We start from the raw sequence: 576,716 nt of genomic DNA, 5'->3' as shown, positions 1-576,716 counted from the left end.
CACAAAAAAATAGTAAAACTGCTTTAAAATCAAAATTTTTAAAGAATTCTGAGTTTTTCTTAATTTCATTAAAGAATAAGGCCACGATAAACACTTAAGAATAATTTGCTATTGAAAACTAATATAATTAAAGATTTATTTTCATAGAAAATAAATTACACATTTTCAAGTCCTAATGCATTGCAGTTAATCTAGAAATACGAACAAAATTAGTGGCCATCCCTCTCAGTAATTAGTGAAGGCCTCCTTCCTTATCAGTTAGAATTACAAAATTTTCAGTCATTGTGATTAGCAAAACAAGTTGACATAGTAACTTTAAATATGGTACAAAAAATTAAAATAAAAAAGTTAGTACAAGTGTACACATTGTACCATCAAGGTGATTTGTATGCTGATATTATCCAGCAAAATTTTACAACTTCAAATATTTAATACCATCATAGCAGAAGCTGTATGACTTTATGAATAAATTTGGTAAATTGTAGACTTAAGTTTGGCAGCTAGTTGGCTTTCTATCATTAATTTCTAGGACCAAAGCATGTTTTCCTTGCTGCAGCCTTGGAAAGTTGCTGAGTTTTCAGAAGCATTAAATTAAATATTATTTAACTTTAACTTGAATGTAATTGTATTTTATTTTTTTTTTTGAGAACCAATTTGTGAATTTCAATGTGAGAACCAACTAAACATGGATTCTTATATTGAAAGGAATTGATGTACAGGGTCTTTAATTGAAGAATTGACAAGGGCACAAGGAAGCATGAGTTATAATCAGTTATCCCAAGCCATTGGCATTTTAATAATTCCTCATACCAATGCTGAATGGCAGTGTGTGTGTGTTCAACCAGGTGGAAAAAAAGAAAAATTCTCGATAGCAAAGTCTGATCAACATTGCCATTGTTATAAATAAAACTTTTACTCAACATATGGCAAAAATAAAATACATTTCTGAAGAGATGCGAAGTCTGCTACAGTACAGGTAACTGTCATATAACTTGGTACTTAGGTTCCTATAAAATCTTGTGTAGTGCAAAACCATGTTATACGGGACTAAGAATCAGTACAAAAGGGGGGGGGGTACATTCCAAAAGCTAACAAAAATACATAAATTTTTTTTATAACTATCGAAAACTTAATTTTTATTAAAAATAGTAATAACTGAACTTACAAACTGTGGTACATATATGTCTGATAATGTACGTTCATTTAATTTTCTTCCTCTTCATTGCTGCTAAGCACAACGAAACGAGAATGTTTTCTCTGTTGCAGAATATCTTCACCTTTTGAAATTTATTCTGTAGCATCTGTATTTCATGTATCTTCTGCTCTCTTTAAAAAATCAGTAATCTGGGTTTGTTCGTTTTTTTTTATGGAAACCCCAAACACGAGAGGTATTAGAACCTATAGTACTTAGTACCGTGCTTGGGTTGGGAGTTGAGAAGACAAAAGGAAATATTTGTTGACATTGGACTTGAACTTCTGTAGACTGTAATTTTCAGGAAATATGTATGAAGGAAGATTGTTCCAGAAAACGGCAGTTGAATGAATAAATGAGCAAGATGAAAAGTTGGTTCTGTGAGTTTGAAGTTGGACAGTAAATGGATGTTGGCTGGTGGCAGCACGTGTTCGGACTGTTTTGAAAGAGAGAGCAGGAATTATAGAAGCCAATTCAGAAGAACAGTGCCCATGGAAGTATCTGTAGAAGAGGCATGTAGCAGAAACAGTACGTCTATGAGACAGCGAGTGGAGAGACTCTGTTAGAGATGAATCATTAATTAACCTAACTGCCCTCTTCTGAATGGAATCAAGAAGCTTGAAAGAGGTTTTGGGGGCACCACCCCAGATGTGGGAACGATATTCCATGGCTGGGCAGATTTGAGATTTATAGAGTGAGCAGCTGTTTGGAAGAAAAGTAACGCCAAGAGCAAAAGAGAAAACCAAGTTTTTTAGATGCAGAGGAAGCAATATTTTTAATGTGCTTGTGCCAAGAGAGATTAGAAGTCAGGGTACTCCCCAAAAGAGATATATCATTTTGCCTAGAAATTGGAGTGTCACTAAAGATAAGCATAGGAGCAGAAGAATCCTTTTTGCGAGATATAAGACAAGACTGAATTTTAGAAGGGTTGAAATCAACTAAGTTGTCTTTGTCCCACTGGAGAATTACCCGCAGATCGGCATTTAAGGAATTGGTAGCAGATTTTCGAGAAGTTGAAGCTGATTGAGCAGGACAAGGTTTCTCAAAATGGAAAGTGGAATGCAATGTGCTATCATTGGCAAAACTATGGATAGGATTTCCAGTCAGTGGAAGAAGGTCATTAATGTACAAGAGGAAAAGAGTGGGGGAAAGAACTGAACCTTGGGGGACACCGGCATTAGTGGAGAAGTTAGAAGACAGAGAGCCATCTATCATCACCCTCAGTGAGAGATCAGAGAGAGAGAAAACTGGATAACCAATTACTAAAAACAGTTGGCAAACCATAAGATGGAAGCTTGTTTAGAAGACCTTTATGCCAAACATGATCGAAAGGCTTTGAGATGTCAAGAGCAACTACTTGTGTTTCACTGAACCTTTCCATTGAATTAGTCCATAAATGGGTAACAAAAGCCAGAATATCACCAGTGGATCGACACTGATGGAATCCATACTGGTGATCATTGATCAGATGGAAGGTTTCTAGACAGTTTGAGTTGGCGGTTAATTGATTTCTCCATTACTTTAGAAAGAGTAGAAGTAATTGTAGTAGGACGATAATTGAATGGGAGGGATTTGTCACCCTTTTTAGGAACTGGCTGGATATGAGCAAATTTCCAAGCAGAAGGAAAAACACCTTTGGAATAAGAAAGTGAAAAAAGGCGGCAAAGAATAGGAGTAAGTCCAGGAGCACAGGTTTTGAGAACAAGTGGAGAAATACCATCGGGACCTGGAGCTTTCTTAGCATCAAAATTCGTCAAAATCCTTTTGACGGAAGACCACAGGAGGCATTGAATGGAGCGTGTTGGGAATGGTGGGAGGTGTTTTACCAAGATCATTAATACATGAGTTGGAAGAAAAATGGGATGCTAGCAGGTCAGCTTTATCCTTGGCTGAGGTGACAACAGACCATCTGGTTTTCACAGAGGTGGAAGCAGAGTTGGGCAAAAGTTGCAGCCAATAGCTTTGGCAAGAGACCAGAATGCTTGGCTACCATTAGGGCAAGAAGCAAGTTTTCTACACTTAGCCTGTTCGAACTCTAGTTTGGACTGATTAATAACTGCTTTACAATTGTTGCGAGCTTTGGTCTAGGCAGAAAATGAAACTGAAGAATTGGAAACAAGCCAGTTACGTTATGCAACATTCTTCTCTTGTACAGCCTTAGCACATTTATTGGAAAACCAAGGTTTAGATAAAGGACGAGATTTTAAAGTGGTGTGTGTGTGATAAAGGATTCCATTCCTGCAAGAATAATTTCACTGACACGATCTGAGCAAACGTTGACATCAGAAGTTTTGAAACAGTAATCCGACCAAGGAAAAGAAGAAAAGAAGTCTCGCAGGTCATCCCATTTTGCATTCTTGTAATGCCAAACAACATGAGGTTGGGAATAGCCATGAGATAAAGGTTCCATTGGAGAAGAGACAATCACCAAGTTGTGATCTGAAGTGCCTAATGGACCTCTCACTTCGACTGTGTACTTAGAAGGGCTGTTTGTGAGAAAAAGATCAAGCGTATTGGCTGTATGATTAGGATTGTCCGGTATTCTTGTAGGTAAATGAACAATCTGTGCAAGGTCATTAATTATTGCAAAAGCTTCATCATTTCGACCAGCTGGGTCGGTGTGACTAGAAAACGGAAGCCAGCTGGAGTTGTGAACGTTAAAATCACCAAGGAAAATTACCTCACTGTTAGGAAAGTTGGACTGGAGAAAGTCAAGTTGCAAAGAGAGGAAGTCAAAGAACTCCAAGTGATTAGTGGAATTGGGAGAACGGTAGAGACAACAGATGAATTTGACACAGTGAGGTAGAGAGATTTTAAGCCAGAGAAGATCAAAGAGAGGAGATTCGAAATTGCCAAGTCTCTGACAGGGAATATCAGAATGGACATATGCACAAGTACCACCTTTGAGGCGAAAGGAATCATACAGCAAATAATTTGGACATCTGAGATGAGCAGTAGTTGAATCAACCGATAACTGAGATTCTGTCAGAAAAAGTACATGGGGTTTGGCCAGACTGCAAGTGGAAATGGACATCGTTGAGATTAGAATTGAGACCACGTATATTTGTGAAATGAATTAGGAAGTGCTTGGAAGGTTTAGATCTTTTCGCAGATAAGCTTGCTCAATTAGCTTGACAATTCATGGTGTATTCAATAGTAAGAAAAAGTGGGTGGGACATGCTGTATGAAGTAATGAAATTTTTGGATATGGCGTACATGTGGTAACAATATACCCAGATCCTTGACATAACGTGGCCTCGACAATGCTCCCCGCATACACACTGCTCGGACTCTCTCTAGTCACTATCTGGCAGAGTAGAGGTAGCAATATTATACACTAGCTGATCCGGAAGCCTCCTAGAGAGTTACCAATAGGTTCGGTCCGGTGTACTAAGCGGCCGGCCTGCCAACACCGTTTTAGAGCTGTACCCTCGAAATGCAAGGAATATTGGATCTCGCCATGATGTTCATCATAACCTCAAAGTTCATCAATCATACTGCATGATGGAAGAGATAGGGAAGGGTTGACCGGAACTTAGCTCTAGAGACTAAACATGGGTTCCACCACTTCAAGCCTCCAATAAACAAAGTGGTGGTATTGCACTGGTTGATGAGAGTCATCTACCATCTAGTACTGCCTGGTAACATAGAGGTGCGGCATTCCTCCATGTGGTGTGGGCGCCACACCTCGACCCCTGCTTACGTTGGTTCACACCTGGGTGGTCACTCACCATGTACTTGGGCATGGAGGTTATACCCAGGATTACTAACAGTCCCACCATCATGAAGGTGCAAGCAGAGGATTTGGCTGTCACAGACTGTCCGGCCTTCGCCGAAATTGGGTCCACTTGACTTGAGTGTCACCCGAATATCAGTTCCATCAGCGTTTTAGACTCCCAGGTAGCAAGTACAGCTTGTCTGGCATATCTGAGAGAATGTCTGTGATAACCTCAAGGCTTGATAGATCTTTGTAAATTTCATGGTATGGAGCTAAGCATTTTTGAAGCTCCCTTTTGAATTTTCTGTTCCTTTCAGTCAATGGATCTGCATTCAAAAAATAAGATTCTAATTGTTCGGCTAAGTTTATTTCTTCCTGTATGCTTCTTAATCAGTTATCCCAAGCCATTGGCATTTTAATAATTCCTCATAGCAATGCTGGATGGCAGTGCGTGTATTCAACTAGGTGGAAAAAAAGAGATTCTCGATAGCAAAATGTAAAATATGGAACTTCAGAATTTTCATCTGCACTATTATCCTCTGAATTGATTTGGTTTACCTCCGATGCCATTTCCACCAAATCCGCTTTGTCAACCTCTTTTTCTACCATTAATTCTTGAATGTATTCAGTAGTAAAATCAACAAAATTTTCCCCTCCTACCGACTTAGTAAGTTCTGCTATTGCACCGATTCTGTTTTCTGCCGGTTTGGCCATATTTCCTGAATGAACTGACTCTGGTCATACATTTTTCCAGTGCACACTTGTTGGCAGTTTTACTTCTTTGAACGATAAAGCTATGATTCCAATACAGTCCACAACTGAAAAATGTTTCCATTCCTCCATCACTTCAATAGATTCAGAATCAATTTTTTCCAAAATCCATTATAACAATTTTCTCATGTAATGAGTTTTAAAGGTAAATATAATGCCTTGATCTAATGGCTGAATTAAAGTTGTATTAGATGGTAGGAACATTATTTCAACATTTTGGATGACTTAAATCTTTTGGATGGGCTGGCACTTTATCCAATAGTAATAAAACTTTGAAATCTAGATTTTTCTGCTTTAAATGGACTTTTGTAGTTTTCCACAGCTGGCACAAAACAATTTAGAAACCATTCTTTAAAGAAATTGGCAGTTACCCAAATTATGCCCAAGTTCCTTAGGCATAATTTAGGGCTGGAATTAATTCACAACAAAGAAATTATTCCAATAAGATTCTTAAGAATAAAGTTTAGTAATACATACCCAGAAAAATTTATAAACAATCAAATAAAAACCAAAAAAACTTTACAAAAACCTTAAGTCTAAAAATGCAAGCCTTGAAGTCAAAATTTTTTATGGTCTCAAACAAGCGCAAGTTCAATAGCACAGAGCCTAATGTGGGGATTTCCCGACAAAGTAAAATACAGGTGACCCCCACTTAACGCTGATAGTTCGTTCCGGGAAAACAGAGCGCTAAGTGAATCCGCGCTAAGCGAGCGCCATATTCCCATAAGGTAACATATGTATTTGTGAGTTGCGGTCTATTCCATAGGATATTTTCTAATCAGTAATAAATGGTAGTGAAAATATGCACCAATGTCGATTAAAAATATTTAATATTCAAAATTTTGTACATATAAAATATTCTACATTATATACACATATAATTATGAGGTAATTAACTAACGAAAATCATGAATTTATTAATTCGATGGCCCTGTGCTCTCGAGTTTTCGTATCTTTCGACCGAAAAATGTGTCGATTTTGGGTTGTGCTTTGTCCCTCTTCCTCTCATTGTACAACAACATGTAGGGATTCATTTCTTTCTTCAAATTTCTTATTACCTTGGCACTTTGTTCCATGTCAGGGTCGTTCTCCCGGAAATAATCACACATTTTTTCGAAGTGTTCAAAAGCTTCACTAAATCCTTTTGCAGTCAGCGACTTCATCGGTTCTTCATCTATAGTATCTTGATCATCATCTCCCTCAATAGCAAGCTCTTGTTCTTTTATAATTTCCATTAGTTCTTCATTAGAGAGGCCATCCCGGTCGTTGTCCATCATCTCTTGTACGATGTCTTCCTTAATTTCGTGTAATCCTGCTTCTTTTCCGAGCTCAACAATTTGTGTTTTAACATTTTCAACGGAATCATCAGGTTCCTGGGAATGCTTTATGCAATTTTTCCAAACTTTCCTCCACACTCCATTCATGGTTTTCTGAGTCACTTCATCCCAGGCACTTGAAATGTTGTAGATGGCGGTTTTAATGTTATAGGATTTCCAAAACTCCTTTAAACTCTGTACATTTTCAGTGTTGATGGCTTTAATAGCTTGGGAAAAGGTGTTCCTTATGTAGTACGCTTTAAATGTGGCAATTACTCCTTGGTCCATTGGTTGGATCAGAGACGTAGTGTTTGGATGCATGTAAAAAACTTTTATGTGATTGTTCAAGTCTTCTAAGCTCTCTTTGCTTGGGTGTCCTGGCGCATTGTCCATGATTAGAATAGCTTTATAACCAATGTTATTTTTTGCAAAATATTTTTCCACTGCAGGACAGAAGAACTCAGCATACCAATCAATGAAAAGTGGTCTGGTTACCCAAGCTTTTTTATTAGCCTTCCAGATGACAGGTAGGTTTGATTTAGCTAAACCTTTAAGAGCCCTTGGATTTTTGGAATGGTGAACTAAAGGGGTTTTAATTTAAAATCCCCCGCAGCATTACCACCCAACAACAAAGTTAACCGATCCTTCGCCGCTTTGAAGCCTGGCATGTTTTTTTCTTCTTTCGATATGAAACTTCTTTTAGGCATTCGTTTCCAAAAAAGACCTGTTTCATCTATGTTAAAAACTTGTTGAGCAGTATAACATCCCTCTTCAATAATTTTAACAAATTCTTTTTTGAAAGTTTCGGCTCCTTGTTGATCTGCACTTGCAGCTCTCCCTGTATTGCTACGTTGTGCAGGTTATAGCGCTTTCTAAATCTATCAAACCAGCCCTTACTAGCATTAAATGGTTCCACATTTTTTTTCGGGCTGAGCTTCTTTTAAATCTTCATATAGGCTCTTCGCTTTTTCTTTAATAATAATTGAACTTAACGGAATTCTACGTTGAATGTTGTCTTCAATAAAATTATGTAGAAGTTTCCCCATTTCAATCATAATAGCCGGCCTAGCCCTGGTCAATTTAGTTGCCTGCAGGGGAACAGCTGTTTTTCTAGCTGCTAAAATTGATTCTTTATGATTGTTCTTACAGCTGAACCTGCCAGTCCTAAATTATTGCACACATCCACTTGTCTTTGACCGGATCAATTCTCTTCAAAACGTCTAATTTAATTTTCAAACTCAATGTTTTTCTTACCTTTCCACTCTTTGCACCACATCCAGACATTGTTGCTTTTTCATTCTTATCCGCCATAACTCTCTGCAAATGTAACTGCGTTGCACTGATTGTGATATTAAATTAAATCTAGAATTCCTCTGGCAAGTGAGCTGAAGACGGTGACAAATGTTTTATTTATCTGAAAAGTTTGATTTTACCGTGCAGTAAAATCAAATGGTTGTTTATTGCACGAAAATACTGTAATAAATTATGGTGTGAGTCATGGAGAATGTTTATGGAATTTCCAAAACAGTAAAACAAACAAATTTTATGTACTTCGGGTTACCACAAGGTCAGAGGAGTTCAGAAGACAAGAGAATACTGTACTGTACAAGAAACACTCATGGGATTGATTGTGTGAAAAACATTTCGCAAGTTATAGTTCCCACAGTAAAACAAAAGAAGAGATAGGGAGTAAATCTATTTTTAGTATCTTTCTATTACAGGTCAGAACAGAAAATGCAGACTTCATAACAGCATATGACACTGGATGGTAAATTTTTTCATCTTGTGTACTAAAAAAGAATTTCTCCCTTGAAACTATCCACACCAAGAAAATAGAGCATATTGAAAGTTTCAATTTTGTACATAGAGTAGAAATTATAAAAATAATTACTGTAGTTAATTTCATGGTGGCTATTTTCTCCTTTTGCCAAAAAAAAAAAGGCTCAAAACAGACTGGACTGAAGACGGATTTGCCAAAAATTCAATTTGTATGCTAGTAAAATAGCGTTATAGTGAGTTTTGACAGCGTTATAGTCAGATACGGGTTATAATATAAGAACAGCGTTATAGCGAATCAGCGTAAAGTGAACCGCGTTATAACGGGGGCCTGCTGTACAGGGATTTCCCAATTTTTTTTTTTTTTTTTTTTTTTTTTTTGCCTATTGCCTAGTGAGTAAACAGCATGGATTCATAAAAAAGAATGGAAATGTTGAAAAATTACATCTAAAACATAACAGCAGGGTTTTCTCTGCACAAAAACTCAAAAATACTGTATTATGTGAGATTTGCCACAATTCTCTGTGTTAGAGCAAAACCGTGTTATGTAAGTACTGTGTTGTGCGATGATTGCCGTAATTTATCAATTGTGTTAGAATGAAACTGTGTTGTAGAAGTACTGCGTTATACGGGGGTTACCTGTATCTTTCTTGGAGCAGTTGTAATCATTAATATCTAAAAGTCAATCCAAATTAAAATCCACATACAGAAAAATGTTTTAAGCTAATGCTTAAAAGCACTCTGTACTGGTAAACAAGCCTGTGGCTCTATTTTAATGTAAGATGTGTATTTTGTCAGTGAAATTTAATTTGTAGTGCAGTGTGAGCAATAGCTAAGTGGTCAGGAGCATGAGTGCAGTAGCACGTTCTCTTTGAGTGGACAAGTGCTGGAGTATAAACAAGAACTTTTTTTTTTTTTTTTTGTGAAAACATCTATGGCGGCACTGGAGTAAAACCGATTGGTAACGAATTGTTTGCAGAAATGACGCAATTGATTGGTAATGAAATTTTTTATGAAAATGATGCAATTGATATCACTTCTCATTAGGTGGCTGTTAGATTTTAAATGACACAAATGACATCACTTCCTAAATGCCGCTAACGATGCCAACTCAGTTACTAACGTTGATTCGGAAGAGTAAGCAGCGGGTAGTAATATTATGCAAGAATAAATGTTTCAAAGCCACCGAAGAAGCCTCTCGTGTCGAAAAGGAATTAGTTCAAAAACATAGAGAACGAAAAAATGCAGACTTTAATTACTCTAGTGTCGCCACAGATGTTTTCACATAAAATAAAATATCTTTTGTGCATTCAGGGTACGCATGCTGCTTTTTTTTTTAATCTGCTCTTTCTGAAAAATTCCTGGTTTCCTCCTGTGTTTTTTTGTTTTTTTTTGGCACGGATTTATTTTATTTTATTTTTTTGCCTATTTTAGCTAGAAATCTCTCCTGTTTTCTTCCTGATTGCAAACCTAATCTCCAGCTTGTCAGAAGTCAAAATTTGACAGATATACGTGTCATGGATCTAAATATGGTAACCCATTACAACAAACTTATCAGGGGTTCACGAATCCTTTTATTGGACTGAAATGTAAATTTTCTTGTAATGAATATTTCTGAATATTATTTCAGAAGAGTTATTTTTTATGTAAATTCTACCTCATTTTCCTGATAAAGTAGAATCCTGTTAACCCCATGAGAAATGTCATTTTGTATGGTTAATACAAATCTCAATACAGTTGTTATATTGTGCCTCACCACCAGCATGCATGTGACAATCTGGTTCTGCATTTTCTGAAAGACTGCACTGACTTGTTAATTTACTTTTATGGAAACAAAACCAGTTTATGGTAGCTACAACATAACTCTGAAAAACATCAGTTGCAATTGTTGTACTGTCTTTTATAATCTGTTTTTGTGTAATTTTTAAAGGGATCTTAGTTGATATCTTTTTGCAACTTGTGTTTAAATTAATTTAATGTCCGTTTATATTAAAACTGATCTACAATTTAGGGTGACAAGATGTAAATACAGAGAATTAAGCCTGGAAATTAAACTGTAAATTATACAAGAGATTGAGAGGATGGAATGAAGTAAGGCTGATTATCTAGCTCAACAACATTGAATTAGCAACTTCAAATGCAGTAATGGCTGGCACCAAAGATTTAAGTACTGGAATAACTTACTTTTGCAAAATATTTGCAGTGAGTCTGGATCAGTTGGACAAAGAAAATGCCACAAAAATATAATGCAAAGGATATTTTTCATCTTGACAAGAGAGGTATATTTTATAATTTGCTACTAAACAAAACACTTGCTGTTCAAGGAAAATCTTGTAATGGTGGAAAGTGAAGCAAACAAAAAATCGCATTCTGTTATGCTGCAATGCAGATGGCAGTACAAAACTGCACCCATTTCTGGTTGGTAAATTTTCCGAGTCAGATGTTTTAGAAGTTAAAAATGCAGTTATGAGGCCAATCAAAGTGCTTGGCTTATGGTCAGAATTTTCATTCTTTGTTATTGAAAGTGGACAGAAGAATAGCTTCACAAAAAAGATGATTCTAGATTGTTGCACAGCACATCTGCCGAGGCACTTAAATTGACAAATATATGGCTGTTGTTTTTACCTTCCAGTATTATCAGTTTTATGCAACCATAGGATCAAAGCATTATTTATAACTGCAATAGAGCATATAGAGCCTGCCTAATAAAGTACTTGATCTGCAACATAGAGGGAGGGAACAATTTTCAGACACAATGGAACGTTTTGGATGCTTATTGTTATTGCTCGAGACAGTACTACATCAATTGTAATTATCAGCTGCTTCAGAAAGAGTGGCCTTTGAGAGAATATCATCAAAAAACAGGTCCAAAAAATGAATGTGATAGCAGTGTCGAGGAATGAGAGACTTTGAAGTTGCATATGAATTTTGTTGGTGAATTTAGGATTTTGTTAAGGTGAATGATGAAGATGCTACCTCAGCAACACGAACAGTATAAGAGCTTCTGAGTACAAAAGAAAAGACTGAAGTTTTTTGTTATCAGTGATGAGAGCAAAAAAAACACTCATTCTGCTTTCTGAAAAAAGATTACCAGATTGAATTGAATATAATAGAGAATGTATTAGTATGCAGTAACATCAATAAAGAAACAACTATTGCATTGCATTTGTAATGTCTATACTGCAGTTAATATGACAGAAATTGTGCAAACAAAATTAGATTCTTTAAATTAGATTAATTTAATTCTCCTGTACATTTTATATAAACAGAAGAATTAAATTAAAATAAATCATTAATTGAATTTAATTAAATATATACTGTATTTTTTATTTCAATTAAGTTTTATTTTCTCTTAGTTTATCATAAACAAATAATAAAGGAAAATATGTGTTATTGTTATTAGACAAAGCTCTTATTGTTTTTATTACTTATTTTTAATGTTTTATTTTTTACTTTTTATTTTATTTTAATTTTTGTCATTCTCCCTACAGTATAGACTGAATAAGAAAATGAAACCAGCATTAATCAGATTTGTTCTAACTGTCAGTAGTTTGACACTTAATGTTCTTCCTTTTACTCTGAATGATATTAAAAGGTAGCTCCACACTTGTATGAATTTACCACAGAGTATCTTCTGAGACAAGGTATTGCATCAGGTTCTCTGTCAGATTTTTTCATATCAGGAGGAACAATATATTTCATTCCAAAAATTCATCATTTATTTCTAAATAATGATCCAAAAGCTCAGTTACATAAATTTCTCAAATAAAATTGAGCTTAAGGAATGTCTGAGGCTATCCTCTATTCTCTAGGAAAGTGGTTCCCAAACTGTGCTCTGTGGATCCCAAGAGATCCATAGATTTACTGTTTTCCACATTACATATGCAAAAGAATTTGATTTTGAAATATTTCTATGAGCAAATACAACTTCCCAAACGTTTCCAAGTGTTTATTCATACATTTTTCAATTTCAAAAAAATGTAGAAAATTGTTTTATAGGATAACAATTTACATTGGCTGGATAGATTTTTCACAAAAAATATATGCAGCCATGATATGATACAGACTTGTTATATGAGAAAGAGAATAATTCTCTCTCTCTCTCTCTCTCTCTCTCTCTCTCTTGTGGAAACTTAAAGACTGATTTACTTAAAGGCCCCCGTAGCCGAGTGGTCAGGAGTGGGAGTGCAGTAGCACACGCTCTTTGAGTTGACTGAGGTTCAAGCTCCTGACTGCTAAATACAGTCGATCTGCCAACCCGCACTGGACCAGCGTGGCAGATTATGGTCCATTTCCATCAATATGAGTTGTTGAGGAGGCGTCCATTCTGTAGTGGATTGATAATGGCTGCAGTTTACCTTTTTTTTTTTTTTTTCTGTATTCCTATGATTATTATTATTACAATTCAGCATTATTATTTCAATTCAGATACCAGTAGTCGTTATTGTTTTAAGTAATTTCATGTTTTACAGAGGAAATTAATAGTTATTTGATAATTTTATGATTACCATGTAGGATCTGAAGAATTTATCATGCTATCATTAGACTTACTTAAGAAGTTATTAAATTACATGCTGCTCTAATATATGGAGTTAAAATTTGACCTGAATATACTTACGAGAGGCTAAGTTGAAGAGTTTATCAGCATTGCCAAGAGCCTATTTATATGACTGCCATATTCGTTGGAAAAGATTGCTCATAAACTGAACTCTTCAGTTTTTCTTAACTTTTGGTGGGAGGAAGTTGAGGACATTATTCTAATAGTATGATTGTCATCGTAGGTAATGCTGATTATCACTCACATTTTTGACTTCTTGACCAATAAGTTGAGCTGGACTACAAGTATTTCTTAATATGTCAATAGATTTAACTAATTTTGTCTAACTAATTTTTTCAATAGATTTAACATAAATCATCTTTGATATGTGGTTTAAAATTAATTGAAATAAAAGCTAGTGCATTTGCATCATTTCTGTACATAGTCAACTGCTTAAGTAGTTACAAATCGGCATCATTTAGATAAATTATAGAATGTCTTAAAATACCGTGTGATTAGACTAAGTTTCAATAGCAAAAGTTTAATTTACGGTACTCACCTTGGACGATCTGCGGTTGTTATTTGGGTGAATGAATGACTAAATTTTTGGGTTTGGGTAATTTAAAGTTAAGAAGATTAATTGGTAAGTTTACGGGATGAGAATAAATTAATTAAAAACGGAATTAAGAACGGAATTAAAATATGCGCAAAGAAGCAGAAGCGCACAACTCCGTCCCTGGTTGTCATGAAGAATTAATTAATTAAGAACTCTAAAATATGTGAAACAAATGAGGCCAATAGTCATAACAGTAGACTTTTATTTTGTTAAAAACGTCTTCAGTTGGCAAAGTTTAGTGGAGAGAGAGAACACATGCTGTATTTTAAAGGAATTTTTTATGTTCCCGTGATGCACTTTGCGACATGTGGAAATCTCAAGTGTGTGAGATTCCAAACCGGGGAAACGTTGGAGGGTAGTTTTGCATTTATGATGTTTAATTTAAAGTAGTGAAGGAACCATTCTATGCTGAGGGCTTCATATTGGAGAATTTTGTAACTGGTTTTTAGTTTTACTATGGTAATGGCTGAATCAACTGGGTGGGGGGGTTGTGGGAATGCATGTGTAATGTGAGCTTGGTGCTGGATTGTCCTGTTCTGAAACTGTTATAGTGATGTGATAATATGCCTGTGTATTAGAGGTTTTAGTGGAACCGAATTTTGTTGTAGTACTTCCAATATAGCAAGCATTGCAATTTTGTTGGCATTTAATCAAATATATAATGTTGTTCATGTCACCTGTCGAATATTTATGCATTTCTTTATATATATTGAACAAAGATCCAAGTTTATTATATGCAGAAAATATAAGTGTAATGTCTGTGCCCGCGAACACTCGGCGGAATTGTCCCGCAAGACCACTATGGTAGGGGAGGATGATACGTGTGTTTCCTTTTGTGATATGTTTAGTTTGATTATTGATGTTGTTTTTTGCAATGGAAATAATGTGTTGAATTAAATGAGGTGGGTAGTCCCTAGCCATAAACTTTTTTGTGAGGTATTGTAGCTCGGTAGATAGGTCATCATGTGAAGTGCTGTATTTTATGGCGTTATGGATTTGATTGTAAAGAACAGCTTTTTTTGTGCTAAGTGGGTGGTGTGATGCAAAGCGTAAATATTTCCCTGTGTGTGTGTGTGTGTGTGTGTGTGTGTGTGTTTTTTTCTAAAGATCTTGGTTCCCAGTCTGGTGCCTGTTTTGTATATAGTAAGGTTGAGACAGTTGATTTGTTTATTAACTTCTGGTTCAAGTGTGTATTTCAATCTATCATATGTTCCGATGAAGACATCTTTGTGTCTTTTGACGTAGTATCATTATACACAAACGTACACATACCATTCACATTACAAGCTTTACGTGAATACCTAATGACAGACAACACTTTAATCAACCATACCTCTCTCTCCATCAACAATATCCTAGAACTCACCTCATTACTACTAGATGCCAGACACTTCAGGTTCCATAACCAAATATTCCAACAAACATTTGGCCTACCCATGAGCCTAGGTATTTCCACTCCTTTATCTGAGATTTATTTAGCAACAATAAAAAACCAAATTCTACAGCCTTACCCTTCAGGGATAAAACTATACATACTATATGCAGACGATATACTTATAATTGGAAATAGAATCACAATTGACAATCTTTTTACTAAATTCAACTCAATACATGATAGATTGAAATACACACTTGAAACAAAGGTCGCGGGTTCGAATCCCGCCTCGGGCTTGGATCAAAGTACTGCAGAAACCTTGGGAGGTGCATTATGGCCACAGAAGCCGATGCGCCAACAACTACCAAAAAAAAAACAATATGAGAGATGCCTGATTATTTGGAGTAATTTAGATTATGGTATATTTTAGGCGAAAACTTCAGGTTATGTAAAGAGTTTAACTAATGTACAAGTTAATGCAATTTCATCATTTCTGTACATAGCCAACTACTTAAGTAGTTATAAATTGGCATCATTAAGTATATCTCATATTGTGAATACCTTCACAATGAGTTGCCATGATATTGCACTACCTCGAATAAGTAACGCTTCACTATATGAGAAGACTATTGTTACTTATTCTCACCCACTGATGAGGAGCCAATAAGCTCTGAAACAGTGCTGTATTGGTGATAGTATCTGCTGGGAATAATTAACAATAGTCTTCTCCTATGGTGAAGCATTACTTATTTGAGGTAGTGCAATGTCAGGGCAACTTGTTGTGAAGGTATTCACAATATGAGATATACTTAATGATGCCAATTTATAGCTACTTAAGTAGTTGGCTGTGTACAGAAATGATGCAATTGCACTAACCTATACATTAGTTAAATTCTTTACGTAACCTGAGGCTTTAGCCCTAAACTATACTGTAACTGAAATAAAAGCTTAAAAAAAAATTCTTGCCTAGGCATGATCGTTATATTATTATTAAATGCCTACAAATTGCAGTATGTATATTTTTTTAAAACCATTTTTAAAAACTGAGTGATTTATATAAACTGCAAGTAAAATGTAATTTTTAAAGCTTATCTAAAGAATTTTGCCATTGTTTGATATTTACTTAATTGTTACTCTTAAAATCTGTGTCAGGTAATCTGTTATAAACATGAATAGTGTAATCATTACTATAAAATATTTTTATATAACAATATTCTAATTTCAATTTACAGAAAATTTCCTACCAGTATCCACTTCATCGTATTTCCTATTGTGCAGATGATAAATCAGATAAAAAGTTTTTTAGCTTTATTGCTAAAGAAGCGGAATCTGATACACACAGTTGCTTTGTGTTTGTTAGTGATAAGTTGGTAAGTTGTATTGATATTAGATGTCTAATATGAACTTTCATTCTTTTTTATATTGTTTTTCATTTTCTTTCCATATAAAGAAATGTTTCGTTGTTAAATAGTAGTAGTAGTAGTGGCAGTGGCAAATGATGCAAAAAGAGCAAGCTTATATAGCATCAGCCAAAAAAAATTTAAAAAAAATACACACTTCCCCATCCATACCTTCCAAGAATTCGTGTAATAGTTCTTTGAATTTATTCAAACCATTCATTTCCACATCAACAGATGGAAGCCTGTTCCAACAAATAACCGTCCACCAGATGAAGGCAAACTTCTGCACATCTCTCCTGCAACCATTCTTCCTCAGCTTAAATTTATGTCCCCTCGTGTAGTTTCAGCAAGCAGAAGAATGCTATTCACATTCAGCTTACTCAGTCCATTCAAAGCCCTTAAACACCTCAATCAGATCACCCCACAGGTGCCTAGTCTCCAGAACCTACAGTTTGCAGAACTGAAGCTTTTCTAGGTAAGTACACTCTTTTGTTCTGTTTGTCATCTGATTGCCCTTCTCTTCATCCATTCCAGCAGATCTACATCCTTCCTAAAGTGAGGCCTCCAGACCTTTATAGCAAAGTTTCTGTATATCATTGACAAAACCCCCACAAACTGTTCTGGCAGTGCTCTTCTGAATTTATAGTTGGATATTTTGTAATTTTAAATTCTGTTTAAAAGCAATTATGGATTTACCTAGAAAAGTTAGCCATAACTTGGCAAATGATGTCGTAATTCATGATGGAATTGCCAGTTGCACTTCTCCTCTGAGTTATGGCTTTTTTGCTTGCACTTGTCACATGTATGTTGAGCTCTCACTAGCTGATGGAAATTCATTTCTTTTTGTCAGGAGTTGAGACAAGCATGTCTCTGAGGAAGTATGTTGATGTCCTGGAGCAAATTCAGTCTGGGCTCTTAGACTCCAGTGTCTTATGCTGTGCAACAGACTTTTGAATCCAGCCCAGAAATGGATCAACCTGTACCAAAATGCTTTGGTTCCACAGAAGGTAGCCTTAATTGGGAACTCAGTTGTAAAGGAAACAGGATATATATTTGTAAGGACAGTGTCTAGTGTGAAAGAATTTATTAGTTTGTAATGATTCTAGTTAGTGCATAGTAATATGTGGGGATTAATTAATTAAAGCTTAAGCAAATTGATGAGGTGGTTGTGAAATATAAAGTGATGTTAAAAAAGTGTTGCAAGATAATGACAAAATGTTCTTATATCTATGATTCTTATATGGTAGATGAGGTAAATTATTCTGCCTTAATATTTTTGTTTTCGCTTCTTTTTCTCTATTATTATCCTTATAGCTAGTAAATACTATTGCTGCTACTATATATAGTGAGTTTGTTAGAACTATTATATAAAATAGTTTGTCTCAATTATTATTTATTTATTTATTTGGTATATTAATACATGTGGATGCACAGTTTTTGCATGCTTAATTGGCCTTATAAATTTGAAATTGAAGTGAATAATAGTTTCACATTTATATTTTGTTTATAATGTTATTTTTTTGGAAGAATTAATATATATATACAGCAAACCCCCGGTATTCGTGGGGGTTACATTCCTGAGAAATGCAGCGAATACCGAAAACGCGAATACTGAGTTATGTCTCCCATAGTAATAAAGGGGGTTCCGTTCCAAAGTATGAAATATATAAGAAAAACTAGTCTAAAATTTTGTCTATGTATGTATTATATGTTCCTTCATAATATGACTATGTACATAGACAGCACATAGTGAAATGCAAGCATATGGCATCGAAATGAAAATAAGAAACAATTTAATATTAAATGTAATATTTATTAGAAATTTCAAACAAATCTTTCAAACCAGCGCCTTTGCTGGCTAAAAAATTATCCTGCCAGTGCTATCACCAGTTTCGATAAAGCGTTGATAAAGGAGTTTTGCCTTTTCATGAATGATGAGTGAACTTAACGGAATTTTATTTTGAGTTCGGTCTTCTATCCACAGATTTTAAGCCTTTTCCATTTTTTCTAATTTAACATCACCAGTTACAGAGCAAATTTTTGAAGCAATTAGCGCGTTTTCACCAACACTACGGTGGATTTTTTCTTCCGATTTCTTGATTGATCGTACCGTTGACTTATTGATTTTATAATGTTTTGCCACTGAGGAGACACTTTCACCATTAGAAATTTTATCTAATAACTCAATTTTATTCGCTAATGTTATCACCTTCTTTGATCTTTTCACATTTCCCTTGTTATTCGTAGCCATATTTTTGTAGGGGTTAGAAAGAACTTGTCCACAATAAAGTCACTTTCTTCCATTAACACACTCGAAAAAGTCTGTTTTACACTGCAAAACGGTAGATTTATCACTTTTGTAAGCATATCAATTTATAAATTGATAAATTTATAAGCATATAAATTAAAAGCAAACGACGAAACCTTCCATGACAAGCGCATAACACATACTAAACAAGGATTAGCAAGAAACATCCACGCTCACAATTTTGTCACTCCTCTCCCACACCCACTGAGTGCTGTTTCGACCGGAAAAGATAATTTTAGCCAAGCCCATGTTTTTTTATGGCAGAAAATGTTCATGGCACTTTAAAATTCACATTTTTTTAGTTCTCATTTTATATTAAATCAGCGACTGCGAATACAGATACCATGAATAGCGGGGGTTTACTGTATATATATTTTTTTTGGAAATACCACATTCTGAAAGCAAGCATAACATTTTTAACTTCAAATTTTTAATTTAAAAAAAATAAAAATTTACATTTAAATAAGTATTACAATCCATCAGTACAAGTTCTAGCATTGGCATCCAACAAACTGAATTAAAAAAACACCAAAAACTTTTTTCACAAATAAAAATGAAAATTGGAGTCCGACAAACTGGGTGAAACCATCTTTGTCAAGATCTGGTGTACCACAGCTGACAGGTTAATGCATAAGCCAGCATTTCCCAAATTGTGTTCCGTGGAACACTGGTGGGTGTAGACTAATAATCAAATAGACCGCGGAACACTTTATTTTGGTGGGCTTTGCATAGAGAAGTATGCGTAGAGGTAATGACATCTACAAAAAAGTAGCAATGTAGTGAACTAATATGCCATTAGAATGCAATTTATCCTGGAGTACACAGGTTGAAGGAGAGGGGGAAGCTAATCAATTCCCCAAAAATCCAAAGTGAAAAAACAGGAATCAATTAATAAAAGACCAAAACGAAAGTATGATTATAATTAATTGATTTTCGGCTTTACTTGTGGTGGAAATAAAGATGCTCCTGATGTACAGTGCGTCATATGTAATAAAATATTAGCAAACAGTTCTTTGGCTCTCGCTAAACTTGTGTTCTGTAAATATATTGTGAGATGAAAAGTGTTCTGTGACTAAAAAAGTTTGGGAAACACTGGAATAAGCTATTGATTCACTTCATTTACAAAGCTTGCATGCATTTTTTTTTTTTTTTTTTCTGAACTTAATTTGAAAACTATTGGAATTCGTGTTCAGGTTTGAAATTTATTAAAAAATATAACTGGAATAGCCTGTATCTGCTATTTATTAAGAAAAACAGGCAACCGGTGAAATACCACCACTTTGCTTATTGGAGGCTTGAAGTGGTGAAACCCATGTTTAGTCTCTAGAGCATAGTTTCCAGCATCCTCCCCCCCCCCCCCCCCATACTTCTCCTTCAACCCATGCATGGTACTAAGTACTATAGGTTTTGATACTTTTCGTGTTTGGGGTTTTCATAAAAAAAAAAAAAAAAAACCCACTAAAAAAAAAAGTATCATGGGTGCATTTGCATGGCGACAGAAATTAACATTTTCTCCTGGATTCTCTGAATCCTTGTTGTACTACTGGTAAAAGCATTCAAATTCTTGCTAGGGTGACAGTAGGAATTGCACTGTGAAGGATTAATTTGGAATGGAATCTGTAGTATGGAAATTCACTTATATAACATCTGTTAATGCTTAGTCATTGTTTATAGACCTATTTTTTTTGTAATTGGCATTGGTCATTTATAGTAAATTGATAGTATGGATAATAAATCCTCTGATAATGAATTTATGTATTTTTTTTTTTTCAAGTATTACACACCACTTATCAGATACTTTCTTTGAAATTTCATAGGCTGAAGAAATAACATTAACTATTGGCCAAGCTTTTGACTTAGCATACCGTCGTTTTTTAGAAAGTTCAGGTAGAGACCTAGAAATGAGGAAAAGGTTAATGATTCTTCAAAAAAGGGTAAGTCTGTGCTAATATAATCCATAAGTCATACTTGAACATGCTTATATTCCATAATTTTAGGATAAGTTAATTAAAAATAGTATGTACAATTCAGAATAATCTGCAGTAAACAGTTGAAATATTATAACATTTATTCTAGATATATTCTACTCTGTTCTTAGTTACAAAATTTTATAAGTATGGTATAGCAGCATGTTTGTGAATAGAATTAAAGTTATTATGCTTTAAACACCTTAATGGCAATAATCTAGTCTCAAAGAATTATCTAGTATTTAAAGTTGTTCGGTCACAAAAAATGCATCACAGAAGTGACATCAACCACAGCTTCCACCAGAGGCACTTCACACGCTCCCACTACTGGTCTGTGCCGAGCACTCGCTAGTAGTGTGATTAGAGTGCATGACACATTTTTTGTGACCAGTACGATATCTCGAGTTCTAGTGAACTGATTTATAAAATCCAAAGACCATTCGTTTGAATTTCATTGAACTGCATTAGAAAAACACAACAACAACAAAAAAAAAAAAAAAAAAAAAATGTGTCCATACCTTGTATGCAAGAAAGAAGTTTTATTTTATGTGAAAACATCCTTGGCTTGAAAGAGGTTAACAAAATCCAAGCTAATAGCCTAATTACCCATTTGATTGTAGCCATTTGTTGAATAGTATGATTGCAACAATACAAGTATTTGTCAACAATTTCTCTTTTTGTCTCACATTTTTGTTACATTATTAACAAGTCTGTTTCACATCAATAATTTTGGAAAAGGTGTTCAACGATGCTGAAGTCAAGTGGAGAGCATTCTCAGGAGTATCGAGCAAGAATGAAAGCAACAAGACCACTTAGCAGTGCCACTGCTCCATCCAGCAATGATGTACCCAGAGTGAGTATTATGTACAATGGAACATTTCTCTAATTGCGGAGCAGATGAGTTTAAATGATCAAGCTCCTTTTCCTTACGCCAAATACTACTTACATAAGAACGCACATCAAGAGTTTGAAAGGAAATTTATGAAAAATGATTTCTGTTCTGTATGCTACATTTGCAATCATCTGTGGTTCTAAAATGATACAAAGAAACCAGCTGCTAAAGATGCACCATTGATACGCATTGCATTTCCCTGTGTTGACATCGATGGGATCCTTGTGTGTAATAGCTGTAGAGGATCACTTAAGAACAACACTTTTCCAATGCTTTAAGTCGAGTGGCTTTGTCTATGCAGAAATTCCATCACATTTACCGAAGTTGGATTTAGTGACAGAGATGCTCTCTCATCACTTACAGTTCGTATAGATAAGGCACCTGAGATACTCATACAGACCATGTGGCATTCTTTGCCAAGTGATCAATGTCTGTTTCAGTCAACATGATGGTCCATTGCTTGCCAAGGAAGATTGATGATGATCATTGTATAAACATGCATATAAAACCAGGAAAACAAACAAGACCAGCTACCTGATTGGGTTAGTAAGAAAGTGAGTGGTTAAAGTGAGACTTCGCTATTTGTTTGACCCACCTCTCTGTCAATTGTATCAAATCACGATAGATCATTCATTCTTTGATGACAGTCATATGGAAATTAATTTGGCTAAAGATGGCATAAGCAAATCAGTTCCGAACAAGGAAAGTCTCATCACCAAACAGCAAACGTTGTGTAACAACAATAAATATCTTAGAATCTCCCCAGGAGAAACTAACCTACCACAGAGTTTACTATTTGATGAGCTCACAGAGGAACTGTCATTTCCCAGCATTTATCTTGGAAAATTCAGAATGTGCAGAGAGAATTTAAGTGTGACTCTGTCCATGCTGGCAACGAGCGAACTCAGGCAATCTGACCGACACTGTGTTGCTTCATATCATCTCCTTTACGTAATAATGAAGATAATGAGATTGAGAATGAGAGACTGTTTGACAGTGGCCTTCAAATACATTGATAAAGATACTAAACTGACCTGCAAGCAAGTTCAATCCAAAGAATACATTAACAGTTGCATTGAAAACAATTTGGTCTTCCTAAGGACAATTCCAAACTCGACCTATTACTGTGCTCAACGTAACTGCAATCTGTTTGCTATGATTAGACAGCTTGATAAATCTACAGTGTTCTGGACTCTTGAGTGCCAATGAAATCGGTTGGCTGCACTTGCTTCAGTTATTGTACAAGTCACAGAATAATGGGTGCAGTATTAGTGAGAATGATGTGCGTGATATAGACTTCATACAGAAGGCAGCACTAATGAATGAAGATGCTGTAACTTGTGCTGCATACTTCAAGAAGATTGTGGATGTAATTATGAACATATTGTAGTCGAAATGTTTTAGCCCATTTGGTTAATTTTACCAGGTCAACTTTTTCAAGTGCATAGAATTTCAAGATCGCAGTAGTCCACATATATGCAGTGTGGACTACTGCAATGTGCATATTTTGCTCTGGCTAAATTCCAGAGCTAAATGGCTAAATGCCCCAAAAGACCCTTTAGGCGAGAACAAAGAAGATGCAATTGCAATGATCAGCAAGTGTCTCTGCTAGCCGATTAAGTGACAGAGTGAGGAAGTCCATCAAAGAGATGAATAAGGAGAACCTTGTAGAGGATTTGTGTGACATATGGAAAGAGAATTGGTTTGACAAATACGAGAAGAGATCACACCACTTAGATAATGTTACTCTGTCGTGCTTTGTCACAAATTACACATGCAGTACTAACAAGATCTGCAAGAAAAGACCGTATCCATACATAATATGCTATCAAAGCTATGACACGACTCAGGATCTCAATGAGTACAAGCACGAGGTAATGCTGCACATCTCATTTCGTAATGAGGAAACAGATACTCAGAGATGGCAAATGTCAAGATCTACGATGACAATGAAGAGCTCATACTAGAACAACATAAATTGTATGAATCAGATGTGGACATTCGCAAATCGATGGAAATTTGTAAGGCAATATGTCAAGACCACTATGGCAACCTTGACAAAGCATGCAGTAATGACCTGCATAGCCATGTGAGAAGACCCCTTTCAAGACTTACAATCATCCAGACAGTGAATGAATGAGAATCTAAAGCTTGCCATGCTCAACCGATCAGCGCAATTGCAAAGAAACACGAAAACTTAATGACCAACAAGGACTTTTGTAACTTAAAGAGAATGGCCAATGACAAGCAAAAGATTCTACTCGTGCATGTAATTTGGAGTCTGTTATCTCCCAATTGTGAATCGATTCAAATATCCTTGATTGGCCCAGCGTTTCGGCAAAACATTTGTGATTCACCTCTTGATGGAAATATACAACTGCTTCAACAATACAGACAGGTATTGTAACGCCTACATTACATGTGCTTCAACTGGTAAGGCTGCTGTTGCAAAACCAATGTGCACACTGCCCTCAAAATATCCACTTAGAGAAATCTTCTGTTGGTGGAAGTCGCACGACAATACAGATTGCTGTTTAAGTACATCAACCCTGATAATCGATGAAGTCAGTATGATCTGTGCCAAGCTGTTATCGCAAATAGACGCAGGGCAAAAACATAACTGGAAATGTCAAAACAAGCTTCGGCAGGCAGAACATGTTCCTAATCGGGCACTTACATCAGCTGCCTCTGGTTTGCACGACTCCTGTCTGTAAACATTTAAAGCAGCATATTGGCAGCCCTGCTCTGGTGCTGGCTCAGATACTATGAGCTCGATCAAGTTATGTGCCTGTCAAACGTTGTGTTCTCGTCTGTATTGACCAAAATTGGCAATGGAGCTAAATTAGATCAGAATGAGCAAGAACTTATCGAGCCATGTTTCTTCACCTGGGAGGAAGCTGATCGCACTGCCCAAACAGTATACGACTACTTGCGAAATAATTCCACCAACGAGTACAGCTGCATGGAGGAGAAAGTGGAATCAGTCGCCAAGACATCTTCATGGGTTGCATGAATGCAGAGCAAGAAGCACACTTTCACCAGAAACTATAAAATGTCGGTTGTTGACACAGGCAGATTTCCCTACGAGCTCCCACTGGTTACTGATGGGCTCGCTAACAGTGCCATCGGTAAATTATCCAAGATCAAATACACCGAAGAGCAACAGATAATACAACAATTGTGGCTTGAACTTACCACTTCACCTAAGAATGGAAAGTAAGCTCACAAGGTGGTGGTGGTGAGATACATGCAAGCAAACATCAATCCTGCAGCCATTCTGTTGGCAAGAAGAACTGAGAGTATATCGTTGAACAACAATATATTTGTGTTTGTGGCTCGAATTTACCACCTCACCTAATATCAGAAAGTTAGCTCACAAAGTGGTGAGATACATGCAAGCAAACAACATCAATCCCGCAGCTGTGCTGCTCACAAGACAAACTGCGAGTATATCGTTGAGCAACAACTGCACAATCTGTACCAAAAGAAATCACTTACCTCTCATATCGACTTGTGCAATGATGATACACAAGTTGGTATGTTCGATACAGTGGTTTACAAGTACAAAAAGGGGCACGAACAGCAGCAGGTTTATGTCGCTTTGTTGTGCAAAACTGACATCAATGGACTTTACATCGTCTCGCCAACTGGCAACAAGAGATTCTATCACAGCCTGGGAAACACTACATCCACCATCGATCTACAAAATGAGTTTGCCAGGCTCACAACTAATCACCTACAAATAAGATGGGACAGCTTGCTCGAATTCATCCTTGATGGGAAGAAACTCTCAGTTCTCTCACACAACTTCCATAGCCTACAGGCGCATCACACCGATCTCACTAGCAATGTTACACAGCAGTGCCCAATCTTGCTGCTATCTGAGACTTGGTTAGACAATAACAAGAGTGTCAGCATCTCGAACTTCAATTGCTTACTTCAGTTAAGCATGAAACCAAACGGACAGCTGGAGTCGCAGTATATTACAACAAGATGCACAAGGTACACATTGTTACGCCATACTTAGATGTATGTAGACATGTATAGTATCCTATGTAGGATGGCACCTGAACGTCAGTTCAACTCCGCCTTTGTACACTGTGATGATTACAGATCACTGTAGACCCAGAAATGTGTGTAATATTATGTTCGTGCAGTGTGTGTTGTTGTGTTGTTTAGTTGTTTCTGGCCGTTTTGATCACCTGGAAATCCCGCCCAGTGTCCATCTACACTGCGGGGAGGTAGGCCACACCTATGCATGTATCGGGTGCCATTCCGAACCCTCTGGTTTACCAGCTCTTACTGCCCTAATATCAGAGCAAAAAAAAATATGTATATATATATATAAATAAACGAAATAATAATAAAAAAATTTAAAAAATGTAAGTAAATAATATAAACTAAATAAAATCCCGTCCCTTGGGCAGCCCAAACGCCATACTTAGATGTCATCTATCAACAAATGGGTGATTTGACAGTCAGTGTTTGGCCTGTTGGCAGTATATGTACAGCAGAGTGCTTGTGACCCAACCGCCAAGTGATACAACGGCTGTCTATATTTCTCCTAACAGTGATATATAGGATATAATTTATTTCATTTTGGTTTTGCTGCCATATTCAATTCAAGGTGCAGCACTGTTAAAGAAAGATTTACATAAAATACCCATGATCACGAGCTGCGATTTCAACGTTAACTTCAGATTGTAAGAAACTAAACCGTTAATTACTTTCCTGCAAGAAACGCTTTATCTAATTGTAAACACTAATCCCCAATTTCAACTACATGATTGGGTACCTCAATCGACGCTGTTTTCCAGACATATTTAGATATGTTTTAATCGCCAGTATATGTCTCTTACTTTAGTTATCATAAATCCATTATATCTTGTCTTCCAGCTGAAATTATGGAAATTTCTGAATGATCAATAAAATATTTACAAAACAAAAGCTCTTATTTCGTAATCAATATATACAAATCAAAATACCTAAAAGAAACACAAAAGATGTTTCACATAAAACCATCTACCACTCGTGTTCGGAACATGCATCAAATTTTTTTTAAAATTAATTTAGTCATAATTTGCATAACAGGTCTTTTTTTCCGTGTTATGATCATATGAAAAATAATTCAAATCTGCTTTCATTCCTTCACAAAGATGTAAACCCAGAATTTCTGGTCAAAACTTCAGGGGCTGTATAATATTAAAATAAGTGAATTTTTGCAGGGGTGGGGATGGGAATACTGTATGGAGAAAATATGATTGTTAATATTTCAATATGAATACTTGTCTAGTAGTGCAGCTTCCTGAGAGCATGCTATGTCCAATGCCAGATTTACCAAATGCAAAATGGTGTATTTGTTCCATGGTTAGTATTAGTAATGGCAAATGATGCAAGGAAACAAGCTTATACAACATCAACCAAAAAAAAAAAAAAAAAAACTGCTCCCATATCACCTGTCCATCTGCTCTAACAATTTATTCAGTTCTTCCTTGAATAAATTTTAAACTACTCACTTCTACAACACCAGATGGAAGTTTGTTCCAACAATCAACTACCTGCTGACTATGGGAGTCCTCGGAACAATTCACCATCTAAGATTACCAGTTACCAATTGATGTAACTTGACTGACTTTAACATAATTAGTATACTAGAAAATTACCTATCAGGATGCATTTTAAGATTCTTGGTCTACTGGCTACACAGTGACTTATTACAGAAAATGGGTTGCATAAACTGAACACAGTAAAAGTATGCTTTTGAAATAGTGAATAAAAATTGAAAAGTTTAAGTGCATGAAATTAATACACAGCCATAATTAGCTCTGCAAAAAAAAAAAACTATATAAAAATTGAAAATATTACATTGACTATACAAAGGGTACTAGGAAAGTTTTGCAATATGACGCAACAATGAATCACAGGAAGCTGCTTGTTGCTGCATGTTGAGGCATGTTCATACGTGCATAGTAGCCGCCGTGCCAAGTCGATGGGCTCAGTTATTCATTAGTAGTGAGAGTGTAAAGTGCTTGCGATGGCATCGTGGTCACGAAATGAGATAAGGACAGTTTTGCGGTATAATTTCGTGCGTGGTTTAACCATAGACCAGTGCTTAGAAGAAATGACTCTTGCACTAGATGATGATTGTCCACATCGTACAACGATATTCAGGTGGTATAGAGAATTCCAAAGGGGAAATTTCACTCTGGAGGATTCTGAGAGGCCGGGAAGGCCACGAACGTCAGTTACGGAGGAAAACGTTACTGCTGTGAGGAAAATGCTTGACGAAAACAGGCGAGTGACCTACCAACAGATAGAGGATACTTTGGGCCTAAATGCACCAGCAATTCGTTCGATTCTGCAAGATCATTTGCACGTGAAGAAACTTTGTTCTCTCTGGGTGCCGCATCAACTGACTGAAGAGCAGATGACACGACGTGTGACTTGGTGCCGGGAGATGTTAAAAAAGTTTGATAAGGGACAATCTCAGTATGTGAACAACATCGTGACAGGTGACGAGACTTGGCTGTACTATTACGATCTGCCGACCAAGGCTCAAAACAAAGTTTGGGTCTTTGATGATGACGACACACCCGTAATTGTCAGAAAATCCCGATCTGTAAAGAAGAAAATGATAGCTGTATTTTTCAAATCGAGTGAAATTGTGGAACGTGTCGTTTTGGACACGCAGAAGACAGTCACAGCTAAGTGGTATACTGAACAATGCCTGCCTAAACTCATTGGATCTATGAAGAACCTGCGGCCAAAGTCAAGAATGGACACCTGGTACCTCCATCACGATAATGCTCCAGCTGACCGCGCCAAAGCCTGCACCAAATATTTGACCACGACAGGACTGAAACTTCTCGAGCACCCTCCCTACAGGCCAGACCTTGCTCCCTGCGACTTTGCACTGTTCCCGCATTTGAAAATGAAGCTAAAAGGGAGGCGGTTTTCCAGTGATGAGGACCTTCTACGGGCTTGGGACAACGAGTGTGCTTTACTCCCTAGTGAAACTTGGCAGAACTGGTTTAAAGATTGGTTTCGGAGGATGGAGAGGTGTATTGAATGTAGAGGAAATTACTTTGAAAAAATTAAATAAACAAAGCTGTATTGCAAAACTATCCTAGTACCCTTTGTACCAATGGAAGGAAAAATCCAGGCACTTAAACTAAAATAATTCTAAGCAGAGGGGAGGGGTGTGTAATTTGAGGGGATAAATAAAAGTAAGAGAGAAAGTAGGCAGCAGAACCACATAATCAGGTCTTTAGACATTCAAGTAAAAATTTCACTTTAATTTAGTCTTAACATATTTTTAGTTTAATTCTTGAAAGTGGATATAGTAATATTAGATTTACTTTCTGGGTTAATTGAACGATATACGATGGTTGTTCAATAAAGAACGATTTTTTTTTTTCCCCTTTTTTCTTTTTGCAACATACTTTTATTAATAATCCATATTTTTATGGTTCTTTTCAAAGCAGTCTCGGCGCCTCCGTAGCCAGGTGGGCAGGAGCAGCAGTGCGTAGCACACACTTCTTGATTAGACCAGGGTTCGATCCCATGATCACCAAATACGGAGGATGCGGAAAGGTCAGGGAATGACCACTGCATATCTCCGGAGCAATATGGCCTTAGTTGCTAATGCTCCTAAAAACCAAATAACAAACAAAGCAATCTCCATTTCATGAAATGCACTTATTCCAACATTTCTGCCATTCTTAAAAAACATTGTGGAAGCCATTTTTTCTAAGCATTTGAAAATCACCTCTGATATCTTTTTACAACTGCTGATGGCTGAAAACATTTTCCTTGCAGCTCCTGGCAATAAAAAAAATTCTAGAGTTGCAAGATCAGAGCTGTAGGGCATAGTGACTAAGTGTAGATACCATAATTCTACTGTTGGTATTCATGGTGAGCAGACGTGCCCATTAGAGCTCTTCATAGATACAGTACAGAAGTATAGATAAGAGGGGATTACAGAAGTAGAGCAAGATTTCAGAGGTTATTTGGTATATTGTAAAGTTTATTTTAATATATTTTTTTTCATTTTCTGTAATACTTTGATTTTTTTAATATTACAAATATAATTATTTAAAGTTTCTTTTATTAATACAGCAGGCCCCCGTTATAACGCGGTTCGCTATACGCTGATTCGCTATAACGCTGTTATTATATTATAACCCGTGTCTGACTATAACGCTGTCACAGATCACTATAACGCTCTTTTACAGATTACATTTTTGACATATTTAACGAAATCGTTTCATATGATGGAGTCGATAGCTTGAAAATGAATAGCAAAACAGCATTAAAACGTTTCCCACGCCGACTTGAGAAATTTTCCCACGCTCAGTGAAATTTTCTCGCACGCTAATTTAATTTCAGTACAGTGGCTTGTTACGTAGTTCCTAGATCAACATTTTAAAAAATGACGAAGTATATTGCTTGTAATATTTGCGTTATATGCATTTATCCGAAGTCTAGTCATCACTCAGTACCGTATTAGACAACGTGCGAAACGGACAGTTTACTCGAACATTGTATCATAATTAATGCAACCAACGCAGTTACAGAATGAAAAAAGAATGAAAAATCAACAACGTCTGAGCACAGTACGAAGACTATAAATGTAAGAAAAAGACTGAATTTGAAAATTAGACGTTTTGAAGCGAATCGATTCCGGTCAACGACAAGCGGATGTGTGCCATAATTTAGGACTTCTAACTTTAACTGTAAGAACAATTATAAAAAAATAAAGAATTAATTTTTGCAGCGGGAAAGGTAGCTGTTCCACTGCAAGCAACTAGGACTAGGCCGGCTATTAGGATTGAAATGGAAAGACTTTAATTTTATTGAAGATAATGTCCAATGCAGAATTCAGTTAAGTTAAATATTGAGAGAGAGAGAGAGAGAGAGATCGAGATCGATCTGAAGAAAACTCGCCTAAAAAAAATGTGGAACCATTTAAAACTGGTAAGGGCTGGTAGAATAGATTTAGAATGCAGATCAAGGAGCCGAAACTTTCAAAAAAGAACTTGTTAAAATTATTGAAGAGAGGTATTATGTGTTATACTTCTCAACAAGTTTTTAACATAGATGAAGCAGGACTTTTGTGGAAACGAATGCCTAAAAGAAGTTTCATATTGAAAGAAGAAAAAACATGCCAAGTTTCAAAGCGGCGAAGGATCAGTTGACGTTATTGTTGGGTGGTAACGCTGCGGGCCATTTAAAATTAATACCCCTTTTAGTTTATTTGGAAGAGGGCCAAAGTTCAACTCAAAATCCACACATTTTTCATGATTAAATTCATTCATTAAATTAAATCAATTAAATTCATGATTTTAATTGGAATTTTAAGTTTACTTTTGATACGCAAGTAGTTACCACATAATTATACGTATGTAATGCAGAATATTTTATATGTGCAAATATTTGAATATTAAATATTTTGACCGACATTTGTGCATCTTTTCATTACCGTTTATTATTGATTAGGAAATATCCTATGGCACCGACCGCAGCTCACAAATACATATGTTACCTTATGGGAAAGCGGCGCTCGCTTAGCGCGGATTCACTTAGCGCTCTGTTTTTCCGGAACGAATGATCAGCGTTAAGTGGGGGTCACCTGTAATTAGTAAATTTTGTAATGGTTATTACAAGATCCGCCTTGAACACTTCATCAGAGGGTACCATGACTCATACGGAAATATCCGATTGTGGTTCCCGGGTGGGTCATGATTTTATCCATTGCAGAACCTGTGGCATGTATTCCATATCCTATCTCACTTGGAGATTCTTTTCTTTTCACCATTGTAAGAATTGCACTGAACTTAAGTTACAATTTGGTGCATTGCTGGAACAATTTGGGTCACTGAAAAAAACTGGTGCTTGCCCTCGAGAATATTGTAATTGGGAGCTCATCAGAGATTCAAGGCTCTAACAATCTACCAAATGATGCACTCCCGATTCAGAGCCCAGAACAGAATAACCAGGTGCAAACTACTCTGGTTGTTCGAAAGGACTTAAGTTTTATTAGGGACTCCATTATCAGGGAAACGGGAAATATTTTTTGTAATAAGGATAGGTGGACTAGAACCAGGGTGTCTGCCAGGAGCAACTATTAATGACACCAACTGATTGTCAGATTTTAAGGGAGGTAAAGAGAATATTATTATTCATGTGGGGACTAATGATATTAAGCATACACGATCTGACAATTTGTTAGACAAATATAGGACCATGCTGAAGAAATTCTGCAAGTTAGGTCACAATTGTCTATGTGTCTACATTCTGCCCAGGCATGATAAGAGGGATTATATGCTGAAAGCCTTGTGGATTAACTCAAGACTTGAAGGACTCTGCAAGGCTTTTGGGAGAAATTTCTATCAGCTTGGCCTGCTAGTAGGTAGAAGGAATCTGTTTTGTAGAGACGGGATACATTTAAACAAAGGTGGTGTAAGAATTTTTGCTAGTATTATTGAGAATACATTAAAGGTTCAACGAAACTGCGTTTAGGAGAACAAGGGTAACATAGATACGCATTTATCTGATAATGTTGGTCAAATTAATGCTTGTATATACCTCAAGAGTTCTTGTTTGTTACCACAACAGAACATATTAGCAAGATGTTCTGAGGGCAGAACCGTTTCAAATGAGAGTGCAGCTAATACCAGGCAAGCGAGCTTCCCTGTTGTTTTATTGTTGCGTTCTTAAACCAAAACCATTTAAATTTTTAAACAGTTTAATTGAACAGTCACTGAAGTTTTGAATGATGTAACGTTTTATACTCACACCCGCTACTTATCAAAACCTTGAGAAACAGATTTCGTTAAATTCTGCATTTTTTGTTCTCTTGTCTTTGAACTTGGGCACCTCCGTGGGCAGGAGCAGCAGTGCGTAGCACATGCTTCTTGATTAGACCAGGGTTCGATCCCGTGACCACCAAATACGGAGGATGCGGAAAGGTCAGGGAATGACCATCACATATCCCCGGAGCAATATGGCTTTAGTTGCTAATGCTCCTAAAAAAAAAAAAAAAAAAACACCAAGAAAACCTTTGAACTTGTTCTTTGTCGATGTGAGAGACTTCTTCTGTGGCTTCAAAGCTTTTATTTTTGCATAATATTACTACCTGCTGCTTGCTCTACCAAATCAACGTTAGTGACGCGTCGACCGAGCTAGCCAGGTAGGTAAAGTGTCTGCCTGGCAACCCAAAGGTCGGGGGTTCAATTCCCACCTCGGGCTGGATATCACGATGGTGCCAAACCAACCAGTTGGTTGGATATCCCGGCCACAATACACGAAGGAAGCAAGAAAAAACTGGTTCCTTCGTGTATTGATCACAACATACAAAATAAAATAAATAACATTAGTGACTAAGTTAGTGTCATTTAGGAATTGACGTCATCTCTTAGTATGAACGATGTAACATTTTATTCTCACGCCCACTATATACTCTACCAAATCAACATTCGTGACTGAGTTAGCATCATTAGTACCATTTAGGAAGTGGCGTCATTTCTGCAAGAAAATTTCGTTACCGATTGGTTTTGCTTCAATCCGAACACGTAGTACGTGCCACCAAAGATGTTTTCACATCAAAAATTAAATAAAATAAATAAATAAAAATAAAAATTAATACTAAAATAAAAATATAAAAAAAAATAAAACCAATGTTTTTTCCTCATCACTTAAGCAACTATTCAGCTGACCTTTCAATTTCTGCAGATAGTTAACTACCCATGGAGTAATATGTTCCAATATTTAACAAGTCACTAGTTAAAGGAAAACTACCTGTGATCCCAACATGTTCCTGCTTATACAGTGACCTCTCTTGAAGGACTGAAAGTAATGTTGAAATTATTTCATACACCCAACTCATGAGTAACTGTGGAACTAGAGGTTGTGCAACTTTACATAAGGGCTGGAGAGATTCCTGGCTGAAATCTTGTGACTTCTTTCAGTGCAATTGTTAAAGAAGTCTGGGTTTTATGCATCATTTTGCCTTTACTATTTTACTGGTTTGCATATGCGCAACATAAAGAATTATGACATGTACAAAGATATGAACTTTAAGTTAAAACAGAATTGCAATAAAAGTAATTTATATTTTATAAGAAGAGTACAGATAATTGTATTACTTCTTCTGTTGATAGGTTCAGGATTTAGAAAAAGAAAATGCTGAACTCCATAAAAGATTAGCAGTATTTGAACAAAAAGATGCCAACATAAAAAATAATAACCGTAAACAAAGCACTGTTGTAAGTATTTGATTGTTTTAAGTATGTTTATAAGAGAACCTTGTTTTGCTTATTTCTGCAATTTTAGTACAGGTGGTCCTTGTTATCCAAGGGTAATTGGTTCCTGAAAATTCTATTTAAAACTGGGACAAAATTTTTGTAGTGTGTACATAGGAAACAATGGATTTGAAGGAACTGAAAAATGGGAATTATTTTATTATAATATGTTGATCAATGTAAGGTTAAGTAAAGTTTATTGACACTGTTTTTCAGTTTTACAAATAAAGAATGAATCCAGAGTTGTGTTGTTTTTTTTTTTTTTAGATAAAATTGTCGTAGCCTTTAGTTATGTCTTTAACTTTGCACTTAACTTTTGTGCATGATTATTATTTATTTATTTATTCATTCATTCATTCAGTTAATTGCAAGTTACAATCGCCCCTTGTACAGCTTGAAAGCCAGAGGGGTGTATTTACAATGCAGAGGATAAATTTACAAAAATATTTACAGTTTAGTAATGAAGGAAATATGTATATTAATATAAAAATTTTGTTCTTCATTGCTGGATGTCTTCGTAGAGGAGCATTTGCAACACTAAAATTTATTAACTTCATACCCGAATGTCACGATGACAGCATAACTCAGAGTAACTAAAAGACGATGGGTTCCAGATAGCAGTGTTGCAACTTGTTTCTTGGTAGATGGTCTTTCTGTAGGCCTTATTGGAGCATAGTTTTTCACACTTAACCTGAAACCAATTTAGGATTTCTGTAGTATTTAGTGGGAACATCTTGTTTAAACTTTTCAAGGAGTTTAGATTACAGTGAAGTGGTCTAATTTGCAGGCTGTAGGATTGTCTCTGACTTCATGAGTACAAGATGATGCCTGTAAGTACTGACACATATCTTCCTGTCAATAGCTTGACCAGAATATGAATATTTGTCCAAATGACAATAAACATCCACGGTGTCCACTCCATATTTGCATACAAAATGCTTCTGGAAGACAGTGAAGGGGGAAGTGGAAAATCTTGTTTAGTCATGTGAATATCCAATATTCTATGTTTAGGAAGCTTTAACGTACAGTTTCAGCAACTGAAGACCAGATGACTGAAGCATATAAGGCAACCGAGGCAACGCACCTAACAACATATTCTTTCACCAGTTGAGCATTTTGAACCCCAGCCAATTCTTGTCTTGAGTGCCAGATAGCAGCTAGTGTTTTCTTCCTGGTGGTAGAGAAATGCTCAGTGAAGGATAAAGTGTTTTCCCAGGTAATTCTCAGATCCTTGTTATAATCGACTTTTTGAATGGGTTGACCATTTAAGAGAATGGTGATGTTATGTATTTTTTGCTTTCTGGAGAAGGACATCTGGTCAGTTTTAAGAGGGTTAATTTCGAGCCTAATCGAGGCAAGGAAGTTGGCCAGATTAGTTAACTGCTGTGTGGCTTGTAAAGCAATGTTATGCTCGCTATCATTACTGCTGAATGGGAAGAATATTTGCAGGTCATCCGTGTAGGTTAGGATGTTATTGCAGGTTGAGAGGAAAGGATCGAGGGCTGTAGCGAATAGTGTTGCAGAGAGCATCCCTCCTTGGAGAACTCCTCTATTTACTGTATTTACTGTGTAATTGATGCTAAAATCTTCATTCTTTTACTTTATGATCCTCTCTGTAAGTAAATCTCACAGTAGTGTGAGTAAGTTTCCTGTAATGTGACAGTGAGATTCCAGGAAGTGGAGGTGTTGGATCGCTCTCCTGTCATAAGCGGCTTTGATGTCCAGGAATAGGATATCCATCTGACTTTTACTGTTCAGGGCAGTTTGGATCCTGCAACTTGTCTCTAGGAGGTTAGCAATAGTAGACCTGTTTTCAATGACTGAGTGAAGATACAATCGTGAATGAAGAGGATTGTTCTCACAAAAATATTCAAATGCTTGGTCACTTTTCTCAAGGTCTTCCTTTAATTCTTTAATTTTCAAATCTTTATCCATTGGTGATTCAATCACGTGATCATTTTTGGCTTCCTATTCTGTTGGTATAATTCTGCTAGCTCCTGATTTGTAAGTGGTTTTGCACTTGATAGCAATTGTGTAATATCCCTATCAACTTCCTGGAATCCAGCTTCTTTTGCAAGACTTACAATTTCATTTTGTAACCCGGTCACTTTGCATTCTTCATATTCACGAACTGCAATGGGGTATAAATAAAAAGTTAAATTTCTTTCCAATCTCCGATCATTTTTATACTGTGCAGAATAGTAAAACTTTTCCAAAAATCCTCCACATGATTTTCATTGCTTGTATCGGTTTCAGAAATTAATCCTATTAACTGTGGGGACTCGGATACTGGGGACCCCCCCCCCCCCCCTTTATATCAATTTTGGAAATTGTAAGGTGAAAAAAATAATAATAATAAATAAATAAAATAAAAAAATAATAATAATAAATGAATTTAGTATGCATGTTTTTAGATGGAAGAGTTATGCAATGTACACTGTTCCACCCATCTTTGACTCGGTTTTCCATCATTTCTGCAAAGTGTACTTTTATGATGACAGAAAGGAAAACTGCATGTGTACTTTTTCTGCCATTGTATTCCTTAGCATGTGTTTGTCAGTCTGTAATCCATGTATTATCCAATAATGCAGTACCTCTTTCAAATATAATAATGGTCTGGGGATGCATAATAACACATTACTTTTTACAGTTACCATTTTGGTGGATTAGAAAATAATCTTACTTAAAATTGCTCCTCTACAGTCTTGAACCATGGCTCCAGATTTGGTAAGGTTTTGGTTATCATGTTCTTTCTTCTTTCATTATAAACACATAACTTGTTATACTCTTCCATTGTCTCTATTGGTTTACTAGAAGAGCTCTGTAAGGATATGCATTATCTATTTACCATAAGTGAGGACCAGTTTCAAAAGGGTAAACTTGAGCATCTCTAGTCTCATCTCTCTACCTTAAAGCAGTGAGATTTTCTCACAGCTTTGAACACAAGACCCATACAACCATTGATAATGATTTCAGCACACACTGTTAGTCACCACCATCAAGTGTGTCCTTTCTGGAATGCTAGCAGGATGGAATCTGTTTCCTGTTCCCTCCCAATGAAAGTGCAGTTGAGAAATCCTATTGAAGATTGTCTCAGCTCCTCAATGAAACACCTGAACCTATTGTTTCCTGGTCCAGTTATTATGCTGTTGATACCAGTTCAAGTAGCCTCATTTGTATATAGAGATCATGGAAAGAGAAACATCTGGTGTATCATGCATAAAGACTGCTGTCATGAAGACTGCTGTACTGTCTAAATACAAGTTCCCCAGGGTTCGGTGTTGGACCCACTGTTATTTTGTATATTTATCAATGATATTATAGTGAAGATATATCATATTATAGTGAATTATATTATAGTGAAGATATATCAGGCTTAATGTTGAAATTTGCAGATGATACAAAGGTTGGCAGGGTTGTTAATGACAGTAATGGCAGTGTGCTACTGCAACAGGATCTAGATAATTTGGGCAGATGGGCTAAGAAGTGGCAACTGAAGTTTTAACATTGACAAATGCAAAGTACTGCATATGGGTAGAAGTAACCCCAGAGAAACGTACCAACTGTGTGGTACTACACTTAGGTGGTAGAAAATGAAAAAGACCTGGGAGTAATTGTGCAGTCAGATATGAAATTTTCTGAGCAGTGCAGACAGGCTGCCAGAACAGGTTATGGGGTATTGTCAGTGATATACAGGAATTTTGCTAGTAAGGAAAGGTTATTATCCCTTTGTATAAGGCATTGGTCAGGCCGCACCTTGAGTACTGTGTACAGGTCTTGGAGGCCACATTTTAGGAAGAATGTAGAGTTGCTTGAGTGAGTACAGAGAAGAGCAACAAGATTGGTGAGGAGAACGAAAGGAATGTCTTACCAAGAAAGGCTTAGTTCTGCAAATTGCAGCATCTGGAGACTAGGCTCCTGCAAGGTCATCTGATTGAGATGTATAAGGGCTTGAATGGGTTGAGTAGGCTCAATTCTGATGGGATCCTTCCTCTTGCTCAGATTATGAACCTGAAGGGGCATAAATTCAAATTGAGGAAAGACAGTTATATAGAATAGATGTGCGGAAGTTTTCCTTTAGCCAGCAGGTAGTTGATTACCGGAACAAACTTCCATCTGTCATTGTGGAAGTTGATAGCTTAAATAAATTCAAGGAGGAACTGGACAAACATTTATAGGGAATGGATGTGTGAAACGGGTTTTTTTTTTTTGCTGGTGCTACATAAGCTTGGTTTCTTGCATCACATGCCTCTACTACTAAAGCTGTATGCTAGATCTAGCAAGTTGTTGGGCTGTGTAGTCTATAATGCTATGCAGCTATTGCTAAATACTAGTCACCTTGCATGATAATGAGGATGGTTTCACACAAGCCTCTAAGGAATTATCCCTTGACATGGGCAGCAAAACATCACTAGCGGGGGACCTCCTAATCTGTTACTTTTTTTTTCATATTTATACCCTAAGTAACAAGCTATCATGTGGGAATCTGTTGTTTAAGGACCCAAGGAAATTTGTAAAAGGGGACCAGCTCCAACATGGCTCTCTTTGGCCCCTGCTTGGACAAGCCGAAAGATCCTGGGTTGGCTTGCCCAGCAGCAGTTAGTTATTAGGCTAGTCTACTAGAGTCGACCATGCTGCTACAAGGGACAGGATTCAGGCTGGTTGAAACATGGGTATAGTGCTTTTGTAATCCTGCTATCCACTTCCCATAGCGCTAATGGGATCCTAGGATGGCTCCATTATGGAGACATAATTTGGCCTCCATTGCGAGTGGGCATCCCATGTACCAAACAAAATTTAAATCTCTATGAATGTTGATAATGCACACTCTTCTTCTGGGATCCCAACTAGTTTCTCTCAGAAAATTATGACATGGAAGAACAAAATGCCAACACAACTAAGAAAACAACCAGTATCAGACCTTATAATCAGGCTTCTGGTCACACATTAAATCACTATGAAACACATTGGGAGAAGTGTAACTTTTTCATCAAAAGGGATTGGTAGGGACCCCTGAATTGGTTAAGAGGTCTTGTTTTGAAGATCTTGTGAGACAAAAAATGAAAGGTATTCAAAGCAGCTCCTCCAAACTACTGTAGAGAACCCGTTATAGTAATGCTACACAAAACAAAAAAAAAATTTGTCACAAGGTGTAATTTTGGAATGGGATTTCCTTGGTGTTTCTGAGTGAATGATCTGCTCAGATAACCCCAAGGAGTAACAATAGCAAAAAGAATGTTTTTGCATATAAATGGGAATCTGGTTCCAAGAAATCTCATTTTTATTTTCATCTTACCAACATCCAACTCCATACTTAAACATTTTGATGTTTTAAATGCCACAAATATGAAAATTCACATATGTGTCACCAGACACCATGAGAACAAAGCATATTCGGCTTTAAAAACAACTTCAGTTAATATTCAAAGAGGGAACCTTCATACTCATGCATGCCAGAAGTGGAAGGGAGCAGGTGGGGGTATTACAGGAGTACAATGCAGAGCTTAATATGCCAAGAGATGAAAAGCTGGTAAAATCAGTAAATAGCAACAAATCTATTTATGCCAAAGAAGGTTACCAGGAAGTGTTCTATTGGAACATCAATTGAAGTGATTATTCTATGTAAAATAGCCATAATACACCTTAGGAGTCATTTTATGACTCTTTAGGTTAGATGGTGTGTATTAGATTTCTGCTTTTATTGAAAATTAATCTTCTTTTAGCTAGTTACTTTTTTTTTTTTTAAACTTAAGAAAATATGTTTCAGTAAGAAACATTCTATTTAATTGCTGAAAGATTTATAACTCTTGATTAATGAACGTATCAAAGCATTAACAATGATATTTCTTTAAAAATTTCAGCCAGTGTTAAATGGAACAGTAAGTGTATCGCATTCCAAAGTTACTACCCCTACCGCACTTCAGCCACCTCCACCTATTCCACCTCGACACTCTGAAAGTAGGTCGCAACAGAATTCATCAGTTACTTCTCCTTCTCAAGTGAGTTCTTTTAGTTGGCACTTTTTATTATTATTATATTTAATCTTAGGGTTTTAAAGTTGCTGTTGCAAATTTTTGTGTATTAATGTTTGCAATAATTTGATCTGTGGAGATTTACAAACTGTTGAAGTGTAGATTAGTGTATTTATTTATTACTCTTTTATTATGTTTTATTACTTTTTTGTTACTAGTCATTTTTTAAATGTGTAATTTTTTTTATTTGAAACACTGAGGTCATTTGCATATCTTTTTTAATGTAAATTTTAATGTAAATTATTTGTTGCAGGCATTCTTCCAGTGACAATAGCCAAGGCTACCTCTTCAGAGTCAAATTCTGATATAGCTGATGCCAGTCCTGCTTGTGAGTCAAGTGGGTTAAATTTTAGAAAACTTCAGTCATTCTACAGCAACCAGCTTAGAGGTGGGGTCCCCCAAGGATCAGATCTGAGATAACTATTGTTTGTGAATTTCATAAATGACATCAACAAAGGGATAGGGGGCATGATGTCAAATGATGTGAAGATCAGGAGAGTGATTAATGATCAGGACCAAGCAGCACTCCTTCAGAATGACTTGAATGGAGTTCATGGATGGTCAGAATAGTGGCAGCTATCTTTTAATGCAGAAAAAATAATGCAATTGGGGAATAGCAATTACTACCAAAATAATTTATACACTTGATGAGTTGAATTAAAAATAGTGGAAGAAAGGGATTTGGGAGTTATGATAAGGGCAGACATAAAGTCCTCTGAGCATTTTGGTCAGGCAGCAAGGAAGGTTTGCAGTGTTCTATCAATGATTTATCGAATGTTTGCTTATAGAGATAAAGAAACCATAATTCCACTGTATAAGGCAATTGTAAGTGCACTTGGAATACTTTGTCCAACTATGGAGAATGTGCTTGGAATGCTGTCTTCAATTATGGTGACTGCATCTAAAAAAGACATCAACCTTCTTGAAAAGATCCAAAGACTAGCAATCCACTTGTTGATCTGCAAAAGGGCATCCATATCCCACATACAGTATTTGACTTCAAATACATATATATATATATGCTACTTGGCAACCGAGGATCTTAGAAGGAACCTAATTGAAGTCTATAAAGCAATGAGAGGGGGATAGTAAAATGAATGAAGGAGAAGTTTTCACTGTTAATTTATTATTTATTTTATTTTATTTTTTTAGCCAGTGCTTCAAATGCCTATGCAAGTGCACCACACAAAGAAATGGCCAATCCGCAAAGACACTAGACAGTGTCTAGTGGCTCATCACCTGGTAGAGTATTACTGCCTTGCTCAAAGTGGCAAAATCTGTTTGTTTCTTGTAACAAAGCTCCAGTATGTCCCCATATTTTTGGCTTGAGAAAAAGATTTTTGGGCCAATCACTAGACAGTCTGCTGAACTTTACCTGTTAGTGATGCTCTAGGAAGCATCCAGATCAGCTAGTATGTTATCTTACTGCCTGTACTCCACCAGCTGTGACTGGTAGGAGTCAGAGCAGTATGTACGTGGGAGTCACTGTCGAGACTGCATTATGTCAAAGAGCTGATATATTCATGTTGTGCATTTGTACACATGCATGCCATATCTAAAAATTTCATCGGGCTATTCTGCAAAAAGATCTAAATCTCTCATAAACCGAATTTACTTAAATTATGTAGTCTTAGTTCTGATTTCATTATTTTGCTCTACAATCTGCCAAATCCCACCTACTTTTTTCTCTCAGTCTCATTTATAGATTGAATTACCACCACTCATCCCATCTGTCCTATTTACTCTGAATTTTTCTACTTTAGAGATGGTACTTGTGCATGTATTCTCTTACGTCTTTTATCAGAGGCTCTCTCATCTAGAATCTCCTCTGGCTTAAAATCCTTTTTTCCTCCTTTTGTCAAATTTATTTATTTTTCTTTTTCAAAACTCTACAAATCGCTTATTTTTTGTTTTATGTTCTTATTGTACACAACTCCATCTGGCTTAAATATCCTTGATTATTTTGCGCCAACAATCCTCCAAAGTACAACATTTAATGTTAGTTGTTCTCTAGGCATCCCACATTGACTTGGTGATGTTCGTTTCTCCGGTGGTGCCTTTGTCCCATAGCCATTTGAATGTCTGTTATTTTGAATCTCTGAAATTAGAAAAATTCAAAATTGGCTGATCTGCTTGATTTCTGCACCTCATTTAATCTTCTGATTCTAATATTTTCTCAGTCCGTATCACTTAAATTATTCTTGTAGGAATGAAATTCTTTATTCCTCATTCTATGCTAAATTTTCATCCTTATCTAAATTATTGTATTTCCAAAAAGTGTGCTAGGGCTACATATTTATCCTGAACAGGATAAATATGTAGCATATTGGCTTTTATCCAGATTTCCAGCTTCATATTTTCTTTGTGCTAAAGTTTGCAACAGTTGTTAAAAGAGAGAGAGAGAGAGAGAGAGAGAGAGAGAGAGAGAAATGGTAGTTAAATCCAAACTCAAATTTTGAAAAGACAGTAGGAAACTTACTTCTTATACAAAAGGTAGTTAGTTGTTCTTCTGTTCTTTTGACAAAGCTATTGGTCACAATTTCTAACTTTCTATATTTCCACCATTGTATCCTTATCTACTGATAAAGCCGATTAGCTTCTTACTTTTCCTCAAACTCATCAGTGATTATGGAAAATCTCCTCCTAAACATTGATTACATTTAATTCAATACTTCTGTCTCCCAACTGAAAGACATTAGAAGAATCCCAAACAGTCTAGATGTCAAAAAACTCCAGGCCCTAATTGTATTTCTAAAATTGTTCTTACAACCTCTGCATCATAGCCAGCTACCATTTTTATATTGCCTTTGTTTCTCTCGAAGTAGATGGCTATCCACCTGAGCTTTGAATTTCCCTAAGCTATCAATGTCACTTTCCCCTTGAAGGCAATTTATTTTGGTAAGTAAAAACTGGTTATTAAAATTCTTTCCACAGTATTTGAATTTGTCCTTTAGTTCTGTTATCATTATAAATGGGAAAATTATAAATATAAATAAATTTCCCTTTTATTCATTTTACTATCACCTTGCAGCTTTATAGACCTCAATCGGATTGTCCTATAAAGGTTGCCAAGTTCTATAGCCCACATATTTGAAGCTTTTTTTTTTTCATATGAGTTTCCTTTTGTTACACTCACTAATGAAGCTTACTTATGTAGCATTTTTTAGGTGCAATCTTGATATTTTGACACAGTATTTCAAGTGCAGTCTCACCATTGCCTTATACATTGGAATTGTGATTTTCCATCTCTACAAACAAGTGTTCAATAAATCATCAATAGGATACTATGGGCCTTCACTTTGCTGTATTTCTACACTGCATGGTAACTTTGTACTTGCCTGGATCATTCCCCAAAACCTTTCCCCACTACTCTTTTTAATTCAACTCCTCATAGTGCATAAGCTATTTCTCGAGTTTCCCAACCTTGGAATTTGCATAATTAAAATGTAAATGCCTTTTCTGGCCATGCCTTAAGCATGTCCAAAGTTCCCTGAAGTAACTCTGCTTGTTAACCACTTTTCCAATCTTGATGTCATCTGCAAATTTTTATATCCTACACTATATATCACTTTTTCATTTCATGGAAACAACCATAGTTCCAGCACTGATCCTTGCAGGACTTCATTTACAAGCCCAAATTCATTCATTCACTAGCCCAATATGAAGGTCTAAAGATCTTATACTTTAATATCAGCATGTCCCAAATTATACAGTAACTGCATTCAAATGCTTTGCTAAAATCCAAATAAACTGTAAAAATTAATTCCTACAGCCAACTCACGAGGGACTCTTTCAAAATAGTTAACCAGATTAGTTAAATAAGATTTTCCCTTTAAAAACCATTTCTATCCAGGTGCTTCTGTATTGAATTTTTAATCATTGCCCCCAGGATTTATTCTACCACTACATTAGTCTCACTGCTCCGTAGTTGCTAGCTATGCTCTTAGAACCACTTTTATGGATTTGCAATTCTCCAATACAAATGAATCACCTCTGAGTACAATATATCCTCGTAATTAATTTTAATGGTTCAGTCACTCTTGCCACTTCCCCCAAAATTACTTGGTATATGCCATTAACTTCAGGTGCTTTAACTTGCTTTTAAACCTAAATTTTTTCTAATAAACGAGCATTGCTAATTTCAGTATTGTTAATTTCATACCACCCGGCTTTACTTGCACAATTTCTTCTTATTGACAAGGGTCTCTCATCTGTAAAGATTGATGCAAGGTACCTGTTCAGTTCATCGGCAACATCTATGACTTGGTTATTTGACTACAAACATTACATAAGAGTCCAGTCTGATTCATTTTCTTCTTCTTTCACCTGTCACTTTCAAATGTTACAGTCTCGATGACTTTCACATTTCAGTGTGATTAACACTAGTCATGTTGGTCCCAATGAAAAATTCTTCTTCTACATCTACTCCAACATGTCAGATAATAGTAATAATTTACATTCCATACTTCGATTCGTGTAAATTTTTTGGTAATGGTATCTCATGATACAAAACCTCAGAGCTAAAATATCCATCAATTTGAAGTTCAATATTGCACTGAACTTCAAAATTGATGAAACTTTTTCTTCCAGTTTGAAGAAAAACTCTGTTTTCGTCAAGCAACTTTTACCAGAGGCTGATTAATTCAGTCATAATGAGAAGAAAGCTTGAAATGTTTCAGCCTTTTCCAATCCAGATTGACTCAATTCTGGGTTGAAACTGCCATTGGAAAAACCAGCAGCAAAAGTGTTAAACTACAAACACTTTCACTGATTTACTACTAATTCCCATTGAAAAATTCAAGACTGGAATATTCATTATGCTTATTCAGTAATCAGCAAGACTTTCAATAGTGAGGCCACTTTTGAATTGCTCTGAACAACTCTAAATTATGTATTTTCTAAGTTTGTTATGGGATATGAAATTTTTCAGTTGCATTCAAACTCATTAGTTATCTTTAACTGTTGGAATTAAGCTTAATTTTAAAGTAGCACAATAGCACTTAAATCATATGCAATTCCAAGTTATACTTGTATTTCTAAGGGAATGTACTAAAACAAAAAGATGGCTATTTGTGCTAAAGGTGATACATAAAAGTTATAGAGGGAACATTATATAGCATTATAAAAAAATTTTGATGGTGGAGTTGTGATCAGATTTTGTTGGCTGACTGCAGATTTCATCTAAATGTCCCAAACAATCCTCAGAGACAACGTATAAACATGTAATAAGTAATTTTTACAAGTCATCAAGACAGCTTTAAGCTAACAGGAAAGTAAGCTGGAGTCAGCTTTTCATGAAAGCATGTGTTAATAGCTAAATTAAATCATATTTATAATATGAAAGTGTGGTGTGGTAAATGAAAATGATTTTAGTTATCTAAACTTAAATTGTATTCTGCTGTGGATGTAAATATAAACCAGAGCCAGTCATTTTGGGTCTTTGAGCTTCCACACTGCTTTCATTGATGTAATTCTCTTTGTCTCTGAAATATACCTTTCAATGAAACTCTCCATACCTTTCAATGAAACTATTTTCTTTCATTTTGCTATTGAAAATTCCACAAATCTTTGTTTAGGGCTCTTGCAAAAAGTAAAAATACATGACCATGTTAAGCCTGTTATAATAATCATATGCATTTGATGAAAAACATGACTTTATAGTTAACATGTATTTCTCACATCCAATTATTGAAATACATGTCCTTTATGCATATCCGGTCATTAATTATACTCTCTCCCTTCACATCACATCACAGCTTTGCATCATGGAAGATTCTGGATAGCATAAAATTGTTGAAGCACACTGTCAAAGATAATTGACAGTGTGCCCTAAATAAGTTTAAGGCTCAGCTGGACAGTTATTTCAAATGAACAGAGGGGTGAAGTGGAAGTGGTTATTTTTTTATTTATTTATTTTTATTTTATTTTATTTATTTATTATTTATTTATTTTTTTTTTTTTTTGGCTGATGCTGCATAAGCTTGCTTTCTTGCATTGAATGCCTCTACTAATGCTAATAAGGGAGATAATATTCAAATAAGAGAGGATAAGAAACACTTATAAAACATGCAGAGAGAGTGGTTTTTTGTTGTTTTTTTTAATATTAAAAATAATTTTTAATATAAAAATATGTATTTTTCAGTTTTGAATTATTTCTTATTGATTGTTAAGGTTATAAATGGGGTAACTTTTTACCCCATTAAGCGAGTGTGAGAGTGAGGAAAAGAAAATCACTGATGCATCCCTTATGATTAAGGATATATACTAAGGCTTCTCTGGAATAAAAGGGTATGCCAACTGTTGTATGTGTGGAAAGTATGCACAATAGACAAGTAACATGCACAATTACAGGTGCATCCAATGTCATGCTCAGTGAAGGAAATGAAAGAAACAAATTCCGGAATATGATGACCCTTGCTCAGGATAAACAAATGCAATTATCAGAAGAAAATGTTGTGTTGGCAGGCATTATCAGAGTGGTGTGCAGTAGAGTAATACATCCCAGTTATGTCTACACTATCATCAATGATTTCCATGTTTTCAAAAAATTAAAAAAAAAAAAAAAAACAAATGGCAGCATGTTACTCCCTTATTAAATTTAATATTAAATAATTATATAATATTAAATAATGCTTTCCATAGGATAAAAAAAAAATGGTGTAAACATACCTGGCTGTAAGTGGTTAAAGTACTAATTATTGGTAAAAATTATTTTTGCTTCATTTGACTCACCTTTGTTTAACATGGCATAATAAGCATCGATCATAACAATTTTTAGGTTAGTTTCTATTTGTAACTAACTTGTACTGTACATAATTTGCATATATTTGACAGCAAGCAAAATGTCAATTGAAAAATCAGTGTGCTGCAACAATTTTATGCTATCAAGAATCATCCATGATGCAAAGTTATGATGGTAAGTGAGAGAGTGTAATGACTGGATATGCTATTATAACGCACAAAGAGCATGTATTTCAATAATTAGATGTGAGAAATCTCCCGTCAAATGCAGCGAAAATATTTAACTCACTACACATAGATGCCGAAAAACTGTGTGAGGATGCAACATACCGGAAAGAGATCTTCCAGGATTCGTATAGACTTACCGAAATATGAATCGGCTGCAAAGTACCAAAGAATTTAGAGTAAAAGAGAAACTTTCTGCTTTCAGAACAATAATAATTTGTTGACTGTAAAAATATACCTTCTGTAACAGTTATGTAAATATGTAATTTATAGATGGAATTATTAGTGAATTGTAAATATATCAGTTGTATAATGTATGTACAGAATCATCAATGTGTAAATACTATATATATTAAACATAAAAATGTGTATATAATATTTCGGGACGAGACTACGTGTTCAGTATATGTAACCCACTGCACGTAGTATCTCGTACCCTGATATGTACTTAGCACCCTCCTGGCACTTTGCCGTCCCGGGGTGGTTTCCTTATGGAAATAAACGGATAATAATAATAATAATAATAATAATAAAAAATACATGTTTATTTTAAACTTGTGTTTTTCATCATGTTTCATATGATTATTATAATAGGCTTAATTGGGTCATGCAAAAGTACCAAAGATTTGTTGAATGTTCAAAAACAAAATGAAAGAAAACAATTTCATTGAAAGGTATTGAGAGTTTCGGCTGCATGGACTGAGTGAGATGAAGAGAATTGACGTCAATGAAAATAATTTAATATGATGTAAAGTTTTTATTGTCCTTCTCCACAATTTCCATGTTAATGTTATGTATATATAAATAAATGTGCCATTAAAGATTCCACTCATTTATTATTACTAGGATTTGCTTGGTGATTTTGTTCCAATACCAACAGTTGGAAGGAAATTAGAAAATCTTATCCTTGATGATGAAGATTTTGATCCAAGATCTACTGTAACTACAGTGAATGGAATTAATGGAAATTATACTACAGAGACTAATGGTAAGTAGCAGTGAGATGTTATTTCACAAATTATATGATTTCATTCTTCCCACATAGCAATATGGTTTCAGTATTAACTGAATTTGTTTTACCTTCCTGATATATTTTAATTTAATGAAACTGAAAATCTGTTTTAGTAAATTTTTCTGTGGAATGAGGATGTCATGAATATTCTTCCAAGGATGAATGGACGCTAATATTCAAGTTGCACCTTTGAGCAGCAGTGGATGCAGAATGTCAAAGAAATCCAGTTGCTCTGAGGCAACTAGATTCTGAGTGTGTGCGTTCTCCAGTTGAAGGGCATTAAAGGTACCATAAATATGTCACATGCTGGAGGAAATAGCCCAAGTGTGAACCAGTGTAGGCAGGATTTGATATGTGGTGTCACATCTCATAAAGTTTTAATCTTTACAGCACATTTTAAACATATTCCCTGAACAGTATAGTTTTTAACCTAGAAATTTGGCAATTACTAGTGACATGTCAGTAATGAGTGATAACATTGTTTAACTGGTTTGTCTTGGATGTGTATGGATTGTGGTGAGGAAAAAAAGCACACTATGCCAAGTATTACCAAATTATCTTTTTGAAAAGAAACATATTCCCTGAACAGTATAGTTTTTAACCTAGAAATTTGGCAATTACTAGTGACATGTCAGTAATGAGTGATAACATTGTTTAACTGGTTTGTCTTGGATGTGTATGGATTGTGGTGAGGAAAAAAAGCACACCATGCCAAGTATTACCAAATTATCTTTTTGAAAAGAAACAACCTGATGGTATGTCACATCCATATTACCACTTTAGTTTTGATATAGTGTAAAGTAGATTTAGTACTATAAGATTTATTGCCCTGATCAATTTTACATACATTTTTATTTTATTATTCCTTCCTCATTACTATTTATATTTGTTATTTTTCCATACCTCTAACGTCTTTCAGGGCTCTACTAAAGGGATGGGTGTCACGACCTTAGTTTACCTGACTGAAAACTGACTATATTTGTACTTCCTTTTTCCCCAATTTTTTTTTTTTTTCTATCTAATACTTATTTTTTTATTTATTTTTACTTTCCAAGCTGTTAGACTACTCAAGGGCAAGGAAAGTACTATTTTTTACACTTTCCTGTGTTTATTTTGCCTGGTTTTAGCTTTACCTTTAAGCTTATTCTCGGCAGATACTACCCCCTAGATGGCACTCAAATGGTGCCATCTGGGTGGTGGTGGTATCTGTAACATTACAGATACCACATAAATAACATAAGTAACATTAGTCTTCTTTTACTGGTGAAGTACAATATCACAGTAACCGGTTGTGAAGGCATTCACAATATGTGATCTAGCAAAAACTATGCCATTTCACCTACTCCGGTGATTTACTATGAACTAAAATGATGCCTTTGCACTAACCTTTTGTCTAGCAAATTTCCTATAATCTGAGGTCTTCAGCCCTAAATTCCTTTTTAGTAAAACTGCTTTAAAATTGGACGCCTCCATAGCCAGGTGTGAAGGAACAGCAGTGTGTAGCACACGCTTCTTGATTAGACCGGAGTTCGAGCCCATCACCACCAAATACAGAGAATGCGAAAAGGTCAGGGAATGACCATCGCATATCCCGGAACAATATGGCCTTAGTTGCTAATGCTCCTAAAAATCAAAAAACAAAAACAAAAAAAAAAAAAAAAAAAAAACAGCTTTAAAACTGGAATTTTTTTTTTTCTACTTAATTTTGATAGTTAGGTTTTGTTCAATTAGAGTGTGTGTGTATGTGCATGCTTGTGTGTGTGAGAATTAATATTTAAGCTGTTGTAGTGAAAGAGAGTTTACCCATATATTAGAGTATAAAACTTAGCCAGAAAAATCCTATTTTAGAATTTATGGGTTCAGAGGGGGATCAACACCTATTAATGTACAAGTAAAAGTAATTAGCAACACTACTATCTGTTTCTGTGAACCCCATACCAGTTTGACATATGGTAAAATATAATGAATAGCTTCTAAAGAAGAGGGGGAATATACCACATATCTAAATAAAAATATAATATTAACATTAGAGAGGTGTAATTTTTTGCTGCAAACTTTAGCAGAGGCATAAAATGCAAGAAAGCAAGCTTATGCAGCATCAGCCAAAAAAAAACCCTCCCATTTCACCACTCCATTCGTTCAAAATCCCTGTCCAGCTCAGCCTTAAATTTATTTAAGCTATTAGCTTCTACAACAAAGATGGAAGCCTGTTCCACCAATAAACTACCCGCTGGCTAAAGGCAAATTTCCACACATATATTCTATGACTATCTTTCCTCAATTTGAAACTGTGCCCCCCTCAGGTTCTTAGTCTGAGCAAGAGGAAGAATCCCATCAGCATTCAGCTTGCTCAACCCATTCAAGGCCTTATACAACTCAATCAGATCACCTTGCAGGTGCCTACTCTCCAGGCACTGCAATTTTGCAGAACTTAAGCCTTTCTTGGTAAGAGCACCACTTTGTTCCCCTCACCAATCTTGTTGCCCTTCTTTGTACTCGTTCTAGCAACTCTACATCCTACCTAAAAGGCGCCTCCGTAGCCAGGTGGGAAGGAGCAGCAGTGCGTAGCACACGCTTCTTGATTAGACCGGGGTTCAAGCCAGTCACCACCAAATACGAAAGATGCAGAAAGGTCAGGGAATGACCACCGCATATTCTCGGAGCAATATGGCCTTAGTTGCTAATGCTCCTAAAAACCAAATAACAACAACAACAATCCTTCCTAAAATGAGGGCTCCAGACCTGTACACAGTACTCTAGGTGTGTTCTATCATCTGCAAACTTGGACATTAAACCTGATATATCTTCATCAATATCATTGATAAATATAAAAACAACAATGGGCCCAACACTGAACCCTGGGGAACTTCACTAATAACATTTGTCCACGAAGAACAGTGTCCATTGATTACAACTTTCTGTAATCTCCCACTCAACCATCCCTTTATCCATTGTAGAAACTCACCCGTAATGCCATATCTCTTGGTAAGAGGATCCCTTCATTCCCCTCACGATTGGTGAGGGAAATGAAGGGATCCTCTTACCAAGAGAGGCTTAAGTTCTGCAAATTGCAGTGGCTGGAGACTAGGCACCTGCGCGGTGATCTGATTGAGGTCTATAAGGCCTTGAATGGGTTGAGCACGCTGAATTCTGATGGGATCCTCCCACTTGTTCAGAATACGAACCTACGGGGACATAAGTTCAAATTAAGAAAGGATAGATGTAGAATAGATGTGCGGAAATTTGCCTTTAGCCAGCGGGTGGTTAATTGCTGGAACAAACTTCCATCTGTCGTTGTGGAAGTTGATAGGTTAAATAAATTTAAGGAGGAACTGGACAGGCATTTGGAGGGTATGGTGTGATTTTTTTATTTTTTTTATTTATTTATTTTTTTTTTTGGCTGATGCTGCATAAGCTCCTACACTTGCTTTCTTGCATCAAGTGCCACTACTACTACTACTACTATCTCTCCAATTTGTACAGCAGCCTTCCATTTGCAACAGTATCAAAAGCTTTCCTGAAATCCACACAGTTGGTGTGGATTTCAGGAAATTTCTTAATTATCAGCACTCTTCGGTGAGTGCTGATAATTAAGCTAAGCTATACCTACGATCTAGTTTTTACATCACAGCACATAAGGATTCCTTAATATATCATCAGTTTCTCTTCAGTTACTGCAACCCATATGCAGTACTTCAGTTGTGACTTCTCAGCCCATTTTCCCAACTTAACTAGATCCATCTGGAGTAGCATACCATCTTTACTGTCATTAACAACCTTGGCAACCTTTGTATCATCTTCAAACTTGGACATTAAACCTGATATACCTTCATCAATATCATTTATAAATATGCAAAACAACAATGGGCCCGACACCGAACCCTGGGAAACTCCACTAATAACATTTGTCCACGAAGGGCAGTATCCATTGATTACCACTTTCTGTAGCGCACCTCCGTAGCCAGGTGGGAAGGAGCAGCAGTGCGTAGCACACGCTTCTTGATTAGACCGGGGTTCGAGCCCATCACCACCAAATACAGAGGATGCGGAAAGGTCAGAGAATGACCACCGCATATCCCGGAGCAATATGGCCTTAGTTGCTAATGCTCCTAAAAACCAAATAACAAACAAACAAACAAACCACTCTCTGTCATCTCCCACTCAACCATTCCTTTATTCATTGTAGCAACTTACCCTTAATGCCATATCTCTCTCCAATTTGTGCAGCAGTCTTCCATGTGCCACAGTATCAAAAGCTTTCCTGAAATCCAAGTATATGATATGAAAATTATTTTTGGCATTCAGTTCCTTTGTGACCACATCATAGTAAGCAATCAAATTGGTCAGACAAGACCTCCCTTTGACAAACCCATGCTGTGTCTTAACTATTACTGCAGTCATGTCTAGATGATCCTGCAATGCTTCTTTAACCAGTGATTCCATTATTTTCTCCGAAACACAAGTTAAACTAACAGGTCTGTAGTTACTTGTGTCACCTTTTGAACCTCCTTTGTGAATTGGAGATACATTTGCACACCTCCAGTCCATGGGGACCTCCCCTGAGTCCAAGGAAGCTCTCATAATTATGGCTAAGGGTTTGCTTACCTCCTTTGCTACTTCCTTTAATATAACTGGATAGATCCCATCCACCCCGGGTGCCTTCCTTATGTTTAACTTCAACAATTTCTCCTCCACTTTGCTCTCAGTTATTACAAAATCACTTAGCTCCCTGTTAGCGTTTGATAAACTTCTGGCACTTTCCATATTTGAATAACTCCACATGTGTGAATGTAGATGCAAAATACTCATTCAGTTTATCAGCTACCTGAGCACGATCATCAATAGTCAACCCATTTATGTTGTGGTCCAATCTGATTCATCCCTTTCCTTCTAGAGCTTACATAATTGGAATTTTCTATTGGAATGAGCAGAAGCCTGAAAAACAATATGCAGGATATTTCAGAGACTGCTGGAAATCATTGCGGTACAAGTAAACACATGGGTTGTGTTAGGGTAGCTAAGAATAGAAACAGGTGCATGTATACTTGCGTGTACACCAATGCTAGGAGTTTAGTAAATAAATTTGATGAATTTAAGGGTTTGCTCAAAACATCAAAGGCAGATATTGTTGGGATATCAGAGACGTGGTGTCACACAGATATAATGAATGCAGAACTGAAATTTGGGGAGTACAACGTCTACAGAAAGGATAGACAGGATAGGAAGGGGGAGGAGGGGTTATGCTATTAGTTAAAAAACACATAAAATCCAAGGAAGTGAAGCCAGTCGACATCGATGCACAGGGCAGTGTCGAGTCAGTTTAGTGTGACATAAGCATGGGTAAATCAAAATTGAGAGTAGGAGTGTGCTATAGGCCTAATGACTCTGATGAGTATAATAAGATACTGTACAGGGAAATAGAATGGGCCAGTAAATCAGAGAGTCTTATAATGGGGGATTTTAATTTCCCAGATATTGACTGGAATTTGTGGGTTGGTCACTCACACACTAGCAAGGCTTTTGTGGATTTATTGGATGATTGTTTTCTACACCAGCATGTTCGGGAGGCAACTAGAGGGAGTAATACTCTTGATCTGATTATCAGTAGTGATTCTTCATGCATTAAGAATCTGCAGATAAAGGAACCACTAGGTGGCAGTGATCACAGTGTGCTGAAGTGGGATTTACTCAAGGAGGTAACTACCATCAGAGGTAAAGGAAAGGGTTTTTGCTTTCGTAAAGGCGACTATGATGGGCTGAGACAGTATTTAAATTCTATACAGTGGGACCAACTGATGATGTTACCAACAGCAAATTCAAAATGGGAAGTATTCAAGGAACTAATCTTGGAAACTACCAGGCTTTACATACCAACCAAGAAATATTGTTCAAGGTTCAGGCCTAAATGGTTGTCAGATGAACTAATGAGACATATGGCAGAGAAGAAAAATGCATGGGATACATACAAATTAATGGGTGACATGGAAGCCTATGATAGATATAAGTTGGTCTGTAACCAAGTCACAAAGGCGATTAGGCAGGCAAAGGCAGATTATGAGAAATACTTGGCAAAGGTGCAAAGAAAAACAGAAAAGAGTTCTTTACCTATTTAAACTCAAGAAGGAAAGGGATGAATCAGATTGGTCCACTGGATGTTGATGGTTCAACAGTTGAGAATCCTGCTCAGGTGGCTAACAATCTAAATGAGTATTTTGCATCTACATTCACACATGAGGAGTTATTCAGGAAGGGGAATGTCGTAGGTGAAGTAAACATTGGCAGTGAGCTAGATGATTTTCTAATAACTGAGAGGAAAGTGGAGGAGAAATTGTTGAGGATTAACATAAAAAAGGCACCCGGGGTGGATGGTATCTATCCAGTTATATTAAAGGAGGCAGCAAAGGAAGTAAGCAAACCCCTGGCCATAATTATGAGAGCTTCTTTGGACTCAGGGGAGGTACTCATAGACTGGAGATGTGCAAATGTAACCCCAATTCACAAAGGAGGATCAAAGGCTGACACAAGTAATTATAGACCTGTCAGTTTAACTTCGGTTCCAGGAAAATTAATGGAGGCACTGGTTAAAGAAGCACTGCAGGATCATCTGGACAAGAATTCAGTTATAGCTCAGACACAGCATGGTTTTGTTAAGGGCAGGTCTTGTCTGACCAATTTGATTGGATACTATGATGTAGTCACAAAAGAACTGGATGCAGGGAATAACTTTGATATTATATATTTGGATCTTAGAAGGCTTTTGATACTGTTGCGCATGGAAGACTGCTGCACAAATTGGAGCAGTGTGGCATTGGAGGCAAATTGCTGCTATGGATAAAGGGATGGTTGAGTAGCAGAAGACAGAGAGTGGTAATCAATGGACACTGCTCAACGTGGACCAATGTTATTAGTGGAGTTCCTCGGGGTTCAGTGTTGGGTCCATTGTTGTTTTCTGTATTTATAAATGATATAGATGATGATATATCAAGTTTAATGTCCAAGTTTGCAGACAATACAAAGGTTGGCAGGGTTGTTAAGGACACTACTGATGCTATGCTGCTGCAACAGGATCTGGAAAGGTTGAGCAGATGGGCTGAGAGGTGGCAAATGAAGTTTAACATTGACAAATGTAAAGTACTACATATGGGAAACAGTAACCCCAGATCAACGTATCAACTCTGTGGTAGTACGCTGGCAGTGGTAGAGAATGAAAAGGACCTGGGGGTAATTGTGCAGGCAGAAATGAAGTTCTCTGAGCAGTGCAGACGAGCTGCAAGAGTAGCTCATGGTGTCTTGTCAATGATATACAGGAATTTTTCTAGCAGGGATAGGGATGTGATTATTCCCTTGTATAAGGCATTGGTCTGGCCACACCTTGAGTACTGTATACAGGTCTGGGGGCCTCATTTCAAGAGGGATGTAGAGCTGCTGGAACGAGTACAGAGAAGGGCAACAAGATTAGTGAATGGAACAAAGGGTTGCTCTTACAAAGAAAGGCTTAAGTTTTGCAAATTGCAGAGTCTGGAGACTAGGCATCGGCGAGGTGATCTGATAGAGGTGTATAAGGCTTTGAATGGCTTGAGCATGCTCAATGCCAATGGGATTCTTCCTCTTGCTCAGAATAATCACCTGAGAGGGCATAAATTCAAATTGATGAAGGACGGATGTCGGATAGATGTGCGGAAATTTGCCTTTAGCCAGCGGGCAGTTGGTTTGTGGAATAGACTTCCATCACTTGTTGTTGAAGTTGATAGCCTAAACAAATTTAAGGCTCAGCTGGACAGGTATTTCGAACGAACGGAGGGGTGAAATGGGAGTAGTGGTTGTGCTTTTTTTTTTTTTTTTTTTTGGCTGATTCTGAATAAGCTTGCTTTCTTGCATCATATGCCTCTACTAATGCTAATGCTAATAATTAAAGAACTCTTTGCTGTTTTTCTTTGCATCCTTTGCCAAAGATTTCTCGTAATCTGCCTTTGCCTGCCTAACCTTCTTTTTTGACTTGATTAAAGACTACTTTATACCTGCCAGAGGCTTCTGTGTCACCTGATACTTTATATGCATCCCATACATTCTTCTTCTCTGCCACTAGCCTCATAATTCATCTGACATCCATTTAGACCTAAACCTTGAAAAGCATTTCTTAGTTGGAATGAAAGCCTAATAGCCTCCAAAATGAAGTCCCTGAAGGCTTCCCATTTGGAATTCAATGTTGGTAACATCGTCGGTTGATCCCACTGCACAGAATTTAAAAACTCTGAGTCCTCTGCAGTTATATTTACGAAAGCAAAAGCCCTTCCATTTAGCCTTGATGGTAGTTACATCTTTATGTTATTCCTTTATCTGCAAATTTTTAATGCATGAATAATCACTGCTGATAATCAGAGCAAGAGTATTACTCCCTCTGGTTGCTTCTCGAACATGTTGCTGTAGAAAACACTCATCCAATAAATCCACAAAAGTCTTGCTAGTGTGCGAGTGACCAAACCACAAGTTCATCAATATCTGGAAAGTTAAAATCTCTCATTATAAGACATTCTGATTTACTGGTCCACTCTATTTCTCTTCACAATTGCTCATTATACTCATCAGATTCATTAGGCCTATAACACACACCTACTCTCATTTTTCCTTTCCAAGTGCTTATTTCACACCAAACATACTCAACACTGCATTGTCCACCAACATCAATTGAAGGCACTTCCTTAGATTTTATGTGTTTCTTGACTAACAGCATAACCCCCTCCTTCCTTCCTGTCCTGTCCTGTTTATCCTTCCTGTACACGTTGTACTCCCCAAATTCCAATTCTGCACTGCTTATATCTGTGTGACACCACATCTCTGATATCCCAACAATATCTGCCTTTGATGTCTTGACTAGCACTTCAAGCTCATCAAACTTATTAACTATACTCCTAGCATTGATGTACAAGCAAGTACAGTAGATTCCGATTATTTGGGCCACCGGTTAATCGGGGCAGCCGTTTATTTGGGGCAAATCGTAAAAAACAGAACCCAATCGTGAAAATAGCCAGGGTTTACTTTGCTTAATTGGGACAAAATGCCGTTTAATCGGGGCAGGAGTCCGCAGCACTGAAGATTACCCTACGATTGTCTCCGACCGTACCATGTAGTTTGGTTGGATTTCTTGAGGTCACAACCATAAAACAATAAAAACAATTAGCAGTCACCTGTTTATTTGGCTTTTGTGTTAGTGAAATCTGTCATAAACTGATAGTAAACTTGATCTTATTGAATTTGCGATAATACCGACAGCTGGAATTCTGGGGGTTATTATGGTAAAATGTGTTTACACTTCTATGGAATCTTCAATCATATAAAAAAAAATAATTTTCAGAATCTTCTCTTCATTCCTATTTTTAAAGCTTCGTAATTTGTTACTCCATTCTCACTTGCGCGTATCGTGTTACTTGTAATTTGTGTGTGCCATGTTCTTTGTTATTGATTGCTTATCTTTTTACTGTTTTAAATTTTAACCCCCACCCACAAATGAAAGTGAACAGAAATGTCAACTAGTTTAGTTAGTATGTACATATTACAGTACATATTAATTCTTCCGATTATCACGTATATTATTCAGAATTTCACATATCATTTAATTTTTTTAATTGGTAAGGTAATAAAGGGTAAATTTTTCTTAATATATCTTTACTTTTATAGCCTGTGGATAATATTACTCCTATTTTCACTAATTAGAATCGCTGTTTAATTGAATTAAAATTCAATTCAGAAACGTGATCATAATGACCGGCGCTTATTACACATATAGTGAACGGTACTTTACAATGGTGACTCCATCGTAACGTGATTTGATTGTAAAGGGGGGGGGGGGGGCGTTGTATTTTTAACTATTTACGTGAAACTTCGGATAATTGGGGCAGCTGCTTAATCGGGCCAAAATGCACTAGTCCCAATGTGTCCCAAATAACCGGAATTGACTGTATAATGCACCTGTTCATATTCTTATTCATCCTAACAGAGCCCATGTATTCCTATTATATGCAAATTATTATATTATTATATGCAAATATTCTTGCACACTTTCTATTTAAGTGTACCCCATCCCTGTAGACGCAGTCTCTCCTGTCAACAAGCACAGACCAGACTGAAAAAAATTCTACTTGTTGAGCCTTGCACAATATCTATAGGGCCGAATTGATCAACAAGGCTCTCATCATATACTCTCTCCTATCGTGTCTCGGCAGAATTGCAGACACTTTCACATTCAACCATAACTCGTGACTTTTTTCAATATTGCCCGTACGTGTTGGGTAAATCTGCAGATCTCTTACTCTTAAGACGGAAACACACTATTATCATGTCACGGGACTCTCGTCATGTCACTGTTTAGTGTAAACTCTGAAGTCGGTTGGTGAAGAAGTGTCACTGTAATGTAGGGTGACCAGATTAAAAATCTTATATCTCGGGATACTCATGCTTATGTTTGGGGTATTCATTCCTCATTTTGGGGTACTGGCATTATATCCGAAAACTAAACAATTTTAATAACAACCATTTTATTTCTATATTTTGTTGATTTTTACAAGTTTGTGGAATGCAAAATTAGTCAAATTTTAATAAAATTAACCGAATTATAGCCCCTGGTTTAATTCGGAAAATTTTATTGCAAGAGTTATAAACACTAAAGGCAACTTTTTATAAATATTAACATCAAATGTTTTACCTAATTGTTTACAATACACATTCAATAAACCTGATTTATTTTATCAAAAAGAAAATATTTACCTAGCAATACTTTTCAGTTGAGCCAATTTTCTTTAACAGTTTTTCATTTTTTAGTGCATTTGCATAAAATTCTTTGCATGACATAATGTGATTGGTTTTCGGCAACAGTTCTCCTTCAACATTCTTATTTCTATCCTTTTTCCACGCATTAAACATTGAGCTAAACACTCCCTCACTCATTGCATTTGAGTGAGGCAAAGCAAAAACAAAATTAATATTTTTTTCTGTATTATGTACTTCATAAGCATTTAAAATTTTTATCCAAGCATCTGTGGTATTTTTGAGGTCTTTTATCGCAATATTTTTATGGAATGATTTCAACAGAACATATTTTTAATGCAGAAAATCGATATCGATATTGGGAATTTAAATAAAAAAAAAAAAAAGTGTTGCCTGAGCCTTAAACCATTACAGAAAATTAATGCAGAAAATTGATATCGATATTGGGAATTTAAATTTAAAAAAAAAAAAAAAAGTGTTGCCTGAGCCTTAAACCATTACAACAAAATAAAAAAAGAAGTCAAGTAGAATGTAAAAGGTTACAAAGTAAGCATGATATAAATATTCTATAACCCTCTTTGTAAATAGGATAGAATGTCGTTTTTTGAGTCTTTAATTAAGGGTGCATTTCAACAACAACTTTATCATCAGTTAATTCTTTCTTCCTAAATAATCATCTCAATGGGTTGTTTTATGATTTCTGCTTTTTTTCAAATTCCCCATTTCAAATGTTAAAAAAGGGGTATCTTGGAAATTTTATTATAATTCCAAAAGGGTAAGTTTGGCAACTTGTAACGTTGTATATGTGTTATTCTCTTTGAAGAAAGCTAAAGTGAAATGAATTGCCGCAGTTCATCCTCCTCTTCAGATTTTGAAGAAGATTTAGAAAATGCATGCGCTTTTCTTATAGCCGAGAAAACAAAAGAGAGTAAGCAAAGAATACACGACATAAACTGGAAGAGAACAGAAAAAGGCGAATTCCATCATTTACTGCAAGACTTAGAAGAAGATGAAAATCATTTCAAGATGTACTTAGAGATGAATAAAGAAGAATTTAATTTCCTGTATAATTCAGGATGACATTCAAGGGCAAAATACGCAATTTCGAAATTCAATCAGCACTAAGGAAAAATGAGTTGTATGTTTAAGGAAAGTTGAAATACTGCAAGTTTAATTTTGAATAAGTATGTATTGTCAAAATACAAAACAAAAATTTTTAATGAAATTTAATTACAACAAAAAACTACTTATCAACCCTAAAAATTGAACTTGTAAGGCCAATCGGGCTAGCCAGGTGGGTAAAGTGCCTGCCTGACAACCCAAAGGTCGCGGGTTCGAATCCCGCCTCGGGCTTCGATCAGAGTAAAATGCAAAAAAACTTTGAGAGGTGCATTACGGCCACAGAAGCCGATGTGCCAACAACTAACAAAAAAATAATAATAAAAATGAAATTGTAAGAAATTGTTATGAGTTGTGCAAATTGAAATGATCAACTTATTTGTCCTCTCAATTTGTTAATTATAATTCTGTTGGTCTATTTTCCTCCTTTGGCCATTTTTGAGCATCCCTGTGACTGGACATTTGCGGTGAGTATGCCGAGTAGCTGGTCGAAGTGGAGGGTTCTTCGGAATAGGCACGGGAGCAACATCCTTGATGTTGTTGTTATTTGTTTTCGGATATTCTTACTTGTGCGCTTAAAACAGATTATTTACTTCTAATTTAATATTTTATTAGCATTTCCTCCATTTTCCTCTTGTCACGCCTAGCAAAATTTCTGTTCGAACAGAAAAATCTGAGCTCCTGACAATGTCAATTCGGCCTTGAAACCCGACGTTTTATCTTGTGAATACAGCCAATGACAACAGTGCATCTCTGAGCAATAAACTAATTGGTAAATATGGCTCCCCACATTTGACGTTGGACATGTATACAAGTGAAGTCTCGTGAAGTGATAGTAGTGAGTTTCCACCCTTAATGTCATTAGTTCCAATGTGCACAACAACATCACCTTTTGTGCCCTTAAAAGATGATATCTTCTGTACAACGTCATCAACTTTTCCCCCTGGCAGACATATCCTTGTCCTGTTCCACCTATCAAGGGTTATAAAGGAACCATTGGTCCTAAATGGACTGTAGGACCAAAGGTTCCTTTGTACCAGTCATTCTTGGTATTTTAATAATTTGTCATAAACAGTAATGCCGAGTGTCAGCAAATATATGAACAGCAATGCCATTTTTATAAATAAAACTTTTGATTCAACATTTCTGAAAGATGCAACATCTACTATATTATCTTTCTTGAAGCAATCACAATCAGTTTATGTCTGACATACAATCCAAACATAAATTCACAGATGTGGATGTTAGGTAATCTAATGTTTAAAAGCATACTGTACTGGTAGCCAATCATATGGCTGTATGTTGACATAAAATGTTTATTTTTATTTATTTTATTATTTTATTTTATTTTTATTTTCAGTGAAATTTAATTTCTAGTGCAGTGTGGGCTTTAAAACACCTGCTTTTTCTGAAAAATCTGTTTTCTTGTTCTTTGGTAAGAATTGATTTATAAATAACTTTTATCCAAAAAAGAACTTTTTTTCTTTTTTTTTTTGGATAAATCAAAAAAAAGGACCTCCTGTTCTTCTGCTTACAGATACCTGATCTCTGTTTTTTTTGAAAATCAAAAGTTGACAACTATGGATGAGTAAGATATGCATGGCTGATGTGCAGATGTATTAATATTACTTCCTTTCATCAGTTTTGCAAAGGATACATATGGTTGGTTCATGTTTGATCTGATGAAGTTACTGATTTTGTCACTCCATGCCTGCACCTACTCATTGCATGCTTTTTTGTGGAGTTCTCTCCTATAATCCACCTGAGGAATAAGAGAGAGATTGGAATAATGATTGATCTGCTTAGCCACACAATATGTTTATTCATTTCAACAGTGGATTTCTTGCTAAAACCAATCAGAAAATTTATTGTTTGCCGATTGAAAAATTGCGTTCTCATTCATGCCATTAAGAAAATTCTGCTTTGAATTTGAAATTTTGAACTAGCTGTGTTCTGAGTTTATATCCTAAGCACAGAAATAAACTTCTTTCAATTTGGAAGTGATAATAGTTTTGAAGTACTCAGTACGTTAGACTATTCTTTGTTGAAATAAGGTTTCATATATTTCACTTATATTTCTTTCTTTAAATAGATTATTACAGTATTAAAATGTCGTCATTTTTTTTTCCCCTCAATCTGAACTTAATGAAAACTAATTTTTCTCATTTAAAGGTAAAACAACAGACCTCTTTGGATCTGAACCGTTTAATCCATCACAGAACCAAACAAATGAAGACCCATTTGGAATGGGAGATTTTAATGCAACCACTCTTCATGGTGTAGATTTGGAACATGCCATTGGGGCTATTGATAAAAGATTATTAGAAATGAAGGTAAAAATTATATTGGATTTGATACATTTCCTTTACAGAATTACATTTCCACTTTACATTTATCTATAATCCTTGACTTTTTTTTTTTTTTAATAATTATAGTTCACCAAACAATACAAATGCAGGTCAGATACAGGCAGAATAAGAATTAAAATTCTTATATCTGAAATTTTTTTTTTTTTTTAAATGCACTTAATATTATATCTGTTAGAGAAACATATAAATGAAGACCTGTTTGGAATGTGTGATTTTAATGCAGTCATTCTTCATAGTGTATATTTGGACCATATCCTCATTTCTGATATTGATATATCACTATTAGAAATGAGGATAAAAATTAAATTGTATTTTAAAAGAGGAGAATACACTTACAGACTATGGTCATGAGACTGACTCAGTTCTGTTTAAAGTTTTATATACAAAGAAATGTACAACAGCCAGTCAGCCTGCTTTCCTAACAGTGGAAAAACTATCATACTGCCAGTTCCACCACTATGAGTTGGGGATGGGGGGATAAAGTGACCTAACAGCTGGTTTGGTATGGTTATTAAAGATTACGTGGAAGCTGTTTGGACACCTTGCTGGTAGAGGAGAATTTACCACTGTTCCCAACATGTTCTGGTACTAAACATATGTGTTTTTTGTGATTGTTAAAAATTTTAGATTTCTTTCATTGACTACAAATTAAAAGATGATTGAAATGATTATAGGCAGATAGCAAGTACATGCTTTCTTTTCAAATGTGAAGTAAGTTTGTTCAAATACTGTCTTCTAATTAGTATATTGTATATAAGTAACTGGTGATAGATGTATGAGTTAAAGGACATTATTACACACTTGTATGGCTAAATTAGATGAAAAACTTTTCTTTGTGTGGTAAATAAGATTTGCTAAATTAATTGCTTAATAAGCTTACAATTTAGGCTAATTTAATAAATGAACTAAGGTTAGATTAAAAAGCATAATTTAAGGAAGTAAATCTACTGTATGTTGCAGATTAGCCATTCAATTTTTGCTCTGCAATAAAACATTTGAAAATTAGTCCAGAGCAAAGAATTTGCTTAGCTGCTATCTGTTTCTTAGCCAAATATGGTCGAGAGACACAGGTAGCAACCGTGATGCATATTGAACTGATACTATCAGGGAACACATGGGTTCTTTGTTTTAGACTAACCTCCACCTTTTTGTTGCAGAGGTAGGTCTTAAAGCATAGACTATAATGTGCATCAAGTTTACCGCCTTAAAACCCGAGCTAATCTTAAGTTTAAATTAGCAAATATCTGCAACATACATTTGCATGCACGCACACACAGATACCAGTGGCGAACTGTGGCAACGTCATTGAAAACAAGTCTTCCTGTTCCAGTGACTGATGAACACAAACCCACTAGAAAACTTCTGCACTGGTGAGTTTGCCAGTATTGTGGTAATGAATTCACTCTTATTCTTCTCAGTAATTTTTGTTGAATTAACTACTTAATCATAATGTGCAATTTCTAATGATAATCTAGTCTACACAGTTATGTGTCATTTCTCTAGAAACATGTATTTCTTAGCCAATTTGAATGTGGTATGGGCTGGAAGGAAAAAAAAAAAAATGAAAAAAATAACTCATTGGGGAAACCCTATTCCCTCTGCCCGAGGTAAACTAATTACCTGTCCTGATTGAAGAAGCTTTTATGAATTCTTCCCTTGTCCACAACTGAATTCAAACACAATTTCCTCCAAATTAGGGTGTTTGGAGAAACCTCATATTATTGCCACTTGAAAAGGATTGGAGCTGCTGTTCCAAATTTATTGTAGTGTTTTTCTAAAGGAGAATTGGGGGGGGGGGGGGTGAAGATATGAGATCAGAATTGGATCTGTAAACCTCATCAGTAACCAACAGCTGAAAATTTGTTGTTGGACATTTCCTTATTAAGCAATGCCCAAACATATAAAATATACCTACATTCATAGTATATGGGAGGGGAGAACCTAATTTCTGTTGAGCCAGTTTTGATGAAATTTTTTATGGCTTGACAAATATTTCAAAAAAAAATTTAAAACTCATGAAAATTCATTCATAGGGAGTTGAATTGCTACATCCAGATGATAGTTATAGTGAAGACAATAGTTGCTTTATGCCTATGCAAACATGTCTAAAACAGATAAATTGCATTCTAGAGACAGGAGGTTGTCTCTTGAGTTGTCCTTTACAAACACATAATGGAACAAAAAGTAATACTGATATAATGTGCATACTCTGAGTGCATTTTACTTGAAAGTTGGAGACTGTTATGCCTGTAGTGACTATCTGTATCATTGATCATGAAATGTAATTTGGCATGGCAATTTGATTGTTTTGCTAGTCCATTCTTTAAAAAAAAAATTTTATCAGATGGTGAAGAAAAAAATAGTATTAGTATGGCTAAATGATGTAAGAAAAAAAAAAAGAAACATGCACTCATCCTTTTTGCATCGCTAAAAAGTGACCACCCAGTTTGAACTTTACAAAAGTTTGCTTTGGCCACCTTGGCATTTAATTTTTGATCTAGAAGCAATCTAGAACGCTGCCTGAAGGTAAACTTTTTGAAATCCAGCCCTTCAAAATTTTATATTTATGTCCCTTGGTTATTGTTTCTCCTATCAAAGTGACAGTATGCCTCCTTCATTATAATTTACTGATCATCTTCGGGGCCTTATACACATCAGTCATTTCTCCCCTAGGATGTCTAGTTGCCAAGTTTTACCTTCTGCATCTTCTAAGCTGTTCATTCATATTGACAGTGATTAGTGTCCCTCACTAGTCTCGTCACCTTCTTTGATACCAATGAAAGTACTGTCTTTCTTTTTAGGGTGCAGTCTCACTATCTCATACAGAAGATAATGGCTGTGAGTACCAATGCCTGAAAATAGGAATATCAGGTGTATCAAGTCATTTGTAGCGATACCCTTCCAAGAGGTTGGGAAGACTCCTTTGACTGAATTGAGAATCTTGCTTATTCCTTCTGAATGTGCTACCTGTGTTTGAAAAACTAAACTTCGTATTGGAGCCAAATGTGCCTCGTATTTATATATTAGCATTCCTTGAAATTTTGAAGAGCATTAAGGCTAAATTTATAATGCCTATAGCTATTAAATTCTGTACATCTCTTTTGGATTTTGATTACCATAGTTAAACCAGAACAATGGTTCTGTGGAATCTACATCAGAGTAATGCATTTTCTGAAGCAAGAAAGAAAAGACTGTCCTTCTGTGAGGGATCACTTTACTATGACATGTGAATATATGGTGTGAAAGTTACCTTTTGGAAAATGATGTGTTAATAAATGCTGAGGTTACACAAATTGCATCAGTTGGCAGTGGGTCACTTTCAAGTGTTAAGTTTTTTTTTTTTTTGTTGGGGGGGGGAAGTTCCCAAAAAACAGTATTTAACCTGGAAGCTGATAATCTGGCCAGGCACATCTCTGCTGTGGCTGAATCATACCAGATTACCAATCTTCTTGTTCATTAGTGACTGTAACATGAACTAAAGTAGATTCTGAAATATTTAGTTTTTATATTATTTAGTTTTCCACATTCTCAAAAATATTTTTCCCTGTGTGCAGAGAAGTTAATTTTCACAAATTAAAAAAAAAAAAAAAAACAAGAAAAACACCTTGATCTCCAGTGGTCTTTGAGTTTCTGGTGTATTTGTTTAAAATAAACAAGCACACTATAACAAGTAGTAGTAGTAGTAGTTGCAAGAAAGCAAGCTTATGCAGAATCGGCAAAAAAAAAAAAAAAGTCACACATCCAATTTCTCTAAACATTTGTCCAGTTCCTCCTCCTTGAAATTATTTAAGCTATAGATGGAAGTTTGATGGAAATTTGTTCCAGCAATCAACTACCCACTGGCTAAATGCAAATTTCTGCACATCTATTCTATAATTGTCTTTCCTCAGTTTGAATTTATCCCCCTTCAGGTTTGTAATCTGAGCAAGTCATTTTTCTGTATTTCATTTTAACTATTCCTTATAGTAGTATCATATATGAGAGGATATTTGTCCAAGTGACTGAAAAAAAGAACTCTGTATTGGAAAAAACTCTCAGAGTTGTACACAAGTAGGTTCTAGATAGCAAGGTTACTATTCTGATCAAAATTTAGTCTCAGTTTTTGAAAGAAACAAAATGTGCATTGATGTTCTCTATGAGGAATAAAAGTTGATATATCAGATTAATGTGAACTGGTAAGCATTCATATAATTATAACTTAATAGTTTAGGAACAAATAATAGCAATTCTGTTAATATAAAAGTTGTAAAGTTTTAACTTTTTTTTTAATACTGCTAAAATGGCAAAAATGTTTTATTACTGACATAATTTGATGGTTCATGGGAATCAAAAGTCAATATAAAAATTTTGTTATTAATCACTATTAGAAAGATGTGTAATAAGAAAGACAAACTGAAGCAATTTCAAAAAAAAAAAAAAAAAAACCATGCCAAAATCGAAAGAAATTAGGGAATGTTTAACCATATTAGTTTCAAAGCCAAAATTTAATTATATATATATTCTACATTTTAAATTGAAATAAACCTTTTTTTTTTTTATTATTTAATTTGTATATTGATACCTTGTGGTTTGTTGCTCCACCAATTCAAAACAAATCAATCCAGTATTTTTAGCTCAAAACTCTTCTAGTTCATAGGTAGAATTTATAACACACCATGTATAGTAAAAGCAATGCAGAATTTTTTCTTTGCATTTAAAATTAAAATACTGATTTCTATATGTATATCCTTATTGGGTGTTTTTTTATGTATTTACAGGATGGATTTAGTCGAGGATTATCATTTGGCAATGAAGATTTTTCTTTGGAAAGCCTCGATCCATTGAATAACAAAATGACCTGAACAGAAGAGCTTTCCATAGCTGAATGTTGTTAAATGATCTTAAAACATTACAGTACTATAATGTATAAACAGAGCTATGTCTTTCAGAAAGACACTTTTTGCTGATGATTTATCAGCTTAATTTCAGAATAAATATAATAATTTAACTGTAATGAAGATCTTTTATCATCTTTAATTAACTCTTGAGAATAATTTTTTTGACAGTTATTGTCATACACCATTTTTTTTTTTTTCCCCCCAACAGTAAAGTTTCATCCCATTAACCATTAAATATCCTTTTTTAAAGATCCCAACTCTGTCAATAACAGCCAAAGTACCATTAGTTTTAAGAGGCTTATAATTTAGTTGCCAGTTGAGTGGACCTATGTGAATAGAGACTGCAGTTGTATATGTGATATTCCTCAATACTGCTATCTTATTTCATTGAATGTATTCAATACACCTACACTGAAGCATTCTTTAAAATGTACATTGTTTCTTAATTTTTTAATGCATACTGAGTGGAAATGCTTATGTGTAATAAATTGTTCCAACATTTTTGTTGATAGTCAAACTATTTCATAGTTATTTTAAACAGTGAAATAGGTTGTGTGAATTCTTCTTTTCTTTAAAACTTGTATTCTATCATGTGACATGCCATTTAAGTTATACACAATATAATTTTATCATTTTTTAGTTTCTATAGCAAATATATGCCAAAAAACTTATTTTCTTTTATCTGCTAATTTTGTTTTTAGAATTATCCATGACACAAAATACGCATCATTAAACAATTTGAATTAAAGAGTATAGCAGATAATGTAATCTGATAATGTGGTTTGTAATATACCTTTTAGTGGAAGCAGTTATACTTGTATACTGAATATAAGTTTTTAAATAACTTGAATTAAAGATATTTATATGAATCATACTTTGCTTATAATAATTTCTAGTAAAATACATATTTATAAAAATATTAAAGTTTTTGCCTTGGCATGACATTGGATTACCTTATGCACTAATAATGTCCAGCACATCTTATGTTACAGATTCCACTAGTTTCTAAGAATCCTACAGTTCTTCACATATATTCAGCTACATATAGGAATGTCCTTGCACTGTTGATATTGATCAAAGTAACAGCAACTTCATTTGAAATTGGTGGGTCTCATTTTATCAGCCAGTATCCATGCTACTCATAGCTTCACAATGTGCTATGACAGTCAGTTGTAGCACATTAGAATGTTTAGCTGATGTTCCCATTGCTGAAGTGCTGAGTATCCCCACATAAATATAAGTCATTTACTAGTATTTCAGGCATTATATTTTTTAAAGATAGTGTCTTAGTCATTGGTCCACAAAATCATTTCTTTATGTCGCTCATTAATTCCCACAGGAACTAAGTTATCTTTCTTCCTTCCCATTTCGGAACTTCATGCTACGGTCTGTGGGTCTTCCTTTAACAAGCATTATTGTACTGTTTTACACATTGATGTGCAATGCACTGTATAATAGCTGCTTCTGATGTTTTGGCTATTATGTATAGTTAAAAATAATGAGGCAGTGATTAATTTCCCCCCCCCCACCTTTAGACCAATGTTATGCAAATTCTTTCACTCCAAACCTCTTTTTTGGTTCCTGACTTTAATCTGAAATATTCCTGAAATAAAATATTTTTGTTTTTATCATTCTCAGTAAAAAAAAAAAAAAAAAACATTACAATCAGCAGACTAAAGTATTTCTAACACATCTTCAAATTTTGCCCTTTTACATTTCAAAATATGCAGATTTAAAAATTAAAATTAAAAACCTAGCTGCTAGTCCATCTGTGTGCAGTCTGATCAATATACAGTTGCCTATAGCTCAGGTTTTGGAAATGCTGTAGAAACAAAAAAAAGTCTAACAACTTGGTTTTCAGAATTAGCACAACTTTTTTTTGCTATGTAACTCATTTGTGGGGCACATAATAAATTTTAATTAGTCTATATAAAAAAATTTAGTCTACATTATTACAGACCCTATGGACTAAATAAGCTTCCATGTCTGATTTCTTTGTCCATGGGCCACTTGCATGCTTATTGGGTGGTGGGGGGGATTTTTGTAATAGAAAAGTGGTTTAGCTAATTAGAAACATAACATAGTATTAAACAATTTTTCCACCTTTCAGTTAATCTTGTAATCATGTTTAACCCTTAACTACAGGCTGCTCGTCAGTGAGACAGATACACTCTGTTTTTATTAGCTAGTTTTTGAGTTTTTCTTTTTTCAGTTAGTTTTTGGAGTTCAGTTCTTTTTAGTACCATCAAATGACATTGGGCCACATATATTTCAATCACTTGTTGTGGGATAATGCAGACTATATGAGTATCAAATGTAAAGTAGCTTGTTTTTTTGTTCTTTCTTTATAAATCTTGTATATATTTTTTTTTTTTTTTTTTTTTTTGTGATATTTCCACTATTATATTCAACAAAGAAATGGATTATTCTCAGCCAAGATTATTGAATCAGAATATAATGCACCTAGATAATCCTGATGAGATCATCTTATAATCAAGATTACCCCAACTAACCAGAAAAGTCTGCAAGGACTGTGCACTAACTTCATGATTTTCTTGACATTTCATGTTGCTAAAAAAAAAAAAAGAAAAAAGTAATTTTCTAAAATATAATAGATTTTTCACTACTTTAAGTACCAACATAATCTGTGATTCATGATTTGATATTAACATTTTAATTAAAAACTGGGTAATTATAAAGTCCTCCACTTTTAAAAACTCAAACTATAAATCACATCGAAAAATGTTTTAATTTGCATTGTAATTGTTTAGTTTTTTAAACGAAAAAATTCATTCAAAATTTTATGCCCACAGGTTAAGTGATTTATTAATTCCAGTAAGCAGATTAGCTTTTCCATTTGTAATAAAAAGAAATCACTACGAGATCAGAGAATTAGAGTATTTGCTCACCATGATCTTATTTTTCATTGTCGAGATAAAAGCTGAAGCTGTAGTAACCCTTAGTAACCAAGCCTAGTCAAGTTGGTTTTAAAATATTCAAAAAGCACTTGACTTTAAAAACTAGACTTTATCATAAAAATAGCATGATTGCAATCCTTATTACATATCAAAGACAGAAATGTCTCAGAGACTCTTTGTTCAAGAAGAATCATTAAACAGCATTTTAAGATGTTTCAAAGAAGCCTAAATAGAAATGGTTGTACATACGAATCACATGAAGTGATTTAACAAATTAATAAAATGATATAGTGCTTGCTATACATCTTGTGTGACTGGTAATTTCTGGAGCATGGTAAATAAAACCTCAAAAAGTAGGCACTCGCTAAAGTTTAAGGTATGGTATATTACCAGCAACTGATATTATCAGTTCCTTTTAAGTCAAAAATCATTAGTAGAGAGCATTTTTAGTCATGCACTATCATATTTTGTTAATAGTTCAGATTTAATAGTTAATAGTTCAGTTTGAAGAACAATCGGTGGTGGGGCTAGTGTACAATCTATCAGAAATGTTGATGGCAGTTGTAGAGAGCAAAGCCCTGTACTTATCGATTAGAAAATAATAGTGGACACATGATGCTTTCGTTGTCAATAAAGATTATCTATGTGATCTTGCTGGAGATCATTGTAGTGTCTGCCATGGAGTGCCTTCTCTGCCCATCTAGCTTTGTTTGTGCCTCTTGGTTGGTGGTGGGACTCCTCGCTTAGGTTGAGTGGGCTATACTGCTTTTCTATCTTCCTTATGGCCTGCTGTGTGTTTCTGGAAGTAATCCTTCAGGTTAACTATCGCTGTCTTCTGTTGCTCAATGAGGACTATCAGTCTCTCCACGGCAGATTTCGGGTGGTATTGGCGGCTTTTGGTCATCATTGTACTAGTCTTTCTCATGATATCCTCCAGCTTGGTGTTAGTGGAATCTATGAGCCCGATGGAGTATGTTAGCACTGGGACTGCATAGGTGTTTATGGCTTTAACTGTGTTCCCTCTGTTCAGCAGGCTTCTGAGTCTCAGTTGGTATTTTTCGGTCAGGCAGCCCTTAATTTCCTTGTGCTGTAACTGCTCAGTCTGCATCATCCCCAAGTATTTGTAGGCCTCTGCCATGGCTTCCATTTCTTTACCGGTCTACAGGTGGTAGTTTTGGTTGACTTATTTTCCCTGGTGCAGTCTGTTGGTCTTGCATTTCTCTAGACCAAATTCCATCCTAATATCATTGCTGAATTCTTTGGTGATCTGGAGTAGTTGCGGGATGTGCTTCTCCGTTCCTGCGTAGAGCTTGATGTCATCCATGTACATCAGGTGGGTGAGGGTGTACAGGTTCTTCCTCCTTTGAGGTTATATCTGTACTTGCTACTGTTGAGCATGGTGGACAACAGTCTAAGTGCTAGATAGAACCACAATGGGTTCAGGACATCTCCCTGAAAGATTTCTTTCCTGATGGAGATTGGCCTGGTTGTGATGTTTTCGACCTTAATGGTGGTACTCCATTTCGCCATCGTTTCTCCTAGGAAGTTTGTCACTATTGGATTGACTTTGTAGATATTCAGCGTCTATCAGCCAGCCAAGAGGCACGGAGTCGAAAGCCTTGCGGTATACGATTTAGACTACATGTTGCGGCGCTTCTTGTAGGCTTGCTTCATAACCATGGAATCTATGGTTAATTGCTGCTTGCATCCTTTGCTCAGCTGCTTCCATCCTTTCTGCTGTTTGGCCATTATGCTCTGGCTCTCCAAGTGGCCTGAAATATCTTCCTGGTTATGCAGCTGGTCAGAATCTTGTATGTTGTTGGGAGGCAGGCGATTAGCCTGTATTTCACCGGGTTTCTTGTATCTTCTTTAGGCTTCAGATATGTGATTCCTTGAGTGAGAAAATTCGGGAGTCACTGGGTGCCTTACCAGTCAGGAAAACTGCTCTTCCAGGTGCTTGTGTGTGCAAGTGAGCTTCTTGTACCAGCAGTTGTGGATGTTATCTATTCTTGGAGTTTGCTGGTTGTGAGAATTCTTGATTGTCTTTTACTTTTTCCCAAATCTACCCTCTCATTTCTTGCACGTCCTTGGTTTTCATGCATTCTAATTCTCTCCAGGGGGCTCGGCTGTTAGGTCTTACTTCCCTGCTCCATATGTTTCCCAGAACTCAATCATCTGCTCGGGTGGTCCATTCCTGTCTTCTCCGAGACTCCTGTAAGCCTCTTTGGCCCTCGCTGAAATTTCAATATTTTATTTTCCTCTGGGAGCTCTTTGTATCGCCGTAGTCTTTTACTGAGTGCAAGGAGGTTTTGCTTCAGTGTGTTGCTGTTTGGTTTTTAGGAGCATTAGCAACTAAGGCCATATTGCTTCGGGGATATGCAGTGGTCATTCCCTGACCTTTCCACATCCTCCGTATTTGGTGGTCACGGGCTCAACTCCATTCTAATCAAGTGTGTGCTGTGCACTGCTACTCCTGCTCACCTGGCTACGGAGGCACTGCTTCAATGTGTCCAAATACTCCTATTCTCTGATTTTTTGTCTCATGTTTGCTGTGGATGTCTCTTGAGGATGCTCTTAACTTTATCAATTAATTTCTCCTATTGCCCCGTTGGTACTGAATCAATTGGCCAATCTTGACTTAATTCTTCTATCTTCTGCGGAAGTCTTCTTTCCCAAGCTGGCGGTCCCTTCTGTTTTCGGTTCTGCTGCTGGTCTCTCATTTCGCTTCCATTAATCGTGGCTGCTACCACAGCACAATACGCAGCTGTGGATGGCGTCCAGTGTTCCACCACTGCTGTCGAGGTAATGTGCCGATTGAGGTGGTCTGTGACTCCACAAGGTTCTATTCGGCCTCTGCATCGGTATTACGTGAGGGGTCCATTCCTTCGAATTCTGTTAGGGCCTTCCACTCATCATCTATTGTGGATATGACCTTGTCTCCACTTCAGCTGCTTGGAATTGTATTTCTTGCTCTCCCACCTCTGGTTCGGTGGTGGTATGTTCTTCCTCTTATGGTTCCATATTCTTTAACCTTTGCAGTTGATTGCTCACATCCTTGATTTTTTCCACGATTGCGGGAGCTATCAGGTTCTTTGTGACTATGGTCCGCCGTTCGGTGAAAATATCCGGGAATTGTTCCAGCCACTTGGTATGTAGTCTCGCCCTGTAAGTTGTCATCGGTCTCCAGCTGCGTTATTTCGTACTATGCTTGCATGATGTATATATTCATTTAAATGCTCCACTTCATGCGTTGGCATTTTCTTCCATCCTGGGTGGTCACTAGCGCAGGAAGCACTTCCAGTTGGAGGGGCTGGATGGCCTTACCCTTTTGTGGTAGCCATACGGGGAACAGCTCCACTTTCTTCCTCAGGAGACCGTCTCTGATTTTTAAAAACCAACCCTTCTGCCTAAGGCCTGAATGCGAGACCCATTGTCCTGAACCACACGATGCAGTATGATTAACATTTCTGTGCGACATCTGTGGAGGGGGCCCTGTTTAGCTTCGACTTATGTTCAGTGGTAGTTCTCGGGAGTAACGCCAGAAGGTGCCACAATCTGCCTTAGCTGCCACTCCGACTTTGGGACCTTGGAGCAACTTTCACAAAGTTTCTTTTATTAATTTTTATTACTCTTAATTTATTCTAATTTTTTACTATTACTCTACCGGTCTCCCAGCGTAATGGAGCCATGTTCGCTTCTGCCAAGGTGGTACTCAAACCCGGGTTTGAGTACTGCCTTGGCTGTACTCGAACTTATTTTTATTATTATTGCTCATATTATTTCTCCCTGATTGGGGGTTCCACCTTGTGACGGGTATTGCTACCAAGTACCCAGGGTGGTGGTATCTGCTGTTACTGTTGGTCGAGAAACTGATTATCCCACAGGTGTTCAGAATTGTGACATGGTGACCTATTACTGCTAGACTGTTATGTAGGGCCTTTGGCACCATACTTGTGGTTGACACGATCGGGATGGTCGTTACTTGTAGCATATACCACATCTCTTTCATCTCCTGTCTTTGGTTCGTGTACTTCCTAATTTTTTTCACCATGGGTTTTCTGCAGGATGCCAGTGGTGGGTACTGCTATGTCAATCATATAGGTAGCCTTTTCCTTCTTGTCCACGAGGGTTATGTCTGTTCTGTTGTGTGGGATTGTCCTATCCGTTGTTATGGCACGGTCCCAGTACTGCCTGGGGTTCGTACTTGTACTACATCCCCAAGTATTTGTAGGCCTATCCCTCTGGCATGGTTTCGATCTCTTTACCAGACTGCAGCTGGTAGTTTTGTTAGACTAATTTTCCGTGGTACAATACGTGGGTCTTGCATATGTCTAGACCAAATTCTATCCTAATATCAATTCTGTTTTTTCGGTGATCTGGAGTATTTGCTGGATGTGCTTCTCGGTTCCAGCATAGAGATTGATGTTATCCATGTTCATCAGGTTGGTGACAGTGCACAGGTTCTTCCTTCCTTCTTTGAGGCTATATCCGTACTTGGCTTAAATGCTACACCTAACCATAATGGGCTCAGAGCATCTCCCTGAAAGATTCCTGATGGGGATTGGCCAGGGTGTGATGTTTTCGACCTTAATGGTGGTACTCCATTTCGCCCTTGTTTCTTCTAGGAAGTTTGTCACTATTGGATTGACATTGTAGATGTTCAGCGCCTCTGTTAGCCAGCTATGAGGCATGGAGTCCAAGGCTTGCGATAATCGATGTAGACTACACGTTACAGCGCTTCTTCTAGGCTTGCTCCTTAACCGTGACCTCTATGGTTAATTGCTGCTAGCATCCTTAGTTCAACCGCTTCCATCCTTTCTGCTGTTCAACGATTATGATCTGGCCCTCCAAGTGGTATGATATCTTCTTGGTTATGTAGCTCCTAAGGATCGTGTACATTGTTGGGAGTCAGGTGATTGGTTTATATTTCGCCGGGTTTCTTGTATTTTTGTCTTTAGGCTTCAGATATGTGATTCCTTGAGTAAGAAACTTCGGGCCTCTCTCTGGGTGCCTTATCATTTGGGTAAACTGCTCTGCCATGTAATTGTGTGTGCAAGTGAGCTTCTTATACCAGCAGTTGTGGACATTATCTATTCTTGGAGTTCACTAGTTGTGAGAGTTCTTGATCGTCTGTTTTACTTCTTCCCAAATCTCTTACTCCCTCATTTCTTGTACGTCCTTGGTTTTCTTGCGTTCTAGTTCTACTCAGGGGCTCGGCTGTTATGTCTTACTTCCCCACTCCATATGTTTCCCCAGAACTCCTCAATCCGTCTTCTGCTCGGCTGTTCTCTTCCCATCTTTCCAGTCTTTGCTGAGATTCCTGTAGAAGCCTCATTGTTCCTTATCGAAAATTCATTGTTTATTTTCCTCTGAGAACTCTTTTTTTATCTGTGTAGTCTCTTGCTGAGTTCAAGGAGTTTCTGCTTCAGTGTATCCAAGTACTCTCCTATTCTCTGATTTTTTGTCTCATGAATTCTGTTTGCTGTGGATGCTGTCTCTTGAGTCTGCTCTTTACCTTTTATATTAATTTCTCACTCCTATTGCCCCGTTGGTACTGGGTCAGTTGGCCTATCTTGACTCTTAATTCTTCTATCTTCTGAAGTCTTCTTTTCCAAGCTCGGCGGTTCCTTTGTTTTTGATTTTTCTGCTGGCGGTCTCTCGTTTCTTTTCCATTAATTCTAGTGGATGCTACGGCAGCACAATACACAGCTGTGTGGATGGAGTCACTTTAATGCTATTTCCTTCTATATTGCGCCAGGACCTGTGCAAAAGAAGACTAGTATTAGGAATTTGAGAAGATTCTCAATGGAAAAAATGAAGTGGGATAAATTTGGTAATTATCTTAAATCAATATACAGTGACAGTAACACATCAACTTTGAATAATCTTAATGCACAGGAATTTGTGGCACATGTAGAGTATCACTTATATCAAGCAATGATACAGAGTACTACACGGAAGCAAATTAAAGTGACTCCAGTTCCTTGGTGGTCTCGGGAGTTGTCGGTAAGACGATGTCAGGTGTTTAAAGCTAGAAAAGAGTTGCAGCATAATCGGCATTTGTCGGACCGGGACGTACAGCAATTACAGGATAACTATAAATCACTGCGTCGTGAGTACCACAAGGAAATTGCTCGAGCAAAAATTAACTGCTGGCAGAGTATGGTAAGAGAGGTGGGCAACTCGGATCCTTGGGGACTGATCTACAAGATCTCCCGGAACAAGCTTATGAATGGAGATATTTATAATACTGTTGTGTCTGAGGGAAAGGAGACTGATAACTGGTACGACACTGTGGAACAAATAATCAAGAATCTTTTCCCAGAGGACCAGATTGATTTGGATACGCCGGATCAATCCGGAATACGTATGGGTAATGCTATGTATGAGGGCCCAGCTGAAGCAAGTCTTTTTTCCTTGTCAGAGCTTGGAACTGCTATTGCCAAATTAAGTTAAAAAATGCCCGGGTTTAGATCTGATTGAAAATAAAATGTTGATTAAGTTCTTTGATATTTGTCCGCAAATACTACTACAAATGTATAATAAATGTTTTCTTGAGATGACCTTCCCAAGATCCTGGAAGATGGCGCTGCTTAAGATCCTTCACAAGCCTGGGAAACCTAAGGCTGATCCTCGGGCGTATAGACCCATCTCGCTGCTGGCGAATCTTGGGAAATTATTTGAAAGACTGTTGGTCCCTCGAATCGTTGGAAGTTTAATGGAGGGTCACATGGTGTCGGATTCTCAGTTTGGCTTCAAAAAGGGTCATTCAACTGAGGAAGCAATTTTAGCATTAATTAACTATATAAATTCTTCTCCCGAGAAGTATGTGCTGGCTGTTTTTGTTGATTTTGAAGGTGCTTTTGATTCTGTTTGGTGGGAGAGTGTGCTGATGTCTTTGAGGAAATCTGGTTGTGATAGATATATCTATGGAGTTATCCGTTCTTACTTCAGTGATCGGCTTGTGAGAGTATGTGCAAAACACCTTACGTTTTGTAAGTATGTTAATAGGGGATGTCCACAGGGTTCTGTCCTTGGGCCGATATTTTGGAACTCGGTTCTTGATCAATGGCTAAATAGATCGCAGGTTTCTCAGTGTTTGCAGGTGGCTTATGTGGATGATCTGGTTTTGGGAGTTGCTGGTGGTTCTAGAGCCGTAGTGGAGATGAAAATTCAGGAAATCTTGAACAATCTCTCAGAGTGGGCTGAGTTAAACAAATTAAAGATCTCATCTAAGAAAACCAAGATGATGGTATTTAAAAAGCACTTTGATTACAATCGCCCGCCCAGAGTTTTGTTGAACGGAAGTCAGGTTCCTTTGGTGTCTAGTATTAAGCATTTAGGTTTGATTTTGGATGACCGGCTGGGTTTTCATCTGCACGTGTCGCATTTGAGGGATAAACTAAAGAAATTTACTTCATTTGTGATGCGTATTTCTAGGAAAGAGTGGGGTCTTAATAAACAAACTATGCTATTATACTACAAGAACATTTTCTTACCGATTGTTGCATATGCTGCGGGGGTTCAGATGAAGGCTGTGATTAAGGTCAGAATTAAAAATCAACTTATGTCACTGCAGAGGTCTATGTTGCTAGCATTGTTGTATGCCCCCAGGACTGTTTCGACGGTTGCACTGCAGGTAATTGCAGGGGCTCTTCCTATTGATTTGTATATATTGTACCGTGGCATGTTATATGCATTAAGAAAAGGAATTTCTGCTCAATGCTTGGACATCTCTATTGACCTGACTGCCAATATTAAAGAACAAAAAGTTAGAATTTGGAATTCCCTCATTGCTGTATGGAGAATTCGATGGAGTTCTTCTGCATTTGGTGAGATTACAAGAAGAATTATTCCAGTGGCGGATTTTGCTACGTCAAAGACAGTGTCTACTTGGTTTTGCCCTTCGATGTTTACAAGTTATATATTGACTGGACACGGATCTTTTTGTGATAAATTATATTCAAGAGGATTGGAGCCTGACCCATGGTGTTCGTGTGGTGATGCGGAAACTTGGACGCATGTGCTGTTTGTTTGTCCTTTTTATGGAGCAGAGCGTTGTCGACTTTTTGACGAGGTTTCTCCCTTTACTGAGGTCAACGTGGACATTCTTTTAAGAGATGCATCTAGCTTCCGAGCTTTGCAAAGGTTTGCTGCTGCTGTGTTTGCCAGAAGGACAATCATAAGGAACTTTTCAGATGTGGAGTTGGCAGCTTATGTAAATCATGCAAAATTGCATCTGGGTTCGGGAACTTCAGTCTGGGAAGCTATTTGTCCAGTCTGTAGCTCCTGAACATGTACCACTACGGTGGTTTTTTTTTGTTTTTTTCCTTTCCTTGGTTCTCGGGCTTGGGCGGCCTGAGACCAGGGATGTTGCCACCCAACAGTATTGCACTTCCTCTGTTGGGTGCAGGTTTGTGCTTTGCACTTCAGTATAAAATAGTAGAGACAGGTCCGGCTCCACGTGCCGGGGACGGCATCAGCCAGCAGCTGAAGATGTCAGCTGCTTCCTGATGGCAGAGAGACCTGACATAAACAACATACTAAGCTCATAAACATTTCTTTAATACAATTTTAATCTTTCCTATACAAAATTGTCTATTTATACCATAATTAGTGTAATCTATCTACCAAAATTTTCTTGTTTTGAATTTTCAATTTCTTAGCTATATTTCAGGCTTCAGGCCCACTTTACAGTTTTCTGTATTATCAAATGAATTAGGTGGAGATGGGCATATGCCTGGGAATCACTCCGACACAGTACACACACACACACACACACACACACACACACACACACACACACACACACACACACACACACACACACACACACACACACTGTTGTCGAAGTAATGCAGTATTATTTTCCGATTGATGTGGTTTGTGGCTCTCCATAATGTTCTATTCGGTCTCTTCTTCGGTATCACGTGAGACTTTGTGAGGTCCATTCCGTCGAATTCTGTTAGGGTTTCCATTCGTCTAGATATCATGAACTTGTCTCTTTCCCATTCAGCTGCTGTACGTTGTCTTTCATTTTGCTCTTCCTCCTCTGGTTCGGTGGTTGTAGGTTCTTCTGCCTCTGATTCTGTATGCTTTATCATTTGTAGTTGATCACTCTCGTGCTGCTTGATTTTTTCCAAGATTGAAGGAGCTATCAGGTTCTTTGTTACGATGGTCCTTTTCTGGTCCGCGGAATATCCGGGAATCGTACCCCAGCCATTTGGTAAGTAGTCTCATCCTGTATGTTGTCATACCAGTCTCCAGTTTCGTTATTTCGTAGTTTGCTTGCATGATGTACGTACTCATTTCGATGCTCCACTTCATGCGTTGGCGTTTTCTTCCTTCCTGGGTGGTCACTAGTGCAGTTCTGCAGGAAGCACTTCCAGTTGGTGGGGCTGGATGGTCTTCCCCTTCCAGCACCACAAACCTATCACCTTCTCTTGTGATAGCCATATGTAGGACAGCGCCACTTGCTCCAATGTCTTTCTCGGGAATCGACTCTCATTTTTCGAACCGACCTCTCTGCCTAAGGCCTGAACGCGAGTGACTATCCAGTGCAACACTCGATGCAGTATGATTAATATTTCTCATCGACCGTATCCATCTATGGAGGTAGACCTGTTTATCTTCAGCTTATGTCCAGTGGTAATTCTCGGGAGTGACACCAGATGGCGTCATAATCTGACAGCCGCCACTCCGACCTTGGGGTAGGTCTTGGAGCAACATTTCGCGATGTTTATTACTTATTAATTTTTATTACTATTAATTTATTTTTATTATTATTCTAATTTATTACTATTATTATGCCGGTCTCCCAGCATGGTGGAGCCGTGTTCGCTTCCACCAAGGTGGAGCCTGGTTGTATTATATCGGTTGGTTGGTAGTCCAGTGTAGGAAGCAAGCACTAGGCCATCGAGCCCTCGTTTTTATTGCTCTAATATTATTTCTCACTGATTCGAGGATCCACCCGGTGCAGGTATTGCTACCAAGTACACAGGGTAGTTGTTATGTCTGGTGTTACTGTTAGTCGAGGAACTCTCTGACTGTCCCACAGGTGTTCAAGATTGCGACTTTCTAGAGTTCCTTGTAGGTTTTCTCTGGGAGACCTATTGCTGCTAGGCTGTTATGTAGGTTCTTTTGCACCATACTTATGGTTGACACGATGATCGGGATGGTCGTTACTTGTTGCATATGCCACATCTCTGATCTTCTGTCTTAGGTTTGTGTACTTCCTAATTTTTTCACCATGGGTTTTCTGCAGGTTGCCAGGGTTGGGTAACGCTACGTCAATCAGATAGGTAATCTTTTCCTTCTTGTCCACAAGGGTTATGTCCGGTCTATTGTACGGGATTGCTCTATCCGTTATTATGGTTCTGTCCCAGTACCACTTGTGGGTTAGGGTCTCTGGTATTGCCTGTGGTTCATACTTGTAGAATGGTGCACTTTCTTTGGTCAACTAGTATTTCCTCGCTAGCTTCTGAAGTATTATCCTGACTACTTGGTCATGTCTATGAGTGTAGTCAGTCTGGGTGATCACCTTGCACTCCGCGGTGATGTGTTAAATCGTTTCTGAGGCCAGGTGGCATCGTCGACATGTATCATTGGACACTCCGGGCTCCATGGCGATGAATTTTCTTTAATTTCTGATATTGATTACCTGGGCTTGGATGACGAGCATGAATCCTTCAGCCTCGGGGAGGAATGTCTCACTCGTGAACCACTCGTTGGAAGCAGTTTTATCTATATGATCTTGATAGAGATCATTGTAGTGTCAGACATGGAGTGTCTTCTCTGCCCATATTTCTAGCTTCGTTTGTACCTCCTGGTTGGCGGGACTCCTCGCTTAGATTGAGTGAGGTATACCGCTTGTCTATCTTCTTTATTGCCTGTTGGAGTGCGCCTGCTGCTGTGTTTCTGGAAGTAATCCTTCAGGTTAACTATCGCTGTCTTCTGTTTCTCAATGAGGTCTATCAGGCCCCTTCCTCCTTTTTCCCGGGCAATTGTCAGCCTCCGCACGCCAGATCTGGGATGGTGTTGGTGGCTCTTGGTCATCATTGTCCTTGTTTTTCTCAAGATATCCTCCAGCTCGTTGATATCCAATCTATGACCCTGTGTTAAGGGCTTTAACTGTGTTCCCTCCTTTCAGCTTTGCTTTCAGCAGGTTTCTGAGCTTCTGATGGTATTTTTCGGTCAGGCACGTGTTCCACAGGCTTTTCCGTTATATTATGCGCTTGCCTATCAATGTACTCGTGAACCACTCGCTACAGCAAGACCGCACAATATTATGTGATTCCAGAAGTCCTGGTTTTAAGTGATCTAGCAGTTTAAGTTAGGACAAATATATCTAGTGTTCTACATTTACTCTGAGAAGTAAAGAGCAAATGGCAACATCTAGACGCGTTGTGTTTTTCATCCCGGGACACCTCTTAGCTAAGGGCTGACCCGAAATGCCGCAATTAATGATTCTTAAAAAAATGATTGTTAGTGATTTGCATGTATTTAAGAAGAATGATCACGACATAATTATAACAAACAAAAAAGGTTTATTTAACATATATGTATACAAATAAGTACAATGTAATCGGTACATAAGTTAGATTAATTGGTATGTAATTGTTGAGTAAACTAACTGGATACAAGCAGTATCTTGCTTTAGCAATATTATAAGTTTGTAATGTTCTTCATGAGACTTTTACACTAATTCTCTATCAAATACAAAATTCCTTGTGTTTTTCATAACATAACTTTGTTCAAATACTAGAACAGGGAATTATATTAACTTAATAGTGTAATTAATATTTGACAATTAAATCAATAAGTCGCATTCTCAATTAAACTGAGTTCTAAGAAAATAATACAATTGTCTGTGTATATTTATATATATTTATGTGAGGAAAGGTGTCTTATAAATGCATTAAAACGTATGCAGGTAATAGGTTCGGCTTTTGGATGATTTAATACAGTTTGTTATTTAACAATAAGGGTTGTCTTACCCGAAAATATTCTGCAACGCCTCGGTGGGGGGGAAGGGGGGAAATATGTTCCAGACATCAATATAGTTCTTTTCTCATCTTTTCCCTCGTAATCATTAATTTACCTCTTCTTTACACAATGACAAAAATCGGCCAAAACTATCACTACTCTTTCTTTCAGTCATGTCTTGCTCAAAGATAACTGTGTGTGTCTGTGTCCCCTTTCAAATATATCCTCTCCACCTCCCCTCAACTGCGCTCCCTAAGAATGTGTTATTCTCACGAGTCAACTATGGGGGGGGGGAAGAATTAAATGGATACTGTACCATGCACGGAGTTACACCTGAGAACAGGTGACGTCACGAGTGTAGCATTACGGCGAGCGCACCCCTGGGGTGTTTGAAATCGAAAGTAAAAGCTTAGCTCTGTCTAGTGACGCTATGTTCGTTGTACAGACCGTGAAAAAAAACATATCAGGCACTATTAGGCAAAATTACTTCTTGAAAGTAAGCGAAAGGGCTGAAAAGTGAAAATATTTTTCACACACGCCTTAATTTCCTTGTGCTGTAACTGCTGAGCCTGCATCATCCCGAAGTATGTGTAGGCCTGTCCCTCTGGCATGGTTTCGATCCCTTTACCAGACTGCAGCTGGTAGTTTCGCTAGACTAATTTTCCGTGGTACAATCCGTGGGTCTTGCATTTGCCTAGACCAAATTCCATCCTAATATCATTGCTGAATTCTTTGGTGATCTGGAGTAGTTGCTGGATGTGCTTTTCGGTTCTCGCATAGAGCTTGATGTCATCCATTTACATCACATGGGTGAGGGTGTGGAGGTTCTTCCTTCCTTCATTGAGGTTGTATCCGTACTTGTTACTGTTGAACGTGGTGGATAGCGGGTTAAGTGCTAGAAAGAACCAAATGGCATCAGGGCATCTCCCTGAAAGATTCCTCTCCTTCTGGGGATTAGGCTGGTTGTGATGTTTTCGACCTTAATGGTAGTACTCCATTTCTCAATCGTTTCTCCTAGGAAGTTTGTCACTATCGGATTGACTTTGTAGATGTTCAGCGCCTCTATTAGCCAGCTATGAGTCGAAGGCCTTGCGGTAATTGATGTAGACTGTGTATATGTTGCAGCGCTTGTAGGCTTGCTCCATAACCGAGGCATGTATGGTTAATTGCTCCTTGCATCCTTTGCTCAGCAGTTTGCATCCTTTCTGCTGTTCGGCCATTATTATTATTGTTGTTTTTGCTCTTATATTATTTCTCTCTGATTGGGGGATTCCACTCCGTGACGGGTACTACCACCAAGTACGCAGGGTGGTTGTAATGTCTTGTGTTACTGTCGGTCGAGGAAATCTCTGACTATCTTGCAGGTGTTCAGGATTGCGACTTTCTGGAGTTCCTTGTAGGGGTTCTCTGGGAGACTTATTGCTGCTAGGCTGCTATGTATGGTCTTTGGTACCATACTGTTGGTTGACACAATGATCAGGATGGTTGATACTTCTTCCATATGCCACATCTCCTTGTTGTCATATCTCAGGTTCATGTACTGCCTAATTTTACCTCATGGGTTTTCTGGACATTGCTAGTGTTGGTCACCGCTATGTGAATCAGGTAGGTAGCCTTTTCCATCTTGTCCACAACGGTTATGTCCGGTCTGTTTTACAGGACGATCTTATCCGTTATTATGGCGCGGTCCCAGTACAACTTGTGGGTTCGGGTCTCTAGTACTGCCTGGGGTTCGTACTTGTAGAATGGTACACTTTCTTTGGTCAACTGGCATTTCCTCGATAGCTTCTGAAGTATTATCCTGGCTACCTGGTCATGTCTATGAGTGTACTCAGTCTGGGTGATCACCTTGCACCCAGCGGTGATGTATTGCATCGTTTCTGAGGCCAGGTGTCATCGTTGACATATGTCATCTGATTTTCTGGGCTCCTTTGCGATGTATTTTCTATAGTTTCTGGTGTTGATTACCTCGTCTTTGATGGCCAGCATGAATCAATTAGTCTCGGGGAAGAGCGTCCCGCTTGTGAACCATGCATTGAAAGCAATGTTATCGATGTGATCTTGATGGAGGTCATTGTAGTGTCTGCCATGGAGTGTCTTCTTTGCCCATCTTTCTAACTTCGTTCCTTGTACCGTCTTGGCGGGGGGGGGTTTCCTCGCTTATGTTGAATGGGGTATACCACTTATCTATCTTCCTTATGGCCTGGTGGAGTAGTGCTGTGTTCTTCTCGAAGTAATCTTTCAGGTTAACTCTCGCTGTTTTCTGTTGTTCTATCAGGTCTATCAGCCCCCTTCCTCCTTCTTTCTGAGGTATTATTATTCTCTCCACTGCTGACTTCCAGTGGAGAGAGTGGCCAATACCAGATGGTATTGGCCACTCTTGGTCATCATTGTCCTTGTCTATCGCATAATATCTTCTAGCTCGGTGTTAGTCCAATCTATGACCCAGAAGACGGCCTTCGTAGCCGAGTGGTCAGACGAGAGTGCAGTAGCACACGCTGTTTGAGTAGACCTCGGTTCAAGTCCCCGACTGCTGAATACGGTCGATCTGCCAACCTGCACTGGACCAGCGTGGCAGATAATGGTCCATTTTCCCTCAGTATGAATTGTTGAGGGGGCTTCCATTCTGCAGTGGGTTGGTAATGGCTGCACTTTAATTTTACTTTATGACCCCGAATGTGTATGTTAGTACTGGAGCTGCATAGGTGTTTATGGCTTTAACTGTGTTTCCTCCGTTCAATTTTGCTTTTGATGATATTTTTCGGTCAGGCAATGCTTAATTTCCTTGTGTTCTAACTGCCCAGCCTGCATCATCCCTAGGTATTCGTAAGTCTCTACTTCTGTCATAGCTTCGATCTCTTTACCAGTCAGCAACTGGTAGTTTCGGCCAAATAATTTTTTCTGGTGCAGTGTGTGGGTCTTGCATTTTTCTTGACCAAATTCCATTCTGATGCCCTTGCTGAATTCTTCGGTGATCCGGAGTAATTGCTGGAGTTGTTTCTCGGTTGCCGCGTAGAGCTTGATGTCATCGATGTACATCAGGTGGGTGAGAGGATACAGGTTCTTTCTTCCTTCTTTGAGGTTATATCCATACTTGCTGCTGGTGAGCATGGTGGATAGCGCTTTGATAATAATATTGATAACGTTTTAATAATAATAATAACCATGCCGTAGAGCATGGTTATTATTATTACTATTATTTCTCTGCTCTAGAGCCACCCCTTGGACAGCAGTAAGATTCACTTTTATCTTTTTCATTGAGACGGTTATATACAGGGTGTCTCAAAAAAATGATACAAACGTTTAGGGGAGGTAGGTAACATCTAAAGGAATGCGTATCGCATAGGAACCCATAACCGAAATGCGAATCGCATAGGAACCCATAACCGGAATGTGAATCGCATAGGAACCCATAACCGGAATGTGAATCGCATAGGAACCCATAAACGGAAACATCACGTGAAAGTAGTAGCTGGGGCACAAGAAGTAGAAATGATACGAGACAGTAATTAGTGGCAACCATTTATTTGATATAATATTAATAATGGAGTACGAGTAAAAATGGAGATGGATGCATTTCATGATGTTACAACGGATGCTCGAAGGTTCCACCATGAAATGCAATGCATGAGTGACACCGATGCAGCATGGATTGGCGGACACGGTCGAACACATCTGGAGTTTCTTTGACAATAGCAGCAGCGCAGACGAGTCTCGCCACGAGATCTATTTGCGTCTCCACAGGCGATTCATACACGATAGATTTGAGGGCCCCCACGGAAAGAAATCAAAGTTCAATAAATCAGGTGAGTTTTGGGGCCAGGCAACGGGTCCACCACGGCCAATCCATTGACGCCCAAAACGCCTGTTCAAATGGTCACGAACACACGTTCCATAATGGGCAGGCGCCCCGTCATGTTGAAACCAAATGTTGTGTCTCGCATTTGCTGGAACATCGTCAAGTAACCCTGATAGAACTTGTTCAAGAAAGATCCGATATTTAGCGGAGTTCATGCGGGATGGTAACAGGTATGAGCCGACTAAGCAGTCACTGACCATACTTGCCCACACATTTATTGAGAAGCGATGTTGTGCCGCATGTGGGTGCACACCGTGTGGGTTGTCTTGTGCGTTGTCGTGTGCCTACACATGAGCATTGTGCTGATTGAAAAAGCCTTCCTGAGTGAAATAGGCCTCATCCGTTAACAAAACATAGGTTGGAAAATTCAAGTCTTGAACACTTTCTTGGAGAAACCACTGCGCAAAAGCCAGACGTACAGAATGATCTTGGGGGAGCAGTTACAGAACCCTTTGGAGATGAAAGGGGTGTAAGGAATCGACGTGCCAGACACGCTGTACACTGCAACGAGACACTCATAAGGCAGAAGCAACGACACGTGTGCTGGTATTAGGATTCTTCTGGATAGCATTCAACACAGTTTCTTCCATGGCGGGAGTTCGTGTCGAACGTGGTCTGCCCTCACTACTCCTGTTATCTCTAAATGACCCATAATCGCACAAATTTTAATGCACACGCTCAAACAAACTGTGGTCCGGTACATGTTGTCTGGGAAGCGTTCTCCATAAATTCGTTGAGCGGCTCGTCCATTGCCCTCTGCTAATCCATACACTAGGCGCATGTCTGCTAACTTACAATTCGTATATCGATGCATGCTCTTCGTGCGGCGACTACTGCTTGAATGAGTAAACTAGAAACAGCGCCGTCTACCAACTTACGGTGACGTTTCCTGTTCGTATGCGATTGACATTCCTTTAGATGTTGCTTATCTCCCCTAAACGGTTGTACCAATATTTTTGAAACACCCTGTATATATATATATATATATATATATATACATTTTTTTTTTTCGTTGTTCTTTCGCTTCCCCCGACCTCATAAACTTCGGTACCTGATTAGAGGGCGCCTTGGCTAGCCCCTTAAGTTGCCCGCGGTCACTGGTAACACATTCGATATAATTTTGTAAGAGATGGTGCAAGGCTCCAGGGGTAGAATTTTTCTCAGCCTGGTCTGTGCTTGTTAGCAAAAGGAACTACTTCTACAGGGATGGGATACACTTGAACAGAAACGATGCAAGAATATTTGGTGGAGCTATCAAGACAGAGTTAGGTGGGTCGGAAAACTGGTAGCGTAAGGGGGATATACGGACTAATAGAGTAATATTCGCGGCTGGCTGAGGTAAAAGTGATTCTTGCACTGCTTCTATTCAAATGAAATTGAGCGACAGACTGGAAAGCAAGGCAATAGCGATTTCAAGGACAGCTGGGAGTCATAGTGGAGCAAATAAATACATGGGCTGTGAGAGTAACTAAGTGTAGAAACAGGTGCATGTATACTTGCAGTATACCAACGCTAGGAGTATAGTTAATAAATTTGAGGAGCTTGACGTGCTAGTCAAGACATCAAAGGCAGATATTGTTGGGATATCAGAGACATGGTGTCACACATACATATGGAGTGCAGAAATGGAATCTGGGGGTACATTGTGTACAGAAAGGATCGACAGGACAGGAGGGGAGTAGGGGGTATGCCATTACTTAAGAAACACACAAAATCTACGGAAGTGCATACAATTGATGTTGCTGGTCAATGCAGTGTTGGGATCTGTTTAGTGTGACCTAAGCATTGGGAAAGGAGAAATGATAGTGTGTCTTATAGGCCTAATGAATTTGATGAGCATAATGAGCAATTATGCAGAGAAATAAAGTGGGCCAGTAAATCAGAGTGTCTTATAATGTGTGATTTTAATTCCCCAGATATTGACTGGAATTTGTGGGTTGGTCACTCACACACTAGCAAGGCTTTTGGGGATTTATTGGATGATTGTTTTCTAGATAAGCACGTTCGGGAGGCAACTAAAGGGAGTAATACTCTTGATCTGATTATCAGTGGTGATCCTTCATGCATTAGGAATCTGCAGATAAAGGAACCACTAGTTAGCAGTGACCACAGTGTGCTGAAGTGGGATTTACTCAAAGAGATAACTACCATCAGGGGAAAAGGGTAGGGTTTTTGCTTTCATAAAGGCGACTATGCAGTTCTGAGACAGAATTTAAATTCTATACCGCCGGACCGCCTGATGATGTTACTAACAGCAAATTCACAATTGGGAGCATTCAAAGAAATAGTCCTTGAGATTGTCACAGATATTCTCTCAGATATGCCAGACAAGCTGTACTTGCTACCTGGCAGTCTAAAATGCTGATGGAACTGATATTCGGTTGACACTCAAGTCAAGTGGACCCAATTTCTCCAAACGGACGGTCTATGACAGCCAAATCCTCTGCTTGCACCTTCACGATGGTGGGACTGTTAGTAATCCTGGGTACAACCTCCATGCATAATTACCTGGTGGTATCTCCCCCAGCTGTGAACCAACGTAAGCAAGGGTCCAAGTGTGGCGCCCACACCACAGGAAAGAATGCCGCCCCTCTATGTTACCTCTAGAGAGTACCAGGCAGTACTAGGTGGTAAATGACTCTCATCAACCGTTGCAATACCACCACTTTGCTTATTGGAGGCGTGAAGTGGTGGAACCCATGTTTAGTCTCTAGAGCTAAGTTCCGGTCAACCCTTCCCTATCTCTTCCATCATGCAGTATGATTGATGACCTTTGAGGTTATGATGAACATCGTGGCGAGATCCAATATTCCTTGCATTTCGAGGGTACAGCTCTAAAACGGTGTTCGCAGGCCGGCCGCTAGTTAGTACACCGGACCGAACCTATTGGTAACTCTCTAGGAGGCTTCCGGATCAGCTAGTGTATAATATTGCTACCTCTACTCTGCCAGATAGTGACTGGAGGGAGTCCGAGTAGTGTGTATGCGGGGAGCATTGTCGAGGCCACGTTATGTCAAGGATCTGGGTATATTCTTACCATGTGTACGCCATATCCAAAAATTTCATTACTTCATACAGCATGTCCCACCCACTTTTTCTTACTATTGAATACACCATGAATTGTCAAGCTAATTGAGCAAGTTTATCTGCGAAAAGATCTAAACCTTCCAAGCACTTCCTAATTCATTTCACAAATATACGTGGTCTCAATTCTAATCTCAACGATGTCCATTTCCACATGCAGTCCAGCCAAACCCCATGTACTTTTTCTGACAGAATCTGAGTTATCGGTTGATTCAACTACTGCTCATCTCAGATGTCCAAATTATTTGCTGTATGATTCCTTTCGCCTCAAAGGTAGTACTTGTGCATATATAGAAGTAACCCCAGAGAAACGTACCAACTGTGTGGTACTACACTTAAGGTGGTAGAAAATGAAAAAGACCTGGGAGTAATTGTGCAGTCAGATATGAAGTTTTCTGAGCAGTGCAGACAGGCTGCTAGGGCGGATCATGGGGTTTTGTCAATGATATATAGGAATTTTGCTAGCAGGGAAAAGGAGGTGATTGTCCCTCTGTATAAGGCAATGGTGAGATCACGCCTTGAGTACTGCGTACAGGTCTGGAGGCCTCATTTTAGGAAGGATGTAGATTTGCTTGAGCGTGTACAGAGAAGAGCAACACGATTGGTGAGGGGAATGAAGGGATTCTCTTACCAAGAGAGGCTTAAGTTCTGTAAATTGCAGTGGCTGGAGACTAGGCACCTGCGCGGTGATCTGATTGAGGTCTATAAGGCCTTGAATGGGTTGAGCACGCTGAATTCTGATGGGATCCTTCCACTTGTTCAGATTACCAACCTACGGGGACATAAGTTCAAATTAAGAAAGGACAGATGTAGAATAGATGTGCGGAAATTTGCCTTTAGCCAGCGAGTGGTAAATTGCTGGAACAAACTTCCATCTGTCGTTGTGGAAGTTGATAGGTTAAATAAATATAAGGAGGAACTGGATAGGCATTTGGAGGGAATGGTGTGATTTTTTTTTTTTTTTTTTTTTTTGGCTGATGCTGCATAAGCTCCTACACTTGCTTTCTTGCATCATGTGCCACTACTACTACTACTACTACTACTACTATATGTCCGTTCTGATATTCCCTGTCAGAGACTTGACAATTTGGAATCTCCTCTCTTTGATCTTCTCTGGCTTAAAATCTCTCTACCTCACTGTGTCAAATTCATCTGTTGTCTCTACCGTTCTCCCAATTCCACTAATCACTTGGAGTTCTTTGACTTCCTCTCTTTGCAACTTGACTTTCTCCAGTCCAACTTTCCTAACAGTGAGGTAATTTTCTTTGGTGATTTTAACGTTAACAACTCCAGCTGGCTTCCGTTTTCCAGTCACACCGACTCAGCTGGTCGAGATGCTGAAGCTTTTGCAATTATTAATAACCTTGCACAGATTGTTCATTTAACTACAAGAATACCGGACAATACTAATCATACAGCCAATACGCTTGATTTTTTTCTCACAAACAACCCTTCTAAAATGCTATAGGCCTAATGACTCTGATGAGTATAATAAGGAACTGTACAGGGAAATAGAGTGGGCCAGTAAATCAGAGTGTCTTATAATGGGAGATTTTAATTTCCCAGATATTGACTGGTATTTGGGGGCTGGATACTCACACACTAGCAGGGCTTTTGTGGATTTATTGGATGATTGTTTTCTACATCAGCATGTTCGGGAGGCAACTAGAGGGAGTAATACTCTTGATTTGATTATCAGCAGTGATTCTTCATGCATTAAGAATCTGCAGATAAATGAACCACTAGGTGGCAGTGATCACAGTGTGCTGAAGTGGGATTTACTCAAAGAGGTAACTACCATTAGGGGTAAAGGGAAGGGTTATTGCTTCCGTAAAGGCGACTACGATTGACTGAGACAGTATTTAAATTCTATACAGTGGGACCAACTGATGATGTTACCAACAGCAAATTCAAAATGGGAAGCATTCAAAGAACTTATCTTGGAAGCTACTAGGCTTTACATACTAACTAAGAAATATTGTTCAAGGTTTAGGCCAAAATTAATGTCAGATGAACTAATGAGGCATATGGCAGAGAAGAAAAATGCATGGGATACTTACAAATTAACACATGACACACAGAAGCCTATGATAGATACAAGTTGATATGCAACCATGTTACAAAGGAGGTTAGGCAGGCGAAGGCAGATTACGAGAAATCCTTGGCAAGGGATGCAAAGAAAAACAGCAAAGAGTTCTTTACTTATGTAAACTCTTGAAGGAAAGGGATGAATCAGATTGGTCCACTTGATATTGATGGGTCAAGTGTTGATGATCCTGCTCAGGTAGCTAACAAACTAAATGAATATTTTGCATCGACATTCACACATGAGGAGTTATTCAGCGAGGGGAATTCCAGAGGTGTATTCAACTCTAGCAGTAAGTTACAGAATCTTGAAATAACTGGGAGTAAAGTGGAGGAGAAACTGTTGAAGATAAATACAAGAAAGGCACCCGGGGTGGATGGGATCTATCCAGTTATATTAAAGGAGGCAGCAAAGGAAGTAATCAAACCCTTAGCCATAATTATGAGAGCTTCCTTGGACTCAGGGGAGGTACCCATAGACTAGAAATGTGCAAATGTGACCCCAATTCACAAAGGAGGATCAAAGGCTGACACAAGTAATTACAGACCTGTGAGCTTAACTTCTGTTCCAGGAAAATTAATGGAGGCACTGGTTAAAGAAGCACTGCAGGATCATTTAGACAAGACTTCAGTTATAGCTCAGACACAGCATGGTTTTGTTAAGGGGAAGTCTTGCCTGACCAACTTGATTGGATACTATGATGCAGTCACAAAAGAACTGGATGCAGGGAATAACTTTGATATTATATACTTGGATCTTAGAAAGGCTTTTGATACTGTTGCACATGGAAGACTGCTACACAAATTGGAGCAGTGTGACATTGGAGGCAAATTGCTGCTATGGATAAAGGGGTGGTTGAGGGGGAGAAGACAGAGAGTGGTAATCAATGGACACTGCTCATCGTGGACTGATGTTATTAGTGGAGTCCCTCAGGGCTCAGTGTTGGGTCCATTATTGTTTTCTGTATTTATAAATGATATTGATGATGGTATATCAAGCTTAATGTCCAAGTTTGCAGACGATACAAAGGTTGGCAGGGTTGTCAAGGACACTACTGACACTATGCTGCTGCAACAGGATCTGGAAAGGTTGAGCAGATGGGCTGAGAGGTGCAAATGAAGTTTAACATTGACAAATGTAAAGTACTACACATGGGAAACAGCAACCCCAGAGCAACGTATCAACTCTGTGGTACAACACTGACAGTGGTAGAGAATGAAAGGGACTTGGGGGTGGTTGTGCAGGCAGATATGAAGTTCTCTGAACAGTGCAGACGGGCTGCAAGAGTAGCTCATGGAGTATTGTCAATGATATACAGGAATTTTTCCAGCAGGGATAAGGAGGTGATTATTCCATTGTATAAGGCGATGGTCAGGCCGCACCTAGAGTACTGTATACAGGTCTGGCGGCCTCATTTCAAGAAGGATGTAGAGCTGCTGGAACGAGTACAGAGAAGGGCAACAAGATTAGTGAATGGAACAAAGGGGTGCTCTTACGAAGAAAGGCTTAAGTTTTGCAAATTACAGTGTGTGGAGACTAGGCACCAGCGAGGTGATCTGATAGAGGTGTATAAAGCCTTGAATGGTTTAAGCATGCTCAATGCTGATGGGATTCTTCCTCTAGCTCAGAAAAATCACCTGAGAGGGCATAAATTCAAATTGAGGAAAGACAGATGTAGGATAGACGTGCGGAAATTTGCCTTTAGCCAGCGGGTGGTTGGTTGGTGGAACAGACTTCCATCCCTTGTGGTGGAGGTTGATAGCCTAAATAAGTTTAAGGCTCAGCTGGACAGGTATTTTGAACGAACAGAGGGGTGAAGTGGAAGTGGTTTTTTTTTTTTTTTTTTTTTTTTGGCTGATGCTGCATAAGCTTGCTTTCTTGCATCAAATGCCTCTACTAATGCTAATGCTAATGCTAAGTACTACTAATGCTAATGCAAAGGACCTCTCACTTCGGGTGGTGCCCGAAGTGAGAGGTCCTTTAGGCACTTCAGATCACAACTTTGTGATTGTCTCTTTTCCAATGGAACCTTTATCTCATGGCTATTACCAACCTAGTCCCGACCTAGTGTTGTTTGGCATTACAAGAATGCAAAATGTGTTGACCTGCAAGACGTCTTTTCTTCTTTTCGTTGGTCGGATTACTGATTCAAAACTTCTGATGCAAACATTTGCTCAGATCGTTTCAGTAAAATTATTTTTGCAGGAATAGAATCGTTCATCCCACACTCCACTTTAAAATCGCGTTCTTTATCTAAACCTTGGTTTTCCAATAAATGTGCTAAGGCTGTTAATGAGAATAACGTTGCATATCGCAATTGGCTTGTTTCTAATTTTTCAGTTTCATTTTCTGCGTACACCAAAGCTCGCAGCAATTGTAAAGCAGTCATTATTATTTAGTCCAAACTAGATTTTTAACGGGCTAAGAGTAGAAAACTTGTTTCTTGCCGTAATGTTAGTCGAGCATTTTGGTTTCTTGCCAAAGCTATTGGCAGCAATTTTTGCCCATCTCTGGTCCCACCTCTGTCAAAACCAAATGGTTCTTTTGTCACTTCAGCCCAGGATAACGCTGACCTGCTAGCATCCCATTTTTCTTCCAACCTTCCACTATTCCCAACACGCTGCATTCAATTCCTCCTGTGGTCTTCCGTCAAAAGGATGTCAGAAGGATTTGGACGAACCTTGATGCTAAGAAAGCTGCAGGTCCCGATGGTATTTCTCCACTTGTTCTCAAAACCTGTGCTCCTGAACTTATTCCAATTCTTTGCCGCCTTTTTTTCACTTTCTTATTCCAAAGGTGTTTTTCCTTCTGCTTGGAAATTTGCTCATATCCAGCCAGTTCCTTAAAACGGTTACAAATCCCTCCCATCGAATTATCGTCCTACTACAGTTACTTCTACTATTTCTAAAGTAATGGAGAAATTAATTAACCGCCAACTCTTAAACTACCTAGAAATCTGCGGTCTGATCAACGATCGCCAGTATGGATTCTGTCAGTGTCGATCCACTGGCGATATTCTGGCTTATGTTACGCATTTATGGACTAATTCAATGGCAATGTTCGGTAAAACACAAGTGGTTGCTCTTGACATCTCAAAGGCTTTCGATCGTGTTTGGCGTAGAGGTTTTCAAAACAAGCTTCCATCTTATGGCTTGCTAACTGTTTTTAGTAATTGGTTATCCAGTTTTCTCTCTCTCTGATCGCTCACTGAGGGTGATGGTAGATGGCTCTCTGTCTTCTAACTTCTCCACTAATGGCGGTGTCCCCCAAGGTTCAGTTCTTTTTCCCAATCTTTTTCTCTTGTATATTAATGAGTTTGTTCCATTGACTGGAAATCCTATCCATGGTTTTGCCCTGCTCAATCAGCTTCAACTTCTCGAAAATCTGCTACCAATTCCTGAAATGCCGATCTTCAGGTAATTCTCCAGTGGGGAATTACTTGATTTCAACCCTTCTAAAACTCAGTCTTGTCTTATATCTCGCAAAAAGGATGCTTCTGCTCCTATGCTTATGTTTAGTGACACTCCGATTTCTAGGCAAAATGATATATCGCCTTTGGTGATTATCCTGACTTCTAATCTGTCTTGGCACAAGCACCTTACAAATATTGCTTCCTCTGCATCTAGACTTGGTTTTCTCTTTCGCTCTTGGCCTTACTTTTCTTCCAATAAATGTGTATAAATCGCAAATCCGCCCTGCCATGGAATATTGTTCCAACAACTGTGGGTGGTGCCCGAAAACCTCTCTCAGGCTTCTTGATTCCATTAAGAAGCGGGCAGATAGGTTAATTAATGATTCATCTCTAACAGGGTCTCTCCACTCGCTGTCTCATAGACGGACTGTTTCTGCTGCATGCCTCTTCTACAGATACTTCCATGGGCACTGTTCTTCTGAATTGGCTTCTATAATTCCCGCTCTCTCTTTCAAAACAGTCCGAACACGTGTCGCCACCACCCAACATCCATTTACTCTCCAACTTTGAACTCACAGAACCAACTTTTCATCTTCCTCATTTATTCATTCAACTGCCGTTTTCTGGAACAACCTTCCTTCATACGTATTTCCTGAAAATTACAATCTACAGAAGTTCAAGTCCAATATCAACAAATATCTTCTTTCGTCTTCTCAACCTCCAACCCAAGCACGGCACTAAGTACTATAGGTTCTAATACCTCTCGTGTTTGGGGTTTACGTAAAAAAATAATAATAAAAATCTTGGAAGCTACTAGGCTGTTCATACCAACTTAGAAATATTGTTCAAGATTTTGTACAAAATCTTGAACAAAATCTATTTGTACTAAATAGATGTTAGAGGAACTAATTAGACGTGTGGCAGAGATGAGAAATGCATGGGATTCATATAAATTAACAGGTGACACAGAAGACTATGATAGATATAAGCTAGTCTGTAACCAAGTTACAAAGGAGGTTAAGCAGGCAAAGGCAGATTACGAGAAATCTTTGGAAAAGGATGAAATCAAAACAGCAAAGAGTTCTTTACTTATATAAACTCTAGCCCGAAGGGGATGAATGAAATTGGTCCACTTGATATCGATTGTTCAGCTGTTGATGATCCTGCTCAGGTAGCTAACAAACTTAATGAATATTTTGCGTCTACATTCACACTTGAGGAGTTATTCGGGGAGGGGGAATGCCAGAGGTGTATTAAATTCTGGCAGTAAGCTCGATAATCTTGTAATAACTGAAAGTAAAGTGGAGGAGAAATTGTTGAAGATAAACATAAGAAAGGCACAACGGGTGTGGATGGAATCTATTCAGTTATATTAATGGAGGCAGCAAAGGAAGTAAGCAAACACTTAGGCATAATTATGAGAGCTTCCTTGGACTGAGTGGAGGTACCCGTGGACTGGATATGTTCAAATGTTACCCCAATCCATAAAGGAGGATCAAAGAGAAAAATAGGTAATTATAGACCTGTTAATTTAACTTCTATTCCAGGGAAATTATTGGAGGCACTGGTCAAAGAAGCACTGCAGGATCAACTAGACAAGACTTCAGTTATAGCTCGGACACAGCATGGTTTTGTTAAGGGGAAATCTTGTCTGACATATTTGATTGGATACTATGATGTAGTCACATAGGAACTGGATGCAGGGAATAACTTAATTTGATATCATATATTTGTATCTTAGAAAGGCTTTTGATACTGTTGCACATGGAAAACTGCTGCACAAATTGGAGCAATATGGAATTGGAGGCAAATTGCTGCTGTGGATAAAGAGATGGTTGAACGGGAGAAGACAGAGAATCGTAATCAATCATCGACTTTAGTCATTTTGCGCTGTATAATATGTCTGTATATTGTTTGTGTTCTATGGTAAATTTGCTGCTTTGCTAGAAGAAAATCCTGAGTTTCCTTGAGAAAAAAATACCATGCTACCCTCTCATTAGACGAGCTTTTCTACGTTGTGAAAATAGCTCATAAAAATTGCTCACGTCATTGATGGGAATCGAACTCAGATGTTTTCCACCAGTGCTACCCATGAGGGTGTGTGGTTGTAGGGTTTAGCACATCAGAAAATTAGGCCATATTGCGCCGTATATATAACATGTCTGTAGATTTCGTGTGTTCTGTGGAATTTGCCGTCTGCGGGGGTAGCACAGTGGAATAGTCACTGTTCTCTCTACACTTGGTGAGAAAGGCATGGGTTTGAATCCCATCGATGACGCGAGGTACTTTAATTTGCTTTTTTTACTCCGTGGTTTAGGTAGTCTTTCTTAGGCGTGGATAGCAAGGTTTTTTCCCGCCAGAAATTGTTTTTTTTTCGTCCGGCAAAACAGGCAAATTGACCACAGAAAACACGCAATTTACAGATATAATACGGGTATATGTAAGAAATTACAGGTGGATCTAACATAATAATTTGAATTTTTTTGTGAAATTTGTTGTTTCTGGACGAAAAACAAGAGTTGCGGGAGAAAAATCTATGCTTCTCTCGCCTGAGGTTGACTAATCACCCAAGTTGATATAAAGTCCCTTAAAAATTCCTCTCGTCATTGACTCGTTTCGAATTCAGGTCTCTTTTCCACCCGTTGTGTGGAGGAGGGGATTGTGCCACCCATGAGGGATTCTTTAGAGCGTGATTGGTTCAGTCAGTCTCAGGTGAGGGAAGCCTGAATATTTCTTATTCTTATTATTATTATCGTTGTTGTTGTTGTTAGCCATATAGTGCAATTTATACTGCACCAGCCAAAAAAAAAAAAAAAATCTGAATTACCCTGAGAGAGAGAGAGAGAGAGAGAGAGAGAGAGAGAGAGAGAGAGAGAGAGAGAGAGAGAGTTGATTGATGATATCCAGCTGAGGACCCTGGGTGCCAAGTCCATACTCACCAAATGTGAGCCCCCAGAAACCTTTGGTTTTTTCTCAAGCAACAAGCAAAAATACCACAGAATACCGATAATTTGCAAACACATTATGCTGACTTCTCATAGTCTTAGTTCCTTTGGCACTTATATGTTTTGAATTGCAATCCAATAAATCAATAAACGTGCTCAGGTAGTTCAAGATAAGAATATCTCATATTGCGATTAGCTAGTAACCTACTTTTAAGCTTCAGTTTCTGTTTACATTAAAGCTTGAAACAATTATAAAAAAATGATCAATCCAAATTTGTTTCTTGTCCAATTTTGATTGATAAATTCAAACTTGGAGAAGAAGCTTTCTGTTCTCCTGCTAAGGCTGCAACTTCTAACCTCTATTGAAGAATCTGATGGTTCGGTTGCATCCTTAGTGTCAAAGAACTGAATTTTTAGTCATTTGGTTTTCCTCTAATTGTTATATCAATGATTTTGGCATATAATCTCCAGCCATAACAAACACACTCGACCCATCCCCTAGTGAAAATTTGCTTTCAGCCAGAGAGTGAGTAGTTTAGTATGAAAGACCTCAGTTGTGCAAATTTTGGAAACTAGGCACCTGCGAGGAGACCTGATGGAGTGTTTAAGGCTTTGAATCGATTGAGTAAACTAAATAGTGATGTCATCCTTGCTCTTACTTGGACAACGTCCTGAGCTGGATATCACTATTCTTCTCTTTCTTGGTGATTCCCTTCTATTTCTGACTCTCTCTCTCTCTCACTCTCTCAGGGTAATTCAGAAATTTTTTTTGGCTGGTGCAGCATAAGCCTTAGGCTTCCTTGCACCATATGGCTAATGTGATAATAATGATAATAAAAACACACCTAATGGTACATAAAGTTATATTGAAAATGAATGGCGTAGGATAGAAGTGTGAAAATTTGCATTCAACCAGAGAATGGTCGACTGTTGGAAGAAACTTATATTTGGGGGTTGTTCAAGTGGGTAGTTTGAATAAATTTAAATAAACATCAAAAAATTATTAGAGGCGATAGATAGATGAGTGGGTAGGCATTTTTTTTTTAGCTAGTGCATATGAGCTTGTTTGCTTGCATCATTTTCCATTAGTATTACTAATTTTAAAATTGATAATTTATAACTTTACGATTAATTTAAAATTTTACCTAATCAACTGTTTTTTTCTGAGAAAGTTGTTTTCCCCTCCTCATCTACTTTACATTAGTCTATAAACGTCGTTTATGCATTTCGGAAACAAATACAAAGCAATTTAAAAAAAAAAAAAAAAACTGGAATTACTGGTTGTAATTCCAGATGCTTACAAATGTGCATTTGTTTTTTCTTTTGTAGTAGTAAAACTCCTCGGGGAGATGCACCACACGACCTCATCCAGGTAAACGCGTTAATTTAGAGTGAATATTATACAAAACCTTTTTTCTTTTTTTTAATTCAAATAAAATCGGTTTACGTTCATTTCTGATGCATGGGCTTGGCACGCCCAGGGTCCTGAGCTGGATATCATCATTCTTCTCTTTCTTGGTGATTCCCTTTTATTTCTGACTCTCTCTCTCTCTCTCTCTCTCTCTCTCTCTCTCTCTTGCCTAGTACAGCATAAGCCTCAGGCTTCCTTGCACTACATGGCTAATAATAATAATAAGTACACCGATGGTTTTCAGACTAACCCGAGGACGAAGAACATCTCCGTAATCGAGTGGTGAAAGTTGAGGGTTAAAAGTACTCGCGCTTGGAGTGACTGTGGTTCAAGTCCGCGTGACTACTCAATTGATGTATTCTCTCTATGAGTAAACAACTCTGACCTTATGTGATCGTCTCGAGTATAAAAAAAACAAAAAAAAAAAAACTTGCCCATTGAAGAAAAGAGGAGGAAGCAAAATTATTTTATAAATGGTAAAATCTAAGGGGTAATGCTTGCTCAGTTTTAACATCAAGTTGAAAGATTTCCTTTAAATAAGTAAAAAAATAAAAAAGTCCAGATGATAAATAAGCTTAAACCCTAAAAATAAAATAAATATGTCACCGTGTTTTGGACCACCATGTATAAGTTGCATGACCAAGGCAAACATCGCCATAGGAGGCAAGTGTGTACGTCTACAGTAGGAGTCATATGACCTTGATAGCAAAGGATGTCCTTGACATTCTCTTCTGGTGCACCACCTCGAATGCTTGCTACTCTGATAAATAAATAAAAATATAAAAACGAAACAATAAAAAAAAAAAAACTTAAACGATGGAAGCTCTTAATTTCAATATCCAAGTTTTATAACTACTAATTTATCATTATTATTTGAAGTTTACTTTGACGTCTACAAATCCTTTTGCGCACACTGACACACACAAACTCGTGTTTATTTACTACATGAATAGAATGAAAAATGGTCATATTACAGTAAAAGGAACGAGGTGTGCTAATATGGCAGTTTTCGAAAAGAATGTTCTCTAACAACGATAAATTATTATTTTAGAATCATTCACAACAAAAATCAACTTCTCATCGTTTTGCATCAGTATATCAGTCTGGATTAAATTATTTTTCATATTCACACATGATCACTTTCTTTCGTCAATTTAATATAACATTACGACCTCTGCCCTCATTAGAGTTATTTTATTCTGGGGTCAGCTTAAATTAGGTCGAGACAACGCAATCCCCACTTACACTCTGGCTGGCAGACAGTTTCGAAATACACCTGTTGGCTGGTCATTAACACAAGAGCTGACAATATTGAAAACTAAAGAGACATATTCTGGAGCTAACTCATCATAATTTGTATCTCCAAGGTGAGATAGGGATATGGTTCTCCTTCCTTGGTCACGTATAATTACACCACTGACGAAAAGCTTATCTGTTAATTTGTTTGCATTAGAGCAGTTGCAGAAAAGTTGTAATTAACGTGTGGATGATGCTGAAAAGTGCGTTCTACCACGTTATATAAGGTAGTTGACCAGTTTTATTTCCCTTTTCACATAATGAAAATTTGAAAGATAAATTAGGATGTATTCATATAGTTTTCCGTCTCCTTCAAGTTTTCTTTGATTATTTCTTCCATCTCTGCTACACTATTTCTAGATACCAAGATTTACCAATGTCAGTAAACCATGTGTAAACCATGCAGTTTGGCTGTAAATCAGAGGTTTGAGGTGGTTTATTCTTCACACGTTGTTGGGTATCGTGTTTTGTTATTGTTACCGTATAAAATACAATAACAGATTTTGTTGTCAATGTGACTGCTTATGTGCTGTGGCATGGGGACGGGTTTCCTACTCAGGATTTCAATTCTTAGCGTGTATTTCGATTTTTATATTTTCGTCACTCGACAACTGCACCAGGTGAGTTCAAAAGTTAGCAGGATGTTAACTATCTTTTTTTCTCTCTCTCTCTCTCTCTCTCTATATATATATATATATATATATATATATTAATTACAGTTTTCGTGGTAGACTACCTGCGTATTCTGCTCATCTTTTTTCATGAAATAAATTACTTTCCACTTTTGCAGCTTGCTGTATAAATTAACTTAATTAGCAAATGTGACATTTAAAACTCTTTCTCAATGTTTTTTAATATTTGACCTAAAGATTCCAATATGAGTATACATTCAGGCATGCATAATATATGAACTTATTGACAGGTTAGCACCGTGTGTTGTTCCACCTATTTTTTTTTTCTTATAAGGTGAAGTGAATCAAAATAAACAGCTAAACATAGATTGTAACCATTCACCACCATGGTACAGAAACATATTAACTATTATTTATTGCGTATTAAATGTCTGTTTTGTGTGTATTTTAGGAATATCAAAGCTATTTGTTTACTTCATTTGGGATTTAGCATATGCCATTACCGTTTATGGGTTACAAATACACATATTTAAAAAAAATTAAAGAAATTTCAGAGTTATATTATTATTTATTATTATAATTAGCCACATGGTGCAAGGAAGCCTGAGGCTTTTGCTGCACCAGCGAAAAAAAAAAAAAAAAAATTCTGAGTTACTCCTGAGAGAGAGAGACAGAGAGAGGGGAATCACCAAGAAAGGGAAGAATGATGATATCCAGCTCAGTACCCTAGGTGTGCCAAGCCCATACTCACCAGATGTGAGCCCCTGGGTGTTTAGGGTCATATGTTAACAGAACACAGTGGTATAGCCAGGGTCAATTGATTTTTTTTTTTTAATATAAAGTTTGCCAAAAATAATGCCTTTCTACTCCCCTTCCCATCCCAATCACAGGAATTTCGATCATTTTCTTCCTTTCAGAGCTTGGGTATGTTTCTACCACTAGGTTAACTATAGGGTTATTGCTTTATTTATTAATATAATTAACCTTCTCTTGTGGTTTTGTCAGAAATCATAATACAAGTGGCCATGTGGCATCTGTTACATTTGGGTTTTTTTTTTTTTTTTTTAATTATAAAATATAGTATTTAGAATCTTTTTGTTAAATAAAAATTTCTTTAAAATTATAATTTACAAAATTACCCCATTCATCATTATTATGCATTAGAAAATTATTCAGCAAACCAGAACAGTCGTTTAGTGTGATTAAAAATTTCAGAAAAATATATGCAGTTTGTTGAGAGCAATTATAGAGGAATCATTCTCTGCAGATGGGAGCAGATTCTCGGTATCTGATTCACACTGAATAGTTGTTGTAATTGGTAGTAAATAAAAAAAGAAAAGAAAAGTACTTTTGCATCATAATTTATAGATAATTTATGAGGAAAGTGACATGGGAATACTGATCCCACTCCAAAATTCAGAGGAATAGCAGAAAAGGGAGGGTGGGAGGGATATCAGTCATCACATGGCCACTAGAAGGGTGAGATTGCATATTAAAAATCTAAGAGCAACAAGGTTTGCTTCTAAATTAATGAATGGATATATTATTAGGGATGATGTATAATACATTTTTCTCCAAATATTCATTATGCAGGACCAAATTTATGCTTGAATGAATAAGACAACATCCTAGGGCTCATCATTAATTAGTATATCGTTTGAAATTATTTTTTAAAACTGAAACAGTTTTCTTAGGCACATACTACAGTCCTTATACCATTTTTGAAGTAAAATTTAACCTTGGGATGCAAGTAAACAGAATTTTTGCATCAGCCAAAAAAAAAATATATATATAACATAAAATAATAATATAAAATAAAAATTAAATAAACAGAATATTAATACTATTTCCATCCAAAAGTAACCATCCAATCTGCTTTGAAAATAGCCAGCTCTTACAGAAATTCCATTAGAAGACAATTTCAAGTTTGACAACCTACTGCCTGTAGGTGAACTTCACAAGATCCAGCCAGCCTTCTATTATTCCCTGAGATTTTATGTTTATACCCCTTGGTTCTTGTTTCACCCATGAGAGAGAACATATCTTCCATTTTACCGAACCCCTTCCACACTTTATACACCTGATTCAGATCTCCTTTCAGATTTCTAGTTGGCAGACTTGGAAGTTTACACCCTCTGTGCTATTATTCACATGTGCATCAATTCGCAGTCATTTCTGATCTGTTTGCCCTTCTTTAAACTATCTCCAGAAGTTCTATATCTTTTTTAAGCATAGTTTGTAGACCTGAATATAATATTTAAAATATGGTCTAATTATTGTCTTGTGTAAAGGGGTAATGACATCCTTCTTACTACTAGCAATGATTCATAAACTATGGACATGACACCATGTGCCTTTCTAGCACTTGTTTAGTGTTAGTATTAGCAATGGCTACATGGTGCAAGGAAGCCTATGCTTTATTCTGCACCAGCCAAAAAAAAAAGAAAAAGATGAATAAAATAATAATAATAAGAAAATTAATAAAATTTTAAGTTAATTAATAAAAATTAATAAAATAAAAGAAAATACACAATCTATGCATTTCCCTCCTCCAGTAGGTAACCATCCAGCTGACCTTTGAATTTCCCCAAACCGACAGCTTCTACCACCCATGTAGGTAACTCATTCCAGTAATTTATAACTCACTGGCTAAAATAAAACTTCCTGCAATCAAGTCTAAACATCTCCCCCCATAACTTGAAATTATGGCCCTTAGTTCTAGCATCATTTATAACTATGAACATTTTGTCCTCATTCATTTTACTTATGCCTTTGAGAGCTTTAAACATCTCAATCAAGTCTCCTCTACAGTGCCTAGTTTCCAAGTTGTGCAACCCACATATTCCAAGTCATATGGACACCCTTTTGCCGATCTCACCAGGCGAGTTAACCATCTTTGGATCCTTTCAAGAAGGACAATGTCTTTCTTTAGGGGCAGTTTCCATACTTGAATACACTATTCCAAGTGTCGTCTAACAATAGTCTTACATAATGGGATTATGACATCCTTATTTCTACTAACAATTAGCATTAGCATTAGTAGAGGCATATGACGCAAGAAAGGAAGCTTATGCAGCATCAGTCAAAAAAAAAAAATGCTCCCATTTCACCCCTCCGTTCGTTCCAAATACCTGTCCAGCTCAGCCTTAAATTTATTTAGGCTATCAACTTCCACAACAAAGGATGGAAGTCTGTTCCACCAACCAACTACCCACTGGCTAAAGGCAAACTTCTGAACATCTATATCTCTTTCCTAAATTTGAATTTATGCCCTCTCAGGCGATTATTCTGAGCAAGAGGAAGAATTCCATCAGCATTGAGCATGCTCAAACCATTCAAGGCTTTATACACCTCAATCAGATCACCTCGCAGGTGCCTAGTCTCCAGATACTGTAATTTGCAAAACTTAAGCCTTTCTTCGTAAGAGCAACCCTTTGTTCCATTCACTAATCTTGTTGCCCTTCTCTGTACTCGTTCCAACAGCTCTACATCCTTCTTAAAATGAGGCCTCCAGATCTGTATACAGTACTCAAGGTGTGGTCTGACCATTGATAATCACCTCCTTATCCCTGCTAAAAAAATTCCTGTATATCATTGACAAGACACCATGAGCTACTCTTGCAGACCGTCTGCACTGCTCAGAAAACTTCATATCAGCCTGCACAATTACCCCCAGGTCCTTTTCGTTCTCTACCACTGTCAGTGTAGTACCACACAGTTGATATATTACTCTGGGGTTGCTGCTTCCCATATGTAGTACTTTACATTTACCACCTCTCAGCCCATCTGCTCAACTTTTGTAGATCCTGTTGCAGCAGCGTACTGTCATTAGTGTCCTTAACAACCCTGCCAACCTTCGTATCGTCTGAAAACTTGGACATTAAGCGAGATATACCATCATCGATATCATTTATAAATGCAGGAAACAACAATGGACGCAACACTGAACCCTGAGGGACTCCACTAATAACATGAGTCCATGATGAGCAGTGTCCATTGATTACCACTCTGTTTTCTCCCACTCAACCATCCCTTTATTCATAGCAGCAATTTACCTCCAATGCCACCCTGCTCCAATTTGTTCAGCAGCCTTCCATGTGCAACATTAACAAAAGCCTTTCGATAAATTGTTCGATAAATCATTGATAGGACATCATGGGCATTCTTTGCAACCAGTCTACAATGCTCGGAGAACTTTGTCTGACCGTATCATAATACCCAAGTCCCTTTCCTCCATTACTGGCTTTAGTTGAACTCCACCAAGTGTATACGTTATTTTGAGGTTACTTTTCATGAGGTGCAATACCCTATACCTTGCTGGATTAAAGCATAGCTGACTGATTAAAGCATAGATTTCTGACCATCCCTGAAGTCTATTTAGGTCTCCCTGAAGAAGCTCTGTTTGTCAGTGATCATTAACTACTCTACCAATCTTTACATCATCTGCAAATTTAGACATCACGCCCTCTATCCCTTCATCAACATCATTTATGAAAATCAAAAACAACAGTGGTCCCAATAGTGATCCTTGGGGAACCTCACTTCTTACATCAGCCACTCTGAGAAATAACTGTTTATCACAACCCTCTGGCTCATGCCCTGACGCCATCCTGCCATACATCTAAGGATTTTCCTTGTGATTCCAACCTGTTCCAGCATACAAAGTAACCAATCACGTGGAACTGAGTCAGATGTTTTGTTGAAATCGAAATAAACAAAGTCAAAATTATTCCTTAGATCCAGCTCATCAGTGGCCCTGTCAAAATAGCTAACCAGTTTTGTTAAACATGATTTTTCCTTTACAAAACCATGCTGAGTTTCCTTCAAAATTCCATTTCTATCTAAATGATCCCGAATTCTAACCTTGTTCATTGCCTCCATGACTTTCCCTACTACTGAAGTTAGACCGACCGGCTGGTAATTTTCCACTTCACTCTTAGAACCATCCTTATGTATTGGAGATACGCTGGCACTTTTCCAATCCAATGGAATCAATTCCGAGTCCAGTAGTGCTCTCATAATTAGCCTCATTGGTTAATGCAGTCACTTTCCACCTCCCTTAAGATTATAGGGTATATGCTATCATCCCCAGGAGCCTTACTGTCCCGTAGGCTTGAAAGTTTTTTCATTAAATAATTATGTGAAATTTCAATATTATTAATTACATATTTTTCTACTTCACTCTCATAATTTCTCTTTGACATAAAAGGTTTTTCTTCTGTAAATATTGATGCAGAGTAACTGTTGAGTTCAGCTGGGGTATCTAATACTGTCCCACATCCATTACGTAAGGGTACAGTCATAAAGCTGCTTTTCTCTTCCCCAATTGCATAAGCTTATATTTAGAAGCATTGCACTTTATTTTCCATTTTCAGCCATATGTGCAATCAATCCATGTCTTTTGGAAACATCTTAGTCTGGCTCGAATTGTTAACCACCACAAAATTAACATAAGGGGACCAAAACTAAGGGACCCAGTTGTTATAGTGGCTCACCCAAAAGACTGATCATTGGTTATTAGTAGTGGCAAATAATAAATAAATAAATTCTTTATTGCTAATAAGTACAGGACATGTACTAGAGACAATAATACTCAACACGGCGACATGGCCAGGAGTTTTACATTATAAATGAAATTAATTGGCAAAAAGGAAAAAAATTACCGTTACATGGAAATTAAGAGTTACAAACATGTAAATTATGAGTTACAAACATGTAAATTGTAATAATGAAAAATGAGGACTAAACGTCATATGGAGGAAATTATCCCAGTTCCACAAATGGAATCCACTCGAGGAGCATGTGACGGTATTTGTAGTCGGTAGCTAATTTCTGAAGGTCGACTCCAAGACGGTGTAGTGCCTGAATTTTGGGGAGTGCCTGGGCAGGTAGGAACCGACTACACAGTTTCAACCGGTTGTATTTGAGGATTACTGTGGGCTCTGACCTCAAGGATGGCGTAGGATTGTGCCACGGACAGAAATCCCAGATGTTTGGGGCGTTTATTACTCCTGTGTACATTTTTACTGAAGTCATTAAACGCCTGCTGTCAATTAACCTCGGGATCCTGGGTACATTTAGCTGCTCAGCCATGTCAGTTGTTCTCAATTGTGGGGGTCGGCGATGCTTATTTGTGGCCCATTTCAGGGTCCAGTATTCACACGAGAACACCGGTTTTTGAAGTGAAGGCGACGCAGATGCCCACATTTCAGCAGCATATAAAATAGCCGGATAAACAGTGGCTTGAAGATATCTGGTAGTGGTTGCGGCATCGTTGGAATGAAGTAAGTGTTGTTTCGCGCTCCAGCGTAGGGTGTTAATAATGATGAAATGTTTATAATCATTGTTAATGTTAATAATGAAAGTAAGGAAGATTATACAGCATTAGGCAAAAAATAAAATAAGCAAAAACTACCTATCTCATCTGTATATCACCTCAAGCAATTTTTCTAAGCATTAGCATTAGTAGAGGCATTTGATGCAAGAAAGCAAGCTTATGCAGCATCAGCCAAAAAAAAAAAAAAAAAAAAAATCCACTTCACCCCTCTGTTCGTTCAAAATACCTGTCCAGCTGAGCCATAAACTTATTTAGGCTATCAACCTCCACTACAAGGGATGGAAGTCTGTTCCACCAACCAACCACCCGCTGGCTAAAGGCAAATTTCCGCACGTCTATCCTACATCTGTCTTTCCTCAATTTGAATTTATGCCCTCTCAGGTGATTATTCTGAGCTAGAGGAAGAATCCCATCAGCATTGAGCATGCTCAAACCATTCAAGGCTTTATACACCTCTATCTGATCACCTCTGTCTGATCACCTCGCTAGTCTCCAGACACTGTAATTTGCAAAACTTAAGCCTTTCTTCGTAAGAGCACCCCTTTGTTCCATTCACTAATCTTGTTGCCCTTCTCTGTACTCGTTCCAGCAGCTCTACATCCTTCTTGAAATGAGGCCTCCAGGCCTGTATACAGTACTCTAGGTGTGGCCTGACCATTGCCTTATACAAGGGAATAATCACCTCCTTATCCCTGCACTGCTCAGAGAACTTCATATCTGCCTGCACAACCACAGCCAAGTCCCTTTCATTCTCTACCACTGTCAGTGTAGCACCACAGAGTTGATACGGGGTTGCTCTGGGGTTGCTGTTTCCCATGTGTAGTACTTTACATTTGTCAATGTTAAACTTCATTTGCCACCTCTCAGCCCATCTGCTCAACCTTTCCAGATCCTGTTGCAGCAGCATAGTGTCAGTAGTGTCCTTGACAACCCTGCCAACCTTTGTATCTTCTGCAAACTTGGACATTAAGCTTGATATACCATCATCAATATCATTTATAAATACAGAAAACAATAATGGACCCAACACTGAGCCCTGAGGGACTCCACTAATAACATTAGTCCACGATGAGCAGTGTCCATTGATTACCACTCTGTCTTCTCCCCCTCAACTACCCCTTTATCCATAGCAGCAATTTTCCTCCAATGTCACACTGCTCCAATTTGTGTAGCAGTCTTCCATGTGCAACAGTATCAAAAGCCTTTCTAAGATCCAAGTATATAATATCAAAGTTATTCCCTGCATCCAGTTCTTTTGTGACTGCATCATAGTATCCAATCAAATTGGTCAGGCAAGACTTCCCCTTAACAAAACCATGCTGTGTCTGAGCTATAACTGAAGTTTTGTCTAAATGATCCTGCAGTGCTTCTTTAACCAGTGCCTCCATTAATTTTCCTGGAACAGAAGTTAAGCTCACAGGTCTATAATTACTTGTGTCAGCCTTTGATCCTCCTTTGTGAATTGGGGTCACATTTGCACATTTCCAGTCTATGGGTACCTCCCCTGAGTCCAAGGAAGCTCTCATAATTATGGCTAAGGGTTTGCTTACTTCCTTTGCTGCCTCCTTTAATATAACTAGATAGGTCCCATCCACCCCGGGTGCCTTTCTTGTGTTTATCTTCAACAGTTTCTCCTCCACTTTACTCCCAGTTATTTCAAGATTCTCTAGCTTACTGCTAGAGTTGAATACACCTCTGGCATTCCCCTCGCTGAATAACTCCTCATGTGTGAATGTCGATGCAAAATATTCATTTAGTTTGTTAGCTACCTGAGCAGGATCATTAACAGTTGACCCATCAATATCAAGTGGACCAATCTGATTCATCCCCTTCCTTCTAGAGTTTACATAAGTAAAGAACTCTGCTGTTTTTCTTTGCATCCCTTGCCAAGGATTTCTTGTAATCTGTCTTCGCCTGCCTAACCTCCTTTGTAACTTGGTTGCATATCAACTTGTATCTATCATAGGCTTCTGTGGCATGTGTTAATTTGTAAGTATCCCATGCATTTTTCTTCTCTGCCATATGCCTCATTAGTTCATCTGACATCCATTTTGGCCTAAACCTTGAACAATCTTTCTTAGTTGGTATGTAAAGCCTAGTAGCTTCCAAGATAAGTTCTTTGAATGCTTCCCATTTTGAATTTGCTGTTGGTAACATCATCAGTTGGTACCACTGTATAGAATTTAAATACTGTCTCAGTCCATCGTAGTCGCCTTTACGGAAGCAATAACCCTTCCCTTTACCCCTAATGGTAGTTACCTCTTTGAGTAAATCCCTCTTCAGCACACTGTGATCACTGCCACCTAGTGGTTCATTTATCTGGAGATTCTTAATGCATGAAGAATCACTGCTGATAATCAAATCAAGAGTATTACTCCCTCTAGTTGCCTCCCGAACATGCTGATGTAGAAAACAATCATCCAATAAATCCACAAAAGCCCTGCTAGTGTGTGAGTGACCAGCCCCCAAATTCCAGTCAATATCTGGGAAATTAAAATCTCCCATTATAAGACTCTCTGATTTACTGGCCCACTCTATTTCCCTGTACAGTTTCTTATTATACTCATCAGAGTCATTAGGCCTATAGCACACTCCTACTCTCAATTTTGATCTCCCAATGCTTATGTCACACCAAACTGACTCAACACTGCACTTTCCAGTGATGTCGACTGGCTTCATTTCCTTGGTTTTTATGTGTTTCTTAACTAATAGCATAAACCCCCCCCTTCCTATCCTGTCTATCCTTTTTGTAGACGTTGTACTCCCCAAATTCCAGTTCTGCATCCCTTATATCTGTGTGACACCACGTCTCTGATATCCCAACAATATCTGCCTTTGATGTTTTGAGCAATACCTCAAATTCATCAAATTTATTTACTAAACTCCTAGCATCGGTGTATACGCAAGTATACCTGCACCTGTTTCTATTCTTAGCTACCCTAACACAACCCATGTGTTTACTTGTACCGCAATGGCTCTCATCAGTCTCTGAAATATCATGCATCTTATTTTTCAGGCTTCTGCTCATTCTAATAGAAGCAGTGCAAGAATCTCTTTCACCTCTGCCAGTGGCTACTGTCAATCTATTGGTCTTTGTCTCCCCCCAAGATTATCCTTTGAATTTATTCAAAACACAAGGGGGCCAGTTTCCAAAGATAATTACTTTATACATAAATATTCTTTTAGTAGCATGGTGTGCAGTGCTATCAAGAAATGAAAATTGGTGAATTAATGAGCACTTTAACCTTTGTGAAGTGTAATCTGCCTTTAATTTTTTAAAGAATTACAGATTATTCTCAGACGTTTCTGTGTTACTTCTGTACCACTTATTTAGTGATAAAGAAGCAAAACTGGTAAATTTGGTGATTTCATTTGCAGAGTTTTTTTTTGTTAATTCGATTACGCATTTCTTGTTAATATTAGCCTTTAGCTCTTATATGCATAACAGAATATGAATTACATAGCTATTAGTAAACATCTGTTAAAGATTAATTTTACAAGTTTAAATAATTTTTTAAATCAGTTAATAATTTATTTAATAAGATTAAAATTTAATAAAATTTTAGTCCCTCAGATTAGTGATCATATAGTGCAAATTCGTAGATTACATATAGTGCAAACTCGTAGAAGATTACATATAGTGTAAACTCGTAGATTATTCAAAAGAATTAAAGAACATAAATATAACATGGTCCATGACTTAATAGCAAAATCGGATCCTGCCTTCCACACCTGGTTCAAAGATCACCAATGGGATTTCAAGGACACCTCTGTTCTAATCACTGACAGGTACAGGAAACACAGACAGCACAAAGAGTTCTTCATAATTGGTATAACTGACAATATTAATCAAAACAAAGGCATGTAGATAGACATTAACCACAGGCATATTTTCAAAATCAGATTATTAGAACAGATAAAAAATATACATATCAACCAAAATAGAAACCATAATAATTGTACCTTGAAAAAAGAACCCTCATCCCTCCTTCTAATATGATCTTGAATCAACCCGCACAATTCAGTTGCTCACAAAGATTAGCCACGAGAAGTCTAATCCTACAACATCCAAATCCTTATTTTCTCTCTCCGAATATCTTCACACTCAGGTACAAAACTATGATTGGCCCCAGGAAACTTTAACCAGAATTTTCAGTTATTCTTAGTTGGAGAGTTATATAGAACATATAATTAATTGTAAACCACTGTCTTGGTATGTGAGGCTGATGATGTCATAAGGACAGCATAACAGGAAGTTTAATATTATTTAATTTTCTTAAATATTAATCTTATTAACTAAAACTGATTTAAAAAAAAAATTATTACACATACAAGAAATAAGGGCTAAATATTAACAAGTAAGAAATGTGTAATCACATTAACAACTCTATGTAAATATAGTCACCATAATATACCAGTTTTACTTCCTTCTTTACAGTCAACAAAGAAGTAGTACAGAAAGTACCACAAAACATCTGAGAATAACCTGTAATTGTTTAAGAAATTAAAGACAGATGCAGATTACACTCCAAACAGGTTGAAGTGCTCATTATTTCACTCTACCTGAGAGAAAATTTAAACATATCTATCTTGCAGCCATCTTTTGTTCAATTTAAAATTATGTTCATTTGGTGTGTCATCCGTGAAAGAGTAAGGATGCTGTCAGCATTTAATTTCTTAAATGATGTCAATGACATCTCCTTATAGTATAGATGAAGAGGAAGCAAAACTTGTAATGTGCTTATGCCAAGAGAGATTAGAAGTCACGGTAATCCCCAATAGAGATTTTTTTTTTTTTTTATGAGAACCCCAAACACGAGAGGTATTAACCTATAGTACTTAGTACCGTGCTTGGGTTGGAGGTTGAGAAGACGAAAGAAGATATTTGTTGATATTGGACTTGAACTTCTGTAGATTGTAATTTTCAGGAAATACGTATGAAGGAAGGTTGTTCCAGAAAACGGCAGTTGAATGAATAAATGAGGAAGATGAAAAGTTGGTTCTGTGGGTTTGAAGTTGGACAGTAAATGGATGTTGGCTGGTGGCGGCACGTGTTCGGACTGTTTTGAAAGAGAGAGCGGGAATTATAGAAGCCAATTCAGAAGAACAGTGTCCATGGAAGTATCTGTAGAAGAGGCATGCAGCAGAAACAGTGCGTCTATGAGACAGCGAGTGGAGAGACTCTGTTAGAGATGAATCATTAATTAACCTAACTGCCCTCTTCTGAATGGAATCAAGAAGCCTGAGAGACGTTTTGGGGGCACCACCCCAGATGTGGGAACAATATTCCATGGCAGGGCGGATTTGCGATTTATACAGAGTGAGCAGCTGTTTGGGAGAAAAGTAACGCCGAGAGCGAAAGAGAAAACCAAGTTTTTTAGATGCAGAGGAAGTAATATTTGTAATGTGCTTGTGCCAAGAGAGATTAGAAGTCAGGGTAATCCCCAAAAGAGATATATCATTTTGCCTAGAAATTGGAGTGTCACTAAAGATAAGCATAGGAGCAGAAGAATCCTTTTTGCGAGATATAAGACAAGATTGAGTTTTAGAAGGGTTGAAATCAACTAAGTTGTCTTTGCCCCACTGGAGAATTACCTGAAGATTGGCATTTAAGGAATTGGCAGCAGATTTTCGAGAACTTGAAGCTGATTGAGCTGGACAAGTTTTCTCAAAATGGAAAGTTGAATGCAATGTGCTATCATCGGCAAAACTATGGATAGGATTTCCAGTCAATGGAAGAAGGTCATTGATATACAAGAGGAAAAGAGTGGGGGAAAGAACTGAACCTTGGGGGACACCGGCATTAGTGGAGAAGTTAGAAGACAGAGAGCCATCTACCATCACCCTCAGTGAGCGATCAGAGAGAAAACTGGATAACCAATTACTAAAAACAGTTGGCAAACCATAAGATGGAAGCTTGTTTAGAAGACCTTTATGCCAAACATGATCAAAAGCCTTTGAGATGTCAAGAGCAACTACTTGTGTTTCACCGAACCTTTCCATTGAATTAGTCCATAAATGGGTAACATAAGCCAGAATATCACCAGTGGATCGACATTGACGGAATCCATACTGGCGATCGTTGATCAGACGGAAGGTTTCTAGGTAGTTTAAGAGTTGGCGGTTAATTGATTTCTCCATTACTTTAGAAAGAGTAGAAGTAATTGCAATGGGACGATAATTGGATGGAAGCGATTTGTCACCCTTTTTAGGAACTGGCTGGATATGAGCAAATTTCCAAGCAGAAGGAAAAACACCTTTGGAATAAGAAAGTGAAAAAAGGCGGCAAAGAATAGGAGTAAGTTCAGGAGTACAGGTTTTAGACCACAGGAGGCATTGAATGGAGCGTGTTAGGAATGGTGGGAGGTGTTTTACCAAGATCATTAATACATGAGCTCGGAGAAAAATGGGATGCTAGCAGGTCAGCTTTATCCTTGGCTGAAGTGACAACAGAACCATCTGGTTTGGACAGAGGTGGGAGCAGAGATGGGCAAAAGTTGCGGCCAATAGCTTTGGCAAGAGACCAGAATGCTCGGCTACCATTAGGGCAAGAAGCAAGTTTTCTACTCTTAGCCTGTTCAAACTCTAGTTTGGACTGATTAATAACTGCTTTACAATTGTTGCGAGCTTTGGTGTAGGCAGAAAATGAAACTGAAGAATTAGAAACAAGCCAACTACGATATGCAACGTTCTTCTCTTGGACAGCCTTAGCACATTTATTGGAAAACCAAGGTTTAGATAAAGGACGAGATTTTAAAGTGGAGTGTGGAATAAAGGATTCCATTCCTGCAAGAATAATTTCACTGACACGATCTGAGCAAACGTTGACATCAGAAGTTTTGAAACAGTAATCAGACCAAGGAAAAGAAGAAAAGAAGTCTCGCAGGTCATCCCATTTTGCATTCTTGTAATGCCAAACAATACTAGGTTGGTAATAGCCATGAGATAAAGGTTCCATTGGAGAAGAGGCAATCACCAAGTTGTGATCTGAAGTGCCTAAAGGATCTCTCACTTCAACCTTGTACTTAGAAGGGTTGTTTGTGAGAAAAAGATCAAGCGAATTGGCTGTATGATTAGGATTGTCCGGTGTTCTTGTAGGTAAATGAACAATCTGTGCTAGGTCATTAGTAATTGCAAAAGCCTCAGCATCTCGACCTGCTGGGTCGGTGTGACTAGAAAACGGAAACCAGCTGGAGTTGTGAATGTTAAAATCACCAAGGAAAATTACCTCACTGTTAGGAAAGTTGGATTGGAGAAAGTCAAGTTGCAAAGAGAGGAAGTCAAAGAGCTCCAAGTGATTAGTGGAGTTGGGAGAACGGTAGAGACAACAGATGAATTTTACACAATGAGGTAGAGAGATTTTAAGCCAGAGAAGATCAAAGAGAGGAGATTCCAAATTGCCAAGTCTCTGACAGGGAATATCAGAATGAACATATGCACAAGTACCACCTTTGAGGCGAAAGGAATCATACAGCAAATAATTTGGACATCTGAGATGAGCAGTAGTTGAATCAACTGATAACTGAGATTCAGTCAGAAAAAGTACATGGGGTTTGGAAGACTGCAAGTGGAAATGGACATCATTGAGATTAGAATTGAGACCACGTATATTTGTGAAATGAATTAGGAAGTCCTTTTGAGGTTTAGATCTTTTCGCAGATAAGCTTGCTCTATTATTTTTACAATTCATGGTGTATTCAATAGTAAGAAAAAGTGGGTGGGACATGCTGTATGAAGTAATGAAATTTTTGGATATGGCGTACATGTGGTAAGAATATACCCAGATCCTTGACATAACGTGGCCTCGACAATGCTCCCCGCATACACACTACTCGGACTCCCTCCAGTCACTATCTGGCAGAGTAGAGGTAGCAAGATTATACACTAGCTGATCCGGAAGCTTCCTAGAGAGTTACCAATAGGTTCAGTCCAGTGTACTAACTAGCGGCCGGCCTGCGAACACCGTTTTAGGGCTGTACCCTCGAAATGTAAGGAATATTGGATCTCGCCACGACATTCATCATAACCTCAAAAATCATCAATCATACCGCATGATGGAAGAGATAGGGAAGGGTTGGCCGGAACTTAGCTCTAGAGACTAAACATGGGTTCCACCACTTCAAGCCTCCAATAAGCAAAGTGGTGGTATTTCACCGGTTGATGAGAGTCATCTACCACCTAGTACTGCCTGGTAACATAGAGGGGCGGCATTCCTCCATGTGGTGTGGGCGCCACACCTCGACCCCTGCTTACGTTGGTTCACACCTGGGTGGTCACCCACCATGTACTTGTGCATGAAGGTTATACCCAGGATTACTAACAGTTCCACCATCGTGAAGGTGCAAGCAGAGGATTTGGCTGTCATAGACAGTCTGGACTTCGCCGAAATTGGGTCCACTTTGACTTGAGTGTCACCCGAATATCAGTTCCATCTGCGTTTTAGACTCCCAGGTATCAAGATCAGCTTGTCTGGCATATCTGAGAGAATGTCTGTGACAACCTCAAGGAGATATATGATTTTGCTTAGAAATCGGAGTGGCATCGATGATAAGCATTGGAGTCTCTCTTTTTGCAAGATATAAGAGGACTAAGATTTAGAAGGATTGAAATCAACTAAGTTATCTTTGCTCCACTGGATGTGGAGCAAAGTTACTCCACCTGGTGATCAGCATTTAAGGAATTGGAGATAGGTAGCGGATATTCGAGAAGTTGAAGCTGTTTTGTGGGGGACAATTTTTCAAACTGGAAGTTGGAATGCAATGTGCTATCATTAGCAAAACTATGGATAGGATTTCTGGTCAATGGAAGAAGGTCATTAATACACAAGAGGAAAAGAGTGGGAGAAACAACTAAACCTTGGGTAAAACCAGCATTAGTGGAGAAGTTAGAAGAAAAAGAGCCATGAGGTTCACCAAACTTTTGCATTGAATTTGCCCACAGATGGGTGACATAAGCCAGAATCCAGTGCATCGACACTGACAGAATCCATATTGGTTGATCATCGATCAGCTGGAAGGTTTCTAGATAGTTAAGAATTAGCAGTTAATTGATTTCTCCATTATTTTAGAAAGAGTAGAAGTAAGTGCAATGGGATGATAATTGGATGGGAGGGATTTGTAGCCCTTTTTAGGAACTGGTAGAATACAAGCAAATTTCCAAGTAGAAGGGAAAACACCTTTGGAAAAAGAAAAAAAGGTGACATGGAACAGGAGTAAGTTTAGGAGCACACCATTTGAGAACAAGTAGAGAAATACCATCAGTACCTGGAACTTTCTTAGCATTAAGATTGTTCAAAATCCTTCTGACATCTTTTGACGGAAGACCACAGGAGGTATTGAATGAAATGTATCAGGAATGGCAGGAGATGGTTTACCACGATCATCAATATGCAAGTTGGAAGAAAAGTAGAATGCTAGCAGGTCAACTTTGCCTTTGGCTGAAGTGGCAATAGAACCATCTTGTATTGACAGAGGTGGGAATAGAAATGGCTAAAAGTTGCGGCCGATAGCTTTGGAAAGAGATCAGAATGCTCAACTACCATTTGGAAAAGAAGCAAGTTTTCTACTCTTAGCTTGTTTGAAATCTGGTTTGGACTGATTAATAACTGCTTTACAATTGTTGTATGCAGAAAATGAACCTGGAGATTTGAATACAAGCCAGTTGTGATATTCAACATTCGTATCTTGAACAGCCTTAGCTTGGAAAAACAAGGCGTAGATAAAGGACAAGATTTTAAGGTGGAGTGTGGAATAAAGATTTCCTCCCTACAAGAATAATTTTACTGACATGATCAGAGCAGACATTGACATCAGAAGATTTTAAACAGTAATTCGACAAAGGAAAAGAAATCTTGCATATTATCCCATTTTGTATTCTTGAAATGCCAAACAAAAAGAGGTTGAGAATGGGCACAAGAGAAAGGCTCCATTGGAGAAGAGACCATCACAAATTTGTGATCTGAGATGCCCAGAGGACCACTAACCTCGACTGTATGTCAGTAGCGGACTAAGGAAAAATCGTGGCAAGATTCTCATTTCGGGCCCCACCTAGGGTTGCCACCTTTCAGAAATTGTAATGGAGGACACAGTTGAATGGGTTAAAAAAGGTCTTCTATTACTAAATATAAAAATACATTTGAACTCTATTATTGAAGTTGCCAACTTAAATAAAATAGCTCATACCAAGTTACAACAGAGGCATTGATTAAATAACTAAATCTACGTTGTAGATTTTAGCTAAATCTACGGTGACGTTGTAGAGCAGATATCATCTTTTAAGGGCACAAAAGGTGATATAGTTGTACACGTTGGCACTAATGATATCAAGAGTAGTGGACCGGCAGAATTGCTTAACAAGTACAGGTCACTGTTGAAAAAAAGCCGTGAAATAGGGTTGAATTTGAAAGTGTCTGCAATTCTGCCCAGACACGATAGGAGGGAGTATATGATGAGAGCCTTTTCGATCAATTCGGCCTTGGAAAGATTGTGCAAGTCTCAAGGGGTAGAATTTTTTTCAGGTTGGACTGTACTTGTTAACAGGAGAGATTGCTTCTACAGGGATGGGATACACTTAAATAGAAAGGGTGCAAGAATATTTGCTGATGCTATTGAGACAGTGTTAGGTGGGTCAGAAAACTGCTAGCTTGGGGGGAGACAAAGACGAATAGATTAACAGTAGCCACTGGCAGAGGTGAAAGAGATTCTTGCACTGCTTCTATTGGAATGAGCAGAAGCCTGAAAAACAAGATGCAGGATATTTCAGAGACTGCTGGGAGTCATTGCGGTACAAGTAAACACATGGGTTGTGTTAGGGTAGCTAAGAATAGAAATAGGTGCATGTATACTTGCGTGTACACCAATGCTAGGAGTTTAGTAAATAAATTTGATGAATTTGAGGTATTGCTCAAAACATCAAAGGCAGATATTGTTGGGATATCAGAGATGTGGTGTCACACAGATATAAGGAATGCAGAACTGGAATTTGGGGAATACAACGTCTACAGAAAGGATAGAGTGGATAGGAAGGGAGGAGGGGTTATGCTATTAGTTAAGAAATACATAAAATCCAAGGAAGTGAAGCCAGTGGACATTGCTGGACAGTGCAGTGTCGAGTCAGTTTGGTGTGACATAAGCATTGGGAGATCAAAATTGAGAGTAGGAGTGTGCTATAGGCCTAATGACTCTGATGAGTATAATAAGAAACTGTACAGGGAAATAGAGTGGGCCAGTAAATCAGAGAGTCTTATAATGGGAGATTTTAATTTCCCAGATATTGACTGGAATTTGGGGGCTGGTCACTCACATGCTAGCAAGGCTTTTGTGGATTTATTGGATGATTGTTTTCTACATCAACATGTTCGGGAGGCAACTAGAGGGAGGAATACTCTTGATTTGATTATCAGCAGTGATTCTTCATGCATTAAGAATCTGCAGATAAAGGAACCACTAGGTGGCAGTGATCACAATGTGCTGAAGTGGGATTTACCCAAAGAGGTAACTACCATTAGGGGTAAAGGAAAGGGTTATTGCTTTCGTAAAGGCAACTACGATGGACTGAGACAGTATTTAAATTCTATACAGTGGGACCAACTGATGATGTTACCAACAGCAAATGCAAAATGGGAAGCATTCAAAGAACTTATCTTGGAAGCTACTAGGCTTTACATACCAACCAAGAAATATTGTTCAAGGTTTAGGCCTAAATGGATGTCAGATGAACTGATGAGGCATATGGCAGAGAAGAAACATGCATGGGATACATACAAATTAACACATGACACAGAAGCCTATGATAGATACAAGTTGATCTGTAACCAAGTTACAAAGGAGGTTAGGCAGGCGAAGGCAGATTACGAGAAATCTTTGGCATGGGATGCAAAGAAAAACAGCAAAGAGTTCTTTACTTATGTAAACTCTAGAAGGAAGGGGATGAATCAGATTGGACCACTTGATATCGATGGGTCAACTGTTGATGATCCTGCTCAGGTAGCTAACAAACTAAATGAATATTTTGCATCGACATTCACACATGAGGAGTTATTTAGCGAGGGGAAAGCCAGAGGTGAATTCAACTCTAGCAGTAAGCTAGAGAATCTTGTAATAACTTAGAGTAAAGTGGAGGAGAAATTGTTGAAGATAAACACAAGAAAGGCACCTGGGGTGGATGGGATCTATCCAGTTATATTAAAGGAGGCAGCAGAGGAAGTAAGCAAACCCTTAGCCATAATTATGAGAGCTTCCTTGGACTCAGGGGAGGTACCCACAGACCGGAGATATGCAAATGTGACCCCCAATTCACAAAGGAGGATCAAAGGCTGACACAAGTAATTATAGACCTGTGAGTTTAACTTCTGTTCCAGGAAAATTAATGGAGGCACTGGTTAAAGAAGCACTGCAGGATCATTTAGACAAGACTTCAGTTATAGCTCGGACACAGCATGGTTTTGTTAAGGGGAAGTCTTGCCTGACCAATTTGATTGGATACTATGATGCAGTCACAAAGGAACTGGATGCAGGGAATAACTTTGATATTATATACTTGGATCTTAGAAAGGCTTTTGATACTGTTGCACATGGAAGACTGCTGCACAAATTGGAGCAGTGTGACATTGGAGGCAAATTGCTGCTGGGGATAAAGGGGTGGCTGAGGGGGAGAAGACAGAGAGTGGTAATCAATGGACACTGCTCGTCGTGGACATGTTATTAGTGGAGTCCCTCAGGGCTCAGTGTTGGGTCCATTATTGTTTTCTGTATTCATAAATGATATTGATGATGGTATATCAAGCTTAATGTCAAAGTTTGCAGACGATACAAAGGTAGGCAGGGTTGTCAAGGACACTACTGACACTATGCTGCTGCAACAGGATCTGGAAAGATTGAGCAGATGGGCTGAGAGGTGGCAAATGAAGTTTAACATTGAGAAATGTAAAGTACTACACATGGGAAACAGCAACCCCAGAGCAACGTATCAACTCTGTGGTACTACACTGACAGTGGTAGAGAATGAAAGGGACCTGGGGGGTGGTTGTGCAGGCAGATACGAAGTTCTCTGAGCAGTGCAGACGGGCTGCAAGAGTAGCTCATGGTGTATTGTCAATGATATATAGGAATTTTTCTAGCAGGGATAAGGAGGTGATTATTCCCTGTATAAGGCAATGGTCAGGCCACACCTAGAGTACTGTATACAGGTCTGGAGGCCTAATTTCAAGAAGGATGTAGAGCTGCTGGAACGAGTACAGAGAAGGGCAACAAGATTAGTGAATGGAACAAAGGGGTGCTCTTACGAAGAAAGGCTTAAGTTTTGCAAATTATAGTGTCTGGAGACTAGGCACCAGCGAGGTGATCTGACAGAGGTGTATAAAGCCTTGAATGGTTTGAGCATGCTCACTGCTGATGGGATTCTTCCTCTTGCTCAGAATAATCACCTGAGAGGGCGTAAATTCAAATTGAGGAAAGACAGATGTAGGATAGACGTGCGGAAATTTGCCTTTAGCCAGCGGGTGGTTGGTTGGTGGAACAGACTTCCATCCCTTGTCGTGGAAGTTGATAGACTAAATAAGTTTAAGGCTCAGCTGGATAGGTATTTTGTACGAACAGAGGGGTGAAGTGGAAGTGGTTTCTTTATTTATTTTTTTTTTAATTTATTTTTTATTTTTTTTTGGCTGATGCTGCATAAGCATGCTTTTTTGCATCAAATGCCTCTACTAATGCTAAAATGCTAATACGTAATCAGTGGGTGCTAGTGCTATCTGGTGAATCATTATATATAGCACGCCTGGCGTGGTATACACAATGATTCACCAGATGGCGCAGTGTGCCAGGATGCTTTAATTGATCAGTGCGAAACAAGCGGAACATTATAAATTTATTTAAAATAATGAAAAAATGTATAATAAAATCATTTTACAGGCCCTAGGCAGTTGCTTAGTGTGTCTAGGCCAAAGTCCGCCGATGCTGTGTGTGTTTAGATGAGTTGTTTGTGAAAAAGAGATCAAGCATGCTGGCTGTGGTTAGGATTGTCTGCTATTCTGGTAGGTAAATGAACAATCTTGTGAAGTAATTAGTAATTTCAAAAGCTTCAGCATCCCAACCAGCTGGGTCTGTGTGAATAAAAAATGGAAGCTATCTGGAGTTGTGAAGAACATTAAAATCACCGAGAAAAATTACCTCACTGTTAGAAAAGTTTGACTGAAGAAAGTCAAGTTTCAAAGAGAGGAAGACAAAGAGTTCCAAGTGGTTAGTGCAGTTGGGAGAATGATAGCAGCAACAGGTGAATATGACAGAATGCAGTACAAAGATTTTAAGCCAGAGAAGTTCGAAAAGAGGACATTCTAAATTATTAAGTCTCTGACATGGAATAAAAGAATGTAATAGACAAGTATGACCTTTGAAACAAAAGGAACCATACAGCGAATAATTCAGACAACTGAGATGAGTCGTGGTTGAATCAACCGATAATTGAGATTCTGTCAGAAAAAGTACATGGAGTCTGGCAGACTGTAAGTGGAAATAGGCATCATTGAGATTAGAACTGAGACCACATATATTTGTGCCGACCGGGCTAGCCAGGTGGGTAAAGTATTTGCCTGGCAATCCAAAGGTCGTGGGTTCGAATCCTGCCTCGGGCTTGGATCAGAGTAAAATGCAAAAACTTTGGGAGGTGCATTATGGCCACAGAAGCTGATGCCCAACAACTAACAAAAAAAAAAAAAAAAAACATATATTTGTCAAATGAACAAGGAAGGAAGTGTTTTTGGAGGTTTAGATCTTTTCACACATAAGTTTGCTCTATTAATTTGACAATTTGTGATGTATTCAGTAGTAAGAAAAGATGTGAAGAACATGCTGTATGGAGTAATGAAATTTTTGGATATGGCATACACATTATTATTATTAGCCATATGGTGCAAGGAAGCCTGAGGCTTATACTTCACCAGCCAAAAAACAAAAATAATAAAAATTCCCGCATTATCCAGAGAGAGAGAGAGAGAGAGAGAGAGAGAGAGAGAGAGAGAGAGAGAGAGAGAGAGAGCCAGAGCCAGAAGTAGAAGGCAATCACCAAGAAAGAGAAGAATGATGATAACCAGCTCAGGACCCTGGGTTTGCCAAGCCCATACTTACCAGATGTGAGCCCCTGGGGTACATGGCAAGTTTATACCCAGCTCCTTTACATAATGTCACCTTGACAATGTCTCTCTCACACACACTACTTAGACTCCCTCCAATCACTATCTGGTAGAGTTGAAGCAGTGAGATTGTACACTAGCTGATCTGGAAGCCTCCTAGAGGGTTATCAATAGGTTTTGTCTTGTAGACTATCTAGTGACTGGCCTGCGAACACTTTTAGAGCTGTACCCTTGAAATGTAAGGAAGATTGGATCTCGCCGTGCTCTCCATCATAACCTCAAAAGACATCAATCATACTGCATGATGGAAGAAATGGGATGGGTGTGTGGGAGCTTTGCTCTGAAGACAACACGTGTTCGACTACCTCAAGCCTCCACTAAGCAAAGTAGTGGTATTGCACTGGTTGATGAGAGTCATTTACCACCTAGTTGTAAAAGATGCAAGAAAGCAAGCTTTCTAGCTTTCCTTGAATTTATGCAAACCACCTGCCTATACAGCATCAGATGGAAGGTTGTTCAAAGAATCAACTACCCACTGGCTGAAGGCAAATTTCCACACATCTATCCTGCAACCATCCCTCCTTATGTCTGTTTATATTTGTAGTTTTAGCAAGAATTCCATTGGTATTGGGCTTATTCAAAGCCTTAAATTCCTCAGTCACATCTCTTTTGGGCAAGTGCCCAATCTTCATATGTTGCAATTTACAGAATAGAAGCCTTTCTTGGTAAGAGCATGCTTTTTGTTTCCCTCACTAATCTTGTTTGCATCCTCTGCTTCCACCTGCTATTCAAATTGATCCACATCTTTCTGAAAAAGAGGCTACTAGACCTTGTAAAAAGTTTTAAAGATGTGGCCTAACCATTGCCTTATAAAATAGTATAATCATTTCCTTATCCCTGCTGGCAATTCGTGTATGTCACTGATAAAACTCCATGAGCTGGCCTGAAAACCTATCTACACTACTCAGAGAACTTCATATCTAACTGCACATATCATATCTAATTCACATTTACCCCAGGTCTTTAGACCAGGGTTTGAGCCCGTTATGGAGGATGCATAAAGGTCAGGGAATAACCACCGCATATCCCCGAAGCAATATGGCCTTAGTTGCTAATGCTCCTAAAAACCAAATAACAAACAAACAAACCCCAGGTCTTTTTCATTTCCTACTGCCCTGAGTGTGGTACCACACAGCTAGTGTCACACTCACATGTGCAATGCTATCAAAAGATTTATTGAAATCCAAGTATACAATGTTAAAATAAATTTTTGCATCCAGTTCTTTTGTTACTGTGTTGCAGTATCCACTTGAAATGGTCAATCAAGATTGCTCTTTAACAAATGCCTGCTGAGATTGAAGTATAACTTCATTCCTGTCTAGATGATCCTACATTACTTCTTTAACCAGTAACTTGATTATTTTCCTGGGAAAAGAAGTCAATCTAATAATACATTTGCACATCGCCAGTTCGTGAGGACCTCCCCTTAATCCTAGAAATAACTGCCCTAAAAAGGTGAAACTTCACAGGAACTTTAATCCTTTTCTGTGTACTCTCCATGTATAGTAGCACATTTCTTCCATCTATGGATCAGTTGTTTAATGCCTTGATCATAGAAGTCTGCACGTTTTGCCTGAAACCACAATTTCCACTTCATTGATGACTTACTGTGGAGATGTGTTTCCACTGCTTTGACATGTCTTTAGTTTCCGGGTCATACTAGTACACCCAGCATTCGTCGTTTGTAACCAACTTATCAAAAATGTTCTTAACATCTGCATTACACAAAACCAACAGTTGGCGAGAACACTGCATTTGACATTGCTTCTGAAAGGCTGTCAGCAATCTTGGAACCCATTGTGTTGGATACTTTAGACATGTGCAGATGGTCATGTAAAATGCTATGGGCAGACACAACTAATTCCAACTAATTCATTTCATTGCAAGTTTCATTTGCAATGAAATGAATTGTCACACGTCAGTCATTCAGCACCAGCTGTTCAACCTTTGCAACTCTCCCACCATCTGAGGATGTTGATGGCCTTCCTTCTCTTAGTTCATCAAAGACACTTGTACAACTGCACTGGAACTCCCATTTCCATATTTTTACAGTGTCATAGGATGGACAATTCTGCCCATATACGGCTTTAATTTCTTCGTCAATTTCCTGACCTTTCTTGCCCTGCAAATGCAGGAACTTGATCACTGCTCGATGCTCCACTTTGTCAACCAAAGCATCCTTCCTCAGATTCTGGGCTCCATCTCTGGTGTACGATTCCATATAGGAATGAAATTTCACATGTTAGTTATTGAATATGTAGGCAACATAAATGGCATCTTCCTACTGCTGTTTTATCCAGGTCAGGGTATGAACTTTTTGATACCCCCTCATATGTAATGGACCATTATGAATCATTCTCTTCCTTCCTTCCTAGTAACATAAGTAAAGCAGACTTTGCTGCTTATCTTTGTACCCTTAGCCAGACACTTCTCATAATGTACTTTAGCTGGCCTAACCTCCTTTTTGACTTGATTGCAGGCTAGTTTATATCTGTTGTAGACTTCTGTATCATCTGATAATTTATATGCATTCATCCCTTCCATGTCTTATCAGTACATTTGACATCTATTTAAGTCTCAGTTCTGGACGGTATCTAATAGTTGGTATAAAATGCCTTTACAATTAACTTCTATGATTATGTCCCTAAGTGCTTCTGATAACTTTACCAGTTGATCGTGTTGCATAGAATTTAAACACTATCTGTTCTAGGTGACTAGAATTTAAAAATTTAGACAGTTTTTAAATTCTAATCAGCTTTATAAAATGAAAAACCTTTCTCTTTGTCCTTGACAGTAGAGAAAAATACACAATGTCAATATCATTGTGTATTGATATTGACATTGTCTATATCAATACACAATGATCATTGCCACCCATTAGGTCTTTTATCTGTAGATGCTTAATGAATTTAGCATTAGTAGAGGCATACGATGCGAGAAAGCAAGCTTATGCAGCATCAGCCAAAAAAAAAAACCTCCAATTTCACCCTTCCATTCGTTCCAAATGACTGTCCAGCTCAGCCTTAAATTTATTTAGGCTATCAACTTCCACAACAAAAGATGAAAGTCTATTCCACCAATCAACCACCCGCTGTCCTTTTATTATAACCCGTATTTGACTATTACGCCGTCACGAATTACTATAACACTCTTTTACAGATTGGTGTACAATCATGTACATTTTTGGCATATATAACGAAATCGTTTCATTTGAGGAGGCGATAGCTTGAAAATGAATAGCAAAACAGCATTAAAACGTTTCCCAAGCTGACTTGAGAAATTTTCGCACGCTCAGTGAAATTTTCTCTTACTAATTTAATTGCAGTACAGTGACTTGTTACGTAGTTCCGAGATCAATATTTTAAAAAATTATCAAGTATATTGCTTGTAATATTTGTGTTATATGCATTTATCCGAAGTCTAGTCATCACTCAGTATAGTATTAGACATCGTGCGTAATGGACAGTTTACTCGAACATTGTATCATAATTAATGCAACCAATGCAGTTACATTTTCGAAGAGTTAATAATGGCAGATAAGAGTGAAAAGGCAACAATGTCTGAACACAGTATGAAGAATATAAATGTAAGAAAAAGACAATTTGAAAATTAAATTAGTTGTTTTGAAGCGAATCGATTTGGTCAACGAAAAGCGGATGTGTGCCATAATTTAGGACTGGCAAGTTTAACTGTAAGAACAATTATAAAAAATAAAGAATTAATTTTAACAGCGGGAAGACAGCTGTTCCACTGTAAACAACTAAATTGGTAATGGCTAGGCCGGCTATTAGGATTGAAATGGAGAGACTTTAACTAATTTATTGAAGATAAAATCCAATGCAGAATTCAGTTAAGTTAAATATTATAAATAAAATAAAAAGAGAGAGAGAGAGAGATTAGCCAAATGATAATCTGAAGAAAACTCACCAAAAAAAAAAAAGTGGAACCATTTAAAACTAGTAAGGGCTGGTTGAATAGATTTAAAATCCAGGGAGAAGCCGCAAGTGCAGATCAAGGAACTGAAACTTTCAAAAAAGAACTTGTTATAATTATTGAAGAGGGGTATTATGTGTTATACTTCTCCACAAGTTTTTAACGTAGATGAAGCAGGACTTTTTTGGAAATGAATACCTAAAAAAAACTTTCATATTGAAAGAAGAAAAAAACATGCCAGGTTTCAAAGCAACGAAGGATCGGTTGACTTTATTGTTGGTGGTAACGCTGCGGGGGATTTAAAATTAAAACCCCTTTTAGTTTACCAGGAAGAGGGCCAAAGTACAACCCAAAATCGACGCATTTTTCATGATTTAATTCATAAATTAAATCAATTAAATTCATGATTTTAATTAAAATTTTAAGTTTAATTTTGATACCTAGGTAGTTACCACATAATTATATACGTATGTAATGCAGAATATTTTATATGTACAAATATTTCAATATAAAATTTTTTGACTGACATTTGGGCATCTTTCACTACTGTTTATTATTGATTAGGAAATATCCTATGGCACCAACTGCAATTCACAAATACATACATATGTTACCTTACGGGAATGTGGCGCTTGCTTAGTGCGGATTCACTTAGCGCTCTGTTTTTCCAGAACAAATTATCAGCGTTAAGTGGGGATCACCTGTATCTCATTGACAAGACTTCATGACCTGCCCTGACAGCCCAACTGCACTGCTCAGCGAACTTCATATTTTACTACAAAATTACCCCTGGGTATTTTTCACTTTCCACTTCCCTGAGTGTAGTACCACACAGTTGGTACGTTTCACTTGGCTTATTTCTACCCATATGCAGTACTTTGCATTTGTCAATGTTAAACTTCAGTTTCCACTTCTCAGCCCATTTGGCCAACTTATCTAGATCCAGTTGGAGTAGCATACTGTCTTTACTGTCGTTAACAACCCTGCCAACTTTTGTATCATCTGCAATCATCTGCAAACTTGGACATTAATCCTGATATACCTTCATCAATATCATTGATGAATACACAAAACAACAATGGGCCCAGCACCGAATCCTGGGGAACTCCACTAATAACATTTGTCCCCAAAGAGCAGTGTCCATTGATTACCATTCTCTGTTGTCTCCCACTCAACCATCCCTTTATCCATTGTAGCAACTTACCTTTAATGCCATACCTCTCCAATTTGTACAGCAGTTTTCCATGTGCAATAGTATCAAAAGCTTCCTGAAATCCAAGTACAGTCAGTCCTCATACTGCATGATAGTTGTGTTCCTAGAAACCCTCGTGCAATGCAAAATCGTGCAACATAAACAACGGGCCCTATGGGAAAAATAGGGTTAGGTGCCGACCACCAAAGATTGAACACACATTTTATGACCAAAATCACACCGGCTTCTGGACCACCGGGGTTTCCCCGGTGGGCCGGAAGCCGGTGTGATTTTGGTCATAAACCATAGTATGAGGCCACTATAAATTTTCCCGGGTAAGAATTTTTGAACCAGTCCGCCTCTGTTTATCGATATTGCTTTTCTTTTTCTCTCTGAATCTGCAGTGTCTTCACCAGGAAACTTCCTTTTCACACCTTTTAAGTATTTTACTCATTTTTAGGGAATAAAGCACAATTAGAAAACGAGGAGGCATGCTTGATACACATAAACAAAGCTGCGCACATGTAGTAACTGAATAAACAACACCGTAAAGGCAGAGATAAAATATTACCACCTCACATTTTACTAAAGCACATTTCTAGGGGTTACTACCATAAAACAATAAAAACAATTTCCAGTTGCGTTTCTGCTAGTGGAATCTCTTATAAACTGGTAGTAAACTCGATCTAATTGCATTTGCGATTATACCGATAGCTGGAATTGTGTTGGTTTTTACGTTATTATGATGAATGTGTTTCCCTTTCACTGATATAAAAAACATAAATATATTTTCAGAATCTTCTCTTCATTCCTGTTGTATTGCTTTCGGTTGGGGTGATTCCGCGTTCGACTGCCATTTCTTGTAAACACAAAGGCGAATCGTGCATAAGCGAATTCGGTTCGTGTTATATAAGATATCGTTCCTCTATTTATAAATCGTGTATGAACGAATTCGTGTAGTGTAAACACGTGTTATATGAGGACTGACTGTATATGATATCAAAATTATTTTTGACATTCAGTTCCTTTGTGACTGCATCATGGTATTCAATCATATTGGTCAGACAAGACCTTCCTTTAACAAACCCATGCTTGTCTTAACTATTATTGCAGTCTTGTCTAGATGATCCTGCAATGCTTCTTTAACCAGTGACTCCATTATTTTCTCTGGAACACAAGTTAAACTAACAGGTCTACAGTTACTTGTGTCACCTTTTGAACCCCTTTTGTGAATTGGTGACACATTTTCACACCTCCAATCCATGGCAACCTCTGTTGAGTCCAAGGAAGCTCTGATAATTATGGCTAAGGGTTTGCTTACCTCTTTTGCTACTTCCTTTAATATAACTGGAGAGATCCCATCCACCCCAGGTGCCTTCCTTATGTGTAACTTCAACAATTTCTCCTCCACTTTGCTTTCAGTTATTACAAAATCACTTAGCTCCCTGTTAGCATTTGATAAACTTCTGGCACTTTCCTCATTGAATAACTCCTCATGTGTGAATGTAGATGCAAAATACTCATTCAGTTTATCAGCTATCTGAGCATGATCATCAATAGTCAACCCATTTATATTAAGTGGTCAAATCTGATTAATCCCTTTCCTTCTAGAGTTTACATAAGCAAAGAACCCTTTGCTGTTTTTCTTTGCATCCTTTGCCAAAGATTTATTGTAATCTGCCTTTGCCTGCCTAACCTCCTTTGTGACTTGTTTAGAGACAAGCTTATATCTGGCATAGGCTTCTGTTGTTTGTTTGTTTGTTGTTTGGTTTTTAGGAGCATTAGCAACTAAGGCCATAAAGCTCTGGGATATGCGGTGGTCATTCCCTGACCTTTCCACATTCTCCGTATTTGGTGGTGATGGGCTCGAACCCCAGTCTAATCAAGAAGAATGTGCTACGCACTGCTGCTCCTTCCCACCTGGCTACGGAGGTGCCCCCATAGGCTTCTGTGTTACCAGATAATTTATATGCATTTTTTTTTCTCTGCCATGAGCTTCATTAATTCATCTGACATCCATTTAGGCCTAAACCTTGAACAGTATTTTTTAGTTGGAATGAAAAGCCTAGTAGCCTCCAAGATTAAGTTCCTAAAGGCTTCCCATTTAGAATTCAATGTTGGCAACATCATCAATTGATCCCACTGTACAGAATTTAAAAATTGTCTGAGACCCCCGTAGTCACTTTTACGAAAGCAAAAACCTCTCCCTTTAGTCTTGATGGTAGTTACATCTTTAAGTAATTACCATATCAGTCCATTGTGAATAATCACTGTTGATAATCAGATCAAGAGTATTACTCCATCTGGTTGCCTCTCGAACATGCTGCTGTAGAAAGCAGTCATCTAATAAATCTAAAATAGTCTTACTAGTGTGCGAGTGACCACCCACAAGTTCCAGTCAATATCTGGAAAGTTAAAATCCTCCATTATACGACATTATGATTTACTGGCCCACTCTATTTCTCTGCACAGTTGCTCATTATACTCATCAGATTCATTAGGCCTATAACACACACCTCCTCTCATTTTTCCTTTCCCAGTGCTTATGTCACATTTTTTTTGTTAGTGGTTGGCACATCGGCTTCTGTGGCCATATTGCACCTCACAAGGTTTTTGCATTTGCTACTCTGAACCAAGCCTGAGGCGGGATTTGAACCTGCTACCTTTGAGTTTCCAGGCCGGCACTTTACCCATCCAGCTAGCCCCTTCGGCTTATGTCACATCAAACAGACTCAACATTTCATTGTCCACCAACATCAATTGGATGCACTTCCTTAGATTTTGTGTGTTACTTAACTAACAGCATAACCCCGCCTCCCTTCCTGTCCTGTCTATCCTTTCTGTAAACATTGTACTCCCCAAATTCCAATTCTGCACTGATTATGTCTGTGTGACACCATATCTCTGATATCCCAACAATATCTGTCTTTGACGTCTTGACTAGCACTTCAAGCTCATCAAATTTATTAACTATACTCCAAGCATTGGTGTATAGTTTTGGTTGTTTGGTTTTTTTTTTAGGAGCATTAGCAACTAAGGCCATATTGCTCCGGGATATACGGTGGTCATTCCCTGACCTTTCCACATCCTCCGTATTTGGTGGTGACGGGCTCGAACCCCGGTCTAATCAAGAAGCGTGTGCTACGCACTGCTGCTCCTTCCCACCTGGCTACGGAGGCACCCATTGGTGTATATGCAAGTATACATGCAATATTTCTACTCTTAGTTACCTTAGCACAGCGCATGTATTTATTTGTTCCACTATGACTCCCAACAGTCCTGGAAATCTCTATTGCCTTCCTTTCCATGCTGCTGTTCATTCTAATAGAAGCAGTGCAAGAATCACTTTTGCCTTTGCCTGCAGCCACTGTTAACCTTTTACTCTGTGAATCCTCCCCAAGCTAGCAGTTTTCCGACCTACCAAACACTGCCTCGATAGTATCAGCAATTATTCTTGCACCCTTTATTTTTAAGTGTGCCCCATCCCTGTAGAAGCAGCCTCTCCTGCCAACAAGTACAGACCAGGATGAAAAAATTCTACCCCTTGACCCTTTCACAATCCTTCCAGGGCCAAATTGATTGACAAGGTTCTCATCATATACCCCCTCCTATTGTGTCTGGGCAGAATTGCAGACACTTTCACATTCAGCCCTAACTCGCGACTTTTTTTCAACATTGACCTGTACTTGTTGAGTAAATCTGCAGATGTCTTTCTCTTAATGTCATTAGTTCCAATGTGTACAACAATATCACCTTTTGTGCCCCTAATAGATATCTGCTCTAGAAACGTTATCAACTTTTTGCCCCTGGCAGACATATCCTGATCCTGTTCCACCTGTCCTTCTTGCGTAGTATATTCACCATCTCCCTGACAATAGAGTCACCAACAATAACTAGTGGTGCCTCCATAGCCAGGTGGGAAGGAGCAGCAATGCATAGCACACGCTTCTTGATTAGACCGGGGTTCGAGCCCGTCACCACCAAATACGGAGGATGCGGACAGGTCAGGGAATGACCACAGCATATCCCGGAGCAATATGGCCTTAGTTGCTAATGCTACTAAAAACCAAATAGACAAACAAACAAACAATAACTAGTTCCTGTCGGACCAGCGCATTCTGCCTTGGAGATTGCCTCTGTGTTGCCTGATGCACAGGAATGAGCTCTGCCGTTGAGCCTGGCAGCTGAGAGCTTGTTGGGCTTTCGTATTAATTTCTTCAAGGACATTTACCCTACACCTCAAGCTCTCATAGATGCCCATCAGAACGTTGAGTTGGCGCCTAATTTCTTGACACTTTAGGCATCTAGCACACACAAAGATATTCTCCTTGGCTAGATCATGTCCTGTTTTAGAAAATTCAGCAAACATTTCACATCCTGTGAACACGGCGATCAGCCGAAAAATGTGGTCTGCTTAAGGAAGGGAAACAGCTGTGCATTTCGTTTAATTTGAGTGTTTATCCAAATTTTAATTGTGATTTTAATCTTTTTTAATTTGTGATTTTAATCTTTTTAATCGTGATTTTAATTATTTATTCTGACACAATGTCTTCTCACACTTATGATCTTGCTTTGGTAGTTTGATGTGTTTCAGGGTTGGGTTGGTTCCCTCGGCTTTCGATTCCATTGCGCATTGAATTTGGTCGTATCTCTATGAGTGAGGGAATTTATTAATTTGTTTTTCATCTTATTTTATTCGTTACATTTGGAGAGAATTGACTGGAAGCATTCCACGAAAAAAGATTGAGGTAATCTCTTATTTTTTATTAATTTCACACTTCGCACATTTTTTGAGACAGTGATGCGTTGGAAAATCGTCCCTTTTGTTTCTCCCCCGAGTCACAGCACTCCATTTTGAAATTAGTTTTTTTTTGTTTCCAAGCACTACCACCACTTGCACTTTTCGTTGGTCGCTTTCCCTTCATCATTCTAATACATAAATAGGAATGAAGAGAAGTGAATGGGGAACACATTAGCATTTTTAGCATTAGCATTAGTAGAGGCATTTGATGCAAGAAAGCAAGCTTATGCAGCATCACCCAAAAAAAAAAATAAAGTAAAATAAATAAATAAAAAATAACCACTTCCACTTCACCCTTCTGTTCGTTCGAAATACCTGTCCAGCTGAGCCTTAAACTTATTTAGGCTATCAACTTCCACAACAAGGGATGGAAGTCTGTTCCACCTACCAACCACCCGCTGGCTAAAGGCAAATTTCCGCACATCTATCCTACATCTGTCTTTCCCCAATTTGAACTTATGCCCTCTCAGGTGATTATTCTGAGCAAGAGGAAGAATCCCATCAGCATTGAGCATGCTCAAACCATTCAAGGCTTTGTACACCTCTATCAGATCACCTCGCTGGTGCCTAGTCTCCAGACACTGTAATTCGCAAAACTTAAGCCTTTCTTTGTAAGAGCACCCCTTTGTTCCATTCACTAATCTTGTTGCTTTTCTCTGTACTCGTTCCAGCAGCTCTACATCCTTCCTGAAATGAGGCCTCCAGGCCTGTATACAGTACTCTAGGTGTGGCCTGACCATTGCCTTATACAAGGGAATAATCACCTCCTTATCCCTGCTAGAAAAATTCCTATATATCATTGACAATACACCATGAGCTACTCTTGCAGCCCGTCTACACTGCTCAGAGAACTTCATATCTGCCTGCACAACCACCCCCAGGTCCCTTTCATTCTCTACCACTGTCAGTGTAGTACCACATAGTTGATACGTTGCTCTGGGGTTGCTGTTTCCCATATGTAGTACTTTACATTTGTCAATGTTAAACTTCATTTGCCACCTCTCAGCCCATCTGCTCAACCTTTCCAGATCCTGTTGCAGCAGCATAGTGTCAGTAGTCTCCTTGACAACCCTGCCAACCTTCGTATCATCTGCAAACTTGGACATTAAGCTTGATATATCATCATCAATATCATTTATAAATACAGAGAACAATAAAGGACCCAATACTGAACCCTGAGGGACTCCACTAATAACATTAGTCCACGATGAGCAGTGTCCATTGATTACCACTCTGTCTTCTCCCCCTCAACCACCCCTTTATCCCTAGCAGCAATTTGCCTCCAATGCCACACTGCTCCAATTTCTGCAGCAGTCTTCCATGTGCAACAGTATCAAAAGCCTTTCTAAGATCCAAGTATATAATATCAAAGTTATTCCCTGCATCCAGTTCTTTTGTGACTGCATCGTAGTATCCAATCAAATTGGTCAGGCAAGACTTCCCCTTAACAAAACCATGCTGTGTCCGAGCTATAACTGAAGTCTTGTCTAGATGATCCTGCAGTGCTTCTTTAACCAGTGCCTCCATTAATTTTCCGGGAACAGAAGTTAAACTCACAGGTCTATAATTACTTGTGTCAGCCTTTGATCCTCCCTTGTGAATTGGGGTCACATTTGCACATCTCCAGTCCATGGGTACCTCCCCTGAGTCCAAGGAAGCTCTCATAATTATGGCTAAGGGTTTGCTTACTTCCTTTGCTGCCTCCTTTAATATAACTGGATATATCCCATCCACCCCAGGTGCCTTTCTTGTGTTTATCTTCAACAATTTCTCCTCCACTTTACTCTCAGTTATTACAAGATTCTCTAGCTTACTGCTAGAGTTGAATACACCTCTGGCATTCCCCTCGCTGAATAACTCCTCATGTGTGAATGTCGATGCAAAATATTCATTTAGTTTGTTAGCTACCTGAGCAGGGTCATCAACAGTTGACCCTGCTCAGGTATAGTGAAATGTAGACACATTTCACTATAATAGCATAAAAACCCACACAATTGCAGTTATTCTCAAATGCAATAAGATCTGGTATTATTGCAAATGCAATAAGATCAGATTTACTACCCGTTTATAAATAGATGCACTAACAGAAAAGTTCAAGAAATTGGAAAGTGCAAATTGTTTTTATTGTTTTATGGTCATGACCTCCAGAAATGGGTGTTTAGAAAAATATTGCAAAGCTGTTCAAAATTGATTCTTATAACGGGCACATATAATGATGAAAGGGTAGTGCAGTTTCCATTATAAATATGACCTTTTAGAGAATAAATAGCTGACATTGGACTTGAACTTCTGTAGACTGTAATTTTCAGTAAATACATATGAAGGAAGGTTGTTCCAGAAAATGGCAGTTGAATGAATAAACGAGGAAGATGAAAAGTTAGTAATATAGTGAAATTTTCAACTTCCAAAGACTTGGAACAAATTATAAAAAAAAAAAAAAAAAAACAATGTATTATTTGGTTCACATTATGATATTTTCACGATACCTCCATTTATTACAACGGGATGCAAAATACGTGTCCATGATTTTTTTTAAGTTTGCACCCACCGGGTGGCAAAAATTTGGGTGAAGTCGAATTTCTGCAAGTCGAGTATTACGTAAGTCGGGGAGTTCCTGTATTAGTACAATATGTTATTTGTTGTTATTTGTTATTTGGTTTTTAGGAGCATTAGCAACTAAGGCCATATTGCTCCGGGATATGCGGTGGTCATTCCCTAACCTTTCCGCATCCTCCGTATTTGGTGGTGACAGGCTCGAACCCCGGTCTAATCAAGAAGCGTGCGCTACGCACTGCTGCTCCTTCCCACCTGGCTACGGAGGCGCCCTAGTACAATATGAAAATTCATGTCATTATAACATGGAATCTTCATGTCACAGTTTGGATATACTGCAGGTATGATCATGTCCCCCAAAATGAATTACGAAAAAAAAAAAAGTAGTAGTATGTTCAAAGAACTAGTAGTTTCATATTGGAAACTGGAAAAGATGAATACCTACTGTACATTCTACTACCATATTTCCAAGAGGGAAAATTGGTTAAAAATTGGCTGTATATTTGCTTTGATGTATTCAGTTGTGAGAGTAATTTTCGTAAACAATAGAGACAAATTACTGTAGACATCCATTTTCTCCCCTCAGGTAGAGATGAAATAAAAGGGTATATCAGTGGAATACCAGTTACAAACAGCTACCTCTGGAGGGGAATACGACTACTGTTGGTCAAATATGTTACATTAATTACAAAGTAAATTTTTGGGCGAAGGTAAAGAAAACCAACACGGGAAACTTCTGGAAAACTTACAAGGCAAACTCGTTTCCCGCTACCGCAGTTTCCCCCTGCATTCTCAGTAAACAGATGGTGCATGTTATCGGTAGTGGCAGTACAAGTTGATAACGATGTATTGATTAATTTTTTTCTCATTATTAAAAGCAGATTATTGGGGTTCATGAGTGTAATGCCTTCGCGGCTGAAATTTACTTATGGGTACTCCCTCCAGACTGCCTCGGTCTTAGGGTGTTTATCACCCCTTCCGACTGTTTTAAAAATAGGAAAACAACTTCTACAAATGGTGCGTGTTATCGGTAGTGGCAGTAGAAGTCGTTTTCCTATTGGGTTAAAACAGCAGGAAGGGGAGATAAACACCCCAAGACTGAGGCAGTCTGAAGGATGTCCGTAAGTAAATTTCAGCCCACTCATGAACTCCAATAATCTGTTTTTAATAACGAGAAAAAACTAATCAATACATTTATCAGCTTCTACTGCCACTACCGATAACACTCACCATCTGTTTACCAAGAATGTAGGGAGAAACTGCGGTAGCGGGAAACGAGTTTGCCTGGTAAAGTTTCCGAAGTTTCCCATGGTTCTTGTGTTGGCTTTCTTTACCTTAGCCAATTTTTGTAAACGACAGCATGCGACATCCTTTCTTCGGCTGACCTAGAAGTTACACATAGGATATCAAAAGTTGCCATGATAGGCTGGACATTTGGTTTTAAATGAGTTTCATCAAAACAGGGTACATTCTAGGGCATCAGAAATAAATACCTGGCAAAATTAGTAAATCAGTAGGAATGAAGTAATGGCCATCAGAAGAAAAAATTATACAGTGAAGAACAATTAAAGATTATTGAAAGAGTTAAGAGTGGTAAAAGTGGTGAAAATGCAGTATATTTTGCAAGTGTGAAATTCAGAAGGAATGATCCATGGTTGGATGAAAGAGGGAGAAAAATTGCATTCATTCATAGATTGTAGAAGATGAAGTAGGCCTCCAAAGAAAGAATGCTAGACTGTGAAAACATGATGTAGACCAGTGCTTATATAAGTGGTCTCTACAGAAAAGTAGTGAATTAGTACTGATAAATGGGGTAATTCTTTGAAAGCACAGGCACTTAAATTTCATAAGCTAATTGGTGGAGATGACACATTTAAAGCTTCTGAAGGGTGGGTGGCCTTGGAAATGGAAGGCTCGTAATGAGATATCCTATGTTAGTCTTGTAGGCAAATCTGCATTTGGTGTAGATTTGCCTACAAGCATTACAGCAGCAGAAGCGTTTCCTGAATTTCTGCATAATGTGATTCAAGATAGTGAATTCACAGGTGAAAAGTTGTGCAAGTGTGAAAAAATAGCACTCTACTATGAATTTCTCTCTGACAAGTCAGTCAACTAACAAAGCAGGTATGAAACGAGAGAATTACTGTGTTAGAGTGCACAAACAAGACTGGAAATCATAAACTAAAGCCATTGTGCATCAGTAAATGTCAAAGTCCTCAGTGTGTTTTAACCATGTCAACATAAAATCTTTACTTGTGATTTATAAAAATAGTTCCAACTTGGATGACAAGTGATTTTTTGCTTCATGGTTTGAAAGTGAGTTTGTACCACGGTGATACGCCACTTGCTTTCCAAAAAACTTGAAGAAAAAGCTCTGTTACTGTTATATCACTCCCCAGTTCATCCAGAAATCAAAAGATGGCAAGGCCAGAGTCATGTTTCGGCCAAGGAATACAACTGCAGTAATTCAGCCCATGGATCAGGGCATTTTTCAAGCCTTCAAAGCCTAATATCATGGTGAGCTACTTGCTGGTATTGCAAACTTAGAAATTCAAGTTCTACAATTTCTGAAAACATTAACACTGAAAGACGTTGCATACTGTATTGGTTTAGTGTGGGAGAAAGCAAGCTCAAAAACAATTGAAAACTGCTGGAAAATATGAGATTACTAATGATAACCTTGAATTAGCAGCATTTTCAGAACAAGAAGCAAAATCTGCTTGTAACGTACTTGGTTGCAGTCTTGGAGAAAATGACCTGCCTGCTTGGATTGAGGTGAATGTGGAAGCTCCAGTTAACATTACTTGGGTGAGGAAAAAATCCTCTGTGAACAGGGGAAGACAGTCAACAAATGGAAGGCCAGCAACATAGGGAGTGACCCAGAAGATAATCTGGATGACTTGTGTAAGGAAAAAGCACCAGAAATTAAAGTGCTTGAAAACATTAATGAGGTGATGGCTTTATAAGAACATTAGAGTGATAGTGAACATCTTCATTTATTGCATCTGATCGCTATTAAGAATTATGTATCAAAGAAAATGCTGTCATCAATTCTGGCAAACTAAATTACATGACTATTTCAGAATGGATGTATAAAAGGTAAGTCCATAACAGCATTGTATATTAGTAGAATGTAAAGGGAATATTATAATCTTTAAGAATGTCTTTTAGTCTATATACTCATAAAACATTAGTAAATAAAGTGTGTTTACTAAGTACAGTGTATTCATTAAAAAAACAAAACTTGGAAAAAAATGGTAAAATTTTTTTCAGATATAACACACTTTGCTTATAGTGCAAGTATTAAAATTGTCGCCTGACAACCACGTTATATCGAAGTTGCACTGTATTAGCCATTTGGCGCAAGGAAGCCATAGGCTTTTGCTGCATTGGCAAAAAAAAAAAGCAAAAAAAAAAGTGGATAAGAAAATACAATTATGCACTTCCCTCATGTAGATAACTATCCAGTTGACTCTTGAATTTCTTCAAACTGTTAGTCTCAACTACTTGTGAAGGCAACTTATTCCAGTAATCAACAACTTGCTGACTAAAAGACAACTTCCTACAAATCTAGTCTAAACCTCTTCACCTGTACTTTGAATGTATGGTCCTAGTTCTGCAATTTTTTTTTTTTTTTTTTTATGTAAACCCCAAACACGAGATGTATTAGAACCTATAGTACTTAGTACCGTGCTTGGGTTGGAGGTTGAGAAGACGAAAGAAGATATTTGTTGACATTGGACTTGAACTTCTGTAGACTGTAATTTTCAGTAAATACATATGAAGGAAGGTTGTTACAGAAAATGGCAGTTGAATGAATAAACGAGGAAGATGAAAAGTTGGTTCTGTGAGTTTGGAGTTGGACAGTAAATGGATGTTGGCTGGTAGCGGCACGTGTTCGGGCTGTTTTGAAAGAGAGAGCGGGAATTATAGAAGCCAATTCAGAAGAACAGTGCCCATGGAAGTATCTGTAGAAGAGGCATGCAGCAGAAACAGTACGTCTATGAGACAGCGAGTGGAGAGACTTTGTTAAAGATGAATCATTAATTAACCTAACTGCCCTCTTATGAGTGGAATTGAGAAGCCTGAGAGAGGTTTTGGGGGCACCACCTCAGATGTGGGAACAATATTCCATGGCAGGGCGGATTTGCGATTTATAGAGTGAGCAGCTGTTTGGAAAAAAAGTAACGCTGAGAGTGAAAGAGAAAACCAAGTTTTTTAGATGCAGAGGAAGCAATATTTGTAATGTGCTTGTGCCAAGAGAGATTAGAAGTCAGGGTAATCCCCAAAAGAGATATATCATTTTGCCTAGAAATCGGAGTGTCACTAAAGATAAGCATAGGAGCAGAAGTATCCTTTTTGCGAGATATAAGACAAGACTGAGTTTTAGAAGGGTTGAAATCAACTAAGTTGTCTTTGCCCCACTGGAGAATTACCTGAAGATTGGCATTTAAGGAATTAGTAGCAGATTTTCGAGAAGTTGAAGCTGATTGAGCAGGACAAGGTTTCTCAAAATGGAAAGTGGAATGCAATGTGCTATCATCGGCAAAACTATGGATAGGATTTCCAGTCAATGGAAGAAGGTCATTAATATACAAGAGGAAAAGAGTGGGGGAAAGAACTGAACCTTGGGGGACACCGGCATTAGTGGAGAAGTTAAAAGACAGAGCCATCTACCATCACCCTCAGTGAGAGGTCAGAGAGAAAACTGGATAACCAATTACTAAAAACAGTTGGCAAACCATAAGATGGAAGCTTGTTTAGAAGACCTTTATGCCAAACACGATCGAAAGCCTTTGAGATGTCAAGAGCAACTTGACATCTCATTGGAATAAGAAAGTGAAAAAAGGTGGCAAAGAATAGGAGTAAGTTCAGGAGCACAGGTTTTGAGAACAAGTGGAGAAATACCATCGGGACCTGGAGCTTTCTTAGCATCAAGATTCGTCAAAATCCTTCTGACATCCTTTTGATGGAAGACCACAGGGGGCATTGAATGGAGTCTGTTGGGAATGGTGGGAATTTAACCAAGGTCATTAATACATGAGTTGGAAGAAAAATGGGATGCTAGCAGGTCAGCTTTATCCTTGGCTGAAGTGACAACAGAACTATCTGGTTCGGACAGAGGTGGGAGCAGAGATGGGCAAAAGTTGTGGCCAATAGCTTTGGCAAGAGACCAGAATGCTCGGCTACCATTAGGGCAAGAAGCAAGTTTTCTACTCTTAGCCTGTTCAAACTCTAGTTTTGATTGATTAATAACTGCTTTACAATTGTTGCGAGCTTTGGTGTACGCAGAAAATGAAACTGGAGAATTAGAAACAAGCCAATTACGATATGCAACATTCTTCTCTTGAACAGACTTAGCACATTTATTGGAAAACCAAGGTTTAGATAAAGGACGAGATTTTAAAGTGGAGTGTGGGATAAAGGATTCCATTCCTGCAAGAATAATTTCACTGACACGATCTGAGCAAACGTTGACATCAGAAGTTTTGAAACAGTAATCTGACCAAGGAAAAGAAGAAAAGAAGTCTCTCAGGTCATCCCATTTTGCATTCTTGTAATGTCAAACAACACGAGGTTCGGAATAGCCATGAGATAAAGGTTCCATTGGAGAAGAGACAATCACCAAGTTGTAATATGAAGTGCCTAAAGGACCTCTCACTTCGACCGCGTACTTAGAAGGGTTGTTTGTGAGAAAAAAATCAAGCATATTGGTTGTATGATTAGGATTGTCCAGTATTCTTGTAGGTAAATGAACAATCTGTGCAAGGTCATTAGTAATTGCAAAAGCCTCAGTATCTCGACCAGCTGGGTCGGTGTGACTAGAAAACGGAAGCCAGCTGAAGTTGTGAACATTAAAATCACCAAGGAAAATTACCTCACTGTTAGGAAAGTTGGACTGGAGAAAGTCAAGTTGCAAAGAGAGGAAGTCAAAGAGCTCCAAGTGATTAGTGAAGTAGGGAGAACGGTAGGGACAACAGGTGAATTTGACACAATGAGGTAGAGAGATTTTAAGCCAGAGAAGATCAAAGAGAGGAGATTCCAAATTGCCAAGTCTCTGACAAGGAATATCAGAACGGACATATTCACAAGTACCACCTTTGAGGCGAAAGGAATCATACAGTAAATAATTTGGGCATCTGAGATGAGCAGTAGTTGAAGCAACCGATAACTGAGATTCTGTCAGAAAAAGTACATGGGGTTTGGCAGACTGCAAGTGGAAATGGACATCGTTGAGATTAGAATTGAGACCACGTATATTTGTGAAATGAATTAGGAAGTGCTAAAAATTCTTTATATGAGTTGAAATTCTGCCTTTATTCATTTTACTAACCCTTCTCCGAGCATTATAAACCTCAATCCTCTAAGATGCCTGGTTGCCAAGCTTTTGTAGCCCACATAATCAGTCTTTCCTGTACAGTCAGCATTTTTCTGACCTTACCATGTGAATTGCCTGTCTTTGGATCCTTCAAAGAAGCTCTGTGTCATTTTTCAGATATCTCCATACTTCGACACAGTATTCCAAAAGGTGTTTTACAGCTGCCTTATACAGGAAATTATAACATCCTATTGCTAAAAGATAATGTTTGATAAATCAATAATATACCATGGGCTTTCCTGGCTGCCTGTTTTCATTGCTCAGTAAACTTCATATCTGCCCGTATCATAAATCTCAGATCCCTTTCTTCTTCTTCTATTCAAGGAGAATATTGGAATATGCAAAATTTTATCTAGGTAGGGTGGCCTGGAAAATGTAGCAATAGAAATGCGAACTCAGAATGAAAGTTTAAAAGAGAAGGGTATCTGTCCTGAAAAAAATGGTGTCCTATAAAGAACAAATAACTGATTTATGGAAAATTATAGTAAATGTTGGATGTGTGCAAATTGTTTTGGTTACAGGAGCTACTTTAAGCAGTGATAGGGTAAAGAAGGCAGAGATAAATGTAGTTGGGGAAAATGAGCACAGTGATACAGGAAAGCATATACTGCAGAGGGTCACACAATTGTAATTAGGACAAATGATAATTCTCGACTAAATAGTAGTAAGGAAGTGCATGATGCCATTGGTAAGGTGATGACAGGAATGCTGAAATCAGTTAAGAGTTAGAAAGGTTTGACAAATAGTGGAGAATGGAATTGTCTTGGAGGTGGTGAATGAGGAGGATATTGATTGCATAAAAGAGAATCAAAGAATAAGCATTTGGCATTAGCAGCAGTAAAGGCACATGATGCAAGAAAGCAAGCTTATTTAACATCAGCCAAAAAAAAAAAAAAAAAAAACCTAATTTTACCCAACCACTCGCTCCAAATGTTTGTCTGGTTCTGCCTTGAATGTATTTAAGCTGTCAACTTCTACAACAACAGATGGAAGTTTGTTCCAGCAATCAACCACACGCTGGCTAAAGGCAAACTTCCACACATCTATCCTACATCTGTCTTTCCTCAATTTCAATTTATGCCCTCCCAGGTGATTATTCTGAGCAAGAGGAAGAATTCCATCAGCATTGAGCATGCTCAAACCATTCAAGGCTTTTACACTTCAATCAGATCACCTCGCAGGTGCCTAATCTCCAGACACTGTAATTTGCAAAACTTAAGCCTATCTTCATAAGAGCAACCCTTTGTTCCATTCACTAATTTTGTTGTCCTTCTCTGCACTCGCTCCAGCAGCTCTACATCCTTCCAAATATGAGGCCTCCAAACTTGTATACAGTACTCAAGGTGTAGCCTGACCATTGCCTTATACAAGGGGGTAATTACCTCCTTATCCTTGCTAGAAAAATTCCTGTATATCATTGACAAGACACCATGAGCTACTCTTGCAGACTGTCTGCACTGCTCAGAAAACTTCATATCTGCCTGCACAATTACCCCCCAGGTCCTTTTCATTCTCTACCACTGTCAGTGTAGTACCACACAGCTGGTATGTTACTCTGGGGTTGCTGCTTTCCATATGCAGTACTTTACATTTGTCAGTGTTAAACTTCAGTTTCCACCTCTCAGCCCATCTGCTCAACTTTTCTAGATCCTGTTGCAGCAGCATACAGCAGCAACCCTGCCAACCTTCAAATCATCTGCAAACTTGGACATTAAGCGAGATATACCATCATAAATATCATTAATAAATACAGAAAAAATTGGACCCAACAATGAGCCCTGAGGGACTCCACTAATAACATTAGTCCGCGAAGAGCAGTGTCCATTGATTACCACTTTCTGTCTTCTCCCACTCAACCATCTCTTTATCCATAGCAGCAATTTGGCTCCAATACCACATTGTTCCAATTTGTGCAGCAGTCTTCCATGTTCAACAGTATCAAAAGCCTTTGTAAGATCCAAATATATGATATCAAAGTTATTCCCTGCATCCAGTTCCTTTCTGACTACATCATAGTATCCAATCAAATTGGTCAGACAAGACTTCCCCTGAAGAAAACCACTCTGCATCCGAGCTATAACTGGTCTCGTCTAGATGATCCTGCAGTACTGTGAATTTTAGTGTTTTGCACCAACCTTGCGTGGAAATAAAAACAAAGGAAACTGGACTTTTAATAACTGAGTTTATAATAAATTATAATAACCTGTATTTACAATAAATTTAACTTTACGATAAACTATACATATAAAATATTAAAATCTGCTACATTATGAACGATAAAATGCATTAAAATATACTAAGTTAAAAGCGATAAAAAACCATAGCTTTCAAAGGCTCCAGCCTTCTTCTTCTTCAGCGGTGAAGAAGAAGGCCGCTGAAGAAGAAGGCTGGAGCCTTTGAAAGCTATGGTTTTTTATCGCTTTTAACTTAGTATATTTTAATGCATTTTATCGTTCATAATGTAGCAGATTTTAATATTTTATATGTATAGTTTATCGTAAAGTTAAATTTATTGTAAATACAGGTTATTATAATTTATTATTGAAGAATGATCCTGCAGTGCTTCTTTAATCAGTGCCTCCATTAATTTCCCTGGAACAGAAGTTAAACTAACAGGTCTGTAATTACTATGTCGCCCTTGGTTCTCCTTTGCGAATTGGGGTCACATTTGCACATCTCCAGTCCATGGGTACCTCCCCTGAGTCCAAGGAATCTCTAATAATTATGGCTAAGGGTTTGCTTACTTCCTTTGCTGCCTCCTTTAATATAACTGGATAGATCCCATTCACCCCAGGTGCCTTTCTTATGATTATCTTCAACAATTTCTCCTCCACTTTGCTCTCAGTTATTACAAAATCATCTAGCTCACTGCCAGAGTTTAATTCACCTCTGGCATTCCCCCTCCCTGGATAACTCCTCATGTGTGAATGAAGATGAAAAATATCATTTAGTTTGTTATATACCTGAGCAGGATCATCAACAGTTGAACCATCAATATCCTGTGGATCAATCTGATTCATCCCCTTCCTTCTAGAGTTTACATAGGTAAAGAACTCTTTGCTGTTTTTCTTTGTATCCTTTGCCAACGATTTCTCGTAATCTGCCTTTGCCTGCCTAACCTCCTTTGTGACTTGGTTACAGAAGCTTATATCTATATCTCTCATTCACTTCCTTGTCACTCATTAATTTATATGTATCCCATGCATTTTTCTTCTCTGCCACATGTCTCATTAGTTCATCTGACATCCATTTAGACCCAAACCTTGAACAATATTTCTTAATTGATATGAAAAGCCTATTAGCTTTCAAGATTAATTCTTTGAATGCTTCCCATTTGAATTTGTTGTTGGTAACATCATTAGTTGATTCCACCATATAGAATTTATATACTGTCTCAGACCTCTGTAGTCGTCTTTACTAAAGCAAAAACCCTTCCCTTTACCCCAGATCAAGTTATCTCTTTGAGTAAAACTCACTTCAGCACACTGTGACCACTGCCACCTAGTGATTCCTTTATCTGCAGATTCTTAATGCATGAAGAATCACTACTGATAATTAAATCAAGAGTATTACTCCCTCTAGTTGCCTCCCCAACATGCTGCTGTAGAAAACAATCATCCAATAAATCCACAAAAGCGTTGCTAGTGTGTGAGTGACCAACCCACAAATCCCCCATTATAAGACTCTCTGATTTACTGGCTCACTCTATCTCCCTATACAGTTGTTTATTATACTCATCAGAGTCATTAGGCCTATAACATACTCCTACTCTCAATTTTGATTTCCCAGTGATTATTACACCAAACTGACTTAACACTGCACTGCACTGCCCAGCCATGTCAACTGGCTGTACATCCTTGGATTTTATGTGTTTTTTAACTAATAGCATAACCCCTCCTCCCTTCCTATCCTGTCTGTCCTTCCTGTACACATTGTACTCCCCAAATTCCATTTCTGCATTCCTTATATCTGTGTGACACCATGTCTCTAATATCCCAACAGTATCTTCCTTTGATGTTTTGACCAACACCTCAAATTCATCAAATTTATTTACCAAACTCCTAGCATTTGTGTACATGCAAGTATACATGCACCTGTTTCTATTTATTAGCCATGTATTTTCTTGTACCGCAATGACTCAGAGCGGTCTCTGAAATCCCCTGCTTCTTTTTTTCTTTTTTTCTAGGCTGCTGCTCATTCCAGTAGAAGCAGTGCAAGAATCACTTTTACCTCTGCCAGCAGCTACTGTTAATCTATTAAGCCGTGTATTGCCCCCCCATGCTAGCAGTTTTCCGACCCTCCTAACTCTGCCTCGATAGCATCAGCAAATATTCTTGCACCCTTTCTATTTAAGTTGTATGCCATCCCTTTAGAAGCAATCTCTTCTGTTGACAAGCACAGTCCAGGCTGAGAAAAATTCTACCCCTTGATCCTTGCACAATATCTCCTGGGCTGAATTGATCGACAAGGCTTTCATCATATACTCCCTCCTATTGTGTCTGGGCAGAATTGTAGGCACTTTCAAATTCAACCCTAATTCACAGAATTTTTTCAAAAGTGACTTGTACTTATTAAGTGGTGCCTCCGTAGCCAGGTGGGAAGCAGCAGCAGTGCATAACATACGCTTCTTGATTTGACGGGGTTCGATCCCGTCACCACCAAATACGGAGGATGCGGAAAGGTCAGGGAATGACCACCGCATATTCCTGGAGAAATATGGCCTTAGTTGCTAATGCTCCTAAAAACCAAATAACAAACAAACAAACAAACAAACTTATTAAGTAATTTCGCCGGTCTCCTACTCTTAATATCATTAGTGCCAATGTGTACAACAATATCACCTTAAAAGATATCTGCACGACCTTAAAAGATATCTGCTCTTCAACGTCATCAACCTTTGCCAGTTGCAAAGGTTGATGACCTTGGTCTTGTTCCAGCTATCCTTTTTGCAGAATATGTGGGAATGTGCTTCTTTAACCAGTGCTTCCATTAATTTCCCTGGAACAGAAGTTAAACTAACAGGTCTGTGTTCCACGTTTCCCTGACAATAGAGTCACTGACAACTACTAGTTCCTGTGGGACCAGCGCATTCTGCCTTGTGGGTAAGATTCCTAAGATGTCTGGGTGTCTCATTCTTCAAGCTAAGGAGACTGGGACCAAAAGTGATCATTTATTACATCAGTGAGGAGATCAGCAAGGATGAGTTCATGAATGAGTTATATGACTGAAATCTCAGCTATTTGAATATGATTTTGGGAGAGTGTGAAAATAAGGCAAAAACTGGTAGAAATTGGATAATGGAAGTATCAGGCTTTATTTACAAATATCTTATGGGTCAAGATCGCATATTTGTAGGAATGATGCAGGAGCGGATTAAGGTCGGTTGAGGCCCCGGGCGCAGAAGAAAATATTGGGCTCCTTAAAAAAAAGAGAGAGACAGGGAAAATAAAAATACATGTTAACCATTTTTTAAAATAAATAAAAAATATTATGTACTATTAATGTTTTATTTCCAATAAAATTTGAATATAATATATGTATAATATAATTAATAATAGCATAATAATCACAAAGTTTTGAACTAATATGTTCAACTAATTTGTTGGGGTTTTGTGTGGGCCCTTCAGAAGTCAGGGCCCAGGGCACGCACCCGGTGCCGCCCACCGTTAAATCCACCTCTGGAATGATGGCATACAGACTGAATTCATTTCATCTTATGACAATCTGTTACTGTTGCCAGTTTTACAGACACACCTCAAAAACTTGTAGGCACTGGGATCCAATCTGCAGTCATGCTAAGAGTGGTCACACATATTGAAATTGTCAACATACATATAAGCCTGCAGTATATGCAAATTGCAAGTCAAGGGGAAACAGATATAACCATTCAGTAATAATGTACAGAATGAAAATTTCTGCAGACGCTAACTTAAAAATTAGCTTCTGCAGAAACTGATTATTGAACAGACTAATTACTTTGCAGCCTGCAGTGGCACTGTACAGTAGTTTCTGTAATATGCATTAGAATCAACAGAACTATGAACGTTATGAAAGGATAGTTCGTAATCAAAATTCTTTAAATATAATCCAATTAAATTATCAACGATCAAAGGTGTTGCAGATGAATTCCAGATTGTGTGCAGTCATGCATTTTTTAACCACAATATTACTGTTACACTTCTCATGCTGTGTGTGTATCAAATATTGTGTTGCTTTATTTCAAGCATGGGGCAGAAACTGAACCATATCTAAATTTCTTGGAGAACTTGTTGCATTACTTAGAGGGAGAGAGGGTCATTCTGTGTTTGGATTGCAGTTTTAAAAATACCTTATGGTTCAGCACACTGACTGATGGTAGGGGATGCTTACTTGAAGAGGCGATATATCACCACAATTTGTTTGTGCGTAATCAGTGCTCAGAACATGGTACTTTTTAGAGTGTGAATGTGGAATCTAACATTGCCTTATCCACTATGCAGGGATCAGATCTTATCAATAATTGGTCAGTTGATTCAAACTGCGGATCCAGTGACTATCAGGTAATTAGGTTTCAGGTTGATAAGTGAGCTATCTGTAATCCTAGTTTTGTGGCTAAGATGGTTCTTGATACAATCAGCAAATTGGACCAGCTTTGATGAGCAACTTCAGAATAAGGTTGGCAAAGATGACAGCGAACCAGATGGATCCATGGAGGGATGCGATGCAGTACGATTTTTGCAGAATTGGATAGTTGATGCCTCTTTAGCTTTTCTCATGATAAACATGTTCCAGTAAAGTGGTGGACAGTAGAATTGACACATCTGCATAAAGAAACAAATAAGGTGAGAAAGTTGTTCCAACAGAGTAAACGTTGGGAAGAAATGAGTAAATTACTCTGAAGAATGACTACCAGTGTCTGCATATAAAATATATTCATATGGTTGTGAACAAAAAATATGAAGCGTGAAAAGAATTGGTGAGATCTTATGGAAATAATGATCCCTGGGGTATAGTTTATAAGATAACAAGTTGAGGCACCCTGCTGGAGTTGTAACAGGTTCTATTCATGTTAATGGTTGAACTTCAAGATCTAACTTAAAGGACACTTAACTGACACTGGACCAGAGGAAGACCTGGAAATGAAGGAATTAAAATATTGTTATGGAGGTGAGGGAGATGAGAGTGACTTTCATGTTAATGAAAGTTAGAAATTGCTATTTCCAAGGTGAAAAACAAATGTCCAGGAATGAACCTTGTTGGGGGTAAGGTTATCAAGCGAAGTTTTAGGTTGATTCCAAGTCATCTTCTCTTCTCAGCATCTTCAATGCATATCTGCGAGATAGGGTGTTTCCAGCCCAATGGAAGGAGGCATTGCTAAAACTTCTTTTAAAATTTGTAGTGAAACCAAAGGACACAGTGGAATCAAATTGCCTGATTGCTCTATTGAGTGAATTGGGAAAAGTATATGAAAGACTCCTGGTGGTACAAATAATGAATTGCCTGAGGTAACTACATTTTATTTAATGATCAATGTGGTTTCACTGTAGGCTGTAGAACAGATGATACATTACGTCGGCTGGTCAATTGTGTGCAGCAGTGCATGACTAAATATAATTTGGACATTTTCATAGATTTTTCCCGGGGCATTTGACAAATTTATTGGAACAGTGTGTTATTTGTTATGCGACAAGCAAAATGTACAAAACAATTATATTCTGTCATAAAGGACTATTTCTAAAAGAACTGTAACTGTCAAGTCTTCCTGTGCGATGATTACAAGAATGTAGTAAGAGGTTCCCTTAGGGATCTGTATTTGGGCCACTTCTATGAAACTTGGTGTTTAATGAATGGTTGAATTGAAACTATAATCATGTTTTGTCTTGATGGTAGCTTATCCTGATGGTCTGTTATGTTAGTGGAAGGTGATTCACAAGTGCAACTGGAAGAGCATTCAAACTTGATTCTGTTATAAAATGCACTGTTCGCTTGATGTTTGCAGAGCAGTCGGGTATGGGACATGATACTGCCATGGGGGATGTCTTTGTGTGTGCGCGATGCAAGGAGTGTATCGATATCAAGCAACAACTCAGCGTTCTTGTGGGCCTGTATGAGAGCTTGAAGGACAGGGTGGATGCCCTCGAAGAAACTAAATTGAGGGACCCATCAAGCTCTCAGCTGCCCACATCAACGACAGAGCTTGCACTTGGGCATCACGTGACACAGAGACAACCCCCAAGGCAGAATGCGCTGGTCCCGAAGGAACTAGTAGTTGTTGGTGACTCTATTGTCAGGGAAACGGGGAACATGCTTTGTAAAAAGGATAGGTGGAACAGGACCAGGGTATGTCTGCCAGGGGCAAAGGTTGATGACATTGTAGAGCGAATATCATCTTTTAAGGGCACAAAAGGTGATATAGTTGTACACGTTGGCACTAATAATATTAAGAGCAGGAGACCGGCAGAATTACTTAACAAGTACAGGTCACTGTTGAACAAAAGCCGAGAATTAGGGTTGAATTTGAAAGTGTCTGCAATTCTGCCCAGACACGATAGGAGGGAGTATATGATGAGAGCCTTGTCGATCAATTCGGCCCTGGAAAGATTGTGCAAGGCTCAAGGGGTAGAATTTTTTTCAGCCTGGACTGTACTAGTTAACAGGAGAGATTGTTTCTACAGGGATGGGATACACTTAAATAGAAAGGGTGCAAGAATATTTGCTGATGCTATCGAGGCAGTGTTAGGCGGGTCGGAAAACTGCTAGTTTGGGGGGATACAAAGACTAATAGTTTAACAGTAACCGCAGGCAGAGGTGAAGGTTGATATAGGCCTAATGACTAATGAGTACAATGAACAGAGACTTGGTGTTATACAGAGAAATAGAGTGGACTAGTAAACCAGAGTGTCTTATAGTGGGGTATTTTAACTTCCCAGACATAGACTGGAACTTTTGAGTTGGTCATTGCAGAATACCAAGGCTTTGTGGATTTATTGGATGATTGTTTTCTACAGCAGCCTGTTAGGGAGGAAACAGGAGGGAGTAACACTCTTGATCTGATCATCAGCAGTGTTTGTTCATGCATTAAGAATTTACAAGATAAAGGAACTGTTAGGTGGAAGTGGTCACAGTGTACTGATGTGGGATTTACTTTAAGATGTAACTACCATCAGGGGCAAAGGGAAAGGTTTTTGCTTTCGTAAAGGTGACTACACTGGTCTCAGAGATTTTTTAGGTTCTATACAGTGGGACAAACTGATGATGATGTTACCAACAGCAAATTCTAAATGAGAAGCATTCAAGGAAGTAATTTTGGAAGCTATTAGGCTTTTTGTTCTAACTAAGAAATACTGCTCTAGGTTTAGGCCCCAATGAATGTCAGATGAACTAATGAGACTTGTGGAAGAGAAGAAAAATGCATGGGATTCACATAAATTGTCAGGTGACACAGAAGCCTATGGTAGATACAAACTAGTCTGTAATCAAGTTACAAAGGAGGTTAGGCAAGCGAAGGCAGATTATGAAAAATCTTTGGCAAAGGATGCAAAGAAAAATGGAAAGACTTCTTTACTTACATAAACTCTAAAAGGAAGAGGATGAATCAGATTGGTCCGCTTGATATCAATGGTTCGACTGTAGATGATCCTGCTCAGGTAGCTAACAAACTAAATGAGTATTTTGCATCTACATTCACACATTAGGAATTATTCAAGAAGGAGAGGGTCAGATGTTTATCAAACTCTAACAGGGAGATAAATGAAGTTAAACATAAGAAAGTCACCTGGGGTAGATGAGATCTATCCAGTTATATTAAAGGTGGTGGCAAAGGAAATAAGCAAAAACCCTTAGTCATAATTATGAAAGCATCCTTGGACTCAGGGGAAGGCACCTCTGTAGTCAGGTGGGCAGGAGCGGCAGTGCGTAGTACACGCTTCTTGATTAGACCGGGGTTCAAGCCCGTGACCACCAAATACGGAGGATGCGGAAAGGTCAGGGAATGACCACCGCATATCCCCGGAGCAATATGGCCTTAGTTGCTAATGCTCATAAAAACCAAATAACAACAACAGCAACTCAGGGGAAGTTCCAATAGACTGGAGATGTGCAAATGTATCTCCAATTCACAAAGGGGATTGAAGGGTGACAAGAGTAATTACAAACCGATTAGTTTAACTTTAGTTCTGGGGAAAATAATGGAGTCACTAGTTAAAGAAGCATTGAAGGATCATCTAGACAAGGCAGCAGTAATAATTCAGACACAACATGGGTTTTTTAAAGGTAAATCTTGTCTGACCAATTTGATTGGACACTACGATGTGGTCATAAAGTAACTGAATGCAAAAAAAATAATTTTGATAACCTATATTTGGATCTTAGAAAGGCTTTTAATACTGTTGCACATGGAAGTCTGCTGCACAAATTGGAGCAGTGTGGCATTGGATTCAAATTGCTGCTATGGATAAAGGGATGGTTGAGTGGGAGAAGACAAAGAGTGGTAATCAATGGACACTGCTCTTTGTGGACTAATGTTATTAGTGGAGTCCCTCAGGGTTTGATGTTGGGCCCATTGTTGTTTTGTATATTTATCAATCATATTGATGAAGGTATGTCAAGCTTGATGTCAAAGTTTGCAGATGATACAAAGGTTGGCAGGGATGTTAGTAATAGTAATGACAGTATGCTGCTGCAACAGGATCTGGAAAATTTGGGTAGATCGGCTGAGAAGTGCAACTGAAATTTAACATTAACAAATGCAAAGTACTGCATATGGGTAGCAGTAACCCCAGAGAAATGTACCAACTCTGTGGTGTTATACTTGGGGTAGTGGAGAATGAAAGACACTTGGTTTTAATTGTGCAGTCAGATATGAAGTTTTCTGAGAGTACAGATAGGCTGCCAGAGTAGGTCATGGGGTCTTGTCGATGATATACAGGAATTTTGCGAGCAGGGATAAGGAGGTAATTATCCTCTTGTATAAGACAATGGTCAGGCCACAACTTGAGTACTGCATACAGGTCCAGAAGCTTCATTTTAGGAAGAATACAGTTTTGCTAGAAGGAGTACAGAAAAGGGCAACAAGACTGGTGAAGAGAAGAAAGGGATGCTCTTATGAAGAAAGGCTTAAGTTCTGAAAATTGCAGCTTCTGGAGACTAGGCATCTGTGAGGCAATCTGATTGATCTGTATAAGGCCTTGAATGGATTGACCAGGCTCAGTGCTCATGGAAGAATCCCATGAAGAATCATGGGTTTCTTCCTCTTGCTCAGATTACAAACCGGACGAGGGGGGCATAGATTCAAACTGAGAAAGACAGTTGTAGAATAGATGTGCAGAAGTTTGCCTTTAGCTAGTGGGTAGTTGATTGCTGGAACAAACTTTTATCTGTTGTTGTGGAAGTTGATAGCTTAAATAAATTCAAGTCAGAACTAGACAAAAATTTGGAATGAATGGATCAGTGAAATGGGAAGGGTGTTTTTTGTTTTTTTTTTGCTGATGCTGTATAAGCTTGCCTTCTTGCATCATGTTCCTCTACTAATGCTAATTTCCGATATGTGAAAATTATAAAATACTTAGGGAACCTAATTGATAAGTTGCTAGCTTCTTTTCCCATATTACTTATATAGCAGATAAGAGTTATTGTGTCCATGTATGGTTACAAAAACTGAACATCAGAAGCTGTTTGCAATAGTGTGCAATGTTATTGAAGCTAACTGCAGCCTGCAGAACTGTAGAACCTGCAGAATGACGCATTGCAGGTTGTGACTGGATGGCTGTCTCTGGACCTACATTTAATTTTCAAGTCAATGTATTTTCATTTAAGGCATTGAGATGTTAACACATTGATACAGGTATCTCAGTTGAAATTGATTGTGCTGGTGCATGCAAGGAGGAGAACTGTATCTGGGTTCTCTTGGTTGGTCGATGGCAGAAGAGATGGAATGATAGTACTAAGGGTTACATTACAAATAAATTCCTTCTGCATATAAATATTAATGGTAAATCTTAGACCAGATGATTTAATCCAAATTTACACACCATCTTCTTCTTGACAGGACATTGATAATTTTTTTGCGAAGTTACTTGAGTTAGGTATTTTGGACCATTCTGCTTGCATCTGTGGAAAAGATTAAACTTGGGGACGTATTATATGACTGTTATGAGTACTTCTGTCTTAGGGAGGAATTAATAGCTGGGTCCCTGAATCTACATGTGTTGAGTCCTGAATGTAAACAACTTCTGGTAGGAACAGAGGCAGATTTTAAATCCTTCCAAGAGTTTGCCATCCATGTATTTCAAAGATGGTTAATTGTGTTACAAATAGAGGAGCAAGGAAATTAATTGTTATATCTTGTAATGAGGTCTTGTGGCTTACTGGTAAACAACCAGGTTGGCTGATCATTAGAATGGATTTAAATATTTCAACAGGGTAGATGCAGGATGTGCGGTACTGTTCTAATTATAGGTGGAAGCTTACCCTGTGCAGGCAATTGATGCCTGCATCATTTCTGAGAGAAAGGCACTCCGTGTAATGTAAAGAAGAACAATTAGTTGTAGCTATTTGCATTGCACTCCTTGTTATGCATTGCATCAATCTTCCTGCAGAGACTGTCACTCTACTAACCAACAACACACGGACTAACAATATGTACAGGTAATTCGCCTGTTATCCTCTTGTCTGAGACAGGAAATTCACCTGTCTCAGATAAGGAATGTCTATTGCAGCTCTATGTTGCACTGGTCATTTAGCAGGGTCATTACTAGTGCATTTTTACTCTTGAAATTTTACTAGGCTTTCTTGTTCTGCACATCATTATTTTAGTAAGTGCAGTGCTTTGTGCTTCTTGACTTCACGTGGATTATCGATTGTTTTTCTCAGACCATAAACATTTCAGATGGCTCAGTAGCAATGAGAAGTTACTGTGGCAGACTCATTGTGTTGCAGACTATATAAGTACATCGGACGATTTCAGTAAGATTATGCAGTTCCTTGTACTGCATGCAACTTGGATTATGAATTTCTTCCTCGAAGGTTCTTGTGCAGATGTTGATTACTTTTGAATGGATGTACCTCATTCTTTGTATGATATTATGAACTTTGCCCGAATTTGGTAGGGACTGCCTGATACAATAAATAAATAAATAAAAAAAGACAAATAAAATCCACCAAGTGTTATAATTTGTTTTGGGGTTACTATTCCCCAAGTGTAAGACCTTACATTGTGCCTCATTAAAACATAGCTACCACTTTTCTGACCATTTTTGAAGTCTGTTTAAGTTATCCTTACAGAGTGCTGCTTGACACTGCTCATCAATAACTCTCCCAATCTTTACATTCTCTGCAAATATTGACATCATGCCTTCTATCCCCTTCTCAATGTTGTTTATGAAAATCAGAAACAACAGTGGTCCAAGAACTGAACTTTGGGGACCCCACTCCTGACATTACACCAATCTGAAGAATATCCATTAATCATAACCCTCTCTCTTCTGCCCTGCACCCACCCAGCAAATTCATCTTTGAAGCTTTCCAGTAATCCCAATATGTTCCAGTATAGACAGTAATCTTTCATGAGGGACCAAGTCAAATGCTTTGCTAAATCCAAATAAGCTGTTGAATTTGTTCCCTACATTCAGCACATGAGTAACTGTATTCAGAATGCCTACTAAGTTAGTTAAACATGATTTTCCCTTAAAACCATGTTGTTTGTCCTTCTGAATGCCATTTCTATCCAAATGTTCTTGGATTATACTCATAATCATTGCCTTTAAGATATTCTCTACCATTGAAGTCAGACTAACTTTTCTGTAGTTACAGACTGTGCTCCTAGAAGCCTTTATGTATCGGTGATATGTTAGCACTTCTCCAAACCAAAGGTACCTTCCCAAGTCTGAAGATGCCTCATATTTAACCTCAATGGTCCGATACACTCTGACCAACTCCCTCAAAATTATTGGTTATATGTCATCATATACAGAAGCCATATTTACTTTTAGGCTTGAAAGGTTTTCTAATAAACAGCCATCTGTAATTTAGAAATCACTAATTTTATATGGCTCAGCCTCATTTGCCCAGTGCTTTTTCTCAGCATAAAGGGTCTTTTGTCAGTAAAGACAGATCTGAAGTACTTATTAATTTCATCAGAAACATCAGCTGGGTTATCTAAGACTTTCCCACACCCAGTACACAATTATCCGATCTGATTTGTGTTATTCTTCTTTCTATTCACATACACAAAAATTCCTTGTCCCTATGCTTTGCGTTCTTAGCCGGTGCTTTCTTATATGCAGCCTTGGCCACCCTAACCTTATCAGTGGTATTATTTATTGCAGATCAACTTGTAGCTGTTGTAAGCTTCAGTGCTTTTATTGCTCTGTGACTTTCCCATGCTATTTTTTTCTGTTCTATTAGACTGATCAGCTCTGTATTCTTCCATGTGCAATATTTTCTTAACAGTATATATGCATTCATGGCTTCTATGATTTTTGCTTTAAAGATATTCAATAATTCAAATGTATTTGCCCTCTCTCTCTGCAATCTGTCCAATTAGTAGATGCCACGTACAGTTCTCCACAGAAAATTTTTCCAGCTGAGTGACATTATGAAGTAGCCAGGTGGGGAAGTGTAATACTTCGTATAGTATGTTCAAATTAATACTGATCGAGATCAGTGAGCAGTACCATATGGTACCACGAGAATTACTTAAATTTTAGCCGGGCAGTCAGTTAAATTCACTGGGTGGTGCACCCATTCCATAGGTCCTGGGGAGAACACTGATGTAGCACCTTAAACTGTCGTAGTTTCCTCCTCTGAAATGAAAACCCATGCCTTTACCTTTAGCTACTGCAACATCTTTCTTCATTTCCAACTAACCTGGACTTTTAAGACCTGTGATGTCAATTGATTTGTGAGTAATGATGAGGTCAAGAATATTCTTACTGCTAGTATTTTCTCTAGCATGCTGGTACAAATAATAATCACCTGGTTTATTTAAAAATTTTGTTCTCTGGCAAGTTTCCCTACTGCTTACTCCATTCAGTTAGGGACAGATTGAAGCCCCCCATAGCAAGGCATTCACACTTACTTGCCCATTTTTTCTGTAAAGACTATCATATTCTTTGCAATCTTCTGGTATATAGATTACTCCCACTTTCATTATATCTTTGCTTCCAACTAACTCGCACCACACAGATTCTGCTGGCGTCTTTGTAGCCAGGTGGGCAGGAGCAGCAGTGCGTAGCACACGCTTCTTGATTAGACCGGGGTTCAGCCCGTGAGCCACCAAATATGAAGGATGCGGAAAGGTCAGGGAATGACCACCGCATATCCTCGGAGCAATATGGCCTTAGTTGCTAATGCTCCTAAAAACCAAACAACAACAGATTCTGCATTGGCAGAAGTAACTTCTGGGTCAGCAAAAATTCTTTTCACACTCTGGCTGCTTTTGATAAAAATTACAACCTTGCCATCCTTTTTATCTTCACTATATACATTATACATGCCATAGTGGAACTTGTCATCTTCAATTTCAGGAGGCACTAACTTTCTGTTAGTCCTATTATGTCACCGTTAGATGTCCTAACCAGGAGTTCTAATTTAGCCATTTTATTGACAACTCTCCCGATGTTACTGTAGATGTGGTTAAGACAATATTCTTTTATAGTTTACTACCCTCACACATCCATTTAGGCTTGTGTCCCTACCTTTATGTTCTTGCTCATTTGAAATGTTGCTACTCTCAGAATATCTTGCCAACATCTGCTTTTGCGGCAACAAACAAGAATTCTTGAGGTGAGTATAAGCATTACTTTGACCCATATCATCAGATAAATGTGTATCTATTTTACACTTCTTTCCTCCCCAACAAGCAAAACATTGCTCTAAGGGTTCACTGCCCTTAGAGCAGTGTTTCTCAACCTGTGTACCGCGGTAAATGCAAATAAAAAAAAAATAATAATAATAAATCCAAGTTTTATAATAAAAATTAATTCAAACAAAAAATTTGTTTATTTACACTGCACTGATCTGAGCGCCTTCTGGTGGTCAACGTGATGTGATGCCACGTTTTGATTCCTAGTACTAGATCTCTTCATCTATACTACACAAATAATAAGTGTATTATTAAATATATCCAACAGAAATAACTTCCTGTTTGTGAATATGAGTATAGTAGTGATTGTAGTGTGCTGCAAAATTTTAACACCTTTAAAAGTATTCCGCAGCAACGAAAAGGTTGAGAAACACTGCTTTAGACTATCCTCAGTGATACTGGCAAAAACCAGTGTGCACCACCTTTGTTCAAATGAATACCATCTCTACAAAATTCCTTCTACCTACAAGTGCAGGCCATGCTGATAAAAAAAATTTTCAACTTAGAGCCTTGTAGACTCCCTCAAATCTTGAGTTAATCCACAAGGCTTTCAGCATATATTCCTTTCTATCGTGTGTGGGCAGAATTGCAGATGCATGCACATTGTGACCTAGCTTGCAGCATTTTTTCAGCATGGTATTGTATTTATTCAACAAATCGTCAGGTTGTGTTCATTTAATATTGTTAGTGTCCCCACATGAATAATGTTGCTCTCTTTACCTCCCTTAAAATCTGACAGTATGTTTGTAACATCATCAGTTGTTGCTCCTGGCCAACTCACTCTGGTTCTGGTCCACCCATCTTTATTTTAAAAAATGTTACCTATTTTCCTGCAAATCAAGTCCCCCAATAAAATCTTGTTTCAAAATAAGCTCCAAGGAATTGAACTGTAGTTTGAACAGTGAACAAGCATCAAGAAGGTTTTGTGCATCTAAGAAAGACTTTCTTACAAGACTCAGTGGTGATCACAAAACTTTGGTTCAGATTACATCATCCTGGCTCTTTAGTATGACAATTCCTTCCCACAAAGAGCACAAATCTAATCTCTCTCTCTCTTGTCTTCTATAAATTGAGTGAGTATACATGTCCAAACCAGTCATGAATTATATCTGAACATATTCTGGCATGTATAGACATGAAGATGAGGTTATTTCATCTAAAATTATGTATTTCCATGTTAATAAAAGTCACATCACCAGTTTCATGGTGTAATTAAAGGATTTATTTCCATAGGCTGACCTGACTTGCTAGAATTATGCACCTAATTTAGTAAATTCTATCATGATCCAAAGAGACCAATGAAATCAACATGTCATCTGTTACAATTTTAGATTTTTCTGAGAGTTCTGATTTGTCTTGAAGATAAAGAAAGCCCACACGAGAAGCATGCGAAAAGTTGGATAAATTACCAGTAAAAGTACTTTGCCATAATAGCATTTGTATTGTTGCTTGTTCAGTAAACATACAGTGGGTGTTATTGGTCAGGAGTAGAAATTGAATCCCATGGGAGATTGAAACTCCCCTGAAATGGATTGGTAACCTGACCTTTTTTCTTTAGAATTACTGGACTAGTGGATAAATTATTTATTAAGAAAAAAAAGGGAAAGGTGAAGGAAGCCAACACAAGAAGCACGGCAAACTTTGAAAAAGTTTACTAGTGAAACTACGTTACGAACAGTTTTTACGACACCAGAACTTCCAATATGACTGTTCGTGATTCAATTAGTGATTCTAAAGAAAAAAGGTTGGGTTACCCCCCCCCTCCACTTCGGGAGGGTTTCAAGTTCCCGTGGGATTCAACTTCTACTCCAGACCGATAACACTCACTGTCTGTTGCCGAGCGAGCAACAATACAATACTTTTACGGGTAAATTTCATCGAACTTTTGCATGCTTCTTGTATGGGCTTTCTTTACCTTAGCCATCTTGCATTATGCATATTTTTTCCCTTCTCATCTTTGGAAGAAAATTCTCAACCATTGAATGAGATTCTTCCTTGCATATTTAATCATATTTTGACATTGGTCACTGTATGGCTTATGCAGTTTTTGCCATCCTTAGTCAAAATTCTGCATTAAATCTCATAATGTTTAGATAGTTGTGCCATTTCAGTTTAGATACTATTTTCAGGGTTGCTCAAAGAATCCAGTATTGCATGATCAACTTGCAGGTGATAATACCCTTGGTGGCAAGCATTAAGGGCAGCAAGATTTATTTTTGTAATAATAAATTTTTTTGCAGTGAAAAAAATGCATGTTTAAATTTACATGCAGGAGTGTAAATTTAAAAATGATCTAGGAAATCGCTATTTTGTCAATTTCACCACAAAACTTGATTCTGTTGATATTAATGTGTGAACTGTAGCTCTGGCCTTTATGCTATTACCATTTAAAACAAATAGAATAAGATGGTACCCCATTTTTTTCTATTTCATTATTGCCATTCTTAGATATGGGAATTAGCATTAGTAGAGGCGTATGATGCAAGAAAGCAAGCTTATACAGCATCAGCAAAAAAAAAAAAAATAAATAAAAATTCCCATCTCATACAACCATTCGTTCTAAAAGTTTGTCCAGCTCTTCCTTGAATTTATTTAAGCTATCAACTTCCACAACAACAGATAGAAGTTTGTTCCAGAAGTCAACCACCCACTGGCTAAAGGCAAATTTCTGAACATATATTCTACAACTGTCCTTCCTCAATTTGAATTTGTCCTCTCAGGTTTGTAATTTTAGCAAGAGGAAGAATCCCATCAGCATTGAGCCTGCTCAACCCATTCAAGGCCTTATACACCTCAATCAGATCATGTTGCAGGTGTCTAGTCTCCAGACACTGCAGTTTGCAGAATCGAAGCTTTTCTTGGTAAGAGCACCCCTTCATTCGCCTCACTAATCTTGTTGCCCTTTTCTGTACTCATTCCGGCTACTCTACATCGTTCCTAAAATGAGGCCTCCAGACCTGTATGCCGTACTCAAGGCATGGCCTGGAAATTACCTTATACAAAGTAATAATCACCTCCTTCTCTCTACTAACAAAATTCCTGTATATCAATTACAAGACCCCGTGATCTGCTCTGGCAGCCTGTCTGCACTGCTCAGAAAACTTTCTCTGACTGCACAATTACTCCCAGGTCTTTTTCATTTTCTGCCACCCTGAGTACAGTACCACACAGTTGGAACATTTCTCTGGGGTTACTTTTACCCATATGATGTACTTTGCATACCTTGTAACCCTGCCAACTTTGTATCATCTTCAAATTTGGTCATCAAGCCATCAATATCATTGATAAATATACAAAACAACAATGGGGAACTCCACTAATAACATTAGTCCACAAGCAGTGGTGTCCATTAATTACTACTCTCTGTCTTCTCCCACTCAACCACCCTTTTATCCATTGTAGCAACTTGCCCTTAATGCCATACTGTTCCAATTTGCATAGTAGCCTTCCATGTATCATCCCAGGGACTCACATCTGGTGAGTATGGGCTTGGCACACACACCCAGGGTCCTAAGCTGGATATCATCATTTTTCTCTTTCTTGGCAATTCCCTTCTACTTCTGACCCTTGTTTTCTCTCTCTCTCTCTCAGGGTAACTCAGAAAATTTTTTTGGCTGGTGCAGCATAAGCCTCAGGCTTCCTTACACCATGTGGGTAATAATGATATTGATAATAATGATGCGCAACAGTATCAAAAGTTTTCCTGAAATCCAAGTATATGATATCAATATTATTTTTTGCATCTAGTTTCCTTGTAACCACATCATAATATCCAATAAAATTGATCAGACAAGACTTCCCCTTAACAAACTCATGCTGTGTTTTTTGAATTATTACTGCAGTCTTGTTTAGATGATCCTGCAATGCTTCTTTAACCAGTGACTCCATTATTTTCCCTGGAACAGAAGTTAAACTAATAGGTCTGTAATTACTCGTGTCACCCTTTGATCTCCCTTTGTGAATTGGGGATACATTTGTGCATCTCCAGTCCATGGTGACTGGAGTCCAAGAATGCCATCATAATTATGGCTAAGGGTCTGCTTCTTTTAATATAACTGGATAGATCCCATCTACCCCAGGTGCCTTTCTTATATTTAACTCGACAATTCCTCCTCCACTTTGCTCTCTGTTATTACAAACCATTAAGCTCCCTGTTAGAGTTTAATAAGCTTCTGTTCTCCATTTCCCTACAGAATTCCTCATGTGTGAATGTAGATTCAAAATACTCGTTCAGTTTGTCAGCTATCTGAGCAGGATCTCAAGAATCAAATCATCAATATCAAGTGGACCAACCTAATTCATTCTCTTCCATCTAGAGTTTATATTAGTAAAGATGTCTTTGCTGTTTTTCTTTGTATCCTATGCCAAGGATTTCTCATAATCTGCCTTCACTTGCCCGAGCTCCTTTATTCATGATTAAAGACTAACTTATATCTACCCTGGGCTTTTGTGTCGCCAGATAATTTATATGTATGCCATGCATTTTTCTTCTCTGCCACCAATCTCATTAGTTCATTTAGGATGCCTAAACTTTAAACAGTATTTCTTAGTTGATATGAAAAGCCTAGTAGCTTCCAAGGTTAATTCCTTGAATGCTTCCCAATTAGAATTTGCTGTTGATAAAATCATCAGGGGTCCTACTGTATAGAATTTAAAAATTGTCTGAGACCACTGTAGTCACCTTTACCCCTGATGGTAGTTGTCTTTAAGTAAATTCCACATCAGTACACTGTAATCTCTGCCACTTAGTGGTTCTTTTATCAGCAAATTCTTAATGCACAAATAATCACTGCTTATAACCAGATCAATACTATTGCTCTCTCTAGTTTTCTCTCAAACATGTTGCTGCAGAAAACAATCAGCTGATAAATCCACAAAAGTCTTGCTAGTATGCGATTGACTAACTCGCAAGTTCCAGTCAATATCTGGGAAGTTAAAATCCCCTGTTATAAGACATCTTGATTTACTGGCCCACTCTGTATCTCGGTACAATTTTTCATTCTACTCATCAGAGTCATTGGGCCTGTAACACACTCCTGTCCTCATTTTTGCTTTCCCAGTGCTTATGTCACACCAAACTGTCTGAACATTGCACTGTCCATCTATGTCAACTGGATGCACTTCCTTAGATTTTGTGTTTCTTAACTAACAGCATAATCCCACCTCCATTCCTATCCTATCTATCCTTTCTGTACACAATGTAATCACCATATTCCAATTTTGCACTCTGTGTGTGTGAGACACCATGTCTCCGATATCGCAACAGTATCCGCCTTTGGTGTCTTGACTAGCACTTGAAATTCTTCAAATTTATTTACTATACTCCTAACATTGGTGTACATGCAAGTATACATGCACCTGTTCTTACTCTTAGTTACCTTAATGCTGCCCATGTATTTACTTGTTCCATGATGACTCCCACCAGTCCCTGAAATCCCCAGCACTTTGCTTTCCATGCTGTTGCTCAATCTAAGTGCAAGAATCGCTTTCACTTCTGCCTGCGGCTACTGTTAATCTATTAATCTGTGATTCCCCCCCCCAAGCTGGCAGTTTTCCTACCCATCTAACACTGCTTAATAGCACAGCAAATATTCTTGCACCCTTTCTATTTAATTGTATCCCATCCCTGTGGAAGTAGTCTCTCCTGTTAACAAGAATAGACCATGCTGAAAAATTTCTCCTCCATGAGGTTTAAATAATCTCTCTTCAGCTGAATTGATTGGCAAGTCTCTCATCATATACTTCCTCTTATTGCATCTGGCAGAATTGCAGACATTCAAATTTAATCCTAACTCGCGACTTTTTTTCAACGTTGACCTGTATTTGTTTAGTAAATCTGCAGATATCCTACTCTTAATGTAATCAGTGCCAACGTGTACAACAATATCACCTTTTGTACTCTTAAAAGATGGTATCTGTGGAATGTCAGGCACCCTGGTCCTATTCCAATAAACTATTTGTTTATTGCAGATACCCACTCACTCTTACACTCATGGTACATAAAATATACTGTATATGTTGCATTTAAATTTTCTGATCTATAACAAGTTTTGTGATATATACAATGCACTTATATGTGATAAAATGATTTTATGTAGTATTTTATCTTAACTTTAAAAATTATCATTATTTAATGGGCATTTACTATCCAAGATAATGTGGGGAATTGTTTGGTTACATCAGGATTCAGTAGTTCTGAATATTATCTTTTCTTTCTTAAAGTGCTGGGAGATCTTTTAGTAGAAGGAATGACAAGTCATTGGATAGTTCCAGATGAAATAGATGATGCTCTGGCAGCTGATTTTGATGGGAGCCTTTCAGATTTGGGAATTCAGATGGGGACATCATCATTTAACATGAGGTAAATTAAATTTGAAATTAATTGGTAAACATTTGATTAACTGTAGTTTGTAACCAAATGGAAGAAATCTCCTTAGTATCATGTATACCTTAAATGAAAATTGGTGAACGAAGCATTGCAGTGAACAAGGAAGGTAATGTTCAAATTTCCATGATAAATATATATTTATTCCCTGTTGCTCTGTAGTGACTCCAGCACCTGTTGCCATTTTAGCAAACTTTACATGGATGATCTTAAGCATGGGATTGGTTGGAGAATGTTTCAATCATGCAAGTATAATTTCCTGTGTAAAGGCAAATGCAAGCCAGAGGAAAGCGTGTGCTGTCCTGACAGGTTTGCATGTGCACAATAGTGTGTGTGTAAAGACAACAAGGAACCACAAACAAGAACACTTTTCATCTCACACCTATAAAAGCATAATTGAAATTACTGAAAGTTTCATTATTTCCTGTTAAATTTAACTGTCCAGCTTTTAATTTTCTATAAAATTCAGTGTATTCAATTACTACCCCATTTGACAACCTTCCATTTTTCCAATATCTACAAAAATAAACTCATAGTTTCAGTTTAGCCAACAAAACGATGCTGTAGAAGTTCTTGTAGTTTTGGTAGGTCGTTCCTGAATTTGCTGATGGTACAATTCATACATGTTTACCTTCCACAGCTCCTCCACAGTTTATAAACTGCCACTTCTCATTGAACCCCTTTGTCACATCTGCCCACTCTTCCTATGTACTAGGAAACTGGAAAAAATAATAAACTTATGTACACAGAAAGAATCAATGTATAATAAACATGTTTATTATACATTGATTATTCATTATACATTTTGCTTCATATGAAAGTTAAATGAATTCTTTACTTTTAAATATGCCTCCTTTAGAACTTTAAAGATTACTTTGTATGTTTCAGAATTAGGATACTGATACTGTTTACATTACTGAACTTTAAATCTTTGCATGAATGTTCTCTTGCTAGAAATATTAAGGTGATTGTGAGATGTTTTTCAGCGGTTATGCTTTTCTTCATTACCATGTTCTTTTTGGTGATTTTATTTTATTTCGAACCAAATTTAATAAGTGATCAAATGTTTCACTGTCTACTCTTAGATAATTTTTATAATCATCAAGGTAATTTTGTCTACTCTTAGATAATTTTTATAATCATCAAGGTAATTTTGTCTACTCTTAGATAATTTTTATAATCATCAAGGTAATTTTCCTGTAACTCAGCATTTAATGGCATATGCCCATTTTACTTTCAATGCTACTTAAACCCACCACTTAAGTATTTATTTTCTTTTTTTTGTCCAATAGCACACTTAAGCAACATGCAATTGCTTGGCAGTGATTTATTCTTCTTAGCCAATTTATTCTTCTTAACAATGGTTTCAGTACACACACACACAGGCTGCTAACTTGAAGACAAATACTCGATTATGAACCAGAGCACATTGGACGCAGAACTATAACTGCAAACAGCAATGGCTAGTTAACTTCAGAATTCTGGTGTGTCATCAGAACTTTTGGAAATTCAGTCACTCCACGTGCCACTCAAGAGTTGGGCAAATGAAAATTTTTGCACTTAGATGCATGTTTTTGAGTGAAAGGTGTGGATTGAGGCTAACTAATTCAGCTCCGGGCCAAACTGTTGTTAAAGGTTCCCATTGTAAACTAGAAGAATCTTGAACAACAGTTTGGCCCAGAGCTGAATTAGTTGCCATTCTTCATCAGCCATTTTCAATCCACTGCAGAATGAAAGCCTCTCCAGCAACTTCCAGTTCCTTCTGTTTTGTGCAATGGCCATCCATTTACTACCCACAAACTCATGAATTTCATCTGTCCATCTCCGTTGTTGTCTTCCACGTTTTTTTCTAGCTCCTCTTGTGTACCATTCTGTTATTTTCTTAGTCCATCTGTCATCATGTCTTCTAGCTAGGTGTCCTGCCCAAGACCATTTTAGTTCTTTAGTTTTGATAAGAATGTCCTTTACTTGAGTTTGCTGCCTAATCCATGTGTTTCTCTTCTTATCTAATCCATGTGATTCTCTTCTTATTCCCAATATAATTTGCTCCATTCTTCACTGTGTAGTTCTCAGTTTCTCTTCCATTCTTTTGGTGAGTGCCCAAGTTTCACTTCCATAAGTCATGGTGGGGAGTATACATTGGTTCATTATTTTACGTTTCAGACAAATTGGGATATTGCTCCTAAGTATGTGACTATATTTCCTGAATGCCATCCATCCAAAATTTATTCTTCTCTTGACTTCCAGCCATTTAGCGTTATTACAGCTAATGACTTGTCCCAGATAAGTATATGACTCCACCTTTTCAATTACTGCTCCTTCAACGATTATATTCCTTTCTGTGGAATACTTGTTCATCATTACTTTTGTTTTAGACATATTCATCTTTAGTCCAAAATCCTTCCTAACTCTGCATAACTTATTAAGATGTTCCTCTGATTCTTTGGGATCCTGGCTTATGACCACAATGTCATCTGCAAATCGTAAATGGTTTAGGTACTCTCCATTCACATTGACTCCTATCTGCGAACAATCTAATCTTCTGAAAGCTTCCTCAAGGGCAGCAGTAAACAACTTCAGAGATATTAAGAAATTGTAGATAAAGGAACCACTAGGTGGCAGTGAACACAGTGTACTGATGTGGGATTTACTTAAAGATATAATTACCATCAGGAATAAAGGAAAGGGTTTTGCTTCCGTAAAGGTGAGATTAGTGGTCTCAGACAGTTTTTAAATTCTGCAGTGGGATCAAATGATGACGTTACCAACAGTAAATCCTAAGTGGGAAGCATTCAAGGAATTAATCGTGGAAGCTACTAAATGTTTCATACCTATTAAGAAATATTGTTCAAGGTTTAGGCCTAAATGGTTATCAAATGAAATAATGAGACTCATGACAGAGAAGAAAAATGCATGGGATGCATATAAATTATCAGACGACACAGAAGCCTATGGCAGATATAAGCTAGTCTGTAATCAAGTCACAAAGGAGGTTAGGCAAGCGAAGGCAGATTACAAGAAATCTTTGGCAAAGGATGCTAAGAAAAACAGCAAGGATTTCTTTACTTATATAAACTCTAAAAGGAAGGGGATGAATCTGATTGGTCCATTTGATATTGATGGTTCAACCATTGATGATCCTCCTCAGATAGCAAACAAACTGAATGAGTATTTTGCATCTACATTCACACATAAGGAGTTATTAAGGTTTGAAAATGGCAGAAGGTTATCAAATTGTAGCAGGGTGCTTATTGATTTTGTAATAACTGAGAGCAAAGTGGAGGATAAATTGTTGAAGTTAAACATAAGAAAGGCACCTGAGGTGAATGGGAACTATCCAGTTATATTAAAGTAGGTGGCAAAGGAAGTAAGCAAACCTTTAGCCATAATTATGAGAGCATCCTTGGACTCAGGGGAGGTCCCCATGGACTGGAGATGTGCTAATGTATCCCCAATTCATAAAGGGGGATCGAAGGGTGACAAGTAATTACAGACCAGTTAGTTTACCTTTTGTTCTGGGTAAAATAATGGAGTCACTGGTTAAAGATGCATTGCAGAATCATCTAGACAAGACTGCAGGAATAATTCAGACACAGCATGGGTTTCTTAAGAGAAAGTCTTGTCTGACAAATTTGATAAGATATTATGATGTTGTTACAAAGGAACTGGATGCAAAAAATAATTTTGATATCATATACAGTAAACCCTCGCTATTCGCGGGGGTTACGTTCCTGAGAAATGTCGCGAATACCGAAAACGCGAATACTGAGTTATGGCTCCCATAGTAATAAAGGGGTTCCGTTCCAAAGTATGAAATATATAAGAAAAACTAGTCTAAAATTTTGTCTATGTATATATTATATGTACCTTCATAATATGACTGTACATGACAGTACATAGTGAAATGCAAGCATATGGCATCGAAATGAAAATAAGAAACAATTTAATATTAAATGTAATATTTATTAGAAATTTCAAACAAATCTTTCAAATCAGCGCCTTTGCTAGCAAAAAAAAACATCCCGCCAGTGCTATCACCAGTTTCGCTAAAGTGTTGATAAAGAAGTTTTGCCTTTTCACGAATGATGAGTGAACTTAACGGAATTTTATTTTGAATTCGGTCTTCTATCCACAGATTTAAAGCTTTTCCATTTTTTTAAATTTAACATCACGAGTTACAGAGCAAATTTTTGAAGCAATTAGCGCGGTTTCACGGACACTACGGCAGATTTTTTCTTCCGATTTCTTGATTGATCTTATAATGTTTTGCCACTGAGGAGACACTTTCACCATTAGAAATTTTGTCTAATAACTCAATTTTATTCGCTAGTGTCATCACCTTCTTTGATATTTTCACATTTCTCTTTTTATTCGTAGCCATATTTTTGTAGGGGTTAGAAAGAACTTGACCACAATAAAGTCACTTTCTTCCGTTAACGCACTCGAAAAAGTCTGTTTTACACTGCAAAACGGTAGAGTTATCATTTTTGTAAGCATATCAATTTATAAATTGATAAATTTATTCAATTTATAAACATATAAATTAAAATCAAACGACGAAACCTTCCATGACTAACACATACTGAACAAGGATTAGCGAGAAACATCCACGCTCCCGATTTTTTCACCCCTCTCCCCCACCCACTGAGCCCTGTTTTGACCGGGAAAGATAATTTTAGCCACGCCCATGTTTTTTATGGCGGAAAATATTCACGGCGTTTTAAAATTCACATTTTTTTAGGTTTCATTTTACATTAAATCGGCGATCGCGAATACGCGAAACCGCGAATACAGATACCGCGAATAGCGGGGGTTTACTGTACTTGAATTTCAGGAAAGCTTTTGACACTGTTGCACATGGAAGACTACTGTACAAATTGGAGCAGAATGAAATTAAGGGTAATTTGCTACAATGGATAAAAGGATGGTTGAGTGGGAGAAGACAGAGGGTGGTAATCAATGGGTGCTACTCTTCCTGGACTAATGTTATTAGTGGAGTCCCACAGGGTTCGGTGTTGGGTCGACTGTTTTCTGTATTTATCATTGATATTGGTGAAGATATATCAAGCGTAGTGTTAAGTTTGTAGATCAGTGTTTCCCAACCTTTTTTTTACCATGCCCCACCTAAGTCTTTCTAAAATTCTGATGCCCCCCTATGTAACACATACATATTTTTTATATTCAAAAATTGAATTATTCCCTAAATGAAGCCTAATTACAACTTGTTCAGGACACAAGACTTAGGTTTTAGGAAGAAATCATTAGGAAATTATTAAGAAAAAACAGTAAGTAAATTTTCAAAACATATAATAGACAACTAAAATTCAAGTACAAAATAATTTATATGAAAGATTTTTCTATAATATTTTAATTTTTAGTAATTATTATTTAATTGTTTAATAATTTCAACATTCCATGTGAAGTCACTTCTAGATGAGTGCACTAAATTTAGTGAGACCCTTGTGCTTGATGCTTGCCGCAGAGAGATTTTATATTGGGCTCCAATTTAGTCAGCTTCAGTCTCAAGTCTCCCCGTTTTGTGATATCCAGTCGATTTCTTTTCTTTAGTAACAAATCATTTATGGCACTAAATCCACATTCAGCTAAATATGAAGATGGAAACGGTAACAATAGCTCTCTTGCAAAGTTGGTTGAATTTGGGTATTTAATTTCTGTTTCATCACAAAGCCATGCCATCTCTCCTTTTATATTGAATAAAGTTTTAACTGACTCATCATTTTGCATTTCTGAGAGTTCTTCTTGGTACTACATTGATACATCAGACAAATCCACTAACATTGGTTGCATCATCCAGGTTGGAAAATCAATTTGTTTTAAATCAGAAAACCTTTCTTTTAAATCAGCGGACAGAATTTTCAGATGATCGACAATAACAAGTACAGCGGTATCAGTCACTTCACATTTTTGCAGCCAACGAAACTGTTCAAAATTTTTGTTACAAATATATTTTTGACATAATTCAATAAATGTAATGAAACCAAATATCTTCGCTTTTGCATCGACGAGAGTTTTATTTGTTCCTTGAAGTTGTTTATTTAATATATTTAGTTTTTCAAAGATATCGGCTAAATAACTCACAAATGCTTTACCATCGACCGTTAACAGATGCTTCATTTCAGGTTTGTCACTTAAAAGGTCACTAATAGTATCAAATAGTTCCATGAATCTTTTCAAGCAGTTCCCTTTCGAGAGCCACCTTACTTCAGTGTGAAGTAAAAGTCTCACATGGTCTCCATTTTGTTCTTCACAAAAAAGCTTGAAGAGACGTTCACGTTTGGCATTAGCTTTAATAGCATTGACACATTTTATAACTGATTTTAGTACTTCATGAAGAACAGGCGAAATATTTTTAGCTACCAAGTTTTCCCTATGAATAACACAATGCACAAGAAGCATTTCTGGATTCTCATCTTTCATCAATTTTAAGCAGCCATTTTTCTTGCCCATCATATTAGGAGCACCATCTGCAGCACAAGATGTTATATTTTTCATTGGTATATTATTGTCATCTAAGTAATTTTTTAGCTTATTATATATATCTTTGGAGGTAGTGGTGCTATCTAATGATTTACAGAATAACATTTCTTCAGCAAAATTACCTTTATCAATATATCTCACATAAGTTATCAATACGGCTTCACTGTCTCTCAAAGTTGATTCATCCATTTGAACTGAGAATTTTCTTGTTTTCAGCTTTCCAACAAGTTGTATTTCAATATCTTCACTCATTTCATCTATTCTTCTGCTAACAGTATTGTTATTGAGTGGCATAGCTTTCACGTCTTTGTCATCTTTTCCAGAACTGTTTTAAGAAATGCTGATATTGATGGTTTGATTAAATTCTCTCCTATAGTATGATTTTTCCCAGATTTAGCAACGAGTAAAGAAATTTCATAACTAGCCTCAAGAGTACGATTGGCAGTTGCAGTATGAGCAATAAACAGAGACTTTAATGTTGCTCTTTTTTCAAAATTCTTCTTTAAATTTTGAAAGTAATTTAAATCTGAATTTACATGAGCATTATGTTTTGCCTTCAAATGCACCTCAAGACGACCTCGCTTCATTGATTCGTTGGTCAAGCATTGTTGGCATAAAAGACAAAAAGGTGACCTTTGATCGTGGACAGCGGGTATGAAACCAAATTTTAAGTATTCCTCTGAATACTGACGAACTTTTTTTTTACTTGCACTACTCATTTTACTGCGCAACTGAAAGAAATAAATATCAGATAAATCAAAAACTAAAAATAAACTACGCATTAAAGTTAATTTTATTTTATTTTAATATATCAAAATTAATTATTAGTACGCTTTTTGAATGAATAAATCACACAAATTACTGAATTCGGGCTATTAAATCTGTGGTCTCTGTGAACAAGCAGATAAGTCTAATTTGTCAAAAATGAGATAAGTGCACTATAATAAAGTATTTATTATTTACTATTATGTGACACGCAGATATCTTCGTTATTGTAGTTTTAGCGTGAGTAATAAATATTTGTATATTCGAATATATGCGTGTTTATATGAGAGTGTGAAGTTTATTTTTCCTCTCCTGCAAATTCGAGTTTTTGGACTTATTTGCTTATTTACTGAGACCACAGAAATACATATACGACAAATACACACCTTGTGTATCACGGTTCTTCATTAATAATAATTCTGTGCGCGGACAAAGTAATTTTTATTTTAATCTGAGATCGCCAAACCTATCCAAATGTACAGTCACGACGCCCAAACGAGCGTTTGTATGAAAGGAATAACCTATTTCATATAACATGCTGAGTTTGCGGTAGGCTACAGTAGACAACCACTTTGCTTGTGCATTGCGCATGCCATAAGCAATCGTCCAATACAGTACGTACTATTCCTTCACTAGGCATAGTAAGCAATACTCTCCAAGCAAACTGTAGTTGATATTACTCCAAACTTTCAAGTGCGGCTCTATAGAAAGTACAACATTTAACAAATGCTTATTTCAAATTGAGATACCAACAATTCTTCTTTTGTACAAGTTAAATCATAGTAGGCGGTTGTTTTAAACTCTAGACGAGCAATTTTTGAATTGCCCCCCTGAACAATCAAATTTCCCCCATGTGGGGCGTGGGACCCACGTTGGGAAACACCGTTGTAGATGATACAAAGGTTGGCAGGGTTGTTAATGATGGCAGTGTGCTACTGCAACAGGATCTAGAAAATTTGGGCAGATGGGCTGAGAAGTGGCAACTGAAGTTTTAACCTTGACAAATGCAAAGTACTGCATATGGGTAGAAGGAACCCCAGAGAAACGTACCAACTGTGTGGTACTACACTTAAGGTGGTAGAAAATGAAAAAGACCTGGGAGTAATTGTGCAGGCAGATATGAAGTTTTCTGAGCAATGCAGACAGGCTGCCAGGGCAGGTCATGGGGGGTTTTGTCAATGATATATAGGAATTTTGCTAGCACGGAAAAGGAGGTGATTGTTCATCTGTATAAGGCAATCTGTTCATCTGGTCAAGCCATGACTTGAGTACTGCATACTGGTCTGGAGGCCTCATTTTAGGAAGAATGTAGATTGGCTTGAGTGTGTACAGAGAAGGGCAACAAGTTTAGTGAGAGGGAAAGAAGGGATCCTCTTAACAAGAGAGGCTTAAGTTCTGCAAATTGCAGTGGCTGGAGACTAGGCACCTGCACGTCTAATTGAGGTGTACAAGGCCTTGAATGGGTTGAGCATACTGAATTCTAATGGGATTCTTCCACTTGTTCAGATTATGAACCTAAGGGGACATAAATTCAAATTAAGGAAAGACAGAGGTAGAATAGATGTGCGGAAATTTGCCTTTAGCCCGCGGGTTGTTAATTGCTGGAACAAACTTCTATCTGTCGTTGTGGAAGTTGATAGGTTAAATAAATTTAAGGAGGAACTGGACAAACATTTAGAAGGAATGGTTGTGTAAAATTTTTTTTTGGCTGATGCTGCATAAGCTCATACACGTTTGTTAGCTTATTTTTAAATTTAGCTAGAGATATTGAAAGTTACGACTTATTATTTGTAGAGTTATTGTATCGGTGTTTTGGTGCGAATATCATATCCCATCCCTGTAGAAGCAGTCTCTCCTGTTAACAAGCACAGACCATGCTGTGAAAAATTCCACCCCATGAGCCTTGCGCAATCTCTCCAGGGCCAAAGTTATTGACAAGGCTCTTATCATATGCTCCCTCCTATCGAGCCAGAGAAAAATTGCTGAAACTTTCAAATCCAACCCTAACGCAACTTTTTTTTACAACATTCCCTGTACTTGTTAAGTAAGTTAGCAGATCTCCTACTCTTAAAGTCATTAATGCCAATGTGTACAATATATCACCTTTTGTGCCCTTAAAAGTTGATATATGCTAGAACATCATCTACTTTTGCCCCTGGCAAACGTACCATGGTCCCATTCAACCCATCCTTCTTGCACAACATATTTCCCTTTTTCTATGACAGTAGAGTTACTGACAATAACTTCCTCCTGTGAGACTGGTGCATTCTGCATTGGGGATTCCCACTGTAGTGCCCAATGTGTGACAAGTGTGAGTTAGGCACCTGACAGCTTGATGGGCCTCCATTTCGATTACTTCAAGGGCATTCGCTCTTATCTTCAAACTTTCATAAATTCCCATCAGAAAGTTGAATTGGTGCCTAATTTCTTCACACTCTGCACTGAACACACACAAAGACAGACACTCCCCTTGGCTGTATTATGTCTTGTTCCAGAAAGGTCCACAAATATATGTCTGCCAGGGGCAAAAATTGATGACATTGTAGAGCAGATATCTTTTGAGGGCACAAAAGATGATATTGTTGTACGCTTTGGAACTAATGACATCAAGAGTAAGAGATCTGCAGATTTACTCAACAAGTATGGTAAATATTGAAAAAAAGTCGCAAGTTAGGGTTGAATGTGAAGTGTCTGCAATTCTGCCCAGACATGATAGGAGGGAGTATATTATGAGAGCCTTGGTAATCAATTTGGCCCCGACAGATTGTGCAAGGCTCAAGGGGTAAAAGTTTTTTCAGCCTGGTCTGTGCTTGTTGACAGGAGAGACTGCTTCTACAGGGATGGGATACACTTAAATAGAAAGGGTGCAAGAATATTTGCTGATGCTCTCAAGGCAGTGTTAGGTGGGTCGTAAAACTGCTAGCATGGGGGGAAAAATAGACTAAAAGGTTAACAGTGGCCGCAGGCAGAGGGGAAAGTGATTCTTGCACTGCTTCTATTAGAATGGGCAGCAGACTGGAAAGCAAGGTAATGGAGATTTCCAGAACTGCTGGGAGTCATATTTGAACAAGTAAATACATGGGCTGTGTTAGGGTGGCTAGGAGCAGGAACAGGTGCATGTATACTTCTTGCATGTACACCAATGCCAGCAGTATAGTTAATAAATTTGATGAGCTTGAAGTGCTAGTCAAGACATCAAAGGCAGATGTTGTTGGGATATCAGAGATGTGGTGTCACACAGATATAGGCAGTGCAGAGTTGGAATTTAGGGAAGGAAGGAAGGAGGGATTATGCTGTTAGTTAAGAAACGCACAAAATCTAAGGGAGTGCATCTAATTGATGTTGGTGGACAATGCAGTGTTGAGTCTGTTTGGTGTGAAATAAGCACTGGGAAAGGAAAAATGAGAGTAGGTGTGTGTTATAGTCCTAATGAACCTGATGAGTATAATGAGCAATTGTGCAGAGAAATAGAGTGGCCCAGTAAATCAAAATGTCTTATAATGGGATATTTTAACTTTCCAGATATTGACTGGAACTTGTTAGTTGGTCACTTGCACACTAGCAAGACTTTTGTGGAGTTATTGGATGACTGTATTCTACAGCAACATGTTCGAGAGGCAACCAGAGAGAGTAATACTCTTGATTTGATTATCAGTAGTGATTCTCCATGCATTAAGAATCTGCAGATAAAGGAACCACTGGGTGACAGTGATCACAATGTATTGACGTGGGAATTATTTAAAGATGTAACTACCATCAAGGCTAAGGGGAAGGGCTTTCGTAAAGGTGACTACAGAGATCTCAGACAGTTTTTAAATTCTGTACAGTGGGATCAACTGATTATGTTACCAACAGTGAATTCTAAATAGGAAGCCTTCAGGGACTTAATTTTGGAGGCAAGTAGGCTTTTCCATTCCACCTAAGAAATACTGTTCAAGGTTTAGGCCTAAATGGATGTCAGATGAATTAATGAGGCTAGTGGCAGAGAAGAAGAATGTATGGGATGCATATAAAGTATCAGGCGACACGGAATCCTATGGCAGGTATAAACTAGTCTGTAATCAAGTCACAAAGGAGGTTAGTCAGGCGAAGGCAGATTATGAGAAATCTTTGGCAAAGGATGCAAAGAAAAACAGCAAGGAGGTCTTTACTTATGTAAACTCTAGAAGGAAAGGGATGAATCAGATTGCACCACTTAACATAGATGAGTTGACTATTGATGATCATGCTCAGGTAGCTGATAAACTGAATGAGTATTTGGCATCTACATTCACACATGAGGAGTTATTCAATGAGGGGAGTGCCAGAAGTTTATTAAACGCTAACAGGGAGCTAAGTGATTTTGTAATAACTGAGAGCAAAGTGAAGGACAAATTGTTGAAGTTAAACATAAGGAAGGCACCTTGGGTGGATGGGATCTATCCAGTTATAATTGAGTTATTGAGGTGGTAGCAAAGGAAGTAAGCAAACCCTTAGCCATTATTATGAGAGCTTCCTTGGAGTCAGGGGAGGTCCCCGTGGACTGGAGGTGTGCAATGTATCACCAATTCACAAAGGAGGTTCAAAAGGTGACACAAGTAACTACAGACATGTTAGTTTAACTTGTGTTTTGGGGAAAATAATGGAATCACTGGTTAAAGAAGCATTGCAAGATCATCTAGACAAGACTGCAGTAGTAGTTAAGACACAGGGTTTGTCAAAGGAAGGCCTTGTCTGACCAATTTGATTGCTTACTATGATGTGGTCACAAAGGAACTGAATGCCAAAAAATAATTTTGATATCATATACAGTAAAGGGTTACGTTCCTGAGAAATTCTGCGAATACCAAAAAATGCGAATACTGAGTTATGGCTCCCATAGTAATAAAGGGGTTCCATTCCAAAGTATGAAATATATAAGAAAAACTAGTCTAAAATTTTGTCTATGTATGTATTATATGTACCTTCATGATATGACGATGTACATAGACAGTACATAGTGAAATGCAAGCATAAGGCATCGAAATGAAAATAAGAAACAATTTAATATTAAATGTAATATTTATTAGAAATTTCAAACAAATCTTTCAATCCAACGCCTTTGTTATAGCTAAAAAACTTATTCCGCCAGTGCTATCACCAGTTTCGCTCAAGTGTTGATAAAGGTGTTTTGCAGTTTCACGAATGGTGAGTGAACTTAAGGGAATTTTATTTTGAGTTCGGTCTTCTATCCACAGATTTAAAGCTTTTTCCATTTTTTCTAATTTAACATCACGAGTTACAGAGCAAATTTTTGAAGCAATTAGCGCGTTTTCCCGAACACTACGGCGGATTTTTTCTTCCGATTTCTTGATTGATCATACCATTGAGTTATTGATTTTATAATGTTTTACCACTGAGGAGACACTTTCACTATTAGAAATTTTGTCTAATAACTGAATTTTACTTGCTAATGTCATCACTTTCTTTGATATTTGCACAATTCCCTTGTTATTCGTAGCCATATTTTTGTAGGGGTTAAAAAATAATTTGTCCGCAATAAAGTCACTTTCTACCGTTAATACACTCGAAAAAGTCTGTTTACACTAACACACTGCAAAACGGTAGATTTTTCGCTTTTGTACACATATCAATTTATAAATTGATAAATTTATTCAATTTATAAGCATATAAATTAAAAGCAAACGATGAAACCTTCCATGAGAAGCGCATAGCACATACTTAACAAGGATTAGCGAGAAACATCCATGCTCGCGATTTTGTCACCCCTCTCCCCCCCACCCACTGAGTGCTGTTTTGACCGGGAAAGATGATTTTAGCCACGCCCATGTTTTTTTATGGCGGAAAATGTTCACGGCGATTTAAAATTCACATCTTTTTAGGTTTCATTTTATATTAAATCAGCGACCGCGAATACAGATACCACGAATAGCAGGGGTTTACTGTACTTGGATTTCAGGAAAGCTTTTCATACTGTTGCACATGTAAGACTGCTGTACAAATTGGAGAGGTATGGTATCAAGGGTAAGCAGCTACAATGGATAAAGGGATGGTTTAGTGGGAGACAACAGAGAGTGGTAATCAATGGACACTGCTCTTCGTGGACAAATGTTATTAGTGGAGTTCCCCAGTGTTTGGTGTTGGGCCCATTGTTGTTTTGTATATTTATCAATGATATTGATGAAGGTATATCAGGTTTAATGTCCAAGTTTGCAGATGATACAAAGGTTGGCAGGGTTGTTAACGATAGTAATGACAGTATGCTACTCCAAGTGGATCTAGATTAGTTGGGAAAATGGGCTGAGAAGTGACAACTGGAGTTTAACATTGACAAATGAAAAGTACTGCATATGTCAATGTGCAGTACTTTGCATTTGGCCATGTTAAAATCCAGTGGCAAATGCAAAGTACTGCATATGGGTAGCAATAACTGAAGAGAAACGCACCAACTAGGTGGTACTACACTCAGGGAAGTGGAAAAGACCTGGGGGTAATTGTGCAGCCAAATATGAAGTTTGCTGAGCAGTGCAGACAGGGTGCCAGGGTAGGTCATGGAGTTCTGTCAATGATACATAGGAATTTTGCTAGCAGTGTCAGGGAGGTGATAATCCCGTTCTACAAGGCAGTGGTCAGGCCACACCTAGAGTACTGTGTACAGGTCTGGAGGCCTCATAGAAGGGCAACAAGATTGGTAAGTGGAACAGAGGGGTGCTCTTACCAAAAAAGGCTTAAGTTCTGCAAATTGCAGTGCCTGGAGAGTAGGCACCTGCGAGGTGATCTGATTGAGGTGTATAAGGCCTTGAATGGGTTGAGTAAACTGAATGCTGATGGGATTCTTCGTCTTGTTCAGACTAAGAACCTGAGTAGGCACAGTTTCAAATTGGGGAAAGATAGTTGTAGAATAGATGTGTGGAAATTTGCCTTTAGCCAGCGGGTTGTTGATTGGTGGAACAGTCTTCCATCTTTTGTTGTGGAAGCTAATAGCCTAAATAAATTTAAGGCTGAGCTAGACAGGAATTTGGAACGAATTGAGGGATGAAATGAGAGGGTTTTTTTTTTTTTTTTTGGTTGATGCTGCATCAGCTTGCTTTCTTGCATCGTATGCCTCTACTAATGCTAACTGTATGGAATCCATCTAGCTATAGACAATATCAATATCTGTCTCAACACTAATAGTTTAATATGTACAGACTCCATGAGTGCTCCTTCTGCAATAAGTAACAATTTCTCAACCTCAAATCCCATTATAAAAGAAATCCGGTCTCATCTAAATCATTTTAACTAGTAGTTGTTGGACTTTAACTTTTAACTAGTAGAAGGAACTAGTAGTTGTTGGTGACTCTATTGTCAGGGAAACGGGGAACATGCTTTGTAAAAAGGATAGGTGGAACAGGACCAGGGTATGTCTGCCAGGGGCAAAGGTTGATGACGTTGTAAAGTGAATATCATCTTTTAAGGGCACAAAACGTGATATAGTTGTACACGTTGGCACTAATGATATTAAGAATAGGAGACCGGCAGAATTACTTAACAAGTACAGGTCACTGTTGAACAAAAGCCGAGAATTAGAGTTGAATTTGAAAGTGTCTGCAATTCTGCCCAGACACGGTAGGAGGGAGTATATGATGAGAGCCTTGTCGATCAATTCGGCCCTGGAAAGATTGTGCAAGGCTCAAGGGGTAGAATTTTTTTCAGCCTGGACTGTACTTGTTAACAGGAGAGATTGCTTCTACAGGGATGGGATACACTAGGCGCCTCCGTAGCCAGGTGGGAAGGAGCAGCAGTGCGTAGCACACGCTTCTTGATTAGACCGGGGTTCGAGCCCGTCACCACCAAATACGGAGGATGCGGAAAGGTCAGGGAATGACCACCGCATATCCCGGAGCAATATGGCCTTAGTTGCTAATGCTCCTAAAAACCAAATAACAACAACATGGGATACACTTAAATAGAAAGGGTGCAAGAATATTTGCTGATGCTATCGAGGCAGTGTTAGGTGGGTCGGAAAACTGCTAGCTTGGGCGGAGACAAAGACCAATAGATTGAGAGTAGCCACTGGCAGAGGTGAAAGAGATTCTTGCACTGCTTCTATTAGAATGAGCAGAAGCCTGAAAAACAAGATGCATGATATTTCAGAGACTGCTGGGAGCCATTGCGGTACAAGTAAACACATGGGTTGTGTTAGGGTAGCTAAGAATAGAAACAGGTGCAGGTATACTTGCGTGTACACCAATACTAGGAGTTTAGTAAATAAATTTGATGAATTTGAGGTATTGCTCAAAACATCAAAGGCAGATATTGTTGGGATATCAGAGACGTGGTGTCACACAGATATAAGGGATGCAGAACTGGAATTTGGGGAGTACAACGTCTACAGAAAGGATAGACAGGATAGGAAGGGGGAAGGGGTTATGCTATTAGTTAAGAAACACATAAAAACTAAGGAAGTGAAGCCAGTCGACATCGCTGGACAGTGCAGTGTTGAGTCAGTTTGGTGTGACATAAGCGTTGGGAGATCAAAATTGAGAGTAGGAGTGTGCTATAGGCCTAATGACTCTGATGTGTATAATAAGAAACTGTACAGGGAAATAGAGTGGGCCAGTAAACCAGAGAGTCTTATAATGGGAGATTTTAATTTCCCAGATATTGACTGGAATTTGGGGGCTAGTCACTCACACACTAGCAGGGCTTTTGTGGATTTATTGGATGATTGTTTTCTACATCAGCATGTTCGGGAGGCAACTAGAGGGAGTAATACTCTTGATTTGATTATCAGCAGTGATTCTTCATGCATTAAGAATCTCCAGATAAATGAACCACTAGGTGGCAGTGATCACAGTGTGCTGAAGTGGGATTTACTCAAAGAGGTAACTACCATTAGGGGTAAAGGGAAGGGTTATTGCTTCCATAAAGGCGACTACGATGGACTGAGACAGTATTTAAATTCTATAAAGTGGGACCAACTGATGATGTTACCAACAGCAAATTCAAAATGGGAAGCATTCAAAGAACTTATCTTGGAAGCTACTAGGCTTTACATACCAACTAAGAAATATTGTTCAAGGTTTAGGCCAAAATGGATGTCAGATGAACTAATGAGGCATATGGCAGAAAAGAAAAATGCATGGGATACTTACAAATTAACACATGACACAGAAGCCTGTGATAGATACAAGTTGATATGCAACCAAGTTACAAAGGAGGTTAGGCAGGCGAAGGCAGATTACGAGAAATCCTTGGCAAGGGATGCAAAGAAAAACAGCAAAGAGTTCTTTACTTATGTAAACTCTAGAAGGAAGGGGATGAATCAGATTGGTCCACTTGATATTGATGGGTCAACTGTTGATGATCCTGCTCAGGTAGCTAACAAACTAAATGAATATTTTGCATCGACATTCACACATGAGGAGTTATTCAGCGAGGGGAATGCCAGAGGTGTATTCAACTCTAGTAGTAAGCTACAGAATCTTGAAATAACTGGGAGTAAAGTGGAGGAGAAACTGTTGAAGATAAACACAAGAAAGGCACCCGGGGTGGATGGGATCTCTCCAGTTATATTAAAGGAGGCAGCAAAGGAAGTAAGCAAACCCTTAGCCATAATTATGAGAGCTTCCTTGGACTCAGGGGAGCTACCCATAGACTGGAAATGTGCAAATGTGACCCCAATTCACAAAGGAGGATCAAAGGCTGACACAAGTAATTATAGACCTGTGAGCTTAACTTCTGCTCCAGGAAAATTAATGGAGGCACTGGTTAAAGAAGCACTGCAGGATCATTTAGACAAGACTTCAGTTATAGCTCGGACACAGCATGGTTTTGTTAAGGGGAAGTCTTGCCTGACCAATTTGATTGGATACTATGATGCAGTCACAAAAGAACTGGATGCAGGGAATAGCTTTGATATTATATACTTGGATCTTAGAAAGGCTTTTGATACTGTTGCACATGGAAGACTGCTACACAAATTGGAGCAGTGTGACATTGGAGGCAAATTGCTGCTATGGATAAAGGGGTGGTTGAGGGGGAGAAGACAGAGAGTGGTAATCAATGGACAGTGCTCATTGTGGACTAATGTTATTAGTGGAGTCCCTCAGGGCTCAGTGTTGGGTCCATTATTGTTTTCTGTATTTATAAATGATATTGATGATGGTATATCAAGCTTAATGTCCAAGTTTGCAGACGATACAAAGGTTGGCAGGGTTGTCAAGGACACTACTGAGACTATGCTGCTGCAACAGGATTTGGAAAGGTTGAGCAGATGCGCTGAGAGGTGGCAAATGAAGTTTAACATTGACAAATGTAAAGTACTACACATGGGAAACAGCAACCCCAGAGCAACCCCGTATCAACTCTGTGGTACTACACTGACAGTGGTAGAGAATGAAAGGGAATTGATGGTGGTTGTGCAGGCAGATATGAAGTTCTCTGAGCAGTGCAGACGGGCTGCAAGTGTAGCTCATGGAGTATTGTCAATGATATACAGGAATTTTCCCAGCAGGGATAAGGAGGTGATTATTCCCTTGTATAAGGCCAGGCCACACCTAGAGTACTGTATACAGGTCTGGAGGCCTCATTTCAAGAAGGATGTAGAGCTGCTGGAATGAGTACAGAGAAGGGCTGCTGGAACAAAGGGGTGCTCTTACAAAGAAAGGCTTAAGTTTTTCAAATTACAGTGTCTGGGGACTAGGCACCAGCGAGGTGATCTGATAGAGGTGTATAAAGCCTTGAATGGTTTGAGCATGCTCAATGCTGATGGGATTCTTCCTCTAGCTCAGAATAATCACCTGAGAGGGCATAAATTCAAATTGAGGAAAGACAGATGTAGGATAGACGTGCGGAAATTTGCCTTTAGCCAGCGAGTGGTTGGTTGGTGGAACAGACTTCCATCCCTTGTAGTGGAGGTTGATAGCCTAAATAAGTTTAAGGCTCAGCTGGACAGGTATTTTGAACGAACAGAGGGGTGAAGTGGAAGTGGGTTTTTTTTTTTTGGCTGATGCTGCATGAGCTTGCTTTCTTGCATCAAAAGCCTCTACTAATGATAATGCTAATTTGAGGAATCTGAATCATACTGTAAATTTCTGTTGGATTCCAGAGCATGCTATCGTTACAGGTAACAAAACAGCAGACCAGGCAGCCAAGCACCCAAAGAGCAGCACTCCTCCATCTTACCAAGTTCCCTATATAGATTTCCTAAAACGTATCCTACGTGTCTGTTGGGTCAAATGGTTAAATATTTCGAAGACACATGCAAACAATAAATTATTTGAAATTAAACATGAACAACAAATATGGAGCTCCAGCTTGGGGAAAACAGGCATGAAGAAGTAATACTGACAAGATTGCGCATATGGCACACACCCACACCCACCCACACACACCTGACCCATTTGTTCCTGCTCATGGGCATGCATTGCATGCCCATGAGCAGGAACATGAGCATATATGCATGGATTGTTCATCGCAACTTACAGTTCGACATATTCTGTTAGACTGTTCATATTATTCCTACATGAGAAATACTACCTTCCTTTCTCTGAACTCAAATGCAAGAACCTTTATCACTAACCTACCTATTGGGAAACAATGCCAATCTGGATGAGCTTTTTGCTTATCTCAAACAAATTAGACTTTATGAATATATCTAATATCAGCTAAGGCAAACTCCTGTACATTTCCAAATATTTGTATAGGCACATTTTGGCGTCAGTTGCCCTTGTGCTGCTAAACCTCTATACCACCACCACCACCATGAACCAGTCTTGAACAATCCAGGCAGTGTGGCATGGCACATTATCCTGCTGAAAGATGGCACCACCAGAGGGTAAGACCGTTGCCATGAAAGGGTATACCTGGTCAACAATGATGTTTAGGTAGGTGGTAGATGTCAGAGGGCCCGGCACATGGATGACTGGATCCAGGGTATCCCAGCAGAACATTGCGCAAAGCATGACACCACTGCCACCGGCTTGTTTTCGTCCCATGGTGCATCCAGGTGCCATCATTTCCCCAGTTAAATGACGCAAACGTACCCTGCCATCTACATGGTGCAATGGGAAACGTGATTCATCAGATCAGACGACCTTCATCCAATTACTCAAGATCCAGTTTTGATGCTCATGTGCCCATTGTAGGTGCTTTTGCCAGTGAACCATGGTTAGCATGGGCACTCAGAGTGGCCTGCAGCTATGCAGCCTCATATTCAGTAGGGTTCAGTGTACTGCGTGTTGTGACACACTACTACCACGTGGTAGGTACTAACCACAGCTGACTGTGAGCACCCCACCAGCCATGCCATTTCAAATATGCTCTGAGCCAGTCGTCTGGCCATTACAATTTGGCCTTTGTCAAACTTGCTTAAGTCCGCTGCCTCTCCCATCTGAAGAACAAGGGTAACACTGATTAACGGAGCTCCGTATAAGGTGTTTTTTATACCGTTTCCCGACCCATGCACGTGCCGTAGTTCACCTACAGTTGCTTCGATTTGCATAACGACTCACTGGTCATAATGTTTTGGCTCATCAGTGTATATAATTACCCAGCTGCAGTATACTAAAATATTAGGATATAGAATGGAAATTGTTTCATGGATTTTCTGTAGAATGTTGAGCCATGCACAGAATATCTGTTTGTATTTAGATAGCTTTTTAGAGCTTATCAATTATTATTTAACTATTTATTATTATTTTTTTTAAATTTTGCAGTGAGGCCTTGATGGCTCTGCCAAGCTTGAAATATGAGAGTCGAATAAATGGGTATGTAGTTTATGATATTTGGAAGCATTTTTTACAGTAGACACTTACTTGGTTTTATGTAATTTTTAAAGGATGAATTTATTTCAAGGTAATGTCTTAATTATTGATTAATTGATGAAATTAGATTTTATATGTAATTTGAGAAATAATTATATTCTTATTTGGGTATACAGTCAGTCCTCGTATAGCACGATAGTTGTGTTCCTAGAAACCCTCGTGCAATGTAAATAACAGGCCCTATGGGAAAAATAGGGTTAGGTGCCGACCACCCAAGATTGAACACACATTTGTAACCAAATCATTACCAAACAATAAATAATCGTAATAAAATACGTACGTATTTTTTTTCGACTGTTACATAATAAAATATTGCTAATGCTTTTGCTTCTATCATAAGCAAACTTCTTTTTTGTTTGATTTTATATCCGAACAGATGACAGCCATTCCATCTCTTCCAATTCTTTGTGTCTTCATCTAATGGATTTTGTTACACTTTGAGTTGTTCCTGCTATGAAAGTTGTTTTTATTTTCTGTGCATTCTTTCTAATTCTCGGCGTTGCCTCTTTTAGGCCTGTAGCACGTGCAATATCACATGTTCTTTCATTTCGCTCCAAGTGCTTCAAAATTTCATATTTTTTCTGTAACAGATGTGGACTGGCAATAAGCCTTACTGGGGAAACCCCAGTGGGCAGGAGACCAGAAGTGTGATTTTGGCCATAAACGCTAGTATGAGGCCGCTACAAATTTTCCTGGGTAAGAAATTTTGACACAGCCGCCTCTGTCTATCAATATTGCTTTTATTTTTCTCTCTGAATCTGTAATGTCTTCACCAGGACGCTTCCTTTTCACACCTTTTAAATATTTTACTCAATTTTAGGGAATAAAGCATAATTGCAAAATGAGGAGGCACACTTGATATACATAAACAAAGCTGCGCGCATGTAGCAACTGAATAAACAACACCGTAAAGGCAGAGACACAAATATTGACACCTCACTAGCTCACATTTTATTAAAGCACATTTCTGGGGGTTACTACCATAAAACAAAAACAATTTCCAGTTTCGTTTCTGTTAGTGGAATCTGTTATAATCTGGTAGCAAACTTGATCTAATTGCATTTGCGATAATACCAATAGCTGGAATTGTGTGGGTTTTTATGTTCTTATGGTGTGTATCCGCTTCGCTGATATAAAAAATATAAATACATTTTCAGAATCTTCTCTTCATTGCTATCATGTTGCGTTCAGTTGGGGTAATTTTGCATTCGACTGCCATTCCTTGTAAACACAAAGGCGAATCGTGCATAAGCAGATTCAGTTCGTGTTATATACGATATCGTTCCCCCATTTATAAATCGTGTATGATCGAATTTGTTTAGTGTAAACATGTGTTAAACGAGGACTGACTGTATTCCTGTTGTGATAACATGATGAAATCTAGTATTATGCCATATCTAAAAATTTCATTAATTTGTGCAATCTTCCCCTTCTGTATTTACTGACTATATCATGAATAGGCAATTAATATAACAAATGTATCTGCAAAGATGATTTAGCCCTCCCAAAAACTTCCTTGTTTATTTCACAAATATGAATGTTCTCAGTTCCATTGTCAGTGATGTCCATTTCCACACACACGCAGTCTGCCACACTTCACTTACTTTTTATGGCAGAATCCAAATTAATGGTTACCTCAACTAATACTTAACACAGTTATTCACATGATGAGTCCCTTTGTTTCAAAGATGGTATATGTACAAAAGTCTGCCCTGATATTCCTTCTCAGAGATTTTCTAATTTCGAATCTCCTCTGGCTTAAAATCTCTCTTGATCGCCTCTGGCTTAAAATATTGCCACTCCATTCTAACTTCCTAACAGTGAGCCAGATTTCCTTGTGAATTTAATGTTCACAACTCCAGCTTGCTTCAATTTTCTGATTACATAGGTTGTGATTACTAATAATCTTGCACAGTTTGTTCATTTACTTACCAGAACGCCAGACGGTCCTAACCACACACCTAACATTCTTGGCTTCTTCCTTACCAACGTTACTTCAAAACATGTAGTCAATGTTAGGCACCTCAGATCACAAGAGACCATGATCACGGTCTCTCCTCCAGTGGAGCCTCTCTCTCTCTCTCTCTGTTGTTTGCCATTCTCAGACTCAACATCTTATATTCTTTCCATCAAAGAAAACTAGGTTTTCTTTTTTGATCTCAGTGTTACATTTCTTCTAAACAGCTACTCAATCTATATAAATCTCAAATCCACCCTTCCATGGAATATTGTTCCTGCATCTGGGATGGTGTCCCTAAAACCCCCTCTTGTTATTCAGGAGAGGGCAGTCAGTTTAGTAAATGACCTTTCTCTTACAAAGTCTTTCCATTCTGTCTCACTAGTGTTCAGTTTCTGCTGTCTGCCCTATCTTCTGTACACACTTCCATGGGCTGAATTAGCATCGTTATTCCTCCCACTGTCTTCCAAACCAGTCATGTTCCACATCTATTCAGTATTCAATTACTGTCCAACTCCAAACTTGTAGAACCAACTTTTTGTCATTTATCCCTTCTGCTTCTGTTCTCTGGAACAAGTATTTTCTGTGTATTGCAATCTACAAAATTCAAGCACATTACAAAATACTATAGATTATATTTTTCATATTTGGGGCTTTCACTAAAAAAAATACTTTGCACTATAAATATAATAGAACAACTGTAGTTAGTATTAGTAGTGGCAAATTATGCAAGAAAGCAAGCTTATACTGCATCAGACAAAAAGAAAAACTTTCCACATCACATGTTCATCCTTCTAATGTTTTACTTTGAATTTATTCATACAACCCACTCTACAACACCAAATGAAAGTTTATTCCAACAATTAATAGTTTCTGGCTGAGGGCAAATTTCCTCACCTATCTTGCAATCACTTTCCACAATTTGAATTTATACCTCCTTACATGTGTGTATCAGAGCAAGAGGAAGAATTCCATCAGCATTGAGCTTGCTCAATCCATTGAAAGACTTAAAATCCTCAGTCAGATCTCATCACAAGCACCCAGTCTCCTGATGCTGCAATTTGCAGAAGTTGGTTTGAGTACCCTTTTGTTCTTCTTTCTAATGTTATTGATCTTCTCTGTATCCATTCCATAAATCAACATTCTCCCTAAATGAGTCTTATCCTTGCTGGCAAAATTCCTGATCATTGACAAAATTAATGCCCTGGCGCCTGTCTGCACTGCTCAGAGAATTTCATATCTGACCACAATTACTTCCAGGACTTTTTCATTCTCCACTACCCTAGGTATAGTAGCACACAGTTGGTACATTTATCTGAAATTGCTGCTACCCATATGCAGTACCTTGCATTTGTCAGTGTTAAACCTGCCACTTCTCAACCCATATGACTAATTTTTAAAAAGATTTTGGCAGTAGCATATCTTGATTAATGTCATTACTTAACCTGCTAACTTTCATATCATCTGCAAAGATGTTAAGCCTGATATGCCTTCATCAGTATCATTAATAAATATAGAAAACAACAATGGGCACAGCACTGAACCCTGAGGAACTCCACTAATAACAATATTCCAATAACAGCAGACAGTACCCATTGATAACCACTCTTTGTATTCTCCCACTCAACTATCCCTTTATCCACAACAGCAACTTTTCCCTAATGCTTTGCTACTCCAATTTGTATAGCAAGTTTTTATGTGGAACAGTGTCAAAAGCTTTTCTGAAATTTAAGTATGTGATGTCAAAATTAATTTTTGTATCCAGTCCTTTTTTTACTGCATCATAGTATACAGTCAGATTGGTCAGACAAGATCTCCCCTTAACAAATCTAAGTTGTGACTACAGTATAACTGCATTTCTGTTTGGATGGTCCTGTATCATTTCTGTAACCAGTGACTCCATTATTTTCTGTGAATGAGAAGTTAAACTAATGGGCCTGTGATTGCTCATGTCACCCTCTGATCCCTCTGTGAATTGGGTATAATTTGCACATCTCCAGTCCATAGAGACATCTGAATCCAAGGATGCTCTCATAATTATGGCTATATGTTTTGTTACCTTTTTTTTTGCATCCTTTAATATTATTGGATAGATCCTATCCATCTTAGATGCCTTTTTTTATAGGCGTCTCCGTAGCCAGGTGGGAAGGAGCAGCAGTGCGTAGTACACTCTTCTTGATTATTAGACCGGGGTTCGAGCCCGTCACCACCAAATACAGAGGATGTGGAAAGGTCAGGGAAGGACCACTGCCTGGAGCAATATGGCCTTAGTTGCTAATGCTCCTAAAAACCAAATAACAACAGCCTTTTTTTTTTATGTTTAGCTTCAACAGTTTCTCTTCCACTTTCAGTTATCATGAAATCATTTAGTTCCCTGTTAGAATTTGGTAGACTTCTGCCATTCGCATCCTTAAAAAGTTCCCATGTGTGAATGTAGATGCAAAATATATATTAAGTCTGTCAGCAATGTGAGCAGGATCATCAACAGTTATATGATTCACATCTATACTGGATTAATCTGATTCATCTCCTTTCTTCTAATCTTTACCTAAGTCTTTGCTGCTTTTCTTTGCAATCTGGCAAAAACTATTTGTAATCTGCTTTAGCCTACCTAACCGCCTTTTAGCATTAGTGGACTTAGCATTAGTAGAGGCATACGATACAAGAAAGCAAGCTTATACGGCATCAGCCAAAAAAAAACCAAAAAAAAAAAAAAACAATCCCGTTTAACCCCTCTGTTCGTTCGAAATACCTGTCCAGCTGAGCCTTAAATTTATTTAGGCTATGAACTTCCATAACAAGGGATGGAAGCCTGTTCCACCAACCAACAACCCATTATCCTACATCTGTCTTTCCTCAATTTGAATTTATGCCCTCTCAGGTGATTATTCTGAGCATGAGGAAGAATCCCATCGGCATTGACCATGCTCAAACCATTCAAGGCTTTATACATCTCTATCAAATCACCTCACTGGTGCCTAGTCGCCAGACACTGTAATTTCCAAAACTTAAGCCTTTCTTCATAAGAGCACCCCTTTGTTCCATTCACTAATCTTGTTGCCCTTCTCTGTACTCGTTCCAGCAGCTCTATATCCTTTTTGAAATGAAGCTTCCAGACCTGTATACAGTACTCAAGGTGTGGCCTTACCATTGCCTCATACAAGGGAATAATCACCTCCTTATCCCTGCTAGAAAAATTCCTGTATATCATTGACAAGACACCATGAGCTACTCTTGTAGACCGTCTGCACTGCTCAGAGAGCTTGTGCAATTACCCCCAGGTCCTTTTCATTCTCTACCACTGTCAGTGTAGTACCACAGAGTTGATACGTTGCTCTGGGGTTACTGTTTCTCATATGTAGTACTTTACATTTGTCAATGTTAAACTTCATTTGCCACCTCTCAGCCCATCTGCTCAACCTTTCCAGATCCTGTTGCAGCAGCATAGTCTCAGTAGTGTCCTTGACAACCCTGCCAACCTTTGTATCGTCTGCAAACTTGAAGATTAAGCTTAATATACCATCATCAATTTTTTTTTTTGTACTCACTTTTTCCCATTATATATGGGGTCAGCGTTTTTATTGTTTTGGCATGATATTTTTGCGGCCGGATGACCTTCCTGACGCCAACCCTTACCCTTTATCTGGCTGGGGATATGCAGTGGTCATTCCCTGACCTTCCGCATCCTCCATATTTGATGGTCATGGGCTAGAACCCCAGTCTAATCAAGAAGTGTGTGCTATGCACTACTGCTCCTGCCCATCTGGCTATGGAAGTGCCGATATACCATCATAAATATCATTCATAAATACAGAAAACAACAATGGACCCAACACTGAACCCTGAGGAACTCCACTAATAACATTAGTCCACGGTGAGCAGTGTCCATTGATTACCACTCTCTGTCTTCTCCCCCCCCAACCATCCCTTTATCCATTGGAGCAATTTGCCTCCAATGCCGCACTGCTGTAACTTGTGCAGCAGTCTTCCATGTAAAACAGTATCAAAAGCCTTTCTAAGATCCAAATATATAATATCAAAGTTATTCCCTGCATCCAGTTCTTTTGTGACTGCATCATAGTATCCAATCAGATTGGTCAGGCAAGACTTTCTCTTAACAAAACCAAGCTGTGTCCGAGCTATAACTGAAGTCTTGTCCAGATGATCCCGCAGTGCTTCTTTAACCAGTGCCTCCATTAATTTTCCTGGAACAGAAGTTAAACTAACAGGTCTATAATTACTTGTCACCCTTTGATCCTCCTTTGTGAATTTGGGTCACATTTGCACATCTCCAGTTCATGGGTACCTCCTCTGAGTCCAAAGAAGCTCTCATAATTATGGCTAAGGGTTTTCTTACTTCCTTTGCTGCCTCCTTTAATATAACTGGATAGATCCCATCCACCCCGGGTGCCTTTTTTATGTTTATCCTCAACAATTTCTCCTCCACTTTCCTCTCAGTTATTAAAAAATCATCTAGCTCACTGACAGAGTTTATTCACCTCTGGCATTCCCCTCGCTGAATAACTCCTCATGTGTGAATGTCGATGCAAAATATTCATTTAGTTTGTTAGCTAAATGAGCAGGATCATCAACAGTTGACCCATCGATATGAAGTGGACCAATCAGATTCTTCCCCCTCCTTCTAGAGTTTACATAGGTAAAGAACTCTTTGTTGTTTTTCTTTGCATCCTTTGCCAAGGATTTCTCATAATCTGCCATTGCCTGCCTAATCTCCTTTGTGAGTTGGTTACAGACCAGCTTATATCTATCATAGGCTTCCATGTCACCCATTAATTTATATTTATCCCATGCATTTTTCTTCTCTGCCATATGTCTCATTAGTTCATCTGACATCCATTTAGACCTAAACCTTGAACAATCTTTCTTAGTTGGTATGTAAAGCCTAGTAGCTTCCAAGATAAGTTCTTTGAATGCTTCCCATTTTAATTTGTTGTTGGTAATATCATCGGTTGGTCCCACTGTATAGAATTTAAATACTATCTCAGACCATCGTAGTTGCCTCTACGAAAGCAAAAACCCTTCCCTTTACCCCTGATGGTAGTTACCTCTTTGAGTAAATCCCACTTCAGCACACTATGATCACTGCCACCTAGTGGTTCCTTTATCTGCAGATTCTTAATGCATGAAGGATCACTACTGATAATCAGATTAAGAGTATTACTTCCTCTAGTTGCCTCCCGAACAAGTGGATGTAGAAAACAATCATCCAATAAATTCACAAATGCCTTCCTAGTGTGTGAATGACCAACCCACAAATTCCAGTCAATATCTGTGAAATTGAAATCACCCATTATAAGACTCTCTGATTTACTGGCCCACTCTATATCCCTGTATAGTTTCTTATTATACTCATCAGAGTCATTTGGCCTATAACACACTCCTACTCTCAATTTTGATCTCCCAATGCTTGTGTCACACCAAACTGACTCGACACTGAAGGAATCCATACTGGCGATTGTTGATCAGACAGAGGGGTTCTGGGTAGTTTAAGAGTTAGTTGTTAATTGATTTCTCAATTACTTTAGAAAGAGTAGAAGTAATTGCAATGCTGAGATAATTGGATGGGAGGGATTTGTCACCTTTTTTGGAACTGCCTAGATACGAGCAAATTTCCAAGCAGAAGGAAAAACACCTTTGGAATAAGAAAATGAAAAAAAGCGGCAAAGAACAGGAGCAAGTTCAGGAGTGCAGGTTTTGAGAACAAGTGGAGAAATACCATCAGTATCTGGAGCTTTCTTAGCATCAAGATTTGTCAAAATCCTTCTGACATCCTTTTGACGGAAGATCACAGGAGGCATTGAATGGAGTGTGTTGGGAATGGTGGGAGGTGTTTTACCAAGATCCATTAATACATGAGTTGGAAGAAAAACGGGATGCGAGCAGGTCAGCTTTATCCTTGGCTGAAGTGACAATAGAACCATCTGGTTTTGACAGAGGTGGGAGCAGAGATGGGCAAAAGTTGTGGCCAGTAGACCAGAATGCTCGGCTACCATTAGGGCAAGAAGCAAGTTTTCTACTCTTAGCCTGTGCAAAATCTAGTTTGGACTGATTAATAACTGCTTTTCAATTGTTGCGAGCCTCATGTAGGCAGAAAACGAAACTTCTGAATTGGAAACAAGCCAATTACGTAGGGGCTCGCAGTCCACGTGTACAACGCACACAGGCTCCAGGAGGCCAATAATAAGGATATCAGGTGCTGGCTATTTAACTCATTGTGTGTGGTTTATTTTTACTTTTCCTAATGTGTTGATATGTGTTATAAAATTAATAGTGATAATTTTGGGTTGGATTAGAGAGAAATTGTTATATTTTAGAATATTATTTTCTGATGGTTTTAATTAAGAGAGGGCCCTGACTCTCTTTAAAAATTACAGCTGTGAATTACAGGCTTCGAAAAAGCGATGTGTTTGCCTTTTTATTTACCTAATTGTTATTTTATATTGTACTTTATATGTAGTCTTATAGTTATAGTTATGCTGGTTATTTTTATTTTTAATTTATATAAAGAGTTTTTGTAGATTACTACTTAATATACGTAAAACTGTTGTTTCGTTCGAATCTGGCAGCCATTGTTTTTGTATAGAGTAGTAGGGAATTCAAATTTTTAATTGTGGTAACTAGGTAGCTCTAACATATAATTATATAGCATAATACACATCACTGCATTTAGGATTCTATTAGATAGCACAGTATTGACAATTAATTAATTAAATTTATTGATCTTATTAATTTAAAATATCATGCCCCAGAGCAGCAAAGCAACAGGCATAAAGTGGCAGGAGTGCTGTGACTCGGGGGAGAACTGAGGGGGGCGATTCTCCAACGCATCACAGCCTAAAAAAATGTGCAACTTGTGAAATGTTTTCTGAACCCCCTGGAACAGAACATGATCTAGCCAAGGGGGATGTCTTTGTGTCTGCAGGTGCAGAGAGTGTCTAGAAATTAGGCATCAACTCAATGTTCTACTGGGCATCTATGACAGCTTGAGGTGTAGGGTAGATGCCCTCAAAGAAATTAATATGATGGGCCATTCACTCTCAGCTGCCCAACTCAACACCAGAGCTCACTTCTGGGCATCAGGCAACATAGTGGCAATCTCCAAGGTAGAATGCGCTGGTCACAAAGGAACTAGTTATTGTTGGTGACTCTATTGTAAGGGAGATGGGGAATATATTGTGTAAAAAGGATAGATGGAACAGGACCAGGGTATGTCTGCCAGGGGCAAACGTGGATGACGTTTTAAAGCATATATCATCTTTTAAGGGCACAAACGGTGATATTGTTGTACACATTGGCACCAATGACATTAAGAGTAGGAGATCTGCAGATTTACTTAACAGGTACAGGTCAGTGTTGCAAAAAAGTCGTGAGTCAGGGTTACATTTGAAAGTGTCTGCAATTCTGCCCAGACACGATAGGAGGGAGTACATGATGAGAGCCTTGTCAATCAGTTCGGCCCTGGAGAGAATGTGCAAGGCTCAAAGGGTAGAATTTTTTTCATTGGGGTCTGTGCTTGTTAACAGGAGAGATTGCTTCTACAGGGATGGGATACACTTAAATAGAAAGGGTACAAGAATATTTGCTGATGCTATCGAGGCAGTGTTAGGTGGGTCGGAAAACTGCTAACTTGGGGGGATTCACAGACTAAAATGTTAAAAGTAGCCGTAGGCAGAGGTGAAGGTGATTCTTGCACAACTTCTATTAGAATATGTAGCGACTTGGAGCGAGGGGTGCTGGGGGTTTCAGGGACTGATGGCAGTCATCGTGAAACAGGTGGGTGAATAGGAATAGTGTCAGGATAAATAGGAATAGGTGCATGTATACCAAAGCTAGAAGTATAGTAAACCCCCACTATTTGCAGGGGTTACGTTCCTGAGAAATGCCGCCAATACCAAAAAAAAAATGCGAATACTGCGTTATGGCTCTCATAGTAATAAAGTGGTTCCGTTCCAAAGTATGAAATATATAAGAAAAACTAGTCTATGTACCTTCATAATATGGGGCGCCTCCGTAGCCAGGTGGGAAGGAGCAGCAGCGCGTAGCACACGCTTCTTGATTAGACCGGGGTTCGCGCCCGTCACCACCAAATACGGAGGATGCGGAAAAGTCAGGGTATGACCACCGCATATCCCGGAGCAATATGGCCTTAGTTTCTAATGCTCCTAAAAACCAAATAAACAACAAACAACAACAACTTCATAATATGACTATGTACATAGTAGTAGTAGTGGCATGTGATGCCAGAAAGCAAGTGTATGAACTTATGCAGCATCAGCCAAAAAAAAAAAGAAAATCACGGCATTCCGTCCAAATGCCTGTTCAGTTCCTCCTTAAATTTATTTAGCCTAGCAACTTCCACAACGACAGATGGAAGTTTGTTCCAGCATTTAACCACCCGCTGGTTGAAGGCAAATTTCCGCACATCTATTCTACATCTGTCTTTTCTTAATTTGAATTTATGCCCCCTTAGGTTCGTAATATGAAAGATAGACTTAGACAAATCTACATAGTACATAGTGAAATGAAAGCATAAGGCATCGAAATGAAAATAAAAAACAATTTAATGTTAAATGTAATATTTATTAGAAATTTCAAACAAATTTTTCAATCCAGCACCTTTGCTATAGCTAAAAAACTTATCCCACCAGTGCTATCACCAGTTTCGCTAGTGTTGATAAAGGAGTTTTGCCTTTTCATGAATGATGAGTGAACTTAACGGAATTTTATTTTGATTTTGGTCTTCTATCCACAGATTTAGAGCTTTATTCCATTTTTTCTAATTTAACATCACGAGTTACAGAGAAAATTTTTGAAGCAATTAGCACGTTTTCATGTACACTACAGCGGATTTTTTCTTCCGATTTCTTGATTGATCGTACCGTTGACTCATTGAATTTATAATGTTTTGCCACTGACAAGACACTTTCACCATTAGAAATTTTGTCTAATAACTCAATTCTATTCGCTAATGTCATCACCTTCTCTGATCTTTTCACATTTCCCTTGTTATTCATAGCCATATTTTTGTATGGGTTAGAAAAAACTTGTCCACAATAAAGTCACTTTCTTCCATTAAAACACTCGAAAAAGTCTGTTTTACACTGCAAAACGGTAGATTTGTAAGCATATCACTTTTGTTAGCATATCAATTTATAAGCATATAAATTAAAAGCAAACGATGAAACTTTCTATGACAAGTGCATAGCACATACTGAACAAGGATTAGCGAGAAAGAACCACGCTCGCGATTTTGTCACCCCTCTCCCCCACCCACTGAGCGCTGTTTTGACGGGGAAAGATAATTTTAGCCACACCCATGTTTTTTATGGCGGAAAAAAAACGACGCTTTAAAATTCATTCACATTTTTTTAGGTTTCATTTTGTATTAAATCAGCGACCACGAATACACGAAACCGCGAATACAGATACCACGAATAGCGGGGGTTTACTCTATAGTAAATAAATTTAATGAATTTGAAGTGTTGGTCAAGACATCAAAGGCGGATATTGTTGGGATATCAGAGACGTGGTGTCACAATGATATTAGGAATGCAGAATTGGAATTTAGGAAGTACAATGTGTACAGAAAGGATAGGAAGGGAGGAGGTGTCATGCCGTTAATAAAGAAAAACATAAAATCAAAAGAAGTGCATCCAGTTGATATAGAGGAACACTGTACTGTTGAGTCAGTTTGGTGTGACATAAGCACTGCGAAAGCAAAAATAAGAATAGGAGTGTGTTATAGGCCTAATGACTCGAATGAGTACAATGAACAATTGTACAGAGAAATAGAGTGGGCTAGTAAATCAGAATGTCTTATATTGGGGGATTTTAACTTCCCAGATATTGACTGGAACTTGTGGGTTGGTCACTCACACACTAGTAAGACTTTTGTGGATTTATTGAATGATTGTTTTCTGCAGCAGCATGTTTGAGAGGCAACCAGAGAGGGTAATACCCTTGATCTGGTTGTCAGCAGTGATCATTCGTGTATTAAGAATTTGCAGATAAAGGAACCACTAGGTGGCAGTGATCACAGTGTACTGATGTGAGATTTACTTAAAGATATAATTACCATCAGGGGTAAAGGAAAGGGTTTTTGCTTCCGCAAAGGTGAGCACAGTGGTCACAGACAGTTTTTAAATTCTGTACAGTGGGATCAACTGACGATGTTACCAACAGTAAATTCTAAGCATTGGAAAGCATTCAAGAAATTAATCGTGCACGCTACTAAAAGTTTCATACCTATTAAGAAATATTATTCAAGGTTTAGGCCTAAATTGTTATCAAATGAACTAATGAGACTCGTGACAGAGAAGAAAAATGCATGGGATGCATATAAATTATGAAATGACTCAGAAGCCTATGGCAGATATAAGCTAGTCTGTAGTCAGGTCATAAAGGAGGTTAGGCAGGCGAAGGGAGATTATAAGAAATCTTTGGCAAAGGATGCTAAGAAAAACAGCAAGGATTTCTTTACTTATATAAACTCTAAAAGGAAGGGATGAATCTGATTGGTCCACTTGATATCGATGGTTCGACTGTTGATCCTGCTCATATAGCAAACAAACTGAATGAGTATTTTGCCTCTACATTCACACATGAGGAGTTATTAAGGTTTGAAAATGGTAGAAGGTTATCAAATTGTAGCAGGGTGCTTAAGGATTTTGTAATAACTGAGAGCAAATTGGAGGAGAAATTGTCTTACATAAAGTTGAAGAGAAGTTAAACATAAGAAAGGTACCTGGGGTGGATGGGATCTATCCAGTTATATTAAAGTAGGTGGCAAAGGAAGTAAGCAAACCCTTAGCCATAATTATGAGAGCATCCTTGGACTCAGGGGAGGTCTCCACTGACTGGAGATGTGCAAATGTATCCACGTTCACAAAGAGGGATCGAAGGGTGACACGAGTAATTACAGACAAGTTAGTTTAACTTCTGTTCTGGGAAAATTAATGGAGTCACTGGTTAAAGATGCAATTCAGGATCATCTAGACAAGACTGCAGCAATAATTCAGACAGAGCATGGGTTTGTTAAGGGAAAGTCTTGTCTGACAAATTTGATAGGATATTATGATGTGGTTACAAAAGAACTGGATGCAAAAAATAATTCTGATATCATATATTTGGATTTCAGGAAAGCTTTTGACACTGTTGTGCATGCAAGATTATTGTACAAATTGGAGCAGAATAGTATTAAGGGTAAGTTTGCTACAATGGATAAAAGATGGTTGAGTGAGAGAAGACAGAGGATGGTAATCAGTGGGTGCTGCTGTTCGTGGACTAATGTTATTAGTGGAGTCCCACAGGGTTCAGTGTTGGGTCCACTGTTGTTTTGTATATTTATCAATGATATTGGTGAAGGTATATCAGGCTTAGTGTTGAAGTTAGCAGATGATACAAAGGTTGGCAGGTGTTAATGACAGTAATGGCAGTGTGCTACTGCAACAGGATCTAGAAAATTTGGGCAGATGGGCTAAGAAGTGGCAACTGAAGTTTAACCTTGACAAATGAAGACTACTGCATATGGGTAGAAGTAACCCCAGAGAAACGTACCAACTGTGTGGTACTACACTTAAGGTGGTAGAAAATGAAAAAGACCCGGGAGTAATTGTGCAGTCAGATATGAAGTTTTCTGAGCAATGCAGACAGGCTGCCAGGGCAGGTCATGGGGTTTTATCAATGATATATAGGAATTTTGCTAACAGGGAGACGGAGGTGATTGTCCTTCTGTATAAGGTAATGGTCAGGCCACGCCTTGAGTACTGCGTACAGGTCTGGAGGCCTCATTTTAGGAAGGATGTAGATTTGCTTGAGCTTGTAAAGAGAAGGGCAACAAGATTGGTGAGGGGATTGAAGGGATCCTTTTACCAAGAGAGCATTAGCATTAGCATTAGTAGAGGCATTTGATGCAAGAAAGCAAGCTTATGCAGCATCAGCCAAAAAAAAAAAAAACCCACTTCCACTTCACCCCTCTGTTCGTTCAAAATACCTGTCCAGCTGAGCCTTAAACTTATTTAGGCTATCAACCTCCACCACAAGGGATGGAAGTCTGTTCCACCAACCAACCACCCGCTGGCTAAAGGCAAATTTCCGCACGTCTATCCTACATCTGTCTTTCCTCAATTTGAATTTATGCCCTCTCAGGTGATTTTTCTGAGCTACGGGAAGAATCCCATCAGCATTGAGCATGCTTAAACCATTCAAGGCTTTATACACCTCTATCAGATCACCTCGCTGGTGCCTAGTCTCCAGACACTGTAATTTGCAAAACTTAAGCCTTTCTTCGTAAGAGCACCCCTTTGTTCCATTCACTAATCTTGTTGCCCTTCTCTGTACTCGTTCCAGCAGCTCTACATCCTTCTTGAAATGAGGCCTCCAGGCCTGTATACAGTACTCTAGGTGTGGCCTGATCATCGCCTTATACAATGGAATAATCACCTCCTTATCCCTGCTGGAAAAATTCCTGTATATCATTGACAATACTCCATGAGCTACTCTTGCAGCCCGTCTGCACTGCTCAGAGAACTTCATATCTGCCTGCACAACCACCCCCAAGTCCCTTTCATTCTCTACCACTGCCAGTGTAGTACCACAGAGTTGATACGTTGCTCTGGGGTTGCTGTTTCCCATGTGTAGTACTTTACATTTGTCAATGTTAAACGTCATTTGCCACCTCTCAGCCCATCTGCTCAACCTTTCCAGATCCTGTTGCAGCAGCATAGTGTCAGTAGTGTCCTTGACAACCCTGCCAACCTTTGTATCGTCTGCAAACTTGGACATTAAGCCCGATATACCATCATCAATATCATTTATAAATACAGAAAACAATAATGGACCCAACACTGAGCCCTGAGGGACTCCACTAATAACATCAGTCCACGATGAGCAGTGTCCATTGATTACCACTCTCTGTCTTCTCCCCCTCAACAACCCCTTTATCCAAAGCAGCAATTTGCCTCCAATGTCACACTGCACCAATTTGTGTAGCAGTCTTCCATGTGCAACAGTATCAAAAGCCTTTCTAAGATCCAAGTATATAATATCAAAGTTATTCCCTGCATCCAGTTCTTTTGTGACTGCATCATAGTATCCAATCAAGTTGGTCAGGCAAGACTTCCCCTTAACAAAACCATGCTGTGTCTGAGCTATAACTGAAGTCTTGTCTAAATGATCCTGCAGTGCTTCTTTAACCAGTGCCTCCATTAATTTTCCTGGAACAGAAGTTAAGCTCACAGGTCTATAATTACTTGTGTCAGCCTTTGATCCTCCTTTGTGAATTGGGGTCACATTTGCACATTTCCAGTCTATGGGTACCTCCCCTGAGTCCAAGGAAGCTCTCATAATTATGGCTAAGGGTTTGCTTACTTCCTTTGCTGCCTCCTTTAATATAACTGGATAGATCCCATCCACCCCGGGTGCCTTTCTTGTGTTTATCTTCAACAGTTTCTCCTCCACTTTATTCCCAGTTATTTCAACATTCTGTAGCTTACTGCTAGAGTTGAATACACCTCTGGCATTCCCCTCGCTGAATAACTCCTCATGTGTGAATGTCGATGCAAAATATTAATTTAGTTTGTTAGCTACCTGAGCAGGATCATCAACAGTTGACCCATCAATATCAAGTGGACCAATCTGATTCATCCCCTTCCTTCTAGAGCTTACATAAGTAAAGAACTCTTTGCTGTTTTTCTTTGCATCCCTTGCCAAGGATTTCTCGTAATCTGCCTTCGCCTGCCTAACCTCCTTTGTAACTTGGTTGCATATCAACTTGTATCTATCATAGGCTTCTGTGTCATGTGTTAATTTGTTTGTATCCCATGCATTTTTCTTCTCTGCCATATGCCTCATTAGTTCATCTGACATCCATTTTGGCCTAAACCTTGAACAATATTTCTTAGTTGGTATGTAAAGCCTAGTAGCTTCCAAGATAAGTTCTTTGAATGCTTCCCATTTTGAATTTGCTGTTGGTAACATCATCAGTTGGTCCCACTGTATAGAATTTAAATACTGTCTCAGTCTATCGTAGTCACCTTTATGGAAGCAATAACCCTTCCCTTTACCCCTAATGGTAGTTACCTCTTTGAGTAAATCCCACTTCAGCACACTGTGATCACTGCCACCTAGTGGTTCATTTATCTGCAGATTCTTAATGCATGAAGAATCACTGCTGATAATCAAATCAAGAGTATTACTCCCTCTAGTTGCCTCCCGAACATGCTGATGTAGAAAACAATCATCCAATAAATCCACAAATGTCCTGCTAGTGTGTGAGTAACCAGCCCCCAAATTCCAGTCAATATCTGGGAAATTAAAATCTCCCATTATAAGACACTCTGATTTACTGGCCCACTCTATTTCCCTGTACAGTTCCTTATTATACTCATCAGAGTCATTAGGCCTATAGCACACTCCTACTCTCAATTTTGATCTCCCAATGTTTATGTCACACCAAACTGACTCCACACTGCACTGTCCAGCGATGTCGACTGGCTTCACTTCCTTGGTTTTTATGTGTTTCTTAACTAATAGCATAACCCCTCCTCCCTTCCTATCCTGTCTATCCTTTCTGTAGACGTTGTACTCCCCAAATTGCAGTTCTGCATCCCTTATATCTGTGTGACACCACGTCTCTGATATCCCAACAATATCTGCCTTTGATGTTTTGAGCAATACCTCAAATTCATCAAATTTATTTACTAAACTCCTAGCATTGGTGTACACGCAAGTATACCTGCACCTGTTTCTATTCTTAGCTACCCTAACACAACCCATGTGTTTACTTGTACCGCAATGGCTCCCAGCAGTCTCTGAAATATCATGCATCTTTTTTTTCAGGTTTCTGCTCATTCTAATAGAAGCAGTGCAAGAATCTCTTTCACCTCTGCCAGTGGCTATTGTCAATCTATTGGTCTTTGTCTCCCCCCAAGCTAGCAGTTTTCCGACCCACCTAACACTGCCTCGATAGCATCAGCAAATATTCTTGCACCCTTTCTATTTAAGTGTATCCCATCCCTGTAGAAGCAATCTCTCCTGTTAACAAGTACAGTCCAGGCTGAAAAAAATTCTACCCCTTGAGCCTTGCACAATCTTTCCAGGGCCGAATTGATCGACAAGGCTCTCATCATATACTCCCTCCTGTCGTGTCTGGGCAGAATTGCAGACACTTTCAAATTCAACCCTAATTCTCGGCTTTTGTTCAACAGTGACCTGTACTTGTTAAGTAATTCTGCCGGTCTCCTACTCTTAATATTATTAGTGCCAACGTGTACAACTATATCACCTTTTGTGCCCTTAAAAGATGATATTCGCTCTACAACGTCATCAACGTTTGCCCCTGGCAGACATACCCTGGTCCTGTTCCACCTATCTTTTTTACAAAGCATGTTCCCCGTTTCCCTGACAATAGAGTCACCAACAACTACTAGTTCCTTCGGGACCAGCGCATTCTGCCTTAGGGGTTGTCTCTGTGTCACGCGATGCCCAAGTGCAAGCTCTGGCGTTGATGTGGGCAGCTGAGAGCTTGATGGGCCCCTCAATTTAGTTTCTTCGAGGGCATCCACCCTGTCCTTCAAGCTCTCATATAGGCCCACAAGAACACCGAGTTGTTGCCTGATATCGATACACTCCTTGCATCGCGCACACACAAAGTCATCCCCCTTGGCAGTATCATGTCCCGTACCCGAATGCTCTGCAAACATCAAGCAAACAGTGCATTTTATAAGGCAGTGAGTCAGAGGACAACTCCCCCCCCTCAGTTCTGCTCTGAGCCACAGCACTTCCATTAGCTTGAGCCTTTTGCTTTGCTGCTCTGGTCTGAGTCATGATTCTATTAATTTATTAATTAATTATGTTATGTTATTAATTATATTACGTTTGTAATCTAAGTCGTTATATGTATTTATTTAAACGTACAATTTAACTGCTAACGAAGTTCAACTAACGCTATCTAGTACGGTATATAACCTACGGTATATCTAGTACGGTATCACAATGGCGGGAAAGTTACTAACGGTAACGGTAGTTACGAACACTTGGAAACCCTTACCGATACTTTTACAAGGCCGAGTAAAGAATAAATACACCAAATTAATCAAAAAATCACAAAATAATGTTATACTACTAAATTTAAATCAAAAGTTTTAGAAAAATAATAATTTCAAATCAATAAATAAGAAAAATCCACTTAGTGGCTTTGAACACGACCGTCACTAGTAGCCTCGTCAGCAGACATAAGTTCTGTATATTGCAGTGGCTGGAGACTAGGCACCTGCGCAGTGATCTGATTGAGGTGTATAAGGCCTTGAATGGGTTGAGCATGCTGAATTCTGATGGGATCCTTCCCCTTGTTCAGATTACGAACCTAAGGGGGCATAAATTCAAATTATAAAAAGACAGATGTAGAATAGATTTGCGGAAATTTGCCTTTAGCCAGCGAGTGGTTAATTGCTGGAACAAACTTCCATCATCTGTCGTTGTGGACGTTGATCGTTAAATAAATTTAAGGAGGAACTGGACAAGCATTTAGAGGGAATGGTGTGTTTTTTTTTTTTTTTTTTGGCTGAAGCTGCATAAGCTCATACACTTGCTTTCTTGCATCACATGCCACTACTACTATTAATGGGTCGCCGTATAAATTTTTGCACACAGGCGCTGCACACTCCTGGCACACCCCTGCAATTACGATATGCATCGTTCTTCTCTTGAACAGCCTTAGTACATTTATTGGAAAACTAAGGTTTAGATCGGTGTTTCCGAAACTTTTTTAGCAACAGAATACTTTTCATCTCACAATATATTTGCGGAACACAAGTTTAGTGGGATCCAAAGGACTGGTTGCTAATATTTTATTACATACGATGCACTGTGCATCAGGAGCATCTATTTCCAACACAGAAAAAGCTGAAATGCAAATAACTGTCATCATACTTTTGTTTTGTTTTTTTATTAGTTGGTTACTCTTTTTTTTTCACATTGGATTTTTGGAGAAAAAAAGGCTGCAATCGTTCATTCTCATTTAGAAGTGTGTCAATATTGTGTTCGTTTTCATTGACCACAGTTGCAATACTAGAAGTACTTGCTTCTCATTTTAAAGTTTCTTTTTTCACCCACATGGTCATTTATTTTAATACTAATACTGTATTTTGAAATACTGATAATTATCAAAAAAAAATTATGCAAGGAAGTGAGTTTAGTTATGATATCGGTTCGCTTCCCCCTCTCCTTCGACCCGTGTACTCCAAGCTAAATCGCATATGAATGTCATATTAGATCACTGCATTGCTAATTTTTCGTAGATGTCATTACCTCTACGCATACATCTCTGTGCAAAAGCCCACTGATAATCAAATAGACTGTTCCGCAGTCTATTTGATTATCAGTCTATGCCAGTATATTAATAACTGAAAAAAAAGATGTTAAAAATTATAATGATACAAAAGTGGTGTACACTACAAATATGCAAAATTAATTATTATTATTTTTTTAAATTAATAATTAAGATTTTTCATGGAACACTAGTGTTCTGCGGAACACAGTTTGGGAAACACTGGTTTAGATAAAGGATGAGATTTTAAGGTAGAGTGTGGAATGAAGGATTCCATTCCTACAAGAGTAATTTCACTGACACAATCTGAGCAAACGTTGACATCAGAAGTTTTGAAACAGTAATCTGACCAATGAAAAGAAGAAAAGAAATCTTGCAGGTCATCCCATTTTGCATTCTTGTAATGCCAAACAATGTGAGGTTGGGGAATAGCCATGAGATAAAGGCTCCATTGGAGAAGAGATAATCACCAAGTTGTGATCTGAGGTGCCTAAAGGACCACTCACTTTGACCGTGTACTTAGAAATGTTGTTTGTGAGAAAAAGATCAAGCATGTTGGCTGTATGGTTAGGATTGTCCAGCATTCTGGTAAGTATATGAACAATCTGTGCGAGATAGTAATTGTGAAGGCCTTAGCATCTTGACCAGATGGGTCTGTGTGACTAGAAAACGGAAGCCAGCTGGAGTTGTGAACATTAAAATTACCAAGGAAAATTACCTCACTGTTAGTAAAGTTGGACTGAAGAAAGTCAAGTTGCAAAGAGAGGAAGTCAGAGTTCCAAGTGATTAGTGGAGTTGGCAGAATGGTAGAGACAACAGATGAATTTGGCAGAATGAGGTAGAGAGATTTTAAGCCAGAGAAGATCGAAAAGAGGAGATTCCGAATTACCAGGTCTCTGACAGGGAATATCGGAATGGACATATGCACAAGTACTACCTTTGAGAAAAAAGGAATCATACAGCAAATAATTTGGGCAACTGAGACGAGCAGTGTTGAATCAACTGATAACTGAGATTCTGTCAGAAAAAAGTATAATAGTTTAGGCAAATTGTAAGTACAAATGGACATTATTGAGATTAGAACTGAGACCAGGTATATTTGTGAAATGAACTAGGAAGTGTTTAGGCGGTTTAGATCTCTTTGCAGATAAGTTTGCTCTATTGAATAGGAAAAAAAATAGGGAGGGACATGCTGTATGGAGTAATGAAATTTTTGGATATGGCAAGAATATACACAAATCCTTGGCATTACGTGGCCTCGACAGTGACCCCTGCATACACACTCAGACTCCCTTCAGTCACTATCTGACAGCAGAGGCAGACACCGTTTCAGAGCTGTACCCTTGAAATGCAAGGAAGTTTGTATCTTGCCATGATGTTCATCATAACCTCTAAAGACATCAATCAAACTGCATGATGGAAGAGATGGAGGAGGGTTGACCAGAACTTTGCTCTGGAGACTAAACATGGGTTCCACCACTTCAAGCCTCCAATAAGCAAAGTGGCGGTATAAACTGGTAGTCATCTACCACCTACAACCTAGGTGGTAGATGACTACCAGTTTATGGTAGTCATCTACCACCTAGGTTGCCTGGTAACACAGATGGGCAGCATTCCTCCATGTGGTGTGGGCGCCACACCTCGACCCCTGCTTACATTGGTTCACACTTGGGCGGTCACCCACAGCGTGCTTGTTCATGGGGGTTATGCTCAGGATTACTAACAGTCCCACCATCGTGAAGGTGGACAGGATTTGGCTGTCACAGACCATCCGGACTTCGCCGAAGTTAGGTCCACTTGACTTGAGTGTCACCCGAATATCAGTTCCATCAGCGTTTTAGACTTCCAGGTAGCAAGCACAGCTTCTCTGGCATATCTGAGAGAATGTCTGTAACAGCCTCAATGAAAAAGCAAAATATTCTTTTATATGTAGATTACATAGTATGAATCAGAGCTGTAATACTCAATGCGTTCTACATTGATATTAATATTTGTAAAATAGTAAGTAGAGTTTACCTCAATATAGCACATAGAACACTTCCGTATGATACTTTCCAGAAATTAAAATGAAAAAATCAAAAACTTACATTAGAGTAATAATTAAAAACCAATTTAATACAATTCAAATCAATTTAACACAATTAAAAATCAATTTAATACAATTAAAAATTAAAAAGAATATAACGAAAATATTTAAAACGATTTTCCTTCCTGAAGCTGACAACGCTTCATACGGTTGAAAAGTGTATGAAAAGTGTAACTCCTCTTATTATTTTACAAATATATAGATTACTTATATTACAAGGGCATGTTATTTCCAAAATCATGCAAAAGAAGACCATATGAAGCACAACCACACTGTATTGATATTAGATTGATTAATCATTAGTATCTGCATCAGCCAAAAAAATATACTACCGCACTTCATTTGCTCATCTTTTCTAATAATTAGTCCCATCCTCTAAAATTTGTTCATTGTACCAACTTCCACAATCCAAAATGGAAGTTTGTTCCAAGAATTAATGGCAAATTCTGTTTTATTAGACTTATCTTTTGGAAGCTCAGTATAATTCATAAGCCAGTGGGTAGTTGTTTGGTGAAACAGGCTTCCATCTTTTTTTGTGGAAGCTAATAGCCTAAATAAATTTAAGGCTGAGCTGGACAGGCATTTGGAGCGAATGGAGAGATGAAATGGGAGGGTTTTTTTTTTTTTTTTGGCTGATGCTGCATAAGCTTGCTTTCTTGCATCGTATGCCTCTATTAATGCTAATTAATTCACAGTATTTGCGTGCTTCATACCATTAACATTAAGAGTGAATGGATTCTCGATTAATTTGTTATTTCAATAAAAAGGGCAGGGTTGCATTTAATATGTTGAATTTGGTTGAAAGAGCTCCAAAATTTATGGTATTGTTAGTGTTTTTTTTTTTTTTTTTTTTTTTAATTTATGTTTGATTTTAAATAGCATAGCACCTTGATGTAAAATCAAGAAAGGTAAGCTTTCAGATCTTTTTAAATTAAATTACATTATATTGTTTCTCATATTATTTTTGTCACAGCAAGGCACAGTGTCTTGATTCTGCCTTTCTAAAATGCCTGGAAAAAGCCAATGTTTGAATCCTCTTTAGACAGGAACAACTATTGTTTTTTGTGTTTTTTCGCAGTATTGCAATGCAGTCCTGTAATTGCCTTTTACAGTGGGATTATGACCTCCCTATCTCAAATGTTCAATAAATCATCAATAGGACATCACAGACTTTCCTGGACACCTGTTTACACTGCTCAGAAAACTTCATATCTGCCCATATTATAACTCCCAGATTCCTTCCTTTCTTCTTTTGTTGTTTTTAATTCAACCCATGCATGTATAAGTTATTTTGGGATTGCTATTTCCTATGTGTGAGACCTTGCATTTTGCTGCATTAAAATATAGCTGCCACTTTTCTGACCATTCTTGAAGCTTCTTTGAGACACCACAAAGAGTGCTGCTTGGCAATGATCATTAATGACTCTTCCAATGTTTATGTTATCTTCAAATTTTGGCATCATGCCCTTTTATCTCTTTGTCAATATTGTTTATGAAACCTAGAAGCAGTAGTGGCCCAAGAACCATTCCTTGGGGGAACCCACTTCTGGTGACACCAGCCTGAAGAATATCCATTAATTACCTATGCCCTATGCCTTCTGCTTTGCAGCCATACTGCAATCCTTTTTAGAATCTTTTCAGTAATCCTAACATGTTCCAGCTTGTACAGTAACCTCTCAGGAGAGACTGAGTCAAATGCCTTGCTGAAATACAAATAAGCTTTGTTGAAATAGTTCCCTACATCTAACTCATGAATACCTGTGTCAAAATAATTTATGAGGTTAGTTAAACATGATTTTCCTTTAACAAAACTATGTTGTGTCTTTCTCAGTGCCATTTCTTTTTTAATGTTTCATGGATTGCATGCTTAATCATATACTCCAAGATTTCCCTACCACTGAAGTCAGTTTCAGTGAGGTCACTAACTATAGACTGCTTAGTTTGAAGAAGTCATACCCTTAGAACCCCCTTAGAATTGCCTTTATGTATTGGCAATACATTGACACTTCTCTAATTCAAAGGAATCTCTCCTGAGTCCAAAGATGCCCTCATGATGAATGTTATTAGTTTTATACACTCTGTGACCACCTCCCTCAAAATTACTGGATATGTGCCATCAAGTCCAGGAGCCTTACTTGCCTTTCGGCTTGAAAGTTTTTCTGATAAGCAATCATTAGTAAATTCGAAATTGCTAATTTCATATAGTTCAGCCTCAATTGCACAACCTCTTTTCAGCATGAAGGGTCTTTCATCAGTAAAGACTGATGTGGAATACCTATTTAATTCATCAGCAACGTCAGCTGGAGCCGACCGGGCTAGCCGGGTGGGTAAAGTGCCTGCCTGGCAACCCAAAGGTCGCGGGTTCGATTCCCGCCTCGGGCTTGGATCAAAGTACTGCAAAAACTTTGGGAGGTGCATTATGGCCACAGAAACCTATGTGCCAACAGCTACAAAAAAAAAAAAAAAAAAAAAAAACATCAGCTGGGATGGACTTTCTCATATCCAGTGCACAAGGGTTCGATCCAATTCATTTTCTTCTTTCTTATATTCACATACATGAAAAACTCCTTGTCACCATTCTTTGCTCTGTTAAATATTGCTTTCTCGTATCCATCTTTTGCCTCTGTAATCTTATTTGTGGTACTATTACAGGTAAACTTGTAGCTGTTGTAGATGTTAGTACTTTTCATCATTGTAGCTGTTTTTTTTTTTTTTTTTTTGCTCTATTAGACTGGCTTGTTTCATATTCATCCATTTGGGCATCCTCCTCATGCTGTATTTTCTTAATAGTGTGTATGCATTCATGGCTTCCGTGATTACTGCTATGAAGGTATTCCATAATTCTAATGTATTTGCCCGCCCTGTGCAGTCCACCCAATTAAGAGATGCCATGTAGTGCCTTAAACTGCTATAGTTCCCTTTTCTGGAATTCATACCCTTATCTTTACTTTTAATTACTGCAACATCTTTCTCCATTTTCAAGCTAATGACTGTGTGATAACTACCTGCCAGTGGTTCTGTACTTTAAGTCCTGTGATGTTGTCTGATATGAGAATAATGATGAGTTCTAGAATATTCTTACCCCTACTATTTTCTATAACATGCTGGTACAAATAATAATTATCTAGTTTATTTAAAATTTTTTTACTCATGGTGAGTTTATAGGTGACCTATAATAAGACATTCACACCTGTTCATTCCATCTGCATGCAATGACTCTCGTTATACTCTTCATAATTTTCTGGTCTGTATATTACTTAAATTCTCATTATATCTTTGTTTCCAATTAGCTCACACCACACTGATTCTGTGCCGTCAGAAGTAGATTTACAGTTGGTAACTTTTGCCATTGTTATACGATACGTTTTATCCCGAACTAAATAGCATTAGTATAATATAGTATATAATATAATATTGTCAATTAATCAGCAAAATCTACTAATTTTGTTAAACTTCGTTGTCAATTAAATTGTACTTTTAACTAAATACATATAACGACTTATATTACAAACGAAACATAATTAATTAATACATAACTTGATATGGAAGTTATATAAACAGAACTCGTAGATAATATTTGATACTGAAAAATATATATAGCGTTATGTGTGTTGGGATACAAGTTTAGGGTTATAATTTTGTACTGAAATTGAAATTTTATTGAAATTAAATCGAAATCATGACTCAGAGCAGCAAAGCAAACGGCTCAAGCTAATGGGAGTGCTGTGACTCAGAGGAGAACTGAGGGGGGGCAGTTGCCCTCTGAATCATAGCCTTTTAAAATGCACTGCTTGCATGATGTTTGTGGTGCAATCGGGTACGGGACATGATATTGCCATGGGGAATGTCTTTGTGTGCGCGATGCAAGGAGTGTAACGAAATCAGGCGACAACTCAGCGTTGTTATGGGCCTATATGAGAGCTTGAAGGATAGGGTGGATGCCCTCGAAGGATTTAAAGTGAGGAGCCCATCAAGCTCTCAGCTGCCCACATCAACGCCAGAGCTTGCACCTGGTCATCACACAACACAGCGGCAACCCCCAAGGCAGAATGCGCTAGTCCCACAGGAACTAGTAGTTGTTCGTGACTCTATTGTCAGGGAAACGGGGAACATGCTTTGTAAAAAGGATAGGTAGAACAGGGCCAGGGTATGTCTGCCTGGGGCAAATGTTGATGACGTAGAACGGATATCATCTTTTAAGGGCACAAAAGGTGATATAGTTGTACACGTTGGCACTAATGATATTAAGAGTAGGAGACCGGCAGAATTACTTAACAAGTACAGGTCACTGTTGAAAAAAAGCCGTGAATTAGGGTTCAATTTGAAAGTGTCTGCAATTCTGCCCAGACACGATAGGAGCGAGTATATGATGAGAGCCTTGTCGATCAATTCGGCCCTGGAAAGATTGTGCAAGGCTCAAGGGGTAGAATTTTTTTCAGCCTGGTCTGTACTTGTTAACAGAAGGGACGGCTTCTACAGGGATGGGATACACTTAAATAGAAAGGGTGCAAGGATATTTGCTGATGCTATCGAAGCAGTGTTAGGTGGGTTGGTAAACTGCTAGCTTGGGGGGATACAAGGACTAATAGATTAACAGTAGCCACTGGCAGAGGTGAAAGTGATTCTTGCACTGCTTCTATTGGAATGAGCAGAAACCTGGAAAATAAGATGCAGGATATTTCAGAGACTGCTGAGAGTCATTGCGGTACAAGTAAACACATGAGTTGTGTTAGGGTAGCTAAGAAAAAGAACAGGTGCATGTATACTTGCGTGTACACCAATGCTAGGAGTTTGGGAAATAAATTTGATGAATTTCAGGTATTGCTCAAAGCATCAAAGGCAGATATTGTTGGGATATCAGAGACGTGGTGTCACACAGATATAAGGAATGCAGAACTGGAATTTGGGGAGTATAACATCTACAGAAAGGATAGACAGGATAGGAAGGGAGGAGGGGTTATGCTATTAGTTCAGAAACACATAAATTCCAAGGAGGTGAAGCCAGTCGACATCGCTGGACAGTGCAGTGTCGAGTCAGTTTGGTGTAACCTAAGCACTGAGAGATCAAAATTGAATTGAGAGTAGGAGTGTGCTATAGGCCTAATGACTCTGATGAGTATAATAAGAAACTGTACAGGGAAATAGAGTGGGCCAGTAAATCAGAGAGTCTTATAATGGGGGATTTAATTTCCCAGATATTGACTGGAATTTGTGGGTTGGTCACTCACACACACTAGCAAAGCTTTTGTGGATTTATTGGATGATTGTTTTCTACATCAGCATGTTCGGGAGGCAACTAGAGGGAGTAATACTCTTGATTTGATTATCAGTAGTGATTCTTCATGCATTAAGAATCTGCAGATAGAGGAACTACTAGGTGGCAGTGATCACACTGTGCTAAAGTGGGATTTACTCAAAGAGGTAACTGCCATCAGGGGTAAAGGGAAGGGTTTTTGCTTTCTTAAAGGCAACTACGGTGGTCTGAGACAATATTTAAATTCTCTACGGTGGGACCAACTGATGATGTTACCAATAGCAAATTCAAAATGGGAGGCATTCAAAGAATTAATCTTGGAAGCTACTAGGCTTTACATACCAAATAAGAAATATTGTTCAAGGTTTAGGCCAAAATGGATCTCAGATGAACTAATGAGACATATGGCAGAGAAGAAAAATGCTTGGGATACATATAAATTAACACATGACACAGAAGCCTATGATAGATATAAGTTCATCTGTAACCAAGTTACAAAGGATGTTAGACAGGCAAAGGCAGATTACAAGAAATCTTTGGCAAGGGATGCAAAGAAAAACAGCAAAGAGTTCTTTACTTATGTAAACTCTAGAAGGAAAGGGATGAATCAGATTGGTCCACTTGATATCGATGGTTCAACTGTTGATGATCCTGCTCAGGTAGCTAACAAACTAAATGAATATTTTGCATCGAAATTCACACATGAGGAGTTACTCAGCGATGGAAATGCCAGAGGTGTATTCAACTCTGGCGGTAAGCTAGATAATCTTGTAAAAACTGAGAGTAAAGTGGAGGAGAAATTGTTGAAGATAAACGCAAGAAAGGCACCTGGTGTGGATGGGTTCTATCCAGTTATATTAAAGGATGCAGCAAAGGAAGTAAGCAAACCATTAGCCATAATTCTGTGAGCTTCCTTGGACTAAGGGGAGGTACCATAGACTGGAGATGTGCAGATGTGACCCCAATTCACAAAGGAGGATCAAAGGCTGACACAAGTAATTATAGACATGTGAGTTTAACTTCTGTTCCAGGAAAATTAATGGAGGCACTGGTTAAAGAAGCACTGCAGGATCATCTAGACAAGACTTCAGTTATAGCTCGGATACAGCATGGTTTTGTTAAGGGGAAGTCTTGCCTGACCAATTTGATTGGATACTATGATGCAGTCACAAAAGAACTGGATGCAGGGAATAACTTTGATATTATATACTTGGATCTTAGAAAGGCTTTTGATACTGTTGCACATGAAAGACTGCTGCACAAATTGGAGCAATGTGGCATTGGAGGCAAATTGCTGCTATGGATAAAGGGGTGGTTGAGGGGGAGAAGACAGAGAGTGGTAATCAATGGACACTGCTCACTCATCGTGGACTAATGTTATCAGTGGAGTCCCTCAGGGTTCAGTGTTGGGTCCATTATTGTTTTCTGTATTTATAAATAATATTGATGATGGTATATCAAGCTTAATATCCAAGTTTGCAGACGATACAAAAGTTAGCAGGGTTGTTAAGGACACTACTGATGCTATGCTGCTGCAACAGAATCTGGAAAAGTTGAGCAGATGGGCTGAGAGGTGGCAAATGAAGTTTAACATTGGCAAATGTAAAGTACTACATATGGGAAACAGCAGCCCCAGAGCAACGTATCAATTCTGTATAAGGCAATGGTCAGGCCACACCTTGAGTACTGTATACAGGTCTGGAGGTCTCATTTCAAGAAGGATGTAGAGCTGCTGGAACAAGTACAGAGAAGGGCAACTAGATTAGTGAATGGAACAAAGGGTTGCTCTTACGAAGAAAGGCTTAAGTTTTGCAAATTACAGTGTCTGGAGACTAGGCACCGGCGAGGTGATCTGATAGAGGTGTATAAAGCCTTGAATGGTTTGCACATGCTCAATACTGATGGGATTCTGCCTCTTGCTCAGAATAATCACCTGAGAGGGCATAAATTCAAATTGAGGAAAGACAGATGTAGGATAGATGTCTGGAAATTTGCCTTTAGCCAGCGGGTAGTTGGTTGGTGGAACAGACTTCCATCCGTTATTGTGGAAGTTGATAGTCTAAATAAATTTATGGCTCAGCTGGACAGGTATTTCGAATGAACGGAGGTATGAAGTGGAAGTTTTCTTTTTTTTTTCTGGCTGATGCTGCATAAGCTTGCTTTCTTGCATCATATGGCTCTACTAATGCTAAAGCTAAATTCTCAGTATATCTTTGTTTCCAATTAGCTCACACCACACTGATTCTATGCCGTCAGAAGTAGCTTTTGATGCAGCAAAAGCTCTTTTAACACTCAGACTGCTTTTGATGAGAAGCACAATTATACAGGCTGAAGGAAATGTTGTGCCAAGAGTGGCACCACATTTCCTTTAGCCTCTTATGTCAACATTAGTTTTCCTAACCAGGAGTTCTAATTCACCCATTTTGTTTACAGCACTCTTGGCGTTACGGTGATATTATATCACAGTAACGCCAGGAGTGCTGTAAAATGTTAAGTGTGTCTACTTAACTACTTAGTGTTAAGTAGACACACTTAACACTAAGTATTCTTTTATACTTTACTATCCTGGCACACCCCTTGAAGTTATTTAGATTTGTTTCCATAGCTTTATGTTCCTGCTCATTTGAAATGTTGCTACCCTCGGAATATCTTGCCAACATCGGTTGTTGCAGCAACAAACAAGACTTTTTGAAGTGAGTGCAAGCATTGCTTTAACCCATGTCATCAGATGAACTTGATCTTTTTTATCTTTCTCCCCCCCCCCAACTCGTCACCTCCGTAGCCAGTTGGGCAGGAGCAGCAGTGCGTAGCACACGTTTCTTGATTAGACCGGGGTTGAAGCCCGTGACCACCAAATACGGAGGGTGTGGAAAGGTCAGGGAATGACCACCGCATATCCCCGCAGCAATATGGCCTTAGTTGCTAATGCTCCTAAAAACCAAATAACAACCCCCCCCCCCAAACTAGCAGTTTCTCTGAACCCTTAGGGTATCATCAGTGATACTGTTAAAAATCTTTTCACCACCTTTGTTCAAATGAATACCACCTCTACAAAATAAATTCTTGCTGCTGCAAAGCAGGCCATGCTGATAAAAATTTCCATCCTAAAGCCTTACAGACTCCCTCAAGTCTATAGTTAATCCACGAGGCATTCAGCATATAATCTCTCCTATGGTGTCTGGGCAGAATTGCAGACACATGCACTTTCTGATCTAGCTCGCACCATTTTTTGACCACGGTCCTGTATTTATCCAATAAATCATCAGGTTTTGTTTGTTTAATATCATCAGTGCACCCCCCCCCCACACACAAATAATGATTCTCTCTCTCTCTCTCCTTATCTCTCTTAAAATCTGACAATCTGTTGGTAACATCAATTAATGGTCCCAGCAAACATACTAAGGTATGTTTGCTGGGACCATTCTGGTTCACCTATTTTTATCACCAAAAATGTCACCCATTTCCCTGACAATAGAATCTCCTAATAAAACTAAATCCTTTCAAACAGAGCAGTGCCTAAAATGCAGGAACCACTGGGAGGTAGTGAACACACAGTTGTTAGTTGGAAGATGAAGAAAGGTGTTGCAAAAGTTATTATTATTAGCCATATGGTGCAAGGAAGCCTGAGGCATTTGCTGCACCAGCCAAAAAAAAATTTCTGAGTTACCCTGAGAGAGAGAGAGAGAGAGAGAGAGAGAGAGAGAGACAGAAGAGAAGTAGAAGGGAATCGCCAAGAAAGAGGAGGATGATGATATCCAACTGAGGACTCTGGGTGTGCCAAGCCCTTACCAGATGTGAGCCCCAAAAGGAAGGATTTTCATTTCAGAAAAGGGGACTATGGCAGTGTAAGGCACTACATGCCACTATTGATTGGGCAGGTTGCAGAGGGAGGTGTTCTGTAATTTTAATACATTAAAATTATAGAACACCTTCAAATCAATAATCATGGAAGCCATGAAAGTATATTGCCTGTCCCACCAAGTGAAGATATGAGAATGCATATCTCATGACTCACCAAGGGATGTACCCCGAATTCAGGTCCCAGAACAGTCAATTCTGTTATGGGATCCGAATTGGGGATCACTTGGTGGGGTCACAAGATACTTAAGCCTCTGACGAGCTCCAATTACATTTTTTTTTTTAGAGAAAGCATCTGTTTCTCCAGTGCCCCAAATTCTTCTGGTAATGCACCAAGTTTTAATTTTATATCTGTACACTCCTTATATCAGGTGCAAAGAAAGGAATTATCAGTTGAGTTTGGTTTGTTTACTAGACCGACATTTGAACACATGCCACAGGCTATACAAGCAATGAACTCAAAACTCATACTGAAAGTGCCTGTAGGCACTTCCTTCTGGTTTATGATCTTTGACTTTGTATTGAAACAACCATTATTTATGTAAAATTTGAACTTAAGAAAAATTACAAAATTTAAATTTACAATATATTACAGAATTTAAATTAACAAAGTATTACAGAAATTAAAACCAAAACTTTATCCACTAGTGAAGTTAAATTTAATCTCCAAAGTTACTGAAAAGAATTTAACTTAGTACAATATTTAGAAAAGTTAAGGATTAAATTTACAAAATATTGTAGAAATTAATTTTAAAAATTAATGAAATAAAATATACAATATTACAATAATACAAAATATACAAGTATTAAAGTTAAACAAACTTGATGTTACTCCCCCTTCAGCAGCCAAATTGAAACTTGTCTACTCTCTTCAACTGCCTAAAGCAGAATCAGCATAAACATGCAGTGCACATACTAGACGTCTTTCCTCATATGAACACCCTTTTGCCCATCTCACAAAGTGTGTTGGCCTTTTCAAGAAGCATGATGTCTTTTTTTTAGGTATGGTCTCCATATCTGTCCAGAGTACTCCAAGTGTGGTCTTACAATTGCCTTATACAGTGATATTGACCTCCCTATCTCTACAAGATGGAGCCGCCATGGCCAGGTGGATAGGAGCAGCAGTGCATAGCACACGCTTCTTGATTAGACCGGGGTTCAAGCCCGTGACCACCAAATACGGAGGATGTGGAAAGGTCAGGGAATGACCACCACATATCCCCGGAACAATATGGGCTTAGTTGCTAATGCTCCTAAAAACCAAATAACAACAACAACATCTCTACAAGAAAATGTTTGATAAACCATTGATAGGACACCATGTGCCCTCCTTTCTGCATGTTTACACTGCTTGGAGAACTTTGTGTCTGACAGTATCATAACCTCCAATCTCTTTCTTCTTTTACTGGTTTTATTTCTACCCTACTAAGTGTTCAAGTAATTTTGGGGTTTGCTTATTCCCCATGTGTAAGGTCTTGTATTCTGTTGCATTTAAAGGTAGCTGCCACTGTTCTGACCATCTGGGAAGCCTGAGCTGTTCTGTAGACAATCAATGTTAAGTGTACTTAACATTGATTGTTAAGGATTTTCCCTGTAATTTCGCTTTGAGAGCGCTCTGGTCACAGAAGAGAACAGTCGGTGGATTTTTGGCTGCTGGAAAGGGATAAGTATTTTTAATTTTTACCATATTCTTTGTTAATTAACATACTACATTGTGTTTTACAAGCTATTAAATAGGTTTAGTAGCATTCGTAAGCTTCTTATTTTGAATTTAACTAGAGATTTTTGGAAGTTACATCTCCCGGTGTTGACGCCAATATAGTTGAACTAGCTGCCATATTGTAATCGATAAGAAATAGCATAACGTATATACAGTAAACCTCCGCTATTCGCGGTTTCGCGTATTCGCGATCGCCGATTTAATATAAAATGAAACCCTAAAAAATGTGGATTTTAAAGCGCCGTGAATATTTTCTACCATAAAAAAACATGGGCGTGGCTAAAATTATCTTTCCCGGTCAAAACAGCGCTCAGTGGGTGGGGGGAGAGGGGTGACAAAATCGCGAGTGTGGATGTTTCTCGCCAATCCTTGTTCAATATGTGTTATGCGCTTGTTATGGAAGGTTTCGTCGTTTGCTTTTAATTTATATGCTTATAAATTGAATACATTTATCAATTTATAAATTGATATGCTTACAAAAGTGATAAATCTGCCGTTTTGCAGTGTAGAACAGACTTTTTCGAGTGTGTTAACGGAAGAAAGTGACTTTATTGTGGACAAGTTCTTTCTAACCCCTACAAAAATATGACTACGAATAACAAGAGAAATGTGAAAATATCAAAGAAGGTGATGACATTAGCGAATAAAATTGAGTTATTAGATAAAATTTCTAATGGTGAAATTGTCTCCTCAGTGGCAAAACATTATAAAATCAATGAGTCAACGGTACGATCAATCAAGAAATCGGAAGAAAAAATTTGCCGTAGTGTCCGTGAAAACGCGCTAATTGCTTCAAAAATTTTCTCTGTAACTCGTGATGTTAAATTAGAAAAAATGGAAAAAGCCTTAAATCTGTGGATAGAAGACTGAACTCAGAATAAAATTCCGTTAAGTTCACTAATCATTCGCGAAAACGCAAAACTCCTTTATCAACGCTTTAGCGAAACTGGTGATAGCACTGGCGGGATAAGTTTTTTAGCTAGTAAAGACGCTGGTTTGAAAGATTTGTTTGAAATTTCTAATATATATTACATTTAATATTAAATTGTTTCTTATTTTCATTTCGATGCCATATGCTTGCATTTCACTATGTACTGTCTATGTACATAGTCATATTATAAAGGTACATATAATACATACATAGACAAAATTTTAGACTAGTTTTTCTTATATATTTCATACTTTGGAATGGAACCCCTTTATTACTATGGGAGCCATAACTCAGTATTCGCGTTTTCGGTATTCGTGGCATTTCTCAGGAACGTAACCCCCGCGAATAGCGGGGGTTTACTGTATATCCCGAACTGATAGCATAAGGTATAACATAATACTGGATAGCATAATACGAAACACTGTATTAGGAATCTGTTAGCTTATTACAGTATTATCAATTAATCAAAAATATTATAATCTTATTAAATTTCATTGTTAATTAAATTGTATTTAAATGGAAATCATGACCCAAACTAGAGCTGCGAAGCAAAGATCACAGACTAGCGAGAGTACTGTGACTCAGGAGAGAAACGATGGAGCCGATTATCCAACAGATCACAGTCTCAAAAAATGTGTGAAATGTGAAATGTTTGCCAACCTTTCTAAAACAGGACATAATCTAGTCAAGGAGTGCCTTTGTGTGTGCTGGGTGTCTAGAGTGCCAAGAAATTAGGTGCCAACTCAGCGTTCTGATGGGCATCTATGAGACCTTGAGGTGTAGGGTAAATACCCTCGAAGAAATTAATATGAGGGGCCCATCAAGCTTTCATCTGCCCAGCTCAATGACATCTCACTCCTGTGCATCAGGCAACAGAGAGGCAATCTCCAAGGCAGAATGTGCTGGTCCCACAGGAACTAGTTATTGTTGGTGACTCTATTATCAGGGAGACAGGAAATATACCATGCAAGAAGGATAGGTGGAACAGGACCAAGGTATGTCTGCCAGGGGCAAAAGTTGACAATGTTGTAGAGCAGATATCTTTTAAGGGCACAAAAGGTGATATTGTTGTACACGTTGGAACTAATGACATTAAGAGTAAGAGTTCTGTAGATTTACTCAACAAGTACAGGTTAGTGTTGAAAAAAAAGTTCAGTTAGGGCTGAATGTGAGAGTGTCTGCAATTCTGCCCAGTCACGATAGGAGGGAGTATGTGATGAGAGCCTTGTCTTTCAATTCAGCTCTGGAGAGATTGTGCAAGGCTCAAGGGGTGGAATTTTTTTTCAGCCTGGTCTCTGCTTGTTGACAGGAGAGACTGCTTCTACGGGGATGGGGGTACACTTAAATAGAAAGGATGCAAGAATATTTGCCGATGCTATCGAGGTAGCATTAGGTGGGTCGGAAAACTGCTAGCTTGGGGGGATAAACAGACTAAAAGGTTAACAGTGGCCACAGGCAGAAGAAAAAGTGATTCTTGCACTGATTCTATTAGAATGAGCAGCAGCCTGGAAAGCAAGGCAATGGAAATTTCCAGGACTGCTGGGAGTCATAGTGGAACAATAAATAAATGGGCTGTGTTACGGTAAATAAGGGTAGAAACAGGTGCATATATACTTGCATGTACACCAATGCTAGGAGTATAGTTAATAAATTTGATGAGCTTGAAGTGCTAGTCATGACATCAAAGGCAGATATTGTTGGGATATCAGAGACGTGGTGTCACACAGATATAAGCAGTGCAGAATTGGAATTTGAGGAGTACAATGTGTACAGGAAGAATAGATAGGACAGGAAGGGAGGAGGGGTTATGCTGTTAGTTAAGAAACACATAAAATCTAAGTAACTGCATCCAATTGATGTTGGTTGATAATGGAATGTTGAGTCTGTTTGCCGTGACAGAAGCACTGGGAAAGGAAAAATGTGGGTAGGTGTATGTTATAGGTTTAATGAATCTGATGAGTATAATGAGCAATTGTGCAGAGAAATAGTGGGCCAGTAAATCAGAATGTCTTATAATGGGGAATTTTAATTTTCCAGATATTGAGTAATACTCTTGATCTGATTATCAGCAGTGATTATTCATGCATTAAGAATTTGGAGATAAAGGAACCACTGGGTGACAGTGATCACAATGTATTGATGTGGGAATAACTTAAAGATGTAACCACCATCAAGGCTAAAGGGAAAGCTTTTTGCTTTCATAAATGTGACTACAGGGGTCTCAGACAGTTTTTAAATTCTGTACAGTGGGATCAATTGATGATGTTACTAACATTGAATTCTAAATGGGAAACCTTCAGAGACTTCATTTTGGTGACTACTAGGCTTTTCATTCCAACTGAAAAATACTGTTGAAGGTTTAGTCCTAAATAGATGTCAGATGAATTAATAAAATGTATGGGATGCATATAAAGTATCAGGTGACACAGGAGCCTACGGCAGATGTAAGCTGTAAGCAGTCTATAAACAAGTCACAAAGGAGGTTAGGCAGGCAAAGGCAGATTATGAGAAATCTTTTTCTTTGCATCCAGCAAAGAAAAATAGCAAAGAGTTTTTTACTTATGTCAACTCTAGAAGGAAAGGGATGAATCAGATTGGACCACTTAATATAGATCGGTTGACTATTGATGATCATGCTCAGTTAGCTGATAAACTGAATGAGTATTTTGCATCTACATTCACACATAAGGAGTTATTCAATGAGAGGAGTGCCAGAAGTTTATCAAATGCTAACAGGGAGCTAAGTGATATTGTAATAACTGAGAGCAGAGTGGAGGAGAAATTGTTGAAGTTAAACATAAGGAAGGCATCTGGGGTGGACTGGGTCTATCCAGTTATATTAAAAGAGGCAGCAAAGAAAGTAAGCAAACCCTTAGCAATAATTATGAGAGCTTTCTTGGACTCAGGGGAGGTTCCCCATGTACTGGAGGTGTGCAACTGTATCACCAATTCACAAAGGGGTTTCACAAGGTGACACAAGTAACTACAGACGTGTTAGTTTAACTTGTGTTCAGGGGAAAATAATGGAATCACTGGTTAAAGAAGCATTGTAGGATCATCTAGACAAAAATGCAGTAATAGTTAAGACACATCATGGGTTTGTTAGAGGGAGGTCTTGTCTGAACAATTTGATTGAATACTATGGTGTGGTCACAAAAGAACTTTTGTGACCACACCAAAAATAATTTTGATATCATACAAATTTGTATACTTGTATTTCAGGAAAGCTTTTGATACAGTTGCACATAGAAGACTGCTGTACAAATTGGAGAGGTATGGCATTAATGGTAAGTTGCTACAATGAATAAAGGGATGGATGAGTGGGAGACAACAGAGAGTGGTAATCAATGGACACTGCTCTTTGTGAACAAATGTTATTAATGGAGTTCCCCAGGTTTTCGTGTTGGGCCCATTGTTGTTTTCAGTATTTATCAATGTATTGATGAAGGTATTTCAGGTTTAATGTCCAAGTTTGCAGGTGATACAAAGGTTGGCAGGGTTTTTAACGATAGTAAAGACAGTATGTTACTGCAACTGGATCTAGATAAGTTGAGAAAATGCGCTGAGAAGTGTCAACTGAAGTTTAACATTGATAAGTGCAAAGTACTGCATATGGGTAGCAATGACCGAAGAGAAATGTACCAACTGTGTGGTACTACACTCAGGGAAGTGGAAAGTGAAAAAAGACCTGGGGGTAATTGTGCAGTCAAATTTGAAGTTCGCTGACAGTGCAGACAGGCTGCCAGGGCAGGTCATGGAATCTTGTCAATGATATCGAGGAATTTTGCTAGCAGGGACAGGGACAGGGAGGTGATTATCCCATTATACAAGGCAATGGTCAGGCCACACCTAGAGTACTGTGTACAGGTCTGCAGGCCTCATTTTAGGAAGGATGTAGTGTTGCTAGAATGAGTACAAAGAAGGGCAACAAGATTGGTGAGGGGAACAAAGGAGTGCTCTTTCCAAGAAAGGCTTAAGGTCTACGAATTGCAGTGCCTGGAGAATAGGCACCTGCGAGGTGATCTGATTGAGGTGTATAAGGCCTTGAATTGGTTGAGCAAGCTGAATAATGATAGGATTCTTCCTCTTGGTCAGACTAAGAACCTGAGGGGGCACAGTTTCAAATTGAGGAAAGATAGTTGTAGAATAAATGTGCGAAAATTTACCATTAGCCAGCGGGTAGTTTATTGGTGGAACAGGCTTCCATCTTTTGTTGTGGCTAAATAAATTTAAAGCTGAGTTGGACAGGCATTTGGAACAAATGGAAAGGGGAAACGGGAATTTTTTTTTTTTTTTGCTAATGCTGCATAAGCTTGCTGTCTTGCATCATACGCCTCTACTAATGCTAATTAACCTTCACTTTACTGGAACCGAGATTATAACCAATCACCATAATTTTAGTTTTGCACACATTCAGAAACAATCCTTTTTTCGTACTTGCTTCACATACTCTCCTCAGAGTTTCTTTAAGATGATCCTTAGAATTACAAATTAGCACAGTATCTTCTGCATAACGAAGGTTGTTTATCTTCAGTCCTCCAATTTTGATGCCAGCCTCTAAATCTTCCAAAGCTTCACGCATGATATCTTCAGCATAAAGGTTAAAAAGGTGAGGTGACAAAATACAGCCCTGCCTGACACCGTTACCCATTGTTAAAAAGTCCGTGTTTCCAATGTTCATTCTCGCAGTTCCTTTCTGTTGCTGGTACAGTAGCTTAATCAGCTGAATTGTGGATTGGGAAAACAAATAATAGTCATCGTTTCCCATAGTTTGTCATGTTGAACACAATCAAATGTTTTTGCGTAATCTATAAATGACTGGAAATTGAATTCTTTGCATTTTTCAATAATCAGTCGTAGACTTAAGATCTGATCTCTGGTTCCTCTACCTCTTCTGAAACCTGCTTGCTCTTCTGGAATTTCTTCAAGTTTTCTTGAGATTCTGTTTAATATGATTTTAAGCAGAATCTTGCTAGCGTGAGAAATTAGTCTAATAGTCCTGTAATTTGAGCATATTTTCAGATCTCCTTTTTTTGGTAAGGGAATGAAAATTGATTTCTTCCATTCTGATGGCTACTGTCCCATTTCCCAAATTTTTACAAATATTTTATGAAAAAACTTGACACCCTCGACACCTGTAGCTTTAATCAATTCCGCTGAGATTTCATCAATTCCAGGTGACTTGTCACACGTTAGTTTTCTTATGGCTTTTTCGACTTCTTCCCTCAATGGTACTGATTCATGATCACACTCTTGAAAAGGGGTTGGCAGATCATTAGTGCTAGCAGGCTCGGAAGAGCTGCTCACAGTACACCTTCCTTTGATTGTTTTCTCTTCTGTTAAAATTTCCCCTTTGGAGTTCTTAATTACATTACGTTTTGGTCGGAAAAACACCATAGACAACTCTTAAGGAAAAAAACTACAATAGTAATGTAAAGGGCATCATTTCAACTGTATCTCATATTGTGCTCATCCTTCACATCCGATATTATTTAGATAATTATAACTTAAAAATATTATGCCCAGTTGCATTTAGCCTTACTTAAATATTATCACCGTACACCTTTTAGCATATCTCATATTGTGGGATTATCTTCACAACTGGGTTGTCATGTTTGCAATACCAGGGTGCCTGCCTACCCACCAATGAAAGGCCAACAAGCCTTGAAACGGTGTCGTCTGGGTGGTGGTGCACACTGAGAATAAGTAACAATCATCATCATCAGCCATTTTCAATCCACTGCTGTATGAAGGCCTCTCCAGGATTGTGGGATTATCTTCACAACTGGGTTGTCATGTTTGCAATGCCAGGGTGCCTGCCTACCCACCAATGAAAGGCCAACAAGCCTTGAAACGGTGTCGTCTGGGTGGTGGTGCCCACTGAGAATAAGTAACAATAAGTGAATGGAACAACAAGATTAGTGAATGGAACAAAGGGGTGCTCTTACGAAGAAAGGCTTAAGTTTTGCAGATTACAGTGTCTGGAGACTAGGCACCAGCGAGGTGATCTGATAGAGGTGTATAAAGCCTTGAATGGTTTAAGCTTGCTCAATGCTGATGGGATTCTTCCTCTAGCTCAGAAAAATCACCTGAGAGGGCATAAATTCAAATTGAGGAAAGACAGATGTAGGATAGACGTGCGGAAATTTGCCTTTAGCCAGCGGGTGGTTGGTTGGTGGAACAGACTTCCATCCCTTGTGGTGGAGGTTGATAGCCTAAATAAGTTTAAGGCTCAGCTGGACAGGTATTTTGAACGAACAGAGGGGTGAAGTGGAAGTGGGTTTTTTTTTTTTTGGCTGATGCTGCATAAGCTTGCTTTCTTGCATCAAATGCCTCTACTAATGCTAATGCTAAATGCTAATCATCATCATCAGCCATTTTCAATCCACTGCTGTATGAAGGCCTCTCCAGGAACTTTCCAGTTCCTTCTGTTTTGTGCAATGGCCATCCATTTACTACCCACAAACTCATGAATTTTATCTGTCCATCTCCGTTGTTGTCTTCCAGGTTTTCTTCTAGCTCCTCTTGGGTACCATTCTGTTATTCTCTTAGTCCATCTGTTATCATGTTTTCGAGCTAAGTGTCCTGCCCAAGACCATTTTAGTTCTTTAGTTTTGATAAGAATGTCCTTTACTTGAGTTTGCTGCCTAATCCACGTGTTTCTCTTCTTATCTAACAGTCTGATTCCCAATATAATTCGTTCCATTCTTCACTGTGTAGTTCTCAGCTTCTCTTCCATTCTTTTGGTGAGTGCCCAAGTTTCACTTCCATAAGTCATGGTGGGTTGTATACAGTGGTTCATTATTTTACGTTTCAGACAAATTGCTCCTCAGTATGTGACTCTATTTCCTGAATACTATCCATCCAAAATTTATTCTTCTCTTGACTTCCAGCCATTTATCATTATTACAGCTGATGACTTGTCCCAGATAAGTATAAGTAACACTAGTCATAAGTAACATTATTAGTTGTTGTTGTTGTTTGGTTTTTAGGAGCATTAGCAACTAAGGCCATATTGCTCCGGGAATATGCGGTGGTCATTCCCTTGACCTTTCCGCATCCTCCGTATTTGGTAGTGACGGGCTCGAACCCCGGTCTAATCAAGAAGCGCGTGCTACGCATTGCTGCTGCTTCCCACCTGGTTACGGAGACATCTTTCTCTATTAGTGAAGCATTACTTATTCGAGGTAGTGCAAAACACGGTGGTAGTAGTAGTAGTGGCATGTGATGCAAGAAAGCAAGTGTATGAGCTTATGCAGCATCAGCCAAAAAAAAAAAAAAATCACACCATTCCCTCCAAATGCCTGTCCAGTTCCTCCTTAAATTTAACCTATCAACTTCCACAATGACAGATGGAAGTTTGTTCCAGCAATTAACCACCCGCTGGCTAAAGGCAAATTTCCAGACATCTATTCTACATCTGTCTTTTCTTAATTTGAATTTATGCCCCCTTAGGTTCGTAATCTGAACAAGTGGAAGGATCCCATCAGAATTCAGCGTGCTCAACCCATTCAAGGCTTTATACACCTCAATCAGATCACCGTGCAGGTACCTAGTCTCCAGCCACTGGAATTTGCAGAACTTAAACCTCTCTTGGTAAGAGGATCCCTTCATTCCCCTCACCAATCTTGTTGCCTTTCTCTGTACACGCTCAAGCAAATCTACATCCTTCTTAAAATGAGGCCTCCAGACCTGTACGCAGCACTCATGGCGTGGCCTGACCATTGCCTTATACAGAGGGACAATCACCTCCTTTTCCCTGCTAGCAAAATCCCTATATATCATTGACAAAACTCCATGACCTGCCCTGGCAGCCTGTCTGCATTGCTCAGAAAACTTCATATCTGACTGCACAATTACTCCCAGGTCTTTTTCATTTTCTACCACCTTAAGTGTAGTACCACACAGTTGGTACGTTTCTCTGGGGTTACCTCTACCCATATGCAGCACTTAGGATTTGTCAAGATTAAGCTTCATTTGCCATTTCTTATCCCATCTGCCCAAATTATCTAGATCCTGTTGCAGTAGCACACTGCCGTTACTGTCATTAACAACCCTGCCAACCTTTGTATCATCTGCAAACTTCAACACTATTACTTCGACACGGTAACTCGTTGTGAAGGATGAGTACAATATGAGATACAGTTGAAATTATGGCCTTTGCACTATTATCACAGGTTTTTCCTTTAAGGGTTGTCTGTGGTATTTTTACACCGATATTATATATGTAAATACCAATATAATGTACCCCTTCAGTTTATCTGCAACACCATCAGAGTTATTCATAACTTCCCACATCCGTTGTGCAAGGGTCCAGGCAGATTTTTTTCTTTTCTTCTTAGTATTCACATACGTAAAAAATCTCCCTTTTTTCTATTCTTTGCTCTCAAACTCAATGATTTCTCTTAATCTGGTTTTTCCAGCCTAATCTTTTCTGTGGTATTGTTATAGATCAATTTGTACTGTTACAGACTTCAGTACTTTTTATCACTCTATAACTTTTCTATGCCATCCTTTTCTGCTCTATTAAACTGATCAGTTCATTATTCATCCATTTCAGAATCCTCCCTGTACTGTAAAATCTGATATATTCTTTCAGTGATTCTGTGACTATAGCTTTAAAGTTATACCATAATTGTAAATTATTCACACTGTGATCTGTCTCCTCAGTTGATAGAGGCCACATAATACCTTAAGTTGTAATAATCCCCTTTCCTGAAATTGAAACCCATTCTTTTGCCTTTAACAATTGCTCCGTCTCTCCTCATCATCTAACTTAAAACTCTCCAATTGCTCTCTGCCAATGGTTCCTTACTGTCAGCCCTGTGATGTCATCTGCTTCATGGGAGATGATCAGGTGTCTAAATTATTTTTGCCTCTGGTACCTTCTCTAACATGCTGATACAATAATAGCCATCTACTTGATTTAAAAATTTTGTTTTCCCTGGTTAGTTTCCTTCCCACTTACTGTAATCAATTAGGGGCAAATTGGAATCATGATATTTATATTATACTTGCAGGACTGTCCTCTCCTTTAATCTGTTTTTGTAGCCAGCAGGATTTAATAATAAAATGGAATCTAGATAATGCAGTAATCCTAATTCTTATAGCACAATGAATTTTCTTTTGCAGTGGGTTAGCCTGGCATTGCACTGCTTTAAAACAGATGTTCTTACTATAAGGTTAATTGACCATTTGTTTAAAAGATAAGACTTCACTGTGACAGCCTTCGGTACTAACTGACAATATACAGTCAAAACAGTTGTAAAGAAGTGGTTTGTGAGCTTCCATGTGGTATATGAAATCACTTTTCAGAGTTGTAATATAGCTAAAGCTATCTGTTGAAAGTATTGCAATACGTGAGCAGCTGTTTCTTGATTAGACTGGGGTTCAAGCCTGTGACCACCAAATACGGAGGATGCGGAAAGGTCAGAGAATGACCACCGCATATCCCCGGAGCAATATGGCCTTAGTTGCTAATCTCCTAAAAACCAAAACAACAACAACATATGTGAGCAGCTTGTTACAAAGGCAAGTTTACTCTACTATGAGAATTAAGATGATTGCATTATCCAAGCAGTTTAAATCCTGCTGGCTGCAAAAATAGACTAAAGGAATGCTCAGCTATTAGATATGCCTCTCAAAAATCCAACACCTCTCACATTCCTCAAGGATGCTGGATTTCAGAGTTTACTTTATAAAAGTTAAGATCATTACCACATTAACTGCTGTAATGTTAAAAAAAAAAAAAAAATTATACTTGCATCACTAGTTTTTTATTATTTTTTTATTTTTTTGTTATTATTATGGTGTAATCTGCGTACTTAAGCTACTCATAGGATGAAAATGGAAAAATTTGTTATTCTTACAGGTTTTTTTTTTTTTTTTTCTCCTCTATGTGCCATGAGTCCCAGTTATAATAAAAAAGAAAAATAAAAAAAAAGGATGCTCTTCCAGCTATGAGATATACTAGTTTTTTAATGCCTATGACATACCACATGTTTACATTATGCTAGTTCTTTCTCCAGGTGATATGAGTTTGTGAACTTGCATGGCATAACAGAAATAGTAATTATGTTTACTTATAATAAATAAAAGCCGCAAATTGCAGTCTGAAATAATATTTGAACTTCCTAGGCCACTTACCTTTTGTTCTTATTATTATGGGAGTTTATAGCATAAGTTCTACTTAGGCCATATTGCACCTTCCACCAACTTGAAACAACCATACAATACAATGATCAGCAAGAATCATTTAAGTCCCATCTCCAAGTGAAAACAGTAAATGAAGTGTTTTGTTTGATGGGTTACTGTGTTAAATGAAAAACCAAAAAATCAGTAATATGTGGGCAAAGGTTTTTACAAGGACTTTGACTTTTCCGTGTAAAAGTGTATGCAAGTAAAACAATAATGAGTTGGGAGTATAAAGATTTTTATAAATTTAAAAAATTTCTCTTATCTAACTTTATTTTTCTTAATCAATTTGAAATATTATGCTTTATTAACCGTATTTATTTACTGTATTACGGTATTTTTCAGAACTTTCATATAGATATCCCTTTAGAATATAATGAATGAAACGTAAAAAGGGATGTTCAGTAGAATAACTTAGATGGTTTATGATTTTATCCTGCATAACTTCAGGGTAAAATCATATTTGGGTTCCCCAAGCCACCTACTTGAAAAATCCATATGATACAATGCACAATGGGAAGCATCTGTCATCTCACAGAGATGTGTGTAAACTGCATGTGGATTTCAAGACGTCAAAGTGCAAAGGGTGAAATGAAACTGTTGAGTCTCTCAGCAGTTAATGTGCTAAATAACAGTTAGTTATAGTATGCAAAACCATATATGAAAGTGAGAGTTTTCGCTGCATTTATTTTTCATTCAGTAGTGTGTGGATATATTGCTAAGAGACATCTTTGTTAATGTTTCAGTTTCTTACCACACTTTTCTATCTTGAACAAATCTTTTTTTAATAACTATTTTAAGTTGCTATTCTTATTCTGTAGTTTACCATTGAAAAAGATTATTAGTTCATTAGTATGCAATATCTTTTATTTTTTGTGTATTGCATTTTTTCTCCCACTTTTGGACTAGTTTTATTCATACTATCTAATTCAAAGTTAAGGTAAATCTTGAGTGATTATTCATTAATCATTCAACTGGTTTTTGGTTACTTCTGTGGATACATTTATTATAGACACTAATTTGTGGCATTATCTCTTTCAGATTTTCCCCACAGAATGATGAGGCTTTTTGTTGCCTACAAGATATCATCAGTGATATCATTAGGTGGACATATTTCTTTTATAATTAAGTTGATGTTGTCTTGTTTTTATGTATCTAGAAATATTCTGTATATGACTGTATTTAGATAATGTCATATCTTTTCATATAAAAACATATATTATGCATTGCTTTCATTTTCTCCTTCTTGGTTTTACCCCATCTTTATTCATTATGTTGCTTATCTTAAACTGCATTTCTTTTTTTTATCTTTTTGTATCCTCTTAAAGAATTGGATAGGAGAGCCAATCTTATTTTCAATTTTTCTTTTTCTTTCTTTACTATAACTACTACAAGGCAAATTGAAGATATATTACCCTACTTAAACTTCTTTTATTAATCATTCATTTGTCTCTTTGAGATTGCAAGTAGCTGTTCTTGTTTCTAAGGATTTCCCAGATCATTTTGCTTAATCATTCTGTAAGCAGATGATTTATTAAACAAGACATATCCATTAGTTAGTTTATTTTGAAGTGAACATGATATCACTCAGATTTTGCTACTTCTTCAGCAGTATGCATCCATGTCCTCAGTCTAGTTTCTTAGGCTTGCAGTTCTATCTTGCAAAGTTTATCTGCAACTTTGTTCTGACCATCTTCCAGGCAAACCTTGATGATGATATGTAAATACTTTCTCCTTTCTTACTGTTTTTCAGGGGATGCAACACTCCATGTAATAGCACAAATAGTAATGGAACAAGCTGGATCACAGAGATTCAGAGACTAGTTTTCTTAGAAAAATTTGGATATGTACAACTTTTTTATAAGCAGTCCCCCTCTAAAGTAGTTCCCCCCATTTCCTGTTGTCTCAATGTTTCAGCCACTTCTGGAAGCTTCACTGGATGTCTTCTAATAGGCCTGTGGGGTTGGGAATGTTCATGTTCACAATGACTGCACAATCCTACACCAACTGTTATAAACTTTTTATTAAATAAAATAAATTAGAATTGTTAAGATAATAATAATAAAATGAAATAAAATAAGTAAAATGACTAGCACAATTACACCAGATAAAACAAGATACCTGTCTGTACAATAAAAATAAAATACAATAAAATAAAATAAAATAAAACAAAGTAGATAAAACACCAGATAAAAGCTTCGGTGTTTTATCCACATTATTTTATTTTTATTGTACAGACATGTATCTTTATTTTATCAGTTTTATCCGGTGTAATTGTGCTATTCATTTTACTTATTTTATTTCATTTTATTATTATTATCTTAACAACTCTAATTTATTTTATTTTATTTTAATTTTAATAAAAGTTTATAATTGTTGGTGTCAGATCGTGCAGTCGTTGGATGTCTTCAGCAGTGAGCTGGTGAATTCTGCTGTCCCATTCAATTGGATGGTTGGAACGTCAACAAACCTTTGATCTTTCTACTTTCAGCTTCATTTAGTTTGGAGCAAAAAAAAAATCATTTGGGGCAAGATCAGGTGAAAATGAATAATAGGATATTACAGAATTTTTTTTTTGGCCAAATTTTTCTTCAGTGGAGAGTGCAGTGTGTTAAGGATCATAGTCATGGTGGAGAAGCCACCCGCCATTTTTAAACAGCTAGTTGCACTTAACCCAGATTTTTCTTTCAATTGAATTAGAACCCCTTTATATTAGAACAAATATATGAAGAGCATATATAATACCCTGGATGTAGAAAAAAAAGAGAGAAAAGAGCAACACAATTTTTACATTTAACTGAACCTGTTGTACTTTTTTTTTTTTTTCTCAATGCAGGTGAATTTGATGACTTTACTGGGATGACATAAATTTCATTTCTGTGTCATATCTATGTTTCACCATGTAACAGCTTCATTTTAGCTTCTCACTCATTTTCTGTTGTTGAATCTTTTCATCATTATTCAACAATATTGGAACAGATTTTGCTAACTTAATGGATATCAAGGTTTTTAGTCAATGTTGCCTGTCATGATCCAAACGAGATTCCTAGTTTATCAACAATTTCTCAAGTGGTTAATTGCTCAGCAAAACAACTTTTTCATGAGTTTTAATTCAGGGATTTTCCTACATACAGATGTGCAAATATCATTCCTATACACAGTGGGGTATCAGAGGCCAAAGGGATTAATTACAGACTTGTAAGCTTGATTTCTGTGCCAGAGAATGTAATGAAGTCACTGGTTAAAGAAGTAATGAAGGATCATCTTGACAGGAGCATAATTATTGTTAATGTTTCATTGAAATCAACACAAAGACTAGTTCAGGAAGATCTTTTATCTGATTAATGTGATTAGATACTATGAAATTGGTGCCTCCGTAGCCAGGTGGGCAGGAGCAGCAGTGCATAGCACACGCTTCTTGATTAGACTGGAGTTCGAGCCCATGACCACCAAATAGAGGATGCAGAAAGTTCAGGGAATGACCATTGCATATTCCCGCAGCAATATGGCCTTAGTTGCTAATGCTCCTAAAAACCAAATAACAATAAAATAAATACTATGAAATAGTCACAAGGGAGCTTGGATGCAGAAAATAATTTTGACATCATATGTTTACATTTCATTAAAGCTTTTAATACCATTCCACATGAATGCTATTCAGATTGGAGCAGTATGATATTAAAGGCAAGTTCTTTTATAGATAGAGAAATGGTTGAGAGTTGTTAGTATTAGTACAGGCATATGATGAAAAAAACCTTCCCATTTCACCCATTCATTCACTCCAAATGCTTGTCTGGTTCTGCCTTGAACTTATTTAAGTTGTCAACATCCACTACAACAGATGGAAGTTTGTTCCAACTATCAACTACCCTTTGGCTAAAGGAAAATTTCCGCAAGTCTATTCTACAACTGTTTTTCCTCAATTTGAATATACCCCCCCCTCAGGTGTGTAATCTGAGCAAGAATTCCATCAGCATTGAGCTTGTTCAAACCATTCAAAGCATTATACACCTCAATCAGATCACCTCCTAAGTGCCTAGTCTCCAGATACTGCAATTTGCAGAACCTTTCTTGGTAAGAGCAACCCTTTGTTCCCCTCATCAATCTCGTTGCCCTTCTCACTACTCGTTTCAGCAGCTCTACATCCTTCCTAAAATGAGGCCTCCAGAGCTGTATGCAGTACTCAAGGTGTGGCCTGACCATTGCCTTATACAAGAGGACAGTTACCTCCTTATCCCTGCTAGCAAAATTCCTGTATATCATTGACAAGAGACCATGAACTACTCTTGCAGCCTGTCTACACTGTCAGAAAACTTCATATCTGACTGCACAATTACCCCCAGGTTATTTTCACTGTCCAATATCCCTAGTGTAGTACCACACAGTTGGTATGTTAGCATTAGTAGAGGCATATGATGCAAGAAAGCAAGCTTATTCAGCATCAGCCAAAAAAAAAAAAAAAAAAGAAAAAAAACAAAAACACACACCACTCCCATTTCACCCCTCCGTTCGTTCGAAATACCTGTCCAGTTGAGCTTTAAATTTGTTTAGGCTATCAACTTCAACAACAAGTGATGGAAGTCGGTTCCACCAACCAACCACCCGCTGGCCAAAGGCAAATTTCCGCACATCTATCCGGCATCCGTCCTTCCTCAATTTGAATTTATGCCCTCTGAGGTGATTTTTCTGAGCAAGATGAAGAATCCCATTGGCATTGAGCATGCTCAAATTATTCAAAGCCTTATACACCTCTATCAGATCACCTCGCCGGTGCCTAGTCTCCAGACTCTGTAATTTGCAAAACTTAAGCCTTTCTTCATAAGAGCAACCCTTTGTTCCATTCACTAATCTTGTTGCCCTTCTCTGTACCCATTCCAGCAGCTCTACATCCTTCTTGAAATGAGGCCTCCAGACCTGTATACAGTACTCAAGATGTGGCCTAACCATTGCCTTATACAAGGGAATAATCACCTCCTTATCCCTGCTAGAAAAATTCCTGTATATCATTGACAAGACACCATGAGCTACTCTTGCAGCTCGTCTGCACTGCTCAGAGAACTTCATATCTGCCTGCACAATTACCCCCAGGTCCTTTTCATTCTCCACCACTGTCAGTGTAGTACCGCAGAGTTGATACGTTGCTCTGGGGTTACTGTTTCCCATATGTAGTACTTTACATTTGTCAATGTTAAACTTCATTTGCCACCTCTCAGCCCATCTGTTCAACCTTTCCAGATCCTGTTGCAGCAGCATAGCGTCAGTAGTGTCCTTAACAACCCTGCCAACCATTGTATCATCTGCAAACTTGGACATTAAACTTGATATCCCATCATCAATATCATTCATAAACACCGAAAACAACAACGGACCCAACACTGAACCCTGAGGAACTCCACTAATAACATTAGTCCACGTTGAGCAGTGTCCATTGATTACCACTCTCTGTCTTCTGTCACTCAACCATCCCCTTATCCATAGCAGCAATTTGCCTCCAATGCCACACTGCTCCAATTTGTGCAGCAGTCTTCCATGTGCAACAGTATCAAAAGCCTTTCTAAGATCCAAATATATAATGTCAAAGTTATTCCCTGCATCCAGTTCTTTTGTGACTACATCATAGTATCCAATCAAATTGGTCAGGCAAGACCTGCCCTTAACAAAACCATGCTGCGTCTGAGCTATAACTGAATTCTTGACTAGATGATCCTGAAGTGCTTCTTTAACCAGTGCCTCCATTAATTTACCTGGAACAGAAGTTAAACTAACAGGTCTATAATTACTTGTGTCAGCCTTTGATCCTCCTTTGTGAATTGGGGTTACATTTGCACATCTCCAGTCTATGGGTACTTCCCCTGAGTCCAAAGAAGCTCTCATAATTATGGCTAGGGGTTTGCTTACTTCCTTTGCTGCCTCCTTTAATATAACTGGATAGATCCCATCCACCCCAGGTGCCTTTTTTATGTTTATCCTCAACAATCTCTCCTCCACTTTCCTCTCATTTATTACAAAATCATCCAGCTCACTGCCAATGTTTACTTTACCTACATCATTCTCCTTCCTGAATAACTCCTCATGCGTGAATGTAGATGCAAAATACTCGTTTAGATTGTTAGCCACCTGAGCAGGATCCTCAACTGTTGAACCATCAATATCCAGTGGACCAATCTGATTCATCCCTTTCCTTCTTGAGTTTAAATATGTAAAGAACTCTTTTCTGTTTTTCTTTGCATCCTTCGCCAAGGATTTTTCGTAGTCTGCCTTTGCCTGCCTAATCTCCTTTGTGACTTGGTTACAGACCAACTTATATCTATCATAGGCTTCCATGTCACCCATTAATTTGTATGTATCCCATGCATTTTTCTTCTCTGCCACATGTCTCATTAGTTCATCTGACAACCATTTAGGCCTAAACCTTGAACAATATTTCTTAGTTGGTATGTAAAGCCTGGTAGCCTCCAAGATTAGTTCCTTGAATGCTTCCCATTTTGAGTTTGCTAAATGCTAATGGTAACATCATCAGTTGGTCCCACTGTATAGAATTTAAATACTGTCTCAGACCATCATAGTCGCCTTTACGAAAACAAAAACCCTTCCCTTTACCTCGGATGGTAGTTACCTCCTTGAGTAAATCCCACTTCAACACACTGTGATCACTGCCACCTAGTGGTTCATTTATCTGCAGATTCTTAATGCATGAAGAATCACTACTGATAATCAGATCAAGAGTATTGCTCCCTCTTGTTGCCTCACGAACATGCTGATGTAGAAAACAATCATCCAATAAATCCCCAAAAGCCTTGATAGTGTGCGAGTGACCAACCCACAAATTCCAGTCAGTATCTGGGAAATTAAAATCCCCCATTATAAGACTCTCTGATTTACTGGCCCACTCTATTTCCCTGTACAATATCTTATTATACTCATCAGAGTCATTTGGCCTATAGCACACTCCTACTCTCAATTTTGATTTCCCTATGCTTATGTCACACCAAACTCACTCGACACTGCCCTGTCCATCGATGTCGACTGGCTTCGCTTCCTTGGACTTTATGTGTTTCTTAACTAATAGCATAACCCCTCCTCCCCTCCTGTCCTGTCTATCCTTTCTATACACATTGTATTCCCCAAATTCCAGTTCCGCATTACTTATATCTGTGTGACACCACGTCTCTGATATCCCAACAATATCTGCCTTTGATGTTTTGAGCAATACCTTAAATTCATCAAATTTATTTACCAAACTCCTAGCATTGGTGTACACGCAGGTATACATGCACCTGTTTCTATTCTTAGCTACCCTAACACAACCCATGTGTTTACTTGTACCGCAATGACTCCCAGCAGTCTCTGAAATATCCTGCATCTTGTTTTTCAGGCTTCTGCTCATTTCAATAGAAACAGTGCAAGAATCACTTCCACCTCTGCCAGTGGCTACTGTTAATCTATTAGTTCTTGTATCCCCCCCAACTAGCAATTTTCCGACCCACCTAACATTGCCTCGACAGCATCAGCAAAAATTCTTGCACCCTTTCTATTTAAGTGTATCCCATCCCTGTAGAAGCAATCTCTCCTGTTAACAAGTACAGACCAGGCTGAAAAAAAATTCTACCCCTTGAGCCTTGCACAATCCCTCCAGGGCTGAATTGATCGACAAGGCTCTCATCATATACTCCCTCCTATCGTGTCTGGGCAGAATTGCAGACACTTTCAAATTAATGTGGGGTTACCGCTACTTTACATTTGTTAATGCTAAACTTCAGTTGCCACCTCTCAGCCCATCTGCTCAACTTTTATAGATCCTGTTGCAATAGCATATTGCCATTAGTGGCATTAACAACCCTGCCAACCTTTGTATCATCTGCAAACTTGGACATTAAACCTGGTATACCTTCATCAATGTCATCATTAATAAATACAGAAAACAACAGTGGACCCAACCCTGGGGGACTCCACTAATGACATTAATCCACGAAGATCAGTTCCATTGATTACCATTCTCTGTCTTCTCCCACCCAATCATCCCTTTATCTATCACAGCAATTTGCCCTTAATACCATACTGCTCCAATTTGTACAGCAGTTTTCCATGTACAATATTAAAAGCTTTCCTAAAATCAGACTATATGATATCAAATTTTTTTTTTTCATCCAGTTCTTTTGTGATGACTTTATAATATCCAATCAAATTTGTCATACAAGATTTCCACTTAAAACACCCATGCATTGTCTGAACTATAACTGCAATCATGTCCAGATGATCCTGCAGTGCTTCTTTAACCAGTGCCTCCATTAATTTCCCCAGAACACAAGATAAACTAACAGGGCTGTAATTACTTGATTCTTTGATTCTTTTGATTGATTCCTTTGATTCTTTTTTTGCAAATTGGTCACATTGGGTCACAAAAAACCTAGTAGTTTCCAAAATTTCTTCCTTGAATGCTTCCCATTTAGAATTTGCTCTTGGTAACATCATCTGTTGGTCCCATTGTATTGAATTTAAAAACTGTCTGAGACCACTGTAGTCACCTTTAATCAGATCAAGTATTACTCCATCTAGTTGCCTCTCGAACATGCTGCTGTAAAAAACAATCATCCAATAAATCCACAAAAGCCTTGCTAGTATGTGAGTGACCAACTCCCAAGTTCCAGTAAATATCTGGGAAGTTAAAATCCCCCATTATAAGACAGTCTGATTTACTTGCCCACTCTATTTCTCTGTACAGTTGTTCATTGTACTCATCAGAGTCATTAGGCCTATAACACACTCCTAATCTCAATTTTTCTTTCCCAGTGCTTTTGTCACACCAAATTGACTCAGCATTGCACGGTCTACCCATGTCAACTGGATGCACTTCCTTAGATTTTATGTGTTTCTTAACTAACAGTGTAACTCCACCTTCATTCCTATGCTCTATGATTTCTGTACACATTGCACGGCGCCTCTGTAGCCAGGTGAGCAGGAGCAGCAGTGCATAGCACACGCTTCTTGATTAGACCGGGGTTCGAGCCCATGACCACGAAATACAGAGGATGTGGAAAGGTTGGGTAATGACCACCGCACATCCCCAGAGCAGTATGGCCTTAGTTGCTAATGCTCCTAAAAACCAAATAACAAACACACAAACATACACATTGCACTCCACATATTCCAGTTCTACACTGCTTATATCTGTGTAACACCATGTCTCCGATATCCCAACAATATCTGCCTTTGATGTCTTGACCAGCACTTCAAATTCATCAAATTTATTTACTATACTCCTAGCATTGGTTTACATGCATGTATATGCACCTGTTCTTATTCTTAGCTACCCTAACACTGCCCATGTATTTACTTGTTCCATGATGACGCCCACCAGTCCCTGAAATCGCCAGCACTCTGCTTTCCAGGCTGCCCCTCAATCTAATAGAAGCAGTGCAAGAATCTCTTTCACCTCTGTCTGTGGCTACTGTTAATCTTTTAGTCTACGAATCTATCAGTCTGTGAATGATGGAGGAAAGCAAGCTTATCCATCATCAGCAGAAACAAACTTACAGTTAACTAAATGCTGGCTGAATGCATATTTCTGCTTATCTATTCTGTAGCCATCCTTTCTCCAGTTGAATTTATACCCTCTCATGTGTGTAGTTTTGCCAAGAAGGATTCTCAGATTTAATATAGTTAGAGAAGGACATTACTTAGTTGTTTTCCATTAAGATTATTACTATAATTAATGCCACTCATCTACCATGTGAAATTAATAATATTATTTATTACATTAATTGCCTAAATCACTACAATTTAAGGTGATGTTTCAGTCATCTTACTGATACATATCATCACACCATGCTGTTGGGGGATGCAGAAATATAATGGGTTATTTTTGAATTTGAATATTACAATAACATATATACAATTCCAATAAGTTTATTAATTGTGGCTAATAAGTCTAAAGTATTAAGTTTGAATTACTGTTACAATAGATATTAAATTAAGTAAAATGAAATACAAAAATTTTACATTCTTACTTGAAGTGCATACAGGCAAGGGGTGCTGCCAGCAATTAATTAATAGGTGATGGATTCAGACCATTACTTCACCTTCCCCCAGCTCTCAGAGCAACACAGTTGAGCAAATGCCCTTCAACTGCACAGTCTCCAATCTTACATCAGAGAAAGAAGGCTGCTATTCACAATCAAGATGGACGTGGGTAAAATTACAGTGCCATATGTCTGGGATCACTGCTCTTGGTGCATCCCTCCCCCTTATCTCCGATTTGCAGCATGGCAGACCATAACCGGCTAGTACTCGCCAACAGATTCCTGCCAAAGCAAATGCTGCTCTCACTGCAAGCGAACAACAGTGACCTCCAAGAAGTGTTCAACAATAAAAAATACAGGAAGGGAATCCTCGCTGAACTGAAAATTTAGAACTGTGCTTTTGCCTTCCAGTAGTCTGGATGTAACCTCTTCTGAGCCTTTTGGCTAAGATCAAAGTGAAGTAGTCTGGATGTATATTATGTAACATATCCATCGGTTACTGAAGTTGTCTCAGGTTTGCAAACTCTATGCCGACATTCACAAGTTTGCATACACAAGCTCTCCGAAAAGCAAGTGTTATCCTTGTAACACCAACAGTCATGTTAGTGCTGTCTTGTCATTTGTTTTCTGGAATCGCAAACCTCGCTGGATTACAACTCTTGGAATATGAAGATGCTTTCTTTTGCTGTGTGTTGATGCCAATGATGTGACAAGCTGCTCTTATGTACATACTTTGTCAAACAGACAAGTGTATTTCAACCTGAAGGGGCATGCAGTCTTTTTTATTCATTGCTTGTTTTTCAACCCCCTTTGTTCTATTTAAATATTAGCTACTATGTATATTATGTTTGTAAATACTGTTTATCTTTTCATTTATAATTTAAATTCATTGATCCCTGAAGATGTAAATCCCTGGCCTGTGGCCGTGACAGGTAGGTTGCAACATAAACTATATTTTGTACATATTATTGTTGCAATAAAAATGATCTTTTTCTTCTTCTTCATTAGTCAATTGAATGTTGCTAAGTTTTCTACGGATCCGGTGGTTCTTGTGTAGTGAGGACCTTTGCACTTATACTCCGAATACCAGGGTAGGTGTGCAGTCTGGTTCGATGGGGGGGGGGTTGTATGTGGGCTGCTTCTCTGGATATCTGGACTATTTTGTTTTTGGTTTTTCATTTCTTCAATTTTCTTATCAAAAAGTTTAAAATATTGTGGGTTGAATTGAACTTCCTGTTTTCTGTTGATTGTGGAGGTACATTTTATTGAAGAAAGCTTCTTTAAATTTCCTCCTGTTGTATTTGTATTGGTTGTCAGTAGAAAGCATTCTGCTGCTATCGAAATCCCAAGAGTCACCACATTGGAATGCATGTAGGGCTGTGTTGGACTTTAGAACTCTTCCATATTGCACATCTTTTTTTTTTTTTTTTTATGCTCTTTGATTCTGCAGTTTAGCCTTCTGTATGATTCTCCTATGTATGTACCCCTTGTACCTACAGTCTGTTTTATAGATAGGACCTCTAGAGCTGAAGGGTTATCGGGCTCTTGTTTTAAAATCTGCTTGATGGAGGCCGATCTTAAAACAACAGCCCAGGCTTTGGTATCGCTACCTTTTTTCCAGGTGGTGATACAAAATTTCCTAGCTTCTTTTGCTATTTTAGTGCTGACTGTAGGTATGTAAGGTATGCACATGAAGGTTCTTCTGTCCCTGCTGGGTTGGGTTTTTTGATAGTTTTGGAGATGTCTTCTATGGCCACAAAAAACACCTTTTAAGCAATAAAGAAGGTTCCATTTAGCAGCTCCCAAAAAGTGATGCACTTTAAAGTAGCCTCAAAAGCAGATATGATTGTTATTAATGACCACTGCTTTTCATGGACTGCTGTTATTAGCATGCTCCTCTCAGTATTCTGTGTTGGGTCGCCTTACTGTTTTTAATATTTATTAATGATTCCAACAAGACCTGGATAAATTAGGTAGGCATGCTTAAAATAAATACAACGTACTTCATTTGGGTAGTAACAATTCCAGAATAAAATGCCATTTTGGTGGTACAAAATTTGAGGTAGCAGAGAAAGTAAAAGACCTTGGGGTAATTGTACAGTCAGGCATGAAGTTCTCTGAGAGTGCAGACAGGCTGCTAGGTCAGTTCATTGGGTTCTAGCAGTGGAGTAATTATGCAGTCTGATATGAAGTAGTGAAGACAGGCTGCTGAACCAGCTCATTTGGTTCTATCAGTGTTATATAGGAATCTTGCTATTAGGGACAAAGAGATGATTGTTCAACTGTATAAGTATAGCTGCCAGCTCTCTAGACTTACTACAGAGAGTATGTTGATTTTACTTGATTTAATAAGTGAGCACTCAATTCTCTAATCATCATATGTCAATAAACATAATATCTAGTGCTTCAGCTATATATGGATAGCCTGTGCGATGTGTAAAGGAACAAAGAAATCAGGCACTTGGATTTTCGGAAAACTTTTGATACTGTTGCACACGGAATACTGCTGTTCAAATTGGAGCAGTGTGGCATTAAGAGCATGTTATTGGTTTGAATAAAGGGATGGTTGATTGGGATTACACAGAGTGGTCATTAATAGACACTGCCTTTTTTATGGACTAACATTATTAGTGTAGTTCCCTAGGGTTCAGTGCTTGGCCCATTGTTGTTTACTGTATTTATAAATGAAGGTATATCAGGCTTAATGACTAATTTGCAGATAACACAAATTCCAGCAGGGTGGTTAATGACAGTAATCTGTGCATATGCTACTACAACAAGTTCTAGAAAAATTAGTCAGAATGGCTGAGAAATGGCAGTTGAAGTTTAGCATTAGTAGAGGCATTTGATGCAAGAAAGCAAGCTTATGCAGCATCAGCCAAAAAAAAAAACCCACTTCCACTTCACCCCTCTGTTCGTTCAAAATACCTGTCCAGCTGAGCCTTAAAGTTATTTAGGCTATCAACCTCCACTACAAGGGATGGAAGTCTGTTCCACCAACCAACCACCCGCTGGCTAAAGGTAAATTTCCGCACGTCTGTCCTACATCTGTCTTTCCTCAATTTGAATTTATGCCCTCTCAGGTGATTATTCTGAGCTAGAGGAAGAATCCCATCAGCATTGAGCATGCTCAAACCATTCAAGGCTTTATACACCTCTATCAGATCACCTCGCTGGTGCCTAGTCTCCAGACACTGTAATTTGCAAAACTTAAGCCTTTCTTCATAAGAGCACCCCTTTGTTCCATTCACTAATCTTGTTGCGCTTCTCTGTACTCGTTCCAGCAGCTCTACATCCTTCTTGAAATGAGGCCCCCAGACCTGTATACAGTACTCTAGGTGTGGCCTGACCATTGCCTTATACAAGGGAATAATCACCTCCTTATCCCTGCTGGAAAAATTCCTGTATATCATTGACAATACTCCATGAGCTACTCTTGCAGCCCATCTGCACTGCTCAGAGAACTTCATATCTGCCTGCACAACCACCCCCAAGTCCCTTTCATTCTCTACCACTGTCAGTGTAGTATCACAGAGTTGATACGTTGCTCTGGGGTTGCTGTTTCCCATGTGTAGTACTTTACATTTGTCAATGTTAAACTTCATTTGCCACCTCTCAGCCCATCTGCTCAACCTTTCCAGATCCTGTTGCAGCAGCATAGTGTCAGTAGTGTCCTTGACAACCCTGCCAACCTTTGTATCGTCTGCAAACTTGGACATTAAGCTTGATATACCATCATCAATATCATTTATAAATACAGAAAACAATAATGGACCCAACACTGAGCCCTGAGGGACTCCACTAATAACATTAGTCCACGATGAGCACTGTCCATTGATTACCACTCTCTGTCTTCTCCCCCTCAACCACCCCTTTATCCATAGCAGCAATTTGCCTCCAATGTCACACTGCTCCAATTTGTGTAGCAGTCTTCCATGTGCAACAGTATCAAAAGCCTTTCTAAGATCCAAGTATATAATATCAAAGCTATTCCCTGCATCCAGTTCTTTTGTGACTGCATCATAGTATCCAATCAAATTGGTCAGGCAAGACTTCCCCTTAACAAAACCATGCTGTGTCCGAGCTATAACTGAAGTCTTGTCTAAATGATCCTGCAGTGCTTCTTTAACCAGTGCCTCCATTAATTTTCCTGGAACAGAAGTTAAGCTCACAGGTCTATAATTACTTGTGTCAGCCTTTGATCCTCCTTTGTGAATTGGGGTCACATTTGCACATTTCCAGTCTATGGGTACCTCCCCTGAGTCCAAGGAAGCTCTCATAATTATGGCTAGGGGTTTGCTTACTTCCTTTGCTGCCTCCTTTAATATAACTGGATAGATCCCATCCACCCCGGGTGCCTTTCTTGTGTTTATCTTCAACAGTTTCTCCTCCACTTTACTCCCAGTTATTTCAAGATTCTGTAGCTTACTGTTAGAGTTGAATACACCTCTGGCATTCCCCTCGCTCAATAACTCCTCATGTGTGAATGTCGATGCAAAATATTCATTTAGTTTGTTAGCTGCCTGAGCAGGATCATCAACAGTTGACCCATCAATATCAAGTGGACCAATCTAATTCATCCCCTTCCTTCTAGAGTTTACATAAGTAAAGAACTCTTTGCTGTTTTTCTTTGCATCCCTTGCCAAGGATTTCTCGTAATCTGCCTTTGCCTGCCTAACCTCCTTTGTAACTTGGTTGCATATCAACTTGTATCTATCATAGGCTTCTGTGTCATGTGTTAATTTGTAAGTATCCCATGCATTTTTCTTCTCTGCCATATGCCTCATTAGTTCATCTGACATCCATTTTGGCCTAAACCTTGAACAATATTTCTTAGTTGGTATGTAAAGCCTAATAGCTTCCAAGATAAGTTCTTTGAATGCTTCCCATTTTGAATTTGCTGTTGGTAACATCATCAGTTGGTCCCACTGTATAGAATTTAAATACTGTCTCAGTCCATCGTAGTCGCCTTTACGGAAGCAATAACTCTTCCCTTTACCCCCTAATGGTAGTTACCTCTTTGAGTAAATCCCACTTCAGCAAACTGTGATCACTGCCACCTAGTGGTTCATTTATCTGCAGATTCTTAATGCATGAAGAATCACTGCTGATAATCAAATCAAGAGTATTACTCCCTCTAGTTGCCTCCCGAACATGCTGATGTAGAAACATTGACAAATGCAAGGTATAGCATATGGGTAGCAGTAATCCCAGACTAACATACCAACTGTCTGGTATTACACTCAGGGTAGTGGGAAATGAATAAGACTTTGGGATAATTGTGCAGTAAGATATGAAGTTCAATGAGCAGTGCAGACAGGCTACAGGAGTTTTGTCAATAATATACTGGAACTTTGCTAGCAGGGATAAGGAGGTGATTATCCCATGTCTTGAGTACTGCATTCAGGTCTGGAGGCCTCATTTTAGGAAGAATGTAGAACTGCTGGAATGAGTACAGAGAGAAGAGATGGATTGGTGAGGGGAACAAAGGGAAGAGGGTGCTTTTACCATGAAAGGCTTCAGTTCTGCAAATTGCAACATCTGGAGACCAGGCACCTGTGAGGTGATCTGATTGGGGTGTTTAAAGATTTGAATGGATTGAGCAAGCTCAGTGTTGATGGCAATCTTCTTCTTGCTCCAATTACACATGAGAGGGGCGTAAATTCAAATTGAGGAAGATTAATTGCAGAATAGATGTGTGAAATTTGGCTTCAGCCAGTGGGTGGTCAATTGCTGGAACAAACTTGAATCTGTTGTTGTTGTGTGGGTAGTTTGAATAAAACAAGGAAGAACTAGGCAAATTATTGGAGATGATAGACAGGTGATATGGGAAGGTTTTTTTTTTTTTTTTATTGATGCTTTATAATCTTTGCTTTCTTGCATCATTAGTCACTACTAATATATGGAGCAGAAGGAAGAGTTGAAGCAAAATAGATTGAAAATAATGCTGATATGATACCAAAATTTGAAGACACTCTTTGATATATGGTATGATGGTTATTTTGGAGAATTCTTTTTTGAAATCTTTAAATTATTTGCACAAACTACATATTTTCCTTTGAAAACATTGCCTACAATTCCTCTGTGTCTTATGATCCAAAAGCATGTAGCAAAAGTTTTTTTTTTTTGATTACTCTTTACAATCTGGTACCCCTTCTGATTGATCATTGCGAGTAGCAGTGATTGCCATGCCTAGCCTGCTATAATCAGTCTTAGTTAGTGTTTATTCCCCCACCCAGCCCTGCTCTTTTAAAATGGCTTCCTGATTTTAAAACAAACAGTGGTGGGGGGGTGGATTTAGTTTAATCTTTAACCATAGCAGGCTAGTCATATCAATCACTGCTATTTGCAATGATTAATCGGAAGGAGTACCACATTGTAAAGACTAACCATTTTTTTTAGATCATACTATATTTTTCTTACACTAACAGAAGATATATCGTGAATGATGTTACCGTCCTGAATAAGGTAAATATTTGAAGTGATCACAGAATGGTAAGATTTACACTTGATGTAGGAAAGGAAAGGTAAAAACTGACTCTAGTAAATAATACAAGGTCTTTCAGATAACAAAAGAGGAGAAAAAGCAGTATGTACTGGAACTTAAGAACAAGTTTGAGCTTCTGCAGACTGCTCAGGACCAAGATATCGACGAGGAATATTACAACTTTCTGAAAGTGATAAAGCCCAAGAAATCCCAAGAAGAAAAAATTAGTTAAGAAACACTGACAAGGAGAAAATTGAGTATACTGAGTTATGCAAAGCCATTAGAAAGAGACTCAGAGAGGACATAAGAAGATTTAACACAAGAAAAGTAGAACAAGCATTAAGGGAAAACAAAGGACTTAAATCAGCAGCCATGAGCAATAATACAGAAAGAAAAATGATACTGAAACTGAAGAATAGCAATGGCGTACTTATAAATAGCAGAGAAGGCATAATTCAAATAGTAGAAGACTACTATAGAGAATTATACAAGCAGCGAGGGAATGATGCCAGCAGTGGGGAAGATGGATCGCAAATTCGCAAGACATATGACATACCCGATATTCTTCCTGATGAAGTAGAACATGCATTGATGAAAATGAAGAATCAGAAAGCCCCAGGGGAAGATGAAGTTACTGTAGAGTTGTTAAAATTGGGAGGAAGAGACATAACACAAAAACTGGCAAGGCTCTTCACAAAGTGCATTAGAAAAGGTGTGATGCCTAAGCAGTGGAATATAATACAATCACAGTTTTGCTGCATAAGAAAGGAGATAAATCAGAACTTGGAAATTACAGACCAATTAGCTTGATATCCCACATCTACAAGTTGTTCACAAGGGTCATTACTAACAGATTAGAAAGAATACTTGATGAGAATCAACCAAAAGAGCAAGCTGGCTTTAGGACAGGATTCTCAACTATGGATCACCTTCACGTAATATCACAGCTAATGGAGAAAGCAAATGAATATAAAACACCATTATGCATGGCATTTGTGGATTATGAAAAGGCATTTGACTCCATACAGCATAAGGCAATGTTTCGGGCACCGGAAAGACAAGGCATAGATACCCCATATATTATGATTTTGAAGAAAATATACGAGAGTGCTACCTCCTTTATTAGACTAGACAAAGACAGTAGGAAATTTAAAATCGAGAGAGGAGTTCGACAAGGAGACACAATATCTCCGAAGCTGTTTACTGCTGCCCTTGAGGAAGCTTTCAGAAGATTAGACTGGTTGCAGAAAGGAGTCAGTGTGAACGGAGAGTACCTAAACCATTTACGATTTGCAGATGACTTTGTGGTCATAAGCCACGATCCCAAAGAATTAGAGGAAAATCTTAATCAGTTATGCAGAGTTTGTAAGGATTTTGGACTAAAGATGAATATGGCTAAAACAAAAGTAATGATGAACAAGCATGCCACAGAAAGGGACATAATGATTGAAGGAGCAGTAATTGAAAAGGTCGAGTCATACTTATCTGGGACAAGTTATTAGCTGTAATAATGATAAATGGCTGGAAGTCAAGAGAAGAATAAATTTTGGATGGATAGCATTCAGGAAATATAGTCACATACTGAAGAGCAATATCCCAGTTTGTCTGAAACGTAAAATAATGAACCAGTGTATACTCCCCACCATGACTTACGGAAGTGAAACTTGGGCACTCACCAAAAGAATTGAAGAGAAGCTGAGAACTACACAGCAAAGAATGGAATGAATTATATTGGAAATCAGACTGTTAGATAAGAAGAGAAACACTTGGTTTAGGCAGCAAACTCAAGTAAAGAACATTCTTATCAGAACTAAAATGGTCTTGGGCAGAACACATAGCTCGAAGATATGATGACAGATGGACTAAGAAAATAACAGAATGGTACCCAAGAGGAACTAGAAGAAAACCTGGAAGACAACGGCAAAGATGGATAGATGAAATTCATGAGTTTTAGTAAATGGATGGCCATTGCACAAAACAGAAGGAACTGGAAAGTTGCTGGAGAGGCCTTCATCCTGCAGTGGATTGAAAATGGCTGATGATAATGATGATATTTTTCTTGCCTAGCATATGCAAGTGAGGATTGGCATGTCTCAAGAACTTGTTCTTCAGCCCTAAGAAGAAGATCAATATTCTACTTCTTTTTGAAAACCAAAAATATTTTAAGATGTTTGGAATTAGCAATGCTCTTGATTGTAATTAAGATGGTGCCCTCTTTGAAGAAACTAAAAGTTGCGATCAGAGCAACTGTAATGAAGAGTATGACGGCAGTGAATTTTTTTTTCATTTTAAAATGAGTAAATTCTTTCTACACTGATATTTTGTGTATTAAGTACTTGTAAATTTTGTGTTTCTGATATATGCAATAAAATTTTTTTTAACAAAATTTGCCTTCTAAAATCTGGTGTGTTTTATAGTCCAGAAAAATGTGAATGCTGTTGACACCCTTATTCTTTCTCAGACAATGCACATCATGTGACATAAATTGAAATTGAAAAAGGATGGCTGCAGCACTAGATGTGTGGCAATTTGATTATATACACAGATTAATTGATTGTTGGAATAATCTTCCATCTGGTGTTATGGAGGTGAGTACAGTTGGGTCTTCATATTTGCGGGATCTTTATTTGCAGATTCATGTTTTTGCATTGGTGGTCACAAAATTTGTCATACTAAAAATTGGCTGCTACTCAGTGCAGGTGCCTCCGTAGCCAGGTGGGCAGGAGCAGCAGTGCGTAGCACACGCTTCTTGATTAGACTGGGGTTCCAGCCCGTCACCACCAAATACGGAGGATGCGGAAAGGTCAGGGAATGACCACCACATATCCCCGGAGCAATATGGCCTTAGTTGCTAATGCTCCTAAAAACCAAATAACAAACAAACAAGCTACTCAGTGCATTCACCTTGAGTGATGGTGGGGGCATGCGCATCTTCAGTCTTGCAGTGAGCGTCATCCAAGTAGGATGGCTTGTGACCTTTGTGTGTTGTGTGTGTGTCTGAGTTAGCATTAGTAGAGGCATATGATGCAAGAAAGCAAGCTTATGCAGCATCAGCCAAAAAAAAAAACACTTCCATTTCACCCCTCCGTTCGTTTGAAATACCTGTCCAGCTGAGCCTTAAATTTATTTAGGCTATCAACTTCCACAACAAGGGATGGAAGTCTGTTCCACCAACCAACTACCCGCTGGCTAAAGGCAAATTTCCGCACATCTTTCCTACATCTGTCTTTCCTTAATCTGAATTTATGCCCTCTCAGGTGATTATTCTGAGCAAGAGGAAGAATCCCATCGTTAGGCCACTTGTGCTTAAAATATTACTGTTGTTATCTGAATATCTATGGGTTCTAAACAAAGTGCATCTAGTGATGGACAAAAACCTAAAAGGGCTAAGAAAGTGATGACTTTGAATGAGAAAGTGCGGATGCTAGATAAATGTCGTGAACAGCTCACATATGCGGCTATAGGCCACATGTTCGGTATCAAAGAAAATCTGTTGCATTTACCGACAGATTAGTTTAACTGCTAGGTCAGTAATGCATTGATTTATTTAGTGATTAAAATGCAGTGATACCACAACTATTATTAGCCTTGTGGCCTTCAATGAGATAGGACTCAATGGTCAGCTATCGTTATTTATTTTGTTTCATGCTAATGGTCATGCTCTTCCATTTATAGTGATATTTCATGAAATTCTGACTTCAATATTGAAGAGAAGAAGGCCCCAGGATTCAAGGCGGCATGAGATTGCTAGTTTGCAGTAACGAAGCAGGCAACATGACAAAGCCTTGCCTAATTTTCTGCATGCAGAACCCAAATGCTCTTAGAGGACGTAACAAAAATATATTGCCTGAGTACTGGATGTGGAATGCAAAAGCCTGGACGACAAAGGACCTTTTCCTGAACTGGTTCCACCACTGCTTCATCACCGAAGTTAAGGAATACCTAGAGGAAAAAAGGGCTTCCATTTAAAGTCTTCCTCATGCTGGACAATGTCCCAGGATACTCAAGTGATACACAAGACTATGCAAATGAAGACGTAGAGGTGGTCTTTTTACCTCCTACTGATACTTTCCTTATCCAGCCTCTCGATCAGAGGGTAATCAAGGCCTTTAAGGCCAACTATGTGAAGAGGTGTATGGACTGAATCATTGAGGCCATGAACAGTGATGACAACCTCAATATTTCAGTTTTGGAAGGATCATAGCTGACAGTGTCTTCCTAATAAAACTCGTGCTGGTAGGCATCAAGGACAAGTCTGTAAATGGCAGTTGGAAGAACTTGTGGCCCGAGGTTGTGCACTACTTCAGTCCAGATGAACTATGAACCATTCCAGACAAACAGCTCAAGAAAACCATTGCAGAAACAAAGGAGTTGGCCAGGAGAATAGGGAGCATAGGTTTCGATGAATTGGAGGAGGAAGACATCAATGATTTAATTGATGGACAGGCAGCAACACTAACAAGTGATGAACTCGAGGAGCTTATTTGTTCCATCTCTGAGGACGAAGTTGAGGAAGAACCATGTCAAGAGAAGGTCGACTAGGAAAACTTGCCCAGGTTTTCCAAGCCATTACACAAATTCATGTTGTCATTACATTACACTTCATTATACTAATCATGTTGTCATCAGCAACATGATTTGTGTTATGAAGTTCAAGGAAAGCCTCGATGATATTTTAACACCATACACAGCCATGTTCAATGAGTTCAAACAAAACAAGAAGCAGTTTCCCATCACAATGTTCCTGAAAAGGATAACTTCTACATCGATGCCTAAAACTCCTTGTACCCCAAGCCGGAAGTCTCAACATCAGCCAACCCTGCTTCTTCTTCAGCCTCTGAGATCCCTACTACCAAGGAGTACTGAATCCTGTGGTGAATACCGTGGTGCATGCCTTTTTCTTAACTATGTCATAGAATTTTGATAGTGTTTTCAAAACATGGGTCTAAAATTTTATTATTGTAAAACACAAAGTCTTTTAAACAGATTTAAACATTTTTCTGTTAATTGTAAATGGTTGCGTAAGTGTTTAGACATTCGTAGAAAACATCTGGGACTATTTGGGCGAGAGTACAGATTTTTGCAGAATTTCACTTTTTCTCAGAAGTGTTGACACGTAACCCCTGTGAATATGGAGACCCAACTGTATTTTGAATAAATTTAAAGGAGGATTGGACAGATTATTAGAAGGGATGACAAACAAAGTTGTTTTTTTTACCTAGCTGTAAATGCTTGCTTCTTTGCATTATATTGCCACTAGTGATACTCTAGTAATAATTTCAGTACTCTTGGATATGATCAGCCAATGTTGATCATCCTCAACAAATGATCAACATTGCTGTTTTGGAAACATTTCTTCTACTGATAAATCACAGTTTTACTTAAATGAACATCACCAAATGCATTTCTTCCATCATATCCATTATGATTGCCAAAGATATCTGTAGCATCTGAAGTTCAACATGTGCTATTCATACTCATTTGACTTAGCAAGAAATAGTTTGAACCAGTAATACGGTGACCCCCCTCCTCTATCTTTACTTGTTTTCCATTTGCTTCCACTGTTTTTTTTTTGCAGTAAATAAATTCTTAGACCTCTGATCAGATTGTACCATTATAAGGTCTCATCATATACCTGTATTTTTTCCCTCATTAATCTTTCTGACAGACATTGTGGTAGCCTACATGCCTCATCCCCTTCAATGTATAGTATGGAGGAAATCAGCAACTGACTTCACAACAAGTTTCATCCATCAGCTATCCAAGTCACAGATGGAGATTTTAACCTGTCACACCAATCCTAGCCTTGCTGAAGACTAGAATCATGGCCCTCCTTGGTGCAGTAAGCCTGAAATGAAACAGATAATTTCAGAACCAACCAGAGGCTTCCACTTGCTTTACCTTGTTTCACTAGTTTGCCCCACCAGCTGTAAATGACCCATGCCCTCACCTTTCCTTCAGACCAACTACCTATCATCATGAGGTTCACCTAACTTTTCCAAGAAGCCCTAAAAATTGGAAATATCCTAAAAATTTCCATTCAAAAATATCTTTTGACTCCACAAATATATCTATGCTGCTTCTGGCATGCTCTCTTGGACTGTGATTTTTCTCTTGTCATAGCTCTTGAAAAGGAAAACTTCTACATTTATTTTAATATGCTTAGTAGCATATTAAAAGTTTTACTTTTAATATTCTACTAAGGCAGTAAACATTAACACACATTCTGGAGTATGGTGACCCCCTGAGTTATCTTGCCTTTTAAAGGAAAGGTAATGCCCACATGCCATCTGGAAAACTTGGAGGAAAGCTGCCCACAGGATTGCCTTCTTCTGGGTGAGAGCCACGTTAAAGCATAAAAAAGCAGTTGTCATTAAGAATCATCAGACCTACACATTAAGAATTCTAAATTCCTTAATAACACAAAGGATTCCATTAAATGCCACACTTTGGATCTGGAGAAATGGCTCAAGTACATCTCTTGCTTTGAAAACCAGCCTGCTTCTCTGAATACCCCACAGTTCCCAAATATTTCTCATTCTACAGATGCCTTAACAATTCTCTGACTCTAAGAACCAGCTGATTAGTGCTATCTGCTTGTACCCACTAAGGACCACCACTGGAAATGATGGTATCTCACAGTTTATGGTCAAATGCTGCAATGTCTACCTCATTGGGCCACTGCTAACTATTTCCAATAAATGGCTAGGGCATCACTTCTTTCCTCCTCACTTGGACAAGTACAAGGTCTGACCTTTCCTAAAAAGCCATTCTGCTACCAGCATTGATTAATTTAGACATTGCCTTTCTTATGTCTCCTGAAAGTCTTAGAAAAGGCACTATTCACCATCGTGGATCAAATCCTGCCAAACTCTCCTCCTAAAATACAATTTGCTGCATTGGGAAAATAAAATAAGCCATCACTAATTTCATCTCTATATCTCACCACACCCTATTGCTTCTCCTTCCTGTGTCCTCAAAGATCTTAGAAAAGACAATACTCCCATCTGGCATCAAATCCTGCTGGACTCTCCTCCTGAAATACATTTTTCTGCATAAGGAAAACAGCCATCACTAATCTCGTCTCAGTATCTCACTACATCTTCAATGTCTTGGAAAGTAGGGAGAAGCTTGTTGTGACCTATCTGGATCTTCAGTCAGCCTTCAATGCAGTATCAGTACCTCAGCTTCTTTCCCTTCTCTAGCATCACCTTCTTCACCATATTTGTGAGGATGTGCTAATGATAACCATTCTCTAGTATGTGATGTTTCTACCACTGTACCTCAAGGGAGGTGTTCTCTTCCAAGTGTTCTTTATAGCAGACATTGCCCCTTTTATGGTTAATAAAAGCAACTACTTAACTTATGCTGATTGATGTCAGAAGATTAACAAAGATTTCCTCATCAGATACGGCTACCACAGTCTCCAATGAAATCGAATCAGAACATTCAAATCAACATATTCCTCCATATAAATCCAGCCAAATCTGTAAAAATTGTCTTTTCATTGAAACTGCACCTGGTACCCATTGCAATCTTTCTGGACAGATCATAATGCCCCTGTGGATCATCATTCTAACCTGGGAGTAATTTTTGATAAGATGATGGTTAGGGAACTGATGAGGGCACAAAGAAGCCTGAAATATAGCAAATGTCAAATCATGTTTGGTGTTTTAACAAGTTTTCAGCAATGCTTGAGTGTAGTGTGAGAGAATATTCAACTAGGCATAAAAAAAAAAGCAGAGTTCAGACCTTTTCTTTCTGGTGAAACTTTAGAAATTCTCCTGACAGCTAAATCAAAATAGTAGTGGCATTGTTATAAAGAAAACGTTGACTCGATGTTCCCGAAGAGGTTCAGAGTCTGCTACAGTACCTTTCTTGAAGCAGTTGTAATGAGTTGATGCGTAATAGACATTCCAAACAGAAATCTACAGACAGAAAAATCCTAGGTAACCTAATGTTTGAAAGCATACTATGCTGGTAAACAGACCTACAGTTATATTTCAATACAAAATATGTATTTGTTTCAGTGAAATTTCTAGTGCAATGTAGACAAAAAAAAACCCTCCTGTTTTTTTTGCCTGTTTTTTTCAGAAAGTGTTAATAGTTATCCAGTCTCCAGCTTCTTGAAAGTCAAAAAAAAAAAAAAGCTGGGGTGTGTGTGTGTGTGTGTGTGTGTGTGTGTGTGTGTGTGTGTGTGTGTGTGTGTGTGTGTGTGTGTGTGTGTGTGTGTGTGTGTGTGTGTGATAATTAATTAATTTGTTTTTAGATGATTTAATTTGTTTCTTTAATAGTGACACAACTCACAGCAGTGAAGTATGCCACAGAAATCATTCAGAGGAATCCCAGCAACATATTGCATTGATGCATGGAAAGAAAAATAGAATCTCTGTGAATAGTTCAGAAAATGAAGAAGTTAATAATATTAAAAGATTTTGTATTAATAAAGAGATGGAAGATGTTGCCAATTTTTCAACTGTACGGTAAGTAATTACATGCACACAGACACGCACACACACACACACACATATTATAGCAAAGTCTCCATATTCATTGGGGGTTGTGTGTCAAACTTCCCACGAAAACTTGAAATTATGCGAAAATCTGTACTGTCGCCCAAATAGCCCCAGATGTTTTCTACGTATGCTTAAACACTTACACAATCATTTACAATTAACAGAAAATGTTTAAATGTGTTTAAAAGGTTTTAATTATGTGTTTCAATAATAACATTTTAGACCCATGTTTTGAAAATACTGTATTAAAATTTTATTACATAGTTAAGAACAAGGCATGCACGAGGGTATTCACCACAGGCCACAGGATTCAGTACTCCTCAGTATTAGGGGTCACAGAGGCTGGAGCAGAAGCAGGGTTGGCTGACATCGAGACTTCCGGCTTGAGGGTACGAGGAATTTTAGGCATCGATGTTAGAAGTTGTCCTTTTCAGGAATATTGTCATAGGAAGCTGCTGCTTCTTATGTTTGAACTTGTTGAACATGGCTGTATATGGTGTTAAAATAACATCAATGCTTTCCTTGAACTTCATTACACAAATCATGTTGTTGTTGTATTCGTAGAAGAAGCCCACTAGGCAGTTGGAGTAACGCATTAGGTTTTCCAAGTCTAATTTCTCTTGGCGTGGTTATTCCTCAACCTTTTACTTAGTTGAAAGAAACAAGCTCCTCGAGTTCATCATCCATTAGTGTTGTTGCTTGTCTATCAATTAAATCATTGATGTCTTCCTCCTCGAAACCTCATCCTCTAAGAGCTCTTGGGTTCTGTACAAAGGGTACTAGGAAAGTTTTGCAATACAGCTTTGTTTATTTAATTTTTTCAAAGTAATTTCCTCTACATTCAATACACCTCTCCATCCTCCGAAACCAATCTTTAAACCAGTTCTGCCAAGTTTCACTAGAGAGTAAAGCACACTCGTTGTCCCAAGCCCGTAGAAGGTCCTCATCACTGGAAAACCGCCTCCCTTTTAGCTTCATTTTCACATGCGGGAACAGTGCAAAGTCGCAGGGAGCAAGGTCTGGACTGTAGGGAGGGTGCTCGAGAAGTTTCAGTCCTGTCGTGGTCAAATATTCGGTGCAGGCTTTGGCGCGGTGACTGGAGCATTATCGTGATGGAGGTACCAGGTGTCCATTCTTGACTTTGGCCGCAGGTTCTTCATAGATCCAATGACTTTAGGCAGGCATTGTTCAGTATACCACTTAGCTGTGACTGTCTTCTGCGTGTCCAAAACGACACGTTCCACAATTCCACTCGATTTGAAAAATACAGCTATCATTTTCTTCTTTACAGTTCGGGATTTTCTGACAATTACGGGTGTGTCGTCATCATCAAAGACCCAAACTTTGTTTTGAGCCTTGGTCAGCAGATCGTAATAGTACAGCCAACTCTCGTCACCTGTCACGATGTTGTTCACATACCGAGATTGTCCCTTATCAAACTTTTTTAACTTCTCCCGGCACCAAGTCACACGTTGTGTCATCTGCTCTTCAGTCAGTTGATGCAGCACCCAGAGAGAACAAAGTTTCTTCACTTGCAAATGATCTTGCAGAATCGAACGAATTGCTGGTGCATTTAGGCCCAAAGTATCCTCTATCTGTTGGTAGGTCACTCGCCTGTTTTTGTCAAGCATTTTCCTCACAGCAGTAACGTTTTCCTCCGTAACTGAGGTTCGTGGCCTTCCCGGCCTCTCAGAATCCTCCAGAGTGAAATTTCCCCTTTGGAATTCTCTATACCACCTGAATATCGTTGTACGATGTGGACAGTCATCATCTAGTGCAAGAGTCATTTCTTCTAAGCACTGGTCTATGGTTAAACCACGCACGAAATTATACCGCAAAACTGTCCTTATCTCATTTCGTGACCACGATGCCATCGCAAGCACTTTACACTCTCACTACTAATGAATAACTGAGCCCATCGACTTGGCGCGGCGGCTACTATGCACGTATGAACATGTCTCAACATGCAGCAACATGCAGATTCCTGTGATTCATTGTTGCGTCATATTGCAAAACTTTCCTAGTACCCTTTGTACATTGAAAATTAGGCCAGGCTTTGTCATATGGCCTGCTGCATTACTGCAAACTAGCAGTGTAACCTGATCTTGTGCTGCCTTGAATCCTGAGGCCTTCTTCTCTTTGACAGCTATATATAAATGTGCTGAGGCATCTTCTTCTAGAATAATGCCATCTCATCGGCATTGAAAACCTGTTCAGGTTTATATCCCTTCTCCTCGATGAGCTTCTTGAGTTGCGCAGGGTAGGCCTTAGCAGCCTCGTGATCAGCTGAAGAAGACTCGCCCTTAATCTTTACATTACAGAGTGAATAACGCCTCAAAACATCAACTCATCAACTTTTTCATCGGTGTCAATGCTTGAAACAGAAATCTTGGTAGGGTCCATCGTTAACGAACCAGATTATTCCCCTCTTGTAATCGAGTTCTCATACCAAAATCTATGTAGGAGACAGGATCTGAGGCTTGAATTTCTGGAACCAGCCTTTGCTAGCAATGAAAGTGGTTTCCATGGTGTAGCTGGTACACGGGTTTGCTGCCTGCTTTAATCTACTGTAAAGAATGAGGGTCTTAGCAGAAATCATACTAATGTTCACAGGCAAGTTTTTCTTGTGCTGGTCTTCGATCCAAATGAACAGTGCATTCTCCATTTTTACATCACTTTATCATGTACATAAGCTGTATATTTATCAGTAAGAATTCCACCAGTTTGCACTGCCTCTCCGATCTCAGTTTCTTGTTTCCTTATGTATCATATGGTACTTTCTTTGATACCGAATGTATGCAGCCTACGGCCATGTATATGAGCCCTTGACATTTATTTAGGATCCTCACTTTCTCATTCAAAGTCATCATTTTCTTGGCCCTTTTAGGCTTTTGTCTGTCACTAGATACAGTAATATTTTAAGCACAAGTAGCCTCACTCAGACACACACACACAACAACACACAGAAATCACGAGCCATCCCACTCGAATGTTGCTCGCTGCGATACTGAAGATGCGCATGCCCCACCATCACTCAGGGTGAATGCAACAAGCAGTAGCCAAATTTTTAGTACGATAAATTTCAGGACAGCCAACACAAAACACGAATCTGTGAATACATATTCCACAAATATGGAGACCCGTGTGTGTGTGTGTGTGTGTGTGTGTGTGTGTGTGTGTGTGTGTGTGTGTGTGTGTGTGTGTGTGTGTGTGTGTGTGTGTGTGTGTGTGTGTGTGTGTGTTTGCAAACCACCTATTACACACTTAACAGTTGACTTCTTTTTTTTTTTTTATCAAGAAAATATTCCAAAAACTTTCACTTTTCTTTTTAGTGTACTTTCCAGAAACAAGTTAGATTGTGATTGTCGTGTATTGACTGTGTACCCCAACTGCCCCCAGTAACATTTATGTTTACAGTGAAACCAAAGCTATCATGCACAGAATTCCCCCTGCATTGCTGAACTACCCTGATAGGAGAGAATTAATTTTATTCACCATTTTGAAATAAGAAGGCCAGCCAACATTTGATTTAATTGTCACAAGTTTATAAATAATTTGTTTACAAAAATATAATCATTAACTGTTTTTAGCAGTGATGTGACTTGAACGACAGTCAACTAAAAGACACCTGCCACTGCACTGTGCTATGTACACAAATTATTTAAAATTATCGATGTGAAAATATCTCTTGTGGCACTAGAGTAAAATCGATTGGTAACAAAATTTTCTTACAGACGGAAATGGCGCTAACGATGCTAACTCAGTCACTAACATTGATTTGGTAGATTAAGTAGTTGAGAACCGAGTAAGTTTAGAGTAAGTAGTTCAAACCATTCAGAAATTTAAACAGTTTTACTCTAGTGCTGCCATAGATGTTTTCACGTAAAATAAAACATCTTTCGTGCGTATAGGGTACACATGCTGTTTTTTTAATAGCACTAGAGCTTGTAGCTTATATCCATGTGTGTGTATGTGTAAGTAGAATATGTAAATTAGGAATTATCAGCGGAAAGGCAAGCTGAGTAGGAAGCAAATACAGAAACTCATTATTAACATTAGTAACAGATAAAGGGGGGGTAACTAAATTAAGAGTAGGGAGTTGTAGAAGGAATATGTTCTGAAATAATTAATTTAGATAAATTATCAATAAGAACAAATTTAGTACCAAGTCAGAATTTCATGAAATATCACTATAAATGGAAGAGCATGACCATTAGCATGAAACAAAATAAATTAAGATAGCTGTCCATTGAATCCTATCTCATTGAAGGCTACAAGGCTAACAATAGTCATGGCATCATTGCATTTTAATCATTAAATAAATCAATGCATTACTGACCTAACAGATAAACTAATCAATCTGCGAATGCAACAGATTTGAGTAATGGAGTCCTTATGCAGTGAGAAATCATAATATAATAGATTAGAGCACCCACAAAGAATTGACAGGGAAAGCTTAAATAAGATAAAATAATTTAGACTATAGATAGCAGTATATGAGTGATGCACTAGCATTTCAGCCCATTACTGAACTATGTAACATACATTACATTTTAATTGAGTGAGTTTAGAAAGGAAAGAAAGAAAAAAATAACAGGAAAAAAGAGAGAAAGAAGAAAGAAAATATAAAATGAAAAAGGAGGGAAAGAAAGAGAGAAAAAATAACAGTAAGACATATATTGGTGGCTGCTGTAGGATTGCCTTGAAACCACTGCTTTTTCTCCCTCCTTTTATTATTGACTCAAAGCATCATGTGCCAGACACAGCTATAAATAAGTCTGCAGGCCTTCAAGGAGTCAGCAGTATGATTATGAATGCAAGGTGCTGTGATGGGGGGGGGGGTAAACAAACTCCTAGTGCAGAGGGTGCCACATTACTTGAGTGGTGATGTGGTCTGCTAATAGAAGTGGACTGTGCTAAACATTCCATGAAGACCAGAGGTCATTGTATATGCTAAAGGTTTTAGCAGATATTATTAGAATTCCTGTGACTAAAAGTTATTTGAAGATATGCAGGTGTCTGCATATTAATTAATGGTAGGGCAGTGTATATATACATATATAGCCGAGTGGTCAGATGTCAGGATGCATTAGTACACTTGCTTTGAGTGAACATCTCACGAATAAACTTCTCATCTCACCCATCCATTCCCTCCAACAGTTTGTCTAGTTCTTCCTTCATTTTATTTAAGCTATCAGCTTTCACAACAGCAGATGGAAGTTTGTTCCAGTAATCAACCACCTGCTGTCATACTTCTGCACATCTATTCTCCAACTATCTTTTCTCAATTTGAATTTATGCCCCTTCCTCAGTTTGAATCCTATCAGCAATGAGCTTGCTCAATCCATGCAAAGCCTTAAACACCTCATTCAGATCAGTTCTGCAAATTTCAATGTCTAGTCTCCAGACATTGCAATTTGCAGAACTGAAGCTTTTCTTGGTAAAAACACACCTTTGTTCTCCTCACTAATTCTTTGCCCTTCTCTGTACTAATTCCAGCAGCTCTACAACCTTCCTAAAATGAGGCCTCCAGAAATGAATGCATTACTCAATATGTGGCTTGGCCCATTGCCTTATACAGTGGGATAATCACCTCCTTATTCCTGCTGTATATCATTGGTCAATGATATACAGGAATAACAAAATTCCTGTATATCATTGACAAAACCCTCATGAGCTGTCCTGGAAGACTGTCTGCACTGCTCAGAGAATATCATATCACAATTAACCCCTGGTCTTTTTCAATTTCCACTACCCTGAGTGTGGTGCTACACAGTTCGTATGTTACTCTGAGGTTAATACTATCCAGTACTTTGCATTTGGTCAATGTTAAACTTCATCACCATTTATTTCTCTGCCCATCTACCTAACCTTGTTCCTGTTGTAGTAGCATACCATCATTACTGTCATTAACCAACCTTCCAATCTTTGTATTATCTGCAAACTTGGACATTAAGTCTGATATGCCTTCATCAATATCATTCATAAATGTAAACAACAGTGGGCCCAATGCAGAAATCTGGGGAACTCCACTAATAACATTGTTCTAAAAAGAGCAATGTCCATTGGTTACCACTTTTGGCCTACCCCCACTCAACTATCGCTTTCTTGTCTAGATGATCCTGCATTACTTCTTTAACCAGTGATTCCATTATTTTTCCTGGAACTGAAGTTAAATTAACAGTTGTGTAAGTACTTCTGTCACCCATTGATACCCCTTTGTGAATTCAGGATACATTTGTATATCTCCAGTGGGGAACTCCCTAAGTCCATGGGTGCTCTCATAATTAAGGCTAGGTTTGCTTACTTCCTTTGCTGCCTCTCTTAATATAATTGGATAGATACTATCACCTGTGTTGGATGGTATCTATCCAATTATCCAAAAATGATTGACTGTTGGCATTAGTGAGCAGACATACTGCTCCTAGGAAGTGCAGGGAGAAAAAAAATTGATTAGAGAGGATTAGATTAGGATTAAGGAGTTTAGATAATTGCTTTTAAATAATTTATTTAATATATTGTAAAGTTTATTTTGATGCATTTTTTTTCCTGTAATATTTTGTAAATTTAATTTTTATAATGTTATAAAAAATATATTTTTTAAAAGTTAATTTCTGTGATATTTGTAAATTTAACAATGGTTGTGAGAAGATCCATCTTGAACACTTTGTCAGAGAGTATTAAGACTCATACAGAAATAGCCAATGGCGATTTTCGGGTAAATCAAAATTTCATTGTTTGCAGAACCTGTGGCATGTATTTCAAGATTGATCTAATAGATAATCATAGCTCAACTGCCAATACTTTTCTTTGTCGCCGTTTTACAGAGTGTACAGTTAAAATTTGGTGCATTGCTAGAAGAATTTGAGTCACTGAAAAAAGGGGTGCTTGCCTTTGAAAAAAAAATAACAGTGAGCTCATCAGGGACTCAAGACTAGTATTCAACTGAGTGAAGCACTCCCGATTCATGCCCCAGAGCAGAATAACCAAGTGCAAACTGCTTTTGTTCAGAATGACTTAATTCTATTAGGAGACTCCATTTTCAGGGAAATGTTTTGTAATAACGATAGGTGGACTAGAACCAGTGTGTCTCCTGGAAGCAACAATCAATGATGTCACCAACAGATTGTCAGATTTTTAGGGGGGTAAAGAGAATTTTATATTCATGTGGGGACTAATGATATTAAGCACACATGATCTGACAATTTCTTAGACAAATATAGGACCATTCTGAAGAAATGTTGCGAGTTAGGTCAGAAAGTCTGTGTTTGCAATTCTGCTCAGGCACGATAGGAGAGATTGTATGCTTGATAGTCTTGTAGATTAACTCATGGCTTGAAGGACTCTGTTAGGCTTATGGGGGTAATTTTTATTAGCTTGGTCTGCACTTGTAGGTAGAAGAAATCTGTTTTCTGAAGATGGGATACATTTAAACAAACGTGGTGCAAGGGTTTTTGCCTGTATTATTGAGGATACATTAAAGGTTCAGGGAAACTGCTAGTTTGGGGGGAAAACAAGGGTAATATAGATAAGCATTTATCTGATAATGTTGGTCAAAGTAATGCTTGCACATACCTCAAGGATACTTGTTTGTTACTGCAGCAGATCACATTAGCAAGATTTTTTGAGGGTAGAAACGTTTCAAATGAGTGGATAGCTAATGCCAGGAAAGCAAGCTTAAATAACTTCAAAGCGTGTGTTAGGGTAGTTAACTATACAAGAACACTTTAAGTTTTAATTGTTTATAAAATAATGTCAGAAATGTCGTCAATAAAATGAATGAACTCGAACTGCTGGTTAGGACAAGTAACACTGACATAATAGGGCTTATGGAAATGTGGTGCCACCCCGAAATAGAGGATGATGAGTTTCAGTATGGTATGTACAATATATTTAGGAAGGAAATGGCAGATAGAAGGGGTGGTGGAGTCATGCTTTTTATCAAAAGTAGCCTGAGCGGGATGAAAGCTTTCCTGGGTTCAGACATTTCGCATGCTATTATAGAATCTGTATGGTGTGAGATGGTTAAAAGCAAAGGTATAATGAGAGTGGCAGTAATCTACAAGCTAGGTGATTATGAAGATTATGATGAGAGCCTCTACCTGCAATTAGAATGGGCAAGTAAGCGTGAATGTCTTATTATGGGTGATTTTAATTTGCTTCCAATTGATTGGAGCAAATGGGAAGAAAACTCAACATGGGGGACAAAATTTTTAAATCAACTAGATGATTGTTATTTCTATCAACACGTCAGTGAAAGTAGTACGGTAAGGAATATTCTAGACCTGATCATCACCCATGAACCAGATGATATAATAGGACTGACAGTACAGGAACCAGTAGCAGGAAATGAACATGTAGTACGGTAAGGAATATTCTAGACCTGATCATCACCCATGAACCAGATGATATAATAGGACTGACAGTACAGGAACCAGTAGCAGGAAATGAACATGTAGTACGGTAAGGAATATTCTAGACCTGATCATCACCCATGAACCAGATGATATAATAGGACTGACAGTACAGGAACCAGTAGCAGGAAATGAACATGGAGTTCTACGGTGGACAATGAAGGACAAAGAGAGAGGTAGCAGCAGAGAAATGGGTTATAATTTCAGTAAAGGAAATTACGATGGCTTAAGGTGCTACATGACCCCTGTTAACTGGGTAGATATCTCGCAAAGAGAAATAGAATTGAATTATGGTGTACCTTTAAAACATTAAACACAGAAACCTTGAATGCATATAAATTTTAAAAAAATACTCCACGAGGAGGATTCCAAGTTGGATGAATAATGAAGTTGCCAGATTACTTGAGCAGAAAAAAAAGTCAGGGGAAAGGTTACAGAACAATGAAAAGTACAGAAGCCTGTAACAACTACAAATTGACCTGTAATATTGGCAGATTATGAGAAATCTCTGGCAAATAGAGCAAAGAGTGGGAGAAGGAATTCTTCACATATACAGGGTGATTCACTACCAGTGCGACAAACTTGCAGGAGGTGTAGGGGACACAAAGACGAATCGGAATCACATAGCATTGCAGGGTCCGAAATGCCTTCATCATGTGGTAGAGGACATTGAACGGGAGGTCGCCTGAACAGCGATCCCGCTGGAAGTCAGCATTTGCGAACCATTTCTGTTGAAGAAACCAAGTAGCAAAAGTCCTCCGGAGTGGATAATCCGCAGGCTCCAATGATTGGACGCATTGCGGATGGTATGAACTCATTTGGTTTGTTGACAGTATCCTCCATACAGTGGATTGGGAAATACCCAAACGTTGGCCTATCGCTCGAGTACTCCTACTCTGATTGCCTTCTGCAAGATGTAGGACATTCTCCTCATTGTCTGGCATCCTTATCGTTCGCTCTCGATTCATGGTACCTTTCGTGAAACAACCAGTCTCACGTAACCTTCAGTGTACACGTGTGAAAACCGTATGATAAGGAGCATGCCTGTGCGGGAAACGTTCCTGGTACAAGCGCAGAGCGGCGTGCCCATTACAGTCCGCAGCTCCATACGCGAAGTGCATGTCAGCCAGTTCAACGTTTAAATACTCGTCCATCCTACTGCCTCGGTACTGGTTCGCAAATGCTGACTTACAGTGGGATCTCTGTTCACACGGCCTCCCGTTCAACGTCCTCTACTGCATGACGAAGGCATTTCGGACCTTGCAATGTTATGTGATTCCGATTTGTCTTTGTGCCCCTTACACCTCCTGCAAGTTTGTCACACTGGTAGTGAATCACCCTGTATAAATGCAAAGAAGAGAGGGACAAATCAGAATTTTTTTTTTTTTTTTTTTTATGAAAACCCCAAACACGAAAGGTATCAAAACCTATAGTACTTAGTACTGTGCATGGGTTGAAGGAGAAGTATGGGGGGGAGGGGGATGCTGGAAACTTTGCTCTAGAGACTAAACATGGGTTTCACCACTTCAAGCCTCCAGCAAGCAAAGTGGTGGTATTTCACCAGTTGATGAAAGTCATCTACCACCTACAAAATAGGACCCTTATGTAATAGATGTGTGATAGTATTGGATACCCTAGCTGATGTTGCAGATGAACTCAACAATTATTTAGCATTGATATATACTGAAGAAAAACCTTTTACGTCAATGAGAAATTTTGGGAATGAAATTGAAAAATATGTAAATAATGATATTCAAATTTCATGTGATCATTTAATGAAAAAGCCTTCTAGCCTACAGGTAAGTAAGGCTCCTGGGGCGTTGAACCAATAAGGCGAATTGTGAGAGCATCACTGGACTCAGAAAGATTCCGTTGGGTTGGAAAAGTGCCAATGTATCTGTAATACGTAAGGGTGGTTCAAGAGTGTAGTGGGCCAGTCTAACTTCAGTAGCAGGTAAAAATGGAGGCAATGAACAAGGGTAGAAATCAGGATAATATTTATTTATTTTTTTTTTTTTTTATGAAACCCCCCAAACATGAGAGGTATTAGAATCTATAGTACTTAGTACCGTGGTTGGGTTGGAGGGTGAGAAGATGAAAGAAGATATTTGTTGACAATAGATTTGAACTACTCTAGATTGTAATTTTCATGAAATACGTATGAAGGAAGGTTGTTCCAGAAAACAACAGTTGAATGAATAAATGAAGAAGATAAAAAGTTGGTTTTGTGAGTTTGAAGTTGGACAACAAATGGATGTTGGCTGGTGACGGCATGTGTTCAGACTGTTTTGAAAGAGAGAGCTGGAATTAAAGAAGCCAATTCAGAAGAACAATATCTGTAGAAAAGGCATGCAGCAGAAACAGAACGTCTATGAGACAGAAAGTGGAGAGACTATTAGAGATGAGTCATTAATTGACCTAATTGCCCTCTTCTGAATGGCATCTAGAAGCCTGAGAGAGGTTTTTTGGGCACTGCCCCAGATGTGGGAACAATATTCCATGGTAGGGCGGATTTGCAATTTGTACAGGGTGAACAGCTGTTTAGAAGAAAAGTAACGCCAAGAGAGAAAGAGAAAACCAAGTTTTTTAGATGTAGAAAATGCAATATTTGTAAAGTGTTTGTGCCAAATGAGATTAGAAGTCAAGGTAATCCCCCAAAAGAGATATATCATCTTGCCTAGAAATCAAATTGTCACCAAAGATAAGCATAGGAGCAGAAAAATCCTTTTTGCAAGATATAAGACAGGACTGAGTTTTAAAAGGATTGAAATCAACTAAGTTGTCTTTGCTCCACTGTTGAATTACCTGGATATCGGCATTTAAGGAATTGGTAGAGGATATAAGTTGAGGCTCATTGAGCAGGGCAAAGTTTCTCAAACTGGAAAGTCGAATACAATGTGCTGTCATCAGCAAAACTATCGATAGGATTTCTGGTCAATGTCATTAATATACAAGAGGAAATGAGTGGGGGAAAGAACCAAACCTTGGGGGACACCAGCATTAGTGGAGAGCCATCTACAGTCATCATCAGTGAGCAGTCAGAGAGAAAACTGGATAACCAATTACAAAAAAGAGTTAGCAAACCATGAAATGGAGGCTTGTTTAGAAGACTTTTATGCCAAACACAATCGAATGCCTTTGATATGTCAAGAGCATCTGCTTTTGTTTTGCCAAACATTTCCATTGAATTTGTTCATAAATGATTAACATAAGCCAGAATATCACCAGTGGATCGACACTGACGGAATCCATACTGGCGATCGTTGATCAGATGGAAGGTTTCTACGTAGTTTAAGAGTTGGCGGTTAGTTGATTTCTCCATTACTTTAGAAAGAGTAAAAGTAATTGCAATGGGTCAATAATTGGATGGGAAGGATTTGTCACCCTTTTTAGGAACTGGCTGGATATGAACAAATTTCCAAGTAGAAGGAAAAACACCTTTGGAATAAGAAAGTAAAAAAAAAAAGCGATAAAGAACAGGAGCAAGTTGAGGAGCACAGGTTTTGAGAATAAGTGGAGAAATACCATCAGGACCTGGAGCTTTCTTAGCATCAAGATTTGTCAAAATCCTTCTGACATCCTTTTTACAGAAGACCACCGGAGGCTTTGAATGGAATGTGTTAGGAATAGTGGGAGGGTTTTTTTCCAAGATCATTAATACTCGAGTTGGAAGAAAAATTTGTTGCTAGCAGGTCAGCTTTATCCTTGGCTGAAGTGACAATAGAACCATCTGGTTTTGACAGAAGAGGGGGCAGAGATGGGCAAAAGTTGCAGCAAGTAGCTTTGGCAAGAGACCAGAATTCTCGGCTACCATTAGGGCAAGAAGCAAGTTTTCTTCTCTTAGCGTGTGCAAAACCTAGTTTGGACTGGTTAATAACTGTTTTACAATTGTTGCAAGCTTTGGTGTACACAGAAAATGAAACTGAAGAATTGGAAACAAACCAATTACGATATGCAACATTCTTCTCATGAACGGCCTTACCACATTTATTGGAAAACCAAGGTTTTCCAATAAAGGAAGAGATTTTAAAGTGGATTGTGGAATAAAGGATTCCATTCGTACAAGAATAATTTCACTGACATGATCTGAACAAACATTAACATCATACGTTTTGAAACAGTAATCCGACCAGGGAAAAGAAGAAAAGAAATCTTGTAGGGCATTCCATTTTGCATTCTTGTAATGCCAAAGACCACAAGGTTGGGAATAGTCATGAGATAGAGGCTCCATTGGAGAAGAGACAATCACCAAATTGTGATGTGAGGTGCCTAAAGGACCACTCACTTTGACCGTGTACTTAGAAATGTTGTTTGTGAGAAAAAGATCAAGCGTGTTGGCTGTATGGTTTTGATTTCTGGGCATTCTGGTAGGTAAATGAACAATCTGTGTGAGATCACCAGTAATTGTGAAAGTCTCAGCATCTCGGCCAGCTGGATCTGTGTGACTAGAGAACGGAAGTCAGCTGGAGTTGTGAACATTGAAATCACCAAGGAAAATTACCTCACTGTTAGCAAAGTTGGACTGGAGAAAGTTAAGTTGCAAGAGGAAGTCAAAGAGTTCCAACTGATTAGTGGAGTGGGAGAACAATAGAGACAACAGATGAATTTGACAGAATGAGGTAGAGAGATTTTAAGCCAGAGAAGATCGAAAAGAGGAGATTCCAAATTACCATGTCTCTGACGGAATATCGGAACGGACATATGCACAAGTACCACCTTAGAGGGGAAAGGAATCGTACAGCAAATAGTTTGGGCAACCGAGATGAGCAGTGGTTGAATCACTCGATAACTGAGATTCTGTCAGAAAATGTACATGGGGGTTTGGCAGACTGTAAGCGGAAATGGACATTATTGAGATTAGAAATGAGACCACGTATATTTGTGAAATGAACTAGGGAGTGTTTGGAAGGTTTAGATCTTTTCGCAGATAAGCTTGCTGTATTACTTTGACAATTCATGGTGTATTCAATAGCAAGAAAAAGTGGGGGGGGGAATGCTGTATGAAGTAATGAAATTTTTGGATATGGTGTATGAATGGTAAGAATATACCTAGATCCTTAACATAATGTGGCTTCGACAATGCTCCACGTATACACACTATTCAAACTCCCTCCGGTCACTATCTGGTGGAGTAGAAGTAGCAAGATTAGACACTAGATGATCCGGAAGCCTCCTCCAGAGAGTTACCAATAGTTTCAGTCCAGTGTACTAACTAGTGTCCTGCTCACAAACACCGTTTTAGAGCTGTACCCTTGAAATGTAAGGAAGTTTGGATTTCGCCATGATGTCCATCATAACCTCAAAAGTCATCAGTCATACTGCATGATGGAAGTGACGGAGACTAGGAATGGACAAAAATAGAATTCTGAAGGATGCACAGTATTGTTTGTAAAGGGAAAACCATGTTTAACAAATCTGATTAGTTATTTTGACAGAGTCACTCATGAGCTGGATATTGGAAATAATTTCAACATTATTTATATGGATTTCAGAAAAGCTTTTTTTTTTTTTTTTTTTTATGAAAACCCCAAACACGAAAGGTATCAAAACCTATAGTACTTAGTACCATGCATGGGTTAAAGGAGAAGTATGGGGGGAGGGGATGCCGGAAACTTTGCTCTAGAGACTAAACATGGGTTTCACCACTTCAAGCCTCCAATAAGCAAAGTGGTGGTATTTCACCGGTTGATGAAAGTCATCTACCACCTATTTGACTCAGTCCCATATAAAGGGTTACTTTATAATCTGGAACTGGTTGGAATCACAGGAAAAAACCTTAGATGGTTAATAGAATTGCTTTAGGGCAGGAGGCAGAGGGCTGCGATAAATAGTTATTCCTCAGATTGGGTTATCGTAAGAAGTGGAGTTACCCAAGGATCAGTATTGTGACCATGTTGTTTTTGATTTTTTTAAATGACATCGATGAAGGGAAAAGGGTGTGATGTCTGAATTTGCTGATGTAAAGATTGGTAGAGTAGTTAATGATCACTGCTAAGTAGAGCTTCTTCAGAGTGGCTTAGATAGACTCAGCAATGGTCAGAAAAGTAGTAGTAGTGGCATGTGATGCAAGAAAGTAAGTGTATGAGCTTATGCAGCATCAGCCAAAAAAAAAAAAAAAAAAAAAAACACACCATTCCCTCCAAATGCCTGTCCAGTTCCTCTTTAAATTTATTCAACCTATCAAATTCCACAACGACAGATGGAAGTTTGTTCCAGCAATTAACCACCCGTTGGCTAAATGCAAATTTCCACACATCTATTCTACATCTGTCTTTTCTTAATTTGAATTTATGCCCCCTTAGGTTCGTAATCTGAACAAGTGGAAGGATCCCATCAGAATTCAGCGTGCTCAACCCATTCAAGGCCTTATACACCTCAATCAGATCACCGCGCAGGTGGCTAGTCTCCAGCCACTGCAATTTGCAGAACTTAAGCCTCTCTTGGTAAGAGGATCCCTTCATTCCCCTCACCAATCTTGTTGCCTTTCTCTGTACACGGTCAAGTAAATCTACATCCTTCCTAAAATGAGGCCTCCAGACCTGTACGCAGTACTCAAGGCGTGGCCTGACCATTGCCTTATACAGAGAGACAATCACCTCCGTCTCCCTGCTAGCAAAATTCCTATATATCATTGATAAAACCCCATGACCTGCCCTGGCAGCCTGTCTGCATTGCTCAGAAAACTTCATATCTGCCTGCACAATTACTCCCAGGTCTTTTTCATTTTCTACCACCTTAAGTGTAGTACCACACAGTTGGTACGTTTCTCTGGGGTTACTTCTACCCATATGCAGTACTTTGCATTTGTCAAGGTTAAACTTCAGTTGCCACTTCTTAGCCCATCTGCCCAAATTACCTAGATCCTGATGCAGTAGCACACTGCCATTACTGTCATTAATAACCCTTCCAACCTTTGTATCATCTGCAAACTTCGACATTAAGCGTGATATACCTTCATCAATATCATTGATAAATACAAAACAACAGTGGACCTAACACCGAACCCTGTGGGACTCCACTAATAACATTAGTCCACGAAGAGCAGCACCCATTGATTACCACCCTCTGTCTTCTACCACTTAACCATCCTTTTATCCATTGTAGCAACTTACCCTTAATACCATTTTGCTCCAATTTGTACAATAGTGTTCCATGCGCAACAGTGTCAAAAGCTTTCCTAAAATCCAAATATATGATATCAAAATTATTTTTTGCATCCAGTTCCTTTGTAACCACATCATAATATCCTATCAAATTTGTCAGACAAGACTTTCCTTTAACAAACCCATGCTGTGTCTGAATTATTGCTGCAGTCTTCTCTAGATGATCCTGCAATGCATCTTTAACCAGCGACTCCATTATTTTACCCGGAACAGAAGTTAAACTAACTGGTCTGTAATTACCCGTGTCACCCTTCGATCCCCCTTTGTGAATTGGGGATACATTTGCACATCTCCAGTCCGTGGGAACCTCCCCTGACGGTTTGCTTAGTTGCTTTGCCACCTCCTTTAATATAACTGGATAGATCCCATGTGCTTTTCTTATGTTTAAGTTCAACAATTTCTCCTCCACTTTGCTTTCGGTTATTACAAAATCATTAAGTAACCTGCTACAATTTGATAACTTCTGCCATTTTCAAACCTTAATAATTCCTCATGTGTGAATGTAGATGCAAAATACTCATTCAGTTTGTTTGCTATCTGAGCAGGATCATCAATGGTTGATCCATCGTTGTCAAGTGGACCAATCAGATTCATCCCCTTCCTTTTAGAGCTTATATAAGTAAAGAAATTCTTGCTGTTTTTCTTAGCATCTTTTGCCAAGGATTTCTCATAATCTGTCTTCGCCTGCCTAACCTCCTTTGTGACCTGATTACAGACTAGCTTATATCTGCCATAGGCTTCTGTGTCGCTTGAAAATTTATATGCATCCCATGCATTTTTTTTCTCTGTTACGAGTCTCATTAGTTCATTTGATAACCATTTAGGCCTAAACCTTGAACAATATTTCTTAATAGGTATGAAATTTTAGTAGCATCCACGATTAATTCCTCGAATGCTTCCCACTTAGAATTTACTGTTGGTAACATCGTCAGTTGATCCTACTGTACAGAATTTAAAAACTGTCGGAGACCACTGAACTCACCTTTACGGAAGCAAAAACCCTTTCCTTTACCCCTGATGGTAATTAAATCTTTAAGTAAATCCCACATCAGTACACTGTGATCACTGGAACTTAGTGTTTCCTTTATCTGCAAATTCTTAATACACGAATGATCACTGCTGATGACCAGATCAAGAGTATTACTTTCTTTCGTTGCCTCTCGAACATGCTGCTGCAGAAAACAATCATCCAATAAATCCACAGAAGTCTGACTAGTGTGTGAGTGACCAACCCACAAGTTCTAGTCAAATATCTGGGAAGTTAAAATCCTCATTATAAGACATTCCAATTTACTAGCCCACTCTATTTCTCTGTACAATTGTTCATTGTACTCATTCGAGTCATTAGGCCTATAACACACTCCTATTCTTATTTTTGCTTTCGCAGTGCTTATGTCGAACCAAACTGACTCAACAGTGCACTGTTCATCTATATCAACTGGATACACTTCTTTTGATTTTGTTTTTCTTAATTAACAGCATAACACCTCCTCCCTTTCTATCCTGTCTATCCTTTCTGTACACATTGTACTCCCCAAATTCCAGTTCAGCATTCCTTATATCTGTGTGACACCACATCTCTGCTATCCCAACAATATCCACCTTTGATGTCTTGACCAACACTTCAAATTCATTAAAATTAAGTGACGGCTATGCTTTAATCCCGCAAAATGTAAGATCTTACACCTGGGGAACAGTAATGCCAAAATAAGTTATATACTTGGTGTAGTTGAATTTAAGTCAGTAGTTGAAGAAAGGGACTTGGAGTTGCGTTACGATGAGACATGAAGTTTTCTGAGCATAGTAGACAGGTTGCAAGGAAAGCCCATGGTGTCCTATCAATGATTTTTTGAACATTTGCTAATAGATATAAAGATGTTGTAATCCCATTATATTAGACTATTGTTAGACCACACTTGGAATACTGTGTTTAAGTGTGGAGACTGCACCTAAAAAAAGATATAGACTTTTTAGAAAGGGTCCACTGATGGGTAACTTTCCTGGCTAGTGTGGCAACAGGATTTCCTTATGATGAAAGACTTCAAATATATGGGTTGCACAGCTTGGAAACTAGGCACCTTAGAGGTGACTTGATTGGGTGTTTTATTGAGGCATTTAAGACTCTGAGAAGCAATAGTAAAATGAATGAGGATGATAAAATGATGGTTGAGTGGGAGAAGACAGAGAGTGGTAATCAATGGACACTGCTCTTCTTGGACTAATGTTGTTAGTTTATCTACCCAGGGTTTAATGTTGGACCCTCTGTTGTTTTGTATATTTATCAATAATATTGATGAAAGTATATCAGGCTTAATGTCCAAGTTTTCAGACGATGCAAAGGTTGGTAGAGTTGTTAATGACAGTAAAGATGATACACTACTACAACAGGATCTTGAAAAGTTGAGCAGATGGCCTGAGAGGTGGCAATTGAAGTTTAACATAAGCAAAGGACTGCATATGGGTAGCAGTAACCCCAGAGTAACATACCAACTGTGCGGTGCACTCTGGGTAGTAGAGAATGAAAAAGACTTGGGGATAATTGTGCAGTCAGATATGAAGTTTTCTGAGTTACAGACAGGCTGCACGAGTAGCACTTGGGGTCTTGTCAATGATATATAGGAATTTTGCTAGCTGGGATAAGGAGGTAATTATTCCCTTGTATAAGGCAGTGGTCAGGATACACCTTGAGTAGTGCATTCAGGGCTGGAGGCCTCATTTTAGGAAGGATGTAGAACTGCTGGAATAAATATGTACAGAGAAGGGCAGTGAGGTTGGTGAGGGAAACAAAAGGGTGTTTGTTTCAGTTCTGCAAATTGCAACATCTGGAGACTAAGCGCCTGTGAGGTGATCTGATTGGGGTGTTTAAAGATTTGAATGGATTGAGCAAGTTCAATGTTTATGGGATTCTTCCTCTTGCTCCAATTACACATGTGAGGTTGTGTAATTGGAGCATAAATTCAAATTGAGGAAAGACAGTAGAATAGATGTAGAACAGTTGTAGAATAGAAATTTGCCTTTAGCCATCGGGTGGTTGATTGCTGGAACAAGCTTTCATCTGTCGTTGTGGAAGTTGACAGCTTAAATAAATTCAAGGCTGAACTAGACAAACTTTGGAGTGAATGGATGGTCGAAACGGGAACTTTTTTTTTTTTTTTTTTTTTTTTTTAGTTGATGCTATATAAGCTTGCTTTCTTGCATCATATGCCTCTACTAATGCTAATTATTTGGTTGCATGTGACGTGGTGCATTAGGATTAATCACAATATTTGCAACTGATTTTGGAAAATTTTGTAATTGAAATATCTGATTCAGATCAGTTGGATGTATTTGAGTAAGTTAATATCATATCTAAGTTTGCTTGACATGTTTTTATTTATAATTGAATTTTGAATATTAACCATAAATGGCATTAGGTGTAAAAGTAAGTTGTAGTTCTTTGATCTATAATTAAACTTAAATGTATCTAAACCGACTGTTGGGAAATAAAGATGAGATCAATGTGATTATATCCTAATCTCACAAAGTGAGATCTCTGGCATTTTAATCTCTAGATTTTTTTTTTTTTTTGCTCTTTCTCTTGTAAGACTATTAGCCATTTTAATAATTACTTATTTAAAACTTATTAAAATTGGCTAATGTAATGTTTTTAAAAATGTCAGTTTTATTTTATGATTTACTTTCACTCTGTAATCTGATAGTTGCCGTCATAGTTCCTCTGCACCTGAATTACGATCTTCAGAAAGCCAGTCTTCACCTCCATTTAATGTGGTGCATAGTTTGCTTCTCTCACAGATGCTGCAACTTTCTTCTGCCTGTCCATCTCCTGTGTCGCTAAGTGAGGAATCATCTTCTGCTTCGGGGTCATGTTTTCAGTATGTCTTAGGAGCAGCTACATCTATTGCCACAAAAATTCATGAAGAAACTCTTACTTATTTGAACCAAGGTGAGATCAAGATATAGTCTTGAATATTTTAATACTAATAATTAGTTGGGAAGTTTAATTAAAATAGGAAAGACAGTTTAGGTAATATATAAAGCTGATTATTGTATGAGTTAATTTAAGTTAATAACAAATTTAGCATTTTATATATAACAGTATGACAGATTTTGTGTGGAGGAGAGAGGGGGGATGTGAAAGAAATGTTACCTAATTTTTTTGCTAGTAAATTATTTAGATAATGTTAAAAATAAGAATTGGAATTAATATTTAATACAATTTAATACCATTGCTGTCGATGTAATACCACATTACCTCGACAGCAGTGGTGCAACACTGGAGGCCATCCACACAGTCGTGTATTGTGCTGTGGTAGCAGCCACGAGGATTAATGGAAGAAAAGCGAGAGACCAGCAGCAGAAGAACTGAAAATAGAAGGAACCACCAACTTGGGAAAATAGAAGAATTAAGAGTCAAGATAGGCCAATTGACAGTTCCAACGGGGCAATAGGAGTAAGAAATTAATTGGAAAAGTGAAGAACATCCTCAAGAGAGAGAGAGAGAGATAGCGTCCACAGCAAACATGAGACAAAAAATCAGAGAATAGGAGAGTACTTGGACACATTGAAGCAGAACCTCCTTGCACTCAGCAAGAGACTACGCCGATACAAAGAGAACTTCAAGAGGAAAATAAACAACCAAATCTTTGATGAGGACCAAAGAGGTTTCTACAGGAATCTCGGAGAAGACGGGAAACAAGGGAACGGACCACCCAAGAAGAAGACGATTGAGGATTTATGGGAAAACATATGGAGCAGGGAAATAAAACATAACAGCCGAGCAACCTGGATAGAACTAGAACGCAAGAAAACCAAGAACGTACAAGAAATGAGAGGATGGGAGATTCAGGAAGAAGTAAAACAGATGATCAAGAACTCTCACAACTGGCGAACTCCAGTTGTGAGAGTAGATAATGTCCACAACTACTGGTACTAGAAGCTCACTTGCACACAGAAGCACCTGGCAGAGCAGTTCACGCAAATGATAAGGCACCCAGAGACAATCCCGAAGTTTCTCACTCAAGGAATCATATATCTGAAGCCTAAAGACGAAGATACAAGAAACCCAGCGAAATATAGGCCAATCACCTGCCTTCCAACAATGTACAAGATCCTGACCAGCTGCATAACCAGGAAGATATCAGACCACTTGGAGAGCCAGAGCATAATGGCCAAACAGCAGAAAGGATGCAAGGAGCAATTAACCATTGATGCTGCGGTTATGGAGCAAGCATACAAGAAGCGCCGCAACATGTACACAGCCTACATCGATTACCACAAGGCCTTCGACTCTGTGCCTGATAGCTGGCTAATAGAGGCACTGAAAATCTACAAAGTCAGTTCGATAGTGACAAGCTTCCTAGGAGAAACATTGGCGAAATGGAGTACCACCATTAAGGTCGAAAACATCACAACCAGGCCAATCCCCATCAGGAGAGGAATCTTTCAGGGAGATGCCCTGAGCCCATTCTGGTTCTGTCTAGCACTTAACCCGCTATCTACCATGCTCAACAGTAGCAAGTATGGGTATAACCTCAAAGAAGGAAGGAAGAACCTGTACACCTTCACCCACCTGATGTATATGGATGACATCAAGCTCTACGCGGAAACCGAGAAGCAACTTCAGCAATTACTCCAGATCACCGAAGAATTCAGCAAGGATATTAGGATGGAATTTGGTCTAGACAAATGCAAGACCCACGGATTGCATCAGGGAAAATTAGTCAACGGAAACTACCAGCTGCAGAGTGGTAAAGCCATGGCAGAGGGAGAGGCCTACAAATACCTGGGGATCATGCAGGCTCAGCAGTTACAGCACAAGGAAATTAAGGCCTGCCTGACCGAAAAATACCATCAGAGGTTTAGAAACCTGCTGAATGCAAAGCTGAATGGAGGGAACATTGTTAAAGCCATAAACACCTATGCAGTCCCCGTGCTAATGTACTCCTTCGGGGTCATAGATTGGACTAACACCGAGCTGGAGGATATCATGAGAAAGACAAGGACAATGATGACCAAGAGCCGCCAACACCACCCGAGAGCTGCCGTGGAGAGACTGACAATTGCCCAGGAAGAAGGAGGATGGGGCCTGTAGACCTCATTGAGAAACAGAAGACAGCGATAGTTAACCTGAAGAATTACTTCCAGAAACACACAGCAGCACTCCACCAGGCCATAAGGAAGATAGACAAGTGGTATACTCCACTCAGCCTAAGCGAGGAGTCCTCCCCAACCAGGAGATACAAACAAAGCAAGAAAGATGGGCAGAGAAGACACTCCATGGCAGACACTATAATGATCTCCATCAGGGTCACATAGATAAAACTGCTTCCAGTGCATGGCTCACGAGCGGGATGTTCTTCCCCGAGACTGAAGGATTCATGCTCGCCATCCAAGACCAGGTAATGAACACCAGAAACTATAGAAAATACATCGCCAAGGAGCCCGGAGTGTTAGATGACACATGTCGACGATGCCACCTGGCCTCAGAAACGATCCAACACATCACCGCTGGATGCAAGGTGATCACCCAGACTGAGTACATTCATAGACACGACCAGGTAGCCTAGATAATACATCAGAAGCTAGCAAGGAAATACCAGTTGATCAAAGAAAGTGTACTGTACTACAAGTACGAACCCCAGGCAGTACTAGAGACCCAAACCCACAAGCCGTACCGGGACCGCGCCATAATAATGGATAGGACAATCCCGCACAACAGACTGGACATAACCCTTGTGGACAAGAAGGAAAAGGCTACCTATCTGATTGACACAGCAGTACCCAACACTGGCAACCTGCAGAAAACCCATGGGGAAAAAATGAGGAAGTACACAAATCTAAGACAGGAGAAAAGAGATGTGGTATATGCAACAAGCAATGACCATCCTGATCATCATATCAACCACAGGTATGGTGCCAAAGGCCCTAAATAACAGCCTAGCAGCAATAGGTCTCCCAGCGAACACCTACAAGGAACTCCAGAAAGTCACAATCCTGAACACTTGTAGGATTGTCAGAGAGTTCCTCGACCAACAGTAACATCAGACATAACAACAACCACCCTGTGTACTTGGTAGCAATACCCATCACGAGGTGGAACCCCCAATCAGGGAGAAATAATATAAGAGCAGTAATAATAATATTATTATTATTACAAAAGTTTATATGTTTCAGAACATACTGATTTACATAATGATGAAATATGTTTTTTTACAAAATGCATATGGATTGCAGTAATTACTTATAAATCTAAAGATTTTAAATTATAAATGCTGTTTAAACCCATTTTTTGTATTCATTTAGGTTTTATCTTTTGTGATACCTTAAACTTAAATTTTTGCATATGTGATTTCAGTGGAAATTCGTTTTTAAAAAAGTGAAGTGACTTGCTGGTAAACAGTTCTGCGGTTAAGATTTTTTTTGTTGAAAATATTTTTTGCCCATTTACTTGTCATGCAGATTTGTTGTGTTTATGTGTCATGAAGTTTGAGTGTCATCAAGCAAATAGATTTTACCTTAATTATAAATTCATTAATTTTGACCTTATAGGTTTTCAACAATCACAAGTATTAATTAGTATAATGTACATTTATACCTGATTTGTGTGTCTTCAGAACCATATCATATATCTAATATTATTATTTAAGGGATACGGCAAAGATAGCTACAGGATTATTGATTTTCCCCTCATTATTCACACTGTTGTTTCATTAAAGTTGTTAGGATAAATTTTTAGTTTCCATTTTTTTTCCCCCCAGAGATTCTGTTTTAACAAAAATATTAAACATAAAAAACCTACACTAATATCATAAATAAATATTAGAAACAATAACAATAATTGTTTCTGATATTTAATAACATATATTTTCTACTAACAATATACTGATAAAATTACTAACACCCGACACTGAACCCTGGGGGTCTCCACTGATAATATTAGTTTACGAAGAGCAATGTCCATTGTTTGCCACTCTCTGTCTTCTACCACTCAGACATCCCTTTATCCATAGCAGCATTTTCCCATTAATGCCATACTGCTCCAATTTGTATAGCAGTCTCCCATGTATTAGTAATGGCCACATGGTGCAAGAAAGCCTATGGCTTATGCTGCACCAGCCAAAAAAGAAACCGAATAAAACAATGATAAAAAAAAATAATAATAATTAATAAAAGAAAAGGAAATTAAACCTATCATCCTATGTGTTTCCCTCACCCGAAGGTACTATCCAGATGACCTTTGAATTTCCCAACACTGTCAGCCTCTACCACCCACGTAGGCAACTTATTCCAGTAATTTATAACTCGCTGGCTAAAATAAAACATCCTACAGTCCAATCTAAAAGTCTCTCCCCCTCCCGTAACTTTGAATTTATGTCCCCTAGTTCTAGCATCGTTTATAATCTTGAAAATTTCATCCTCATTCATTTTACTGATGTCTCTCAGAGCCTTAAACACCTCAGTCAAATCTCCTCTAAGGTGTCTAGTTTCCAAACTCTGCAATCCACATATTCAAAGTCTTTCTTCATAAGGGCACCCTTTTGCCAATCTCACCAGGCGAGTTACCCGTCTTTGCACCCTTTCAAGAAGCTCGATATCTTTCTTTAGGTGTGGTCTCCATACTTGAACACGGTATTCCAAGTGTGATCTAACAAAAGCCTTATATAATGGGATTATCACGTCCCTATCTCTACTTGCAAAAGTTCGATAGATCATCGATAGGACACCATGGACCTTCCTTGCAACCTGTTTACAATGCTCAGAGAATTTCATGTCTGACTGTATCGTAACACCCAAGTCTCTTTCCTCCAGAACTGGGTTTAGTTGAACTCCACCAAGTGAATAAGTTTTTTTGGGATTACTGTTTCCCAGGTGTAATACCTTACACTTTGTTGGATTAAGCATAGCTGCCATTTTTCTGACCATTCCTGAAGTCAATCTAGGTCTCTCTGAAGAAGCTCAGCTTGACAGTGATCATTAACTACTCTACCAATTTTAATATCATCTGCAAATTTGGACATCACACCCTCTATCCCTTCATCAATGTCGTTTATGAAAATTTAAAACAACAGTGGTCCTAATACTGATCCTTGGAGAATCCTACTTCATACATCAACCCAATCTGAGGAATAACCATTTATCCAACCCTCTGCCTCCTGCCCTGAAGCCATTCTGATATCCAGCTAAGGATTTTCCCAGTGATTCCAACCTGTTCCAGCTTATAAAGCAACCACTCATTTGGGACTGAGTCAAAAGCTTTGCTGAAATCTAAATAAACAAAATCGAAATTATTCCCTAAATCCAGCTCATGAGTGGCCCTTTCAAAATAGCGAACCAGATTTGTAAAACATGATTTTCTCTTTACAAAACCATGCTGACTATCCTTGAGAATTTCAATTCTATCCAAATGATCCTAAATTCCACCCTTGATCATTGCCTCCATGATTTTCCCCACCACTGAAGTCAGAGTGATCAGGTCGATAATTTCACACTTCAGTCTTAGACCGACCCTTATGTATGGGAGATACATTGGCACTTTTCCAATCCAACGGAATCTCCCCAGAGTCTAGTGATGCTCGCATGATTAGCCTCAATGGTTCAATGCACTCACTTGCCGCCTCCCTTAAGATTATAGGGTATATTCCATCAACTCCAGGAGCCTTACTAGCCTGTAGGCTCGAAAGTTTTTTTATTAAATAATCTTGCGAAATTTCAATATCATTAATTACATATTTTTCAACTTCGCTCCCGCAATTTCCCATTGCCACAAAAGGTTTTTCATCTGTAAATATCGATGCAAAATAACTATTGAGTTCATCTGCAATGGCAGCTGGTGTATTTAATACTATCCCCTTTCCCTTTAATAAAGGTCCAATCTGGTTTGCACTGCTCTTCTTAGCATTTATATATGTGAAGAATTCCTTATCCCCCTCTTTGCTCTGTTTGCTAGTGATTTCTCATAAACTGCCTTTGCCTGTCGAACCTTTTCTGTGGCTCTATTACACATCACCTTGTAGCTGTTATAGGCTTCAGTACTTTTTATTGCTCTGTAACCTTTCCATGCCACCTTTTTCTGCTCAAGCAATGTGGCAACTTCACTATTCATCCAGCTTAGAACACTCCTCATGCAGTATTTTTTTTAATGGTAAATACGCATTCATTCAAGGAGTCCGTGATTAATGTTTTAAAAGCATCCCACAGTTCAATTGTATTCATTCTCTGTGCGATATCTACCCAGTTAATAGAGGCTATGTAGCACCTTAAGGCATCGTAGTTTCCTTTTCTGAAATTATAACCCACTCCTTTGCCTTATACTTCTGCTACCTCTCTCGTCATTATCCACCGTAGAACTCCGTGATCACTTCCTGCTACTGGTTCCTCTACTGTCAGCCCTGTTATGTCATCTGATTCATGTGTGATGATGAGGTCTGGGATATTCTTTTCTCTAGTACTCTCCCTGACATGTTGATACAAATAACAGTCATCTAGTTGATTAAAAAATTTTGTTCACCATGGGAGTTTCCTTCTTATTTTCTCCAGTCAATTAGAGGCAAAATGAAATCACCCATAATAAGACATTGATGCTTACTTGCCCATTTGCATGTAGAGGCTTTCGTTATAATCTTCACAATCACCTGGTCTGTAGATTACTCCTACTCGCATTATACCTTTGTTTCCAACTATCTCATACAGATTCTGTACTAGCACGTGAAACGTCTGAATCTGGGAAAGCTATCGTCGCACACAGGCTTCTTCTGATAAGAAGCATTATCCCACCACCCCTTCTATCTACCTGATCCTTCCTAAATACATTATATAAGCTGTACCCAAACTCATCATCCCCTATTTCTGGGTGGCACCACGTTTCCGTAAGCCCTATTATGTCCGCATTACTTGTTTTAACTAACAGTTCAAATTCGCTCATTTTATTGACGACCCTTCTAACATTACTATATAAACAATTAAGACTTACTGTAGGCGCCTCCATAGCCAGGTGGGAAGAAGCAGCAGTGAGTAGCACACGCTTCTTGATTAGACCGGGGTTCGAGCCTGTCACCACCAAATACCGAGGATACCTAAAGGTCAGGAATGACCACCGCATATTCACGGAGCAATATGGCCTTAGTTGCTAATGCTCCTAAAAACCAAATAACAAACAAACAAGATTAACAACTCTAACACAACCCTTGAAGTTTTTTAGGCTCTCTTTCCTGGCATTAGCTACCCGCTCACTTGAAACGTTTCTGCCCCCAGAACATCTAGATAATATGTCCAGTTGGGGAAACAGATAAGAACTCTTGAGGTATGTTCAAATGTTACTTTGACTAATATTATCAGATAAACGTGTGTCAGTATTACCCACATCCCCCCTAACTAGCAGTTTCCCTGAACCTTTAAGGTATCCTCAATAATAGTGGCAAAAACTTTTGCACCACCTTTGTTTAAGTGTATCACGTCTCTAAAAAACAAATTCCTTCTACCTACAAGTGTGAGCCAAGCTGCTAGAAATTTCTCCCCAAAAGCCTTGCAGAGTCCTTCAACTCTTGAGTTAATCCACAAGGCTTTTAACATATAATCCCTCCTATCGCATCTGGGCAGAATTGCAGACACATAGACAGTGTGGCCTAGCTCACGGCACTTCCTAAGCATTGTTCTGTATTTTTCCAACAAATTGTCAGATCGTGTATGTTTAATGTCATTAGTCCCCACATGAATAATAATATTCTCTTTACACCCTTTAAAATCTGACAATCTGTTGGTGACATCATTAATAGTTGCTCCTGGCAGACATACCCTGGTTCTACTCCACCTATCCTTATTACAAAAAATATTCCCCGTTTCCCTCCCAGTGGAGTCTACTAATAAAACAGAGTCCTTTTGAACCAGAGTAGTTTCCACTTGGTTTTTCTGTTTTGAGGCCCGAATCAAGAGTGCATTACTTGGTAGATTGCTGGAGTCTTGAGTCCCTGAAGAGCTCCCAGATGCATTATTCTCGAGGGCAAGCACCCGTTTTTTCAGTGACTCTAATTGTTCCATCAGTGCACAAATTGTAATTTAAGATCGGTGCACTCCTTCATCGATCACCAAGAAAAGAATCCCCAGGTGAGCTATGAATAGTCACCTGGTCGACCTTGGAAAACATTCCACAGGTTCAGCAACGGAATAAATCATGACTCACACGTAAATCGCCATCGGCTATTTCCGTGTGAGTCACGATACCCTGTGATGTGTTTAAGGCAGATCTCGTAATTACCATTATAAAATTAGCTAAATATCAATGAAAATTAACTTTAAAAAATGATATCTATAATATTATAAAAATCAAACTGTTACAGGAAAACCTATAACAAAATAATCTAACAATATACTAAATAAATGAAATATTTAAAAGCAATAATCAACAGTAATCCAATCCACTAAACTGAAGATCCCTGATGAAGTGTGTCCACTTACCTCGGATGCATGTGGCAGGCTGCCACATTTACAACAGTATCTAAAGCTTTCCTGTGAATAAAATCCAAGTGTATAATATCAAAATTATTTTTTGCACCCAGTTCCTTTGTGACCACATCGTAGTATACAATCAATTTGATCATAAAAATTTCCCCTGAAAAAACCCAGCCTGTCTGAAATATAACTGCAGTCTTGTCTGGATGATCCTCTAGTGTTTCTTTATTTTCCGTGGAACAGAAGTTAAACTAACAGGTCTGCAATTGCCGATGTCATCCTTTGATCCTCTTTTGAAATACCATTAGCAGAGGCAAGCTTATATGGCATCAGCCAAAAAAAAAAAAAAAAACCCACATTCCCATTTCACCCATTCATTATCATCAGCCTTTTTCAATCCACTGCAGGATGATCAGCAAAAAAAAAAAAAAAAAAAACCTTCCCATTTCACCCGTCCTGCAGGATGAAGGCCTCTCCAGGAACTTTCCAGTTCCTTCTGTTTTGTGCAATGGCCATCCATTTACTACCCACAAACTCATGAATTTCATCTGTCCATCTCCATTGTTGTTTTCCAGGTTTTCTTCTAGCTCCTCTTGGATACCATTCTGTTATTTATTTAGTCCATCTGTCATCATGTCTTCGAGCTATGTGTCCTGCCCAAACCATTTTAGTTCTTCAGTTTTGATAAGAATGTCCTTTATTTGAGTTTGCTGCCTAATCCATGTGTTTCTCTTCTTATCTAACAGTCTGATTCCCAATATAATTTGTTCCATTCTTTGCTGTGTAGTTCTCAGCTTCTCTTCAATTCTTTTGGTGAGTGCCCAAGTTTCACTTCCATAAGTCATGGTGGAGAGTATACATTGGTTCATTATTTTACGTTTCAGACAAATTGGGATATTGCTCTTCAGTATGTGACTATATTTCCTGAATGCTATCCATCCAAAATTTATTCTTCTCTTGACTTCCAGCCATTTATATTATTACAGCTAATAACTTGTCCCAGATAAGTATATGACTCCACCTTTTCAATTACTGCTCCTTCAATCATTATTTCCCTTTCTGTGGCATACTTGTTCATCATTACTTTTGTTTTAGCCATATTCATCTTTAGTCCAAAATCCTTACTAACTGTGCATAACTGATTAAGATTTCCCTCTAATTCTTTGGGATCGTGGCTTATGACCACAATGTCATCTGCAAATCGTAAATGGTTTAGGTACTCTCCGTTCACATTGACTCCTTTCTGCGACCAGTCTAATCTTCTGAAAGCTTCCTCAAGGGCAGCAGTAAACAGCTTCGGAGATATTGTGTCTCCTTGTCGAACTCCTTTCCCGATTTTAAATTTCCTACTGTCTTTGTCTAGTCTAATAAAGGAGGTAGCACTCTCGTATATTTTCTTCAAAATCATAATATATGGGGTATCTATGCCTTGTCTTTCCGGTGCCCGAAACATTGCCTTATGCTGTATGGAGTCAAATGCCTTTTCATAATCCACAAATGCCAGGCATAATGGTGTTTTATATTCATTTGCTTTCTCCATTAGCTGTGATATTACGTGAAGGTGATGCATAGTTGAGAATCCTGTCCTAAAGCCAGCTTGCTCTTTCGGTTGATTCTCATCAAGTATTCTTTCTAATCTGTTAGTAATGACCCTTGTGAACAACTTGTAGATAGTAGTAGTAGTAGTAGTAGTGGTGGCACATGATGCAAGAAAGCAAGTGTAGGAGCTTATGCAGCATCAGCCAAAAAAAAAAAAAAAAAATCACACCATTCCCTCCAAATGCCTGTCCAGTTCCTCCTTAAATTTATTCAACCTATCAACTTCCACAACGACAGATGGAAGTTTGTTCCAGCAATTAACCACCCGCTGGCTAAAGGCAAATTTCCGCACATCTATTCTACATCTGTCCTTTCTTAATTTGAACTTATGTCCCCGTAGGTTGGTAATCTGAACAAGTGGAAGGATCCCATCAGAATTCAGCGTGCTCAACCCATTCAAGGCCTTATAGACCTCAATCAGATCACCGCGCAGGTGCCTAGTCTCCAGCCACTGCAATTTGCAAAACTTAAGCCTCTCTTGGTAAGAGAATCCCTTCATTCCCCTCACCTGAGCTGCCTCCGTAGCCAGGTGGGAAGGAGCAGCAGTGCATAGCACACGCTTCTTGATTAGACCGGGGTTCGAGCCCGTCACCACCAAATACGGAAGATGCGGAAAGGTCAGGGAATGACCACCGCATATTCCCGGAGCAATATGGCCTTAGTTGCTAATGCTCCTAAAAACCAAATAACAAACAAACAATTCCCCTCACCAATCGTGTTGGATAACAAGCTAATTGGTCTATAATTTCCAATTTCTGATTTATCTCCTTTCTTATGCAGCAAAACTATGATTGCATTATTCCTCTGCTTAGGCGTCACACCTTTTCTAATGCACTTTGTGAAGAGCCTTGCCAGTTTTTGTGTTATGTCTCTTCCTCCCAATTTTAACAACTCTACAGTAACTTCATCTTCCCCCAGGGCTTTCCGATTCTTCATTTTCTTCAATGCTTGTTCTACATCATCAGGAAGAATATCGGGTATGTCATATGTGTTGCTACTTTGCAATCCATCTTCTCCACTGCTGGTATCATTCCCTCGCTCCTTGTATAATTCTCTATAGTAGTCTTCTGCTATTTGAATTATGCCTTCTCTGCTGTTTATAAGTACACCATCGCTATCCTTCAGTTTCAGTATCATTTGTCTTTCTGTATTACTGCTCATTTCTGCTGATTTAAATCCTTTGTTTTCCCTTAATGCTTGTTCTACTTTTCTTGTGTTAAATCTTCTTATGTCCTCTCTGTCTCTTTCTAATGGCTTTGCATAACTCAGTATACTCAATTTTCTCCCTGTCAGTGTTTTTCTCGCTTTCCATTTGTCGTCTTCGGTTCATCATGACAAGTGTTTCTTGACTAATTTTTTCTTCTTTGGATTTCTGTTTCCCCATAGGTTTCTTGGGCTTTATCACTTTCAGAAAGTTGTAATATTCCTCGTTGATATCTTGGTCCTCAGCAGTCTGCAGAAGCCCAAACTTGTTTTTAAGTTCCAGTACATACTGCTTTTTCTCCTCTGTTATCTCAAAGACCTTTGTATTATTTACTCGAGTCAGTTTTTTCCTTTCCTTTCCTACATCTATATCAAGTGTACATCTTACCATTCTGTGATCACTTCCAACATTTACCTTATTCAGGACGGTAACATCATTCACAATATGTCTTCTGTTAGTGAGGATGAAGTCGATTTCATTAGTTGTTAATCCATTTGGACTCTTCCATGTCCACTTTCTGTTCACCGTTTTCTTGAAAAAAGTGTTCATTACTGACAGTCCTTGAGATTCTGCAAATTCCACAAGTCTTTCACCTGTTTTATTTCTTTCACCAATTCCAAAATTTCCTATATTTCCTCTTTCTGTGCTGTTTTGCCATTTTCCAATCTTAGCATTGAAGTCCCCCATTATAATAGTGTAGTGGGTTTTCTTCTCATCTAGAAGACTCTCAGTTTTGGTGTACATTTCTTCAACCTCTTCATCATCATGGCTCGATGTTGGTGCATAAATCATTATAATCTTTAGCTTGTACCTCTTAGAAATCCTGAGTATTAGTCTTGACACCCTTGGTGATGTACTTTCGAATTCCAAAATGTTGTTTTTAAAATCTTTATGGACCAGAAACCCAACTCCACCTTCACTCCTTTCACTGTTTCCATTGGTGTACAGCAGATTTCCACTTGATAAACTTATAAATGATTCATTTCTTCTTCTTGTTTCAGCCAAACCGATGATATTCCAATTCACATTTTCTAATTCCTTTTCCAGCTGTAATATCCTGTCTTCACCGATGAGTGATCGTACGTTATAACAGGCCAAGTTCAGTTTCCGTGCATGGCAGCCTGGTCATACCCAGAGATTCTTAGCACCCTCTGCTTCCACTCTGATCCTCTCGCTGCCATAAGAAGGAGAGTGAAAGCTGCTGGGGACTGAGGGCCATTTGTATTGTTGTGCTCTCATGCTGGAGGGTTTGGTCTTTTCCTCTTCACGCTGACCAGGCGTCTTGAAGAGAACCACTCTACACGTTCGTTGCCACCTAAGTGACATAACAGGGCTTACCATCGAGAAGGTGTGCATGAGTGGATTTTAGGGAGGCAGGCCAACCGGACTTCTCCTAAATCTTCTGTAATAGAGAGATATTGGATCCATCAGTGTTTTAGGCTGAGAGTCTGATAACACACAGGATACCTGTTCCCCTCTAAGCCCATGAAGAACAGCACCCATTGATTACTACCCTCTGTCTTCTCCCACTTAACCATCCTTTTACCCATTGTAGCAACTTACCCTTAATACTATTCTGCTCCAATTTGTACAATAGTCTTCCATGCGCAAGTGTCAAAAGCTTTCCTGAAATCCAAGTATATGATATCAAAATTATTTTTTGCATCCAGTTCTTTTGTAACCACATCATAATATCCTATCAAATTTGTCAGACAAAACTTTCCCTTAACAAACTCATGCTGTGTCTGAATTATTGCTGCAGTCTTGTCTAGATGATCCTGCAGTGCATCTTTAGCCAGTGACTCCATTATTTTACCCGGAACAGAAGGTAAACTAACTGGTCTGTAATTACTCGTGTCACCCTTCGATCCCCCCCTTTGTGAATTGGGGATACATTTGCACAGCTACAGTCATTGGGGACCTCCCCTGAGTCCAAGGATGCTCTCATAATTATGGCTAAGAGTTTGCTTAGTTGCATTGCCGCCTCCTTTAATATAACTGGATTGATCCCATCCACCCCAGGTGCCTTTCTTATGTTTAACTTCAACAATTTCTCCTCTACTTTGTTCTCAGTTATTACAAAATCATTAAGCACACTGCTACAATTTGATAACCTTCTTCCATTTTCAAACCTTAATAACTCCTCATGTGTGAATGTAGATGCAAAATACTCATTCAGTTTGTTTTCTATCTGAGCAGAATCATCAACAGTTGAACCATCTATATCAACTGGACCAATCAGATTCATCCCCTTCCTTTTAGAGTTTATATAAGTAAAGAAATCCTTGCTGTTTTTCTTAGCATCTTTTGCCAAGGATTTCTCATAATCTGTCTTCGCCTGCCTCACCTCCTTTGTGACCTGATTACAGACTAGCTTATATCTGCCATAGGCTTCTGAGTCGCTTGATAATTTATATGCATCCCATGCATTTTTCTTCTCTGTCACGAATCTCATTAGTTCATTTGGATAACCTTTTAGGCGTAAACCTTGAACAATATTTCTTAATAGGTATGAAACTTTTAGTAGCATCCACGATTAATTCCTTGAATGCCTCCCACTTAGAATTTACTGTTGGTAACATCGTCTGTTGATCCCACTGTACAGAATTTAAAAACTGTCTGAGACCACTGTACTCACCTTTATGGAAGTAAAAACCCTTTCCTTTACCCCTGATGGTTATTATATCTTTAAGTAAATCCCACATCAGTACACTGTGATCACTGCCACCTAGTGGTTCCTTTATCTGCAAATTTTTAATACAAGAATGATCACTGCTGATAACCAGATCAAGAGTATTACACTCTCTAGTTGCCTCTCGAACATGCTGCTGCAGAAAACATTCATCCAATAAATCCACAAAAGCCTTACTATTGTGTGAGTGACCAACCCACAAGTTCCAGTCAATATCTGGGAAGTTAAAATCCTCCATTATAAGATATTCTGATTTACTAGCCCACTCTTTCTCTGTACAATTGCTCATTGTACTCATTCAAGTCATTAGGCCTATAATATACTCCTATTCTTATTTTTGCTTTTGCAGTGCTTGTGTCACACCAAACTGACCCAACAGTGCACTGTTCATCTATATCAACTGGATGAACTTCTTTTGATTTTATGTTTTTCTTAATTAACAGCATAACACCTCCTCCCTTCCTATCCTTTCTGTAGACATTGTACTCCCCAAATTCCAGTTCTGCATTCCTTTTTTTTTTTTTTTTTTTTTTTTTTTGTAGTTGTTGGCGCATAGGCTTCTGTGGCCATAATGCACCTCCCAAGGTTTTTGCAGTACTTTGATCCAAGCCCGAGGCGGGAATCGAACCAGCAACCTTTGGGTTGCCAGGCCGGCACTTTACCCACCCGGCTAGCCCGGTCGGCCTGCATTCCTTAAATCTGTGTGACACCATGTCTGCTATCCCAACAATATCCGCCTTTGATGTCTTGACCAACACCTTAAATTCATCAAATTTATTTACTGTACTTCTAGCATTGGTATACATGCAAGTATACATGTACCTACTCGTATTATTAGTTACCCTAGCAATATGGCCTTAGTTGCTAATGCCCCTAAAAAAAAAAAAAAAAAAAATTCTAATAGTAGTAGTGCTAGAATCACCTTCACCCCTGACTGCAGCTACTTTTATCCTTTTAGTCTGTGAATCTCCCCAAGCTAGCAGTTTTCCGACCCACATAACACTGCCTCGATAGCATCAGCAAATATTCTTGCACCCTTTCTATTTAAGTGTATCTCATCCCTGTAGAAGCAGTCTCTCCTGTTAACAAGCGCAGACCAGGCTGAAAAAAATTTTACTCCTTGAGCCTTGCACATATCCTCCAGGGTCGAATTGTGATTGACAAGGCTCTCATCATGTACTCCCTCCTATCGTGTCTGGGCCGAATTGCAGACACTTTCAAATTGAACTCTAATTCACGACTTTTTTGCAACATTGACCTGTACTTGTTAAGTAAATCTGCAGATCTGCTACTCTTAATGTCATTGGTGCCAACATGTACAACAATATCACCTTTTGTGCCCTTAAAAGATCATATTCTTTACAACGTCATTAACTTTTGTCCCTGGCAGACATAACCTGGTTCTGTTCCATCTATCCTTTTTACACCCTTTCTATTTAAGTGTATCCCATCCCTGTAGAAGCAGTCTTTACTGTTAGCAAGCATAGACCATGCTGAAAAGAAATTCCACCCCGTGAGCCTTGCACAATCTTTCCAGGGCTGAATTGATTGTCAGTGCTCTCATCACATGCTCCCTCCTATCGTGTCTGGGTAGAATTGCAGATACTTTCAAAATCAACCCTAGCTCGTGACTTTTTTTCAACATTGACCTGTACTTGTTAATTAAATCTGCAGATCTCTTACTCTTAATGTCATTAGTATCAATGTACAACAATATTACGTTTTCTGCCCTTAAAAGATGATATCTGCTCTACATCGCCATTACCTTTTGACCCTGGCAGAACTACCCCGGTCCTATTCCATCTATCCTTTTTGCATAATATATTCCCCATCTCCCTGACAATATAGTCACCAACAAAAACTAGTTCCTGTGGGACCAGTGCATTCTGCTTTGGAGATTGCCGTTGTGTTGCCTGATGCACAGGAGTCAGCTCTGGCATTGAGTTAGGCATCTGATAGCTTGATGGGGCCCCTCTTATTAATTTCCTCGAGGGCATCTACCCTACATCTCAAAACCTCATAGATTCTCATCAGAATGCTGAGTTGGCGCCTAATTTCCTCACAGTTTGTGCACCTAGCACACACACACAAGACATCCTCCTTGACTAGATCATATCCTGTTCTTGACAGGTCCGCAGACATTTCACATTTCGTGCATTTTATTAGACTGTGATGCGTTTCAGAATCACACCCATTCAGTTCTCCCCTGAGCTACGGCACTCTGGCTATTCTGTGTGCATTGTTTTGCTGCTCTAGTCTGAGTCATGATTCCATTTAAGTATAATTTAATTGACAATGAAATTTAATAAGAAGAATAAATTTTACTGATTAATTGATAATACTATACTAAGCTAACAGATTTCTAATACAGTGCTACGTGTTTCGCTATCTAGTTTTATATTAAACCTTACACTATCTAGTTCAGAATACACGTTATATTGTATAACAATGGCAGCAAGTTACTGATGGTAAAATCTAGGGACGCTCAGTATTAACTTTCAAAATCTTTATCTAAGTTCAAAATAAACCAAGGAGCGTGACTACTAACTAAAAGCTACTTATAGAAAATAATTTAATATAACAATTAAGTCAATAAAACAGTTAAATATAATTAAAAACTTAGCGTTCGCCTGAACAGCAAAATCTTGTCCAACACATGGATACCCTTACTGATGCTAACTAATAACCTACAAGATCTCTGTCTAAGTTCAAATTAAACTAAGTATTGTAACTAGGAATATAAAGTTACTTCTAGAAAATAAATTAATATGCCAATTTAAGTCAGTAAAACTGCAAAAGTTGAAGAAAAACTTCTATTAGCTGGAGCTGTAAAAACTTCTCCCGCATGGAGCTACTCTCATTCCCCGACATATAAAGAAGTACCCCAATGAAGTGATATAAGCAGTAACATCCGTCTGACTTCTACCGAGTTAACTTTATATGAATTTCGTATCTCCTGTCAAGTTTAAGTTATAACGTTGTGTTTGTAAGTTACAATGTTACATTTGTAAAATCTAATTAGTTATAATAGATAATAAATTTAACTATCTATTCCCAACTACATGGTTCAAAATCTCCCGGTAGCTATTTGCAATATTTTATCTACGTCAAATCCGCTGATTAATTAATATAATTTTATCGTTTTTAATCCCCTGCTGATGCTGATTGCACCGGTACAAGAAAACTGCAATGTCGGCAGAAGTCCACTTGGTTTTTTTTTTTTTTCAATTACAAGGCTGAGTAAATTGAAATTTCTGATTACAAATTAATTGGAGAATCACTTGTAATTTCTGATTACAAATTAATCAGAAAATCACAAGAAAATACTATACCTCTAAATTTAAATCAAAAGTTATAGAAAAACAACAATTTCAAATCATTAAATAAGAAAATCCACTTACCAGCTTTAAACATGTCTAGCTCCCACTACCTTTACAGCAGACTCCATTTGGAGATACATTTACAACTCCACTCTGTGCGGACCTTTCCTGAATCCAAGGATGCTCTTATAATTATGGCTAAGCCTTTGCTTACTTTATTTGCTGCTTGTCTTAATATAAAAAAAAAAAAAAAATGTTCTTGTTTATACTCCAGAACAAGCACCAGGTCAGTGGAGTTTACAATAAATCAATCAATACAAATGTTAATTGTATTTAGCATTCACAGTCTTGAACCCTGGTCCACTCGAAGAGCGTGCGCAAAAACGCTTGTGCTCCTGACGACTCGGCTATGTCAAGCCTACTGGATAGATTCCATCCACCCTATTAGCATGAGCAGAAGCCTGGGTGCTGGGGGTTTCAGGGACTGGTGTGATTCATCATGAAACAAATAAATACATGGGCTGAATTAGGGTAACTAAGAATAAGAATAGGTGCATGTATACTTGCATGAACACCAATTTTTTTTTTTTTTTTTTTTTTTTTTTTTATGAGAACCCCAAACACGAGAGGTATTATAACCTATAGTACTTAGTACCGTGCTTGGGTTGGAGACTGAGAAGACGAAAGAAGATATTTGTTGACATTGGACTTGAACTTCTGTAGATTGTAATTTTCAGGAAATACATATGAAGGAAGGTTGTTCCAGAAAACGGCAGTTGAATGAATAAATGAGGAAGATGAAAAGTTGGTTCTGTGGGTTTGAAGTTGGACAGTAAATGGATGTTGGCTGGTGGCGGCACGTGTTCGGACTGTTTTGAAAGAGAGAGCGGGAATTATAGAAGCCAATTCAGAAGAACAGTGCCCATGGAAGTATCTGTAGAAGAGGCATGCAGCAGAAACAGTGCGTCTATGAGACAGCGAGTGGAGAGACTCTGTTAGAGATGAATCATTAATTAACCTAACTGCCCTCTTCTGAATGGAATCAAGAAGCCCGAGAGAGGTTTTGGGGGCACCACCCCAGATGTGGGAACAATATTCCATGGCAGGGCGGATTTGCGATTTATACAGAGTGAGCAGCTGTTTGGGAGAAAAGTAACGCCGAGAGCGAAAGAGAAAACCAAGTTTTTTAGATGCAGAGGAAGCAATATTTGTAATGTGCTTGTGCCAAGAGAGATTAGAAGTCAGGGTAATCCCCAAAAGAGATATATCATTTTGCCTAGAAATCGGAGTGTCACTAAAAAGATAAGCATAGGAGCAGAAGAATCCTTTTTGCGAGATATAAGACAAGATTGAGTTTTAGAAGGGTTGAAATCAACTAAGTTGTCTTTTCCCCACTGGAGAATTACCTGAAGATCGGCATTTAAGGAATTGGCAGCAGATTTTCGAGAACTTGAAGCTGATTGAGCTGGACAAGGTTTCTCAAAATGGAAAGTTGAATGCAATGTGCTATCATCGGCAAAACTATGGATAGGATTTCCAGTCAATGGAAGAAGGTCATTGATATACAAGAGGAAAAGAGTGGGGGGAAAGAACTGAATCTTGGGGGACACCGGCATTAGTGGAGAAGTTAGAAGACAGAGAGCCATCTACCATCACCCTCAGTGAGCGATCAGAGAGAAAACTGGATAACCAATTACTAAAAACAGTTGGCAAACCATAAGATGGAAGCTTGTTTAGAAGACCTTTATGCCAAACACGATCAAAAGCCTTTGAGATGTCAAGAGCAACTACTTGTGTTTCACTGAACCTTTCCATTGAATTAGTCCATAAATGGGTAACATAAGCCAGAATATCACCAGTGGATCGACACGGACAGAATCCATACTAGCGATCGTTGATCAGACTAAAGGTGTCTAGGTAGTTTAAGAGTTGGCGGTTAATTGATTTCTCCATTACTTTAGAAAGAGTAGAAGTAATTGCAATGGGACGATAATTGGATGGGAGGGATTTGTCACCCTTTTTAGGAACTGGCTGGATATGAGCAAATTTCCAAGCAGAAGGAAAAACACCTTTGGAATAAGAAAGTGAAAAAAGGCGGCAAAGAATAGGAGTAAGTTCAGGAGCACAGGTTTTGAGAACAAGTGGAGAAATACCATCAGGACCTGGAGCTTTCTTAGCATCAAGATTCATCAAAATCCTTCTGATATCCTTTTGACGGAAGACCACAGGAGGCATTGAATGGAGCGTGTTAGGAATGGTGGGAGGTGTTTTACCAAGATCATTAATACATGAGCTCAAAAAAAAATGGGATGCTAGCAGGTCAGCTTTATCCTTGGCTGAAGTGACAACAGAACCATCTGGTTTGGACAGAGGTGGGAGCAGAGATGGGCAAAAGTTGCGGCCAATAGCTTTGGCAAGAGACCAGAATGCTCGGCTACCATTAGGGCAAGAAGCAAGTTTTCTACTCTTAGCCTGTTCAAACTCTAGTTTGGACTTATTAATAACTGCTTTACAATTGTTGCGAGCTTTGGTGTAGGCAGAAAATGAAACTGAAGAATTAGAAACAAGCCAATTACGATATGCAACGTTCTTCTCTTAGACAGCCTTAGCACATTTATTGGAAAACCAAGGTTTAGATAAAGGAAGAGATTTTAAAGTGGTGTGTGGGATAAAGGATTCCATTCCTGCAAGAATAATTTCACTGACACGATCTGAGCAAACGTTGACATCAGAAGTTTTGAAACAGTAATCAGACCAAGGAAAAGAAGAAAAGAAGTCTCGCAGGTCATCCCATTTTGCATTCTTGTAATGCCAAACAATACGAGGTTGGGAATAGCCATGAGATAAAGGTTCCATTGGAGAAGAGGCAATCACCAAGTTGTGATCTGAATTGCCTAAAGGACCTCTCACTTCAACCTTGTACTTAGAAGGGTTGTTTGTGTGAAAAAGATCATGCGTATTGTCTGTATGATTAGGATTGTCCGGTATTCTTGTAGGTAAATGAACAATCTGTGCTAGGTCATTAGTAATTGCAAAGGCCTCAGCATCTCGACCTGCTGGGTCAGTGTGACTAGAAAACGGAAGCCAGCTGGAGTTGTGAACGTTAAAATCACCAAGGAAAATTACCTCACTGTTAGGAAAGTTGGACTGGAGAAAGTCAAGTTGCAAAGAGAGGAAGTCAAAGAGCTCCAAGTGATTAGTGGAGTTGGGAGAACGGTAGAGACAACAGATGAATTTTACACAATGAGGTAGAGAGATTTTAAGCCAGAGAAGATCAAAGAGAGGAGATTCCAAATTGCCAAGTCTCTGACAGGGAATATCAGAATGGACATATGCACAAGTACCACCTTTGAGGCGAAAGGAATCATACAGCAAATAATTTGGACATCTGAGATGAGCAGTAGTTGAATCAACTGATAACTGAGATTCAGTCAGAAAAAGTACATGGGGTTTGGAAGACTGCAAGTGGAAATGGACATCATTGAGATTAGAATTGAGACCACGTATATTTGTGAAATGAATTAGGAAGTCCTTGGGAGGTTTAGATCTTTTCGCAGATAAGCTTGCTCTATTATTTTGAAAAAGCCTCAGCATCTCGACCAATGCTAGGAAATTAATCAAATTTAGTAAATAAATTTGATGAATTTGAAGTGCTGGTCAAGATGTCAAAGGTGATATTGATGGGATATCAGACACATGGCACAGATATAAGGAATTGGAATTTGGGGAGTACAATGTGTACAGAAAGGATAGACAGGATAGGAGGCTTTATGCTGTTAATGTTATGCTGATTTTATATGATAGAAAGTGAAACATAGGAAACACAAAATCTAAGGAAGTGCATCAAGTTGACATACACGGACAGTGGAATGTTAAGTCAGTTCGGTGTGACGTAAGCACTGGTAAAGCAAAAATGAGAATAGGAGTGTATTATAGACCTAATGACTCTAACAAGTATGATGAACAAATGTACAGAAAAATAGAATGAGCCAGTAAATCAGATTGTATTATAATAGGGGATTTTAACTTCCCAGATATTGACTGGAACTTGTCGGTTGGTCATTCGCACATTAGCAAGAGTTATGTGGATTCATTGGATGGTTGTTTTCTGCAGTGGCATTTTCAAAAGGCAACCAGAGAGAGTAATACTCTTTATCTGGTTATCAGTAGTAATGCACTACTGATCAAGTAAGATCAAGAGTATTACTCAAGAGAGTAATACTCTTGATCTGGTTATCAGTAGTGCATTAAGAATTTGCAGATAAAGGAACCACTTGGTGGCAGTGATCACAGTGTGCTGATGTGGGATTTACTCAAAGATATAATTACTGTAAGGGGTAATGGGAAGGGTTTTTGCTTTTGTAAAGGTGAACAGTGGTCTCGGACAGTTTTTAAATTCTGTATAGTGGGACCAACTGATGATATTACCAACAGCAAATTCTAAATGGGAAGCATTTAAGGAATTAATCATGGAATCTGTGAGATGAACTAATGGCTGTGAGATGAACTAATGAGACTCGTGGGACAAGAAAAATGCATGGGATGCATATAAATTATCAGGCGAAAGAGAAGGCTTACGATAGACATTAACTAGTTTGTAATCAAATCACAAAGGAGATTAGGCAAGTGAAGGTAGATTATGAGAAATCTTTGGCAAAGGATTCTAAGAAAAACAGCAAGGACTTCTTTACTTATATAAACTGTAGTAGGAAGGGGATGAATCAGATTGGTCCACTTCATCAGCAGTCAAACCTGCTCAGACAGCTGACAAAGTGAATGAGTATTTTCCACCTACGTTCACACATGAAGAATTCTTTAGGAAGTGAAGGACAGAAGCTTATTAAACTCTAATAGGAACTTAATGATTTTGTAATAACTGAGCACAAAGTGGAGGAGAAATTGTTGAAGTGAAACATAAGAAAGGCACCTGGGATGGATGGGATCTATCCAGTTATATTAGAGGTGACAAAGGAAGTAAGCAAATCCTTAGCCATAATTATGAGAGCATCCATGGACTCAGGGTAAGTCCCCATGGCTAGAGATGTGCAAATATGTATCCCAATTCACAAAGGGAGATGAAAAGGTAACAAGAGTAATTACAGACCAGTTTACCTTCTGTTCCGGGTAAAATAATGGAGTCACTGGTTAAAGAAGCATTGCAGGATCATCTAGACAAGACGGCAGTAATAATTCAGACACAGCATGGGTTTGTTAAGGGAAAGTCTTAGCTGACAAATTTGATTGGATACTATTATGTGGTTAAAAAGGAACTGGATGCAAAAAATAATTTTGATATCATATACTTGAATTTCAGGAAAGCTTTTTATACTGTTCTGCATGGAAGACTGCTGTACAAATTGGAGCAGTATGGTATTAAATGGAAATTGCTACAATGGATAAAAGGATGGTTGAGTGGGAGATGACAGAGAGTGGTAATCAGTGTATGCTGCTCTTCATGGACTAATGTTCTTAGTGGAGTCCTGCAAGGTTCATTGTTGGGCCAGCTCTTGTTTTGTATATTCATCAATGATATTGATGAAAGTATATCAGTTTAATGTCCAAGTATGCAGATGGTGCAAAGGTTGGCAAGGTTGTTAATGACAGTAATAGCAGTGTGCTACTGCAACAGGACCTAGAAAAGTTCACCAGATGGGCTGAGAAATGGCAACTAAAGTTTAACATTGACTAATGCAAAGTACTGCATATGGGTAGAAGTAACCCCAGAGAAATGTACGAACTGTGTAGTACTACACTTAGGGTGGTAGAAAATGAAAAAGACCTGGGTGTAATTGTGCAGTCAGATATGAAGTTTTCTGAGCAATGCAGACAGGCCACCATGGCAGGTCAATGGGATCTTGTCAATGATATACAGGAATTTTGCTTGTAGGGGAAAGGTGGTGATTATTCCCTTGTATAATACAATGGTCAGACAACACCTTGAATACTGAGTACTGGTCTGGAGGCCTCATTTTAGGAAGGATGTAGAGTTGCTTGAACGAGTACAGAGGATGCCAACAAGATTGATGAGTGGAATGGCGGGTTGCTCTTATGAGGAAAGGCTTAAGTTCTGCAAATTGCAGCAGCTGAAGACTATGCACCTGTGAGGTGGTCTGATGCCTTGAACGGGTTGAGCACACTGAATTCTGATGACATTCTTCCCCTTGCTCAGGTTGCAAACCTGATGGGGCATAAATTCAAATTAAGGAAAGAGAATTGTAGAATAGATGTGCAGAAATTAGCCTTTAGCCAACAGGTTGTTGATTGCTGTAGCAAACATCCATCTGTCATGGAAGTTGATAGCTTATATAAATTCAAGGAGGAACTGGACAAACCTTTACAGCGAATGGATGTGTGAAATTGTTTTTTTTATTTTTTTTTTTGGCTGATGCTACATAATTTCATACACTTACTTTTTTGCATCACATGCCCCTCTACTGCTACTACTACCCCAGATCCCTTTCTTATGTTTAACTTCAACAATTTTTCCTCCACTTTTCTCTCAGTTGCAAAATCATTTAGCTCCTTGTTAGAGTTTGATAAACTTCTGGCATCCGCTTCCCTAGAGAATTCCTCTTGTGAATGTACATGGAAAATGCTTATTCAATTTTTCAGCTATATAAGCAGGAACAGCAATGGTGGAGTTCTCAATATCAAGTGGACCAATCTGATTGACCGCTTTCCTTCTAGATTTTACATAAGTAAAGAGTACTCTTTGTTGTTTTTTGTTGTATTTTTTGCCAAAGATTTTTTGTAATCTGCTTCTGCTTGCCTAACCTCCTTTGTGACTTGATTACAGACTATCTAATATCTACCATAGGCTTCTTTGTCACCTGATAATTTATGTGCATCCCATACATTTTTCTTGTCTGCAACAAGTTAGATTAGTTCATCTGACATCCATTTAGGTCTGCCCTGCAGTCACTCAGCAGTCCATCTTAGAATCCTACCAGCAATGCCATCCTATTTAAGCTTATACAGTAACCTTCTATGAGTGAACAAGCCAAATGCTTTGCTAAAATCCAAATAAACTATGTTGAAATTGTTCCCTAAATCCAGCTAACTAATTTAGTTAAACGTGATTTTCCCTTAACAAAGTCATTTTGTGTGGCCTTCAGAATGCCACATCTTTCTCAATGTTCTGGGATCAGTCTGTTGTTACCAACTTCACTCTTAGAACTGCTTTTACCTATTGAAGATATATGTTGTAGATATATTGAAGATATATGAAGATATATAGTTGGCTCTTCTGCAATCCAAAGGAATCTCCCCCGAGTCCAAAGATGCTCTCGTGATTTACCTCAGTGATTCAGCACAATCCCTGGTACTTCCCTTCAGAAACTACTGGGTAAAAAAAAAAAAAAAAAGGATAAACTGCAGCCATTATCAATTCACTGCAGAATGGAAGCCTCCTCAATGGTTCATTTCTCAAAGAGCGTGTGCTACTGCACTCCCGCTCCTGACCACTTTGCTACAGAGGCCTATATACACCATCAACTCCAGGAGTTTACTTGCCTTTATGTTCAACAAGTTTTTTTTTAATAAACAATCAGCAGTAATTTCGAAATCGTTAATTTCATATAGCCCAGCCTCACTTGCACAGCCTATTTTCAGCATGAAGGGTCTTTCGTCAGTGAAGACTGATGCAATGTATCTATTCTATTCATCTGCAATGTCAGCTGGGTTATCTAAGACTTTCCCACATCTAGTCCACAAGGGTGTTATCTGATTAGCTTTCTTCTTCATTGTATTCATATACATGAAAAATTCCTTGTCCCCATTTTTGCTCTCTAAGCCAGTGCTTTCTCATATGCAGCCTTGCTTAAACTTATTTGTGGTACTATTACAGGTAAACTTGTACTTGTTATAGGCTTCAGTACTTTCCATTGCTCTGTAACTATCTCATACTTTCTTTTTCTGCTCTGTTTTACCAGCCAGCTTCACAGTCATCCTTATCAGCATTCTCCTCCTGCACTATTTTCTTAAAGGTATGCATGCGTTCATGGCTTCTGTGATTTTTGCTTTAAAAATATTCCATATTTCAAATGTATTCACTAACTCTCGGCAGTCCACCCAATTCATAGATGCCATATAGCACCTTAAACTGTCAAAGTTCCCTTATCTGAAGTTAAAACCCATACCTTTAACTACTACAACATCTTTTTTCATCTTCCAACTGACAATTGCACAATGACTTTCTGACAGTAGTTACTGTACTTTAAGCCCTGTAATGTGATCCAATTCATTCGTAATGATGAGGTCAAGAATATTCTTGCCCTTAGTACTTTCTCTAACATGCTGAGACAAATAATAATAATCTAGTTTATTTTAAAAAGTTTTTCCTCCCATGGTGAGTCCACTTATCCCAATCAATCTGGAACACATTAAAGTCATCCATAATAAGACATCCATCCGTCCATGCTTGCTTGCCCATTCCATCTGCATATAAAGACTCTCTCTCTCTCTCTCTCTCTCTCTCTCTCTCTCTCTCTCTCTCTCCTCTCCCTCCCCCCCCCCCCCCTCTCTCTCTCTCTCTCTCTCTCTCTCTCTCTCTCTCTGATGGGATCCTTCCACTTGTTCAGATTACGAACCTAAGGGGACATAAATTCAAATTAAGAAAAGACAGATGTAGAATAGATGTGCGGAAATTTGCCTTTAGCCAGCGGGTGGTTAATTTCTGGAACAAACTTCCATCTGTCATTGTGGAAGTTGATAGGTTAAATAAATTTAAGGAGGAACTGGACAGGCATTTGGAGGGAATGGTGTGATTTTTTTTTTTTTTTTGGCTGATGCTGCATAAGCTTATACACTTGCTTTCTTGCTTCACATGCTACTACTACTACTACTACTACTACTACTCATCTCTCTCTCTCTCTCTCTCTCTCTCTCTCTCTCTCTCTCTCTCTCTCTCTCTCCCCCTCAGCACATTCTTCACAATCTTCTGGTCTATAGAATTCTCACAGTCTCATTATTCCTTAGCTTCCAACAAACTCACACTACACAGATTCTATGCTGGCAGACATAACTTCAGACTCAGCAAAAGCTCTTTTCACATTTAGGCTGCTTTTGATAAGAAACATAACCCCTCCACTCCGTCTATCTTCCTTATCCTCCTAAATACTTTATACATACTGTATTCCAACTCATCATTCCCAGTTTCCAGTTGGCACCCGTTTCTGTTAGCTCTATCATATTAGCATTAGTTATCCCAACCAGGAGTACAAATTCACCTATTTTATTGGCAACACTCCTGACATTACTGTAAACACAGTTCAGACTAAATAATAATCTGTAGTTTACTGCCCTGACACACCCCTCAATGTTATTTAGGTTCATATCCCAATCTTTATCTTCCTTCTCGTTTGAAATGTTGCTACCCTCGGAACATCTTATCATCATTGGCTGTTGTGGCAACAAACAAGAATTTATGAGGCGACTGCAAGCAATCCTTTGACCCATATCATCAGATAAATGCAGATCTAAATTACCCTTCCCTCTCCTAACTAGCAGTTTCCCTGAACCCTTAAGGAATCTTCAGTGATACTGGCAAAAATCCTTGCACCACCTTTGTTCAAATAAACACCATCTCTAAAAAATAGATTCCTTCTACCTACAAATACGGGCCACGATGATAAAAATCCCTCTCCCTAGAGCCTTGCAGATTCCCTCAGGTCTTGAGTTAATCCATAAGGCTTTCAGCATATAATCCCTCCAATCATGTCTGTACAGAATTTCTGACATATACGCAGCATGTTTTCAGCATAGTCCTATATTTATCTAATAGATGGTCAGGTTAAGGTTATGTACATTTAGTATCATTAGTCCCCACATTCATAATAATGCTCTCTTTTCCTCCATTAAAATCTGATAATTTGTTGGCAACATCATCAACTGTTGCTCCTAGCAAACACATTCTGGTTCTGGACTACCTATCTTTATTACAAAACATGTTACCCATTTCCCTGACAATAGAGTCTCCCTATAAAACTAGATCACCTTCAACCAGAGCAGTCTGCACTTGACTTATTTTCTGGGACTCGAATCGGGGATGCATCACTTGGCAGGTCATGAGATACTTGAGTTCCTGACAAGCTTCCAGTTACATTTGTTTTTAGGGTATTCTAGGGTGTATTCTGAAGGATGCTCAGATAAGCTAGGTCTGTCTACTAGACCAACTTTAGAATGCATGCCACAGGCTATACAAACGATGAATTTGCAAGACCCACTTACAATACAAAGGCCAGAGACATCGGGACTCAAATGGAAATGCCTGCAGGCATTTCGTTTGAGTCCCGATGTCCCTGGCCTTTATATTGTAAGTGGGTCTTGTAGCAACCGTTATTTAAGTAAAATTTGAACTTTAGAAAGATTACAAAATTTTAATTTACAATATATTATAGAATTTATATTAACAAAATATTTCAGAAATTAAACTGTTGACAAAACTTGAAACCACTAAAGAAGTTAAATTTAAATTACTGAATGAAAGTTATGAAGTTCCCTCCAAAATATCAATAATGAAGGCTATCTGAATATATAGCTGTAGCTTTCCAAATACTTTACAAATTTAAACTTACAATATACTACAGAATTTAAATTAACAGAGTATTACAGAAATAATACTGCTGAGAAAACTTTTAACACTAGTGAAATTAAATTTAAGCTACCCAACGAAAGTTATGAAATTCCAGCCGAAATATCGATAGGCTATCTGAATATTAAGTTCTAGCTTTCCAAATACAGTACGTGCCGGTTATGGTGATCACATTTGCAAATTGAATTTTGATTCTAATAAAGCAAAAATCGACAAATATTATCCAGAGGCTATAAAAATAAAGGGCTAATTTAAAGAAAGCCTGCATGAGAAGCATGCAAAAGTTCAATGAAATTTACTGGTAAAAGTACTTTGCTGTAATGGCATTTGTATTGTTGCTCGCTCGGTAAACAGACAGCGGGTGTTATCAGTCTGGAATAGAAGTTGTATCCCACGGGAGCTTGAAACCCTCCCGAAGTGTGGAGGGGGGGGGTAACCTGACCTTTTTTCTTTAGAATCACGAACAGAGTCATATTAGAAGTTCTGGCGTCGTAAAAAATGTTCGTAATATAGTTTCTTAACATATTATTGATGCTTTTGCACTATACTTATACATAGTCTAGACTTTTCCATAGCTTGAGGCTTCAGCCCTAAACGCTTTATATACAACAACAGCTTTTCGTGTGGGGCTTCCTTTGCCTTTTTTTTTTTTTTTCTTAATAAACATTTTGTCCACTAGTGATTCTAAAGAAAAAAGGTCAAGTTACCCCCCTCCTCTTTGGGAGGGTTTCAATCTACCATTGGATTCAATTGGCAATACAAATGCCATTACGGCAAAGTACTTTTACCAGTAAATTTCATTGAACTTTTGCATGCTTCTCATGCAGGCTTTCTTTATCTTCTCCAAATAAAGATGTAAAGCACAAATTTACCCTTTATTACCAAAGAGTTATTACCAATTAAATGATACGTAAAAATCAGAAGAATATTCCGGTTCTGAACAAAATAAAAATAAATTTATCCACATTTAACAGGTTACTTGTTATAAATTTATCCACAGGTTATCAAAATAAAAATAAATTTATACTTACTTACATAGCTTAATTAATGTACACGTTAATTAAACAGCATTTTGTAATATAATTATAATTTTAAATAGTCATTTATTTTAGATTGCTTTAAATTATCACTACAAAGTCTATTTATAGATTTTTCAATATTGTATAACAGTCTATATTCACGATCACTTCCACTAGTTTCTTCCAACGCTCTTCTCAGGATGGCTATAGCTTCACGAGTTTGCCAATTTGTAAATGGAATTCATTCGGGTTCATCTTCATTTTCCTCCTCCTCCTCCTCCTCCTTGATGAAATTATCAGTAACAGACTGGGCAATTTCTTCATCTGTTAAAGCCGTAGTAACTTGTAGATCACCATCTATGTCCACCCAATCAAACTCCTATTCACCCATGTCTTCAGGCTTTTCAATGTGATCAGTATCGTGACTTAGTTTCCCATCATGAATAATTAATCCACATTTTTTGATACAGTTGCTAATGCAGGTTTTCAGAAACTTCATTACAGGCACTCATTGTCATATGAAGTGCATCTAGAACAGTTATCTGCTTTGCGATATCGGATGATGTTCCCAAACCGTCATCTATAGTCTGGATGATTCTTCGCCTCATATCCGATCTATAAAAGGTCTTAAACTTTTTTATTATTCCCTGGTCGAGAGGTTGAATCAGCGATTGGTATTTGAAGGTAGAAAAACTAATTCAATGTTTTTGAAAGTCAACTTTGGATGAGTTGGGCAGTTCTCCAAAACCAATGCAATTTTTTTGTTTTTTTTTATCCAATTTCAAATCCCATTTACGAAGATAATCTTCAAATAAAGAAGCTGTCATCCAAGCATTGGTATTATTAGCATATTCAACAGGTGGCTGTTTTGCTCCTTTAAAACATCTAGGCGATTTACTCTTGCTGATAACTGACGGCTTCATCTTGATTGTTCCCATCATGTTGCATGTTAAAAGAACTGTAATCCTATCCTTGATCTTCTTTCCTGCAGATGCAGAGGAATTTTTAAAAATCATGCAATGTAATATAACCCTGTAGCCCCGTAGTACAACCCTGTTTCGTCTGTATTGAAAATGTCTTCAGGATTGTAAGTGCAGTGCTTAACAGTTTGCCAAGAGGTTTTCAACCAGGTGCCAGCTGCTGACCCATCAGAATCCTGTTTTTCTCCGTGAAGTTTTTTGTAAACAATATCATGCCTCTTCTTCCATCTTGTCAGCTATCCGTCTGTCGCCTTAAACTCTTCGTCTAGTTTTTCAGCAAAATCATAGCTTTTTGAAGAAGAATGCTACGATTGATTGGCGCATTAAAATGAGATGACCTGTTTGAACCAAATGAACAGAGCTTCATCTACTGTTTGGAATTTCCCTTCATGCTTCCTTTTTCTGGTTTTACTAATCACATTAGTGTTTAATGTGTGATGTGATTTTAACAATTTTGATAAAGATGACTGAGTCACTCCTGATTTTACTGCCTCTTCCCTTTGAGACATATTGCCTAAGTTTAATTTGCCGTATGTTTCTATAATTCGTAACTTATCTTTTACACTCAAATTCACTCTCTTTCTGTTCGCTGACAGTTATTTTTTTGGTAGTAAAATTTAAATCAGTAAAAAATATGTGTCAATCAATAAAAAAGCACACAGCACACAAATTGGAATTAACATGACACATGCAAATGAGATGAAGTTTAGATATAGAAATGAAGAACAGATTTCAGCGAAGGGAAACACATTTCACCATAATAACGTGAAAACACAGAATTCCATCTATCAGTATTATTGCAAACGAATAAGATCGAGTTTAATACCCGTTTATTGCACCAACAGAAAAGCCCGATAAACCAGAAACTGTAAATTGTTTTTATCGTTTTATGGTTGTGACCTCTAGAAATGTGCTTTAGAAAAATATCACAGAGGCATTCAAAATTGATTCTTATAACCAAAAATGTGATTCTAGTAAACGATGAAAGTGTAGTGCATTTTATTGATTTGGATTGGTTCTTCGAAATTTGATTCTATTGAGCGGCTTAATCTAATAACCTGTGATCACTATAACCGGTGCTTACTGTACTTATCTAAATACAAAAATAAAGTAACCTACATGACTATAGGAATTCAAACTATAAATTAACTATAGTTTAGTGTGTTAAAATAAAATCAAACCTCAGAATTATTTCAAAAACTAACCTGCTATGAAGAGCTTCAGAAATACACAGCCACATGCAGTAGTCTCAATCCCATTTTCATGTTCACAACTCTAGTTGGCTTCAGTTTTCTAACTACACATACCCAGCTGGTTGAGATATCGAGGCCTTTTAAATTTCTAATTACTCCCACAACTTTTTCACTTACCTCTCAGAATACCAGACAATCCTAATCACATGCCCAACATTCTTTTCCTCACCAACACCCTTTCAAAGCCCAACCACAATGCTAGTGGTCTTATAGGTGCTTCTGATTGCAACTTGACTATGTTCTCATCTCCATTGAAGCCCCTCTGGCTATTCTTAGCCTTGTGTTTTTGTATTATAAGAATACGAAATAGGATGATCTGTGTGGTTTATCTTCTTCTTTTCCTTGGTTGGATTACTGTTTTAAATATATTTTCTTTTTATCTCATTGTTTGCTTAGATTATGTCAGTGATATTATTCTTGTAATGAAAAATCCTTTATTCTTAATTCTACCCTAAAGTCTTATCCCTTACCTAAACCTTGGTTTTCCAATAAATGTACTAAGGCTGTTCAAGCTAAGAATGAGAATGTATCATATTGCAGTTGTTTCATGAGTCAATCTCCAGCTTCATTTCTGTTTATATTAAAGCTCTCAACAATTGCGAAATAGTTATTAATTAATTACAGTTATTTATTTTATCAGTCTCAAGTGTTTCATTTTAGCTTCAACAGGGTCTTTGTCACTTTCCTCTCAGTTGTTGCAATCATTTAGCTCCCAGTTATAATTTTTCATTCTTCTGCTTTCTCTATCCACAAAAACTTCTTCATGCATGACTGTGAATGCAAAATATTTATTCAGTTTGTCAGCAAGTTGAACAGGATCGTCAATTGGGCTATCATTCATATGTTATGGACCCATGTGGTTCATCCCTTTCCTTAAGCAAAGAATAGCCAAATAAATTTTTGCTACTTTTCTTTGCATTTTTAACCAAAGTCTTCTCATAATTTTCCTTAACTTGACTGATCCCCTTAATGACTTGATTGCAGATTAGTTTATACTTACTGTAGGTGTCTGTGTTCCCTGATAATTTATAATTGTCCCATGTATTTTTATTATCATTCATCTGACGTTCATTTAGGTATAAATATTGAACAGTATCTCTTAGTAAAAAGTTTAGTAGCTTCTCTGATTCCTTCCCTGAAATGCATCCCATTTAAAATTACAATTGGTCTCACTGAAACAAATTTAAAAACTGTCTAAGACCATTGTAGTCCCCTATATGAAAGCAAAATCTTTTCCTTGACTCTTGACAGTAATTATATTTTTAATTAACTCCCACACGAGTCAGTATGACTACTGCTGTTATGTGACTGAAACTGTTGCTTCTGTATAGACCCTGTAATAAGTTCTGAAATTTATAATTGATTTTATTTCTTAAAACTTGTGCATCTCAAAAAGATGCACAAGTTTTAGGAAATAAAATTAATTATAAATTTCAGAACTCACTCTCCTCAATTTTCAGAACTCACTCACTCTAATTTTATTTGGACTTGGCACATCATGGCCATGCACCATAAAAACCAAACCAAATCTAATTGTATTTAATTAATTTGTAATTAATTAAATAAAATTCATAAATTTTATTAATTAATTTAAATTAATTACAGATTCTTTGTGCGTGTGTAACAATTCAAATCCTTTGCTCGGTATAATTTATTTGAATTGTTAATTTTAGTTTTAAAGAAAGTTGTAATTTATGTTTTAAAAAAAGTTGTATGGAAGATTTATTAGAATTTGGGATTAAAAACTATCATTTGTTTAATATTTTACGTTTACATTTCTCTTTAAATGTGACTTTCAGTTATTTTTACTGCAAGTCACAGAGATACATATGCATAATGAAACACACATTTTAAATTTATTTTAACAATCTATTTTGACATATTTATCCTAATAGTAAAGAAATCCTAATTCAGTTTTGTTATAAAATTTAATTATTATTATTTTATTTTATGAGGGCTGTTCTATAAAGAATGATAATTTTTCATGACCACCCGGACTACTTGCTATTTCTAACCACATGAAACGTTAAAAGAGAATTATCAATTATCATTAAAAGTCAGTCTACGCTTGCTATAGCACAGATTGAAGGTGGACATGATTCATTCACAAAAGTTAACAGTACTGGAGCTGAAACCACTGCTGCCACCACAGGAACCATAAACACTGCTTGTGTAATATTTTGAAAGAAGATGGTCGTATAACAGTAAAGCAACTGGCAGAGATGTTGAGAATATCAGCAGGAAGCACGCATAGTATTCTCCATGATAATTTTCATATGACATATGTTGTTGTTTGGTTTTTAGGAGCATTAGCAACTAAGGCCATATTGCTCCAGGGATATGTGGTGGTCATTCCCTAACCTTTCCGCATCCTCCGTATTTGGTAGTCACGGGCTTGAACCCCGGTCTAATCAAGAAGCGTGTGCTATGCACTGCTGCTCCTGCCCACCTGGTTACGGAGGCGCCATGACATATGTTGTGCCTGCTGGGTTCCAAGACTACTCACACCTGAGCAGCAGCAAGTTCGCATGGAGGTTTGTCAGGAGCTGCAATGGATGGTTACTGAAGACAGTGAAGTTCTGCACAAGGTTATAATGGTGGAGAGACATGGCTTCATCATCTTGACCCAGAGAGTAAGCAACAAAGTTCTGTTTGGAAGTTTGTCATCTCCAACACTGAAAAAAGGAAAATGTTGTGGCTTCTGCAGGAAAGGTTATGGTCATTTTTTTTGACATTCAGTGAATGGTTTACCAGCTTATTGTGCCATGCCATATGACTTATGGGACGTTACTACAGAACTGTATTGTACACTTTGCAGGATCACATTCATTACAAACGACCACAATTGCACACAGATGGCTGGATGCTGCATCACGATAATGCAAGACCTCACATTGCTCATGCTGTCATTAAGTACTTAGCCAGCATTAAAGTCAAATGTGTTCCTGATCTACCCTACAGTCCTGAAGTTTTAAAGACATCAGAGGTAGTCCTCAAGTGCATGTCAAAAAATGGCTTCCACTTTTTTTTTGAAGCATTTGAACAATGCTTCAACATGTTGTAAGTGCTGAATATGGCATAAATGTTGTAGTAAGTGCTGAATATGGCATAAATGTTGTAGTAAGTGTTTGATGAAATATCAAATATCAAATGGGGACTACTTTGAAAAGGACCATCAAAATATGGATGCTTAATAAAGGTATGTTATGAAAAAAAATTATTATGATCATTCTTTATTTGAGCAGCCCTCGTATTTTTTATTTTTGCACTCTTTTATGGTAAGCTAGTAGAAGTTATATTTTTCTGTTTTTAGGTCAGTCTTATGAAATAAAGCTCAAGAAACTTGGAGATCTCACTGAAATGAAAGGAAAACGACTTAAGGTGAAAGTTTAAAGTTTTTTAATTGAGTTGAGTGATGAAAAGTTTCTTATGTTGTACTGCACTCTGCTTGAATAATGTCTCAGCAGATGCAGAGACATTATTAAAGTAGGAATAATGTCTCTGCATCGGCTGTCATGTTTGCCAAACATTATTCCATTTGTTAAAGACTCAAATGACAGTCTTTGAATACCCAATGAGTGTAGCCATTCTCTCTTGTTCTGTGTCTGCTGTAGCATCTGCTAAACATGTACCAACAATCATATCTCTTTGGAAATCCATGAGATCCTGTCCATTAATTATTTTTAGGTCAGTCTTATGAAATAAGACTGATCATAAGACAGACCTAAAAATAACACTAATTAGATCTTGTCTTTATATTTCTTTCCTGCAGATTTCACTAATCATGTGGCTTCTTTAATTTCCAAATTTGTACATATATTCCATGGTCCTAATAAAATTGCCAAGCAATGTATAATATTTCTATAGATATAACTGTCATTAGCTACCCTGCTATTTAAATTACTAAACCAATACTTTTATTTCTTTTTCATTATTTTCTGCCACTATTTCTAATATATAACTATTTCTAAAATATTCTGTGTGGCCTACACTCACGGTGGTAGAGAATGAAAAAGACATGGGGGTAATTGTACAGTCAGATATGAAGTTTTCTGAGCAGTGCAGACAGTCTGCAAGAGTAGTTCGTGGTGTTTTGTCAATGATATACAGAAATATTTCTAGCAGGGATAAGGAGGTGATTAAACCCCTTGTATAAGGCAATGGTCAGGCCATGCCTTGAGTACTGTATACAGGTCTGGAGGCCTCATTTTAGGAAGGATGTAGAGTTGCTGAAACAAGTACAGAGAAGGGCAACAAGATTAGTGAATGGAACAAAGGGTTGCTCATATGAAGAAAGGCTTAAGTTTTGCAAATTACAGTGTCTGAAGATGATCTGATTGAGGTGTATAAGGCCTTGAATGGTTTGAGCAAGCTCAATGCTGATGGGATACTTCCATTTACCCAGTTTAATCGCCTGAGGGGACACATTCAAATTGAGGAAAGACAGTTGTAGAACAGATGTGCAGAAATTTTCCTTTAGCCAATGGTTGGTTGATTGCTGGAACAAACTTCCATCTGTTGTTGTAGAAGTTGACAGCTTAAATAAATTCAAGGCAGAGCTAGACAAACATCTGGAGTGAATGGATGGGTGGAATGGGAAGCGTGGGTTTTTATTATTATTATTATTTATTTTTTTTTTTTTGGCTGATGCTGTTATAAGCTTGCTTTCTTGCATCATATGCCTCTACTAATGCTAATATTAAAGAACTCATCTATTTTATCTTTTTTTGAGCCTTCAACCATCCATATGCACAGAGGAATTCATCACCCAGCATTCCATCTTAAATTGTGTCCTCATAACTACAATAATGCTGCTCAGCCAGTTTAATTTTTTTTTTTTTTTAAACTAATTCTGAAAGTTATTGCTGCACCTTCCTTGCACTGTATATTACTTCCAAAATTAGTTGGCTGTGTTGCATTAGCTATTATTGTTTAGCTATACCTGTATTCATCTTTGTTTCAGTGATACCTGCTATTCTGTTACCATATTAACCTAGCTCTTCTGATAATTCCACTTTTTTGTCTTCTGACATCAGTGGTACTTGTCTTAATGGTTGTTCCAGTATTATACACCTTAATATAGGCACTTGTTTGGGATGAAAGAGACCTCCAAGTGATCCTTCTTAGCATTAACAGAGGCATATGATGCAAGAAAGCAAGCTTATGCAGCATCAACCAAAAAAAAAATGCTCCCATTTCACCCCTCCGTTCGATCCAAATACCTGTCCAGATCAGCCTTAAAGTTATTTAGGCTATCAACTTCCACAACAAAGGATGGAAGTCTGTTCCACCAACCAACTACCCACTGGCTAAAGGCAAACTTCCGCACGTCTATCCTACATCTGTCTTTCCTCAATTTGAATTTATGCCCTCTCAGGTGATTATTCTGAGCAAGAGGAAGAATCCCATTAGTATTGAGCATGCTCAAACCATTCAATGCTTTATACACCTCAATCAGATCACCTCTCAGGTGCCAGTTCTTGTTCACCAGATTAGCATTACTGAGATTCAGTGCCCTTAGCCTAGGTTCCATTCTTACACAATAAGAATCCAGCATGCTTGCCATGTGCTGAAACTTGTGGAAGTTCAGAAAAGGGACACCTGCTGGAGGAGGGGCCCAATTCTAACACACCACTTTGGCCTCTGCTTCAACAACATGGAGTAGCTTTGAATGGTTCTTCCAGGATCAGTCATATATTAGGCTTGCCTTAAAGGGTCAACTGTGTTGATGTTATGCCCTTATCCTCATAGTTTGAGAATACGATTCAGGCTGGTTGAGATGGAGAGAGAGTACTTTAGTAGCCATGACATCCATTTCCAAGTATATTTATTCATAACTGGTTAGTAGCCATAACTTCGAGCACCATAGTGGTTAGGGAGCCCATTGAACCATAAGCAGCAGCAATTATCAATCTACTGCAGGATGGAAGCCTCCTCAACAATTCATGTTGAGAGAAATGGATCATAATCTGTCATGCTGGTCCAGTGCAGGTTGGCAGATCGACCATATTTAGCAATCAGGGGCTTGAACCCCAGTCTACTCAAACCTCGGCTATGGAGGCCTTCAAGAGTGTAAAATGATAGTATAAATTTTTCTTCTAGAACCCTAATGAGGTCCCTATCAAAAAACTTAAATATAGATTCAATTAATGTTAATGCATTTAAAAGACCCAGAATTGAAGCAGTATCTTGGCCCTGCTCCTAGCTTCTAAATCATACATTCAACAACTGAAGCTTATTGGCAAAATATTGTACATTTTTGATTTAGAAAGGTTTAGATTCCTCTAAACCCTTCTAAATGTTCTGGAGATTTCTTAATTTAATCCTTCCCCAAGGATTAAATTAAGAAATTTAATTTAATTTAATCCTTGCCCAAATATGTGTATGGGTTTCCTGTAGTTAGTTTCTGAGGGATGGGTTCTGTGGAGTAAGTTGCTTCTTGAAATTTTGGAGTTTAATAAAAATGAGAACAGGATTCAGGCTGGTTGAGATGGAGGGACTTTGAAACCTAAATAACCTCAAATAGCCCTCAAATATTTAAGAGTATTTATGTATATTTATTCTCTAGTCAAAGTAAGAATAAATTAAATATTAATTTATTCTTATTTTGACATGACTCCAGCATTAGAGTAAAATTGTTGGCAAAAATAAAACCAGGATTTAAAAAAAAATAATAAAAAATAGTTTTAAAGCAAACTCAATTTAAATTTTTTTGTGTAACAGTATCCTCATTCCAAAACTTCCTCATTCATTTCACAAGCATACTTGGTCCCTGTTCCAATATCAGTGATGTTGATTTCCACCTACAGTCTGCCAAGCCCTGCTTACTTTTTCTGACAATCTTCATTATCTGTTACCTCAACTAGTTCTCATCTCAGTTGTATAATTCCTTACGCTTCAAAGGTGATACCTGTGCATATATCAACTCTAATATTCCTTGTCAGAGACTTCCTAATTTGAAATATTTCCTCCTTGATCTCTTCTGGCTTAAAGTCTCTGCTCCATTCTGTCAGATTTATCTGCTTCCTTTGTCGTTCTCCCAACTTCCCTGATCACTTGGAACTCTTTGACTTCCATTATGTGAAACTTGATTTTCTGCAGTCTAACTTTCCCAAAAGTGAGATAATTTTCCTTGGTGCTTTTCATGTTTACAAATCTAGTTAGCTTCAATTTTCTAGTTAACAGATCCAGCTGGTTGAGGTATTGAGGCTTTTTAAATTTCTAATGACCTCACACAGCTTGTTCACTGTCTATTAGAATATAAAAATAATCTATTCACATGTCCAACATAACACTCTTGATATTTTTCTTACTTACAACCCTTCAAAGTACATAGTCAATTTTAGGGGTCCTCTAGGTATTTCAGATCACAACTTGGTGATCTCTTCTCCAGTGGAGCCTCTCTCTTTTGTGGCCACTCTCAGCCTCATATTGCATTACAAGAATGGCAAGGTGGGATGATTTGTATTATTTCTATTTTAAATCTGATCCCAATGTTTGCTCATATTGTATCAGTGAAATTACTTTTGTAAGGATGAAATCCTCTAATCTACATTCCACAAAATTAAAATCTCATCCCTTGCCTAAACTTTGGTTTTCCAATAAATGTACCAAGTCTGTTGAAGTTAAGAATATAGCATATTGCTTTGCAGAAGATTTCTTGCGATACTGACAGAAATGCAAAAATTAAAATCAAAATTTTAATGAAGTACAGTAGTTACATAAACAAGAATAAAACGCTAAATAGAAGCAAAATAAAGTAAGAATAAAACTGTTAAGCTCAATGAGTAAAAGTTCTAAAATAAAAATAACAAGTAACTTTTTAGGCAGAGTGACCCACTATCAGCTTAACCGGTAGTAGTGGCACAAACCATAATACACAAATGGCAGCAGAAACCATACAACACAAATGATGCAAACAGCCTAACACGTGTGGTGGCATAGCACCTGACAGGTGCCAATATTTTGGCTTTTCTTAAAAGATTGCGGTATTTATTGCATGGATATTTTAATAAAATATAATAAAATAATTTGCTGTTTTTTATTTTTTTAATCACTTTTTAATGTTTCCAAGAAATATTAATTCCTTGGAAACTTTAAAAAACAGTATCAGTTATTGATACTGTTTTTTGTTCAGTAACAGACTCAAATCTGTTATTGAACAATTTTCTAGTTGAAAAGATCCTTAAGCACAAGAAACTTTAGACATGCGCATTTGCATATATTTCTGCTGATTATATTTACAAATATTTCTATATTAGATACAACTTTACATTTTAATTTTCATATTTTTTCTAAATTTTATTTCAGATTTGGCATGCTTCACAATGCATGACATACAATATCTACTCCTTGACATATAATATCTCTCTCTCTTGGCACAAGCACATCACAAATATTGCTTTGTCTACATCCAGAAAACTGGGTTTTCTTTTTCGCTCTCAGTGTTACTTTTTTTTTTAAAACAACTACTCACTCTGTACTTAATGTGGCATGTATTTAACGTATGGGAGTGGAAAGACAATTAACCTTGAACTTTAAACAAACAGAATTCAAAGCTCGTAGAAATGTTAGTTCCCACGGTACTTTTCATGCAAATGGAAAAAGTGTTATTCAAAACGTGATGTGGCACCTGATAGGTGCTCACATTTGATTACTCTGGGGAAACTGTATGGAGAAAAAGGGACCTATTATGGTAAAGGTTTGTCTATATTTAGGAAGCAAGAAATAATTTCCAATTTTTAATCATTAATTAAAAACAGGGCATTGTCGAGGCCACGTTATGTCAAGGATCTGGGTATATTCTTACCATGTGTATGGCATATCCAAAAATTTCATTACTTCATACATCATGTCCCCTCCCCCCCAATTTTTCTTACTATTGAATACACCATGAATTGTCAAACTAATAGAGTAAGCTTATCTGCGAAAACATCTAAATCTCCCAAACACTTCCTAGTTCATTTCACAAATATATGTGGTCTTATTTCTAATCTCAGCGATGTCCATTTCCACTTGCAGTCTGCCAAACCCCATGTATTTTTTTCTGACAGAATCTCAATTATCAGTTGATTCAACTACTGCTCATCTCAGTTGCCCAAATTATTCGCTGTATGATTCTTTTCGCTTCAAAGCTTGTGCATACATCTGCTCTAATATTCCCTGTCAGAGACTTGGTAATTTGGAATCTCCTCCGGCTTAAAATCTCTACCTCATTCTGTCAAATTCATCTGTTGTCTCTACCGTTCTCCCAACTCCACTACTTGGAGCTCTTTTACTTCCCCTCTTTACAACTCTACTTTCTCCAGTGCAACTTTCCTAACAGTCAGGTAATTTTCCTTGGTGATTTTAATGTTCACAACTCCAGCTGGATTCTGTTTTCTAGTCACATCGACCCAGCTGGTCAAGATGCTAAAGCTTTTGCAAATGACCTCACACAGGTTGTTCATTTACCTACCAGAATACCGGACAATCCTAACTATACAGCCAACATGCTTGATCTTTTTCTCATAAACAACCTATCTAAGTACATGGCGAAGTGAGTGGTCCTTTAGGCACCTCAGATCACAATTTGGTGATTGCCTCTTCTCCAATGGAGCCTCTATCTCATAGCTATTCCCAACCTCGTGTTCTTTGGTATTACAAGAATGCAAAATGGGATGACCTGCAAGATTTGTTTTCTTCTTTTCCTCTGGTCGGATTACTGTTTCAACACATCTGATGTCAATGTTTGTTCAGATCATGTCAGTGAAATTATTCTTGTAGGAATGGTATCTTTTATTCCACACTCCACTTTAAAATCTCGTCCTTTATCTAAACCTTGGTTTTCCAATAAATGTGTTAAGGCTCTTCATGAGAAGAACGTTGCGTATCGTAATTGGCTTGTTTCCAATTCTTCAGTTTCATTTTCTGTATACACCAAAGCTTGCAACAATTGTAAAACAGTTATTAACCAGTCCAAACTAGGTTTTGCACAGGCTAAGAGTAGAAAACTTGCTTCTTGCCCTAATGGCAGCCGAGCATTCTGGGGTCTTGCTAAAGCTACTGGCTGCAACTTTTGCCTATCTCTGCTCCCACTTCTGTCAAAACCAGATGGTTCTAACAGATCATTAATACATGAGTTCTTCCAGCAATCTACCAAGTGATGCACACCCGATTCGAGCCGCAAAACAGAAAAACCAAGTGCAAACTACTCTGGTTAAAAAGGACATTGTTTTATTAGGAGACTCCATTGTCAGGGAAACATGGAATATTTTTTGTAATAAGGATAGGTGGAGCAGAAACAGGGTATGTCTGCCGGGAGCAACTATTGATGATGTCACCAACAGATTGTCAGATTTTAAAGGGGGTAAAGAAAATATTATTATTCATGTGGGGACAAATGATATTAAATGTACACGATATGACGATTTGTTGGAAAAATACAGGACCATGCTGAGGAAGTGTCGCGAGCTAGGCCATAATGTCTATGTGTCTGCAATTCTGCCCAGACACGATAGGAGGGATTATATGTTAAGAGCCTTGTGGATTAACTCAAGACTTGAAGGAATCTGCAAGGCTTTAGGGGGTAAATTTCTATCAGCATGGCCCACACTTGTAGGCAGAAGGAATTTGTTTTGTAGAGACGGGATACACTTAAACAAAGGTGGTGCAAAAGTTTTTGCCAGTATTATTAAGGATGCCTTAAAGATTAAGGGAAACTGCTAGTTAGGGGGGATGTGGTAATACTGACACGCATTTATCTGATAATATTGGTCAAAGTAACTCTTGCACATACCTTAAGAGTTCTTATCTGTTACCCCAACTGGACGTATTATCTAGATGTTCTGGGGGCAGAAACGTTTCACGTGAGCGGGTAGCTGATATCAGGGAAGAGAGCCTAAAAAACTTCAAGGGTTGTGTTAGGGTTGTTAAATATACAAGAACAGTAAATCTTGATTGTTTATACAGTAACGTTAGAAGTGTTGTCAATAAAATGAGCGAATTCGAACTGCTGGTTAAAACAAGTAACGCAGACATAATAGGGCTTACAGAGACGTGGTGCCACCCGGAAATTGGGGATGATGAGTTTCAGTACGGCTTGTATAATGTATTTAGGAAGGATAGGTTAGATAGAAGGGGTGGTGGGGTAATGCTTCTTATCAGAAGCAGCCTGAGTGCGACGATAGCTTTCCCGGATTCAGACATTTCACATGCTAGTATAGTCTGTATGGTGTGAGATAGTTGGAAACAAAGGTATAATGCGAGTAGGAGTAATCTACAGACCAGGTGATTGTGAAGATTATGACAAAAGCCTCTACATGCAAATGGAATGGGCAAGTAAGCGTCAATGCCTTATTATGGGTGATTTCCATTTGCCTCTAATTGATTGGAGTAAATGGGAAGGAAACTCGACATGGGGAACAAAATTTTTAAATCAACTAGATGACTGTTATTTGTATCAACATGTCAGGGAAAGTACTAGAGAAAAGAATATCCTAGACCTCATCATCACACATGAATCAGATGACATAACAGGGCTGATAGTAGAGGAACCAGTAGCAGGAAGTGATCACGGAGTTCTACGGTGGATAATGACGAGAGAGGTAGCAGAAGTATAAGGCAAAGGAATGGGTTTTAATTTCAGAAATGGAAATTACGATGCCTTAAGGTACTACATGGCCTCTATTAACTGGGTAGATATCGTGCAGAGAATGAATACAATTGAACTGTGGTACGCTTTTAAAACATTAATCACAGATGCCTTGAATGCGTATATACCATTAAAAAAATACTCCACGAGAAGAGTTCCAAGTTGGATGAATAGTGAAGTTGCCACATTACTTGAGCAGAAAAAGGTGGCATGGAAAGGTTACAGAGCAATAAAAAGTACTGAAGCCTATAACAGCTACAAGGTGATGTGTAATAGAGCCACAGAAAAGGTTCGACAGGCAAAGGCAGTTTATGAGAAATCACTAGCAAACAGAGCAAAGAGGGGGAGATAAAGAATTCTTCACAAATATAAATGCCAAGAAGAGCAGGACAAACCAGATCGGACCTTTACGTAAGGGAAAGGGGATAGTAATAAATACACCAGCTGCCGTTGCAGATGAACTCAACAGTTATTTTGCATCGATATTTACAAATGAAAAGCCTTTTGTGGCAATGGGAAATTGTGGGAGTGAAGTTAAAAAATATGTAATTAATGATATTGAAATTTCACAAGATTATTTAATGAAAAAACTTTCGAGCCTACAGACCAGTAAGGCTCCTGGAGTTGATGGAATATATCCTATAATCTTAAGAGAGGCGGCAAGCGAGTGCATTGAACCATTGAGGCTAATTATGCGAGCATCACTAGACTCCGGGGAGATTCCCTTGGATTGGAAAAGTGCAAATGTATCTCCCATACATAAGGGCGGCTCTAAAAGTGAAGTTGGAAATTATCGACCTGTCAGTCTGACTTCAGTAGTAGGGAAAATCATGGAGGCAATGATCAAGGGTGGAATTCAGGATCATTTGGATCGAATTGAAATTCTCAAGGATACTCAGCATGGTTTTGTAAAGGGAAAATCATGTTTAATAAATTTGGTTCGCTATTTCGAAAGGGTCACTCACGAGCTGGATTTAGGGAATAATTTCGATATTGTTTATTTAGATTTCAGCAAAGCTTTTGACTCAGTCCCACATGAGGGGTTGCTTTATAAGCTGGAACAGGTTGGAATCACTGGGAAAATCCTATGATGGATATCAGAATGGCTTCAGGGCAGGAGGCAGAGGGTTGGATAAATGGTTATTCCTCAGATTGGGTTGATGTACGAAGTAGGATTCTCCAAGGATCAGTATTAGGACCACTGTTGTTTTAAATTTTCATAAACGACATTGATGAAGGGATAGATGGCGTGATGTCCAAATTTGCAGATGATGTTAAAATTGGTAGAGTAGTTAATGATCACTGTCAAGCTGAGCTTCTTCAGAGAGACCTAGATAGACTTCAGGAATGGTCAGAAAAATGCCACCTGTGCTTTAATCCAACAAAGTGTAAGGTATTACACCTGGGAAACAGTAATCCCAAAAAAACTTATTCACTTGGTAAAGTTCAACTAAACCCAGTACTGGAGGAAAGGGACTTGGGGGTTATGATACGGTCAGACATGAAATTCTCTGAGCATTGTAAACAGGTTGCAATGAAGGCCCATGGTGTCCTATCGATGATCTATCGAAGTTTTGCAAGTAGAGATAGGGACGTGATAATCCCATTATATAAGGCTTATGTTAGACCACACTTGGAATACTGTGTTCAAGTATGGAGACCGCACCTAAAGAACCTAAAGAAAGACATCGAGCTTCTTGAAAGGGTGCAAAGAAGGGTAACTCGCCTAGTGAGATCGGCAAAAGGGTGTCCTTATGAAGAAAGACTTTGAATATGTGGGTTGCGGAGTTTGGAAACTAGACACCTTAGAGGAGATTTGATTGAGGTGTTTAAGGCTCTGAGAGGCATCAGTAAAATGAATGAGGACAAAATTTTCAAGATTATAAATGATGCTAGAACTAGGGGACATAAATTCAAGTTAGGGGGGAAATGTTTAGATTGGACTGCAGGAAGTTTTATTTTAGCCAGCGAGTTATAAATTACTGGAATAAGTTGCCTTCATGGGTGGTAGAGGCCGACAGTTTGGGGAAATTCCAAGGTCATCTGGATAGTACTTTCGGGTAAGGGAAGTGCATAGGACGATAGGTTTAATTTCCTTTTTTTTTTCTTTTATTAATTATTATTATTTAGTTATTTATTTTATTTTATTATTTTTTTTGTTTTTATCATTGTTTTGTTCGGATTTTTTTTTTTTTTTTTTTGGCTGGTGCAGCATAAGCCATAGGCTTTCTTGCACCATGCGGCCGTTACTAATACTAACTCATGTATTAATGAACTTGGTAAAACACCTCCCACCATTCTCAACATGCTCCATTCAATGCCTCCTATGGGCTTCCGTCAAAAGGATGTCAGAAAGATTTTGACGAATCTTGATGCTAAGAAAGCTCCAGGTCCTGATGGTATTTCTCTACTTGTTCTCAAAACCTGTGCTCCTGAACTTTCTCCTGTTTTTTGCTGAATTTTTTCATTTTCTTATTCCAAAGGTGTTCTTCCTTCTGCTTGGAAATTTGCTCATATCCAGCCAGTTCCTAAAAAAGGTGACAAATCCTACCAATCCAATTATCGTCCCATTGCAATTACTTCTACTCTTTCTGAAGTAATGGAGAAATCAATTATCCGCCAACTCTTAAACTACATAGAAACGTTCTGTCTGATCAATGATCGCCAGTATGGATTCCGTCAGTGTCGATGCACTGGTGATATTCTGGCTTATGTTTCCAATTTATAGACAAATTCGATGGAAAAGTTTGGTGAAACACAAGCAGTTGCACTTGACATTTCAAAGGCTTTCAATTGTGTTTGGCATAAAGGTCTTTTAAACAAGCTTCCATTTTATGGTTTGCTAATTGTTTTTTTGTAATTGGTTATCCAGTTTTCTCTCTGACCACTCACCAAGGATGATGGTAGATGGCTCTCTGTCTTCTAACTTCTCCACTAATGCTAGTGTCCCCCAAGGTTCAGTTCTTTCCCCTACTCTTTTCCTCTTATATATTAACACGTTGATTGCCAAGGCTTATTTGAGTAAACTGGTCTCTGATGCCAATTTGAGTTAGGCATGTTAAATTATTCAAAACCCAAATTATAATATATATTCATCGCAAAAACTCATAAAAAAACTTATTGTTACAAAAAAGCATCGGGAATTATCTCGTAGTTGGCGTATGTAATAGAAAATTCTTCGCGGCAGCCAACTATGAGTTAACTCGACGTGTTGTAACTAACAGAATTCTCTGTATATCTGTGCTGTGCGTAAATCCGCCTCAGTGACACAGACTTTGTCATGTACATTCTATTTAGTACTTCATTACGTGGTTTTTAAAAAAAAAAAAAAGATCCTAAAACACGGATAAGAAGAGACCACTGACTGAAGAAGCGCTTGAGTTCTATGTTAATATGAGTGACTTGGAATTTGAAGAGCTTTTTGACGAGTCGTATGGTCCTGGTTCATAGACCAATCAGATCAAATACTGTTGTATTATTCAGCTCTAAGAAAAACCATCAGGTGTCCGAAAAAAACTGCATTATATATTATAGAAATATATATGCATAATGCATAAATTTTTTTCCGTCAAGTTACGGGTTTCTCTGAATTTCGGACATTTTTGGTGGAACCCGTAACTTGACTGAAAAGTTACATTGCATCTTTGATTGGAGAAAAAATTCTAAACGTTCCAAGAAGATTAGGTCTAAACGTAAAATTCATTATTTAGAATTTCAGTTGGCCATACCACCAACTGAAAAAAAAACACGTCTGACTAAGCTGTGTCGAGCATGTACAAGAAATAAAAAACGCCACGGAACACGCTATTATTGTCCAGTGCGCTAAGAGAAGCTAGCTCTTTGCATGAAGAAAATATTTTTTTTTTGTGAATAAATTCTGTTTTCTGACGCGGTGGTTGAGTTTTCATTCTTATCCCAGAAGCCAACTGTCCATCAGTTGCATATATTTGCTACGAATATACTCGTAGCTTCACCTGAAAGGCAAGTCATACCAATCCGAGTTAACTCGTAGTTGGTGTCCTGGTCAAAATCGCCAAATACGAATTAACTCGCATTCGGCATTCAACGTGTTAATGACCTTCTTCCATTGACTGGAAATCCTATCCATAGTTTTGCCTATGATAGCACATTGCATTGCACTTTCCAGTTTGAGAAACCTTGCCCTGCTTAATTATCTTCAACTTCTGTAATATCCGCTACCAATTCCTTAAATCTGATCTCCAGGTAATTCTACAGTGTGGCAAAGACAACTTAGTTGATTTCAATCCTTCTAAAACTTAGTAGTCTTGTCTTATATCTCGCAAAAAGGATTCTTTTGCTCCTATGCTTATCTTTGGTGACACTCCGATTTCTTGGAAAGGCTATATATCTCTTTTGGGGATTACTCTGACTTCTAATCTCTCTTGGCAACAAGCACATTAAAAATATTTCCTCCTCTGCTTCTAAAAAAACTTGGTTTTCTCTTTCGCTCTTGGCATTACTTTTCTTCCAAACAGTTGTTCACTCTGTACAAACTGCAAATCTGTCCTACCATGGAATATTGTTCCCACATCTGGGAAAACCCAAAACCTCTCTCAGTCTTCTAGATTCCATTCAGAAGAGGGCAGTTAGGTTAATTAATGACTCATCTCAGTGTCTCTCCACTCGCTGTCTCATAGACATTCTGTTTCTGCTGAATGCCTCTTCTACAGATACTTCCACGGGCGCTGTTCTTCTGAATTGGCTTCTATAATTCCTGCTCTCTCTTTCAAAACAGTCTGAACACGTGCCGCCACTAGCCAACATTCATTTACTGTCCAACTTCATACTCACAGAACCAACTTTTCATTTTCCTCGTTTATTCATTGAACTGCCATTTTCTGGAACAACCTTCCTTCGTACTTATTTCCTGAAAATTACAGTCTTCAAGTCTAATGTCAACAAATATCTTCTTTCATCTTCTCAACCTCCAACCCAAGCAAGGTATTAAGTACTATGGGTTCTAATACCTCTCGTGTTTGGGGTTTTCATAAAAAAAAAAAAAAAAAACCTTAACATAATTAGAGATTACCCTGACTTCTTGATCTCTCTCTTGGCACAAGCACATCACAAATATTGCTTTGTCTGCATTCAGAAAACAGTTTTCTTTTCCCCTCTTAGTGTTACTTTTCTTTTAAACAACTACTCACTCTGTACGTCCATGGGCACTGTTCTTGTCTTTGGTGTCTTTAATTCCAAACCAGTCCGAATGCAAGCTTCAGTTAGTCAGTATCTATCCACTCTCTGACTTCAGACTCATAGAACCAGATTTCCTCTATTTTTCATTTAAAAACTACTTTTTCTTTTGTTTTCTGGAACAATCTTCTTTCCCATGTATTTCCCAAAAAACTACAATCTACAGAAATGCAAGTCTGATATAAATGAATATCTTCTGATGATCTTCTCCATCTGAACCCATACATGGTACTAAATACTATAGATTCTATTACCTTTTGTATTTGGAGCTTTCATAACTAGGCGCCTCCGTAGCCAGGTGGGAAGGAGCAGCAGTGTGTAGCACATGCTTCTTGATTAGACCAGGGTTCGAGCCTGTCACCACCAAATACGGAGGATGCGGAAAGGTCAGGAAATGACCACCGCATATTCCCGGAGCAATATGGCCTTAGTTGCTAATGCTCCTAAAAACCAAATAACAAACAAACAAACTTTCATAACTTTAAAAAAAAACCAAACAAGCAAAAAAAAAATCCTACATCTATTTATGTATCACTTAATTCAGGTTCATCAACTTCTGTATCTAAATTCCAGAAAATTTCTTCAAATTGCTTTTATAAGCCAAAATTGGACAACAATGATTGAGAAGTGTAACATCCTTCTTCATTTTTCAAACATTTTTTCATGTTGTCTTCTATTAAAATTTTGTATTATTAGTTGGAAACAGAATAAGAGATAGCATCATGTACTGAACAAATTTCAAAACAGTTCATAAAAAAACCACTGAAAAATTGCCACAAGGGAAAACAGCGTCATTGAACCTACCATTCTCTAGAGTTCCTCCTTTTCTCTCTTGATCCACTACAAGGCCTGGGAAAACTGACCTCCCTGCATCTCCCTATCCAACTCCTCTGATGCCACATAACACTAGTTCTTTGCATAGACTTCATAATATGTGAATATGCATATGAAATTTACTACCTAATAAATGGAAATGCTACTATTTTATCATATTCATCAACTTTTGCTATATAATTTGAGTGAACATAATTTTTAATAATCATTAAATTGAATAAGTTAAAATTAAATTTACTTATGTAAAACATGCTAGTAAGTATAGTTATTAATTATTTCCTTTTTTGTTTGTTTGTTTGTTTTTGTTTTAGAGTGTTGTTAGAGTGGGTTTTCAAGAACGCAGACTCCAGTATATGGAGAAAGAGCAAATTTTGCAGTGGCAACAACAGAGACATGGAGAAAGAATTTTAGAAATTGGTATGAATATATATATATATATATATATATATATGTGTTATAATTGTATTAGATCAATATGCAGTTGTGGGAACCACTGGTGGTGCCTTACCCCCAAACACTATGTAGAGTAACTTTTATTGCTAGCAGGCCACACACTTATCTTCCTGTTGACTTTTTGGCTGCACGCAAAGACAAATTTATCTTTTGGAATCTGAAAGAATTTAAAAGTGGAACTCCAATTTAGTATAGTTTACCCTAAGGATCGATCATGTCATCCTTTTCATGTTTCAAATTATACTTTTTTGTATTTTTTTATACTTTTTTTAAAATTTTGTTTTTTAACTGTATAGGTCTCTATGACTGCAGTTTAATTAAAAAAATAAATAGTACCTGTGTAAATTATAAAATTGTCTTCCAGTGCTCCTGGGGGTAACATAAGACTGCGGATTGCTCATTGTCGCTTTAAATTTTCTTTTTTATTTTTATTTAAATTACTTAAACTTTTTTGTGGAAGTTTTTCATATTTTTTGTTGATAGAATTCACTTGTAGGCCACATTGGATAGTGTGGAGGGTAATCCATGCATTGCTCTCTCCATTGCTTTAGATTTTAAAGTTATATATCTTTGTGTAACTTTAAGATCTGAAGTTATACAAAATATGTTTATGGGCCAACAAAGAAATGCATTGTCTTTAGTGAGTAGGATTAAATTTATGATTTTAACAGTTTTCAGCTCTAGAATTTACTGGTGCAGTGATAAATTTTAAAAAAGAAAAGTAAGAACAAAATTTTAGACAAAAATGGTTTTCTGTGTATTTAGTACATACAGATTTTAAAGTAAGTACCAATTGCTAAATAATTTCAAAATTCAAATAATGTTCAGAAAGCAATGCACAAGTAGAGTGTTGCTCTATCCAATATCATCTGTTACCAGTAGTCAAAATAAGATGTCAGTTAAGTATGTATGTATTCTAACTGATTTAGAAGAAATTACAGAATTCTAGATGACACTTCACTTCAGAAGAAAGATGCCCATAGAAATATATAAAAAAAAACATCTGTGCAATAGGAGAGGCGATCATTTATTGATCAGTTGTTAATCAGATTTTCCCTTTTAATCTTCCAAAGTTATCCACAGTTAAGCAAACTATGTTTGTTACTGAGTGCATCGATCTCATACTGTAGTAGCACCTCACCACAACTTGCCTTAGTATTGCACTAAACTTAATGTGTTCAGCAGTATGCAAAAACTCAAGTTATGCTCTACCTGTACATTATTGTACGGGTAGAGTAGCTATTGTGGTGTGGAAATTTTACTGCAAAATGCAGTAAAATTTCCACACCACAAAATTTCATTGGAAAGTGGAAATTTTACTGCAAAATGCAGTAAAATTTCCACTTTCCAATGAAACCCTTTCCATTTCCACAATTTCTAATTATAAAACTTTTGAATATATAATGTATGAAAAATGTAAGTACTTGTTATCCAGGAGAAGAAATATCTAGATAGAAAACAAAGTACTATGTAGAAATTCATTAGATCAAATTATTGGAGAATGTTACAATAGGTCTTGGGGGGTGGGTTTGCCTGATGTTTTGGGAGCTGCCTCACTCCTTTCTTATGAGAGTTTATGGTGTGAGTGAAGGCCGTAGATGCTGTGTGCACTACTCTACTAGGACAATGACATTTCATTTGTTATCTTAGGAATAATGTGATTTTCATTCCTATTATTCTTAGAGGAAGCGAATAAAGCAGCTCCTATGATGTTCCCCCTTCCTAAAATTCTCCACCCTCAAGATATGTTGTATCATTCTCCAATAAATAATTTTTTTTCTAATGAATGTGTGTTATTTCTAGATATAAAACTTTTATTTTAAAGTTTTTTATTCTTAACTTTTTATTTTAAATTGTTTTAAAATGTATTTTTGTGCATTTATATGTTTATGGAAGTATCTACTCTCCATTGTAATTATTTTTTTAATCTTGTTTGATGTGAACTTATATGAAAATAAATTTATTAAATTAATAATAATTAATAATAAAAACAATTTTTTTTTTTAAGATCCACTGTCCTATCAAGTTAATGAATACAGTAAGAAGTGCCCAATTTTTATTCCTTGCCCTTATTTCAAACATTTTGATGCTTTCATGGATTACTCAGATACGCCTGTAGGTGTTACTTGTGATGTGTCTGTTAGAGGATTAATAAGTTCCAAACTCAACTATGGGGTACCATCATATAGCTTGGCAAAATTTGGCATCCTTCACTTGCCAAACCCCATTCATTACAGCATGATACACATTGTCTCAAGCCGCCTCCGTAGCCAGGTGGGAAGGAGCAGCAGTGTGTAGCACACGCTTCTTGATTAGACCGGGGTTCGAGCCCGTCACCACCAAATACGGAGGATGCGGAAAGGTCAGGGAATGACCACCGCATATCCCGGAGCAATATGGCCTTAGTTGCTAATGCTCCTAAAAACCAAATAACAAACAAACATTGTCTCAAGAGCCTACTGCACATAGTCTGTATGCTGAAGCATGCAAATTTCCTTTCTGTAAAATTAGATATATGCCCAGTTACTCAAATTGTAAAATACAAATTGACAAATTACGTTTGCAGAAAGAAATCCTGGAGTCATGTGTAAGCTAGGGGGAGAGAAGCTAAAAGTTGTTCAAGACAAAAAAGACTAGAGCATTGTGATTCAGTCTGACATGAAATTTTCAAGCAGTATAAATATGCAGTTAGGAAGGAACATGGTGTCCTGTCTTTGATTTATAGGGCCTTTGCTAGTAGGGAGGATGTCTTTATCCCTTTTTACAAGGTTATGGTTTAGAGCACATTTAGAATGTTGTAGGACTGGAACCACACCTAAAAAAGAGAGAGAATTTTTGGAGAGGGTTCTGAGAAGAATGGCAAGAGTGCAAAATTTTACAACTAGACATCTAAGGGGAGATCGAGTTGAGGTGTATAGGTCATTCAAGGGAATTTAGTAAAAATGAATGAAGACGGTCTGTTTTCCCTTGTGGATAAGACACAAATCAGGGGACACACATAAAAGCTCAAGGAATAACAGAAGATTGGATCTCGCGAAGTTCACCTGTGGGCAGCATGTTGAACATTGGAATAAGTTGCTCCCCACATGGTAAAGGTAGTGAGTCTACCTAAGTTTAAAGTAGAATTGGTTGATTAACTTGTGTGAATGGAAAGGGTACAAAAATTCTGTTTTATTTTAATTATTATAATTTTATTTATTAATTTCTGGGTGATATAGAAAATGTTTGCTACTTTGCATCATTTGGCCTTACTAATGCTGATACTAATACTTTTTGATTCTCAGTGGGACATGTTATCACAAAAGTACCCTTCTTCTGACCAAGCTGATTTCCAATTTAAAATTTCCACTGACTTCAGTTCACTACAATGAAAATTTTCATAATTTTTTTATTTTGTCCATCATGAGCTGCTTTTATTTCTCCCTGTAATACTGTACTTCATTTGGAGACCAAATCCTCTTAAATATTATTAGTGGAGTCCCCCAGGGTCCAGTGTTGGGTCCATTGTTGTCTTTTGTATTTATTAATGATAATAACGATGGTATATCAGGCTTAATGTCCAAGTTTGTAGATGATACAAAGGTCGGCAGGTTTGTTAATGACACTAATAACAGTACGCTGCTGCAACAGGATCTAGAAAAGTTGAGCAGATAGGCTGAAAGGTGGCAACTGAAGTTTAACATTGACAAATGTCAAATACTGTATATGGGAAGCAGTAACCCCAGAGTAATGTATCAACTGTGTGGTACTACACTGACAGTGGTAGAGAATGAAAAGGCCTGGGGGTAATTGTGCAACCAGATATGAAGTTTTCTGAGCAGTGCAGACATGAGCTGCATTGACAAGGCAGCTCATGCTGCCTTGTCAATGATATACAGGAATTTTTCTAGCAGGGATAAGGAGGTGATTATCCCCTTGTATAAGGCATTGGTCAGACCACACCTTGAGTACTGTATACAGGTCTGGAGGCCTCATTTTAAGAAGGATGTAGAGCTGTTGGAGTGAGTACAGAGAAGGGCAACAAGATTAGTGAATGGAACAAAGAATTGCTCTTACGAAGAAAGGCTTAAGTTTTGCAAATTACAGTGTCTGGAGACTAGGCACCTGCAAGGTGATCTTGATTGAGGTGTATAAAGCCTTGAATGGTTTGAGCATGCTCAATGCTGATGGGATTCTTCCTCTTGCTCAGAATAATCACCTCATAGGGCATAAATTCAGATTGAGGAAAGACAGTTGTAGGATAGATGTGCGGAGGTTTGCCTTTAGCCAGCAGGTTATTGATTTCTGGAACAAATTTCCATCTGTCATTGTAGAAGTTGATAGCTTAAATAGATTCAAGGCAGAACTAGACAAACGTTTGGCGCGAGTGGTGGGTGAAATGAGAAGGGGTTTTTTTTTGGCTGATGCTATATCGGCTTACTTTCTTGCATCACATACCTTTACTAATGCTAATATTTGTTAAGAGCATCTTGCTTTCTTACTTCTTTTCATTGAATATAAATAGGATTACTGTTTTTTTTTAAAGGTACTGCTTATGTATTGCTAAAATTGCTTATGTGCATGACTCATTCAAGAAATTTGTTATAATATATGCACAAACCCAAACTAATGAAGGGTATCCATTTGTCCTCCATGTGAATGCGAAATGTAAAACCAATCTCATATGAGCTACCAAAAGGCAAGTCAAATAAAATTATAAAATAGCTTAGCTCTAACCTGGAGAGTACAGTGAAGTGCAATGTTAGACTTTTGTAAATCACCATGCCTTTCACTCTACCTCACTTATTTAGAGCATGGTGGAGAGAAAGGTGTTCCTTTTTGCATTCAGACTGATCATATTAAAACATTTATAAAAGATGACAGAGATTACAGGAACCACAAATATTGTAAATATTTGTAGTTCAGTGGCATTACAGAATGCAGCCAACCAGGCTAGCCAGGTGGGTAAAGTGCCTGCCTGGCAACCCAAAGGTTGTGGGTTCGAATCCCGTCTTGGGCTTGGATCAGAGTAAAATGCAAAAACCTTGGGAGGTGCATTATGGCCGCAGAAGCCGATACGCCAACAACTAACAAAAAAAAAAAAAAAAAAAAAAAAATTGCAGGATGCTGTCTTGCATAGACCTAAATGGATATCAGATGAATTTATGAGACTCGGCAGAGAAGAAAAATGCATGGATGCACATAAAGCATTGGGTGATGCAGAAGTCCATAGTAGATATAAACTATTCTGCATTTAATTCACAAAGGAGCTTAACCAAACTGTCAGATTATGAGAAGTCTCTGGCAAAGAATGCAAAGAAAAGCAGTAAAGGCTTCTTTATCTATGCAAACACAAAAAATTCCTCATGTGTGAATAGGTATTTTTCATCTACATTCACACATGAGGGATTTTTTGTGGGGATGCCAGAAGTTTATATAATTCAAACACAGAGCTAAATGATTTTACAATAACCAGAGAGGAAAGTGGAAGAGAGATTGTCGAAGCTAAATGTGTAAAAGAGGCTCCTGGGATGGATGGGATATATTGAATTATATTAAGGAAGACAGCAAAGGAGCTAAGCAAACCTTTATCCCTAATTATGAGAGCATACCTGAATTTTTTTTTGGAGGTACCTTTTTTTTTTTTTTTAAATTCTGGTTTGATTTTTGGCAATAATTTCACTCTGTTAGCATTAGTAGAGGCATATGATGCAAGAAAGCAAGCTTATGCAGCATCAGCCAAAAAAAAAAAAAAAAAACCCCGCTTCCATTTCACCCCTCCATTCGTTCCAAATATCTGTCCAGCTCAGCCTTAAATTTATTTAGGCTATCAACTTCCACAACAAAGGACGAAAGTCTGTTCCACCAACTAACTACCTGCTGGCTAAAGGCAAACTTCCGCACATCTATCCTACATCTGTCTTTCCTCAATTTGAATTTATGCCCTCTCAGGTGATTATTCTGAGCAAGAGGAAGAATCCCATCAGCATTGAGCATGCTCAAACCATATTAAAATCAAAATAACAAGAAAAAATTAATATTTTAAAACATTTCTTAAATTCTACAGAGAAACTCCCTCTATGGGGAGCTTAGAAACTCACTACCTCATTGCTCACACACATTTGGAGAACTCATTGCTACAAGCCCACATGTGTTCCAGGAACTTGCAGATAAAAGAGCTAACCAGAGTATCAGAGTTTGTAAAAAAAATTTTTTTATAAAAGCATGCATTCTAAATTTCTGTAAAGACTATATTAGCTTTTCTTTTTTTTTTTTTTTTAACTTTAGATTTTTGTGAAGAGATTTCTTAATAGACTAGAGCAGCAATGGCAAATCCCAGCTTTCTTGCCAAAAAACAATCTGAAATAAAGGTTTAAAATTTTTTTGCAAACCACAGAAAATTCAAAAAAGCTGGCTGAAATTAAGAAACAGTCTTTACTGATATTATAAAATGGTAACAATACTTAAATTTTACAGAGAAACTCCCTCTATGTGGCTCACTATCTCATTGCTCACACACACATTTAGAAAACTCATTGCCACAATACAATAAAAAGATACTAATGACACATACATTTTTGGTGTATAATTTTGAAAGAACAGTTACATTTACAGGTTTATAGATATGGTTGATAGATCATAAAACATTTTTCTTCAAATGAAAAAAAAAAAAAAAAAAATTATATATGTAAATTGCTTTTGTGAGTGGCTGCATACCTTTGGTTTGTCACGATGACTAGAAGAAAGAAAATGCCACCCGTAATATGCTTATATAATAATAGCAATAATAATATTTCAGATATTCCTCTTTCGTATGGAGTTCAAGACGTAGTCAGTTATTCCCAGAACATAAATTCTTGCGAGTTTCTATGGGATCCAACAAAAGAGACTGGAGTATTTGTTCGGGTAAATATATTTTAAGTTAAATGAAATATATTTTTTTGTAATTATTGTTAAATTTTTACTTTCATGGGATAGATTGTTTGTTTGTATCAGTAAGTTGCAGTCAGTATCTATTTAGTGCTCTGGTAGTTATTCATATAAATGCCTGTATGTGCATCCATTCAAAGAATAAAATTTTTAGGCAATGAGTTGAATAAGTACTTCACATTGGTATTTACTGGCAAAAGACACTTTATGTTGGAGGGCGGCTGTGCAGATGAGGCTGAGCCATATGAAATTAGTGATTTCAAAATTACAGATGACTGTTTATTAGAAAAACTTTTGAGACTAAAGGCAAGTAAGGCTTCTGAAGCTGAAAGTATATACCCAGTAACTTTGAGAGAGAGAGAGAGAGAGAGAGAGAGAGAGAGAGAGAGAGAGTATTGAACAATTGAAGTTAATTGAGTTAATTACGAGGGTATTTTTGGACTTGGAAGAGATTCCTCTGGATTGGTCAATATATCACCAATACATAAAAAGAGTGAATTCAATAACTACAGACCAGTTAGTTTGGCTTCAGAAGTAGAGAAAATCTTAGAGGCAATGATTAAGAGATCAATTCAGGAATATTTAGATAGAAATGGCATTCTGAAGGATGCACAACGTGATTTTATTAAGGGAAAATCATGTTTAACTAACCTGGTAAGTTATTTTGGTACAGTTATTCATGAGCTAGATGTGGGGAACAATTTTGACATAATTTATTTGAATTTTAGCAAGGCATTTGACTCGTGAGTCAAATGCCTTGCTAAAATTGTTCATGAGAGGTTACTGTATATAAGCTGAAAACATATTGGGATTGCTGAAAGATTATAAAATGGATTGCAGGGTGGCTGCAGGGCAGAAGGCAGAGGGTTGTGATTAACGAATGTTCTTCGGGTTGGTGTAACATCAGAAGTGGGGTTCCCCAAGGGTCAGTTCTTAGACTACTGTTTCTGATTTTCATACATGACATCGATGAATGGATAAAGGGCATGATGTCAAAATTTGCAGATGATGATGTAAAGATTGAGAGATTTATTAATGATCAGCAGCAAGCAATGCTCCTTTGGGTTGACTTGAATAGACATAAAGAATGGTCAGAAAAGTGGCAGCTATGTTTTAATGTAGCAAAATGCAAGGGCTTTTTGAACTGGGAAATAGCATCCCCAAAATAACTTATATACTTGGTGGGGCTGAATTAAAAACAGCAGAGGAAGAAAGGGATCTGGGAGTTACAATATGGGCAGAGACGAAGTTTTCTCAGCAGTGTGAACAGGCAGCCAGGAAAGCCCGTGGTGTCCTATCGATGATTCATCGAACAATATCCTCTAGAGATAGGGAGGTCATAATCCCACTCTACAAGGCAGTTATAAGACTGCATTTGGAACACTGTGTCCAAGTATGGAGACCTCATCTGAAAAAAAGACACTGAGTTTGTTGGAAAGGTCTGAAGATGGACAATTCACATGGTGAAATTGACAAAAGGGCGACCATATGAAGCAAGAATGATTATGTGGGCTACAGAGCTTAGCAACCAGGCACTTTAGAGGGGACCTTGTTGAGATTTATAAGGCTCTGAGAAGGGTTAGTAAAATGAATGAAGGCAGAATTTTCACTGCTATAAAGAATTATTACAGGGGAAGAAGTCTAGATTAAAATGTTGGAAGTTTTCTTTTAGCCACTGAGTTCTTGATTACCAGAACAAATTTCCTTGACAGGTATTTGAGTCTGACAGTTTGAAGAAATTCACAGATCAGGCTAAATAGTTCCCTATGTGAGGAGGGAATTGCATAATTTGTGTTTTTTTTTTGTTTTTTTTTGGCCAGTGTAACAAAAGCATGTGGCTTCCTTGCACTACATAGCTAATACTAATACTATAATAAGGCTTTACTTTATTAAGTTTTATAAAAGAATAACCTTCTTAATTGAATACCATTGATTTTTTTCATTTATATATATAAAAAAAGCAGCAATATCTTTTGTAGTTAGATTCCGTAAATGATGTATATGACTTGCTGAAATCGTTGCAGGTTAATTGTATAAGTACTGAATTTACTCCAAAGAAGCATGGTGGAGAGAAAGGTGTTCCTTTTAGAATTCAGATTGAGACATTTACACATGATGACAGCTGTTCCCAAAGATTACATGTAGCCTCTTGTCAAGTTAAGGTTTTCAAGGTAAATTACAAGTTTTTATTATACATTAAAATTTTTCTGCTACTTTCTTTATTATAAATAGAATGTAGTCTGCCTTTTTTAGGCACGTTAGCATATATGCATAATGTGCCTGTTTCTTCACTATGTCTATCCATCCATATGTAACAACTCAATTTTCAATACAGCCACTCCCTGACTTACATAAACGTTGTGTTCCGTGGAACTCTATGTAAGTCCAATTTACGTAAGTCGGAATTTCCCTAAATGCTTATGCAGCACTCATAACTATGCACACTGAATTTGATTGAAAGCAAAAAAAGAAATGTTCAACGAACATGTAAATAGAATTATTTATTCAGTTTTTTTTTTATTTCATGTGTTAAAAAAATTTCAAAATTATAAAATTACAAAAAAAGGAAGGGGACAGGCATAATGCGCAAGTTTTACCTTTTGAGCATTGTTGCTAGAATTAACTCTCCAACTGATAAGCACGCTGCTGCGGAAGTTGAGGGCTGTGGAGATTTAGAAGGGTTTTTTCCCAACACATCACAAAATTTCTCTGCAGCTGCAGAATCAGCACTGACAACTTCGCCACACACTTTAATGTTTTGGAAACCAATGCGATGCTTGAACCTATTAAACCTGTTGCTTGCCACAAACTTGGTTTGAGGTTTGCCATACTTATCCTTCATACTTCTTGCTTTTGCTTGAATGGCCATTGGACTCAGGGGCACTTGCTTCTGAATCTGATTTTCCATCGATATTATTAATAGCTTTCCATCTTCGATATAGCACCTGAACGCTGTTTTTGGTTTACTGTTGATCTTAAATGCATTGATCCTTTAACATGTTCTTTTGTATGCACACTGTCCCTTAAAATAGTGTTCACTGTTGAAGTAGTGAGATGTATTTCTTTGTAATAGATGACAGGCTTTGTCCTGCTTTGTACTTCTTAATTAATCATCTTCATTTCTAAATCAATTTTGTTTCGTTTTTTAGCACTACAAGCACCTGCACTTTCCGTTGGTCCCTTTCCCTTCACCATTGTAATAAGTAAATAGGAATCAATAGAAGATTCTGAAAATTTATTTGTTTTTTATGTGATTGAAGATTTCGGTGAAGGGGAACTCATTTCACCATAATACCATAATGTATAAAGCCCAAGGAATTCCAGTTATCGGTATTATCGCAAATGCAATAAGATCCAGTTTACTACCCATTTATAACAGATTGCATTAACAGAAAAGCCCAATAAACGGAAAAGTGCAAATTTATGCTCAGAATAATTGCCTGAGAGGGCATAAATTGAAATTGAGGAAAGACAGTTGTAGGATAGATGTGTGGAAGTTTACCTTTAGCCAGCAGGTTTTTTTTTTTTTTTTTTTTTTTTTTTTATGTGAACCCCAAACACGAGAGGTATTAGAACCTATAGTACTTAGTACCGTGCTTGGGTTTGGAGGTTGAGAAGATGAAAGAAGATATTTGTTGACATTGGACTTGAACTTCTGTAGATTGTAATTTTCAGGAAATACGTATGAAGGAAGGTTGTTCCAGAAAACGGCAGTTGAATGAATAAATGAGGAAGATGAAAAGTTGGTTCTGTGGGTTTGAAGTTGGACAGTAAATGGATGTTGGCTGGTGGCGGCACGTGTTCGGACTGTTTTGAAAGAGAGAGCGGGAATTATAGAAGCCAATTCAGAAGAACAGTGCCCATGGAAGTATCTGTAAAAGAGGCAAGCAGCAGAAACAGTGCGTCTATGAGAAAGCGAGTGGAGAGACTCTGTTAGAGATGAATCATTAATTAACCTAACTGCCCTCTTCTGAATGGAATCAAGAAGCCTGAGAGAGGTTTTGGGGGCACCACCCCAGATGTGGGAACAATATTCCATGGCAGGGCGGATTTGCGATTTATACAGAGTGAGCAGCTGTTTGGAAGAAAAGTAATGCCGAGAGCGAAAGAGAAAACCAAGTTTTTTAGATGCAGAGGAAGCAATATTTGTAATGTGCTTGTGCCAAGAGAGATTAGAAGTCAGGGTAATCCCCAAAAGAGATATATCATTTTGCCTAGAAATCGGAGTGTCACTAAAGATAAGCATAGGAGCAGACGAATCCTTTTTTGCGAGATATAAGACAAGACTGAGTTTTAGAAGGGTTGAAATCAACTAAGTTGTCTTTGCCCCACTGGAGAATTACCTGAAGATCGGCATTTAAGGAATTGGCAGCAGATTTTCGAGAACTTAAAGCTGATTGAGCAGGACAAGGTTTCTCAAAATGGAAAGTTGAATGCAATGTGCTATCATCTGCAAAACTATGGATAGGATTTCCAGTCAATGGAAGAAGGTCATTGATATACAAGAGGAAAAGAGTGGGGGAAAGAACTGAACCTTGGGGGACACCGGCATTAGTGGAGAAGTTAGAAGACAGAGAGCCATCTACCATCACCCTCAGTGAGCGATCAGAGAGAAAACTGGATAACCAATTACTAAAAACAGTTGGCAAACCATAAGATGGAAGCTTGTTTAGAAGACCTTTATGCCAAACACGATCAAAAGCCTTTGAGATGTCAAGAGCAACTACTTGTGTTTCACCGAACCTTTCCATTGAATTAGTCCATAAATGGGTAACATAAGCCAGAATATCACCAGTGGATCGACACTGACGGAATCCATACTGGCGATCGTTGATCAGACGGAAGGTTTCTAGGTAGTATAAGAGTTGGCGGTTAATTGATTTCTCCATTACTTTAGAAAGAGTAGAAGTAATTGCAATGGGACGATAATTGGATGGGAGGGATTTGTCACCCTTTTTAGGAACTGGCTGGATATGAGCAAATTTCCAAGCAGAAGGAAAAACACCTTTGGAATAAGAAAGTGAAAAAAGGTGGCAAAGAATAGGAGTAAGTTCAGGAGCACAAGTTTTGAGAACAAGTGGAGAAATACCATCAGGACCTGGAGCTTTCTTAGCATCAAGATTCATCAAAATCCTTCTGATATCCTTTTGACGGAAGACCACAGGAGGCATTGAATGGAGCGTGTTAGGAATGGTGGGAGGTGTTTTACCAAGATCATTAATACATGAGCTGGAAGAAAAATGGGATGCTAGCAGGTCAGCTTTATCCTTGGCTGAAGTGACAACAGAACCATCTGGTTTGGACAGAGGTGGGAGCAGAGATGGGCAAAAGTTGCGGCCAATAGCTTTGGCAAGAGACCAGAATGCTCGGCTACCATTAGGGCAAGAAGCAAATTTTCTACTCTTAGCCTGTTCAAACTCTAGTTTGGACTGATTAATAACTGCTTTACAATTGTTGCGAGCTTTGGTGTAGGCAGAAAATGAAACTGAAGAATTAGAAACAAGGCAATTACGATATGCAACATTCTTCTCTTGAACAGCCTTAGCACATTTATTGGAAAACCAAGGTTTAGATAAAGGACGAGATTTTAAAGTGGAGTGTGGGATAAAGGATTCCATTCCTGCAAGAATAATTTCACGGACACGATCTGAGCAAACGTTGACATCAGAAGTTTTGAAACAGTAATCAGACCAAGGAAAAGAAGAAAAGAAGTCTCGCAGGTCATCCCATTTTGCATTCTTGTAATGCCAAACAATACGAGGTTGGGAATAGCCATGAGATAAAAGGTTCCATTGGAGAAGAGACAATCACCAAGTTGTGATCTGAAGTGCCTAAAGGACCTCTCACTTCGACCTTGTACTTAGAAGGGTTGTTTGTGAGAAAAAGATCAAGCGTATTGGCTGTATGATTAGGATTGTCCGGTATTCTTGTAGGTAAATGAACAATCTGTGCTAGGTTATTAGTAATTGCAAAAGCCTCAGCATCTCGACCTGCTGGGTCGGTGTGACTAGAAAATGGAAGCCAGCTGGAGTTGTGAACGTTAAAATCACCAAGGAAAATTACCTCACTGTTAGGAAAGTTAGACTGGAGAAAGTCAAGTTGCAAAGAGAGGAAGTCAAAGAGCTCCAAGTGATTAGTGGAGTTGGGAGAACGGTAGAGACAACAGATGAATTTGACACAATGAGGTAGAGAGATTTTAAGACAGAGAAGATCAAAGAGAGGAGATTCCAAATTGCCAAGTCTCTGACAGGGAATATCAGAACGGACATATGCACAAGTACCACCTTTGAGGCGAAAGGAATCATACAGCAAATAATTTGGACATCTGAGATGAGAAGTAGTTGAATCAACTGATAACCGAGATTCAGTCAGAAAAAGTACATGGGGTTTGGCCAGACTGCAAGTGGAAATGGACATCGTTGAGATTGGAATTAAGACCACGTAGGTTGATTTCTGGAACAAATTTTCATCTGTCATTGTAGAAGTTGATAGCTTAAATAGATTCAAGGCAGAACTAGACAAACATTTGGAGCGAATGGATGGGTGAAATGAGAAGGTTTTTTTTTTTTTTTTTGGCTGATGCTATATAAGCTTGCTTTTTTGCATCATGTGCCTTTACTAATGATAATTACATAAGCTGAGGAGTGGCTGTAGGCTGTACAGGGATTTCCATGAAAACAAAAAAGATTTCCTTTCAAAGATTTGAAAGCTGTTCCAAATTTCTTTAAAATTGGACCAATAGAAATAAAGAAATCATTTCTTCTTATTATTATTCCCCCCCCCCCCTTTTCTCATATAATAACTCTACTTTCAATGGATGGATTTTTGTGAAACTTTATATTTCGTCATTTAGAAATTTAGGCCTGATGTAGCAGAGTGTTCCGGAGTGAAAGTGCAGTAGTACACGCTTACTGAGTGAACGGTTGTTTAAACCTGTGACTGCTATTGTAAACTCCTCTGACCTGGAGGCACCTTCGTAGCCAGGTGGGAAGTAGCAGCAGTGCGTAGCACAGGCTTCTTGATTAGACCGGGGTTCAAGCCCATCACCACCAAATACGGAGGATGCGGAAAGGTCAGGGAATGACCACCGCATATTCTCGGAGCAATATGGCCTTAGTTGCTAATGCTCCTAAAAACCAAATAACAAACTCTGACCTGGAAGATGTGTCAATGCGAAGAAGACACAAGAATTTGTCAAGCCATCTCAAATTTCATTAAAATTTATCAAAGAAATCAGACAATTATTATTTCTTTGTCTTTCCTTTCATCCGATGTAATAGTGCTAAATTTCATATTTTGCTCTTTAGAATGATTTAGCATTATCAGTGGCAAATGATGCAAGAAAGTAAGCTTATACGGCATCAGCTAAAAATAAAAACAAAAAAAAAAATCATGACACTGTTTGTCTAGTTCTTCCTTGAATTTATTTAAATTATCAACTTCCACTACAACAGAAACAACAATTTTTCAGTTCACACGTTTTTGTTTTTTGCTCAATTTTCAGTTATAAATAATAATAATTATTATTTGCTAATGTGCCCGAAATACAACACTGCATACGTTAACTGACTTGTTTTGTATGTATTTTTTGTCTCAGTTAACCTCTTCTTGGTGCAGCCTCATTACTTGATTATGTATGTGGGGATGTTAGCCAGAGTAATAATATTCCCATGATTACATTTTAACAAAGTACAGTGTAAAATTTTGATTTAAACTGCTGAAATGAAATAATCCCCCTGCCCTGTGCTAAGCATTCTCATCACCAGCTGATAAGATGTGGGCAAGCTTTGAAACAGCTTCCTGGCAATGTCTGACATTTTTAAAATGTAATAAAAAAAAAAAAAAGGTAAACTGCAGCCATTATCAACCCACTACAGGATGGAAGCCTCCTCAACAATTCATACTGAGGAAAATGGACCATAATCTGCCATGCTGGTCCAGTGCAGGTTGGCAAATCGACCGTATTCAGCAGTCAGGGGCTTGAACCCCGGTCTACTCAAAGAGCGTGTGCTACTGCACTCCCGCTCCTGACCACTCGGTTAAAATGTATAGCAGATTAATTATTGATATATATATGTTCTGATGTATGAATTAATATATATTATTAATTATTTGCATACATATTAATAGATTAATTATTTGCATGTGAATAGATTTACTTATATATTAATATAATATGTATGCTTCAACACACCACTTTGGCCCTTGTTTTGGCAAGAAGGGAGATCCTGAGATGGCTCACCCAGTATTAGTATAGCTGTTCAGTGCAAGGAAGCCATGGGCTTTTGCTGCACTGCCAAAAAATCAAATAAGATAAGTAACTAAATAAAAAAAAACTATGTAAAAAATAAAAAGAAAATAAACAACCTGTGTTTTTCCTTCCTCACGTAGTCAACTATCCAGCTGACCTTTTGAATTTCCCAAAACTGTCAGTCTAAATTACCCTTGGAAGTAACTTGTTCCAGTAATTAACAAATTGCTGGCTAAATGAATTAGCCAGTGGGTTTGCCTGCAAGGGTCAACCATGTCTGACAGATAGTGGGCATCTCCTTGAGCTCTGTGGTGTGTGGGCAGACTGGACATCAAATAAAATGAAACCTCTCATGAATCCTGCTAATGTAAATATTTTTTCTCTCCCCAACAAGTCCTCTATCAGAAAATTTCTTCAAATTTGTTCAACCTGCCACAACACAAGATGGAAGTTTTTCCAGCAATCACTCTGGCTAAAATAAAATTTTTGCATATTTAGCCTGCAGCCATCCTTTTTCAATTTAAATTTATTTCCCCTTTTGTGTGTAGTATGAGAAAGAGTAAGGATGTCACCACCACCACCATTTAATATGCCCAATCCATTTGTAGCCTTAAACACTTGAATCAGGTGACCTCACAGGTTTATATTTTCCAACAGCTTCAAATTGCTGAACTGAAGTCTTTCCAGCAATCACTCTGGCTAAAATAAAATTTTTGCATATTTAGCCTGCACTCTTTTGTGTTCCCGACTAATCTTGTTGCTTTTCTCTGCACCTGTTTTAACAGTTCAACATTCTTTTTAAAAATGCAGCTTCCAGAACTGTATGCAGCCTAACTATTGCCTTATACAACAGGATAATCACCTTTTCCCTGCAGGAAAAATTTCTCTGTAGCATTAACCAAACCCCATGAGCTGTCCTAGCAGTGTGTCTACAATGCTCAGAAAACATTTCTTGTTGGACGGTACAGTTGCCCTTGGATTTCTATTGTTCTCCATCTTTAGTATGGTACCACCCAATTGGCATGTTATTCTTAGATTACCTGTGTGCAGCCTAACCGTTGCCTATTAGTCACCTTTTTTTCCCTGCTTGAAGAAGTCCTATCATTAACAGAACCCCATTAACAATTACTCCTGGATTTCTTTTACTCACCTTGAGTATATACCACCCAATTGGCATGTTATTCTGGGATTACTACAGAATAACAGGCCAATTATATGTAGTATTTTTCATTAATTAATGTTAAATCTCAATTGCCACTTCTTAGCCCATCTGTCCAATTTTTTCTGGATATTAGTATTAGCAATGGCCACATGGTGCAAGGAAGCCTATGGCTTCCTTGCACCATGATAGGTTGATAGGTTAAATAAATTTAAGGAGGAACTTGACAAACATTTAGAGGAAATTGTTTTGTAAATTTTTTTTTTTTTTTTGGCTGATGCTGCGTAAGCTCATACACTTGCTTTCTTGCATCACATGCCATTTATACTACTATGCATTTCCCTCCTCATGTAGGTAATTATTGAGCTGACCTTTGAATTTTCCCAAACTGTCAGCCACTGCTAGCATGTAGTTAACTCATTCCAGTAATTTATAACTAGCTGGCTAAAATAAAACTTCCTGTAATCCAGTCTAAACATCTGCCCCCATAACTTGAAATTATGGCCCCTAGTTCTAGAATCATGTATAACTGAAAATTTTGTCCTCATTCATTTTACTCATGCCTCTCAGAGCCTTAAACACCTCAATCAAGTCTCCTCTAAGGTGCCTAGTTTCCAAGCTGTGTAACCCACATATTCCAAGTCTTTCCTCATATGGACGCCCTTTTGCCAATCTCACCAGGTGAGTTACCCATCTTTTGGACCCGTTCAAGAAGCACAATGTCTTTCTTTAGATGCAGTCTCCATACTTGAACACAGTATTCCAAGTGTGGTCTAACAAAAAGCCTTATATAATGGGATTATGATGTCCTTATCTCTACTAGCAATTATTCGATAAATCATCGATAGGACACCATAGTCTGACAGCAGCAATTATTCGATAATACCCAAGGCCCAAGTGTACAAGCTATTTTGGGTTACTGTTGCCCAGGTGTAAAAGCTTACAATTTGCTGAATTAAAGCACACTTGCCATTTTTCTGACCATCCCTGATATCTAGGTCATTCTGAAGAAGCTCTGCTTGACAGTGATCATTAACTACTTCACCAATCTTTATATCATCTGCAAATTTAGACATCACGCCTTCTATCCCTTCATCGATGTCATTTATGAAAATCAAAAACAACAATGGTCCCAATACTGATCCTTGGGGAACCCCACTTCTTACATGAACCCAATCTGAGGAATAACCATTTATGACAACCCTCTACCTCCTGCCGTGAAGCCATCCAGGTGTCCATCTAAGGATTTTCCCTGTGATTCCAACCTGTTCCAGCTTATAAAGTAACCGTTCATGTGGGACTGAATCAAATGCTTTTTGAAATCCAAATAAACAATATCAAAATTATTCCCTAAGTCCAGCTCTTGAGTGACCCTGTCAAAATAGCTAACCAGATTAGTTAAACACGATTTTCCCTTTACAAAACCATGCTGCATATTCTTTAGAATTCCATTTCTATCTAAACGATCCTGAATTCCATCCTTGATCATTGTCTCCATGATTTTCCCAATTGCTGAAGTTAGACTAACTGGTCTGTAATTTCCCACTTTACTCTTATAAACGACCTTATGCATTAGAGATACGTTGGCACTTTTCCAATTCAGCGGAATCATTCCTGAGTCCAGTGTTGGTCTCATAATTAACCTCAATGGTTCAATGCACTCACTTGCTGCCTCCCTTAAAATTATAGGGTATATGTCATCAACCCCAGGAGCCTTACTGGCCTGTAGGCTCAAAGGCTTTTTCATTAAATAAACATGTGAAATTTCATCATCATTAATTACATTTTTTTAAACTTCGCTCCCATAATTTCTCATTGATGTAAAGGGTTTTTCCTCTGTAAATATCGATGCAAAATAACTGTTGAATTCATCTACAATTTCAGCTGGGGTATCTAATATTATCCCACATCCATTGCATAAGGGTCCAATCTGGTTTGTCCTCTTCTTTTCATTTATATTTGTGAAGAATTACTTATCTTCCTCTTTGCTGTCTTTGCCAACAATTTCTCATAATCTGCCTTTGCCAGCCTAACCTTTTCTGTGGCATTATTACAGATCAATTTGTAGCTGTTATAGGCTTCATTACTTTTTATTGCTCTGTAACTTTCCATGCCATCTTTTTCTGCTCAAGTAATCTGGCAATTGCATTATTCATCCAACTTGGAATGCTCCTCGTGGAGTATTTTTTAATGGTATATACACATTCAAGGCTTCTGTGATCAATGCTTTAAAGGCATACCATAATTCAATTGTATTCCCTCTGTGTGTGATGTCTACCCAGTTAATAGAGGTCATGTAGCATCTTAAGCCGACATAATTTCCTTTACTAAAATTATAACCCATTCCTTTTCCTTTAACTACAGCTACCCCTCTCTCTTCATTGTCCACTGTAGAACTCCGTGATCACTTCCTGCTACTGGTTTCTGTACTATCAGCCCTATTAAGTCATGTTTCATGGGTGATGATGAGGTCTAGAGTATTCTTTCCCCTAGTACTTTCTCTGACATGTTGATACAAATAGCAATCACCTAGTTGATTTAGAAACTTTGTCCTCCATGCGGAGTTTCCTTCCCATTTACTTCAATCAATTAGAGGCAAATTAAAATCACCCATAACAAGACATTCAAGTTTACTTTCTATTTGCATGTAGAGGCTCTCATCATAATCTTCACAGTCACCTAACTTGTAGATTACTGCCGCTCTCATTATACCTTTGCTTTTAACTATCTCACACCATACAGATTCTATAATAGCATGCGAAATGTCTGAACCCAGGAAAGCTTTTATCCCGCTCAGGCTGCTTTTGATAAGAAGCATGACCCCACCACCCCTTCTATCTGCCATTTCCTTCCTAAATATATTGGAATGTGGTGCCACCCCAAAATAGGGGATGATGAAACTCATCATCCCCTATTTCGGGGTGGCACCACATTTCCATAAGCCCTATTAATAAGTCAGTGTTACTTGTCCTAACCAGCAGTTCGAAATCACTCATTTTATTAACGACACTTCTTACATTACTGTATAAACAATTACGACTTAGTGTTCTTGTATAGTTAACTACCCTGATTCACTCCTTAAAGTTATTTAAGCTCAGTTCCCTGGCATTAGTTTTCTTAGAACTTCTTGCCAATATGTTCTGTTGCGGTAACAAACAAGAACTCTGGAGGTATGTGCAAGCTTTAATTTGACCAGTATTATCAGATAACTTGCCCCTCGCAAACTAGCAGTTTCCCTGAACCTTTAAGGTATCCTCAATAATACTGTCAAAAACGTTTGCACCATTTTTGTTTAAATATATGCCGTCTCTACAAAACAGATTCCTTCTACCTACAAGTGTGGGCCAAGCTGATAGAAATTTCCCCCAAAAGCCTTGCAAAGTTCTTCATGTCTTGAATTAATTCACAAGGCTTTCAGCATATAACCCCTCCTATCAAGCCTGGACAGAATTGCAGACTCATAGACATTATGACCTAACTCATAACATTTCTTCAGCATGGTCCTGTATTTGTTTAAAAAATCATCAGTTGTGTATGCTTAATGTCATTAGTCTCCACATAAATAATAATATTCTCTTTATCTCCCCCCCCCCTTTAAAATCTGACAGTCTGTTGGTGACATCATTAATAGTTGCTCCCGGCAGACATACCATGGTTCTATCCACCTATTCTTATTACCAAAAATATTTCCCTGACAATGGAGTCTCCTAATAAAACTAGATCCTTTTGAACTGGAGTAGTTTGCACTTGGCTATTCTGTTCTGGTGCCCAAATCTAGAGTGCATCACTTGGTAGGTTGCTAGAGCTTTGAGTCCCTGATGAGCTCCCAGTTACAGTATTCTCAAGGGCAGTGAAGATCCCACCCCAACCTGGGGTGGTATCTTCACTGCCTGCTGACCCCTACAGAGAGTGGCAACTATTGCTGCTGACCCCCACCTGGGGTTGGGATCTTTGCTGCCTGCTGATCCCATTGAGGGGATGGGATCTTTGCTACTGACCCCTACAGAGGGGTGTGATCTTCGCTGCCTGCTGACTGCCTACTGAGGGTGGGATCTTTGTTGCTGACCCCAACCTGGGGTGTAGTCTTTGCTGCCTGCTGCCCCTGCTGAGGGGAGGGATTTATGGTGCTGACCCCCACCTGGGGGTGCAGTTTGCACTGCTGACCCCTACTAAGGGGTGGGATTCCTGGACATGCTGTCTAGTGCTCTACTCTATCACTTTAACTAACAACTCCTCCCTATTTCTATGTGGATGCCTCTAACTATTATCTCCATATTTCTATCACTATATCCCCCCAATCTCTCCTTCCCCATCTTTTCCCTGCTATACATCCACTCTCCTTTCCTATATTTTCACGGGCTTCCCCAGACCATCAGTTCTGGGGATGCCCAGCAGGAGCTAAAAGATGAATCTAGCCTGCCTCTGCGCAGCTAGAGATGTGAGACAGAGGGCAATCAAACTAGTGTTTATTGTCCCCCAGTTGCTAAATCGCCTGATGCCAACCACTCAACACAAAAAAAAAAAAAAAAAAAAAAAAACACATCACACCTTCACATATTTCAACACTATGCACAAGTGGCCGGCGATGGCACTTCCTCACCACAGGACGACAAAACAGCGAATGGAGGAACCCTAGAATCTGCAAAAAAACCCACTAATAATAATAATAATTCTCCAGGGCAAGCACCCATTTTTTCAGTGACTCAAATTGTTCTAGCAATGCACCAAATTGTAAGTTAAGATTGCTGCACTCCTTACAGCGGTGACCAAGAAAAGAATTTCCAAGTGAGCTAGGATTATCGACTAGGTCGATCTTGGAATACATGCCACAGGTCTGCAAAGGATAAAATCATGACTCATTCGGAAATCATCATCGGCTATTTCTGTATGAGTCATTGTACCCTCTGACGAATTTGTTGTTATTTGATTCTTAGGAGCATTAGCAACTAAGGCCATATTGCTCCGGGAATATGCGGTGGTCATTCCTTGACCTTTCTGCATCGTCCGTATTTGGTGGTGATGGGCTTGAACCCCAGTCTAATCAAGATGCGTGTGCTATGCTGCTCCTTCCCACCTGGCTACGGAGGCGCCTTCTGACGATGCAAGAAGTGTTCAAGGCAGATCTTGTAATGACCATTTTAAAATTTACTAATCATTAATAAAAGAAACTTTCAAAATATTGTATTTATAATATTAAAAAATCAGACTATTCCAGGGGAAAAAAAAAAAACATATCAAAATAAACTTTACACTACACTAAATAATCTTTGAAATCCTGCACTAATTCACTAATCCTGTGTTAATCACCTCTTATCTGCAGTGTGCTACTGCAACAGGATCTAGATAATTTTGGCAGATGGGCTAAGAAGTGGCAACTGAAGTTTAACCTTCACAAATGCAAAGTACTGCATATGGGTAGAAGTAACCCCAGAGAAACATACCAACTGTGTGGTACTACACTTAAGGTGGTAGAAAATGAAAAAGACCTGGGAGTAATTGTGCAGTCAGATATGAAGTTTTCTGAGCAATGCAGACAGGCTGCCAGGGCAGGTCATGGGGTTTTATCAATGATATATAGGAATTTTGCTAGCAGGGAGAAGGAGGTGATTGTCGCTCTGTATAAGGCAATGGTCAGGCCACTCCTTGAGTACTGCGTACAGGTCTGGAGGCCTCATTTTAGGAAGGATGTAGATTTATTTGAGCGTGTACAGAGAGGGGCAACAAGATTGGTGAGGGGAATGAAGGGATCCTCTTACCAAGAGAGGTTTAAGTTCTGCAAATTGCAGTGGCTGGAGACTAGGCACCTGCACGGTGATCTGATTGAGGTGTATAAGGCCTTGAATGGGTTGAGCACGCTGAATTCTGATGGGATCCTTCCACTTGTTCAGATTACGAACCTAAGGGGGTATAAATTTAAATTAAGGAAAGACAGATGTAGAATAGATGTGCAGAAATTTGCCTTTAGCCAGCGGGTGGTTAATTGCTGGAACAAACTTCCATCTGTCGTTGTGGAAGTTGATAGGTTAAATAAATTTAAGGAGGAACTGGACAGGCATTTGGAGGGAATGGTGATTTTTTTTTTTTTTTTTTTTTTTGGCTGATGCTGCATAAGCTCATACACTTGCTTTCTTGCATCACATGCCACTACTGCTACTATCTATACTTATTTTTTATTATTTGTTGCAGTAGGGCCCCTTGATTCCTGTTGTTAATCCTAATGTTATTAATTACCCAGCCAACCATTTCTTCATCTGCAAACTCAGGCAATAAGCTTGATATTTCTTCATCAATATTGTTATTAAATATTGAAAGTAGTAAGCAGCCCTGAACTGAAGCATGAGGGACTCCACTAATTGCATTAGTCCAAGAAGAGCAGTGTCCAGTACCTTCCCTTTAATTCTTAATTAGTTGTGAATAGTCAGTACTTATGGTTTAGACTCATTAAATTAATTCTTGATTACAGATGTAATTTAATTATTTTAAAATTTGTATATTTATATATGTTTTTAGCCTAAAGGTGCAGATCGAAAACATAAGACTGATCGTGAAAAGATGGGAAAGAGACCACAAGCTGAACAGGTAAAATGTATATTTTTACTTGTAACTGAAAATAAATAAACAAAATAAATTAATAACATTAATATATTTTGTTTATTTGTGTTCATTTATTTTTGTTTATTTATTTATTTTGTATATTCATTTTTTAAATTTTTTTTTTTATTTCAGGAAAAGTATCAGCCATCATATGACTGCACTGTATTTAGAGAGGTAAGTAATTGTTCACAATGTTCAATGATAGTGTAGCCTAACATCTTCAATTCATTTGCATAGCACCATAATATTGTCATTTACATCCAGAAAAATTCATTAGAAACCTAATTTTATATCATATCAGAAGTTTCAAGTTTTAGTGGAGTTTACAGACTCAACTACAACTTAAAACTGAGTTGTTGCTTAGATTGTAATTCTTTCCCCTTAAGAGTGCCTCCGTAGCCGGGTGGGCAGGAGCAGCAGTGCATAGCACACGCTTCTTGATTAGACTGGGGTTCGAGCCCGTGACCACCAAATACAGAGGATGCAGAAAGGTCAGGGAATGACCGCCGCATATCCCGGAGCAATATGGCCTTAGTTGCTAATGCTCCTAAAAACCAAATAACATCTTTCCCCTTAAGAAACTCATGCTCTGACTGAAGTTTAAATACACTGATGTGTAAATTTTCCTGCATTACTTCTTTAACTAGTGACTCCATTATTTTCCCTGGAACAGAAGGTAAGCTAACATGTCTGAAATTACTCATGCCACCTTTTTATCCCTCCCCTTTATGAATTGCGATACATTTGCCTTCTCCAGTCTATGATCATCCCCTGAATCCAAAGATGTTCTCATAATTATGGCTAAGGTCTTGTTTACATTCTTTGCTTTGTTGTCTCCCTTAATATAATTGCATAGATCCTGTTTACCCCGGTAGACTTTTTTATGTTTAATTTCAACAATTGCTCTTTCACTCTCCTCTTTATCACAAACTCATTTAGCTCCCTGTTCAAGTTTGATAATTTCTGTCATCCCTCCTCTCTAAAAAATTCTCACGTGTGAATGTTGATGCAAAATACTTATTCAGCCTCTCAGCAACCTGAGCAGGATCATCAACAATTAAACTATCGACATGAAGTGGGCCAATGTGATTCATCCCATTCCTTCTACTGTTATTATAAGTAAAGTCTTTGCTGCTTTTCTTGATATTCTTTGCCAAAGACTTCTTGTTATGTGCCTTGGCTTGCCTAACCTCCTTTGTGACTCGATTGCAGAATACTTTATATCTACTGTAGGCTTTTGTATTGCCTGATAATTATTTATGCAGCCTATGCATTTTTTTTACTCTGCCACATGTCTCAGTAGTTCATCTAGGTCTAAGTCTTGTACTGTATTCTTTAGTTGGCATGAAAAACCTAGTAGCTTCTAGATTATTTTTCCGAATGCTGCTTCCCATTTTGAATTTGTTGTTGTTACCAACATTAGTTGGTTCTACTGTACAGAATTTAAAAACTGTGTGAGACCACTGTAGTCTCCTTTATGAAAGCAAAATCCCCTTCCTTTTATCCTTGATGGTAGTTACATGTTTAAGTAAATCCCACATCAATCTTCTGTGATCACTGCCACCTAATGGTTCTTTTATCTGCAGATTCTTAATGCATGAAGAATCACTACTGATAATCAGATCAAGAGTATTGCTCTCTCTTGTTGTCCTATAACCTGCTGCTGTAGAAAACAGTCATCCAATAAATCTACAAAAGCCTTGCTAGTGTGGGTGACCAATCCACAAGTTCCAGTTAATATCTAGAAAGTTAAAATCCTCCATTATAAGACATTCTTATTTACTGGCCCACTCTATTTCTCTGTATTTGTTCATTATACTCATCAGAGCTATTAGGCCTATAACACACTTCTACTCCCATTTTTTTTTTATCTGCAGATTCTTAATCCCATTTAATTTATTTGAATACATCTCCAACCTGTAACACATGGGGTAACTAGCCCAACCTAATTAATTTATTTAATTTTTAAAACTTTCCCGATTCTTTACACCAGGGGTCGCCAGCCTATACCATATACCGTAGCCCACATTCAGTCTAGGCATTTTATTTCTCCACAGCTGTGCAGATCGCTATGACCCCACTTAAGTAATCCCATTTCTTGCTTTTTATTCTTGTTATTCTTTTTATTCCTGTTATTCTTTTAATCTTTACTTCCAGCCTCTGTTGGGTCAGCCATGATATATACGTGCCACATTATCAAAATCAATATTAAATTTAAACAAATTATTTTGGCTACTTTGCCTACTTTTCACGTGTACCACGTGGTTGTATATTTCATGTCAGAAACAGAGGTTATATCCACTTATTGCTGTTTTCTCCATTGGTTTCCTCAGCTGGCCCCTGAAAAAGGCACTGAAATCACAGGATGAACAGCACTAAGTTATTCTTATGAATTCTTATTATTCCTTATTACTTCTCCTTTATCTTAGCTCCCTTCTTTGTTCACCATGATAGCGATTTCAGTTCCATTCACCCTTTATCCTCCATAACTAGCGTTACTAGTACCATAACGTTAGCACATTGCCCTTCACGACTACTAACTTATGTAGAAATTATGGTTGTTGGGTACTTTCTGCATATAGCGGTGTCCCAGGTCCATAATCCATTATTATTATTATTTTTATTATTAATAATATATTAAACTGTTGCTTCCTATAAAACATATATATATATATATATATATATAAATGAATATTAAATGTAACCTCTTAAAGGCAATGTTTAAAAAGTTACATATGATGAAGAGGTATTCTGTTGATATAAGTATGCATAAATGGATGTGGAAGTTACACAAAGTGCCAGTAACTAGAAGGGTGTGGAAAGTAGAAAAAGAAGTGTAGTTGATTTGTGAAAATTAGTGCATCATTTTGATGTACTATTTTTACTTTACAGTTCTCCCACTATTTATTGTCTGGGTAATTCAGCCCATAATTCTCTTAATTCATCATAACCTTTAGGATATTAACATTCTTTCACCTTTCACAAATCTACTATTATGCTTCTTTTTCTACTTTGCACACGCTTCTAGTTACTGGCACTTTGTGTAACTTTCACATCCATTCATGCATACTTTATTCAATAATAATACAAACTTATATATATATAATAATAATAAATGCCAATGCTAATAACATTAAAGGCCACAAGGAAAAGGAGTAGATTAACTAAAGATTAAAGCTAGCATAGGCTAAATGGCAAAACAGAGTTACAAACAAAATGATCAAAAGACTGAAAAACATAAATGGGTGTATTTTTAAGAATAGTATCGTGCAAAGCAGCAGATAACTAATTCTTAAATTGATAGTATTAGAGTAAAAACAGATAAGATGTTTGAAGGTTAAATAAACAGGATAAGATATGGCAAATGCACTGAAGCGCGCAAAGCAGCAGCAATGGATGCAAATGTAAGTATATGCACATCTATCCTACTTCTGTAGGATAGATGTTCCGAAGTTTGCCTTTAGCCAGCGGGTAGTTGATTGGTTGAACAGACTACCATCTTTTGTTGTGGAAGTTGATAGCCTAAATAAATTTAAGGAAGTTTAGCAAGATGGCTATTCTGCCTAAATGCTTTTAGACAGAATTTATGTTCAACAGAAAACTATTGATGATGTAACTACTTACATCACCAATCAGATTCTGACTGCGGCAAATGCTTTTATTCCAAAATCCAATTCATATAGCACTCACAAATCACTGGTGGAATACAGAGTGTTCTAATGCCAAACAAGAGAAAAACCATGCATGGAATAATTTCTGGAAGTGTCCTAGTATCAGTAATTTAATTGTTTATAAAAGGTTTAAAGAAAAAGCAAAGCGAATTAGAAGGAAAGCTAAACGTGATTCGTGGGTTGCTTTTGCATCAATCATCACAAAAGACACTGACACACAGATCATCTGGAGACTGTACAGGCGCTAAATGGCAAATTTTTTCAGCTGCCCTCTCCGATACTTCACTGGAAAGGGAAAGACACGTCCACTCCTGAAGAAGTTGCCAATGTGATAGCAGAATCTTTTGCCACCATCTCTGCTTCTCTCTCTCTCTCTCTCTCCTATGCTTCCTCCTTCCAGAGCATTAAAGATGGTGCAGTACAGCATAAAATCAACTTCTCAATGCACTGCTCCTTTCCGTACAACCAACCTTTTACACTAATAGAACTGAAAAAATTATTAAATAGATCTCCCCAACAGTGCTTCAGGCCCAAATGGCGTTCATTATATTATGCTGAAGCATTTACACGAAGAGGACTTGTGTACCCAGTTGATTTTCTACAATTGGATCTTTAGCATTAGCATTAGTAGAGGCATTTGATGCAAGAAAGCAAGCTTATGCAGCATCAGCCAAAAAAAAAAAAAAAAAACCCACTTCCACTTCACCCCCTCTGTTCGTTCAAAATACCTGTCCAGCTGAGCCTTAAACTTATTTAGGCTATCAACCTCCACCACAAGGGATGGAAGTCTGTTCCACCTACCAACCACCCGCTGGCTAAAGGCAAATTTCCGCACATCTATCCTACATCTGTCTTTCCTCAATTTGAATTTATGCCCTCTCAGGTGATTTTTTATAAATTTATTTTTTTTCCGAGGCTCGAACCCATGTTGTTGTTACTGGAGGTCCGGTGCTTATCCCCACGGCTACCCTTTCAGTTAAATCTTCTCTGAAAATGCCTATCCTTCTTCCTGACACCATTCATTCATTATTACAATACCAAAACTAGGCAAAGATAGTACTCTGATTCAAAATTATAGACTAATATCTCTCACGAGCTGCGTAGGAAAAATTTTCAAAAGGATGGTTCATACAAGACTCATTATAAAAGCTCAATCTCATATTCACAATGCCTTTGTCATGAAACAGCATCTAGTCATGGTAAACTTATATCTTGAAAAGGCATTCAACGCTACTTGGTGTCATAGTATTATAATGGATCTTTACTATCTAGGTCTATGGGGACAGTTGCCTGATGTAATTCAAAATTTCTTGCGGCTTTGATATTTTCAGGTCCAATATAAAAACATACTTTCTACATCTCACATTCAAGAGGAAGGCGTGCCTCAGGGTTTGATACTTAGTCCAACACTATTTGCAATTAGAGTTAGCAATATGATGTGGGACACCCCAAAAACAGTTGAAACGTACATGTATGCAGATGACCTTACCTGTCAGTCTAAAAGTATGAACGCCGTCGAACAGCAGCTCCAACTAGCCATAAACAAAATAGAATCCTGGACTTCACGGAACGATTATTGACTGTCAGAAAATAAATGCACTGCCACTCACTTCTGCAAGCTACATGCGCTACATCCTGATCCTGAACTAGAAATAAACAAAACTCCAATCCCACTTCTTAATACTGTTAGATTTCTTGGACTGATATTGGATAGTAAGCTAAACTTCCAAGCTCACATCACTCATTTAAGAACTACTTGTCTAAAGCATTTGAATATACTTCGATCAGTCTCGTCCATGTCATGGGCCGACCGGACTAGCTGGGTGGGTAAAGTGCCTGCCTGGCAACCCAAAGGTCGTGAGTTCGAATCCCGCCTCGGGATTGGATCAGAGTACTGCAAAAACCTTGGGAGGTGCATTATGGCCACAGAAGCCGATGCGCCAACAACTAACTAAAACAAACAAACAAACATCCATGTCATGGGGAGCTGATCGGTATACCTTACTACTCTTGTACAAGTCCCTAATCCATTCACACCTGTATTATGGTTCTTCAGTATATGACTCTGCTAGAGTAAGCACATTAGAACGGCTGAACATCATACAGCACTGTGCCCTGAGGACAGCTCTAGGAGCTTTCAGGACTTCTCCCCTCCAAAGTCTTTATATTGAAGAACATGATCCTCCATTACATCTTCATAGGAAACATTACTGCTCCAATATGCTGCTAAACTAACAGATCTATAATTTGTGTCACCCTTTTATCCTCCTTTGTGAATTGGGGTCACATTTGCACATCTCCAGTCCATGGGTACCTTCCCTGAGTCCAAGGAAGCTCTCATAATTATGTCTAAGGGTTTGCTTACTTCCTTTGCTGCCTCCTTTAATATAACTGGATAGATTCCATCCACCCTAGGTGCCTTTCTTATGTTTATCTTTAACAATTTCTTCTGCACAACACTCTCAGTTATTACAAGATTATCTAGCTTACTGCCAGAGTTGAATACACTTATGACATTCCCCTCCCTGAATAACTCCTCACGTGTGAATGTAGATGCAAAATACTCATTCAGTTTGTCAGCTATCTGAGCAGGATCATCAACAGTTCAACCTTCGATATCAAGTGGACCATTCTGATTCATCCCGTTCCTTCTAGAGTTTACATAAGTAAAGAACTCTTTGCTGTTTTTCTTTGCATCCTTTGCCAAAGATTTCTCGTAAGCTGCCTTTGCCTGACTAGCCTGCTTTGTGACTTGTTTACAGACCAACTTGTATCTATCTTAGGCTTCTGTGTCACTTGTTAATTTATATGTATCCCATGCATTTTCTTCTTTGCCACATGTCTAATTAGTTCATCTGACATCCATTTAGGACTAAATCTTGAACAGTATTTCTTAGTTGGTATGAAAAGCCTAGTAGCTTCCAAGACTAATTCTTTGAATGCTTCCCATTTTGAATTTGCTGTTGGTAACATCATCTGAGCAGGATCATCAACAGTTCAACCTTCGATATCAAGTGGACCATTCTGATTCATCCCCTTCCATCTAGAGTTTACATAAGTAAAGAACTCTTTGCTGTTTTTCTTTGCATCCTTTGCCAAAGATTTCTCGTAAGCTGCCTTTGCCTGACTAGCCTGCTTTGTGACTTGTTTACAGACAAACTTGTATCTATCTTAGGCTTCTGTGTCACTTGTTAATTTATATGTATCCCATGCATTTTCTTCTTTGCCACATGTCTAATTAGTTCATTTGACATCCATTTAGGACTAAATCTTGAACAGTATTTCTTAGTTGGTATGAAAAGCCTAGTAGCTTCCAAGACTAATTCTTTGAATGCTTCCCATTTTGAATTTGCTGTTGGTAACATCATCAGTTGGTCACACTGTATAGAATTTAAATACTGTCTCAGACTAGTGTAGTCACCTTTACGAAAGCACAAACCTTCCCTTTACTCCTGATGGTAGTTGCCTCATTAAGTAAATCCCAAATCAGCACACTGTGATCACTGCCACCTAGTGGTTCCTTTATCTGCAGAGTTGTTGTTGTTGTTGTTTTGGTTTTTAGGAGCATTAGCAACTAAGGCCATATTGCTCCGGGATAATCTGCAGAGTCTTAATGCATGATGAATCATTACTGATAATCAGATCAGCAGTATTACTCCATCTAGTTGCCTCCCGAACATGTTGCTGTAGAAAACAATCATCCAATAAATCCACAAAAGCCTTGCTAATGTGTGAGTGAACAACCCACAAATTCCAGTCAATATCTGGGAAATTAAAATCCCCCATTACTGATTCTCTGATTTACTGACCCACTCAAATTCCCTGTACTCATCAGAGTCATTAGGCCTATAACATACTCCTACTCTCAATTTTCCTTTCCCAGTGCTTATGTTACACCAAACTGACTTGGCACTGCACTGTTCAGTCATGTTAACTGGCTGTACTTTCTTGGATTTTGTGTTTCTTCACCAGTGGCATAACCCATTCTCCCTTCCTATCCTGTCTTTCCATCCTGTACACATTGTACTCCCGAAATTCCAGTTCTGCATTCCTTATATCTGTGCAACACCACATTTTTGCTATCCCAACAATATCTGCCTTTAAAGTTTTTACCAACACCTCAAATTCATCAAATTTATTTATGAAACTCCTAGCATTGGTGTACACACGCACCTGTTTCTATTCTTAGCTACCCTAACACAGCCCATGTATTTACTTGTTCTGCAATGACTCCCAGCACCTTGTTTTCCACTCTGCTGCTCATTTCAATAGAAGCAGTGGAAGAATCACGTTCACCTCTGCCAGCGGCTGCTGTTAATCTATTAGTCCGTGTATTCCCCCCCCACAAGCTAGTAGTTTTCCGACCCACCTAACTCTGCCTCGATAGCATCAGCAAATATTCTTGCACCCTTTCTATTTAAGTGTATCCCATCCCTGTAGAAGCAGTCTCTCCTGTTAACAAGCAGAGACAGGCTGAGAAAGATTCTAAAACACTCAAGAGAGCCTTTTACAATCTCTCTAAGGCCAAATTGATCGACAAGGCTATCGTCATATACTCCCTCCTATTGTGTCTGGGCAGAATTGCAGACACTTTCAAATTCAACCTAAACTCAAGGCTTTTTTTCAACATTGACCTGTACTTGTTAAGTAATTCTGCTGGTCTCCTTCTCTTAATATCATTAGATGCCCTTGAAGAAATTAATATGAGGGCCTATCAAGCTCTGAGCTGCCCAACTCAATGCCAGAGCTAACTCCTGTGCATCAGGCATCATGACTCTGTTGTCAGTGAGACTGGGAATATATATTATGGATAGGTGGAACAGGACCAGAGTCCTGTTCCACCTATCCCTTTTGCATAAGTAGATGACATTGACCTATCCCTTTTGCAAAAGTTGATGACGTAGAGGATATTACCATTAGTAGAGGCATACGATGCAAGAAAGCATGCTTATGCAGCATCAGCCAAAAAAAAAAAAAAAAAAACCACTCCCATTTCACCCTTCCATTTATTTCAAATACCTGTCTAGCTCAGCCTTAAATTTATTTAGGCTATCAACTTCCACAACAAGAAATGGAAGTCTGTTCCACCAATCAACTACCTGCTGGCTAAAGGCAAACTTCCACACATCTATCCTACAACTGTCTTTCCCCAATTAGAATTTATGCCCCCTCAGGTGATTATTCTGAGCAAGAGGAAGAATCCCGTCAGCATTGAGCATGCTCAAACCATTTAAGGCTTTATACACCTTAATCAGATCACCTTGCAGGTGCCTAGTCTCCAGACACTGTAATCTGCTAAACTTAACCATTTCTTCGTAAGAGAAACCCTTCATTCCATTCACTAATCTTGTTGCCCTTCTCTGTACTCGTTTCATGAGTTTTACATCTTTCTTAAAATGAGGCCTACAGTACTCAAGGTGTGACCTGACCATTGTCTTATATAAGTGGATAATCACCTTCTTATCCCTGCTAGAAAAATTCCTGTACAGTATATCATTGACAAGGCACCGTGAACAACTTTTGCAGACCATCTGCACTGCTCAGAGAACTTCATATCTGCCTGCACAATTACCCCCAGGTCCTTTTCATTCTCTACCACTGTCAGTGTAGTACCATAGAGTTGATACGTTACTCTGGGGTTACTGCTTCCCATATTTTATACTTTACATTTGTCAATGTTAACCTTCATTTGCCACCTGTCAGCCCATCTGCTCAACTTTTCTAGATCCTGTTGCAGCAACGTACTGTCATTGTTGTCCTTATCAACCCTGCAAACCTTCGTATCATCTGCAAACTTGGACATTAAGCCTGATATACCGTCGTCAATATCATTTATAAATACAGAAAACAACAATGGACCCAACACTGAATCTTGAGGGACTCCACTAATAAAATTAGTCCATGAAGAGCAGTGTCCATTGAGTACCACTCTCTGTCATCTCCCACTCAACCATCCCTTTATCCTAGCAGCAATTTGTCTCAAATGCCACACTGCTGCAGCAATCTTCCATGTGCAACAGTATCAAAAGCCTTTCTAAGATCCAAATATATGATATCAGAGTTATTCCCTGCATCCAGTTCCTTTGTGACCACATCATAGTATCCAATCAAATTGGTCAGACAAGACTTTCCCTTAACAAAACCATGTGTCCGAGCTATAACTGAAGTCTTGTCTAGATGATTCTGCAGTGCTTCTTTAACCAGTGCCTCCATTAATTTTCCTGGAACAGAAGTTAAACTCACAGTTCTATAATTACTTGTCAGCCTTTGATCCTCCTTTGTGAATTGGGGTCACATTTGCACATTTCCAGACTGTGGGTACCTCCCCTGAGTCCAAGGAAGCTCTTATAATTATGGCTAAGGGTTTTCTTACTTCCTTTGCTACCTCCTTTGATATAACTGGATAGATCCCATCCACCCCGTGTGCATTTTTTATATTTGTCTTGAACAAATTCCCCTCCACTTTCCTCTCAGTCATTACAAAATCATCTAGCGCATTGCCAGAGTTTAATTCACCCTCTGACATTCCTCTCCCTGAAGAACTCCTCATGTGTGAATGTAGATGTAAAATACTCATTTACTTTGTTAGCCACCCAAGCAGGATCATCAACAGTTGAACCAAATATCATCTTTTAAGGGCACAAAAGGTGATATTGTTGTACACGTTGGCACTAATTGACATTAAGAGCAAGAGATCTGCAGTTCTTCTTAACAAGTACAAGTCAATGTTGAAAAAAATTAAGTTAGTTGAATTTGAAAGTGTCTGCAATTCTGCCCAGACACAGTAGGAGGGAGAATATGATGAGAGCCTTGCCAATCAATTTGGCCATAGAGAGAGAGATTGAGCTTGGCTCATGGGGTAGAATTTTTTCAGTCTGGTCTGTTCTTGTTATCAGGAGAATCAGCTTCCACTGGGATGGAGTACACTTAAATAGAAAGGGTGCAAAAATATTTGCTGATGCTATCGGTGCAGTGTTAGATTGGTTGGAAAACTGCTAGCTTGGAGGGGATACACAGACTAGAAGATTAACAGTAGCCGCAGGCAGAGGCAAAAGTGATTGTTGCACTGCTTCTATTAGAATGAGCAGCAGCCTGGCAAGCAAGGTATTGGGGATTTCCAGAACTGCTGGGAATAGTGGAACAAATAAATACATGGGCTGTGTTAGAGTAACTGAGAGTAGGAACAGGTGCATGTTTTCTTGCACATATACCAAAGCTAGAAGTAGAGTTAAGAAATTTTATGAGTTTGAAGTGCTGGTCAAGACATCAAAGGCAGATATTGTTGGGTTATCAGAGAAGTGGTGTCACAAGGATATAAGCTGTGCGGAATTGAAATTTGCAGAGTACAATGTGTACAGAAATGATAGACAAGACAGGAAGGGAAGAGGGGTTATGCTGTTAGGTAAGAAACACACAAAATCTAAGAAATTGCAACCAATTGACATTGTATTGTCCACCAATGTTGAGTCAGTTTGGTAGTAGTAGTAGTGGCGGAATGTGATGCAAGAAAGCATGTGTATGAGCTTATGAAGCATCAGCCAAAAAAAAAAAAAAAAATCACACCATTCCCTCCAAATGCCTGTCCAGTTCCTCCTTATATTTATTCAACCTATCAACTTCCACAACGACAGATGGAAGTTTCTTCCAGCAATTAACCACCTGCTGGCTAAAGGCAAATTTCCGCACATCTGTCTTTTCTTAATTTGAATTTATACCCCCTTAGGTTCGTAATCTGAACAAGTGGAAGGATCCCATCAGAATTCATCGTGCTCAACCCATTCAGGGCCTTATACACCTCAATCAGATCACCGCGCAGGTGCCTAGTCTCCAGCCACTGCAATTTGCAGAACTTAAGCCTCTCTTGGTAAGAGGATCCCTTCATTCCCCTCACCAATCTTGTTGCCATTCTCTGTACACGCTCAAGTAAATCTACAGCCTTCCTAAAATGAGGCCTCCAGACCTGTACGCAGTACTCAAGGAGTGGCCTGACCATTGCCTTATACAGAGGGATAATCACCTCCTTTTCCCTGCTAGCAAAATTCCTATATATCTTTTAAAAAACAAAACCCCATGACCTGCCCTGGTAGCCTGTCTGCATTGCTCAGAAAACTTCATATCTGCCTGCACAATTACTCCCAGGTCTTTTTCATTTTCTACCACCTTAAATGTAGTACCACACAGTTGGTACGTTTCTCTGGGGTTACTTCTATCCATATGCAGTACTTTGCATTTGTCAGGGTTAAACTTCAGTTGCCACTTCTTAGCCCATCTGCCCAAATTATCTAGATCCTGTTGCAGTAGCACACTACCATTACTGTCATTAACAACTCTGCCAACCTTTGTATCATCTGCAAACTTCGACATTAAGCCTGATATACCTTCATCAATATCATTGATAAATATACAAAACAACAGTGAACCCAACACCGAACCCTGTGGGACTCCACTAATAACATTAGTCCACGAAGAGCAGCACCCATTGATTACCACCCTCTGTCTTCTCTCACTTAACCATCCTTTTATCCATTGCAGCAACTTACCCTTAATACCATTCTGCTCCAATTTGTACAATAGTCTTCCGTGCACAACAGTATCAAAAGCTTTCCTGAAATCCAAGTATAATATATCAAAATTATTTTTTGCATCCAGTTCCTTTGTATAATATCCTATCAAATTTGTCAGACAAGAGTTCCCTTAACAAACCCATTCTGTGTCTGAATTATTGCAGTAGTCTTGCCTAGATGATCCTGCAATGCATCTTTAACCAGTGACTCCATTATTTTACCCGGAACAGAAGTTAAACTAACTGGTCTGTAATTACTTGTGTCATCCTTCGATCCCCCTTTGTGAATTGGGGATACATTTGCACATCTCCAGTCCATGGGAACCTCCCCTGAGTCCAAGTATGCTCTCATAATTATGGCCAAGGGTTTGCTTAGTTGCTTTGCCGCCTCCTTTAATATAACTGGATAGATCCCATCCACCCCAGGTGCTTTTCTTATGTTTAACTTCAACAATTTCTCCTCCACTTTGCTCTCAGATATTACAAAATCATTAAGTATCCTGCTACAATTTGATAACCTTCTGCCATTTCCAAACCTTAATAACTCCTCGTGTGTGAATGTAGATGCAAAATACTCATTCAGTTTGTTTGCTATCTGGGCAGGATCATCAACAGTCGATCCATCGATGTCAAGTGGACCAATCAGATTCATCCCCTTCCTTTTAGAGTTTATATAAGTAAAGAAATCCTTGCTGTTTTTCTTAGCATCTTTTGCCAAGGATTTCTCGTAATCTGCCTTCGCCTTCCTAACCTCCTTTGTGACTGATTACAGACTACCTTATATCTGCCATAGGCTTCTGAGTCGCTTGATAATTTATATGCATCCCATGCATTTTCTTCTGTGTTACGAGTCCCATTAGTTCATTTGATAACCATTTAGGCCTAAACCTTGAACAGTATTTCTTAATAGGTATGAAACTTTTAGTAGCTTCCACGATTAATTCCTTGAATGCTTCCCACTTAGAATTTACTGTTGGTAACATCATCAGTTGGTCCCATTGTACAGAATTTAAAAACTGCTTGAGACCACTGCAGTCACCTTTACAAAAGCCCTTCCGTTTACCCCTTGATGGTAATTACATGTAGGTGGTAGATGACTTTCATCAACCAGTGAAATACCACCACTTTGCTTATTGGAGGCTTGAAGTGGTGAAACCCATGTTTAGTCTCTAGAGCAAAGTTTCCGGCAACCCCCTCCCCCATACTTCTCCTTCAACCCATGCACGGTACTAAGTATTATAGGTTTTGATACCTTTCGTGCTTGGGGTTTTTATAAAAAAAAAAAAAAAATCCCACATTAGTACAATGTGATCACTGTCACCCAGTGGTTCCTTTATCTGCAAATTCTTAATACACGAATGATCACTGCTGATAACCAAATCAAGATTATTACTCTCTCTGGTTGCCTCTCGAACCTGCTGCTGCAGAAAACAATCATCCAATAAATCCACAAAAGTCTGACTAGTGTGTGAGTGATCAACCCACAAGTTCCAGTCAATATCTGGGAAGTTAAAATCCCCCATTATAAGACATTCTGATTTACTGGCCCACTCTATTTCTCTGTATAACTGTTCATTGTACTCATTCGACAAAGATACTAGGCTTTTCATACCAACTAAGAAATACTGTTCGAGGTTTAGGCCTAAATGGATGTCATATGAATTAATGAGGCTCGTGGCAGAGAAGAAAAATGCATGGGATGCATATAAATTATCAGGTGACACAGAAGCCTATGGCAGATATAATCAAGTCACAAAGGAAGTTAGGCAGGTGAAGGCAGATTGCGAGAAATCTTAGGAAAAAGAGGCAGGGATAAACAGCACAGAGTTCTTTACTCAGTAAACAAAGGAAAGGGATGAATCAGATTGGACCATTTAACATAGATGGGTTGACTATTGATGATCATGCTTAGGTAGCTGATAAACTGAATTGAGTATTTTGCAACTACATTCACACGTGAGGATGTATTCAAGGAGGGGGATGTCAGACGTTTATCAAACTCTACCAGGGTGTTAAGTTATTTTGTAATAACTGAGAGCAAAGTGGAGGAGAAATTGTTGACGTTAAACATGAGGAAGGCACCTGGGGTGGACAGGATCTATCCAGTTATATTAAAGGAGGCAGCAAAGGAAGTAAGCAAACCCTTAGCCATAATTATGAGAGCTTCCTTGGACTCATGGTAGATCCCCATGTACTGGAAGCGTGCAAATGTATCCCCAATTCACAAAGGGGGGGTTCAAAAAGTTGACACAAGTAACTATGGACCTGTTAATTTAACTTGCGAAAATAATGGAGTCACTGGTTAAAGAAGCATTGTAGGATCATCTAGACAAGACTGCAGTAATAGTTAAGACACAGCATGGGTTTGTTAAATGGAGGTCTTGTCTGACCAATCTGATTGGATACTATGATATAGTCACAAAGGAACTGGAGGCAAAAAATAATTTTGATATCATATGCTTGGATTTTAGGAAAACTTTTGATACTGTTGCACCTGGAAGACTGCTGTACAAATTGGAACGGTATGACATTAAGGGCAACTTGCTACAGTGGATAAAGGGATGGTTGAGTCGGAGACAACCGGAGTGGTAATCTATGGACATTGCTTTTCGTGGACTAATGTTATTAAAGGAGTTCCCCAGGGTTCTGTGCTGGGCCCATTGTTGTTTTGTGTATTCAACCGTGATATCGATGAAGGCATATTTGGCTTAATGTCCAAGTTTGCAGATGATACAAAGGTTGGCAGGGTTGCAGATGTACTAACTGTGTGGTACTACACTCAGGGAAGTGGAGAGTGAAAAAGACCTGTGGGTAATTGTGTAGTCAGATAAGTTCTCTGAGCAGTGCAGGTGGGCTGCCAGAATAGGTCGTGGGGTCTTGTCAGTGATATCTAATAATTTTGTTAGACAAGGGGGTGATTATCCCACTGTGATAACTGCCACCTGGCAGTGATCACAGTGTGCTGAAATGGGATTTACTCAAAGAGGTAACTACCGTTAGGGGTAAAGGGAAGGGTTATTGCTTCCGTAAAGGCGACTACGATGGACCGAGACAGTATTTAAATTCTATACAGTGGGACCAACTGATGATGTTACCAACAGCAAATTCAAAATGGGAAGCATTCAAAGAACTTATCTTGGAAGCTACTAGGCTTTACATACCAACTAAGAAATATTGTTCAAGGTTTAGGCCAAAATGGATGTCAGATGAACTAATGAGGCATATGGCAGAGAAGAAAAATGCATGGGATACTTACAAATTAACACATGACACAGAAGCCTATGATAGATACAAGTTGATATGCAACCGAGTTACAAAGGAGGTTAGGCAGGCGAAGGCAGATTACGAGAAATCCTTGGCAAGGGAGGCAAAGAAAAACAGCAAAGAGTTCTTTACTTATGTAAACTCTAGAAGGAAGGGGATGAATCAGATTGGTCCACTTGATATTGATGGGTCAACTGTTGATGATCCTGCTCAGGTAGCTAACAAACTAAATGAATATTTTGCATCGACATTCACACATGAGGAGTTATTCAGCAAGGGGAATGCCAGAGGTGTATTCAACTCTAGCAGTAAGCTAGAGAATCTTGAAATAACTGGGAGTAAAGTGGAGGAGAAACTGTTGAAGATAAACACAAGAAAGGCACCCGGGGTGGATGGGATCTATCCAGTTATATTAAAGGAGGCAGCAAAGGAAGTAAGCAAACCCTTAGCCATAATTATGAGAGCTTCCTTGGACTCACGGGAGGTACCCATAGACTGGAAATGTGCAAATGTGACCCCAATTCACAAAGGAGGATCAAAGGCTGACACAAGTAATTATAGACCTGTGAGCTTAACTTCTGTTCCAGGAAAATTAATGGAGGCAGTGGTTAAAGAAGCACTGCAGGATCATTTAGACAAGACTTCAGTTATAGCTCAGACACAGCATGGTTTTGTTAAGGGGAAGTCTTGCCTGACCAACTTGATTGGATACTATGATGCAGTCACAAAAGAACTGGATGCAGGGAATAACTTTGATATTATATACTTGGATCTTAGAAAGGCTTTTGATACTGTTGCACATGGAAGACTGCTACACAAATTGGAGCAGTGTGACATTGGAGGCAAATTGCTGCTATGGATAAAGGGGTGGTTGAGGGGGAGAAGACAGAGAGTGGTAATCAATGGACACTGCTCATCGTGGACTAATGTTATTAGTGGAGTCCCTCAGGGCTCAGTGTTGGGTCCATTATTGTTTTTTGTATTTATAAATGATATTGATGATGGTATATCAAGCTTAATGTCCAAGTTTGCAGATGATACAAAGGTTGGCAGGGTTGTCAAGGACACTACTGACACTATGCTGCTGCAGCAGGATCTGGACAGGTTGACCAGATGGGCTGAGAGGTGGCAAATGAAGTTTAACATTGAGAAATGTAAAGTACTACACATGGGAAACAGCAACCCCAGAGCAACGTATCAACTCTGTGGTACTACACTGACAGTGGTAGAGAATGAAAGGGACTTGGGGGTGGTTGTGCAGGCAGATATGAAGTTCTCTGAGCAGTGCAGATGGGCTGCAAGAGTAGCTCATGGAGTATTGTCAATGATATACAGGAATTTTTCCAGCAGGGATAAGGAGGTGATTATTCCATTGTATAAGGCAATGGTCAGGCCACACCTAGAGTACTGTATACAGGTCTGGAGGCCTCATTTCAAGAAGGATGTAGAGCTGCTGGAACGAGTACAGAGAAGGGCAACAAGATTAGTGAATGGAACAAAGGGGTGCTCTTACGAAGAAAGGCTTAAGTTTTGCAAATTACAGTGTCTGGAGACTAGGCACCAGCGAGGTGATCTGATAGAGGTGTATAAAGCCTTGAATGGTTTAAGCATGCTCAATGCTGATGGGATTCTTCCTCTAGCTCAGAAAAATCACCTGAGAGGGCATAAATTCAAATTGAGGAAAGACAGATGTAGGATAGACGTGCGGAAATTTGCCTTTAGCCAGCGGGTGGTTGGTTGGTGGAACAGACTTCCATCCCTTGTGGTGGAGGTTGATAGCCTAAATAAGTTTAAGGCTCAGCTGGACAGGTATTTTGAATGAACAGAGGGGTGAAGTGGAAGTGGGTTTTTTTTTTTTGGGCTGATGCTGCATAAGCTTGCTTTCTTGCATGAAATGCCTGTGCTAATGCTAAATGCTAATTGTAGAAGACCATGGTGAGGCCACACTTTGAGTACTGTGTGCAGGTCTTGAGGCCTTTTTAGGAAGGATGTAGAGTTGCTAGAATGAGTACAAAGAATGGCAACGAGATTGGTGAGGGGAATAAAGGGGTGCTCGTACCAAGAAAGGTTAAGTTCTGCAAATTGCAGCACCTGGAGACTAGGCACATGTGAGGTAATCTGATTGAGATGTATAAGACTTTGAATGGGTTGAGCAAGCTCAGTGCTGATGGGAGTCTTCCTCTTGCTCAGATTAAAAACCTGAGGGGCCATAGATTCAAATTGAGGAGACAGTTGTAGAATAGATGTGCGGAAATTTGCCTTTAGCCAGCGGGTAGTTGATTGCTGGAACAGACTTCCATCTCTTGCCGTGGAAGTTGATAGCTTAAATAAATTTAAGGCTGTTCTGGACAGGCATTTAGAGTTAATAAATGGGTGAAATGGGAGTTTTTTATTTTTTTTTTGGCTGATGCTCCATAAGCTTGCTTTCTTGCTAATGCTAATATACAGACTAACAAGTACCTCGGTATTATGAAAAAATTGAGGTTTCTTTCACACACACACACACACACACACACACACACACACACACACACACACACACACACACACACACACACACACACACACACACACACATGTATAAAACCTGAAGGAAAAGGCCAAAAACTATTTTGCAATACTAACTAATGTTACTATAAAAATTTGAAATTTGGAGCCTGAATGGCAGGACACTAGAAACTTATTATGATTGTGTTTTCGTACCTATGATAACTCATGAATCAATAGCAGCAGCAGCAATTGGAGAGAGAGAATAACAAAGACAGCCATAGAAAAGCAGCTATTTTAGGCACAAAGAGCAATGTTATTGGCCATCTCAGTGTTCTCCCCCAGAAAATTTTGCCAGCTGGGTGGTATGATGAAGTAGCCAGATGGGAAATTGTAATACTTCACAATATTATAAAATTTTCTGTTATTTATAAATGTGACTTTAGCAATCCAGAGCAAAAATGAATTGCATAATTAACATTATATTGATTTAATGATAATTTGTGCAATGATCATTGAAAAAATTTAATATTGGCTAGTGTTATATTTTTTAACTGAAAAATGAAAATTCCAATGCATATATATAACACACTAAATTTAACAAATAAGCTACTTTTTATTTAAAAAGTAGAATATTTTAATAACAAATTAAAAAAAAAAAACAATTTTATTAGAATTCAATGTAAAAAAATAATAATGAAAAATCTAAATCTAAATCTAAAAAATCTAAAAATCTAAATCTTAAAATTTAAATATTTTCTGATTTAACTTCTTACTCCTTATGGGTTCTTATTTTGTTTTATTTTATTGCAGTATTTAATATTATATTTGTGCTCCTGTACGGAAATCTTGACAAACAACGCATCTAGCAGTTCACAGAATTTAATGTGGTGTACTAGGTTGCGGAATTTTAATACAATAAACCCTTGCTATTCGTGGTCACTGATTTAATATAAAATGAAACCTAAAAAAATGTGAATTTTAAAGCACTGTGAACATTTTCTGCCATAAAAAATATGGGCATGGCTAAAACCATCTTTCCCGGTTAAAACAGCATGCAGTGGATGGGGGGAAAGGGGTGACACAATCACGAGTGCAGATTCTTCCCGCTAATCCTTGTTCAGTATGTGTTATACACTTGTCATGGAAAGTTTCATCATTTTCTTTTAATTGATATGCTTACAAAAGTGAGAAATCTACCATTTTGCAATGTGTTAGCGTAAACAGACTTTTTCAAGTGTGTTAACAGTTAAAACAAGTTCTTTTCTAACCCCTACGAAAATATGGCTACGAATAACAAGGGAATTGGTAAAAGATCAAAGAAGGTGATGACATTACTGAGTAAAATTTAGTTATTAGACAAAATTTCTAATGGTGAAAGTGTCACGTCAGTGGCAAAATATTATAAAATCAATAAGTCAATGGTGTGATCAGTCAAGAAATCGAAGAAAAAATCCAGTTAAAACAAGTTCTTTTCTAACCCCTACGAAAATATGGCTACGAATAACAAGGGAATTGGTAAAAGATCAAAGAAGGTGATGACATTACTGAGTAAAATTTAGTTATTAGACAAAATTTCTAATGGTGAAAGTGTCACGTCAGTGGCAAAATATTATAAAATCAATAAGTCAATGGTGTGATCAGTCAAGAAATCGAAGAAAAAATCCACCGTAGTGTCCATGAAAACATGGTAATTGCTTCAAAAATTTGCTCTGTAAACTCGTGATGTTAAATAAAAAAAAATGGAAAAGGCTTTAATCTGTGGATAGAAGATCGAACCCAAAATAAAATTCCGCTAAGTTCACTCACCATTCGTGAAAAGGCAAAACACCTTTATCAACACTTTAGCAAAACTGGTGATAGCACTGGTGGGATAAGTTTTTTAACTAGCAAAGGTTGGTTTGAAAGGTTTAAAAACTGATGTCCTTCATAATGTGAAACTTGTAGGTGAGTCTGCATCTTCGGATTTCGTGGTTGCAGAAAATTTCCTGACTGAATTAAAAAAATTAATTACAGTCAAAGGATAAGTTCCCGAATAGATGTTCAATGCAGACAAAACTTGAAACAAAACTTCAAATGCAGACAAAACTGCATTGAAACTGGGTTGTTTTGGAAGAGAATGCCATGTTTTTGAAAGATTTGTTTGAAATTTCTAATAAATGTTACATTTTAATATTAAATTGTTTTCATTTCAAGCATTAATGAAAACATAAATTGTTTTCATTAATGCTTGAATTTCATTATAATATTATGGTAGGTACATATAATACATACATAGACAAAATTTTAGACTAGTTTTTCTTATATATTTCATACTTTGGAATGGAACCCTTTTATTACTATGGGCAACATAACTCAGTATTCGTGTTTTCAGTATTCACTGCATTTCTCAGGAATGTAACCCCCACGAATAGCGGGTTTACTGTACTCAGCTTGCCATAGAGATGGCTGCAGAGTGAGTGAGTCGATACACTAAGTTAACTCAGAAAGTGTCCAAAAGATTTGAATAACAAAAGTGAATCTGAGTCAACTCAGTGAATCGCAGAATTCAACCAACATATCGACACCATCAACCATCTGGCATCTGATAGCTCAACATAAAACACATGACAATATTCTCAGTAATATGGATTCACAGCTTCAAACTATGCAATGGCGCATGATGTCAGCAAGATGATCAAATAGATCTTTCTGTGTCCAATCACAATTCCAGCTGGATTTCCGTCCGGTCCTGTCGCATCGACTTCGATCGCATAGTATGTTCAAATTAATATTGATTGAGATCAGTACCATACAGTACCACTAGAATCACTTATATTTTAGCCGGGTGGTCAATTAAATTCACTGGGTGGTATGCCCATTCAATGGGTCCTGGGGAGAACACTGCATCTTCAGGGCCTAAAGACGCAGTCTCAGGACAGTCTCAACCCAGTTCCTGCAGGTCATAACCAGAAAACTACCACTGGATTTGGAGGTACAGTTTAGTGGTCTTGTGAATGCCATTTGCCGACAGCTGCAACCACAATTAATAGCATCATCAAAGTAGGAAAAATCGAGAATAAAGCAAATACTTAATGAGAAAAGGTAGGAAACCACACTTGGTAGGGTGACTTACAATTTTGTACCACAGGCAAAAGTAATAACAAAAACAAACATGGAGAATCTCGGGTTTGGAGGTGAGTTATTTAATAACAAGGTGTGGGAGTCTGAATCATAAATTACATCAGCTGTTAATTTCTAACTCCCCACACTGGCACTGTGGAGAGGTGGACACCTGGAACCATATTCTCTTCAATTGCCACATCTACACAGGCATCAGAAATAACTTGGAAGTGGAAATAGGAGAACTAAGAAGAGGAATGGAAACATAATTAATCGATACCAAACCCATTATACGGCTTTCAAAATTTTGCGGCAGCAGCCTTCAAGAGAAGGAAGTCACTCCTGCCATGGTCCTAAAAGTGAATAGAACTCTGAAATAAAATTAGTGCCAAGACACAGTAATGTGAGAACAGAGTAGGATACCAGCACAGGAAGAAAAGAAATAAGAAAAGACAAAACACACTAACAAGGAGGAAGCGAAATCACTGAGTGAAAAACTTGCACCCACACATAAAAGGAAGTGACCTTAACTGAGAAACAGAGACAAGAATTAAGATTAAATACAAAGGCTTAAACAAATGGAGAAAGAAAGTAAGAAACAAGCCAATGTTCAGTCCTGTGATAAATCACACAAGATGACAAGCCCATGACAAAAGACAATAGGGAAGGAAAGTAAATGGACAGATGCAGAAACTGACAGTAACCATACAATGATACATTACTCATCACTGTGAAAAAACACTATCTTAACACAGAATGAAGGCACCAAAATCAAGAAAACTAAGTTTAGACAGAAAGCAAGAAACTAAACTTCAACAAAAGGTAGAGCACCAGCAAAAGCAAAAGAAAAAACTATGACCCCAGGAAACAAATAGGAAGCAAGAATACTGACAAATTTGTGTAAGTTATTTGTGAATACCTTAGTACTGTCAGATTTGTAAAAGAGACAAAAGGTTCACTGAGTGCTCTGTTTTTCCAGACCGAATTATCAGTGTTAAGCAGGGATCACCTGTATCAATTTTATTATCTAATAAATCAGAAAAAAACCTGGATTATATTTTCTTTCTCAATTAATAAAAACACTTATGTCAGAATAATCTTGAGAAAAATAGTAAACAATTAAATTATAAATTTTCTCTGTAATTTTCTCCATTCTCATTTGAAACAGATAAAAGTTCTGCTTTGTATAAAAGCTGTGCCTTTCTTGATTACATGGTAATACTACTACTGCAGAGATTGCATATGCCCACGTTCTCTCAATAATTCATAATTTGAAAAAATTACTCCTTTCTCGAGTGAGCATGTTTGGTCCCTGGGGAATGAGTTTTTGATATTTCCTGATATACTGAGTAGTGAGTTTCTTTGTGGCATCTTGAAGTTCTGTAAAACTGAAAACTGGGAATGTGAATGTGCTTTTAAATATTTGTATTTTGACAAAAAGCCAATTCAAAGATTAATTTACAAAAACTTATTACTTTTTTTGGTACAATAATAACTGTACATCTCTTTATGTATCACTTGATTCGATTTTGTCAAATTCTGGATCTGAATGCCATAGAATTTCTTCAGTTTTGGCTTTTATGAGACCAAATCTTAACATGTTCAATCTTCTCCTCCTCCTCCTCCTCTGATTTTGAAACCTATTTTTATGCTGTCATCTATTATTAATTGTGTCTACTATAACTAGGAAACACAGATAACAAAAGGCAACAAGTACCAGTTGATTTTCAGATAATTCATACATTAAAAAAATGGACACATTTGAAGCAACATTGAAAATGTAAATTTAAATGTTACTGTAGCAGGTCTGCATGTGAAAAACATTTATTCATATGTCCTTCTGAAACAAAGTTGTTGAGACTTCCAAAGTGAGTCACAGTCACTTGTATTTTACCTTATAACCAACCACTTATGAACTGCAAGAGTCCATAGCAACCAAAAGGAATACTGCTGCTACCCTTGATGTTATATACTATATGATGTTCCAATATTTAGATGACAAATCATTATTTTCAGTGCTCACCTTTTTGTCATACCGTCATTGAACATACTCATCACAACTTTTGTTATAGTAGTAGTAGTAGTAGTAATAGTGGCATGTGATGCAAGAAAGCAAGTGTATGAGCTTATGCAGCATCAGCCAAAAAAAAAAAAAATCACACCATTCTCTCCAAATGCCTGTCCAGTTCCTCCTTAAATTTATTTAACCTATCAACTTCCACAACGACAGATGGAAGTTTGTTCCAGCAATTAACCGCCCGCTGTCTAAAGGCAAATTTCTGCGCATCTATGCGTGCTCAACCCATTCAAGGCCTTATACACCTCAATCAGATCACCGCGCAGGTGCCTAGTCTCCAGCCACTGCAATTTGCAGAACTTAAGCCTCTCTTGGTAAGAGGATCCCTTCATTCCACTCACCAATCTTGTTGCCCTTCTCTGTACACGCTCAAGCAAATCTACATCCTTCCTAAAATGAGGCCTCCAGACCTGTATGCAGTACTCAAGGCGTGGCCTGACCATTGCCTTATACAGAGGGGTAATCGCCTCCTTTTCCCTGCTAGAAAAATTCCTATATATCATTGACGAAACCCCATGACCTGCCCTGGCAGCCTGTCTGCATTGCTCAGAAAACTTCATATCTGACTGCAAAATTACTCCCAAGTCTTTTTTCATTTTCTACCACCTTAAGTGTAGTACCACACAGTTGCTACATTTCTCTGGGATTACTTCTACCCATATGCAGTACTTTTCATTTGTCAAGATTAAACTTCAGTTGCCACTTCTTAGCCATCTGCCCAAATTATCTAGATCCTGTTGCAGTAGCACACTGCAATCATCCTGTGTAATAGTTATCCTCTAGTCAGGGAAAGATCATTCTAATATTCACAGGTAATGACTAATTTATCTTACCTACCAGCTGAGTAAAACCCTTGTTAAAAATTATATGCTATCAAATCATGTAGTATTTAGAGTTCCAAGACTTGATGAATGATGGAATGATGATCATTTTGGCTTGCAAAAAGTTGTTCATCCTTTGATCTCACAGATAAAGTGAATGTTAAGCATGTCAATGCTTAACATTCACTTTATGTCAATGCTTAACATTCAAATGAATGTTAAGCATTGACATAAAGGAAGCCTTCAGTGCCCTATGGTATTGTTCTGGCATCTTGAGGGATATCTGTTCCCTTGAACTTCAAGATCCTTACAATTTGTTATTGGCAGCTCTTAAACCTGAATAAAGAGGTCTCATAAGGCTCTGTTCTCAGTTGTACATTATTTGCAATAAGAATAAATTACATGACCACAAATATTCCCAACACTGTGGATTTGTACCTTTACAGTGATGAATTTACCATCTCTTGTCATGCTCATAATATGAGCTACCTCAAGCAGCATATACAAATCTTAGAAATAACATTGAAATATGGATGACACAAAACAGATACATCCTGATCAAACAGAAATCTATTACCATACCCACACACATTTCTGTAAGAGGTGCAAATGCATCCTTGGCCTGAGCTATATCCAGTTATCCATTTCCAACTTCTAGATCCAATTTTTGATACAAGGTTGAACTTTCTAGAGCGTATTAAATATCTGTGTTTAATATGCTCTAGGAAGAAAAGAAATCAACATACTTTGGATCATTTCCTTGTTATAATGATACAGATTATTGTACCCTACTTTATTTTTATCAATCCCTTATCAAATCTTGCCTAGACTGTGGAGCACATATTTATGATTGTATTAAGGAGATTGCATGGGCATGTGTCATCCATATTTAACATTCTACCCTCAAGATTGTCCTATGTGTGTACAGAATGTCAGCAGTACAAAGTGATATAGAGACCCTCTGAGTACGGCTCTTTCACTCAGGGGTCCCAAGATACTGACTTTGAACCTCCACTACTGACACGAATCTCCATTGAAAGATGTTACTCCAACTGTACAGCTAAAATTCAAAGCCTGCCTTTCCATACCATTTGGCTGATTCTAAATAATCTACAGTGAAGACCTACTAATATCTGATTACAAATGATATCTGATTAACAAAATGATGAAACGTTTACTTTGATAAAGGCTTCAGGCTAATAAGAATGATAACAGGTTAAGTTAAATTTCAAATAAAATTCAGGTATTAAGGTAATATATAAAGAAACAAAAGTTAAATAAAAAACATATTTCTTCCATTGCATTTGATTTTCAGATTAGAATATAGTCAATTTCATAAAGTCAAAAAAATATCAGACAACGATATTTAAATGCCATAAAGGTTATTTTGTGAACCTTTTTTTTTTTTATTTAGACTCATTCTTTCTGCTAAAATCAGATTCCATCTCATAATATAAGCCTTGCAATTGTAGTGTAGATGTTCAAGGATTGTCATTCATAAAGTTTACTCTCAGTTTTTTCAGTCTTCTAGGATTGTCAAAAAAGCTCAGCATTACATAACAGATTTTATTTTTCATAAACAGTAGATGAAAATAATGTGGAAAATAAATTTTTTTAAAATTTTTCATCTCAAAATTTAGTGCAAAAGATATGCAAGAATAGTGAGGATATTTTGTTTTCCCTTGGAAATTTTACTAATATATTTTACTCATGTCTAGTATTTTGAGACATTATTTAACAGAAAAAAAAAAAAAAAGTAGAAAAGCATTTTATTGTCTTTGTATATACAGCAGACTCTCGATTAACTGGGAAGTGGATTAGCTGGGACACTTCAAGACTCCAAATTAAAAAAAAAAAAAAAAAAAAGACCAAATGTTTAGTTTGTTTTAGTGCGTTGTATCGATTGTTATGTTCCGTTGCCCCGCAAAAGGACAAATTTTGTTTCGTTATTTATGTCAGGGGTGTAGGAATTTTTTTTATAGTAAATTTTTTTTTTTTTTTTAGAAATCGCAAAAATTATGGGTAAACGCAAAAGTTTTCAGGTAAACAAAAACTTGAAATTATTCAAAAGTTTGAAAACGGTGCATCTGTTAAATCTTTAAAGAACCATTATGATGTTGGTGACAAAACCATACGCAACATCTTAAAAAATAAAGGGAAGCTATTAGATTTAAAATCAACATCACAAAAATAAAGGGAAGCATCGTATTGGATGCACAACTAGTGCGTGGTAAGCTTTTATCTATCACCATATTTTTTAAGTAGGTTGCTGAACATTTTTCGATACAGTAAGTCCCCGAGTCCCCGACTTACTCAACTATAGATTTATGAAAATTTTTTTTTTTTTTTGCTCAGTTTTTTTTTTTTTAGGATTGTAAAATTTAAAACAAAAATAATAAATAAATAAAATAAGCAATCAATAACAACGATCACTGCATGCAGAAATTGCACAAGTGAGATACGGAGTAACAAGCAAAAAAATAGGAAAGAATAGAAGGTTCTTATAATTTATTTGTTGTTTTTTTTTTTTTTTTTTTTTTTTATGACTGAATGCAATAAGATCAAGTTTACGACCCGTTTATAATTAGATGCAAGAACAGAAAAGCCCAGTAACCCGGAAGGTGAAAATTGTTTAAATGTAATGACCTCCAGAAATGTGCTTTAGTAAAATGTGAGTTCGCATGAGGTGATAATAGTGTGTTTTCCCCTTAACCCTGTGAAGTTCTTTTCAGAAAATTTCGTTTTGACCATTATCATGGTGCCAACTAAGAGAATAAGTGACAGCGCTACTAGTAAATCTACCAAGAAAAGGAAAGCGATCGATTTGTATCAGAAAATTAAACTAATAAGAATGTATGAAAATGGTCAAATGTTAACAAGTATCACGCTGAATTCAGATTTGTCAATAATAATATAGTAGCAATATGTTATTAATCATTCCCGAGTTACGTAAAACTCGACAAAGTAAGAAGTCCTGGAACGTATCCTTTACGTATGCTGGGGACTTTTGTATTTTTGGATTAACTGGAAAATTGATTATCCAGGATTTGTTTTTTACCATCTATCCCGGAAAATCGAGAGTCTACTGTAATTATATTTCATATATTAAAAGACAAGGTTATATTCAAGGTATAAATAAATATTACCAACAGATTAGGCATATAGTAATTATTTTTATAAAATTTGTTCCAGCAGTGTCCACTGGAACTGCTCTCCATTCCATCATCGCCAATATTAGTTTCTGCTTCTTCGCCAACATCAACAACTAGTAGCTTTGTTACTCAGTATTCTCCTATAAGTTCTCAATCAGATGGTCCAAATGTCTCTCAACAAACTGAACAGTTAGGTTTTTTATATGGTCTCTTTTTGTTTTGTTATTTCACAATGCATTTTCAGTATTAGGTAAAGTAGTCTGGGATGCTATTTTTATTTAGAAATGTTTAAAAATACTAAAAGAAAAGAAGTATCATTATAATAAAATTGCTATTGCTTTAACAGTGAAATTTACTGATGTAGAAATTTTGAGAAAGTTCAAGTTTGGAAAGTATTGAAAAGACTTTATTTTGTATTTAGTTCATTAATTTTATATTATAAATAAAAGTTGCTCAGTTAACAACTGATTTTTTACAGGTCCTGTGTCCTCAGGCACACATTGATTTTGATTTCACATCTGGGAAAATTATCTGCAATTTAGTACTTTTGTAATCCTGATTATAAAAGATCTTATATAGTATTCTTATATTTTAAAATAAAACATCTGTTATATCATGATGTCTACCTTGTGCATCTTGCAGTAATATAAGGTTGAAAAGAAACACAAAATATTGCATTGGTTTTACCAAATGTAATTTAATTTACCTTAAAACATTATATACAACATTATACTTAAAACATTATATACTATTTGTTAATATTTATTAGTGCATACTATTTACAAGTTAGTTATATTAGCATTAGCATTAGTTGTGCCATATGATGCAAGAAAGCAAGCTTACACAGCACCAGCCAAAAAAAACCCCTTCCCATTTCACCCATCCGGTCACTCCAAATGTTTGTCTAGTTCAGCCTTAAATTTATTTAAGCTATCAACTTCCACAACAACAGATGGAAGTCTGTTCCAGCATTCAACTACCCGTTGGCTAAATGCAAACTTCTGCACATCTATTCTACAACTGTCTTTCCTCAATTTGAATCTATGCCCACTCAGGTTCTTAATCTGAGCAAGCGGAAATATCCCGTCAGCATTGAGCCTGCTCAAACCATTCAAGGCCTTATACACCTCAATCAGATCACCTCATAGGTGCCTAGTCTCCAGATGCTGCAACTTGCAGAATTTAAGCCATTCTTCATAAGTGCACCCTTTGTTCCTCTCACCAATCTTCTTGCCCTTCTCTGTACTCGTTCTAGCAAATCTACTTTGCCTTATACAAAGGGATAATCACCTGCTTGTCTCTGCTAGCAAAAATTCCTATATATCATTGACAAAACTCTATGACCTACCCTGCAGCCAGTCTGCACTGCTCAGAGAACTTCATATCTGACTACACAATTACCCCCAGGTCTTTTTCATTCCCCACCTCCCTGAGTGTAGTACCACAGAGTTGGTACATTTCTCTTGGATTACTGCTATCCATATGTAGTACTTTGCATTTGTCAACGTTAAACTTCAGTTGCCACTTCTCAGCCCATCTGCCTAACTTTTCTAGATCCTGTTGCAGTAGCACACTGTCTTTAGTGTCATTAACAACCCTCCCAACCTTTGTATCATCTGCAAGCTTGGACATTAAGCCTGATATACATTCATCGATAGCATTGATAAATACAAAAAACAGCAATGGGCCCAGCACCGAACCCTGGGGGACTCCACTAATAACATTAGTCCACATAGAGCAGTGTCCATTTATTACCACTCTCTGCTGTCTCCCACTCAACTATCCCTTTATCCATTGCAGTAACTTGCCCTTAATGCCATACTGCTCCAATTTGTACAGCAGTCTTCTATGTGCAACAGTATCAAAAGCTTTCCTGAAAAACCAGTATATGATATCAAAATTATTTTCATGCATTTTTCTTCTCTGTTACGAGTCTCATTAGTTCATTTGACAACCATTTAGGCCTAAACCTTGAACAATATTTCTTAATAGGTATGAAACTTTTAGTAGCTTCCACTATTAATTCCTTGACTGCTTCCCACTTAGAATTTACTGTTGGTAACATCGTCAGTTGATCCCACTGTACAGAATTTAAAAAATGTCGGAGACCACTGTACTCGCCTTTACGGGAGCAAAAACCCTTTCTTTTACCCCTGATGGTAATTAAATCTTTAAGTAAATCCCACGTCAGTACACTGTGATCACTGCCACCTAGTGGTTCTTTTATCTGGAAATTCCTAATACACGAATGATCACTGCTGGTAACCAGATCAAGAGTATTACTTTCTATAGTTGCCTCTCGAACATGCTTCTGCAGAAAACAATCATCTAATAAATCCACAAAAGTCTGACTAGTGTGTGAGTGCCCAACCCACAAGTTCTAGTCAATACCTGGGAAGTTAAAATCCCCCATTATAAGACATTCCAATTTACTAGCCCACTCTATTTCTCTGTACAATTGTTCATTGTACTCATTCGAGTCAATAGGCCTATAACACACTCCTACTCTTATTTTTGCTTTTGCAGTGCTTATGTCACACCAAACTGACTCAACAGTGCACTGTTCATCTATATCAACTGGATGCACTTCTTTTGATTTTATGTTTTTCTTTATTAACAGCATAACCCCTCCTCCCTTCCTATCCTGTCTATCCTTTCTGTACACATTGTACTCCCCAAATTCCAGTTCGACATTCCTTATATCTGTGTGACACCACACTCCGATATCCCAACAATATCCGCCTTTGATGTCTTGACCACACTTCAAATTCATCAAATTTATTTACTATACTTCTAGCATTGGTATACATGCAAGTATACATTCACCTATTCTTATTCTTAGTTACTCTAACACATCCATATACCCACCTGTTTCACGATGACTGCCATCCGTCCCTGAAACCCCCAACACCCCTTGCTCCAGGTCGCTACTTATTCTAATAGAAGTTGTGCAAGAATCACCTTCACCTCTGCCTATGGCTACTGTTAAACTATTAGTCCTTGTGTCCCCCCAAGCTATCAGTTTTCCGACCCACCCAACACTGCCTCAATAGCATCAGCAAATATTCTTGCACCCTTTCTATTTAAGTGTATCCCATCCCTGTAGAAGCAGTCTCTCCTGTTAACAAGTACAGTTCAGGGTGAAAAAAATTCTATCCCTTGAGCCTTGCACAATCTTTCCAGGGCCAAATTGATCGACAAGGCTTTCATCATATACTCCTTCCTGTCGTGTCTGGGCAGAATTGTAGGCACTTTCAAATTCAACCCTAATTCATGGCTTTTTTTCATCAGTGACCTGTACCTTTTAAGTAATTCTGCCGGTCTCCTACTCTTAATATCATTAGTGCCAACGTGTACAACTATATCACCTTTTGTGCCCCTAAAAGATGATATCTGCTCTACAACGTCATCAACCTTTGCCCCTGGCAGACATACCCTGGTCCTGTTCCACCTATCCTTTTTACAAAGCATGTTTCCCTGACAATAGAGTCACCAACAACTACTAGTTCCTGTGGGACCAGCGCATTCTGCCTTGGGGGTTGCCGCTGTGTTGCATTATGACCAAGTGCAAGCTGTGGCGTTGATGTGGGCAGCTGAGAGCCTGATGGGCCCCTCAATTTAGATCTTTCGAGGGCATCCACCCTGTCCTTCAAACTCTCATATAGGCCCATAACAATGCTTAGTTGTCGCCTGATTTCCTTACACTCCTTACATCGCGCGCACACACAGAGACATCCCCCGTGGCAATATCATGTTCCATTCCAGACAGTTCGGCAAACATTTCACAAGCTGCACATTTTTTTAGGCTGTGATGCATTGGAGAATTGCTCCCCCCCTCAGTTCTTCCCCGAGTCACAGCACTCCTGCCACTTTTCTGCTCTAGTTTGGGGCATGATATTTTAAATTAATAAGATCAATAAATTAAATTAATTAAATGTCAATACTACGTTATCTAATAGAAACAGTGAAGCGTATTACTGTTTCTATAATTATACGTTAGAGCTACCTAGCTACCTCAATTAAAAATTTGAATTCCCCCATCACTATATACAAAAACAATGCCTGCAATATTCGAACGAAATAACGGTTTTATAAAGTATTACGTATATCTACAAAAACTGTTTATATAAATTAAAATAAAAATAACCAGCGTAATTATAACTATAAGACTACGTATTAAGTACGATATAAAATAACAATTATGTAAATAAAAAGCAAACACTTATCATTTTTTTCGGAGCCTGTAACTCGCAGCTATTTTCTAAAGAGAGTCAGCGCCCTCTTTAGAAAATAGCTTGTCTGGATCTGCCTTACCTTGAGTCAGTACTAGCGATATAATTTGTTTATAACCGAAATGGTACTATGGAACAGTGAGCTTTGTTCCGTAGTATGTACTCACAGCAGATACAGAAACAAATAGCTGACAGAAGATCTAGACCTGTTACTGTATATCTTTTTTTTTTTTATGAAAATCTCAAACTCGAAAGTTATTAGACCCTATAGAACTTACTACCATGCATGGGTTGGAAGTTGAGAGGATAAAAGGTACTGGATATTATACATAAATTTCTTAAATTTGGTGTATATGTATGCACCAAATATATATTTGGTGTATATTATGATTATTATTATAATTAGCCATACGGTGCAAGGAAGCCTGATGCTTTTGCTGCACCAGACCAAAAAAAAATTTGAGTTACCCCTGTGAGAGAGAGAGAGAGAGAGAGAGAGAGAGAATCACCAAGAAAGAGAAGAATGATGATTTCCAGCTCAGGACCCTGGGTGCGCCAATCCCATACTCACCAGATGTGAGCCCCTGGGGATATATACCAAATTTTAAGAAATTTGGTATATATATATATATATATATCCCCTTCCAAATACCACATAAATTGTTAGTGTGAACAGTTTAATGGGATTGAGAATCCATCGAAGACGTTCCCTGCTCAGGATGACCAGCACAAGTAACAACTCCAGAAATGTTTCAAAAAAATTGAAGACCTGGTTATGTAGGTTAGACATATTAAAGTGCCTGTGATTGCCAGATAATGTAATATATCTGAGGGATCAATGCAGAAAATCTTTACACTTGGCCTTGTCAGAGATTTTCTCATTGCATGCCAAGAATGCTTACACCTTCAAAAATAGTGAAAGGCTCAAATTTATGACGAAAATTTATGCATGCATGATGCAGATGTATTTATAAATGCCTGGGTTTCTTTCAAGAATTTGTAACTGGTGACGAACTGTAAATTCATCATTCAGATCCATAATCAGAACAGGAGTTCATCAATGGGAAAATTATGAGTCACCACTGGCCAAAAAATTCAGGACTCAGACCATCATTTTTTGACATTTAGAAAGAAATGCATTAGCATTATTAGTAGTGACAAATAATGCAAGAAAAAGAAAAAAAAAAAAAAAACTACCCATGTCACCCATCCATCCCCTCCAAGAATTTGTCTAGTTCTTCCTTGATGGAAGTTTCTTCGAACAATCAACGACCTGCTGGATGAAGGCAAACCTACACAGGTCTATCCTGCAACCGTCCTCAATTTCAATTTATGCCCCCATCAACATTGAGTACTCAGTTCATTCAAGGCCTTAAATACCTCAATCAGATTTCATTGCAGATGTTGACTCTCTATGCATTGCAATTTGTAAAATTGAAGCCTTTCTTGTTAAGAGCACTCTTTAGCATTAGTAGAAGCATATGATGCAAGATAGCAAGCTTATGCAGCATCAGCCAAAAAAAAACACTTTTCCATTTCATCCCTCCTTTCATCTTTTTTTTACATCCTTCCTAATATTACGCCTCCAGACTTGTTTGCGGTACTCAAAATGCAGCCTAACCTTGGCCTTGTACAGAGGGATAATTGATGAAACCCCATGAGCTATCTTGGCAGCCTGTCTGCACTGCTCAGAGAATTTCATATCTGACTGCACAGTTACCCCAAGTCTTTTTCATTTTACACTATACTGGGTGTAGTACAACTCAATGCAGTGGAAAAGCAGTACCTTGCATATTTCTCAATGTTAGACTTCAGCTGCCATTTTTCGGCCCATCAGCCTAATTTTCTAGATCTTGTTGCAGTAGCCTGCATTGATTACTGTCGTTAACCACTACCAACTTTGTATCATCTGCAAACTTAGACATTAAGCATGATACTTCATCAATATCATTAATAAATATTCAATACAACAACGTGCCAAGCACTGATCCCTGGGGGACTCTTGTGGCTGAAGGTTTGCTTAACTTCTTTGCTGCTCCCCCTTAATATAATTGGATATATCCCATCCACCCCAGATACATTTTTATGTTTCACTTAAACAATTTATCCTCCACTTTGCTTTCACTAATCACAGTCATTTAGTTATCCATTAGAATTTGATAAACTTCTGGAATCCCCTTCCCTAAAGAATTCCTCACATGTGAATGTAAATGCAAATTACATATACTTTTATGTAAAATATATATATATAAAGTATATATATATATATACACCTATACTGATGATCCTACTCAATTTTCCAGCAACCTGAGCAGGATCATCAACACTTAAAACTATTGTCATCAGATGACCCAATGTGATTTAACACCTTCCTTCTACTGTTAACATAGGCAAAGAAGTCTTTGCTGCTCTTCTTTGCATTCTTTGCCAGAGGCTACTCATAATTTGCTTACTTTAGTTTGCCTAACTTCATTTGTAACTTGATTACAGAATAGTTAATGTATATATGGTTGCCTCCGTAGCCAGATGGGCGGGAACAGCAGTGCATAGCACACGCTTCTTGATTAGACCGGGGTTCGAGCCTGTGCCCACCAAATACAGAGGATGCGGAAAGGTCAAGGAATGACCGCCGCATATCCCCGGAGCAATATGGCCTTAGTTGCTAATGCTCCTAAAAACCAAATAACAAACAAACAGTTAATGTATATTATATGCTTCTGTATCACCTGATAATTTATATGCATACCATGTATTGTTCTTCTTGACACAAGCTTCATCAGTTCATCTGAGATTCACTTATGTATAAGCATTATACAGTATTTTTTAGTTGGTATAAAAAGCCTAGTATGTTCTATGATTATTTCCCCGAATACCTCCCATTTAGAATTTGCTGTTGGTAAAATCATCAATTGCTCCCACTGCATAGAATTTAAAAACTGCCTGAGATCATTGTAGTCATCCTTACGAAATAAAAAGCCTTTCCTTTACACTTGATTGTAGTTGTCTTTAAGTACCACCTGAGTACACTTTGATTACTGGTGCCCAATGGGTTGTTAAATGCAGATTCTTAATGCATGAAACATCAATGCTGATAATCAGATCAAGACTATTGCTTCTCTAACATGCTACTGTAGAAAACAGTCATTATGTCCAGAGGCCATGTTACGTCCAGGATCTGAGTATATTCTTACCATGGATATGTACATCATATCCAAAAATTCCATTACTTCATACAGCATGCCTCCCACTTTTTATTACTATTGAATATGCAATGATTAGTCAAACTAATAGAGTAAGCTTATCTGCGAAAAGATCTAAACCCCCCAAAAAAACTTCCTAGTTCATTTCACAAATATATGTGTTCTAAATTCTAATCTCAACAATATCCATTTCCACTTGCAGTCTGCCAAACCCCATTTACCTTTTCTGACAGAATCTCAGTTATCGGTTGATTCAACTACTGCCAATCTCAGTAGCCCAAATTATTCACTGTATGATTCCTTTTGCCTCACAGGTGGTACTTGTGCATATGTCTGTACTGATATTCAATGTCAGAGACTTGGTAATTTGCGATCTCCTCTTTTCAGTCTTCTCTCGCTTAAAATCTCTCTACCTCCTTCCGCCAAATTCATCTGTTGTCTCTACTGTTCTCCCAACTCCACTAATCACTTGGAGCTCTTTGACTTCCTCTCTTTGCAATGTGACTTTCTCCAGTCCAACTTTCCTAACAGTAAGGTAATTTTCCTTGGTGATTTTAATGTTCACAACTCCAGCTGGCTTCTGTTTTCTAGTCACACCGACCCAGCTCGTCAAGATGCCGAGGCTTTTGCAATTACTAATGACCTCACACAGATTGTTCATTTACCTACCAGAATACCAGACAAGGGTTGTTTTTGAGAAAAAGATCAAGCCAACATGCTTGATCTTTTTCTCACAAACAACCCTTCTAAGTACATGGTCAAAGTGAGTGGTCCTTTAGGCATCTCAGATCACAACTTGGTGATTGTCTTTTCTCCAATGGAGCCTTTATCTAATGGCTATTCCCAACGTTGTGTTGTTTGGCATTGCAAGAATGCAAAATGGGATGACCTGCGAGATTTCTTTTCTTATTTTCCGTGATCAGATTACTCTTTCAAAACTTCTGAAGTCAGTGTTTCCTCAGATCATGTTAGTGAAATTATTCTTGTAGGAATGGAATCCTTTATCCCACACTCTACTTTAAAATATTGTCCTTTATCTAAACCTTAGTTTTCCAATAAATGTGCTAAGTCTGTTCAAGAGAAGAATGTTGCATATCGTAATTGGCTTGTTTCCAATTCTTCAGTTTCATTTTCTGTCTACAACAAAGCTCACAACAATGGTAAAGCAGTTATTAATCAGTCCAAACTAGATTTTGAACAGGCCAAGAGTGATTTTGAACAGATTTTGAACTAGATTTTGAACAGGCCAAGAGTAGAAAACTTGCTTCTTCCCCCTATGGTAGCTGAGCATTCTAGTCTCTTGCCAAAGCTATTGGTTGCAACTTTTGCCTATCTCTGCTCCCACCTCTGTCAAAACCAGATGGTTCTGTTGCCACTCCAGCGAAGGATTAAGCTGACCTGCTAGCATCCCATTTTTCTTCCAAATCATGTATTAATGATCTTAGTAAAACACCTTCCACCGTTCCCAACATGTTCCATTCAATGCCTCCTGTGGTCTTCCGTCAAAAGGATGTCAGAAGGATTTTGACAAATCTTGATGCTAAGAAAGCTCCAGGTCCTGATGGTATTTCTCAACTTGTTCTCAAAACCTGTACTCCTGAACTTACTCCTGTTCTTTGCCCCCTTTTTTTCATTTTCTTATTCCAAAGGTGTTTTTCCTTCTTGGAAATTGGAAATTATATCCAGCCACTTCCTAAGAAGTTTGACAAATCCCTCCCATCCAATTATCGTCCCATTGCAATTAATTCTACTCTTTTAAAGTAAAGTAATGGAGAAATCAATTAACTGCCAACTCTTAAACTACCTAGAAACCTTTGGTCTGATCAATGATCGCCAGTATGGATTCCGTCAGTGTCGATCCACTGATGACATTCTGGCTTATGTTACCCATTTATGGACAAATTCAATGGAAAAGTTTGGTGAAACACAAGCAGTTGCTTTTGACATCTCAAAGGCTTTCGATCGTGTTTGGCATAAAGGTCTTCTAAACAAGCTTCCATCTTATGGTTTGTCAACTGTTTTTTTGTAATTGGTTATCCAGTTTTCTCTCTGATTGCTCACTGAGGGTGATGGTAGATGGCTCTCTGTCTTCTGACTTCTCCATTAATGCTGGTGTCCCCCAAGGTTCAGTTCTTTCCCCCACTCTTTTCCTCTTGTATATTAATGACCTTCTTCCATTGACTGAAAATCCTATCCATAGTTTTGCCTATGATAGCACATTGCATTCCACTTTCCATTTTGAGAAACTTTGCTCTGCTCAATCAGCTTCAACTTCTCGAATATCCGCTTCCTTAAAAGCCAATCTCCAGGTAATTCTCCAGTGGGGCAAAGACAACTTAGTTTATTTCAATCCTTCTAAAACTCAGTCTTGTATTTATCTCGCAAAAAGGATTCTTCTGCTCCTATGCTTATCTTTGGTGACACTCCGATTTCTAGGCAAGTTGATATATCTCTTTTGGGGATTACCCTGACTTCTAATTTCTCTTGGCACAACCACATTACAAATATTTCTTCCTCTGCCTCTAAAAAGCTTTGTTTTCTCTTTCGCTCTCGGTCTTTACTTTTCTTCCAAACAGCTTTTCACTCTGTATAAATCACAAATCCATCCCACCATGGAATATTGTTCCCACATCTGGGGCAGTGCCCCAAAACCTCTCTCAGTTTTCTAGATTCCATTCAGAAGAGGGCAGTTGGGCCAATTGGTAACTCATCTGTAACAGAGTTTCCCCACTCGCTGTCCCATAGACGTATTGTTTCTGCTGCATACCTTTTCTACAGATACTTCCATGGGCATTGTCTGTTCTTCTGAATTGGCTTCTATAATTCCCCCCCTCTCTCTCTCTTTCAAAACAGTCCAAACATGTGCCACCACCACCACCAGCCAACATTCATTTACTGTCCAATTTCAAACTCACATAACCAACTTTTCATCTTCCTCATTTATTCATTCAACTGCCATTTTCTGGAACAACCTTCCTTCATATATATTTCCTGAAAATTTCAGTCTACAGAAGTTCAAGTCTAGTGTCAGAAAATATCTTCTCTCATCTTCTCAACCTCCAACCCAAGCACGGTACTAAGTACTATAACTTCTAATGTCTCTTGTGTTTGGGGTTTTCATAAAAAAAAAAATTCTTCCTGTATACATTGTAATCACCACATGCCATCTCAGCATCAGTTGTGTGTGTCTGATATCCCTACATCATCGTCATCTGTCATTGTTCCACTACTCCACGGGTCAACGTATGAAGCCTCGCCACCGTGCCCTGTCCATGTACTTCTCTCTGTCATTGATTTCACTCCAGTTTCCTATTCTCCATTGGTCTTTATCATGTCCTGCCACTTCATTCTTGGTCTCCCCCTTGGCCTTTTGTCCCTTAATTGTAAATCAAACATTCTTCTTAGCAAATGCCTCTTGTTCATCCTCTTGAAATGTCCAAACCATTTAAAATGGGAACTTTCAATCCTATTCTGGAGTTTTTCAACCTAAATTCTCTCCCTAATCACATAATTCCTGATTTTGTCGCATCTTGTCTTTCTGGCTACGCTCCTCACAAATCTCATTTCTGCCCCTGAGTTCTACTTTCATCCTTTTTCCTCATATTCAGACTTACAGATGCATATGTCAGAATTAGTATTTAATAAGCCTGATATATAGCCTTCTTACTTCATTGGTATGTTCCTGTTCCTGATCAGATCTCTTGTCTGCCTATAGAAATTCCTGCCCACTTTTATCCTTCTACTTATTTCATTGTCTATCACTCCAGTCTTTGTAATTGTGCTTCCTAGATACTTGAAGTTTTTAACCATTTTTAACTCTTTCCATACAATTGTAATGTATCCGTCAGGCTCGCCACTCTTCTTCTGACTGAAAACCAGTCCAAATTCATTGGCCATACTAGCCCATATATCAACTTGCTCCCTGCTTTCTCCTCATATGCAGAGGTCATCTGAGAAGAGCATGACTTTCATCTGGTCCTGTCCAAGTTTTTCCACCACTCTACATAGTAGTGGCATGTCATGCAAGAAAGCAAGTGTATGAGCTTATGCAGCATCAGCCAAAAAAAAATCACACCATTGCCTCCAAATGCCTGTCCAGTTCCTCCCTTGGTGCCTCTGTAGCCAGGTGGGAAGGAGCAGCAGTGCGTAGCACACACTTCTTGATTAGACCGGGGTTCGAGCCCGTCACCACCAAATACGGAGGATGCGGAAAGGTCAGGGAATGACCGCCGCATATCCCAGAGCAATATGGCCTTAGTTGCTAATGCTCCTAAAAACCAAATAACAGTTCCTCCTTAAATTTATTCAACCTATCAACTTCCACAATGACAGATGGAACTTTGTTCCAGCAATTAACCACCCGCTGGCTAAAGGCAAATTTCCGCACATCTATTCTACATCTGTCTTTTCTTAATTTGAATTTATGCCACCTTAGGTTCGTAATCTGAACAAGTGGAAGGATCCCATCAGAATTCAGTGTGCTCAACCCATTCAAGGCCTTATATACCTCAATCAGATCACCGCGCAGGTGCCTAGTCTCCAGCCACTGCAATTTGCAGAATTTAAACCTCTCTTGGTAAGAGGATCCCTTCATTCCCCTCACCAATCTTGTTGCCCTTCTCTGTACATGCTCAAGTAAATCTACATCCTTCCTAAAATGAGGCCTCCAGACCTGTACGCAGTACTCAAGGCGTGGCCTGACCATTGCCTTATACAGAGGGATAATCACCTCCTTTTCCCTGCTAGCAAAATTCCTATATATCATTGACAAAACCCCATGACCTGCCCTGGTAGCCTGTCTGCATTGCTCAGAAAACTTCATATCTGACTGCACAATTACTCCCAGGTCTTTTTCATTTTCTACCACCTTAAGTGTAGTACCACACAGTTGGTACGTTTCTCTGGGGTTACTTCTACCCATATGCAGTACTTTGCATTTGTGAAGGTTAAACTTCAGTTGTCCGTTCTTAGCCCATCTGCCCAAATTATCTAGATCCTGTTGCAGTAGCACACTGCCATTACTGTCATTAACAACCCTGCCAACCTTTGTATCATCTGCAAACTTCGACATTAAGCCCGATATACCTTTATCAATATCATTGATAAATATACAAAACAACAGTGGACCTAACACCGAACCCTGTGGGACTCCGCTGATAACATTAGTCCACGAAGAGCAGCACCCATTGATTACCACCCTCTGTCTTCTCCCACTTAACCATCCTTTTATCCATTGTAGCAACTTACCCTTAATACCATTCTGCTCCAATTTGTACAATAGTCTTCCGTGCGCAACAGTGTCAAAAGCTTTCCTAAAATCCAAGTATAATATATCAAAATTATTTTTTGCATCCAGTTCCTTTGTATAATATCCTATCAAATTTGTCAGACAAGAGTTTCCCTTAACAAACCCATGCTCTGTCTGAATTATTGCTGCAATCTTGTCTAGATGATCCTGCAATGCATCTTTAACCACTGACTCCATTATTTTACCCGGAACAGAAGTTAAAGTTACTGGTCTGTAATTACCCGTGTCACCCTTCTATCCCCCTTTGTGAATTGGGGATACATTTGTATATCTCCAGTCCGTGGGAACCTCCCCTGAGTCCGAGGATGCTCTCATAATTATGGCTAAGGGTTTGCTTAGTTGCTTTGCCACCTCCTTTAATATAACTGGATAGATCCCATCCACCCCAGGTGCTTTTCTTATGTTTAACTTCAACAATTTCTCCTCCACTTTGCTTTCAGTTATTCCAAAATCATTAAGTATCCTGCTACAATTTGATAACCTTCTGCCATTTTCAAACCTTAATAATTCCTCGTGTGAATGTAGATGCAAAATACTCATTCAGTTTGTTTGCTATCTGAGTAGGATCATCAACAGTCGAACCATCAATATCAAATGGACCAATCAGATTCATCCCCTTCCTTTTAGAGTTTATATAAGTAAAGAAATCCTTACTGTTTTTCTTAGCATCCTTTGCCAAAGATTTCTCGTAATCTGCCTTCGCTTGCGTAACCTCCTTTGTCACCTGATTACAGACTAGCTTATATCTGCCATAGGCTTCTGAGTCGCTTGATAATTTATATGCATCCCATGCATTTTCTTCTCTATTACGAGTCTCATTAGTTCCTGTCCATGCATTAGGCCTATAACACACTCCTCTCCGATAACCATTTAGGCCTAAACCTTGAACAGTATTTCTTAATAGGTATGAAACTTTTAGTAGCTTCCACGATTAATTCCTTGAACGCTTCCCACTTAGAATTTACTGTTGGTAACATCGTCAGTTGATCCCACTGTACAGAATTTAAAAACTGTCGGAGAGCACTGTACTCACCTTTACGGAAGCAAAAACCCTTTCCTTTACCCCTGATGGTAATTAAATCTTTAAGTAAATCCCACATCAGTACACTGTGATCACTGCCACCTAGTGGTTCCTTTATCTGCAAATTCTTAATACACGAATGATCACTGCTGATAACCAGATCAAGAGTATTACTTTCTATAGTTGCCTCTCGAACATGCTTCTGCAGAAAACAGTCATCCAATAAATCCACAGAAGTCTGACTAGTGTGTGAGTGACCAACCCACAAGTTCCAGTCAATATCTGGGAAGTTAAAATCCCCCATTATAAGACATTCCAATTTACTAGCCCACTCTATTTCTCTGTACAGTTGTTCATTGTACTCATTTGAGTCATTAGGCCTATAACACACTCCTACTCTTATTTTTGCTTTTGCAGTGCTTATGTCACACCAAACTGACTCAACAGTGCACTGTTCATCTATATCAACCGGATGCACTTCTTTTGATTTTATGTTTTTCTTAATTAACAGCATAACACCATCTCCCTTTCTATCCTGTCTATCCTTTCTATACACATTGTACTCCCCAAATTCCAGTTCAGCATTTCTTATATCTGTGTGACACCACATCTCTGCTATCCCAACAATATCCACCTTTGATGTCTTGACCAACACTTCAAATTCATCAAATTTATTTACTATACTTCTAGCATTGGTATACATGCAAGCATACATGCTCCTACTCCTATTCTTAGTTACCCTAACACATCCCATATACCCACCTATTTCGGATGACTGCCATCCGTCCCTGAAACCCCCAACACCTCACGCTCCAGGTCGCTACTTATTCTAATTGAAGTTGTGCAAGAATCACCTTCACCTCTGCCTACGGCTACTGTTAAACTATTAGTCCTTGTGTCCCCCCAAGCTATCAGTTTTCTGACCCACCTAACACTGCCTCGATAGCATCAGCAAATATTCTTGCACCCTTTCTATTTAAGTGTATCCCATCCCTATAGAAGCAGTCTCTCCTGTTAACAAGTACAGTCCAGGCTGAAAAAAATTCTACCCCTTGAGCCTTGCACATACTTTCCAGGGCCAAATTGATTGACAAGGCTCTCATCATATACTCTCTCCTGTTGTGTCTGGGCAGAATTGCAGACACTTTCAAATTCAACCCTAATTCTCGGCTTTTGTTCAACAGTGACCTGTACTTGTTAAGTAACTCTGCCGGTCTCTTGCTCCTAATATCATTAGTGCCAATGTGTACAACTATATCATCTTTTGTGCCCTTAAAAGACAATATCCCCTCTACAACGTCATCAACCTTTGTCCCTGGCAGACATACTCTTGTCCTGTTCCACCTATCCTTTTTACAAAGCATGTTTCCCGTTTCCCTGACAATAGTCACCAACAACTACTAGTTCCTGTGGGACCAGCGCATTCTGCCTTGGGGTTGCTGCCGTGTTGCGTGATGACCAAGTGCAAGCTCTGGCATTGATGTGGGCAGCTGAGAGCCCGATGGGCCCCTCAATTTAGATCTTTCGAGGGCATCCACCCTGTCCTTCAAACTCTCATATAGGCCCATAACAACGCTGAGTTGTCGCCTGATTTCCTTACACTCCTTACATCACGCACACACAAAGACATCCCCCATGGCAATGTCCTGTTCCGTTCCAGAGAGTTCCGCAAACATTTTACAAGTTGCACATTTGTTTAGGCTGTGATGCGTTGGAGAATCGCCCCCCCCCCTCAGTTCTTCCCCGAGTCACAGCACTCCTGCCACTTTGTGCCCGTTGCTTTGCTTCTCTAGTTTGGGGCATGATACTTTAAATTAATAAAATCAATAAATTAAATTAATTAAATGTCAATACTACGCTATCGAATAGAAACAGTGAAGCGTTTTACTCTAAATTATACGTTAGAGCTACCTAACTACCTCAGTTAAAAATTTGAATTCCCTACTACTATATACAAAAACAATGGCTGCAAGATTCGAACGAAATAATGGTTTTACAAAAGTATGTATTACGTATATCTACAAAAACTGTTTATCTAAATAAAAATAACCAGCGTAACTAGAACTATAAGACTACAAAGTAACAACTATGTAAATAAAAAGCAAACACTTATTGTTTTTTTCAGAGCCTGAAACTGACGGCTGTAATTTTTAAAGAGAGTCAGCGCCCTCTGTTAATTGCACATCATTCATGACAGCTATGAACAGTAGCGGTGACAGGACGCCTCCTTGCCTCAAACCTGATGTTATTTCGAAGCTCTCCGTCAACCCCATCACTGTTCTTACTTTGCTCACTGTATTGGTGTACATATTCTCAATTTTCTTCACAAGATGTTTCTCTATCCCCAAGTTTCTCAAAATCTCCCACACCTTTTCTCTCTTTATGGCATAAAATGCTTCCTTTATATCCAAAAACGCCATCCATAATTCTTTGTGTTCATAACACTTTTTCGTCATCTGCCTGATACAGAAAATTAGATCCACTGTCAATCTGCCAGGCCTAAAGCCATACTGATCCTCGGACATCCTATTTTCAATCGTTCCTCTTATCTTCCACTCTAACACTCTCTCATACAGCTTACTCACATGTGATGCCTCTATAATTGGAACATCTTTTCCCATTCCCCTTCTTGAATGAAAGGATGACGAAACCTTCTTTCCAGTCCTTCGGCACCTGTCTCTCATCCCAGATCTTACAGAACAGTCTGTATGTCCATGCTACTCCTGCCCTGCCTGTAGCCTTCAGCATCTCTCCGTTTATCTCATCTATACCAGCAGACTACATGATATATTTCCATGCCTGTACTACATCATTCCACGTCAAGTCTGTCTGGTTTCTCTCCATATCTTCTCTTTCACCCCTTCTTTTAAGATGAACCTGCCTTTGTCTTTTTTGCTGGCTGTCGTGCACTTTCAACAGATTTTCAAAATACTTTCATGTTTTTCTTATCTCTTCATTCTTGGTTATTAGGTTCTCATTCTCATTCATCAAGTATTTGCTCTGTTCGCCATCTCTTCTATTCCTCACCATCTCTTCTATACCATACAGCATATTTTTATTACCATTGATATCTTGTCGTAGAGATTCACTCCAATCTTCCAACCACAGTATTCTCTCCTTGTTAACTATCTTCTTGGCCTCTTCCTTCATGGTTTCATATCTTTCTTTATTCTCATAATTTCTGTTCTGGAAGTAGGTCCCGAATGCATTATTCTTGATTTTCACAGCCTCTCTCGTCCCGTCATTCCACCATGGGTTTCTTTCCATCTCCTTCTATTGCTTGTCCTTCCATAAACTTGCTCTGTCAGTTCTACTATACAATCTTTGAATGCTTTCCATTCTGATTCCATGCTGTTCACCACCGTCTTAGGTACAGCCTTCCTGAACTCTTCTCTGAACATCGCCCCTTTTTCCTCTTCTTTCCACTTCCACACCTGTAGTTTTCTCTCTCTTGTTATTTTGATCCTCTTCAATTTAGGGAATCTTAAGAGACACCAGGAATGACCTTAATGTCCACTAGTTTCTGTGTCACTCTTTATCCATGGGTATATAGTCAAGGAGGGATTCCTGTTGACCATCCCAACCATATCTTGTCACTTTGTGACTCTTTCTCTTCTTGAACCAGATGTTTCCTATGACTAAGCTGTTCTGGAAACAGAAATCCAACAGCCTGTCACCGATTCATTCCTACGTCCCCAACCATGCGGATCCATAACGTATTCTAGTCCTTGTCTCTCCACTCCGACTTTTGTGTTCAGGTCACCCACGATGACTATATTTTCACCTGTGATGTTCCTTTTGAGCTTGTCCTGAAACTCCAGCTTCTCCATTTCTTCGCAACCGGTTTGCGGTGAATAACATTGTACTATCTTCAGTGTTTCACTGTCATTCATTTAAAGTTTAATTGATGTGAGTCTGTCGCTGATATTATTCACCTCCAGTAGCCTTTCATTAATCCTGTGATCTATAATGATGGCTACACCCTTTCCTTCCTCGCTACATCACCCCCAGGCCAATATAGGTAATAGCCTCCTCGTAACTCTCTACACCCATTTCCTTTCCATTTTGATTCACTCAATCCAAATACGCTTATTATTTTTCTGTCCTTTAAGATGTCCACATACTCCTCAATTTTTCCTGACAATTTCATAATATTGAGTGTGGCTAGTTTAATATATGTCGTCATCAGGCTTGTTGGCATCACAGGTACCACCAATAAGATCAGCTGTGTCATGTCTGGGTTTAATAGTTTTGAGCCTTTTTTTTTCTATTGAAGGAAATAAATTTAAGCTGCCGCTCTTCCAAACCTGTTGCAGCCATATAGATATGGTAGCTCTCATTCAGTGGTGAAGTTTCCTCGTGATGTTGCAGTTCTGTCCATGTATATATTAAATCAACAACTTTAGCTTCTATGTCTTCATATTCCCTATCTCGTTCCTCCCAGATTCAAATAATCCTTCAACTGTTATCTATTGTAAAGATGTAAATTAATAATTTTACACTATTTATGCTGATTTGCTAGTTACCATTGAACAGGCAGGTGGCACTGCTGTAATTCTTTTATCTCGTGGATAAGTCCAAATGGCTGACTCTGTAGAATTACTGTGGCCTTGAAATTTACAAAAATTAATAACTCGGCAAGAAGTGAGTATTTTTAAATACAAATTGGTGTCCTGAAAACTTCTACAGCAAAGCTATCAAGTAGCACAACTCTTCTGCTAAGAAGTCTCAGTGACTGTTCATAGCTCCTTAAAAAGTTAATGACCTTGAAATTTCCTGTTTTTCTCTATTTAAGAATAATGGTATATGGTAGCCATTTTGAAAAACATTCACAGTCAGAAAATGAAACCACCCTAAGGTCCTAAATCTTAACCTGTCACTCACCAAAACTCATTTTATCTAAAATGTAACTTCTTTTTGAGCAGCACTCCAACTTTCTTTATTAATTAACTTTATATAGTGCACTAATTTGGCTAGCATATAGCTGGTGCCAACAGCGCCACATCCATCCATATAATGTAGCCAAAAAAAAAAAAAAACACTTCCCATTTCACCTATCCATTCTGTCCAATAGTTTGCCTAGTTCATCCATGAATTAATTACAACTGGCCATTTCCAAAACAGCAGATGGAAGCTTGTTCCAACAATTAACCACTCGTTGGCTAAAAGCAAATTTCTGCACATATATATCCTACATCTGTCTTTCCTCAATTTGAATTTATGCCCCCTCAGGTGCAAAATCTGAGCAAGAGTAAAAATCCCATCAGCACTGAACGTCCTCAAACCATTCAAGTCCTTATACACCTCAGTCAGATCACCTCACAGGTGCCTAGTCTCCAGGTGCTGCAATTTGCAGAACTTAAGCCTTTTTTGATTAAAAAATCCCTTTATTCCTCTCTCTAATCTCCATTGCCCTTCACTGTACTCACTCCAGCAGCTCTACATTCATCCTAAAATGAGGACTCCCCACCTGTATGCAGTACTCAAGAGGTGCCCGACCTCTTGACTGCACTATGCGATAGTCAGATATGAAGTTCTGTCTGCACTGCTCAAAGAACTTCTTATATGACACAATTATCCCCAGGTCTTTTTCATTTTCCTCTACCATATGTGTATTACCACACAGTTGGAACATTACTGTAGGGTTACTCTTACCCATATGTAGTATTTTCGGGAAGTTCCCGTATAGTGTTCACCCAAGTTGGCCTTGTCTAGATGATCCTGCATTACTTTAACCATTGAGTCCATTGTTTTCCCCTGAACAAAAGTTAAAGTAACATCTCTAATTTTTTTTTTTTTTTTAATGAAAACCCCAAACACGAGAGGTATTAGAACCTATAGCACTTAGTACCATACTTGAGTTGGAGGTTGTGAAGACAAAAGAAGACATTTGTTGACATTAGACTTGAACTTCTGCAGACTGTAATTTTCAGTAATTTCCATGGGCACTGTTCTTGTCTTGAACAGTGCCCATGGAAGTATAGAGTGAGTAGTTGTTTAAAAGAAAAGTAACACTAAGAGTGGAAAAGAAAACCCAGTTTTCTGAATGTAGACAAAGCAATATTTGTGATGTGCTTGTGCCAAGAGAGAGATCAGAAGTCAGGGTAATCCCTAATTGAGTTAAGTTTTTTTTATGAAAACCCCAAACACAAGAAGTATTTTAGAACCTATAGTACTTAGTACCATACTTGAGTTGGAGGTTAGCATTACCATTAGTAGAAGCATACAATGCAAGAAATCAAGCTTATGCAGCATCAGCCAAAAAAAAAAACCCCTCCCATTTCATCCCTCCATTCGTTCCAAATGCCTCTCCAGCTCAGCCTTAAATTTATTTAGGCTATTAGCTTCCACAACAAAAGATGGGAGCCTGTTCCACTAATCAACTAACTGCTGGCTAAAGGCAAATTTCTGCACATCTATTCTACAACTGCCTTTCCTCAATTTGAAACTGTGAGGTCCTTAGTCAGAGCAAGACGAAGAATCCCATCAGCATTCAGCTCGCTCAACCCATTCAAGGCCTTATACACCTCAATCAGATCACCTCTCAGGTGCCTACTCTCTAGGCGCTGCAATTTGCAGAACTTAGCATTTCTTGGTAAGAGCACCCCTTTGTTCCCCTCACCAATCTTGTTGCCCTTCTTTGTGCTCATTCTAGCAACTCTACATTCTTCCTAAAATGAGGCCTGTACACAGAACTCTAGGTGTGGCCTGACCATTGCCTTGTATAACGGGATTGTCACGTCCCTGTTCCTGCTAGCAAAATTCCTGTATGTCATTGACAAGACTCCATGACTTGCCCTGGCAGCCCATCTGCACTGCTCAGCGAACTTCACATTTGGCTGCACAATTACCCCCAGATCGTTTTCACTTTCCACTTCCCTAAGTGTAATACCACCCAGTTGGTACATTCTCTTCGGTTATTGCTACCCATATGCAGTACTTTGCATTTGTCAATGTTAAACTGCAGTTGCCACTTCTTAACCTATTTTCCCAACTTATTTAAATACAGTTGGAGTAGCATACTGTCATTATTGTTGTTAACAACCCTGCCAACCTTTGTATCATCTGCAAACTTGGACATTAAACCTGATATACCTTCATCAATATCATTGATAAATATGCAAAACAACAATGGACCCAACACCGAGCCCTGGGGAACTCTACTAATAACATTTGTCCACGAAGAGCAGTGTCCATTGATTACCACTCTCTGTTGTCTCCCACTCAACCATCCCTTTATCCATTGTAGCAGCTTCCCCTTGATGCCATACCTCTCCAATTTGTACAGCAATCCTCTATGTGCAACAGTATCAAAAGCTTTCCTGAAATCCAAGTATATGATATCAAAATTATTTTTGATATTCAGTTCCTTTGTGACCACATCATAGTAACCAATCAAATTGGTCAGACAGGACCTCCCTTTGACAACCCCATGCTGTGTCTTAACTGTTACTTCAGTCTTGTCTAAATGATCCTGCAATGCTTCTTTAACCAGTGATTGCGTTATTTTCCCCGGAACACAAGTTAAACTAACAGGTCTGTAGTTACTTGTGTCAACCTCTTTTGAACCTCCTTTGTGAATTGCAGGAATACATTTGCACACCTCCAATCCATGGGGACCTCCCCTGAGTCCAAGGAAGCTCTCATAATTATGGCTAAGGGTTTGTTTATTTCCTTTGCTGCCTCCTTTAATATAATTGGATAAAGCCCGTCCACCCCAGGTGTCTTCCTTATGTTTAACTTAAACAATTTCTCCTCCACTTTTCTCTCAGTTATTATAAAATAACTTAGCTCCCTGTTAGCATTTGATAAACTTCTGGCACTCCCCTCATTGAATAACTCCTCATGTGTGAATGTAGATGCAAAATACTCATTCAGTTTATCAGCTACCTGAGCATGATCATCAATAGTCAACTCATCTATGTTAAGTGGTCCAATCTGATTCATCCCTTTCCTTCTAGAGTTTACATAAGTAAAGAACTCCTTGCTGTTTTTCTAAGCGCCTCTGTAGCCAGGTGGGAAGGAGCAGCAGGGCGTAGCACACGCTTCTTGATTAGACTGGGATTTGAGCCCGTCACCACCAAATACGGAGGATGTGGAAAGGTCAGGTCAGGGAATGACCACCGCATATCCTTGGAGCAATATGGCCTTAGTTGCTAATGCTCCTACAAACCAAAAAAAAAAAAAAAAAGCTGTTTTTCTTTGCATCCTTTGCCAAATATTTCTCATAATCTACCTTCGCCTAACCTCCTTTGTGACTTGATTATAGACTAGTTTATACCTGCCATAGGCTTCTGTGTCGCCTGGTACTTTATATGCATCCCATACATTCTTCTTCTCTGCCACTAGCCTCATTAAGTCATCTGACATCCATTTAGGCCTAAACCTTGAACAGTATTTCTTAGTTGGAATGAAAAGCCTAGTTACCTCCAAAATTAAGTCCCTGAAGGCTTCACATTTATAATTCACATTTGGTAACATCATCATCAGTTGATCCCACTGTACAGAATTTAAAAACTGTCTGAGACTTCTGTAGTCACCTTTATGAAAGCAAAAGCCCTTTCCTTTAGCCTTGATGGTAGTTACATCTTTAAATAATTCCCACGTCAATACATTGTGATCACTGTCACCCAGTGGTTCCTTTATCTTCAGATTCTTAATGCATGAAGAATCACTACTGATAATCAGATCAAGAGTATTAATCCCTCTGGTTGCCTCTCAAACATGTTTCTGTAGAAAACAGTCATCCAATAAATCCACAAAACCTTGCTTGTGTGCGATTGACCAATCCACAAGTTCCAGTCAATATCTGGAAGGTTAAAATCTCCCATTATAAGACATTCTGATTTACTGGCCCACTCTATTTCTCTGCACAATTGTTCATTGTACTCATCAGATTTATTCGACCTATAACACACATCTACCTTCATTTTTCCTTTCTCAGTGCTTATTTACACCAAACAGACTCAACACTGCATTGTCCACCAGCATCAATTGGATGCACTTCCTTAGATTTTGTGTTTCTTAACTAATAGCATAACCCCTCCTCCCTTCCTATCCTTCCTATACACATTGTACTCCCCAAATTCCAACTCTGCACTGCCTATATCTGGGTGACACCACGTGTCTGATATTCCAACACTATCTGCCTTTGATGTCTTGACTAGCACTTCAAGCTCATCAAATTTATTAACTATACTCCTAGCATTGGTGTACATGCAAGTATACATGAACCTGTTCCTGCTCCTAGCCACCCTAATGCAGCCCATGTATTTACTTGTTCCACTGTGACTCCCAGCAGTTCTGAAAATCTCCATTACCTTGCTTTCCTGTCTGCTGCCCATTCTAATAGAAGCAGTGCAATAATCACTTTTGCCTCTGCCTGCGTCCACTGTTAACCTTTTAGTCTGTGGCTCCCCCCATGCTAGCAGTTTTCCGGCCCACCTGACACTGCCTCGATAGCATCAGCAAATATTCTTGCACCTTTTCTATTTAAGTGTATCCCATCCCTGTAGAAGCAGTCTCTCCTGTCAACAAGCACAGACCTGGCTGAAAAAAAATTCTACCCCTTGAGCCTTGCACAATTTCTCCAGGGCCAAATTGATTGACAAGGCTCTCATCATGTACTCCTTCCTATCGTGTCTAGGCAGAATTGCAGACACTTTCACATTCAACCCTAACTCGCGGCTTTTTTTCAACATTGATCATACTTGTTGAGTAAATCTGCAGATCCCTTACTCTTAATCTCATTAGTTCCAACGTGTACAACAACTTTTGTGCCCTGAAAAGATGATATCTGCTTTACAATGTCATCGACTTTTGCCCCTGGCAGACATACCCTGTTCCTGTTCCACCTATCCTTCTTACATAGTATATTCCCTGTCTCCCTGACAATAACTAGTTCCTTTTTGACCAGCTCATTCTGCCTTGGAGATTGCTTCTGTGTTGCCTGATGCACAGGGTGAGCTCTGTCATTGAGCTGGGCAGCTGAGAGCCTTTTGGGCCCCTCATTAATTTCTTCAAGGACATTTACCCTACACCTCAAGCTCTCATAGATGCCCACGAGAACGCTGAGTTGGCACCTAATTTCTTGACACTCCAGACACCTAGCACACACAAAGTATCCTCCTTGGCTAGATCATGTCCTGTTTTAGAAATGTCGGCAAACATTTCACACTTCACACATTTTTTGAGACTGTGAAGCGTTGGAGAATTGTCCCCTTCGTTTCTCCCCCGAGCCACAGCACTCTTACTAGTCTGTGATCTTTGCTTTGCAGCTCTAGTCTGGGTCATGATTTCCGTTTAAATACAATTTAATTAATAATGAAATTTAAAAAGATTAATAATATTTTTGATTAATTGATAATACTATAATAAGCTAAGAGATTCCTAATAGAGTGCTTCGTATTATGCTATCTAGTTTTACTCTATACCTTCGCTATCAGTTCGAGATATATATATATATACACGTTAAGCTATTTTTTATCAACTACAATATGGCGGCTAGTTCAACAATATTGGCGCCAACACAAGGAGTCATAACTTCCAAAAATCGCTGGTTAAATTCAAAATAAGAAACTAACGAACGTTACTAAATCTATTTAATATCTCCGTAAAGCACAATGTACTATGTTAAATAATGAAAACTACATTAAAAATTAAAAAAATTGTTATCCCTTTACAGCAGCCAAAAATCCACCGTTCATACTATTCTGCGATTCCAGCACCCTCTCATAATATATCCATCCAAAAAAAAAAAAAAAAAAAATCTGTAGCTCATCACAGATGTTGGAATTGATAGAACTTTTGCAGTTTTCATTTCAAGACGAACGTTGTGGAGGTGGAGAAAATGAAAGAAGATATCTGTTCACATTAGACTTGAACTTCTGAAGACTGTAATTTTCAGGAAATATGTATGAAAGAAGCTTGTTCCAGAAAATGGCAGTTGAATGAATAAACAAGGAAGATGAAAAGTTGGTTCTGTGAGTGTGAAGTTGGACAGTAAATGGATGTTGGCTGGTGGCAGAACGTGTTCGGACTGTTTTGAGAGAGAGAGAGAGAGCGAGAGCAGGAATGATTGAAGCCAATTCAGAAGCACATGCCCATGGAAGTATCTCTAGAAAAGGCATGCAGCAGATACAGGACATCTGTGAGACAGAGAGTGTAGAGAGACCGTTAGAGAGGAGTCATTAATTAACCTAACTGCCCTCTTCTGAATGGAATCAAGAAGCCTGAGAGACGTTTTGGGGGCACCACCCCAGCTGTGGGAACAATATTCCATGGTAGGGTGGATTTGCGATTTGTACAGAGTGAACAGCTGTTTGGAAGAGAAGTAACGCGGAGAATGAAAGAGGAAACCAAGTTTTTTAGATGCAGAGGAAGCAATATTTGTAATGTACTTGTACCAAGAGAGATTAGAAGTCAGTTACAAAAAACAGTTGTCAAACCATAAGATAGAAACTTATTTAGAAGACCTTTATGCCAAACACGATCAAAAGCCTTTGAGATGTCAAGAGCAACTATTTGTGTTTCACCGAACCTTTCCATTGAATTAGTCCATAAATGGGTAACATAAGCCAGAATATCACCAGTGGATCGACACTGACAGAATCCATACTGGCGATCGTTGATCAGACGGAAGGTTTCTAGATAGTTTAAAAGTTGGCGGTTAATTGATTTCTCCATTACTTTAGAAAGATTAGAAGTAATTGCAATGGGACGATAATTGGATGGGAGGGATTTGTCACCCTTTTTAGGAACTGGCTGGATATGAGCAAATTTCCAAGCAGAAGGAAAAACACCTTTGGAATAAGAAAGTGAAAAAAGGTGGCAAAGAATAGGAGTAAGTTCAGGAGCACAGGTTTTGAGAACAAGTGGAGAAATACCATCAGGACCTGGAGCTTTCTTAGCATCAAGATTCATCAAAATCCTTCTAATATCCTTTTGACGGAAGACCACAGGAGGCATTGAATGGAGTGTGTTAGGAATGGTGGGAGGTGTTTTACCAAGATCATTAATACATGAGCTCGAAGAAAAATGGGATGCTAGCAGGTCAGCTTTATCCTTGGCTGAAGTGACACCAGAACCATCTGGTTTGGACAGAGGTGGGAGCAGAGATGGGCAAAAGTTGCGGTTAATAGCTTTGGCAAGAGACCAGAATGCTCGGCTACCATTAGGGCAAGAAGCAAGTTTTCTGCTCTTAGCCTGTTCAAACTCTAGTTTGGACTGATTAATAACTGCTTTGCAATTGTTGCGAGCTTTGGTGTAGGCAGAAAATGAAACTGAAGAATTAGAAAGAAGCCAATTACGATATGCAACATTCTTCTCTTGGACAGCCTTAGCACATTTATTGGAAAACCAAGGTTTAGATAAAGGACGAGATTTTAACGTGGAGTGTGGGATAAAGGATTCCATTCCTGCGAGAATAATTTCACTGACACGATCTGAGCAAACGTTGACATCAGAAGTTTTGAAACAGTAATCAGACCAAGGAAAAGAAGAAAAGAAGTCTCGCAGGTCATCCCATTTTGCATTCTTGTAATGCCAAACAATACTAGGTTGGGAATAGCCATGAGATAAAGGTTCCATTGGAGAAGAGACAATCACCAAGTTGTGATCTGAAGTGCCTAAAGGACCTCTCACTTCGACCTTGTACTTAGAAGGGTTATTTGTGAGAAAAAGATCAAGCGTATTGGCTGTATGATTAGGATTGTCCGGTATTCTTGTAGGTAAATGAACAATCTGTGCTAGGTCATTAGTAATTGCAAAAGCCTCAGCATCTCGACCTGCTGGGTCGGTGTGACTAGAAAACGGAAGCCAGCTGGAGTTGTGAACGTTAAAATCACCAAGGAAAATTACCTCACTGTTAGGAAAGCTGGACTGGAGAAAGTCAAGTTGCAAAGAGAGGAAGTCAAAGAGCTCCAAGTGATTAGTGGAGTTGGGAGAACGGTAGAGACAACATATGAATTTTACACAATGAGGTAGAGAGATTTTAAGCCAGAGAAGAATAAAGAGAGGAGATTCCAAATTGCCAAGTCTCTGACAGGGAATATCAGAACAGACATATGCACAAGTACCACCTTTGAGGCGAAAGGAATCATACAGCAAATAATTTGGACATCTGAGATGAGCAGTAGTTGAATCAACCGATAACTGAGATTCTGTCAGAAAAAGTACATGGGGTTTGGAAGACTGCAAGTGGAAATGGACATCGTTAAGATTGGAATTGAGACCACGTATATTTGTGAAATGAATTAGGAAGTCCTTCTGACCTCCTTTTGATGGAAGACCACAGGAAGCATTGAATGGTGCGTGTTAGAAATGGTGGGAGGTGTTTTACCAAAATCATTAATACAAGAGTTGGAAGAAAAATGGGATGCTAGCAGGTCAGCTTTATCCTTGGCTGAAGTGACAATACAACCATCTGGTTTTGACAGAGGTGATATCAGAGATGGGCAAAAGTTGCGGCCAATAGCTTTGGCGAGAGACCAGAATGCTCAGCTGCCATTAGGGCAAGAAGCAAGTTTTCTACTCTTGGCCTGTTCAAAATCTAGTTTGGACTGATTAATAACTGCTTTACCATTGTTGCGATCTTTGGTGTATGCAGAAAATGAAACTGAAGAATTGGAAACAAGCCAATTATGATATGCAGCATTCTTCTCATGAACAGCCTTAGCACATTTATTAGAAAACCAAGGTTTAGATAAAGGAGGAGATTTTAAAGTGGAGTGTGGAATAAAGGATTCCATTCCTACAAGAATAATTTGACTGACATGATCTGAGCAAATGTTGACATCAGGCGTTTTGAAACAGTAATCCGACCGGGGAAAAGAAGAAAAGAAATCTCTCAGGTCATCCCATTTTGCATTCTTGCAATGCCAAACAACATGAGGTTGGGAATAGCCATTAGATAAAGGCTCCATTAGAGAAGAGATAATCACCAAGTTGTTCTTGTTCACCCTTTGATTCCCTTTTGTGAATTGAGGATACATTCCCATATATCCACCATTCAGGGACTTCCCTCGAATCCAAGAATACTCTCACAATTATGTCTAAAAGTTTGCTTACTTCCTTCGCTGTCTCCCTTAATATAATTGGATAGATCCCTTCCACCCCAGGTGCCTTTCTTATGTTTAACTTAAATAGTTTTTCTTCCACTTTCATCACAGTTATTATAAAATCATTTAGCTCCTTGTTGGAGTTTGATAAACTTCTGGCATTCTCTTTCCTTAAAAATTCCTCATACATGAATGTATTTGCAAAATACGCATTCAATTTGTCAGCAACTTGAGAGTATCATCAACACGTGAGCCCTCAATGTCAAGTGGACCAATTTGATTCATCTGCTTCTTTCTAGTGTTTTCATAAGTAATTTAGTCTTTGCATCCCTTGTCAAAGAGTTCTGGTAATCTGAATCTTCTTTTGCTTGCCTAATCTCAGTTATGACTTGATTACAGAGGAAGGGTTCGGTTCTGTAAATGATAGCATTTAGAGACTAGGCACCTGCAAGGTGATCTGAGTGAAGTGATTGGGGCTTTGAATAGATTGAATAGGCTCTCTGCCGATGGAATTCTTCCTCTTGTTCAGACTACACACATATGGGACCATAAATTCAAATTGAGGAGGGATAGTTGCAGAATAAATATGCAGAAGTTTGCCTTTAGCTAGTGGGTAATTGAGTGCCAGAAGAAGCTTCCATCTGTTGTTGTGGAAGTGGTTAGCCTAAATGTATTGAAGAAAGAACTAGAAAACTATTGGAGGAATGCATAGGCGAAATAGGAAAGGTTTTGTTTTTTTTTTTTTTTTTTTTCTTTTGGCTGATGCTGTATAAGCTTGCTTTCTTGCATCTTTTGCCACTACTAATTATTAATCCAAGTGTATAACCTTTAGTTTCCAAATCAAATCAGTTTATGTATTTTTGTCAGTGGGTATTAACTTTCTGTTTTTCCGTATTACAGTAACATTTTCAAAACATTTGGGAATAGAGGAACCCCTATTATACAGCATCAGCCAAAAAAAAAAAAACCCTCCTACACCACTTTTCCACACTCTCTTATAATTTGTCTAGTTCCTTAAATTTATTCAAACTAACCACCTCCACAATACCAGATGGAAGTTAGTTCTGCAATCAACCACATTCTGGCTGAAAGCAGATTTCCACATAGCTATCCTACAACCATCCTTCCTCAATTTAAATTTCTGTTCGATTATCTGTGTTGTCTGAGTTAAAGTATTTTTGTTATTTGTTATTTGGTTTTTTTAGGAGCTTTAGCCACTAAGGCTATATTGCTCCGGGAATATGCGGTGGTCATTTCCTGACCTTTCCGCATCCTCCGTATTTGGTGGACACGGACTCGAACCCCGGTCTAATCAAGAAGCATGTGCAACGTACTGCTGCTCCTGGCTACGGAGGCAAGTTAAAGTAAGGATGCCATCAACATTTAGTTTACTCAATCCATTCAGAGCTTTAAACACCTCAATCAGATTTTCTCACAAGTGCCTATTTTCCAGGTTATACAATTTGCAGAGCTGAAGTCTTTCTTGGTAAGTGCACCCTTTTGTTTCCCCTCACTAACCTTGTTCCTCTTCTCTGCACCCATTGCAACAGTTCCACATTTTCCTAAAATGAAGATTCCAGACCTGTATGCAGTACTCAATTGTGGCCTTACCATCGACTTATACATCAGAATAATTACTTCCTTATCCCTGCTGAAAAAACCTTCATATATCCTTGACAAAACCTCATAAGCTGACCTAGCACCCCCATCTGCACTGCTCAGAGAATTCCCTATCTGACTTCCCAATTACTTTTTTGTTCTCTGTTATCTTGAGTAACAGAATTGTAACAGAGTTGTTGGTACATTCATCTGGGATTACAGTTCCCTATATGCAGTACTTGCATTTCTAAATGTTAAACTCCAATTGCCACTTCTCAGCTCATCAGCTTAATTTTTCCAGATCTTGTTGCAGTAGCATACTCTGGTTTCTGTCATTAACCACCCTGCCAAACTTAGACATTATTCCTTCATCAATATCATTAATACATATTGAAAACAACAATGAGCTTAACACCGAATTCTGGGGCATTCCACTTATAACATTAGTCCAAGAAGAGCAGTGCCCTTTGATAAACCACACTGTCTACTCTCACCCAACCATCCCTTTATTCATAGAAGTAACTTGCTCTCTAATCCCAACTGCTCCAGTTTGTGCAACAGTCTTTCATATGGAACAGTATTACAAAAGCTTTTCTGAAATCTAAGTATATGATGTCAGAATTCTTTTTTGCATCCAGTTACTTTGCTACTGCATCATAGTATCCAATCAGGTTGGTTAGACAAAATCACTCCTTAACAAATCCATGCTGTGATTGCCATATACAGCAGACTCTCAATTTACCGGGAAGCGGATTAGCTGGGAAGCGAATTAACCAGGACACTTCAAGATTCAAAATTAAAAAAAAAAAAAAAAAAAAAAAAGTCAACCAGATTATTATTATCTTGCAACTCCCACTATCTCCACACCCTCCGCTCAAAAAAAAAAAAAAAAAAAAGAAAAAAAGAAACCAAATGTTTGGTTTGATTTAATGTCGCATCAATTGTTGTGCTCCATCACACCGCAAAAGGACAAATTTTGTTTTTTGTTTTTTGTTTGTCAGGGATGTTGGATTTTTTTTTTTTTAAATTGTGAAAATGATGGGCAAATGCAAGAATTGTGCTTTAAATTAAACAAAAACTTTAAATTATTCAAAAGTTTGAAAACAGTGCATCCTTTAAATCTGTAAAGAACCATTATAACATCGGTGACAAAACTATACGTGACATTGTAAAAAATAAATGGAAGCATTGTATTTGGACACGTGAGTAGTGCGTGGTAAGTTTTTTTATCTATCGCCATACTTTTTACGTAGGTTGCTGAATATTTTTTGATACAGTAAGTCCCCGACTTACGTAGCTTTGGACTTGCATTACGTTATTTTATTTTTTTTTATGACTGAAGATTTTAGGGAAGGGAAGGCACACATTTCACCATAATAACGTAAAAGCCCACAGAATTCCAGCTATCGGTATTATCGCAAATGCAATAAGATCGAGTTTACTACTCATTTATAATTAACTGCACTAACAGAAAAGCCCAATAACCCGGAAAGTGCAAATTGTTTTTATTGTTTTATGGCAGTGACCTCCAGAAATGTGCTTTAGTAAAATACAAGCTCAAGTGGAGTGATAATAGTGAGTTTTCGCCTTAACCCTGTGAAGTTCTTTTAGGAAAATTTCGTTTTGACCATTATCAGGGTGTCGACTAAGAGAATAAGTGACAGCAGTACTAGTAAATCTATCAAGAAAAGGAAAGCGATTGAGTTGGATCAGAAAATTAAAATAATAAGGATGTACGAAAATGGTCAAACATCAACAAATATCGTGCAGAATTCAGATTTGTCGGTGGCAACGGTGGACGCAATCATAAAGGAGGAGGACAGAATACCAGAAGCGGTGAAGCGATCGGCACTAATGAATTCAACTATAATAATAACCAAGGCTACGAAATACATATCAATTTTTACAGTAAAATAACATGCATTTTTTCTGACTTTTATGTTTTCTTTTCTTATGTGCCACTCCGGCTACTTCACCGCTGTCCCCAGATAATGTTTTTAATTGAACTAATTAAAAATATATAACTATTTTTCTTCATTCTTCTGAGCATATTATGTGTTTTTTTTTATAATTTTGCCACATCAGGGATATAGGAGCAATATTTTATTAGTTATTCCCATAAAATTCGACTTTGTAATAAGTCCTGGAACGTATCTCTTACGCATGTCGGGGACTTACTGTATTTTTGGATTAACCGAGAAATCGATTATCCGGGAATATTTTTTTACCATCTATCCCGAAAAATCGAGAGTCTGCTGTAATTGCATTCTGTCTAGATGGTCCTGCATTACTTCTTTAACCAATGATTCTATTATTTTTCCTTGAACTGAAGTGAAGCTTACAGATCTGCAGTCACTCACTTTACCCATTGATGCCTCCCTTTGTGAATTGGTGAGATGTTTGCATATATCCAATCCATAGGAACTTTCACTAAATCCAAGGATCCCCTCATAATTATGGCCAAGGGTTTGCTTACCTCCTTTTCTGCTTCTTTGAATATAATTGGATAGATGCCATCAGCCATAGATTCCTTATTTACTTTTAACTTTACAATGGGGAAAAAATTAGTAGAAAATTTTGTGCTCTTTTGCAAAAACATTTAGAATTATACATTCATAAAATTCTAAATTCTAAACATTTTGAATTTTAAATTATATATGAATTATAAATTGGATACTGAAGTACAGGTAGTTCTCAACTTTACAAGTTAATTCGTTCCTAGCATGCACTCTTAAAGCAAAAACTCGTAAAGCGGGAATTAAATCCCATAGACATAATGTTCAAAATAGGGGTTATGTTCTCAACAATGAAATTAGTTAGCTAATTAGTTTATGTTTAAACAATGATTCATTTATCCAAAGAAATTAAAATGTAGCCTTTAAAATCAAGCAAATTATAATAAAGAAATTATTTATGACTTTTAAATTTTAAAGAATGTTTATTCTTCATCATCGACTAAATGCACACTCGTTGATCACTTATTATTGGCTCAGCACTCGTTGGTTTGTTGCACAAGGAGCCGTCTTCTTCAGAAATGCTTCAAGATAATCTTCTTTTGTTTCCAAGATAATCTTCTTTTTTTGATAAATTTCAATAGCATGTATAAGCATTTTTTAACGGAACGCACAAATTGCAACTAACACGATTTGTGCGGAGTAACAAGTTTGTGAAGCTTAAAAAAAAAGAATGAAGAGAAAATTCTGAAAATTTATTTGTTTTTTATACGATCGAAGATTTCAGTAAAGGGCAAACACATTTCACCATAATAACGTAAAAACACACAATTCCAGCTATCGGTATTTCCGCAAATGCAATAACATCAAGTTTACTACCCATTTATAATCTCTTGCAGTAACAGAAAAGCCCAGTAAACTGAAAAATGCAAATTGTTTTTATTGTTTTATGGTCGTGACCTCCAGAAATGTGGGTGCCTCCATAGCCAGTTGGGCAGAAGCAGCAATGTGTAGCATGCTTCTTGATTAGACCGGGGTTCGAGCCCATGAGCCACCAAATACGGAGGATGCGGAAAGGTCAGGGAATGACGACCGCATATCCCCAGAGCAATATGGCCTTAGTTGCTAATGCTCCTTTAAAAAAAAAAAAAAAAAAACCAAACCAGAAATGTGCTTTAGAAAAATGTCACAAAGGCATTCAAAATTGGTTCTTATAACGGAACACATGATAATGATGAAAGTGTAGTGCATTTTAGTGATTTGAATTGGTAACTAATGCAATTTACACTATAAAAGGGACCTTTTAGGGAATTATATTGCAAAATTTTGAACTTCCGAGGTTGTGGAACGAATTACCAAAAAACGTGTTATTGGGTTCACATTACGATATTTTCACGATATGTTGGTGTCTCTGGAATGGATTAATATCGTAAAGCTGGGTACACTGTATTGTATAGCTATGCGCGTGGTTTGAAATGCAGTATTTATGAAAGTTTAACATTCTCTTTTGCAATTAATGTTCATGTTTTCCATTTTGTTGATACTTGAGAGGCCTCCGTAGCCGAGTGGTCAGGAGCGGGAGTGCAGCGGCACACGCTCTTTGAGTAGACCGGGGGGGTTCAAGCCCTGACTGCTGAATACGGTTGATCTGCCAACCCGCACTGGACCAGCGTGGCAGATTATGGTCCATTTTTCCTCAGCATGAATTGTTGAGGAGGCTTCCATCCTGCAGTGGGTTGATAATGGCTGCAATTCACTTTCTTTTTCACTTTGAAAAAAAAAAAAAAAAAAACGCGTAAACCCGGGAACTCGTAAAGCGAAAACTCATAAAGCGAGAACTGCCTGTATACTGTTTCAAAGCATGATTACATTCTAAAGGCTCACCTTGTCTTAGATTTGAAGAGTCATACACTTATGGTATTTTATTTTAAATACTAAGAACAACAGAAAATAAATAAATAAAAAAATATATAATTTTCCTGACTATTTAGTGTTTCCAGTACACCACCACCGCCACCACCACCACCACCTTCCTCTAGTGAAGTGCAGGAGGTTCCAGAATTGACTTCACAAGGACAAGTAAGTTATGTAACTCTTATTGTTTTTTAATTATATTATTTTTGAAATTTTTAGTGTTCAATTATATGTTATAAAACATTCCATTCTCTAATGATATTTCTATATTTATGAAATAATAACAGAAACAGGTAAATAAGGTAAATGTTGGAAGTGATCACAGAATGGTAAGATGTACACTTGATGTAGATGTAGGAAAGGAAAGGAAAAAACTGACTCGAGTAAATAATACAAAGGTCTTTGAAATAACAGAGGAGGAGAAAAGCAGTATGTACTGGAACTTAAGAACAAGTTTGAGCTTCTGCAGACTGCTCAGGACCAAGATATCGACAAGGAATATTACAACTTTCTGAAAGTGATAAAGCCCAAGAAACCTATAGGGAAACAGAAATCCAAAGAAGAAAAAATTAGTCAAGAAACACTCGTCATGATGAACCAAAGACGACAAATGAAGAGCAAGAAAAACACTGACAGGGAGAAAATTGAGTATACTGAGTTATGCAAAGCCATTAGAAAGAGACTCAGAGAGGACATAAGAAGATTTAACACAAGGAAAGTAGAACAAGCATTAAGGGAAAACAAAGGATTTAAATCAGCAGAAATGAGCAGTAATACAGAAAGACAAATGATACTGAAACTGAAGAATAGCGATGGTGTACTTATAAACAGCAGAGAAGGCATAATTCAAATAGCAGAAGACTACTATAGAGAATTATACAAGGAGCGAGGGAATGATACCAGCAGTGGGGAACATGGATTGCAAAGTAGCAACACATACGACATACCCGATATTCTTCCTGATGAGGTAGAACATGCATTGAAGAAAATGAAGAATCGGAAAGCCCCGGAGGAAGATGAAGTTACTGTAGAGTTGTTAAAATTGGGAGGAAGAGACATAACACAAAAACTGGCAAGGCTCTTCACAAAGTGCATTAGAAAAGGTGTGATGCCTAAGCAGTGGAATAATGCAATCATAGTTTTGCTGCATAAGAAAGGAGATAAATCAGAAATTGGAAATTATAGACCAATTAGCTTGTTATCCCATATCTACAAGTTGTTCACAAGGATCATTACTAACAGATTAGAAAGAATACTTGATGAGAATCAACCGAAAGAGCAAGCTGGCTTTAGGACAGGATTCTCAACTATGGATCACCTTCACGTAATATCACAGCTAATGGAGAAAGCAAATGAATATAAAACACCATTATGCCTGGCATTTGTGGATTATGAAAAGGCATTTGACTCCATACAGCATAAGGCAATGTTTCGGGCACTGGAAAGACAAGGCGTAGATACTCCATATATTATGATTTTGAAGAAAATATATGAGAGTGCTACATCCTTTATTAGACTAGACAAAGACAGTAGCAAATTTAAAATCGAGAAAGGAGTTCGACAATGAGACACAATATCGCCGAAGCTGTTTACTGCTGCCCTTGAGGAAGCTTTCAGAAGATTAGACTGGTCGCAGAAAGGAGTCAATGTGAACGGAGAGTACCTAAACCATTTACGATTTGCAGATGACATTGTGGTCATAAGCCACGATCCCAAAGAATTAGAGGAAAATCTTAAATCAGTTATGCACAGTTAGTAAGGATTTTGGACTAAAGATGAATATGGCTAAAACAAAAGTAATGATGAACAAGTATGCCACAGAAAGGGAAATAATGATTGAAGGAGCAGTAATTGAAAAGGTGGAGTCATATACTTATCTGGGACAAGTTATTAGCTGTAATAATGATAAATGGCTGGAAGTCAAGAGAAGAATAAATTTTGGATGGATAGCTTTCAGGAAATATAGTCACATACTGAAGAGCAATATCCCAGTTTGTCTGAAACGTAAAATAATGAATCAATGTATACTCCCCACCATGACTTATGGAAGTGAAACTTGGGCACTCACCAAAAGAATGGAAGAGAAGCTAAGAACTACACAGCGAAGAATGGAACGAATTATATTGGGAATCAGACTGTTAGATAAGAAGAGAAAAACATGGATTAGGCAGCAAACTCAAGTAAAGGACATTCTTATCAAAACTAAAGAACTAAAATGGTCTTGGGCAGGACACATAGCTCGAAGACATGATGACAAATGGACTAAGAAAATAACAGAATGGTACCCAAGAGGAGCTAGAAGAAAACCTGGAAGACAAAGGCGGAGATGGATAGATGAAATTCATGAGTTTTTGGGTAGTAAATGGATGGCCAGTGCTCAAAACAGAAGGAACTGGAAAGTTGCTGGAGAGGCCTTCATCCTGCAGTGGATTGAAAATGGCTGATGATGATGATGATGAACAGAAACAGTTTATTTTTATATACCTAATAATCTTAAATTAAAAATTTTAAGTATGGAAAATAATTTTATAAAATGACCACCTTTGAATACTATGTATTGGTATGTTCTTGAAATAACATTTTCCCTAACCTTTTTTAATACTCATAAGTTGGGATGGAGGTGCTTTCACCATACAGTCTGCAAGAAACTTGGTCCTTCTGACCACCTGAGATTTTTATCAATATATATATACATGTCCCATAGTCCTCAATAATTGTCTAGTTTGTTAAATACCAATGTAAAAACATGATCAGTTTTGATCATGTTAGTGCAAATGCAAATATTCAATATGCAGAAGAAATTTCAGAAGCAAATCATTAAATAGGCACTTTTAGAACTTAACTTTGAATTTTTTTCTCTACTCCATTATATTTTACTCTATCTGGGAAAAGGAGGTGATTGTCTCTCTTTATAAGGCAATGGTCAGGCCACGCCCTGAGTACTGCGTACAGGTCTGGAGGCCTCATTTTAGGAAGGATGTAGATTTGCTTGAGCATGTACAGAGAAGGGCAACAAGATTGGCGAGGGGAATGAAGGGAACCTCTTACCAAGAGAGGTGTATGTTCTGCAAATTGCAGTGGCTGGAGACTAGGCACCTGCACAGTGATCTGATTGAGGTGTATAAGGCCTTGAATGGATTGAGCACGCTGAATTCTGACGGGTTCCTTCCACTTGTTCAGATTACGAACCTAAGGGGGCATAAATTCAAATTAAGAAAAGACAGATGTAGAATAGATGTGCAGAAACTTGCCTTTAGCCAGCGGATGGTTAATTACTGGAACAAGCTTCCATCTGTCGTTGTGGAAGTTGATAGGTTAAATAAATTTAAGGAGGAACTGGACAGGCATTTGGAGGGAATGGTGTGATTTTTTTTTTTTTTTTTTTTTTTCCCTGGCTGATGCTGCATAAACTCATACACTTGCTTTCTTGCATCACATGCCACTACTACTACTACTACTATATCATATATAGGAAGAATTTTATCTTGTCAAACTTAGTGCTGCTGCTGCTAAACAGTGAGCTAACAGATAGAGACATATTATACAACATTTTAAAATTTCTCATGCCACCAACTAATTATCTTAAAAAGGTGGTTGGAGAGAGGGGGGGGGAGAGAGAGAGAGAGTGTGCGTGCGTGCGAGCATCCTCATGCTTATGGTAAGACCAGAAATATCCTTGTTTCAGTTGAAATGATGAACTGACATGTGAATCTGGGAAGGAAATTGGCTATAATTCAAGTATTTGCTGTATTAGTTTTGTAAATCAGATATCGTTTCCTGTAGTTCTCTTCTTGCAAACTATATGTATAAATCGCTATATTACAAAAGCAAGGGGCCCCGAGTGCCAAGTGATAGTGACAATCGATTTTCTTCTTGTGATTATAGTGATCTCCAAAGTGATCTAGTTTTGTTTATTTTCTAGTGCAGCTGTTATTTTATTTACTTGAAGTGGTTCTGCGCTTTAAAGGTCAAAAGTAAGAACCCAGAAAGGCAATCCACCTTTCTTTTCTTTATATATATTACTAACCAACTCTACTAACTTAAACAATCGCTTGCTCACTGGTGGCACCACTCCTGCCTCCACGTGGCAGGGCCGGTAACCTGGGAGAAAAACTAACCCTCAGGGCTAAAAGGAAAAAAGATGGAAACAAATGAATTTCCACGTTTAGAGATGGAAATGACAAATATGATACTGACCTCTGTCAACACAGCCTGTGAGCAAGCTCTCCCCCTTCATCATTCAGAGATGCCTCGAACATGCTGCAGGTTCACCAGAAATGGTGAAACGTCTCCAATCTGGAGATTTATTAATAGAGAACACCAATTCTCGACACTGAAATATTATTACTTCTGACATCCTTGAGTGGAATCCCAGTTCAAATCACACCACATACCATCCTCAATTCTTCAAAGGGAGTGATCACTAAATGGGATTTATTGAACGCCCCTGAAGATGAAATATTTCAGGAACTTAAAGAACAAAAAGTCACACAGGCAGAAAGGATCATGATCTGTAAAGATGGCAGTTTAGTTTAAGTATGCCAAAATGCACTTATGCCTCTGCTATTATTATTATTATTATTATTATTAATATTAGCTATATGGTGTAAGGAAGCCTGAGGTTTATGCTGCACCAGCTAAAAAAAAAGCATGTCAGACAGAAGTGTCCATCCCTCCAGACACATTGATCTCAGACTGGGCTCGATCAGTCCTCTCGCTCCAGCATCCATCTCCATCAGAGGTAGTCGATCAATGCAGTAATATACCACTGACAGTTCCATCCCAGAGACTTCCCCATTGTCAAGCAGTAGAGAATTTGCAAAAATCAGATCCAGTTGAGGTGATGCAATCTTGCCCCTGCAAACATGGACACAGATGATGATACCATCAACTCAGAAGATCTGCTTGAAATGCATGCAGATGATGTTATGGAAGAAAGCAATGACTCAGGACGCCCAAATTTTTCAAGAAAAGAAAAATCAAAACTCGACAGATATAAACAAGCCACTCACAAAACAGACAGACTCATCTTCCACTCACAAAACCAAATAATGGAAAAAATCATACAATGGAATTGTAGAGGTTTTCGCAGCACTATTGATGATATATATGAACTAATTCACCATTACAATCCTGCTGTCATATGTTTACAAGAAACAAATTTAACAACAAAAATATCTATTTCTGTCAAAAATTATACTATCTACAGACAAGATCAATCTGATACTAACAGTCCCCATGGAGGAGTTGCCGTACTCATGCACTCACGAGTCCCCTCCAGACACATTCCATTGCAAACACAATTGGAAGCTGTTGCCACGTGTGTAGTAATTGGCATCACTCTGACACTGGTCTCAATTTATCTTCCGCCGAACCAATCATGTACAATTTACCAACTGGAAAATCTTATATCTCAATTACCATCTCCTATTTGTTTATTAGGATATTTTAATGGACATCATCCATTATGGAGTTCTCTGGTCTCAGATGAGATGGACATGGTGAGCTTATTGAAATGTTACTTAACACAATCTAACACTATTAAATTCTGGCTTACTGATTTACATCCATTTTCTTACTGGGTCAACTACTGCAATAGATTTCTCAATTTGCTCTCCGATCCTCTTACCAACTATAAAGTGGGCAGTACATGACAATCGTCTAAACGGTGACCACTATCCACTGATCTGTAGTATTCAAATTACCCATTCCAAACAAACAGAAACAAAAACAAAATGGAAATTTTCCAAAGCAAACTGGACAAAATTTACCTGCCTGTCATGTATCTTTTGATGATGACATCATAGAGTATTCTGCTATTGATACTGTCACCAATCATATCACAATGCAGATACTAACAGCTGCAACAGCCGCCATCCCACAGTCTCAAATAAGATTGGCATAACAATCACTGGTGGAATAGTGATTGTAACAAAGTGAAAAGAGAAAAAAATGCAGCATGGAACACCTTCTGCAAACATCCCACCACTGCCAACCTTATTAACTTCGAAAGACTGAGAGCCAAAGCTTGTTATATCCGGTGGAAGGCAAAAAAAAGACTTATGGATAAAATTTGCCTCCTCAATCAACAAAGATACTGGTACCCGAATAATCTTGGAAAAGATAAAGAAACTAAATGGTAAATATCATACATTGACTTCTCCTTTTATTAATTGGAATGGAAAGGAGATATCATCCTTTACATTACCATGATTCAACACCTCAATCACTATCTTCATTGCTAAACTTTTACAATAGCATATTCTCAGAACATATATTCCCTACTTCCTGGCGACATTCTTATGTAATAGCCATAATGTGTAGGTTAGTGCAAAAGCATCATTTTAACGTAGCTGTCTACCAAAGTAGTTAAATTAATTAATTAAGTTGGCATCGTTTTGGTTATATCTACGTTTTGGTACAATACCATGGCAACTCGTTGTGAATGCCTTCACAACGAGTTGCCATGGTATTGTACTTATGATGCTATGTCATTACCATAAGTCATAAGTACTTATGACTTATGGTAATGATGCTTTTGCACTAACCTACATATTAGTCATTCTCCCTCATAGCATGAGGCCTTTGCCCTTAAATATTTTATTTTATATTTTATAGTAATAGCCATACCTAAACCTGGAAAAGATTCCTAACAACTATAGACCAATTTCTCTAACCAGCTGCCTGAATAAGACTCTGGAAAAAATGGTTCACTATCGACTCACCTGGTACCTTGAATCCCAAAGCATAATCAGTAATAATCAGTTTGGCTTTCGGAAGAATAGATCTTCCCTAGACCTCATGACCAAAGCCGAATCCAACATAAGAAATGCATTCATCAGAAATTAACATCTTGTTGTGATATGCCTCGATATAGAGAAGGCCTTTGATACCACATGGTGCTACAGTATCCTAAAAGATCTCCATTCTATTCATATGAGAGGCCATTTACCATATTTTATTCAAAGCTTCCTTTGGCACAGATCTTTCCAAGTTAGGTACCGGCAGGTTTTATCTCAAACATACATACAAGAAGAAGGAGTCCCACAAGGCTCTGTTCTTAGCACCACTCTGTTTGCAATACAAATAAACAACATCACAAACAGCATTGATTCGTATCTCTATGTAGATGATCTTACCATATCCTGCCATTCTCAGAATATGAACTATATTGAGAGGCATATACAAATATCCATTAATAACATTGAATTATGGATGGCACAAAATGGATACAAACTGTCAAGCCACAAATCTACAGCCATACATTTTTGCACCAAGCGCAGAATGCATCCTGAACCTGAGTTGCACTTGGCCAATCATCCTCTACCAATTGTGAACAGTATTTGCTTCCTAGGGCTAATTTTTGATAAGAAGTTAAACTTCCAGGAGCACATCAAGTATCTAAGAACCACTTGCACAAAGAAAATGAATATACTCCGGGTAATCTCCAGTACATATTGGGTGCCGATCATTATACCCTGCTCCACTTACCACAAATCTCTAATTATCTCTTGGCTAGACTACGGAGCACCTGTTTAGGACTCAGCAAGGGAGACCACCTTGGCCCGTCTTGTGCCCATCCAACACTTCTCTAGGATAGCCCTAGGTGCATATAGAACATCACCAGTTCAAAGTCTTTTATGTTGAGGCTCACAAACCTCCTCTTAGCATCAGAAGAAAGATGTTGCTGATGAACTACTCAGCTAAAATTAAAAGCCTGCATACTTATCCTGTCTGGCCACTGTTGCATAATCCTCAGTGGAAAACCTATTATGCAAATAAACCTAGAACAATTCAGCCTATTGGTATCAGGCTGCAGAATCTAACAGAAAGCTGGAACATTCACCTTGATAATATCCTCAGAGAATCAAAAGATCTGGATCCCCCATGGACTAACTTCACACTTTCTTCTAATGAATACTTTGAGCAATGGGGTAAAGGTTCTATAGCAAATATTAACATCCAACAACTACACTGCTCACTCACAAAAGTACCACCCCCACTTTACCAAGATCTATACTGATGGTTCAAAGTCTGACAATCAAGTGGATGCAACTGCTGTCTTCCCTAATACAACTGTTTCAATTTCACTTTCAACCGAATGCAGCAGCTACACTGCTGAGCTCCATGCCATTAAGCTTGCTTTAAAAAACATTTCACTGCTGTCAATAAATAAAAGTATAATATATACTGATTCACAGAGTGCTCTTTTAGCTTTGAAAAGCACTTCCCCACCTAACAATCTTTTATTAAACGTCATAAAACATAAGCTGATGCATCTTCACGAGCATCAAAAAACTGTTATCTTTTCATGGATCCCTGGCCACAGTGACATTCCAGGAAATTAATGTGCAGATAACGCTGCAAAGCATCCTTCCAACATATCCTCAACAAATGACCTAGTCCCATATCCTGATTATAGACATAATATACGAAGAACATCTATGGAAAAATGGACACTTCTGTGGAAAATGCAAACAAATAACAAGCTATTTCAAATAAAACCTGAAACACAATTATGGACCTCTAGCCTTCGTAAAAATAGAAAAGAAGTAGTAATCTTAGCCAGAAGTCGTTTGTTTGTTATTTGGTTTTTAGGAGCATTAGCAACTAAGGCCATATTGCTCCAGGGATATGCGGTGGTCATTCCCTGACCTTTCCACATACTCCATATTTGGTGGTCACGGGCTCGAACCCCGGTCTAATCAAGAAGCGTGTGCTATGCACTGCTGCTCCTGCCCACCTGGCTACGGAGGTGCCTCCAGAACTCGTATAGGTCACACTCACCTCACACGTCTCTATCTGCTTACACTCTATCTCACACTGCTTACAACCACTTACAGTAAAACATATACTCCTTGAATGTAACTTGTTCAGCAATGCCTGACAAACATCTTTTAGTTTCATTTCAGATCTACAACAGCCTCTCTCTCTGAATAGCATAATAGTTAAAGAAGCAAATCTCTCTGAATTCTTTTTTCACTTAAAACAAATAAAAATGTATGACTGTTTCTGACTGCTGTTCAAGCAGTTTTATATATAGAAAATCAATTGATTTGGGAGGTGCAATATGGCCTAAGTAGCCCTTGTGCCAGAAAACACCACAACAACAACACAAAAGCAAGCAAAATATTTAGATGAATTTTGCATTCAAGTTATCAGGGGAGAGCTTTTTATATATATATACCAAAATATGTTAGGTTTTTTGTTGCTTGAATTCCTTGAATCCTTCTCTTCCCCCACCCCAGTAACCTTTATACACTTGAACAACTTTTAAGTGATGAAGAGACTATGAATGATATTTTTTCATTTTTACAGATAATTAACTTCTATAATTCCATCTAGCTGTTCTAGTATTTTTGCAGACCCTTGTCTCTAAATCTGTTCAGTTTAAGAAAAAAAAAATAAAAATAAAAATAAATAAATATATATATATATCCATAGGGGAGTTTTTTACAATAGAGATTTCACTACTTTTATCACCTGGCAACCATGCCCTTGGCTACCCATTCATTATGAAACACCAAACCAAATAAAGCCTCTTTCATGCAATATTACCACGAATAGCTTCATTATTGGTTTCTTCATTCATTCTCACGACATGATCACTTTGATAAACTCTTAATTAAGAATGCATTATCAATTTTGATATAACCACACTCTCTACAATTTAACAGGCCATACCATCTCCTGTGTATGAGATTTACATTATTGTAACAAATGCTTGATATATACACACTGTAAACTGTAAAATACAGAACTTTACCATCCAGAATTCTTTAAAATCCACAAGTATTAAGAAAGCAATCTGACGCATATCAACAGTTGCATTTGTGTTTAAGAATCCTATGCAAAAAAGGTGATACTTTATAATAGGACTCCCGAGTCCTTTAAACTGTTTTTTCAGCCAGTAGAATTTAAACTGTGTAACTGATGCATTAGTCTTAATTCTCACAGTAGAACATACTTTGCAATGAGGTTCTCTGGTATTGCACTTATTTCAAACAGATGACCTTGTCAAAAGATAAAACAGCCATTTGTTTAAAAAATGAGACTATTGTGATAGCCTGTTTCAGGACTAACTGGTCTCTCATCAGACAGCAGCAGGTCTCTAGTGGCAACCTACAAACATAACAGTTGTAAAAAAGTTGTTTGAAAATGGCTGCTATGCAGTATGTGGAATCAGAGTTTCAAAGATGTAATACAGCTAAAGCTATCTGTTTGTCTGAGCGTTGTCACTAAGACTGCCTGCTATCTTGCTGACCAGTTAGCCTTTTGGTGAGACCATCTGCTTAAAGTTATAACTGCTGTTTGAAAGTAAAGGGAAGGGATTTTGCTGTCATAAAGGTGACTACAGTGGTCTTAGACAATTTTTAAATTCCTAAATTAATTTCAGTGGGACCAACTGCAATTGCAAAATGGGAGGCAATCATAGAGGCTACTAAGCTTTTTTGTACTAAAAAATATATTGTTCAAGATTTAGACTAAAATGGATCTTGCACGAAGTGATGAAACCAGTAGCAAAGAAGAAAAATGTGGGGATGTTTATGAATTAGCAGGGTACATGGAAACCTACAGTAAGTATAAACTAGTCTGCAGTCAGGTCACTAAGGGGTTAGGCAAACTAAGACAGATTATGGGAAGAACTTGTCTAAGAATGCAAAGAAAAGCAGCAAATAATTTTTTGCTTGTGTTAACAGTAGAAGGAATGGAATGAACAACGTTAGCCCACTAGATATAAGTGACATAGCTATTGATGAACTTTGCATCTACATTCACGTGAAAAGGCATTTTTAGGGATGGGAACACCAGAAATACACCAAATTATAAGTAGAAGCTAAATGACTTTGCTATAACTGAGAAGAAATTGGATTTAAAATTGCTGAAGCTAAAAGTAAAGAGACCTGGGGACTGATGGGATCTATCCAGTTATATTAAAAGAAGCAGCAAAATAGGTAACCTTTGGCCATAATTATGAGCATACTTTTATTCAAAGGTTGTTCTTATAGACTTTCTCCTATTCACAAAGGGAAATCAGAGAGCAACATGAGCTTATAGACCTGTAAGTTTGACTTCTGCTCCAGGGAAAATAATTAAGTCAGTGGTTAAAGAAGTATCACAGGATCATCCTAACAAGAATGGAACTACTGTAATACCTTGTGCAATGCGGTTTTTATCAGCATAGGTTTTGCTACAATGCAATTTATAATTTTAAAAATAATTTTAAAACAAAATGGTTTATAATTTTATATGATCTTTCAAGGTTGCTCAGGAAGGTTGAAGATGTTTCTGATTTTCTTATGAATGCTGATCCTAACATCGAATACAGTTCGACATGCTATAGAAAATGCAGTTCGTTGTTATAGAGACATGCATAGTGAGAAACAGAAAAAAAGTGTGTACAAACTTCATTGTTGAACTTTTTTTCAAAACAACAAAAAATTGTGGCAAAGGTAAAGAAAGCACACAAAAGTTCGATAAATTTACCAGTAAAAGTACTTTGCCGTAATGGCATTTGTATTGTTGCTCGCTCAGAACTCCTGTTGAACCCCTCCCGAATTGGAGGTAGTAACCTGACCTTTTTTCTTTAGAATCACTGGTGGACTAGTGGATAAATTGCTTATTAATAAAAAAAAAAAAAAAAAAAAGCAAAGGTAAAGGAAGCCCACACAATAAGCGCGGCAAACTTCAAAAAAGTTTACCAGTGAAACTACGTTACGAACATTTTTTACGATGCCAGAACTTCGATACGGCTCTGTTCGTGATTCAGTTAATTAATTCAATTAGTGATCCTAAAGAAAAAAAGGTCAGGTTATCCTTCCTCCATTTTGGGAGGGTTTCAAGCTCCCATAGGATTCAACTTCTACTCCAGACCGATAACACCCACCATCTGTTTACCGAGTGAGCAACAATACAAATGCTGTTACGGCAAAGTACTTTTACTGGTAAATTTCATCGAACTTTTGTGTGCCAAAATTGTTTCTAGCTTTCAATAATAAACATTTCTAAAAATACGTTTTTACTTTTTTGGTACTAAATAAAAAATAATTGATCACCGGTAAGGCATTACAATGTAATTAAAGACTGGCAAGGCATACATTTTTTTTTTGTTAAGGAGAAATCCTGTTTGACCAATCTGATTAGCAACTATGACAAATTAGTAACAAAGGAAGTGGATGCAAACAATTTTGACATATATTTAGATTTTAGTAAAGCTTTTCATACTGTTCTGCAGGAAAGAGTACTCTACAAAATTGGAGCAGTCATACCTTTACGCCATAATAGCATTCAGCCATCCCTTTATCCATAATCGCAACTTGCCCCCAATGCCAGTGTGGCATTGGGGCAAATTATTTAAGGTTCGACTAAGTAGAACCCATAATAACTTAGTAAGTACTATAGCTAATAATAGCTCTCATATTTGGGGTTTTCATTTAAAAAAAAAAAAAAAAAGGTTATCAAATGCCGAAATTGTGGGGATATTAGAGACATGGTATCACAAAGATGTAAGAGACACAGAAGATAGGACAGAAGGGGGAGGGGTTATGCTCTTAGTTAAGAAGCACATAAAAGTTAAGGCAGTGCATTCCACATACGTGGTTGACAAGTACAATGTTCAAACAGTTTAGTGTAACATAAGCACTGGAAAAACAAAAATGAGAGTAGGAGTGTGCTGTAGGCCAAATGATTGTGATCAGTAACAAACAGCTGTACAGAGAAATAGTGGGCCAGTAAATCAAAATGTCTTAAAATGGAGGATTTTTAAATTTTTCAGATATTGACTGGAACTTGTGGATTGGTTACGTGCATACTAGCAAAGCTTTTGTGGATTTGTTCGATGACTGTTTTCTACAGCAGCATGTTAGAGGACAACAATACGTTGGGACCTTGTCTTTGTCAGGTTTTTGAAAAAACTATTACTATATGAAACTCTTACCCTACAGTAGCAAACTGTGCATATTAGTCAGTTACTGTACAAATATTACACAATATTTCACAATATTTCAAGAAAATAGTGAATTGGTGTTTCCATATGGTAATTGTAGCACAACAGTTGTGCCGGGATAGAGGAGGCTTTCCTGTGGCTACATTTTGCTTCTATAGCCACAGGATACCCACCATCATGATTGATATGCTACAATTGCCATTGGGCAACATTTGATTCACTTAAAATATCTTAAAAAAAGTACCTGTTTTTTGTGAGTACTTTTTATTTTAACTTGAGGTTTAGAATGCTAATGCTTATAATTACTTTAAAAAACTTTTGAGGTGGTACTGGCATCATTATTGTACTTCTACTTCTCAGTTATGGCATTTTTGTTTATGACACTTGCCCTGTTTTGATGAATGGCCAAGGAATACCCTGCATTTTGGAATGAAAATTATTCTTTATATATATTCACATTGTTAATTTATATTCTTTGTATAATGTGTGATGGAAACAAGGAGCCTGCATTTGAGAAATGTGCACAGAGAATTTTTCAAATTTTTGATAAAACATCCCATTTTAAGCTATAGATTTGGGGGAGACTGCTTTTTTTCAAGTTTTATACACCTTGTAGTTGGAATACCAGTAGCTATCAGTCACTGTTCATACATCACAGGTTGCATTATCAATGAATAATTCAGTTGTATCGTAATGTGAACAGCATTGACATTAGGAACCACATGAAACTACAACAAAGTTTTCCTTGACCTTACATAATTTACAATTGTTGAAAAGCACCACTTGATGAAACGTGACAGTGGCAGAGTAATTTATAGATTGCTGGGATTTTTTTTTTTTTTTTATGTAAAATTCTCAGGATGCTTACTTTTTAAATGCTGTGCTAACAAGGTTTTACTCCATTCATTTCTTGTTTTCTTTTTACATTTTGCTAATTTTTGCTTTCTTCATTTTTAGATGAATCCATTGTCTTCAGATGCTACAATTGCTGAAACAGCTCAGTGGCTTCAGCATCATCGATTTAATAGTTATGCAAAACTATTTGCCAATTTTTCAGGTATATTTAATTTGAATAAAATGAACTTTTGTTGATTATTCATTTATGGTTTACACATTTTACTCAAATAGTGAAACATTAGAAAAGCTTTCAATTTGCATTTCACAGATTTTTGTAAAAATAACGTGACTGAAAAAAAGTGTAAACGAGAATTTTAAACTTATCTTTTTCTCTCTCCCTCCAAATTAAACATATATATCATCCTGTGCTCCTCTTTTATAGTAGCATGAAAACAATTTAATAAAAGGCAATGTTAAAGCATATTTGATTCAAACAGTCAGTCCAGTATTTGACATGGTTGTGAATGATACTTTGAATCAGTAAAGCAATACTAATTACCTGAGCAAATTATATATTAATTATTTGCACATTAAGTAGTTAATAGTGAAAAATGCTTAGGGGTAATTTTAAAAAAATTGTAAATACAAAAAGTGAACATATTTCTGTGTTCACATTCTGTCATGGAGATACTTTGGTTTCATCAGTGCTAGTTATCAACTAATTCTTCAAATAGGCCGTGGGGATTGGGGAAGTTATGATTCATACTAACCGCAAATGAATACACCAACCATAATTTTAATAAAGTTTTGGTCATATATGGTTGGTGTATTCAATTGCAGTTAGTATGAGATATCAGTTTTTTGCCATCAAAGTTTAGGCTTATGCAGACATTAGAGAGAACATCTTTATCTACTAGTCTATCTGCTAGTCAACCTGAACTGCTAATATCATTTTATACAATTCACTTCACCAAATGGTGAATCTGCTGTTTGTCTAAAACTCAGAGCACAATTGTGACAGCTCTTTTGAGACTTGCATATTTCTCATCATAAAACTTGGCTCTGTTAGCAAACTTGTACTAGCTTGTGAATAATGCATCCTTACTCAGTCTAAGAGAGCAGCCAAAGTAGTATAAGTAGGCAGTATTTGTAAGAGTAGCAGTACAATCACAGAAGAAGTGTACAGGAAATACCACAAACCTTGCAAGAATTATCTATGATTGTTTTTACTATTAGTAGTGGCAAATGATGCAAGGAAGAATACTTATACAGCAACAATCAATCAATCAAAAAAAAAATATATATATATATATAACCACCTCATCTGTAAATCCCTTCTAATCATTTGTTTAATCCTTCTTTAAGTTTATTTAAACTGTCCACTTTCACAACACCAAATGGAAGTTTGTTCCAACAAGCAGTTACTCTGGCTGCAAGCAAATTTTTGTACATCTATCCATCCTGCAGCCATCATTTTTCCATTTAAGTTTATTTCTCCTTATGCGTGTTGTCTAAGAAAGAGTAATGATGTTATCAGCATTTAGTTTACTCAATCCATTTCTAGCCTTAAACAGTTTAGTCAGGTCTCCTCAGAGGTGTCTGGTTTCCAAACACTTCAATTTACAAAACTGAAGTTTTTGCAATAATACAGGTGCCCTTTGGTGGCCTTGACTAATTTGGTTGCTCTCCTGTACACCTGTTTCAAAATATCCACATGCTTCTTAAAATGAGACTTCCAGACCTGTATGAAGTACTCAAGATGTAGTCTAACCATTGCCTTCATACAATGGGATAATCACTTCCTATGCAGCCTGAAGAGCCTAATTTTTACTTGTTTCCAACATTTCTAGAGCAAAAGGAATTTCAAAAATGCAGGTTTTTGTTAAAATTCCATATTTGCTTTTCTTATACTTTCTGCAGTTTGAGCAGAACTTTTTTTTTTTTTTCTCTCTCTTAAAGAGAGAGATTGAGAACAATTAAAAAAAAAAAAAAAAAAAAGTAAAAACTGCAACCATTATCAACCTACTGCAGGATGGAAGCCTCCTCAATGATTCATGTTGAGGGAAATGGACCACAATTTGCCATGCTGGTCCAGTGCGAGTTGGCAGATCGACCGTATTTAGTAGTCAGAGACATGAACTCCTGTCTACTCAAAGAGTGTGTTCTACTGCACTTCCGCTCCCGACCACTTGGGTATGAACAGAGGTGGGGAGTAACCACATATTTGAATATGATCATTCAGAAGCATGAAAATCATAGAATGTGTGATGATACGAATTTTTTTCTCACATATTTTTCTAAACTTCGATTGTTTCTTCAAGAGAATGCCATTCATGTTTCTTTATTTCTTCCTTAGCTGTGTTTGAAATATGAAGTGTAATTGATGAGAATTAGTAGTAATAGTAATAGCAAATGATGCAAGAAAGTAAGCTTATATAGCATCAGCCAAAAAAAACTCACAAACTACACAATTCCCCCATCTGTACCTTCCAAGAATCTGTCTAGTTCTTCCTTGTTCAACCCATCCACTTCCACAACAAATGGAAACCTGTTCCAACAATCAACCACTTGCTGGCTGAAGGCAAATTTCTGCATATCTATTTTGCAAATATCCTTCCTCAACTTGAATTTATGCCCCTTCATGTGTGTGTAGTCTCAGCAGGTGGACAAATACCATTAACCATCAACTTACTCAATCCATTCAAAGCTTTAAACACCTCAATCAGATCTCCCTGCAGGTGCCTAGACTCAAGACACTGCAATTTGCAGAGCTGAAGCCTTTCTAGGTAAGAGTGCCCTTTTGTTCCCTTCACCAGTCTGGTGAAGGGAACAAAACTAACCTTCTCTGCAAGCATTTCAGCAGATCTACATCTTTCCTAAATTGAGGCCTCCAGACCTGTACAGTACTCAAGATGTAGCCTACCATGGCCTTATACAAAGGGATGATTCTCCTCCTTATCCTTGTTAGCAAACTTTCTGTATATCATTGACAAAACCTCATGAGCTGCACTGGCAGCATGCCTGCACTGCTCAGAGAATTTCGTGTCTAACTGCACAATTACCCCCAGGTCTTTTTTGTCTCCACTATCCTGAGTTTAGTACCCCATGGTTGATAAGTTACTCTAGGTTTGTCAATGTTAAACTTCAACTATCCATTGACTCAATTTCCCTAGATCTTATTGCAGTAGTTCATCCTGATGGCTTTCGTTAACCACCCTGAATATCTTTGTTTATCTTCAAATTTAGACATTAAGCCTGATATATGTTCATAAATATCATTGATAAATATTGAAAACAACAATGCATCCAGCACTGAACCTTGGGGTACTCAACTAAAAACATTAGTTCATGAAGAGCAGTGCCCATTGATAACCACTCTTTGATAATTACTTCTTCCACTTGACCATCCTTTTATCTATAGCAGTAACTTGCCCTTAATGCCATATTGCTCCAGTTTGTACAACAGTCTTTTATGTGCAACAGTATCAAAAGCCTTCCTGAAATCCAAGTATATGATGTCAAAATTATTTTTTTGCATCCTTGGTCACTGCATCATAGTAACCTACCCAATTGGTTAGACAAGACCATCCCTTAACAAATCCATGTCTTGATTGCTGTATAATTGCATGCCTGTCTAGATGGTCTGCATTACTTCTTTAAATAGTGATTCCATTATTTCCTTAGAACAGATGTTAAGCTAACGGGTCTGTAATTACTTATGCTGCTTTTTATCCCACTTTATGAATTGGGGATACGTTTTCACAGCTCCACAATTTAAGGATGCTCTCATAATATCGCTAAGGATTTGCTTACCTCCTTTGGATAGAATTTATCCAAAATTTATCCAAATTTGTTTAGGCTATCAACTTCAACAACAAGTGATGGAAGTCGGTTCCACCAACCAACCACCCACTGGCCAAAGGCAAATTTCCGCACATCTATCCGACATCCGTCCTTCCTCAATTTGAATTTATGCCCTCTGAGCTGATTATTCTGAGCAAGATGAAGAATCCCATTGGCATTGAGCATGCTCAAACCATTCAAAGCCTTATACACCTCTATCAGATCACCTCGCCGGTGCCTAGTCTCCAGACACTGTAATTTGCAAATCTTAAGCCTTTCTTCGTAAGAGCACCCCTTTGTTCCATTCACTAATCTTGTTGCCCTGCTCTGTACTCGTTCCAGCATCTCTACATCCTTCTTGAAATTAGGCCTCCAGACCTGTATACAGTACTCTAGGTGTGGCCTGACCATTGCCTTATACAAGGGAATAATCACCTCCTTATCCCTGCTAGAAAAATTCCTGTATATCATTGACAAGACACCATGAGCTACTCTTGCAGCTCGTCTGCACTGCTCAGAGAACTTCATATCTGCCTGCACAATTACCCCCAGGTCCTTTTCATTCTCCACCACTGTCAGTGTAGTACCGCAGAGTTGATTCGTTGCTCTGGGGTTGCTGTTTCCCATATGTAGTACTTTACATTTGTCAATGTTAAACTTCATTTGCCACCTCTCAGTCCATCTGTTCAACCTTTCCAGATCCTGTTGTAGCAGCATAGCGTCAGTGGTGTCCTTAACAACCCTGCCAACCTTTGTATCATCTGCAAATTTGGACATTAAACTTGATATCCCATCATCAATATCATTCATAAACACCGAAAACAACAACGGACCCAACACTGAACCCTGAGGAACTCCACTAATAACATTAGTCCACGTTGAGCAATATCCATTGATTACCACTCTCTGTCTTCTGCCACTCAACCATCCCCTTATCCATAGCAGCAATTTGCCTCCAATGCCACACTGCTCCAATTTGTGCAGCAGTCTTCCATGTGCAACAGTATCAAAAGCCTTTCCAAGATCCAAATATATAATATCAAAGTTATTCCCTGCATCCAGTTCTTTTGTGACTGCATCATAGTATCCAATCAAATTGGTCAGGCAAGACCTGCCCTTAACAAAACCATGCTGCGTCTGAGCTATAACTGAATTCTTGTCTAGATGATCCTGCAGTGCTTCTTTAACCAGTGCCTCCATTAATTTACCTGGAACAGAAGTTAAACTAACAGGTCTATAATTACTTGTGTCAGCCTTTGATCCACCTTTGTGAATTGGGGTTACATTTGCACATCTCCAGTCTATGGGTACCTCCCCTGAGTCCAAAGAAGCTCTCATAATTATGGCTAGGGGTTTGCTTACCTCCTTTGCTGCCTCCTTTAATATAACTGGATAGATCCCATCCACCCCAGGTGCCTTTTTTATGTTTATCCTCAACAATCTCTCCTCCACTTTCCTCTCAGTTATTACAAAATCATCCAGCTCACTGCCAATGTTTACTTTACCTACGTCATTCTCCTTCCTGAATAACTCCTCATGCGTGAATGTAGATGCAAAATACTCGTTTAGATTGTTAGCCACCTGAGCAGGATCCTCAACTGTTGAACCATCAATATCCAGTGGACCAATCTGATTCATCCCTTTCCTTCTTGAGTTTAAATAGGTAAAGAACTCTTTTCTGTTTTTCTTTGCATCCTTTGCCAAGGATTTTTCGTAGTCTGCCTTTGCCTGCCTAATCTCGTTTGTGACTAGATTACAGACCAACTTATATCTATCATAGGCTTCCATGTCACCCATTAATTTGTATGTATCCCATGCATTTTTCTTCTCTGCCACATGTCTCATTAGTTCATCTGACAACCATTTAGGCCTAAACCTTGAACAATATTTCTTAGTTGGTATGTAAAGCCTGGTAGCCTCCAAGATTAGTTCCTTGAATGCTTCCCATTTTGAGTTTGCTGTTGGTAACATCATCAGTTGGTCCCACTGTATAGAATTTAAATACTGTCTCAGACCATCATAGTCGCCTTTACGAAAACAAAAACCCTTCCCTTTACCTCTGATGGTAGTTACCTCCTTGAGTAAATCCCACTTCAACACACTGTGATCACTGCCACCTAGTGGTTCATTTATCTGCAGTTTCTTAATGCATGAAGAATCACTACTGATAATCATATCAAGAGTATTGCTCCCTCTTGTTGCCTCACGAACATGCTGATGTAGAAAACAATCATCCAATAAATCCACAAAAGCCTTGCTAGTGTGCGAGTGACCAACCCACAAATTCCAGTCAATATCTGGGAAATTAAAATCCCCCATTATAAGACTCTCTGATTTACTGGCCCACTCTATTTCCCTGTACAATATCTTATTATACTCATCAGAGTCATTAGGCCTATAGCACACTCCTACTGGCTGTCGTAGCCCAGTGGTCAGGAGCGAGAGTGCATAGCACGCGTTCCTTGAGTGCACCGGGGTTCAAGCCCGTGACTACTAAATACTATTATTATTTGTATTGACGATTTATTGTAAACTCTACTGACTTGGTTGTCGTGCCGGAGTATAAACAGAAAATTTATTTATTTACTCTCAATTTTGATTTCCCTATGCTTATGTCACACCAAACTGACTCGACACTGCCCTGTCCATCGATGTCGACTGGCTTCACTTCCTTAGACTCTATGTGTTTCTTAACTAATAGCATAACCCCTCCTCCCCTCCTGTCCTGTCTATCCTTTCTATACACATTGTATTCCCCAAATTCCAGTTCCGCATTCCTTATATCTGTGTGACACCACGTCTCTGATATCCCAACAATATCTGCCTTTGATGTTTTGAGCAATACCTCAAATTCATCAAATTTATTTACCAAACTCCTAGCATTGGTGTACACGCAGGTATACATGCACCTGTTTCTATGCACCTGATTGATGTTCTTCGTTCGCTTAGATATATATTGGAAAAGTTTTATGATAATATTCAAATTGACAATAATACAAAATATGAAGCAAAAACATTAGCTTTGAAAATTAAACATTGTGGATTTTTGTGTTCACTTATCTGGTATGAAATTTTGTGCAGGATCAATGTAGTGAGTAAAATGCTTCAAAATCCAGACACAAATTTAAGTGAATCTATAAATGCGTTAAATAATGTGATCAACTTTATTAAAGAATTTAGATTGGATGAAAATTTTAGTGTTATACGTGAATCAGCAAAAGAGTTAGCATTAGATTTAGAAATTTCTCCTGAGTTTAAAAGCAGTACATTACACAGACGTAAGAAAAGATTGTTCTGGTATGAATGTTCGGACGAAGTGCCTGTTGATCCGCAATATAACTTTAAAGTTAAATTTTTTCTTCCAATTGTGGGCACTATTATTAATTCTTTGGCTGAAAGGTTTGATCTCTTGACAAGCCACTTTAACATATTTCGGTTGTAATTCAGTTTCAAGCAAATTTCTAATACGGGTGAGGACACTTTAAGAAAACACTGATGATTTACAAGTTGCGCTGACTGATAGTGAAGAAAAGGATATTTGTGCCACTGAATTATATAATGAAATACAAATTCTAAAGGACATCATACAGGATAGTGACAGCTTAGATCCACTGAAAATATTGCAATATATGTACGCAAATGAATGTGTCAAGACTAAAACTAATTAAAACATATCTAAGATATAGTATTTCACAGGAAAGCCTAGTTGGACTGTCAATGATCACAATAGAAGGTGATATCTACGAGAAACTAGAAACAAGTGAAATTTTGGATGAATTTGCTTCCATAAAATCAAGAAAAGTAAACTTTTAAATCATTTAATTTTTTATACATTTCTTTTTCCATTAAAAATTAAATGATTCTTGTCATTGTGCAATTTTTCTAGTTTGTACATCTCTAGTTATAATAGCTCATAGCCAGTAATTGGCAACTTATGTATCTGTAATTCTAGTCTATGTACATTTTTGTATATTTTGTGATTTTTGTTTTGCTGTGTTGTTAATATATGTATTTTTCAAAGTACACAATTTTACAAAAAAAATGTGTTATGAGTTTTTAACCTTTAAATTTTAACTACATTAAAAAAAAAAAAAAAAAAGTAAGAGGCACTCAACTTAAAATTGCATCTGGGTACCAGGACCCCTAGAGCCGGCAGTGCTGTAAACCATTGATTCAGAATTATTGTGTAATGCAGTTTCTTTCCATCTAAAAGAAGGGTCGACAACCTATGAAATGTCAGTTTAAGATCAAGGAGAGAAAAAAAGGAGCTGTCCTATTCATAATTAGTCATACAAATCTCACTCATACATACTATTCCAGTCTGAAAATCCACCTCAGTGCCAAATTTTCCACACAACCTTAACAGTTGCATACCAGTCTAAAACTGCACCACAGCGAGAGATGTGTAGACCACCCAACTTTTGAAAGAAATTATGAATAGAAATTTGATTCACTACTTATGGCACGCAAACTGCTTACTCTGAAAGAAGTACTGGAATACAGACATGACATGCACACTGTTTCCAAATTTCTGAAACCAATAAACTACTACTACCATCCCTAATAAATATAAAATTGATGAAGAAATATAAAACATATCAGAAAAGCAGTTTTGAATAAGGAACTAACAAACTTCAGCATTTAAAACATTCTAAGTTGAAAGATTTTAGCAAATAAAAGTATCCATAAACTGTGAATCCTAGCCAGCATATGAGGTGCTATTCAAGAGTTCCCGAAATGTATTTATAAAATAAATTAGACTCGCCCTGGGTCTTATTCGCCATCGTCACCTTCGAAGTAGTCTCCTTCAGAGCGTAAAAACCGATCCCAATGCTTCTCCCATGATTTGAATACTTCCTGAAAGTCCTACTTCGTCATAGTGTTCAGTACTACTTGCAGTTTGGTTTGGATATCCTCTATGCCAGGAGTGGCCTACTTAATTTGTGATGCAATCTACTTTTTTCCTTCAAAATGTGCCGCGATCTACCATCTCAAAAATTACATTGCACAAGGTGCACAAATCAAGGGATGACTGTATATTTAAAATTCGTCGTGATCAACCAAAATTAAATCCGTGATTAACTCGTTGTCAAATCTTCTACCCTTCAGCTTGGTTTTCATTCTTGGGAAGAAGAAGTCACAGGGGACTAAGTCTGATGAATAAGGGGGGATGGGGGATGATTGTCATGTTGTTGGGTGCTAAAAACTACACCACAGCAAGAGATGTTTGGGCCAACGCGTTGCCATGATGAAGGACCCAGTTCTTTGTGTGCCACTTCTCTGGAAGTTTCCTCTCGATGGCTTCCCTTAACCACCTTAGGACGTTGCAGTAGAACTTTGCATTAGCAGTCTGGCCAGGAGGGACGAATTCCTTATGGATAATCCTGTCAATGTCCAAAAAAACAGATCTGCATGGACTTCACATTGCTCCTCACTTTCTTCACTTCCTCACTTTCAGGCTTTCTTCAGTCTGGGCAAAGATGGGGTCTTCTACTGGGATGATCGTTGCTTCGTTTCTGGGTCATACCCATATACCCAACTCCTGTCACCAGTGACGACCATAGTTGTTGTTTGTTGTTTTTTTGGAGCATTAGCAACTAAGGCCATATTGCTCCGGGATATGCGTTGGTCATTCCCTGACCTTTCCGCATCCTCCGTATTTGGTGGTGACGGGCTCGAACCCCGGTCTAATCAAGAAGCATGTGCTATGCACTGCTGCTCCTTCCCACCTGGCTATGGGGGTGCCTGACGACCATAGAAAGGAAGTTTTAATCACTCCTGGCCCATTCTTGAAGATCTCTGCTAACTTCCATGCAATGCTGCTTTTGGTCTACACTCAGCAACTGTGGCACAAACTTGGCTGCAGTCCTTCTCATGTTCAACTCATCTGACAAAATTCACTCACACGTGCCGTACGATAGTCCTACAATGCCATAAATGTTGTGTATAGTCGGCCTGTGGTCTTCACGGATCACCACCCAAACTTTTGCGACATTTTCTGAGATGATACTCGATGATAGATGCTCAGAGCGATCGTCATCATCGACCAACGTTCGATCATTTTTAAAACAGTTAAACCAGTAGTAGGTCTGCGTTGCCTAAAGCATTGTCACCAAAAGCTTGTTTCAACTTCTTATGGGTTTCTGCTGCTGTATCGTTAAGAAGGAAACAAAACTTGATGTAAGCACATTGTTCCCTCACATCAGCCATCGCAAATCGCAAACTATGCGAAACATGCCAAAGAATTGCACATAAATATTCAATGCCTCTATCTAGCCTGACACCACGTGGCACACTGATACACAAAGGATGCATGCAGTGTTACCTGCACCACAAGTACTAGACATATTTCCCATGTAACATTCAAATTTCGGGAACTTTTGTATAGCATCTCGTATTATGGCCAGAGAAAAGCTGATGTGCCACTAAACAACGAACCATAAAATCACCTAACCTTACTAACTATTGGCTGTACTTGTATTCATCCCCACTGAATGTGCATCAATAAATCTATCTGATGTGGGCAGTTTTTAGTAGTTTACGCTTTTGGGGCCTGAATTAATTCATTGGTCAACATAGGGGTATACAACAATACATGCATTTGGGTTGACCCATGGTTTGGGTCCATGTAGCCACTAAATTTAGTAATGTTCCCATATTCTCTATCTTGTAAAATTCCACTGACCCAATGTGACCATCCCAAAGTATAAACTGAAAATTTGTTTTTCCATTTTATTACCCCCCCCCCCAGCATAAATTGACAATTTTGGCTGATTTGCAAAACAGTGACCACTTCCCAATTGTATGTAGGATTCAAACACAATAGTCCAAACTGTTGAGTAGCATGAAAGTTCTCCAAAACAGAATGGGGAAAATACTTGGCTTGTGTTCCTTTAAAAGTTACCTTAATTAGACTGTATCCAGTAGATGAAGTGTCTCTAAGCACATCACCAAACAAATTTTGTCAGCAGCTGCTGGAGTAATACCTCATCCATCAAGAGTTATTTACCTTTCCCAGCTATCCACTGTTTTCTTTTTCAAAGTACTTGCCCTGCAGGATGGGACAAGTTCCTTTGACTGACTCCCACTGTATAAAAGCAAGAATCAAACAAACAGTGAAATTATCATAAGAAACTGAAAAATGATGTAGTCCATCTGGGGACCCTGGGCTGCCCCCCACTACCTTGTACCTCCATACCATCTTGACTATTTCCTCTGACAGTGCCTTATAAGAATTCATTCAAGGCAAAGTTTCTGCACGTGGTATGAGTTCAATGCTGCAGTGGAAGAAATCACCTTGTATTGCAAAAAAAATTAAAAACATCAACCTTTGTTTTGGACATCAGATATATAAATAAGGAGATCTGGTGGATTTTTGGCCATTGCATAGTAAACAGTTATTTTCCTTTTTAATTGATATTGTTTTGTTACTATTGTTTCTTGTGAACAGTAACATGCATGTTTTGTATTGTAATGTTTATATATATACACAATTTCTAGTATATTTATATTTCATTAGGAATTGATTTGCTTCGCCTCTCTCGTGATGATCTTGTCCAGATTTGTGGTTTAGCAAATGGAATTCGTTTATACAATGCTCTTCATTCCAGGCAAGTAATTCAGTAATATATATGTACTCTGTGATTAGGTAATTCAAATGAGTCTAGAATTGTGCTTTGTTTTTTTTTTTTTTCACATCCTTTCATATAAAATATATATTAGAGAGGCTGATATCCCTTCTGACAATTATTGAAACAATTGTGGAGAAGTCATGCAATAGAACCTCAGCATTCCCATGAGTTATATACAAAAGGAGTCCAGGAAAGAGAAATTTGTGATTGGAGTGGTAAAGGGCCTATGGGAAATGGCGGGAGTAGGAAGTTGGGTTCTTGGTTCATAAGAACCCAACCTCTCAATTTTTGTATAAAATATGTTTTAGTGCTGTATTCAGATTGATATACTCATTGATTATATCAGTATTCTGGCAGGTGTACCGAGCAGAGATCTAGAGATTATATATTTGTAGACTAAATGGTATAAACAAAACTAATGCATTCAAGAATACTGTTGGCAAGAATGCCATGTTTTAAATTTGGCCCAAGATGGTACAGAAATCTAAAAATCTATTTCATTCCTTTGGCTCATTGGCATAATTTGTTAGCAGTGAATCTCATAACATGTCATATGATTCATTTTTTCAGTAACTTTTAATATAGGGCAGCTTCCAAATGCAAGTCCATCTCTGCCTTGTGACTCTGTGCTGGGAACAGTACTTACTAATGTCAGTCAGCATGTTTGTGAAGTAAGTGTGGATTATTTTGATGTTGTTCGACTGGCCACTTTGCAACCAAGGAACAGTAAGCAATTTTCTCAACTGCCAGAATTGTCTTCCTCATCCTCCTTTTCGTATCGTTTTTGACAACTAAGACAACAAAATAGCCAAAAAAAAAATAAATAAATAAAGGAAGAAAGAAAGAAAGAAGGGAAAAAAAATAATAATTAAGATAAACTAAACTAAAAAGAGAAAAAATAATAAAATAGCAGGGAATCTGTATTTCTATTCCCTGTACAACCATTCCTTCTAACAGAAAATGCAGAATCTGCAGTTTATATTTGCAGAAATGGTTGTACAGCAACCTACAGATTTTGGTTTTTGGAGACAAAATTAAAAATAACTCAAAAAGCAGATATCATATGGCCTGATTTAATTAGCATCGAATTTTAAACATCACACATCATAAATAGCAAATAAGATGTTTCAGTTTCTTTGTTCCCAAGTTTTTAACAGTGGATCAGATGGAAACAAGAGTTGAACTTCCAAAAGAACTGGTCAAAATTTGTGATCGTATTCTAATACTGGATTTCTAAGTGACCAGAGAAGAAATATGGTGTTATCTTTACATATACAATGCCTAGCCAAGCTGGCCATGAAGGGTATATTGCAGGTGTATATATTATCTCTGCAATAAAGAATATTTATTTTATTTTAAATTGCAGACATAAAAGTCAGCCCTCTGAATGGAATTCTCCCAGGAAGAAAAATTATCTGACTGACAGGTCTAAAGGTAAGCTAGAATTATTTTGGGATTCTACTGTTGCAGCAACATATTGTTCATATGGCTTTTTGAGAGCTACAAGGTGGAATTTTTTAAATTAGATTTTGTTATATTTTGTTTAAAATTAGTAATACAGTTATTAGTTGATTTCACTGATAGAGTTGATGAATTTATTCTTTACTTGGCCTTTGAAATTGCTTAAAAAATGAAAGTTGAATTATACTATTATCATTATTAGAAGTAGTAGTAGTAATAGCAGCAAATGATGCAAGGAAGCCAACTTTTAGAACATCTGCCAAAAAAAAAAAAAAAAAGGCCAACACCCCATTTCACCTTCAAATTATTACCATTTCTACAACACCAGATAGGAGTTTGTTCCAACAATCAGCCACTCTCTGGCTGAAGGCAAATTTTTACATATCTGACTTGCAACCATCTTTCCTCAATTTAAATTTATGACATCATGTGTGTAGTCTGAGCAAGAATACCCTAAATATTGAGCTTACTCAGTACATTCAAAGCCTTAAACACCTCAGTCAGATCTTTTCGCAGATGCCTAAGCTCCAGATGCTGTATTTTGCATAACTTAAGTATTTTCTGGTAAGAACACCAGTTTGCCCCTCCCTATCAAATCTTGTTGCTCTTCTCCACACCTGTTCCTGTAGATGCTAGAGTATTATGCAATATTCAAGATGTGGCCTAACCATTGCCTTATACCTGCTTGTCCCTTCTAGCAAAGTTCCTGTATATCATCGACAAAACTCCCATGAGCTATCCTGGAATCCTGTTTGCTCTGCTCCAAGAAATTCATAACTGATTACACAATTATCCCAAGATCTTTTTCATTCTGTACTGCTCTGAGTGTGCTATACCACTCAACTGATATATTAATGCTCACCATATGATGTACCTTGCATTTGTCCATATTAAACTTCATTTTTCACTCAGCCTGTCTGCCTAATTTTTCTAGATCTTTTTGCAGTAATATACTCGATTACTGTCATTAACCACTTGCCAACCTTCGTATCATCTGCAGACTTAGACAGTAAGTCTGATATGCCTTCATCAGTATCAGTAAAAAATATTTAGCATTAGCATTAGTAGAGGCATATGATGCAAGAAAGCAAGCTTATGCAGCATCAGCCAAAAAAAAACCCACTCCCATTACACCCCTCCGTCCGTTCGAAATACCTGTCTAGCTGAGCCTTAAATTTATTTAGGCTATCAACTTCCACAACAAGGAATGGAAGTCTGTTCCACCAACCAACTACCCGCTGGCTAAAGGCAAATTTCCGCACATGTCTTTCCTCAATTTGAATTTATGCCCTCCAATGTGATTATTCTGAGCAAGAGGAAGAATCCCATCAGCATTGAGCATGCTCAAACCATTCAGGGCTTTATACACCTCTATCAGATCACCTTGCCAGTGCCTAGTCTCCAGACACTGTAATTTGCAAAACTTAAGCCTTTCTTCATAAGAGCAACCCTTTGTTCCATTCACTAATCTTGTTGTTCTCTGTACTCGTTCCAGCAGCTCTACATCCTTCTTGAAATGAGGCCTCCTGACCTGTATACAATACTCAAGGTGTGGCCTGACCATTGCCTTATACAAGGAATAATCACCAATTTAAACCAATAATGAGCCCAACCCTGGACAACTTCGCTAATAATATTATTCCAAGAAGAGTAGTAGTTGTAGAAGAGGCATGTGATGCAAGAATGCAAACTTATGCAGCACCAGCAAAAAAAAAAACATTTCACACATCCATTTCCCTCTAAATGTCTGTCCAGTTTCTGCTTGAATTTCTTTAAGCTATTAACTTCCACAATGACAGATGGAAGTTTGTTCCAGCAATCAACTACCTGCTGGCTAAAGACAAATATCCGCACATCTGCTCTATAGCTGTCTTTCCTCAATTTGAATTTATACCCCCCTCAGGTTTGTAATCTGAGCAAGGGGAAGAATCCTATCAGAATTGAGCCTGTGAAGCCATTCAAAGCCTTATACACCTCAATCAGATCACCTCGTAGGTGCCTAGTCTTCAGATGCTGCAATTTGCAGAACTACTTAAGCCTTTCTTGGTAAGACCACCTTTCGTTCCCCTCACCAATCTTGGTGTCCAGATCTGTACGCAGTACTCAAGGTGTGGCCTGACCACTGCCTTGTACAAAGGGATAATCGCCTCCTTTTCCCTACTAGCAAAGTTCCTGTATATCAGTGAAAATACCCCTTGACTTGCTCGGGCAGCCTGTCTGCACTGTCAGAAAATTTCATATCTGACTGCACAATTACTCTCGGGTCTTTTCCATTTTCCACAACCCTAAGTGTAGTACCACACAGTTGGCACGTTTCTGTGGGGTTACTTCTACCCATATGCAGTACTTTTCATTTGTCAATGTTAAACTTCAGTTGCCACTTCCCAGCCCATCTGCCCAAATTTTCTAGATCCTGTTGCAGTAGCACACTGCTGTTACTGTCATTAACAACCTTGCCAATCTTTGTATCATTTGCAAACTTTGACATTAAGCCTAATATACCTTCATCAATATCATTGATAAATGTACAAAATAACAGTGGGCACAATACCGAACCTTGGGAGACTCCAGTAATAACATTAGATGCAAGAAAAAAAAAAAAAAACACTTCACACGTCCATTCCCTATAAATGTCTGTCCAGTTCCTCCTTGAATTTCTTTAAGCTATTAACAATTTCTCCTCCACTGTGAAGAGCAGCATCCATTGATTACCACTCTCTGTCTTCTCCTACTGAACTGCCCTTTTATTCATTGTAGCATCTTAACCTTAATACCATACTGCTCCAATTTGTACAGGAATCTTCCATGAGCAACAGTGTCAAAAGCTTTCCTGAAATCCAAGTATATGATATCAAAGTTATTTTTTGCCTCCAGTTCCTTTCTAACCACATCATAGTAGACAGTCAAATTTGTCAGACCAGACTTACCCATGCTGTGTCTGAATTATTACTGCAGCCTTGTCTAGATGATCCTGCAATGCATCTTTAACCAATGACTCCATTATTTTCCCATGATCAGAAGTTAAACGAACAGGTCTGTAATTACTCGTGTCACCCTTAGATCCTCCTTTGTGAATTGGGGATACATTTACACATCTCTAGTCTGCGTGGAACTTCCCCTGAGTCCAAGGATGCTCACATAATTATTGCTAAGGGTTTGCTTACTTCCTTTACCACCTCCTTTAATATAACTGGATAGATCCCATCTGCCCCAAGTGCCTTTCTTAAGTCTAACTTCAACAATTTCTCCTCCACTTCACTTTCATTTATTACAAATTCAATAAGCACCCTGTTACAGTTTGATAAAGTTTTAATCTGCCTTCGCTTGCCTAACTTCCTTTGTGACTTGATTACAGACTAGCTTATATCTGTCATAGGCTTCTGTGTCGCCTGATAATTTTTATGCATCTCATGCATTTTTGTTCTCTACCACAAGTCTCATTAGTTCTTCTGATATCCATTTAGACCGTGCTATCACTGCCATTAACTGCATGTCTGTCCAGATCAGGCATGGGCAACCTTTCCTAGTTCGGAGGTCAAATTATCATTCTGTCTCCAAGTCAAGGGCTAGACCAAATTATTAAATAAAATAAATTAATATTAAATGAATTAAAACAAGTTGCTACTTTATATTTCATTTATTTATAATATAATGCTTTGGTATAAAGCTCTACATAAATTTTATAATATAATGAACGACATAACAATTTAATGTGAAGCTTGGCCTTGTACTTGAACTACGAGACTACAGGCAGTTGTCGTATAGCACGATAGTTGTGTTCCTAGAAACCCTCGTGCAATGCAAAATCGTGCAATATAAACAACAGGCCCTATGGAAAAAATAGGGTTAGGTGCCGACCACCCAAGATTGAACACACATTGGTAACCAAAACATTACCAAACACAATGAATAATTGTAATAAAATATGTATTTTATAACGATTAAAATACATAATAAAAAATAATATTATAAATTTTTATAATTATTATATTATGTTTTATTATAATATAATAAATAATAAAAAATATGTAAGTATTTTTTACAAATAAAATATGTATTTTATTACGACTATTACGTAATAAAATATTGCTAATGCTTTTGCTTCTATTGTAAGCAAACTTGTTTTTTGTTTGATTTTCTATCCAAACAGATGACAGCCGTTCCATCTCTTCCAGTTCTTTGTGCCTTAATTTAATGGATTTTAATTACCCTTTGAGTTGTTCCTGCTATGAAAGTTGTTTTTATTTTCTCTGCATTCTTTCTAATTCTCGGCGTTGCCTCATTTAGGTCTGTAGCACGTGCAATATCACATGGTCTTTCATTTCGCTCAAAGCGTTTCACAGTTTCATATTTTTTCGATATCGACAGAGGCGGACTGGCCATAAGCCTTACCGGGGAAACCCCGGTGGGCTGGAGGCCGGTGTGATTTTGGCCATAAACGCTAGTGTGAGGCCACTACAAATTTTCCCGGGAAAGAATTTTTGACCCAGTCTGCCTCTGTTTATCGATATTGCTTTTTTTTTTTTTTTTCTGTCTGAATCTGTAGTGTCTTCACCAGGATGCTTCGTTTTCACACCTTTTAAGTATTTTACTCATTTTTAGGGAATAAAGCACAATTACAAAACGAGGAGGCACGCTTGATACACATAAACAAAGCTGCGCGCGTGTAGCAACTGAATAAACAACACTGTAAAGGCAGAGATACACTATTAACACCTCACATTTTACGAAAGCACATTTCTAAGGGTTACTACCATAAAACAATAAAAACAATTTCCAGTTGCGTTTCTGCTAGTGGAATCTGTTATAAACTGGTAGTAAACTTGATCTAATTGCACTTGTGATTATACGATAGCTGGAATTGTGTGGGTTTTTACGTTATTATGGTGAAATGTGTTTCCCCTTCACTGATATAAAACACATAAATACATTTTCAGAATCTTCTTCATTCCTATTGTGTTGCGTTCAGTTGGGGTGATTCTGCGTTCGACTGCCATTTCTTGTAAATACAAAGGCGAATTGTGCATAAGCGAATTCGGTTCGTGTTATAGAAGATATCATTCTCCTATTTATAAATCGTGTATGATCGAATTCGTGTAATGTAAACACGTGTTATACGAGGACTGACTGTATCAATATTGACGTTAATATTACTTAAGGATAATTTAATAGAATTTTCGAGGTTTTTGTCCTTTATTCTTGTCTGAATTTTAGATTTATTGTATTTCATCCTCGAAAAAAACTGTTCACACATATATGTGCTGCCGAAAAGACAAATGATTTTTCTTGAAAAGGCGTGTAAATTTGTATATTTTTCTTCCACTAAATAAAATTTATAAAAATCCATCAAAGCAATGTTGTTAAATTGTGATTTTAGCACTAAATCCACCTAAAGCTCAATAAGTTCCATCTATAAGTTTTCTGGCACGTTATTGATGGTAACATCAATTTGTCCCACTAAAATGAATTAAACTCTCTATGACTGCTGTTGTTTCCTTTAGGATAGCAAAATCTCTTCACTTCACAGTATAGTGTGGTCACACACTGCCTATTGGTTCTTTTTATCTGCAGATTCTTAATGCATGAAGAGTTGCTACCAGTATTCAGATGAAGAGTATTGCTTACTCTCATTGGCTCTCTAACATGCTGGTGTAGAAAATCGTCATTCATTAAATCCAGAAAAGTCTCTCTATGGATTGATTGGATGACCGTTCCTAACAGTGACATATCCAGGTATCGTGGTGGGGGGGGGGGGGAAATGGCAGAGACCAGGCTTTTGGAGTTTTTTTTTAGAATACCTCCTGCATTCTTTTTCTTTAATTTCTAATTTTTGGGTTAAGAGGGCAAGGAAGAATGGACTTTCAAAGATGCATTTTTAACGTGGTGACAAAAGTCATTAAATCTCATTTTAAAATTCTCAGACAAAGAATCAGTCATTTGTACAGCAAGGAAATATTAATCCATCCATGAAGCAGATCACAAGAAGGAAAATGACACAGGTTAACATTTTCCTCCTGTTTCCAAAATAGTTTCAGCTTTGTTTCAAAAGCTGTGACTACCCCAAGCATATCAGATTTGAGTTTCTGTTGACCTTGAATTTGTATTTAAGTTAATTAGGTGGTAGCTGATATTGCTTACCAGTGCTCAGTCCCAAAGAACATTTTTCATCACTAAATTCAGCTTCAACTTTGCCATTCTGATCAATTTTCTATTACTAGCCTCAGCTCTAAAAAAAAAAAAAAAAAAAAAAACCACTACTACTTGCTCATCTAATTTCTGTATGATACAAAACATCCCAATATTCTTCTTATTGTCAAACTTCTTACAAAAAAGATTGGAACTGGTGAATGAAGGCATCAGTTTTGAATGAAGTTCAAAACATGTTCAGACTTCAGAGTTTTTCCGCAAAGGATGAAGCAGTGAAGTTCCATTCAAAGTTCTGGATTTTGTTTTTTCCGTTTCTTACCTGATTCTACCTGTCAATTCTATCATGTTTGGAGCTCCATCTTTTTTCACTCCCTTCAGCCCAAGTTCCTTTGTGTTTTCACACACATACACAATTGAAAGTAAGGGCAGAAATACACTATTATCACATCACATGAATCTCGTCATGTCCCTATCACAGAGTAGTACTCTGTGGTCCCTGTTTATTGTAAACTGCGAAGTCGGTCGGAGAAGAAACATCACTGTAACGTAGGGTGGCCAGATTTAAAATTTGATCTTGAGGTACTCACACTTATGTTTGGGGTATTCATTCCTCGTTTAGGGGTACTCGCATTATGTCTTAAAAGAAAACCGAACAATTTTAATAACGACCATCTTATTTCTATATTTTGTTGATTTTTACAAGTTCGTGAAATGCAAAATTAGTCAAATTTTAATAAAATTAACCGAATTATAGCCCGTGCTTTAATTTGTTTAATTCGGAAAATTTTATTGCAAGAGTTATAAACACTAAAGGAAACTTTTTATAAATATTAACATCAAATGTTTTACATAATTGTTTACATTACATATTTAATAAACCTGATTTATTTTATCAAAAAGAAAATATTTACCTAGCAATACTTTTCATTTGAGCGAATTTTCTTTTAACAGTTTTTCATTTTTTAGTGCATATGCGTAAAATTCTTTGCATGACATATTGTGATTGGTTTTCTGCAACAGTTCTCTTTCAACATTCTTATTTCTATCCTTTTTCCACGCATTAAACATTGAGCTAAATACTTCCTCACTCATTGCATTTGAGTGAGGCAAAGCAAAAACAAAATTAATATTTTTTTCTGTATTATGTACTTCATACGCATTTAAAATTTTTATCCAAACATCTGTGGAATTTTTGAGGTCTTTTTTCTCAATATTTCTACGGAATGATTTCAACAGAACATATTCTTCATACAGCAAATCGATATTGATATTGGGAATTTTAAATAAAAAAAAGTTTGTTGCCTGAGCCTTAAACCATTACAACGAAATAAAAAAGAAGTAGAATGTAAAAGGTTACAAAGTAAGCATAATATAAATATTCTGTAACCCCCTTTGTAAATAAGGTAGAATGTTTTTTTGAGTCTTTAAGGGTACATTTCAACAACAACTTTATCATCAGTTAATTCTTTCTTCCTAAATAATCATCTCAACAGGGTGTTTTATGATTTCTGCTTTTTTCAAATGTTAAAAAAGGAGTATCTTGGAAATTTTATTATACTTCCCAAAGGGGTACATCTGGCAACCTGTAACATTGTATGTGTCATTCTCTTTGAGGAAAGCTGAAGCGAAATGAATTGCCACAGTTCATCCTCTTCTTCAGATTTTGAAGAAGATTTAGAAAATGCATGCGCTTCTCTTATAGCCGAGAAAAGAAATGAGTGTACGCAATGAATACACGACATCAACTGGAAGAGAACAGAAAAGGGCGAATTCCATCATTTACTGCAGTACTTGAAGAAGATGAAAATGATTTTAGGATGTACTTATGGATGAATAAAGAAGAATTTAATTTCCTACATAATCCAATTAAGGATGACATTCAAGGGCAAAATACGCAATTTCGAAATTCGATCAGCGCTAAGGAAAAATTAGTTATATGTTTAAGGAAAGTTAAAATACTGCAAGTTTAATTTTGAATAAGGACATATTTTGTCAAAATATCAAGCAAAAAGTTTTAATGAAATTTAATAACAACAAAAAAACTACTTCTCAACCCTAAAAATTGAACTTGTAAGAAATTGTTATGAGTTGTGCAAATTGAAATGATTGACTTGTTCGTTCTCTCAATTTGTAATTCTGTTGGTCTATTTTCCTCCTTTGGCCATTTTTGAGCGTCTCTGTGACTGGACATTTGTGGTGAGTATGCCGAGTAGCTGGTCGAAGTGGAGGGTATTTCGGAATAAACACAGGAGCAACGTCCTTGACCTTGTTATTTGTTTTCGGATATTCTTTACTTGTGTGCTCAAAACAGATTATTTACTTCTAATTTAATTTTATATTAGCATTTCCTCCATTTTCCTCTTGTCAAGCCTAACGAAATTTCAGTTCAAACAAAAAAAATCAGCTCCTGACAATGTCATTCGGCCTTGAAGCCCGACATGTTATCTTGTGAATACAGCTAATCACAACACTGTGTCTCCAAGAAATAAACTAATTGGTAAATATAGCTGCCCCACATTTGACATTAGATATGTATATGAGTGAAGTCTCGTGAAGTGATAGTGTGTTTCTGCCCTAAATTTCCCTCTGTTTTTATACATGCAAACTTTTAAGAATAGCTACTTCTACTACTTAAACCACTTTAAAAGATTCTGTTATGCTTCAAATAACAATAGCTGTGCAGTTATCACTTGTATCATTACACACATTCAGTCTAAACAAAAGCTTCCCAATTCATTTCTTTGTTTCTGAGTTAAATAAATCTTTACAAATAACATCAGTTTCTTTTTCAAGGCATATTTCTTGTATTATTTTTTGCAAACATTTTCCTACAAATTTCATTTTAAAAAGGTTTGCATCCTTTAGGCATTGGGTTGGCAACATGATAACTTGGCCCACAGTGCAGAGGAACTATCATTGTAACTCAAGCCCCATTTTAAATTTTGCTACTTTTGTCTTCTCAAAGCACTAACATAGTTTTTATATTTTTTGTATATAAAATTGTAATTCCTAGCAATGTTTTATATTCTTTAAAAACAGAAATACTTTTGCTGCAAATTAAACACAAAAGTTTTCTATTTGTAGAAATATAAAAATATTCATCTGTCTACTTCTCATGAAAAATTCTGCATTCAGAGCCTACTTTATACATTTTGATAAAGACATTACTCAACCAAGACCGCGAACTAGTCATTCTGAAACAAATGTCCACTAGGCAAAGTAAATTGTTTTGGGCAACAGGAGATCAACAATGGATGAAATTGCAACAGCTACATATATTTCTGTTGGCTTGGTGCATACCATTCTGGAGATATCAGACTGAGCAAGGTGTCATCCATGTGACTTCCATGGCAGCATTCCCAGGAACAAAAAGACATTCATGTCAAGTTGTGTGAAGCATTTTTCAAGATGTTTTGATGAATGGTTATTTCTTCTCCTTGATTGTCAGTCTGCCCAATGGAATCATGCTGATACTATTGGGTAGACTGACACTGAGTCACTGCTGCCCAAAAAGTTCCATGTTACTGCAAGTGCAGAGAAAATGATGGTTGCTGTTTTCTGAGATATTGATGGACTGATCCTTCCATTTTGTATTTCCTAGAGCACTATTGTGGCAGGAAACTCATATCCAGAGATTTTGAAAAAAAAAAAAAAAAAAAATTCCCAATGTTTTAGAAGAAACATGCACACAGACTGAATCACATTTGATTCCATCAGGACAGTTTTTTGCCCATTCTGCTTCTAAGCAGCAAATTTAAAAAAAAAAAAAATACAAAATTGAGGTTATCCTACATTCCCCATACTCAACTGACCTTGCACCTAGCAACTTTTGGTTGTTTCCAGTAATGAAGGATGCTCTCTTTATGGTAGAAATTATTCTAGCCAATGAGTATCTGCTGCAACCACTCATCTGTGGGATAAACACACCTCCAAACAAACCTTTGCAGCAGTTTTTCAGCTTGAAAGAAAAGTAGTGGAAAATGTGTTCCCTCGAGGAGATTATGTTGAAAAATGAGTGTTTAATTTCTGCACTTGTGTATTTTATGAGAAATAAATTTCGAGGCCTTATAGCTTAAATGCACCTTGTGAATTCAATTGCATCAACAACACATGTTGAGAAAACCTTGACACTAACTATAGATGGCATGAAACTTTACCATGCTCCATTCTGTCATAAACAACATAGTTGATGTGTTCTGGCCAATACTTAAAAAGCAATTACAACTGAAATTTTGAAAAATGCCGAGCTTGCACATGTCCTTTTCGAACCTTTGAAGATTCTTTGTCAGTACTAATTATTGCAATTCTATGGGAGAACTAACAGGTGATTTCTCCCTAAAACTATGTAGCACATGTAGAATAATTAATAATTGTCAATTGTTGTGAGCAGTTACACTCCTCTGAAGTAACTGACTACTACCTTACCTTACTAAAACCACACTAAAGAGTCTTTGGGAACTGTTTCTTCTAACTGTTGTTAACGGTTCAACTTTTCCAAGTAACAATCTCACTAAATAAGTAAAATGTGAAAGCTGGGAAAACGAGCTTAAATAACTTCAAGGAATATATCAGAGTAGTAAACTAAAGAAGAATACTTAGTCTTAACTGTGTCTACAGTAATGTCAGAAGTGTTGTCAGTAAAATGGCTGACATAATAAGGATAACAGAAATATGGCCACACACAAATTAGGGATGATGAATTGCACTATGGTTTGTATAATGTATTTAGGAAAGATAGGAGTGGTGTAGTAGTAGTGGCGGCATGTGATGCAAGAAAGCAACTGTATGAGCTTATGCAGCATCAGCCAAAAAAAAAAAAAAAAACACCATTCCCTCCAAATGCCTGTCCAGTTCCTCCTTAAATTTATTTAACCTATCAACTTCCACAACGACAGATGGAAGTTTGTTCCAACAATTAACCACCCGCTGGCTAAAGGCAAATTTCCGCACATCTATTCTACCTCTGTCTTTTCTTAATTTGAATTGATGCCCCCCTTAGGTTCGTAATCTGAACAAGTGGAAGGATCCCATCAGAATTCAGCGTGCGCAACCAATTCAAGGGCCGACCGGGCTAGCCGAGTGGGTAAAGTACCTGCCCGGCAACCCAAAGGTCGCGGGTTCGATTCCCGCCTCGGGCTTGGATCAAAGTACTGCAAAAACCTTGGGAGGTGCAATATGGCCACAGAAGCCGATGCGCCAACAACTACCAAATCAATCAATCAATCAACCAATTCAAGGCCTTATACACCTCAATCAGATCACCGCGCAGGTGCCTAGTCTCCAGCCACTGCAATTTGCAGAACTTAAGCCTCATTCTGCCCCCCCTTCATTCCCCTCACCAATCTTGTTGCCCTTCTCTGTACATGCTCAAGCAAATCTATATCCTTCCTAAAATGAGGCCTCAGACCTGTACGCAGTACTCAAGGCGTAGCCTGATCATTGCCTTATACAGAGGGACAATCACCTCCTTTTCCCTGCTAGCAAAATTCCTATATATCATTTTTCTTAGCATCTTTTGCCAAAGATTTCTCGTAATCTGCCTTCGCCTGCCTAACTTCCTTTGTGACCTGATTACAGACTAGCTTATATCTACCATAGGCTTCTGAGTCACTTGATAATTTATATGCATCCCATGCATTTTTCTTCTCTGTCACAAGAGGCACCTCCGTAGCCAGGTGTGAAGGAGCAGCAGTGCGTAGAACACACTTCTTGATTAGATCGGGGTTCGAGCCCGTCACCACCAAATACGGAGGATGCGGAAAGGTCAGGGAATGACCACCGCATATTCTCGGAGCAATATGGCCTTAGTTGCTAATGCTCCTAAAAATCAAACAACAACGACAACAACTCTGTCACGAATCTCATTAGGTCATTTGATAACCATTTAGGCCTAAACCTTGAACAATATTTCTTAATAGGTATGAAACTTTTAGTAGCATCCACGATTAATTCCTTGAATGCTTCCCACTTAGAATTTACTGTTGGTAACATCATCAGTTGTTCCCACTGTACAGAATTTAAAAACTGTCTGAGACCACTGTACTCACCTTTACGGAAACAAAAACCCTTTCCTTTACTCTTGATGGTAATTATATCTTTAAGTAAATCCCATATCAGTACACTGTGATCACTGCTGATAACAGATCAGTGTTGGTGTCATGCTTATCAAAAGCAGCCTGAGCATGAAAAGAGCATTTTCTGAGCCTGAAGTTATGTCTGCCAGCATAGAATCTGTGTAGTGTGAGTTTGTTGGAAGCAAAGGTATAATGAGAGTGAGTCATCTACAGACCAGAAGATTGTGAAGAATATGACAAGAGTCTTTACATGAAAATGGAATGGACAAGCAAACATGAATGACTTATTATGGGTGACTTCAGTCTGTCCCAGATTGATTGGATTATATAAATGGGAGGGAAACTCAACTTGGGGAAAAAATTTTCTAAGTAAACTAGATGATTATTATTTGTACCAGCATGTCAGAGGTAATACTGGGGGTGAGAATATGCTTGACCTCATCATTACTTACAAATTAGATGACATCACAGGGCTTAAAATACAAGAACCATTGGCAGGTAGTAATCACACAGTTGTCAGTTGGAAGATGAAGAAAGATATTGTAGTAGTTAAAGGTAAAGGCACGGTTTTAATTTCAGAAGAGGTGACTTTGATGATTTAAGGAACTATATGATATCTATTAATTGGGCAGATTGCTAAGTGAAGGTGAATACACTTGACTTATGGAATACTTTAAAGCAAAAATCACAGAATCCATGAATGCATACATATCATTAATAAAATATTGCAGGAGGAGGATGCTGAAATGTATGAATGCAGAGTTGGCTGGTCAAATAGAGCAGAAAAAGATAGCATGGGACAGTTACAGAGCAATGAAATGGACCAAAGCCTACAACAGCTACAACTTGATTTCTAATAGTACCACAGATAAGGTTAGAGAAGCCAAGGGAGAAAGAATATGAGAAAGCGCTAGCTAAGAGAGCAAAGAATGAGGACAAGGAATTTTTCCCCATTCTGAGGTAATGCAGATTTTAACCTTCATCAAATTTCAAAAATTCATATTTTTTTTCCAAAATATTAAAGTTAATTTGCTCTTGTTTGGTCCAGGGAGTTATAATTTGCCAAATGTACAGGCAGTTCTCGCTTTACGAGTTCCCGGGTTTACGATTTTTTTCCCCCAAGTATCAACAAAATCAAAAATATGAACATTAATTGCAAAAAATGAATCATTAAACATTCATAAATACCACATTCCAAACCATGTGCATAGCTATACAATACAGTGGACCCAGCTTTATGATATTAATCAGTTCAAGAGACACCATCATATTGATAAAATATCGTCGTTTGTAAGTTGTATTAGTTACCAATTCAAATCATTAAAATATGTTCCATTATAAGAATCAATTTTAAACGCCTTTGTGATATTTTTCTAAAGCACATTTCTGGAGGTCATGACCATAAAACAATAAAAACAATTTGCACGTTCCGGTTTATTGGGCTTTTCTGTTACTACAAGCAATTATAAACGGTAGTAAACTCGATGTTATTGCATTTGTAAAAATACTGATAGCTGGATTTTTTTTTTTTTTATGAGAACCCCAAACACGAGAGGTATTAGAACCTATAGTACTTAGTACCGTGCTTGGGTTGGAGGTTGAGAAGACGAAAGAAGATATTTGTTGATATTGGACTTGAACTTCTGTAGAGTGTAATTTTCAGGAAATACGTATGAAGGAAGGTTGTTCCAGAAAACGGCAGTTGAATGAATAAATGAGGAAGATGAAAAGTTGGTTCTGTGAGTTTGAATATGGACAGTAAATGGATGTTGGCTGGTGGCGGCACGTGTTCAGACTGTTTTGAAAGAGAGAGCGGGAATTATACAAGCCAATTCAGAAGAACAGTGCCCATGGAAGTATCTGTAGAAGAGGCATGCAGCAGAAACAGTGCGTCTATGAGAAAGCGAGTGGAGAGACTCTGTTAGAGATGAATCATTAATTAACCTAACTGCCCTCTTCTGAATGGAATCAAGAAGCCTGAGAGAGGTTTTGGGGGCACCACCCCAGATGTGGGAACAATATTCCATGGCAGGGCCGATTTGCGATTTATACAGAGTGAGCAGCTGTTTGGAAGAAAAGTAACGCCGAGAGTGAAAGAGAAAACCAAGTTTTTTAGATGCAGAGGAAGCAATATTTGTAATGTGCTTGTGCCAAGAGAGATTAGAAGTCAGGGTAATCCCCAAAAGAGATATATCATTTTGCCTAGAAATCGGAGTGTCACTAAAGATAAGCATAGGAGCAGAAGAATCCTTTTTGCGAGATATAAGACAAGATTGAGTTTTAGAAGGGTTGAAATCAACTAAGTTGTCTTTGCCCCACTGGAGAATTACCTGAAGATTGGCATTTAAGGAATTGGCAGCAGATTTTCGAGAACTTGAAGCTGATTGAGCTGGACAAGGTTTCTCAAAATGGAAAGTTGAATGCAATGTGCTATCATCGGCAAAACTATGGATAGGATTTCCAGTCAATGGAAGAAGGTCATTGATATTCAAGAGGAAAAGAGTGGGGGAAAGAACTGAACCTTGGGGGACACCGGCATTAGTGGAGAAGTTAGAAGACAGAGAGCCATCTACCATCACCTTCAGTGAGCGATCAGAGAGAAAACTGGATAACCAATTACTAAAAACAGTTGGCAAACCATAAGATGGAAGCTTGTTTAGAAGACCTTTATGCCAAACACGATCAAAAGCCTTTGAGATGTCAAGAGCAACTATTTGTGTTTCACCGAACCTTTCCATTGAATTAGTCCATAAATGGGTAACATAAGCCAGAATATCACCAGTGGATCGACACTGACAGAATCCATACTGGCGATCGTTGATCAGACGGAAGGTTTCTAGATAGTTTAAAAGTTGGCGGTTAATTGATTTCTGCATTACTTTAGAAAGATTAGAAGTAATTGCAATGGGACGATAATTGGATGGGAGGGATTTGTCACCCTTTTTAGGAACTGGCTGGATATGAGCAAATTTCCAAGCAGAAGGAAAAACACCTTTGGAATAAGAAAGTGAAAAAAGGTGGCAAAGAATAGGAGTAAGTTCAGGAGCACAGGTTTTGAGAACAAGTGGAGAAATACCATCAGGACCTGGAGCTTTCTTAGCATCAAGATTCATCAAAATCCTTCTAATATCCTTTTGACGGAAGACCACAGGAGGCATTGAATGGAGTGTGTTAGGAATGGTGGGAGGTGTTTTACCAAGATCATTAATACATGAGCTCGAAGAAAAATGGGATGCTAGCAGGTCAGCTTTATCCTTGGCTGAAGTGACACCAGAACCATCTGGTTTGGACAGAGGTGGGAGCAGAGATGGGCAAAAGTTGCGGTTAATAGCTTTGGCAAGAGACCAGAATGCTCGGCTACCATTAGGGCAAGAAGCAAGTTTTCTGCTCTTAGCCTGTTCAAACTCTAGTTTGGACTGATTAATAACTGCTTTGCAATTGTTGCGAGCTTTGGTGTAGGCAGAAAATGAAACTGAAGAATTAGAAAGAAGCCAATTACGATATGCAACATTCTTCTCTTGGACAGCCTTAGCACATTTATTGGAAAACCAAGGTTTAGATAAAGGACGAGATTTTAACGTGGAGTGTGGGATAAAGGATTCCATTCCTGCGAGAATAATTTCACTGACACGATCTGAGCAAACGTTGACATCAGAAGTTTTGAAACAGTAATCAGACCAAGGAAAAGAAGAAAAGAAGTCTCGCAGGTCATCCCATTTTGCATTCTTGTAATGCCAAACAATACTAGGTTGGGAATAGCCATGAGATAAAGGTTCCATTGGAGAAGAGACAATCACCAAGTTGTGATCTGAAGTGCCTAAAGGACCTCTCACTTCGACCTTGTACTTAGAAGGGTTATTTGTGAGAAAAAGATCAAGCGTATTGGCTGTATGATTAGGATTGTCCGGTATTCTTGTAGGTAAATGAACAATCTGTGCTAGGTCATTAGTAATTGCAAAAGCCTCAGCATCTCGACCTGCTGGGTCGGTGTGACTAGAAAACGGAAGCCAGCTGGAGTTGTGAACGTTAAAATCACCAAGGAAAATTACCTCACTGTTAGGAAAGCTGGACTGGAGAAAGTCAAGTTGCAAAGAGAGGAAGTCAAAGAGCTCCAAGTGATTAGTGGAGTTGGGAGAACGGTAGAGACAACATATGAATTTTACACAATGAGGTAGAGAGATTTTAAGCCAGAGAAGAATAAAGAGAGGAGATTCCAAATTGCCAAGTCTCTGACAGGGAATATCAGAACAGACATATGCACAAGTACCACCTTTGAGGCGAAAGGAATCATACAGCAAATAATTTGGACATCTGAGATGAGCAGTAGTTGAATCAACCGATAACTGAGATTCTGTCAGAAAAAGTACATGGGGTTTGGAAGACTGCAAGTGGAAATGGACATCGTTAAGATTGGAATTGAGACCACGTATATTTGTGAAATGAATTAGGAAGTCCTTGGGAGGTTTAGATCTTTTCGCAGATAAGCTTGCTCTATTATTTTTACAATTCATGGTGTATTCAATAGTAAGAAAAAGTGGGTGGGACATGCTGTATGAAGTAATGAAATTTTTGGATATGGCGTACATGTGGTAAGAATATACCCAGATCCTTGACATAACGTGGCCTCGACAATGCTCCCCGCATACACACTACTCGGACTCCCTCCAGTCACGATCTGGCAGGGTAGAGGTAGCAAGATTATACACAAGGTAGCAGGATTTGTGTGGGTTTTTACATTATTATGGTGAAATATGTTTCCCCTTTACTGAAATCTTCAATTGTATAAAAAACATAAATTTTCAGAATCTTCTCTTCATTTCTTTTTTTTTTTAAGCTTCTTAAACTTGTTACTCCACGCTAATTCTGTTAGTTGCAATTTGTGTGTGCCGTTAAAAATGCTTATGCATGTAATTGTGAAATTTATAATTAAAAGAGAAGATTATCTTGGAAACAAAGCCTTTTGAAACATTTCTGAAGAAGACGACTCCTTGTGCAACAAACCGAGTGCCGAGCCAAAAATGAGTGATCAATGAGTGTGCATTTAGTCGATGATGATGAAGAATAAACATTCTTCATAAACATTCATTTGTAAGTCGTAAATAATTTCTCTATTATTATAATTTGCTTGATTTTACAGACTAAATTTTCATTTCTTTCGATAAATCAATCGTTTAAACATAAAACTAATTAGCTAACTAATTTCATTGTTGAGAATGTAACCCCTATTTTTAACCTTATGTCTATGGGAAATAAATTCCTGCTTTATGAGCGTGCGCTAGGAACGAAACTCATAACGTCAAGAACTACCTGTTCTTAAATCTTCGTGCCATTTGGTCTTGGCGCATTATAGCCTTAGTAGCTAATGCACCAATAAAATCAAAACAAACATTCGTGCCATCATAAACAAATTAAGTAATGTACTCGGTGCATGACATTTTGGATACATTCAATTTCTTAAATTAATGGAATGTTCCTTCTTTTATGACTAATGGCAATGAAAATGGTAACAAGATACAAAGTGTCTTGTTACCAATTACTAATTATATATAAAAGTAATTATTTTCATTTTGCTATACGTACCTTACGTTGTAATGTTTGTTCAAAGCCTAAATCATCCTGAAGAAGCATTTTTTTTGGCACTTATCATTAACTACTTTCCCAATCTTGACATCATTTGGGAATTTTGACATAACACCCTCTGTCCCTTTGTAAATGTCATTTAAGATAATCACAATCAAAAAAAGTCAGTATCGATGCTTGGGAGGAAGAGGCCTTCTTACATTATCCCAATTTTAAGAGTAACCATTAATCACAACACTCTGCCTTCTGCCCAGCAACCACCCTTCAGTCCAACTAAGGATCATCCTATGATCCCAATATGTTTCAGCTTATAGAGTAATCCCTTGTATGGCATACTTTGCTATTAGTGGAGTTCCCCAGGGTTTGGTGTTGGACCCATTGTTGTTTTCTGTATTTATCAATGATATTGATGAAGGCATCTCAGGCTTAATGTTCAAATGGTACAAAGGTTGGCAGGGTGGTTTATGGCAATAATGATGGTATGCTGCTGCAATGGTGTCTAGAAACGTAAAGCAGATGGGCTGAGAAATGGCAATTGAAGTTTAACATTGACAAATGCAAAGTACTGCATATGGATAGGAGTAACCCCAGAGTAGCATACAAGTTGTATGGTACTACACTCAGGGTAGTGAAAAATGAAAAAGACCTGGAGGTAATTGTGCAGTCAGATATAAAGTTCTCTGAGCAGTGCAGACTGGCTGCCAGGACAGCTCATGAGGTTTTGTCAATGATATACAGGAATTTTTCTAGTAGGGATAAGGGGGTGATTATCTCATTTTATAAGGTAATAGTCAGGCTACATCTTGAGTACTGCATACAGGTCTGGAGGCCTCGTTTTTTAAAAGATGTAGAGCTGCTGGAATGAGTACAGAGAAAGGCTACAAGATTGTCAAGTGGAACAAAGGGGGAGGTTCTCTTACCAAGTTCTGCAAATTACAGCATCTGGAGACAGCACCTGCAAGGTGATCTGATTGAGGTGTTTAAGGCTTTAAATAGATTGAGCAAGCTCAATGCTGATGAGATTTTTCCTCTTGCTCAGACTATGCAAGCGAAGGGGCATAAATTTAAATTCCAGAAGGATGGTTGCAGACTAGATGTATGGAAGTTTGCCTTTAGTCAATGAGTGGTTGATTGCTGGAAAAAACTTTCATCTGTTGTTGTGGAGGTTAATAGTTTGAATTAATTCAACGACGAACTAGACAAAACTGTTGGAGGGAATGGATAGGTGAAATGGGAATTTTTTTTTTTTTTTTTTTGATTGATGCTGTGTCAAGTTATTTTCTTGCATCATTTCCCGCTACTAATGCTAATGTTCAAATCCAAATAAACAGTATCAAAATTATTTCCTACATCCAGCTCATGAATGACTATGTCAAAATAAGTAATCAGGTTTATTTTATTATATTTTTTTTATTATTATTTTTTTTTTTTAATGAAAACCCTAAACACAAAAGGTATCAAAGCCTATATTACCACAAATGGGTTGAAAGAGGTGTAGGGGATGACGGAAACTTTGCTCTGGAGCCTAAACAGTATTTCATCACTTAAAGCCTCCAATAAGCACAGTGGTATTGCACTGGTTGATAAGAGTCATATACTACATCGCATTAGAATTAGTAAGTATTAGTATTATATTACTATTCATCATCATCATCAGCCATTTTCAATCCACTGCAGGATGAAGGCCTCTCCAGCAACTTTCCAATTCCTTCTGTTTTGAGCACTGGCCATCCATTTACTACCCAAAATCTCATGAATTTCACTATCCATCTCCACCTTTGTCTTCCAGGTTTTCTTCTAGCTCCTCTTGGGTACCATTCTGTTATTTTCTTAGTCCATCTGTCATCATGTCTTTGAGCTATGTGTCCTGCCCAAGACCATTTTAGTTCTTTAGTTTTGATAAGAATGTCCTCTACTTGAGTTTGCTGCCTAATCCATGTGTTTCTCTTCTTATCTAACAGTCTGATTCCAAATATAATTCGTTCCATTCTTCGCTGTGTAGTTCTCAGCTTCTCTTCCATTCTTTTGGTGAGTGCCCAAGTTTCACTTCCATAAGTCATGGTGGGGAGTATACATTGGTTCATTATTTTACGTTTTAGACAAACTGGAATATTGCTCTTCAGTATGTGACTATATTTCCTGAATGCTATCCATCCAAAATTTATTCTTCTCTTGACTTCCAGCCATTTATCATTATTACAGCTAATAACTTGTCCCAGATAAGTATATGACTCCACCTTTTCAATTACTGCTCCTTCAATCATTATTTCCCTTTCTGTGGCATACTTGTTCATCATTACTTTTGTTTTAGCCATATTCATCTTTAGTCCAAAATCCTTACTAACTGTGCATAACTGATTAAGATTTTCCTCTAATTCTTTGGGATCGTGGCTTATGACCACAATGTCATCTGCAAATCGTAAATGGTTTAGGTACTCTCCGTTCACATTGACCCCTTTCTGCGATCAGTCTTAATCTTCTGAAAGCTTCCTCAAGGGCAGCAGTAAACAGCTTCGGAAATATTGTCTCCTTGTCGAACCCCTTTCTCGATTTTAAATTTCCTACTGTCTTTGTCTAGTCTAATAAAAGAGGTAGCACTCTCATATATTTTCTTCAAAATCATAATATATGGGGTATCTATGCCTTGTCTTTCCAGTGCCCGAAACATTGCCTTATGCTGTATGGAGTCAAATGCGTTACCCAGGGGCTCACATCTGGTAAGTATGGGCTTGGCACACCCAGGGTCCTGACTGGATATCATCATTCTTATCTTTCTTGGTGATTCCTTTCTACTTCTGACTCTCTCTCTCACAGGGTAACTCGGGAATATTTTTTTTTTTTTTTTTTTTGCTGATACAGTATAAGCCTGAGGCTTCTTTGCACCATATGGCTAATAATAATAATATTTGTACTAGTAGTGGTACTAGCTAATATTTAGTACTAGTAATAATACCATGCATGGAGTTGTTGGAGGTGGGGAATGCTGGAAACTGCTCTGAAGACTAAACTTAATTGAAAAAGTTTTTATTGCATAGATCAATAATCAGACACGAACCATTAATATTCTCCAAATCAAGCAACAAATGCTGCAAAAGCATCATCTGTTTTTGAAACTCCTAAGAAACCACACAGTGAGACAGCAAATGAAACATTTAATGCAAGCAAAGGTTCTACTGCTTCTGAAAAAGAGTTGGTTGACATAACATTAGAGTGCAAGGGGAAGCTGCAAATGCGGACACCCACTCTGTGAAAGATTTTCCAACCAAATTGGCTGAAATAATCGAAAAGGAAGGCCACCGTTCCAAATAGGTATTCAGCATTGATGATTAATTTCATCAGTGCTGTTCACCAAATAGCATTGATGAAACTGAGATGTTTTGTAAACGGATGCCATCACAAAGCTACATTACTAAAGAAAAGTCTATGCCTGGCTCAAAGTTGCAAAGGATTATCTGACTTTATTGTTGGGATCAAATGCAGCAGGTGATTACAAATTGAAAGCTTTACTAATTCATGCTGAGAATCCAGAGCCTTCAACGGTTTACTCAGAACAACCCTTCCAGTAATTTGGAAAGCTTGAATGACTGCAGCAACATTTCAAGATTAGTTTTTTTGCGTTTTGTGCCAGAAGTCAAGATTATACATGATTTTCACTTAAGAAAAATGCACTGTTTCATTCAGAATTCCATTTCTTTTTATACAATCTTGTACTGAACTCTTGATCATTGTCCACATGATTTTCCTTACCATTGAAATCAGACTGACCAGTTGGTAGTTACCTAATTCACTTTTAGAACTGCTTTTATGTATTATGTTCGAAGTAATCTCTGCAGAGTCCAGTGATGCCCTCATATATAACTTTAATGGTTCAGTGCACTCTCTTCGAATGCTTCCTCAAAATTCATTATTAACAGACAAAGGAACCAACATGAAGGACATTTTATCTGTAAATATCAGTGAAATCTGCTAAATTCATTAGCTGGTACTTTGCACGAAAGAACTTACTAATGCTTTTGTGCAAAGTACTATAATTTCCATCTATCTCAGCATCATCCTTTTCCTGTATTTCATTAATGGTGTGTATGCTTTCATTTATTTCTGCTCAATAATTAGCCTTCCACAGCTATTTACTGAGGGAAGAATGGAAGGAAGAAATAAGCATGGGGCAAAACATACAATCATGGCTTGATAACATTAAGAAGTGAACAGGACATGACACATTTGCCATGGTGGTTGCCAACCTCCACTATTTTTTGGCGACAGCAGTGTAAGTTGTCAAAAATCATATAAATAGAAAACTTCATGTCCGTTCTCCGTTATAGGCAAAAATATAATATTGGTGTAAATACACCATAGAAAACTCTTAAACGAAAAAACTACGTTTGTAGTGTAAAAGGGCATCATTTTATCTGTATCTCATATTGTGCTCCTCTTTCACAAAGAGTTGCCATGTATTGCACTACCTCGAATAAGTAACGCTTCACTAAAAGAGTGTTACTTATTCGAGGTAGTGCAATACATGGCAACTCTTTGTGAAAGAGGAGCACAATATGAGATACAGATAAAATGATGCCCTTTTACACTACAAACGTAGTTTTTTCATTTAAGAGTTTTCTATGGCGTATTTACACCAATATCATAAAAACTATTTATAGTCTTTAAACAAACTGAATGAGTATTTTGAATCTACATTCACACATGAGGAATTATCAAGGTTTGAAAATGGCAGAAGGTTATCAAATTGTAGCAGGATACTTAATGATTTCGTAATAACTGAGAGCAAAGTGGAGGAGAAATTGTTGAAGTTAAACATAAGAAAATCACCTGGGGTGGATGGGATCTATCCAGTTATATTAAAGGAGGCGGCAAAGCAACTAAGCAAACCCTCAGCCATAATTATGAGAGCATCCTTGGACTCCGGGGAGGTTCCCACGGACTGGAGATGTGCAAATGTCCCCAATTCACAAAGAGGGATCGAAGGGTGACACGAGTAATTACAGACCAGTTAGTTTAACTTCTGTTCCGGGTAAAATGATGGAGTCACTGGTTAAAGATGCATTGCAGGATCATCTAGACAAGACTGCAGCAATAATTCAGACACAGCATGGGTTTGTTAAGGGAAAGTCTTGTCTGACAAATTTTATAGGATATTATGATGTGGTTACAAAGGAACTGGATGCAAAAAATAATTTTGATATCATATATTTGGATTTCAGGAAAGCTTTTGACACTGTTGTGCATGAAAGACTATTGTACAAATTGGAGCAGAATGGTATTAAGGGTAAGTTGCTACAGTGGATAAAAGGATGGTTAATGGCAGTGTGCTACTGCAACAGGATCTAGATAATTTGGGCAGATGGGCTAAGAAGTGACAACTGAAGTTTAACCTTGACAAATGCAAAGTACTGCATATGGGTAGAAGTAACCCCAGAGAAACGTACCAACTATATGGTACTACACTTAAGGTGGTAGAAAATGAAAAAGACCTGGGAGTAATTGTGCAGTCAGATATGAAGTTTTCTGAGCAATGCAGACAGGCTGCCAGGGCGGGTCATAGGGTTTTGTCAATGATATATAGGAATTTTGCTAGCAGGGAAAAGGAGGTGATTATCCCTCTATATAAGGCAATGGTCAGGCCACGCCTTGAGTACTGCGTACAGGTCTGGAGGCCTCATTTTAGGAAGGATGTCGAATTGCTTGAGCGTGTAGGGAGAGAAGGGCAACAAGATTGGTGAGGGGAATGACGGGATCCCCTTATCAGGAGAGGTTTAAGTTCTGCAAATTGCAGTGGCTGGAGACTAGGCACCTGTGCAGTGATCTGATTGAGGTGTGTATAAGGGCTTGAATGGGTTGAGCACGCTGAATTCTGATGGAATCCTTTCCACTTGTTCAGATTACGAACCTAAGGGGACATAAATTCAAATTAAGAAAGGACAGATGTAGAATGGATGTGTGGAAATTTGCCTTTAGCCAGCGGGTGGTTAATTGCTGGAACAAACTTCCATCTATCATTGTGGAAGTTGATAGGTTGAATAAATTTAAGGAGGAACTGGACAGGCATTTGGAGGGAATGGTTTTTTTTTTTTTTTTTTTTTTTTGGCTGATCCTGCATAAGCTCATACACTTGCTTTCTTGCATCACATGCCACTACTAGTAGTAGTAGTACATGCAAAAATACAGAAGTCATGTACTACTCAATGTTGTTGTTTTTTTAATCTGTTGTTTGATTTAAAAAAATTTGAAAAATTATCTATTGGAAACCAGTTTAAAAACTTATGAAAAATAGTGAAATAGAAATCAGAAATCATGGGCCAGTTTTGTTTTGTGAAAGGAAAATAGCAAGTGCTACTCATAACAGATTGTTTTTGAAAAAATGTTACTGTGCATGCACTTTCTTCAGTGTTTTTTTGACTTACTAACAGAACTCCAAAGGAAATTATTATCTATTAGCAACTGCAGTACAGAATGACAGAAAACTTCATATCCATCTTGCATTGAACACAAGAGAAAAATGCCACACAGTACTCAGAATTGTTTTTTTTTTATTTATTTTATGTATTATTATACACGCTGCCTTCAATGCATATGAATGTTTATGAATGAAGTGGAACATTGTCAACTGGATGGTATTATGGACTACATAAAAACAATTAATAAAAATCTATAAGAAATTTTGAAAAATGTTGGCACTGTATTGGGAAAAAGTAGATAAAATGTAAAACTAAGGAGACATTTTATTTTATTGCATTATTATTATTTATCTAATGTTTGCGTGTTTTATGGCAGATGCTTCATGAACTTTGATTCCTTGTATTTTGCTCACCATTTTAATACTAATACTATACGTTCTTCATATTCATGAATGTTTTTTTTTTTTTTCTTTCTTATTAAAGTATGATGTAGTTAAAAATTATATGAGAGTTAAATGTATTTCATGTACATGTTAGTCAGTAATATTTCTTACATTTAACTGCATACATACACAGCACAGCAAATGGAAAATGAGACTGATGCTAGAAAAACTAATGATCCCATTTATGAATAAACTAACCTTGGTTCATTCAAAATGATGAAATGACTGGTGGAAGGCCATGGTGACTGGTATGCTATTCAATGTTCTTATGACAGCTCTTTGAGTGGTGCTGATGTCATCAGAATAACAGCCTTTCAGTGGTACCTCAAACTTCGGGAACAAAAAGAAGTCGCACAGCACTAAGTCTGGTGAATATGGTATGTGCAACAGTATGCAGACTTTTTGTTAGCTAAAAACTCCCAAACAATGAGAGCCTTGTGGCTTGGTGCATTATAGTTGGAGGAACCAACTATCATCTTCTCCATACTGAAGCTCCACTCGATAGATTCTCTGCAACAAACATTTCAACATATCTAGATAGTAGGCAGCAGTAACACTTTGACCATTGGGCACACCCTTTGTGCACAATTCCCTTGCTATCATAGAAGGTGATGTGCATAGTTTTCATTATTGACCTTTCTTGACAAACTGTTTTGGCTTTAGGAGAGTTTTCTGCCTTCTACTCTGCACTTTGTTTCATTGCAGAGCAATACTAAAAACACCACTTCTTGTCACCTGTAACAATAATGTGGAACAAACTACTAGACCTTCATTTTCATCAAAACCTAGATTATTATTTGTTGAATTGTTTCCTTATTAATGCATGGATCATCTGAAATCATTCAGAGTATTGCACATTGGTCATTGGTATGATTTCCCCCACATTTTCAATTCACTCTGGCATCCAAACTGTTTTTGCTGGGCCCAGACATTCATCATCTTCCAGTAATTCTCTTCCATGGGCAGAACATTTATGCCACTCAAATACATGTGCATGAGACAAATGCTTCTCTCCATATACTTGCATCATCATTTGAAAAATTTCTGTCACTTTTGCCCAGTTGAACACAAAATGTGATGTTTGCTCTTGATTGTCCCTGCACAACACACATAGGAGAGATGTTCAGTTTGAACTTCTACTCACACTCACACTACGTTCTGAAATAGCAGCAATTTCCACTGACCTTGACTGTAGTGCTCTAGGAACAATCAATCTTTCATTTCATGTTTGCTTCTAGTAGATGACAGCACCAGCACTTGTCTCATAATATCAGTCTCATTTTTCAGTTGCTGCATGCTGTATTAAATTGGTTTTTCATATGTGAAACTGATATTGGGAAAAGTTCTTATCCCATTGGACAACTTGATTGCACTGACTTTAACAGAATAATATATTGAATTTAATTCCATTTTCAGACTTATTCGACCACGCCTTACTATGTATATATCCCTGCCACCTGAACAAGGTACATTTTTTTTTTTTTTTTTTGTTCATTATTAATAATATAAACAGTGAAGTATATTGGATTGATTTTGAAGCCTAATTTATAACATTGTATATTTTAGTGTATATATAGATTAGTATTAGTAATAATGGCCACATGGTGCAGCATAAGCTTATGCTGCACCATGTAGAAAAACTCGTAGAAAACACTCGATACCGAAAAAATAAATATAGCGTTATAACTGTTTGGGATATAACTTAAGGATTTAATTTTGTTCTGAAATTGAAATTTTATTGAATTAAATCTGAATCATGACTCAGACCAGAGCAGCAAAGCAAAAGGCTCAAGCTAATGGGAGTGCTGTGGCTCAGGGGAGAACTGAGGGGAACAGTTGCCCTCTGAATCACAGTCTTTTAAAATGCACTGTTTGCTTGATGTTTGCGGAGCAGTCAGGTACGGGACATGATACTGCCAAGGGGGATGTCTTTGTGTGTGCACGATGTAAGGAGTGCAAGGAAATCAGGCGACAACTCAGCATTGTTATGGGCCTTTATGAGAGCTTGAAGGACAGGGTGGATGCCCTCGAAGGAAATAAATTGAGGGGCCCATCAAGCTCTCAGCTGCCCACAACAACGCCAGAGCTTGCACTTGGTCATCATGCAACACAGAGGCAGCCCCCTAGGCAGAATGCGCTGGTCCCACAGGAACTAGTAGTTGTTGGTGACTCTATTGTCAGGGAAATGGGGAACATGCTTTGTAAAAGGGATAGATGGAATAGGACCAGGGTATGTCTGCCAGGGGCAAAGGTTGATGACGTTGTAGAGCGGATATCATCTTTTAAGGGCACAAAAGGTGATATAGTTGTACACGTTGGCACTAATGATATTAAGAGTAGGAGACCGGCGGAATTACTTAGCAAGTACAGGTCACTGTTGAAAAAAAGCCGTGAATTAGGGTTGAATTTGAAAGTGTCTGCAATACTGCCCAGACACGATAGGAGGGAGTATATGATGAGAGCCTTGTCGATCAATTCGGCCCTGGAGGGATTGTGCAAGGCTCAAGGGGTAGAATTTTTTTCAGCCTGGTCTGTACTTGTTAACAGGAGAGACTGTTTCTACAGGGATGGGATACACTTAAATAGAAAGGGTGCAAGAATTTTTGCTGATGCTGTCGAGGCAGTGCAAGAATTTTTGCTGATGCTGTCGAGGCAGTGTTAGGTGGGTCGGAAAACTGCTAGTTGGGGGGGATACAAGGACTAATAGATTAACAGTAGCCACTGGCAGAGGTGGAAGTGATTCTTGCACTGCTTCTATTGAAATGAGCAGAAGCCTGAAAAACAAGATGCAGGATATTTCAGAGACTGCTGGGAGTCATTGCGGTACAAGTAAACACATGGGTTGTGTTAGGGTAGCTAAGAATAGAAACAGGTGCATGCATACTTGAGTGTACACCAATGCTAGGAGTTTGGTAAATAAATTTGATGAATTTGAGGTATTGCTCAAAACATCAAAGGCAGATATTGTTGGGATATCAGAGACGTGGTGTCACACAGATATAAGGAATGCGGAACTGGAATTTGGGGAATACAATGTGTATAGAAAGGATAGACAGGACAGGAGGGGAGGAGGGGTTATGCTATTAGTTAAGAAACACATAAAATCCAAGGAAGTGAAGCCAGTCGACATCGATGGACAGGGCAGTGTCGAGTCAGTTTGGTGTGACATAAGCATAGGGAAATCAAAATTGAGAGTAGGAGTGTGCTATAGGCCAAATGACTCTGATGAGTATAATAAGATAATGTACAGGGAAATGGAGTGGGCCAGTAAATCAGAGAGTCTTATAATGGGGGATTTTAATTTCCCAGATATTGACTGGAATTTGTGGGTTGGTCACTCACACACTAGCCAGGCTTTTGTGGATTTATTGGATGATTGTTTTCTACATCAGCATGTTCGTGAGGCAACAAGAGGGAGCAATACTCTTGATCTGATTATCAGTAGTGATTCTTCATGCATTAAGAATCTGCAGATAAATGAACCACTAGGTGGCAGTGATCACAGTGTGTTGAAGTGGGATTTACTCAAGGAGGTAACTACCATCAGAGGTAAAGGGAAGGGTTTTTGTTTTCATAAAGGCGACTATGATGGTCTGAGACAGTATTTAAATTCTATACAGTGGGACCAACTGATGATGTTACCAACAGCAAACTCAAAATGGGAAGCATTCAAGGAACTAATCTTGGAAGCTACCAGGCTTTACATACCAACTAAGAAATATCGTTCAAGGTTTAGGCCTAAATGGTTGTCAGATGAACTAATGAGACATGTGGCAGAGAAGAAAAATGCATGGAATACATACAAATTAATGGGCGACATGGAAGCCTATGATAGATATAAGTTGGTCTGTAACCAAGTCACAAAGGAGATTAGGCAGGCAAAGGCAGACTACGAAAAATCTTTGGCAAAGGATGCAAAGAAAAACAGAAAAGAGTTCTTTACCTATTTAAACTCAAGAAGGAAAGGGATGAATCAGATTGGTCCACTGGATATTGATGGTTCAACAGTTGAGGATCCTGCTCAGGTGGCTAACAATCTAAACGAGTATTTTGCCTCTACATTCACGCATGAGGAGTTATTCAGGAAGGAGAATGACGTAGGTAAAGTAGACATTGGCAGTGAGCTAGATGATTTTGTAATAACTGAGAGGAAAGTGGAGGAGAGATTGTTGAGGATAAACATAAAAAAAACGCCTGCATACATCGCTCCATTACGTTATTAGTGCAGTCAACAAGATTAGAAGCAATTCATTGAGTGACAGATTGTTTAGCCAACTTTGTAGCGAAAACGATGAAGATTTCAATCATTTGCTGCTTCACACAGAAGTTCGTTGGCTTTCAAAAGGTATTTGTCTGAATCGATTTTACAATTTGTTTGATTCAGTACTATAGTTCCTAGAAAACAGAGACGATGGATTGCGGGCCAACCTGATTACATTCAAAAATGACATCGCTTATTTGACAGACCTCTATAAAATATTTAATGAAGTCAATCTACAATTACAAGGTGATGAATGGAATTTAATTAAAACAAAAAACGTTATTGTCGCTTTTGTGGAGAAACTTATTCTGTTCAAGCAGAACCTAGGCCGAGGGGAATATAGCCACTTTTCAAATTTATCAGCAGTGTCTCTCAAACAGGAAGATTTACTTACATGCTGCCAACAATTGGAGGTTCTCCATGCTGATTTCAATGAGTGATTCAAGGTTATTCTAAACATGAATATACCAAATTGGGTTCTAGATCCTTTCTCACATGTAAACATAGCAGGATCATCAAATTTAGAAGAGGAACTCATAGAACTCACAACAAATGAAGAACTAAAAATAAAATCAAAAGTGGATACCAAGAGTTCTGGCTTCAGAAATCAATACCGACACTGTACCCTGGATTATGGGAAATAGTGTAGAAATTTTTAATTGCATTTCCATCTTATTTGGCTGAGCGTGGGTTTAGTGCTGTATCAAATTTACTATCTACGAAAAGGAACTGATTGCATATAACTGAGCGTGGCGATTTACGACTGTTTTTAACGAAAGTTTTACCCGATATTAACAAACTTTTAAAAATGCATCAGGCTCATCCTTCACATTAATTTGTTATTTTTTCTTTGTATTTTTACTTTGTAAGTTCGAAATAAATAATTTTCTAATACATTTGATGGTGTTTTAATTATTACAATAAGATTCTTACTAATGTAATACAATCTCTTAATATGTATTCCGAATTTTCATATTTAAATCATTGTATGAAACTGTGCATAATGTTATTCGAGCATACACTTTACAATCTTTACATATGGGCTATGTTTCATCAAAATCGGTATAGCAATAACTGTGTTCAAGATGAAGCACATATTGGCCACTACTTTTTCAATAATTTGACGGCATAAGCAGTAATGTATCATTAGTTGCTATTTACTTAGAAAATATCAAACAGCTTGAATGTGGAAAACTGTTATAATGGGGAGCGTTACAAAATTTATGTCTTGCAAAGTGGGCGGTGACCCGAAAAAGTTTGGGAGCCTATGATATAGATGAACAGTGCACTGTTGAGTCAGTTTGGTGTGACATGAGCACTGCGAAAGCAAAAATAAGAGTAGGAGTGTGTTATAGGCCTAATGACTCGAATGAAGTACAATGAACAATTGTGCAGAGAAATAGAGTGGGGTAGTAAATCAGAATGTCTTATAATGGGGGATTTTAACTTTCCAGATATTGACTTGAACTTGTGGGTTGGTCACTAGTCAGACTTTTGTGGATTTATTGGATGATTGTTTTCTGCAGCAGCACAAATGAGAGCCAACCAGAGAGAGTAATACTCTTGATCTGGTTATCAGCAGTGATCATTTGTGTATTAAGAATTTGCAGATAAAGGAACCACTAGGTGGCAGTGATCACAGTGTACTGACCTGGGATTTACTTAAAGATTTAATTACCATCAGGGGCAAAGGAAAGGGTTTTTGCTTCCGTAAAGGTGAGTATTGTGGTCTCAGAAAGTTTTTAAATTCTGTACAGTGGGATCAACTGACGATGCTACCAACAGTAAATTCTAAGTGGGAAGCATTCAAGGAATTAATCGTGGATGCTACTAAAAGTTTCATACCTATTAAGAAATATTGTTCAAAGTTTAGAACTAAATGGTTATCTAATGAACTAATGAGACTCGTAACAGAGAAGAAAAATGCATGGGATGCATATAAATTATCAAGCGACTCAGAAGCCTATGGCAGATATAAGCTAGTCTGTAATCAGGTCACAAAGGAGGTTAGGCAGGCGAAGGCAGATTACGAGAAATCCGTGGCAAAAGATGCTAAGAAAAACAGCAAGGATTTCTTTACTTATAGAAACTCTAAAAGGAAGGGGATGAATCTGATTGGTCCACTTGACATCGATGGTTTGATTGTTGATGATCCTGCTCAGATAGCAAACAAACTGAATGAGTATTTTGCATCTACATTCACACTTGAGGAATTATTAAGGTTTCAAAATGGCAGAAGGTTATCAAATTGTAGCAGGATACTTAATGATTTCGTAATAACTGAGAGCAAAGTGGAGGAGAAATTGTTGAAGTTAAACATAAGAAAAGCACCTAGGGTGGATGGGATCTGTCCAGTTATATTAAAGGAGGCGGCAAAGCAACTAAGCAAACCCTTAGCCATAATTTTGTGAGCATCCTTGTGAGCATACAAATGCAAATGTATCCCCAATTCACAAAAGGGGATCGAAGGGTGACACGAGTAATTACAGACCAGTTAGTTTAACTTCTGTTCCGGGTAAAATAATGGAGTCACTAGTTAAAGATGCATTGCAGGATCATCTAGACAAGACTGCAGCAATAATTCAGACACAGCATGGGTTTGTTAAGGGAGAGTCTTGTCTGACAAATTTGATAGGATATTATGATGTTGTTACAAAGGAACTGGATGCAAAAAATAATTTTGATATCATATATTTGGATTTCAGGAAAGCTTTTGACACTTGTGCATGGAAGACTATTGTACAAATTGGAGCAGAATGTGGTATTAAGGGTAAGTTGCTACAATGGATAAAAGGATGGTTAAGTGGGAGAAGACAGAGGGTGGTAATCAATGGGTGCTGCTCTTTGTGGACTAATGTTATTAGTGGAGTCCCACAAGGTTCGGTGTTGGGTTCACTGTTGTTTAGTATATTTAACAATGATATTGATGAAGGTATATCAGACTTAATGTCGAAGTTTGCAGATGATACAAAGGTTAGCAGGGTTGTTAATGACAGTAATGGCAGTGTGCTACTGCAACAGGATCTACATAATTTGGGCAGATGGGCTAAGAAGTGGCAACTGAAGTTTAACCTTGACAAATGCAAAGTACTGCTTATGGGTAGAAGTAACCCCAGAAAAACATACCAACTGTGCGGTACTACACTGAAGGTGGTAGAAAATGAAAAAGACCTGGGAGTAATTGTGCAGTCAGATATGAAGTTTTCTGAGCAATGCAGACAGGCTGCCATGGAAGGTCATGGGGTTTTGTCAATGATATATAGGAATTTTTCTAGCAGGGAAAAGGAGGTGATTGTCCCTCTGTATAAGGGAATGGTCAGGCCATGCCTTCAGTACTGTGTACAGGTCTGGAGGCCTCATTTTAGGAAGGATGTCGAATTGCTTGAGCCTGTACAGAGAAGGGCAACAAGATTGGTGAGGGGAATGAAGGGATCCCCTTACCAGGAGAGGTTTAAGTTCTGCAAATTGCAGTGGCTGGAGACTAGGCACCTGCACAGTGATCTGATTGAGGTGTATAAGGGCTTGAATGGGTTGAGCACGCTGAATTCTGATGGAATCCGTTCCACTTTCAGATTACGAACCTAAGGGGACATAAATTCAAATTAAGAAAGGACAGATGTAGAATAGATGTGCGGAAATTTGTCTTTAGCCAGTGGGTGGTTAATTGCTGGAACAAACTTCCATCTGTCGTTGTGGAAGTTGATAGGTTGAATAAATTTAAGGAGGAACTGGACAGGCATTTGGAGGGAATGGTGTGATTTTTTTTTTTTTTTTTTTTTTTTTGGCTGATGCTGCATAAGCTCATACACTTGCTTTCTTGCATCACATGCCACTACTACTACTACATCATCTGCAAATTTAGACATCACGCCCTCTATCCCTTCATCAATGTCATTTATGAAAATCAAAAACAATGGTCCTAATACTGATCCTTGGGGAACCCCACTTGTTACATCAACCCAATGTGAGGAATAACCATTTATCACAACTCTCTGCCTCCTGCCCTGAAGCCACCCTGCTATCCATCTAAGGATTTTCCCTGTGATTCCAATCTGTTCCAGCTTATAAGTAACTGCTCATGCGAAACTGAGTCAAATGCTTTGCTGAAATCCAAATAAACGACATCAAAATTATTCCCTATATCGAGCTCTTGAGTGACCCTGTCAAAATAGCTAACCAGATTAGTTAAACATGATTTTCCCTTTACAAAACCATGCTGAGTATCCTTCAGAATTCTATTACTATCTAAGTGATCCTGAATTGCATCCTTGATCATAATCTCCGTGATTTTCCCTACTACTGAAATTAGACTAACCTGCCGGTAATTTCCCACTTCACTCTTAGAACCGCCCTTATGTATTGGAGATATATTGCCACTTTTACAGTCCAACGGAATCCAGTGATGCTCGCATAATTAGCCTCAATGGTTAAATGTACTCACTGGCTGCCTCCCTTAAGACTATAGGGTAAATGCTATCAACCCCAGGAGCCTTACTGTCTGTAGGCTCAAAACTTTTCATTAAATAAACATGTGAAATTTGAACATCATTAATTACATTTTTTCAACTTCACTCTCAGAATTTCTCATTGACGTGAAGGGTTTTTCTGTTGTAAATATCTATGCAAAGTAACCGTTGAGTTCAACTGCAACTTCAGCTGGGATATCTAATACTATCTCATGTCCATTACATAAGGGTTCGACCTGGTTTGTCCTTCTCTTCTTTGAATTTATATATGTGAAGAATTCCTTATCATCCCTCTTTGCCAGCAATTTCTCATAATCTGCCTTTGCCAGCCTACTTTTCAGTGTAAATTATTACAGATCAATTTGTAGCTGTATAGGCTTCAGTACTTTTTATTGCTCTGTAAATTTTTCATGCCATCTTTTTCTGCTCAAATAATTTGGAAACTTCATTATTTATCCAACTTGGAATCCTCCTCGTGGAGTATTTTTTTAATGGTATATAAGCATTCAAGTCTTCTGTGATTAATGTTTTAAAAGTATTCCACAATTCAATTGTATTTGCTCTCTGTGAGATATCTACCCAGTTAATAGAGGCCATGTAGCACCTTAAGGCATTGTAATTTCCTTTCCTGAAATTATAACCCATTCCTTTGCCTTTAACTACTGCTACCTCTCTCTCTCTCTCTCTCTTCATCGTCCATCATAGAACTCCGTGATCACTTCCTCCTACTGGTTCCTGTACTGTCAGCCCTATTATGTCATCTGGTTCATGGGTGATGGTGAGGTCTAGAGTATTCTTTTCCCTAGTACTTTCCATGATATGTTGATGCAAATAAAGTCATCTAATTGATTTAAAAGTTTTGTCCCCCATGTGAAGTTTCCTTCCCATTTGCTTCAATCAATTAGAGGCAAATTGAAATCACCCATAATAAAACATTTGCGCTTACTTGCCCATTCCATTTGCATATAGAGGCTCTCATCATAATATTTACAATCACCAGGCCTGTAGATTACTTCCACTCTCATTATACCTTTGCTTCCAACTATTTCACACCATACAGATTCTACACTAGCATGCAAAATATCTGAACCCGGGAAAGCTTTCATCACGCTCAGGCTACTTTTGATAAGAAGCATGATCCCACTGCCTCTTCTATCTTCCCTGACCTTCCTAAATACATCATACATGCTGTACTGAAACTCATCATCCCTTATCTCCAGGTGGCACCACGTTTCTGTAAACTCTATTATGTCAGTGTAACTTGTCCTAACCACTAGTTAGAATTCACTCATTTTATTGAAAACACTTCTGACATTACTGTAACAATTAAGACTTAGTGTTCTTGTATAGTTAACTATCCTGACACACCCCTTAAAGTTATTTAAGCTCGCTTCCCTGGCATTTGCTATCTGCTCATTTGAAATGCTTTTGCCCTCAGAACATCTTGCTACATTAGCTTAAATACATCTTGTACTGTGCAATTAAAGTATTAATATATTAATATTCACCTACTGTTGTATTGCAAATAAGTAGTATACCTAGCCTTTTGAGATATGTGATTATTTTATTTATTGTAATACACTATACACTATGCTGACAGTTATTTTGGATATTGGTGTAGCACATAAAAGTTTGACACGTTTTAATTGAATTGGAAACTTATCATGAATTGTATTCTGTAATTCATTTCAAGAAAGATATAGTCTTCCTTGAAAGACTGAATAGGAGGACAGCAAGAATAATTGTGGATGTAAAGGGGTGTTCTTGCTGAGGGCATATTTTCTCTTTATAGCTTGCAATTGAGGGGATGTAAATTCATATAACTCTTGAGTGGGTGTATTTGTTTTGAAACTTGAGTGGGTGTGCGTGAAGTGTTTTAATCTCAAAAATTTAATCATTTTTAAAAATAGGTCAATTATTTTTTCAACATTTTGAAAAAATTTTTAAATATCATTTTCATATTACTAGTATCCAATTTGAAAACCAGTAGCTAGTTTTAAAAAAAAATAATAAAAATAATATATATATAGTAGTAATATAAAACTGTTAAAAAGCAAAATAAGCAGAAAAGGGAAAATAACAAAAGTTATCGTATGTCTAATGCTCCAAAACGCACAGTGCAGTAGTAAAGGAAGCAAAAAGGATATAAATAATGTGTGGTTTGTAAAATAAATAGTGTCTATGAAAATGAAAAGTACACATGGTGCCTGAACTAAGAGAAGTTTAAGGGATAGTCGAAAGTAGAAGTGAAGTAGTGGTTAAACAGGTGAAAGAATTTAAAAAACCTAGTACAAAAATGAACTGTGACTGAGGAGGCAAACAAAATACCAAAAAATAAATAAAATAAATTAAAATTGTACAAAAATAAAAATGAAAAATAATAAATAACAAAGAAATAAGTAAATAACACTGTATTCAGATATGGGAGGGCAATTTTTTTGACCTCTTGCAAATATTTTTGTATTTTGTTTGCCTCCCCAGTCTCAGTTCATTTTTGTACTAGGTTTTTCAAATTCTTTCACCTGTTTAACCACTACTTCACTTCCACTTTCGACTATCCCTTAAACTTCTCTTAGTTCAGGCACTGTGTGTACTTTTCATTTCCATTTTCACAGACACTTTATTTATTTTACAAACCACACACCATATATATATGTTGAAATTATGTAGAAGAATATGGAATTCCAATTTATCCAGTTGTTAAGTTTTAAAAAATAAAAATATATAGTATATATATATATAAAGATGATGATTGAACTACTGGTATTACTGAATGTGTTTCGTTTAAAAATATGTTCAGTAATATCAGTAGTTCCAACATCATCTGTATAAAAAAAAAATTACAAATGGTAGCATGACAAATTGTACAATGGAAAAAGTGACAGAAGTAGTATGTCAAATATAGTTAGTAGTATGACATTGGGCTGACCGGGCTAGCCGCGTGGGTAAAGTGCCTGCCTGGCAACCCAAAGGTCGCGGGTTCGAATCCCACCTCGGGCTTGGATCAGAATAAAATGCAAAAACTTTGGGAGGTGCATTATGGCCACAGAAGCTGATGCGCCAACAACTAATAAAAAAAAAAAATAATAATAATAATAATAAAAAAAGTATGACATTGGACAAAATTTTATTATAATTGAATTGGAATACTACTAACAGTAGTTAGTAGTGTGAAATTTTTCATCATATGCATTGCACACTATAGCCAGAGTTGCCGAGTTTTCAGCCAATTTGATGCACAAAAAAATAAAATAATAATCACATTGTGACTATTGATCAGTGTGTCACATTATACTATGACAGGTACCCTCTCTTTGCTAGCTTTCCACAACACTTAATCTTGATGATGTCACACAGAAGTAAAAAAAAAAAAAAAAAAAAAAATAGCCCTTTTCTAATAATCCACTAACAGAAACTCTGAGGATGCTGTCACCTTGTCAGCTGAAGGAACATGCTTTGCCTTCTTTGGATTAAGTGTTCAAGATGACTTTCATTGCTTAGACTGTAAATTCAGCCTTAGACTTTAGTCCAAGGCTGAATTTACACTCTTGTTGGAAATAGTGGACCCAAATCTCATCATCTGAGAGTGCTATAAAATGTTGTGGATCAACCCAACATGCCAAGATGTCCCAATACATGTTGCAACTGCTTTTGATCAGGTATCAAAATTTTTGAGACTACATATGGCTCTCGTTCGTAGGATGAGAACATATTCAGAATATGTTCATCTTTATTTTGGAGATTGTCTGTAGAATGAATGGTCAGTCTTCTATTATCATGTAATGAATTACTGTCATTAACAATTCTACCAACCTTTGAATCATCTGCAAACTTAGACATTAAGTCTCATATACTTTCATTAATAAATATGGTAAAGCAATAATAGGCACACCAATGAACCCTGGCAGACTCCACTAATAACTTTAGCCCACAAAGAGCATGGCTGTTGATAACTAATCTGTCTTCACCCACTCAACCATCCATAGCAGTAATTTTTCCTTAATGCCATACTGCTCTAATTAGACAGCAATCTTTTATGTGCAAGAGTATCAAAAGCTTTCTAAAATCCAATGTCAGAATTAGTTTTTGTATATAGTTCCTTTGTTACTGCATCATAGTAGCCATCAGATTTTTCAGACTATCACATAGCCATCCTGTGACTATAGTATTACTTCATTCTTCTGTAGATGATTCTGCATTACTTCTTCAAACAATGATTCCATTATTTTCCCCGGAGCCTAAGTCAAGCGAACAGGTCTGTAATTACTCATGTTAGATCAGCGTTAGGTGCAACCAGTTTGGTGCGTCAGTATAACCCAGAGACAAAGCATCAGAGCATGAAGTGGACTTCAAAATCACCACCAAGGTCCAAAAGATTTCATTTATCAAGATGATGTCACACAGAATCAAGACTATGCTGATTTTGTTTTTCAACAAACAGAGTGCAATTTACATGGAATTTGTACTTGAAGAAGAGAGAGTCAATGCTTTCTTCTACATACAGATCCTCCAAAGACTATTGAAACACATTTCCTAATTGCATTAGCATTAGCATTAGTAGAGGCATTTGATGCAAGAAAGCAAGCTTATGCAGCATCAGCCAAAAAAAAAAAAAAAAAAAAAAAGTAACATAAATAAATAAAAATAACCACTTCCACTTCACCCCTCTGTTCGTTCGAAATACCTGTCCAGCTGAGCCTTAAACTTATTTAGGCTATCAACTTCCACGACAAGGGATGGAAGTCTGTTCCACCCACCAACCACCCGCTGGCTAAAGGCAAATTTCCGCACATCTATCCTACATCTGTCTTTCCTCAATTTGAATTTATGCCCCCTCAGGTGATTTTTCTGAGCTAGAGGAAGAATCCCATCAGCATTGAGCATGCTCAAACCATTCAAGGCTTTGTACACCTCTATCAGATCACCCCGCTGGTGCCTAGTTTCCAGACACTGTAATTTGCAAAACTTAAGCCTTTCTTCGTAAGAGAACCCCTTTGTCCCATTCACCAATCTAGTTGCCCTTCTCTGTACTCTTTCCAGCAGCTCTACATCCTTCCTGAAATGAGGCCTCCAGGCCTGTATACAGTACTCTAGGTGTGGCCTGACCATTGCCTTATACAAGGGAATAATCACCTCCTTATCCCTGCTAGAAAAATTCCTATATATCATTGACAATACACCATGAGCTACTCTTGCAGCTCGTCTGCACTGCTCAGAGAACTTCATATCTGCCTGCACCACCACCCCCAGGTCCCTTTCATTCTCTACCACTGTCAGTGTAGTACCACAGAGTTGATACGCTGCTCTGGGGTTGCTGTTTCCCATATGTAGTACTTTACATTTGTCAATGTTAAACTTCATTTGCCACCTCGAAGCCCATCTGCTCAACCTTTCCAAATCCTGTTGCAGCAGCATAGTGTCAGTAGTGTCCTTGACAACCCTGCCAACCTTCGTATCGTCTGCAAACTTGGACATTAAGCCTGATATACCATCATCAATATCATTTATAAATACAGAAAACAATAAAGGCCCCAATACTGAACCCTGAGGGACTCCACTAATAACATTAGTCCACGATGAGCAGTGTCCATTGATTACCACTCTCTGTCTTCTCCCCCTCAACCACCCCTTTATCCATAGCAGCAACTTGCCTCCAATGCCACACTGCTCCAATTTGTGCAGCAGTCTTCCATGTGCAACAGTATCAAAAGCCTTTCTAAGATCCAAGTATATAATATCAAAGTTATTCCCTGCATCCAGTTCTTTTGTGACTGCATCATAGTATCCAATCAAATTGGTCAGGCAAGACTTCCCCTTAACAAAACCATGCTGTGTCCTAGCTATAACTGAAGTCTTGTCTAGATGATCCTGCAGTGCTTCTTTCACCAGTGCCTCCATTAATTTTCCGGGAACAGAAGTTAAACTCACAGGTCTATAATTACTTGTGTCAGCCTTTGATCCCCCTTTGTGAATTGGGGTCACATTTGCACATCTCCAGTCAATGGGTACCTCCCCTGAGTCCAAGGAAGCTCTCATAATTATGGCTAAGGGTTTGCTTACCTCCTTTGCTGCCTCCTTTAATATAACTGGATAGATCCCATCCACCCCAGGTGCCTTTCTTGTGTTTATCTTCAACAATTTCTCCTCCACTTTGCTCTCAGTTATTACAAGATTCTCTAGCTTACTGCTAGAATTGAATACACCTCTGGCATTCCCCTCGCTGAATAACTCCTCATGTGTGAATGTAGATGCAAAATATTCATTTAGTTTGTTAGCTACCCGAGCAGGGTCATCAACAGTTGACCCATCGATCTCAAGTGGACCAATCTGATTCATCCCCTTCCTTCTAGAGTTTACATAAGTAAAGAACTCTTTGCTGTTTTTCTTCGCATCCCTTGCCAAGGATCTCTCGTAATCTGCCTTCGCCTGCCTAACCTCCTTTGTAACTTGGTTACAGATCAACTTGTATCTATCATAGGCGTCCGTGTCACGTGTTAATTTGTATGTATCCACAATTGAGACCACAATTTCAAGAGAAAGGCAGTTAGTTCTTGTTGATGACAATGTCCCCTGCCCATTCTGCACTCACTGTGAAGATATTTCTGATGAAATATGTTATTGTACAGATTAGCTATCCATCCTATTCTGCCTATTTAGCACCAGCAGACCTCTCTCTTTCCCAAGGTGAAAACTGCCTTCAAAGGGAAGAGATTTTGGGATGCTGAGGACATAAATAAAAACATAACTGCCATACTGAACATCATCTTCTTAGACACCTTCTCTGACTCTTTTCAGAAACTATAAGAATAGTGTAATTATTGCATTCAATCAGATGGTGATTACTTTGAAAATAAATATAAAACCATTTCTGAGCTCCTTCACTTTGTGTTCTTTTTATTGCACCAGTCCAGGAACTTTATTGCCACACCTCATAAAATGAACATCTTTACAGACAAATAGAGTGGACCAGCAAAACAGAATGTTTTTTTGTGGGGAAACTAATTTTCCAGAGATTAATTGAAACTTGTGGGTTGATCATCCAACGAATAGTCAAGCATTTCTGGATTCGCTGGATGACATACTTCGCACGGCAATATGTTAAAGATGCCACAAGAGAAAGAAATATTCTTGACTTGGTTATCAGCAAGGATCCATCAGATATTAAGCAGCTTCAAATAAAGGAACCACTGGCAAATAGTGATCATTGGGTATTAATATGGGATCTGTTTAAAGAAATAACTACTATAAAAGAAAAGAGGAAAGGTTTCTCAAGGGGGGGGCGGATTACAATGGTCTTAAACTTCATTTAAGTTCTTTTCAGTGGGACCAAATGGTAACTTAAACAAATATGAATGGTAGATGGGGAAATATTTCTGGAAGGTGCTAAACTTTTTTTTTTTTTTTTTTTTTGCCAACAAAAAGGTATTCTTCAGGATATAAACCAAAATGTATGACAAAAGAACTGATAACGTTAATAGCAATGAAGAAAAATTCATGAGATGATTATAAATTATATCAGTGGATTCTGAATCCTACAGTAACTTCCTCTTCCTCAGAATAATCACCTGAGATTTCCTCAATTTGAATTTATGCCCTCTCAGGGCATAAATTCAAATTGAGGAAAGATGGTTGTAGGATAGATGTTCGGAAGTTTGCCTTTAGCCAGTGGGTGGTTGATTGCTGGAACAAACTTCCATCTATCGTTGTAGAAGTTGATAGCTTAAATAGATTCAAGGTAGAACTTGACAAACATTTGGAGCGAGGGTATCGGTGAAATAAGGGGTTTTTTTGGGGGTTTTTTAGCTGATGCTATATAAGCTTGCTTTCTTGCATCATGTGCCCTTGCTAATGCTAACTATAAATTATTCTCTAGTTACTTAGGAAGTTAGTCATCTTAGCTAAGAATGTAAAGATAGTAACAAAGGATTCTTTGCTTATGTTAGCATATACAATTAAAAGAAAAGGAATTAATTATATTGGTCGGGCCACTTGATATCATTTTTAACAGTATCAATGATCCTGAACAGGTTGCTGATAAGCTGAATGAATATTTTACTATCGCATGTGGGGAAGTTTTTAAAGTTCAAGGTGCCAGTGGGCTGAATAATACTAATTTGGAATTGTATGATAACTGAGAAGTGACTAGAAGTGAAATTATTACAATTAAAAGGGAACAAGACACACAGGAGCTTTGGGATCTATCCAGTTATATTGAAGGAAGCAGCAAGTGAGGTAAGCCAACCTTTAGCTGTTATAAAGAGAGCATCCTTGGATTCAGGCAAAGTTCCTGTAGAGTAGATTAGAGAAGTGCAGATGTCTCTCCCAATGCTGGCTTAAGGGAATGAGCTACTATAGGCCTTTCAGTCTGACTTTGATTCCAAGAAAGATTGTGGAGTAGTTAGTCAGGATTCAATACAAATTCATCTAGACAGGAATGAAATTATAAGGGAATCACAGCATGGCTTTGTTAAGGGCAGATCATGGCTTACTAATCTAATTAACTACTATAAGGTTGTCAATAGAGAACTGGATGTAGGAATAACTTTGACATCATATACTTAAATTTCAGTAAAGCTTATATTCAGTTCACATGAATGATTATTGTATGAATTGAAGCAATGTAGAGTTACTACTGTGAATAAAAGAATGGTTAAGCACTAAGAGATGGACTAGTTATAAATGGCCTTGCTCTTCATGGACTGATGTTATCAGTGGGGTCCCACAGGGTTTAGCCCTTGGCTCCTTACTTTTTCCTGATATTGATTAATGATGTTGATGCAGGTTTTTTTTTTTAATGATACAAAAGTGGTTAGGATAGTTAATGAAAGTAATTAGAGGGTATACCACTTCAACCATACTTAGATAAATTATTTAGATGTGCTCTGAAATGACAGGCAGTTGTGGTTTTAACACTAGAAAATGTGAGGAGTTGCATCTGGGTAGCAGTGATTGTAGAGTGATATACCACTTGGGTACCACCAGACTCAAGGTTGCAGATAACGAAAAGGACTTGAGAGTAACTATACAGTCTGAAATGACATTTTTCAAACAGGATAGACAGGCTTCTAGGATAATTCATGGGGTTCCATTAATGAGATATGAGAACTTTGCCAGTAGAGAGAAATAGATGGCTATTCTATTGTGTAAAGCAGTGGTTACGCTCCACCTCAAATATTAGTTTTGTAAGCTACAGTGTTTGGAAACCAAGCATCTGCGCAATGACCTGATCAAAGCCTTGAAAGTTTCGAGTAAGCTAAATGGTGTAAGAATTTTTACACTTAGTCATATGACATACACAGAAATGCATAAATTGAGATTATGCAGATAACTGTAGACTAGATATCTGTAATTTTTCCTTTATTTAAAGAGTGATTAACTTTTGATATAAACTCCCACCTATCTTTGTTGAATTTGTAAATTTATCTAAATTTGAAGAGGATTTGGATAAACATTTGAAAAAATTAACATAAATGAAGTGAGGAAAGGTGGCATTCGTTACTTTATTTAATTCATTATTTTATTTTTCTTTTTTTTAGTTAGTGCTGTATATAAGCTTCATTCCTTCCTTGCATTACTAATACTCATTTTCTAAAAGAATTTAGCAATAGAAAAATACAAAAATTTTGGCTACAATTTAATTTTATGCAACAAAGATGCTAGGTTGTTCTAGATTGGCCTCTAGGTTTGTGTCCCCTTCCTCTATGGATTCTGAATTTAGTTATATTGACATTGTAATTTGTAAAATGTCAGGATTTTCTAGTTAATATTAACTAGAAAATGATATATCACAGGATTGTGAAATAGAGGAAGTAATAAAGTACATGTATGATTATGAATTACATGCTGGTAATCTGTCCTCCATGAGGGTATAGTCGTTCTGCCACTAGTAGTAGTAGTAGTAGTAGTAGTAGTAGTAGTAGTAGTGGCACTTGATGCAAGAAAGCAAGTGTAGGAGCTTATGCAGCATCAGCCAAAAAAAAAAAAAAAAAAAATCACACCATACCCTCCAATTGCCTGTCCAGTTCCTCCTTAAATTTATTTAACCTATCAACTTCCACAACGACAGATGGAAGTTTGTTCCAGCAATTAACCACCCGCTGGCTAAAGGCAAATTTCCGCACATCTATTCTACATCTATCCTTTCTTAATTTGAACTTATGTCCCCGTAGGTTCGTATTCTGAACAAGTGGGAGGATCCCATCAGAATTCAGCGTGCTCAACCCATTCAAGGCCTTATAGACCTCAATCAGATCACCGCGCAGGTGCCTAGTCTCCAGCCACTGCAATTTGCAGAACTTAAGCCTCTCTTGGTAAGAGGATCCCTTCATTCCCCTCACCAATCGTGTTGCTCTTCTCTGTACACGCTCAAGCAAATCTACATCCTTCCTAAAATGAGGCCTCCAGACCTGTACGCAGTACTCAAGGCGTGGCCTGACCATTGCCTTATACAGAGGGACAATCACCTCCTTTTCCCTGCTAGCAAAATTCCTATATATCATTGACAAAACCCCATGACCTGCCCTAGCAGCCTGTCTACATTGCTCAGAAAACTTCATATCTGACTGCACAATTACTCCCAGGTCTTTTTCATTTTCTACCACCTTAAGTGTAGTACCACACAGTTGGTACGTTTCTCTGGGGTTACTTCTACCCATATGCAGTACTTTGCATTTGTCAAGGTTAAACTTCAGTTGCCACTTCTTAGCCCATCTGCCCAAATTATCTAGATCCTGTTGCAGTAGCACACTGCCATTACTGTCATTAACAACCCTGCCAACCTTCGTGTCATCTGCAAACTTCGACATTAAGCCTGATATACCTTCATCAATATCATTGATAAAGTCACTAGTCACTCATTTGAAGAGGTCTGGGTTTGAGTCCCATCATAGACTAAGAATTTCTAAAGGTCGCTCAGGGATGCAACTGCCCTTCTATAGACATAATACCCAATGGCATAAATGGGCAAAGTCACTGATGCACTAAAAACTTAACAACAGTGACAAGCTGGGAATCTTTATGTAGCAAAGAACTACTGTCTAGTGATTGTATTAGTTAATAATGGCACCACTGACATTTTGGAATTGATTTATGTGTCTGCTTTTTTTTAATTTATTTTAATTTAGATTAATTTATTTTAATTTAGATTCCTCTTTATCTTTAAATTTCATTCAGCCGGAAGAATGTTCTATAACCAGAAGCATCCAAAAAGCAGTCTTTTTTTTTTTTTTTTTTTTTTTAATGAATATTCTACATGTAGTTCTTTGTTGTTTGCATTGATACTTCAAACCAGTGGCGTAGCTACCCTTTTTTGGGCCAGGAAGCAAAGAACACGTTCGGGCCCCTACTTAATTAATGAAAATTGCAAAAACAGGAGTAAAAAATATGAACACGAGAAGATTAAAAAAAATTGAAACCATCATAATTCCTCCTCTGTCTCTGTAGACACTGTAATAAATATAATGAATACATTTTTCAAGGTACTGTATAAATGATGTATTAAAAAATAAATATAGAATTTATATCAAATCCCATTTTTTATTATTGTAAAATGAAACCCAATAGCTAATTACATATTAAGGTTAACAGAAATATATACAAAATGATCGGTGAAAAAAATTTACTGTATATCTACGAAGTAAATAAAGGTAACTAGGTAGTAAGCAATCTTTATTCACATTAACAAAAATTCAAGCCTTAAGTAAATGAATAATATCTATAAATAAGATTTTAATTAAAATATGCATGAACATAAAACCTCAGTAACAATAATAAATATGTACATGACATGTATTACATGCAGATATAAAAGACAAAAAAAAAAAAAAATACATAATAAAATATACAGAAACGTAAATAAACACACCGCAGGAAAAAAATACACATATAAAATTGTTTTGGAGTAATTTTAAAACAAATCATTGTAATAAGTAACCAACTGTATATGTTAAATCTAGTCTATATACACAAAAAAGTTTTATAACAAATATTTTAAACTTCAATGAAAATTTTGTCTCCTAGCCTTTTTAGTCGAAAAAATATCTATAATTTTGTTGAAATCGATAGAATTTGCTACACCGTTTTCTATGCTTAAGATGGACAAATCGCTAAGTCAATCTTGGCCTATTGTGTTCCTTATATATATTTTAATTTGTTTTAATTTTGAAAAACTCCTTTCAGCACCAGCCACAGTAACCGGCAAGGTCAAGAATATAAAACATGCCGTTATAACGTCTGTAACAAATGCAGATAATGACGTATTTTTAATTAAAATGAGGTTGCACAAGTCCTGAATTTAATTCATTTTTGAAATTTCTTGTCCTAAAGATGATCTTAAATTTAATAGCTGCTGTGGAAAGTCATCAGAACTATCTTTATTGTATCGGTTTTGAAATTCTACAGCCGCTTGTTGCAGAGCTTTATCGCTAAAAGAAGAGTGTTTCTGGTTGCAAAATTTTAAAACTATGCAATATTTAACTTTCCTATTGCGTTTGTTACTAAAATTTAAATTTACTCCCCAAGATCTTGCTAAAGAAAATGCAAAACTTTTACTTTCTTCATAATTATCTCTTAGCAAAACCATAGAATTTAAAGATGCCTCTAAATGACATATTGCCTGACCCAGATCTAGATTTTTTTGTTGCAGTAACTTTGAAGTTAAATTAATCGATTCCAATATTTTGTAATTTAATACCAAAAGGAAAACAAATTCTAAAGTTTTCATTTTTTTTTTTTGTTTTGTAAGCCAATTGCCTGGCATATTTCGTCTTTTTTTTTTAGACACTAATATTATTTTTGCTAATGTTTTTAGGACATCTGTAAATCTATAGCACAATGCTAGTAAACAATCAAATCTTGATGACCAACGTGTTGGACACAATTTCTTTAGAGTAATTGCTGATATAGCGCTAGTGCTATCATTTGCATCTAGATTCTGTTTCTGATTCAATAGATTCCATCGTACAATACTATCTGCAAAAAATGAGTAAATATTTTTAATTATGTCATAAAATAAAGACACGTCAGCTACTTTTTTCACAGCATCATTAATTACTAAGTTTAAGTTATGCGCCGTGCAATGAACATAGTAGGCATTTGGAACTTTTTGTAATATTCTTGATTGCACACCGCTATATGCCCCGCTCATTGTTGCGGCACCATCATATCCTTGACCTCGGCAGTTCTGTAAATCTAACCCTTTGGATTCTATACAGTAAATACTGTCACTTTTAATTTTGCTAGCTGATTGATCTTTTATACTATAAAATCCCAAAAATCACTGATTTATAATGATTTCTGATAGTATATCATTTTCTGTTTTCACAGTAACATTACGAAATATTTGACTCATCTGATCAGTTTTTGTGACATCCTGGGTAGTGTCCATGATTACGGAGAAAAATGATGCAGACTTTATTTCATCAATAATAACATTTTTGACTTTCTCAGATAAAAGACAAATAATTTCATTTTGAATAGTTGGATTCAAATATATTGACCAGTAATTACATTTTGAAATTAATTACTTTAATATGGGATCATAGTTTGATAGAAGCTCAATTATAGACAAAAAAATTCCACTTTTTATATTTTTATCATTCAGATTTTCTCAGTGACCTCTGAATGCCATGCTGCAACTGCTTAATACTAATGTAACATGAATAATGCATTTCAAAACTTGTCTCCAGAAATTTTTTTCTTTAGTTATACTAGTAACTAAATCAGCATCAATTGTTTTATTTGTGCACCAAAGATTGTATGTTATACAAGCAGAAATGTGAACAGAGGAAGCTTCATGTCTTTTAATTTTATTAGATAAATTTTTCCTGTCAGATATGCTGTTTATCCAAGATTTTTTTAAATCTGCACTAGGGTGATCTCCAAATAACCAACATGGTTCACAATACACAAAATCAGATTTTTGAGAATAACATAGCCATGTAACTTGTAGTTTAAGACCAGCTTTTGTTGTTTTACTATAATAAAATTCAGAAAATGACCTCGATCTATTATTTTATACAGTAATCGGAAAGGGACCTTTAGGTTGGCATGGACCTGAAGCTATTATCATACGTTTGTCTGCATCAGAAAATTTCAGAAAATTTTCTGAAAAATTTTCACGGTCTGTTGGATACTGTTGCGAAATAACTGAGAGATCTAATCTTGAACCTTCGTAAACAAATGAGTTTGTTTCTTGATTACTTCTTCATTTTCCTTGATGATCTTGATCATCATTTGTTCTTGCCAGATCTAATGAAGCAGGGCGATCTTCACTCAGTTCAGCTGGTACATTACGTGGATTAGCTTGCAGTTGTCGTTGGAAAAAATTATCTATCTTCTGCATTTTGTTTAATTTTTCGGTGGTTTCCCTTACTTTTTTTTGTTTTCTGCACCACTAAGGTATTTATATACATGGCCAGACATCTGCAATTTATGGAGTAAAGTAAAAAAGAACGATAACTGTAAAAGTATGCATGTTTTACCATAAAAGTTTCAGCCGTATTATTTTATTTTTAACACTAAAGCGTCAGCATTAGCCTTTCATGCCATTAACGAAAAACATACTTTTTTATTTAACGAGGCCAAAATACTTAACGTTCAACGTAATTATACGCGACTATTAATTGCAGAAACCATTGAAATTAAATTACACGAGAATTCTGTTAATGTTTGGCGGCCATATTTGATCTCCGATGCGTGGACCTTTACGCGCATGCGCGAAGACAAATAATCTCTATTTAAGTATCAGGTTTAACCCGATTCGGTAATTTTCATTCCTGTGATCACGACATACGGTCGAAAAGCGTTGTCAGCATCAGGAAGGAAAATCGTTTTTGAATATTTTTGTTAGATTCTTTTATTGCGTTAATTTGATTTTTAATTGTTTTAAATTGATTTGAGTTGTGTTAAATTGATTATTTAATTATTTATATTTTACTCTAATGTACCGGTAAGTTGTCAATTTTTTTTTGTTTTTTCCGTTTTAATTTCTGGAGGGTAACATACGGAAGTGTTCTACGCACTATATTGAGGTAAACTCCTCTTATTATTTTACTAAATTTATTTTTAACACTAAAAATAAAACACTTTATTGAAAATTCGGTAACCCCAGAACGAAACCACTACAAAAAATTATTTAACATCCCTTTAATAAAAAAAAAATTAAATTTTTGTTCTATAAATAAAAATGATTTAACAACCCCCCCCCCCCTCCATTTAAAAAAAAAAAAAAAAAAAACAACTGTAAATTTTTACGATCACCTGATATCTCCCGGGGGAAGGGCTTACCGAAAATTCAAATGAATAAAATAGATACTGTTATTTTTGATACACATACTGTGTTACAGTGAAACTAGGTAAATAATTACTATTTCAATAATTATATTGATAATACCTACATGGTGTATCAAATTACATTAACCAAGTGATCTTTAAATATTTAAATTATAGAGAAAAAAATGAATTAGATTTTTTAAGTAGGTATGTGAAACTTCATGTGTAAATTGATTAAAATGGCCAGTTGCACCAATGTAACTTAAATTGACAATATCGTATCGAAACGGCAAATGAGTTATTGAGTTTTGAGTAAAAATTTTGATGTGCAGTTTTTGTTTAAGTCTAGCTTAAAATTTAAGTCTCATTGGTGCAACTGAGCATAAAAATAATAACTTACCCTGTTAAGCGTGAGGTGTTTCGAAAACAGCTTCAAAAGGGTGAATAATAATAATTGAAATCATATAAGATAAGATTCAGTAGCGTCACTAAAGCCTGTTTGGTTTAAAGTGCAGCGTAGCTTGGTATGGGGTGTAAATTTGATAGCTTGTGATTGGTGCAGACGGGAGACAGATGCAGACTGTGCTAATGTTTATATTTATGTTAATCATTGTTGGCACTGATCAATCCGACTTGTGTCCTTCACTTACTGCACACGATTTATGGTTTTGACATATTGGTCTTCTTTCCTGAATACGAGTATCTGTTTACGTCCGCCCCTAAGCTCTAATTTTTAACCCTAACTTGAAAGTTGTCCCCCCCCCACTGAAAAAATTTCTAATTTTTTTCAGGGGGAACAACTAATTTCCTAAATTCCCTAATTTCTACTCAATTTACAAAATTGAAACTTTCAATATATATAAACGGAAGTATATTCTTTGATTTCCTACCTTTAAATTGCAGCAAAAACTATTAAATCACTCGAGCTTACGTCATTAGCGTTACCAAGGTGATCCAAGGAGAAAATAAAAATGTAAACAACTTTCGTGGAAAACAAACAGTTTGGCATCATTACTTGTGAACACTATTTTGCATGGCTCTCTCACAACAGTTTGCTTTACTGCTTTTAGTAATTGTTGTACGAAAGAATTGCAACAAATTGTTTTTGAAAAACAAAAATATCTTCTTTCCTTTCTTCAGTATGTATTGTATCTACTAACAAAAAATCAAGGAAATTCATCTATTGGAAGCCATACTGGAAACGGAAGGAAAAAAAAAAAAAAAAAAAAAAAAAACTGTCGTAAAACTGATTGCGACAATGCACATTTCATAAAAAAAAAAAAAAAGTTCGCTTTATTGTAATTGTTTTTAGAGGACTAAATCGGAACAGCAGTTTCGTGGATGTATATTTGATCTTCTTACGAAATTTGAAGAAAATATTTCTATTGATAGCTGCGTTATAAACTTCGAAAACCTATGTCAAAGGAACTTCGCATGCATCTTACCTGGTGTGCAAACGAAAAAAATATATATATTCTACAAGTAACGGATTGTTTTCACAATCCGTTACTCGTAGTGACGGATTGGAAAATTGTAATTGTTACTGAATACTTCGATATTTCCTAACTTTGCTAATAAGAAAGTTCATCCGTGCCCTTAAAACATTATATGTTGGCTTTAATATCCGTACAGTGTGGCTATGTGGTAATATTCTTGTATTTGTTGAAATGATGTATTTTTTTTTTTTTTTTGTAAATCATTGACTGTTATTTTAATTTCATATTTATTTATTTCATTCTAACTTTTGTATTATTCATAATTATATATTATGAAATTTGGTTAGGAAATAAGATATTTTTTTAGCTATATATAATTAATTTCTTTTTAAAAGGAACACAAGAGCAAATATTTTAGATCACAAAAAAGTTAATATCCATCAAAATTATAAAATATAAAAATTAGTTAAGAGAGTTTAGTGTTAGTTGCATTACAACAGAATATAAATTAATTTTCTCTTAAAATGTTTGGTTTTTCTTGCTCTTTCTCTATGAAAATTTTATATTAGTAAATATTTTTTATGAGAAAAATATTCATTGCTTATTTTGTTTTCAGTATTTCATGCCATTTACTTAAAAAGTCTAACTATTGAAGATTTGATAACAAAACTTAGTGTACTCTTTGGCTTACCATCAAAAAATATTTCAGAAGTTTTTATTTATGGCCCATTAGGAATACATATATTAATTACAGATGAGGTAAGTGAAATTATTTACTTAGTTGTAGACTACTTTAATAGTGTATATATATATATATATATATAATATTGGTGTAAATACTATAGTTTACCCATAAATTTAACTATGTAAGTAGTGTAACGGCATCATTTGATTTTATCTCATATTGTGGCTACCTTCACAACGAGATACCAGGTATTGTATTACTTCAAATAAATAATGCTTCTCTAGTAGAGGAGACTATTGTTATTTATTCTCAGTGGGCACCACCACCACCTAGACACGTTTCGGAACTTGTTGGCTCACCCATCGGTGGGCAGGCAGGTATCCTGATAATGCAGACATGCCATCATGGTTGCGAAGTTAATTCCACAATATGAGAGATGCCAAATGGTGAAGATAATGAAGACTAAATGCACAAGGCATAATATGTTATGGGTGAAATTAACTATATAATATTGGTATGAATACACCATAGTTTACCCATAAATTTAACTACATAAGTAGTGTGACAGCATCATTTGATTTTATCTCATATTGTGACTACCTTCACAATGAGATACCAGGTATTGCACTACTTCGAATAAATAATGCTTCTCTGGTAGAGGAGACTACAGTTATTTATTCTCAGTGGGCACCACCACCCAGATGCGTTTTGGAGCTATCTCTAACTGTTTTGACACTAGGGTCTCCTGAATAGGGAAACTTATTTTATAACCACCTGGTATATATTAGTAGTTGCGAGCTTACTTTTATTTGATTTTGCAGTGTTGAATTGTTTTGTGAAATATAAAGCAAGATTACCATTATTTGCAAGAAGATTTACCTCTAAAGATTGATACATGTTACCTACACTCTTTACACCAAGATAAAATTAATATCCAGCAATATGTTATAGCGCTTGATCAGTTCAAAGTCTTGATCAATCCAAACTCTATTTTAAAAACACTGAATAGGAAACTTTCTTCTTGCTTATTTGCTTTTACTTTTCCTCTTACTATTTCATCAATGAAATTTGTAAATTGCCTTCTACCACGCTCTACACCACTCAATATTGCCACCCATAAATGACCAGAAGCCCTTCCCCTAGTGCTGCTGTTCCTCCAGCCTAGCATATCTAGTATTCAGTGCCCACATCCTAGGTTCCAGGCTAACTTTACAGGAATAAATTAAGCATGTTTACCATGTGCTGCAACTTGTGAAAAATTGGAAAGAAGCTCCTGATGGTTGAGACTTCCATTTGCAACACATTACTTTATTCCCTGCATTTACAAGATGGGTGGTCCTGGGGTAGGTCAACCATGTCATTGCTATTCCTCAGCAGTCATGATCCAAGAGACATAATTCAGGCTGGTGGAGATGTGGTGTCTGGGTTGCCCTGACATCTCACTCTCATGCACATTTGTTGCTTGCCCAGGTAGCATACATCCCTTTGGGCTCTGTGGTGGATGGGAAGCCCAGGTGCTGCAACATTAAAAAACCTCTATGAATCCTGGTAAGGTAAATCGTTTTTCAGGGATCCTAACATCATCCCTATCAGAAAATCCAAACACTGATTCAGACAGTACTAGTTCAGCTAAGAGACCCAGAACTGAAGCAGTATCAGATCCTACTCATACGTTCTTGATAATGTACTCAACAGTAGAGAAGTCTATTGTAAAAATTTTGTCCTTCTCTACACAGAAGGGTTTAGAAGGACTAGCAGGTGCACCCAAGTCAGTTAACAGGCTTCATTCTATAGGCCTCCTGATTGAAATAAAAAAAAGTGACACCACACAATACATTAAATTTATCAAAAGGCATCATCTCAGAGTTTAATCTCCTTGACATTTCTGAGAAGGAAATCAGTGTCATCCTGAAGTCTCAGGGAGAGTCAGCAGCAAAGGGGATATTTGTGCATAGGGAGAGGATTTTAGACCAGCCAAAAAGCTCGTTCTTACATTTAGCCTCCGACATCTCTTAACTTGATAACAGCACTGGATATATATGTTACACAGTAAGGTGTCATACATCCCAAACCCTTTGTGATGTTTTAAACATCAAATATATGGACATTCACATATGGCCTGTTCTCAACAGGGTGCAAAAGGCCACGAGAGCAATGCATGTATAGCCACAGACCCATTTGTGTCAGAGTATGTACTTTGCATACTCTAGGGCAGCGTTTCTCAAACTGTGTTCCATGAGATGTGAACAAGTGTTCTGTGGAAAATCATATTAGATCACTGCATTGCTACTTTTTCATAGAGGTAATGACATCAATGAAAAAGTAGCAATGCAATGATCTAATATTCCATTCATATGCGATTTAGCTTAGAGTACACAGTTTTTTTTTGTTTTTTTTAATGAAAACCCCAAACACGAAAGGTATCAAAACCTATAGTACTTAGTACGGTGCATGGGTTGAAGGAGAAGTATGGGGGCAGAAGTGATGGCGGAAACTTTGCTCTAGAGACTAAACATGGGTTTCACCACTTCAAGCCTCCAATAAGCAAAGTCCACAAGTGCTGGTCTCCCTTGAAAAGATAATGTCTGTGGGCTCTGTTTTCTTTTTGTGTTCACTTGAGCCGTGTGTTCACATCTCCAAGGATGAGTGTTGCTTTTGTTCTTTCTATTTTTAATTTTATATTTATTTTGTTTGTATTTTGAAAGAGAGGGGGAAGCAAACTGATATCATAACTAAACTGACTTCCTTGTATAATTTTTTTTTTGATTATTATCAGTATTTCCAAATATTATTATTAAAAAAAAAAATGACCATGGATTTGTGGTTGAAAAAAAGGAACTTCAAAACGAGAAGCAAGTACTTCTAGTAGTGCAACTGTGGCGATGAAAACGAACACAATATTGTCACACTTCAAAGTGAGGATGAACAATCGAAGCCATTTGTTCCCTAAAAATCTGAAGTGAAAAAACAGGAACCAACTAATAAAAGGCCAAAACGAAAGTATGATGACAATTATTTGAATTTAAGCTTTACACATGTTGAAAATAAAGATGCTCCTGATGCATAGTGTGTCGTATGTAATAAAATATTAGCAAACAGTTCTTTGACTCCCGCTAAACTTGTGTTTCATAAGTGTTCCGTAAATATATTGAGAGATGAAAAGTGTTCCATGACTAAAAATGCTTGGGAAACGCTGCTCTAGGGCATGCCAGCAGTGTAAACAAAAAAAAAGTAAATGCAACAATGCAGAGCAGAGCTGAATATTCCATGTCAGGAGGTGAGAAAATTGGTAATGCCAATAATCAGCAATAAGCCTACATACACTCAGAAAACTATCGAGAAGCATCAGATTGGAATATAAACCAAAATAACATCTCACCAAAAGAGGCTTTTGCTCCCATTGCACACTACCTAATAACTATTTATTAAAAGCCAGTACAAAATATACAATCAGAAATATACAATACAAAATATGCCATTCCCATAACGATATTTCTTTCTACTCCGCCTCTAACACAACTGAATTTTTAGTATTAGTAATGTCCATATAGTGCAAGGAAGCCTTGCTTCCTTGCACTATATGGCAAGTGCAATAGCCAAAAAAAAAAATAAAATAATAAAATAAATCAGGCATCAGGTTCATCAGGCAACATAGCCTGATGAACAGGCTATGTTGCCTGATGCAAAGGAGCAAGCTCTGGCATTGAGTTGAGCAGCTGAGAGCTTGATGGGCCCACTATTAGTTTCCTCAAGGGCATCCCCTACACCTCAAACTCTCATAGATGCCCATCAGAACGCTGAGTTGGTGCCTAATTTCCTCACAGTCTCTGCACCTAGCACACACAAAGACATCCTTCTTGGCTAGATCATGTCCTGTTCTAGACAGGTCATCAAACATTTCACATTTCGCGCATTTTTTTAGACTGTGATGTGTTGGAGAATTGGCCCCTTCAGTTCTCCCTGATGCCACAGCACTCTGGCTAATCTGTGAGCATTGCTTTGCTGCTCTAGTCTGTGTCATGATTCGGTTTAAGTACAATTTAATAATAAAATTTAATAAGATTAATAAATTTTACTGATTAATTGATAATACTGTACTTAGCTAACAGATTTCTAATACAGTGCTACATGTTTCGCTATGTAGTTTTACGTTCAACCTTACGCTATCTAGTTCAGAATATATGTTGTATCGTATAACCATGGCGGCAAGTTACGAACAGTAAAATCTAGGGACACTCAGTATTAACTTTCAAAATCGTTATCTAAGTTCAAAATAAACCAAGGAACTTGACTACGATTATAAGCTACTTAATAGAAAATAATTTAATATAAGAATTAAGTCAATAAAACAGCTAAATATAATGAAAAACTTTAGCGATCGCCGGAGCTGCAAAATCTTGTTCAACATGTGAATACCCTTACCGATACTTTGTAGCTAACTTATTCCAGTAATTTATAACACTGGCTAAAATAAAACTTCCTGCAATCCAGTCTAAACATCTCTCACCATAACATATATAATGGGGTTGTGACTTCCTTATCTCTACTAGCAATTGTTCGATAAATCATCAATAGGACACCATGGGCCTTCCTTGCAACCTGTCTACAATTCTCAGAGAACTTCCTGTCTGACCGTATCATAATTCCCAAGTCCCTTTCTTCCACTACTGACTTTAGTTCAACTTCACCAAGTGTATAAGTTATTTTGGGGTTACTGTTCTCCAGGTGTAAGACCTTGCACTTTGCCAGATTAGAGCATTGCTGCCACTTTTCCGACCATCCCTCTAGTCTATCTAAGTCACTCTGAAGAAGCTCTGCTTGGTGGTGATCATTAACTACTCTACCAATCTTTACATTATCTGCAAATTTAGACATCACACCCTCGATCCCTTCATTGATGTGATTTAAAAAATCAAAAACAACAGTGGTCCCAATACTGACCACTTGGAGAATCCCACTTCTTACATTAACCCAATCTGAGGAATAACCATTTATCAGAACTCTCTGCCTCCTGCCCTGAAACTATCCTGCTATTCATCTAAAGATTTTCTGTGATTCCAACCTGTTCCAACTTATAAAGCAACTGCTCATGTGGGACTGAGTCAAATACTTTGCTGAAATTCAAATAAACGATGTCGAAATTATTCCCTAAATCCAGCTCAGATGTGACTCTGTAAAAATAGCTAACCAAATTAGTTAAACATTATTTTCCCTTTCTCTCTCTCTCACTACTAAAGTTAGACTGACCGGTCGGTAATTTCCCACTACACTCTTAGAACTGGCCTTATGTATCAGAAATACGTTGGCATTTTTCCAATCCAATGAAATCTCTCCTGAGTCCAGTGGTGCTCTCATAATATTAGCCTCAGTGGTTCGATGCACTCACTTGCTGCCTCCCTTAAGATTATAGCAGAGCCAGAACTAGGGTGGGGGTGAGCAGGGCGCCAGCCCCAGGTGCAGCATTTTAAGGGCATATTCGACCAGTTATATATTTTAAAATTGCTTCATTTTTGATATAATTACAGTCGGACTTATGTTTAACGAACTTCTTTATAGCGAATTTTTTGAATTCCTTTTGGTAATTACATTTAAAAATTTCTGTAGAATGCAAATTTCCATATAACGAACAGATTAAGAGAGACTTAACTTTGTATGCTTTGTTTCCACCTCTGGCATTTAGGTAATTTAAACAATTAGAAAGCAAAAATTAAGGGTTAAAGGGATTACCGTTCCAAAATTTAAGTGCCACCTATAAAAGGTTTATTAGAAGAAATACTGCATTATCTTTGTATGTGCTACTTTGATTCTAGAAATTTTTGTGAGAGTGAAAAAAATTATAAATTTGGGATTTATAATCACTTAACGGGAAAAAAATCTGGGAGGAATAGTGTTTTACAAATTTCGAAAATAACAGAGAAACTCCAATTTCAACTTGTAAAAAGTTTGCCCGTTTTGTGATGTCACACCTCTGAACTTTTTGGTTTGTCCTCCAGTTCTAACCACTGGAGGACAAAGAAAGTTTTCAAATATCTGTTGATATTTCAAAAGATATTTAAAAAATCATGTTTTATCAGTTCTGCAGGGTGTAAAATCTGTAGCCCCTTTACAACTTCTCCAATTCGTTCATGAGTATTGTCTAATACAGGAGTGGGCAACTTTTTTCGTCAGCGGGCCGAATGAAATTTTCGTATCATGATGAGGGCGGAATGAAATTTTAGCATCATGATGCGGGCCGGAATAGATTGAATGATTTAATAAAAAAAAGTCAGAACCTAAAAAATGTTATATTACTTGAATTACAAATTATTAATGTATTTTTTAAAAAAAAAATATCTGAATGTCCAATTATCATTGAAAATGCAGCATTCGGCATCATTTTTTCTTTTTTTTTTTAATTGGCTCATTTTATGGGCTATAAATTATATTAAATTAAAAATTGTAATAATTAGAAAAGGCATAAAACATAAAATATCTCGCACCAATATTATTTTTTTCAATAAGAAGTCAAACCCAAAGGAACTTCGTTCGATTGATGCTACAATAATAATTAGGAAATAACTCTTTGACGCTGCGTAGAATCACTTGGTTACTGTTGTACTGGCCGCGATTCCCAATTGAACCGAATTAAGCCGAACGCTGACGGCGAGTGTAGTCAGGTATGGATTTTCTATATTTATGCATTTACCGAGGGGGCTGGATGTGGCCGGCGGGCCGGCTGTTGCCCACCCCTGGTCTAATAGAATCTTATCCAAATATAGAAATAGCACTATGAATTTTTCTTACCTTGCCTGTAACAGTAGCTTATTGTGAAAGATCCTTCAAAGCAAGAAAAATTCAATTAAAATAATACACCTTTATTGCCTATTTTTAGTTTATTTTATAATGTTAAAAGTACTGTATTTTGCAATAACCCCAGGGGTTCATATCTGGTGAGTATGGGCTTGGTACACCCAGGGTCCTGAGCTGGATATCATCATCCTTCTATTTCTTGGTGATTCCCTTCTACTTCTGACTCTTGTTTTTTCTCTCTCTCTCTCTCTCTCTCTCTCTCTCTGAGGGTAATTCAGAAATTTTTTTTGTCCAGTGCAACATAAGCCTCTGGCTTCCTTGCACCATATAGCTAATAATAATAATAATATTTTGTTTATATGATTTTATACTAGATATATAAACATAAAACTATCTGGTTTTCTAATTTCTTTGTAGTTTATATAGAATTAAATTCCCTGTAGATATAAATGAATATTTGTAAAATTTCTTTTTCTTTGATATTTTTGTTTTGCTATATTCATTATATTATTTAAATTATTTTATTAATAAATACATTCATAAAGATTGCAGAGGCGTAGCAAGGTGGGGGTGCAGAGGGGAAATTTCCCCCAGGCACCGAGCTTCAGGGGCACAAACTGAAGGAATCACAATCAGCGGCGCCAGGAAGACATGTTGCCCCTGGGCGTCGACGATCCTAGCTACGTTACTGAAAGATTGACTACCTGCATATATATAATGGGGGAGTAGTTATAACACTTTTGCCCCAGGCATAGGATTGCCTAGTTCCGTCTTTGGATTATAGGGTATATCCCCCCCCCCACCCAGGAGCCTTACTCGCATGTAGGCTTGAAAGTTTTTTTCATTAAATAATCATGGGAAATTTTTTCAAATTCATTCCCATAATTTCTCATTGACATAAAAGGTTTTTCTTCAGTAAATATTGATGCGAAGTAACTGTTGAGTGCAGCTGCAACATCCACTGGTGTATCTAATACTATCCCACATCCATTACGTAATGGTCCGATCTGGTTTGTCCTTCTCTTCTTTACATTTATATATGTGAAGAATTCCTTATTCCCACTCTTTGCCAGTGATTTGTTATAATCTGCCTTTTGCCAGCCCAACCTTTTCTGTGGCATTATTACAGAATAATACAGATAAGAAAAAAAAAAACCTGACCATGCACCCTACAACAGTTGAAAATTGGATATAGAAGTGATGAGGGCAACTGAAGACTTAGTCATGGTAATCTTTGTGGAGGAAGATATGAACACTGGACAATGTCCATACTGCCCTAAAAGGGATAAATCCAAGATTGAACAAGTCAAGCTTTCAGTCCCTTGGAAATCCACAGACAGATCCAACAAACCTAAATAATGTCCACATTCAAATTTTTACATTTGAATTGCAATGGAGTCTGTCAAAATAGTGATAACATCAGGGTTGTTCTGCATAAGCATGAGCATGCTTCTGCTTAAGAGGAAACATATTTAAAGGCAAATGAGAAGCCTTCCTTTCATAATTGTACAATATGAAAGGACAGGGCTGAGGATGGACCTGCTTACAGAGGAGTCTCAGTCCTTGTGGGTAACCATATCCCCCCCCTTTCAGCTTATGCCACTTACTACTGGCATAGAAGTAGTAACTGTTCATCTCACAGTAGTGTTCCATCTAACTATACATTATATCTATTTGCCACCTGAAAATGACATCCCACAAGCAGACCTTTATGATCTTGTTAAGTAATTGCTGTCCCTTCTCAGGGGATTTTAATGAGCATAATACTTTGTGGGTTAGTACAGATGTGCTCAAAAATAACAAAGCTTGCCTTTTTAAATATGTGATCCAGTACCTTTTTCCACATGCCTCCCTGTTCATTTACCCATTGGTCTTTCTGTCTTCTTCCCTTCCCTTCTCTCCTCCCTATAGGTACATGGGAAGTTTAACAAATCTGTATGGAAGTGATTACTTCCCCGTGTAATGGGAGACCAATGGTGGAATGGAATAATGCACAACAGCAAGAATGGCACAAAACAAGGAATGGGAGATATTTTGATAGTATCCTACCACAGATAATCTAATAGCTTTCAAATGTGTGCCAAAGCACATTATATCCAGATTCAGAAGGAATCTTGAGTCAACTTCACCTCCATCACTCAGCCAACTGATTCCAAGATTATCTGGGATAAGGTCCAGGAAATGAAGGGCAAATATACATCCCAGCCTTTGGCAGTCTTAAAATATAATAGATATGCAGTTACTGACCCAACTACAATTGCTAATACTGTATGAGAAACATTCTTTAAAGTATCTCCAAATACATCATACTCACCAGAGTTTCTGGCTCTGAAACAAGTATGTGAACTACGTCCATTAAAGTTGTGTTCTAACAGCTCTGATCCTTATAACCATCCATTTACAAAGCAGGAACTTAAAATGATGCTCTCAAATCTTAGAGTCAGCCTTGGAGGTGTTGATTAAGCATACATTCCAGGAACATTTAGAAAGGAATGGCATTGAGGGTACACAGCATGGTTTTGTTAAGGGCAATGAAAGCAAATAAATAATTTTTATTTCCCTGTACAGTCAGTCCTCGTATAACGCGTGTTTACACTACACGAATTTGATAATACACGATTTATAAATAGGGGAACGATATCTTATATAACACGAACCGAATTCGCTTATGCACGATTCGCCTTTGTGTTTACAAGAAATGGCAGTCGAACGCAGAATCACCCCCAACCGAACGCAACACGATAGGAATGAAGAGAAGATTCTGAAAATGTATTTGTTTTTTTATATCAGTGAAGGGGAAACACATTTCACCATAATAACGTAAAAACCAACACAATTCCAGCAATCGGTATAATCGTAAATGCAATTAGATCGAGTTTACTACCAGTTTATAACAGATTCCACTAGCAGAAATGCAACTGGAAATTGTTTTTATTGTTTTATGGTAGTAACCCCCAGAGATGTGCTTTAGTAAAATGTGAGGTGTTAATAGTGTATCTCTGCCTTTACGGTGTTGTTTATTCAGTTGCTATACATGCGCAGCTTTGTTTATGTGTATCAAACGTGCCTCCTCGTTTTGTAATTGTGCTTCATTCCCTAAAAATGAGTAAAATACTTAAAAGGTGTGGAAAGGAAGCGTCCTGGTGAAGACAGTGCAGATTCAGAGAGAAAAAGAAAAGCAATATCGATAAAAGACGCGGACTGGATCAAAAATTCTTACCCGGGAAAATTTGTAGTGGCCTCATACTATGGTTTATGGTCAAAATCACACCGGTCTCTGGGGTATCCCCGGTAAGGCTTATGGCCAGTCAGCCTCTGTCGATAGAGAAAAAATAAGAAATTGTGAAACGCTTTGAGCGAAATGAAAGACCATGTGATATTGCACGTGCTACAGACCTAAATGAGGCAATGCCGAGAATTACAAAGAATGCAGAGAAAATAACTTTCATAGCAGGAATAACTCAAAGTGTAATAAAAATCTATTAGATTAAGACACAAAGAATTGGAAGAGATGGAACGGCTGTCATCTGTTTGGATAGAAAATCAAACAAAAAACAAGTTTGCTTACGATAGAAGCAAAAGCATTAGCAATATTTTATTATGCAATAGTCGTAATAAAATACGTAAGTATTTTTTTTAGGATTATTTATTGTGTTTGGTAATGTTTTGGTTACAAATGTGTGTTCAATCTTGGGTGGTTGGCACATAACTCTATTTTTCCCATAGGGCCTGTCGTTTATATTGCACGATTTTGCATTGCACGAGGGTTTCTAGGAACACGACTATCGTGCTATACGAGGACTGACTGTACCTTAGTATTGCCATCATTGGCCATTGTATGATTTTTCTCAGCAGCTTCCCTCAAACACTAAGGCCAACAAGCTACCTGACTGCATTAAAAAAACAGAATTTGCAAGAGCTGAGGGATTTTCCCATAGTTTCTTATGAGCAATGACCAAAATATTATAAAACAAAAGTCATTTATCATAGAAAACTACTAAAAGTTTACTAGGAAAGTTTATATTTGCTTCTCGTTTGCAATGTTACAGCATTATCCATTGACATCATATTGTTATTTACAAGTATATACATAATTAGTATACATTTACATCTAATCTATTAATTTTTCTCATTTAATCTGTTAATACATGCTATCATTTCCATAAAATTTCTCTCAATTAACAATATCAACTCTCTCTACAGCTGCAAACACTAAACTAATTCAATCTTAATCACTTCCTCATATTACTCTTAATCAACAATATGAATTCTCTTCACAACAGCAATCCATAAGCTGCCTTAATACTAAAAATTTCATATCTCACTCTCTCTCTCTCTCTCTCTCTCTCTCTCTTAATTTAGCATTATCAATTTTCTTTACAGCTCAATGCTAAACATTTCTGTAAATTTCAGATAATTTCTTCAACTTAGCATTAGCATTAGTAGAGGCATTTGATGCAAGAAAGCAAGCTTATGCAGCATCAGCCAAAAAAAAAAAAAAAAAAAAAAAAACCACTTCCACTTCACCCCTCTGTTCATTCAAAATACCTGTCCAGCTGAGCCTTAAACTTATTTAGGCTATCAACCTCCACCACAAGGGATGGAAGTCTGTTCCACCAACCAACCACCCGCTGGCTAAAGGCAAATTTCCGCACGTCTATCCTACATCTGTCTATCCTCAATTTGAATTTATGCCCTCTCAGGTGATTTTTCTGAGCTACAGGAAGAATCCCATCAGCATTGAGCATGCTTAAACCATTCAAGGCTTTATACACCTCTATCAGATCACCTCGCTGGTGCCTAGTCTCCAGACACTGTAATTTGCAAAACTTAAGCCTTTCTTCGTAAGAGCACCCCTTTGTTCCATTCACTAATCTGGTTTCCCTTCTCTGTACTCGTTCCAGCAGCTCTACATCCTTCTTGAAATGAGGCCTCCAGACCTGTATACAGTACTCTAGGTGTGGCCTGACCATTGCCTTATACAATGGAATAATCACCTCCTTATCCCTGCTGGAAAAATTCCTGTATATCATTGACAATACTCCATGAGCTATTCTTGCAGCCCGTCTGCACTGCTCAGAGAACTTCATATCTGCCTGCACAACCACCCCCAAGTCCCGTTCATTCTCTACCACTGTCAGTGTAGTACCACAGAGTTGATACGTTGCTCTGGGGTTGCTGTTTCCCATGTGTAGTACTTTACATTTGTCAATGTTAAACTTCATTTGCCACCTCTCAGCCCATCTGCTCAACCTTTCCAGATCCTGTTGCAGCAGCATAGTGTCGGTAGTGTCCTTGACAACCCTGCCAACCTTTGTATCATCTGCAAACTTGGACATTAAGCTTGATATACCATCATCAATATCATTTATAAATACAGAAAACAATAATGGACCCAACACTGAGCCCTGAGGGACTCCACTAATAACATTAGTCCACGACGAGCAGTGTCCATTGATTACCACTCTGTCTTCTCCCCCTCAACCACCCCTTTATCCATAGCAGCAATTTGCCTCCAATGTCACACTGCTCCAATTTGTGTAGCAGTCTTCCATGTGCAACAGTATCAAAAGCCTTTCTAAGATCCAAGTATATAATATCAAAGTTATTCCCTGCATCATAGTATCCAATCAATTTGGTCAGGCAAGACTTCCCCTTAACAAAACCATGCTGTGTCTGAGCTATAACTGAAGTCTTGTCTAAATGATTCTGCAGTGCGTCTTTAACCAGTGCCTCCATTAATTTTCCTGGAACAGAAGTTAAGCTCACAGGTCTATAATTACTTGTGTCAGCCTTTGATCCTCCTTTGTGAATTGGGGTCACATTTGCACATTTCCAGTCTATGGGTACCTCCCCTGAGTCCAAGGAAGCTCTCATAATTATGGCTAAGGGTTTGCTTACTTCCTTTGCTGCCTCCTTTAATATAACTGGATAGATCCCATCCACCCCGGGTGCCTTTCTTGTGTTTATCTTCAACAGTTTCTCCTCCACTTTACTCCCAGTTATTTCAAGATTCTGTAGCTTACTGCTAGAGTTGAATACACCTCTGGCATTCCCCTTGCTGAATAACTCCTCATGTGTGAATGTCGATGCAAAATATTCATTTAGTTTGTTAGCTACCTGAGCAGGATCATCAACAGTTGACCCATCAATATCAAGTGGACCAATCTGATTCATCCCCTTCCTTCTAGAGTTTACATAAGTAAAGAACTCTTTGCTGTTTTTCTTTGCATCCCTTGCCAAGGATTTCTCGTAATCTGCCTTCGCCTGCCTAACCTCCTTTGTAACTTGGTTGCATATCAACTTGTATCTATCATAGGCTTCTGTGTCATGTGTTAATTTGTAAGTATCCCATGCATTTTTCTTCTCTGCCATATGCCTCATTAGTTCATCTGACATCCATTTTGGCCTAAACCTTGAACAATATTTCTTAGTTGGTATGTAAAGCCTAGTAGCTTCCAAGATAAGTTCTTTGAATGCTTCCCATTTTGAATTTGCTGTTGGTAACATCATCAGTTGGTCCCACTGTATAGAATTTAAATACTGTCCTTACTTTAAAATAAATAAAATATCTTTTTTAAAATAGATTAAAATAATTAAAATAACTTCATCCTTACTTTAAAATAATTACAGTTTTATCTAAGCACCCTTTTCAGTACAACACAGTTCAGAGGACTTACCTTCCTTCTCTTTCACGGTGGGATTCCTTTGTGCAGGTTCCTTCCACGGAGTGCAGTGAAGACTTTCTTCTTAGTTGAATTCTGCCTTATAGCTCTTCCAGTACTGTCTTATTTCAGGAACAGTCCTCTGTTAATACTAAAGGAAATTACCACAGCAGTTTTTTTTTTTTTTTTTTTTTTTTTTTTTGATAGTTGTTGGCGCATCGGCTTCTATGGCCATATTGCACCTCCCAAGGTTTTTTTTGCAGTACTTTGATCCAAGCCCGAGGCGGGAATCGAACCCGCGACCTTGGGTTACCGGGCAGGTACTTTACCCACTCGGCTAGCCCGCCCACAGCAGTAGTAGAAACCAAGGCGCTATCTGACTGGCTTGTTACTCAGCTTCCGGATTAACTTCTAGCACAGAAACATGCCCGGCAGAGATCTTCATTATATAGCAGGACACTCCCTGAACTGGACCCCAAACTGACCCAGAACTACCACTGCAAGTCTGAAACCCCTCCGAACAACAACCACAACCCACTCTTTTTGGCGAGAGAACCTTATTTATTTCCTTTTAATTTACGTATTATCTCCACCTATCTAATTTAAACCTGACCCAATCACAGTGTTTACTGACGAGATTCGAACCCAGAATTCGGATTTTCGTTTTTCTCACACAACGAAACTCTCATCTTTTTTTTTTTTTTTTATGTGAACCCCAAACACGAGAGGTATTAGAACCTATAGTACTTAGTACCATGCTTGGGTTGGAGGTTGAGAAGACGAAAGAAGATATTTGTTGACATTGGACTTGAACTTCTGTAGATTGTAATTTTCAGGAAATACATATGAAGGAAGGTTGTTCCAGAAAACGGCAGTTGAATGAATAAATGAGGAAGATGAAAAGTTGGTTCTGTGGGTTTGAAGTTGGACAGCAAATGGATGTTGGCTGGTGGCGGCATGTGTTCGTACTGTTTTGAAAGAGAGAGCGGGAATTATAGAAGCCAATTCAGAAGAACAGTGCCCATGGAAGTATCTGTAGAAGAGGCATGCAGCAGAAACAGTGCGTCTATGAGAAAGCGAGCGGAGAGACTCTGTTAGAGATGAATCATTAATTAACCTAACTGCCCTCTTCTGAATGGAATCAAGAAGCCTGAGAGAGGTTTTGGGGGCACCACCTCAGATGTGGGAACAATATTCCATGGCAGGGCGGATTTGCGATTTATACAGAGTGAGCAGCTGTTTGGAAGAAAAGTAACGCCGAGAGCGAAAGAGAAAAGCAAGTTTTTTTAGATGCAGAGGAAGCAATATTTGTAATGTGCTTGTGCCAAGAGAGATTAGAAGTCAGGGTAATCCCCAAAAGAGATATATCATTTTGCCTAGAAATCAGAGTGTCACTTAACATAAGCATAGGAGCAGAAGAATCCTTTTTGCGAGATATAAGACAAGACTGAGTTCTAGAAGGGTTGAAATCAACTAAGTTGTCTTTGCCCCACTGGAGAATTACCTGAAGATTGGTATTTAAGGAATTGGTAGCAGATTTTCGAGAAGTTGAAGCTGATTGAGCAGGACAAGGTTTCTCAAAATGGAAAGTGGAATGCAATGTGCTATCATCGGCAAAACTATGGATAGGATTTCCAGTCAAGAAGGTCATTAATATACAAGAGGAAAGGAGTGGGGGAAAGAACTGAACATTGGGGAACACCGGCATTAGTGGAGAAGTTAGAAGACAGAGAGCCATCTACCATCACCCTCAGTGAGTGATCAGAGAGAAAACTGGATAACCAATTACTAAAAACAGTTGGCAAACCATAAGATGGAAGCTTGTTTAGAAGACCTTTATGCCAAACACGATCAAAAGCCTTTGAGATGTCAAGAGCAACTACTTGTGTTTCACCGAACCTTTCCATTGATTTAGTCCATAAATGGGTAACATACGCCAGAATATCACCAGTGGATCGACACTGACGGAATCCATACTGGCGATCGTTGATCAGACGGAAGGTTTCTAGGTAGTTTAAGAGTTGGCAGCTAATTGATTTCTCCATTACTTTACAAAGAGTAGAACTAATTGCAATGGGACGATAATTGGATGGGAGGGATTTGTCACCCTTTTTAGGAACTGGCTGGATACGAGCAAATTTCCAAGCAGAAGGAAAAACACCTTTGGAAAAAAAAAGTTGGCAAAGAATAGGAGTAAGTTCAGGAGCACAGGTTTTGAGAACAAGTGGAGAAATACCATCAGGACCAGGAGCTTTCTTAGCATCAAGATTCATCAAAATCCTTCTGATATCCTTTTGACGGAAGACCACAGGAGGCACTGAATGGAGCGTGTTGAGAATGGTGGGAGGTGTTTTACCAAGATCATTAATACATGAGCTGGAAGAAAAATGAGATGCTAGCAGGTCAGCTTTATCCTTGGCTGAAGTGACAACAGAACCATCTGGTTTGGACAGAGGTGGGAGCAGAGATGGGCAAAAGTTGCGGCCAATAGCTTTGGCAAGAGACCAGAATGTTCGGCTACCATTAGGGCAAGAAGCAAGTTTTCACTCTTAGCCTGTTCAAACTCTAGTTTGGACTGATTAATAACTGCTTTACAATTGTTGCGAGCTTTGGTGTAGGCAGAAAATGAAACTGAAGAATTAGAAAGAAGCCAATTACGATATGCAACATTCTTCTCTTGAACAGCCCTAGCACATTTATTGGAAAACCAAGGTTTAGATAAAGGACGAGATTTTAAAGTGGAGTGTGGGATAAAGGATTCCATTCCTGCAAGAATAATTTCACTGACACGATCTGAGCAAACGTTGACATCAGAAGTTTTGAAACAGTAATCCGACCAAGGAAAAGAAGTCTCGCAGGCCATCCCATTTTGAATTCTTGTAATGCCAAACAACACGAGGTTGGGAATAGCCATGAGATAAAGGTTCCACTGGAGAAGAGGCAATCGCCAAGTTGTGATCTGAAGTGCCTAAAGGACCTATCACTTCGACCGTGTACTTAGAAGAGTTGTTTGTGAGAAAATGATCAAGCGTATTGGCTGTATGATTATTGTCCGGTATTCTTGTAGGCAATCTTAGTAATTGCAAAAGCCTCAGCATCTCGACCTGCTGGGTCGGTGTGACTAGAAAACAGAAGCCAGCTGGAGTTGTGAACATTAAAATCACCAAGGAAAATTACCTCACTGTTAGGAAAGTTGGACTGGAGAAAGTCAAGTTGCAAAGAGAGGAAGTCAAAGAGCTCCAAGTGATTAGTGGAGTTGGGAGAACGGTAGAGACAACAGATGAATTTGACACAATGAGGTAGAGAGATTTTAAACCAGAGAAGATCAAAGAGAGGAGATTCCAAATTGCCAAGTCTCTGACAGGGAATATCAGAACGGACATATGCACAAGTACCACCTTTGAAGCGAAAGGAATCATACAGCGAATAATTTGGGCATCTGAGATGAGCAGTAGTTGAATCAACCGATAACTGAGATTCTGTCAGGAAAAGTACATGGGGTTTGGCAGACTGCAAGTGGAAATGGACATCGTTGAGATTAGAATTGAGACCACGTATATTTGTGAAATGAATTAGGAAGTGCTTGGGAGGTTTAGATCTTTTCGCAGATAAGCTTGCTCTATTAGTTTGACAATTCATGGTGTATTCAATAGTAAGAAAAAGTGGGTGGGACATGCTGTATGAAGTAATGAAATTTTTGGATATGGCGTACATGTGGTAAGAATATACCCAGATCCTTGACATAACGTGGCCTCGACAATGCTCCCCGCATACACACTACTCGGATTCCCTCCAGTCACTATCTGGCAGAGTAGAGGTAGCAAGATTATACACTAGCTGATCCGGAAGCCTCCTAGAGAGTTACCAATAGGTTCGGTCCGGTGTACTAACTAGCGACCGGGCTGCGAACACCGTTTTAGAGCTGTACCCTCGAAATGTAAGGAATATTGGATCTCGCCACGACATTCATCATAACCTCAAAAGTCATCAATCATACTGCATGATGGAAGAGATAGGGAAGGGTTGACCGGAACTTAGCTCTAGAGACTAAACATGGATTCCACCACTTCAAGCCTCCAATAAGCAAAGTGGTGGTATTTCACCGGTTGATGAGAGTCATCTACCACCTAGTACTGCCTGGTAACATAGAGGGGCGGCGTTCCTCCATGTGGTGTTAGCGCCACACCTTGACCCCTGCTTACGTTGGTTAACACCTGGGTGGTCACCCACCATGTACTTGTGCATGGAGGTTATACCCAGGTTTACTAACGGTCCCACCATCGTGAAGGTGCAAGCAGAGGATTTGGCTGTCACAGACCATCCGCACTTCGCCGAAATTGGGTCCACTTGACTTGAGTGTCACCCGAATATCAGTTCCATCAGTGTTTTAGACTCCCAGGTAGCAAGTACAGCTTGTCTGGCATATCTGAGAGAATGTCTGTGACAACCTGCTGACAATACCTTTGAACTGCTCCATACCAACGCCCTTTCCTAAAATGCGCTAAGTGTATTTTAGGAAAGTGTATTTCCTCAAATAGCGGTGTAATAGTGGGAAGAAGCTTTTAATTTTAACCCTTCCGCACCTGCCATGCCATTGTTTACCATATTCCTTAGGTGCCCTACCAAGCCTACTCTCATTAATGGAAATATTTCTGTACTAAGAGAAATATATTTTTAAGATTTTATGTCTTAGTTTTATGATGTTTTCAGGTTTCTGTTTCATTTGTATTGTGTATAAAAATTCCTCTGTTACACATTCTGTAATATTAATGATTTATTGTTGTTGATTTTATAACCTTTATGTGAATAAACATAAACAATTATATTTTAAATTGGTACCGAAATACCGGTATTTCAAATCCTGAAAAAAAATGATCGGGATCCCAGAATCTCGGTATTGTAAGCCCTAGTGCCAAGCACCCAGTTATCAAGCATTTGTTGTGTGATTTCCTGTATTTATAGGAAAGTTTACATTTGCTTCTCATTTGCAATGTTGCAGCATTATCCATCGACATCATATTGCTACCTTGCTTACAACGTACTGCCCTCATTTATAACTTCTTGGTCACTGGTGTTACAATTTCTGTTTCCATGTAGCAAAGCTGGAAACCTGGGGGTAGCATCATTCCTTCAAAGGCGTGGTGCTAAAGGAGCTACTGTGTACACAGACTATACCCATCATTAGGGCCTATTGGCTTGAGACTTTCATACTCTCATAGAGTATGAACCCAGTCATCTGAAGAGACTATGGACAGAGAAGCACAGAAATAGGACACCGCCATTTTCTAGCTATCACCTTTTTTGATAGAGAAGTACCTGGAATCTGTTGCTGGATCACCAAAAATGGTTAAGTGTATCCAGTATGGAGACCTCCTTATTGAATCAGCCAAAACAAATCACTCCGAAAAACTATTAAAATTAATAAAATTTCATAGAATACCAGTATAAGTTACACCTTATAATACCCTAAACTGCTCTGAAGGGATTATCAGTGAATGGTATTTGCTCACTGTCTTAGAAAAAGAACTAACCCTGGAGCTTAACAAGCAAAAGATGATACAAGCACATAAATTATGATTAAAAAAACATAGTAACCTCATTCCTACTTGATCCATTATATTGATTTTCAGCACGTGCTCCTTCCACCTTCAGTGAAAGCTGGTTACATAAACTATAAAATTCAATCCTATATCTAGAATCCCCTCTGTTGTGCCAAAAAAATAATTCCAAGCTGACATGTTGAGGAGATTCTGTTCTGTTCCCTCTGCAGATCTAAGGAACATCAAACAGGTTGTACAGTTTCACCTCCCACCTGTCCTAATTGTAAAGGAAGCCATTCTTCTTTTCAAGAGCATGTGAGTTATGAGAAACTGGTGAAAAAATTCAGCAATATAAAGTAGGGCATAATGGCACATTCCCTGAAGCTCAGAAACAAGTTATGTTGAGCAAGCACTTATGCATCTGTCATTGAAGATACATCTTACCTACAACCAAAATAGATGTTTTGATTTCACTCTGCATCTCTTTAGCTAACTGGACCAGAGTTGTATTGTCAATCTCTCAAAATATCTCTCATAGTCAGTGTGGCTACTAACACTCCATTGAACATTCCACCTGATTCCTGCTACATGTTAAATAACAAAACTAAAAACTGTCAGTGGTTCTAAAAATGTTTTGTCAAATACGGGAAGCACAGAAATGGACAATACTTCAGACCATGACTGCATTGGAACTTCATGCAAATGATGCATTTGCCCTAAAAATGCTATACTAAAAAATGCTCTACTAAATGAAATGAAATACTCTACTAAAAACCTAAAAAATGTATAAAATCACGCAGTGGAATTGTAGAGGCCTGCATAGCAACTCCACTGAACTGAAAGTGTACTTTTTTCACAATGAATCCAGTGACTATAAGTCTATAGGAAACCCTTTTATCACTTCAAGTGTCTTCAAGTTCCCACATCATAGATCGTATAAGCGAGATAAAGATATTGAATTTCCTGCTTATGGAGGACCATCTAGACCCATAACATTACAATTCTCCATAAAAGTTGTTGCAGTTCATATTGTTATAGATGTATCATTGACTCTTGCGTCAATTTATATTCCACCTTGCTCCCAAACTGAACTTAGCAAGCTTATCACATCAACACCATCTCCTGTTTGTTTGGCAGTTTCATTGGACATCATCCATTGTGAGGATGATGTCCATATTGAAACCATGCATGTGAGGGAACATTTAATTGAGACATTCCTTAATGATCACCACTTAACCCTGTTAAATATAGACTCTCCGACCTATATTCATTTACATACAGGTTCCAGTTCAGCAGTATACCTAACCCCAGGGGATCACATCTGGTGAGTGTGGGCTTGGCACACCCAGGGTTCTGAGCTGGATATCATTATTCTTCTCTTTCTTGGTGATCCCCTTCTACTTCTCTCTCTCTTGTGCTCTCTCTCTCTCTCTCTCTCTCTCTCTCTCTCTCTCTCTCTCTCTCTCAGGGTGACTCAAATTTTTTTGGCTGGTACAGCATAAGCCCCAGGCTTGCTTGCACCATATGGCTAATAATAATAATAATATGTTCGCTATCCCTTTTTCCGAGCATGGAATGATCAGTATCAGGAGATCCATTCTACAGTGATTACTTCTCATCGGTTTTAGTTCAGACATGGGTAATCCCAATCCTTGAATGATATACTACCTGGAATTAAAAGAGAAAAGACTGACATAACTAATTCACTTAGGTCCTTTTTAACAAGAAGTATGTCCAGCATCAACTTGTTGATGATGTAACTGGGCACATTACAAGTCACATACTAACTGCAGCAGATCTCCATTCCAAAGTCCCATCTGCACCAGCTTGTACATCAGAACAACTGACGAAATGCAGTGTGCCGATATGAAACTGGAGAAAAATCATGCTTGAAACCTTTACTGAAAGTTCCCGACTGCCACTTATCTAATTGCTTACAAAAAACTACAAGCCAAAGATCATCAGATCAGCTATAAAGCCAGATGTGACTCTTGGATTACCCTTGCCTCAATGATTACTAAAAATACTGATCCACAAATTATCTGGAGGAAAATACAGCCACTGAATGGGAAATTCCTACCATCTCCTTCTCCAGTCACTCGTTTGAATGTACATGGTCTGGCCACTCCTACAGAAACTGCAAATTCTATAGCAGACAGTCTTTACTGCCGCTGCATTATAACATGCTGTACTTTTAATGCATCAAAGAATATGCAGAAAAGTGTATGGTGAACTTCTCAATATGGGGAAGTTCTTTCTCTTCCATATAACCAACTTTTGCTCTGGTAGAATTCAAAGAAGCTTTGAACAGGTTCCCAGATAGTGCAGCAAGGCCAGACAGTATCCACTACAGCTTACTTAAACGTTTATGTGAAACAGGCATACATATCTTGTTGATTTTCTCTGACCAGATGTTTTCAAAAAGCACTTCCCATCTCTTGGTGCCATGCCAAAATTGCAAAGACTTCTTGCAGGTCCAAAATTATAGGCCAGTATCACTTACAAGATGTTTGAGTAAAACCCTTGAAAGGGTGGTACATGTGAGACTCACCTAGATCCCAGATTTGCAAAATTTTCTAACTTATCATCAGTAAGGCTTCCACTAAAATAGGCCTAGTCTTGATTTCCACCTCAAGGTTGAATCCCACATCCACAATATGTTTGTCATAACATATCTGGTTATGGTTCACCCAGACAGTGAGAGAGCTTTTGACACCACTTGACATCATCAGATTCTTATGGACATGTATCATCTGTGTCTGTGCTGAAGGGCTCTCTTCAAATAATTCAGACCTTATTAATGTTTGCACTTTTCATGTCCACTATCAGAATGTTCTGTCAACACCTTGTATTCGAGGGGAAGATGCCCTGCAAGGAGCTGCATTTAGCACAACTGTCTTTGGAAGCTGAATTAACAACCTCATATTAAATATCCCAAAAACTGTTAAAATCTGTATGTCAATGACCTGACCATCTCCTTTCAGGTGCAGAGCATGGGCCCATGCTCTTGAATAAATCATCCACTTGAATAAATTAAATATACTCTGATCTGTATGAACTCTGTCATGGAGTGCTGACTACCACACTTTATTACACCTGTATGGGCAATGATTGGATCTCAAATATATGACTCTACCAGGAAAAGTGCTCTATAGTGACTAAACCATCCAGCACAGTGCTCTCCAAATTTGCCTGAGAGCTTTATTACTTACTTTGTGCAGAAAAAAATTGCTGTCTATCCTTCCACTTCAGTTGGAAATATCTATATAACACTACTCTGGATTCCTGTTATTTTAGCAAGCCAAATGAAAACTGAGTTACATCACTCAGATGAATGAAATTGCCTCATGTCTGGAATATCAAGCTAAGCAGTGTTTCAAGATTCATTACCAACCTCTTCTTGGGAACTTATCTCTGCATCTTGTGATGACCATTTCAAACAATGAGGGAAGCATGCAATGTCTCCTCCCAATGTTAAATGGTTTTGTGCAACTTATTCATATCAACCTCCCATGACTATGAAATTTACGGTGGTGGTTCAAATACTGAAATTCTAGTAGTCCTGCAGTAGCTTTCCCTTCTTTTACCACTGCAGCCTCATTATCAGTAATATTAAATTAGCTGTGGATCAAGTTATTTAACTAACCCCTGGCTTGTATCTGTGAAGGGTATTGTGTATGGCATGTGCATTTTTTATGCAATAAAGAGTTCTTAACTTTCTATTTCATGTGGTATGATATATTTTCTCAGTACAGTCTCTGCCTCTTCCGTTTACATCTTATATCAATAAACATCTACTTACAGTTATTCTCTTGCAGGGAGTCCAACCAAACTGTAACATTTTGCTGAATTCCAGGTCATTTTGGCATTGCAGGAAATTTGTAGTAAGATGACAAAGCTCATTCACAAAACAAGCCTATGACACAACCACACAGTCTTTTCAAGTGCCCTATACAAATTATAAAAGTCTTACACAGGAAGCATGTAGAAGTAACTGGTCTCAATTATAGCAAGCCCAAGTTAATAATAAACTCCTACAGATTAAAATTGAACCAAAACTATAGAATTCAAGTTTCAGATGCAACAGACAGAAAGAGAAAATGTTGACAAGACTTCATATTGGTCATTCCTACCTAACCCATATTTGAGGACAGTTAATCAGAATATGTTTGAACTATCAAACATATCCTGATTGACTGTCCTCAGCATGTGAATATAAATTTACCTTTAGTTTGCATTCTACCTTACAGGAACTGTTAAATCTGTCATATTTTGAGAATGCTGCTAATTTTGATGATCTCTTAAGATACTTAAAGTACATCCATCTATGGGACTATATATAATCATCTTTTGGAATAGAGGCATTAAAGAAATCATGAACAGGCACAATCAAAAAGAACAATATCTCCTGAGTAACCTACCTTCTCATTTTACTCATACTCTTTTGTGAGGTTAAATGATTAACAGAAACAAATAAAGTGGTAAGTTGAGAGCACTTTCTGTTTTCTACTGGATGATATATTTATGAATTTTAATAGTGATGGCTTAAATTTTGAACACCATTATTGTTGATGGAAAGGAAATTGGTATGATTTTTTTTTTTTTTAAGTTTCAGATTTTGCTAAAAACATTCATAGTGAAAACACTGCTCAAAATGATTACTTATGGGTGAAATAAAATCACAAAAACCGTTAATATTATCAATAAGGATTTGCTATTACTTGTATCTCAGATTTTTCTACCCTTTCTTCATTTTAGGTTTTGCGAAATATGCCAGATGAATCTACATTTTCTCTAGAGATTATAAAAGGTAAGATTGAAAATTTATTTTGTTACTAGTTCTAACTTTAACTGTGGCATACACTATGATTACTTTGTATTAGGAACACCTAATACCTTGTTGCACCACCTTTAGCATGCAGCATGGCCTAGATACATCTCAGCATAGTATTTCATGAGGTGTGGGAGGGTTCCCACAGGTATGATAACCCACTTAGCATTAGTAGAGGCATATGATGCAAGAAAGCAAGCTTATGCAGCATCAGCCAAAAAATAAAACTTCCACTTCAACCCTCCGTTCATTCGAAATACCTGTTCAGCTGAGCCTTAAATTTATTTACGCTACCAACTTCCACAACAAGAGATGGAAGTCTGTTCCACCAACCAGCTACCCGCTGGCTAAAGGCAAATTTCTGCGCATCTATCCTACATCTTTCTTTCCTCAGTTTGAATTTATGCACTCTCAAGTGATTATTCTGAGCAAGAGGATGAATCCCATCGGCATTAAGCATACTCAAACCATTCAAGGCTTTATACACCTCTATCAGATCACCTCGCCGGTGCCTAGTCTCCAGACACCGTAATTTGCAAAACTGAAGCCTTTCTTTGTAAGAGCAACCCTTTGTTCCATTCACTAATCTTGTTGCCCTTCTCTGTACTTGTTCCAGCAGCTCTACATCCTTCTTGAAATGAGGCCACCAGACCTGTATACAGTATTCAAGGTGTGGCCTAACCATTGCCTTATACAAGGGAATAATCACCTCCTTATCCCTGCTAGAAAAATTTGTGTATATCATTGACAAGACACCATGAGCTACTCTTGCAGCCTGTCTGCACTGCTCAGAAAACTTCATATCTGCCAGCACAATTACCCCCAGGTCCCTGTCATTCTCTACCACTGTCAGTGTAGTACCACAGAGTTAATACGTTGCTCTGGGTTTACTCTTTCCCATATGTAGTACTTTACATTTGTCAATGTTAAACTTCATTTTCCACCTCTCAGCCCATCTGCTCAACCTTTCCAGATCCTGTTGCAGCAGCATAGTCCTTAACAACCCTGCCAACCTTTGTATCATCTGCAAACTAGGACATTAAGCTTGATATACCATCATCAATATCATTTATAAATATAGAAAACAACAGTGGACCCAACACTGAATCCTGAGGAATTCCACTAATAACATTATTCCACGATGAGCAGTGTCCATTGATTACCACTCTCTGTCTTCTCCCCACCAATCATCCCTTTATCCATAGCAGCAATTTGCCTCCAATGCCACACTGCTCCAATTTGTGCAGCAGTCTTCCATGTGCAACAGTATCAAAAGTCTTTCTAAGATCCGAATATATAATATCAAAGTTATTCCCTGCATCAAGTTCTTTTGTGACTGCATCATAGTATCCAATCAGATTGGTCAGGCAAGACTTTCCCTTAACAAAAATATGCTCTGTCCGAGCTATAACTGAAGTCTTTTCTAGATGATCCTGCAGTGCTTCTTTAACCAGTGCCTCCATTAATTTTGTCAGCCTTTGATCCTCCTTTGTGAATTGGGGTCACATTTGCACATCTCCAGTCTATGGGTACCTATCCTGAGCCCAAAGAAGCTCTCATAATTATGGCTAAGGGTTTGCTTACTTCCTTTGTTGCCTCCTTTAATATAATAGATCCCATCCACCCCGGATGCCTTTTTTATGTTTATCCTCAACAATTTATCCTCCACTTTCCTCTCAGTTATTACAAAATCGTCTAGCTTACTGCCAGAGTTGAATACACCTCTGACCTTCCCCTCGCTGAATAACTCCTCATGTGTGAATGTCAATACAAAATATTCATTTAGTTTGTTAGCTACCTGAGCAGGATTGTCAACAGTTGAACCATCGATATCAAATGGACCAATCTGATTCATCCCCTTCTTGAGTTTACATCAATAAAGAACTATTTTTTTTTCTTTGCATCCTTTGCCAAGGATTTCTTATCTGCCTTTGCCTGCCTAATCTCCTTTGTGATTTGGTTACAGACCAGCTTATATCTATCATAGACTTCCATGTCACCCATTAATTTATATGTATCCCATGCATTTTTCTTCTCTGCCATATGTCTCGTTAGTTCATCTGACATCCATTGGGCGCCTCTGTAGCCAGGTGGGCAGGAGCAGCAGTGCGTAGCACACGCTTCTTGATTAGACCGGGGTTCGAGCCCGTGACCACCAAATACGGAGGATGAGGAAAGGTCAGGGAATGACCACCGCATATCCCCGGAGCAATATGGCCTTAGTTGCTAATGCTCCTAAAACCAAATAACAAACAACAACTGACATCCATTTAAGCCTAAATCTTGAACAGTATTTCTTAGTTGGTATGTAAAGCCTAGTAGCTTCAAGATAAGTTCTTTGAATGCTTCCCATTTTGACTTTGCTGTTGGTAACATCATCAGTTGGTCCCACTGTATAGAATTTAAATACTGTCTCAGTCCATCGTAGTCACCTTTATGAAAGCAATAACCCTTCACTTAACCCCTGATGGTAGTTACCTCTTTGAGTAAATTCCACTTCAGCACACTGTGATCACTGCCACCTAGTGGTTCCTCTTTCTGCAGATTCTTAATGCATGAAGAATCACTACTGATAATCAGATCAAGAGTATTACTCCCTCTAGTTGCCTCCCGAACGTGCTGATGTAGAAAACAATCATCCAATAAATCCAGAAAAGCCTTGCTAGTGTGCGAGTAACCAACCCACAAATTCCAGTCAATATCTGGGAAATTAAAATCTCCCATTATAAGACTCTCTGATTTACTGGCCCATTCTATTTCCCTGTACAGTTTCTTATTATACTCATCAGAGTCATTAGGCCTATAGCACACTCCTTCTCCCAATGCTTATGTCACACCAAACTGACTCTACACTGCACTGTCCAGCGATGTCCACTGGCTTCACTTCCTTGGATTTTATGTATTTCTTAACTAATAGCATAACCCCTCCTCCCTTCCTATCCACTCTATCTTTTCTGTAGATGTTGTACTCTCCAAATTCCAGTTCTGCATTCCTTATATCTGTGTGACACCACATCTCTGATATCTCAACTATATCCACCTTTGATGCTTTGAGCAATACCTCAAATTCATCAAATTTATTTACCAAACTCCTAGAATTGGTGTACACGCAAGTATACATGCACCTGTTTCTATTCTTAGCTACCCTAACACAACCCATGTGTTTACTTGTACTGCAATGACTCCCAGCAGTCTCTGAAATATCCTGCATCTTGTTTTCCAGGCTTCTGCTCATTCCAATAGAAGCAGTGCAAGAATCACGTTCACCTCTGCCAGTGGCTACTGTTAATCTATTAATCCTTGTATTCCCCCCAAGCTAGCAGTTTTCCGACCCACCTAACACTGCCTCGATAGCATCAGAAATAGTCACCAATAACTACTGGTTCCTGTGGAACCAGCGCATTCTGCCTTGGGGGTTGCTGCTGTGCTGCGTGATGACCAAGTGCAAGCTCTGCCGTTGATGTGGGCAGCTGTGAGCCTGATGGGCCCTCAATTAAGATCCTTCAAGGGCATCCACCCTGTCCTTCAAGCTCTCATATAGGCCCATAACAACGCTGAGTTGTCGCCTGATTTCCTTACACTCCTTACATTGCGCACACACAAACGCATCTCCAATGGCAATATCATGTCCCGTACATCAAGCAAGCAGTGCGTTTTAAAAGGCTGTGATTCAGAGGGCTACTCCCCCCCCCCCAGTTCTCCCCTGAGCCACAGCACTCCCATTAGCTTGAGCCTTTTGCTTTGCTGCTCTGGTCTGAGTCATGATTTTGATTTAATGTCAATAAAATTTCAATTTCAGTACAAAATTATAACCCTAAACTTGTATCCCAACATGGTTATAATGCTTTATATATTTTTCAGTATTGAGTATTATCTACGAGTTCCGTTTATATAACTTCCGTATCAAGTTATGTATTTATTAATTATGTTACTTTTTTAAAATCTAAGTCGTTATATGTATTTTGTTTAAAAAGTACAATTTAATTGACAATGAAGTTTAACAAGATTAATAGATTTTACTGATTAATTGACAATATTATATTATATACTATACTGTACTAAGCTAATGCTATCAAATTTGGGATATAACGTTGTATCGTATAACAATGGCGGTAAGTTACGAACAGTAAATCTTACTGTCTCAATTCAAAATAATCTAAGGATCCTGACTAGGTCTATAAGCTACTTATAGAAAATAATTTAATACAACAATTGGTCAATAAAGCGGCTAAATATGGCTAAAAAACTTCTCGTTCAGTGGAGCTGCAACTTGTAACACGTGAATTTGATACCCTTACCGATACTAAGTGATACCTACAAAATCTCTATCTAAGTTTAAACTTTAAACTAAGTATCGTAACTAGGAATATAAAGCTGTTCTAGAAAATAAGTTAATATGCCAATTTAAGCTAATAAAACAGAAAAAACTTCTCTATTCCAGGAGTAAAAACTTCGCCTGCACAAGGCTACCCTTGTTCTCCAACCCGGTAAACCACTACATTCCACAGTTACTAGGTATTGAAATTGTATTGGCTCCTACATACATTTAATTGGTCTGAGATTCAGCAAGTTTTTCCAGCTGTGGGAGGATAGAGAACTTCGTGGAATACTAAAGCAGTCCAATACCATTGCAGCCCTGTGATACAGATCATTGTCTTATTGAAAGGTGCCTTGGTGTTCTGTAGCAATCTCATATACATGAGAGTGCTATACAGGACCATTGAATGAAGAAGCTGTCTCTGAGGTACTTGCCACCTGCTAATCTGGACACATCCACTGCTGGAGCTTGGTTAGATCATGTCATTAGCCCGTCCTCTGCACAAAGTGCCGGTCTCTGAATGCTGCAGTGCTAGGCTCTACCCTCGTATAGAGACAGCTATGTGGAGGTAGTATAGTATTTATTGTCCAGTAGCACTGGGAGTTTCTCCGATTTAAATTCTAGAAAGAGACTCAGAGAGGTAGATCCCTCCCAGAATTTTTTTTAGCCTGGACTGTACTTGTTAACAGGAGAGATTGCTTCTACAGTGATGGGATACACTTAAATAGAAAGGGTGCAAGAATATTTGCTGATACTATCGAGGCAGTGTTAGGTGGGTCGGAAAACTGCTAGCTTGGGGGGGAGACAAAGACAAATAGATTAACAGTAGCCACTGGCAGAGGTGAAAGAGATTCTTGCACTGCTTCTATTGGAATGAGCACGAGCCTGAAAAACAAGATGCAGGATATTTCAGAGACTGCTGGGAGTCATTGCGGTACAAGTAAACACATGGGTTGTGTTAGGGTAGCTAAGAATAGAAATAGGTGCGTGTACACCAATGCTAGGAGTTTAGTAAATAAATTTGATGAATTTGAGGTATTGCTCAAAACATCAAAGGCAGATATTGTTGGGATATCAGAGACGTGGTGTCACACAGATATAAGGAATGCAGAACTGGAATTTGGGGAGTACAACGTCTACAGAAAGGATAGAGTGGATAGGAAGGGAGGAGGGGTTATGCTATTAGTTAAGAAATACATAAAATCCAAGGAAGTGAAGCCAGTGGACATCGCTGGACAGTGCAGTGTAGAGTCAGTTTGGTGTGACATAAGCATTGGGAGATCAAAATTGAGAGTAGGAGTGTGCTATAGGCCTAATGACTCTGATGAGTATAATAAGAAACTGTACAGGGAAATAGAGTGGGCCAGTAAATCAGAGAGTCTTATAATGGTATATTTTAATTTCCCAGATATTCACTGGAATTTGGGGGCTGGTCACTCAAACACTAGCAAGTTTTTTGTGGATTTATTGGATGATTGTTTTCTACATCAGCATGTTTGGGAGGCAACTAGAGGGAGGAATACTCTTGATTTGATTATCAGCAGTGATTCTTCATGCATTAAGAATCTGCAGATAAATGAACCACTAGGTGGCAGTGCTCACAGTGTGCTGAAGTGGGATTTACTCAAAGAGCTAACTACCATTAGGGGTAAAGGGAAGGGTTACTGCTTTCGTAAAGGCGACTACGATGGACTGAGACAGTATTTAAATTCTATACAGTGGGACCAACTGATGATGTTACCAACAGCAAATGCAAAATGGGAAGCATTCAAAGAACTTATCTTGGAAGCTACTAGGCTTTACATACCAACTAAGAAATATTGTTCAAGGTTTAGGCCTAAATGGATGTCAGATGAACTGATGAGGCATATGGCAGAGAAGAAACATGCATGATAGATACAAGTTGATCTGTAACCAAGTTACAAAGGAGGTTAGGCAGGCGAAGGCAGATTACGAGAAATCTTTGGCAAGGGATGCAAAGAAAAACAGCAAAGAGTTCTTTATTTATGTAAACTAGAAGGAAGGGGATGAATCAGATTGGTCCACTTGATATCGATGGGTCAACTGTTGATGATCCTGCTCAGGTAGCTAACAAATTAAATGAATATTTTGCATTGACATTCACACATGAGGAGTTATTTAGCGAGGGGAAAGCCAGTGGTGTATTGAACTCTAGCAGTAAGCTAGAGAATCTTGTAATGTGACCCCAATTCACAAAGGAGGATCAAAGGCTGACACAAGTAATTATAGACCTATGAGTTTAACTTCTGTTCCAGGAAAATTAATGGAGGCACTAGTTAAAGAAGCACTGCAGGATCATTTAGACAAGACTTCAGTTATAGCTCGGACACAGCATGGTTTTGTTAAGGGGAACTCTTGCCTGACCAATTTGATTGGATACTATGATGCAGTCACAAAGGAACTGGATGCAGGGAATAACTTTGATATTATATACTGTACTTGGATCTTAGAAAGGCTTTTGATACGGTTGCACATGGAAGACTGCTGCACAAATTGGAGCAGTGTGACATTGGAGGCAAATTGCTGCTTTGGATAAAGGGGTGGCTGAGGGGGAGAAAACAGAGAGTGGTAATCAATGGGCACTGCTCGTCGTGGACTAATGTTATTAGTGGAGTACCTGAGGGCTCAGTGTTGGGTCCATTATTGTTTTCTGTATTCATAAATGATGTTGATGATGGTATATCCAGCTTAATGTCAAAGTTTGCAGACGATACAAAGATAGGCAGGGTTGTCAAGGACACTACTGACACTATGCTGCTGCAACAGGATCTGGAAAGGTTGAGCAGATGGGCTGAGAGGTGGCAAATGAAGTTTAATATTGACAAATGTAAAGTACTACACATGGGAAAAAGCAACCCCAGAGCACCGTATCAACTCTGTGGTACTACACTGACAGTGGTAGAGAATGAAAGGGACCTGGGGCTGGTTGTGCAGGCAGATATGAAGTTCTCTGAGCAGTGCAGACGGGCTGCAAGAGTAGCTCATGGTGTATTGTCAATGATATAGGAATTTTTCTAGCAGGGATAAGGAGGTGATTATTCCCTTGTATAAGGCAATGGTCAGGCCACACCTAGAGTACTGTATACAGGTCTGGAGGCCTCATTTCAAGAAGAATGTAGAGCTGCTGGAACGAGTACAGAGAAGGGCAATAAGATTAGTGAATGGAACAAAGGGGTGCTCTTACGAAGAAAGGCTTAAGTTTTGCAAATTACAGTGTCTGGAGACTAGGCACCAGCGAGGTGATCTGATAGAGGTGTATAAAGCGTTGAATGGTTTGAGCATGCTCAATGCTGATGGGATTCTTCCTCTCTCTCAGAATAATCACCTGAGAGGGCATAAATTCAAATTGAGGAAAGACAGATGTAGGATAGATGTGCAGAAATTTGCCTTTAGCCAGCTGGTGGTTGGTTGGTGGAACAGACTTCTGTCCCTTGTAGTGGAAGTTGATAGTCTAAATAAGTTTAAGGCTCAGCTGGACAGGTATTTTGAACGAACAGAGGGGTGAAGTGGAAGTGGTTTTTTTTTTTTTTTTTTTTTCTTTGGCTGATGCTACATAAGCTTGCTTTCTTGCATCAAATGCCTCTACTAATTAATGCTAATTAGGAGGGGACCCTGCCAGAACAGTAGAGACAAACCATTTATTCCTCTCAAGATTGCTCATACTAACAATTACACACTTTTTTTCTATAGATATATATATATATATTAGTCAATTTTATTTTATGGTATCTCTCTATAGGGAATTAGGTGTATAAGGACCAAACTAACAAGTTAGTAAAAGTAAACTAGCTTTAGTCTGGAAGGCCTATACAGGGTGTTTCAGTTAAACGTTTCAGAACTTCTAAGAGGGGTAGGGTACATCCTGACAACTCGAAATCATATAGCAATGTGGGGTCGGAAATGCTTTCCTGAAGCGGTGTTGTACACAGAAGCACCATAAAGAAAAGAGACCGTAAGTGAGAAATCGTTTTAATAATACATGAAAAGAAGCAAAAGGTACATGGATTAAAGTAAGTGTTCGAAGTTTCTTCCACGGGCTACAATGCACGCCTCACATCTCCGACGCATGGACATCCGAACATTCTGGAATACTCCAGGCGAATTTCGAATTTCTTGAACAAGAACGCCAAGTTAGTAGGATGGATGATTACACGAACGCAGAGTTAGCCGATATGCATTTGGCGTACGGGGCGCTGCAAATTGTAGTGGGCCAGCCGCACAGCGTTTGTACTCGGAACGATATCCGACGAGGCGTATTCCCAGTCATAATTTCTTTGCAAGACTGCACCAGAGGTTAGCTGAGAGAGGTTCATTTGAAAGAGCTGACAGGGACAGGGTAAGAACAGCACGGACTCCAGCCGTCGAACAGAATGTGCTGCAGCATGTACAGGGGAATCCAAGGACGAGTACACGAAGTCTAGCAAACGCAGTCGGGGTTTCCCATTGCAGCGTCTGGAGGATTCTCCGAGAACAAGACATGCATCCGTTTCACGTGCAGCGTGTCCAGACACAGCAACCGGAGGATTATGCACCTCGTATTGCTTTCGCACAGTGGTACCTTGGAAAATGTGCTACAAATCCCCTTTTTCCTGCTGAAGTGTTGTTTTCCGATGAGGCATCCTTCACAAGGGAAGGAATTTTCAACACGCATAACGACCATATCTGGGCGGTCGAGAACCCGCATGCAATACGACGTCGTGCAGCACAGATTCGATTTTCGGTCAATGTATGGGCCGGTATTATGGGAGATCACCTCATCGGACCTTACCTGTTACCGTGTCGTCTAACCGGACCTATCTACTTGATCTTTCTGCAGCAAGTATTGCCACAACTTTTGAGAGATGAACAGATTTCTGCATCGACGCAACAGACAATGTGGTTCCAACATGATGGAGCCCCTGCCCATTATAGCGGAGATGTTCGTAACTACCTGGATGTCACATTTGGTCAACAGTGGATCGGACGTGGTGGTCCCGTGCGTTGGCCTGCTCGGTCACCCGACCTATCATGTCTTGATTTTTATTTCTGGGGTCATATGAAATCGCTAGTTTATGACACCCCTGTTGACAATGCTGAGGAGCTGGTTGCAAGAATCGCAGTAGCTGCCGAAGAAATTCGAAATTCGCCTGGAGTATTCCAGAATGTTCGGATGTCCATGCGTCGGAGATGTGAGGCGTGCATTGTAGCCCGTGGAAGAAACTTCGAACACTTACTTTAATCCATGTACCTTTTGCTTCTTTTCATGTATTATTAAAACGATTTCTCACTTACGGTCTCTTTTCTTTATGGTGCTTCTGTGTACAACACCGCTTCAGGAAAGCATTTCCGATCCCACATTGCTATATGATTTCGAGTTGTCAGGATGTACCCTACCCCTCTTAGAAGTTCTGAAACGTTTAACTGAAACACCCTGTATAAAATTATAATAATGAAAAATGGAAATAAAAAAAAATATATATGAAAATAACAATAAAAAATGATAATGAAAAATGGAAATAAAAAAAAATATATATGAAAATAACAATAAAAAATGATAATGAACAATGAAAATAACATTCTTCCACTTGGTCATTGGTCTTGCTACTTTTTCGGGGGTTTTGAGCAGGCTGATAGCTAGACTAAAATAATGTCTCATACCTACCCGTTTCTTTTGTCCCCATTCCAGTTTTGCTTGGTTTTAATTTTTAAGTGATTGTATAGAAATTAAATGAGAAGTGCTAATAAATGAGAAAAGAAAATATATGTTAAATTTAAATTTTGTGAAAATAGTGTCAGAATCAGCGAACTGGGATAGGCAACACAAAGCCCAATGGGTATGTATCAGATTAAATGAGAATAGGTTCTTACTTCCTTCTTGTACTGTGGTGGTCAGACTGAAAAAGAGATCCATTCCCCCCTTCTGGTTTTTTTATGTGTGCTGATTAAATGATAGTGCGCAGCCACACTTTTCATTGACTATGGCATGATGGTGAAATTGATGTAGGCAATATGCCCTATGTCAATGCAAATGTTCTGATAGCCTTGAGAGGGTTTTTGGATGTTTATTTGAGTTAGTGGGCGGGGGGGTTGCCTCTGATGGCAGAAGGAACCTATATGAATGAAATTATGTGTTTATGCAAGCACAAGAAGTGTTAGTATGATTAAATACAAGAAGTATGTTAATGAAAAAGTGTATTAATGAAAATATATAGGAAATGCTATCTCCTGAACAAGGGCCGGTATGGCTTTTCTAAGGCATAACAATCCGTGTATGTCCAAGGGGATAACTACATACATATTTATATTAGCCTCCTCAATTGTGAATTTTCACCCTGTGTCTCTAAGTTTTATACTGTTTGTAATTAACTGAAAGGATGTGAACGTTATTATGTGTTTAAAATAATACCTTAGGAAGGATTATTCTGTTGTTGGGAGTTTGATGCAAGTTGATAAATTGCCAATTATTAGATTGTCTGGGGGGGGGGGGGGATTTTTGGTCAGCCAGGTTACAGTGCAGTCAGATGACGAGCACTCTTCTGAGTGCAATAAACTCGGTCACTTATGTTTTTATTGTTCTATTGTTTGGGATTTATGTTTTTATTATTCTAATATTTGGGGGGTTATTTTTGGACATCCAGGTTACAGTGTGGTCAGATGACAAGCCTCGTCTGAGCGTAATAAACCCGGGAATCAAAATTGTGAAGTCATTTCTCTGGGCAATAATAATCTCTATCTTAGTCTGATGAAGGACACTGGTTTTTAGACAACCAGGCAAAGATGGGCTATGGGCCATTTATTGGTGCTATCAAATGCTAGTTCTAAACGGGTTCAGTGTATTTTCAATAACTGTGTTGGGATGGTGTAGGTTGAGGTTTGCAAGTATGGCTGCTTTAATATGATGTCTGCTGTAATTGGCATGTATATTATTCTTGATGAGAATATCTATCAGTTTTTTTATTACTTCCGTCACGTTATCTAGATTATTGCAATGTGTATTAAACTGTTTGTCTGATTTCTAATAGTGTTGCCATAGATATGTTTATTGCTCTCCCAGTTAGTAAGCTTTATAGCTGGGAAGTTAAAATGGTCTCTCTTATCGTAATCTCTCTCTCTCTCTCTCTTATCATTATAACATTGTCATTAGTGATAGTAATTTGGCTGTCAAGGTAGAAAGCTTGTAGGTTGCTATTATCCGGGTTGGGGTGTTCTATGTATAAGTCTGCAGGGTAAATTTCCTTGGCTATAATGTCAAAATTGATAACTAGGAAATCATCAGTGTATCTGTAGAATATAATTTCTTCTTTGATATTGTTTTCGAAATAATGCAGGTAGAGGTTGGCTATGGAGCAAGAACTACTGACCCCCATAGCCACTCCTCTACTCTGCACTTAAATGCTGTCTCCCATAAGTACGTAATTGTTTTTAACACTAAGATTAATAAGGTCATGCCAATACTGTTTATTACATCGTATTATATTCTGATAAGTTTTTTAGTAGTATAAAAGAACTTTTTTTAAATTGTCGTGCATATAGACTTTTGATTCTATTGTTTTTGATGTGGTCCTTGAGGTTGTCACAGACATTCTCTCAGATATGCCAGACAAGCTATACTTGCTACCTGGGAGTCGAAAACGCTGATGGAACTGATATTCGAGTGACACTCAAGTCAAGTGGACCCAATTTCAGCGAAGTGCGGACGGTCTGTGACAGCCAAATCCTCTGCTTGCACCTTCACGATGTTGGGACTGTTAGTAATCCTAGTTATAAACTCCATGCACAAGTACATGGTGGGTGACCACCCAGGTGTTAACCAACGTAAGCAGGGGTCAAGGTGTGGCGCTAACACCACATGGAGGAACGCCGCCCCTCTATGTTACCAGGCAGTACTAGGTGGTAGATGACTCTCATCAACCGGTGAAATACCACCACTTTGCTTATTGGAGGCTTGAAGTGGTGGAATCCATGTTTAGTCTCTAGAGCTAAGTTCCGGTCAACCCTTCCCTATCTCTTCCATCATGCAGTATGATTGATGACTTTTGAGGTTATGATGAATGTCGTGGCGAGATCCAATATTCCTTACATTTCGAGGGTACAGCTCTAAAACGGTGTTCGCAGCCCGGTCGCTAGTTAGTACACCGGACCGAACCTATTGGTAACTCTCTAGGAGGCTTCTGGATCAGCTAGTGTATAATCTTGCTACCGCTACTCTGCCAGATAGTGACTGGAGGGAATCCGAGTAGTGTGTATGCGGGGAGCATTGTCGAGGCCACGTTATGTTAAGGATCTGGGTATATTCTTACCACGTGTACGCCATATCAAAAATTTTCATTACTTCATACAGCATGTCCCACCCACTTTTTCTTACTATTGATTACACCATGAATTGTCAAACTAATAGAGCAAGCTTATCTGCGAAAAGATCTAAACCTCCCAAGCACTTCCTAATTCATTTCACAAATATATGTGGTCTCAATTCTAATCTCAACGATGTCCATTTCCACTTGCAGTCTGCCAAACCCCATGTACTTTTTCTGACAGAATCTCAGTTATCGGTTAATTCAACTACTGCTCATCTCAGATGCCCAAATTATTCGCTGTATGATTCCTTTCGCTTCAAAGGTGGTACTTGTGCATATGTCCGTTCTGATATTCCCTGTCAGAGACTTGGCAATTTGGAATCTCCTCTCTTTGATCTTCTCTGGTTTAAAATCTCTCTACCTCATTGTGTCAAATTCATCTGTTGTCTCTACCGTTCTCCCAATTCCACTAATCACTTGGAGCTCTTTGACTTCCTCTCTTTGCAACTTGACTTTCTCCAGTCCAACTTTCCTAACAGTGAGGTAATTTTCCTTGGTGATTTTAATGTTCACAACTCCAGCTGGCTTCCGTTTTCTAGTCACACCGACCCAGCAGGTCGAGATGCTGAGGCTTTTGCAATTACTAATGACCTAGCACAGATTGTTCATTTACCTACAAGAATACCAGACAATAATCATACAGAAAATACGCTTGATCATTTTCTCACAAACAACTCTTCTAAGTACACGGTCGAAGTGATAGGTCCTTTAGGCACTTCAGATCACAACTTGGCGATTGCCTCTTCTCCAGTGGAACCTTTATCTCATGGCTATTCCCAACCTCGTGTTGTTTAGCATTACAAGAATTCAAAATGGGATGGCCTGCGAGACTTCTTTTCCTTGGTCGGATTACTGTTTCAAAACTTCTGATGTCAACGTTTGCTCAGATCGTGTCAGTGAAATTATTCTTGCAGGAATGGAATCCTTTATCCCACACTCCACTTTAAAATCTCGTCCTTTATCTAAACCTTGGTTTTCCAATAAATGTGCTAGGGCTGTTCAAGAGAAGAATGTTGCATATCGTAATTGGCTTCTTTCTAATTCTTCAGTTTCATTTTCTGCCTACACCAAAGCTCGCAACAATTGTAAAGCAGTTATTAATCAGTCCAAACTAGAGTTTGAACAGGCTAAGAGTGAAAACTTGCTTCTTGCCTTGATGGTAGCTGAGCATTCTGGACTCTTGCCAAAGCTATTGGCCGCAACTTTTGCCCATCTCTGCTCCCACCTCTGTCCAAACCAAATGGTTCTGTTGTCACTTCAGGCAAGGATAAAGCTGACCTGCTAGCATCCCATTTTTCTTCCAGCTCATGTATTAATGATCTTGATAAAACACCTCCCACCATTCCCAACACTCTCCATTCAATGCCTCCTGTGGTCTTCCGTCAAAAGGATATCAGAAGGAATTTGATGAATCTTGATGTTAAGAAAGCTCCAGGTCCTGATGGTATTTCTCCACTTGTTCTCAAAACCTGTGCTCCTGAACTTACTCCTATTCTTTGCCAACTTTTTTTTTCCAAAGGTGTTTTTCCTTCTGCTTGGAAATTTGCTCATATCCAGCCAGTTCCTAAAAAGGGTGACAAATCCCTCCCATCCAATTATCGTCCCATTGCAATTAGTTCTACTCTTTGTAAAGTAATGGAGAAATTAAATTAACTGCCAACTCTTAAACTACCTAGAAACCTTCCGTCTGATCAACGATCGCCAGTATGGATTCCGTCAGTGTCGATCCACTGGTGATATTCTGGCTTATGTTACCCATTTATGGACTAAATCAATGGAAAGGTTCGGTGAAACACAAGTAGTTGCTCTTGACATCTCAAAGACTTTTGATAGTGTTTGGCATAAAGGTCTTCTAAACAAGCTTCCATCTTATGGTTTGCCAGCTGTTTTTAGTAATTGGTTATCCAGTTTTCTCTCTGATCGCTCACTGAGGGTGATGGTAGATGGCTCTCTGTCTTCTAACTTCTCCACTAATGCCGGTGTCCCCATATTAATGACCTTCTTCCATTGACTAGAAATCCTGTCCATAGTTTTGCCAATGATAGCACATTGCATTCCACCTTTCCATTTTGAGAAACCTTGTCCTGCTCAATCAGCTTCAACTTCTCGAAAATCTGCTACCAATTCCTTAAATACCGATCTTCAGGTAATTCTCCAGTGGGGCAAAGACAACTTAGTTGATTTCAGCCCTTCTAAAACTCTGTCTTGTCTTATATCTCGCAAAAAGGATGCTTCTGCTCCTATACTTATCTTTAGTGACACTCTGATTTCTAGGCAAAATGATATATCTCTTTTGGGGATTACCCTGACTTCTAATCTCACTTGGCACAAGCACATTACAAATGTTGCTTCCTCTGCATCTAAAAAACTTGGTTTTCTCTTTCGCTCTCGGCGTTACTTTTCTTCCAAACAGCTGTTCACTCTGTATAAATCGCAAATCCGCCCTGCCATGGAATATTGTTCCCACATCTGGGGTGGTGCCCCCAAAACCTCTCTCAGGCTTCTTGATTCCATTCAGAAGAGGGCAGTTAGGTTAATTAATGATTCATCTCTAACAGAGTCTCTCCACTCGCTTTCTCATAGATGTACTGTTTCTGCTGTATGCCTCTTCTACAGATAGTTCCATGGGCACTGTTCTTCTGAATTGGCTTCTATAATTCCCGCTCTCTCTTTCAAAATAGTCCCAACACGTGGCGCCACCAGCCAACATCCATTTACTGTCCAACTTCAAACCCACAGAACCAACTTTTCATCTTCCTCATTTATTCATTCAACTGCCGTTTTCTGGAACAACCTTCCTTCATACGTATTTCCTGAAAATTACAATCTACAGAAGTTCAAGTCCAATGTCAACAAATATCTTCTTTCGTCTTCTCAACCTCCAACTCAAGCACGGTACTAAGTACTATAGGTTCTAATACCTCTTGTGTTTGGGGTTCACATAAAAAAAAAAAAAAAAAAAAACTAAATATATTCTGTTATTGGAGATAAATGTAGTATTAGTGATTTGGTTGGTATAATATTTAATTTCCTCCATTAAATTACTGGATGGTTTGATGTAGCTGTTTCTGCCAGAAGTGATGAACCTGGACTTTTTGGAATTTAGGAATCCAATATACAAAAGGGTATCTTGTATTATCTATTTTTAATTTGATTTTTTTGTGCATGGCTATAGGTTTTTTGGTAATGCAGCTAGGGGTGGAGTTGAACGAGCTTATATGTATCACTGTGGTCCATCTCTTTAAGTGTGTCTATGTAGAATTTTTTTCATATAACGCTGAAGTTGTTATTGGCTTTATCTTGTAATGAATTTATTTTGTAGTTCTTTTGTTTTATTATTAATTATTTTAAGGTTGTATTGTTTAATGTAACTTTGGTGCAGTATGATTTCTTTGAATCTAGCCAAGATAAGTTCGGTAAAATTATTTATCCGACTTTGAAACGCTTATACCGGTGTGTTGAATTTGTAGGCGGTTTTAAAGGCAAATTGTAGAAGATCCAAGTAAATTATTAGCATTTCTCATTTAATTTCTATACAATCACCTAAAAATTAAAAATTGAAATCAGTCAAAACTGGAATGGGGACAACAGAAACAGGTAGGTGTGAGACATTCTTTTTAGTCTGGCTATCGGTCTGCTCAAAGCCCCCGAAAAAGTAGCAGACCGATGACCAAGTGGAAAAATGTTATTTTCATTTTTATTTTCATTGTTTATTATCATTTCTTATTGTTATTTTCATTTTTTATTTTTATTTCCATTTTTCATTATTATAATTTTATACAGGCCTTCCAGGCTAAAGCTAGTTTACTTTTACTAACTTATTAGTTTGGTCCTTATACACCTAATTCCCTACAGATAGATACCATAAAATAAAATTGACTAATATAATTTCATGTACATATAATGCCTAATTGTCCCGTGTACAATAGCATTAACGTTGCACACCTGACACGAACCGATTACAGTAAACTTTACCAAATATCATTTTTATGTTCTTCAGTAAGAACACAATACACGCACACACTGTGCTGCCACTTTATTAGATACACCTACCTAGTAGTGTGTTGAGCCTCCTTTAGCTTTCAAAACAGCCTGAATTCGTCTAGGCATGGATTGAACAAGATACTGAAAATGTTGTGCAAGAATGGAGTACCACGCAATTCCTTAAGATTTTATGGAGGTGTAGGCCTGCAGCGAAGAACAGCCCTTTCCAGCTCATCCCAAAGATGTTCAGTAGGATTCAGATCCTGGAACTGAGCGGGCCACTGAAGCAAAGAAAAGTCATTGTCATATTCCTGAAACCATTCCATAGTGATTCGGGCTTTGTGCACTGGTGCATTATCCTGCTGGAAGTAACCATCTGACTGATGATAAACTGTCAATGTGAACGGATGCACTTGGTCAGCAACGATGTTTAGATACAATGTGGCATTCAGATGTGAATCTATGGGTATCAATGGACCCAACATGTGTCAAGAAAACATTCCCCACACCATAACACTGCCCCCCCACTACCTTGCACAGTAGTCGTCATACATGACATGTCCATGGATTCATGTTATTTTCGTCAAATTCTGAGCCTTCCATCAACACGATGCACCAGGAACTTCGACTCGTCAGGCCAAGCAACTGTTTTACAATCCTCGATAGCCCATTGCTGGTGTTTCTCTGCCCACAGTAGGCGTGCTCTCTCTTGTTCTTCATTGATAACAAAGGTACATGATGTGGCTGTTGGCTGTTGTAGCCCATTCACAACTAGTGATCCATTGCAATATTTTGTTCTGTGCACCAAGGTTTTATTCTGACATGATGTGCGACATTGTGGCCCATCTGTTTGCTTGCACAAATTTAGCCATCCTCCTCAGACCTCTCTAATCAACAAGCGATTTTCTTCCACAGGAGTGCTGTTGAGAGGATGTTTTCTGTTTGTTGCACCATTCTCAATACACCCTTAAAAGTGTGGTGCATGAAAAGTTCAGGAGAACTGCCGTTTCAGAGATGTTTTGTCCAGCACATCTTGCGCCTACTACTATGTCACGTTCAAAGTCCGTGGCATAGTAGTAGGTGCTCCTTTTCCCCCATTCTTGCTACAGTTTGTACGCTTAACTAATACTAGAAAGGTTGTTTTGCTGCATTTATATCCACAACTTGGTCATGTGACTTGCAAAGTTGTAGGACAAACCATTAGTGTGCATAGCAGGGGGCGCCTCCGTAGCCAGGTGGGCAGAAGCAGCAGTGCATAGCACACACTTCTTGATTAGACCGGGGTTCGCACCCGTGTCCACCAAATACGGAGGATGCGGAAAGGTCAGGGAATGACCACCGCATATCCTTGGAGCAATATGGCCTTAGTTGCTAATGCTCCTAAAAACCAAACAACAAACAGCACAGCAGGGGTGTACCTAATAAAGTGTCAGCACAGTGTGTGTATATATAGGCAAGTAGATTAGATAACTGTATGGGTAGGAGCACTGACCTGACAGGTGTAGCTACAATGGAAAAAATTAAAAGTGCCCGAAAAAAAATGCAGATTATGTAAAAAATTATATAAATAAAATTAAATGAAAATATATAAATGGTACTTAATGCTGTAGGCCCTAAGATCTTAACTACGCCATCAAGGACCAACAGCCAAAACTAAAGGAAACAGAGCAGTAAGCAAGGCCTCTGTTTCTTTTATGATGTATGCATGGCAAATAGAAAAAGTATACAAACATACAAAGTGGTGGACAAAAAAACTGCATCACTTGTGAATTTATCAAATAATGTGTTTTGTGCTACATTCGAAATGCATTTGTTAGATGGGATATATATCTCTGTGAATGAAATCCAATAAAAAGGCTCCACCTGGTATACTTAATTGCCATAAATATCTTCCCAAAGAGTAAAATGCGTAATTAATGGTAATGTGAGAAATCATGCAAATGGAAATCATGACAACCAAACATACATTTTATTGCATTTACGTGTACAAACTGAAATGACAAGTTAAAGTAATTGTATCATATACTGTATATCAGCAAAATAAGTCCTCAATATTTTGTTGTTCCTCCTCGAGCTGCAATTACAGCCTTGCAACAATCTGGCATAGAGTTAATTAACTTTTGGATATATGGTTGCCTAATTTTGTGGCACCACACCCTAATAATGCAGCTGAATCTTACTTACTTCTGAGAATCATAGACGAGATTATGTACCAGCAATTTTCCGTAGGGTTCAAATCTGCACTGTTGATGGCCATGCCAGTCCAACACTGTAATGCCAGCATTTCTGAGGTATGACTGCACCTTAAGGGAGAAAAACAAGGGAAAACATTGGTGTCAGTATGTTTTAAGCCTTGTGAGACAAGAAGACAAACTTATCATTAAATCTAAATAGCATAAAACTTACCAATTTTGTTGTGTAGCAAGGTGCCTGTTGAAAAATGCAGTTTTGGATCTGTGTGGTGATCCCCAATAATGGGTTTCAGGCACTCCTCCGAGATAGTAGTGAAGGTTTCTGCATTCACCTTTCCGTTAATAACCTTAATTTTCCCCATTCCTTTGCTTGTTATGCATCCCCAGACCATCTGACCAGCAGGGGAACTTTACAGTCGGTGTTATGCAGTCAGGATGGTATGCCTTCGATTTTTGTCTTCTGACATATCGCTTCCCATCTGAGCCATGCAGGTTGAATTTCGATTCGTTGGAAAAGATGATGGTGTCCCGTTGCTCTTTTGTCCATGAAACTTGTGTTTTAGCCCAAGAAAGTTGCTTCTCCCTCATTTGTTGGATTAACAAAGGCTTCTTCTTGGGTCGATAGGAATGCAGACCACATTCCGAAAGCCATCTTTGGATAGTCCGTGCACTTGTTTCAACACCAGAGGCCATCTCAAAGTCCAGTTTTAGATCAGTAGCACTAGCACGGTGATTATGAAGGTATAGACGTTTCAAATATCGATCTTGGGAAGGTGTCACTCTTACAGCCTGATCCAGGTCTTCTCTTCACATTAACGGTTTCACGCTTTAATTTCAGCACCCGGGATACTGTTTACTGGTGACAGCCTATTTTATCAGCAATAGCATGCATAGAAAGCCCTACTGGGACAGAGCAACAGCTACACATTTTTTTTCTTGGTGGCAATTGAACATATGGAGCCATGCTTACACCTCCACAAAATAGGATACTATTGAGCTTGTATAACCTTCCAACTGCTTATTTATAGAACCGGCTGAGGCAATACCATGCAATTACTGTCTGATGCAATACCTTTGCTTTGCAACAAACAAAATGACTGTAATCAAACAATATCTTATTCGTTTCATTACAAATGTTACTGTTTTTAAGATGATGCAGTTTTTTTGTCTGCCACTGTAGATGGAAACACCACAGACATTAAAAAATGCATGCACTTTATAGGATTCATCATGGGACTGAACAAAAGTTTATTAAAAACAGAATACTACTGTAAGTTGGAGTATTATAATGGGAATTTACATCTGTATAAATATTTTTTAGTTATTGAAATAGCAGCAATGCGTTAACAATGGTAGAGTACTTTACTTAGCAATGCACACATTAAAAGTAAAATTGGTGTTGAAATGGTTTGGAAAATGTGCTGAAAAAGAATAAATTAGCAGAGTCATCCATTCTCCTTAAATAGTTCTGAAAGTGTAAATGCAAGAATTTGGTAATAAAAAAAGGCACCAAAAGGGGAGGGGGTTCTATAGCCAAGTAACTTCTATTCTGTATTTTCATGTTCTTCTATTGAAGAATATGAAATTATAGAATGAAAGTTACTTGAGTATACTGAGATCAGAAAGTTACAGCTATCAGTTACAGGCTCTGCAAAAACGATAAGTGTTTACCTGTTATTTACATGATTGTTATTTTATATTGTACTTAATACGTAGTCATATAGTTATAGTTACGCTGGTTATTTTTTATTTTTAATTTAGATAAAGAGTTTTTGTGGATTTTACTTACGATAGGTAAAACCGTTATTTCGTTCCATTTCTGTAGCCATTGTTTTTGGATATAGTGGTAGGGAATTCAAATTTTTTAATTGAGATAGCTAGGTAGCTCTAACGCATAATTATATAGTAATACGCTTCACTGTTTCTATTTAATAGTTTCTATTCAAATACTATTGATATTTAATTTATTGATTTTATTAATTTAAACTACCATGCCCCAAACTAGAGCAGCAAAGCAACGGGCACAAAGTGGCAGGAGTGCTGTGACTCGGGGGAGAACTGAGGGGGGCAATTCTCCAACGCATCACAGCCTAAAGAAATGTGCAACTTGTGAAATGTTTGCCGAACTCTCTGGAACGGAACATGATATTGCCATGGGGGATGTCTTTGTGTGTGCGCGATGCAAGGAGTGTATCGAAATCAGGCAACAACTCAGCGTTCTTATGGGCCTATATGAGAGCTTGAAGGACAGGGTGGATGCCCTCGAAGGAACTAAATTGAGGGGCCCATCAGGCTCTCAGCTGCCCACATCAACGCCAGAGCTTGCACTTGGTCATCACGCAACACAGCGGCAACCCCTAAGGCAGAATGCGCTGGTCCCACAGGAACTAGTTGTTGTTGGTGACTCTATTGTCAGGGAAACGGGGAACATCCTTTGTAAAAAGGATAGGTGGAACAGGACCAGGGTATGTCTGCCAGGGGCAAAGGTTGATGACGTTGTAGAGCGGATATCATCTTTCAAGGGCACAAAAGGTGATATAGTTGTACACGTTGGCACTAATGATATTAAGAGTAGGAGACCGGCAGAATTACTCAACAAGTACAGGTCACTGTTGAAAAAAAGCCGTGAAATAGGGTTGAATTTGAAAGTGTCTGCAATTCTGCCCAGACACGATAGGAGGGAGTATATGATGAGAGCCTTGTCGATCAATTCGGCCCTGGAAAGATTGTGCAAGGCTCAAGGGGTAGAATTTTTTTCAGCCTGGACTGTACTTGTTAATAGGAGAGATTGCTTCTACAGGGATGGGATACACTTAAATAGAAAGGGTGCAAGAATATTTGCTGATGCTATCGAGGCAGTGTTAGGTGGGTCGGAAAACTGCTAGTTTGGGGGGATACAAAGACTAATAGTTTAACAGTAACCGCAGGCAGAGGTGAAGGCGATTCTTGCACAACTTCTATTAGAATAAGAAGCGACCTGGAGCGAGGGGTGTTGGGGGTTTCAGGGACGGATGGCAGTCATCATGGAATAGTTGGGTATATGGGATGTGTTAGGGTAACCAGGAATTGGCATAGGAGCATGTATGCTTGCATGTATACCAATGCTAGAAGTATAGTAAATAAATTTGATGAATTTGAAGTGTTGGTCAAGACATCAAAGGCGGATATTGTTGGGATAGCAGAGACGTGGTGTCACAAAGATATAAGGAATGCAGAACTGGAATTTGGGGAGTACAATGTGTACAGAAAGGATAGACAGGACAGAAAGGGAGGGGGTGTTATGCTGTTAATTAAGAAAAACATAAAATCAAAGGAAGTGCACCCAGTTAATATAGATGAACAGTGCTCTGTTGAGTCAGTTTGGTGCGAGATAAGCACTGCGAAAGGAAAAATAAGGGTAGGAGTGTGTTATAGGCCTAATGACTTGAATGAGTACAATGAACAATTGTACAGAGAAATAGAGTGGGCCAGTAAATCTGAATGTCTTATAATGGGGGATTTTAACTTCCCAGATATTGACTGGAACTTGTGGGTTGGTCACTCACACACCAGTCAGACTTTTGTGGATTTATTGGATGATTGTTTTCTGCAGCAGCATGTTCGAGAGGCAACCAGAGAAAGTAACACTCTTGATCTGGTTATCAGCAGTGATCATTCGTGTATTAAGAATTTGCAGATAAAGGAACCACTAGGTGGCAGTGATCACAGTGTGCTGAAGTGGGATTTACTCAAAGAGGTAACTACCGTCAGGGGTAAAGGAAAGGGTTTTTGCTTCCGTAAAGGGGAGTACAGTGGTCTCAGACAGTTTTTAAATTCTGTACAGTGGGATCAACTGACGATGTTACCAACAGTAAATTCTAAGTGGGAAGCATTCAAGGAATTAATCGTGGAAGCTACTAGACTTTATATACCGATTAAGAAATATCGTTCAAGGTTTAGGCCTAAATGGTTATCAAATGAACTAATGAGACTCGTGACAGAGAAGAAAAATGCATGGGATGCATATAAATTATCAGGTGACGCAGAAGCCTGTGGCAGATATAAGCTAGTCTGTAATCAGGTCACAAAGGAGGTTCGGCAGGCGAAGACGGATTACAAGAAATCTTTGGCAAAGGATGCTAAGAAAAACAGCAAGGATTTCTTTACTTATATAAACTCTAAAAGGAAGGGGATGAATATGATTGGTCCACTTGACATCGATGGTTCGACTGTTGATGATCCTGCTCAGATAGCAAACAAACTGAATGAGTATTTTGCATCTACATTCACACGTGAGGAATTATTACAGTTTGAAAATGGAAGAAGGTTATCAAATTGTAGCAGTGTGCTTAATGATTTTGTAATAACTGAGAGCAAAGTGGAGGAGAAATTGTTGAAGTTAAACATAAGAAAGGCACCTGGGGTGGATGGGATCTATCCAGTTATTTTAAAGGAGGCGGCAAAGCAACTAAGCAAACCCTTAGCCATAATTATGAGAGCATCCTTGGACTCAGGGGAGGTCCCCACGGACTGGAGATGTGCAAATGTGTCCCCAATTCACAAAGGTGGATCGAAGGGTGACACGAGTAATTACAGACCAGTTAGTTTAACTTCTGTTCCGGGTAAAATAATGGAGTCACTGGTTAAAGATGCATTGCAGGATCATCTAGACAAGACTGCAGCAATAATTCAAACAGCATGGGTTTGTTAAGGGAAAGTCTTGTCTGACAAATTTGATTGGTTATTATGAAGTGGTCACAAAGGAACTGGATGCGAAAAATAATTTTGATATCATATACTTGGATTTCAGGAAAGCTTTTGACACTGTTGCGCATGGAAGACTACTGTACAAATTGGAGCAGAATGGTATTAAGGGTAAGTTGCTACAATGGATAAAAGGATGGTTAAGTGGGAGAAGACAGAGGGTGGTAATCAATGGGTGCTGCTCTTCATGGACTAATGTTATTAGTGGAGTCCCACAGGGTTCGGTGTTGGGTCCACTGTTGTTTTGTGTATTTATCAATGATATTGATGAAGGTATATCAGGCTTAATGTCGAAGTTTGCAGATGACACAAAGGTTGGCAGGGTTGTTAATGACAGTAATGGCAGTGTGCTACTGCAACAGGATCTAGATAATTTGGGCAGATGGGCTAAGAAGTGGCAACTGAAGTTCAACCTTGACAAATGCAAAGTACTGCATATGGGTAGAAGTAACCCCAGAGAAACGTACCAACTGTGTGGTACTACACTTAAGGTGGTAGAAAATGAAAAAGACCTGGGAGTAATTGTGCAGTCAGATATGAAGTTTTCTGAGCAATGCAGACAGGCTGCTAGGGCAGGTCATGGGGTTTTGTCAATGATATATAGGAATTTTGCTAGCAGGGAAAAGGAGGTGATTGTCCCTCTGTATAAGGCAATGGTCAGGCCACGCCTTGAGTACTGCGTACAGGTCTGGAGGCCTCATTTTAGGAAGGATGTAGATTTGCTTGAGCGTGTACAGAGAAGAGCAACACGATTGGTGAGGGGAATGAAGGGATTCTCTTACCAAGAGAGGCTTAAGTTCTGCAAATTGCAGTGGCTGGAGACTAGGCACCTGCGCGGTGATCTGATTGAGGTCTATAAGGCCTTGAATGGGTTGAGCACGCTGAATTCTGATGGGATCCTTCCACTTGTTCAGATTACGAACCTACGGGGACATAAGTTCAAATTAAGAAAGGACAGATGTAGAATAGATGTGCGGAAATTTGCCTTTAGCCAGCGGGTGGTTAATTGCTGGAACAAACTTCCATCTGTCGTTGTGGAAGTTGATAGGTTAAATAAATTTAAGGAGGAACTGGACAGGCATTTGGAGGCAATGGCGTGATGATTTTTTTTTTTTTTTTTTTTTTTGGCTGATGCTGCATAAGCTCCTACACTTGCTTTCTTGCATCATGTGCCACTACTACTACTACTACTATATATAAATCATAAAACAAAAATACATTGGCGATCACCAGCTATCTTTTTAAGATGCTATGACTGAAGAAGTCATAGCATATCAGAAGCTCATAGTATTTCAGTTACCAGACTTTCTAGAGAAAAAACAACACAAAAAATAATGCTGAAATATTATAGTATGTTGTATTATAAATACTGGTTAGATCTTAATAGTGATACACTCTAGAATGGAGGCTGTAGATTTCATACTGTATAATGGTGAGTGGTTGAAATTGCATTACTTTCTTACAAAAATTGAATTGGTGGTAGCAGTAAACAGCATAGTTCTGGTAGCCATATGGTCCATATATATATATGACTGCCAAAGAATAAGATAATAAAAAAAATTGCCACTTTGAAAAATTGTCAAAATTTTTTCCTTTATTGCTCCTAACTCACTTAATATTAACTTTATATATATATATATATATTTTTTTTTTTTTTTTACTTTTAGAACCACAAATAGGATCATACAGATTTTTCTTAAAGCCTTATAAATAGCAAATGAAGAATGCACAAAAAGAACCAAACAGTGCAAGTAAATATGAATTTATTATAGTGAGAATATAGGACAGTAGAACCTCACTAATTTGGACTGGGAAAAGGCAGTCTGAATTATAGAATATGACTATGACTGTAATTATATGTAAATATTTTCATGTTATAATCCAATAAAACAAGCAAATTTATTCACAATCCAGTAGCACATATTTATTTAGATGGTATTAGTGCACAAATATGTTAAAAATAAAAAAATAACTAAAATTGTGAAAATGTGTATATTTAAAAGAGAATATAAAAAGTTCAAATCCAAATATATTACAAATAATATGATTTTTTTTAAACTACAAATTTTATAGATGGAATCTATATCTAAGTAAACTTTCTGAAATTGTATGGTATTTTTTGTTATGGTATTTTTTAAAGAATTGAATGGTATTCTTTATCCTGGAAAAAAATTTCTTGTGTAAAGATCCTGTAGTACTGAACTAAGTTTTTCACTTGAAGTGTGCACAGATGTTGGGAGCTAGTATGCTCCACACTCTTAGAGCATAGAAGTATATTCAATTTCAATTCAAGTCATCCAGCCACATTCTTACATCGCCAAATTAATATTCTTTTCACTGCTGTTAGGCGACATACTTTAGCAATCTTTATCTTGGATTTTATCTAAGTAAAAGAACATCATCATCATCATTTAATAACTTTTTCCATGCACTTACTATTGTATTCTGCTGTACTTCATTCTGATTTGTAGCCCAGTTGTAAATAGCACATTTTATATTATAATTTTTAATACTGGCCACTGCCTTTTCTTTTCTTTTCAAAAAAAAAAAAACCACTTCATTAGTTTTCTTCGATATAAACATTTACAATTTGACTGTAATTCCTGATCCGTAAGTTGTTGGTAGCTATGGATCAGAGGTAAGAAAAAGCACTTGATATTGTCATCTTCGCTGATAAAATTTCATCAGAAGGATATGAAGGGGCACTATCTGAGAATAAAAATGTCTAATGCTGTCATTTGCATTTAATTTTTCTTTTTGGATGACTTATTTTGAAAACATTCTGAATAAAAGTTGAGAATTGCATCATTAAATTCTTGTTTATGAAAAATCTCTATTAGATAGCCTGAATTATAGAGGCTCTGAATTGGTGAGGTTTTACTGTATCACAAACATCATACTTGTTTATGATTCATCCCTTAAAAAAAAAAAAAATGTTCATTCAGATTACATTGTCACTTTATTGTGGTTAGAAAAACTGTAATAGTTTTGTACTTCATTGTTAATAATAATAACATGCACTTTCAACTGTTTTTCATTTGTTACATATACATTATTTCTTATTATTGTGTTTTTATTCATATATGTTTAGCTTCCACAACTTGTTTTCACATTTTCATTTATTGAATCCTTTGGTACTTTATTTTTACAGAAGTATAATGTTTTTGTTTTGTTTTTTTTTCTCATTCCATTGTTTAGTTTTTCTTAACAAAACCAGATTTTTCTATAAATTGATAGAGGTTGCACAAAAAAATAATATATATATATATATATATATATATATATATATATGAACTTGTACTGATTTAACTCTTATTCTTACTGATACTTAATTAAAATGCTGACCCATACAAGCTTAGTTTAAAAATGGATTACGATAAGAGAATTTTTAATTAAAGAGATTAATTTTGCAATGACTATAGAGATCAAGAAAGATGAGTGAGGATAAAATTATGTTATTTATAAACTGTACTGAAAATTTAAGTTTCAGGAATTTTATGGTCTTGGGATGTGCTAATTTTATGGGATGATGAAAGCTAAACTTAGTTAATAATTTGATGCTAGATCAGATTATATTGTAGTATGATTGGTTGTTCATGATTAGAAGATTGCATCTCAGGGCACATTCTTGTTCTTGAGCAGTTTACATGTTACTCGTTGTTTTTAAATTGTGTATTTGTTCTATTAAAATAACCAACTGAAGTAGGTATAAATATTAAATACAAGTATTACAGGAGGTCATACTATTTTTTTTCTATAAACTGTATGGTTTCTGAATATATTATTTTGTTAACAAAATTTGTAGGCTGTGTTAGGAATATTTAAAAAATTGTACAATTTTAATTTGGTAGCCCACATTATTGTTCAACTACTTTGCTGCTGTTTTATCATATAATATAGCATTTTAATTGCTTAAACTTACATCAGAACCAATGAATAATTTAAAAAAAAAACTGTTAATGTTTATATAACCATGGCTAGACTTAATTTTATTTATATATATAGTGGTTTAACCAGGCAGCAGTGACACCACCAATTGTGATAATAACTATAACATGGGATCTGACAAATTTTTTTTTTTTTTTTACCAATTTCTGAAAAAGTTTTTTTGAATTCTGCTTGAAGTATACCAACTTTTCTTTTTTTATCAATGAATTACAATACGTATATATTAAGTGTAAAATTTTATTTATTTTTAGTGAAAATTAAAAATTGGTTGTGTTTTTTTTTTTTTTTTTTTTTTTGCACCTTGTTTTCAGTAAAACAATTTTCATTAATTCTCCAGAAAAAAAAAAAAAATTAACTTTATAAAAGTAAAATATAAACATGAAACTATTAGTTTCTTCTACTCTCAAGTTTATAAAATTAAGTACTCAAACATTCACAATACATATGCACACACATTTTCACTCAGAATACATGTTGCATGCATGCATGTGTGTGTTCATGTTCTAGGTATTATTGTTACTCTATTTTATATTTGAATTCTTTCATTACTGTATTTACTTTATTATTTCTTCTTATTCTCCAATATGTGCTTATACACTTGATAAAGTATGTTTTTTTTTTTTTAAATAAATAAATAATAACAGACAAGAAACCAATTTTATAGGATTCAAGCATAAAACAAATATTATCTAACTTTTCATGCTATCAGCTGTCTGTCAAGGAGAACCAAACTTCTTTAGACAAAGCTTGAGGCAAAAATTATATCAAAAAAAAAAAAAAAAAAGGTAGTGTTGAGTCTGCCAGACTCATCCATAATTTTGAGTAAGCAATGTGTTACTTCCAAAACTACTTCTCCAGTTAGTCTGTATGTACAATGAGGAAGATAGCATTATAGCTGCTAATCTTGAACTGGCAATTGATACACAATAGATATTTTGCTGAGAGGCTGGTAAGACCAGGCAATGTCTTCATTGCCTGGTTAATCTTAGTTTCATTCTTTGATCAGCCTCGAATTTTGTAATCTAATCCTATATATTTTGTAATCTAAATGCTATTCTGTAGAGATAGGGAGGTCATAATCCTACTGTATAAGGCAATTGTAAGACCACATTTGGAATACTGTGTTCAAGTATGAAGACCTCATCTGAAAAAAGAGACATTTGAACTTCTCGAAAGGGTCCAAAGATGGGTAACTCGGATTGTAGATCGGCAGAAGGACGACCATATGAGACTCTGATTATGTGGGTTACAGAACTTGGCAACCAGGCATCTCAGAGGTGACCTGATTGAAGTTTATAAGACTCTGAGAGGGATTAGTAAAATGAATGAAGGTAGAATTCTCACTGTTCTAAACAATTCTAGAACTATGGTCGTAAATTCAAATTACAGGGCTTTGAGGTTTAGATTAGATTGTAGAAAATTTCTTTTAGCCTTGAGTCATTGATAGCTAAAGCAAATTGCCCTTGCAGATAGTTGAGGCTGACAGTTTGAATAGATTCAAAGGTCTACTGGATATTTACCTGTGTGAGGAGGGAAGCATATAATTTGTGTTTTCTTATCTACTTGATTGGAGGTTTTTTTTTTTTTTTTTTGCCTGTTCAGCAAAAGCCTGTGGCTTCCTTGCACTATATGGCTATTACTATTATTATAATCTCTACTAATATGGCAACTAAGTCTTTTTTTTTGTTATTTAAGCAAAACTCAATTTCTTTCTTTTTTAATAGTAGCTTTTTGTTTTCAGTTACGTACCTTTTGAACATTTAGAAAATTTTGAAGACTACACTAAATCTTCTGCATGTTCAGAGAACTGAAACAAAAAATTCAAACCATTTGATTTTTTTTCTTAAATTATTATTTATTATTATTATTTTTTTTTTAATTTTTTTTTCATACTCTGTAATTAATAGAAGTGAAAAGTAAGTATAGTTATCTTCTTGTCAGTTAATTACTAAGATTATAACTTTTATAAACTCTATAGTTTTACATTCCCTAAACTTAGCCATTTATTTTAATTAAAACTGCATAATATTTATTACTCTTCTCCTATGTACTTTTTTAAGTCTTGTCTCCTCCTCCTCTCTCTCTCTATATATATAATATATACCATTTCCATTTTATTTTTATTACCATTTTCATTTTATTTTCATTTTTATTTGCAATTTTTGTTGTACTAATTTTACTTTACATTTCCCCCACTTTAAATTGGCTTTGCAATTCAGCCCATAATTTACTTAATTCATCATAACCTCTAAGATATTAACATTCTTTCACCTTTCACTAATCTACTATTCTTTTTCTTCTTTCCTCACCCTTATATTTACTGGCACCTTGTATAACTTTCATAGCTATTTATACTTACTTAATTTAATTTAATATTAATAGAAATTATATATATATCTTCACAAATGACACCATATTCACAAATCTTAGATAACAATACATGCAAAGTGTGCACAGACTGTCTAAGGCTAATAATGCTTCATTAAAACTGTGTTAATAATATGAATTTCGTTTTTCATTACAGTTTGTATGAAAAAATAATAATAATAATTGCTGGATTTCTGTTAGTCTGATTTTAATGAAAATTGTGATGGTATGACAAATCTTCCTAAAGGAACTAAATAAAAAATTTTATGAAAATCCGTCCACTGGGAGTCAAGTTGTTATATGCAGATGAATAGACAGGACAGGCAGACAGACAGACATGGTGAAGATGTAGGTGCTTATGCATATATTTATATGGAAACATGGCAAAAAAAAACTGAATTTCATTGAGGAGCCTGTCAAACTAGGCACCATCACCACTGCTTGGTTAATCTTAGTTTCATTCTTTGAGTAACCTCAAATTTTGTAATGTAATTTGTTCTGATATTAATAACCAAGTTGTTTTCTGTTATTTAAGCAAAACTCACATTGTCTTTCTTTTTTAACAGTAGCTTTTTGTTTTCACTTACATACCTCTTGAACATGTAGAAAATTTAGCAGACTGTCTACTAAATTTTCTGCATGTGCAGAGGCATGTAACTATAAACCAAAACATTTTTTTCAACTTTCTACTTCTGACACTGCCCCTCTTGAATAATTTAAGCTGAATGGTTCCATTAAAAAATAACTTGTAGTTGTATAAGTTTGTTTTGTCCTTTCCCAAATTATTGCAGGAATTCAGTAATTTTGGAATTGTTATTGGTAAAACTTAACGTGTGGTAATTTTCCTCTTGTAAGATAAATTATAATTTTATTGCCAATTAACATATTAGTTATCTTGGCATTCAGTATTATAAACTGTTAAATTATGTTACAATTGTTTAAATCTGATATTATTTCATCATATTGGCTTGATTAAGTGATCATTCTCTTTCAATGCAGTAAAGACTATAAAATCTCTATCTAGCAAAAACTTTTTATTTTATTTTTTAGTTAAATTAGATGCATTTTGGTATACATAAGGTGACCATTCATCCTGTTTTTCTAGGATTGTCCCAATTTTTGGAATGGTCCTAGTGCCCCCCCAGTTTGGAAATGCTGTTTAGATTATCTTTCATTTAAAGCTAATTTTTTGAACTAAATATACATGGTTAAAATTAATATATTATACATTATCAGAACTGTTTTTGAATATGTGTTTTTTCATGATATCGGCCTTGAGTTTTACATCTACAAAGATAAATCAAATATCATTTGCAAAGTCCCAACTAGAAATCAAGTTTATGATGTTAATCAGAATTTAATGAGTTAATTTTTAAATATGTAATTAACCATTTGAAGCACTTGCACTTCAGTTGATTAACTGGCTAAATGACATTGTAAATCAGGGTATTATAAGCACAACCAGAACAGTTGAATTACTAGCATAATGTATAAAAAGGTATACAAGATCAACTCCAGATGTAGGAATTCTCTCCCCCCATATCTATTCATTGCTTGTTTTTGACATATAATTTGAACTGTGGTATAAATGAGAGAACTAAATAAGAAGCACATCACTAGGAAGGTAATTTACTGATTAAATAAACCAGCCACTGAACATTAAACTGCGACCTTATTTTTGACCTTTATAACTAAACTTTGTTGCACTCAGCTATCTACTTGGATCACATATCAGAAATGAGACTTTACTCTAAATCTTACCTGCCAGGTTAGGTCAGCTTGTAATATATATATACAGTAAACCCTCGCTAATTTAGATCAAAATTTGAAAATTCTGTTCGTAGTTGAGTACTTTGAAAGACACACAGGATTTAGGAAGGCAGATGAGTAACTCTCACTGCATGCTGATTGACTGTGCAGAGAGAGAGTTGGAACATACATTACATTGTCTTGTGTGTTGTTCAATATAGTTATTGATTCTGAGTCGGACAGATGCTAGTGCTTATATCACTTCATTTGCATTCTTCTTTATATGTATATATGTACATAAATTAACATATTTTATATAATTATGGGTTCTAAAGAATTAAAAAGGGAAATAAAAAGAAAACACTTTACTTTAACTATCATTAACTTGAAAATGATGTACCTGGGGAAAAAAAAAATTGCTGAAGAATTTGGTATTGGCCAACAGGCTGTATCACATATTAAAAAACAAAGAGAATCTATAAAGACATTTCGTTTAAAATTCAATGTGGGGAATAATAAAAGCAGTGTATTAAATAGAGAGACATTAAAAATGCCAAAAGAAGTGTTGCTGGAAGAAGCTGTATTTAAGTGGTATTCACAGCAATGATCAAGTTGCATTGTTGTGCGACACCAGCGCCACCTGATAATTGTATAAAAAGACAATTAGCAATAAAACTATTGTCTTTTTATAGTTTTTAAATAAAGGCTCTACACCAGTGATTTGGTTTTATTTATTTTCATCAGCACTGCCTATAATATTAAATTTTCCATTTATTTGTGGTCTAAGTTTTTTTTTCTTTTTTTTTGTCTTTTAGGGTTATCTTTTGCTTCACTAATCCAGATTCTCGTGTAATCTGGATGACCTCTCCCCCCTATTACCCCGGATTAGTTGAGGGTTTATTACTGTATATATATTTTTTTAAATTCAAGCTGTATAGTTTGAATACAATACAAGCTGTATAGTTGCACTGACAACAGGTTCTTGAAAATCATTCATTTTATTTTTTTTTTAACAATATTCCAATAGAGAATTGAAATAAAGCAGTGCCAAATTAAATATAACATCATACAGTAGCACATCATCATGATTTTAGATCTGCAGTTTTCACTATTTAGTAATGTTTTGTATGCCGGAACAAAAATTTCTACCAAATTGTCACAAAATAGAATTGACAAAGCCAGCAGCTTTAATTAATATTGTCCACCGTTGAAACATACTGTGACTGAATTTATGAAAGTGGAAAGAAAACACAAAAGCGTTTTTGTTTTTTCTTTCCAGTGTGACCAACTGCTATTAACAGCTTGAAATGCTAAATGGGAAATGTTTCAGAGAAGTAATCACATATAAGCTATTAAGGTACCAACTAAGAGATATTATTCAAGGTTTAGATCTCTTAATCCATTTAGATCTGTTAATCTCAGATCTAAATGGATCTGAGATTAACAGATGAGATTAGTGACAGATAAAAAAAAATGCGGGCAGTGATTATAAATTATGAAGAACACAGAAGCTGACAGCCAGTATAAATTAGTCATCAATCAAGCTATTAAGTAGTTTAGGCAGGCTAAGCAGATTAAAAGAATTCTTTGCTTAATTTAACACTAAAAAGAAGGGGAGTGAAAAAAATGCACAACATTATTATTATTAGCGATATGGTGCAAGGAAGCCTAAGGCTTATGCTGCACCAGCCAAAAAAAAAAAAATTCTGAATTACCCCAATAGAGAGAGAAGTAGAAGGGACTCACCAAGAAAGAGAAGAATGATGATATCCAGCTGGGGACCCTGGGTGTGCCAAGCCCATACTCACCAGATGTGAACCCCTGGGGAAATTAGTATTAGTAGAGGCATATGATCCAAAAAAAAAAAAAAAAACTTCCCATTTTACCCATCCATTTGCTCCAAACGTTTGTCCAATTCTTCCTTGAATTTATTAAGCTATCAACTACCTGCTGGCTAAAGGCAAATTTCTGCACATCTCCCCTCAGGTGTATAATCTGAGCAAGAGAAAAATTCCCATCAGCATTGAGCTTGCTTAAACCATTCAAGGTCTTATACACCTCGATTAGATCACCTCTCTGGTGCTTAGTCTCCAGACACTGCAATTTGCAGAACTTAAGCCTTTCTTGGTAAGAGTCGCCCTTTGTTCCCCTTACCAATCTCGTTGCCCTTCTCTGTACTTGTTCCAGCTTGCTCTACATCCTTCCTAAAATGAAGTCTCTAGACCTGTACACAGTACTGAAGGTGTGGCCATTGCCCTATACAAGAGAATAATCACCTCCTTATCCCTGCTAGCAAAATTCATATATATGATTGACAAGACCCCATGAGCTACTCTGGTAGCCTGTCTGCACTGCTCAGAAAACTTCATATCTGACTGCACAATTACCCCAGGTTCTTTTTCATTCTCCACTACTCTGAGTGTAGTACTATACAATTGGTACGTTACTCTGGGTTTACTGCTATCCATATGTTAAACTTCAACTGTTATCAATGTTAAACTTCAACTGCCATTTCTCAGCCCATCTGCCTAACTTTTCTAGATCCTGTTACAGTAGCATACTGTTATTTCTGTCATTAACAACCCTGCCAACTTTTGTATCATCTACAAACTTCAACATTAAACCTGACATATCTCATCAATATTATTGATAAATATACAAAACAACAATGGGCAACCCGTGCTGAACTATCAGTGCAGTCTTCTCCAGATGGTCCTGCAATGCTTCTTTAAACAGTGACTCCTTATTTCCCCCCCCTCCCCAGAACAGACGTTAAACTAACAGGTCTGTAAATACCCATGTCACCGGTATTAGTGGAGTCACAGAACCCTCTGTGACTCCACTAATAATATAGTTCGCGAAGAGCAGTGTCCATTGATTACCACTCTCTGTCATTTCCCACTCAATCATCCCTTTATCCTTAGCAACAACTTGCCTTTAATATCATACTGCTCCAATTTGTATACCAATCTTTTATGTGCAATAGTATCAAACGCTTTCGTGAAATCCAAGTATATGATATCAAAATTATTTTTTGCATCAAGTTCCTTTTGTGACTACATCATAGTATCCAATTAAATTGGTCAAACAAGATGTCCCCTTAACAAACCTGTGCTGAACTGTCAGTGCAGTCGTCTCCAGATGGTCCTGCAATGCTTCTTTAAACAGTGACTCCTTATTTTCCCCCCAGAAGAGACGTTAAACTAACAGGTCTGTAAATACCCATGTCACCATTTGATCCCCTTCCCTTTGTGAATTGGGGATACATTTGTACATCTCCAGTCCATAAAACCTCCCCTGAATGCTAGGATGTTCTCATAATTATGGCTAAGGGTTTGCTTACATCATTTCTTGCCATATTTAATATAACTGGATAAATCCCATCCAACCCAGGTGCCTTTCTTATGTTGGACTTCAACAGTTTCTCCTCCACTTTGCTCTCAGTTGTTATAAAATCATTTAGCTCCCTGTAAGAGTTGATAAACTTCTGGCCTCCACTACCCTACAGAATTGCTCATGTGTGAATGTAAATGCAAAATACCCATTCACTTTGTCAGCTGTCTGAGCAGGATCATCAACAGGCGAAACATTGATATCGAGTGGACCAATCTGATTCATCCCCTTCATTCTAGAGTTTACATGGGTAAAGAAGTCTTCGCTGTTTTTCTTTGCATCCTTTGCCAAAAATTTCTCATAATCTGCCTTTTCTTGCCTAACCTCCCTTGTGACTTGATTTCTGACTGGCTTATATCTACTATAGACTTTGGTGATGCCTGATAATTTATATGTATCCCATGTATTATTTCTTCTCTGCCACTAGTCTCATTAGCTCATCTGACATCCATTTAGGCCTAAACCTTGAACAGTATTTCTTAGTTGGTATGAAAAGCCTAGAATCAAAGCAGCTTATACGATTAATTCTTTCAATGATTCCCATTTGGAATTTGCTGTTGGTAACATCATCAGTTGGCCCCACTGTGTAGAATTTAAAAACTGTCTGAGACCTTACCTTTACCCCTCATGGTAGTTACATCTTTAAGTAAATTCCACATCAGTACACTGTGATCACTGGCACCTAGTGGTTCCTTTATCTGCAAATTCTTAATGCATGAATAATTAGTGCTGTAATCAGATCAATTGTATTACTCCATCTGGTTGCCTCTTGAACATGCTGCTTTAGAAAACAATCATCCAATAAATCCACAAAGTCTTTCTAGTGTGCAAGTGACCAACTCACAAGTTTCAGTCAATGTCTGGGAAGTTAAAATCCCCCATTATAAGACGCTGGAACAGAGTTCCATCTGTTGTTGTGGAAGTTGATAGCTTAAATAAATTCAAGGCGGAACTTGACAAACATTTGGAGTGACTGGATGGATGAAAGGGGAAGTTTTTTTTTTTTTTTTTTTTTTTTTGATTGACACTGTATAAACTTGCTTTCTTGCATCATATGTCTCAACTAATTCTAATATGCATGCATTAAAAGAAAAGAAAACAATCTTGAAAACTGAATCCAACTAAATATATTTTGGATATTCCTAGAGATCAAGACCTGCTGAATCAGTGACACCAAATAACCAAGTTATGAATTGCTGACTATTAGCCTAAAACATGAAACCATTTTCTACCCTTCATAAGACCATTTTGAACCTTCTTAGATCCTTATCAGTGAAGTGATAGGTGAAACAGAAAGCCCAAATGAACAGATATTCTTACACATCTTTATAAATACTCTGGCCAAACTATTTCAACTCCTGGTAAACTGCATACTAGAATAAGTATAGAATAAGTAATATAGGATTGGGGCAGGGCAAATCAAATACAAAATAATTAAAAAACTAACTAAGAAATCAAATTTACATATCAAACATAACAACAATAACCAAGCAATCAAATTAATTACTTAAAGAAAGAAAACAAAATTCTCCATTACAGAAGAAATATAAATAATGAACAAAACATTACATAAATTAAACCACAAATCTATGAAATGAAAATTTTTACTGCAATTATATTAGAGAAAATGTTGCATTAGCAAACAAATTCTCACCAACAAATTGAATTATTCAAAGATGGTGCATAACAAATGCACAACTAGCTGTCATCTCAAAAATTTATTCAACTAAATATACTTTTATCACTGTCTTTCTTTAAGTAATCAAGTTAATTGTTTGGTTATTGTTTTGTTTGATGTTTTTTTACTTATTTTTTAGTAGTGTGTTCACATATACTTATGTTGCTAAGTGCCTATCGTCTTCACCATAACCATCTGTCCATCCACATATTGTTATGCAAGACTCGTGAACATGTCACTTGTGAAGAGATACGTATATGCAGAGATAAAAGAGACTAAAAAAAAAGTAATACACTAGGAGAGTAATAAATATTATACAGTTGTAATTAAACTAAATGGCTAAGTTTAGAGAACATAAACCTAAGGATTTTATTAAGTGATCTATAAAGTTATAATCTTAGTAATTAATTGCAAAACAGGTAACTTTATTTACTTTTCATTTCTATTATTCACAGAAAATGGAAAAAAATATATCATTTAAAACAAAAAGAAAAGGAAAAAAAAAATTGAATCACTAGAAATGTAATGCACTGCATGTATTAACTAATTTATTTAGTTAACAGTTATACAGCACTAATTTGTTTTTATCTGATAATGTGCTATTTTCTGATTTCTCTGAAAATATGCCATCTTCAATTACTACAGATGGTGGTAATCAAAGTGATTTCAACTTATATCCCATTGTCATTACCTTTAATAATAATAAAACATCATATTGAAAGCAGCTTGCTCTCAGTGCCAGCAGTGGAATATGACGTGGTATAGCATATCTGTAGGTGCTGTAGTGGTTCTACCAACCTGTGTTATCTCTGAATCTCTTTCATCTAATTGCAGTATTTATGCCACCGAATTTCATACAGTCAGAATGGTTATTGAACATATTGGCAACATACCTAATCGAGAGTTAATAATATATACTGATTCACTGAGTGCAGTAACTGCTTTACAACACAGTTATCTTTACTCTCTCCTTATTTTGAAAGAAATCAGAGCACAGTTGGTATATCTGGCAGAATGCAACACAGCGGTAAAGTTCTTTGGATTCATGGGCATGCTGGAATACAGAGAAACAAGAAGGCAGGTCAAACAGCTAAAAACCACTCAACTCTGTGTCTTTACTTGACCTTATATGGACTGCACACCTTTAAAACAGGCAGGTATTCACCATTGGGTATCAGTATGGCAGCAACAAACCCATTAGCTTTTTCAAATAAAGAAAATGCCACACTAATTCACAAATTTAATTCAAATTAAACATACAAGAAGAGGTTGTCCCTGTAAGGACATACATTGGGCATATTCATCTCACCCACCTTCACCTGTTGACAGGTTAGGATCATCCTCACTGTTCTCATTGCCCTGCCCTATAACAGTGAAACATATCTTCCTTGAGTGTCCTCATGATCAACCCAGAATAATTCATTAGAGCTGAATCATATTCTCAGTGATAAAGCAGATCTGTCAGACTTATTTAATTTTCTAAAGCACATTCATTTATATGAATATTTCTAACACATGATCAGGAAACAATTATTCCATTTACATAATTCCTGTGACAGGCACAATTTGGCCTTAGTTGCCCTTGTGCCAGTAAATCCCCATTAAAACCAAACAGAGATTTTCCTCTCACGAATTGCTGGATGGCAGAGGATTGTGATTAACAGTTATTCTTCAGATTGGGCTAATGGAAGAACAGTGTTTCTAGTTTTTATAAATGACATTGATGAAGTAATGGGGTGTGATGTTAAAATTTGCAGGTGATGTAAAGATTGGGAGTCATTTATGATCATTGCCAAGCAACACTCCTTCAGGATGACATGAACAGGTCTCAAGAATGGTCAGAAAAATGACAGCTGTGTTTTAATATAGCATAATGCAAGATCTTATGCATGGGGAATAGCAAACCCAAAATATCTTATACTTGGTTGGGGATTGAACTAAAAACAGTAGAAGAAGAAAGAGGTTTTGGAGTTACATGTGATTGAACATGAAGTTTTCCAAGAACTGTAGAAAGTTGGCAAGGAAGGCCTGTGGTATCCTATCAATGATTTATGGACTGTTTGTTTGTAGTGATAGTGATGTCACAATATCGCTGTATAAGGCAATTGTGTGACCACACCATTAAAAAAAAGACATTGAGCTGATTGAAAAGGGTACAAAAACAGACAGTGTGCTCAGTGAGATTGACAAAAGGATGTCCATATGAACCAAGACTTCGAATATGTGGGCTACAGAGCTTGGATACTAGACTCCTTGGTGGAAATTTGATTAAGGTGTATAAGGCTCAGATAAGCGAAATTTTCACTTTGTAAATGATTTCAGAACTAGGAGCCATAAGTTCAAATTATAGTGGGAAATGTTTAGACGTTTGCAGGAAGTTTTCTTTTAGCCATTGAATTGTCAATTATTAAAGTAAGTTGCCTCCATTGGTGAGGCTGACAGCTTGGGGAAATTCAGAGCTCAGCTGGATATATACCCATATGAGGAGGGAACCAAGTCAGCGATTTATTGTAGGCGAGTGATCAGAAGCGAGAGTACAGTAGCATGTGCTCTTTAAGTGGACTGTGGTTCAGGCCTGTGACTGCTAAATACAATTAACAGTTGTTTTTGTGATTTATTGTAAACTCCTCTAACCTGGTGGTCATGCTGGAGTGTGAACAAGACCATTTTATTTTATTTTTTTTTTTTTGGCAGTGCAGCAAAAGCCCAGGGCTTCCTTGCACCATATGACTAATACTGATATTGGACACTGTCTTCTAAACTTCTTGAAGGCACATGGGATTCATTTGAAAATTGTCTGTTTTTTTTTTTTTTTTTTCATGTAAACCCCAAACATGAGAGGTATTAGAACCCATAGTACTTAGTACCGTGCTTGGTACTTAATATTGTTATAGTAGGCTTAAAACTGGAGTAGCAAAGGTGTTTAAAGAGGAGATTGACACTTGGTGGTAATAGTCTATTCATATCATCTTATTAACTTATGTACTTGTTGTTGTTGTGGTATTTTCTGGTGCAAGGTCTACTTAGGCCATATTGTGCCCTTATTTACTGGAAGAGTAGCTGCATGCCATATTGTGAAATTTGGCATTTTAAACTATCTATAAAGAAGTGCTAAAAAGAAAAACAGATTTTAGAGTGGCATACATCAGTTAAATAAATTTAACTGATGTATGCCACTGAAGCAGAAATGATTTTGAAGCATGTCTGTTTGTATACAATGGTGGTGGCTAGCTTCAGTTGTGTGTAACCAGACTGATAGAATAGTGACAGCCTTTGAGAAGTCTTTGTAAAGAAGAGGGTAGAAGTGATAAGAAAAGCTATATGAGCACTTTCAGAGTTACCAAACTTAAAAGTACAACAAATAGTCACTAGCTAGTGAGTAGTACTGGCTTGTGTTCACATCCAGTTCATGGTCCAGAAGTTTTGAAAGAAGACATTGATGAACTCAAGAAAAAGAACTGGTAAAGGCAATCCTAAACAGGCAAAATCAGGTAATTCTAGGCATGTTGTATTCACTACCACAAAAAGTCTGTTCATGTTTCATCTCTTTTGTTTGGAATGAATTAATTTGCTTGTTGTTTTTAAATGTTATTGAAAATCTAAATATAATTCTTCAATACAACAGTTTCACATCCGTGTACTGAGGTTATTACGTCTAGATATCTTGAAGAATGTTATGTGAAAATTTATTGTAACAATAATCTTTAAACTTTCCACTTCCAATTTTGTAGTTGATTTAGCACACTAAACCAGAAGGATGATTCTGACTTAGTCATAGGCATTTCTGCTGTCAAGGTCATTGAGTCTCTGAAACAAGAGTAAAAGATTCAATAAGGAAGTATTTTATTGCTATATGTGGCTACATGACACACAGGTTCCCAATGAAAAATTATGTTTTTGTGAATGCTGAGGTAGCACAAATTTCATCAGTTTCATTGCATCATTTTCAAATTTGAAATTTTCTGTGGAAAAGTTTCCAGTATTTCTTTGTATTGTTAAAGATAAAGAAATAAGTGAAGCAATACATATTTTTCAGTGTAAGTTTTAACAGTTTCAGTGTGAGAACCTAAGCTTCTATTATGAGAGAAGAAAGAATTGATGAACAGTGTTCCTTTGTCAGAGAATTAACAAATGCACAAGGAAGCATGAAATATAACAAATTATTCAAAGTCATTCTTGCCTTTTTGATAATTCCTTATAACAGTACTGAGTGCCAGGGAATGCTTAACCAGGTTAAAAAGGGGGAGAAAAAAAAAAAAACTAATTCAGATATTTTTTTTTTGTATAGGATTAGAAATTCTCTTAACAGTTAAGTCTGTTACAGTATCTTTATCAAAGCAGTCAATCAGTTTATGTCTAACAAACAATTGAAACAAAAATCCAAAGACAAAAAATCTTAGGTAAGTTAATGTTTCTATAAGCAGACTGTACTAGTAAATAGTCACATAGCTGTAGTATACTTGTCTGTTAAGAGCATTTCCAAACCTACACCAAAAAGATCTGACTGAATTTTTTTCATTATTATTTATTTATTATTATCATTATTTCTTGTTTTTTTTTTTTTTGTAGTGAAATTTAATTTCAGGTGCACTTCATACTTTACAAAAACTCCTGCTTTTCTGAAAAATCACCTGATTATAACTGCCTGATCTCCAGCTTTTTAAAATTCAAAAGTTGGGAGCTATGCACATGAACAACTGGTATACAAATCTAAGCACTGTGTCATTTGGGGCACGGTTCTGCTATAGATCAAGGGATGGTTGAGTGGCAGGAGACAAAAAGTGGTTTTTTTATTGGCCATTGTTCTTCATGTATTAGTATTATTAGTGGAACACCTCAGGGTACAGTCCTGGCCTCCTTAGTGTTTTCAATATTTATTACTGATATTGAAGCAGGCATACCATGTTTAGTGTCTAATATTGCAAATGTGCCAAAAATGACAAGAAAGACCTGGTAAATTAGGTAAATGGTCTGGAAAGTAGCAATTCAGTTTTTAATATTGTTAAATCCAAGGTACTGCATTTGAGTAGCATAATCACACTGTCCAAAATGAAGTTCCCTAAGCAGTGCAGATGTGCAAGGATAGCATATGGGATTATATCAATAGCACATGGGAGTCTGTTAGTGATATACATAAATTTTTTCAACAGGAACAAGAAGATTATGCCTTTGTATAAGACAATGGTTAGGCTGTATCTTGAGTGCTGCATACAGGTCTATAAAGCTCATTTCAGGAAGGATGTGGATCTTTTGGAATAGGTCAGAACAAGTTGGCCATAAAAGGAGGAGCCTCTTACCAAAAAAGACATGTTCTGCAAATTCAAACAAGAATTTATTTTTTTTGTGAAAATCACAAACACAAATATTAGAACATATAGTACATGGTACCATGCATGGGTTAATGGTTGAGAAGATGAAAGAAGATAAATGTTGACATTAGACTTGAGAATGTCTGTAGACTGTAATTTTAAGGAAATACATATTTAAGGGAGATTGTTCCAGGAAATGGAAGTTCCAGGAAATTGGCTTCTTGCCAATTTGAAAGAACAGTACCATGGAAGTATCTATAGAAAAAGTGTTCAGCAGAAACAGAACAACTATGAGACAATGAGCAGAGAGACTTTGTACAAGATGAGTCATTAATTAACTGCTTTCTTTTTAATGGAGTCAAAAGCCTAAGGTAGGTTATGGGGGCACCACCCCAGATGAGAGAACAGTATTACATGGTAGGGCAAATTTGAGATTTGTACAGAGTGAGTGTTGTTTAGAAGAAAAGTAATGCCAAGAAAGAATGAGAAAACACAGTTTTTTAGATACAGAAGAAGCAATATTTGTGACGTACTTATGCCAAGAGAGACATTAGAAGTGAAAGTAATCCCAAATAGGGATCTTGTCTAGAAATCTGAGTAACTTCAAAGAAAAGCATAGGAGCCAAAGAATTCTTTTTGTGAGATACCAGACAGGACTGAGTCTTAGAAGAATTAAAATTAACTAAATTATCATTACCCTCCTTGAGAATGACCTGAAGATCAGCATTTAAGGAATTGATAGTGGATATTCAAAAAGTTGAAGCTGTTTGTGCAGAGCAAAGTTTCTGAAACTGGAAGGTGGAATGCAATGTGCTATGGATAGGATTTTCAGTCGATGGAAGAAGATTATTAATATACAAGAGGAAAAGAGTGGGAGAAAGAGCTAAACCTTGGGGAATACCTGGATTAGTGGAGAACTTGGAAGGCAGAGCACCATCAGCTGCATTGAGCATTCACAGAGAAAACTGGATACCTGATTACAAAAAAAAGTTGGCAAACCATAAGATGGAAGCTTATTTAGTAAACCTTTATGCCAAACACAATCAAAATCCTTTGAAATATCAAGAGCAACTGCTTAAGTTTCACCAAACATTGCCATTGAATTTGCTCATAGATGGGTAACATAAGGCAGTATATCAGCAGTGCATCAACACTGCACTGATGAAATCCATTAGTGCAATGGTACAATAATTGGATAGGAGAAATTTGTCACCATTTTTAGGAACTGGTTGGATGTGAGCAAATTTCGGAGTAGAAGGAAAAATACTAGTAGAATATGAAAGTGTAAAAAGGTGACACAGAACACAAGCAACTCAGGAGCACAGGTTTTGAGAACAAGTGGAGAAATACCAGCAGGATCTGGAGCTTTTTTTGGCTTCAAGACTTCAAAATTCTTCTGCTGTTCTTTTTACGGAAGACTACAGAAGGCATTGAATGGAATGTACTGGGAATGGTAGGATGTGGTTTACCAAGATCATCAAGTGATTTAAAACAGTAATCTAACCAAGAAAAAGTATCTTGCAGATTTTCCCATTTCTCAACCTCATGTCAAACAACATGAGGTGGAGAATATCCACAAAAGAAAGACTCCTTGGAGAAGAGACCATCACCAATTTGTGATCTAAGGTGCCTAGAGGACCACTCACCTCAATCATGTATTTGGAAGGTTTGTTTGTGAGAAACAGATTAAGAGTGTTGTCTATGTGGTTAGGATTGTCTGTTATGTTGGTAGATAAATGAACAATCTGTGTGAGGTCATTAGTATTTGCAAAAGCCTCAGCATCTTGAATAGTGCTTAGGCCATATGCCTAGAAAATGGAAGCCAGAAAGAATTATAAACATTAAAATCACTAAAGATTTACCTTCCTTGAGATTATAACAGATCTAAATTCAGTCATAGTGAGAAGTTAGCCCAAAAATGTCTCTCCCCTCTTCAATCCAGAGTGACAAAATCCTGTAGTTTTTAAAGCCGGGTCAAAAAGATTGTCAGAAAAGTCAGCAGCGAAAGTGTTAAGCAACCACACAGAAACTTCTGTTATCAGGATTTGAACCTTAAGTTTTGCACTCGGCAAATATACATTATTTAATCAGTAGGGGGCTTTTTATATCTCAGAAGTGTAGAAGGTAAAGTCCACACTAAGAATAGCAGTGGTAGTAACAGTCAACAAAAAAAGCTTTCGTTGCCACCGATAATTTTAACCAGTTCTTTTCATTTATGAAATATAAACATAGTAGCAAATTAGGATGTCTTATAGTGTTAAGTATTTGATCTCTGTGTGTGTAGTGAATTTACATCTAAGAGGCAGTATACTTGAACAAGGTATATGTTTAATTCCTAATGGGACCACAGTCTACTATACTGATCATTCTTCAGCTGTCATGCACATCACTGTCATTTGTAAATGAGTATGGATTTTTTGTATATATAATGTCTTTTTCCCAACATTTTACATAAATAAATACTTTGTTAATGCAGTTGAAGTTAATGGAATACTTTAGGGCCAGCACATCACTATCCCTAGAAAATCCCTATCTAAATTACAGTGTAATTAAGATAGATATTTTCTTCTTCATTTATTTGCTTTCTTAAAATAAATTTTCTGTAAAGTTTAGAATACCATGCAGGCATAACAATTCAAATAGCTTGTAATACTTTCAATTCCAAGGCAGTCACAAATAATACAAGCTATTTGCAAACTGTTGTTTAACAGTCTTATTAAAATTTCTTTGGTAAGCACTTGTATTATCAGTATTCGATACTCCTTCATTGATATGCAGTCATCATGAGAATGTTAAAGTACAAACTTTCATTTTTTACAATTTTTTAAATTTTCATGGCAGTCAGTACTCAGAAAAGTTTTAACATCCAATAGAGAAATTCTGCAAAGTGTTCTACCATTATAAAAATCATAATTTTAAAGATTAATATATTGCATAGATTTTTTATACAGTATTTGTTTTGTAATATATCCAGTATTGTAAGTGCAACCCTACTACTAGATAGAATATGTAGTAATCATTGGAAAAATTTGATATGTACTGTCTAATTGTAATCTTACACTAAACATGTGAGGTCTGATCAGAAACCTCCTTTTAATTGCTTTATTACAAAAGAAACAGTAGAAGTAGAGGGTTAAGGTGATCATTAAGTGTGTGCAAGTTACCACATTATGGTTTAAGCCACTCCCCATTCCACCAAGCCAGTTATGAGCAAAGTGTGTTGAAATTCAAATGTGTCATAGACCTCTGTTACAATCATAATGAGTCCAAAAGCAGAACACGTTGTGGACATTGAGAGCTTTGTGAGTGTAGAATGGAAAAAATGGAACTGTTCCAAATGTTACAAACTGCATTCAGTGATGCTTGTATAATTAAAGCTATCATTTATCGGTGAATGAAACTCTTCCAAAATGGCCAAGACCCTGTCATAAAAGACTAATGTTGAGATTTACTTTCAGCTTCATGCAGTAACAAACTGTTTGCTGAAATGCATACAAAAATAGTATGATATGATCAGACAAACATCTGAAAAATTGCTGCTGAACTGGGAACCTCCTTTGGATCACACAAGGCAGTTTGGAGTAAAAACCTTGGCATATGTATCAGAAAAAGTTTTTTCAAGATTATTGAATGGTGACTATAAGGCTGATCGCCAAGAACTGCACAAGAAGAAATGGGCCCTAATTATATTAGTTTCGTTATTTTTGATGGTGAGACATCGGATGTACATTACGATTCTGAAACAAAATTCCAGTCATCCTAGTGGAAGTCACCTAACTTGTCCCATCCGAAAAAGTAACAGCAGGTTCAGTCAAATGTGAAAACAGTACAATGCTTGTTTTTTTATTTATTTTTATTTATTTTTTTTTCTCAATGTTGAGGATATCATTCATATGAATTTTAAGACCATAGTCTGGTGGTAAACTAGGCCTATTATAAAGAGTTTCATTACTATATAACTAAGAGCTTCCAAAGACTCAATATATCCTGCATTATATTAATATTTAAGAATACAAAAGAATTTACCTTTATTCTGTCTCGTGGGAATTCTTCTTTTCCTACTCTCCTATAATACCGATGAATTAACGAGTGATAATTTAAAACTCAAAATGTTTCCTCACCTTCAGCCTATGAATGATACAACACCCCAGGATCACAGCCGAAAACCAACCCCAGAAATATCAAACCCCATGCAACTTCTAGTGATGTGGAAGGCATTGTGTCAGAAAAATCGATATTAATGAATTACTTGGTATTAGCTTCTACTGAACAGTCACATGACCTCGTTTACAATGTCTTGTAGGGATTGTGACTCCACTTATATAGGATCAACCAGGCATGTCAAATACGGAGGATGTGGAAAGGTCAGGGAATGACCACCGCATATCCCCAGAGCAATATAGCCTTAGTTGCTAATGCTCCTAAAAACCAAATAACAAACAACCAGGTGTGTCTTAAATTTGAGAATTAAACAACATGAAGCATCTGTTCAGGCATTGCATTCCAATGCTTCGAAACTATCATTTCATGCTATAAATGAAAATCACTTTTTTTTTTTAATGAATGTAAGATACTTAATATCCAGCACAATTATATTAAATTATTATTAATTGCCGAAACTTTGGAGATATACAGTAATTGCCGAAACATTGGATACACAGTAATGTTGTCAACATCCACAACCTTTTCTCATTTCCGATGTGTGGTCATTTGAACACATGCGTACTAACAACTAATCTATTAATATTGTAACACACACACTACGTTCGTCAGTTTTATTCCAATCTGTGAGCACGACAAACGTCAAAGTTTTGGTCCCCTTCAGGGAAGAATTTTAGTGGATTATAATTTTATTATTGCAATTTTATCACAATTTTAATGTATATTTTTAATGCCGCAGTTTTTCTGACATAATGGCTTCCTTCACTAGAAGTTGCATGGGGTTTGATATTTCTGGGGTTGGGTTGGGGTCTTCAGCTGCAATCCTGGGGTATTGAATCATTCATGGGCTTTGAAGGCAAGAAACACATTTTAAGTTTTAAATTATCATTCATTAATTTGTTGGTATTATAGGAGAGTAAGATAAGAATAATTCCTATGAGACAGAATAAAGGTAAATTCCTTTGTACATTCTTAAATATAAAGAGTTTCTTATTCATTTGAGGGAAAACGTTGTGAGAAAATGCCACCAGCTGTTCGAAAATAGTAAATAGTTTCTCCACCATGACAAAGCTCCTGCACACACCATACTTTCCATTCGTGAATTTTTGGCCTTTAAACACATTCTTGTAGTACTCCATTCTCTGTACCCATCTGACTTTTTCCAAAATTGTTTTTTCTCTTTCTCAAACCCAAAATTGAGCTGAAAGGAAAATAGTTTGACATTACATCCATCCAACGTAATGTGACAGAATTCAACTGGCTCACAGATGAACATTTCCCGTGATGCTTTCATATCATAAGGAAATACTTTGAAGAAGACCACTTGATCAGACCTTGTATGTATTGTCTTTGAGTGTTAAAATTAACATTTTAATTTTGCAAATATATTAAAGTCAATGTGGAGCATATTCTGTGTACTTGGAACAGTTGTACTGTTTTCAGCAAAGAATACTTCTAGTACAACAAAAAAAAAAAAAAAAAATCTGAAGATTTAAAAGTTATTACATATAATTAGCATTAGATACCATTCACTGCTACTTCAAAAAAAATTAAAACAATTTTAGAGCATATGGTAAAATAATGTTCTAAGGTGCCATACAGCAAAGTTACTCAGTCCTATAAAAACAATGAATAAATATGTTAATATTTCCACCTGATAAGATTTTGAAGATAAACACAGGATATCAGAATCAATTTTGTACGCATTTATAAAGAGTTTCCTAGGGTGTAAAGCAATATCTCAGAATACTGTCAGATGTAGAAAAAATGTAATATATCTTATCACTTGTATAAAGTTAGCATAAACAAAGACGCACAAATGCATTTTAATATATTTTGATACCTAAAGTGATGGGGGAAAAATGATTGAAGCAGGTCACATGCTAGAAAAAAAAAAAGTAATTTCAGATGAGTTACTTTGGGAAAATAATAGTGGTGCTTAGAGAAGAGATTTATTTTCAGATTATATGTGGACTATTGAAATTGTTCATATAGTTGGCTAGATACTTCTCAGAATGCTAAAGTACAATTATTTGTTGCTGTAATGAGAAATTGAAATAAATGTAAAGATGACAGAAAACTATGTATTAAACAGTCTGGTTTTGTAATATCTTTCTGGGGATGTAATAAAGTTGCCTTTTTTAAAAAATAAATAAATAATTGTATATTTTTTAATATTCTCTACATAATGTATATACAGTCAGTCCTCGTATAGCACAATAGTTGTGTTCCTATAAACCCTCGTGCAATGCAAAATCGTGCAATATGAACAGGCCCTATGGGAAAAATAGGGTTAAGTGCCGACCACCCAAGATTGAACACACATTTGTAACCAAAACATTACCAAACACAATAAATAATCGTAATAAAATGCTTACGTATTTTATTACGACTATTATGTAATAAAATATTGCTAATGCTTTTGCTTCTATCGTAAGCAAACTTGTTTTTTGTTTGATTTTCTATCCAGATGACAGCCGTTCCATCTCTTCCAATTCTTTGTGTCTTAATCTAATGGATTTTAATTACACTTTGAGTTGTTCCTGCTATCAAAGTTGTTTTTATTTTTTCTGCATTCTTTGTAATTCTCGGCATTGCCTCATTTAGGTCTGTAGCACGTGCAATATCACATGGTCTTTCATTTCGCTCAAAGCGTTTCACAATTTCATATTTTTTCTCTATTGACAGAGGCAGACTGGCCATAAGCCTTACCGGGGAAACCCCGGTGGGCCGGAGGCCGGTGTGATTTTGGCCATAAACCATAGTATGAGGCCACTATAAATTTTCCCAGGTAAGAATTTTTGACCCAGTCTGCCTCTGTTTATCAATATTGCTTTTCTTTTTCTCTCTGAATTTGCAGCGCCTTCACCTGGACGCTTCCTTTTCACACCTTTTAATTAAATATTTTACTCATTTTTAGGGAATAAAGCACAATTACAAAACAAGGAGGCACGCTTGATACACATAAACAAAGCTTTGTGCTCGTAGCAACTGAATAAACAACACCGTAAAGGGGCAGAGGTACAATATTAACACCTCACATTTTACTAAAGCACATTTCTAGGGGTTACTACCATAAAACAATAAAAACAATTTCCAGTTGCGTTTCTGCTAGTGGAATCTGTTATAAACTGGTAGTAAACTCAATCTAATTGCATTTGCGATAATACCAATAGCTGGTATTGTGTGGGTTTTTATGTTATTATGGTGAAATGTGTTTCTCCTTCACTGATATAAAAAAACATAAATACATTTTCAGAATCTTCTCTTCATTCCTATCGTGTTGCGTTCGACTGGCATTTCTTGTAAACACAAAGGCGAATCGTGCACAAGCGAATTCGGTTCGTGTTATATAAGATATCGTTCCCCTATTTATAAATCGTGTATGATCAAATTCGTATAGTGTAAACACGTGTTATACGAGGACTGACTGTAATTTAACAAAAATAAAAAACAAAACAGAAATGATATTTTCTTAATTTAGTACTGGAAAATCATGTACAATTCAAAATGTTTCAGTGAAGAAGTAGAAAATCTGAGACCCACGGAGATGATGGAAATCCTATTTAAAAGTAAAGATAATCAGTGTTGGAAATATAAATTTGAACCTTGGCATATGGTTTAAAGTGAAAGTCATCAATGTCAGAGGTGGTGCTGGAGCTCCACAAGTTGAATAAGAGCCATGACATTGCCTCTTATTGTTTTCTCCCTCATAGTTTTTGAGTTATCTTCTGTCAGTTTTTATTTTTCTCTGATGATATCATTATTAGTACAGGTACTGGACCATTTATCCATCTTCCAGAAAACCGGCAATTTTTGAAACTGGCTAGTTTCGAATCTGACTGGCTTTTTTTGACAATGTACAGATGTGGAATATAGCAAGCGTGAATCACAGCAATCAATCACACGTCAGTTTCAGTATGACAGCTGCTGTGTACACTTGCCACTCTACATTTATGTGATTATTTGTCTCAATTTATTATAATTTTCATTTAATACCATGTCTAAAAGGAAACATTTTTCGCTCAGTATATCAAAGAAAGTAGAGTTACTTATGAGATTCAATAAAGGTGCTTCAATGTGGCATTTGAGTGAGGAGTGCGGTGTTGGTACATGTACTATCTATGATATCAAGAAACAGAAGGAACAGATACTTAAATTCTACAGTGACGTGCCTAAATTAATGGACAAGCGAAAAACTTTACTCTGGTTGAAGACTGTAGACGTGGACAGAGTGTTGCTTGAGTGGATTAGGCAGCGTCAGATTGAAAAGTTTCCACTTGATCATTCCATTATAATGGCCCAAGCTAAACTTTTTCATGAGGAATTAAATTTGACGACGCCATGTGAATATTCATCTGGGTGGTTCAACAGATTTAAACAAAGGCACAGCATTCGCAAGCTGAAGGTTTGTGGGGAAAAGGCTTCTGCAGACCACGATACTGCAGAGGTGTATTTAGATGAATTTGCCAAGTTGGTTTCTGATGAGGGACTGTCAGCTGAACAGGTGTACAATGCAGATGAAACTTCTTTATTCTGGCGTTACATACCAAGGAAATCATATGTAACACCAGATGAGCTAGCACCAGCAGGGTATAAGGATTCCAAGGAACGACTTACAATTCTTGCATGTTCCAACACAGCCGGCACCCACAGGTGCAAACTACTCACTGTTGGGAAAAGTCAGAATCCTAGGGCATTTAAGGGAGTCGGGGTGTTTCCTGTGATTTATAAGGCAAATAAGCGAGCTTGGATTACAACACAGATTTTCACCGATTGGTTTCTAAAGAACTTTGTGCCTGACACCAGGGTTCATTGTAAATCTGTGGGACTACCTGATGACTGCAAAATTATTTTAGTGCTTGATAATTGTTCTGCACACCCTCCTGCTGAAGTTCTAGTCAAGGACAATGTATGTGTGTTTACTTGCATCCCCATTGTACTTTACTAATGCACCCTTTAGACCAAGGCATTCTTCATGCATTCAAGTGCAGGTACAGGGATGTATTTCTGCAGAAAATGCTAGACACGCAAAGGTATAGGGATAAAAGAATTTCAGAAAGCATTTAATGTTAAAGATGCACTTTGGAGTGCAGCAAAGTCCTGGGACAATGGATACTTTGATAAATGGCTGGAATAAACTATGGCCATCTAACTTATTTCTTGACAGTGATGATGAACCTGATTTTTGTCGTTTTCATGTCTGGTGAGGAAGAAATAGTGAAGAATTTATTAGAATATTCAAAAGGCTTGTCATGTGAAGTAGCCAAATCACTTGATGAATGGGCTATACAAGAGTGTATAAACATTGGTGATGCTCCAGTTGTGCTCCAACTCACTGTTAGTGAAATTGTAGATATGGTAATGAATGCTGATAAGAACAAATCAGATGAGAGTGATGGTGATGATAGTGCACTGAAAGAAGAAGAGAAAGTGTCTATAGATAGATGCATCAGCCTGACTGAGGAACTGATTTGGTGAATGGAGCAAAAGAGTATCAGTGAGCAGCATATAATGTAGATGTATAAAATACAAGAGGTTTTCATTGCAGAAAAACCAAAGTATATGAAACAACAGAATCTGCAGGACATATTTCCAAAGATCAACCAGAAACTTTCAAGTGAAGTTGAGCTTGAGCCTCAACCTTCAAAATCCAATACCTGTGCTGCTGCTTCTCTTCTTGTACCTGTCATCCCAGATGTTGAATTGTCTTCAGATGAAGATTGGTGGATTAACATTGATTAAACAGACCCTGCTATAGAAGTGTATTAATTTGTATCTGTTAAATACAATTTCTTTCTTTACTTTTCATTGTTTATTTTATATTTTAAGTATATATTAAGCCTTTTGTCCAGAAAATCCAAAAATCTGGGTCACCTCTGGTTCCAAGCTTCCAGATAAATGGTCCAGTACCTGTCATGGCAAATGATACAAGAAAGCAAGCATATTGAGCATCAGCCAAAAAAAAAAAAAAAAAAAAAACCACCAACACTACCCACCTCATCCATTCATCCCCTCCAAGAATTTGTTTCATTCTTCCTTGAATTTATTCAACCTACAAACTTCTGCACATCTATCCTGCAACCATCATTGCTCAATTTGAATTTACGCGAACTCGTGTGTAGTCTCAGCAAGAGGAAAAATGCTATGAACATTAAGCTTTCTCAAATCCATCCGAATCAGAACTCCTCACAGATGCCTAGTCTCCAGACACTGCAATTTACAGAACTGAAGCCTTTCTTGGTAAGAGCCCCCTTTAGTTCCCTTCACCAATCTTATTGCCCTTCTCTGCACCAGTTCTAGCAGATCTACATCCTTCTTAAAATAAGACCCCCAAACCTATATACAGTAGTCAAGATGTGGCCTAACATAACAATGGCCTCATACAAAGGGTAATCATCTCTTTATCCCTGCTAGCAAAGTTCGTATATATCATTGACAGAAACATGAGCTGCCCTGCTCAGAGAGCCTCAAATCTGATGACAGTACAATTACCCCCAGGGCTTTTTCATTTTCCACTACCCTGGATGTAGTACCACATGGTATGTTAAGCTGTGATTATGCAGTACATTGCATTTGTCAATGTTAAACTTCAATTGCCATTTCTCAGCCCATCTGCATAATTTTTCTAGATCTTGTTGCAGTAGCATACCTTGATTACTCTCATTCACCACCCATTCAACCTTTGTATTATCTTCAAAGTTCGACCTTAAGCCTGATATACCATCAGTATCATTAATAAATACAGAAAATAACAATGGGCACAGCACTGAAATCTGGGGGACTCCACTAATAATAATAGTAAATAGCAGTGCCCATTGATAGCCACTCAGTCTTCTCCCACTCAACTATCCCTTTATCCATAGTAACTTGCTCTTAATGCCACATTGCTCCTGTTTGTACAGCAGTCTTTTATGTGCAACAGTATCAAAAGCCTTCCTGAAATTGAAGTACAGTATATGATATCTAATAGATTTGATGATAGAGAGCTGTTAAGTGCTCGATAATTCCTATATTCTATTATATTATGAAACAACAGGGATTACCTTTATTTTAGATATAGGAATCTTTTCCACCAACTCTCCTGGTCCAACGCGCTAATAATTCTTTTGGAAGGCGATATCAATTTTACAAAACATGTGGGACATCTTCCCCACTGTCAGAACCGTAGTGTTCAGACCCCTCCATCTCACCCTTGAGTGCTCAAGACTTCTGGCAGCAAGGAAACCATTACGTGGATTGACATAAAATTAAATTTTGAAGGTCTAAACCGCTTAATAAATATGGACCGATTATTTTCTTCTATCCAGTAGCTTGACAGAGTTAAATTTAGGGGTCTAAAAAGTTTAAATGGATTGGGGGGGCCAATCATTCTCTACATTCCTTAAGTCGGACTAGAACTTTTCAGGGCGTCATGTTCGCAGGAATAGAGCAACTCACAAGGTGAGTTGCTCTATTCCTGCGAACATGACGCTCTGGTAGGACCTGGAGGTAATTGTGCAGGCAGATATGAAGTTTTCTGAGCAGTGCAGACAGTCTGCAAGAGTAGCTCATGGTGTCTTGTCAATGATATACAGCAGGGATAAGGAGGCGATTATCCCATTGTATAAAGCAATGGTCAGGCCACACCTTGAGTACTGTATACAGGTCTGGAGGCCTCATTTTAAGAAGTTTGTACGGCTGTTGGAACAAGTACAGAAAAGGGCAACAAGGTTAGTGAATGGAACAAAGGGTTGCTCTTACGAAGAAAGGCTTAAGTTTTGTGAATTACGGTGTCTAGAGATTAGGCACCTGCTTGTGGTGTATAAAAAACCTTGAATGGTTTCAGCATGCTCCGTGCTGATGGGGTTCTTCGTTTTGCCCAGAATAATTGCCTGAGAGGGCATAAATTCAAATTGAGGAAAGACAGTTGTAGGATAGATGTGCGGAAGTTTGCCTTTAGCCAGCGGGTGGTTGATTGCTAAAACAAACTTCCATCTGTCGTTGTAGAAGTTTATAGCTTAAACAGATTCAAGGCAGAATTGGACAAACATTTGGAACGAGTGAATGGGTGAAATGAGAAGAGGGGGGGGTTGGCTGATGCTATATAAGAACAGATGCATGTATACTTGTACGTACACCAATGCTAGGAGTATAGTAAATAAATTCGATGAATTTGAAGTGTTGGTTAAAACATCCAAGGTGGATATTGTTGGGATATATCAGAGACATGGTGTCACCCAGATTTAAGGGTTACAGAATTGAAATTTGGGGAGTACAATGTGTACAGAAAGGATAAACAGGATAGGAAGGGAGGAGGGTTATGCTGTTAGTTAAGAAACACAAAATCTAAGGAAGTGCATCCAGTTGACATAGACGGACAGTGCAATGTTGAGTCAGTTTGGTGTGACATAAGCACTGGGAAAGCAAAAATGAGCGTAGGAGTTTGTTATAGGCCTAATGACTCTGTTGAGTACAATGAACAATTATACAAAGAAATAGAGTGGAGCAATAAATCAAAGTGTCTTATAATGTTGGATTTTAATTTCCCAGATATAGAATGGAAGTTGTGGGTTGGTCACTTGCACACTAGTAAGACTTTTGTGGATTTATTGGATGATTGTTTTCTACAACTGCATATTAGAGATGCAACAAGAGGGAGCAACACTATTGATCTGATTATCATCGGTGATTATTCATGCATTAAGAATTTACAAATAAAGGAACCACTAGGGGGCAGTGATTACAGTGTACTGATGTGGGACTTACTTAAAGATGTAACTACCATCAGAGGTAAAGGGAAGGGTTTTTGCTTTTGTAAAGGCAAACAGTGGTCTCAGAGATTTTTTAGATTCTATACAGTGAGACCAACCGATGATGTTACAGTCAGCAAATTCTAAATGGGAAGCATTCAAGAAAGTAATTTTGGAAGCTACTAGGCTTTTTGTTCCAACTAAGAAATACTGCGCTAGGTTTAGATTATTGGAGGCCCAAATGGATGTCAGATGAACTAATGAGACTTGTGGCAAAGAAGAAAAATGCATGGGATGCACAAACTGTCAGCTGACACAGAAGCCTATGGTAGATGCTAGTCTGTAATCAAGTCACAAAGGAGGTTAGGCAAGCGAAGGCAGATTATGAAAAATCTTTGGCAAAGTATGCAAAGACTTCTTTACTTATATAAACCCTAAAAGGAAGAGAATGAATCAGATTGGTCCACTTGATATCAATGGTTTGACTGTAGATGATCATTCTCAGATAGCTGCCGAACTAAATGAGTATTTTGCAACTAAATTCATACATGAGTTATTCAAGAAGGAGAGGGCCAGATGTTTATCAAATTCTAACAGGGAGTTAAATGATTTTGTAATAACAGAGCAAAGTTGAGGAGAAATTGTTGAAATTAAACATAAGAAAGGCACCTGGGGTATATGGGATCTATCCAATTATATTATAGGAGGTGGCAAAGGAAGTAAGCAAACCCTTAGTCATAATTACGAGAGCATCCTTGAACTCATGGAAAGTCTGCACGGACTGGAGATATGCAAATATATCTCCAATTCACAAAGGGGATCAAAGGGTGACAAGTAATTACAAACCTCTTAGTTTGACCTCTGTTCCAGGGAAAATAATGGAGTCACTGGTTAAAAAGAAGCATTGGAGGATCATCTAGGGTCTCACATCTGGTGAGTATGGGCTTGGCACATCTGGGGTCCTGAGCTAGACATCATCATTCTTCTCTTTCTTTGTGATTCCTCTCTCTGTCTCAGGGTAATTCAGAAATATTTTTTTTGGCTGGTGCAGCATAAGCCTCAGGCTTCCTTGCACAATAATAATAATATCCATGTAGTCTTAATGGAGGCCATTATAGTGTCTGCCATAGTGTGTCTTTGCCTTTCTTTCTGACTTACTTTCTTCTGTCTCTGTAAGTGTGTCCTTTCTTTCTTATGGCTGGATAAATTGGTGCTGTGCTTTCCTGGAAGTAAACCCACAGGTTCGTAATTGCCTTCCCTTGTTCAATGAGGTCAGTCAATCCCCTCCCTCTATGGGCTATTGTCCGTCTCTCAATGCTGACTTTGGACTGCGTCAATGGCTCTTGGTCATCATTATCCTTGTCAATCTCATAATCTCCTCCAGCTAGGTGGTCCACTGTGTAATCCGAAAGGAGTATTTTAGTACTGTAACTGTGTAAGTGTTTATGGATGTGACCATGTTCTCACAATTCAGCTTTGATTTTAGCAGGCTTCTCAGTCATCCAGGCCTTGATGTTGGTTCTAACAGGCGGGTCTGCATCATCCTCAGATTTTATGTTTCTCCCTCTGTCATGGCTTCAATCACTTCACCAGTCTCCAGCTAGTATGCTCAACTTTTCAGTGATCCAGAACAAACTATGTCACAACTAAGAATCAACTGTTGGAGTTGATTCTCAGTTGTTACATAGAGTTTGATGTCATCCACGTACATTACTAAAAAAGCTAGTCTGTAATCAGGTCACAAAGGAGGTTCGGCAGGCGAAGGCGGATTACGAGAAATCTTTGGCAAAAGATGCTAAGAAAAACAGCAAGGATTTCTTTACTTATATAAACTCTAAAAGGAAGGGGATGAATATGATTGGACCACTTGACATCGATGGTTCGACTGTTGATGATCCTGCTCAGATAGCAAACAAATTGAATGAGTATTTTGCATCTACATTCACACGTGAGGAATTATTACAATTTGAAAATGGAAGAAGGTTATCAAATTGTAGTAGTGTGCTTAATGATTTTGTAATAACTGAGAGCAAAGTGGAGGAGAAATTGTTGAAGTTAAACATAAGAAAGGCACCTGGGGTGGATGGAATCTATCCAGTTATTTTAAAGGAGGCGGCAAAGCAACTAAGCAAACCCTTAGCCATAATTATGAGAGCATCCTTGGACTCAGGGGAGGTTCCCACGGACTGGAGATGTGCAAATGTGTCCCCAATTCACAAAGGTGGATCGAAGGGTGACACGAGTAATTACAGACCAGTTAGTTTAACTTCTGTTCCGGGTAAAATAATGGAGTCGCTGGTTAAAGATGCATTGCAGGATCATCTAGACAAGACTGCAGCGATAACTCAAACACAGCATGGGTTTGTTAAGGGAAAGTCTTGTCTGACAAATTTGATTGGTTATTATGATGTGGTCACAAAGGAACTGGATGCAAAAAATAATTTTGATATCATATACTTGGATTTCAGGAAAGCTTTTGACACTGTTGCGCATGGAAGACTACTGTACAAATTGGAGCAGAATGGTATTAAGGGTAAGTTGCTACAATGGATAAAAGGATGGTTAAGTGGGAGAAGACAGAGGGTGGTAATCAATGGGTGCTGCTCTTCGTGGACTAATGTTATTAGTGGAGTCCCACAGGGTTCGGTGTTGGGTCCACTGTTGTTTTGTGTATTTATCAATGATATTGATGAAGGTATATCAGGCTTAATGTCGAAGTTTGCAGATGACACAAAGGTTGGCAGGGTTGTTAATGACAGTAATGGCAGTGTGCTACTGCAACAGGATCTAGATAATTTGGGCAGATGGGCTAAGAAGTGGCAACTGAAGTTCAACCTTGACAAATGCAAAGTACTGCATATGGGTAGAAATAACCCCAGAGAAACGTACCAACTGTGTGGTACTACACTTAAGGTGGTAGAAAATGAAAAAGACCTGGGAGTAATTGTGCAGTCAGATATGAAGTTTTCTGAGCAGTGCAGACAGGCTGCTAGGGCGGGTCATGGGGTTTTGTCAATGATATATAGGAATTTTGCTAGCAGGGAAAAGGAGGTGATTGTCCCTCTGTATAAGGCAATGGTCAGGCCACGCCTTGAGTACTGCGTACAGGTCTGGAGGCCTCATTTTAGGAAGGATGTAGATTTGCTTGAGCGTGTACAGAGAAGAGCAACACGATTGGTGAGGGGAATGAAGGGATTCTCTTACCAAGAGAGGCTTAAGTTCTGCAAATTGCAGTGGCTGGAGACTAGGCACCTGCGCGGTGATCTGATTGAGGTCTATAAGGCCTTGAATGGGTTGAGCACGCTGAATTCTGATGGGATCCTTCCACTTGTTCAGATTACCAACCTACGGGGACATAAATTCAAATTAAGAAAGGACAGATGTAGAATAGATGTGCGGAAATTTGCCTTTAGCCAGCGGGTGGTTAATTGCTGGAACAAACTTCCATCTGTCGTTGTAGAAGTTGATAGGTTAAATAAATTTAAGGAGGAACTGGACAGGCATTTGGAGGGAATGGTGTGATTTTTTTTTTTTTTTTTTTTTTGGCTGATGCTGCATAAGCTCCTACACTTGCTTTCTTGCATCATGTGCCACTACTACTACTACTACTATTAGGTGAGAAATTTGCACAGGTTCTTTTTTTAGGGTATATACGTACTTGCCATTATTGAGCAAAGGGGAAACTGGATTGAGTGCTAGACAAAACCATAGCGGGCCCAGTGCATCTTCCACTTTCATTAGTTAGCATTGTACACTGAGTGGACAGAAATGGGATACCTATCTAGTAACGGGTAAGCCTGCCTTTTGCCCAGATTAGGGCAGTCACACGGGGAGGCATCGAGTCCACTAGTTCATGAAAATGTTCCACAGATATTTCCATCCATGCTTGCTGCGCCGCTGTCCGTAAGTCCGTCGCATTCCTGGGTGGAGGATCTACAGCTTGAACTGATCACAGCATCTCAAAGATGCTCCATAGGGTTCATGTCCGATGAACCCTGAAGCCATTCCATTGTAGTAAAATCTGTGGAATGCTCTTCAAACCACATTCTAGTCATGACGGCTCTGTAAAGAGGAGCATAGTTCTGCTGGAGGAGTCCATTGCCCAGTTGGTGCATGATGACCACGAAGGGATGCAGATGATCTGCAAAGATGACACGTAACCTGGACCGTTCCGAGGTTCGTTTAGATGTATCTGAGGTCCCAACGTGTGCCAGTTGAACACGCCGCAGACCATTACTGACTGTCTACTTGCCTGAACAGTTTCTTGTTGACATGATGGGTGCACAGCTTCTTGTGGTTTCCACCAGATACTCACCCTCCAGTCTGCTCAAAATAACTGGAAACAGGACTCATTGTACCAGGAGACCCGTCTCAAATCATCCAAGGTCCAGTCCCATTGTTCTTTTGCCCAATTTGAGGTGTAGAGTCCTGTGTCGTGTTAGCAATGAGCCTCTGGTGGTTCCCATAACCTATTGCAGATAATGATCGCCTGATGGTCCAGGTGGAGAAGTTTCTGGCACCTCCCTCGTTGAAGTTGAAGGTGATTCATGCCACTGTCACTCTCCGATTGGCTGAAACAATGCGAGACAGACATCAATGGCAGCATTCATCCACCACCTTTCTCCCCCCACAGCTCTGTCGACGCTGAGATGCTATTTCAGAAATAAAGGTGTATTGCCAAGACATATTTCTGTACCACGTCTGCAACAGTGACTGATGCGTGAGCACACACTATCATCCCTCTTTCAAAGTCTGTTAACTCACGACGTTTATCCATACTGACATCGAATTACCGTCTATGTGAATGCAGCGTGTACCTATATACCTGCCAAGTGGTGGGTTCAGTGAAAGGGAAGACCGCGTTGCCCAGGAACCCCAATAATTTTGTCCTTTCAGTGTAGTGCAAGGGGTGTCGCTGTGGTCGCGGAAGTGTACGGACGCATCTGCACGAAGCTCCACTTGATGTAAACGGCGGACGACGATATTGCGCGATCTTCGATTTAGGCAAGTATTAGAACATGGATTTTTCAGGTTTGAAGAGTATCACAGATGAAGGTAAGTAAATTAAGTCGGGCAAGAATAGTTTTTGTGATTGTATTTGTCTATTTTTGCTCTTTTGAGAGTGATTTTGTCCAGCGCGATCGCTACCGCTGAAGCTGTAGCGGCTCGCTACAGCTCATGTACGCTACAGTGGGCTCCACTGGCATAGCCACTGATTTGAATACGTCTCAAAAGTCGAGAAATTTGAATATATTATACTTGAAACGGCTCGTGATAAGGTTATTTTGCATGGAAAATATAATACTCCTGACAGAATTAACTTATACTTAGCTTATAAAATAGTTTTCTTTGTCTACAGGCGTTTCCCGCCAAAACCTGAAAATCGCGATTTCTGATTTCTAGTAGGCCTACACTGGAAATAAGTACCTCAAACCACTACTTAAAACGTCAGAAAATTGCTAAAAGTGAATTTAATGCAGAAATTATGGCTGAAAAATCAAATAATGACAAAATTCTGGACAATGACCTAAAAGACTCCTCTGAAAATGAAGCTAGAGTGCTCAGGGAGAAAGTCCCTGTTAATGAGGAAAATGGTAACGAACTGGATAGCTGGCCTCCTGGCCCCCTCAGTATTAAGAAGGGCAGGAAAGGAAAAAAATCAAGAAACTATAGAAATTCCAGAGATGCAACAAAAGACAGAAGAAGAACTAAAACTAGACTACCTAACAAATTTGACTGACCCTATCAAACAGGCAAAGGAAACCAGAATGTATCTAGAATATATGCACAAGCAAACCAACAGGATTACTTCTGCAATTAGGCTGCAGATAGTGAACTGTTGGTCACTGCTTGAGCAGCGCCTGGTTGAATTAAACACAGAGAACCAAGTGTTAAAATCAAAATTAGAGGTTACAACTGAGGAGAAGAACAACTATAAAACAATGAACAAATAGCTACTAAGCAACCTAATATAAACAAGGAAAGCAACATTGTTATTCTGAAAGCAAAAAGTGACTCTACCCATAAAACCAGTGAGGCAGTTAAGGACACAGTGGTAACAAAGCTGAGGCCTCATCTGAGAGAAATAAAGATAAACAACATGCGGAAAATCAGGAATAATGGAGTCCTGCTGGAGGTAGCAAGCAAAGAAAATCTAAGAAAAATAGAAAACCATCCTGAAATTGAAAAACTGGGCTTGCTCCCTGAAAAACCAAAAGGGAAAAACCCTAATATTATAATCTTTGATGTACCTGTGTCAGTAATAGAAAAAGAAATTCATGATGGATATCTACTTCAAAAACTTTAACATTGAAATGACAATAGATGAATTTGCTGCTGAATTCCTGCTGAAAAGAGCAACAAAAAACAAAAGGAATGGACAACTCAACATAATTGCAGAAATTACACCAAAAATTTGGAAGGTATTGCAGGGACAACAGAGAATCTATGCTGGCTGGACCAGTCATAGATGTAGAGAACATTTCCCTATCCAAAGTTGCTTTAACTGCCATAAATATGGTCACATTGCCAAAGACTGCACTCAGAAAGAACCTGTCTGTGGTCACTGTGCAGTCACTGGCCACGATTACAAAAATAAGTCTCAGCAGCCAAAATGTGCTACCTGCAAGGCAGCACGGCTGACTGACTATACACATAGTATCAGGGATGATAAATGCCCCAGTTATAAAAAAAATGGCAAAACTTATACAATCTAGGACCAACTATGGGCCAGATTGAAAACATAAATGTGACTAGGGCTCTAAATCTTGTCCAATTGAATGCTCAAAGAGCAAGAGCCGTTGTAGATCAGATCAAACTCAAATTGGAAGAAAATAATATAGATATCTTGGTACTCCAGGAGCCCTACGCACATATGGGTAGAGTTCAGGGATACCCAAGAGACTATAAAATAATAGAATACTCCTCAGGTGTCCCTTCCACAGCAATAGTAGTTAAAAATACTGACCTTACAGTCACAAAGGTGGGTCACCTCTGCTCCCCAGTGGGAGTGTGTGCTCATATTACCAGTGCTGTAGGACAGTTTTACATTATTTCACTAGATTCCAGACCACGTGAAGATATAAATCCAACTATTGAATACCTACAAGTAGTCACAAACTTGCTACCTACTGCAAATATCATAGTGTGTGCTGATGTCAACTGCCGGCCAGCCTTATGGCATAGCCGTACAGAAGACAGAACAGGCACACACAACGGCCAGATACTTTCAGACTATATAGCCACCTCACCCTTTCAAGTGCTAAACCAACCAAATAACCTCCCAACTTTTAGCAGTACCATGTGGGAGAGTGACATTGATATCACTCTTGCCACCAATTCAATAGCTTATAAAATCACAGACTGGTGTGTCCAGCCAGCCTGGACCACATCAGATCACAGAGCCATTTCCTTCAAACTAAACAGGCAATTACAAACAACCCAACACTCTCTGTTGGATATCAAAAGGTATAACCTTAAAAAGGCAAACTGGCAGATTTTTGCAGAACATACAGCAGCTGAGCTGCAAAAACAGGAAAATGAGTGGTCTAGATCAGGCAACTGTAGCCCGGACGAGCAAGCACTGACTATGACAAACATTTTAACAAAAACAGCAACCCTGTCTATCCCACGGAAAAAACCGAGGAAGCAGACAGTTCCCTGGTGGTGCCCCGAACTGACTATACTCAGAAGTAGGGTGCCAGCCCGAACTGACTATACTCAGTGGAGGATGCCAGGCACGGAGACATTTTCAAAGAGCCAGAACATCTTGGTCACAAAATGAGGTGGATGCACTGAGAGATTCTTATAAAACTCTCAGGAATCAGTATACAGCCCTCATAAGAGATAAGAAAAAGGAATGCTGGAAGCACTTGGTGGGAACTACTGGAAACAATAACCCTTGGGGAGTTGTCTACAGAATAGTGACCAACAAGCTGCCAAGAGGAGATGTCTTAGAAACTACTGTCAAACCAGGTGGAACCCCAACCCTGTGTTGGGTGGATTCTGTAAATAACATCCTAGACAGTATCATTCAGACTGTGAAACTGGAAATCATTCCCCCACCCAGCTCGACATTATAAAAGAAAACACTGAATATGACAATGCCAATATTGAACCTCTGTTCACTATACAAGACTTAGAAATAGCACTATCTAAAACCAAAAACAATAAATGCCCAGGTCTTGACCTCTTAGAGGTTGAGATTATCAAAAAATTAGTGGAAATAGCACCAGATAAATTAATAGCACTATTTAATAACTGTATGACAGAAGGTATATTCCCAAAAATATGGAAACAAGCTGTGTTAAGGTTAATCCTGAAAAACCCTGAAAAACTCCCTACTGATCCCAAATCATATAGACCAATAGCCCTACTCCCTGTACTAGGGAAAATATACGAAAGATTAATATACAGCAGATTAGCTCAATATTACACAGAAGCAGGCTTGCATTCCAACAATCAGTATGGTTTTAAGCAGGGCAATTCTACGGAGGATGCCATGCACCACCTACTGACAACAGTTAAAAACACAGAGGAGAAATATATGCTGACAATCTCCATTGACTTTGCTGGGGCATTTGACTCACTCTGGTGGCCTTGTGTCCTTAGGAGACTTCGCCAGGCAAATGCCCCACAAAACCTCTATAAGGTAATAAACAGCTACCTTACAGACAGAAGTGTCTCAGTACGCACAAGGTTCCAGGAATTGACACACCCTGTGAATAAAGGCTGCCCGCAGGGATCAATCCTTGGCCCTTTCTTTTGGAACATTGTTCTGGATGAATTTCTGGCCTTGGATCTGGGCCCCGTGGAAAGCCTGGCCTTTGCAGATGACATGATTTTCCTTGTAAAAGGCAACTCACGAGTGGTTGTAGAGCAAAGATCAAATGCCGCTCTCTTGCAGCTGCAGGAGTGGGCACAAATGCACATGCTCAAAATATCGCCTGAAAAAACCAAACAAATACTTCTAAAAGGTAATTTGGACATGAGAAGACGTCCACAAATCAAAATTAACACAATCACTATAAAAATGGTAACAGAACTAAAATATCTTGGAGTGGTCTTTGATTCAAAATTAACTTTTTACCCCCATTTGATCTACTTGGCGAAGAAAGTGCAAAATTATGCAGGTATGATTGCCAGGATCAGTCGAGACTCAAAAGAAAGACCTTGCCAATCATATACCGTGCAATGTTCCTGCCTGTTATCACCTATGGAGCCGGTGCGTGGTTCATCCGCTCGGCCATAGTAAGAAATAGGAATAAATTAGAATCGATACAAAGGACAATACTACTCACTATTACCAGAGCATGTCGCACAGTAAGCACACCTGCACTACAGTTGCTGGCCGGAACTCTCCCACTTTACCTGGAAGTAGCCAAAAGAGGCTTATATTATAGATTTAAAAAGGGCATACCCACAGAATTTCTGGGGATAGCCCTTGATACAACCAATACCTTCAATGATGAAAGAAAAAGAATAGTCACAAAGCTCCACGAGCTATGGCAAACAAAGTGGGAGCAGGAAACCAGAGGTCTGGTCACCAAACGGTTTCTGCCACTGGTGTCAATGGTTAGCCCAAAGCCACCTAAGTGGTATGCCTCTGGACCTTTTACAACATTTATATTGACAGGGCACGGCTCCCTAAAGGCGAAACTAACCTTCTTAGGACTGACCGATGACCCAAACTGCACCTGTGGCGAAAGTGAAGACTTGGCACACATTCTCTATGAATGTATAATATATGACATCCCCAGAACAGAGCTAATAGCACAGATTGGTCCCCTTCCCAGGGGAGAAGAACATCTCTTCATCATAGAAGAGCAAAATTATAAAGCTTTTACATCTTTCACACAGAAAGTTTTCGAAATGCGCAGAGCAATTTCAGCCCCCCAGCAATTAAACAATAATCAATAGTAAAATTGCCCAAGTTTCCCACCACGCCCAGATGATGACTTAAAAACTGTTAGGATAGCAGTATTCTGCACCCTGACAGAAACCTGACATAACAAAACTCCCCATGACTACCATACCATGTGTAGGAACCTGGGGCCCCAAACCAATGTAGGGGAGGGGGATGGGAATGCATGCAGAGAAAGTGAATGGGAGTGAGCAGAAGAGCAAATGTAATTGGCCAAAAGAATACAAAGTTAAAAATAACTTACATTACTTTATACATACTGTACCAACAAACATTTACAAACCACATAAACACTATCACTGCATTCTCCCCTGGCCTGCAAAAAAAAAAAAAAAAAAAAAAAACCTTGCAGCTAGGCCTGCATCACGACTGAAGAATAACAGTAAGTTGCGGTGCCCAGAGAGTGCAGTGCAGAAAGAAAGTCGAATAAATGAGATGAGAGCTAGAAGAATGAATAAAAGTGCAAGCGTGAGAGAAAAGAACACAAACCACAAATGCTAAGTTAAGTACACACTAACCCTGGTTTTAATTAGTATTTAAATTTACGCTACCCATCATTGCATCCCCTCCTGGTGTGTGAGAAAAAGATGAATGAGTTGAGTGAAATAAAAAAAAAAAATTTTTAAAAATAATAAATAAAAAAAAAAAAAAAAAATATATATATATATATATATATATATATAAAATAAAAATTATAAAATAAGCAAAAAGGATAAAAAAATAAATAAATAAAAAAAAAATAATTATAAAATAAGAAAAAAGTATAAAAAAAAAAAAAAAAAAAAGAATGCAAGTAGAGTGAGAATGAAGTAAATGTGTGTGTCTCCCCCACCCCCTGCACCTGGTAGGTTCCCCACTGCCAGCTAACATATCCCACCCCCAGAGCGGAATGGGCAGCTGGACCTTCATACCGGATTCGACACTCCTTGGACAAGACACCGACGAAGATATTCTGCGGCTTTGCTGCCAACACGCCATTGGCGATACGAACTGGGTACTCTAACCTGGTTCCCTTTAAAACCCCATCCCCAGGCAGGGAATGGAGGAGACGGATCTCTGTCTCCTCTCCTCCCTGCCTACCCCCCATATTTCGCCTGGTGGGGCTCGTCTCCACTGACCTCTTTGGGGATGCCTACTCTATCCGTCCCTATTCTTCTATCTGTTTCCTCCCCAGCCTTCAATCTCCCCCCCTCTCTCTCACTAAATCGACCGAGTACACCCCTTTTTTTTTTTTTTTTTTGATTTGGTAGTTGTTGGCGCATCGGCTTCTGTGGCCATATTGCACCTCCCAAGGTTTTTGCAGTACTTTGATCCAAGCCCGAGGCGGGAATCGAACCCGCGACCTTTGGGTTGCCGGGCAGGTACTTTACCCACTCGGCTAGTACACCCCTTAACAATGTCGCCAAATTATAACCAACGTCTAAATTCTACCGGTTTTGTGCAAATCTCTAAGATATCTAACACTATCAGCTTTTATCTAGCGTTACATGTCTAAATTTAATAACATCAAAATTTTGCCCGACCTATTTGGCCTTTAACACATCTCTTTAGTGTTCAACCCTAACCAGCGATTTCCTAACAGCAATCCCATTAGGCATTAATGTCAAATGCATAAACTTTTTATTTTATTTTATTAATTTTTTTTAAATAGGCCCTAGCCACTGAAATCCCAGGAAACTAGGTGGCAGGACCTGCCAGAGCAAATTGTTGTGATACTGGATACACCCGGCTAGCCTCCACGTGGCAGGGTATGGGCAACGTCGGGCCCCACTAGGGGCCTGGCGGCCAATAAGCGGGATAAACAATAGGCACAACATATCACACTGCACAGACACGACCCACACACTTTCAAGTCTCTGGCTTGACAGTGTACTGTCCTCGATACAGCGAAACACACGCGGAGATGGGAGAAATTCCAGGTGCCGTCTGCATTAGCATTAGCATTAGTAGAGGCATTTGATGCAAGAAAGCAAGCTTATGCAGCATCAGCCAAAAAAAAAAAAAAAACCCACTACCACTTCACCCCTCTGTTCGTTCAAAATACCTGTCCAGCTGAGCCTTAAACTTATTTAGGCTATCAACCTCCACCACAAGGGATGGCAGTCTGTTCCACCAACCAACCACCCGCTGGCTAAAGGCAAATTTCCGCACGTCTATCCTACATCTGTCTTTCCTCAATTTGAATTTATGCCCTCTCAGGTGATTTGTCTGAGCTAGAGGAAGAATCCCATCAGCATTGAGCATGCTTAAACCATTCAAGGCTTTATACACCTCTATCAGATCACCTCGCTGGTGCCTAGTCTCCAGACACTGTAATTTGCAAAACTTAAGCCTTTCTTCGTAAGAGCACCCCTTTGTTCCATTCACTAATCTTGTTGCCCTTCTCTGTACTCGTTCCAGCAGCTCTACATCCTTCTTGAAATTAGGCCTCCAGACCTGTATACAGTACTCTAGGTGTGGCCTGACCATTGCCTTATACAATGGAATAATCACCTCCTTATCCCTGCTGGAAAAATTTCTGTATATCATTGACAATACTCCATGAGCTACTCTTGCAGCCCGTCTGCACTGCTCAGAGAACTTCATATCTGCCTGCACAATCACCCCCAAGTCCCTTTCATTCTCTACCACTGTCAGTGTAGTACCACAGAGTTGATACGTTGCTCTGGGGTTGCTGTTTCCCATGTGTAGTACTTTACATTTGTCAATGTTAAACTTCATTTGCCACCTCTCAGCCCATCTGCTCAACCTTTCCAGATCCTGTTGCAGCAGCATAGTGTCAGTAGTGTCCTTGACAACCCTGCCAACCTTTGTATCATCTGCAAACTTGGACATTAAGCTTGATATACCATCATCAATATCATTTATAAATACAGAAAACAATAATGGACCCAACACTGAGCCCTGAGGGACTCCACTAATAACATTAGTCCACGATGAGCAGTGTCCATTGATTACCACTCTCTGTCTTCTCCCCCTCAACCACCCCTTTATCCATAGCAGCAATTTGCCTCCAATGTCACACTGCTCCAATTTGTGTAGCAGTCTTCCATGTGCAACAGTATCAAAAGCCTTTCGAAGATCCAAGTATATAATATCAAAGTTATTCCCTGCATCCAGTTCTTTTGTGACTGCATCATAGTATCCAATCAAGTTGGTCAGGCAAGACTTCCCCTTAACAAAACCATGCTGTGTCTGAGCTATAACTGAAGTCTTGTCTAAATGATCCTGCAGCGCTTCTTTAACCAGTGCCTCCATTAATTTTCCTGGAACAGAAGTTAAGCTCACAGGTCTATAATTACTTGTGTCAGCCTTTGATCCTCCTTTGTGAATTGGGGTCACATTTGCACATTTCCAGTCTATGGGTACCTCCCCTGAGTACAAGGAAGCTCTCATAATTATGGCTAAGGGTTTGCTTACTTCCTTTGCTGCCTCCTTTAATATAACTGGATAGATCCCATCCACCCCAGGTGCCTTTCTTGTGTTTATCTTCAACAGTTTCTCCTCCACTTTACTCTGTTGTCTGACACGAACATACCTTATACCTTGTTGTGCAAGGAAGCCATAGGCTTTTGCTGCACTGGAAAAAAAAGCCAACCAGTTTGATAAGTAAACAATTTATATGTTTCCCTTCTCACAGTACATATCCATTTTATCTTACAATTTATTCAAGCTGTCAGCTTCAACTACCTGCAAGGGCAACTTGATCCGGCTATCAATGACTCACTGGCTAAAAGAAAACTTCCTACAATATCAGGTAAACCTCAAGCCAGCCCTGTAATTTTAATTTATAACCCCCAGTTCTGGAATTCTTTAGAACAGAGAATTCTGCCTTCAATTTACTAATCCCTCTCAGAGCCATGTAAACTCAATCAGGTCATCTCTGAGGTGCCTAGTTGCCAAGCTGTGTAGCCCACATAATCGGAGGAATTATGTTACCATTCTTTCGACCCTTTAAAGAAGCTTAGTCTTTTTTCAAATGGTCTCCATACTTGAACATAGTGTTCAAATGTTGTCTTACAATTTTTTTTTTTTTTTATGAAACCCCAAGCACGAGAGGTGTTAGACCCTATCGTACTTAGTACCGTGCATGAGGTGGAGAAGATAGTTGTTAACATAGACTTGAACTTTTGAAGACTGTAATTTTCAGGAAATGCGTATGAGGGAAGGTTCTTCCAGAAAACGGCAGCTGAATGATTAAACGAGGAAGATGAAAAGTTGGTTCTGTGAGTTTGAAGTTGGAGAGTAAATGGATGTTGGCTCGTGGCGACACGTGTTCGGAATGTTTTGAGAGAGAGAGAGAGAGAGAGCGGGAATTATAGAAGCCAATTCAGAAGAACAGTGCCCATGGAAGTATATGTAGAAAAGGCATGCAGCAGAAACAGTACATCCATGAAACAGAGAGTGGAGAAACTCTGTTAGAGAGGAGTCATTAATTAACTTAACTACCCTCTTCTGAATAGAATCTAGAAGCCTGAGAGGGGTTTTGGGGGATCGCCCTAGATGTGGGAGCAATATTCCATGGTAGGGCGGATTTGCGATTTGTACAAAGTGAACAGCTGTTTGGAAGAAAAGTAACACCGAGAGCGAAAGAGAAAACCAAGTTTTTTTAGATTCAGAAGAAGCAATATTTGTAATGTGCTTGTGGTTAGAAATCTGAGTGTCACCAAAGATAAACATAAGAGCAGAAGAATCTTTATTGCGAGATATAAGACAGGACTGAGTTTTAGAAGGATTGAAGTCAACTAAGTTGTCTTTGCCCCACTGGAGATCGGCATTTAAGGAATTAGTAGCGGATATTCGAGAAGTTGCAGCTGATTGAGCAGGGCAAGGTTTTTCAAACTTGAAAGTGGAATGCAATGTGCTATCATAAGGAAAACTATGGATAGGATTTCCGGTCAATGGAAGAAGGTCATTAATATACAAGAGGAAAAGAGTGGATGAAAGAACTGAATCGTGGGGGACACCAGCATTAGTAAAGAAGTTAGATGACAGAGCGCCATCTACCATCGCCCTCAATGAGCGGTCAGAGAGAAAACTGGATAACCAATTGCAAAAAACAGTTGGCAAACCATAAAAATGGAAGCTTGTTTAGAAGACCTTTATGCCAAACACGATCGAAAGCCTTTGGGCCTTTTACACTGGGAATATGACCTTCCTATATTTACAGGATGGCAATCGATAAATGATCGATAGGACACCATGTCCTTTCCTGGGTGCCTGTTTACACTGTTCAGAAAACTTCATATCTGCTGTATTGTATTGTAACTCCCAGTTTCTTTCCTCCTCAGTTGTTTGAAATTTAACCCTAAAATGTATAATTTATTTGTGGGTTGCTGTTCCCCAAATATCAGACCTTGCATTTAACTTTGTGAAAACTTAGCTGCCACATCTCTTAAGACTGTTCAAGTCATCCTGAAAGAGCGCTGCTTGGCACTGATTATTACCAACTCAGTCAATCTTTACATCATCATCAAATTTTGACGTCGGTGTCATTTACGAAAATGCGAAGGAACTCGGTCTTCTAACTTCTCCACGTTAGTATTCACGAAGGTTCAGTTCTTTTTCCTCTTGTGTATTAATTATCTTCTTCCATTGACTGGAAATCCTATCCATACTTTTGCTGACGATAGCACATTGCATCCCACCTTCCAGTTTAAGAAAACTGGCCCAATTCTTTAAAAAAAAACGATCTCTGGGTAATTCTCCCGTGGAGAAAGATAGCTTACTTCATTTCAATCCTTCTAAACTCACTCCTGTTTTATATCGCGCAGAAAGGATTCTTCTGCTCCTATGCTTACCTTCGACTACACTCCAATTTCCAGACAAGAACCTAAATCTCTGTTGGGGACTTCCGTGACTTGTAATCTCTCTTGGCATAAGCATTATAAATATCGCTTCCTGTGCATCTAAATAGCGGTTTTCCCTTTTGCCCTCGGCAAT

At 37.9% G+C, this 576,716-nt stretch overlaps 2 protein-coding genes across 5 annotated transcripts in view; both read left to right on the top strand.

The window, feature by feature from the left end:
- Positions 1–67,810, top strand: part of LOC150080468 (PTB domain-containing engulfment adapter protein 1-like) — a 247,292-nt gene extending 179,482 nt beyond the window's left edge. For all 4 annotated transcript variants that reach the window (XM_090382028.1, XM_090382025.1, XM_090382027.1 and 1 more), the window contains 7 exons: positions 16,534–16,671; positions 20,827–20,943; positions 34,030–34,134; positions 40,032–40,169; positions 48,015–48,156; positions 62,233–62,393; positions 67,187–67,810. In XM_090382028.1, the coding sequence (XP_090238154.1) occupies positions 16,534–16,671; positions 20,827–20,943; positions 34,030–34,134; positions 40,032–40,169; positions 48,015–48,156; positions 62,233–62,393; positions 67,187–67,270 (885 nt within the window). In that variant the 3' untranslated portion in view covers positions 67,271–67,810. The remainder of the gene's footprint in view (positions 1–16,533; positions 16,672–20,826; positions 20,944–34,029; positions 34,135–40,031; positions 40,170–48,014; positions 48,157–62,232; positions 62,394–67,186) is intronic.
- Positions 67,811–100,466: 32,656 nt separating this feature from the next.
- On the top strand, positions 100,467–542,928 carry LOC150080467 (transcription factor CP2-like protein 1). The gene is made up of 19 exons (XM_090380701.1): positions 100,467–100,529; positions 163,377–163,515; positions 183,483–183,533; positions 251,738–251,926; positions 271,235–271,479; positions 305,952–306,019; positions 320,630–320,735; positions 327,550–327,656; positions 329,705–329,851; positions 343,601–343,669; positions 343,817–343,858; positions 370,862–371,010; positions 404,683–404,770; positions 418,509–418,608; positions 429,751–429,841; positions 457,394–457,443; positions 482,027–482,169; positions 505,848–505,899; positions 542,789–542,928. Exons 2-19 carry the CDS (start codon positions 163,403–163,405, stop codon positions 542,926–542,928), a joined length of 1,950 nt encoding a protein of 649 aa, XP_090236827.1. The 5' UTR covers positions 100,467–100,529; positions 163,377–163,402.
- The last annotated feature ends 33,788 nt before the right edge of the window (positions 542,929–576,716 follow it).

Source organism: Mastigoproctus giganteus, chromosome 9 (genome assembly GCF_048544385.1).
Source record: "Mastigoproctus giganteus isolate SK-2022 chromosome 9, ASM4854438v1, whole genome shotgun sequence".
Classification (NCBI taxonomy): Eukaryota; Metazoa; Arthropoda; class Arachnida; order Uropygi; family Thelyphonidae; genus Mastigoproctus; species Mastigoproctus giganteus.
The sequence above is the reverse complement of the archived record's forward strand: the minus strand, read 5'-3'. Positions and strand labels throughout refer to the sequence as shown.

Bases quoted from the DNA above. Each gene is read 5' to 3' on its own strand.
- LOC150080467 (XM_090380701.1), top strand. From the start codon at position 163,403: ATGACAAGTCATTGGATAGTTCCAGATGAAATAGATGATGCTCTGGCA. The intron at 327,657-329,704 runs GTAAATATATTT...AAATCGTTGCAG, and splicing joins AGACTGGAGTATTTGTTCGG to GTTAATTGTATAAGTACTGA. The intron at 371,011-404,682 runs GTTAGGTTTTTT...CTGACTATTTAG, and splicing joins GTCTCTCAACAAACTGAACA to TGTTTCCAGTACACCACCAC.